This window comes from Miniopterus schreibersii (genome assembly GCF_964146895.1).
Source record: "Miniopterus schreibersii genome assembly, chromosome: 8".
Classification (NCBI taxonomy): Eukaryota; Metazoa; Chordata; class Mammalia; order Chiroptera; family Miniopteridae; genus Miniopterus; species Miniopterus schreibersii.
Window position 1 is genome coordinate 60,005,206 of NC_138109.1, and position 576,716 is coordinate 60,581,921.

The 576,716-nt window shown below is 43.1% G+C and overlaps 6 protein-coding genes, 2 long non-coding RNA genes and 1 pseudogene across 16 annotated transcripts; 3 read left to right on the forward strand and 6 right to left on the reverse strand.

Moving 5' to 3' along the window:
- Positions 1-46,416: 46,416 nt before the first annotated feature.
- On the forward strand, positions 46,417-66,125 carry DR1 (down-regulator of transcription 1). The gene is made up of 3 exons (XM_081143974.1): positions 46,417-49,014; positions 56,802-56,965; positions 62,268-66,125. Exons 1-3 carry the CDS (start codon positions 48,795-48,797, stop codon positions 62,412-62,414), a joined length of 531 nt encoding a protein of 176 aa, XP_081000100.1. The 5' UTR covers positions 46,417-48,794; the 3' UTR covers positions 62,415-66,125.
- A 29,958-nt stretch (positions 66,126-96,083) lies between these two features.
- Positions 96,084-184,508, forward strand: FNBP1L (formin binding protein 1 like). Of its 3 annotated transcripts, XM_081144184.1 has the most exons (16): positions 96,084-96,321; positions 134,741-134,856; positions 148,330-148,383; positions 149,614-149,761; positions 150,508-150,570; positions 156,241-156,345; positions 159,025-159,153; positions 160,933-161,079; positions 162,711-162,914; positions 164,323-164,481; positions 169,803-169,817; positions 173,073-173,182; positions 176,816-176,948; positions 177,321-177,415; positions 179,292-179,440; positions 180,829-181,094. In XM_081144184.1, exons 1-16 carry the CDS (start codon positions 96,298-96,300, stop codon positions 181,005-181,007), a joined length of 1,830 nt encoding a protein of 609 aa, XP_081000310.1. In that variant the 5' UTR covers positions 96,084-96,297; the 3' UTR covers positions 181,008-181,094. The 3 variants fall into 3 exon arrangements, with proteins under 3 accessions (XP_081000310.1, XP_081000309.1, XP_081000308.1); XM_081144183.1 differs by lacking the exons at positions 164,323-164,481; positions 169,803-169,817 and adding an exon at positions 182,258-184,508 and having other exon boundaries at positions 180,829-180,987; XM_081144182.1 differs by lacking the exons at positions 164,323-164,481; positions 169,803-169,817.
- Positions 184,509-191,730: 7,222 nt separating this feature from the next.
- LOC308561208 (large ribosomal subunit protein P1-like) lies at positions 191,731-192,020 on the reverse strand (the record flags this gene model as incomplete). Its single annotated transcript, XM_081145892.1, has 2 exons — positions 191,731-191,894; positions 191,966-192,020. 2 exons carry the CDS (start codon positions 192,018-192,020, stop codon positions 191,731-191,733), a joined length of 219 nt encoding a protein of 72 aa, XP_081002018.1.
- A 233-nt stretch (positions 192,021-192,253) lies between these two features.
- On the reverse strand, positions 192,254-392,519 carry BCAR3 (BCAR3 adaptor protein, NSP family member). 4 transcript variants are annotated; one of them, XM_081145886.1, is made up of 12 exons: positions 392,469-392,519; positions 292,400-292,727; positions 272,174-272,213; positions 223,168-223,296; positions 220,381-220,823; positions 217,308-217,411; positions 215,568-216,223; positions 210,114-210,229; positions 205,927-206,098; positions 202,849-202,960; positions 196,756-196,968; positions 192,254-194,539 (listed from the first exon to the last, which is right to left on the reverse strand). In XM_081145886.1, the coding sequence occupies exons 2-12, from the start codon at positions 292,714-292,716 to the stop codon at positions 194,361-194,363; spliced, it is 2,481 nt and encodes an 826-aa protein (XP_081002012.1). In that variant the 5' UTR covers positions 292,717-292,727; positions 392,469-392,519; the 3' UTR covers positions 192,254-194,360. The 4 variants fall into 4 exon arrangements, with proteins under 4 accessions (XP_081002012.1, XP_081002011.1, XP_081002013.1 ...); XM_081145885.1 differs by lacking the exon at positions 392,469-392,519 and adding an exon at positions 301,287-301,689; XM_081145887.1 differs by lacking the exons at positions 272,174-272,213; positions 292,400-292,727; positions 392,469-392,519 and adding an exon at positions 244,382-244,676.
- On the forward strand, positions 258,043-259,520 carry LOC308560378 (small ribosomal subunit protein eS1 pseudogene; annotated as a pseudogene). The gene is made up of 2 exons: positions 258,043-258,046; positions 258,672-259,520. The product of its transcript is annotated as a small ribosomal subunit protein eS1 pseudogene (transcript).
- A 26,848-nt stretch (positions 392,520-419,367) lies between the features above and the next one.
- Positions 419,368-433,417, reverse strand: DNTTIP2 (deoxynucleotidyltransferase terminal interacting protein 2). 3 transcript variants are annotated; one of them, XM_081143870.1, is made up of 7 exons: positions 433,281-433,417; positions 430,708-432,314; positions 428,788-428,926; positions 425,936-426,031; positions 424,034-424,198; positions 422,421-422,530; positions 419,368-419,780 (listed from the first exon to the last, which is right to left on the reverse strand). In XM_081143870.1, exons 1-7 carry the CDS (start codon positions 433,350-433,352, stop codon positions 419,687-419,689), a joined length of 2,283 nt encoding a protein of 760 aa, XP_080999996.1. In that variant the 5' UTR covers positions 433,353-433,417; the 3' UTR covers positions 419,368-419,686. The 3 variants fall into 3 exon arrangements, with proteins under 3 accessions (XP_080999996.1, XP_080999997.1, XP_080999998.1); XM_081143871.1 differs by lacking the exon at positions 433,281-433,417 and adding an exon at positions 432,752-433,119; XM_081143872.1 differs by lacking the exon at positions 433,281-433,417 and adding an exon at positions 432,762-433,114.
- A 9,556-nt stretch (positions 433,418-442,973) lies between these two features.
- On the reverse strand, positions 442,974-459,547 carry GCLM (glutamate-cysteine ligase modifier subunit). Its single transcript, XM_081145770.1, has 7 exons — positions 459,040-459,547; positions 454,323-454,388; positions 452,950-453,034; positions 449,609-449,668; positions 447,981-448,183; positions 446,705-446,819; positions 442,974-443,560 (listed from the first exon to the last, which is right to left on the reverse strand). Exons 1-7 carry the CDS (start codon positions 459,163-459,165, stop codon positions 443,391-443,393), a joined length of 825 nt encoding a protein of 274 aa, XP_081001896.1. The 5' UTR covers positions 459,166-459,547; the 3' UTR covers positions 442,974-443,390.
- Positions 459,548-497,414: 37,867 nt separating this feature from the next.
- Positions 497,415-502,483, reverse strand: LOC308560471. Its single transcript, XR_013999332.1, has 3 exons — positions 502,440-502,483; positions 502,231-502,292; positions 497,415-498,863 (listed from the first exon to the last, which is right to left on the reverse strand). It is a non-coding gene; the product is annotated as an uncharacterized lncRNA (long non-coding RNA).
- Positions 502,484-552,698: 50,215 nt separating this feature from the next.
- Positions 552,699-565,858, reverse strand: LOC308560218. Its single transcript, XR_013999299.1, has 5 exons — positions 564,882-565,858; positions 563,213-563,337; positions 556,402-556,460; positions 556,177-556,238; positions 552,699-552,810 (listed from the first exon to the last, which is right to left on the reverse strand). It is a non-coding gene; the product is annotated as an uncharacterized lncRNA (long non-coding RNA).
- Positions 565,859-576,716: the final 10,858 nt, after the last annotated feature.

Here is a 576,716-nt window from a genome sequence, read left to right on the forward strand (position 1 = left end):
TTTAGAAGTCATACTGCCACAGGTTTGTAATTGTACTAATAATGGCAGGCGTCTCTTGAATTTTTGACAAACCTTAACCTGTTCCTTGTAGCTTCCTTTCTCTTTCTTATTACAGCTATATTAATATTTATTATTCTGTTTGCCATTTTTCGGGCACTATTCTAGGCAGTTTACATTTGTTAACTCATTTAATCCACATCACAATCATGTGAAGTAGATACTGTTATTATTTCTGTTTTACAGGTAGAATTATATTACATAATGACACAAGTGTGGGTTATGGAGAAATTGATTTGTTGCAAGCATCAAGATACGAACTTTGGGTTAGTGACTCCATTTACACATGGTTAGCTTTATGGTAGGATAAAAATAATGCTGCAAAATTAAGATGACATTTAAACATTTGAATTTACAAATCTCTTAAGAGTTCAGATTTGATATCTTGAGACCAAATATTTAATTCATAAGTGCATATAAATGATCCTTAGAAAATACTGCAGAGTTAATCTTTTCTAATAGTTCATCATTAAAGTTGTTAATATGTTGACAGTACTGTTTGAACAACACTAATACAGAATTTGGAATTATTTGTCAGATGTGGAATAAAATGTATTTTTTTTCTGCTACTTACTAGTGACTTGGCCCTAATAATTAAATCTTCTTAGTCAGCACCCTTATTTCCCCTTTCCCCTGTATTTCTACCATGGGCCTTATGAGTCCTTATTCATGGACTAGTCAGTATTACTGAGTAGAGGCACAATGTGCAATTTCCAATCTGAGTTGGACTCAACAATTTTTTTTAATCCTCACCTGAGTATATGTTTGTATTGATTTTAGAGAGAGGAAGGGAGAAAAAGAGAGAGAAACATTGATTGGTTGCCCCCCACACACGCCCCCACCAGGGATCGAACCCGCATCCGAGGTATGGGCCCTGACTGGGAATCAAACCCACAACCCTTTTGGTGTACGGGATGACGTTCCAACCAACTGAGCCATCCAGCCAAGGCTCAACAATTTATTTTTTTAAGAAGAGAATAAACCTTGTAGGAAGGACTTGACTTTTCCTTTTTTTTTTTTTTTTTAATATATCTTTATTGATTTCAGAGAGAGGAAGGGAGAGAGAGAGAGATAGAAACATCAATGATGAGAGAGTTATTGATCGGCTGCCTCCTGCACGCCCCCAATTGGGGATCGAGCCCCCAACCCAGGCATGTGCCCCACCCAGGAATCAAACTGCGATCTCCTGGATCCTAGGTCGATGCTCAACCACTGAGCCACTCCCGGCCGGGCTCAACAATTTTTGTAAACCTTAACCTCTTCCTATAGCTTCCTTTCTCTTTCTCATTACAGGTATATTAATATTTATTATTCCTTTCAAGCACCCCTTTACTGCATCTCCCACACATTCAAGAGATAACTTAGCCACATACTTCACAGGAAATCTTCAGGTCAAATCTCCCTCAGTTTTCTTCATGTTCCTAGACCTTCCTATGTTAGTATGCATTGATATTTTCTTCCTTCCTATCTCATAAAGGCTTCTTTCCCTTTGACTAGCCTAAAACTTTATTCTATTAAGTAACCCACTTATTGGATACCTTTCATCCCAATCCTTTGACTGCTTCCATTCATATAAACATGTTCAAATCCCTTACCTTGCCTAAAACACACCACCACCAAAATCCCCACCTTTATATTACCTACCCCTCAAGAAAATGCTGTCTCCTTGTAGTGCATGCTATTATTTTATCTTTTCCACATCCCACTGGATTCATATAGTTGCAATAGGAATAGCCATTTATGCTCTAATCCATTAACCTCTATAATCACTGGCTATAGTTGATTCACCCAGGATTAGACACTTAATTTAAGTAGAGCCAGAGTCCTTTGACTGCTTCCATTCATATAAACATGTTCAAATCCCTTACCTTGCCTGGAACTGAAAAAAAGGATATATCAAACTCCATACATCTCTCTGTGGGCCTGAACTGTAAAATGCAAAGCTCCAGAGCTCTCGATGGTCATGTTTCCTACCATGGACCAAAGAAGCAAAGCAACCAGTCTGGAAAAAGGAGGAGAGACAATGGAGCAAACCTACAGAGAGGAACGAGAAACAATACTAATGATCCCCAGTTCCACATGTTTGGGAGACTCAGCCACACTACTGACCTTACATTCTGAGACACCACAATATTCTACAGTAAGCTGTTTACTTAAGCTAATTCAAATTGGATTTCTGTCACTTGCAAGCAAAAAAGCCCTAACCAATGTACTTTGTCTTTTCTCTTGCTAGCAAATTTCATAGAAAAACTAGTCTATACTCCTGTTTTACTGTTTACTTCCCACTCAGTCCTTAACCTGATATAACCTGACTTTCACTCCTATTACTGTGTTGCCATACCTAGTGTCCTGTTTTCATTCTTTAATTTTTTGTAGCATTTGACATTGTTTCCTAGCTTTCCTTTGATATCTCTTTGACTCTAGAGCACTGCTAGTTCTTCCTGACTCTCCTTTTAAAAACAAAGAGCCAACCTTTACATAATGCTTACTATATACTAAACACTTTACAAATATTAATTTATTTAATCTTTACAACAACCTCATAAGGAAATATCTTGCAAAGAGGTCATGGAACACAGCACTGTAGTATCACAGGGTGTAGTTTATTTAGGAAAAGCTTAACATGGAGAGGAGTAGGAGAGTACACATAATGCCCAGACTCTTATTCTATAGTTTAGGTCAATCATAGTCTGCATGCACAATGACCAAAATTGCAGTAGAGAGGAACCCTGCCTCCATAATATTCTCATATTTATTAGGTTGGGACGGGGCAGGGAATATCTGTGCAACTGTGCACCAGAAACTTCCTTGTAGGGTAAGTAGCCTTGTTAGAAAGGGTTGAGCTAATTTAAACTTGTTGATCTTTACTAGTAAAAGTTTGAGAGGGCAAGGGGTTGGGGGCAGAATGAGCCCCAGAGCCATCGCAATTTGTCTGTCATCAGGCAAATACTGTTATTTATCACTTCTGTATTTTTACAGAAAACAGGTACGGAAGGGTTAAGTAATTTTTCTCATGGTCATGTATAACAGCTGGGATTTGAACCAAGTATTTGATGCCAGAATTCCTATTCTTAACTGCTATATCAATTTCTTCTTTACATTGCCTTTTGCTTCTCTGAACATCCATTCTTAGTCTGATTGTCTGCTTCCCTCTAAAATATTGGGATTCCTGAGGTTTCTATGTTGGATCTTTCTTCTTCTAAAGATATATGTTCTTTTTAGATAATCGCAGCCAGTCCTGTTGCGTCAATAAGAATCTTTATGGTAATAACCTTCAGATCTATAGCTTCATCTCTTCCTTACAATAGATTTATATTTTCACTTGCCTACCCAGAAAAATTCCCTGGATAGCCCTGGATTTTTTTTAAAGAAAAATTTAAATTTATCTAATATTCATTATCTTTTCTCAAAACTTTCTTTTCCTACTTTTCTGTTTCCATTTTTGTTTGAATGGTTTGCTTATTTTCCATCATCATTCACCCAGTTCTTGCCATCAAAGATCACAATCTGATGGCTATTAGAATACCCTTTTCTCTTTCTGTAAAATGTAGAGATTAGATTATTATGTTTCAGCCGTCCATTCTTGTGACTGTATCAGGAGCTTATTGTCATGTTTCATCTGTGAACTCTTACATTTCAACATCCCCACTCTCTGACAATTTCTTAATTCTCTCAGTTCTCTCATTCCTTAATCCCTATTGATTTTTTCCCACATTATTAAAACTTATTTACATTAACCATTTTTCTATATATATATAATCCCATTAAAGAGATAATTTATAAAAGTGGCTAAGAATATACTTTGGGTAGATAATCTTTTACCTCCAGCCATGATGGGATACTTGGTATTGGTTTTTACCCTCGTGTCCTACACAGTTATAAAACTGGACAAAATATGCAAGGCAGTTCTTTATCTATTGATTAATTGATTTCAGAGAGAGGAAGGAAGAGGGAAAGAGATAGAAACATCAACGATGAGAGAAAATTATCAATCGGCTGCCTCCTGCACTCCCCCTGCTGGGGATCAAGCCCACAACCCGGGCATGTGCCCTGACATGGAATTGAAACGCATTCTCCTGGGTCATAGGTTGATGCTCAACTACTGAGCCATGCTGGCCGGGCGTTATTGAAGATCTTAAAAGCAGTTTCTACTGGCTGTGACATAGGCATTCAAAAGTCACCCTCTGTCTTCTGAAGCTTTTTCTGAATGTCAGAGGCACTTTGTGCAATGAAGGACATGTTCACAGCCTTTAAATTCTCAGGGGCCCTTGGTCCACATCAGTATATTGGCGATAGGCCTCAAAGATCTGTTCTGAGAATTCTGAAGGATTCTCATCTGGTCATTGCTTTAGCTGCTGGACTTTATTGAAATTCCTCTGTTTGGGCATTCCCTTCCTTAATTCCACTAGGATACATTCTTGATAATGCTCAAGTTTGGTCCCTATTGTAGACATTCCATCATGGATTGGTAGTGGGGATGGCAACTGAAGCCTCTGCCCATGCTGGGTTCTGGGGTGTCTCATTGTGAAGGCAGTTAACCTCTTCTCTGGCCTTATTTAAGACAACCCTTCCTTCCTCAGCCATGAGGAGGGTATTAAATGTTGGATGTCTATCCAATTAGGGTTATGCGAGGTGAAGGCTTTCTGTCTTTATTGTATTTGCCCTGCAGGCAGGCATATTATTCTTCCAATTAAAAAGGTATGCAGTCAAAAAGGGAGTGTACATCCAGACCATCCCTGCCTGTTGTCCATTGACATCAAGTCCTATTGGCACCTGTCTTAATGGGAATTGCCCTGTCTGGATTGGAGGAAACTCCTAACCAAATCTAGTACCCATTTGGGTGTAGGAGGGGGAGGCCACTCCCAGGACCTAGAGAGCCTTCTCCCGCTGGAGGTTATGGAGGAGGAGCTGCGCTGCACCCCCACCATGGTGGTGGAGCCGAGGCAGCCATGAGCTTCACGCCGGAGTAAGAATGTGTCAGCCTCATTCTCAGGTGACTCCAGCAAAACTGGCCTAACTAGCTTACCTGTTCACTGTACCATAATTTTACATTTCATTTGAGCAGGCTTATTTTGATATAAAGCATAAATGCTTCTACATAAGGGATTTTATCCCATTTTCCCCTCTCTTTTACAAAATAACTCATCCTGCAAAATGGTAGTATAATTTAAGGACCCATTTTCTGGCAAATGTTTGCCTGATCCTAAATTATATTGTGGCCATGCCAAATTGCAAAGGAAGAGCATTCTCTTTCTCCTCACTGATTCATAGCTAAACATGGCCCAGTTTTGTAAGATGCACCCAGGGGCTGGATTGGGGGACCAAGTTAGACATATTGTTCCCCATGGCAATATCTTTTCTCACAATTACTTTCCACAGACCTTCTACCACTTCCTTAGTCCTTAGTTTTATCTTTTTCTATCTGTTCAGAGTTTACTAACATTTATTAGAACAAAACTACCATCCTTGATTCCTTCAAAAACTGTATTTTCAAACCTTATATACTTCTAAAGTCTGTCTGGTGACAAGTTAGACACAATAATTAAGACAGTAAGGTCAGGTGGCTCAAACTTCCTGCTGTGCCTGGGATCCTGATTATTATTCCCTCAAAGTGAATGAACACAAGATCCACTCAATGTGGTCCAGATGAGGTGAACAGCTTCCTTGATTTAGGCCAGCTCAATATTGAACATCCAGCTCCTTCAGGGTCTGCTGAAATGCGGTCGAAATTTGCCCCCCTTTCCACATGATGAGACACAGACTCAACAAATAACAGATACAGTTCTAGTAACCAATCCTAGTTGCTAATTGTAACCTCTCAGGGTCCCTTCCCTAGTACAACTGGTAAGGGGAGCCCCAAACCAAGTTTAATGAGTCCCTCAAGGACCTGATCCAGAGTAATAGGGGGAATGTCCCTGGGATCATCAGTGAGGTTCTTCAACAGCAGATACCTTCAAACAAAACCACAGAGGATATCCTGACTTTTTTGTTTCTCCTACTGCAAACAAGAAGCACCATAGTCAACAGTACTCGGTCATAGGGAATTGTCCCAGCTCCAGCCTCCAGACCAAATGGGTCCAGGCAGCTGCTAGGTGGGGGCTGGCAAATCTACAGGCAGAAATGGTCCCATCTTAGTCGCCAAAGATTGTTACCAGGACCCAAATGTTTGAGTCCATCTGTCTATGAGCACTGGCCCGAAGAAAGGCACAAGCAGGGATTTGCAGTGTAGAAAGAAATATAGTTTAATGTTAATTTGGCCAATCCGGAGAATGGGGAGCTTATGCTCTAAAGACACAACTCCCGGATGATGTGTAGGTCACAGATTATGTAGGGCAGGATCACAAGGCACCATGACCTAGGGGGGTTTGGGGTCATGCTGGAAGCTGACTGGTTGGAGGTGAGGTAAGGGAAATAAGTCATTTCTTCAGGTCTTGGGGACAGCTCTAAGGTCTGCTCTGGCATCAGTCTCATGGGAAAGTAGCAGGATTCATTCCACCTTAGGGCTCAGGAGCTGAAACATAATTTAGGTCAAGATGTTATCTGTAGCCTGCCAGAGGTCAGGGCCTGTGACCATTAGTCAGATCCTGGTTATTGTCTTCTGCTGCCTGGAGGGTTGCTGATTATCCAGGGAAAAGGCTAGCTCTAAGGAAGATATAAGGGATTGGCAAAAGTAGGTTTATAGTTATAGTACAAGTAAATAATACAATGATAAATAAATAATAATACTAGAGTAAACTCTGTGTTTTCTGTACTCACAACTGTAAACCTACTTTTGCCAACCCTTGTATATAGAGTTGATTTCTAGAGCTAGGATTTAAAACTAATTTTTTTTTTTTTAAAGTTTTAGAGGGAGGAAGGGGGAGAGAGAGAGAGAGAGAGAGAGAAATACCGATGTAAGGGAGAAACATGGATCGATTGCCCCCCTTTGGGGATTGAACCCAAAGCCTGGGTATGTGCCCTGACTGTGAATTGAACCCACCAACTTTTGGTGTAGGGGACAATGCTCCAACCAACTGAGCCACACTGGCCAAGGCTTAAAGCTAAATTTAATCAAAGTCATAAGGATCCTCGGTTTCAGCAGGATCTTATTTTAAGATCTTACATGGGGAAAAATTTCATGTTTGTTTGATTTTTGTATTAGTTTTCTACTGCTACAAAGTATCACAAATTTGTAATGGAGGCTTAAAACAGTACCCGTTTATTATCTCACACTTCTTTCTTTTTTTTTTAATATATATTTATTAATTTCAGAGAAAGGAAGGGAGAGGGAGAGAGAGAGAAACATCAATGATGAGAGAACCATTGATCGGCTGCCTCTTACACAGCCTCTACTGAGGATCGAGCCCACAACCTGGGCATATGCCCTGACTGGGAATCAAACCGAAATCTCCTGGATCCTAGGTCGATGCTCAACCACTAAACCACACTGGCAGAGCTATCTCACATTTCTGTAGGTCAGAAGTCTGACACGAAGTGGCAAGATTCTCTGTTCAGGGTCTTATGAGGCCAAAATTCAGGTATTGTTGGGGCTATGATCCTTTCTGCAGGCTTTGGGGAAGAATCTATTTCCAGGCTCATTCAGGTGGTTGTCAGAATTCAGCTCCTTGTGGTTGTTCAGTCTGTTCCATGCTTCTATGTCTCTGGATCCATTTTTTCATCAGTTTATTTTGTTTATTCCACATATAAGTGAGATCATGTGCTACTTGTCTTTCTCTGACTGACTTATTTCACTTAGCATAATATTATCTAGTTCCCTCCATGCTGTGCCAAAGGATAAAATATCCTTCTTTTTTACAGCTGCATAGTATTCCATGGTGTAAATGTGCCACAGCTTTTTTGTCCACTCATCTACTGATGGGCACTTGGACTGTTTCCAGATGTTAGCTATTTTAAATTGCGCTGCTACGAACATAGGGGTGTATAAGTTCTTTATGATTGATGTTTCAGGTTCCTTAGGATATATTCCTAGAAGTGGGATCACTGGGTCAAATGGCAGGTCAATTTTTAATCTTTTGAGGAAACTCCATACTGCTTTCCATAGTGGCTGCATCAGTCTGCATTCCTAGGGTGCCCTAGGGTGCCCTTTTCTCCACACCCTCACCAGCACTTGTAGTTCATTGACTTGTTGATGGCAGCCATTCTGACAGGTGTGAAGTGATACCTCATTGTGGTTTTAATTTGCATCTCTCTGATGATGGTTATTTTTTCATGTCTCTTAGCCATTTGTATGTTCTCTTTGGAGAAGTGTCTATATAGGTCCTTTGCCCATTTTTTAATTGGATTGTTTGTCTTCTTTTTGTTAAGTTGTATGAGTTCCTTATATATTTTGGATATTAACCCTTTATCCGATTTGTCATTGGCAAATATGTTCTCCCATACAGTGAACTCCCTTTTCGTTTTGTTGATGGTTTCTTTTGCTGTACAGAAGCTTTTTATTTTGATGCAGTCCCATTTGTTTATTTTCTCCTTAGTTTCTCTTGCCCCAGGAGATGTATCAGCAAACATAAGAGATGTTGGAGATTTTGCTGCCTATGTTTTCCTCTAGGATTTTTATGGTTTCATTTCTTACATTTAAGCCTTTTATCCATTTTGAATTTACTTTGTGTATGGTGTAAGTTGGTGGTCTTGTTTCATTTTTTTGCATATATCTGTCCAGTTTTCCCAACACTATTTATTGAAGAGACTGTCTTTACTCCATTGTATATTCTTGCCTCCTTTGTCAAATATTAATTGACCATAATGGCATGGGTCTATTTCTGGGTTCTCTGTTCTGTTCCCCTGATCTATATGTCTGTCCTTGTACCAGCACCAGGCTGTTTTGATCACAGTGGCTTTGTAGTATAACTAGTATAACTTGATATCTGGTATTGTGATCCCTCCAGCTTTGTTGTTTCTCAAGATCGCCGTGGCTATTCGAGGTGTTGTTTGGTTCCATATACATTTTCGAAGTGTTTGTTCTAGATCTGTGAAATATGCTATTGGTATTTTAATAGTGATTGCATTGAATTTATAGATTGCTTTGGGTAGTATGGACATTGTAAATGATGTTAATTCTTCCAATCCATGAATATGGTATAACCTCTGTTTCCTTGACATGTGTATCCCTTCATCTTTAAGCCAGCAACAGAGAGTCAAATCTTCCTGGTGCTTCCTCTCTCTTCTGCCTTTTTCCTTCTGCAGCATGTGGAGAATGTTCTCTACTTTTTTTTTATATTCTCTACTTTTAGCGGTTCATGTGACTAGGTTAAATCCACTTAGATAATCTCCCTTTCTTAAGGTCAACTGACTAGTAAACTTAATTGTGTTGTGTCAGCGAAGTCCCTTCATGGCAGTACTTAAGAGTAGCGTTCGATTGAATAACTGGGGGGACAGGAACCTAAGGGGGGCATCTTTTAGAATTCTGCCTATGACATTTATCATTATGCCAACAAAGGTTTCAATAATTGAGCACTTACTATTCTCATAGCACTAGGCTGGGACCTTAAAATTTGAAATATATAATCAACTACCGTCAAAGAATATATAATCTAGTTGTGAGCCATCAATATAAAATAAGTATGTGGTTTTGTGTAGACTTTGTTTTAAAATTCTGTTTCAATTGTATCATCTGAGTTTAACCAATTCTTCAAAATTATTCTGTTCACTTTAAAAAAAAAATCCAGCATATTGTCTGGCTTTATTCACTTGTAATTATTGACAGTTAAACCATAATTTAACAGTTTATGTGTTGGTGAACACACAGTACAATATACAGATGATGTGTTATAGAATTGTACACCTAAAACCTATATTCTTTTATTAACCAATGTCACCCCAGTAAATTCAATAAAAATAAATAAATACAAATAATTTAACAGTTTATAAAACACTATTTTCAATAAGTTTCTCTGTTTTATGGCTTCGGTAAATTTTGGGGAAAGGGAAATGAAAACCTTTAAAACAAAATTTACCGAACTGAGATCTAAAACCTGAGCCAAATCTCTCTTGATGCCAACAGTATTATTACAGCGTAAGCATTTCAGCAGCCTCAAGTACAACATGCTAATTCTCTCTTCTTTAAATGGACAAAATAGAAATGTGCTACAACAGTAGAATCATTTTAACCTAATAACCAAATCAGCTAAATGTTCAGTGATTTAAATGTATTTCTCGATAATATTTTTGCAGTCTGGCCATAATTCCATTTACCTCATTAAATTTGGATATCCTCATATTGTGATTCATTTGAGAAGTTAATAGCTTCAGCATTATGCAATAGGAACACTGTCTAACGTAGTTAGGAAGTCAGAAAGCTTTTAGTTCAAGTAATTTTCCCTTGAATAACAGAGCTCAATAAGCCATTTCCCCATGTTAAAATAAAAGTTGTTTAATGAAAATACAGATCCAATTCTATTACTAGAAAAGTGTGTGTGCATGTGTGCATGAGTGTATAACGAGAACATGCAACCAATATTTAATACATCTAAATTCTAGTACAAGAGAATTTTGACAAGCTTTTAGAATTCATATTAGCTATATTGTATTACCTTAATCAGTACGCTTATTTCTTTGCCTGTTTTTGAATGGTAATTATTTTAACCTTTGAATTCATTGCACAGTGGCTGGGGTTTTTTCTTGTTTTTTTGTTTGTTTTTGGGTTTTTTTTAATCCTCACCTGAGGATACTTTTTTCCCATTTCTTTTCAGAGAGAGCGGAAGGGAGAGAGAGAGAAACATCGATGTGTGAGAGACATCAATTGGTTCCTCCCCACACGCCCTGACCAGAGCCGGGAATCGAGCCTGCAGCTGAGGTGCGTGCCCTTGGCCGGAATTGAACTAGGACCCTTCAGTCCGCAGGCCGACACTAACCACTGAGCCAAACCATCTAGGGCACAATGGCTGGTTTTTAATGCACAGTCATCTTGCCTTCTCTGCCCCATTTGACACTGTCCACAACCATGGTTTGATGGTCTCTCCTCTCTGATCTTCTCAAAGGTCCTTCTAATTCTGATAATTCTTATCTTAGGGTCCCTCACTGCCTTAAATGTGATTTTCTTGGCCTATTAGTTTCTCTCTGGTGTGCTTATTTGATGGCCTCATCCATTCTCATGATTTCATTTATAGACATTGACTTCCAAATCTGTTTCTTTTTTTCATTTTTTATTTTTATTGATCGATTGATTTTTAGAGAGAGAGAGAGACTGAGCCCTAGCTGGTTTGGCTCAGTGGTTAGAACATCGGCCCTCAGACTTGAGGGTCCTGGGTTCGATTTCGGCCAAGAGCATGTACCTCAGTTGCAGGCTTAATCCCTGGCCCCTGTCAGGGTACGTGCAGGAGACAACCAATTGATGCTGTCTTTCACACATTGCTCTTTTTCTCTCTCTCTCTCTCCCTTCTACTCTCTCTGAAAAGCAATGGGAAAAATATCCTCTGGTGAGGATTTAAAAAAAGAGAGAGAGAGAAAGAACAATAGGCTGCCTCCCACACTCGCCCCTACTGAGGATCAAACCTGAAACCTCGGTATGTGCCCTCGCCACCTTTGGTGCACAGGATGACACTCCAGCCTACTGAGCCACACTGGCTAGGGCCCAAATCCGTTTCTTCAATGCCAGCCTCAATCTTGAATTCCAAACTTGTATTTTCAACTGTTACCTGAACACCTCTACCTGGATATACAAAATACATTATATTATTGTTGATGAAAGAACATCTAGCCTAAGAAAAAGTCTTACAAGAGTTTATTTGAGCTGAACTGACAATTACCAGGACACAACATCTCAACGAATTAGGAAAATGCTCCAGAGAATGGCAGTTTTGCAGTTTATTTTATACATTAGAATCAAAGATATGTAAAGGTAGTTACATGAAATTCATTGGTGGTAGATGAGGGAAGCAGGAGAAACCAAAGCATGGAAATCTCTGATATTGGATAAAAAAGTAAAGAGAGAGACATATACTCCTTTTACATTGGTGGGTACAGGATAGTTAACATCTACAGCACAGATAGGTGGTATGTGCGCAACAAGATAGCAATGTGGTCTCCTGCTCTGGGGGGCTTTGCACCTTCAAAGGGTCTGGGAAGAAGGTTACTCTCATATTTTAAAGGCATGTTATCTTAGATACACAAAGACAGTAGACAATTTGAAAGTTAAAGATTGACCTTTGTCGAGGAAGCTACAGGCCTAGGACATGACTACCCACCATGACCCACTTTTTATTAGGAATTTTATAATTCAGACCACACCCTCTGTGGTTACCTTGACTCTGAGTTTGTAAGGCCTGCCATGCAGGCCTTCCCTGAGTTTGTCAGGTTTAGTATATACATGGCCCCTTTTTCTTCCTTATTATTTATCAACTACCTAGATAAACAAAACACCAAAACACTCTGGTTGTCTAGATTCCTGTTTTTAGTTAATGGTGTAACCATCCATCCATTCCCCCAAGCTGGAGCTCAGAGTTATTTTCATTTCTTCCTTCTCGCCCCTCACATTCGGTCACTAGTGAATATTCTCTTTCAGAAGTATCTTCAATCTAGCCCATCTTTCTGTCCTCTCTGCCTTACTAATTTAGGCTTCCATCATCTTTCACTTGGACTGTTCAAACTGGTCTTTTTCCCTCTTCCTGATCTGGTCCATCCTCTACAGTACCAACAGTGTAATCTATCTTCCAAAGAATCTTGTCAATACCACAGCTTGCTTTTGCCTATCAAATAATGCCCCAGTCCTTAGGCTATCAAGCAACTTATGACATGGTTACCTCAAGATCACTTTGGATTGCTATAGCTGAATCAAACACGCATACTCTTTACTGATCACTAAAAATATAGCAAAGAATCAAAGTGACGATTTTTTTTTATGATGCTTAATACTGGATTAAGCAGCAAATTTGCACACACACAAATGTCAAGCTCTGCAAAGAGCTACTGTAACATAAATAAAAGGATAGTCTTTACAAATAAATTATAAGGAAAGGACTTCTGGTTGAATGTTTTTCCAAGTACCTTGGTTAATATGTAAATAGCAATTAATTAGCATCCTATTGACCCATTTGGGGTTAAATTCCCATGTGCAAATTCTCTAGAGTTGGTTGAAGATATTGGCAAAAAGGTAGGAGAAACCTACTCTCAAAGGACTCATTGCTATTGTCTTTTTCACTGCCATTTTATTTTGTCAAAGACAGCTTATTTTTAATAACTTAATCATGTCTACAGACAAATATTTTATTTTCCCCAATTTTAAAATTTGGCTTTGCTGCCAGAGCACACTGAAAAAAACTTCAGGACATTAAAAAAGGTGGGGGTTTTTTGTTTTGTTTTTCCCAAAAAGTTTAAATTTTTCCTAAAGGCATTTTTCTCCTCAGAAATGCATTTTAGGATCCTCATACATGGAGTCTAACCACCAGAGGGCGCCAGCCACTTACACAAGGACCGAGTCATGGTTTCGGACCCCACCTTCCCCCTTTTCCTGAACTATTTCTAATCAGAAAAGCCAAGTGTTCTTGGTAAAAGCCTTAATAAATATGTTTATATTCTCTCTCCTTTGTGATATGAAGTAATATATAACCACGAAACCACAGCTATATATGGGCACACATTTCTCCCCAGCATAAAAATAGCTTGTGTGATCATTACAGGGTAAAATGACCAGTTCAGAATTAGTTACATTCTCAGCTTTTCTGCCCCTCTACCATGGTTTTTGTTTTGTTTTGTTTTTTTGAAGCTGTGAAGTTTATCATCGTTTATTGTTCAACTGAATGACTATACTTACGGTAACTGATTTTAAAGTGATCAGATTTCTCTTTTTCCCCCTTTCTCTGTTTCTACGTTCCCTCCCTTTCCTTCCCTTATATATTACCAAGCATATTTTCCCTCTTTATATTACTTTTTTCAAGTATCTTAATCTAGAAAGCAATGTTACAAGAAATGGGGAGGCCATGCTATACACAACTCGAAGAGTAAGAAAAGCTAACATAGGAGTCAAGTGGAGTGAGAATATGCCTGCTTAGTATAGCCCTCCTTTGGGCTGGTCTACCAAAGCAGGCACAGGGGAATGTGGTACTTCACCAATGGGACAGAAAGAAGTCTCTCCTAGTCTTCCTTGAGGAAGAGAGTCAGCAAGACATGTGGTTCCTGAAGCATTTGGGAATGTAGCACAATGAACAGTGTTAGCTAAAGACAAAATATATTATTACTGTTATAGAAAAATATAAGAGTAGCCACATTGGTGAGACCAAAAATCCATTTAGGTCATTTTTCATTCTTGAAATAATGTCACATACAACAAAAAGAGGCAGCCAACTGAATGAGAGATGATATTTGCAAACAACAGCTCGGCAAAGGTTTAATATCCAAAATGTGTAAAGAACTCATAAAACTCAACACCAAATAAAACAACCCAATTAAAAAATAGGCAGAGGACCTGAACACACACTGCTCCCCAGAAGACATACAAACAGTCAACAGATACATGAAAAAATGTTCAACCTCACTAGCAATTAGGGGAATGCAAATAAAAACTACAATGAGGTAACACTTCACAACTGTTAGATAAGACAGTAAGTGTTGGAAAGGTTGGAGAGAAAAGGGAACCCTCATTCACTGTTGGTGGGAAGATGGACTGGAAGCCACTATGGAAAACATCCTGGCAATTCCTCAAAAAATTCAGAATAGAGTTACCATATGACCCAGCAATCCCTCTTCTGGGTATCTACCCAGGAAACTCAAAAACATGTTTTCAAAAAGATATACGCACCCCTATGTTCAATGCAGCGTAATTCACGGTGGCCAAGACATGGAGACAACCAAGCTGTCCTGTGATAGAGGACTGGATAAAGATGTGGTAGCCCTGCCGGGCGTGGCTCAGTGGTTGAGCTCGACCTAGGATCCCAGGCGATCAGGGTTCGATTCCCGGTCAGGGCACATGCCCGGGTTGCGGGCTCGATCCCCAGTCGGGGGTGTGCAGGAGGCAGCCGATCAATGACTCATCACTGATGTTTCTCTCTCTCTCCCTTTCCTTTCCTCTCTCTGAAATCAATAAAGATATATTTTTAAAAAAGAAAAAAAAAAAAGATGTGGTACATGTACACAATGGAATGCAGTGGTCCCTCGGTTTTCGAATGTACCCGCTCCGGAATCCCGTTCGAGTTCCGAAACGTTGGAAAACCGAGGGATCCACAGCCGACAGCTGGGCCTCAAGGCCTTGCCCTCAGCGGGAGCCCTGTGGCGTGTTCGACTTCCGAGGCGTGTTCAAAAACTGAAGCATTTCCTTCTGAGTTTACGGCGTTCAGAAATGGAAATGTTCCTCAACGGAGACGTTGGGAAACCGAGGTACCACTGTACTACTCAGCCATAAAAAAAGACGAAATACTGCCATTTGTAAGAACATGAATGGACCTTGAGAATATTACGCTCAAGTGAAATAAGTCAATCTGAAAAACCTAGGAATCTTGTGATTTCACTCATGTGGGATATAAAACTGAAACTCATGAACATGAACAGCAGTGTAGTAGTTGCCAGAGGGAAGGGAGGGCGGTGGTGAAGGGGGCCTAATATATGGTGATGGAAGATGATTTAAGTTTGGGTGGTGGGCACACAGAGCAGATCTTGCATCATAGATATCTATACCTGAAGCCTATATGATCCTATTAACCAATGTCACCCCAATAAATTAAAAAAAAAAAATTTACAAAGTTTTGTGACTCCCTCAAAGTGGCCCTAAAGCATCCATTTAACTTTATAATCCACTACAGCTTTTCATCCCTGATGTATTTAAATCTTTTTGGGATTAAAAGCTCCTCATGTTTATAGTCATTTATATATATTTTAAGAAGCATTATTGTGCACTTACTTTGGGTCAGCACTGTTCTGTGTATGTCCAGAGAATATAAAGATGAAAAGACAGAAGCCCATCACCATTAAAAAGATTAGCATAGTGGGAAAGGTGGCCTTATAAAGTAGTAATCTTGTCCTAAATTTCCTTTTGTGAGGATGCCTCCTTCCTCTAGGAGTCTAGAATTTATTGAATAAATTCAAGTAGACCCTGTGCCATTTGTAAACCAAAGTACTCTACAAATGTGTCACCCTTGTTATGAAAATGTGAGTTTTTAACGCATATCACAGTTCTTCCTTTCTCTTCTGATTTTTACCTCCAGTCACTCTTCAGACATTTTTTAGTGCCTATGATGTGCCAGGCACTGTGGTAGGTAGGATGCAAGTATGATTGCGACATTCCCTCTGACTCTTCCAAGTTATTTCACATCTCCTTTCTTCTTAAACCTACACTTCATCATCCCTCATTCTCAAGGGGTGACCTCACTTCATGCTTCACTGAAGGAACAAAAGCCATCAGGCAGTAATTACCCCATTTTCTCACCTTCCTAACTGAATGCATGTCCTCCCTCCTCTCACAATGAGAATCATACCCTCTTTTCTAGGGCTCTGGATGCCAGCCCAGGCCTGCCTACTTGAGGATTTCACTCCTTCCATTATCTGCCCCCTTTTCTGCATCGTACATTAGTATTGTCCTTAAGTAAACTCTCCCTACAGTCCATATCCTTGCCAGCTTCTGTCCCATGTCTCAGCATCCTTTCAAAATGAGACTTGTCAACAGTTGCCTGTACTTGCTCTCTCTACTTCCTCACTTCTTTTTCTCTGTTCATTTCACTCTAATCATGTGTTCATCACATTTGCTGAAATGACCATCAGATCTGTCACCAATGACTTCATCTTGCCAAATACAACGGCAATTCTCAGTCCTCTCTAATTTGACCTCTGTGCAGGATTTGGCAGAGATGAACATTTTCTTCTATTTGAACCACATTCTACTGTTGGCTTCTATTACCATGTGTTCTCAATTTTCCTCCTATGTCACTGAAGTTTTTTCTGGGTCACTTCTCCCCTCACTCCACCTCTAAGTATTAAAGTGCCCCAGGTCTCCATCTAGGACATCTTTTCTTCTGCACCTAAGTTCACTCCATAGGTAATTATATCCAGTCTCATTTCTTTAAATACAATCTACATACATACATGCTGATGAATTACAAAATTATGTGTTCAACCCTGACCTCTCCCCAGATATCCACACTTGAATATTTAACTGCCTTCTACCTCTCTACTTTTATCTCTTTAGTGCATCTCAAAAATAGCAAAACCATAACAATTATTGGTACTCCTCCAGAATTTTTTCCTATCCCAATTTTCTGTCCCCATGCACCCAGTGCTTTCTCTCACCACCCCCATGCATTCCATCAGCAAGTCTTGTTAGCCCTATCTGCAAAGTGGAGCCTCAATCAGACCTCTTCTCATCACCATGACTGCTACCACCTTGGGCCAAGCCACCCTCATCTCTTGCCTAGGTGACTGAAATGGTCATCTGACTGTTCTCTAAGTTGATCTTCTTGCCCACCACTCAAGAAGCCAGACATACTTTTTAAAAGAAAATCACAGCCCTCTGATAATTTCCATTAGAATAAAACTGGAGCTGCTTTGCAAGGCTCCAAGACCTGCATTGCTTTCTGGACTCATGTGCTAGCACTCTCACCTTGTTCACTGCATTCTGACCACATGGGAGCTCTCGTTCATTGCCAAATGCATTTCTGTCTCAGGCCTTTGCTCTTGTTCCCCATGCTGCCTGGAATACTCTGCTCACAGATCTCTTCTCGTGGCTGACTCATTCATCACTCCCCAGTTTTCAGTGCAAATGTTGTCTCCTCAGATCACCTCACTGCTCTATCCAAAGTATTCTGCCCACCCACTGCCCACCCCAAAGTCATTCTATACCCCATTACCCTGTTTTATTTTTTCGTAAGACTCACCATCACCCTAAAGCATTTATTTATCCACATTTTTACTCTCTCCACCTCTAGAATGTAAGGCAAAGGGCAGGGCTCTCATGTTTTACTTACCTCTGCATCCCCAGTGTTTAGCATATAGAGATAGTCATTAAATAATTATCAAATGAATGAATGAATGAATGAATGCCAGCCAGCATATAACAACCCTCAGTGATATGAACTGTGACAGAGATAACCAAACAAGGAAATGGTCCATAAAGATAAGCAGCTATCTAATTCCTGGATACTTTTTATATACCTTGAAAATATAAGATTACATTTTAGTAATTCAGATCTTGTATATTTAAAGATTGTTAAACTAAATGCTTTTCACAAAGGAAATCTCACATTTCACCCCTTTCCACTTTGAACTCCATGTGATTCTTCCAAATTGTGGCCCATATCTCATTTCTCACCTCCTTTTCAGGTGTACCCAACATGCTCTTCACAGAAACAATAGCAAATGAGTCATTAGGGTTAGCTATCTTTGAGAAGTTATAGTTACATAACGTTCTAGACTTTGTTAGGAAAATTGCTTTCATGATTTCTATGAAATACTGATAGTCACCTCAAAATTAATAGGTGTATTTTTAGTAAATCAAAGAGCGTCATATATCATGATATTTACGTCTTTCTTTATTTGTCAGGTTTATTGAGGCGTAATCTGTAAGTAAAATGTACTCTCTTACATACACAGTTCTATGGGTTTTGACAAAGGTATACAGTCATGTAACCACCACCACAATGAAGATACAGAACATCTCCATCAGCCCAAATTTTCCTCTTGCCTCTCCACTGAGCCACCCAGCCAGGGCAAGAAGGGTTATTATTGGACCAAGTAAACATGATAGTATTTTTTCTGGATTCATCCTTTAAACCCAAAGTAGAAATAAACATTATGGGCTGTTTGAACCTAGAAATCTTTTCTTAAGCATGGATATTTTGGATAGGACCAAACATCAAAGACCATTTGGCGTGGATGTTTATTTAGGACAGGACCAAATTTCAAGGACCTTTCAGTGTAGACCAAATGTCTCGGTAGATGTTTCTGACAGGACCAAATGTCCTGAGGCTTGTCTTATCTTTACAAAAGAGCAACTGCTGCTGTTCTGCGAATTTCTCCCTCAAGCTGTGATGCTCGTGGAAGCTTCCATCCGTTAGGCACTGACTCCTTGAGTCCTGAGCCTTCTTGGTTTCCTATCTTGGCTCTCCCTTTTCTTCCCACCACATCTGCACTTGGGCACCAGACTTTACTCTCTGATTTGTGACTGATTCAGAAATAGCAGCTAGAGTTTTGAATGTTTAGTATATGCCAGGAACTTTGCTAAACCTTTTAATGCATTATGTCATTTAGTTGTGAGAACCGCAATGTAGTCACAGTGCAGTGACTGTTACTGTTCACATGAGGAAACAGATGTTTAGAAATGTTTGTGAAAGTCACATGGCTAGTATGCGGCAGGGCCAGCTCCCTTCAAACCCTTACTCATAGCCACAGGACTGTGGCTCTCAGAAGCCAAAACCCCACTCTTACCCCAGGACATGTCCAGCAGGACCTCTGTCTCCTGCTCCATAGGTGGGAGGAGGGGTATTCAGTGTCTTGTTTTACCTCCACTATGTTTTAGCTTTACTGGCATCATGAACTCGATGAGTCTTGTTAAATACTGGGTAGTTTTCTCTACTATTTTTGGTTCATTCAGCATTTACCAGAATGCCATAGCCTGTTATCATAGCCTTTGAGGGCCTTCAGTATGACATTTACCGCTTTCAAAATAGACACGATGCATCTAATCTTAACTCTCTGTGGTTTGGAGGTTCTTAGATTCCTTTGTTGTAGAGGTTTTCCCTGGGCTCTTATTGCTTTGTCACTTCTCTTTTGAGTTGTAATGTAACATTTTTTCAATGAAACTGGATTAATTTCTTTCATTTTGTTTAATCTTTTAGGTATTTCTCTTTTTGTCACTTAAACTTGTTGGGGACAGATCTGCTGAATTATTATCCTGCCTATTGTACTGCAGTGGACTCAGTGTTTATGTCCCCCCAAAATTCAGTGTTGACATCCTAACCCCCAAGGGATGGTATCAGAAGTGGGGGCTTTGGGAGGTGATTAGGCCATGAGGGCAGAGTCCTCGTGAATGGAATTAGCGCCTCTTATAAGAAATACCACTTACCCCTTCTGCCATGTAAGGTTACAGTGAAAGGCAGCTGTCTTTACAAAGCAGGCGCTCACCAGACACCAAATCTTATGGTGCCTTGATCTTGGACTTCCTAGGCACCAGAACTATGAGAAATAAATTTATGTTGTTTATAAGCTGCCCAGGTTATGATATTTTGTTACAGCAGCCCAAATGAACTAAGGCATATACCTATTCAAACTCCAGAACATAACTCATTAGTGAGTTGTGAAATCAATTTGGTGTGTTGTGACCAGCATTTTTAAAACAAAAAATAGAATAAAAAATATGTGGGTGTATCATATATATCAATGATTAATGTAGTGTTGTGAAACTTTTGTTTCAATATTGTGTATATGTGTTGTAATGTACAATGTATTTCTTACTATGAGTGATGGTCCAAAAAGTTTGAGAATGGCCATCCTAAAGGATCCTCCTCTTTGGAATATACTAAGTTTTATCTTAAGGGAAGATCATTTTTTCCCCTCTAAAGAACTGAAGAATAGCCTATAAGTATCCTAGACCTATGTTAAGTTATAATATTAAAAGGAATTTCATTCTGGCTGGGGTGGCTGAGTTGGTTGAGCATTGTCCTGTGCACCGAAAGGTGGCTTGTTTAATTCTCGGTCAGGGCACATACTTAGATTTCGGTATGTGACCTCCGGTTAGGGCACATACGGAGGGCAACCAACTGATGTTTCTCTCTCTGTCACACTCCCTTCCTCTCTCTAAGCATTTCCTTGGATGATGATTAAAAAGAAAAAAGAAAAGGAATTTCATCTCAGAAAATTATTGACCAGCTTCTAGACAGTGCACAGAACATTTCTTATCCCAAAATATAGTGCATCAGTTTGTGCCTTGCCCTCAGATATTTCCCCACCACCAATTCCATATTCCTGGAAGAGGGAATCTGATGGTCCCAGCTTAGGGTAGCTGTCACTTGAGTGCCATCAGTAATGGCAGAGTTGAGGTGAGAGTTAAGGGGTCACATGATTTAGTGCCAACAAGCTGGAGCTACGGGTGGAGTGGGCGTTTAAAAATCTGCCTCTTAAATTTGGCATCTGAGTCCCGTTTTTTCAATGTTTGTTGGGAATACCCTGATGATGTTTCAACATTTGTTCACTGGTCCAGTTATTGGGACCATTCCAATAAAGAAACTTCTGAGGCTAAAAGGAATCATCCTATACTTGAGTCAACCCTCTATCAAGAGCATGAGTGACTGGGCTTATGCAAACTGTTCCAGTCCCACCCAGTCCCACAGGCAGGCCTGAGCGTCTCTAAATGGAAGGACTAGAGACTGAGCAGCAAGACCCACTGGGAACCAACCCGGAGCTCTGAAGCCCCGATACAGATTTACCTCACTTGGGCCCTGACCTCTGCCGTACCGAGGCTCATCCCAACTGCCCACTGATTATGTCTTAAATCACCCTAAAAAGATGTCTCAGCCTTGCCATTCCCATCTGACGAAGCTTAGCCGTTTTGTCTCTTCTGTTCCTTTTGAGCACCTGCCATGCCAGGCATCGAGCCGGTAGAGCTCACTCTTCCTTTCAACCAGGACAGTCACTTAAGTCCTAGTGGTTTTGTTCTGTAGCTCAGTCCTCACTCACGGGACTCTGCCTCTTGCTGAAATCCTTGCCCCCTTAGTCCTCAAGCTCTCTGCGAAGACCAGGTCAAGGGTGAAAGGAATAGTTACTCTGTGTCTGTCCTGTAGAAAGGAACATTTCACCTGCCTATCAGAAATCCAAAAACATCCTTCAGAGTAGCTGAAACAGCTTTTTTTTTTCTTTCTATAGGAGATACTAGATTGGCCTGTTGGCCCAGTCCACCTATAAGCCAATCTAGTATCTCCTATAGAAAAAAAAAATTGCTTGGTATTTGTTTCAGCTACTCTGAAAAATGGTTTTGGCCCCTAGTGAATTACATCTCGCAGTGTTCACACACTTGTATAGTCCCTTTCTTTTAAATCTGGACTAAGCCCTTGTCACTGAGCTCTAACTACTTTGATCTTTCAGTCAGTCCCCTGAACACCGTAAGCTTATTTCTGTCTCAGGCCATCCCACCTACTGCTCATTCTGCTTCGAAAGCTCCTTTGAATTTTCATGTGGTTCCTCCCTTTTATCATTTAGGTGATTAAATATGACCAAATGTCACTTTTGCAGAGAGGCCTCCCCTGACCACTGCAGCTAAAGTTGTACCCCATATCCCCCAGGCACCTTCATCTCAGCATCCTAGTACAGCTTCTTCATAACGTTCATCAGTGCCCGACGCTCTTATTCATTTCTTTGCCTGTGCTTCCTGCCTGTCTTCTGTCACTAGAACATGAACTCCTCGGGGGCACTATTACTGTCTCATTCCCAGCTGATTTTCTAGCACTCAACACATTGTAGGCCACAAAGCAGAACTCAATAAATGTTCATTTAAGTTGGCTATGTCCTTAAGTTGGCACATAGGTGGAGAGGAGGTAGGGAGAGGAAGGAAAACCCTCTTCTCTGTGGTCGGGACATACAGTGTTTGTCTGGTAGAAATAGGTAGGGCAGGAATTTCCGAAGGGTATGAATCATCCCGGACTTTCTTCAAATGTTGTATTAAAAAAAAATAGTTGAAAGAAGATTATTGTTTCAGTTCTAATTAACATTTCTTAAGTAATTTTATGGAACAAAGAATTGGATTTTTTACCATTTTAGATAGCATTGGCTTTCAAAAACACCAGTCTCACATTTTTTACACTTCTGGCTTAGAATTGATTTCCTTTAATCCATTGTTTTTGTTTTTGTTTTCTTCCCTCTCTTTAAAGGATCTGCTATATCTGGCCCTGACAACACAGGACCAAACTGTTTAGGGAAGCACAAATGTCAGTGCCTCCTGTGGTTACGGCCTTTCATTATAGCCTTAAGTGAGTCCTTTCACACTCCCTTGTCCACTCTTCTCTGTTTCCCATCATAAAGTCTTGGTGTTTTGCAAGAATTTAATTCATGTTTTGTCCATGCTTCTATCTCTCTTTCCTATCGGCAAAGCCTACATCTTTTGCAAGAATTAAATAGTCATAATTTGCCAACATGTGTTTCTTATTTTCTACGTTTGAACAAAAAGTTGTATTCAAGGTTTACCTTGGCTACAAACTTTATTTTCTTATTGAACTTTTTAATGTTTTCTTAAAATAACTTTATAACACTTTTTCATTAGTTCATTTTTATTGGCTCACATAGACTCCTCCTCCAGAATGCTGCTGTGCACTAGATGTGAATTTGTGAAGGTGATGAAAGAGTAATTAAACAAAGAACTGCTTCTGACAGATGAAATTGCTGTTAATTATTTTTCCTTATAGAAATGCACATATATACACAGCAACACAGATTTTGGAAGCCAGATGAGCCTGCTGGACATGCTGAACTAGTTCTTATCTATTCCAAAAATGGAAAGCAACATGTGTGATTCATTTCGGAGACATTTTAGAAAGCCAAATGTGTTTCCATGTGATACATCGTGTCAGTTACTTCATTAGGGCTTTTGACTGGCCTTTTTGGAAAAATCTATATGCTGTTTGCAAGTGTGGCTAAACAACCAGAGTGGACATCAACACGCAGCAGGAACTGGTCAGCAGCCAGGTACCCCTCGCACCGAGCCCGAACCAGGGTTTGCAAGACCAAGAGCTCTAAGAAAGTAAACATTGCTGAAACCTCCTTAGCCTGATCTAAAATCCTGATTAGGGAGCTTATTTTTAGAGTTGCCACATTTGGTCAGCCATGTGAGAGGAAAGAGCACAATATCACTCTCAGTGTGTGACCATGATTGTTCTTTCGTGAAGCAGCAGTCGGGAGCTGGGAGTTTCCCTGATCTATTTTCTTGCCTCCAAGTAGATCTGGATGTAAACTATTTCTAGACTAAATATTGATTTAATTAATTCTTGTAAATCTCCAACGAAGATTCCACAACTTGCTTTAAGATGCAACAGTTCTCATTCCATCCCACCAAATATAGCCTTCATTTTCCCAGGCCGTGCTTGGGGGCTTTTGAGTATGTGGATGACAAGAGTGGTATTTGGCTCTAAGTTCCCATTCTGATTTCCTTATAAGGATGCCTGACTTCCTGTTTCTCTCGTTCTCGTGGGCTCCAAGTGGTCTCACAGGCCCTGGGAACTCTTCTTGCTGCTCCAGGATCAGCCTTCTGCCAGGGCTCCAGCCAGGACTTCAGCAGTCTTTCCTAGTCCTGTTGGGGCTCTGCTCAAAATTGGTGGGGATTTCCTTCCCCTTCCTTCTGGTGATTAAGACAGCTCTTTAGCTGTAAACTAGCCCTCAGGCTAATGCAATTTAAGCCTCCAAGAAGCAGCCTTCTCTCCCCCCACCCCCACCCCCCCCACCCCCCCACCCCCGCCCCAGCTTCACTATTATTTATGGCAGACAGCCACATCTCTTGGTTTTCTGCTACCTTAAGATGAATTTCCTGCCCTCCCTGGCAGCCCCATCTGTTCCTCCACAAAATGTTAGAAAAAGAACCTTTCTTCATATTGAAGTATAAATCATGGCATTCCGGGGAATTGACCACCAGTCCCAAATTCTTATATCATTTTTTCCAAGAGGCTTTGAGACCTTCATGCAAATAATATATCCTCTTGCTTTGATATCTTAGACTTTCCAAAACAGACTTATAGCTTATCCATCTTTCTTTCCCCTAGTTTGACCAAGATAGGCCTACACAGTATCTGTAATGCTTCCCCAAGAGTTACTACAGTCCTTCCACTCTCAACCAACTCCTACACACGCGCGCGCGCGCACACACACACACACACACACACACAGAGTTTGGGGCCCTTAGATATAAATTATATAACAAAGATGGTAAAATGTATGCTTTGAAGGCAAAATAGGCAACACTTTCAAGTCAATATTTAGAACTTACTTATTGCCAATTAATTACAAATAAAACAGGGTTTTAGAGTTTGCCGCCACCATCATCTCTTGCTTGAACACCTAAAACAATATCCCTACTTCTTCTCTTCCCTGCCTCTAACTCTGCACAATATTCAGTGTTCTTTGAAATCATGTCATGTCACTTCCTTGTTTAAATTATTTAATGGTGTTATCTGTTGAAGTGGAGTTCTTGGGTGCCACGAGGAAAAGAATTTCCTGAGACCCCTCTGGGAGGATGGGGTTTTATGGAAAGGTTTATTGATGATGTAAAATTAAGGGGGTTCCCATCCAAGGTCCTGTCTCCGTCCGTCTCGCCATGGAAGAAGTCCAATCTTGTCTTCAGCAGGGCCAGAATTAAGGCCACTGCCCCTACTTTCTGCTGCATATTTAAGTACAGCCCAGTCCAGCATCTGGCTAACTTAGCTTGTGTTCCCAGCTGCAGTCCATTGCATGTGGGGTCCGCATGGCCATGGGCCTAGCAGCTGCTTAAAGTCACATGGCCGTGGAGAGACAACGGAAGCATACAGGCAAGTGCAGTCGCAGAGCAAGAGAGAGCAAGAATGAGGGAGCTCTTTGGGGATTTTAACCAGGAGCTTCCTCAAACTAACCAGTTAACTCTCCAAGATTTTGCAAGCTTCTGATGGGGTCTACCTCCTAGCCAATCCACTGTTCCCCAGGCCAGACTGACAGGCAAGCATCTCTCCTACATCACCCCAGCTTCACTGTACCTGTGCCCATCTCCCCTTTTTTTCAATCTTTTCTCCCCAGTGATCTGCAGGGATTGGACCAGTGGTTCCCTGGAAAGTGTGAAGCTGTAGCTTCCTGGTGAAGCTGCCCTATGGCCATGCGTATAATGTCTGGCCTTCCCTTTGCTCTCTTCCCATTATTAATATTAACTATTGAATTGTGACAATAATAGTGGCTGCCCATTTGACATAAAACAGAATCCATACCCCATACTCTGGCCCCCAAGGTCCTGATTGGCCCACCTCTCCAGATTCATCTCATGCAGTCTTCCCTCGCGGTCTCTGCCTCAGTGATACCAGTTCTCTGTCAGTTGCTAGGACCTAAAAAGCTACTTTCTGAATTAGGACCTTTGTAAATGCTGATCCACTGCCTGCAAAGGCTGTTCTCTTGGCTCAGTCCATAGCTGGCTCCTTCTCATTCTTCAGGTTTCAGATTAAATGTCACCTTTCCAGATGGGCCTTTCCTGATCACCCTATCGTAATAATGATAATTGTTATTTTGCTACTACTTTTACCGTAATAGTAGTAGTACTATAACTAATAACAACAGATAAGGAGAAAAGTAAGTGACCCCTACCACTCTCTGTCATTGAACTTTATTTCCTTTATAACTTAGTTGTATTCTATTTGTCTGTTTATTATCTGTCTCCTCACCTTGAATGTTAGCTTCTCAGCAGTGTCAGCATTGTCTGTCTTGTTCGCTGTTGGGTCTCTGTCCTGGTGTAGTGGCTGGCATTTATACTAGGCAATTAGTAAATACCGACTGAAGGAACAAAGTTAGAAAATTAGAATGCGACTTAGGAGTCAGCTAATGTGTCTAGTCCCTTACCCCAACCCAGGCCTTTATTTCAGCCCTCTGTAATGCAGAGGTTATTTAAATGGTGTTTGTGCTGGTGAGAAAAAAACAAAAAATAGGAAGGAGCCATCCTCTTTCCTAATTGATTTTACCTTATTTGTTCTGACGTCAGATTTGCATCTTACCACAAAGACAAATAGTCATGAGTCATTCATTCTTAGCTAAGCAGTTAATCATGTGGCCACTCCTTTGAGGGGAGGGGTGTTATAGTTGAGTGGATTCTAGATTAATGTTCATCTATTTGTTCATGGAATCCTAAAAATTTTGTCTGTTAACATCTCTAGTCCTAATGAAGTATTTTCCAAACCATAAGCTTTGACTCATTAGTGCACAATGAAATATATTTATTATTTCACAGTCAGTATTTGAAAAAATAAATTAGAAAATGTGAGTGCATTTCACATTGTAAAGATAAGTCCTATTTAGTGAAACTTTTGTTTCATTTATATATGTGACTGTGTTTATGTGTGTGTACTATGTCTCGATATAAAGTATATTTGTTATTGTGGAAAATGAACAATAGCAAAAAGTCTGAAAACCACTGCCTAAGTGAACAGCCAGTGTTTTACAGTAGGAAGGAGGCTTTCTGATGGTCCTACGACAGCATTTGTGTTGACCTTCTGGGACCCCTTCAGCCAGAGCTCTGAGGCTGCTCAGGATTGAGGTGAATGAGAGTAATAATTCTGCATACTTCTTAATGAAAGCACTAACCACCTGGTTGCCTAGAAACGCTATTAGAAAAATCTCTTAGAAGCATGGGGACCACATCAACTATTTGAAATAAACTACAAATACATCATTATTTTCATTATTAGTTCTCTAATACTTTTCTTCTCTGTTCCTATATCAGAATAACTTTAGCCCAACAGATGAGAGCCAATATGGCCAGGAGTCTGGTAAGAGTTGGGGTGGGGGAGAAATAAGTGAAGAGGTCCAAGAATCAGGCCCCAAAAGAACATTATGGATTTTCTTTTTTGTGGCAATTTCCTTTTCTTCCCATGGCTTCTCCTTTTACAGTGAAATAGGAAGTAAGATCATCCACTGAGAACGCGGATGGGAGGAAGTTCTGGAGGTTTGAGGAGAGGAGAGGGCATGCAGCAGTGGGGATATGAACGGATTAAGGAAATGCAGTAGGACTGTGGGCAGCCAAGGGGTAGGTATTTGAAGTGGGTCAGCTGGGGGGTGCAGGCATGCAGTGGTCAGAGAGCTGAATTTAACCACAGCTGAAAGGGAAGTTGTGCTCAGGGAGAGTAAACAACATAAGCGAGGTTTCAGTGCCTGGAATTACTCGATGTGTAAATATACCTTAAATATCTTTCAGAAATCAGAAGCACGTCATTTGGCTCCAGTGTCTACCCAGAAAGCTGAGAAACAGCCTGGCACTCTCCTCTTGCAAGTCAAATGTGTAACACACCACACTGAAATAAAGAGGCTTAACGTCAGCTGCTCCCCAGGTCTTCTTACTCTGGGCTGCGGAATCTCTTCCACAGAGTCATTTAGGTGTGTGTGACTCAGCCTCCCCTGCTCACGTATCACAGCAGCAGGAGGGCCTTTTATAACAACAACTGGAAATAGCTTAAAAAGGCTGAGTCCCCATTGTGGAGTGAGACTATAAAAAGTTCACTAGATAGTCAATTTCAGCAAAATTCCAGAACATATTGACAAACCATAGTTAATATTCAGTGGGGGATTCTTCTCAATGAGAAGCCAGTAAATCTAGGGACTTATCTCTAGTCTAGTCTAATATGTCTTCTTTTCTTACATTAATCAAATCCAGATTCAATTAAGCCTCTTCTGTGTAATCCACTCTGTTTTTATCTCAAAATGTTTCACCTTAAGATGTGTACCTTGTTGAGTCTGAGTCTTTATAAACATCTACAAAAATGCTTACTTTTTACTTTGTATTCATTTGCAATAACTTTTTTAAAGTATGTTTTTATTGATTTCAGAGAGAGGAAGGGAGAGGGAGAGAGAGAGAAACACCGATGAGAAACATCCATTGGTCACCTGACGAACGCCCCCTACTGGGGATCGAGCCCTCAACCCCGGCACATGCCCTGACCGGGAATCGAACCAGTGACCTCCCGGTGCATGGGACCGTGCTCAACCAATTGAGCCACATCAGCGGGCACTTTTGGTTTTCATTCAGCACATCTTTATTAAATGCCTGTCACATGACCAGCACCATGCTTAGCCCTAGAGATGCAAAGTAAACCAGATAAAAATAGAACCTGCTCTCCCACAGCTTACTCTCTTTAATAAGCAGTCACAATGGATTGTGGTGCTTAAAAAAGAAAAGATGAAATATGAGTACAGTTGTCAGGTAAAATACAGGATACTCAGTTAAATTTGAATTTCAGATAAACTATAATGCATTTGTATAAGTATGTCCCATGCTATCTGCAACCCGGTGGCAGTTCAGAGCAGGAGCTTTTAACCTAGTCTAAGGGGATGAGACAAGGCTTCCTGAAAGAAGAGACATTTGAAATGGAACCTAAATATTTATGTATCAAGTTCTTATTAATGGTATTACTAAGGAGGATTCAACTCTCTGCAGAATGCCTTCTGCCAGTTCTTGGGGTGTGGCGCCTGTCTCGCTACAAAGTATTCTTCCTACAGCGTGAAGGGGGGAATGTCTTTTAAACTTTTTATGTAAAAAGAATGACTTTCAAATTGGAGCCTAGGTTGAAAATTCTTTGTCCTCATTTGACAGAGAGTGGCTGTCACGTAGCTTCCTGTGTAATACAGTGGCACCTCGGTTTTCAAACGTCTCTGTTGACGAACATTTCGGTTTACAAACCCCGTAAACCAGGAAGGAAATGCTTCGGGTTTCGAACCCGCCTTGGAAGTCGCGGCTCCCACTGAGGGCAGGATCCTGAGGCCCAGCTGTCGGCTGGGATCCCTCCATTTGCGAACGTTTCAGAACTCAGTCAGTCTTCCAGAGCAGATTACATTAAAAAACCGAGGGACCACTGTATTACTAAGTATCTTTCTAGCAACTTTCTGGGTTATAAGGTTTTAACTCTTATGTCCATACCCATTTAAGTCACACAACCTATTTACTGGTGGTATAATTTTCAAAATGAAGTATTTATGTATATTCTCCAAGTAGAGTACTTTTTGGATTTTATAAAGGACTTTTCTTTTTCAATACACTAGAAATGCTATCTCTGTCTTTTCCCTGCCTCAGTCTCTTCTGTCCATCTCTGTCTTTCTTCCAGTGCTGTTCTTGACTAATGTGCATTGTAAGAATGCCAGATGTTTCTGGGGAAAACAACAAACAAACAAACCCTTCCTACTTTTCAATAAGTGGTACTAAAAATACCAGAATATACTTCTATATTTTTCAGTGAATAGATTATTTCAATCAGCCCATATAAGCACTTAAACTTGTTACCACCAAATCAGTTGGACAAGATGTTTAGGTGGTAACATCAATTCTTTTGAACAAACTCTATCATTGTCACTTGTAGAGAAAGATAGCTGCTTGTTTTTCTAGGTACTTTAGTCACAGACAAAAAAAAAATACCAATACCGCTTTCAACCCGTTTAGTCTGACCTCCAACAAGGTCAAGAGATGTATTAGGAAGGTATGTGTGTAACTGCAGACAATCACATGCCTGGCTGCCCCAAGCTCATTCGCTTTCCCTGAGGGAGGAGGGCCATTCCTGCCATTAGCCGTAGAGCTGTCCCTGCCCCTGTGTAGTGCACACGTTCTAAAGCATCTTGACAGCTTACAATGAACCCTTTAACCAGTCCTTCACCTGGGGCAGAATTGTGTGCAACTTTACCCAGCCCTTGGCCACAGTGAGTCGACTGGGGATAGGCCATTGACTCAAGCTGTGCAGATTCCCTTCCCAGGGAACTTGGACAGAGAGAATGGCTTTCCGTGTGGCTGGATCTGTAAAAGGAAATTTGGGAACTGTGACTGCCATCTGCCAGCTGCCATATGGCTTGACTAACCGAGAAAGCCAGATGCTGAGGAAAACAATGAAGTGAGAAATAGTGACTTCTGGAGTTCTGCTGACCTTCCTGTTCCAGTTCCAGTCCTTCTGACGCCTGGCTGCTTACATTCCTGCCTGTGGCTCAGTGAAACACCCCTACTTTCTTATAATTTCCCCTTTTCTACTTAAAATAGTCCAATACACTCATCCTGAGACAGCGGTTCCTCCAGTCACCCCGTGGCGTGTGCACTGTGCTTTCCTTAGTGATGTGCTCAACTCAGAGGAGAACGTGCATGAAGCAGAGTGGGAAGAAGTGGACAGAACTGAATTAGAATCTAAACACATCATTTATTCACTGTTTGACCTTAAACAAGCTCCTTAAGCTCTTCAAACCTCCATTTATGTATAAATTCACACCTGCCTTGCAGGGTTGATTAAATAAAATCAAGTATATAAAAATTCTAGAGCAGGATGAGGCACAGAGTAGGTATTCAAAGTCTAATGGCTACAGATAAAGCATGGAATGGTGACCTATAAACATCATGGTTCTTGGCCTAGTAGCTGTGCTGATTTTGTCACTTTGTACCCAGGGACATGTATAAGGCGTTCCTCCACAGTAAGTAATGAGATATTTAGATGGTTTTCAGTTTTTCTGCTATTAACACAACTCTGCAACAAGCATTCCTACAACTAAATCTTCATGCACATATTTATTTTCTTAGGATAAATTTCTCTTAAGCCAAAGCACAAGTATGTTGCCCTGGCTCATGATGCATATTACCAAAATTCTTTCCAAAAAACTAAACTTGATTACACTTCCACCCCAGTGTATGCCTACATATCAGTATAGCAGACAACTAGTTGTCCCCAAATCCCTTTCTTCTATAATAATTGAGTTTTAACTGAGTGCATGGCTGCCCAGGCTGTCTACATTTCCTAGCTTCCCTTGTCACCAAGTGTGGCCATGAAACTGAGTCCTTACCATTGCATCATGAAATTTGCAACTTCCACATCATTTACTTATAAGGAAACTGCTTGCCCTCCAGTGCCTCTTTCTCCTTTCCCACATTAGGACGTGTCAATGAGGACAATACCCTAGGGCAGGGGTGGGGAAACTTTTTTTCTGCCAAGGGCCTTTTGGATATTTATAATATCATTCTCGGGCCACACAAAATTATCAACTTAAAGATTAGCCTGCTATATTTGGTCAAACATTTTTAACTAACTCACCCCTAATGTGATAGCTGGAACTGCTTCTCTTTGGTGAGGTCTTGGCAGGGCCAGACCATATTATTTCGAGGACTGTATCTGGCCTACAGGCAAACATTCCCTACCCCTGCCCTAGGGGATTGCAGAGCAAAAACACTGAAGGACGTTGGGACCCTGAACAACTTCATGGAGCAGAAACCCACCCCATCTGTAGACTGGAGCACTTAGCTCCAACCTGTCACATAAGTGACTTTCCTTCAGAACCTCAGCCTGTATCTTAGTTTCCAATTTCATTGAGAAATAATTGACATACATCACTGTGTAAGTTTAAGGTGTGTAGCATGATGGTTTGATTTACATATATTATAAAATGATTACCACAGTAGGTTTAGTTAACACCCATTATCTCATATAGATACAATAAAAAGAAAAGAAATTTCTCCTTGTGATGAGAACTCTTAGGATCTACTGTCTCCACAGCTTTCCTATATACCATACAGGAATGCTAAGAATAGTCATGTAGTACATTACACCCCTAGTACTTATAACTGGAAGTTTATACCTATTGCTCACCTTCCTCCAGGTCTGTCTCCCGCTAACCTCCGCCTCTCACAACAACAGATCTGATCTGTTTCTGAGAATTGGTTGGGGGGTGTTTTGTTCTGTTTAGATTTCACATATAAATAAAGTCATATGGTATTTGTCTTTTTTTATAGTCAATATTTTAATAAATTTATTACCATCTAAAATATTTCTTCATAACTTTTACATCTTAATATTTCAGTTCTAAAAGAATACTCATTCTGAGAAGGATAAATATTTTAAGAACAAAAGTCTGGGAGAACCTGGTGACAGTTACAGATACTCCGCTGGGCGGAGCTCGCTGCGCCTCATGGTTGAAATGCCCCTCTCTTACCATTTCCAGGCCTCTCTTTCACTGGCATTGAATCAGAGGGAAAGCAAACAACAAACAAGCCAACAAAATACACAAAAAACAAAGCAAAACAGAAATGTCAGGGGTTCTCTGCTCAGGTAGAGAATTCTGCAGGGAGGTAGATAAAGTAAGCAGATTTTCAGTTAGAGAGTCCGGCATGTCCCCTGGAGATTTTATATGTATGCATTACTCTTCGTTGGCTGTGCCCTCTCAGTATCTCCAGAATAAAGACATTTTATTGTGCTCCGCTTTATTGCACTTCACAGGGGTTGCGTTTTTTAATAAATTGAAGGGGAGACTCTCCTCCAGTAAAAAGATTACAACTCACTTTATTGCAATACTTGCTTTATTACGGTGGTCTGGAACCGAGCCTGCGATGTCCCTGAGGTGTGCCTGCACACTCATTTTTTCTCCCCTCCTGCAAAAGTCTTATCTCAAAAATACAAGCCGCCTTGAAATTGGGACTTTAACAGAGAGTCATGGTAGCTTCCAGCTAATTCAGAAGGCTTGCTTTGTTTCTGACATTGAAGGGCTAGGGGAGGGTATTTGTCTTTTTCTGGCTTATTTCACTTAGCATAATACCTTCAAGATTCATCCATGTTGTTGCAAATGGTAGGGTTTTCTCGTTCTTTAATGACTGAATAATATTCCGGGGGGGGGGGGGTGTGTATCACAACTTTTTTATCCATTCATTCATCCATGGACACTTAGGTTGTTTCTGTGTTTTGTCAGCCTGTATCTTAATAACACTGCGGGGTTAATACAGTGTTACTAATTTTCATTAGTAATAGTAAGACACTTGGGAGTGCTGATTAGTTTTATACAATTAGCAGGTTATAATGACTGCTGAATTATCCTTAACAGCCAAAATGATCTCTCCTCCACTTATATGTTCCAGTATTTCATTTTTAATAAGAATTATTTATATCTGCATTAAGAACATTTTCCTTCATTATACACATGCAACAGGTTTCCGTGCCAGTCACTCTACCCTTCCTCTTCCCAGTGGTTCCCAGTGTTAATGCACAGTGCCTTTCCCTACAGAGAGCTACTGAATTTCAAGTGTATAACTGACCTAAGCAGATTTAAGATACACTATGGAGTTCCTTGTTTATTTCCAACTATAAAATTGCAGTTGATCATCTATAAATATTTTGTAGTATTATAGTTCAGATTTCTAGAGAGTTAAACTAGTTGTACAATTCATTATGGGAACTAGTCTAATTTTTATAAATGGAACTTCCTTACTGTTGCCATGGGCCCGATGTTAACTACTACTCTCCTGTGGTAATTGGTAGGAGCTTGTAATCTATTACAGTGATGCGCTCTCAGTACATCAGTGTTGGATGACATGTAAGAGCTTCTGGGTTATATATGGATGATTCTAGAAATAAAGTGAATATTAAAGGGATTCATGCAGAGTATTCCTAAATAGATGTTTAATATTTTCTTTGCTTGTTAAGTAAATGTTAAATCGCTCAGTGATTAACACGTTCTTTGTTCCCCTTCCCTCAAGGATCACAGCTCTGTGCTATCTACTGTCCAATGTCTGAAAAACAGTTGCTTCATTTATTTTATCCAGTATTGTGGTTATTTATTGTGGGAAGGTAAATCCATTATTCTGTCATGGCTAAACCAGAAGTATCTATGAAATTTTAAGTCCTATTTTTTTCTAACTTAATGCCATATGATAAGGATTGTCTTGCATGAAATAAACATCCAGGAAACAAGACAGCCCTAAAAACTGGGTCATATCACCAGCGCTTCTTCAGCTGCAGTTCATTGATCCTTCATCATGGAGGTAACCACATTTCTCCCCATTTTTCCTTCCTCATCTGCTGCTACCATTAATTCCCTCTGCATCTCCTCTCCTGTGTACATGTACTGCAAAGCTTCTTTTCTCATAACTTTGCTCTACTAAAGGCTTATAATGGTCTCTCTCTCTGAATCCTTTCAGCTTCAACTTCAGCTCCTACTACCAGCTACTAACTCACCCTCTGTATCTCATGTTGGAACTATTTTTTTCCCCAGTTGATTTTTTTGGAGAGAGAGGGAGAGAGAGAGAAATATCGATGTATGAGCTATACATTGATTGGCTGCCTCCAGCACGCCCCCTACCTGGGATCAAGCCTGCAACCTGGCCCTGCGCCCCGACAGGGTCTTCAACTGGCAACCTTTCCCTGCTCCAGGTGACGCCCAACCGAGCCACACTGGCCATGGCTCATGTTGGAACTCTTTTTTTGTTGTTAATCAAACATTTTATTTTATTATTTATTTTTATTTTATTTTTTTAATGTTTTAATTTATCTTTATTGTTGAAAGTATTACAAATGTCTCCTTTTCCCCCCATGGATCCCCTCCATCCTGCACCCCCCTCCATGCCTTCACCACTATTGTCTGTGTCCATAGCTTATGCATATAAATTCTTAGGTTAGTCTCTCCCCACCCACCCCACTGTGGATCATGTTGGAACTCTTGAAAAGACAGTCTGATTGCTACCCTGGCCCTTTCTGGGAGTAACTTTTTGGGCCAAGACTTTCTTCCTAACTATGGCAGGGAAAGCAGATGAAAAAGGAAGTGAGTTGGTCACTCTGTGCAGAACATGGTCACCCAGGGCTGTTCATTCATAAGGGGCTACAGCCAGAGTTCTTCTAGGAGCAGCGGGTATGGCAATTGCTGAGATTGTCATGATAGCAAATATTTATTTGCAAATCTATCTTTCCTTCTAAATGTCAGCTTTTGAGGGTAAGAAGCATGTTTTAGGTATTTTTTTAATGCTTAGTGCCCCACACATTGCTTGGCACATAGTAGGTTCTCAATACATTTTACTGAATGAATGGATAAATTATGAATAGCTATCTTGGATCCCTTGATTGGCCCCAGTTCAACATAGATCCTTAAAATTAAATTACAAGACTCCCTTGGGGATTATTTTAAGAAATAATTGTTTTTAAAAAGTAATTGAAATGTCCTGGCTGGGTAGCACAGTTGGTTAGAGCATCTCCCAATGTGCCAGGGTTTCAGGTTCTATCCCGTCAGGAAGCAACCAATGAGAGCATGGATGGCTGGAACAAGTTGCTGTTTCTCTCCCCCGCCCCCTTCCTCTCTCTCTCTCTCTCCTCTAAAATCAAACAAAAAATAAAAAATTTTAAGTAACTGAAGTAGTAATAGAGGTGTTTTTGCAATTTTACTTTAATGATTTTAATTAGTATCCATATCAATTCTTAATCTGTACATAACAGTTCTGGAATGACCTGGGATAAGAAATTTTCTTCGTATGCGTCTTAAGTACTGCCCAATTAGAATTTTTAAAATACAAATTTAGATTGGTTTTCTTTGATTTCCCTGAATAATATTTTACAGCAGTTCTCTGGGTAATGAAAATCCCTTTGTGCAGATAGGTAGTAGGCATGCACTTCGGTAGTGCTGGCTTCCCTGTGACGCTGGGACGGGGCTGGTTTGAGCCATGGGGAGCTTAGTCATCCCCATGGTAACAGAGCCTTTCGCTTTCTACTTCTTTCCACGCCTTTGTTATAACTGAAGGAGGAAATCATTATTTACTTCAGACTTGATATTCTGATATGTTTTTCAGGACACAGTTCCTAACCTCAGCCATTATGTGTATAAAACATTGCCATAGTAACAATAAAAATAGTAATTAGAAATAATACCTTATGAAATGAAAAATGATCTGCCAATTCTATAGCATTTTAAGATTCAAAACATTTTTCCCCTCAATTTTGTGTCACAATTATCAAGATGCTGGAATTAGAACTTATGTAAACAACTGGCTAACTGATGATTCTTATAGATTTTGAAAAGGCAACCACTAAGTAATATATGTTTAATTTTAAAATACTGTTACATATAAAAAATGTAATTCTTGTTCATTATAGTAAAGTTAGAAAATAACGAGAGGCAAAAAGGAGAATATTTAACAAGTGGGTAACCTCCCTTCCCCATGGTTTATTATGTTTTTCCAATATCTTTCCAGTAAGTGTGGGTGTGGGTTTATAGGTGGGGGTGGAGGGGCGGGGGGGAGGGAGAGAGAAAAAGAAAGAAAGGACCTTCCCCAATACAGTTTGTCTGTATTCTGATTTTCCTTAACAATATATTGTGAGCATCTTTTCAAATACATTTACTATGGTGTTATTTTTATTGGTTGAATAGTGTGGGTGTTTTGTTGAATGAATTTACCATATGTAATTTAGCCAGTCCCCTTTTTGTTGGACATTTTAATTTTTCCCTTTTTCACCAATCAAATATAAACCAAAAAAGATAAAGAAGAATGAAAGGGGGGGGGCAGGGAGCGAGGAAGGAAATTGCAGTAGACATCTTAAGACACACACCATTGATGAGTCCCTTAGCATTGTTTCGAAGCGGAATGGCTGCTTCAAGGTATGTACTTTTCAGACATTTTGTCAAAGAGTAATGGAGAATGGATGACGAACCCTCTCTAACACAGGATATTACCTTTAAAATAATCCTTACCAATTAGATAGGCAAAGGTAGTGTTTTAATTTGCATTTTTTATTACTAATGAAAATGGAAAAAAATTACCTCTTTCATTCCTTCTTTTTTGACTTACCTGAGAAGTCCTTTGCCCATCTTGGCTATTTATCTTACTGATTTGTATGACTTCTTCCCCCTTTATCCCCTTTTCCCTTCCAGTTTGACATTTGTCCTTTAATTGTTTGTGTGATTTTTATTCCCTTTCAGTTTGATATTTGCTCTTTAATTTTTTTGAATCACTTTTTAGTTTTTATGTATTTTAAAAATCATCCTTTTGCTTTACATTTCATGCAGTATAATTCCTACTCCCAAGATTATATAAATATGTCTCTATATTTTGTTTTACTAATTTTATGGCTTCAGTTTTATATAAACTCTTTAATCCACCAGGAATTTATTTTAGCACATGATGTGTTGTTGTTTTTTTCCTTCAAACAGTTAGCCAGTGGCTCCTTCACTTATTGTTTCATTTATATTTTCTTTGCCAATTAAAAATGCTACTTTTTAATATTTCTACTTAGGTCTGAATAACATTGAATTTTAATGTGAAAATATAAAGCTGCCTGACATATCTAACCATTTACCCTCCAAATCAGCAATTGTGTAGAAGATGAAGAGATGTTACTTCAAATGCCAAAAAGATAATGAATCTCTGGCTTTTTTAAAATCAAAGAATGTTATGAATATTTTATAACAATATCATTGTTGATATATTTGTGTTGTTAGCTATTCTGATCTAAATTTTTTATGCTATGTTTTTGGGCTATAATGGCATATTTTATCAACATGTTTTGCTCAATAAGTCAATGAGGTATTATTTCTATATTATGTGTGATATATGCATAAATGTACATATTTATCACTCAGAAGCTAAATATTATTTATGAATTTGAAATGCTCAACAAACTTTGTATACATGACTTTATATATATAACTTTTTGTAACCAACTATAGATCTTAAGTTTATTGGCTCGTGTTCTTCCAATACAGTCAACACAATTACACCATAGAAATGGAAATAAACTTTGTTACCCTTTAAATTGAAACTGCAGACACAGAAAATCATCTGTGTGGAAGATGGACTTATCTTTGTGCTTTAGATATCCCTTTAGGCTAAATAACAACAGAAATCACAAAAATATTTATTTCTGATCTAAGCAGTAACCTTACATTTTGTTTTAGTAAAGCTGACAGGTCTGACGATAAACATTGTAAACTGGGATTTACTTGGGAACAGTGACTTTTCTCAACCACTTTGCCTGTAATTTAGCCACAACTAAGCCACTTACTATTAGGTGCTGTGAGAATACTATAATTGGTCAGTTAATCCATGTACTATCTTATTATGGCAAATGTTGGCCTTAATCCTGAAAATTATTTAGGTCAAATTACAAAATCATGCTCATAAGGGAAAATCTGCAGAATTTTACATTAGGTCACTCTAAGGATTGAGATACATATATATAATCACTTTTCTTTCCCCACATACATTCTAAGACACTTTTAAAGATATTTTGGTACACTGATAAATGTTAAAAATAATACGTGCTATCAAAAACCAAGATTAAATCCTGTGAACTTGACTGAAAAAAAAAAAAAGAGCTACACAGTGATTATCAAGAAAACGGTTTGTGAATTGCTTGGGCAGAATCTCTAAAGCCTGTTCTTTCCCCAGTGCCCATTTACAGTGAAGAAAACAAGCCAGGTGGCAGGGGAATTTAGCCTGAAAAAGGCTTGTTTTCCCCCCAGAGAGACAAATTTGATTTTATCTCTTGGTTCATATTACAAAGTGTGGCTGTTCTCCAGTCAGCACATGTGGATAATTTTCTTTTAATGTTTCTTACTTCCTTCCCTTTAATCATGCTTTCTGCATACCCCGCCATCTCCACAGGTCTCTCACTGATCATTTCTCATTTCACCTCCTAACTTCCTGTTCTATGACAAGAATGTCCTGAATGACAAGAATGTCTCGATCAGTTCCCTGCACTTTTCTTGTAAAAGCCAGACTTACATGGTAGGCGTAAGAAAACCAGCTGATACTCCTTCTCTTGGAAGTTTTCCTGATTCCACTCCTGTTCCTTGTCTTACTCCCTTTACTTTTGTTTGTTCCAGGCTTGTTTTCTTTTCTGATCTGTCATAATCATTATGTTCCCATATATCAGTCTTGGTGTTCATAAACTCAGGCGAGAGAGGAGGATGTGTGGACCACACAATGCTATTTTCATTTTATGGCTCAGTACAGATCCTTTTTATGGAAAGATCCATGAGCACAGAAATAATGTCTGTCTTGTAAACCACCGTACAGGCAATGCCTACCACAATATACTCGGTAAGTTTTTATTGAATTAATAATAACAGCCAACGTCTTATAAATCTATCAAATTAACACAAAGGGTATCTCCATTGTATAGATAAAAAGGCTGAAACAGAAGAACTAAGTAATTTGTTCTTGGTCACAAGGCTAATTAAAGTTGAAAAGCTAAAACATGACTCAGTCCTGGGTGTGGAAGGCCCAGTGCCCACACTCAGCCTCCGGGCTAACAGTGCAGAGGCCGTGTAACCAAACTAGAGAGGAGGGCTGTTTGGAGCCAGGCAGCACAGCTTTAAACCCTGACTGTCTCTTAAGAGTTAATCTAAACTCTCTGTGCTTCAGCTTCATCACCTGTAAAACAGAGACCATTTATTGAACAAATATTGACTGTTTCCCAGTCATTCAACTTCAGAGTCATTCTCTAATCTGCTGTATTGCCTTTGTTGAGTTTGACACAATTCATGCTGAGGATCACCAAGGGCTTAGGTCTCTAGAAATGAAGGCTTAACTCACCCTAGCAGGCAAAGTCCTCAGTCAGCTGTAATATGAGCTGCAAGCAAGGAGAGTTGGACTGGGTAGTCATATTTACCAGTTATAGCCTCATTAACAGTAGCAAGAATGACTAGTTTGTACATATATTGCAGGAATGACTGAAGACCGAAAATTTACCCTATTTTTTTCCCTTTTAAAATAAGAACTATAACTGTTGTCTTATCCTGCCTTTCTTCCTGTAGCTACCATTGCCGCCTCTGGCCCCAACAAGTATTTATAGAGTGTACTGGTAGTAATTCTACTTACCATTGAGTCCTTGGGTCATGAGACCATGAGGAACCACATCTAGACGAGACTGCCAGAACTGGAAGAAGAATGGGCATTTGACACCCAGAGGTCAGGACTAGGAGAACAGTAACCCCAAGATGTCCCAGCAGTTGGATGTACCTTTGGGCTTGGAGGCAGGTGCAGGGGCTTTTGTTCTAGAAAGGCTGGATCAAATGGGCTGGCAACATTTTTGTCATGTACATGTGGGGAAAGGCAACTAAATAATAAAACACAACAGATATGTCTTAGACCAGCCACACAACTCGCAGCGACACCACCCTCCCCGCATAGGGGTGGCACAGCAACAAACATCCACGCCTCTACCTTGCAGTCTAGTCATGGCTGTGACGCCGGAGTAGAAATCTGACCCAAACGGCCAGACAGACTTGCTCTCCTGGGAAACAGAAATTCTGAATTGAGATACAAAGAGATGGCCATTGTTTACAGCCCACCAAGAGGACATTTCATGGATTCCTACTACTGAATTTCTCTGGCTTTACAACAATTCCCAAACTTCTGTAAGATACGCCAATATCCTTCTAGTAAAGTCAACTTAACTAGCTGGAATTGTTATTTGCTATGAGCAGAACCTTAACTACTACACTTCCCTGAATAGTTTTCTCTCATATTACTCCTTCACACGCTGCTTTTCCTCCACCAAAATATTGTAGTTCACCGTGATATTCTCTCACTGAGCTTTTGCTATTCCCCTGCATGAAATTCCCTTCCTCCTCTTCCTGAAAACTTCCACTAGGATCACCTCCTCTGCAACACTTAAGATCCTCACTCCCTGCTTACCTGTTTTGATTTGGAAGGTCCTCCACTGTACCCACGGGGCCTGTCATGCCACGATCATGCACTTTCCACACTGGCTGTAGTCCCTGGTTTACTCACTTGTCCCTCTCGTTAGATGGCAAGCTCACTTGTCCCTCTCGTTAGATGGAAGAGGAAACTTCCAATTTAACTTTATCTCTCTAGTTCCTGTAACAGTGCCTGGCACATGGGGGACCCATTAAGTAAGTGGGTAAATGAGTAAACAGTTTCTGCTTCATCATGAGACCATGCCAGGCAGACCTGCTGAAAGAATGTGAGAGACAATGGGAGAGAACCAAGGCCTCCTAGGCCTAATGACAGACCAGCTGGTCCAGCCAAAATTAGAAGAGCCACTTACCCAGCCACACCTGACATAGAAAATGAGTGAGCCCAGCTAATTCCAGAAGAGCTGCCCAACTAACAACACTTGTACTCCTAGGAAATAATAAATGGTTGTTTTAATCCACTGATCTTTGGGGTGGCTTGTTAGGCAGCATTTTTGTGGCAATAAATGACGGTACAGCCCTGGCTAGTGTGACTCAGTTGATTGAGCATCACCCCTTGCACCTAAAGGTTCCTGGGTTGATTCCCAGTCAGGGCACATGCCCAGGTTTCGGGAGGCAACCGATAGATGTTTCTCTCTCACATCAGTGTTTCTCTCTCTCCTTCTCACTTCCTCTCTTTCTAAAATCAATAAAACATATTTAAATAACTGGTACAATATCTGTGAGTTAGATTTCACCTGGGGATCACAAACTTGAGAGCATTACTAGCTAAACAGAAGATGTAAAATCCAGTGACTTCTTTAACAAGTCCTGCTGTGAATGTGAAGAACAGATGTATTTATAAATCAGTAGAAATAAAATTTCTCACTACTTGCTAACATCTTAATATTAGTATAAGATATTTTAAAAACTAGATTTAAAAAAAAATTTAAATATCTTTAAGGAAAAATAGAAAGTAAGATCACCAATAACTTCTCTTTTCCAACACACCTATGTTAATTATTTTATATGTTTCTATAAGCCTTTACCCATGCGTATATGTATTTTCACATAGTTCTAATAACAATGTTATATTTTTCTTTAATATGAGAGGAAAAGTACCATAGACATACATAATAATTTTAATGGCTACATAATAGTTCTTCAGTTCCATTGAATAATTCTTCAGTTATACTATAATTAACCATTTCTCTATTATTTTAGTTAGATTACTTTTATTTTTTCCTATTGTCAGCAATGTAACAAAATACAGCTTCCCTGACCCCTACCCCCCCGCCCCCCTCCACCTTCTTTGGCATTATTTCTTTAGGTACGAAGTCCAGGAAGGTGTCTTTCTTGCTTACTGCCATATCCCCAGTACCTAGAAAGTATATTTTACATACCCAATAAGCATATGTTGAATAAAAGCATGTATAAATGAATAAATGGGATTTACAGAAGTTGGCTTCCTAGTCCCATCTGCTTCAAATGCTTTTTAAACTGAATTAGCACGGTTGAATTAGGTTCAAAATTCGCATCATCTGAAAGGAAATTTTATTTGCATCACATTTTAAGTTTATTACCTATAGACAAAGGGATTTGTTATTTACCTTAAAATTTGCAAGCTAGTTGCAAAGTTCACCCATGGAAATTCATCAGCTTTAACTAAATAGATAAAATAAGGAATTCCAAGGTTTTCACACATCACTGGAGAACACCATCTATTCTTCCTACTCTGCTACACTTGACACTTTGGGCTACTTACTTTTCTCAAAGACTGTCAGTCAGCATATTGGTTTACTTGACAGTGAATTTATACAACTCTCTTGCTGTTTCTCTGCTCACCCCTTTGTCCTTGCCTGTGGTCATTCTCTAATGATGTCCTTAGTCTCCTGCTCATCCCCTTTTGCAATCACTGTCTATAATCACTCTCCTATAATCTTGTCTTCAACCTCTCCTCTCTGTGAGGCATGCCCAGATCTGATGACTGCTTTTTCAGTCTCATCCACCTTCATTTCCTTAAGCCCTTATTTTGCTTTTTTTCCCCAACCAACCCCCCCACCCTTGGCACTACATGTGTCGTCTTTTCCCTTGAACTAATGTGTCTTCTTCTAGCCTTCGCATTTCTTTCTTGACCCTGTTTTTTCCTCAAACTGTTGTTCCATGGCTTGCTTTCCTTTTTGCCACCCAGCTTTTTGAAAGTGTACTCTATGTTCTTTGGCTCCAGCTCTTCCCTTCATTCCTCTCAACGTTTGCACATTGACTTCTGCTCTCTCCTATTGCTCTTTTACTTCAAGGACACTGTTTCATCCCTTCCAACAAAGCCTCTCTGCGGTATCTCTCAGTCTTGCAACTCTCCCCTCACGGTTTCCTCTATACTTTTGCTTTCTTGGTTCCTATCAAGTATTCCCTGAAATATTTTCTTCTTTTTGCTCTTTGCTTTTGGACTTCTTTCTTACTCTACCACCCTTAAAGGTCCTCACCCACTTCCAGAGTTAACAAATATTTGTTAAGTGCCTAACATGTGCCTGGAGCTGTGCTGGCCCTGGAGAGGGGGGATGAACAAACTGGACACTCGCACTCTGTAGTTCTCTGACCTCACCACAGATGCAATTAGGAGCGAAATCCTGTACGTTCTTTCTCAAATGCCTCTGATTTGTTCCCTGTATCTTATAATCACCGAGCTCTCTTTATTTAGATCTTCCTCATTATCAACTTGCTTTTGCAGTAGTCTAATAACCAGTGTCTTGTGTCTCTCCATTGTGGTCCATCCCACATGCTATCCCAGACTAATCTTTTAAAGCATTTATGTTATCTCCTTTCTCAAAAATATTCACTGGCTCTTTCTATTGCCTACAGAAGAGACTCCAGACTCTTCAAAAGGATGCTGGAAAGACCTGAACCTTTGGCGTCGGAAAGCTTCGGTTGCATTCTCAACCTACCATTTACTCACTCTGTGACCTTGAATAACCTTGCTGCGTTTTTATTTTCCCATCTACAAAATGAGATTAATGCTAGTAATAAAGATCAAATACATGTGAAAATGCTTTATATTTTTAAGATGTTAAAATGAATATAACTTTTTTAAAAATATAGAAATAGTTGTATTGAAAATAGCCTAAGCTTTAGAGTTAAACAGCAACCTGGTTTCAAATTCTAGCTTAATTACTATTATCTGTGAGACTTTGAACAAATTAGTAAACCTCTCTAAAAGTGTTGTCCTACTTGTTAAAATACCCACTTTGTACAGCTATCTGAAATTAAGTGATATAGTGAACATCAAAACTTCTAACAAGGCATGTAATTCATAATAGGCTCCAATTTAGCTTTGGCCTTACTTTTCCTGCAGCCCATCCCGCTATGCCTCTTTACAAACCCTGTAGGCAGAGCCACACTAGGCTACTTGATTTTTCTGTATCGTGCAATGTACTTTGTGTTTCTTCTTCAGCTGCATTTTCTTTCATTCTCTATAAAATTCCACTCAGTCTTTTTAAAATTGATTTTAGGGAGAGAGAGGAAGGGAGAAAGAAACATTGATTTGTTGTTCTACTTACACATTCATTGGTTGATTCTAGTATGCGCCCTAACCCGGGACCGATCTGGCAACTTTGGCCTATCAGGACAACACTCTAACCAACTGATCTACCCGACCAGGGCTCTACTCAATCTTTAAGGCTCAGTTAAAAAGTTGAATCCTCCCTACAGCCCTCTGTACTTCACAGTGGGTGTGTGAATCAACCCTTCCTCTGTACACTCTTAGCTTATATGTTTATCACAGTATTTTATTTCCTTCTGGTTTATATTGTGATTCTTCCAAACAGGTTGTAGGGTCCTTGAAAATGAGAAGGATGTTATGTTTATCTTTATTTCTCCCATAACATACTTAGGACAGGGGACACTCAGGTGTTCAATGAATGTAAGAACCAGATGCTGTCTTCTCTTTTTCCTGCCTGTGCAAGTGCTTTCTTAAATGCCTACTGTTGCCTCAAACTCAAACCTGCAAAAGCAAGCTCTTCTCTAAACTGCCCCCTTTCCATTTTGCTGTTTTTGACACTATCCTATTCCCTAATCCCATTTTCTGAGAATAAAAATCTTATCATTGTATTTGACTAGTCTGTGTCCTTCACTATCTGGGATCCAAATGATCAGGCTCCTCCAATTCTTTCTGTGAAATAGTTCTTGGAATCACCTTTTTTCCCAATCCCTTTATTCCATTCCTAGGAGTAACAATCATTAGTGTAATAACAATTATTTTTAAACAATTACTACTATTTATTTAGCATTTAAATTCTGGGCTACTTTGTATACATTATGCCATTTGAGCTTTAAAACACCCCTGTGAAGAGGTATTCCCATCCTTACTTTATACAAGAGAAAAACAGGACACAGCTTAAATACCCTGCCCAAGTTAGTTAAATGGCAGAGTGGGGATCAAACCCAGATCTGAAGCCGAAGCCCTTAAATGAGTTGGGCTCTTTCAAGTTGTGTAAAACAAAAAACGGGAATTTTAGAAGAGTATTATGAAGATGCACAGGAAGTAAAGAAGCACAGGAGACTTTCATGGTTGCCTACTGTCTCCTTCAAAAGCAGAATACACCAAACTCTAGTGATCCAATTTTGTTGAGCTTCTTTGACATGATTTTTTGAGGCCTAAAGCTTCTCACCTTGCTTCTATTGCTCTTGTTAAAACTGACTGAATTCTCTCTTCTCTCCCTCTATTTCTCATCTTCTATTTCTTCATGACTTCTGCTCCTTAGGTATTTGGCTCTCTTTTACTCCTCTCTCACTACTGTAAACACAAATGCTTTACTTTGGTTAAGGCCATCTCCTCACTGTTCCACAACTTTATGTTACTACTTTGAACATAAATATTTTCTTCCTTTCTCTCTGTCAAAAGCCTGTATTTCAAGGCACCTTCACTACTTCTTCCCACAGTTCCAATGCATTCTTTAGTGATTACTGTGTGATATGTCTTCTTGCCGACTCAGCATGAACCCATAAAATGAACAAGAAACCTTTTGAGATTTGGGCATTATTTGTTCTTGCAACGTAATCCAGACTATCTTGACTGCTATATTGACTTTAGGGAAGTTACTTAGCTTCTCCCAGCTTCCCTTTTCTTATCTGTAAAATGGAGATTAAAACAGTATCTATCAAATAAGGGTGCCCTGAGGATTAAATGAGATAACACTTAAGTACTTAAGTAAAAGTATTTATCACAGTGCTAATCACAAAAGAAGTATATAATGTTATTTTTTAAGATTTCTATTATCACCAACTAGCAATTGGTGTGCCAGCAATGACAAATGAGCACAAAAGATAGTATTATTTGCTTTTTTTAATGTTAAGCTTCAAATTACAAATGTTATACATTATTGTAAATTTTGCCAAAAACCTGGGCATTTCTAGTTTGAAGAAAAATTTAAAATACATATATTTTTAATAAGTTGTTTTTTTAAATTGATTTCAGAAAGAGGAAGGGAGAGGGAGTGAGAGATAAAACATTAGTGATGACAGTGTGTTACTGATCGGCTGCCTCATGCATGCCCCCTACTGGGGATCGAGCCCACAACCGGGGTATGTGCCCTGACCGGAAATCTAAACGTGATCTGGTTCACCGGTGGTTGAGCCACGCTGGCTGGGCTAAAATACTGTTTTATCAAAAAATTTTTGGTTTGGTTAAACTTAGTAGCATTGAAGAACGAGCGTCTGCACTTTGGAAATTAAAGAACCCGAGAGTGTACTTGAGAAAATGCTAAATGAAAAAAAAAACCAGGGTAACCAGGTCTCCTGGAGGTGCCAAATCTAGGGTCTTTTTGTTTATTTTTAAACATGTTTTTATTTACTTCAGAGAGAAAGGAAGGGAGAGGGAGAGAAAAACATCAATGATATAGAGAGAGAATCGATTGGCTGCCTTCTGCATGGCATGTGCCCAGACTGGGAATTGAACCGTGACCTCCAGGTTCATGGGTCCATGCTCAACTGCTGAGCCACACCAGCTGGGCTAGGGTCTTAAAATGGTTTAAGAAAACATTTCAGACAAGCCAGTTGCTGTCCAATGTATCAGGAACAATGTATCTAATTAAAGTGCCAAAACTGATTTAAATGGTACCTGGTTTACTTTTTAGAAATTGCAACACCCCACTATAACATAGACTCTTCCTGCAAATGACAGTGACAAACTTAATTTTAAAAAAATAATGCAATTTTTGTGAAGAACTTAACACACGTTGATATTACTAGTCACCCTGGGCAGAAGCAAAATTCAGGGCTGCTTAGAACTTTCACCTATTTTTCCCCACCTCTCCAGAAGCCAACGCGCAACACACCACGAAAAATGGCCAAGTTGGAAGCTCTCAGTGAGGCTCATTGTACGCTAAGCATCATTTCCAGGACGCTGGGTCGTATTTCCAGTTTCCGGTTTAGCCATTAGTAGTGACTGGGAGGGCAAGTCACTGCTCTGCATGTTTTGTTTCCCATAAAATGAAACTGTGTGGAGGACCACTGAGAGCTTTGATCCCAACAGCGTCTACCAGGTACCCTCAGAAGCGCTTCCTGCGGACGGCGCAGACACGCGGACACGTGGCTCCTGCTTTCCCCGTAACCCGCTCCGCGCCCAGCCTCGTTCCCCTTCGGCTCTGAGGGATGGCAGAGAGAGTTCCTTAACGGCGCCCCTTTGTCCCAAAGCGTGTCTGCGAGAAGGTCTGAAGCCTCAGCTGGTGGAGGCGACCCTTCCCCACCCCCCACCTGGCCGTGCGCAGTCTGGCGCGGCAGCCGCAGAGCCAGCGGGGGATCGGGGGCTCTCCGGTCCCGCGAGGCGCGCTCGTCCGGCTACGGCCCCAGGAAGGCGCTGAATCCCGGGGCGCGCGCCCGGACCGCAGCGGGAGGAAGTGGAGGCCGCAGGGAGGGGCGGTTCCCGCCGGCGCCGGTGGGGGAAGGGCGACGGTCGGTCCCGGAACTTGGTCGGGAAGGGAGGGGGACATGGGGGAGGTGAGGCTTCCGGTAGCGCAAAGGTTGCCGGGAGAGGCTTCCAGCGAGCCGTCTTCTCTGGCCTTTTGAGGGACCACCGTTGCCGCGGTTTCGGCTTCCACGATCAGCGTTCGGGCTAAACGGCCACGGCGGCCTCCAGCGCCGTTTCCCTTGTGCCCGACTCTGTCCGTGTTCGCTCCCAGGCGCCCTCCCGGGTTCCAGCAGCGGCCGCGGCCGACATGTTGTGAGGCGGCGGCGTGGGTGTCTGAAGGATGGTTTGGCCGAGGCGGCGGCAACGGCTGCTGGCGGCGGCGGCGGGGGCTCCGGCTCGTTAGAGCCAAGCCCGCGGTGTGTCCGCCCGGTACCGCCGCGGGGCCCGTGTCCCTGGACCTCGCCTGTGCTCCGGCGCCGTCGGGGACCTGTTAGGCGACAGCGCCCTCCTCTCTGAGGATACACTGAGGTGGTTCCCCGGTGCTCAGATTCCGGACCACCTGGCTTTCCTTTCCCGACTTGGGCAGTGCTGCCCCCAGAATCCTCAGCCCCCCCCCCCGATTTTCCTCTCAACCTCGCCCTAAATCTCACACACGGGTGCTCCCAGCCCTGTAGTGCCAGCTCCCCCCTTCGTTTTCTGCACCCTCTTCTCATAGCGCCCCGGGATCGCTCCGAGCGCGGCCTTTTGAAAAATCTTTGTGGAGTAGTGGACCAGAACTGGGGAGTTTCTAAAAGTCGGTCGGGGCGCGCGAGAGAAAGATACGATGGCTTCCTCCTCCGGCAACGATGATGATCTGACGATACCCAGAGCTGCCATCAATAAGATGATCAAAGAGACTCTCCCCAATGTCCGGGTGGCCAACGATGCCCGGGAGCTGGTGGTGAACTGCTGCACTGAATTCATTCACCTTATATCTTCTGAAGCCAACGAGATTTGCAACAAGTCGGAAAAGAAGACCATCTCTCCAGAGCACGTCATACAAGGTAAGAGTTACGTGTGGGATTTTGTTTAAAATGAGGGTCGCGCGACCCGTGCCCGTCAAAGCCCCGGTTCCCCTCGCGGGTCAGTGCTGGGGGACGAGGCAGGCGCGCGGGCTCGCAGGCGGCCGGCGCCCGAGCGAGTCCTCTAGGTGGTATTCGCGTGGTGTTTTTTCACCCGGCGAGGACAAGTTAAGGATTGCACGCATTTAGGTCAGCCAGCGTCCCCGAAGGTAAAGCGTTAGCCGTCGCCGTCTCAATTTGCATACAGCCAGGTTAGCCCGAGCGGCGAGAGCTTCGCCCCCCGGACGTGGGACCGCACAGGACAGCTGAGGAGCCAGTCGCCTGCCGAAAGTGGAAACGTGTGTGGTGACGGCGGAGAAAGGCACCCAGAAGTGCTCCCTTGGGAAATTAGAATTCAGACAGGAGCTTCAAGCGTGAGTGCAGACGGCACCCCTTCCCCACCGAGCTCTTCACCAAGTGTAGAGGAAGAGTTGAGTTTCCTAAACACGTGAGAGAGAAAAACACTTACCTCTTAACACGAATGTGTCCAACGTTGTGAAGTTTATTGGTGTTGAATAAAGAGTGTATTTCCTGCTTTAAAAATGGTTCAATGGTCCCGCCGTTCATCAAGAAGTTACCAAAGCACCCCAGTTCCATCCTGTCAGAAAAGGGTGAATCTTCTTTTTTGCCCCTCCTTTCTTACTTAAGTTTTCCTTCTGTGTAGCTTCCTTTGATTTAGGGAGATAAAATTTTAAAGCTTGTATGAATAGATTGTAAGAGATGCTTTTTCCTGGAACACTTCCCTGTTCTTTCCTGCTGCCGTTGCTGTTTGGATGCATACACTTAAGCTTTTATTGAACAGCACTTCTGAAAGTTTCAACAGTTTCTTCTCTCTCAAAGTGGAAAGTAGTAGGGATCTGGGAGACCATCGTCGGGTGATTTCAGGGGCAGAGAGACATTTACTGGGCACGTTTTGGGAAGCACTTGCATATACTCTTATGCAAAAGCTCCATTCAATTTGAGGTGATAACATGCCTCTTATAATAATCCAATTAAAATTTTGTCAATTTCTTGATTGCTTTTGAAGTCAGAAAAAAGTCATGGTGAATTTTAATCATTTTGGAAGGCAAAGTGGCTGGCTGACATTTTATTTTTATTTTTTGTTTGTTTGTTAATCCTCATCTGAGGACTACTTTTTTTTCCCCATTGATTTTTTTTAGAGAGAGTGGAAGGGAGGGAGAGAGACCAAGAGAGAGAAACACTGATGTGAGAGACACATCTATTGGTTGCCTCCGGCAGGTGCCCTGACCAGGGCTGAGATGGAGCCTGCAACTGAGGTACCCGTGCCCTTGACAAAAATCGAACCCAGGACCCTTCAGTGTGCCCACTGATGCTCTAACCACTGAGCAAAACTGGCCAGGGATGCCATTTTATTTTTATAATTTTACTTTTTAAAGGGTGACTTTCCTGTTTTTCTGAAGTAGAGAACACATCTGCTTATATTCCCCGTGTCCAATATTTTACTGTCAATATTGACAAAAGGGTTAAGTGATTCACTTCTGGTTCTTAATGATGTGTGTGGAAGGTAGATTTAAAATATACTTCACCATTTCGATTTCAGTACATAAGGAGAAAACAAATCCCTAGGAAAAAGCATATTTGATTTTTACGCTACTATTTTTTTCTACTTGTTTGGTGTGCTGAATATCCTGGCAAGTAAAAGGAAGGCCCAAATTGTCTATTTTTCCTCCTTTATTTCTATTTTTACATTGTATGTGTGACTGTTGTCATAAGTCTTCACAAGATTATCCAACATAGATAGCTATAATTTCCTTTTACAACTCATAAAAGAGAAAAAGGGTCTTTTATCAACATTGCCTTTCTAATGAAAATTGCAAAAAATTCTAAAGGATCTGCCTAAACACATGTTTACAACACAGAAGTGAGGATCGCTCCAAAAATTATAACACATTACAATCTGTCTTCTTGGGTAGAGTTTATTCCTTTCTAGGATATATTTAGATTTCTGATTGACATGATGGAATACAAGTGCAGCTGTAGCAAGGAGTATGTTAAATGCCTCAACTTTGGAGTATGATAAATTCAGTTTACTGTGTAAGTCAGAAAGTTCCAGTGAAAGCATTTTCCTTTGTGTGCTGAATATAATGTATTAATTTTTAAAAAATCATGTATGGACCTGTTATAGTCTTACAAATTTACCTTTTTTTTTTTCCTTGTAAGATTGACATTGTTTAGTGGATAAGGGCCTACCATTTTTTGCCCAAGTTTCTCCCTAGTTAGGGGAATAGATTTTATACATTTATAATCTCATGTTAGTTTCATATTAATCATTTTAAAGATTTTTTTTTTTGGTCTTGACTGGTTGAATTTTTTTTAAAGAAATGTTTAATGTGTGTATATTTTAGGTATTTAAAGCATGTTTTTACAGACTAACTCTGAAAGCTAAGTAAATCATGGTAGACAAAACATTTTTTTACTTTCTGTCAGCATTAATTATTTAGGAATGTAGGATATATCCAAGTGGAATAATAATGTACATTTTAAAGTATTATAGAGATTTAAGTAATAAGTTTAATGAACTAGACTTTGCTTCAGGACATTTCACTTGTTCACTTGCCACTTTGCTTTACCATGTCAGAGCAAATCAAGCATTTGAGTCAGTTCTGTAAGATTCAAGTTAAAGTTGAAGCAATTTTATTGCCAGTAAATCTGTGAAATACTATAACTTAAAGTACTATAACTATAAAGTTATATTAAAAATATTTTTTCTAAATGTCTTGCTTATTTTGAGTTTAAGAAAGTAGACTTGGTATTGAAGAGCACAGATACACAAATAGAGGGAGTTCTAAAGTGTTCCTCATATTCCATTGCTGGTTTCAATGAACACATTCTTCAGTGAGTTCTAACATGTTCTGTTACATTATGGAAAGAATTGACATTGAGAGTCAAGAGCTGCAAGTTCTACCCTGGAAAGTCTTTTACCTTAGGCAAATCTGTTAAAAGTTTCCCTGCTTATGTATAAATAATACTTAATGGTTTCAGGTATAACTTGCAATTATTGAGAATTAGTCAGGGTTGAGAATCTTACATTAAATATGCTACAATAAGTAATAATTTTAAAAATTCATGTAGTGTTTCTGATTAAAATATAAAGCTGAAAATCTGTTATGTTTAACCTTACATCATGATGCCTTTTGTAAAGCCAAAGTGTAAGTAAGAATATTTTAAGTGATATTATTTTCTTTCTGCATTTTTAATCTCATGCTACATTTTTTTCACATTTATGAGAATAGCAACTGAAAGTAGTGAAAGTTCGAAAAAGTCTTAGAGGATTTGCTTCTTCAACAATTGAGTTGCTCCAAGGTATCTATGTTGATTGCCTTTTAAAAAATCTAGTCTCTAGAAAAATAAGAAAAAAAGGTGTAAATAAAAGTTTATTTTTTGTTGTTAGAGTCAATAGAGGTAAAATTACTCTGTCAAATTGCTATAAAGATTCTTTTTATCCCCTTTATTGAGATATAATTGACTGTAACATTGTATATGTTTAAATTGTACAATGTAATGATTTGATATATGTATATATTGTGAAATGATTACCACAATAAGGTTAGTTAACACATCCATCACCTCATATAGTTACAGCTTTGCTATGAAGTTTCTTAAATGCTTACTTTGATTTTCCATACTTATCACAAGCAATTCTGGCACAAGTCTACAGACCACACTTTGAGTAGCTTTGTTCTAAAGCCTAAACCACAGTCTATTTTGGAAAGTGGATGTGAAGTAGTTTTGAAATCAGAGGATCTGAGTAATAGCAGAGAAGTCGTAATAATAATGAGAATAATACTGTATTGCATAAATAGTCATCCATACTGATATTTTTTTTCCCAAAGAGAGAACATGTAATTTGCGTTGCACAATTTATCACATAATCAGTACTTTTTCAAGTTAGGATTTTGTTGTTTTTCTTAAACTTGATATATTGTTTTTCTTTTGCCACCCAACAATTACTTTTGAATACTACTGTGTACTTGGCACTGTGCTAGATGCTGCTAAGTATATAAAGATGAATTACATTTGATTCCTGCTCTGCCATCAGTCTCTCATTGTCCCAGATTTCAAGGGGTGGTGATACCATAGAGGATGTGTTTCTTAAGGGTCTTCAGAAACCTCACCAGGCTAATGAGCCAAAAAGTCACTTTGGCTACATCCTTTTAATGTATTTTAAGTGAACTGTATCACACACACACTCCTTCCCCCAACATACAAACAAAATAAAATACAGAAATTAGAGAATGTTATATTTTTTTAGTGAAAAACATGTATTATGTTGTGAAGTATAAAGTAATTCAAACAAATTTTTATTAAAATGAAACTTTTCAAGATTGAAATAAGATAAGCCTTTATTACAAATATTATTGCTGGCGGAAGTTTTTACTTTTTTTCCTGAGTGGGTATCTTGTTAACATCTGTCTTTCAAATTGAAAAGTGTGCTAAATGATTATTTTCCCCTAATATATCATGTACTTTTCTGGGTATAGTTTTAAGATAAGTGGCAGGAGGTAGCAGCCAGACCTCTGAGGAACAAGGGATGTATGTGTTTTACTCATAAAGTTTTAAAAAATTATTTTTAGTTTTTGGATTTTACTCTGAGATCCTTAGAGCCAGGCCATTAACATTCCATAAAGTCCCATTGTACGTATTAGAAAAAGACACTCCTTCCTTAAAAAACCTTTACCACCATCTGCCAGAAGCAGCACAGATTTAACGTATAAATTATAACACTATTTTACAAACATACAAATCTATGATGTTTACAGTATGAATGGCCTTCCTAGATATAATACTGTTGTACACTGAACAGCCTACATAACCATAAACAGTGACCCTTCTTAGGAGCCATTTCTCTTATCCTTTACGATTCTACTTTGTGTAAAATGGGAATGGTTACTATTACATGGTAAGAAATGATGTAAAATATCTCCCTGTTTAGAAGATACTGTTTCCAGTTATTAATCTGTTAGCCAAAATGTATTTAAAATTTGGATTAAAGTCAATTCAGTTTTTGAATTTAAACTTCTGGCTGTTCCTGTTAAACCATTTTATTGTGAGTACAATATTTGTATATAGCAGCTCATTGAATAATAAATATTAAATATTAACCTTGGCTTTACTTGCAAATTTTTTTTAAGCAGTGTTCTCAACCTTAGATGTTTTTAAAGGTGAGTTGTTTTTGTTAATTTTTAACCCAAACCCTCCATGGTTAAAGGTAGTTTGGAATGAATTTTTTTTTAATGTCTAGTCTGGTAATTCATGATATTTCAAAGGGGTATCTCTCCATTGTGTTGATTTGTTAATTTTGTAAATTTAATATTTTATATTATAAATACACTTGTTCAACTTGAATTTAGGTGTGATAATACATAACTGTATGTTTATTTAGGTCCTGTATCAGGGTACTTTTTTTAAATGTAAGAGAAAAAATAAAGATGAATAATACATAGTTTAAGTCAGTTAAGCTACTCTAGAGACTGTGTTAAGTCCCTTAGATTAATTACTTGGTTGATTCCTACAACCCTAGAACTAATTAATACAAATATAATAGTGAATATTTTATTTTGCTCCTATGGGCCAACCTCTGTTCTGAGCTCTTTATATTAATTCATTTATTCTTCACAGCCGTCTGATCTGATGAGATGTAGGTACTGCTATTCTTATTTTAAGGGTAGAGGTGAAGGAACTTATGTCGGGTGACACAGCGAGTATAAGGTAGAGCTGGGGGTCAGTCCCTGGCAGACTTAGGGCCTACATGCTTAACCATTATACTGCTGCTGGTTGTAGGAAGATATTGTGGAATAAATGCTATTCTCATTTTAGAGATGGAAAACTGAAGCTTGGAGATGTTAAGCAACGTATCCAAGGTTATACAATACAAATGCAGTGACAACCAAGTTTCAAATTCTACGTCTATCTGGTTTCAAAAGGGAAGATTACTTCTGTCTAGGAGGATCAGGCAAGCTTAATTTGAAGATGGAGTTTTATCTGGGCCTTGAATGTATTACCATCACAATGAATGTGGGAAACTGGTGCCCGCTGGGAAACACTGAGCAGTCAGATTTAGTAGAAGTATGCAGGGATTTAATCACAAACGTAAAGCTGGAGAGGTTGGTGGGGCTAGATCCTGGAGGACTTTGGCGTAGGGCTAAGGAAGCAAGATGTTCTTTAGAATGCGTCAGGAAATCATAAACCATTCACTTGGTTTCCTTTGGTTTTGTCTCCAGCTAATATTGAAAATATATTAACTATACTTGTGCCTTTAAAAAAAATAAAGATAAAAATGTTGGCATCTAGCATTGACACTTAAAAAATATTCAGTCCATTCAGGTGAAAAACTCAAGCTGCCTAGTTTTCACTTAATTTTACACTATACCCCAAGCTTCTTGAGATCAAGAATTATACAGCAGTTCATTTGATGTACAGAACTCAAAGTAATGGTTACTGAAGTTTTTTGGGTGGCAAGGTAGGGACAGCAATTTACCTTAATTAAAATTCAAGTAATAGTACTCTGCTTTTTGGCATCGGACTATTTCTAAAGAAGAGTGATGAAATTAGTTTAACATTTGAAGTCATTAAAGTTGAAATCATTTAAAATATCTTAAAACCCCAGCCTACATGGGGATGTGGATTTGTAAAGGTGTATCTGGTGTTCTCCCTGAAGAGCAAACCCCTGAAGGTGGAATTTAGGAATCTATTGAGGGTAGTCTGGCTCATCATCATTGTTAAAAGACTGCAAGAACTGATGAACTAAATTAAGTTGATTTATTGTGTTTTTCACTACCTCTGTTTCATCATTGGCTCAGAAAAAATACACCTTTAGTGCTTTAGTCAGCATGTAGAACTATACAATATGATTTTAAATACTATGAGCCAAAAGGAAATTTTATGCCTTGTTTTTCTGGATTACAGAAAGTGTTTAGAGAGTGCATTCTCTTGTAAAATTTTATTTCAAAATGTGGAAAAAAAGAATGTTTTGTTAATGCTTCATCTATCCTTATAATTGTTTTTTATCCCAGTTTTTCTGCCACACCACTTGAAATATTTTCATAGTGCTTCCTGTTAAGTTTTCTTTTCAAGGGAAATTTGTTGGCTGGATATAAATGCTGAATTTCATAAGTTATTTCCACCAGTATTTCTTAAACTTGGCAGTTTGAGTGTCTTTGCTAAAAGTAATTCTTGTTGGTATATTGGACAAAAAAAATTTACCTATTTTTTCATTCAATCCTACTGAAATTTAGAGCATGTGTTACCAAAGCTGACTTTTTCTAAGCCAAATGGCACAAAATATGTTAACGAATATATTTCAAATATTTGCTTTTTTGGTATTCTTTCAGAAAGTGACTGACTTAATGGTGTTGATTAACTATGAGTGGCATAGAAAAAATGTTTTCTTACTAAAACCACATGTTCTTACATTGGGCTTTTTTTTCTCACAGGAAATGCTTTAGTTTTTTAAAACTTAGAAAGAAAGGGAAAAGGGAAGGCCTGTGCCCAGAAATGTTTCTTAAGTTTCAACTAATTTGCAATCTAATATTAAGGAGGTTGATAAAATATTTTGTCATAGCCATCCAGGTAATTGCTGTGCAACTAAAACATAGGTAGCATTATTACAAAACAATCACCTCCTCCTCCAAAACAAAACAGAAACTTAAAGTTCCATGTGTAGAGGAAAAGCTGTGTTCTATCATTCTTTCATATTTTCATTTCCCCAGCCCTAGAAAGTTTGGGCTTTGGCTCTTACATCACTGAAGTAAAAGAAGTTTTACAAGAATGCAAGACTGTAGCATTAAAAAGAAGAAAGGCCAGTTCTCGTTTGGAAAACCTTGGCATTCCTGAAGAAGAGTTATTGAGACAGCAACAGGAATTATTTGCAAAAGTAAGTAATGCATTTTAAATTATTTTCATCTGAATCCTACCCTGTTTGCTAATAGAAATCAGACGGGTTTATGAAATAATTTTCTAAATCATCATACTACTTTCGATTATTTGATCATAGAGTCTAATGTGTAGTAAAGATGGCCAGTTTGACTCGATTCGGCCAGTTATTCCTGTAAAAGTAAATATTTGTAGCAACCTGTTTTCTAAGGAGAATGACTCCAAATAAATACTGAGATTTTACTTTGATTTTTTTTCAGACAGAATGGCTGTTTTAAAAGCTTGAAAAGTATACCTAAACATTCTTAAGATTTAAAATGATGGGCTGGTGAGAAAATAGTCCATCAAAATTTGAGTGGCATATAAGGAAAATCTGATTAACATCTACTTTGTACCTTAATTAGTCTTAATATACCCTTAAAACATTCTAATCGTAAAATTTTTTGAAGGACTAGTGGAGCAGATAAAGGGAAAAAAATTTCTTTCTTTTTTGGTACTGTTCTAATACCCAGTCTGTGAAGGATTAGTACCCAAGTACTAATATCCCCTATTTTTTTTTAAAAAAAGAGGAGAGCCCTAGCCAGTGTGGCTCAGTGGATAAAGAGAGCATCGGCTCTCAGACTGACGAATTCTGGCCAAGGGCATGTACCTCAATTGTAGGCTTGGTCCCAGGCAGGCTTGATCCCAGGCCCTGGCTGGGGTACAAGTAGGAGGCAACCAGTCAATGTGTGTCTCTCACATCGATATCTCTCTCTCTCCCTCTCCCTCTCCTCCCTCTCTCTCCCCCTTCCACTCTCTCTGAAAAGCAATGGAAAAAATATCCTCAGGTGAGGATCAAAAAAAAAAAAAAGGAGCCCGGCCAGGCATGGCTCAGGGATTGAGCATCGACCTAGGATCCAGGCGATCGGGGTTCAATTCCCGGTCAGGGCACATGCCCTAGTTGCGGGCTCAATCCCCAGTTGGGGGCCTGCAGGAGGCAGCCGATCAATGACTCTCTCATCATTGATGTTTCTATCTTTCTCTCTCCCTCTCTTTTCCTCTCTCTGAAATCAATACAGATATATTTTTTAAAAGGGGGGGGAAGATGAGACTTTTCCCCGCCTACTAAGATCTAGCCTCTCATTTGAAACTGTAAGGCAGTTTTGGGTTGAATAGAATTAAGGTTTTCTACCAGTTACTGTAGTTACCATTAGAACTGGGAAGTGTCATTTTAGGTTATCTATTCCGGATTAGTACCGTAGCTGATCTCTTTGCAGTGATAACAACAAATTCGGTTTATATCAAAAGCATTTGAATTTTAAGTGTTATCAGACACTAGACACCAGATTACCTTTAAACTAATAAGAAAATAAAAGCTTACTAACATTTATTGAGTTCTAACCATGTGTTAATCATGTTGCCAAGTAATTTAACTCTATTTTATGTAATCCTCTGAACAACCTATGAGATAACAACCTATGAGTGTACATGGTAAAATCTGTAAGTACTAAAGAGCATGGGCCTTTGAGGCAGGCATGAACACATGCAAATAGTATTATAATCCATAGGAATATAAGGTAACAAAGAAGGAGCAATGATTTAAAAAAACCATTAGCCCAAGCCAGGTGGTTTAGTTGGCTGGAGCATCATCTTGTACACGAAAAGGTGGCGGGTTCAATTCTCTGTCAGGGCACACCTAAGTTGTGGTATGAATATGGAAGGCAACCAATCAGTGTTTCTCTCTCTCTCCTCTTTCCTCTCACTCTGGAATCAATAAAACCATATCCTCAGGTGAGAATTAAAAAACCCCACATACATTAGTGGGTATCCTTTATTGATGCTGTACTATTGCAAATCACCTAGAGGGTGCCAAATTAAATATTTGATGAAAGGAAAAACATACTCTACTAGATACTTTACATACTTTGCAGAGTTTTTATGTATAATGTAAATTTTATTATATCCATTTGTACATTAAGGAGCAGACTCGGAGATGGAGAAACTTGCATGAGATTATTCATTCATTTGTTCTGCAGATACTTCCTAAAGTCCTCACTATGTAGCAGACATAGTGCTAGGTGCTAGGCCTACACCAGTATACAAGTGAGACATAGTTTCTATCACTACAAAGCTTAGTTTACTAGGAAGGATTGAATTAAACAAATAAAACAAGTAAGTTCATACAGTTAGAAAGTATTAGAATCTCAATTCAAACTCATATCTTCTGACTCCAAAACCTGTGCTCTTTCTACACCACCAAGCTGATGCTCTAGCCACCATTTTGTTTACTTAATTTATTTTGTAATTTTTAAGTGGAACATGTTTTATCCTTTCTAGGACAAAAAGGTGAATGAAAGAAATAATTGACTGCCTGCCAAATGTGTCTTCATTCCCTCTCCTTGTCATCTGCTTTTTATTTCCCTTCCTTATCACCTTTTTTCTTTCCCTGATCTGTAGGTGAAGATTCTTTGCTCTAGTGAGTGAATTAGTAGAGGTAAAACTTTAGCAGCTGCCTAGTACTTCTTGCCTAGAGCACAAAGTACTGAAGTCCTACATCTGAAAGGAACTGGTAATAGTATCTTTTTCATCACTTTCATTGTACTTCATCTTTTATATTTTTTAAAATTTATTTTTTAAAACATCTCTTTATTGATTTCAGAGAGAGGAAGGGAGAGGGAGAGAAAGAGACATCAGGGATGAGAGAGTCGTCATTGATCAGCTGCCTCCTGCACGCCCCTGACGGGATCAAGCCCTCAACCGGGGCATGTTCCCTGACCAAGAATCGAACCCCGATCTCCTGGATCCTAGGTTGATGCTCAACCGCTGAGGCACGCCCAGCCAGGCTAGAATAACTGTTTTCCATATTTCTCTATCAAAATGGGGAAAGTAGTTATTAGAATACTTTGTTTGTAATTTCCTAAACAAAAAGGTTTTTATAGGGGGGTATAATATAGGTACACTAACAGCTAATATGAGGATGACCACTCTCATGAGGAAGATAGGAAGAGATCCTAAGTACAGGGGCATCATTTTCAATTTTGGTGGCACGGGACTGTGTCAGTTACTAAGCAGTTGTCTCAGCCTTTCCATGCTCCACTTTGTGACAGGGCCTGGTGCTTTGCAAACCACATTTCTGCTTTTCTAGCTGATTACTGCTAAACTCTGTCTGTAGGGGGCTCTCGATGGAGGTTGCCAGGCTGGAGGAGGAGGCAGCACTTGGGCTTCTTTCTTTACTTCCTGTTTATTTCTGGTTCCTTTAAGCAACCTAGCAATGCTGCTTCATCTTACCTGCATCAGTTTTTTCCTGTAGCAGGAATTGAATCTAGTTTGCAGTTTCTCTGATACTTATAGAACCAGCCTGAATTTTTATCTCCTTCCTCAAGGATATGAATCTCAAACTTTGGGGCCCTCCTCCAAGCTCAGAGATTCTAGTACAAGTCAATCAGTGCCACTGCTTCAGAGGTCTGAATTTCAGTTCCATGGGTTGCTCCTCTAAGCTTCTAAGTTTTAAAAATTCCAACCTTTTCCCTTGTTCCCCCCATTTTAGGATTGGTGGCTGCTCTCTGTTGTTGCCTACATGCATGATACCTAGTGTTTTTTTCTTGCCTGACTTACCTAGTTACCAATTTTATACTTGATTAACAACCCTTCATATTACATTTTTTTCTATTTTCCTAACTAGTGTTACTTCAATCTCCTGATTAGGTCCTGAACAATACTGAGAGGAATCAGGAAAACACTTAGTGGAAAAATAGTATTTCTGTTTGACTTGAAGAAAGAGTAGAATTTTAGTAGGTAAAAATCAGGAAATTTCAATAGAATGAGTATCAGCATGAGTAAAGGTAGTAAAAATGTGAGGGATGGTGTATGTTTGGGAAACATTTTATATTCTAGGTGGTTTATTTTTTGAGCACAAGGTACATGTTACAAAAAAAGATTAGAGAGAGAGATCGGGCAGGCAGTAATTTGGAGGACCTTGAACTACAGGCTGAGGAATTTGGACTTAACTGGCAACAATTAAATGATTTTTTAATAATGACCTGATTAGAAATCTCCTCTAGAAATGTTTGTATAATAAACTCATGACAGATTAAACTTAGGAGTGTAGAGGTTATGCTGAGCATCACTGTTTTCCCACAAAACATTCACTCAGAAAATACTGGGGGCCTATGTATTGGTAATCCAATAATGAACATGAAAACAGTCTCTATTCTCAAGTCTAGGGAAGAAAAAAGATATATACTCAGATAATTAGAGAACAAAGTATGGAAATGCAGAGAGAATTATGGCATATGAAATGGAGCACCAAATATGAACTAGAAGGGTCAAGAAAGAACAACTGATTTGTGTTTTAAATGATGACTGGGAATTGGCCTTGCATAGGAAGGGTACGAGCCAGGCTTAAGGAACAATTGTGAGAAAAGTCAGAGAGGGAGGAGCAACATTGTTCCCTAGCGTTTAATGGGAAATTACATGATCTTCAAGAACAGATTTCTTTTTTTCCCTTCTTTATGTGGTTTTTCTGCTAATGGATGAAATTAAATTGGGAAGGAGCCTTAGTTGCAACAGTGTATGTATTAGCCTGTTGCCACAGTGCATGTATTGCATATGTATACATCTTGGTTTCTAAAATCCTGTGGTTTTTATAGAAGATAGATATGTCAAATGAATGGATTTTAATTATCCCATTTAAATTCAGTTCTTGGTAAGTGTCTTTTCACTAATGCGTATATAGGAAGGTTTGTGTGTGTGTTTGTGTGTACACATGTGTGTGTATGTATTTATAGGTGTATTTATAGAGGAAGGAGAGGGATAGAAAAAGAGGTGCATATATACAGAGATGTATCTATCACTAGCTGTGATAGAAACTCAAAAGAAATATCAAGATAGCTCTTGCATTTCATGTATAGTACTTTCCCCTAATAGTTAGGGGTACTGTGGTAGAGAGCTTTTAAACTACAAAAAAAAATTTGTAGATTGAAAAATGTTTGCATCAAAATTGTAAGTTGAGAGGACAGAAGAATCAAGTGAAACAAAAGGAAAAAAGAAACAAGGATATAGGAACCAAAAAGATAATATTGTGATTTTTCTGTCAACTTTTTCAGCTTCTTCAGTTGAACCAGAGGTCATAAGTTATGTGACATAAAAGGGGGTACAATCTATAAGAGAATCAGTCTTGGATAGAGTTCCTGTTCTCCAGATGTACACCAGTTTTAGTGGTTGGGAAATACCCAAACTTGATAATGACTAATTCTGCAATTAACCAAAGTGTGTATGTTGTGGGCTTTTAAAAAATTATTTGTTTTTATGTTTTTGGTGTTTAGGCTAGACAGCAACAAGCAGAACTGGCCCAGCAGGAATGGCTTCAAATGCAGCAAGCTGCCCAACAAGCGCAGCTTGCTGCTGCCTCAGCCAGTGCATCTAACCAGGCAGGATCTTCTCAGGATGAAGAAGATGATGATGATATCTGAAATTCACCAGCTGAGGTTCTATTTCCTCTATATATGTTTTCTCCTGCACAAGAAAACAGTGAACGAAATGCTTATCTGTAATTTTGTATGCATCTTGGTGGACTTGCCACTGGTACCCTAGGGATGTCTGCTATTGATTTTCATCTGTTGTGTGCTATTCATGTGAAAACTGTCTCTTTGAACTATTGAAAATTTAAGGTTCAGTATAATATCAATTTTGAATTTTTAATGGTGTTTATGAGATTTTAGATAGCAGTGAGTCCTTTATTGATCAATAAACAGTGTTACAGAAAACTTCACGTTTATAAAAATACAGTGACATTTATACAGAAACTCTAAATCTTCATTTCCTCTGCCCTTTTAACTAAACTAAAAATTGGGACTTAAATTATTGGGGGAGGGGGTGCTATGTAATGCAGTAGGCATTAGATCAGATTGATAAAAGAATACAGAGTTCAGTTCTGTAGTATCTGGGTTTTTTTGTCTTTTAAAATGAGTATATATACAGCAATAAATATATATATGTATATGCTCAGATAAATATACTTGTTTGAAAGAATTTCAAAACAAGACATTCAAAAACTAGGAAGGGGTGAGGGTATGTTCCATAGTAGTTGTATATGGGTTATGTTTTTCATTTTGTTTTTGTTTTATGTAGAGGTAAAACCTACTGTTTTATTATGGCATAATTCATCTTGAGCTACACTTACATTTCAAAGACTGCCCAATTTTGAGGACTGTCATGATTCTTACTATTTCACTCCAATAATTGTCAATAGTATTACTTGCTTAGTCCATCCATGTTTATTGGAATTTGTGAAACAATTGCTTAGGTTCTATTGGTTTAACTGGGGTTGATGAATATTCAGACCTTTGCTGGGGGAAAGAAATGAAAGTTAATGAGCATGCTTGCTGTAAAAGAGGGATTTTTTTGTAATTTAACTTATAGTTTAAGTTTACTTATTGTTTGTTTTTAGCATTACTCTTACATTTTCTTGACTAGATGGCCTACAGTGTCCAATGCTTCCTTTTGAAATGACATCATTGTCTCCATCATAGAGTGATAGCTTTAAAAATTGATTTGTTTTGTTTTAAAAAGCATGTCATAACTAATTAGCCCTATATGAAACATAAAATATAGTTTCAACCTGCTCATTAAAAGGGAGGAAGCTTTAATTTGATTCTAATAAATATAAGTATGGTAGTGATTTTTATAGAAATCCAGTGTGTTGAAGAAATGGCATCTTGTTTGTATTTTGGAAACAGAATGGAAAAGCCACTTAAGATAGTATGAAGTAATCTAAATTCCTTTGTCAGTTGTCAAGTCATTTAAATTTCTATATTCACCAAGCCCAAGGATAATTTGTTTGTGGCTGCCAGGATTTCAATTTTAATTGGAGAGCTAAATAAGTAAAGTTTACAAGTGTTAGATTTCTTAATCATATTTTGCAGTTTAGAAAAAGTGAAATATTGTTATACATTTATTAAATACACTTCCCCCCTGCCATAGAAAGGTTAATTTTGCTGAATGTTTTAAGTTGAAGTTGATATTGTATCTATGACGTGCTTTGGCCAAGATAGAAGGGATTGGTTTTTAAGTTTCAGTACCAAAGGTAGTCTAGTCTAAGACACAATAAGTTAATAAGTGTTGGCTTTTCTAATTTGTACTGTAACATCCTTATACTTGCTATTTTAAGTGTATATGTTTCTTAAGTAAACAACTTAGATATTTTTCCACACCTTTTTTTTTTTTCTGATGCAGAGTTCAGGTTAATTAATATTTTACTGCATCTGATAATGTATTATATGTTTGAAGCCTAGTGACTTTGCATTTGGACATTCTTGTGATTTCATATGCTGTATTCTTCAAGCAATAAAATTCTGATGTGTTTTATAAATTGTTTTTATATTTTAATGATCTATACAGATTAATGGCAAGAGATTTCTATTACTAACAGTTTTACTAGTTTCAAGAATCTTAGGCCCAAAAGACATTTTGATAATAATTTGGTATGTAGTACCTGACTTTCTCCTTTGTTTACTGTTATTTTAGAAAATGTGGTTCTACTTGTATTTTTGTAATTTACAGCCCTGGAATCCAGGTATAACAAAGCTAATTAAGCAATGTTTTACTTTCAGCTTTTTTTTTTTAGCATTTAAAAGTCACTCTTTTGTCCGTTGTTATTTTAAAAAATCTTTTAGAGAGAGAAACAAATCTTTAGTGCACTTGAGAATAAAGTTACTGTTTAGTGTTTCCCCCACCTCCTTGAATATATATCTGTCTTTTTCAGCAGACTATCAGATTGTTAAGTGTTGAAAACGCACCAACTTTAAAACTGCACATACCATTCATATAGAGGAATACACAAATAAAGGTTTTCACAGATTAAGCCTGTTCATGTCTCCAACCCTCAGACCAAGACACAGAGTATTATGAGTGCCCCAAAAGCCGCCTTCTTGCCCCTATCTTAACATTGTCCTCTTCTTCCTCCCCAGAAGTAACTACTATTCAGACTAGTAAAACTATAGGTTAGTTTTATTTGTCTTTTATGTAAATGCAATCATATATAATATACAGCTTTTTTGCTCATTGTATTTGTAAGTATACTGGTTTCCTGGTGCCACTGTAGCATATTACCACAAACTTAGTGAGGTAAAACAACACAGATTTATTTTCTTGCAGCCCTAGAGATAAAAGGTCCAAAGTCAGTTTCATTACGCCAAAGTCAACGTATAAGCACATTTGATTTCTGAATCTGGAGGTTGTGAGCAGAAAATGTTTTCTTGCCTTTTTTCAGTTTCTAGTGAAGGCCTATCTTCCTTGGCTTGTGGTCCCTTCCTCCATGTTCAAAGCCTCTGCTTTAATCATGGCATCATCTTCTCTTTTTCTAGTCACATCTTCCTGTCTCTACGGTTAGGGCCCACCTAGATAATCTGCCCATTTCAAGATCCTTCATTTAAATCACATCTGCAAAGTCTTTTTTTGCCATATAAGGTAACATTCACAGGTTCCAGGGATTAGGTCCTGGATATCTTTAGAGGCTATTATTCAACTTCCAGAGTGAGATTCATTTATATTGTTGCATGTATTTGTAGTTCATTCATTCTAATTGCTAAATAGTATTCCATCAATTTATTCATTTTATTATATCCAAAATTTATTCATTCTACCATTGATGGACATTTGAAGAATTTCTAGTTCTGAGCTATTGTAAATATTGCTGTAAAGAACATTCTTATACATGTCTTTTGGTGAATGTATATATGCATTTCTTTTGATATATACCTGGGAGTGGAATTACTAGGTCATGAGGTATGCATGTTTTCAGTTTTAGTATGTACTTGTCAGTTTTCCAAAATATAAGAAGGCACCACTATAATGTGTACCATAATAATGAATTATTAATGGTTTAGTGACCAAAGAATGTGAATGGATTTCTTGAAATACCAAAATTATACCAACTGAGTTATACTTGCTACAGCAGGTCTGTTCTTATTTAATATCATATAAGAGGAAAATAAAAGCAAAAGTATTTGTTCTTGTTACTGACACAGTAGTATTATGTACTTATTAGGTTATTGTTCCTCAGAAGAAATGCAGGTTTTAGTTGATCATAAATAGTATGTTAAGTTTATAAATAATACACTTAGTTGTGGAAAGTTCATGATTTAAAATTTTAATTGAATTAAAATATTTTTGTTATAACCTTATTAATGTACATAGGTATTTCCTTGTATCCAAATGGCCTCCATGAAGAATGATCCAATCCAAATAGCATAGGCACTGCCTTCCACTGGATTTTTGTTTTCTTTTCTGTCCCCTAAACTTGGCCCCCTCTATGTGTCACCTTCCCCCGTGGCATAGAGTATCATGGGTAGGGTTGGCCAGGGTGAAGAGACTGGCAGCATAAGTAGCCTCCTCTCACCCACCCCCACTTGTCATCAATACATCAGCACTGATCTTACCCTATTTCCTCAAAATGAAAGATCTACCCTTAGCATATGTGTTTAGATTTGCCTTTTCCTATAAAGATATAAATAGAAAAGAAAAAGTAGGGAAGCAAAAGTGGCAACTTAACTTATGAGTCATTTCTACCAGAAATCAGGTAACTTAGTAAAATCTTAGAACAGGATTTCTCAGCCTCAGCATTATTGGCATTTTGGCCCAGTTAATTCTTTGTTGTGTGAGGCTATCCTGTGCCTTGTGCAGAGTTGAGCAGCACCTGGCTTACACCAACTAGGTTCCTGGAGCACATCCTCCCCACCTTGTGACAACCCAAAAATGCCTCCAGATGTTGCCAAATGTACCTTGAGGGGCAGTCACCCCCTATGGAGAACCCCTGCCTTAGAACATCCAAGTTTTTACTTAAAGGATAGGGTATTGGGGAAAGACTGAACTGAACCTTTTTTGGAATGAACACGTGTCAGTGGCAAAAGACAAAAAGAAACAGTGACTTGGAGAAAATAGGGCCAGGATTAAAATGTGTTTTCAACAAAGTCAGATCTTGACTTTACATCTGCCGATCCCGTCACCCCCTAAGACCCTAGTCCAGTTCTTAAAAATCTCACCGCTTTGCACCCAAAGATAAAAATTGTTTTTATTGTGGTTAAATATAAAATGTACCTTTTTAACCATTTTTAAGTTTTCTGTTCAGTGCCATTAGGTACATCGATATTGTGCAGCCATCACCACTTTCTCCAGAACTTTTCATTATCCCAAACTGGAACACGGCATCCATTAAACAACTCCCCAGCCTTCTTTCTCCCCCAGCTCCTGGTAACCACTATTCTACTTTCTGTCTCTGAATTAGACTATTCTAGGTACCTCATATAAGTGGAATCATGCAGTATGTGTTCTTTTGCATCTGGCCTATTAGCATAATGCTTTCAAGGTTCATCCATGTTGCAGCATCTATCAGAACTTCATTCCTTTTTAAGGCTGAATAATATTCTATTGTGTGTACATACCACATTTTGTTTGCCTATTCATCTGTCAGTGTCTGAGTTGCTTCCACCTTTTGGCCATTGTGAATAATGCTGCTAGGAACATGGGTATACAAATAACTGTTTGTATACCCATGCATGTTTGTATAACAAGCATGTTTTTTTGAGTGTGCAGATTTATACATTGAGAACTGCAACAAGGAGAGCAGCATAGTATGAATGTATACATATAAAGACACTGTAATATATGATAAATGTGACATGAGCAAAAATGACCAACACTTCGTACTAGATCTTTACATATGTTCTTTCATTTTCTCCTCTCCTCTGTGAGGTAGGTATTGATAGTCCAGAGTGGCAGACTGGTAACACAGATACACCTTTAAAGATAATTGACATACAAGAGGCAGTATTTTCTTTTCTTTATGAAACCTCATATCTATACAAAATGTAGTGAAAATAATATGGTCCATGGCTATTTCCTTTCGATTTCATATTATCTAATATATTTGCTTTTGTATACTTTATATGAATAGCGCTTGTTTGTCAGTGACATGGAGTTAGTAGTGGAGCTAGAAGATTTGACTGAAAAAAATGTTAGTGGAATTGACAAGTTTTTATTGGGGATTAGGGATGGAGAGAGAGAGATATACCTAGTGATGGAGGAAGAAAATGCTTGCTGTAAGGCAGCTAAAGATCCACGGCTAGTAGGGGAAAATAGGACAGGCTCAAAATTGTTCCTTTATGCAAGTATCTTCTAAATAAGTTTGCTTCCTTTATTGTGCCTTTAAAAGATACCATTAACTTTATATTTATGTCACTGTTACTTCTAGGATCTATGTAGTAAGGTGTAGTATGGTTAAGAAGAGACAACAATGGCAATTATTTCAGAAGCATTTATTTGGTGTATTATACAGAATAAGGTGTTTTATAAGTCTAATAGCATTAGGTTTAGATATGCTTTTGAAATATACATATAATAGTAATCTCTATAAAATTTTTTTTTTTTTAAGATTTCTATTTTTATTTTTTTAATATATCTTTATTGATTTCAGAGAGAGGAAAGGTGAGGGAGAGAGAGAGATAGAAACATCAATGATGAGGGAATCATTGATCAAGCCCACAACCTGGGCATGTGCCCTGACTGGGAATCGAACCCCGATCGCCTGGATCCCAGGTCGACGCTCAACCGCTGAGCCATGCCCGGCTGGGCAAAATTTTCTGTCTTTATTATAAACATTTTATAAGTAAGGAAACAGAAGTTGAGAGAAATTAAGTAATACAATAACCTTTAGCAATTGGAGGCATCAGAATTTGAATCCCAATCTAAGTAGTTCTAAGGACTGTTTTTTCCACTACATCATTCTGCTTCTCCCCCAAAGGTACTTTGAAAACACTGGGATGAATTTTTATACCTTTATTTGAAGGTCATTTTAAAAATTACAAGCCTGCCTGAGGATAGCAAAATTGTGTGCTACTGCAAGATAATTGTAGAGCTCACTCTAAGGAAGCAGAGGTAATGTCTGGTAATATTTTTAGCTTTCTATTTCTGCCCACTGTTGTCCAAATGAGTCACTAGTCACTCAGTGTTATACAGAATATGAACTATAGTTATAGAAGCTATTTCAGAAAGTTGATTTATTGCATAGGCTTTATATATGACCTTTCTTTTGGTCAAAATGCTTATTGAAAAAAAAGTGTCCTGGAGCATTATCTCCCCACCCCTACCCCTTCCCCCCAATCCAGGGGGATTTTAGAATGCTTGAGTTGGAGTTGTAGCCCATTGGAGAAATAAGTGACCCTAACTGTCTCATCTAATGTCAAACACAATTTAAATTATTTTGCATTAAGAAAATAAAACCCTCTCTGTAATAAAGTTGAGAAAACACCAAAAAAAAAAAAAAGTGACCTCACATTAGGTTTCTAGAATTTCATCCTATCCAAATGTTGCAGAATTTTGGATTTTTTTTGGCGTAAGCTCTCAAAATAATTTCTTCATATCCCAAAAACAAACTATTACACAAACAGGAATCAAGATCTGGTAGCTGCGGCCCACTAATTAGAATTTTGAAATTAAGGATCATGTTCTCACTGGTACTGATGGGTCAGTAGCTGTTAACATATGAGGATAACCTTTGAAAAAAGTGCTTCCTCCACCTTTAACAGTATTCCAGTCATGCTGCCTTGGAGGATGGGCAACTGCAAATCCTCACTTCGCATCCTATTGTTAATCTCACCTGGATCTTCCTCTAGACTCCTAACTGGTCTTGCTGCCAGTTCCTCCTTGTCTTGATCCATCCTTCACATTGCTGCCAGTGTTATTTCTCTAAACCACAAATGCGAACGAGACTCCTCAGTTCCTCGGCGAACATAGTATAAAGTCCACGACACAAGTCAACTTTTTCTACACTTTCTCAATTGCTCTGAAATATAGGCTGAAGAATGCCATCTCTTTTACGCTTTACTGCCCTTGCATGTGCTTTCCCACTCTGGAACGACCTTTTCCCTTCTTCACCTGGCAAACTTCTAACATTACAGCACAATCCAGCTTAAGTTTTAGCTCCTATGTAAAGTTTCCCCTGATGCCTCCATGTGTCCCCTTTTCTGACTGTGCCTGTGGTACATACTCTGTTTTTTAATCAGTAATACCATATTAAAATTTGTTTACAATCTATTTCTATTACAGTGGGAGCTCCTAGAGGACAGAAACCATATCATCACTGTCTCAGTATCCCTAGCAACTAACATAGTAAAGGTTTTCCCAGTTGAACTTAAAAATACCTGCTTGTGGCCAGCCCTTACTTCCCTTGATGTTCCACACCTTCTGTTCCTAGAGCTATGGTACAGTGCACAACAGGCACTCAGTAAATATTTGATGGTAATGATAGTGGAAAAGAAGAAAAAATTACATTTCATATGCTATGTTTAAGAAGAAAGGTCCATGTATAAATCATTTAAACAAAACTTTAAGAAAAGTAGCACATCAATACTGAAAGGATTGAAATGATCAGAACACCCCCCACCCCCATCTTTGGGGACTGACCATGCTTGTCTTTGCACATGCCGCTTCTCTAGATTGCTTTTTTTTTCTTTTCCTGACAACTTTTTATTCATACTGCAAGATCCAGTTTATATTTTAGCCCACATCTAGAGGCTTCCCAGATGCCTCCAGTGCATAGTCAGTAACCCCTCCCTCTGTGCAGTCTGTGCCTGTGGTATGTATTTCTATTTTTGTAGCTATCATTACTTATTGCAATTTATTTGCTTACATATTTTTCTGTGAGAGCCTCTAGGGGAAAGTAATCATGTCTTCATCATCTCTTTATCTCTAATAACTTATGCAGGGTGTGGCAAAAGTAGGTCTACAGTTCATATGGAAAATAATACAGTAATTAATAATAATACAAGAATAAACTTTCTCTTACAACTGTAAACCTACTTTTGCCCCACCTTGTATATAAAGGTTTTTGAAGTTGAACTTATAAGTATCTGTGGTCAGTACTAATTTAGCCTGGTGTCCCATAACATCTGTTGCTACAGCTTCAATGTGGGGCCTACAACAGGATGATACTCAGTATTCATTGGTGATACTAATAGAAGGAGAAAAACTGCATTTCAAGTACTGTGTTTAACAAGAAAGGACCACATATGAACCATTTAGTAAAAATTTTCAGGCAAATTGGTATTTTAGTCCTGAAAATTTTAAACTTACCTGGAAAAATAATTTTCCCAGCATAGCACATTCCTTGGCTCTAGGAATGGCAGATAAAATGTTATACCATATAATTAGAAAAATGGAAGTTATTTGAGGTATTTCAAGTAAGGAGGAATTTAATATAGGAAATTAGATAAAATTGTTGGGAAGGCTGGAGGAGCAAAAGGAGATGATGCTACCCAACGATAACTGTAAGAAGCTGCTTCTTTCCCTGGAGCCTTCACTTGCAGCCCTCAGCTCGTGCAAGACCCCATACTGCCCATGACTTAAAGGAATTGTGCCCCTCTGGCCCCATGCTCCCAGTGCACTCACCACAAGGAACCCATGTTTAGCTACCAGAGTGCCACAAGAGCCTACTGTCACAAGAGGGGGCAAAAATCTGTGGGTGCCACCACTGTCTGAGCTAGAAAATAGCTTCTGTCTTCCTTTAGCTAATTTCTCTTTTTGTAATTTATCTTTATTGTTGAAAGTATTACAGACTCCCCCCTTTTTCCCCCCTTGACGCCCTCCACCCTGCCCCAACCCCCTCTCCCGACTCAGACTTTCTAATCTCTTGAACGTACCCACAGCTGACAGAACTGTAAACAGGAACCTTGCTGATAAGGGAGTCTGAGGAAATTTTTAGGTTTCCCAGCCCCTGTACTACAGTAAAAGGGTGGGGATAATGCCGAACACATCACACTACCTGGAACAGCATTATAAACATAGCTTACACAAGGAATACAGTGATTATAGCTGCCGCCAAAGTTCTGCCCAGATGGGAATTTTAGGACAGAAGAGTTTCTGTCTCATGCTTTTAAATATTTAATACAATAAGTAAGTGCTCTTTAAAACCAATGTCTAGAATTGGTTCTGCTTTTAGAGCACTAGGTGATCTTATTGAAACTTTCAGCCTTAGTTTTCTTACTGGTAAATTAGAAAACCTACCTGACTTCAGTGGTAAAGGTTCTTTAAGCCTGTTAGATGGGGAAAAATTATAGATGGGGGAAAATTATATGTACATAACAATGTGTGTAATATGAAGTATATTATGTGACAAAAAGAATACTGTAGTTTGTGAAAATTCAATTTTTTTTCTTTCTGTTTTCTATTTTTATTTATTTTTTGCTACTCAGTGACTGTATGACTTTGGTAGTATATTGGCCAGAAGTTGAAATACAGCTCCACTGAAGTTCATTAGGCATTGGGACTGTGCTGCAAACTAGGAACACGGAGATACATATTATGCAACCCAATTAGGTAAATACCTATCCACTAGTTACTGGGTCTACCCAGAAGAATAAGGCCAGGCTTTTCCTGGAGATCCTCATAATCCATGGGTAAAGACTGACAAGCAAAGATTGCAAGATTGTGGTGTGTTGATAAGAAATTGGCAGTATGACAAAAACAACTGAATGACGAAATTTTAAAATTTAATTCACACTAAGAAAGCTGGTGTTTATTTAAAATTGCTCAAGAGTATCCCATGTATAGGGGGAAATACTGAATTTGAGATAAAAATATCTCAGGCAGTTAGAATTGAAGGATTTTGGTCTTTAAATGTGTGTAAAATGCTCACTTTGGGAAATACTGAAGAGTAGTTTTTAAAAGTCAGATACAAAGATAGTAACTGATAACATTTTGATGTAGTCCCTTCTAATCCAAGAGCGTCTTTTTAAAAAAATAAATAAAACCCCAAAATGGAGGCATATAAGTACACAAGGCAGGACAAATTGTATGTAAATTAGGGGAGAGAGAGAGACAGACAGACGGAGACAGAGAGAATTTATTTGCGCCAGATATTTTACCACCGTCTACCCAGTCCCTCAATCAGAAACATCCAGCTACTGTCAGAATAATCCTTTTGAGACAATCTAATTTGATCATTCCTTTGATTGAAAGAAGTCCTCCAAGTGCTCCCCTTAGATTTTGGGACCAAGTGTCATTTTCGTATTTCAGCAGTCAGCCCTTTACTGTCTAGTTCCCATTCACCTCACTAGCTTGACCTGCTCTCCTTCTACCCATACAATTCTCCACTTTACATTAAAATGTTTGTAGTTCCACAAAGGTGTGGTGATGTTCTCCAGTCATCACTGTCTTTCTACATGCTCTTTTCTCTACCTAGAACACCTTTTCTCTGCTTAACTGCTTCTCAGAAACTCAAAGGTTGCCTTTCAAGATGCTGCAATCTGCACTGTTTGCCCATGTGCCATGCATAGTATCTCTAACAGCATTTGTCACACTGTCCTGGAATTCATTATCAGTGTATTTACCTCTCATTCAACTCAATCAAGTGTTCCTTGAGGTCAAGTACTATATGTCCTGAGGCTACTGCTTCTATCACAATACCCAACATTTAGTAGTTGTTATAAATCATGGTCGAAGGAACTGATGTAGGTAAAAGGGCTGGTAAGGTGTGTTTTTTAACTTAGTAATCTTAAGGAAACACATTTAGGAATTGTAACAAATGTTAGTTGCCTACCAGCTGCCATTCCCCTTTTTTGTTATCAAAACTCAAGTTTCAATGTAGTAGTGTACCCCAGGACATGTATCTCGTTATATCTAAGGCAGTCATGGCATCCCCATTCCCGGTTGCCAATAATGCATTGGGTTGGGCATGATGGGACGGACATAGAGGGAAGCTGCAGAGGCTTGAGGGAGAGGTCTTCCCTAAAAGGAGAAAGTCCTTTTCTCTCCTCCCTTCCTGCCTTGTTTACTGTTCTGTAAGGGATGGGAAACGTGGAGCTGGGGCAAAAATAAAATGCTGAGAATTGTGGAGGCGGAAAGCTGGAGAGTCTGGGCCTTTGATGAGATCATTGAGCCACACCAATCCTATATTTGCCTATTTCATACAGACTTCTTTTTATGTACAATTATTAAAATGGCTTCATTGTTTAAGCCAATATATGGGTAGCCCCCAAAAGATATGTCTATGCCCTAATCCCCAGAACCTGTGAATGTGACCATATTTGGAAGAAGGGTCTTTGCAGATGTAATTAAGGATCTTAAAATCATCCTGGATTATCTGGGTAGGCCCTAAATCCAATGACAAGTGCCTTCATAAGGGACACACAGGAGAGATACCCAGAGAAGAAGAGAAAATGGACCCAGAGGAGAGGCAATGTGAACACGAAGGCAGAGGTTGGAATTATGCAGGGTCAGCCCAAACCTGGAGCCACCAGAAGCTGGAAGAGGTAAGGAAGGATTCACCCTAGAGGCCCTGCAGAGAGAATGGCCCTGCTGACACTTTGACTTTGGGCTTCTGACCTCTAGGACTGGGAGAAAATTAATTCCTGTTCTTTTAAGCTACCCAGTTTGTGGTAATTTGTTATGGCAGCCTCAGGAAATAATATAAACTGGGAATCAATGCTTCTGTTGGTTACAGCCAAAGATAATACCACAAAGATAACTACCGTGTGTGTGTGTGTGTGTGTGTGTGTGTGTGTGTGTGTGTGTGTGTGTAGCGATCACTTTTAAGATCTACTTAACAACTTTCAGGTACAGTTGACCCTTGAACAACATGAGGGTTGGGGGTCCCGACCCCTTGTACAGTCAAAAATCTGCGTGTGACTTTTGATTCCCCCAAAACTTCAGCTGTCTCTTGGTATCTGTGGGGGATTCGTTCCAGACCACCAATAGATACCCAAATCCTCACATGCCGCAGTCCCTTATATAAAATGGTGTGGGAAAATGCATACAGTCGGCCCTCCGCATCTGTAGCCTCCCAACCAAGGCTCAAAAATACTGTTTTTGATCTGAGGTTTGTTGAATCCGTGGATGCAAAACCTACTAATTAGGAGGGCCAGCTGTATATTTATTGAAAAATTCACGTATAAGTGGATACGCACAGTTCAAACCCATGTTATTCAAAAGTTAACTACATATAATATAGTGTTGTTAATTATAGTTACTATACTGTATATTAGATCACCAGAACTTTCCCATCCTATAGTTGGAAGTTGGTGGCCATTAGCCTATGTCCCCATTTTCCCCACCCCTGGCCCCTGGCAACCACCTTTCTACTCTATTTCTTTGAGTTCAGCATTTTTAAATTCCACATATACATGAGAACATGCAGTATTTGTCTTTGTCTATCTGACTTTTCTCACTTAGCATAATGCCCTAAGGATTTACCCATGTTTTTGCAAAAGGCAAGTGATTTCCCTTTTTTCAATGGCTGGATATTTTGTTGTACCTGTATACTACATTTCCTTTATTCATTCGTCCATCAACAGACAATTATTTCCATGTCTTGTACTATTGCCCTCTTTTAAGTGGAAGTTACCTGTAATTTATTGTTGAGAGAGAAAAAGCAAGATGCAGAACAGAATGTATACCATGACCCTCTCTTTGTATAAAAAAACCTAAAATCCTTATAGGTACAGTATGAAAAACTCCAGAAGGCCTAAAATTGTGAGCATGTCTAGGGAGCGGGAGAGCAAAGGAAGACCCTTACTGCTCTACACTTTTGCATTTATGGCTAGCTTTTTTTTTTTTTTTAATGTGCATTGCCTTTATGATTAAGTAAAACCATAGAGTATCAGCACCTACAACACTGTGGGTGGTCTGGTCTCCACATTAGGAAGGACACTGGGGAAAAGCTGTAGAATTAAAGCCTGGAGAAAAGCAATTAGAACAAGAGAGCAAGAGAAACAGCCTTACAATGAACAGTTTAAGGGCACCAGTGAAGAGGTGTGAACCCAGAGTCAAAGTTATAAACATTATATATCAGTATTTGACAGTAAATATCAAATCTAATGCCCAAAATATTGTAATTAGGGGGATACTTTTTTTGAAGGGAAAACATGATAACTTCTTTTTGGGAAGTACTACTTGGCACAATGAAAAATGAACCTATGTAATTCAGATGTGGCTGACAACAAATAGACTCAACAAAGATTTTAGCAAAGTGACAAATGACAGAACCTTCAATAGCAACCAAGAAAGAAGGCCATGTACCTAATGTATATGTTGATTGTAAGAGCTAACTATGTGCTGGACATTGATTTGGACATTTTATATACATTATTTTCTGTAATCTTCATAATTCCCTATAAAATAGCTGTTATCTCCACTTAAGAGGTGAGGAAACTGGTTAAGCACAAGTTAAGTAACTTGTCCAGGTTTTACAGGTGGCAAGTGGCAGATTTGGGATTTAAGCATATCTCTGACTCTACTTTCTCCTATAGCTCTCTCCCTCAGGGAATAGTGGCTGATAGCAGAGATGAAAGACATGCCCTCCTTAAGAACATTTTTGATAATAGTGTCCAGGGTAAGATGTATCCATGGTCTAGTTCAATATGGTATTTTTTTTTGTTTGTGTTTTTAAATATAACCAAAAGAGATTAGGATTTGAGGTAGCTTCAAAAATACACATAATTTGAAACAAAAAATACAGTGGTGAGCAAAAGTAGAGTTACAGTTGAGAGTACATGAAACACAGAGTTTATTTTTGTATTATTTATTTATTATTGTATTATTTGTGTTATTATTATTATTATTTCATATCCTTACTTATGATTTATCTTTTAGGTAATAATGGCTGGTAATTTAACCTACCTTTGCCCACCCCTGTATATTAACATTTTCAAATCAGAAAAAGAACAAAAAGACTATCAAGATCAGGAAGAAGTTTGGAATGAAGATATGCAAACTATCAGGTCCTACATAATTAGAGTTAAGTTGCACAATTGAAATTATAAAGCGCCAAAGCTAAAAGACGTTAACAATTATGTGATTCATGCTGTCCTTAAGAAGAAACAGGTTAATTTCAAGAAAAGGAAAGCTTTGCTTTTCCTGGCTCTTGTTCTCTAAGAATTACCTTGCAGGTTCCAATTTAGGTATTACCTCCTGTAAGAAGCCTTCCCTGATGATCGACTCCCTCCAAATTAGGTGCCATTACTATGTGCTTACCATTGTATCACTAGTAAGATCCCTACTAGACTGTAAACTCTCTGAGGGCAAGGACTGTGATTAGCTTACCCTTGTGTCCTCAGTACTTATCCCATTGCCCGGCACATTGCAGTATTCAGTATTTGTTTAATAAATGGATTCGTGAGGCTTCGTGGGGGTGGGGTGGGTAGAGTCTAGTTCCCATTCTAACAATGCATTGAATTGTGATCCAAGTTGCAAATGGGAACAGTTTTCCTTATAACATAGTTTGGGGTCTATTCTAAGACATGAAATTTCAGGTCTTAAAACTTTACCATTTAAAGTCTGTTTAAAATTATTTTACCCTACAAGATGTTCAAAATGAACTTAAGTAGCCGCCTTCTGAAGTCACAGAACATGGTTTCTAGCAGCATAGCATCCTGTTGAACCGTCTGATACGAACCAGCTGAATCTGCTTATCAATCTTAGTGTCATTTAAAGTAAAACAACCAGGTAGCATGTGTCTCCTAAAGCGATTGCTATGACGCTGACAGCATTGTCTATGAAGTAGTCTTTTGTTCTTGTTTTTGGTTTTTTATTGATTTGAGAGAGAGAAACATCAATTTGTTGTTCCACTTATTTATGCATTCATTGGTTAATTCTTGTATGTGCCCTGACTGGGGACGGAACACACAACCCCATTAGCATAGCAGGATGTTCTAACCAACTGTGCTACCAGCTGGCCAGGGCCCTAAGAAGTATTCTTGCCCCCAAAAAGTTGAATCTGAAAGTTTCTAAAGCTAACTTCTGTTACAGAATATAGAGGAGATAAGGAACACAAGGAAGGAAACAGACAAATCCAGACTGTGGATTGTTTGACAAAACAACTAATCTGGTCTCTGCAATCAAGTCAATGGCATGAAAAAAAGAGAGGTGAGGGCGAAGAGAGTGCCCTAGATCAAAAGAGGCTTAAGAGCCAGGCCGGGCGTCGACCTGGGATCCAGACCATCGGGTTTCGATTCCTGGTCAGGGCACATGCCCGGGTTGCGGGCTCGATCAGTGACTCTCTCATCACTGATGTTTCTATCTCTCTCTCTCCCCCTCCTTTCCTCTCTCTGAAATTGATAAAGATATGTTTAAAAATAAATAAATAAATAAAAGAGGCTTAAGAAACAGCCAAATGCAATTTTTTTAAAAATCTGATTTCAACAAACCAACTATTAAAGGTAACTGATTCAGTCAGTCGGGAAAATCTGAATATTAGACCTGGGTGTTAGATGACACCAAAGAGTTACTGTAAAATTGGTTCGGTGGGCTTCTCAGTTTGGGTTCTCCCAGACACTGAGACAAAGGTTCAAATGCAAATACAGTGGTGCCTCGGTTTTCGAACATTTTGGTTTCCGAGCGCCGTAAACCCAGAGGGAACCCGCCTCGGAAGTGGAACACGCCACACGGCTTCCACTGGGGACAAGAGCCTGGGGCCGGCTGTCGGCTGTGGATCCCTCGGTTTTCGAACATTTCGGAACTCGAACGGGCTTCCGGAGCGGGTTACATTCGAAAACCCAGGTAGCACTGTAGTATATTTGAGGGGGGCTCCCAGGAAACTGGAAGAGGAGGAGGGAGAAGTGAAAGCCAGTAGAAGCAGCACTGTTAAGCAGATCAACCGCTGCGGCAAGTGGAGCTTAATCTCACCGCAGCACTTTGGGAAATGCTGTAGAACACACGTCAGAGCTAATCCCCCCCACCACCACTCCCCACTGCCCCTGGTCCCCGGCCGAGGGAGCTGGAGCACTTCCTCACCAACTCCCATCAGGCTGCAATTCTGATCCCAGTGGGGGAGGGGGAGGGATTCCCTGGCCCCTCTGGCCTGCTCCCTGCAGACAGAAAGGGCTCTCCAGGCCAGAGAAAGCCCCCAGGCAAAGAACATACATTACCTGAAATGGTAATGACCAAGGTGATAAGAGAAATCACTGACACAGTGTGATGATAGTGTTGTGGTCATGTAAAAACATGACCTTTAAAAATGCATGCTGAAGTATGTGAGGATGAGATGATGTCTGAGATTAGCCTTAAAATACTTTGGCAATGAAAATAATAAAGGGGACAGATGAAACAAAATGGTGAAACAAATATTTAAATTGGTGATGGGTATGTGGGGGCCAATTATACTAACCTCTCTACTGTGTATGTGGAAATATTTTGTAATAAAAGCATTTTCAATGTATAGCTAAGTGGTTAAAATATATGTCATTTGAGCTGTCTAGAGTAATTGGATATAAATAATTTTATTTTAGAGAATATCTGTCAAAAATAATATTTTTAGTTTTAAAATACTTCACCTTAAGCTATTCTTTCTAGTCATAGGTTTGGCCTAAAGTGTTTTCACAGTAGGCAAGCCCGCTGAGATCTGGAGGCTACCCTCGTATTGCTCTTTTGGGATAGAGCCGATCAGTGAACCAAACCAAACACATTTTACAGATGGTCAAGCAGCCCAAAGCTGGTGTGGCCTCACCAGCCTAGGGTGTCAGGAGGCCCCCACCCTGTGTAATTGAGCCTCCCAGCATCTGTGGGCCGATTCCTTTTCTTAGCTGCAAAAACAAACCTGGAAAAGGTCTTGCCTGCTTACACACAAAAGGAAATATAATACCACCCACCAGCTGAATCCTTCAGTCCTTCTTGCCTTTACTGACCCTCCCGGATCGGGACTCTTCTTGCTTTCCTGAACTCTGACACTCACTCATGTGCATGAATCTGATGATAGGCTGACTATTCAGACACTTCTCCCAGGGTCAGTGAGTCACTGAACCTCAAATTTTGCTTGTCTGGATCAGGAATATCTACTGTACCCAACTATTCCACTAGACCTTTAGACTCAGCCCTTTTATATGCTCCAGTTCCCCTGTCACCATAGTTCTTTTCCCATTCTATAAATAGAACCTCTCTCACATTCCAAATTCTTCCAGATTCATTTCCTCAGATGTTTAAAAAATTTCCATGTGATAAAAAGGGGAAATGTGAATATTGTTGTTGTAGAGAAAATGAATGACTTCATAGCAAATTCTTTTGCAAGTCAGGTGGTCTTCACTGTTTTTCTTTCAAAAAAATTAAAGCAGAGCCTAATTGAGTTGTCTGCGTGAAATCAGTAAAAATGATTTTTGATGATAGATCATTATGTGATTTTTTTTTTTTTTTCATAACTCAGAAGTTCAAAGAATTGAGTGACGTTGCTATTACAAGACTTTCCATTCCCAACTACTTACTTATGCAAACAGGGTTCTCAGTGCTTACATCTATTAAAGCAAAACCAGGAATAGAATTGATGCTGAATCCTCTCTCATTCTAGCAGTAAATTATATTCATCCATACAAAAAAATGAGAATAGGCCTAGCCAACTCATTAAACAATGCAATTGTACTTACTTGTTTAATAATTATCAAAATGTGTAATATAGTTTCATTATCTTAAGTTTTATTATGATAATAGTTAGAATGATAAATATATACAAAAGGAATTTTAAAAAAATTCTTAGAGCCTTATGGTCAAAGGAAACATGCTCTTTATAATGAAAGGTTAAGTGCTTGTTTTGTTGCAGAAAACTGTGATAGGATAAAGTCCTTCAATCATAAAATACATTAGGATAAAGTACTGTAAGAGAAGTGGAATAGAAATGAGTTTAAAGAGAAAAAAATAATCTAAAATTTCTTTTTGTTACAGAAGAATTTGTTCATACATTTTTTAAATGGGTGATGGTTATATTAGTTAAGGGACTCTTAGCTCTTGAAGCAGACAAACCATCAAATCTCAATGGCTTAAATACAAATTTCTGACTCATGTAAAAATCTAATAGTTGGTGGGGAGAGAGGTGGTAATGGGAGGGCAAGTTGTTGGAGGAGGAAGATCTTTGCTCAGTGTAGTCACTCCACACCCAGCTGGTAGCATGCAGATCATACATTGGTAGCTTTTATGGGCCAGATTGGGAAGTGACATAAATCACTTCCATTCACATTCTCTCATCCAGAATTTTGTCTACACAGCCACATCTAACTTCAAGGGATGCTTTTGCCCATGAAGAAGAGGAGGTGGGCTGGGTAAACAGCTAATGAGTCTGTGACATAATGGTAGATATCAAATTGCTATGTAGATGCATTTTTTGTATAATTTTTTTAAAAAACGAGCAAAATCACAGGTATATTTTTAAATGCCATTATTTAAAATGCCATAGAATATATGTCTTTTACTATTATTTTAACTTAATTTAATGAAAAATTTTACAACATTGACTTTAAAACAAGCAAGGACTGGTAGCAACGAGCACTCAAATCTTAGTTTCTAAATACGATTCTTTACTAAATACCATTCTTTACTAAAATGAATCAGGGATCCTTGGAGAAACGGCTGATTCTAGGGCTGGGGCAGAGAAACACAAGATGTGAGCCTGTAGCATCTTGTAGTGCCAGAAAGTATTGAAATGCTCAAAAAAATAAAATAATGGGGCATGTCAAAGTGACACAAGAATCAAACTGAAGGAGATCCGGATGGTTAAAGCTGGGAACAATATGAGCAACAAAATAATGTGGTATTTGGTTGCATAAAACACATGTGTGAGTCCATATTGACACAGATAAATGATTGAAATAAATAAATGGGGGAGAAAAGACAAATGTTTCCTACAGAAGAATTTCAAATAATTTATGGAAATACTGCCCCCTTCAGGAAGTAGACCTTAGTCACCACCTCCCCTGCTTTGGATGTGGGCTGGACTTAGCGACTTATTTCCAAAGGATAGAGTATGGAGTGGGAAAAAAAAAAAAAAGTATCTTCACAGTGGAGAAACCTGGTGGCTACCATCCTATCCAAGTGGCTAAGGTTAACATCACCAGTGGATATGTACACCCTGATATGATGTAATGAGAAGGGTGCTTCACCTCTGGGGTATTCTTTCCAAAACCCCATAACCCTAGTTTAATGATGAGAAAAACCTCAGACAAATCCAAATTGGCTCAGTTGGTTGGGCCTTTGTCCCATGCACTGAAAGGTTGCTGGTTCGATTTCTGGTCAGGGCATAAGCCCAGGTTGCAAGCCCCATCCCCAGGAGGGGGTGTGCAGGAGGCAGCCGGTGGATGTATCGCTCTCCCATCAATGTTCCTCTCTCTCTTCCTCTTCCTTCCTCTATCTTTAAAAAAAATCAATTAAAAAATATTGCCATTGTTGTCAAAAACAAGGGATGTCTGAAAAACTGTCACAAAGAAGACTAAGAGGAAATGACAACTAAATGCACTGTGGTGTCTTAAATGGATCTTGGAACAGAAAGAGGACAGTAAAGGAAAAACTAGTGAAGTCTGAATGGAGTGTGTAGTTTAGTTAATAACCATGTACTAACATTGGTTTCTTAGTTTTGACAAATACACCGCAATGATGTAACATTAGGGAAACTGAAACTGGATGATGGGTATACAAGAACTCTCTACTATCTTCTGGAGGCTTCAGGCAAGAATTAATTTTTTTTGCCTTCTAGCTTCTTGAGGCCGCCTGCATTCCCTGGCTCATGGTCCCATCCTCCATCTTCAAAGCAAGCAGCATGGCATCCTCCAACCTCTCTCTGTCTCTCTGCTCCACTATCACTTCATCTCTAACTTTACTGCATCCCTCTCATAAGAATGCCTGTGATTACATTAGGCCCCTTGGCTAATTAGGGTAATCTCCCTATCTCAAGATCCTTAATCACATCTGCAAAGTACATTTTGCCATGTAAGGTGACATATGGCCAGGTTTCAGGAATCAGGACATGAACACCTTTGGTGGGTCATCATCATTCAGTCTGGCAAACACTTTTAAATAATCACACCCCCCCCAAATGAAAGCATATTTACACAAATACTTTTGCACATATGTTCAGAGTAGCTTTATTTATAATATTTACAAATAGCTTATTTGTAAACCAAAAAATAACCTAAATGTCCATCAGTGAGTGAATGAATAAATCAACTGTGCTATACTCACGCAATGGATCACTACTCGACAATATAAAGGAATTAACTGTTTATACAGCAGTGACATCGATGAATTAAAATAATTACACTGAGTAAAAGGAGCCAGACAATAAGAGTACGTACATCATGATTCCATTTATATAAAATTCCAGAACACAAGTTTATCTATAATGAACAGAAGCAAATCAATGACTGCCTAGGGATGGAGCAGATGGCGGGGGAAGGTTTGGGTTACAAAGGGTCACTCTTGGGGGTGAGGAATATATTCATTATCATGATTGTTGTGATGGCTTAATGAGTATATGTTCATTTAAATATGTACAGTTTATTATATGTCAATTATACATCAATAAAGCTGTTACTACAGACACAACAAAACTGATTAGTTCAGTTAGGATTAATTGTAAGGGGTAGAGGCATTTTGCTCAAGGGTAAAACTATATTCCTCTTGATTACTTGGTAATCAAATTGGATTTGGTAAAGAATAGGGTGCTGGAAGAAATATAATCAAAACTTCCTCTTTTCCAATTTTCTCTTTTTTTGGGGGGGGGGGGTTTCCACAGAAATTGTTGAAATCCACCAAAAAGGTTGTTAGTTATCTACCTTAAAGAGTCTTCCAGGGGGGTCTGCCTAGGAAAATTCTTCTTTGCTTTAAAAAACATCTAATTAATACCTGAGGCTCAAAAATGCTTATTTTCACCTAGAATTCTCACCTTTGAATTTTATACCTTTCTCTCTTAGTTGTAGACTTCATCACAGTGCATGTTCCTTCTAGGTTAGACTTTAGCAACATGCCACCTAGGCCCCGCTCTAAACATCCCATGGAAAAGCTACTATCAAAAAGTACACTAATTCAGTACTTTGTACTGAGCACTGCTTATACTGTCTTCAAGGCATTGAATTACATATGCTAAGTCTATTTCTCATTTTGGATTTTCATGGTAACAGGAATATATATTGTATTGTTGCCTGATACTTGCTGCACTAAGTGGGTGTAATCTGTAAGGACTGTAAGGTATGGCTAAGAGAAAGAATAAAAATTATAATAGGGTCATGAACTTCTTACACAAAGAAATGGAAAACCATTTTATTTCAGATTTAACAATTCTAAATGAATGTCATAATGTTTACATCATGTCCAGATATTTACATGTTCTGATAATACAGCTGATATTTACATTGCATCCAAATATTTACCTAATATTTGCAAATGATAAATTCTGCAGAAAAGCAGTTCTGCAAATTTTGCTCATTGCGGGGACAGGCTCTATTTGTTTCTGATAGTGCAACATCCTCGCCATTAGATGGCAGTCAAAACTAATGCAATGATTAAACTCCCTTATTTTATGTTTAATGGTTTGCATAGGTACAACTTATATGCTATCCAGTAGACATGTTTCTGAAAAGTTTTGTGAATGTTGAAAGACATTGTAAGTGATCCAACATTCTTTTTGGAAACTAGAGCTATTTTACAAGGTAAATAAGCACCCTGAAAAGATCAATACTTTTTAAACTATAATATATATTCAAAATGTACAAATCTAAGTACCACCAGTTTGAAATATCACCAAAAAGTGAAAACGCATGTAAGCATGACCCACATAAAATGAAATAACATTACCGTTATTTCAGAGGACCCCCTTGTGCTCCTTCCCAATCATTACCCCCTTCTTTTTCCCCAGGGATAAACAGTATCCTCACTCCTAATATTGTAGTTTAGGTTTCCTGTTTTGAGAAACTTTATAAATGTATTTATGTATTATATATTTTTGTGTCTGGCTTTTTTCACTCAATATTTTTTGTCACTTTTGCTTGTAGGCATATTTTATTCTTTTTCTTCATGGTAATGTATTTTATCATATGAATGCACCTCTATTTATCCTTTCTACTACAGCGGGAAATTTGAGTTGTTTCCAGTATTTAGCTATTACAAATAATTGCTGCTGTGAACATCCTTGCACATGCCTGCCTCCTGCGCACCCCGACTGGGGATGGAGCCCGCAACCCGGGCATGTGCCCTGACCGGGAATGAACCAGGTCTCCTGGACCCTGGGTCCATGCTCAGTTGTTGAGCCCCGCCCGGCTGGGCGCAATTGGCATCTTCACCAGCAGTGTGTGAGAATTTGCATTGTTCCATATTTTCGCCAACACTTAATATTGCCAGTCTTTTTAGTTTTAGTAATTTTGATAAGACCTGTAGCAATATTTCACTAAGGGCTTTAATGTATATTTCTCTGATATCTAATATGTTTTAAACCTTTTAAATATATTTATAGACTATTTTCTTATGTGAAGTGCTGATTCTTGTATTTTGCCAATTTTCTATCATGCAGTCTATCTTGTTTTGTAGGAGTTCTTCACACATTCTAGATATGAATCTTTGTTGAGTATATGTATTGCTAATTTATTCTCCCATTCTGGGCTTGCCTTTCCATTCTCTTCAAAGCACTTTTTGATGAAACTTAATATCCTCTAATTTATCAATTTTTTCCTTTATGGTAAGTGCTTTTTGTATCTTGTTTAGAAAATTTCTGCCTACAGCAGCTCATGAAGATAATTTTCACATGGCTAGTTCTATGTGAAAGCTTCACTATGTTAATTTTCACAGTTAGATCTGAAATCCACCTGGAATTGAATTTTGTGTATCGTATGAGGTGTAGGGGTCAAGATTCATTTGTTTCCATATGGGCATCCAGTTGATGTAGCGCTGTTTGTTAAAGAGGCTACAGCTTTCCTCCTCTGCAGTACCAACATGGGGTTTTATGTTCAGATTTTTAAAAGCTGTATCAGGTTTGTGTAAAGTAGAACATATCCATATTTAGCGAAGTTCATCATGTGGTAGAGCTTTTCTGGGAAAAAATGCTAATAAAAATCCCATTAAAATTCTTCAATATGTAGACAGTTGCATGGTTTTGACAAAACCCAAACACATTTGATTATAATAGAGGATAGTTTCATCATTATCCAAAATGTATGGCATTTTCTGGGGAGTTTAAACCTCTCCTTTCTTGGGGGAATTTAAAGTAAAGGATAAACAATTTGCTTGAAGTCAAACAGATTATATAGACTTAGGGCTGATCCTGCTGACACTTTGAGGTTGATTAACCTCAAAGCTTGTATAAGCTGCCTTTTGACTGACCTGATCCAAGCCTTTGAAGATGTTACCATCAAGCTGGGGAAACAAGAGCACATTCAACCGTTAGAGAACAAATACAAGAATATAAAACCAAGCGTTCCTACTCCTGCTTCTTCATAGTAGCCTTGGTAAAAGATGAAAAACAACAACAACCCCCCCCCACAAAAAACATAAATCCTGTCCTCAGATAAAAACACACACAAACAAAACAGATTTATAATTTTAAAAGTCTAATTGTATGTGTTTTTTTTTTTTTTAAAAAAGAGGTGTTGTACTCTAAAATTATTTCTGTACTTTATCACTTTTATGATTGAATGTAGATGAACTTGTTTACTATTTTTTGAAGTTTATGATTATATATTTTCACAGGTGGCCTTATCTGACTGTCTTTCTGTGTAAGCCTTGCCAAATTACCTCTTGTGCTTAAATGCATTTAAATGTATTAGTTTTATTAATTATATATTTGCAAGTATAATTCTCTAGGGAAGCAGCAGCAGAGAAAGATAACATGTTCAGAGTAGAAGTTGTGGTGTCATAGTCAAATCGACTTTCTTCATACTTTAAAGAAACCAGGCTCAAGCTTGCTTCCCTTTTGTGGATTATCCACTTTTCAGTAAGCAGTTGACTCACCTCTGAGGATCTTTTGCCAGGAATGTCAAAGTCATGCTGACTTTGGTCTTTCTGAATTCCTTTTATTAATTTTTAAAGAGTTTCTTTTAACCTTGATTTCTGAACAATTTTAAAAATGGTAACTAACTGATGACATTTTTATGTGCAATTTCAGAAAAGCTTTGAGGGGATTTATTCATTTTTAAAAATCTACAAAAACTTCTGTACATTTTATACATCTAAAATAATTAGCTATTGCCAATTGTTTTTCTGTACAAAAAAAGTACAGTTAAGAACATTATTTCATAAATAATTTTCATTTTAAGATTTCTTTTAAATCACATTTTAATTCTAGTTTATTAATAATTTGAGAGCAAATAAGTTAAGAATGGGAAAGTAAGTATTTAAAGTAAAAGAATCCGAAGGTCATTCCCAGAAATATGATCTACCTACATCACTTTTAAGCTATGTAAAACATGAATTTTGATTTATTATTTGAGGACATTTGATATTCATTTATTAAATATTAATTGAGTACCTATTCTGTGCCAGGAATAGTACTGTCCTCAAAGGAGACAGACAAGTTCAAAGGCTATTTGAATTGCTATCTGCTCATAGGTGGGCACCAAGAATGATAAGAACTACAAAGGAGCACCAGGTTCAAAGTTAGGAGAGAAAAGAAGAGGGAGATTCATGGAACACCTCTCGGTGTCACCACCTGTGAGGTGAGTCCGTGAGAAAAGAGGAAACACCCACGAGGCCTGAGCACGTACCGGGTGCGGCTAGAGTTTAGGAACAGGGGTGGGAGTGGCAGGAGGCAGGAGGCGCGATTAGAGGCCGTACTGTGAAGGTTCTTAGAGAACACACAAAATTCACAGTTCCGTAACATTTCTTTTTCTTAAAAATACCAACAAGGATTTTAGGGTGATCATCCTGGATCCTTTCAACCAAGAAAATATTTAGGATTATCAAGGGATATTTTGGACCACTGTCTTCCAAAGAATAAGTGCAATACCCACAGTGATTTCAGAAATTATCTGACTTGGAGGCTGAAGAAGCTCCAAGAGCCCCGGGCTACTGTCAAGAGAAGAATATCAGACTGTTTTCTAGGGCATGACTTCATAGTAATGCGCAGTTTCCTGTGAAGGAGATAAAGTGCATGGCATGTATTGTGGTGCAGCCATGTGATCTGTGACATTCTTTTTCTCTGGACTCAATGGAAACAGAACACTAGAAAAGGGAATAAAAAAACCCTTTTTTTTTTCTCAGTTGTATGTTTGCCTGTGAAGAAATTCTTTCCTGCCAACTTTTCTGGAGAGAAGAGAAGCAAGATAAAGAAGAGACACTTTTTCCAGGTGACTTCAGGAGAATGACCAGGCAGTGCTCGAACACGCAGCTGGGTGCGTGTTTTCTCCTTGCAGGTTTAATCGGGAAGAATTGCAGTCATTCCTTGAACACTGAAAGACATTTGCTGGGAAGTGGGTAGAATGAGGTAAGTTGTGAACAGGTGGGGCTGTCTCCTTGAACCAGGCTGGGCAAATTCCTACGATGCCAGAACACAGGGGACAGTTTCCAGGAGTATCAGGTCGTTGCTAACCCTGGCCTCACCCACTAGAAGTGCAGAGAAGGCAGGTTATTTAATAGAGGGATAAGCAACTATGCACTCAATTACTCCTTGGCATGATATAGTGGCCAAAAACATTAATTAGACCAGTCTCCTGAGCCTTCAACTTGAACAGTGAGCAGCTTCCTGTCTCACCACCCCTGAGTGAGGTCTGGTGTGAATCACTCCCTGTCAGCTCTGCACAGAGCTTCTCCAGTGCAGCTCAAGTGACTAATTCACTTTATGGCTCTGCCCTGGGAAATACAGGGGATGGTATGTGGTGTGTGTGTGTGTGTGTTTTGGCAAGTACCATAGAACAGTGTGTGAGTGATTTTGATGTATAATCAAAATACACTATGGAGTTTAAAAAGAAAAAAGAAGAACCAAACTCAGAAACATACACAGGCATTATGGCCCAACGACTAAAATTTTAGTTTCTGACTTAAGAGGCCTAGAGTGAGGCATAAGCACTGTTGTTGTTTTTGTATTTTTAAATAGATAAAAACATGGAAAATGTCATAAAATTAAGTGGTACAAAAGAGAAATAGTTAATATTGAGATTTCTTCTCACCCCAGTCTCATAGTTCCCCTCTCCAGAGGTAACCACAGCTTCCGGTTTCTTGTGTGTCCTTCCAGAGGTATTCTGTGCATCTCGACACATAGGAAAATTTCCTCTTTCTATTACCCAAAAGTAATAGCATTCCCTACCCACTGTTCTCAGCTTTGTCAGGCACACATTTTCTATAAGCTCACCAAGAAATTTTGAAACAAACTCTTAAGAGTCACTGATAAAAGCTATGCTTTTGTTCCCCCAGAAAAGCTACACCTACATCTATTAAAAGTCTTTTACATCCAATTTCAGGTGTTCACCAACTCCCTGAAACCCATGATCTAAATTCATCTGGTTTAAAGTCCTTGACCTAGAGTGTTTAATCTAAGACCACCCTGAGAACTTAGTGTTGCCAGATAAAACACAGGATGCCCAGTTGAATTGAATTTCAGATAGAAAGCAAATAATTTTTCAGTATAAGTATGTCCCATGTAATATTTGCAATATCTGAAATTCAAACTTGACTGGGAGTTCTCTATTTTTATTTGTTAGGTATGGCAGCCATACAGAAAATTTTGATTCATTAGAAGCTATTTCAACGAATTCTCTTTAGAGTGCATGGTAGTACAGAGGACTTAGATTACAGCTATAGGACCAGGCTCTTCAGGCTAAAGCCCGGCCAGTGTGGCTCAGCAGTTGAGCGTTGACTCAGGAACCAAGAGGTGACCGGTTTGAATCCTGGTCAAGGCACAGACTCAGGGTGCAGGCTAGATCCCCAGTAGGGGGTGTGCAGGAGGCAGCCGATCAGTGATGTTTCTCTCTCATTGATGTTTCTATCTCTGTATCACTCTCCCTTCCTCTCTCTCTAAAAATCAATAAAAACATCTTAAAAAATTTAATTAGTAGAATTTTTTAATGGGTTTGGAAGGTATAATAAACACCTGAAGAAATCTATAACTTTTACTCTACCAGGTGTCCTGGCCCTAAAGAGAATTAAACCTAAATGCTTTTAAAGTTGCACAGTTCTGTAATAACCAGTGGAAAGAACCTATCATCATAGAAAAGTGGAAATGAGTTACCTCCTTAAACAGATCTATTCCATTTGATTTATATGGAATTTTCTTTTACTTTTTGCCAAGTTTCATTAGAGCAATTATATAAATGCTTTAACTGGATTCAGTAATGGAGAGCAGAATCCACTAAAACAAAACAGTAGTCGGTTTTCTTTCTTTTTCTTCAGTGAACCACCTTTAACTATCCTCTTGAAGTCTTGAACTTCTTCCAGTTCTGGGTTAGGGAAACTTGCAGTGCAGAAAGTAGTGATGACTTAACTAGCCAGTGCATTCTTCACTTGGCCAGCATGGATCGGTATTCTAGTATGATCCTGTTTCCAGTCTGGTGCTCCATTCGAAGCATTACAATTAAGGTGCCAAGTGCATTTCTTTGATATTCTTCTTAAAATAGTTTCAGCTTGATTATTCTGGCCTACCTATGGAGATGATAATTCTATCTGTGGACACTGCCATTATAGTTTTATTTTCTTTTTTTTGATCCTCACCTGAGAATATTTTTTCTATTGATTTTTAGAGAGTGTGGAAGGGAGGGAGGGAGAGAGAAACATCGATGTGAGACACATCGATTGGCTGCCTCCTGCATATGGGTGAGATCGAACCTGCAACTCAGGTACATGCCCTTGATCCAGTATCAAACCAGTGACCCTTTGGTGGGAGGGCCAATGATCTAACTACCGATCCACACTGGTCAGGGCCTATTAATGGATTTTTAAGGTCCTTCCAATTTCTTGTATTATAAGTAACATCATAAGGGACATCTTTAAGCATGAATATTTGTGTGGACTGATTCTGAAAATTAGATTGTAGTTTTGAGTTCTTCCTATTTTTTTTGGTAAGTCAGGGAGGTGAACATATTTTTCAGGTTAAGATGTTTTTGAATTGAACCATATTACTATCCTGAACCAATTTCTCAAAGCTGGACTCTTAAATACACTTGACTCACCCTCTTTTCTATGCCCAAGTGTGTTTTCACTGAATTTTCTCCACTCAAATGATATTTTTAAAACATCTGAAGTATGGGCAGTCTCATACCATCTATATGTATAGAGAACAGATCATCCTAGGAAGCAGAAAGCCTAAACATATTTGATGATTGGCTTTGGGATGTGTCATACAAATCAGAATAGCAATTCCACCTTGTAAATTGGTTTTAGCTGATCATGAAACAGCTTTGCATTCTCCAGGTACTTGCTGGCTCCTGATGGGAGCAAAAGGCAAGTGCGTATGGGGACCTGTCTCCCACCACATAGTTCCTTGCGGTATTATGGTTCCCTGTAGATTTGTCTTTATCCTGCACTAGATCAGGAATTTGGGGAAGCTGTGAATATATATCTGGGACACTAATATCCCGAGGGCTTTGTGATAATATTTGGCATTTTGTGGGCATTCAGAAAATTGTGTTAGAAGGAAGCGAACAAGTGTGAAAACTAGCCATAGACAATCAGACTAATAAATACTTAGAAAATGACTCTGCTTATTCGGAATCATAGGCTGGAAGACTTTTGAGCCTATTTTCCAAGTATCCTAAGGGAGGACTTTTTAGAACCACAAGACTTCTGGGAAATGGCTCTCATTGAGGTGGCTCCTGAGGTCAGAATGACAACCTTTGACTGAGAAGGTTGAAATGAGTCCAGTCCTGCTTTTAGGTCACTCTCTTCTGTACATGAATTCTAGGCACACTCTGGGAGGGTGCATTTCAGTCTGATGTGGGGGAAATCTTTGCCTTGTTGAAAAAATGAAAGCCATCTATTTCTCATTGGATTTAAGGTAAACTATGCAATGCCGTGCAGAGCAGGCCATCAAACCCTTCGCCTGCTAGGAGAGGACACTCCGGTGACTTCTTCCTACCCTGGTAGCATCACTCTGCTCTTAACTGTGATGTTGTTGACCTTTCTTCACTTCTCACTTTGCTCTTCCTCTCCTGCACTCCCGGCAGGGATAAGTTCCAGAATCGACGCTGGATAATGGTTCCTTTTGTCCCCAGCTCAAGAGGTGGATCCCAGGAAGGAATAGGAAGTTCTGTTTTACATTTTTTAGAGATAAAAATGATATGCTTGAACTGCTCACAAAATGCCTTGTCATGGGTCCATAAAGAATAAATCTTATATATAAATATAATTTCATACCTAATGGATTCTGATGATATTAAAAATCGACAGCCTTATAAACTGCGGTACTGATCATACACATTTCTGTATGTGACTCTGTATATGTGTGTAAAACACTTCTGGGTGTTTGGTAGCTAAAATGCCCCTATACTATTTTAGGGATTTGTTATTAAAAGGAATACTTTGAAATATGATTAATTTTATTTTTGTGACAAAATATAACATAAAACATGTATTCTTTCATTGTGATAGTTTCCCCTTTCTAATCATTTTGCTTAAGGAGTTTGTTGAAGTATATAGTAAATTTTAATATCATGAAAGGGTTTTGTAAGTTACAAATAATTATTTAAAAGAGATTATTAGTTTAAGTTGGTTATATGATTTACATTTAAATTTTATAGTTATGTAGGATAATAGAAATTTTACCTGAATTTGGTGTCCCAAAACCTAACTTTTTTTCCCCAAATATCTTTATTGATTTCAGAGAGGAAGGGAGAGGGAGAGAGAGATAGAAACATCAATGATGAGAGAGTCATTCATCGGCTGCCTCCTGCATGCCCCCAACTGGGGATCGAGCCCGCAACCCGGGCATATGCCCTGACCGGGAATCGAACCCTGATAGCCTGGATCCTAGGTCGACGCTCAGCCCGAGTCACGCCTGGCCAGGCCCCAAACCTAACTTTTTGAAGAGAAATTAATTGTTCTAAGTGTGGAGCTCTGTTTAGAAACTTTGGAAGAGGAAGAATGTTCATCTAGGAAATAAGACTTTCTGTTCGGTTTGGGAATTGTATAAATTGTGTATGGTTGAGGATAATCTTTAATGTGGATGGTAGATTATTTTCCATTTTGAAGGGAAAGTATGTAATTTTGTTTTAAATTGTGCTTCATATGCCTTAACTTTTATGACAATACTTAGTTACAATAAAATTTAGAGACAAGAAAAAAAAAACAAAAATCCTGAGATGCCCTAAATTAAATTACAGCAGGTCACAGGGTGGGAGGAAGAGTCAGAAAAGTTAATCAGCAGCCTGCAGGCCAAAACTAACAAATGACTGCACACATTCCTGGATGTATGTTGAAACTTTGAGTCGACTTTCAAGTAGTTATCGCAGCACTTATCTAGAAAGAATAGGGGACTATTCTTTGAGATGCCATGACATTCTGCTTACCCCTGAACTTTTCAGACTGTTGCCCACAATCAATCCAGAAGCAACAAATGCAACTAATCACATAACCCAGGACTTTGGCAGCTTCACATTTCCCTCCACCTTTATATATGGCCAATATGAATTTTTTCAAACAACCTACATCATTGAAAAAAAGGCCTGGTCAACCTCATGACTGTGGACTGTTTGTCTTCTCCAGCTAGCCCTGTGCTGGTGGTTTAGAGTGCATGCCACAGGACCTGGTCCTTTCTCTGGCTAGCATATGGCTCAATAAGCCCTTTCTTTCAGGAAAATCTTTGGTCTCCAAAGCTTTTGTTTAACATAAGTATTGGAATGGTTCTAAGTAATGATAAATCCATTGAATAAATATATTTTCCATTACTAATAAATGTTACCTGTAATTGCTAACTACATTCATGAAGTTTAAGGAGAGGGAGAGGAGAGGTGGATAACAGTGTTAGGTGATATAAATAACCTTAAAGAAATTCTGTCTGAAATAGAAGCAGTATAGGAAAATATCGGCATGCTTAAGCATTTAAAATTTGGCCATAATTCAATTGGAAGAGGGTATTTGTATGCTCAAGTTGGTCTTAGAGAAGGGCAGAAAAGAATTTAGCAAGAGTGGTAGCTGGCCCTACCCGGTTTTGCTTAGTGGTCAGAGAATCGGCCCGTGGACTGAAGGGTCCTGGGTTCAATTTCGGCCAAGGGCAGGTACCTGGATTTCAGGCTCCTCTCAGTTGGGGTGAGTGCAGAAGGCAACCAATCAATGTGTCTCTCTCACATCGATATTTCTCTCTCTCTCTCTCTTCCGCTCTCTCTAAAAAGCAATGGAAAAGAATATCCTCAGGTGAGGATTAAACAATCAAAAAAGTGGTAGCTGGACTGTCCGGAGGGCTTAGCCTACTTGTCTCAACCCCAGAGGGAGCATAGCTGTGCAGGGACAAAGACTGAAGTGAAGAGATTGGGGCACCTGAGCAGGCCCTATAGGGGAGGAGTTTCGAGTGCAGACATGCTGGTAGGGGGATCTTTTTATTATTTTAATTTTTTATTTTAAAAATTTATTCGGGGGACATTGGTTAATAACGTTTCAAGTGTCAATTCTATGCTGCATCATCTGTACGTTTTACTGTGTGCTCACCACCCAAAGTCTAGTCTCCCTCCTTACCATGTACTTGAGCCCCTTATCCTCTTGGTCTCCTCACCTACCTTTCCCTCTGGTAACCTTCCTAGTTATTTGTGTCTACGAGTTTGTTTGTTGCTTTCTGTTTTATATCTCACATGAGTGAAATCATGTGGTTCCTGTCCTTTCCTAACTTACTTCACTTAGAATGATGCTCTCAAGGTCCCTGTTGTTGCAAATGGCAGTACTTCATCTTTTCTTATGGCTGAGTAGTATTCCATTGTGTATATGTACCACATCTTCTTTATCCAGTCATCTTTTTTTTTTTAAAAAAAGGAAAATACATATATTCTTATTGATTTCAGTGAGAGAGACGGGGGGAGAGAGAGAAACATCAATGATGAGAGGGTCATTGATCGGCTGCCTCCTGCAAGCCCCCTGCTGGGGATGGAGCCCGAAACCCGGGCATGGGCCCCGACTGGTAATTGAACTGAGATCTCCTGGATCCTCAGCTGATGCTCCACTGCTGAGCCACGCCGGCGGGGCTATCCAGTCATCTCTTGAAGGACACTTTGGTTGTTTCCACGTCTTGGCCACCATGAACAATGCTGCACTGAATATAGGGGTGCATATATATCTCTATGAATAAATGTTTTCACGTTTTCCAGGCAGATACGCAGAAGGGGAATCGCTGGGTCATATGGTAGGTCGATTCCTAATTTTTGGAGGACCCCCCCATACTATTTTCCATAGTGGCTGGACCAGTTTACATTCCTGCCAGCAGTGTAGGGGGTTCCTTTTTAGGGAGAACTTCTTAAGACGCTCAGCTGTCGTTGACACACCCAGGAGTGCTCTACTAGAGACTGGGTTGAAAGTGTGTGTGTTGAGAAGAGGAGCTATTAATGCTAAAGCATATGTTAGGGAGTTGTTAAGCGTCCTTGGTATCTAACAGCACAGCCAAACTTGCTGGCTGCAGTTAATGATTGCTCAGAAAGGCTGGGAAGTAGCTCCACAGAGGAAGAAGGAAATGGTGGACCTTCCTCCAAGGTTTTGACCTTCTGAGGAGAGGTATCTGAAGTCCGAACAGGCTCTTTGCACGGCTGGGAGGAACCCGGCGCCCTTGCAATCCCCCCACACAGGGTGCCCACTGCAGAAAACAGGCAGGGTCCGGTCTCATTCCCCCGGTGAGAGCTTGGCGCACGACGGTCCCTGTCTTCCATCCAGCGCCATGGCAACATCCCAAAATGAACGCTGAGAGATCTGCCTTTTTGTGATTTCCCTACAGAGCTTATATAGTTAAAACGCTCTATTGAAAACAGAATCGGGCACGTTGCATTCACAGTTGCATTCAACGTCTACACATTTTAGCGATTCCCAAGATCACCTTCACCATCAAGACGTTTTTTCTTATAAATACAACACGAGCCTCCGCAGTCTACACCCCAGGATTCGGAAGGTTTCCCGGTCAGGGTTTCTCCCGGCGGAGGGGGCGAGGCGGGAAGGACGGGCGCCCGGAGCGGCGGCCTCCAAGGGGCTGGGGGCCGAGCAGGGCGGCGGGCGTCGTTCCTTCTCCCCCTTTCCACCTCGGAGACTGAGGTCGGAGGGGCGGCGGCGGTGAGACGGTCGGAGACGCGAGGTGCGGGCGGGAAGGGACCCGCCGGGGGCCGCGCGGGGGGCGGACGGTCCAGCGGACCCGGCCGGCCGCGGCTCGGCGAGCGCGGGCCCGCCCCCGATCCCAGGGTGCACCGCGCCCCGCCCCCTCCCCTCCCCCGCCCCCTCCCCTCGGCTCCGGCCCCCTCCCTGCCGGCTCCGGGAGGCGGGGACGCGGCGTCGGCGGCGGCTGCTCCAGTCGACTCCTCACTCACTGGGGAGCCTGGCGGTGGCGGCACCTTCGGAGGCAGAGCTGCAGAACCGCGAGCCCGCCCGCCCGCCCGCCCGCGGAGGTCGTGCTGACGGACGGCAGAGCCGACGGACGGAGAGCGGGGCGACCAGACGGCCCGAGTCGCTTCAGGTTCCGCCATGAGCTGGGGCACGGAGCTGTGGGTGAGTCGAGAGGGGCGCCGCGCGGCCCCCGAGGGGCGCGGGCTGGGTAGGTGCCGCTGGCCGTCGGCGGCCGGAGCCTGGCGGGCCGTCCCCGCCCCTGGCGCCGGCGGAGGCCGGGGGTCCCGCTCCTCTTTGTGTGCGACCCTCGCGGCCCGGGGCGGAGGGGCTGCGGGTCTGCGCTCCCGCCTCTGCCGCCGCCGTGGGGCTGAGGGCAGCGCCCTGGACGGCGCGAGGGGCGGCCCGCGGGCTCCCGCGTCCGCCGCCCCCCTCTCCCGAGCCCTCTCCCTCCTCCTCCTCCGCCCGCACTTTCCGGGCGCCTGGCTGCGTGCCGGGCCGCGCTCCTCTGCCTTTGTATCTCCCCGCCAGGAGGCGGGGGAGGGGGCCCATTGTCCCGAAGGGGCGCTGTTCGCTGGCGGGGAGGGGGCCTGGCGCGGCTCCCCCCGCCCCCGGCTCGGGCGAGGGTCCCCGGGGTGAGGGCGTCGCCGGGCCCGTGCGGCGCGGGGACCTGAGGGGCACGGCCCGCCGCCGCCCGCCGTTCTGGCCCCAGGTAGGGGGGAGTCCGGCGGCTTTGTTCGGAGCCCGGCCTCCGGCCAGTGAGGCCCAGCCCACACGCCCGTTTCCCTCTCCCCGTCTGCGTGCTTCGGCCCCGTAGCTTCGGGGACTGCAGCTGGGCCCCCTCGGCTCTGCCTTGGGTCGAGGGGGTTGGCGTTGGGGAGCTGAATTAAATCGAGTGATCGATAGGGAAGCCCATTTCGCCGAAAGGAGCGAACGGCTTCCCGATGCTTTGCTTCCCCTACCGCTGTTCTTTATTCTTGCACGTTTCCCCTCTTTTCTGTCTCTTCCTTGCCTTGGTCGGGCCATGGAAGCTCCAGACAATGCCCAGTGTCTGGCCAAGGTTCAGGGGACTGTGATAGGTCGCAGGACTCGCTCGCGACGCCGCTGCGGGCGGGTGGCGGTGTGGAGGGCAGTGATTGCCCAGGTGCGGCGGGGCGGGCGCGGGGGCGCTGTCTCGGAGCCGCCCGGCGTCGGCCACTCCCCTGTGATCCCACCTGTGCATGTTTTCCGTGCCTTTTGTTAACGAGGATCTGGTGAAATCACCGCAGAGAAAGGGGGGGAAGAACTTTTTAGTCTCCACACGTGCATTTAGGATCGAAATGAGGGCAGTTCTGTAAATTGAAGGGCAAGATGTTATTTTTTCACATTTCACAGATTGGAAATTTTAGAACTGAAAGACTTTAGAGTTCATCTAGCTGAACACCTACTCAGCCACCCCAGGAATCTCCTGTTACGGATAAGTGCTTAGTCTGTAAACATACCACCCAAGAGAAAATACCTCAGGAGCTTCTTCATTTCGTTTCTTAACATTAATTTTTCTTATATTGGGGAAGATTATAGGGGAAAAGAATTACCTTTTACTTTGGTTAGGTTCTCAGGTGTTATTGGTCTTTTTTCCCTTTGGTTTTATACATTCTAAAATTGATTATAGGGTGTGGTTTGGTGCCTTCTATATTATAGTGTGCCATCAATTAAAGGAGATGGGTATAGTTTTACTTTCCATGTTTATAATTAGAAAGTATTTTTATTTTTACATAATTAAATGATCCACGTTTCAGATCTTAAAAAGTACACAAAGGAAAACTGGAGGAATATTATTTAGACTTAATTTATTTTAAAAAATCACTTTGTATCACATTATAGAAAAACAGTTGTAAGGAGAAACAATGTAATATTTTAGTGACCACTAAAGTGCAATTTTAAAAGTTTTTTTTTTTTTTTTAGCCTTGGTCAGTGTGGCTCAGTTGGTTAAAGTGTTGTCTCCTACACAAAAAAAGTGGTGGATTCAATTCCCGGTAAGGGCACAAACCTAGGTTGTGGGTTCAATCCCAGGTAGGTGTCCGCCCCTTGTGTGTGTTGTGTCTCCCCCCCCCCCACAAAAAAATAAAGGTAAAAAAAATTTAAGAACACATTCAGAAGTGATAACCAGTCCCCTCCCCCCCCACCTTCTGTAATTTGGTTATTTACTTTCAGCATTTTAATAGCAGTTTGAAAAGGTAAACTGTAGAAGAGAAGGGAATTTCTGTTCTAGTATCTTTTTTGGAAATTAAAAAATATTAAAATTTTTCTCTTAAAATTTAATCTCCATGTTTTAAATCTTTTAGTGGCTTGAGGATTTGAGGGAAACATTTATTAGGAACTAAATAATGTAGAGTCAGTATCAACTGGATGCTTAAACCTTAGATAAGTAGAAGTTGGTGTAGAGGACTATTTGTACCAGAATAGATCTTAGGAAAATCTGCCTAGACTCCTGTTTTTATTGTACTTAGTTTTGAAAAAGGATATTGTACTTCCAATGGATATTAACAAACACCTATACTGTGCTCTTGCCATTGAGGAATTTGAAGTTGGGAAATTTCTCTTAAAATTTCAAGTTTAAAAACCATTTCTCAAGTTATTTCATGTTTAGGATCACAGTACTGTCAAGAAGGTTTAATTATTGAGATGCCATGTTGTTACAAAAAAATGATATGCAGTTGTGCTCTCAAACTTAAGTTTATTTCTTATACTGTTCATTGGAGTTGTATTGCTGTCTTAATGCTTCTTAAGTCTTATGTTAAAAATTGAGAATAAAGTAAAGTAAATTAGAGAACCACTCAATACTGATTCTGCGGGACAGAACTATGTGGATGATAGGTCAGGTGGGTTGTTAGACTTTTGATGTGTAGTTGTGAGGGGATATTAACTGGTTAGTTTGAGCTGTGTTTTAATGTGTTCCAAATAAGTCTTTAAAGTAGGTGGAGATTCAGTTCTGTGTTCTGGGTAATATCAAACGAAGAGTGGCCAGTGTCTTCCTTTCTTCAGGATGCAATGTAGTTATTAGGTGGAACTTTAGGCATTGTTTATTGTGTCGATTTCTTTATTATCACAGGAAGAATGGTTGAATCAAAAAGAATCCAAACATGTATTAATGATTTCATGAAGCACAGATTTTGTAATTATTAGCTCTTTTTACAAATAAGGAAATCAGAGATTGGAGAAGTCCTTGTTTAGTCAGAAAGTTTTATTTATTAGGAGATGGCTTTTTAATTTTTTGAGGAGCCAAGTTAGAGTTCAACAGAAAAATAATATGTACGGTCAAGAGTGTGCATATAGATATGAGAAAAAATATGGCCGAACACATGATATTCGTATCACGGTTTATTTAAAAATTTGCCCCACCCAAGGGAAATGAGATGACTAGCCTGGAAGTTAGAGGGTAGGTTCATATATCTGACTTAATTTATATGGGCTTGTAAACCACTTTTTTTTTTTTTTTTCCCATGCCTTAGTTTCCTGGTCTGTGGGATTTTTCGCCCTTAGTTTTAAGAGTGTATAATTTATATACCATTGTTATTTTTATCGTATTATTAGTTAGGTGTGTTTAAGAAAGCTCAAGTCTTTTTGAAAGAAATCGAAAATGTAGATTGGATCATAGATTCAGTGGATTATTTAAGTAACACCCCCAGTCTTAACCCTTTAACTTAATTATTTGTTATCTTGTCCTCATAGCATTTATATAGTACTTTTATTTTAACACTTATATTGTAAGTGTACTAGACTTTTGAGTCCTTGAGTGTAGGGACCTAGTTTGTTTTGTTTTCACTGACTACAACAATGCTGATCATGAGTGTTTTGCCCAATTGAATGAACAGTTCCTTGCATTACCCAGAGTATTGGTTGCTGATTAGTAAGTGCATCTGGAGGAAGTCTTTGTGATACCAAAGCTTTGAGGTGATGATAGATTAGGTGGTCTAGATAACAGTTTATGAAGGTCTAAACAAGCAGAAAGCAAAATGATAAAGCTAAGTTTTAGTATTTGGGTTAAAATTTTTTTACATATTGGGGAAGAACTAACTTAAAGGTAGTTCTTGTGAATTTACCTAATAGCTTGGGGATTTGACTGCCAAAATAACCGGTGAAATCTTAGGCCATATTAATAGATATGTCTAGAACAAAGGAATTTGGTCCCATTGTAGTCCATAATGGTTAGACCATATCTCTAATATTGACTTTAGTTTTACTTCAAATTTTTTAGAATGCAATTATCTAAAGGAAGTTGATAAAGAAAACTCCTTTATCAATGTGAAGTGTATTGCTTTTTCAAAGGCCATGAAACTGCTGTAGGAATCTAGCTTAATTTAAAAAATAAAAGTTTTATGTCTGTTATAGGGAAGTGCTGTGCAATGCATGGTGAGATTAATGAAGGCTTATAATATCAGCCTTTTGGGAGGAAACTTAGAGTGATTACTTATTAAAGTACAAATTCTCCCCTACATTGATATCACTGTTCAGAATGTCCTCTGTGGACCAGTTTCTATCAACACCCTCCCTCCAGATTACACTCTGGATATTACCTTTCTTATGGGACTACCACCTTATATTGTAGTTATGTCTTGTACAGTCAAATCTTTGGAAAATGGTCATGGTATACATTCCCTTTTGTTGGTGGAAATTGTCATGTTCAGCGTTACAGGTGTATTACAGGTGTATTACAGGTGGTGGTATTTGTTAAGGAGGGAGAGAGCTAATCAAGACATCTTTTTATGCCACCATTCTGTCCTGACTGTAACAAGGTGGGAGCTGGAGAGCAGCCTCTACCGGTGTCTCATCTGCATCGCTCCTTTCATAAACCTCTCATTTCCATCCCCTTCCCTGCCTTTATCTTAAAACATTTATTCTTTTTCCTTCCCCCAACCAATAAAATGTAGGTTTGGCTGGAAACTTAAAACCTATTCTCCCTGCTTTTTCCTATATATTAACCCATGTTTGCAGGCAGAACACAGGACAAGAGAACAGTAATGGTTTATAATTATGAGCTCCTTCTATGTGTACCTACAAGTGATATTTAATCAACTCTAGTCCTTAAATATTTTTGGCTTAAGAGCAAAAATGAAAAATATTGATTTGGGAACATAACCATACCTACAGCATTTAAAAACTACTAAGAAAATGTTATGTAAAGGTTTTGTTTTATAGGAAGCAAAAGCTGTTCTATATATTAATTCAGGCTATGTACAGTATATCAGAAACACCAGAAAGATATTTGGAATAAGGAGGGTTTTGCCTGCGGGGATTCTTGAGAAGTTCCTAGAGGGCGGAGATCACGTCTTACTGGTTACTTAGTCATTGTCTGATTCATTGCTGTGTCCTCAGCTCTGCACACTGCCTGGCATGGAGCCCAGCACTACCAGGATCTTCGTGAACGTTTGCTGGACTGACCTGAGTACAGCAGTTAGGTCTGGCTTGAATTTGAGTGTAGGATACCTGAAAAAAACTAGTGATGGAGTGTAGAATGGAGGTTCATCTGGCTGAATGCTTGATTCAAATTCATGAAGTGAGTGTGAGAGAGCGCGCGCGCGTGCGAGAGCTAGCATAGTTATGTATAGAATATAATGAGCTCAATTTTTAGACCATTAAATCCACAGAAGGAAATCTTTGTTACACAGAAGGGATTATCTCTTTCTTCTGAATCCTTCGGAGGTAATAGGAGGAATCCCTCTGGGTTTCAGGAGATGAATGTTGGTTGTATTGATTTGATCGCCTCTGCAAGAATATTTGAAAGATGTTGGTTCCTTTGATAATGTTATTGATTCTGAAATCACTTGTACTTTTTAGCATGTTGTTCCCTGCAATTTGTCCTATACTGTGTTTATTCCCTTCGCTTCTTACCTATCACTTAATATTTTTATATCAGGTTAGGGCCAGTGTTTTTTTCCTGAGGGTGAGAGGTGTTCATTGGGAAAATGCAGCTTTGATCCCCCCAGTTTTGCTTTAATTACTAGTATCATTAGCTGACTTATGGGCTAAGATTCTCATAGACTAAAAGTAGGTTAGGATATTTTGAGATCACTTCTTAATTGATGATAGAATGAGAGATGCTTTAAAATTGCAGATTGTGCTTAAAATAATCTGTTAGGGTTACGGTTAATTTAATAGTGTCATCTGTGCTTTTCAGTGTTTCCTCCTCTTTCCTACAGTAAGTTGTGTTAGAGTACTCATGCAGGATTTTCAGTCTGTGCCATAGTCTTTCTTTTGAAGTCACATTTATCACAGTTCTTTGAAACCACCAGCTATCTAGGGTGATAGCTGACTGCTTTCTGTAATGTAAGATTTAGCATTTATAATTTGTATGGAGCCTAAGAGAAGGAAGTCTAGAATAATAAGAATAAAAGCTTTTGTAAAATGTCCCTATAGAATCCAAATTAGTCATTAAAATTGGGGCTTAGGAGCAATTTTTCGTACATTCTTGACAGAGAATTTAATCATCAGACTTTAACATTACCTCATGAAATATGGGTGAAATATTATATATTTGTTGTGGTTTGAAAAAGCATAAATGTTTAGGGTCACATTTTCCTTTTTATAAGAACACTTTAAAAAATAATTTAAAAAAAAATTATTGATTTTTAGAGAGAGAGGAAAGTGGGATGGGAAGAGAACATTGAGTTGTTTCCACTTATTTATGCATTCATTGGTTGATTATTATTATTTTTTTAATCCTCACCCTAGGATTTTTTTCCTATTGCTTTTCAGAGAGTGGAAGGGACACACACACACACACACACACACACACACACACACACACGTGTTGATGTGAGAGAGACACATCAATTGGTTGCCTCCCACACACACACACACACACACACACACACACACACGTGTTGATGTGAGAGAGACACATCAATTGGTTGCCTCCCACACAAGCTGTGTTCGAACCTGCAACCCAGGTACGTGCCCTTGACTGGGAATTGAACCGAGACCCTTCGGAGCACAGGCTGACACTCTTAACAACTGAGCCACACTGGTCAGGGCTGGCATTTTTCAATAAGTGTAATGTTTTCAAGATTCATGCATGTTATAGCATATATTAGTAATTCTTTTTTGTACTGAATAAATGCTTCATTGTATGCATATACCACATTTTATTAACTCATTCATCCGTTGATGGACATTTGAATTGTTTCTGCTATTGACTATTGTGAATAATACTACTATGAACATTTGTGGATATGTTTTTGTGTGGACATATGTTTTTATTTCTCTTGGGCATGTACTTAAGAGTGCAATTGCTGGGTCATATGGTAACTATATTTAACTGTTCGAGGAACTCCCAAACTGTTCTGCATTTTATATTCCCACCAGCAATATATGGTTCTGATTTCTTCACATCCTTGCCAAAGCTTGGTATCATCTGGCATTGATTATGGCCATCATAGTGGGTATAAAGTGGTACCGCATTGTGGTTTTGATTTGCATTTACCTTATGACAAGTGATGTTGAGCATTTTTTCATGTGCCTTTTTGCATTTGTATACTTCTGTGGAGAAATGTCTGTTCACCTTAGTTAACTGTTGAAATAAAATAGTCACCTTAATTTCCCGTGCTGGTATGTATTGGTAAAATATAAATAAAAACCAATGTTGATGGCAGTGTTGAGAAAAGGAGACAATTGTGATGTTAAGAAGACACTGTATATTTGGTATTTCTTCTCGAACTTGTCAGCTACTCCTTCAAACTAAGAAATGTTTGATTTTGGCATTTAATTTGAGGAACTTTTAAAATTCAAGTGTGAATGTTAGCTATGCTATCTTTTACTTTTGCTAAGAAACTTTTTAGCAAACTGGCAGTCCACTTGGCTTCCTTCTCTTAGCTCTGACTGTGGTGGCAGCACTTTCCCTTGTCTTGATAAAAAACTTTCTTACTTTGATAAAGGTAAGTATTTCATCTGTGAAATGCCAGGGGAGTTGAGAGATGTTTAAAAATAATGAAAGCCTTCTGCATAATTCATACTTGGCCTTTTGAATTCTAAATTTTATTGCAGAATTTAGTTAATGCTTGTAACTAAAGTATTTTGGTTCTTCAGTTTTATTCTAAGACGAATAATGGTAATATTCTTTTTCAGTGATGCAAGATTACAAATGTTGCAGTAGTACTTATTTACTCATTTACAGTATAGGTAAAATGCTGGTTATGTTAATTGAAGTTACTTTTTTTTCTCTCTCAGTAATTTGACTTTATTATTCACGTTGAGAACCTAGTTCTTTTGTACCTATCCTTATTGTTCCTTGGTTAGGTAAAATGTTGATCATTCCTACATTCAACTTCTGATAGTCCAGAGGTTATTGATTTATTTTGTAGACTTTTAAAAGATCCTCACAGAGGGAGGGTATGCTTATTGATTTTAGAGAGAGGAAGAGAGAGAGAAACATCGATGTGAGAGAGAAACATCAAGAAACATCTATCGGTTATATCCTGTTTGCGCCGGGACCGGAGATCGAACTTACAACATAGGAATGTGCCCTGGCCTGGAGTTGAACTGCGGCCGCGGCCTTTTTGGTGTACAGGACGACACTCCAACCAACCAAACCACCTGGTCAGGGCTATTTTGTAGATTTTTATACCCTTTTATTGAACAACAACAGTAACTCCTCTCTTATTTCGGTCAGCTTTTGGTCATTTGGCCAGCTTGGATTGGAGATTCTGATTCATTAAGTTCTGGGGCTGTTGAGTGGTCAGCCATTTGGAGTTTTATAAGACTTCCTTGGTGATTGTGGTTCTTAACACCGGCTGAGAAACATTAATTAGCAATCCTCAAATCTGGATGTTCATTAGAATTATCTCAGGAATTGAAAGGCAGTAAGAACAAAACTCTTCCAAGCCCTACTCTAACCTCTTAAATTAGAATCTATGGGAATGAGGCCCAGGAATTTGTATTTTTGAAAAATACCTCCAGATGATTCTGATAATACCAAGGTTTGAAAACCATCGCTTTACATGTTCTAAAATCTATACTTATGTTAAACCAGGACATGAGAAAACCCCTTGTACTTAGACTGCATCATATTCTCTTCCCATTCTCGTTGAATTGCTTTTGGTAATTAATACCAGGAATAATCTAATGTTTGTTGAATACTTACTATGTTTGAGTCAGTGTATCTTACTTTTCGGGGCTCAGAAAGGTTAAGTGTCTTGTCTAAAACTACTTTTAGTAAGTGGTAGAACAAGGAAATAATCCAGGTCTTTCTGTATTCAGTGTCTTCATTCTTACTGGGAATGTTAGACTACCTTTAGCAAATTGCTTTTGTTGAGAAGCCAGCCATCAGTGTATGTGCAGATTATTTTTTGAAGGACCTAACAAGTGGTCAGATTACCACAAGGACTTTGTTTAGAATATTGCTTATGTTCTCTATGAGGCTCATGGGAGAAATTTCTTAAAAAAAAAATCTTTATTGATTTCAGAGAGAGGAAGGGAGAGGGAGAGAGAGATAGAAACATCAATGATGAGAGAGTCATCACTGATCGGCTGCCTCCTGCACGCTCCTGACTGGGGGTCAAGCCCACAACCCGGGCATGTGCCCTGACTGGGAATCAAACCTTGATCTCCTGGATCCTAGGTCGACATTCAACTGCTGAGCCATGCCCAGCTGAGCACGGGAGAAATTTCTTTTAAGCTCTTTTATTGCGTAGAAACTGATTGCTATGACTACAGTATTTGCATTTCCTATTTTGAACTTGCTGCTAAAAAATTTGCAGTCAGATTTCTGGTTCACTGTTATCAAGTATTTAGGATTTTTTGTCTGCATTTTGTTTACAGATTCATTCTCGGTGTCATCTTATTTCTGTCTCTTGTGATTTTCCTTATCTCTTTAAAATTATTTTATCTTGCTGTGTTATGTCATTTTAAAGAAAAGTGGTAAGAAATAAGTTAAGTAATTTTGAGCCATTTTATATAATTCTGGCCAAATGTGTTTTTGAAAGAATTGAATTTTGGAAAGAGGAACTTAGAATTTGCAATGTGCTGCTGTGTGCCAGGCACTCTGGTAGATGTTATTTTATTTTCATGCCAACTCAGTGAAGTAAGTGGTGATAGTCCCATTTTATAGAAGATGAAACTAATAAGAAAGGTTAAATTTAGTTGTGCAAAGCTAAACTTAAACCCAGGTTTTTGTGACTTCAAAACCTTTTTTTTAAGTGTGTCTAATGGGATTTAATTTACTCAAAAATTTCTAAACCCTTCATTGGGGTCATTCATATATATTCAACAAATATCTGTGAATGACTTACTTTGTAGGAAGCATTGTGTCTAGTGCTGCCTTGTGGAAATTGCCACACTGATAAGAATGTATTGTCTTCAGTTTAGCATGTCTTTGAATGGACATTGGATTAGTCAGTGCCTGGGCAGGAAATAGCACACTCAAAATGGTTAAATGAAGAGAGTTTAATAAAGATATTATTAATAAAGTTGTGGACCTGGTCAGTGTAACCAAAGTGGATGATGCTTTACCCTGGAGCTAGCTGGTGACAGTTGGGAGCTGTTATTTCTTAGGTCTTAAAGGGCAAGGAGAAGGAATTGTTTACCTAACCAGGAGCTTTAAGATAGGACTGCCTGATAGGATCTGTGGCCTTTGTAGGGAACCTTGGGAATTTGCAGTTACCTGGCAGGGAAAGAGTTGGAGGAATAAAACCCTTGGCCTCACTTTCATTCTGCTTGTGCCTCCCATTGACCTAACCCAAGGAGAAGTTAGAGGGCAAGGGAAAACATTGATTCAGTCTACTGGGTCCAGAGAGCTATTGATGTAAGGTGGACAGTGATTCTGGAGGGAGAAACAGTAAGGAACTCAGACATGGTCTCTGCTCTGAAGGAGCCTACCATCCATCTGGGAAGATAGGTATTGAGCAAATTATTATAAATGGTATGAGTGCTAAGTACAGGGTGCTGTGGAAATGTGTAAGAGATGTACCTTCTCTAAGGAATGTTTCTCACACATCCTTGTTGTTTTTAAACAAAACAAAAAAGATCTCCGGTCCCTCCTCCAGAGATTTCTGATTTACTAGGTCTGGGATGGGGTTAGGGAATATATTTTAAAAAAAAATCTTACCCAGGTGACTCTATCAATACTTTCTTAGAGTTATTAAGAGGTCAGCCTGCCTTGTGCTTAGAATTTTGGGGTGGGGGTAAGTGGTGTGAGATGAAGCTGGAAAGATGGTGGGCAGAGTCTTGTAGGCCATTCTTGAAGATTTTTGACCTTATTCTAAGGTAGTAGATAGACACTGGGGATTTTCCCCCCCCCCAAGCTACCTTGCTAATGAAGAAATTCTAACTGGTAGTTGTATATATTAAAGTGACTGGTTTTCCCCATATTAATTCTGTATCTTGCTACCCTACTGAATTATTTTATTTTTTGTAGTAGTTTTTCAGTCATTTTCTTGAGTTTTCCAGGTATTATATCAGATCTACAAGTAGTAATACTCTGCCTTCTCTTTTTGCAATGTTTATACCTCTAAATTATTTTTCTTTTTAAATTGTGTTAGTATGTTAGTACATTAAAGCATCACATATCAGATGAAACACCAATATTGCAATAGTAATGCACAAATAGTATGTAGCTTATTCAATGTTCATTTGAAGCATTTCTTTCTTTCTTAGTAGACTATAAGTTCTTATTGCAGGATTTACTTTTAATTCTTTGTATCTCCCACCTAGGGTTAATTAGCTCCTAAACCCTGAACCTTACTTTTCACATTAGTAAAATAGCAGTAATTATACCTACCATCAGGTGAGACTAAATGAAATGATATATAAAGCACTCAACACAATACCTAGCACAGATGGTAGTTATTATTCATTCATTTAATCCAGTAAACCATTGAGTGTTGAGCTAAGTACTAAGGATATAATGTGAGCAAAAACAGGCATTGTAGAAAGGAGAGCTATTAATCAAATGAAAGAAAGGAGCAAAATTCTTTAAGATGATATCAACCTAAATACCTAACCCACCACTAGGTTCAGAGAGGGTCTCCCTGACAAAAGGATGTTAACAGAGATCTGAAAAATGATTATGAGCTAATAGGCAACAGGTGTGTGTGAGAGGACAGAAGAGTGAGTTTGGATAGGCGGTGTGGCATGTGCAAACATCAGGGTGTGAGAGCCTTTTTCAAATGGGAAAAAAACCCCCCAAAACAACCCATCAGTATGAATGAAACAAAACAAAACAAATACAGATAAAGACGTGTTGGTCGAGGTTGATGAGGCAGGCTGTTAGAGAAAGACGTGTTGGTCGAGGTTGATGAGGCAGGCTGTTATTCACAGAGCATTTTATTAGTTCATTTAAATCCTTAGACCCACTTAAGATGCACATATTGACATCTCCACTTTACCGATTAGAAAACTGAGGTGGAGAGGTAAAGTGCTTTGTCTAAGGTGACTCAGCTAATAAATGGCAGAGCTAGATTCGAACCCAGGCAGCCGTGCTCCAGAATCGGTGCTCTTAACAATTGTACTGTATTGCCTGACATGATCACTTTTGCATTTTGAAAAGATCACTCAAGCTACAATATGAAAAACAGATTAGAAGACAACTAGCAAGGGCTTGGAGAGACCAGTTAAAAGGCTACTGCAGTGTTCTAAGAAATGTAATTGTAATTTGGAGTAGAGTGATGACAGGGAAGATGAAAAGAAGTAGATGATTATCTGTTATACAAGATTAGTGTATCCTGGGTGAATAAATGAAAAATGAATGAATGAATGAGTGAAACACATGTATAAATGTGAAAATATATTTAGTCTCACTATATAGTATTTATAAGCAACAACTGATGAATTATCTGTTGGAATAAAAACTGAGGCAAATGTAAACCCATTTAGACTTATTTATGTTACTACCAACCTAGATTTTGATCTTAAATACATGAGAGAAAAAGATGTTAATCTATAAAATAATAGGCTCTATATGTTCATTCTACAAACTTTTCTGGGCACTTGATGCTATAAAGCTTTTCTAGTTCTTATTAGATCTTTAAATACTCTTTAGCACAAAAATAAATAATAGTACAGAGCTGGTAGTGCTTCTCAGATACGGGAGTAGAGCAAAGGAAAAGTGCTTTAAATAGAAATATAAGTGAATTTAAAGGGAGAGATCATGCACTGTAAAACTGAGAATCATAGTCATCCTGAGCAATAAAGGCAGGTGGGCAGAGAAGAAATACTTTGGTCCAATTTGAAAAATCTGTGTTTCTATGTGAGACATCTTACTGTAACCATATCCTACATTAGTGCATTTTGCAGTTAAGGCATTTTTATCCTAGAAAGTTAACGATGTAATAAGATATTAACATATTTTTAATATTCTACCTTTTGTTTTTTTTAATCAATTTTAATGCTTTTTATAATTCTAAGTACCATTGATAGTGGCATCAGCCCAATGCAGAGTGTCAGAGAAGCTGGTGGTAGCAGCAGTCTAAAAAATGGTGTTATGACTAAGTACAGCCAGGAAGGTACCTGGGTGGGGAGTAGCAGCAGCAGTGGGGGATTAGTTGCATATTGGGAATCATTTAAATGAGTAAATAAATATATTAAGGATAAAGGGAGCCAAGTTTCTCACTTTGGAGAAAAATACAATTATTGAAAGGTGGTATTAGATTAGAATTGGAGATACTGGTGTGAACTGATGGTTATGTGTGTGTGTGTGTATGTATATATGTATGTGTATATATATACATATACATATGTATATATTGAAATAAAGAGGAAAATGTGTAAGTCTATCTTTCTATCAATCAAATGTATGTGTATGTATATATACTCTAGATCTGTTCATTGAGAGGGCCTTGGAGTAGTGATACACTGGTAGCAATGAGTGTACCTAGTATCCACATTTTGGCTTCTGAATATTTTTCTCCACTAAAAGGAACCAGAGTTACTTGAAGACAATAGCTGATTCCAGGGCTGGGGCAAGAGAGTACAAGATGAGCCTAAAATATCTTGTGTCAGAAAGTAAGGACGTACTCAAAAAATGATGAGGACACGTGAAAAACAGATACCAACTTAAAGGGGCTCCCACTGGCCAAATGTGGGACAATTTGAGCGTAAAAATAAATGATGATTGTGAGTGGTAATCCATGGAATAAAATAGGAACCCATGAGCCCACACAGATATAGAAAAATAAAGGAATAAATTGAAAATTTGACGAGGAGAAAGATATTTCATAGTTAATCACAAAGGGGAAATAGCAACTTTACACTGGAGAGGCCTTAATCAAGTTACCACCTTAAGTGATCAGTTAGCATCAGCATTAATGGGACTAACTGAAGTCTTGTGCCACCTGGTTGGATACATTGAAAAGGACACTGCATCATTTCCTGCCAGAGATGCTGGAAATCATGCATCCTGATCATGGGGAAAGATCAGACAAACTCAAATTGATGGTCATTTAACTGTCTTGAAACCCTCAAATGTCATAAAAGATAAGGAAAGACTGAGGAACTTTTACAGATTGAAGGAGACTAAAGAAACACAACAGTAATTGTAACATATCATTCTAGACCTGGTCCTGTTGTTGTAAAGGACATTGTTGGACCAATTGAGAAAACTTGAATAGGGTCTGAGAATTAGATGATATTGTTGTATCATGTCAATTTACTGATTTTGATGGTTGTGTTTTTTGTTATGTAGGAGATTGTCTTTGTAGAAAATACACACTAGAGCATTTGTGGGTGAGAAAAAAGTAAATGGGAAGTTTGAGAAGTAGAAACACCAAATATATAGACACAACTCTGTAGAAATTTGCTAAGAAAGGAAGCGGAGAAAGGGGCTAGATGGAGACACAGAGTAAGGAACTTTCTTGGTTTTGCGCCCCCCCCCCCCGCCCCCATCAGTGATGTTACGGGATGGATGTTTATGAATGAGAAAGATCTAAAGGAAAGGGAAAACTCTAATGCAGGAGAAGGTATAATTCAGAAGTGCACATAAGAAGGAATTGATCTTGGGAACCGGGTCGAATGGAACAGAGAAGGCAGTGTACATGTTGATGGCTTAATGATTTGAAGATGTGGTAATCACCTATAGATTTTTTCAGTTTTCCCTGTGAAAACAAAATCTAAATCAACAGCTAAGAATGAGGAAAGGAAAGCTGGAAGTAGCAAACAGTCATTGTGAAGAATAGGAGAGTGAACAGACCAGGAAAACGTAATAGGATTGAAGGGCAACCCTGAGGCCATCATGAGGTTTGTGGTCAAAAATTTAAAAGTAAAACGGAGCCGTATGAATGGCTGTTTTTCTGTAACCACCTCAGCTGAATGGATTATGGGCACATGGAGGAAGCAGACAACTGGATATAACCAGGGTTGGGATTTTATCAGAGTACAGCAAAGCAAGAGAAGGGCAAAGGAGTTGAGGATGCTTGCAAGAAAGTGATTATTATAGACTAAATAAGACTACCCAACACTGACCCTCTCACCTTTGATGTTATATCAGAAACGGGGACTTAATTTCTTACTGGCTTATTTTTATTTCTAAGGCCTTCATGAAAAGAAGTAACTACTTTGACTCCCCAACAGTAACTAAGTAATCAGACTTCCTACAGAGTGCTAATTGTATTAAGATTACTTTTATTCTTTATTACATTAAAGAATGCTGGGAAACCAAAGAGTTTTCCCTTTTAAAAAACAATAAATTTTAAAGATCTTACTGGCTTTATTCAGTGATTCTTGAATCAGGCAGCATCCAACCTAGCAGATAGAAAGGAGCTCCAGTGAGCTATACAAAATGAGACTTCCATAGGCAGTAGAGAGCAGGAACAAGTAAGTTATGCTAGACAAAAACTTAATTGGTTATTGCAAGATTACTTTCTTTTAGGGGATGGCTAGAGTTTTTCAGGCAGATTACCTAAGTAGTGCTCATCAGGAGATTCCTGATTGGTTTAAGATTCCATTTCTGGAATCTTGGTTTGCTAATGTGGGGCTTAGCATAAATGACTCCATTTTGGGCCTGCTGTCTTGTTTATAAATACCCCCCCCCCCCCAATAAGCTTTATCTGAGGCAGAAACATTAAATGTTACCTGGATATATTACAATTTAAAAACTGTTAAGTTCTTAGATTCTTTTTCCTTATACCAGAAATGTTCTTATGGAGGTCAGGAGTCCCCCTTACTAGTGTTTCTTGACATTCAGTTCTCATTTCTAATTTCAAGTTTTGGCAGTTGTCGTTTCCTCTTTAGTATGCTACGCAGAATCTCATCACCCCCATTTTTCATCCTTTAAAGTTTAAAACACTCTTGGCTTCATCTTGATTACGTACGAGTCTTAAATCTGTGTGGGCTCATAAAGGGCACACCCTACCTCTCTCACCTTCTCTTCCCACCCAGGTCAGTTCTTCAGAGCATTCCTGTTCTAAGTAGCTTTCAGGTAATTTCTGGGCCTCCAGTCTCTGCATTACCAATGTATTTTTCAAAAGAAGCATAGTCCAGGGTTTCTTAACCTTGGCTGTATTAACATTTTGGCTGGAAAATTCCTTGTTGAGGCAGAGGTGGAGTTGACCTGTGCGTTGTAAGAGGGTTAGCAGCATCTAATCTATAATCTGTATCTGTAGTTTAAGGAAGGACAATCATTCTTTCTCAAAAATCGTATTGTGGATAACAACACAAAACTCCTTTGAAAAGTTAAAAGTCAAAAGGTCCTCAGGCAAAGAGCAGTCGAAGCCTTGGATTTTTGGGTCCTGACAGCTTGCTTTCCCCACTATTACTCTCACCTGGTAGCATGTTTAAATTTACTTAAGAGTTGGGGCACATGCCACCTTAAAAAAAATCTTTTAAAGTTTATTTAAAATGAGATCAGGATTTTTGATATATTGAATGTGTGATACAGCTTGTTCATTATATCATTGTGTGTGATATCTTCATGAGAATTAAAGAAAATATTCAGTTAAAAAAAAGTCAAAGGTCTGTAAAACTGAAGTCAGTATTTGATTGTTCCAAATTAGTAAAAGTAACATATCAGACACTTAACCATATATGCTTTACAAATATTTATTTACTTTTAATAAAAACTACTATGTAGGTATTATTATCCCCTACTTTACAGATGAGGGAAGCGAGACACACAGATTAAGTAGTTTGAAGAGCAAGAGGTGGGATTGAGATTCAAACCCAGATAGTCTGGCTATAGGGTCTGAACTCTCAACTACTCTGCTATTCTATCTTCTGTAGACATTACTGGTGGCAAGTGTTCAGTCTTTGATTAACCTTCATCTGCCAACAAGGTCTCTCAAAATGAACAGGTGTAAACTGAAAACAAACACACGCCACACATTAATATAGAAATCAGCTGAAGAAAAACATTTGGAAAGTAAACCTGCTATTGAAAACTTAATGTCAGCTGTATTCTAGAGTCAAATGTTAGGGACTTTATTGTTCTCTGTTACAGCTCTTGGTGACTGAGAAATAGATGTGCATTATTTACTTTTGTTTTGAATGTTTTTTTCAACACGGAAAAGGTTCTTGTGCTGAAATCATGAGTGTGGCATATTAAACCTATTACTCTATTCTATGTTTAACTATGTACATTTTGCAGAATTTTGAAACCTTTCCCAAGAGAAGAAAAATAGTTTAAAAAAATATTCTGAAGTAAAATTTGCTTTATTCAACACATTTATTGAGCATTTACTATGCATAAATACCGTGCCAAGCACTTTCTTAGCTTATTCTTACAGAGATTTAAAACCACAGGGTTTAAAATAAATCACATTCTCCAAAACTATGCTATGATAGTAACTCTTAAATAACAACACTCTATATGCCATGGTGGTCCCAGGTCAACACCTAGATGTTGCCTTAGTTTCAAACTGGTTATCTTGCCTGTGTTTAGTATTTTCATCACCCCGGAGAACTGTGGCCTTACTACTTTCCTAGTACCTGCCAACACTCCAGATCCTGACATACCATTGTTCTTAGTACACCTTATCCATTGAGGTGTGAGGTGTACTGTTCTTAGTACATCTGCCAAATAAATAGACATTGAACCCCAAGCACGTTTCTACTTGATTTCTAAAAGCACTTGTTCCTGGAACTTTTTTTGCCCAGATGGGCCAGATTTAACATTACTGTTACCAAGAGCTGCCTAAATCATACTTAAGTTTATATATACTATGGATCATTGTCCCCAAACTCAACTCTACATCAAAATTCCTGGGCATCTAATCCTAGAGACTGAGTCCATAGATCTGGAATGAAGCCCAGGATTCATTATTTTTAAAGCTCTTTACTTGTTTTTTTATCTAAGAATCAGTGTTTGGGAATCTTTGCTTTGGACTGTTGATTTTCAAATGCAGGTCCCACAACAAACGTTCCACTAATACTGCATAAAATGAGAAAAATAAATACGTGGTGATTTTTAAAAGTAAGCTACTAATCATGCTAATTGAAAGGACTGTCTTACATCGTCTGAGATTTTATCTTGGGGGGTATTGTATTAAATTGCTTGTTTTATAAAATGATGGTGAGTGGAGGCAGTAATTTATGTGTGTTTTTTTTAAAGTAAAGAGGTTAAAACAAACACAAGGTTGACAATTTTTTGTCAGTCCCTAAAATTTAATTTGAAATTGTACTGGTTTGTGAAATTCAAAAGTCCAAGAAGAGCTCCTTGCCTTAACTAACTGCTTAACCACTAGGTCAATAAGAAATCTGGGCAGTGTTCCCAGGGGCCAGTTTTCCTTGGCTGTTCACGCTTCTTGCTTCCCACCGCAGATAGCTTCATACTGCGCCCTATACTTTATAACTCGGACACTTGATAAGTGTCTCTTTTGCAGGGGCATTCAAGCTCTCCCACCTCATATTAAAAAAAATTAATGTGTATAGGTTATTAATTTGTTATTGATAATGATGACATTTAGACTAAGTAAAATAAAGGAATTTTTAGTAATTTTAAAAAGCAGTAAAACTGCAATCAACTATATTCATAGAAAAGTGAGAGACTCAGTACTTTTCAAAGGTTTAACTATCATCAAGGACTACAGCATTATGTTATGGCTCAAATCCATGCTAAGATTTAGATAGTGCAACTTTCAGTGTTTATTTTAGCAATTTTATGAAAGAGAATGTACTTTTCAAGCCTGGTGGACACAAAAATTACACAGAATTGAGCCATTCAGAAATTCCTGGGGAGTTCTGAGATGTATATAGCCATTTCCAAAAATATAAAAAATCGTATTTCTTATGGGAAGTTTAATTTTGACTCAAGTTTTCTTTGATTCAACAGTCACACTGACAGGAAAGATACTTGATGATTCAGATATATCCTGAGGTTTGCTTTCCAAGGGCTACCATTGAATCATTCATCAAAATTTGTAACTCTTCTAAATCTCTTTATTTTCCCTTCAGAACACTGCAGTTCTTCACAGTTATGGTTTTACTGAACTCAGGACAGTTCACAAAGAGAAATGAATAAACATCTAGTAGCCACTTGCTTCATGTATTTACCAACCTAAGTCTGAATACCTTGGACAAATGAACAGTACTGTTTTTTTCCTGTGGTGTCAAGTGGAAAGATTCCTAATTCTGTACCTCTGAGAACCCATTTCTCTGTATATAATATAAAGATAATACTACTGACTTTATAGAGTTGTGGGTGAAGATTTAATGAGATAATGCATATAAAGTTTCTCGACACTTTATATTTTCTTTTTTTAATTATTATTATTTTTTATTTTTATTGATTTCAGAGAGGAAAGGAGAGGGAGAGATAGAAACATCAATGACAAGAGAGAGTCATTGATCTACTGCCGGGACCGGGACTGAAACCTGGGCATGTGCTCTGTCTGGGAATCGAACTGTGATCTTTTGGATCATAGGTCAGTGCTCAATCGCTGAGCCACGCCAGCTGGGCCTGACACTATATTTTCTTACTGATAACCCTGAGGGTCCTGCAAGTTGGGTCTTTAAAAGTCTTCTAATTTTGAAACCTAATTTAAGGAAGTAGCTTATTAAATTTCTTCAACAAGTTTCCACATAATAAAATTTCCATACTGTATTTCCAGTTAGCACAAGTGGAAATAATGGTTAAGGTAGAATTTGAAAAAAATTCATAATCCTGATCACTTCCTCCAATGTATGATGTTATTAATCTTACTTTCGTTACCATAGAAAACTTCCAGATAAGTGCTGCAGTGGAAGTGCATAACCAATAAGCAGCTGAAACTTCCCCCTTATTGTGAGTGTCCCTCCATATTGTAGAATATACTTCTTTATTTCTTTCTACTTTTGGAACATATGTTTTTATTGATTTTTAGAGAGAGAGGAAGGGAGAGGGGGAGACAGAAACATTGATTTGTTGCCTCCTGCAACCTGGGTATGTGCCCTGACTGGGAATTGAACTGGCACCATTTTGATGCACGGACGATGCTCAATGGGCCAGGGCACTTCTTAATTTCTGTATAAACAATTAGATAGGTCTCAGAGGTCCATGTGTGTTAATCGCCTCCCCTCCACTGGGTAAAAATCTCAGGCATTCTTTTGTTGGGAACTACTCCCTGAATATTAAGTATACCATAAACCTAATGTTTATTACCATTACCAGCCTGTCAGTACTCATTTGGTATTAACATCATTAGAAAGGAACACAGTATTGATGCTTGAAATATTTAAGAATGTTTAAGAGGAAAAATTAAGGAAACTAATGACCTGTTAATTGTGGGATGAAAGTAGTCAAAATTTTTAACCATTTTATTAAATCACACTTGTAAGCCTGTACATTACATTCCTGTGCTAAAATGAAGGCATAGCCTTAGCTGATTTGGCTCAGTGGTTAGAGTGTCACCCCGCAGACTGAATGGTCCTGGGTTTGATTCCAGCGAAGGGCATGTTCTTCTGTTGCAGGCTTGATCCCTGGCCCCAGTCTGGTTGCATGCAGGAGGCAACCGATAGACGTGTCTCTCTCACATAGATGTTTCTTCCTCTCCCCCCCCTTCACTCTCTCTGAAAAGCAATGGAAAAAAATATCCTCAGGTGAGGATTAAAAAAATAAAAAGTAAAAATAAAATCAAGGCATAGTAAAATTCAAGAGAAATTTGAGGTTAAAAACATTTTACTTCTGAGCTGGAAATAAAACAAAAAGTACAGACTGATATCTAATTATAATACTTTTTTTTTTATCACCTTACTATATTTCTTTGACAGCTATGAATAAATGGTCTAATTCGGTATAATTGTTAGTAATTTTCCTCAATCCTTTTTGGAAATAGGGAAATATATTAAAAAAAGAAGAAAAAGGGAAAGTGTTGGTCTATATGTAAAATTGCAGTCTATTTCATTTGAATATAAATCTACCAGAGAAACCCTGAAATTTTTTTATTTGCCTTATTTCCATCTCTTAGCTGCTAAAATTCCTCCATGTGTGTACTTTTCTCCTCGTATATCTTTTGTTACTCCAAATATATGATGTATTTCATATAGCAAACAGAAGGCATTCCTATTCTTTTGACAGTTATTTTGCTATCAACATTAAAGGTCTAGGTAAGAATTTTAATAGTCTTCCTTTCACTGCATAGATATAATACTTGTAAGTATACCTTCATGTATAGTATAAGGCTTACTCCAGTGTTTTAGGAGTAAAAAAGAGTCAGTCTTAATGTGAAGTTCTTTTAAAAAGTCTGAAATTGTGTATTCATTCAGAATACTATGTATAGTAATGGTATATGGAAATGAAAGCTAGTAGCAGCTATCCTACCTACTCACAAGATAATTTTTGAGGTTGAAATAAGAATCACATAGACCAAATATGAAAAAAGCAGACTGGCCATGTAAATTTAAAGTGTATTATTAATAGTGCCTAGTTTATGTTAATGTACAAGATAATTCATTTACTTGACCATTTCCCTTTTACTCAGTGTATCCCACTAATATAATTATATTACATACAAGAAAGAATAAAGAACAGCTAAGTCATGTATGTACTTTCTGAATATTCCTGCTTTGAATTTAAGAGAATCTTCTGGTTACATTAATGTACAATACTTTTGTATCTGTCATATAAAAATTTATTATCAACATTAATTATAATTTTTTAATTCAAAATATTAAGGTTTTCCAGTAGTACTTCTGAAAATGAACTACAAAAGTTCTTTCTGTACCAGTTCTGCTTCTTCCAAAATATAATAGATCATGTAGAGATATAGCTAAAGTACCTCAGTATTTAAACCATAATTATATGCTAAGAGTAGTATGAGGTCACTCTTTGGAGTTATTCCAATGAATATACCAACAACTAAGTATTTTTTTCAGATTAGATTAGAGCCAGGAAGTCCATTTGCTCTCTAAATAATAAATACAGTCTGAGAGCATTTACTTAACTAAGTGTACTGATTTGAAGGAGCAAAACAGGAAAAACTAATTAAGACATCTGGATACTTGATTCAGCTCTGTTACTGTGGGCAAATAATTTAATCTGTAGGCTTCAGTTTTCTCATCTGTAAATAGAGGTGATCTTTGAAGTCCTTTCTAGCCATAAAGCCTATGATTAGATTTCATACTTATGATTATGGAATCGATTAAGAGTCTAAAACAGAGGAAAGGGAAAGAGACTAGAGTAAAAAGAAAAATGAGCCCAGGGCGGTTAGAGAGTTAAGAAACCAAAGAGAGACTATGCAAAGCAATGCTTATTAGCTCTGTTCTAGGTAATTTTTATGTTAAAATATGAATACATATACATGAAAACGAGTTCTGTTTTTAACTCTCCTTTTTGCTAGTCATGTTCTCTGGTCCCAGGACAAAGGATAAAATGTCAGCTCCAGGAGAATGATACTGTTATTGGTATGAGGGCAGAGTACCAGTAACAGGGAGTGGTCCAGGATAGTAAATAGCAAGGACTACAGTGAAAGATGACCGTGGAATCTGAGCCAGGGTAAAAAAGTATGATATAAAGAAAACTAGATTTAAAGTAGTTAATCCCAAACTGTAGCTCTGGCTTTATCCTTAAGTAACCATTGAATAACCCTAGGCTCAAGTTGGAGATTTGGGGTGCAGAGTAGTGATGAATAGAGAGGCTAATGTGAGATAGAAATCAAAATCAGTAGGATCCCAGAGTTACAAAGAACTGTGAAATGAGAGGGACAGGTGGGAAGATGGAACATCAATATGGATGCTGTTATGTTACCAGATATTGTAGGATTAAGGAAGGTGTTAGATGACATACATATCTCCCTTCACACAACAGATATGTTCTGATAGTGTGCAAATTTATTTTGGATAAATAAAATCACTTTAATTGTGCTCAGAACACATCATTTTAAAGGACTCCTGCTGAGAACAATTACCTTTTAATTTTATTGAAATACAGTATTCATTGACTTTGCTTTGACGACATAAAACCTGGATGTTGATCCAGATTCAGATATACGAATCTGACCACTAAAAACTGTTAACTATCATTACTGTATTTAATATTATTCTGGGAGTACTAGCCAGTACAAGCTCAACTTGTATTTACTTGTTTAATTAAATGAATGAATGAATAATAGCCACCAGTGTCCAGCACTGCATTGAATACTTTATTTAAATTTCATTTAATATTCTCAGTTTAGAGTCCAGTTTTATAGCTGTGGAAACTGAGGCTGAGAGATCAAGAGCTAGTAAATGATACAGAGGTAGGTGGGAGATACAAAGAATTATAAATAGATCCTATACTTAGAGCTTATTGTCTACTAAAAGCTGAATAAATGCTTTAAGTGAACATAGAAAACATTAACATGCTTCTCGTGCATAGTTATTGCAGTATTGATGTTGGATCTGCTATACCATGTGCTATTTGAATGTATTGATGTATCACTGTTTTTGTTGGTATAATGCAGTTCTTTTGGAATTTAAAAAATCTGAATCATTTGCATCTTGAGATATGCCCAGCTAGTTATATACTTTATGTTAGAATTTCAGACTAAACAAAGGTCACTCTTCTATAACTCCATAATTTTCAAGAGGAAGAAGAAAATAATTGATAAAGCATAGCTCTGTAGCAAGAATAATTGTAATTTAATTCAGAAACTTTCTGAATAAGTAGAATATGAACATGAAAGTACTAAAAATTATATAGGTCACTGTTTTGGAACCCCCATCTCTCCATGCTGAAACTAACGGAGATAAAGACCAAACCAAAAATGCTATTTTGAACTAAAAGACATAGATCTCTATCAGTAAAAAAGATTTTAGTCCCTGTTAAGACAACAAGACTGTTCAAAAGATATTCTCAGCCCGGCAGGCTTGGCTCAGTGGTTGAGCTTCAGCCTAGGATTGTGGTTCAATTCCTGGTCAGGGAACATGCCTGGGTTGCAGGCTCCATCCCCAGTCGGCATGCAGGAGGCAGCCATTCAATGACTCTCTCATTGATGTTTCTCTTTCTCTCTGAAATCAATAAAGATATATTTTAAAAAAATTTTTTCTCAGAAGTTTGCAAGAGATGAGATTACTTGAAGGGTAAAGCGTCAGAGGAAAATATGTGGTCTTAGTTTGTAGCTGTCTCCTAACTGCTCTCTTCAGATAGGGTATTGCATATACTGGAAAACTTTGCATAAGAATATGTGCAATAAAAATGATGCTAATTGGTGGAAGATTACTTTGTGAAAAAAGGTCAAATGAAGCTTTATTTTCAGGTTTTTTAATTAAATGGCCATCAATTTAGTTCATTTTAGAATATTTTATTACATATGCTAGAGTATGTTAAAATAACCATGTATGTTCACATTCATATTTTATAAATTTTTATATTTGCATTTGCCATTTTTTATATTCTAATTTTATATTTATAATATAGTCTATATTTTAAGTGCTTTAGTTTTATTGATTTTTTAATTTTTGATTTTTAATTTTTTTGTTAACCCTTACCCGAGGATATTTTAGAGAGAGAAACATTGATATGTGAGAGACACGTCCATTGTCTGCCTCTGCCTCCCATGGTTGGAGTCAGGGATCGCACCTGCAACCCAGGTTCGTGCCCTTGACCAGGAATCAAACTGGAGACCCTTTGGTGCACAGGCCAACACTCTAACCACTGAGCCACAACGGCCAGGGCAAGTTTTACTGATCTTTTTTTAAATAGTTATGAATTCTGACAACTTTAAAATACTGTTACTGAAACTGATATTTCAATATTAAATGAAATAAATGTCAAAATAAATAGTGGTATTAAAGTTAGTGTTTTAGTATTTTATTTAAATGAAATAAATGCAGAAAATAGTTTTGTAATAGAAACTGTACATATGTATTCCATACACTCTTGGAGGTTTGATATGTTTTACAATAAAAAAAGAAAATTAATTTAAAAATGTACTGCATAAACTATGCTTTAGATTTTATTATTTAGAGAAAAGAGAACTTTAATGAATTCATTTGTTTTAGAAGCATATGGAATAAGAGTTTTAAAAATTTGTTATCTTTCTGGAAATGTTTTATATTAAGCTTTATACATGATCTGTTTAGAAATTTGTAGCTAAGAAAAACCTCAGCTGTGGCTTATCAAAGAACTACATAGTGAAATTATTTCAGAAATTAGCGAGGTGTTTTTCTTTCTAAAAAGGTGGCCACTTTTTAAAAAGGTAGTCTCTTTATTGAACTTAGAAGGGCATTTGCTAACAGCAGAAGAGTTCATGCTCTTGCATCCCTCAGGGTTAGTAATATACATCTCACTCAGTGGAATTTGTAGATTGGCAACACAGGATTTCTGTATCTTATGTATCACATAATTTGGTTGACAAGGATGGAGAGAATTTGGATAATAACATACTTAATTTTGATAGCCACCTCTTGTTGTTTTTTTATAATGAACAGTATGGACTTAGGTGCGTGCTACTGTCCTTTTTGATCTTGGATGATTTTAACAGAAGTGTTGAAAAATTTTCTTTTCTTTTTGCGTTTGATTATGTAGTTCCTTCTTCCTGGAATGCCTTTCTCTCTTGTATCTAGGTGTCCATACCTATATTCAGGACCCAATTTAAAATTTATCTGCTTACTCATTGCTGACATACTCAGTGGTGAAAGATTGAAAGATTTTCCTTTAAGAGCAACACAAGGGGCCTGCTCTCACCACTTCTATTCAGCATAGTGCTGGAGGTTCTAGCTAGAGAATTATGCAAGAAAAGAGAGAAAAGATACCCAAATCTGAAAGTGTCTACTGAGCACAAAAGAGTCAGGAGGCTTTGGTTAAATAAATGATAAAGATTTATTTAAGGGCCTTTGGATTTGCAGATTGGGAAGGCAACTAGGAAATACCCCCAGTGTTCCAAAGAAGAAAGAAAAGTTAAGAGGTTCTATAGTAAAAGTCACATTCTTGAGAATATAGTAAAAGTCACATTCTTGAGAAGAAATCAGCCATGCATTCTTAGCCTTTGGATTAGTTCAGAATGGTAATCAGCCAGATGTCAGGTGGTCTGGATGATGGATGTCAGGTGATCTGGCTACATGAACATTCTTTCTAAGTTCTACAGAGGGTTATCAGAGGATTATCTGTGGGATTTATATATCTCTAGGTACAACTGAAAAGTTAATGTTTAAGTTCTCAGGCTAGTTAAAGCAAGAATGGAATCGTTTTCTCATGGCTCTGCCTACTTAATTTTAATAACTTAGCAGCTTGACCATAATGACTCCATTTTATTTCTTTAGTCTTAAGTGGGAGAAGTAAAATGATCTCTGTTTGCTGATGATGCAATCTTATAGGTAAGAAACACTAAAGATTCCACAAGAAAACTTTTAGAGCTAATAAATTAAGTAAAACTGTAGGATACAAAATCAACATGCAAAAATCAATTGTGTTTTTATACAATAACAATGAACAGTCTGAAAGGAAATTATGACAACAATCTTGTTTATAATAGCATTAAAATTAGTAAAATATTTGGGAATAAATGAAAGACTTATCCATCAAAACCTGTAAAACACTGCTGAAAGAAAGAAGACACAAATAAATGGACAGACATCCATGTTCATGGATTGAAAGACTTGACATTCCCCTATGTTCCTTTATGTCTCCATCTCGATTTCTTATTCCTACTGATACACACGCCAACTTTCCCTCCCTCCTTTAACAGTCAATATTATGGTGATCTATACCTAACCCAGTCAGTTTCTCTTCAGTATTTCCAGTCAGCCTAGTCCACATCCCTGCCTGTTCACGGAGCATTGTTGACAGCGTCTGTGTTCTATTTCTGACCTCTTGGAAGGAAGCAGGGCAGGGCTTGTGGGACAGTGTTTATAAAGTAATGTCCTAGGCCTTCACATTCACTCACTATTCATGCACTTACCCATAGCAACTCCTAGTCCTGCAAGCTCCATTCATGGTAAGTGCCCTATACAGGTGTACCATTTTTCATCTTTTATACTGTATTTTTATTGTACATTTTTAATTTTAAGATGTTTAGATACATAATACCACGGTGTTATAATTGCTTGAAGTATTCAGTACAGTAACTGCCACACAGGTTTGTAGCCTGGAAGCAATAGGCTGTACCATATAGCCTAGGTGTGTAGTAGGCTATATCATCTATGTTTGTGTAAATGCACTCTATGATGTTTGCACAATGATGAAATCACCTAATGACACATCTCAGAACGTATCTATCTTTAAATAATACATGACTGTATTCAGAATTACAGACATAAAGTAGAATGAAGGGAGGAGAGCATGAGGGGTTATTTTTTAATGGGTACAGAGTTTCAGTTTTATAAGATGAAAAGAATTATGGAGATGGATAGTCATTTTGGTTGCACAGCAGTGTGAATGTACTTAATGTCACTGAACTGTACTCTTGAAAATTGTTAAGATGGTAAATTTTATATTATGTATATTTCTTTTTTTTCTTCTTTTTTAAAATATATCTTTATTGATTTCAGAGAGAGGAAAGGAGAGGGAGAGAAAGAGAGAGAAACATCAATGATGAGAGAGTCACTGATTGAGCCCGCAACCCGGGCATGTGCCCTGACTAAGAATTGAACCCCGATCTCCTGGATCCTAGGTCGACGCTCAACCTCTGAGCCATGCCCGGCCGGGCTGTTATGTATATTTCATTATAATTTACAGAATGACATTGTAAGGAATTAGTAAAATCTCTACAGTTGAAAAATTTTTTAAAAAGGGGAAAAAAGCCCTAGCCGGTGTGGCTCAGTGGATAGAGTGTCGGCCCTTGGAAGAGTTTTGGGTTCGATTCCTGGTCACGGGCATTAAAAAAATAAAAAATAAAATAAAAAGGGAAAAATATCCTAGGCATCTATTGGCCTAACTAATCAACTGCAGTAACAGTTGTAACATGGTGTTTAGAGATACCTTTGTTTTATTGTAGCTTCATATTTGGAATTAGATGTCCATTTAAATTTTACTTTATATAAGAGTACATAACTATGAATAGCAAGTTTATTTTTTATTTCAGAGTTTTTGCTTGCTTTTAACGAATTAAAAGTTAACTTTACAGACCTACAGTAGAACTTTAACCTTGACTTCAAATTCTGTTTTTAGCATATTCAATAAAACCCTGCCATAGTGTGACAAGTGAGATCCAAATTTTTTTTTTTTTTTTATATCTTTATTGATTTCAGAGAGAGGAATGGAGAGGGATAGAGAGATAAAAACATCAATGATGCTAGAATCATTGATCGGCTGCAGCCCACAACCCGGGCATGTGCCCTGACCGGGAATCAAACCCGGATCATCTGGATCCCAGGTTGACCCTCAACCGCTGAGCCACGCCCGGCCGGGCATCCAAAAATTTTAATTGCATAAAATACAGTGTAAGGTTTGTGAAAATGTTACTTAGTTTGTTGTACTGTCAGAAAAAACACAAAAGTAGAGATGGTGAAGAATTGTACCTAATTGATACTTCTCTGAAGAGAGAAGGTCTCAAATGATCTTGTTTGTGTTCTTTCATTCCCTACCTTACTCTCTGAAGGACTTGAAACTTGTTGCTTTTTTGAGAATAAGAGCAAGGCAGAGGACAGGAAGCATTTACATTGTATTCAGATTTGTATACCCTCTTGCGTCTTTGTTTTTATTCAGTGACATTATGTTTGTTAGCATTATTAGAAACATGACATAAGAGTACCCTTTTGATTTTCAGAAACAGGGTTTTGTTCCCAAAGATTTAACTTAAATTTGTTGCATTTAAAGAAACTTCAGATGTATTAATTTGGGTTCTCTGAGAAGTAGCCACCCAAACGGGATTAAACCAAGAAATCCATTAGAGGGAATACTTGTGAGAAGAAATGGAGAGGGAGCCAGAGGCAGAAAAAGCTGTAAGACCACAAGCCAAGTCTGACCTTGATGGAGGAAGAGAGGGAGGAAGGAAGGAAGATTGAGTAGGAGCAGCTTAGGTTGCAGTGAAATTTTAAGGAGAGTTTGGCAAGGCTTTGGAGAGTCCTTGAGCCAGATTCACTTGTCAGAAGTCCTTGGACTCCCTGAACCAGATCTGTCTTTGTATCCTTCCCTGCCTTTCTCAGTCATTGTGTGGGAGCAGCTGCAGTCCTATCAGCTCTGTTCCCTGTGGTTAGAAATTTGAGAGGCACATTCTCATAGTCTCACCATCATTTTCTCATAAGTTATTTTTTGTTCTTTATGTGGAATCTATTATGACCTTCTAAATCATTGTCTTTAAAAGACATGGCTCTATTAATTAAGACCTTTGTGTATTGACACAAAGGTGAAACCATACTTGGAGAAATTGAAGAATTGTATTTTTTTGGTGTTGTCATATATTTGGTGCTTATTGATTTAAATTATGAATGCAAAAGAAGGAGGGGTTCTCTGTTCCCCCCCAAACCTCTAATACCTCCCATATTATTCTCAACTAATGGCCTTGCCCCCTATTTTACAAAAAATAAAAGTGATCACAAGAGTGTTTCCACAAGCTACCACCATCGCATCTACCAAGCTGTCTGTACCTTACCCATCTACCCTGCCATGTCTCCTGTTACTAGAACTGAACTACCCATGCTTTTAGCAAAGGTCAGCCCCTTCACTTGTGCCTGCATCTCCTCTCACCTGCTCAGTCAGTGCTCATTGCTCCAGTTCTTTCCTCTTTAGTCTACATTATTGACAGGTTAATGGTCGGTGGTGTGTGGGCAGGCTAAATAGCCATCTCAGATGGGTGAATAAAGAAAATTAAATTTATTAAAGGGAAAGGGATATCCAAAGGAAAGGGCTACACAGCACTGAGCCAAGGGGTATTGAGTTCATGATGGCAGCAAAATATACTTGGGACAATGAAACAAGAAAGAGCATAGAAGTAACAGGAGAGCCTCGGCCTGATTGCTTTGGCTCACTGAGAAGTCAGAGAGAGGAGAAGGGGGCCCTTGAAGACAGGTTCTGGGACCTTAGAGACAGGTTCAGAGGGTAAGCCCGGGACGAGCTGCTGCCGCTGCCCATTGCTCCTCTTTTGCAGTCTTGTGGGGTCCCCTTGAGGGGATGGAGATGGTGCTGGCATGCTTCCCTGCTGGGGGGGGGGCATGTGCACACACTGGGTCCTTTTTCCTGAGCATATTTATCTCATTCTTGCAGGTGGGAATCTGAGGGGAGATCTCAGGGGAGGGTCTCAATAGAATATTCATCAGCTTTCCAGGTGTGCTCTTTCAGGGTCGTGGTCTCCACTGATTGGTTGGTGCCAGGGCAGGGGGTCCTGTATCTGGTCCTGAGTCAGCCAGGGTGCCACTTGTTTGGTTTCGCTGCTTGTTTGGGCCTGGAGCTGAAATACAACTGAGGCCTAGATGTTACCTTTAGGAAGGAAATGCTCAGGGCTCGGGATCTAAACTGCGTGACCAGCGATATGCTAGGGGAAGATCGGTTACCCTGTGGACAAAGTTCTTGTTTTCCCAGGTTCGCCCCTTGCTAGGAATCTGGGGCTTCCTACCCTGGTGAGTCTCCGTACCCTAGTTTCTGTACTTGGCCCACCTAACAGTTATTAATGTTTTCCTTTCTTTTGTATAATTTTCATTAGCATATAATCATATTGCTTTTTTCCATCTAAAGCCAACCCACACTTGACTCAACTTCTCTTTACCTCTCATCCTATTTCTCTTCTCTCCTTTAAAGCAAAACTCCTTGGGAGTGGTGTCTTTGTTCACTGTCTCTAATTTCTCTCTTTCTAATTTGAACCTGCTTCAGTCAGGCTTTTGCCCTCATTACTTCAACAAAACTATTTTTGTTACTGTTGTTAATGATTTGCATATTGCTAAATTCTGTGGTCAGTCTTTAGTCCCCATCTTACTTTCAGTAATGCTTGACAAAGTGGATTGCTTTTTTGCTCCTTGAAAAGAATACGTTGTTCATTCGGCTTCCAAGACACCACTTTTCTGGTTGTACTTGAACCTCATTGGTCACTCCTTCTCAGAGTCCTTTGCTGGCTCCTCCGCCATTCCTTGACCTCCAAATGTTGGTGTGTAACAGAGTGTAACCGAGACCGCGTCTGGTTTCATGTCTTACCATATATCTTCAAGGGGACCACTTCCATTGAATTCCAGAAATATCACGCCTGTTCATCATACCTGTCTGGGTTTCTAAGGATATCTGAACCCAGATATCAACTGTCTAAAACCAAAACTTTTGCCTTCCCCAAATTTGTTCACTTAATTGCCCCACTTTAGTTTAAAGCAACTTTATTCTAGTTAATGGTGCACAAAATTTATGTCTCTCTTTCGCAATCCACACTCAAAACATCAGAAAATTCTATTGACACTCTTTTCGGAATATATCTAAAATATTACCACTTTTCACCACTCTTCTTCCTCCACCCTAGACCAAGCCAGCTTCATCTCTGGTCTGGATAATTGCAGTAGCTTTCCCAAAAAGTCTCGCTTGCCTTGAGTCAGGCTTTTCTTTCTTCTGTTTAATCAATTTAGAAGCCAGAGAGATGTGTTTACAAACCTAAGTCAGATCATACCAGGCTCGAGATCCTCCAGTGTGTTTTCATCTCACTCAGGGTTAAAGCCAAGGTCCTTGTGGTGGGTGACGAGGCCTGTGTGATCTGTTCTCTGACCCACACACTTCCAATTCGACTTCTACTCTTCCACCTGCACGTTCAGCTGTAGCTTGCTAATGAGCTTCTTCCTCTTACTGTAATAATACATCGAGCATATGCAGGCGCAGGGTCTTACACATTTTTTTAACAGTGAAATCTGAAACTGTACTAGGTCTTCAGGTAAGCAGAAGCACTAGGGGTGTGGACGGTGTATCCAAAATAATAGGCAGGAAGGCAGAGTAAAAGTACATAGATGTTTGGTAAAAACAGAGTTGGAGAATGAGGCATTATCTTCTAATTGCTTCTCCTTTAGTGAAGTAGGAAAGCAAGATTACTAGTTGAGAGTGAGATGGATAGAAAGTGGTGTAAGTTTAAAATGAACAAAGGTATGAGATAGTTGGCTAGGATAATGGGATAGTGAATGGGCTCAGGCTGAGTAGCATTAAAGCCTATTAGGTTAACAGGCACAGATTTCAAAGTATGACCAGTCAGCGTGGTTTGTCTGTCCTTCTGTCTTTCCTTCCTTCTTCCCTCCCTCCTTTTTTTTTTTTTTCATCTTCAGCAGCATGGGAAATGGTTGGTGAGTAGCTGAATGTAAAACTAGGGTTGAGATTTGGCAGAGCAAGAGGAGGCAGGGACAGTGAGGCTATTTGCAGGAAGTGGTTATAATGATGCCTCATGGAATCTAAGCTATTTAAAAATGGAAATGAAAGAGGTGAGAGATAGTAATAATATGTAAGGATCAATGGATTGAGGTCTCTGAGGGGTAAAAAAAATTTTGGCCTTGGGGTATTCCAGTGAGTGAGTTGATGGGTAGGGCTAGCCATCCGAGAATGAGATTCTTGAAATTTCTTTGGAGGAGGGGGTCTTGTAGTTACTGCTAATTCGACCAGTGGAGAGGAGTGAGTTGCTGAGGTAGAGTTGAGGAGAAGGTCATGGGGAGAGAAGTAAAAAAATATGCAGAAGGTATTGATTGGAAGGATCATCTGGATAGATTTTGAAGTTACTAAGAACTTAACTTAGAATTTAATTAAAAATTAAGATATCAAGTGGGTTTCTTAAATATACAAGTTTGCATTTCTCTTAAAAAAAAAACAACCATGAGGAAACATGCAAATAATTAAGTTGATTTTTTTTAAACTTAAAATATTCCTCAATTTACTTTGGGGGTAGATGTTGTTGACCCTGAATTATAAATTGATTTCTTAGCTCCATGAAACTTAAACACAAAGAAAGTTTCTACAGTTCCATATGAATCAAAGAATGAGAAAAGTCGTTTGTGTTAGATCTTAACAATGTCTTTGGCAGTACTTTGGTATTCAGAAGTGCTGGAGAAACTTTGGCAGCAAAGCAGAGCTGTAGAGTAAGACCAAACTAGGACAGCAAAGTCATTATTCTGCTTTTTAGTGAAGAAAGTCTTTTTTTTTTTTTTTTTAACAGTTGTGACTCTTGGTGCTTTACCAAAAATACTTTATTGGGACTTCATTTGGATGCAAGGCTGTGTCAAAGCAATTAGAAGCACAAGGATTGAATATTAAATAGTGACTTCTAAAAAATTTACAACATTTTGTGATACATAAAATAGTTATTTTTATGCCAGCTTTAATTTTTTTGTTATTTTAATGCCATTTTTAATTTAAAATGTTCTTCTTGTGTTCCCAAATGAATGAGATAAAATAACTTTAAACACTTTACAAATTTAAAACATAGTTCTAAAGGATACAGAAAATAAGAGCTTTCTTAAATTTAAATATGAGATGGTAAAATGGGACACACATTTCATAGAAGCTGTGGTTAAAATGAATGTTTGGAAAAGGAAATGAGGGAATATTGAAGGCAAGGAAATGGAAGAAGTTGGACTCCAGATAGTAATCTAGAATCAATCCATAGGATTAAGAGCAGTGCGAAAGGCAGAGAGAATAGGGTAAGGATAAGATGCCTGTTCTGATGACTTAATGTTCTTATTTTATTTCTAATCCATAGATGGTTTCAGAATACTGCTTAGTTTTACTTTAGTTTGTCTTGAGTCTTTCCTTGACATTTTCCATAGTCCGAGGTATTTGCTGTCATGGAGTAGGGAGAAGTGTGATTTTAGGCTTTGAAACTAAAGGGACTGGAGGATATTACCTTTGAAGACCTAAGGTTTTAATGATTTTTATGATTATTTTTTTATTTAAGAGCTTTCTGTTTTATTTTGTGATAGTAAAAATCATTCCTCAATCTCCAGGCATCTTCCTTCTCTTATGCTACTGGAGTTATTTTGATCACTAATGTTATGGCTACTAAAGAAAGACTGAATTACTTATTATCAAGAATGATGTAAAGAAGGTTTAAGGATTAAGACTGTGTTTGTATTAGGCAATTTCTAGCTTTGAGATTTTTAATTTGTTCCTATTATCAACGTTCCTGGTAACCAAGTTTTTTTCAGTCTTTTTTAATTTTCATTTTTTAATTGAATTTATTGGAGTGACATTGGTTAATAAAATTATATAGGTTTCAGATGCACATTATAGAATTGTTATTGGACAGCCCCCTGAATCGGAGGGGGAGGGCTGCCCCATCCTCGGCTCTTGTCAATCTCATAAGAATGATTTTAGATGAGTGACAGAGAGTAGCATTGCAGCAAAGCAAATGAATTTATTAAGGAAGCAAGGCAAGCAGATTTATTAAAAATACATTTGGATGTAGCATGAGCAGGCACCCAGCTAGTCTGAGCGCCTTGCCTGGTGGAGGTTTTGGTGTTTTATACTTTTCTGTCTATAAGTTTCAGGGTTCCTCTGCCAGGTATCTTGGGCAACAGACTAGATTTCGTCTCTCTTTTATTTTGTTGGTGGCTTTTCCTAGAATGTTTGTACATACATCTGGTGATTTTATCTTGGCAAGCCCCAAGACTGCTGACTTCTTTGTTCAGTGGGTAAGATAAAACTTCCCTTCCCTTCCCTTCCCTTCCCTTCCCTTCCCTTCCCTTCCCTTCCCTTCCCTTCCCTTCCCTTCCCTTCCCTTCCCTTCCCTTCCCTTCCCTTCCCTTCCCTTCCCTTCCCTTCCCTTCCCTTCCCTTCCCTTCCCTTCCCTTCCCTTCCCTTCCCTCCCCTCCCCTCCCCTCCCCTCCCCTCCCCTCCCCTCCCCTCCCCTCCCCTCCCCTCCCCTCCCCTCCCCTCCCCTCCCCTCCCCTCCCCTCCCCTCCCCTCCCCTCCCCCCTTTTCCTGTATTCTCTGGTTGGGGAGGAGAGGTATTTACCATTTGCTCTCAAGTGTCCTTGGTTGGGGAAGATAAGGTCTTGTGATTCACAAGCTGGCTGCAAGCTGCCTAAACTGTTGGACTTTGTTTAATTTTCTTGTCTCAGTTTCCCCTTCCACTTGCCCAGGAATTTTCTGAGCTGCTTACTATACTGCCACAGAATCAGCCTTATATTTCTACCCTGGTGGAAGACAGGCATCATTTTTGATAACAGTATTCATAACAGTTACTCATTTGGATACTAAAAATATAAAATATTGTAATTTTAAGAGATAATCTATTTGGCCCCAACCCATTTTGGTTGCCAGCTTGCTATGGGCAAATCACTTGAGCATTCGTGCCATCAGCTTCCATATTTATAAAATGAAGGGTCTGGAACCATTATTTACTAGTAAACATTAATTACTAAGCTTATTTACCAATAATGATGTGTTGTACTAGAAAAAAATTAGATCCGGAGTCAAAACATTGTTTGAATGACTTGAACAGTGAGTGTTGTATGAAAAAAATTATGAAATAACCATGAAGAAAGCAGTACATTGACTAGAATTTTAAAAAGGAAATTGGGATATGGTTGCAATTTATTCACTTCATCGTTTCTAGGTAAACAAAGAAAATTAAAGCCAGAAGTCCATAGAATATTACAACATATTTTTATTATGATTAATTTTATAAAAATAATCTTTAAGGTATAGTAGGTAGACTTTTTACAGTATTTCCAAATGAAATGGAGAAGGGCTCATTGAAAATCTTTGTTTCAAATTTGTTGACCTTTAATTAAAGTGATTGTTAGTAATATACTTTCCTAGTGGGTGTTTTTGAGAAAATTTAATTTGTCCCCTCAAGATAAAAGGGGAATTTTAATAGTGAGTGAACAGTGAGTGAATTAGCTGCTTTTCCAAAGAAACCTGAGCTATGGAGAAAGCATTTTGATGATGAATGTTTGGAAATGCGTCCAACATTATATAATTTTGTTGCTGAAAATGATGTGTTTCACCTACAAATATTATATCTGCCCACTTAAAACACTTGGAAACAAATTTTTTACTTGTTTTAAAGTTAATGTATTGGAGTTCTCCAGAGAAACAGAACCAACGTGTGTGTGTGTGTGTGTGTGTGTGTGTGTGTGTGTGTGTGTGTAAATAAATAGATAGATATTGATTTATAAGCATTGGGTCACAGGCTTTTGCAAACTTGACAAATCCTAACTCTGCAGTGTAAGTCTAGGGAAGAGTTGCGGTTCTAGTCTAAAGGCAATCAGTTGGCAGTATTGCTCTTTCAGGGGGAAGGTCAGTCTTTGTTCTAGTAAGGCCGTCAACTGATTGGATGAATGAAGCCCACCTACGTTATTGAGGGTAATATGCTTTGTTTCAAATTCACCAATTTAAATATTAATCTCATCCAAAAAATTCGTTCACAGAAACATTCAGTATAATATTTGACCGTATATCTGGGTAGCCAAATTGACACATAAAATCACACCACAGTCAGTTTTAGTGAAGTTTGAACCTATTTGTTAAAAATGCAAAGATGCACTGTTTCTGATTAGTTTGTAAAAATCACAGACTGACATCAAGGAGACTTATTAGCATATTTTAACATAAACAAATTTTAACAAAAACCTTTCCATATTGGTGGATGAGGTTGATAAAAGGAATTGAAAAATACAGTCAACAGGGAACTTTTTCCACTTAGCTCTTTATATTTTTGTGAGGTGTCATTTATTTCCCAGCTGTGACAACCACTAGAAACTAAATGTTACAGTTTAGAGACAAGGCCTTCAGATTGCTTTGCCTTTAAGTATTAAACCAAGATTTTAGAAAAATGGGTCATATTCAAGTCATTGCTCTCACTAAAATTGTTGTTAATATTTTAAAAAGTCATGGCCCAAAGCCTTTTGCTTGTTAAATAAGTAAAAATATTCTTTAAAAATAATGTTTACTTCATTTTCATTTTTTGTGTGGACTTTATAATTACATATCTTAATAGTTTAGTGTGTATAATTTAGAATTATACATATAATAGAAGTATTTGTTCAGATTTTTTACTGATAGGGGAGGGGTTTGTTATAAAATATTTGGAGATTTCATCTAGAAGATATGATGAAAATGATACCAAGAAACTGAAGCATTTCAGAAAAATGAAGGATGATTATTTCAACTTCAGACTATTCTTTTTTTGCAGTGTTTTTTTGAGAGTTTTTAAATTTGAAAGAGAATTCCAATTTTTAATGGGACATATTACTAATAGACCAATTAAGTTTACTGAGCAGTGCATCCTCTTGCTGTTTTCAAGTCTTCTTAGGAAACCAAATGATAATGTAAAAGTTGCATGAAAGAATAGAATTAGAGTGGTAAAACCAAACTATGATAGGCAGATAAATTGTATCTCTGCTGTTTAGAGAGTATTTACTTTTACCAGTAGAATTTTAAAATGATTTAGGGAAATAAGGATAAGGAAAGAGATAAAAAACAAAGACTTGGAAATTCACTTGTAAAATAACAAATGTGATTAAACCATGGGTGATTTAGGGAAGAAAAACAACTAATATAGAAAGAGGTGATATTTGACTATTTTAGCAGTATTGTAGTCTTGAGATATGGGAGAGAGCTCCAAGTTATTAGTTCATTTGAAAATTATTCTTAAGGGATAAGAAATGATGGTTTCTCGGGCAACAGGTAGAAAGGAATATTTTTTGAGAATTGTAAGAGCCTTATAGGGCATTGTATTAGTATTGTGCATACTGCATTTTAGAACACTTAATCACATCAGTATAATCCTATTGAGGTGGGTGAATGGGACTCCCATATTAAGATGGAAAAAGTTCAAATCACCTTGGTAACTTGCCCAAGAATTAAGAGCCCAGAATTATGAACCCAGTTAATACTTGATTCTGTTCAGCTAAACAAATCTTCATTGAGTGCCTGCTGTGGTGTCAGGTATGCATGGTGCTTATGCCTGGGCAACTCAGAGTTGAGTAATACATGGTTCCTGCCCTCAATATAGTATGGCAAGTGAATAAGATAGTAATTTTTAGGGAGCCTTGGGACCTAGGCCAACACCACTTATCCCAGTCTGTGAGTTTAAGGCCATTTTCTGGAGGACTGAGTATCCTGAACTGAATCTCAGAGGAGGAATCAGAGTGCAGAAAGGTGACTAGGAGAGGGTGTTGCAGCCAGGGAGAACCACCGCATAACAGTGTTCAGGGGTAAAGCAGCATGATTTATGTTGAGGAACCTGTTTCTGTCTCTGTCTTAAGGATGCAGTGGGACCAGCAGAAGAGCCTAGGTTTTTCCTTTTTTACCTCATTGCCTCTCTGGACAGATATTGGAACGTAGTTAAAGCAATTGTGGATAAAATTAGACTTTTCAATGTGCTTTTATCTTCTTTTCTAGGATCAGTTCGACAGCTTAGACAAGCATACGCAATGGGGAATTGACTTCTTGGAAAGATATGCCAAATTTGTTAAAGAGAGGATAGAAATTGAACAGAACTATGCGAAACAATTGAGGTAAGTTAAGTTTTTTTTCCAATTCTCTGAAGTAAAATTACATGTTAAAATAGTTGGAGGTACCGTGCCCGGTGTTGCTCAGTGGTTAGAGCATTGGCCCTCGCACCAAAGGGTCACGGGTTTGATTGCTGGTCAAGGATACATACCTGGGTTGCAGGTTTGATCCCTGCCCCCAGTCTGGGCATGTGTGAGAGGCAACCAATCCATGTGTCTGTCTCACATCAATGTTTCTTTCTTTTCTCTTTCCCTGCTCCCTCTCTCCTTCCCTTCCACTTTCTCTAAAAATCAATGGAAAAAATAGCATCCTCCGGTGAGGATTAACCAAAAAAAAAAAGTTGGGTGTTAGCTAAATGCGATACACTAGTGGTTAAATTTTGTTTTTCATTGAAATAGATTGAATTAGATAACTGGCTTGTTTTGATGATCTATTTAATTAAATCATAAGTATCTTTCATTCCAGAAAGATACTTAAAATTCTAAAATCAGGAAGCAAAAATGCTAGGAAAAAGAAATGCCTTGGTATAAATTCTGTACTTGACAGTTTTATTTCTTTGTAGTTTTTTTGCTTTAGTAATCTTTCTAAAGCATTGAAAATTTTTTCAGTTTCTCATTTTTTTAGAGTTTCTATGACTTGGAAATTGAGTGTGCTGAGCTGAGTTTCTGTCAAAAATCATATATATTATTGATGGAAGTGATTTTGGAATATATGTTAGAAGATAAATGTTTTAAAGGGAAAATTTTAGTCTTAAAACAAATGGAATTAATTTCAAGATTTTGTTAAAGCAGAAGATCATTGTTGGACCACAACTTGACAAGTAGTTTTGCTTTAACTTATTCAGTAGAAATGGTACTTGAAGTCTGAAGACTAGACACAGATCAGTATGAGGTTCTAGGGATAGGGGTTAGGATTCTTTATATTGCAACTGACAGAAAATCCTACCTAAACAGGCACACATCGCTAATAATTCTAGGCATATTTTGATTCTGGGGTCAAATGTGTCCAGGCTCCATTTCTGGATTCTGCTTCCCCTTGTTGCCTTTATCCTCAGGTTCCATTCATTAGTACGATCCCTTCTGCCTTCTTAGCTCTAGATTACATATCTTTATATTCTTGCATCCTGACAAAGAATGATGGTTTTCTCTATTGTGCATTTGGGGGAGGAGAGATGATAGGGAAGGGGGAAAGAAGAAAGTGAAGGGAGAGGAGGGTGATAGAAGGAATGCAGAGTGCAAGCTTGTATCAGTTTCTTTTCTCCAGAATTCCCAGTAAAGATTTCTCCTTTTGTCATGCTGACTATGTTTAGTTTATATGCATATCCTGAACAATTCACTGAGATGAGAATAATTAGAATGACATAGCTAATAATGGGGGAGGGATAGTTGTCCTAAAGAAATTTAAGGTAGTGGATCTCAGAAGAAAGGGGGTGATAGTTGCATGATAAACCATGTGTCCTCTACAATAGTAGTGGTTTATACAACCTACTGGGTTTAGGGATGGAATTAGACAAATATGATGAATAGATTATTTATAATATTTTTATAATGATGCACATACTATTATTATGACATTTATTGAAGGAGTGGCATCACGTTAATTTCCTCATCCATTGCTTCCTTTTTTTTTAAGCAGTTATTTCCCATTTGAGAATATAAACAGAGAACTTATTACTGTAATAATAATAATAGTGATGATATTTCACCTATCCAAAAGTTACAATCTGGAAACTTTACTCCTCAAGAATCTAGGAGCAATAAGGACCTCTGAGAAGTCACAATAGCAATCAAATTGTATTCACCTGTGAACAACAAAACATTTTTCCTAATTTAATTTTTAATTTGATCTCAATTCTAGCACCTTAGTTCTTTGGATTCCAAGTTTTCCAATAGAAGCGAGGAGAAGAAATGGCTATAGGCAATACAGTGATGGCAGTGTGAAATGACAAACAATAAAGGAAAATATTAAAATAGTATAAAAAACAGCCCAGCCTTCATGGCTCAGTGGTTGAGCATCAACCCATGAACCAGGAGATCAAGGTTCGATTCCCTGTCAGGGCACATGCTCGGGTTGTGGGCTCGATCCCTAGTAGGGGGTGTGCATGAGGCAGCTGATCAATGACTCTCTCATTATTGATGTTTCTATCTCTCTTTTCCTCTCTCTTCCTTGCTCTGAAGTCAATAAAAACACATTTAAAAAATAAAATATTACAAAAAACAGATTAAAAAAATTTCCAGCCTAAAAGTACACATCAGTAAAGGAATGATGAAAAATACTGTGGAATATGCAGTTTAAATAAATCAGGTATACCATCATATTTAAACTTAAAAGGATGTTTAATCTATTAATGTAAAAAGCAAGTTGCAGAACTGAATGTATAGCAAATCTGCTTGCTTACTCCAGTTTTTGGATACAATTATGTATAAAGTTTGTATGTATTCTCATGCACTCAAATTGTTTTATAGCAGTAGCAGTCACCCCTTGGGGAATAGGAGTGGGGATGGTAAGGGAAGGAACTTTTTTACTTATACTTTTGAATTATTGAAGTCTTTTCAACAATTATGTATTGTTTTTATAGTTTACAACATTTGTTTTTAAGCAAAGAATGTGGTATACTTCAAAAGAGAATCTTACAACAAGGTATAAAATAAAAATTGGTAATTTTTAAAGTAAAACTTCAGCAGTCTGGAATATTTAACTGTCTGGAATAACTCAGGCTTCAAGGGTTTCGGGACAACCAAGGTTTCACCAAAGTAACAGGACTCTAATCAAATGGCAGACTTTTTTGCCTTTCTCTGTGTTTTGTGATTGATGATAATCATAATTTTTACTTGCAAAAAGATATTAGAACACCACTTCACTGAAGCAAAGGTGGCTAGAACCCCCAATTATATTATATGAAAAATACAATTCTGCACTAAGAAAGTAGAGTTTATGATGTACCGAAGCCCTAGATCAGTGATTTGCATCTTTTCTTCCTTTTTTTTTTTTGTGTGTGTGTGTCCCAGCATCCTAACAAGGGCTCTCACTTGCTCTCTCTTTATTTTTCCCTCCTAAATAATAACTATATTCAGAATGTTAAACATTTACATTTTAAGTTACTGGAAGATGTTGAGAAATTCCAATAAGGACTAATTGCGAAGAGGCATGTATAACTTCAGACCACCCATTCCCTCCCCTTTACATTGAGATTTGCTGCTTTGGATGAACACTTAGTGATTATCAGCTGCTCTTTATAGTATCTCTTTTGACCAAAGGGAATAGGTTTGCCTTGTTTATTTCCTCTTCTTTAATGGGAAAAATTCTTTTGGTTAACTCCCTCCTGTTTATGCTACTACAGAGGACAATTTTTTTCATAGTAGGCAGCTTTTTTCCCTCCTAAATAATAACTATATTCAGAATGTTAAACATTTACATTTTAAACATACAGGGTGGGGCAAAAGAAGGTTTACAGTTGAGAGTATGGGAAACAGAGTTTATTCTTGTATTATTATTTATTTATTGTTGTATTATTTTCCATACGAACATTGTAAACCTACTTTTGCTCCACCCTGTACTGCAAGATACTAAAATTTTTCAACCTTTGGTATCTCCAGTTTATTTTCTTCTCTTCTATTTGTCTGTTTTGATGGCTTTGGTTTAATTTTACCTTGATTTTGGTAGTGGTTTGAGCATGGGAATAAATAGAAGGTACATAGCTATCCACAATTGAGTAATCTCCATTTTGATTGATGATAAAGGGCAATTTCAGATAACATGGTAGAGCGTTTTATGTTTGCAGACATAAAAAACAGAATTCAGTCAGTAATAATCTTACTGTATTTGTATGGCAGAGAGTAACTAAATTCTAAGTTAAAAAAAAAGCTCTATATAACATGATAGGTGTGTAATTTTATTTCCTTTCTGGTAAAAATAATTATGGTATTAAGTGCTGTCATAGAGATTGTTAGGTGAAATTATATTACCTTCCACCCAACACCATTTCTTTTTGGTTCAACTGTGGCAGGATGGTATACTAGAAGAGAAATAGATTGGATGGTAGGAAGCCTAAAAGCTACTCCTATCTTAACCAGAGCAGAAATCTCTCCAGATACCTTTTTTTTTTAAAGTTTTTTCTTTTTTGTATTCTGTTTTGCTCACTCCCTCCACCCCACCCCCAACATCTGTCAGCCTGCTCTCTAATGAGTCTGCCACTGTTTTGCTTGATAGTTCATTTTGTTCATTAGATTTCACATATAAGTAAAATCATACAGTACTTGTCTTTTTCTGACTGACTCATTTCACTTTGCAATAATGGTCTCCAGGTTCATCCATGCTGTCACAGAGGGTAAGATTTCTTTTTACAACTGAATGGTATTCCATTATGTAAATATACCATAGCTGTTTTATCTGATCATCTACTGATGGTCCCTTGGGCTGCTTCCAAATCTTGACTATTGTAAATAATGCTGCAATGAACATAGGGGTGCATTTATTCTTTTGAATTAGTGTTTTGGGTTTCTTTGGATAAATTCTCAAACGTGGAATTTCTGGGTCATGAGGCAGTTCCATTTTTAATTTTTTGAGGTATCTCCATACTGCTTTCCACAGTGGCTGTACCAGTCTGTATTCCCACCAACTGAGCATGAGGGTTCCCTTTTCTCTACATCCTCACTAACACTTGTTGATTTGTTGATGATAGCCATTCTGACAGGTGTGTGATGATATCTCATTGTGGTTTTGATTTGCATTTCTCTAATGATTAGTGATGTTGAGCATCTTTTCATATGTTTATTGGGCACCTGTATGTTCTCTTTGGAGAAGTGTCTATTCAGGTCCTTTGCCCATTTTTAAACTGGATTTTTTTTTTTTTGGTGTTGAGCTTTATAAGTTCTTTATAAAGTTTGTACATTAACCCCTTACCAGATGTATCATTAGCGAATATGTTCTTCCATTCAGTGGATTGTCCTTCCTTCCTTCCTTCCTTCCTTCCTTCCTTCCTTCCTTCCTTCCTTCCTTCCTTCCTTCCTCCCTCCCTCCCTCCCTCCCTCCCTCCCTCCCTCCCTCCCTCCCTCCCTCCCTCCCTCCCTCCCTCTTCCCCCTCCTCCTCTTCCTTCTCCTTTTTTTAATGTTTTTATTGATTTCAGAGGGAGGAAGAGAAAGGGAGAGATAGAAACATCAATGATGAAAGAGAATCATTGATCAGCTGCCTTCTGCATGCCCCCTACTGGGGATCGAGCCCAAAACCCAGGCATGTGCCCTGACCTGGAATCGAACTGTGATCTCTGGGTTTATGGGCTGACGCTCAACCACTGAGCCATGCTGACCGGGCTACTGCCTATGTTTTCTTCCAGGATTTTTATGGTTTCGAGTCTAATATTTAAGTCTTTAACCTACTTTGAGTTTATTCTTATGTATGGTCTCGTTTCATTTTTTTGCATGTATCTGTTCAATTTTTCCAACTCCATTTATTGAATAGATTACCTTTACCCCATTGTATGTTTTTGCCTCCTTTGTCAAATATTGACTAAAGAGGCATGGGCTTATTTCTGGGCTCTCTGTTCTGTTCTGTTGATCTATATTTCTGTTTTTATGCCAGTACCATATTGTTTTGATTACTGTGGCCTTGTAGTGTAGTTTGATAACAGGTAGCATGGTTCCTCCAAAATTATTCTTCATTCTCAGGATCGCTATTCGAGGTCTTTTATGGTTCCATGTAAATTTTTGGAATATTCTAGTTCTGTGAAATATGCCATTGTATCTTGATAGGAATCTGTAGATTGCTTTGGGTAGTATAGACATTTTAATGATGTTAATCCTTTCTATCCATGAACATGGTATATGCTTCCACTTATTTGTACCTTCAATTTCTTTTTTCAGTGTCTTATAATTTTCCGAGTACAGGTCTTTTACATCGTTGGTTAAATTTATTCCTAGGTATTTTATTCTTTTTGAGGCAATTGTGAATGGATTGTTTTCTTAGTTTCTATTTCTGGTATTTCATTATTGGTGTATAAAAATGCAACTGATTTCTGCGTATTTATTTTGTATCCTATTTTACTGAATTCATTGATCAATTCTAGTAGTTTTTTGGTGGAATCTTTAGGGTTTTCTATACACAGTATCATGTCACCTGCAAATAGTGGTGACATGATACCTTTCCAATTTAGATGCCTTTTATTTCTTATTTTTGTCTGATTGCTGTGTCTAGGATTTCCAGTACTATGTTGAATAAGAGTGGTGAAAGTGGGTATCCCTGTCATGTTCTTGATCTTCAGGGAAACAGTTTTCGTATGAGTTGAGCATGATGTTAGCTGTGGGTTTGTCATATATGGCCTTTATTATGTTAAAGTATATTCCTTGTATTCCCTCTTTGCTAAGAGGTTTTTAATAGATGGGTGCTAGATTTTATCAAGTGCTTTTTCTTTATCAATTGATATAATCATGTGGTTTTAATGCTTCAATTTGTTTATGTGGTATATCATGTTTATTGATTTGTGAATATTGTATTAACCTTGCATTCTTAGATTATGGTGTATGATCTTTTTAATGTATTGCTGGATCCAGTTTTTGAGGATTTTAGCATTTCTGTTTATCAGGGATATTGGCCTATAATTTACTTTCTTTGTCTTGTCATGTCTTTATCTGGTTTTGGAATTAGGATAATGCTAGGTGTCTTCCCAGCATAAAACGAACTTGGGTGTCTTCCCTCCTCTTGAACTTTTTGGAATAGTTTGAGACAGATAGGTGTTCGCTTTTCTTTGAATGTTCGGTAAAATTTACCTGAGAAGCCATCAGTCTAGGGCTTTTGTATGTCAGAAGTTTTTTTTATTACTGCTTCAGTTTCACTAGTTGTAATCTGTCTATTCATATTCTCTGATTCTTCCTGATTTAGTTTTGGAATATTCTATGTTTCTAGGAATTTACCAGTTTCTTCCAGATTATGCAATTTGTTAGCATGTAGTTGTTTGTAATATTTTCCTACAATGCTTTGTACTTCTTTGATGTCAGTTACTTCTCTTTCATTTCTGATTTAGTTTTTTGAGGAGCATTCATACTTTTCCCTAGAAGACTGTACCAATCTGTATTCCTACCCACAGTGCACAAGGGTTCCCTTTTCTCTGCATACTCACCAACACTTCTTGTTGGTGTGTGAGATGATATCTCATTGTCGTTTAATTTGCATTTCTCTGATTAGTGATATTGAGCATCTTTTCACATGTCTCTGTCCTTTTCAGAGAAGTGTTTTTTCAGGTCCTTTGCCCGTTTTTAAATTGGATTGTGTTTTGTTTTTGTTTTTGGTGTGGAGTTGTATGAGTTCTTTGCAAATTTTAGGTATTATTCTCTTACCAGATATATCATTGGTGAATATCTTCTCCAATCAGTAGTTCATTTTTTCATTTGGTTGATGATTTGCTTTGCTGTGCCAAAACTTTTTAGTTCGATGTCTGTCAGTATTGTTTTATATATTAGGAAACTGAGTTATAGAGAGGTGAAGATAGAGCTGGCTAGATTCAAATCTGGCTACAGAGTCTGGGCTCTTGCTATTATTACATTATGCTGCCTCTCAGCATAGGAACAATCAATAATTCTGTACTCAAGAAGATTTTTTCCTATCACCGGTGTCTAGTATCACAGAGACATTTTTAGGTCTTTAAAGTATTTTACTACAGGAAAGAAGTTATCTAAACACCTGATAACATACTCTTTCCAACTAACACATCTGTTTATAATGTAATAATTTTAGAAATTTGATTAAAATATAAATTATGTTAATCATAAATTTAGGTCTAGTTGTATTTTTTCCATAAAGATAAGAACAGATAAAAAATGGTTAATAATTTAGAAGCCCTTCCTTTTAAGAAAATGTTTTTCTCATGAGGGAAGGTAAAAATGAACCTTTTAAGAGCCCCAGTTATCTTAATTTTCTTCTTAAGAGACATTAAGAATACTTCTGGGTGTTTTTAAAGTCTCATTTAGAAAGTGTTCAATTTTTAGTTATGAGAATTTAAGACAAATACCTTTTACTTTTATTATTCCTATAACCTGTTCTAAATTGGAGTTAGGAATAACCTAAAGTTACTTTACTTCTCTCTGATTCTTGCCTTTAATATTCTTCTAACTCAATTAGGTATTTTCTCTTGATTTATCAGAGAAGAGGAAACAGCATGGAAATTAGAGAAGCTTTCTTTACTGTCATATAACTGTATTTTAATGATATGTTTAGATTGGACTTCACATAGTTTTCAGAATATTTAATCTTTTTTTTCTTCTCATTTCATTCTTTTATACCTAAAAAGACCTGAAATCCCCCCTAACCCCCCCAGTTAATTATGCACTAAACTACTAATCTACAACTGGGTTTTGCGTGTTCAGTTTATATATGCAGCTGTCTCATTTCATTTTCACAGGAATTTGATGATCTTTGTTGCCATGGTATTTTTAAGATTGTAGAGTACAGTACTTGCCTTGTAGTAGCATCCAACAGTAAACTTGTGGAATAATTCAACCAGTGAACTCTACCACTTTACTAGTAAAGGTGACTCAAGCCTGTCACCTTAACAAGAATTGCAAAGCCTATTCCTGATTTTTGTATATATTTTCTTAGGTTAAATGATGAAGCAGAACCTAACAAGTAAAACATAAAGCTCTTTTAAAATATATATATATATTTTTTTATTGTTTGTTTGTTTGTTTTTAGAGAGGAAGAGAGAGGGAGAGAAGAGAGAGAAACATTGTTGAGAGAGAGAAATATTGATTGGCTGCCTCCTGCACGTCCCCTACTGGGCGATCAAGCCCACAACCCAGGCATGTGCCCTGACCAGGAATCTAACCAGTGACCTCTTGGTGCATGGGAGGACACTCAACCAACTGAGCCGCACTGGCCGGACAAACATAAAGCTCTTAAGAAAGAAAATAACTTCTAACCAGTTGTGTTAAATATTTTGATAGCCAGCTTTCCAATGAAAAGGACTTAAAGACTATGTTGTTTAAGCAGCTAAAAAAGTAATTTGGTTGTTAAATGGTGTTGGCTGTATAAATAACCTAGTTAATTTCTTACCTCTTTTATAATGCTTTGAATGATTTTATTCCCAAATTATTTATTTTTTGTAGCCATTCGAATTGTGTAGCAGTTAGCAAAATGAGGTAAATTTTTGTTTCATTATCTTATATGTATATAAAATATAGGCAAATCAGACAGATGTAGCTGCTTATTTGGACCTAGGACTATGAAGGTATTATATGGTTCTCTTTAAAAATCTAATATTTAGAAGGAAAATAGAAGTTATCGATTTGCAGAACAAAATTTCTCTGTTTCCTTGAACATACCTGAAAATATTCTTCTGAAAGATCTGCAGTTGCCTAGAAACCACATTGTTATGCCTGTCACATACTAAAGTAGCAAATGAATTGTCCCATATATTCTTTGGGTATAGACTAGAAAGCTGATACCGTACATGCATCATCATCCCATTTACAATTTAGGTACATTGTACCTTTTGACATGCTAAAGATAAAGCATAACTGGGAACTGGCATTTAAGAAATGAGAATAGATATTAACTTTGTTTACCTTCATGTCCATAGAATCTTGTTTGGTTTTCTTCTAGTTCTCTCAGGCATAAACATTTAAGTCCTCTTATTTCTTCTTGTCATCTGTCTATTTCAGCATCTGCCACTAGTATAAGTATAGTAATTGAGGATGAAACATGTCCCTTTAAAAAACAAATATATTCAGAATTTGTTCTAATATCACTTGTAGCAATTCCTTTTTAAAAAACAATTTTAAAAAATTGTGGTAGTGTGTACCCAACATTAAATTTTTAAGTGTACATTTCAGCCATGTTAAGTATATTAATACTGTTATGCAGCCAATCTCCAGAACTTAATCATCTTGAAAAACTGAAACTTTGTACCTATTAAATAACAACTTCCCATTTTCCTCTTCCTTCAGCCCCCAGCAATTCTGCTTTCTGTTTGTGTTTTTCGTTTTGTTTTTAAATTTAAAAAAATCTTTTTTTGATATGTCTTTATTGATTTCAGAGAGCGGAAGGGAGAGAGGGGGAGAGAGTGAGAAATATCAGTGATGAGAGAGTCATTGATCGGCTGCCTCCTGCAACCTCCTGCTGGGGATTAAGCCTGCAATCTGGGCATGTGCCCCGACTGGGAATTGAACCTCGTTCTCCTGGATCCTAGGTCGATGCTCAACCACTGAGCCAGGCTGGCTGGGTCTCTGCTTTCTGTTTTTATGAACTTGTCTGCTCTGTGTATCTCATAAATGAAATCATACAGTATTGTTATCATTGTTGTAGTTATTGTTATTATTATTATTATTATTTTGACTGGCTTCTTTCACTAACCGTAATGTTGTAAGAGTTTATCCATGTTGGGCATGTGTCAGAATTTCCTTCCTTTTTATTCTGTTGTATCTATATGACACTTTTTGTTTATTCATCTGTTGATGGACATTTGGGGGGTTTTTGCCTTTTGGCTATTGTGAATAATGATGCTGTGAACATGAGCATATAAATATGTGTTTGAGTCTGTGTTTTCAATTTTTTGGGTATATACCTAGAAGAGGAATTGCTGGATCATAATTCTGTGTTATTTTTTGGAAGAATTATATACTGTTTTCTGCAGTGGCTGAACTATTTTACATTACTACCAGTAATGTACAAGAGTTTCAATTTTTCTACCTCTCTACTCACACTTGTTATTTTCTGTTTTTTATCTATTTTTATAGTAGCCATCCTAATGGGTGTAAGAAATCTCATTGTGGTCCTGATTTTCATTTATCTCTACTGATTAGTGATATCAATCATTTTTTTCATGATTGTTGGCTCCAAGAGCCCCTCAAATATACCACTGGGAATGGGTAAAGGAGTCATGGCAGATTCCACCATACTGCTAGTGAGATCAAGAAAATCTTGGAGCACGGCCGGCATGGCTCAGCAGTTGAGCATCAATCTATGATCCAGGAGATCGAGGTGTGATTCCGAGTTGAGACCCAGTTTTATCATCATGATGTCAAAGATACAGGTCCTTCTGGTTTCTTGTGAAGGCAGCCAGTTCTGTATTCATGAAGGTTAGGAACTCAGTCTTGGAGAGTTTGTGGCCATTACCAACCTTCTCAGCATAGTTGTGGAAAATAGCAAGCAGAGACTCAGTGTACCTCTTGGTCTCTGTAGGGTTGGACATTTTTGCCATGTTGAGAGTGGAGCAAGGCACAGAGGCTGTGAGCAGGAGTGGTGCCTGTGTGTGGATATCTTTTACATTTAATTTTCCACTTATATGAGAAAAGATACATGGCTCTAAGTGATGGAAAACCCAATTTGAGCTAGTTTAGATAAAATGGGAAATTTATTAACAGGAAAAGTTTATTTGTTGATTTTTTTTTTAATGGATTTGATATTTTTATTTGAGCTTAAGAAGTTGAATAGTCAAGCTGCTGGAAGGCCTGATGCAGCTGGGTCACAGGGAAAAAAGTCAGTGTCTGAAACACAGCCAGAGCCCTTTGTTGTTGTCTTTTTCTTTTTTCTTTTGGCTCTGGTGGGTTGGCTTTATTTTTTTCAGTGCAGACTGGCTTTCTCCATATGGCAGAAAACACAGTCACCAACAATGCCAGATTTATGTCTCGGATTCAGCTCTCATAGTGGCCTCAAAGCTGTATTGGGTCCAAAGATTTAAAAATTCCTGGAAGAGAACTCTTTGGCCCAGCTAGATTGTTTTCTATCTCTGGATCATTTAACTGAGGCCCATAAATAGGGCCATTTGTACTAATCTGGCAATTCGTAAGCCTGTTAACTGTTAGGTATAGGGAGGGCTTTAGAAAAGGGGTAATACCTAGTCTTAGGTGTCTAATACTACCCTTCTGCCAGAAGATACAGATAGTAGTATGATTTGCATCCCATTTTACAAATAAATATGATATTGATCATCTGTTAAATAGTAATTAGAACTCAGAGACCCTTAAATTTTGATAGGTTGAAAATGTATAGAAATGATTTTCAGCCTTTAAAATTTTTTGAGATATCTTATACTCCATTATTTAACTGTAAAAATGTAGTTTTAATAAAAGTGATCTTAAGTTTTAAGAAATTCTTTGGACTATTTTACAATTTTAACTAAAACCAAAAATAAATATAAATATGGCAAAACTAGAATGGATAAAAAAGATTAAAACCAATGATTTAAATGTAAATTCAGTAGTATGGTATGCTGAATATCACACATATTGTATATATAAATAATAGTGTAATCTTTGGAGATGCCCCAAAATTACATTTATTCAATTTTTTAAATTATTTTTTTTAATCCTCACTGGAGGATACTTTTTCCATTGCTTTTCAGAGAGAGTGGAAGGGAGAGACAGGCAGACAGAGAGAGAGAAAGAAACAGCAATGTGAAAGAGACTCATCGATTGGTTGCATCCCGCGCATGCCCCAACCAGGGCTAGGGATCAAGCCTGTAACTGAGGTGTGTGCTCTTGGACGGAATCGGACCCAGGATCTTTCAGTCAGTAGGCTGAAGCTCTAACCACTGAGCCAAACTGGCTAGGGCAGGAGTCCTTCTTTTTAACAGGTACATTCATTCTCAGGGTCAACAGTAGCTTTTTAAAAATTTTTATTTTTTTGTCACACATCTATATCTTGATCCTAGAAATTTCTTCAGAGTTTCAGTTTTTGCTATATTTTTCTATTGTATATTTTTATTTAGCTGTTCTACAGGAACATTCAGCTTAAAGTAAGAGTCCTGTCATACAAGAAGAAGTTTGGAAATGGGATTCTAGAGCTTAGAGAATGTCAGAGCATTCTTGTGAATTTCTTGGTCTTCCCATTCATGAGTGGAAGATGTTACATTAGCTTCAGTCATCCTGTCCTCACACATTTGTATCCAAAGCAATAAAAAAGTGTGAAGAAGAGGCTGCTCCTTGTGTAAAACTTCCCCCCTTTTATTATAAAAATTATCACAAAAAGTTAAAGAGTCAATTAAGAAACAGAATCTATAGTACTTGAACACCTTATAGTAGGAGGAACTTGATAAAGTATAGGATGATTACCAATTTTTGTGAATGTGAGGGTTATATTCACTTGAATATGCTGTGTATATATAATTCTGGACAACTTTGTTAGGAAGGCAGGGGTAATTTTCTATCTTTCTTTTTCCCCCCTTTCTTCCCTCTCTGCCTGCAGTGCAGGTGTGTTCCTCTTCTAAGCAGGGGGTTGGGGGGGGAAGAGTACTTTTTTTATCTGATAGCATAATCAGCCAAATTGTTATGATTATACTCATATAAACACAGAAATAACATTTCTTTCTACAAGTGTTGGTATTTTTTAAAAACTCAAGTAACGATCATATATTATGTTAATGATAGTAGAAATCGTGTTGTTCTTAGTCGTTTTATATCATTAAATTCTTCAATGAAATTGGAAACATTCAGAATATTTCAATTCCAACAACAATATTTCTTATAAATTTTTAAAAATCTTTTTCCTGTAGAAATTTGGTTAAGAAATACTGTCCCAAACGTTCCTCCAAAGATGAAGAACCAAGGTAAATTATATACCTGTTTATTATTACATATTAAAAATTTAAAAACACATTTTTATTTGGTAAATATTATGTTGTTAGCTTTCTTTTTATTCAGAATATTACAGATGTCCCTTTTTCTCCCCATTCTACCCCACCCCACCCTCATCCCCAGTCCCTCTGTTAGCTTTTCATTAAGGTTTTTTTAGAGTTTATTTTAAATCAATGTTTATGAAAGAATGAATACTTTAATATTGAAACTTGAGAATAATTTTCTAGAATAGTTGATGTGTGGATTTCTAAGTAAGATGTAGACTAGAACCCCACTTGAGGAATTTAGTCTCTAGAAGAAAAGAGTATTTTTTCCATATTTATTTTGTAGTTTTCAGCTTCTTGCTTTTGCTCTTACAGGTAGTAAAACAGTTTGGTAGACTGGTTTAAAGGGATAATGAAAAGGAGGGTAATTGCCTCTGAGCTTTTGGAAGTCTTAAACAGGGATATGTGGATGGCTGTAAAATGCAGAAACAAAAAGAGACTTGACTTAAACAACTTTGTGTATAATTGTCAGTTGTTAGGATTTTCAGATTTAGTATTAATGCAGTCCTGTCCTAGCTGTTCGCCTTCAGCTGTAAGTGTATTTAGGCAGTATATTCAAAGTCGATCTATACATTTTAATACATTGTTTCTCTTTGTTTCTCTCCTTCCCTCCACACACATTTTTTTACCTTTATTTTTGCCCCTTCTTACCCACCTTTGATGCCAACCATAATGGTACGTCACTTCCATTCAGGATGTGGGCAGGCGTATAGGCACCTGTGTCCAGAGCTGATAGCAAAGTTTTGTAGATCAGCCATCCAGATGCGTTTGAGGGGTGTGATTGGCAGCGCATCATCTCTGCAACAGGTTCAGCTGCCAAGCCTAGGAATCCAACCAAGTTCATTCCCAAGCTCAGGCCAGTCAATTGGCAACTTAAGATATTCCAGTATGCCAAAAGAACCTGCAGGTAGTAGTATTATTATTTTTGACCCCAAATATCCCTTTATGTATAAATTAAGACTACATGAAGATATACAAACATGTACAACTTGAACTTTATGCGGGATTCCTTCCATATAAAGTTAATTTAGAGCTAGTAGCTAAGATTTAGGTTGAATATGCTAAAATTTGTCAAGTGTCAGGCTCAATCCATACCTCACAAAAAACATTTGTAATGAAAATTAAAAATTTCACCATTTTTAAATATGTTTTTGTCAGGTTTACTTCATGTGTAGCCTTTTTTAACATCCTGAACGAGTTAAACGACTATGCAGGACAGCGAGAAGTAGTAGCAGAAGAAATGGCACAGAGAGTTTATGGTGAATTAATGAGATATGCTCATGATCTGAAAACTGAAAGAAAAATGGTAATTATTGTTTTTATCCAGTAATAATAGTATATGAAATATTTTCACAAATAAAATACTTTGCTCTTTAAAATAATGTGTATTCAGTATAAATTGGTTTTCTATTTCACTGTAGTTCTTCTAACTAAAATCATCTCAAGATACTCTTGTTAATTAGTGATCCTTTTGGATTCAGGACTAAGGTTTGGTAAACTGTATAACCTAAATCCAGCCTACTGCCTGTTTTTGTTCCTGGTTCTCACATGCTAAGACTGGTTTTTACATCTTCAGATAATTGAAAAGAAAAAAATAGTATTTTATGACATGAAAATTATATGAAATTCAAATTTCAGTGCTTGTAGATAAAGTTTTTTTGGAAGAGACCTACACTTAATCCTTTATGTTTTGCCTTTTACTGGTTTTGCATCACATCACAGAGTTGAAGAGTTAAATATTTGTAACAGCAGACCATATGGCTTGCAAATCCTAATTTATGTTATCCTTTATAGAAAACGTTTATCAACCCCTGTTCAAGACAGTCATTTATTTTCTTAGAAATTATGTCTTTAAAAGATATATTTAAAATACTCAATAATATTCTATAAAATGTATTTTAGAGAGTTTTGTTTTACTAAAATTTCTTATTAAATTTTGATAGTTATATAATTAGTATCTTGAAAAAAATAAAGTGAAAAGCCTTTTTGAGACTTTATTTAAATATAATTTTTATTTGTTCTGTTTGTGTTTTTGGTTATTATGATCTTCAGCATCTTCAAGAGGGACGGAAAGCTCAACAGTATCTTGACATGTGCTGGAAACAGATGGATAATGTGAGTTACAGTGTTTCATAAAATTTTGTAGACTTATTTAGCCCTGAATTTCCTTATGTTTCACTTGAGTTTAATATTTCTACTTGAGTTTAATATTTCTCAACAATTTGACATTGTTATAGAGAACGTGAGATCATTTTGTCATTTTTTCCCCTGTGTGATTCTATACTTGTACCATCTCTATAATATTCAGGTAATTGTAAACATTTAGGAAAATTCTTTTTGTCTTTACAGTAGTTACTATAAAATATTGATAGAGGATAGAAGTAATAAGGATTACTTATACTAATAAGTGATAATAATAAGTGATAAGATATATCAGTGATATATCTTAGATGACCATTTGAGACTGAGAAGACCTAGATTCTAGTTCTGTCATTTACTTATCACTGGATTTTTGTTGACTTCATTTTTAGCATATGAAAAATGAAGAGTGGACTAAATTATATGAAATGTTTCTTCCAATTCAGTGATTCTGTAATAATGTAAATGTTCTTGTACTAGGCTGCTGGTCATAGACCATCTCGTTGTAGGAAATAGAATACTCTGTAGGTAGGGCAAAATTATAAGAGCATAGTAATTGTTTTCTTAAAAAACTGTCTAAGGGTACTTGCTAATGTGGTTTTTAAAAAAATGTTCTGGCACACAGTCATTTGAAAACAAGGAGTCTACATGGAACGCTGTTGTCTCCTTTCTCCTTGACTAAAATGCTCTCTCAAATGTTCTGTAGTATAAGATTAGTATTCTTTTTGAATCTCAGATTAGCAAGCAGTTTGCTCTTTTAAATTTTTTTTTTTTAATTTGTCTTTAGTGCTGAAACAGTTTACTCTATACCTGCATGTTTTTATGATGGACACTGTGTATTCCTTGAAAGTTATGTTGGAGGGAGTTTTTCATGTTAAATTAATCAATTTAGTTTGTGGTTGTTGGAAAAAACAACCACATGCATATGTGCACTATTTTGAGCCTTTTTCCTTTTTAAAAATGTGTCATAAAATTTCAAAAATTTTCTGTGTAACTCATTGATGTAAGATTCTAATCATCAGTGCTAATTGAGAATTTTTAGGTATACTAATACTGTAGTCTATCTTTATTTTTGTTTTCATCTTCCCTTTAATTGGTTTCAGCAAGACTTTTAGGGAGTGTTTACATTTGTTAAATTTTAAATTGCCTAGCATCCTTGGTATCTGACACCCGATGAGTGCTTGTGAGTGAGTGTTTGTGTTTTCATTTGCACAAAAAATACTCCTACGCTTATGAGTAATGGATCCCTTTAAAAACAAATGTTGGCTCAAATCATTCCTGTTAATATGTGCTGACTTGCCTTTAGAATAATTGGCAGTTATTAAGCAAAAGTTACAGGGGTAATAAGAAAGAAGCATCAAAAAATGTAGGAGAGATTTCTTTAATGCATTAACAATACCATGAAATAAAGGTGAGTGCAGCTCAATTCATGTTTATTGAAGGCATCCTTGACATGTAGCGGGTCCTGGAGGTACAAAAGTATATGTGACATGGTTCTTCTTTCCGTGGAGCCTGCAGTCTCGTGAGGGAGGCAGACAGGTATAATTTTCTGTGTATTATGTAGAAATGTGTGCAGGTTCTCATTTCCTAGTTCCACGTCTTCCTGCTTGATTTAGAAAATGCAGTTATAAAATTCCTAACATGTTTGAAATAATGAAGGAGATTTAAAAAACTGGGAGAGACAGGTTGAATTAGATACAGAGTATTGAAGATTGAAAACACACACATTTAAAATATAGTTATTAACCCCAAGATAAACAAAATAGGCAGCAGGACACTTAAATTCTAGAGCATAAGAGACTAGTGAGTGAAGATCTTGATGGAATGATCAGATTAAGAAGATAGAAGCATTGGAGATGCTAGGTCTACCCGCTTAGGCAGCTCCAAGTAACAGCTTATACATGTTTACAAGAAGAGTGCTCAAAAGTGCAGCAGTTTCAGAGTTGTCAGTGACTCAGTGATGCCACAAAGGCTGCCTCTCTCTCCTTTCTGTTCACTTTGCCATCTTGACCATGTTGGCTTTTTTCCTGAGGCTTGTCCTCTATAGTCAGCAGTTGATTTAAGCAGCCAAGCACCACATCCTCATTCAGCTGCGTGCAGAAGCATTAAAAAGGGAACATACCTTTTCCAACTATCCCTTCTTGTCAGGGAAGGAAGACTTTCCCAGAAAACCTCCAGTAGACTTCCTTATGGGTGCCTTTGACAGGATTAGATTACTTGACCTTACCCCAGCTGTGGGAAAGCTGGTAAAGCAAGTACTGTATCAGCTATTTTTTTAGTCTCTATACTGGGAGGTGGGCTCTTCTAAGAAAGGATGGAGCGGTAGAAGTGGCTGTTGATTAGTTTGCCACACAAAGGAGAAGACTGGATGATCTTTTCTGGAGTGTATTTGCATATTGTGTAAAGATACAGTATTTCTCAGGGAAGGAATATGTTAAATATTGTACTAGTGATTCTTTTGCTGTTGCAAGGAAATTATTAGGTAGATTTTTTTTCACAAATAATAAGACACTTAATATAAAAATACTTTTATATATAAGTAGCCTCAAATTGCACCAAGATTAGTAGCCTATAGCTACTCAATATTTTTAAAAAATGTTTTTATTGATTTCAGAGAGAGGAAGGGAGAGAAAGAGAGAGAGCTAGAAACATTAATGATGAGAGAGTCAGTGTTCGGCTGCCTCCTGCACATCCCTTATTGGGGACTGAGCCCACAACTGAGGCATGTGCCCTGACCAGGAATTGAACTGTGACCTCCTGGTTCATAGGGTGAAATTTAACCACTGAGCAACACTGGCTAGACTAGCTACTCAATTTGAAAACACAGCTCTGAACTGAGTTTCAGAGAATTAAATGTGGAAATTTAATCTTCACAGAAAAGTGACATTCTATATATTCATATTCAGATATATTTATATGCTTTGAATAAATTGTAAGTATTCCATTTGATGGCTCATACTAATTAAAATAGCAAGTGCATTTAAAGAACATTTCTGAGCATATTTATTTGATATAAATTATAGGTATGTCTGGTTCTAGGTATATTGTAAACTGAGCTAACTGAGAAGCCTTTGGCTACAGATACCTAGATATAATAGCTAAAGTATTTTTATTGTTTTTTAAGTTCCCAGCAGAGCTTATTTTAAATCTCTAACTGCTAGAAACAAGGGTAAACTAAAAGCCAGAGCAATAGGCGTATGAAGTGATACAGTGGCATTTGAAAAATGGGGGCAGAGGTGTTGGGGTATGGGTAAGTCCTTGGTAAGGACTTGGGTTTTAATTCTCACACAGGATTAGATTTTAGCTGTGTATTTTGTGGAGAGCTGGAACGGAAACTCCTGTATAATGTTTGAAACTTTGAAGGACTAAATCTGTTTCCCACTGGCCAAAGGAAACATCAGAGAAACCTGTCTTTGAAGATCAAAGGAGGCACACGGGTATCTTGTGAGAAATTTAAACCTTTTGACCTTGTACTTTGGAGGTTTGGAATTAAAATTTGCACTATCCATATAGTTTCATAGTCCCTAAGACAAGAAATTGACTTAGAAACTGATTCTAATAAGGGGGGGGGTAGATAAATAGAAAATGTTGACATCTTCTGCTTTCTTCTGAGCGGTTCTTAGAATATAGGTAGTAAAGCATATATTTGCCAGGCAAGAAACTGGAAGAGTCTTGTCTGGGGATTCTGACCAGCTTGAGAGAAAAGCATTACAGATATGGATACCAGGATTTCTTCAAGAAAACTGCCTGGCCATGTCACCCTAAGGAAAGACCGTGATCCACAAGCTCTGCCTGTAGAGCTTTCAGTTGGCTTTTTAAGTAAGAGCAGATAGGCAAGGATCCCCAGACATTTAAAGAAAACATCTAATGTAAACACCAAAGACCAAGAAAAGCAACTTTGAAACAGTGTAGGAATTAAAAAACAAAGTAAATAAGCAAGACACCTAAAACTAATATTAATATTCTCAAAGAGAATAGATATTACACCCATGAAATATGAATGATACTATTTCAAAAGGCATTAAGAACATAAAATAACTTAATAACAGAAATGAAAAAACCTACTTGAAGCAATGAAATTGAAGAAATCTCTCAGAAAGTAGAGCAAAATGACAGAAATTGAAAATATTAGAGAAAATATAAGAAAATAGGATTCATCCTGTAGGTTCATTTTCAAAATAATAAGCATCCTAAAAAAGAAAAGAAAATATAGAAAACAGAAAGAAAATAATAATTCAAGAAAACTTCCCCAGAACAGAAAGACATGAGTTTCTAGATGAAAAGGATTTTCCAGGTGCCCAGCACAGTGGCGCCTCACAAGACATTATCTTCATGAAATTTCAGAACAGTTATGAGAGAGAAAAGATCCTACCAGTCTCCAGAGAGGAAGAATAAAACAGATTTCATACAAAGGATCAGAAAGCTAAAAAAGAGTGGAGTAGTACTTTTTACATTTCTGAATGAAGGAAGACTTTCCTACTCTCGTTCATTCCCAGACAAATTTTATCAATTAAAAATAATATTAAAGGCCTTTTCAGCCTTGGAGACTTAAAAAGTCATCTCCCGCAAACCTTCTTTTAGCAGGCTACTGCTGAATGTGTTTCAGCACAATAAGGAAGTGAACCAAGAAAGGGAAGAAGGCTTGGAACTTGGAAATAGGAGATTCAAATCAAGGAGAGATGAAAGGAATCCCCAGGATAATGGTGAAGGGAAATCCCTAGGTTATAGCTGTGCGGTAGGCCTAGTTTGGTAACCTGTCCAAATTTTAGCAGGTCAAAACACTGAGAGAGATTTCATCAGGAAAATAAAATTGATAGAATTCTGATTCTGTTTGAATTAACTGAGGAAAGATTTAAGAACTGGGGAAACAAGGATTGAATAAGAGAAAAGTGTATCAAAACTGAACAAATTTAAAAAAAGAAGCTACAGGATTTAAAGAAGTACAAAGGAAAGGAAATACGGTATTTATCATATGGCTCAGTTGTGAATAGCTTTTACAAAGTCAAAGGAAGTTTGAATTCAATACAAAAATTTAACAGAGCCTGGTTCTGGTCTGATGGCATTTCCTGGGACACTTGGAAGAAACAACGTAAAAATACTTTGGGAGGGGTGGGAGGTGGGGGGAGGGGAGTAAAGAGGAGAACATGGGAGACATCTGTAGTACTTTCAACAATAAAATAAATTAAAAAAAGAGAAAGGAAAAAACCCCACTTTGGAGGGACATTTCCACATCTAAGTTCCATTGGGATCCCACCAAAAAAATAAAAATAAGAACAAGCAAACACCGAAACCAAACCAGGTAATCAAACATACAAAACAAGCAAAAAATACCAAACTGAAGATGAGCGTGTAATTAAAAATTGTAAAATACATATGATTTTTTTCTTATTGAGAAGAGATGAGGTATATAGTATTAACTCAGCCATGCCTGTGATTTTTTTTCTCCCCCACAATCTATAATGTTTGATATTTAAGGAACCCAGATTGATTATAATAGTAAAATTAATTTTCTAATTTGGGCAAATTTTACTCCTAGTGTGCAATTCTACACAGTATACAGTGGCAACATTTTAAAGTTTGTTTTGTTTTTTTAATGAGATGAATCTAATTTTATTTCTCAGTGTGATATTTTGATTATTTTCACAGAGTAAAAGGAAATTTGAAAGAGAATGTAGAGAGGCAGAAAAGGCACAACAGAGTTACGAAAGATTGGATAATGATACTAATGCAACCAAGGCAGATGTTGAAAAGGTAAGAAATAATCCAAACTGATTTTGATATCAAAATATTATTACTTGCATATGGGAAGTAGTTGTAGTATTGGTATTGGTATTAGAGTTTTCCCAAGGGATACACTGTATCTAAATCTAAAATATACAAATATTTACATACTTTAAATTATACATACTGGTCTGAGAAAGTAATTAATATGTGTTTATTTTATTGCAATATCTTAACTGCATTCAGAATGCATAGGGAAATCCTAACTGCTACTGGAAATGAGCTTCTGACCTATTCCAGAATATGATGAGGTCTAAGGTGTGTTTATGGGATATGCAGATGGGGGTTATGTAGTGTGCTTCCCCAATTTTACAGAAGGAAAACACAATAAAACTGTCAGATGCTCCCGGCTGGGCATGGTTCAGTGGTTGAGCATAGACCTAGGATCCAGGTGATCGGGGTTCGATTCCCGGTCAGGGCTGTTTGTTTATGCACTCATTCATTAATGTTGGAAAATGGAACCCTCTCTTGTCACTTACTAACTGATTCTGGGCCAGATATTCTGTAACGTAATGATTGGCAGGATCATCCCTGTAACTAACTGCTGCTGCTTTTCCTTCTCCCCTGCTATATGCTCTTTATCTTAGAACATTTGACAAAGTGATACTGCTGAAGTGTTGGGATTTTCAAATATAGATGAACCTTACTTTGCATTTTTGTATATACAAAGGCCCACCATTAATATATTTTCTCCTTAGGATTTTATAATTCCTACAGGAACAGAACACGAAAAAGTAGAAAAGAATACAGTTGATCCTTGAACAACTCAGGATTAGGGGCGCCAACCCCTGCACTGTCAAAAATCCACATATAACTTTCAACTCCCCCAGAATTTAATTACTGATAGCCTGCTGTTGACTGGAAGCCTTACCAATAACAAATATTTTGTGTGTTATATGTACTGTATACTGTATTCTTATAATAAAGTAAGTTAGAGAAATGAAAATGTTATTGAGAAAATGTTATTAAGAAAATCATTGGGAAGAGAAAATACATTTGCAGTATTTATTTCTTAAAAATTCACATGTAAGTGGACCTGTGCAGTTCACACCTGTGTTGTTCAAGGGTCGACTATAATTTATTTTCTGCCTTCCATTTTCTTTACATTTTAAAAGCCCCTAAAAATACATAAATTCCAGGCTATAATTACCTTAAAGTTCTTCTAATATAACTTGTAATGTTTATATCTTGTCTACCCTATTTTTAATGACTTCTGCCTCTAATGAAATTCCCTGTCATTGGAAATAATAATCTTCAGATAGTCTGTTCAATTTTTTTTTTTAACTTTAACATTTCATTATTGACCTCACTTGTCTGCTGTTCAGTTTTAGTTTCTTTGAGGTACCAAAAAATATGAAATTTATTTTTTCTTACAATAGCTTTTTAGATATTTGTAACAAATTCTCTATCCCAGGATGAATTGTTGTGTTTCTTCAATTATTCTACATGTGAAATAGCTTCAAGTTATCTTTCATTATGACTGCTTTCCTTTGGATACTCTTAATTCATGAATATCCCACTTGATTATGTTAGCTCAAGTTGGATGTAATAACCCAGATGTGGTCAGATCAGTCCTGAGTTTGATTACCCCCTTTGTTTTGAACACTACATTTATGTTAATTATAGCCTAAATGTATATCAACTTTTTGGGCAACCACATTGTTTGGATTGACTCCTACTGAGTTTATAGTTAAATGAAATCCACATGTCTTTTCATATATGGTGTGGTATGAGAATGTATATCTCTTTGTACTGTTCGTATTTATTTTTTATTTATTTTTATTTTTAAAATATATCTTTATTGATTTCAGAGAGAGGAAAAGAGAGAGAGAGAAAGAGTGAGAGAGAGAGAGAGAAACATCAATGATGAGAGAGTCACATCAATGATGAGAGAGTCAATGATCGAGCCCACAACCTGGGCATGAGCCCTGACCAGGAATCGAACCCCGATCACCTGGATCCTAGGTCGACGCTCAACTGCTGAGCCACGCCCGGCCGGGCTGAAAAATATTTCTACAAGAGCTGGAAATGAACAGAACTATATTCTAAATAAGCATTCCTTAAAGTGCCTGCAGTTTTGTATAGAGATGAAAAAATCATCGTTAACAATTACCTTGTCCAAAATCACCATTTTATCATTTTGGTTTTACTGAGTTAGTTCCAAGTGTATCACATTTAAAGAAATGTTTTACTACTAACTTTTTAACTTTTAAAATATTCCTGATGCTATTTTTCTCTTTTGATTAAAAGCTTACTGTTTCAAGCCATAATGTTTTCAAATATTTATTGAAAATTTTTTTTAACAATTTCAATTAGGTAAGGAGAAACTTGATTTGAATGGATTATTGCAAGGGGAAGTACTATTGCACTGAAAGAAAGGGAATATTTGCCGTAGGGAGGCTGCTCTGGCTATAGGATCTGCAAATATCTCCTTAAATTTTAAATGATATCAGTAGAGAAAAATCTAATTTTAATATAACTTTTAGAAAACTGTGTTAGCTCTCAGCTCATTGGAATTGTATATTGTAATCTTCTCACCTAGAATTGGGATGTGGCCTTTTGACACTCTACCAGAATCATTGGCATTAGTCCAGGTGGCAGTGATTTTGTTGCTCTTGTTGGTAATGATTTGGACCAATTTGCCTCTAGGCTAAACAGCAGTTGAATCTTCGGACGCATATGGCTGATGAAAATAAAAATGAATATGCTGCACAGTTACAAAACTTTAATGGAGAACAACACAAACATTTCTACGTAGTGATTCCTCAGATTTACAAGGTAAAATTTAAATATATGAAATTAATCTAGTTTTAGTGTTGGACAAGTTACTCTTTAAATGTAAAACTTGCATTTCAGGCATCAATCAGAATGTTTCTAGATTCACTAATCATCAATATTGGTGATAAGATTTATGATTATAGTTTTGAAAACGAAATTTTTTCTAACTTTGAAATCACTAATTTTCCTATAGCTTTATTATTAGTGTAATATACAGTCCACTAAAACAATGACATTTTCTAGATAAAATTTAATATGCTGTATTTTTAAGTATTACAACATAGGGGGAATTCATTGGAATTGTATATTGTAATCTGCTCACCTAGAATTGGGATGTAGCTTTGTGACACCATTCCAGAGTCACTGGCATTAGTCCAGGTGGCAGAAACAAATCTTATAAAATGTGTTTGCTAGCCAGATTTTTGCCTGCGTGTCTTCCTAGATGCCAGATCATAAATGTAATTTAGGCATGAGCTTGCTTTTAAATCCCATCTGTCATCACTTGATGATGGCAGCTGCCAAACACCCTCAGGTAAAGATCACAGAATTTCCACAAAGGTTAAATTATGTTACTGCCTATTCTACAAAGAAGACAAATTAGGGAAAAGCGATTTAGTGAAACATTGTTGAAAAAAGTCCTATCTAGGAGAGCAGAACTTATGTAGGGAGAGTGTCAGCCCAAATGTACTTTGTTTTCTTTGTAAGGCAAGTTAGACGTACAAGTGAAGCATAGTGAGAGGTGCTAGACTAGAGTGGGTATCAGATTTCGGTCATTTAATCCAGGTGTCTGTCCTACCAATCCTCACTCTGTGGTGCTTTTCTAGGTTTACCAGCTAAGCCTTATATTCTTGGGAGATCTTAATTTGGAGATCAACTCCTGTTTGTGTTTTGAGGCTTTATCCTTTTGTTTAGAGCTTGCTATGGAGCAGTCTGGCCATTTTGTGACAGTGGGGACAGTTCTTTTGTGAAATTGCAGGTCTCAAAATAAATTCCCAGACTTTTGGATGTAATTAAAGAGGAAAAGTTATATGAAGGCTATTGGAGTTTGGGGATTTGATCAGTGTAGCTGCTTCCTAGGAGAAAGGTCAGTCAGTGTTGGGAAACAGGAAGTGCCAAAAACTGTCTTTAAGTTGTTTAGCTTCATGTGTACCAGCATGATTCTTGGTGGCATGTGCCGATGAATTTTTGAATTGTGGGGATTCCACATATGTACCACTTTCACCTGTGGCTTTCTGTTGTACCCCTTGTGTCCCCAACCCTCAGAGTGACAACACTGAGCTATAGACTGTGTTAGATCTGGGTACCTGTTGGTATGCAGTCAACTGTGGATCCTTGGTCCAGCCAGATCTTACCAAAGTATTCTGAACTAGTTTAAGGGCTTAGAAATTTCAGACTTGTGTATGTTATAGGCTAATTGCTTAAAAAGGAAAAAAGAAGCATCAAAATTCTGTCTTCAAAAAAAACTTTTCCTGGAAGTATTAACAGCAACAACTGCTCTGTCTGAATAATGAAAGAAAGGTGGAGATACTATGAGTCAAGGAGTGGGTAGGTTATAGGGGGGCTCTTTAGATGGTTTGAAAAACTGTGTTACCTGGTTTTTATTTTCTTTTGCTATTTAACAGGACTCAAGTTTTAAGTATTATAAGTCTATAGCACTTGTTAAAAGGCATTAACAACAGTATAACTATTAGGGTAGAACTTAAATTTTTTGGGGGGGGGGGTTGTTTCAGAATAAAAAAAAGTTTTCATTTTTCTATTTTAAAAATTCCTGATTATTAGCAACTACAAGAAATGGATGAACGAAGGACTGTTAAACTCAGCGAGTGTTACAGAGGATTTGCAGACTCAGAACGCAAAGTTATTCCTATCATTTCAAAATGTTTGGAAGGAATGATTCTTGCAGCAAAATCAGTTGATGAAAGAAGAGTAAGTGCTATATAATTATATTTGAATAAATGTATTTGGTTTAGGTGTGTGGCTTAAGTTAGTGAAATGAATTGGAAAAGGAGTGAAGAAACTGATAAGCACTTGATTCTAAATTAAATTCTGTAGGAGAAAGCCTGACAATAGATTGGACTCCTTTTTGCTCTAAGGGCCATTATAAATACTAACATTCTAATTGTTTCAAAGAAGAGTTCTAACCTTTCCATCTCCTGCCTCCACTAATTTTTCAGTTATACTGCAAGAGTGTAATTAAGACCATGTTACAAACAGTATTAAACTGTTAGTCTAGTTAAAGTTTAGAGTAAGAAATGCTCAGATGATCTAGAATTGTAAAAGTTGCTTTTAACAAGAGTTGGCACTCGAACTGGATTTGAAGCATGGATATGGAATGGTGGCCCATGAAAAAGAAGGAAGGAGGGCATTGTGAGTGGAAGGTGGAAGGAACAGCATAGTCCTGCTCCCCTTGAGGAAATATGTCTAATCATATTATATCTTGATTAAGGTCTAGCAGAGTCACTTTTCAGTAAACGTTGATTGAGTGACCAAAAAGTTGGTATTATATTAGTGAGAATCCTTCCTGTAACAATTAGAATTCTGACTGTAATTTTAAAGAAAAGAGGATTTGGGGGTTTTTAAAGTGGGAATTCAAAGGTACATTTGTATTTTGGCATGGCTGGATCCAAGTTACAAATATAGCTAGGTCCCTCCTCTCTCACTCTTACCCTTTAGCAAATGATTGGTGGGGGTGGCATTAGTGATAAAATTAAGGCTTCACTTAAGAATGACTTTTGACCACATGACAGGCAAAATGCACTATTAACAGAAATAGGGAATAAAAGAGGAGAGGTGGTTAGGGGTGGGGAGGAGTTTATAGGGTTAAAGTATTCTGTTTGAAAAAATGAGTTTAAGGTGTTATTAAAATATTCGGATAGAGTATGTATGTCCAAAAACATTATAAATACTTATGTGAGTTTTAAAATTTTAGTTAAATAGTACTGAACTTTATGTTTTCACAGTGGCTTTTTGCGCTCAGTACTGTTTGTGAGCTCTTTTTCCATTGCTCTATTAACATTCCTGATTATGTATTTAATATATTTTATTTATCCTTTCCCCATTGGATGAATGAAAACTTTTCTACTTGTCTCTTACTTTCTTTTATGATTAGATGCCCTTTTATCTGTTCCAAAGGTCAACTTCTTTTTAGACATCCCAAAGCAAAAGGCCTTTTTCCTTTGAAACTTCTTACAATTTCTACTTGGGGATAATATCTTCCTATATTCCTTTTGTCATTCAGACCTTTCTTATCATCTAACTAGTCCTCAGATGAATTTCAGTGGGTTAAAGCTGTGGAATGAAAACATTCATGAATATTACAGATTAATAAAGTAGTAATTTGTTTGTAAATTGGCAGGGTTTTTTTTCTATTGGGATTTAAATAGGGTTTGTTGAAAATACACAGGAAGAAATTATTTACTTTAACCCTTAAATGATAACTGTAGAATTATTTCTTTAAATTTTTATTTCTTGTTTTCTGTAATGGATTCAAGCTTTGAAAGCTAATGTGGTATTATGAACAAATGGAATGGTTTTTAAAACATGTTCCTTGTGTATAGGACTCTCAGATGGTAGTAGACTCCTTCAAGTCTGGATTTGAACCTCCAGGAGACTTTCCATTTGAGGATTACAGTCAGCATATTTATAGAACCATTTCTGATGGGACTATCAGTGCATCCAAACAGGAAAGTGGGAAGGTGGATGCCAAAACCACAGTGGGAAAGGCCAAGGGCAAGTTGTGGCTCTTTGGAAAGAAGCCAAAGGTAAACGTCATAAAGTTCCTTTATGCTAATGATTTTGTTTTAGTGTGTCATTTAAATCAATGTAGGTATTGAATGGATAATGGTTTACTATTAATAGAAAATAAATGTTTAATTAACTTTCACTTATTAGAAACATAGAGTTTTATACCTTAATAGGAAAAATTATTTCTGGATTTAACATTTGACCACCACTGAATAATGAATAAACTGATAAGTTGTTCAGTATCTCTTAAATTATATGCTTTTGAAATTTCATTTATATATAGTTCAGTCAAAATTTCTAAGGAAACATTATGATCTAACTATATGAGCACTAAAATTACAGTTCTCAATTGGAATGAATGATTGACCACAGAAATATTAAATGTCAAATTAGGTCTAGATCATACTAATAAAGTTATTTTTTTTATCATCCATGTGAATATTTAATGGGAAGGGCTCAACGTTTGTGATTATTTGAAGTTTAAAAAAAATCTCTAGTTTACTAAGAATATCTCACTCTTCTTGTTGGAACCTGTCTTTTGATGTGCTGTTTATTTTAGATAGATAAATCTAGCTCAGCAGATGAGCAAATGGAATAGGGGAATGCTTACTCTTTTCTTAACAATTTAGTGATTATAATAGTATTAGTAGAATAGATATGTACTTTTAACCTCATGTCTGTGTTTATTAAAGCATACATTATTTTAATACAGTTTTCTGATTTTGACATGAATGTAGATAAAATTTAACTCATTATAATATACCTGTATATGTAAAATCACAATTATAGTTATCTCAAGCTTTATTCATGCTTTTAATAATATTGTCCAGTTGAGAAGTTGAGAGGTGAGTCTTTAAGTCAGGTCATAGTAGCCAAGAGAGCTTAGATAAACAAGGAATACTGGAGTTAAAGAAAAACGAGGTGCAATAGGATGAAACAGAGACAGTCCGAGAAGAAAGCCACAAATGTTACAGAATATTTTTTGGCCTATTTGTGATATTAACCAGTTACAGTTTTAACATTTTAATATTTTATTTTAATAAACATTACATATTATAGATAACTTTAACTGTAGCTGCTGTCTTTATCGCTGACAGCTACAGGTTAAGTTAAGGTAGTGCTATAATATTTTAGAAGTCAGAAGACACTTTTTAAAATCTAGGTCACATTGCTCTCTCTAACATAATTTGCATACTCTATTTCTAATCTGGCAGTTTGTAAAATGATGAAATGGTACATTTTTAAAAGTAAATTTGACTTTTAAAAATGATAATTTTGACAAAACTGTTAACTTTCTTATAATATTTTTATAGAAAACTTTGAGATATATTTTGTGAAAAGTATGTTGCCAAAAATAGAATTTTCATTTAGAAAAAAAGCTATGCACATTTGGCTTATTGATTCCTTTCTTTATTTCCATATTAGCCACAGTCCCCACCCTTAACCCCTACTAGTTTATTCACATCCAGTACTCCTAATGGGTCCCAGTTTCTCACATTCTCCATTGAGCCCGTGCATTATTGTATGAATGAAATAAAAACAGGGAAGCCCAGAATTCCTTCTTTCAGAAGTCTCAAAAGAGGGGTAAGTTTAATAATGGGTTAAAATGCATGATGGCCTATTGTGTGTGTAGTGTGGCTTTTAATACTCTCCACCCTCATTATAAGGCTCTCTCTCCTATAAATATGTAGTTTAAAAACACCACAGAATGAAGTATAGCTTCCCTCAAGTTAAAAATAACTCCTCTTTATAACATTTGAAATGCTCAACCATAAAAGAATGGTATTATAAAGAGGGTGCTGGGTACAGTCATATTAGCTATTTTTTTGTTTATGTGAAATCATATGTCCACCATTGTCTTGTAATGTATTTACATTTTTAAGACTTTCAGTAATTTGTCACTGGAGTTACTCATGTAATAATTTGTCACTAATGATGACTTCTGCCAATTTATAAAGCATTATTTTGTTGAAAAAAAAAATCAAGTTCAATTTTAATTGCCCTACTTTTTGAAGCATAAAACACAATTTCTAATAGTTAAATAAAAAATTAAAGATAGACATGTTAACTGTCAAGATTGTAGGTAAAATTAAGATAATATATTAGAAGATAGTTTGTAAATTATAAAGCCTATAAAAATAGTCGATATTTACATGAAATTTGTTTTCTTAAACTAAAAAAAAAAAAAAGGTTTATTCCTTCAGAATTTATTTATTTCTTTTTTTAAAATTGGTCAGTCTTTGGCATTTACTTATAACTAAAGATACTCTGCAAATGAAAAAATTTAGAATAGTAAAAAGCAAACATTAAACTCTTAGCAACAACTGTTGTATTGCTGATAAATAAAATAGTGTTATTCCATTTTGTTAGGCTAATTTTTCTTGTTGATGTTTGATTTCTAAGGGCATGTCTGTAATAGTCATAGCTCATAATTTAGATGCATTTGTGAGATTTGTTTGCACATATGAAAACCAAAGGTGTGAAAGCACCTTTGATAGCAGATGAGAACTGTGTCATATGAAGTCTAAGCATTAACAGTAATATGCTATAGTTGGGTTCCCTCTTGCTAGTGCTCTCTCTCCCCTTATTCCCCCTTTCCTCTCCCCTTCCTTCCTTTTCTTTCTCTTTGTTTTCTTCTTTCCTTCCCTTTTTAGCCTGTCTGTTTTTCTTATTTTTTGTATCCCTTTCTATCTTCTAATTGCTTTAGTTCATTTTCCCTTTTGGCCAGTGTAGAACATACATTAATTTAGGGCATGATTACATTATCATCTACATTCCCCGTAAAACAATATGCCACACTAAACTGATGTCAGTAATGCAGCAGAAATATCTTAGTGTATTATGTACCTTTTTGGACTTCCCTTTTTCCTATAATGAAACCAACCTTTTTGCATCTAACTTACCTAATTCTGTATGTGGGTGATATTATAGGTAATTAATGACATTTTGAAAAGTCCTTGTGAATGAGTGTGCATTACACCTACAGACAGTATGTAATAAGCAATAGAAATCATATTTGGGATTTCTATTGCCTGAATTTGAGGGTAGAATTACTATCTTCTCTATGATGATTGAGACTACATTAAATATTGTTACATAAATCATGAGAAATTATTATTTAGTAGCCATATTTTTGTGTAACCTTTTATGTATCCTACTCATTTAGTCTCCCAGGCCCAATTCCAATACTCTACACAGTATAGTCATGGGATATGAAGTAAATGTACTTCTATGAAAAATGTTTAGGTACTTAGAACTGTGAGCCCTAGAGAGTCTACAAGAGAAGCTTAAATATGTGACATAGTTACTCTTATTGGAAAAATTTATGGGCTAATTTTTATTACTATAGAACTTAAAAGTATCTACTTGGTCATTATTTCCACATATTGCTTTAACTTTAAATATTAGTATATTGGTTTTTTGGAGGGCCTAGTTCTAGAAAGCCCAAATCCTCTCACTTTTTAAATTATTTTTCATGGCAAAGAAAGAAGTGGTATGCAAGATAGATAATATGACAGACAAATCAGGGGGTTGGGGGGTAGAGGAAGAAGGAAAGTTCATTTCAGCCTTAGTGTTGAGAAATTTCTTTTTGATTGGTTACATATATTTCAAGAGTAACTCATGGACATGTTTTCCTTCCATTTAAGAATTTTCTCAAAATAGAAAAATCCAAAAAGAAGATAAGTTTTAAGAAGCCACGTTATGTGTTTTTACATGGACTTACATATAAGTCCATTAAGTTTACAAAGTAAGTCATAGTTCCCCCCTCCCCCAGTTTTATTGAGAAATAATTGACATACATCGTTGTATAAGTTTAGGATGTGCAGCATGATGGTTTAAAAACGACTTACATATAGTGAAATGATAACCACAATAAGTTTAATTAACATCACCTCATATAAAATACAATAAAAAGAAAAGAAAATTATTTCTCCTTGTGATTACAACTCTTAGAATATGCTCAACAACTTTCTTATATATTGTATGGAAGAGAACTCACTACTCTTTCTACTAAATCACTTCTAGGCACTTTAAAAATTTTTTTAAAAATATGTTTTTATTGATTTTTTTAGAGAAAGGGAGTAAGGGAAGAAGGGTGAGGGATGTTTAGAGAGAAACATCATCGACCAGCTGCCTCCTGCGCGCTTCCTACTGGGGATCCATCTGCAACTGGGTATGTGCCCTGACCCAGAATTGAACCAGTGACCTTAGTTCCTGGGTCAGCGCCCAACTGCTGAGCTCAACCGCTGAGCGACACTGGCAGGGCACTTCTAGGCACCTTTTATATTTCCACTAAAATAGCCCACCAAGTAAATTTCCTAAAATAAATTAAATCCCCAGGTGATTATGTAAAAACAGTATTTTTATAGCCACCATTTTTTCCAGTTTTATTGAGAAATAATTGACATACATCACTGTATAAGTTTATGGTATACAGCATGGTGCTTTGATCTACATATATTGCAGGGGTGGGGAACCTTTTTTCTGCCAAGGGCCATTTGGATATTTATAACATCATTTGAGGGCCATACAAAATTAGTTCCTAGATTTATCAAATCTCAAGTCCTGCCTGTGGTTGCCTTGGCAGGGCCAAACGTTCCCCACCCCTGATATATTGTGAAATGACTAGTCTTAAATTTTCTTAGAGCTGATAAATCGTACCATTCAAAGCAGAAACTCTTGTTTCAAGTTATATTTGTTATGTCATTTTTCCTAAATACCTGCATTTTGGCTTTCTAAAAATTTATAATTTCTTTTTCTTAAAGAAAACCTAGTATGCACAGTTCCCAGTATCTTTAAGGATTTGAGAAATGTTATATTGGATCAGTATTTTTTAATCTGACCATAGTACCGGTAGACCTTTTCTGAAGAATGAGGGTCTATAATTTCCTTCAGGATCTAACTGTTAATGGACATTTGGTGCACACCCAAACTTAACTACTTAATATAGAAATGAGTACTTTTTACTCTGTAAGTACTTCATTTCAGCTTACTGGTTACCCCCCCCCTTTTTTTCCCGTTTATTCAGGATCTTATAGACTTCTAGAGCCGTTTTTGTAAGCTTTTATCTATCCAGAGTGCAGTTCTTAGAGAAATTTTCTATCTTTAAATCAAATACATCTAATAATATTAATTGCCTGATTTTCTTTTTAGCTCCCTTGTGTATTTATTAAGATATAGTGGGTATGTGAAAATTTCTAGTTATAAGTATATAATAATTACATATGAGAGTAAGGTGTTCCTGTATTGAACATGAATTACTTTATATATTTCTAATATTTTTACAAAGAACTTGAGTGTTTTGTATCCCCAGAATTTGATTAGCTAAACATTGAAACATCTGATATTTCAGTTATAATTATCTTGATGTTTTTTTCTAAAACATTAATACAGAAACTGGAAAAATAATTTGCATCACTTAGAAATTTAGCTGGTAAAAATTATAAAAGATAAATCAAATACCTTAGGTATTTTACTTCTTGTCCTGTATATAATTTTTTTTAATCACATTTAAAGAAGAGCATGAATATCTTTTTAAAATTTAAACCATTAAATCTTATCAGGATGTTGTGGTTTTGTTTCCTGAAACTACTGACAGTCTAAAGAATGTTAAGCTTAATTTGGAAAGATAATGGATAGCATATGTCATCTTTTCTTATCATTATAACTGTTAATATACATGGCCAATTCATCAGAGATAACGGGTAGATATTTTTGTCAGCTATTTGTTAAAATTCATATTTTTATATGAAATTCTACCCGACATCCCCCAGACTTTAAAATATTATGATTTAGAAAACAGGGAAAGATAAAAATTTTAGAGGCTGCTAACCAAATGCAATGAATGTGAAGCTTAACTTTGTAAGGATGTCCTGTGTATTCTGGGTCACAGGGATGTGTGTGTGCATTTGTGTGCTTGCATGTGTGTGTGTGTCTCATGTGTTTAGTTGGGATGCTAGGTGGATGCGATGCCAGTTGCAGAACCCTGCCAACCCACAGAATGTGTGTTATATATACATATGCCGTATATATAACTCTATGAGCGTATTCTGGCTATGTCATTTCATATTTTCAGAAAGACTTAAATTTTAAGGAATTTTCTAAAAATTGAAGTTATACTTTTATAACTTCATTTTTTTATATTAAAGTTACATTTTTGTAACTATATTTTTAGTGTTGCTTTTCGAGCATGTAGATTTCAGAATAAAACCTGAAAAATAGAGGCTATATCTTCAAAGCAAAATTGAACCCACATACTTGTATCTTTTAGGATAATACGTATGGGAAACTTGAATCTAGGTGACTCGTTTATTATTTTGATAATAATATGATCTTAATGTGTCTGTACATTTTAAAAAGCACCTTAAAACTAAAGTAGAAATGTACCCTCACCTAAAACCTACCCTACAGTATTTTGAACTATAAAAATTCAGAAAATGGTGTTTTGTTTAATACATTGGAAAGAGCATTCTGTCTTTTTTAATACTTTGTGTAAGATATCTTTTAAAATGGCTAATGTTAGATATTTTATATTCAACTTTTCAAATATTAGGATTTTGAGAATGAAGAGCTATATAAGTGAAAATCACTTATGTAAAAATTCTCCTTTAAAATACATGATTACTGATAGAATGATTACTGTTTACTTTTGAGTTTTAGTTGCATATACAAAATATCTGCCCATTATCATCAGTGTATGTTTTTGGCTTTTTTTTTTTTTTTTTGCAAGTAATTTACTTTCCAAAAAATGTGCTTAAATTGTTTTTCTGGCATAATTGTTTGGATTGTGAAATGTACATGATTTTAATATTGTAAAAATATATATATAGGTTATTGCATCTTCTATATTACCGTTTCCTGTGAATAATTTGCCATTTCTTTCTGTTTTCCATTGAACTATTCAGTGGTCGGGGAAGATGGTAAGCCTTATGTGCTGATCTATATACTGTGCCGACATTAAATAATCTCAAATCATTGTTTTATTTAAAGTCAAAACAAGTGGTAAGGGACAGCTCCACATTGTCATCTTATGTGTTTTTTCTTTTTATAATTTAATCTAGATAGAGTCCAACAAATGCCAGTACCTCTTGATGCCATAAAAATTAAAAAATAATGTTAACCTGTAATCAACCCATTAAAATTTTTAAAAAATATATATTTTTATTGATTTCAGAGAGAGGAAGGGGAAGAGAGAGATAGAAACACCAATGATGAGAGAGTCATGGATTGGTTGCCTCCTGCAACCCGGGCATGCGCCCTGACCAGGAATCAAACCATCTCCTGGATTGTAGGTTGATGATCAACTGCTGAGCCATGCAGGCCGGGCCCATTAAGTTCTTGACTGTTACTGAGTAGTCTCTGCCATGTTATCATGTTACGGAGAATAAAATTATAGTTAAACATTAATTTGAAAGTTATATGGTAGAACAAAAGCTTATTTTTATAGAAGGAAAATTAAAAATGATTTCCCTTAACTCTTTTTTAATCCTCACCAGAGGATATGTTTATCGATTTGAGAGAGAGAGAGAGAGACACACACACACACACACACACACACATCAGTGTGAGAGAGAAACATTGATCAGTTGCTTCCCACACACCCTGACCAGGGATCGAACCCACAACTGAGGTATGTGCCCTGACCAGGAATCGAACCCACACCTGAAGTATGTGCCCTGACCAGGAATTGAACCCACAACCTTTTGGGGTACAGGATAATGCTCCAACCAACTGAGCCACCCAGCCAGGGCTTCCTGAACACTCTTTTTAAAAGTCACATAAGTTTGATTTGTAGTTTATCATAAGAATCATTGGATTTTCCAAAAAGTAAGAACGAAAAATTTTCTACTAATTTATTATATAGTCAGTGCTTTTTTCTGCATTATTGAACAGGAATAAAAGCACAAATAGCCTAAATATTGTGTGTGTGTGTGTGTGTGTGTGTGTGTGTGAGAGAGAGAGAGAGAGAGAGAGAGAGAGAGAGGGAGAGAGAGAGAGGTTCCTTTACACATTTATTTCAGACAAGTTAATTGGAAGTACATTGTGAAAACCTAAGCTCAAAATTATTGGGTTCTTATATATGGTTTCTCATTTTTAGAAAATAAACCACCGTTTTTCAGACTCTTGCAATTTGGCCTTTTATGAATTCCTTAGTAGGTGAGGTTGTTAAATGCATCATAGGTCTTTACATCCATAGGAAAAAGAGCGGAGTTACTTCTCATATTCTATAGAAGAATAGGTTATAATGTGAAAATGAGATATTAGATATGCAAGTGTCTAGGTATCTACTTTTAATAAATTTGAGAACAAGGTTTGATTAGGGATAAGTGGAAATTTGGTAGCTTTACTTATAGGTAGTTTTGAGTTTATTCTAATACTACCAAAGAAACCTCAATGGAATATATTTCTTCACTTTATTAAACAGTTTTTCAAAATTTTAAGACATATTTATTTATTTATTTTAAAAAATATATCTTTATTGATTTCAGAGAGAGGAAGGGAGAGGGAGAGACAGAGATAGAAACATCAATGATGAGAGAGTCATTGATTGAGCCCGCAACCCGGGCATGTGCCCTGTCCGGGAATCGAATCCCGATCGCCTGGATCCTAGGTCGATGCTCAACCGCTGAGCCACGCCCTGCCGGGCAAGACATATTTTAAAAAATATAAATTAGAAAGTTTTATCCTTGGCACATATATAATAGTTTTCAAAACCTGTACTACAAATTAGGTTAAAACTGACAACATAATGATAATTGACTACTTAATTTTCAAGGATAGGAAAATTTGCCATTTATTCATTTACGTCAGATTTGGTTGATTGACAGATTTTTATGTGTGGAGACTGGTAGAGTAAAAAACAACAGCCGCTTAGATAAGATGTCCTACTTCTTTTTAGGCAAGCTTGTTGAATGTCCATAATGTGTAGGCCATTTGGGAAAATTGTAGAGATTCAGCTATTAATTGTTATATTTGATCATGGCTCATCCTAAAAGTGAGTGTTCTCCTTTTTTAAAGTAAGAGAAGCATTCTTCTACATGGTGAAATAAAGCTTTTTAGCTTATGTGATAGGCACAAGTGGCCCAAAGAGCAAGGGTGCGTTTATTTTGGGAGCTCCCTTCAGCAACACTTTAAAAACTGAACTGTGTATTCTTAAAATCACCATTTTCAAAAGAAGGATGAGACAGGTGTCATCAGCTTTTGGAGGATATAAAAAATATGTAAATATGGGATTATATGAAATGGACTCAGTAGTTGCTAATACTGGCTCTGTTATATAATCTCAAATAGGGTAACTAAAGTAACAGTGATTAACATTTAAGAGGCGAATGACATCATTTCAATCAGAAATTCACATTTAAGTACTAGCACTTTTCTTAAATGATAGTTTTTTGAATATCAAAGCATTAAAAAATTTTAAAACATGAAGCATACTTCCAAAAGAAGGGTTGTATCTATCTTTGGACTATATCATTCTTTCAGGAACAATTGAGGTGTGTATTATTTGGTTGTATGAAAGGATAATTGAAAAAGACTCCTTATGGAATATAATATCTACTTAAATTTCACTTAGTGGCTCTTTTGCTTTTTAATGATCAAGTGTGTTTTGGTTCTAAAGAATAGAGTGGTTTAATAAGTGTGATCATTCAAAGACTATATGTGATATGAACATTTCATTAATTAGATTATCTTTATGAGGTAAGTGGCTTCCTTAATTCAGTTTTGTAAACTTCACCTTTTCAGTCTGAACATTTGTAATAATCTGACTGGGATTGTGGTGATATGTTTCATATGAAACAATAATTTGTATAGATGAGAAATGTTATGTGTTTCCATTTGTTGTGGCTGTAAGAAGGTCCGTATGTATTTATTTGAACTTTGCCAAGACCTGGGAATAATGTGATACTGGTCATTACCTATTAACTGCATCTGGTGGTATTTTTACCATCCTATTTCATGACTTTATAAACTGACTGGAATTTGAGCCCTTTTGTTAATACAGTTGTTTTAATTAATGAACACATATCTATGTAGATTTCTTTTTCTTAAAAGGGTTGTTTGGAGCTAATTTGAAATTAAACTTAAATTTGACGTTTTTATTTTATAGCTGGTACATATAAAAAATGAAATTTATTGAAAATGTCTTTTATACTCATTTAGATTCTCTTTTTCAGGGCACAGCACTAGAAGATTTCAGTCATCTGCCACCAGAACAGAGACGTAAAAAGCTACAGCAGCGTATCGATGAACTTAACAGAGAACTACAAAAAGAATCAGACCAAAAGTATTTTTCCATTAAGTTCTTTCTACCATTATTATTCCTTTTAGGGTCTACTTTGAATGATGTGTTTAAATGTGATATATAAAAAGTTTAAAAATCATTCATCCTAATTGAAGTATCTTTTGAGGGAAAAATACACTTCAAAATGTTAGAAAGTTTTATAATTGCCATGTCACAAGTAAAAATGAAATGTTAGAGTGTCTTGGGTTGCAGATTACTTGTTGGAGCTGATAGTATATATTTATGCCTTCCAAAAATTTACAGAATCACTTGGTGACTCATTTTTGAGAGTAGTTCCACTAATGCTAACCACCTCTTATGCTTGGATAAATTTCATTTTGCTTTGGTATATAAATTGAGTTCATTAGAAACCTGAAGCTATAATTATTTCATTGGCAGCAAAATATGTTGGTAAACAGTGCTTGATTACTGTGTCTTCAGTTCATTCACTCAAAGCTTTAGGTTTTTTTTCAGTTTTATAAAAAGATTCCTGTATTTCAGTTTTGTTTTAATGAACATAGATAGTTATGATGAATAAAGGGTTGTTACAGTGAATTGGTGACTTACTATCTGCATTTACACTGAAGATAAAATTGGAGTTTAAGGTCTGGCATGAGTGATTAAAGATGGTTAAGAATTATATACATCAGGTATGATTGTGTGCTTAATGATAAATGAAATAATGGCATTCCAATTGGTTTTCGTCATTTGTGGCAGTTAGGCTCTATATAAAGTCATTGTGAACACCGAATTAGGGAATACGAGACAGAAAATACAGGGCTCTAGTTACTAGCCTCTGGTCACAATATTTGTGTCAACTGATATATACATAACCTTGTTTTATGTGTTTTTCTTTAAAGGCACATTTTAAAATAATATATATTATTGATTCATTAACTTTGAACTCAGGGCTAACATCCTGGTAGCTCATGCCTGAACAGAGCTTATATAACATGTATTTTCTCCATCTGGCACCTCACAGTCTTCTTGCTCTTAGGAACACTAGATAGCACTTCAGCACTATGCTTATGGGCTATTTTAAAGGGAAAAATCACCAATAATGAGTACAAAAAGGACACTTGTTTAGAGTATCAGAGCAGAAACAAGAAGTTAGAGCGTCTCCTTGTTTGACCTCAGCTGAGAATGTGCACATGCATCAGATGACTCAAACTTTTCTCCACTCTATGTATGTCTAATGATTATGAACGTTCCACTTGTCTTCCTTTTGGGGTTACAAATCAATTTTAGCAAATGGGCAATTCACAAATAATGGAATCTGCAAATAAGGAGGATCAGCTGTGTTAGTATAACATTTTTTATTGAGGTATATTTGACATATTAGTTTCAGGTATACAGCATGACTGAATATTTGTATATATTGTAAAATGATGACCATGATAAGTCTATTGAATATTCATCACCGTATGTAGTTACAAAAATGTTTTTTTCTTGTGATGAGTATATCTACTCTCTTAGCAACTTTCATATATACGGTACAGTATTACTAACTACTAACTGTGCTGTATATTATATCATTAAATAATTTTTAAATGTTAAAATATTTCTTACTAGATCAACATGTAACTGGCCTCTGGAAAATTATAACATATAATGTAATATTTAGGACTTACTATTGTAATAGACTGCCAGGACTGTAGAAGATATAAAAATGAATAAACGTAGTTCTGATCCTGATAGACTCACATTTTAGCTGAGAAAGATCAGACTCTGAGATTCACTTTGTATACAAGCTGGATTATAATAGCTGCTAATAGAGATATAAAGTTCTGGGGGAACCTGGAAGGGAAAATAATAAATTCTTACTGAGATAGTTAAGACAAACGTCACTGGGGGAAGAGGAAGGGAGGTGGTGTAGGAAACTAATGTTTATTGAGGGATTATGATGTACTAGGAAGTGAGCCCAGCATTTTACATGGAGTGCGTCATTGAATTCCTCAAAATAGCCCTCTGAAGTTGTTGTTCCTGTTATAAAGGTGGAGAAATTGAGTATCAAATATATTCATAATGTGTCTCAGATTAGGAAGCTGGTAAATGTCAGAGTTGACATCCATACACTAGCTGGTTTGTCTCTAGAACATTGGAATAGACCTTGACGGGAGAGTACGGTTTTGTCAGGAGATTAGACAATAAGGGGAGAGTAGGAACATTTAAGGAAGAGGGGAAAATAAAAATAAAGGCACAGAAATGTGAGTGTTCTTGCATGGCCTGGAACTGGCTCTAGACCAGGGAGACTTGATTAGAAATTGTGTGGAGTGTAGTAGCAGAAGATGAGGGTGAAAAGGCATAGGGTAAATTATGTAAAGTGTTGAATGCTTTTTTTGTAGAATTCTGTAGGTATTGAAGAGCCACCGAACGTTGTTGAGAGAGTGGGTGATATTATCACCTCTATAAAGAAAGATAATTGAAAACTGTACGAAGAACAGATTGTATAGGAAAAGTCATTGGCATTAGGGAGACCAATTAGAGGACTTTCAATAATCCAGGTGAGAGATGTTGGCCTAAATTAAGCCATGTCTTGGGATTAGAAAGGAGTGGATTATAAGAGTTGTTTCAAAGGCAAAGTAGGTCAAACTTGTCACCTGATTGGACGTCCAAGAAGAGAAAAATGGAGGCTTTGTACCTCAGAAATACAGATTAAGACTTAATTAGAACAGTAAGAAAAAATAAATTTGGGGCAAACAAAATGGTTTTGTTTATGCTGAATTTTGAAATATTTGAAAATCTATATGGAAGTATCTAATTGGATTTGGAATTCAAAGCTAGAACTTAGGACAGAAAGGAATAGAAATATATATTTGGGTATCGTCTAATGATAGGTGTATTAAAGCAATGATTCAATTATATCTCAGTAGAACTGGAAAATACAAAACAATAAGATCATTCTGAAGGAGGAGTGTAGGATGAACAAGGAGAAACCTGTGTCATTTTATGTAACATGCGTTTAAAGGATGAACAGAGGGGGAGAAGGAGCTAGTGAGGGAGATTGGGAGAAGCAGAGTAAAGAGAAGACATATCCTCCAGGAGATCGGGAAGGAAAGGGGTGTTAAGGAGTGGAAGTCAGTACTGTCAGTTGTTAGAGCCCAGGAGAGCTGATTGAGTCATAATCTGTTGTTATGATTAGTGAAGAGGAGGTGAGGAACTGAATTTAGAGGTAGAAGGGCAAGTTAAAGATGCATTTCTATTTCTAGTATAGATGGGTGGGAGGACAGTGATGCCGTGAACTAAGAAAAGGTGGAATAATGTGGATGGGAATTTGAGTTTGATTTGGGATATGATGAGTTTAAGAATATTGAGGAATATCTTCCAGCCTTTGATTAAATATACATGTATAGGGATTTTATTTATATACATATATATATAAAATAAAAATTATATGTCTATAAAATCTCATTTAGGAAGCAAGAATGAGAAATTATTTATTTTTTGATATTTCAGATGATTTAAAAGGGCTGTCTCCATAAATTGCAAACTCTGTGTACATTATCAAATTATCTTTAATCAGGTAATATTTAACTAAACTTAAAGAGATGTGAATCCTGAAAATGAAACAAAGCTCTTTTATCTGCGAACATACAGAGTGAATACTTAATTTTATGGCTTCTTTTTTGTTTTCAGAGAAGCACTCAACAAAATGAAAGATGTGTATGAGAAAAATCCACAAATGGGGGATCCAGGGAGTTTGCAGCCTAAATTAGCAGAGACCATGAATAATATTGACCGCCTGCGAATGGAAATCCACAAGAATGAGGTAGATTTGTTATTTAGCAATTGTCTGAGATAAATTCATCTGTATAAACTTCATTATGATAGATTAGTTTTTGCTAGAATTATCTTCAAATATTTAATTTTAGGGTTCATGATCTAAAAGTAAGGTATCATACGGTATATAATGTTTAGTCCCTTATTGAAGTTTTTTTTAATTTAAAACATTATATAAAACTAAACATTTAAACTTTTATTATTAGACATAAAGTTTCATCATTGACCAAGTTGGAATAAAGGTTTCCCTTCTCTAAGAACTACATAATCATAAAAATGCAAAGCATATTTTAAATGTAGAATATCTTATGAGCTTTTAAAAATATTTATTAAGCTTAGTTTTACTTATTTTTTTCTTAAGGCATGGCTCTCTGAAGTTGAAGGCAAAACAGGTGGGAGAGGAGACAGAAGACATAGCAGTGACATAAATCATCTTGTAACACAGGGACGAGAAAGGTCATTTTTTGTATTTTATTTGTATTTCTTCTTTTCTCCCAAACTTTTCTCACTTTTTTTTCCAAACTTCATATAATTTTTTTTCTTTCTTCATTTAACAAGTTTGGCTTTTAATAACATCAGTCCTTTGAACCTAAATTTTCTGTTTCTTTATAATAGCTATAGGTGAAGTATCAAATGTCATATTGCTGCACAGTTCTAGTTTGTCATGCACCCCAAAGCAGAGATGGGAACATAGAAAGTTCTTGGAGCTATAGTCTGGAGGCATAGGTTCCTCAGGCCTGGGAAGAATCCCTTAAAGTAGATGGAGTTGGATAGCTAATGCCAGAGAAAAATTTAACTGTCACCTTGCTCAGTTTTGTGAAAAATCTGTATTGTTAGTTTAGACCAGAGCTTCCAAAAGACATTTTGCTAAGTTTCCATACTATTTGTGACATTTCCCTTTTTATAATATGTCTTTGTCTTTTTTATAATGAAGTCCAACAAATTAAGGTTCACCTTAGAGAAGAACTTGAGAGATCTTGATTTACCACTTAATTGTATTATAATTTGAGCAAGTTAATTTTTAATGCTGTCTGAGCCTCAGTGTCCTCAAATGTAGAGATTAAAATACCCCTTATACAGGGTTATTAGTAATAAATGAAGTAATGTACATAAAGCACCCAGTAGTAAAATACCTGCTTATAGTATGTTCTTGACAAATATTAGTTCCTCCTCCTCTCCATGATCATTTTTTGAAAGAGTACATATCTTCAGTATATCAAGAAATACCCCAAAATATACTGGGTTTTGTCAGGTAAAACCTAGATTTTAATAATCTTTTCAGCTTCTGTTATTTAACAACATGTCTTCAGGGCACACTGAAAGTACTGCTAAATCTAATCATGTAGATTTCCCATTATAATCTTAGTCATTTGATTCTTTAGCAAAATTATTACCATTTTTCTCTCTTTGATTTAAAAAGTTTTGAAGAAAAAAATGCCTTTGGATTACCTAGTTTTTTGGGTTTTCTAAGTTACGAACTTTCCTGGTATCATGATTAATTGGAAGTTAACTTTATTAGGAACTTTGGGTTTTTAGTGACAGAATGAAATACTGCCCATGCTGGCTTAAACTAAAAAGGGATTTTATCAGCTGACTTCAGGGAGAGCTTAGTCTAGGAGCTCAGGTGATATATACTCAGGATTCAGTTCTCTCTACCTCACAGTTCTGCCTTCCACTGTATTGGCTTCATTTTAAGGCTTCATATGGTAATCTTTCTAAGCTCTAGGCTCATATTTCTCCAGGTTCAAGTCCAGTGGAAAAGGAAGGGAGCTTCTCTTTCAACAGTCCCAAGCAGAGGTCTCTGCGCATCTTATATCTGACTAGGTTACAGACCAACTTGTGAACTCGTCACTCTGGCCATACAAGTGCTGTGTTAAGATGGGCCCTCTGGAGCCAGGACAGAACAATCCACCTGAAACCTGTTAACTGAACATGATTGTGGGTGGGTCCCCTAAGGAATTTTTAGGTCCTCTTGCCAAAAGGGGTGTGTGTGTGATGAATCCAGGATGATGAAAGACAAGCATCCAATACATGTGTACATTTTCCCTGGACCTGGTGATTGTGAGACATATTCACTGAATACATGCCGTGTGTCTAGAACATTGTAGTCTTTTAATTTGTTAATTTCAGGAAATTCAACAAAGAAGCATTTTGTTTTAGAAGCAATTTGTAGATAGATAGATAGAATCAGTGTTTAAGAAAATAAAAATTGAATTTGGAACTATATCATTGGTACTTAATTCTCTGAATTGATCCTAAGATCAGCTTGTAGACAATATATAAAGTTCCCATGTCTGTGATACTTGATCAGAGATAATTTTATGTTTTATAGTCCTGAGGGAAGTTACACTGATGATGCAAATCAGGAAGTCCGTGGGCCACCCCAGCAGCACAGTCACCACAATGAGTTTGATGATGAATTTGAAGATGACGATCCCTTGCCTGCTATCGGACACTGCAAAGCTATTTACCCTTTTGATGGTATGATTTTTCTAATACATTATATATGATAACATTGGTTCCTTAAAGTCTACATATAAGGGTCATGTACTTTAGCGCCCTCAGCTAAATAATATATTGTCAGATAATTATAATCCTAGTTCATTAGTATGAATATTTTCGTTTAACTGTATTACAGATAGAAATTTTTCTTCCATACATGAAATTGAAAGAAAATTACCTATGTTATCAGTATTCTAATACAGATTATTATTTAATTACCAACTTTGGTCGATACAGAATTTCCCCCAGAGATCTTACTAATGCTGCCATGTACTCATTAAAGTTGAAGCAGCGTGAGCATGCACCCTAACCCCGGCAGTGGAAGGCTGGCAGATGTCACTTTCAAGCTCTTCCTTTAACTTGCTAACATTGGGAGACAGGTAAATGGCATAACTGAATGCCACCACCATACCCTGACTGTAGGCCACATTTCCAGGCAAGGGAAGGAGAGAATATGGTAACTTTTGACTCTGCCATCTTTTCCCCTGTGATAGTTGGATGACAAACCATGTGAGGGGAGGAAGTCATTGTGGTCCTCTTCTGCAGACTTTTAGTTACCCTTGCCTCTCTTGTGGGAAAAGGACTGGAAAACCCTTTTCCTTACATCACAGAGGAGCACAGTAACACCTTTACAAATAAGTTGTTATAAAATGGTATGCGAATAACGTCCTTTCCCACCCATCCATTGTATTGGTGTTAAAACTGAGTAAAGTCTTTAGTAACTCCTCATTGTAAGAAAATATTAAGTGAGATCTTGCTATAATGTAATCTAGCGAATAGAGAAGGAATTTTGCACATGTTAAATATTCATTTGTGAAATTAGTTACTGCTGAGCAGGTTGGGAGGGTTGGGGATTGGGAGGAAAGAGCCCTGAGGCTGATGAGGTTTTGAAGGAAGTTTGTGCTTTGTGGCAATAACCATTCTGCTTCTACCATCACCAGAGTTGATGTTTTTCTCTCTGCTCTTTTTAAATTACATTCTTTCCACCCTCTTACTGTCTTACTACTATTTTCCTGATCCACATCTCATGAATTTTCTAGATAGCAGCACCACTCAAGTTTGGGAAAGAAACTGAAGTAGTGAAATAGGAATTAGAGTACTCTTGCAAGCCATATGTCATTGTGGCCTATATTTCATCTGTTGCGTGGGGATGATATTGATGCCAGTCTGAGAGTTCACATGAGAGAATGTATATGAACGTGTTGGGTAAACTACAGAGTATTGGAGTGATGTTGCTGATGAGAGTCAGTGTGCCTAGGCACATTGAAATTTAGCAGGGTTTCATGTTTTTTGTGTGTTATCTGTAACTTTTATTCGAAATTATCGCTGTGCTTAAATTATGCTTGAACCATGAAAACTCTCCCTAGGACATAACGAAGGTACGCTGGCAATGAAAGAAGGTGAAGTTCTGTACATTATCGAGGAGGACAGAGGCGATGGCTGGACTAGAGCTCGGAGACAGAGTGGTGAAGAAGGCTACGTTCCCACGTCGTACATAGACGTAGCCCTAGAGAGAAACAGTAAAGGTGCAGTAACTTACATCTAACTAACCCGGCAGCTCTGTCACGTAGGAACGATTCCTTAAAATGAAAACACACTCGACAGGTGGGGAAACATCAGAAAACTTAAAGGGCATCCAAGATTTACTGTTCACTGTGTGAGCTGAATGTAGGCTCGATCTTAAAGATGTCAGTTTACCACAAGAAACTGTTCTTGTTGATGCTTTGCCATGAGTGATGTTGGTGTGGAGCTTAACTGATGACTTCTGCTTTATGTCTTGCTTAAGTCTGTGTGAAGGATTTGTGTTTTTCTGCCTAATAAAAAATAGAATTTGACCTATTGGGCAGGAATCCATAGATAAAAGGTACCCCCCCAACATACATATACACACACTTGGCTTCAGAAAACACAGTGATTAGTGAATTCAAATAATAACTGCTATGAAAAGCTATAAACAGCCAACTTCCAGGGAGTGGTTCAGTGCAGGAGTTTGAATTGAGCTATAGTCTCCAGGAAGACAAGTAGTAATAGTTGGCTAATGGGATAAAATAAGAATATAGCTGTTTTCATTTTCCTATTAATTCTGGTTTCCTAAAGGAATAAAGCGCCTAGCACAAAGTCTGTTGTAGCAGTAGGCGGGCCAAGAGACCTGCAGGATAAATCCACCTGGTCTGGCGCTTGGTTGAATAAAATGACTTTCTTTTGAGACCTGATAATATTTTCAGGCTTACTAGTAATTTTCAGTAATGCACAAGCTCCCTTTCAAATTAATCTAATGCTTGTATTTTTTATCTTGAGAATGTCTTTTGGGAAATATCACTTTCATGATTATTTAGCAGCTATAATAGGAAAATAGATTTAAAATAAGCTAACATAGAGAGGAGATCTTGAATGGAGGAGAAGTACTGGCACATTTTACTTTAAAAGGAAAAACTACTTTTTTGACTGGGTTGAGGAGGATATCTGTTCTACCATTTAGAACATGTCCTCATTTTAGCTTGATCATCAGTTATTAGGATGAGTTCTTTTTCTCCAATTAATTTCAGTAAGCATTTGTTGGTAGCACTGTACCGTCAAGGGTTGTGCAGTGCTAGTTGTGCTGGGAATGAAGTGAGGAAGCAGCTACGAAACTTGTCTTTGATTTTGCTCGTGTTCCAAGTTTTTCTGGTGTTTTCAGTAGCTGACTATAAAATGCTTTTAGGAACATTTAGGGTGGACACTTTAAACTGAACACCCCTTTTGGTCTTACCAAAGGTCTTCAGTAATTGTTCTTTTCTTTTTCCTCCTGGACTGCAGGTTCCTGAAGAGGGTTTCTGAGGAAATGGGCAAGATGTTGAAGGAGGTTACATGCAGCTGCTTTTGGGGGGAGGGTATTAGAGTTGTCAGGCTCAGCGAGAGAGTGAGAGAAGCAAGTTGCATGAGTGCATGCAGACATCATTATTTTTTTACTAACTTCATTAGCATTTTCATACATTGTTTTAAAAAATCATTAAGTCCTTAAATTCCTTATTCACAGTTATTTACATGAAGGAAAAAAAAGCTAACAATGGCTAACCTTTTTTCCATTTATTTTACTGATGTCCAAATCAGAAAGAATGCAGAGCTGTTGAATTTGTCTTACATTTGGCTGTCCCACCAGCACCATCTCTATCCCAGCTGTTTTAATTGGCTTTTAGATCCATCGTCTGTTGGAACCCTTGTCATTTCTCAGTGTCTGCCTGCGCCACTTCTGTGTTTGCTTAACGTCCTGTTGCATGTGTAGAGTGACCGGGCTCGACTTTTCAGGCATGTCTTTATAATCCCTCGTTCTTGTCAAAGCCTTAGTTTTGTTTTACATTTGTAGTGCAGATCACTTTGTCAAACATCTCCAGCACTAATGTTTCCATCCCATTGTGTGTGTATGCTGCTATAACTTCCCCACTACAAATATTCCAGTTTTGGCATTATGAAGAAGTAGTTTGTGAACCTGAAGCATCTATGATAAGAAAAAGAAAACATCTATGCTCTAGCCTACAGCCCAGTTGAAAGAACTCTTTGAAGCATGATACATCTTCAGCACCTCAATCTGGGAAGAATCTATAGTCAGCACTGAAATCCTGGCATAATAAACACAGAAGATACTCACCACCTCAAGACAAAGGACTGTTGTCAGAAGTCAGCTGCTTCCATTCAAATGCTGCCTTAAACTAGAGTGCCTAAATCTGTTGATTGCCAACACTACCACTACAGTATCCCACAAAGGGCTTTGTGTGTCAGCTCAGTGTGACCTCCTTTAACTCTGCAGGGCTGCTGCAGCTGCCGATGTAGCCTCGGTAGGTGGCTTTTAGAGCTCTACCGCGTTTGACGGTGCATCTTCAAATTTATGCACCAGATTAAGACATGTTCGAGTCCATTTGACTTTACTCAGTGTTTTTATGATGAAGTTTTATGGACCCCCCATTGTCTTTTAATTTGGGGTTACCATGTTCTCATTTGATTATTACAGTGATAGTCTGTTTCCAAGTGATGCTTTTGTTTGAACCAGATAAAAGTTAGTGAAACTTTGTAATGATCTATGTGCACTTTTACTTGTAAAATGGAAATTTCTGTATGTTTATACTTGTAAATATAATTGTCATTAGTGCCCTATTTCTCATGTTGTCCTGCCTCGCATTTGTGGTTCTGTTAATGACTTGTATCTTAACTAATTTCTTAGTGATGTTTAATAGGGAGATGGGCGGGGGTGGGGGGATATTTCTACCAATGGAAGCTTCATTAATTTGGTTCTTTACTGTTTTGGGGGAAGAAAGAGAACGTGAAATGGTCTGTGTATTGTTGGATTTTAAGCAATATTTTAGAAGCTGTGTGACTGCTTTAATAATTTTTTCCCCAGTGTTTGATTCGTACTACCAGTTATATACTAAGGCTGAATGACAATTGTGTGAAAGTTAATATCTTCATAAGATCGATTATGCCCCTGTTACACAGCTGACGTATAGTGTATTACTTTTGAGGCTAGTAAACTATAAAACTTAGATTTTGAATCTCGTTACAGGGTTATTTATATAATGTGACATTATTCAATACTGACAGACTACATAAAGTAGTTTTAAATCCTAGTGCTATTTGTATTTGAAAGGTTAGCAATGAGGAGGAAATGTGATCTGGCTGTGTTTGTCTTCTGTACAAAGCCTGAAGTGCTTGTGTGTGTTTGGCCGGCAGCCACAGAGGGCAAAGTTTAAGGTTTTCGTGTAAGGACTAACTGTTCTTTTCAGGCTACTCTTTGTTTTTCTAAAAGCAGGATTTGCCTCTGTAGGAGGCAAGTTCCTTCATGTGGAATAGTGCAACCTGTATATGGGTTATTACAGTAGGACAGACATTTGTACTTGCACAGTTTAAATCATTCTTAAATTTTGAACATGTGAATTGTCCAAAACTTTAATTTTTCAATAATTTTTACTCTTTTTGTGCACATGTTGATTTCTTAATGGTAAATGCTTTGTTTAAGATAGTGTTCTCTGTTGAGAATATTTTCATGGAATAAAACAATCTTTTCATGGTCAGTTAAGGTGTATAGTGTGTTATCTCTTATTGCTATGTGAACTAAAGACTTTGCTCTTGAATGTGCTAAGTTCCAGATAATACAAAGTAGATGACAAGTCACATAGTGGAAACATCTGCGCTTTTTTGCAAAGCAGTTTTGGAAATTTTATTCTAGTTTTTAGTTGCACTCAAGCTTTCCTAAAGGAAAAAATGTTAGTATTTCTTTACAGCGAATTTAGGTTGAGTGTAGTAATCTGGATTTTTAAATTTCTGTTCTACAGTAGCTATGCTGCACAGACTTTCCTTGTGCACCACCTCCTTGTCTGCATCCATGAGGACTCTCCCAGTGCCACACAGCTTGACTTAGCTACACACTGGTCAGCATTTCCTGTGCTTCTGCCTGAATTTCTGACCAGTTAGAGCCCCCTTGTCTTCTGTTTGTCATAAGTAGTACCATATCTGTCATTTTAGGAAGTTTTAATTTCACAAGATTCAGCTGCTTAAAAGGGCAAATAGGAAACTATGAGTGGTTACTTGGTCCTGAACAATGAGGGATTGTAGTTGTTGAGGTGAAAGTTCAGAGATCCATGCCAAGCTGGAAGTAAGGACACACGCAAAACACAACAGTAAGAAAAGTGTCAACAAAAAAATCTCAAAATGAAAAGGGCTTTTACTATCTGAACTAAGATCAAGGAAGTCAAATTCTATTTGTTAGGGAAACATAATATCCTTATAACAATATTCACAAAAGCAAAAGTATCTTTAGCCTTGTTGAAAAGATAGATTTTCTTTGTGAGGAAGGTATCAGGTGAAAAATGATAGACACCAAACCTATTTCAATGAGCTCATATACCTGGGATCAAATATATTCCTGAGTCTAGTCACTGTCAGTAATCTAAGAAACTATAGAAAGTATAAGAGATGCCAAAAGATTGGGGGCTGAAGAGTAAATTCAGGATAAAATGTAATGGACAACTGACCTAGGTCCTAAGAATAACATCAAATTAGCCTCATTCCTTTCTTTAGATACAAATGGGGATCTCTACAGACATAATTGTCTTGATTTCAGCACAATTTTAGTATCTGACAAGATTTCTTACTCAGTTTTGTGAGTAAGATGGTGATAGCATTGTAGAGAATGGGAGTTTGGAGCAAGCTGATTTGGTAAAGCCAGAGTGTCAACCCTGAGAACTTATTGTGGAAAATTGTATATATATTATATATTATATATTATATATTATATATACACACACACACACACACACACACAATGAACCATAATAAAATAAACATAAGTCTATCATTCAACTTAAGAAGTAGAAAATTACTAACTCCCTCTTCAAAGATAACCGTTATCCTGAATTTTACCTTTATTGTTTTGTTTTCATAGTTTTTCCACATGGGTATTTTTTTCCTAAACCCGATTAACTCCCCATGTTTTTGAGCTCTGTAACGATTGTGTCATACTCTATATGAGCAGGGCTGATATTTAGCCCCTGCACACTGATACAGCTATAGTTCATGCTAAGTATTGAAATATTTCCACATTGGTTGGTAAATAGTAATTCCAAAAAGTGGTAAAACTGGTTAAGCATGTAAGTTCTGGTACGTGTTGTTTATCTCAAACCATGCATGACACCCTGCGATGCATTTCTTGTTCCAGCACTGAGGATAGGGCTGAAGGGCTTAACCATAGGTTTACTATTATTTCGGGTTGGGGGAATCTTCTCTGGCTTCATAAGCTCTTGAGTGGGAGGAGGACCTGGGCAACCAAGTTGAGGGAGACCTCTGTTCATCCTCGAAAGAAATGCTTTATCCTGCTCAAGGGGACACTGAAAGAGAGTGTGGGTAGGCACAGGTGTTTGGGGACACAGCCCCTTGTGTAGTAACGGCCCTTTGGCTGGTTTTTTAAAGTTTTATTTGGCAACTTGTTCTGTGGCAGAGGGTGGCCTGTCTTGTGTGTTGAAGGAGGTGTGAGGAGAGGACTCCACCAGGACTCTGTGTAATACACCGTGGAGGGTGCTCTCCAGCAAGGGACAGCACAACTCCTGCTTTGTTCTCCAGCCTCTGCCCTTGGCTGGTCTCCAGATGGGAGTGTCAGATTGTCTTCTCTGCTTCTACAAGCCCACCTTTCCCCTCAGTCTCCTGGTCTGACCAAGCTACTCGGACTCTGGTGTGATCTGAGGAAAGCTGAAGTCATTGTATGACAACCTGATGCAAAGGAAGATGATGGCTCTAAGGCTGCAGGATTTAACCGTAGGGTGATCATTTTAAAGTTTTGCCTTAAAAAATGTCAGGATAACAAGCTGCTTCTGCGGATGAATTGGCAGCAAAGTTCCCAGATGCTGTTAAGAAAGTAAGGAGAAAGACTACCTGCCTGAACAGGTTTTGAATGCAGATCAAAGTGCCCTAATCTGGGGGGGACATGGGGGGGATGCCACAAAGGGAATTTATTAGTAAGAGAAAGCACCAGGGTTTAAGGCAGGACCAGGTTAACGCTGTTTTGTGTAAATGCAGTCTGGTTTATGATCAGGATAAAGCTGGTGACCTTTGAGCCTCAAAGGGGGAAGATAAACACCAGCTGCCAGTCTTTGGTTGTACACCAATAAGGCCTGAACAAAGAGAACCCCTTTTCTGGATTGGTTCCATCAATACCACGGCCCTGAAGTCAGGAAGTACCTTCCAGGTGAGGGACTGCCGTTTAAAGTTCTTTTGATACTGGACAGTGCTCTCGGCCACCCAGAATTCCCTGAGTTCAACACTGAAGGCGTGAAAGTGGTCTACTTGCCCTCAAATGATGTCTCTATTCAGCCTCTAGATGAGGGACCTTTAAGGCCTGTTACACGTGGTGCTCCGGAAAGGATTGTCAGCACTGTGGGAAAGAACCCGATAGAACATGAAAGTCTGGGAAGATCACACACACATTGAAGATGCCATCATAGTTACAGAAAAAGCTGTGAAAGCCATCAAGCCTGAAAGAAACCCCAGATGGAGAAAACTGTCCAGATGTGCAGGACTTCACAGGATTTATGACAGAGCCAATTACGAAAATAATGAAAGAGATTGTGGATATGGCAAAATAATAAAAAAGGGTGTGTGGTGTGTGTGTGTGTGTGTGTGTGGTTTCAAGATGAGGATCTTGGAGAGATTCAAGAGCTAGTAGGCACCACACCAGAGGAATTAACAGGAGACGACTTGATGGAGATGAGCGTCTCTGAGGACGGGAAGGAGAGCCAGAAAACAAATCGACGTGACGGTCTGGCAGAGGCTCCTAATTATTCAAGACTACTTTTGACTTCTCTTACGACATGGACCCTTCTATGGTACACACACTGAAATGAAAGCAAACACAGAAAGGATTGGTACTGTATAGAAACATTTTTAGAGAAATGAAAAAGCAAAAGTCAGACAAATTACAATATATTTCCGCAAAGTTACACCGAGGGCGCCTGCCTCTCCTGCCTCCCTCCATCTCCTCCTCTGCACCCGAGACAGCAAGACCGCCTCCTCTCCGCAGCCTGCTCGGTGCGAGGGCCGTGAGGACGGAGGTCTGCGTGATGACCCACTTCCACTAATGAGTGGGAAATCATCGTCATGCTGTGCAGTTAATAAACTTACCTGTTTCGTGTGTGTGTGTGTCTATGTGAAAATCTAATAACTATATGGCAAGAGCTGTATGAGTTGTTTGTGTCATAATCATCACCTAAGTACTCACCATGTGGAACAGCATGTGCAGTGCCGTGTGGACATGGATGGCCTACCCTTACATGAGCATAAGGTGAGTGATATTTAATACAGAATTAATAATGTATTCGTTTTCTTACTCTTTAAAGTTTGCTTTCAAAGAATTACATTTCTGTCCAGTATGCCTCTCTTCTAATTGGAGATAGTGTGGATCAGCCTACCACCACAGGTGAGTGGTTTTTTAAAAAGCAACAATATTTCCAATACTATATTATGAATATGACTGTAATACTGGATGCCATAAAAATTTTATAGTGATTCATTTATTAGCGTGTAGGCTAGGCTACCGTGAAGCACTCCTATTGATTACACTAAGCTGCCATAAAGCAATCATTGCTGTTTCATTGTCAATGCATGAATCATTACATACCTGTGAATAAATATAAATTTCTTTTTCACGTTATCTTTTCATTTTTGATGTCTTGTGTTCGTAATAAGTATAGCATCTACAGTGTTTTGTATCACACATGGCTATTGATGTAGGCACTGACACAATCTTGTAAACAGGTGACATAAACTGTTATCGGTAAATACAGTTCAGTACTGTAAATGTATTTTCTCACAATTTTCATAATATTTTCTTTTTGTAGATTGTTTTATTGTGAGAATACAGTATATAGTACATACACAAAATATATGTTAGTCAACTGTTTATGTTATCGGTAAGGTTTCTAGTCAACTGCAGGTTATTAGTAATTAACTCTATGAGGAGTCAAAAGTTAAGTAAATTTGTGACTGAGTTGGGGGGGAGGTGCCCCTAATCCCCACATTGTTCAAGGGTCGACTGAACATAGGCTTGCATATATCTCTTAAAATTAGTGTTTTGGATTTCTTCAGATACATTCCCAGAAGTGGAATTGCTGGATCATAAGGTAATCCTATTTTTAATTTTTTGGACGGAACTTCCACACTGTTTTCCATATTGGCTGCACTAATTTGAGTCCCCCAACAGTACATGAGGGTTCCCTTTTTTCCACATCCTCGCCAGCACTGATTGATTTATTGATGATAGCCATTCTCACAGGTATGAGGTGATGATAATATCCTTGTGGTTTTAATTTGCATGTCTCTGATGATTAGTGACAATATCTGTATGTCCTCTTCGGAGAAATGTCTATTCAGGTTTTCTGCCCATTTTTTAAATTGGATTGTTTTTTGGTGTTGAGTTGTATGAGTACTTTATAAAATTTGGATATTAATCCCTTATGGGATGTATCATTGGCAAGTATGTTCTCCCATTCCGTAGGTTGTCTTTTCGTTTTGTTGATGGTTTCCTTTGCAAAAACTTTTTAGTTTGATGTAGTCCCATTTGTTTATTTTTTCTTCTGTTTCCCTTGCTTGATGAGATATGTCAGAAAAAAATATTACTAAGAGCAGTGTCAGAGTTTACTGCCTATGTTTTCCTCTAGAAGTTTTATGGTTTCAGGTCTTACATTTCAGTTTATTCTTGTATATGGTAGAAGAGGGTGGTCTAGTTTCATTTTTCTGCATGTATCTGTTCAATTTTTACAGCGCCTTTTATTAAATGGACTTGTCTTTACCCCATTGTATGTTCTTGCCTCCTTTGTCTTAGACTAATCGACCTTGTAGGTGTGGGTTTATTGTTAGTCTCTGTTTTGTTCCGTTGGGGCATGTGTCTGTTTTGATGCCAGTACCATGCTGTTTTGGTTACTGTGGTCTTGTGGTATAGTTTGGTATCACACAGCGTGATCTCTCCAACTTTGTTCTTTTTTCTCAAGATTGCTGTGGCTATTCGGGGTCTTCTGTGGTTCCATGTAAATTTTAAAGTTATTTGTTGTAGTTCTATGAAAAATGCCATTGGTATTTTGATAGTGATTGCAGTGAGTCTATAGATTGCTTTGGGTAGTATGGGCATTTTAAAATGTTAATTCTTCCTGTCAGTGAGCATGGTGTATGCTTCCATTTGTTTGTAATTTCAGTGTCTTGTAATTTTCTGAGTACAAGTCATTTACCTCCTTGCTTAAATTTATTCCTAGGTTTTATTTTTGTTTTTGGTTAATCCTTACCTGAGGATATTTTTTCTATTGATTTTTAGAGTGGGAGAGAGGCGAAGGGGAGAGAGAAAGGTGAGAGAGACACATCGATTGATTGCCTCCCACATGCACCCCAACCAGGGCTGGGGACCAAGCCTGTAACCCCAGGTACGTGCCCTTGACCAGGAATCGAACCTGCAGCCCTTTGATTTGCAGGTCGATGCCCTAACCGCTGAACAACACCGGCCAGGGCTATTCCTAGGTATTTTTTTTAAAATGCAGTTGTACATGGGATTGTTTTCTTAATTTCTCTGATAATTCATTATTGGTGTATAAAAATGAAACTAATTTTAGAATATTGATTTTGTATCCTGCTATTTTGCTGAATTCATTGATCAGTTCTAGTAGTTTTTTGGTGGAATCTTTAGGGTCAGTCTCTATAATATTATGTCATCTGCAAACAATGACAGTTTTACTTCCTTCTTTCCAATTTGGATGTCCTCTGTTTCTTCCTTTATGTCTGATGGCTGTGGCTGGGACTTCCGGTGCTGTGCTGAGTAAGAGTGGTGAAAGCGGGCATCCCTGTCTTGTTCGTGATCTTCAGGGAAACACTTTTAGGATGAGTTGCGTATGATGTTGGCTGTGAGTTTGTCATATAGGGCCTTTGTTATGTTGAGGTATGTTCCCTTATTCCCACTTTGCCGAGAGTTTTTATCAGAAATGGGTGCTGGATTTTGTCAAATGCTTTTCCTGCGTCTATTGATACAATTGTATGACTTTTGTCCTTCACTTTGTTTACGTGGTGCATCACAGTGATTGATTTGCAGATATTGTATCAGCCTTGCATCCCTGGAATAAACCCCACTGATAATGGTGTATGATCTTTTTACTGTATTGCTGAATTCAGTTTGCTAATGTGTGTTTTTTTTTTTGGTTTTGTTTTGGGTTTTTTTTTTCTTTTTCAGTTTGCTAATGTTTTGTTGAAACTTTTTGCATCGATGTTCATTAGGGCTATTGACGTATAATTTTTTTTTTGTAATGTCTTTGTCTGGTTTTGGAATCAGAGTAATGCTGGCCTTGTAAAATGAGCTTGGGAGCCTTCCCTTTGGGATTTTTTGGAATAGTTTGAAGATAGATGTTAATTCTTCTATGAGTGTTTTGGTAAAATTCACCTGTGAAACCATCCAGTCCAGGACTTGTTTGTTGGGAATTTTTTGATTACTGATTTGATTTCGTTGGTAGTAATTGGTCTGTTCAGATTTTCTGTTTCTTCTTGATTCAACCTTGGAAGGTTTTATGTTTCTAGGAATTTATCCATTTCATCCACATTGTATAATTTGTTGGCATATAGTTATAATCCTTTGTCATTTGTCACTTCTCTTTCATTTCTGATTTTATTTGGTCCCTCTCTGTCTCCCCCCCCCCCCCCCGTCAATTCAGCTTTTTATTGACCATGTTATAAAAAAGGTTTAGTCAAAAATACCAAAGCACTTCTTATCACCAGACACTTCAGATTCTTTTTTTTGCTTCTACTTTCTTCTCAGCTGGGGCAGCAGTGGTAGTGGGGTCAGGACCTCCAGCCTTTACACCTGCTGCTGGGGCAGGTCCACCAGCCCTTAAATTGCACATGAGGCTCCCAATGCTGACATTGGCCAGAGCCTTTGCAAACCAGCCTGGCAGAAAGGTTCACCATTTATACCAGGTGCTTTTAACGAGGGCGTTGATCATATCCTCTGTGACTTACCAGCATGCAAGATGAGGGCCAAGGAAACACAGGTGAGCTCTGAGACAGAGGCCATGGCGTGGGCGAGTGCTGGGCGCGGGCTGCCAGGCATGAGACTAGTCGCCGGGGGAAGTAATGGGCTCACCCCAATGTGGGCTTGGCTTCCTCAGAAGGACTGAGCACCTTACCGGCTGCTGGGGAAGACTTTTTTTTTTCTTGATGAATATAGGTAAAAGTTTTATCAATATTGTTTGTTTTCAAAGAACCAGCTTTTAGTTTCATCAATCTTTTGTATTGTTTTTTAGACTCTATTTTGTTTATTTTCACTCTGATCTTTATTATTTCCTTTCTTCTGCTGACTTTGGGCTTTGTTGTTTTTCTAGTTCCTTTAGGTGTAAGGTTAGATTGAGATGGTTCTTGTTTCTTGAGGTAGGCGGTAATGCTATGAATTTCTCCTGTTATTTCAGTTGAGACATGCTTCTTTGTTTCCCCATTTTGGTTGCATCTCTGTTTGTTTCTATGTATTAGGTAGATCTGCTGCATTTCCCAGTCTTGGCAGATTTGCCCTATGTAGCAGGTAGGTGTCCTGTTGGGTTCAGTGGCACAGCCCTGATCACCTGATCCCAGTGCTCCAGGAGTGTCCCTTCTATAGGTTGTGTGTGCCCTCCTGTTGTAGTTGAGCCTTCATTGCTGTTGGCACATCAGAGGATGGGATTGACTCTCAGGCTGAGTGTATGAGCTGCTGTGCAGAAGCTGACCCCAAGGATCAGAATTTACCCCAATGGGGTCTGGCGCCTGCCAAGACCTCCCTTTGAGTGTGCCACTTATGGAGCTAACCGGGTGGTAGTCTGTTGAGGTCTGAAGCCATCCACCAGGTGTGTTGCGTTCTGCAGCCTCTTGGGAGGGGCTCTTGCAGGTCAATGTCAGATGCTGCCTGTGACCAGCTACACGTTAGGAGCTTCAAGGTGATTGTGGTTGGTAGCTGCCTGTCCTGAGCCTGGATGTATGTGGGAGGGGCTACACTGCAAACTAAGGTCCGCTGTCACCAGTACCGGGCCTGGGGCAGGGCAACAAAAGGCCCGAGGCACCCTGAGACCTGCCACTGCCTGCTGCCCATAATGCTCAGTCGGTGAAAAACCATTGGGGGTAAGGCGAGTTGGGTGAGGCAGGGTCTCAGGGAGTCATCAGGGTGGAGCTAATGGAGTTCACCAGGCTAATGCAGAATTGCATTTAGCTATGTGGGAGATGGCCCAACACAGAGACAATGGTGGCTGTCGCTCCAGCCCTCTCACTCTGGAGCCACACAATTCAGTTTCTCCCTGTATGTCTCTGGCACCACCCCTACCCCCTGCTTCCCTGAGCTTGACCAGAGTTGTTTTGTGTGGTTGTTTTTTTAAGATAGATTGCAATTTGAGAAAAATTGGATATAAAGCTATTGTGTATGGTCCCAAATTATTCAGAAAATAGGAAGAAATAGCAAATTGGTAAGTGTTTGACAGTCGGTGGCAGGGTGATGTAGGCTTATTTTATATTCCAAATTTTCTACAATAGGAAAAACCATTAAGAGGGATACTGATAAACTAGAAAGTACCCCCTTTGGGAGGTAAAAAACCTCAAAAACATACTAATCAGCTAGAGAAGAAAATATTGTTTTGAAATACGTGAAGTGGTGGCGTGAAATACACGTCTGGGTGCTCACTTTGGACCCGGCGCTGTGCTGCGCGGGGCTTGATGAGGTTAACTTGTCCAACTTGCAAGCACCGCAGCCTGAGTTTCCTGGAACCTACGTCTTCTGGAGCCAGCTCTACTTCGTATCACTATTCACTGTCTCCTTCCATTTTCCACACCAGTATCCATCATTTTTGTTTACTGGCAGGACATAGTGGATGGCGAAGAGGGTGACCCAGAAAGGTAGGCGGTAGAATTATTGTACTCTGATGGTGGTTTAATATTAAAGAGACTGGGTACAGCTGTTTCACAAAAAGATATATTTTCATGACTATTTACATGTTTTCATATTTAAAGAATATCATACAACTGATACCTTCTGAAATGTTTCATGCTTTTAAATTCTATTTACAATTTTCTAATATGGAATTAAAACTAAGATGGTCAAATACCTCAGTAATAAAAAGCAACCGGTCAACACAGCTAGGTCGTCTCTTAAATTTGCTGATCAACATTAGCAATAGTTACCTTAACAATAAATTATCATTCATTTAAAAAAATCAGTAGTAATTTTAAACAATTCATAAATAAGTGTGCTCTGTGCAATTTACATGTTTAATATCCTGTGGATACTAAAAGCTTGTACATTGTCAGATTTTGCACATTACTTCTTTTTCAAATGATAAGCTTTTCCAAAGAAGAAACTGGAGAAGCTTGAAGTGATACCCTAGGGTTCTCTAGAGAGTTATCAAAGCTCTGCTTGCTTTACAGGAGGAGGCTCCAGTTTACGTGAGAGGGCTGTTAAAATCTGGTTGAATTTCTCGTATCGCTCTGTCTGATTGACTTGTGCACCTTTGCTGCCCCATAGCAATCGCATTTGAAATTCAGTCTTGCAGATTTCACTCATTTCTTCATCTGGTTGAAAACCTAATGTAAACAAAACAAAAGTTTTTTCAGTTCTGCCGAAAACAATGTAGAAAGTAGACTGAAAACTTGCTCATTTAAAGTAGGATCAAAATGAACTTCATTTCTCAGACCTTTAAAAAATTCCCCAAGGAAAAATACAGGATCTGCTGTGTATGAGAGAGGGCAGAGTCCACTCTCAAGGACCTGAGCACCTTTGGAGAAAGGATAAGTAAGCTCATGCCCTGGCCGGTCTGGCTCAGCGGTTGGAGCGTCCGCCCTTGGAACTGAAGGGTCTCCGGTTCGAGTCCCATCAATGGCATGTACTTCGGTTACAGGTTTGATCCCCAGTTGTGGTGCATGTGGGAGGCAACCAATCAATGTGTGTGTCTCCCCCGCCGAAAAGCAATGGAAAAAACATCTTCAGGTGAGGATTTAAAAAATGCACAAGTAAACTCACTAAACCATGATAGAATAAAAGTTGTGTGCGCATGCCACTGTGGGTTGTCCTATGAGAAGGAGTATTCAAAGTACCTTTGGGGTTTTTTTGGGTTTTTTTACAACTTCATTGATGTATCATTTACAGATCATGATTCACCCATTAGTTTGATTTATGAGTAAATTTATAGTTGCGCAGCCATCACCACCAGTCTTCGAACGCTTCCATCACCCTAAACAGTTCTGTCGATCTCTGTTCCTACCCCAGACTCCCGGCAACCACTGATCTGCTGTTTGTTTGATATAGATGAGACTTATGTAATATGGGCTTTTTTGGTGTCTGGCTTCTATCACTCAGCACAAGGTTTTTGAGATTATTCTATATTGTTGCATTTTATCAATAATTAATTCCTCTTTATTACTGAGTAGTATTCAGTTATGTGGACATACGACTTTGCTTATCCATCCACCAACTGGTAGACATTTCGATTGTTTCTAGTTTCTGAGTATTACGAATAATGTTATAAACATTTATGTATAAGTCTTTGTGTGGACACTTGTTTTCATTTCTCTGGGAATTACTAGGCCATATGGTAAATAGATGTTTACTTTCAAGGAACTGTCAAACTCTTTTCCAAAATGGCTCTACCATTTTATATTTTCATCAGTAACATATGAAGATTGTTTTCTCTGTATGCTGGCAACTTTTATTATTGTCATTATAGGTAGTGTGTGGTGTATCTCACTGGCTTAAATTTTACATTTCCCTAAAGGCTAATGTAATACATTTATTGGCTTTGTATAAGCAGGCACTGTAATATCTGGTGAGTTATGTGCTTTTGTTTGAGTTCTACACTGCTAACCTTGGAGGACTTTCTGAGGGAAAAAGTGAAACAGGTATGTAATGCTTACACCTACAGCAGGCACAGTGCAAATTGTTCAGTCCTAAATTCTGGTTCTGAAGCAACAGCTTTGTTTTAGGGATGAAATAATGAGCCTTTCCCACCCCATATAGGTCTTAACCTTGTGGGTCAAACCATGGGCCCTTGAAAAATTTTTTAAATTATATAGTGAGGAAGAGAGAATAGCCATTCTGATAACTGCTTTAGTCAAGTCCTGTTCTTGCATTTGCTTCCTAAATGGTCTTTTTTGCCTATAAGCCTTCAGCCTTCCTCCATACAGATGCCAGATTTAAAACATAAATGTCACCATGTGATGACACCCTCCCGTGTTTAAAACCTCTCTGGTCTTCCTCAACCAGTCCTGCCTGGAAGGCCTTCCCATCCCATCTGTATCCCTTCTTCTTTCAGCCTAGTTGGCCATCCCTTAAGACACACTTGACACTAATCCAAACCCAAGTACTTGTGGTTTGTACTTTTCCCCCAGCTCTTTCAGTGCCTTTGCTTGTGTTGGACCCTTTGATGCTATGAGCAGGGGCACTCACTTCCCAGTGTAACTGAGAAGAAACAGGAATGCACATGAACGGGGTCAAAGACACTCCGACTCCTCATGTTTTCCAATAGCGACTATGAGAGGCACTAATGGTAGGCAGGCTGACCAATTCTTTCTTGACCTTCTCTCTGTTTAGTCTATACCAATGGCCCAACAGAACACATACAGAGAGAGAAACAGGATCCTTTAGGAATTAAGAGGAAGTAATGATCAGTCACATAGGAAACAGAATTCCCATGCCTCATTCTTTCCTAGTTGGTCTTTTTCTCATTGAGAACATACATGCTCTTGATTCCTTCATTGCAGTTACTATGCAGAGTAGACAGCAGCTTACAAAATCCAGCTCTTACCTTCCAGGATCCTCTCGGCATTCACCTGGTAACTGTGTGCAGCCTCTGCCATGTGTCGGGCTGTTGCCAGATGGTTCATAATAATTTCACAGCTTTCATCATTTTTTTCCCACATGTCAGTGCCTTCAAAAGTGACAGCCTGTCGTTCCATTAAGGTCACAAGAGGCATCAGCAGGGGGACTGATATATTGTTTGGGAGGACACAAGTGGATTCTGAAAAACAAGGGGTAAAGTTTTCCATATCATTTCCCCCCCAAAGTTAAGCACAGAGAATTCTGGTACAAGATGATGATGTAAGATAATCCTAGGCCCACCTCCTCCCACGGACACATTGAATCTGCAGCTAAATATAGAACAACTTCCTCTGAAGAAAACCTAAAAGCTGTTTGAGCAAATCCTGCAAATGAGTCCAATGAGAGGCCCACATAGAAGTGGGTAGGAGAGGCTGGGACACAATCTCACCATAAACCCCAACCCTGGTGCAGTGACCTGAGAGACAAGCCCCCAAACATCTACCTTTAAAAACCAATGGGGCTTAAGGCCATGAGACCTACAAGACTATAGTGACCTGAGAAAACAGCTTAAAGGGTTCACCTGCCCCAGGGCTCAGCAAAAGGTAGCTGATGGAGGGGTGCTCAGGCTTTATGTGAATGAGCCTGAGGGGGTCATCTAATTTAGCACACATTTAGGGCCCTGCTAGCTGACAGGCACCATCTTCACACTGCCTCACTCTAGCCAGTGGGTGTCCTTTTTTTCTGTGGGAGCTAGTTATAAACTCTCCCTCAGCTTTGCTCCAGCATCTCCCAGAAAGGAGCTCATACCCTTGCAGCTGCTGCCAGAGGACACCTTGATGTTGCCAGGGTCTGGTGGCCAGTGGGGCTTATATCCATGGGTCCCACAGGACTGTAACCAATGGAGAAAGGGTTCTTAAACAGCTACTACCCTCAGGGCACAGCACAAGGCAACAGTGGCTTATGAGCTTATCCTAACTGCAGTCTGAGGGCAGGCTTCTAATTAAATACTCATCTAAGAGTTGACTGTAATCCTTTGCAGAGACCTCAAAGGATGAGCACTCCTTTGTGCTCTCCCCCTGCTGTGGTCTAGAGCACCAGTATTCCCCAGAGGGGAGCTTTTACATGGAGCTGTTATCCTGGTTTTTGTGGCTGCCACCCAAGGAACTCCCCTTGATCACCTGATCTGGTGGCCAGGGGAAGTGTGTATTCTTGGGTCCCGCTGGATTGTAAAAATTGGAGAGTTCCTGGCAGGACACCCCCTCCCCCCCTTGCCCAGGGCACTGCACATACAGCAGACTAAAACATACACACACATACGTCTTTCTGTGAAAGGGGCCTATTTGCCCTGGAACTTCAGCCCGAGGGACAGGTTTCAGGTATGGCACATAACAAGGGGCTTTCAGAGGTGTTTCAAGGGAACATAAGCTGGTGGACAATATCTTTGCACACACTTTTTGCCTCAGAACAGTTCACCAATATCTCCCAAAAAGGATCTTATACGCTTGTCCGGAGCCCTGATTTTGTAACTGCCACCCAGAGGACACCTCCAGATTGCCTGGTGGCCAGTGGGGTTTACGCTTGCAGTTGCATAGGACTATATAAATTTGCATACTTTGAAAAGATTCTGCCTGAGGGTCTAGCTTCCAATCAGCTTGAATCTAGGTGCTGACTGATCCTCCTTGTTGAGATGGTGACAGATACGGTATATGGCATGCCCTTATACTGGAAGCAATTAAAACTGAAGTAGGCTGCTTGGACAGTCACAAAGGTTTGGGAAACTACTAAGAGCTAGGGCAGGGTTGAATGATAAAGTTCATCTCCTACATGAGGCCACTCTACCAGAATGTGTTCAAAATGAAAAAAAAAAAGATAAAACCTTAGGGGGAAAAAACATCTTAATGGAGATAATTTACCTGATAAAGAGTTGAAAGTAATATCATAAAGATGTTCACCAAACTTGGGAGAAGAATGAATGAATGCAGTGAGAACTTCAACAAAGAGATAGAAAATATAAGAAAGTACCAAATAGAAGTTACAGAGCTGAAAAATACACTAGATGGGTTTGAAAGCAGACTCAATGAAGCAGAAGAAAGGATTGGTGAACTTGAGGACAGGGCAATGGAACTCACCCAATCAGAGCAGGAAAAAAATGAAGACAGTTTAAGGGATTTATGGGACAACACCAAGCAACTAACATTAACATTAAAGAGGTCCCAGAAAAAAAGAAAGCTGCAGAAAACTTTGAAGAAATAATGGCTGAACACTTCCCTAACTTGGGGAAAGAAACAGCCATCTAGATCCAGGAAGCCTAGAGTTCCAAAGACAATTATCTTAAAGAAGCCCACACCAGGACAAATTATAATAAAAAAGTTAAAGACAAGGAAAGAATCTTAAAAGCAGCAGCAGAAAAACAATTTGTAATATACAAGGGAAGCCCTGTAAGACTATTAGCAAATTTTTCAGCAGAAAATATGCAGGCCAGAAGGGAGTGGCATGATACATTCAAAGTAAAATAAAGGGGAAAATTTTCCAACCAAGAATATCCAACAAAGTTATTCAAAATTGTATAGAGTTTTCCAGACAACCCAAAGCTAAAGAAATTCATCACCACAAGAAATGTTAAGGGAGTTCTTTAAGCTGAAAAGGGCACTGATTAGTAAGAAGAAAACATAAAAGTATAAATCTCACTGGTAAAGGTAAATATATAGTAAAAGTAGTAGATTAATCACTTATAAAGTGATTAATGAAGAAACAGAAAATCTGATCAGAGCAATTACTAGTAAGGCAATTGAATTGTTAATCAAAAACCTCCCAAACAAAGTCCAGGACCAGATGGTTTTGCTGATAAATTCTACCAAACATTCAAAAAAAAGCCAATCCTTTTCGAATTCTTCCACAAAATAGGAGGGAACACTTCCAATCATATTGTATGGGCCAGGCCAGGGTTGCCCTGATACCCAAACCAGACAGGGATGCCACTAGAAAAGAAAATTATAGGCAAATATCTCTGATGAACACAGATGCAAAGATATTAGCAATCTGAATTCTGCAATACATTAAAAGGATCATACACCATGAGGAAGTGGGATTTATTCAGGGTGCAAGGAAGGTTCAGCACCTGCAAATTAATCAATGTGACATCCCACATTAACAAAATGAATAAAAAAATATTTCAATAAATGCAAGAAGCACATTTGACAAAATTTAACATCCATTTATGATAAAAAACTTTTAAAAAAAAAATATATATCTTTATTGATTTCAGAGAGAGGAAGGGAGAGGGAGAGAGAGAGAGAGAGAAACATCAATGATGAGAGAGTCATTGCTCAGCTGCAGCCCGCAGTCTGGGCATGTGCCCTGACCGGGAATCGAACCCCGATTGCCTGGATCCCAGGTCGACGCTCAACCGCTGAGCCATGCCCGGCTGGGCTATGATAAAAACTCTTAACAAAGTGGGTACAGAAGGAAAGTACCTCAACATAATAAATGCCATATATGACAAGCCCACAGCTAACATCATAAGGGTAAAAAGCTGAAAGCTTTTCTTCAAAGATCAGGAATAAGACAAGGATGCCCACTCTTGGTACTTTTATTCAACATAGTACTGGAAGTCCTAGCCAGAACAAATAGACTAGAAAAAGTAACAAAAGGTATCCAAATTGGAAAAGATGAAATAAAACTGTCACTGTTTGCAGATGACATAATACTATAGAAAATCCTAAAGACTCTACCACAAAAACCTATGAGAACTAATACATGAATTTGGCAATGCAGGATACAAAGTTAATATTCAAAAATTGGTTGCATTTTCATATATTAATAATGAATTATAGAAAGAGAAATTAAATAATCCCACTTATAATTGCCTCAAAAATAAAAAAATAGGAATAAATTTAACCAAGGTTGTGAAAGACCTTGTACTCTGAAAACTATAAGGCACTGATAAAAGAAATTCAAGACGACACAAATAAATGGGAAGATAATACATGCTTATAGACTGGAAGAATTAATATTGCTAAAATGTCCATACTACCCAAAGCAAACTACAGATTCAATGTAATCCTTATAAAATTCCTATTTTTCACAGCAATAGAGCAAACAATCCTAAAATTTGTATGAAACCACAAAAGACACCAAATAGCCAAAGCAATCTATGGAAAGAACAACAAAGCTGGAAGCATCATGCTCCCTGATTTCAAACCATATCACAAAGCTATAGTAAGGAAAACAGTATGGTATTGGCATAAAAAAACCCCAGACACATAAAGAATGGAACAGAGAGAGAAACCAGAAAAAACTCGCACACAGATGGTCAATTAATTTACAATGAAGGAGCCAATATTCATACAATGGGAAAGGCTAGTCTTCAGTAAATGGTGCTGGGAAAACTGGATAGCCACATGCAAATGAATGAAACTTGACCACTACCTTACACCATACACAAATTGATTTAAAACAGATTAAAGAACTTAAATGTAAGACCTAAGACCATAAAACTCTTAGAAGAAAACTCTTGACATTGGTCTTGGCGATAATTTTTTGGATTTGACAACAAAAGCAAAAATAAACAAGTGGGACTACAGCAAACTAAAACAAATTCTGCACAGCAAAGGAAACCCACAAAATGAGACGTCAGTCTATGGAATGAGAGGAAATAATTTGCAAATCATATATCTGATAAGGGATTAATATCCAAAGTACAGGGGTGGGCAAGAATAGGTTTACAGTTGTGAGTATGGGAAACAGTTTATTCTTGTTTTATTATTGTATTATTTTCCAAACAAAGTGTAAACCTACTTTTGTCAACCCCTGTATATAAAGAACTCATAGAACTCAATGGCCAAAACATCCCAAAACATTAATCTCATTAAAAAATGAGCAGAGGACCCAAATAGGCATATTTCCAAAAAAGACATACAGATAGATGATAAACAGATACATGAAAAGATGCTCAAAATCATTAATCATCAGGGAAAGGCCAGTTAAAACCACAGGAGACAGAACCTCACACCTATTTCTTCTCTCTTTAATAAAAACCATCCTAGTAAGTGTTGGTGAGGAAGTAGAGAAAAGGGAACCATTTGCACTGTTGTTAGGAATGCAAATTGTGTAGCCACTATGGAAAGCAGTATGAGGGTTCCTCAAAAAATTAAAAATAGAACTATATGACCCAGCAGTTCCACTTCTGGGTATTTATCCAAAGAAAACAAAAACCCTAGCTCCAAAAAATATGTGCACCCCCCTATCCACTGCAGCATTATTTACAATAGCCAAGACATGGAAACCACCTAAACGCCTATCGGTAGATGAATGGGTAAAGGAGGCGTGGATTATATACACAATGGATTATTACTTAACCATAAGAAAGAATGATATCCTGCCATTTGGGACAACATGGATGGACTTTGAGGGCATTACACTAAGTGAAATAAGTCAGACAGTCACATATGTGCTCACTTATATGTGGAACCCAGAAAAACAAAAACAAAACACACAGACAAAAAACCCGAGCTCATGGATACAGAAAACAGTTGGATAGTGGCCTGAGGTGGAGGGTGGATGAAAATGGGTGAAGGGGACAAAAGGTCCACATTTCCAGTTATAAAACAAATAGATTATGGAATACAATGTTCAGCATGGTGACTGTATTACTGCGGGGCATACTTAAAAGTAGCTAGGAGAGTGGGTCTTGAAAGTTCTCACAAAAATTTTTTTGTAACTATGTAGGGTGATGGATGTTAACTGGACTTACTGTGGTGATCTTGCAGTACATACAAATATCAAACCATTACATTGCACACCTGAAACTAATATAATGTTATATCAGTTATGCCTTAATTTCATAAAAAATTAAAGACAGAATGAAGTGACTGGTAGCCTATGGCTTTTTTTTTTTAGCACCTGCAACAATGCCGTCATCTGATAAAAACCTTGATTGACACATCAACAATCCTGCAGATAACTCGGAGCCTCATAATATGCCCTAAGTGCTTTGATCAAACCAGAACAGTACAATCTATTGGTCTTACAGACACCAGTGGGGCAGCCACCAGGCCTGCTTCGCTGACCCTGGGCTCACCTCTGCCTTCGTGCAGGATTTTGCTGAATGGCTTCAGTTGTTTCTCATAGAGGATGGCGGATTGGGTATACTGGTGCCGCAGGGCCGTCCACGTTTTTTCTAACCTTGTAATCTGGAAGAAAGCAAGCTGTTACCATTTTGGAAAAGGTCCTTTTTTAAAGGTTCTTTATAAAAAAATTAAATGTTTTTATTGATTTTAGAGAGAGAGGAGGGGGAGAGAGAGAGAGAAACATCGATGTGAGAAACATCCATCAGCTGCCTCCTGCACACCCCTGCTGGTAACCCAGGCATGTGCCCTGATGGGACTTGAACCAGTGACCTTTTTTTGGTGGATAGGATGACATTCAACCAACTGAGCCACACAGGCCAGGGCTAAAATGACCTTTTTGCTTAAGTTTTGGAATAGATGCACGTGGTAAAAAAGAATGCAGTTGAAAGGAGTGTACAGAGAAAAGTTAATCCCCCACCCTCACCTTAGTCCCAGGCCCATCCCAGGGACAACTCCTCATCAATTTCCTGTGTGTGTGTCTGTACACACACACACACACACACACACACACCCTGCTTGAAAATAAATACATGTCATACTACACATATTTTTTTTTTGCTCCTTGCTTGGTAATCATTTCATATAAGTACATATAAAACAGCATAGAACAGCCTCATTGTGTTAAACTTCTGCATCATGCTCTACTTTATGGATAAACCATAGTTTAACCAATATCCTATAGATCAGGGTTTTCAACGTGTTTTCCTATTACAAAATTACCTCCTAAAGATTCTGCAAATGTGTACATGTGTGAAAACATCTAGAGGATAAGTTTCCAGAAGTGGAACTACTGGGTCAAAGAGTGCATGTGTTTTAGACTTGAAGAGGAGCTGCCAGCTGTCTTCCATAGAGGTTACACCGAGGGGATGCAGGAACGTGAGGCTCAGCATTTCCATGCCACTCGTAAGGAGTGACATCTGAGACGTGGAGCTTGCCCAGGCCGTATGACGCCATCTCTCATTCCTTGACATATCCTTTGGAATAATGTCAACACCAACACATGCCAGTGACTCTGCCCGCCTCAGATAAATGGCCCCCCACTCACACCGTAACACCAGCAGGCCTACGTGGAGTTTTCTACATGAAACAAGGGAGAAAGGGCACTAATATTTAGGGAATGAGAGCCGACTCAGGCGTTTGAGGAATTTCACCTAATCCTCGCAACACCCTACGAAGCAGGAATTTGGCCTCATTTTACAGATCAGAAAACAGAAGAGATTAGGTAGCTTGCTCAAGGTTTCACAGCTGGTAAATGGCAGGGCTGAGATTCATTTCACTGGCCTCTAAGAGCTCTTGTGTTTTCCAAGCGAAAGGGGAGGAGGGCTGGGCACCGGCAGACTTTCTGGGGAGGAAGGGATGTGGGCTGGCCTTCCTCCGGCCACCACACCACCCTCACAGCCCGGCTCTTCCTCAGCCCTCAAGCAGCGCCCTTCTGAAAGAAGCCCTGTCTTGGCTGAGCCCGTCTGCTGGATAGGGGGCCCTCTCTTGGTACGAGAAGCTGGGAAAAGAAAGTGGCCCATGTGGCTACAGTATGTGGGCAGGTTTGGATGGTGATACATAGAAATGACGTGACTGCTGGGGTTTTTCCTGGGTCTACCACTTCCCTGCCCAAGCAGCGCTCTGGCTCACCCCAGGCCCTGGGCACCCTGGAGGACTAGTTCCCTCATGGCTGAGGTGCTCAGAGGGAGAGTCTGAGGCTGTGGGAGGGGGGGTACCTGCAAAGGCATGTTGACGTGCTCAGGGATAAGTCCCTAACCGCTGAGTTGGATGTCATGGACAGCAATCACGTAATGCCACAAACATCCCCCTTCCCACTCTCTGAGGAAGCTCTGGCTGGAGGGCTACATACGCAGCTTAGTTTGTTGGCTCAGGCCTCAGAATTATATACAGGTTTGGATAAGAGGAAATAAATCTGATGCAGATTAAAGACACCTGAATGAAAAATTAGAATTCCTGATATTGTAGAAGTCAGTCTATCATGAAAATATGGCTGAATTTGCTAATTTCCAGTATCAACCCTACTAAATTCCAGTGCATCTAAAGAATTTTGTAAGCTCTTGGAATATTACATTATAATTGGAATTGAAACCCCTGCCACATTTTCCTGGAGAAGGAATGAAGTTGTTCAGCTTCTTGTCTCTAAGGTGACCTTGCTTTAAAGCAAGGAAACTATGTTCCTAACGTGCCCTGCACGACGCTGACTGCAACCGTCTCCCCAGGGGCAGTGCTGGGTTTTCAGCGAGAACCCGGCAGGATTTCCAAGACAATCTGAGGCTCTGAACCAGCCCCGCTTGATGACGAGCGGTTTTGTGTTGCCATCTGCAGCCCGAGCTTGCAGGGCGGTAAGGGAAGCCCCTGCGCACCTCGGGCTAGCAGAGCAGGACGGGGAAGCGGAATCTGAGCGATCGAGGCCACAGGCCTGTTTTCCTCTATGAGGTCCATTTGATTTTAAATACAGGTTTTCAGTTTTGACACTCCTAAAAATAGGCCATCAAAGCAGGTAAGTTCAAAGTGCCCAATTTCAGAAATTCTAACTCCGGGGTTATATGGCAGGTGGTTCAGAAATCTGAATTTTTTAATAAGAGGTGTTTTAGGTAACCTGAGGAATATTCTTTGACATAAACCACTCTCAGGATTCTCAGAAATGAGCTCCCCAAATGGCTCGGTTCCCCAGTCATTACCCCAAACTGCGCGCACATCTAGTGACTCAGGTGGACGCAGTCTCTTCCTTACACAGCACAGTTGTGCCAGTCACACCATCCTAGTTGGTTCTTCAGGAACACTGTTCTCCAGGGTGACTCTTTTTATTGTACATCGAAGAGAAAGTGTGGGCTGTCAGCGATACCCCGCTGTTTTTAAAAACAGCCAAAACGCTACTCTTGGTTGTCCCCTAATCAAAGCAGCTTTGGCTAAGATTCAGTTTACCTTTGGAGACTGACTAACACTGTGTGTGATCTGCTAAGCATGGGCTTGCAGAATGTGAAGCACACACAGGCCCACGGGGCTACACAAAGCAAGTGGAAACTTACCTGCGGCATTTCCAGGGCTTTCATGATGGCCGAGAAAGAATAGAGGTCCCCCATGGAGTCCTTCAGTTCCACCGCCACCTGGATGATCCTGTTGAGGGTGGCTGCTCGGTCCTCCAAAGTGCCCGTGCAGCCCAGAATGTCCACCGCAATGCCAATGGCCATGGTGCTGTGTCTGAGGGGGAGGAGATCAGTGGTCAGGCCCAGGGTCAACAGGACTAGGGGGAAATGAAGCCAGACCAGCCAGGAAAAGGGCTGGCTTTGCACCATCTGCTGCCCTTGCCCCGAGATGTGCTGGTCGCTCGGGCCGTTTGGCTGTTGATTTCAACAGAGACCACCCCCCCCAGGCTGACTGCGGCAGGGCCCGGGCAGGACCTCAGACTGAACTATGCAGAGTCCAAAATGACAGGTGCCCCAGGAGCAGGCTTGGTTCAGGCCTGGATCTGGGGCATGAAGGGGGCCCTCCTCAGGCAAAGTACATGTGGCTCCTTGTACCTTCTGCCATGAGAAATCCCAGGAGACAGCGGGTTCCCCCCAACACAATGGGGAATCCCTCGGGGAAGCCCTGGGCAACCTCTGCTGAGCCCCCTGCACTGGGGTATAGACGGGACAGAAAAAAGAGAGAATATGCTCGATCCAGGAAGACGACAAGGGTGTCGGAACCAAGAAAGGAACAAGGAGCTAAGAGGAGAGTGTCTGCGGCTCTGGTCGAGGGGCCAGAAAGTGGATGGGACCGTGGACGACGACTGGACAGTGGACTGGCGGGATGTCCCTGGAAGGTCAGACTCTAATAAAATGAACATCTTGTTTGTATCTGCCGACAGTCCTCCCTTTTCTCACCCTGAACTATACAGGTGGACCTCACAGACCCAGAACAGGAAGCAGCGTGATCTTTTCTTTACATGACAATGGGGCTAATGTGGACTGGGCGGCAGAGCAGCCTCCCTCACTGAAGGCAGGCGTCAGACTCGACCCCTTTCCTTCCCTCTGAAAATCAGGACTGCGGAGTCGACTGCAGGGAGCCGGAATGGCCTCAGTTACATTTCCTCTAGGCTGTGTGATGCAAGTGCTGGAGGTGAAGCCCCAATTCATTGTTACTAGTCAATCTGGTCGACAAAAGTCCAGCCCAGGAAAAAGTCCTAGAAGAGATTATTTGGGCCAAACTGATGGCAATTGCCAGGAAGCAAAATCTCAATGGATTGGGAAAAGTCTCAGGAGAATGGCAGTTTTGCAGCTTATTTTATACATTAGAATCAAAAGAGGAGCTATAAGAGGGGTTATGTGACGTCCGCTGGTGGTAGATTAGGGAGGCAGGAGAAAGCGAAGCAGGCAATTGCCGAGATTAGATAAAAAGCGACATCGAGAGGCACGAACTTCTTTTACATTGGAGGGTAGAGGATAGTTAACATTTAGCACAGAGAAATGGTATGTGGGCAACAAGAGCCATGTAGTTTCCTGCTCTGGTGCCAGGGGTTGTGCTGTCGAGGGGTCTGGAAAATTACCCTGACATTTCAAAGGTATGTTATCGCGGATGCAAGGACAATGTAAAAGTTTAAGACTGACCTTTGTCAAGGAAGCTACAGGCCCGGAATGTGACTACCCACTATGACCTGCTTTTAGTTAGGAGTTTGTATGGCCAGACCAGCCTGTGTGGTTTCTTCGGCTCTCTGAGTTTGTAAGGCCTGCCATGTGGGCCTCCCCTAGGCTCATCAGGTTTAGTATGTGGCCCCTTTTCCGTCCACATCTAATATTTGTTAAATAAGTAATGAGCTCTGCTTGCTCTGTGTGTGTTTGTACATATACAGGGTGGGGCAATAGTAGGTTAACAGATGTGAGTATTCAAAACATAGTTTATTCTTGCATTATTATTTATTATCGCATTATTTTCCATATGAGCAATTGTAAACCTACTTTTGCCCCACCCTGTATGCTTGTACGCTGCTTACTCACAGTGTGACCTTAGGGTGTTACTGACTGCTCCACTCCTCGATTTCTTCATCTGTAAAATGGGAACAAGGGTAGTTGTGAGAAATAGAGACTGTGTGTAGGTATAAAAATAACCAAAGTGCCTGGCACTGGCAGGCACCTAGCAAACAGTACTTGTTACTACAATCATCTCTATGGGTACATCTTTCCCTCTGTATCTTGGTCCATTTTGCCTGTTTGTCTCTTTTCCTTCATTTATTCCCTTCCAGATTTCTTGTCTTTCTTAATTAATGGATCCTAACATAGACTTAAAGTCTATTTTTATCATCTGTTGTTTACTGAAGAGTTTTGTTACCCATTTGCAAAGTGTTAAGGTTGAGCCAAACATTTTAGATGTTTCTTTTAAACTAATAGTAAACTAACTTCTGATGTTGCATTCGGTCTCTTTTTTTATTCAGTGTTTTTCCCTTGATGTTTTTGTAGCCCTTAATAAAAGACATATTTTCTACTTCTTTAAGACCTGGCATTATACCAGTGGCTAACTGGGTAACTCTATCCATTCATTCAACCAACATTTGTCTAAAACCTCCTGTGTGCACCACTATGGGAAAGACACTCAGCCTGGCACGTCTGCTACAGGAGCTCCAGGGGTTGGCAGCAGGAGGCACTCACTGTCATACGAAGGATCTCTCTACTCAGTAGGCCTGGAATGGGTGAGGTGGTAAATTAAAAAATAAAGGGTGCTTTTGTATTTGATTCTGAAACACAAGAAGATGATTCCATCTGGCCTTTCAGGACCACTATACCCCTGACCTTTATTTAAACACATTGTCATGAAGAAAACCAGACTCTAGCAGGAAGACCCACAGGTCAGCCCTGGACAGGAAACATGCCAAGGAGCAAGACCCCAGGGCAAGTGGCAATCGGGAGAAAGGAAACGGATGTAGACGAGAGTGGAAGTCTGAAAATAGCCGAGAGAGAAGTCCCAAGCCTGCCGACCACAGCCTGGTCCCATGTCCAACACACCTCATGAAACTGATAAAATGAGGCCTGGCACTTGGGGAGTTTCAGACTGAAATGTACCACATGAGAAATGGGGAAGTTGGTGGCTAGAATCTAGAAAAGTCTGATCAGGAAAAGTAGAAAAATTCAGAAGGCAGACCTACAATTGCCCAAAGGCATCTACAACAAGGATGCCTGAACAGTCCACACAGACATGTCCAATCTCCTGCCTCGCACAAGTCTCCCATTCGGCATTCTGGTGTCTTCTATGAGAGGCACCTGTAGCTGCATAGCCACAGCAACAGTGGCACTGGAGCCGTTTTATCTGCTTTGTAGCCAGGTAACCTTGAAAGCAGGGGTGTCGACCCCCCACACTATTTGAAGGGCACTGTTTACATTCTGGGGGCGGATGTCCTCGGACCACACTGCCCACTGCCCACAGGTGGCTATTTAAGCTTAAACCAGTGAACAGCAAACTAAAACATTTCATCCCTCCATAGCCACGTGCCGCTGGTGGCTGCCACGATGACATAAGAACAGTTCAACTGTCATAGAAAGTTGTACCGGGTGGTGCTGTGACCTAGAGCATCGTGGGAAGCCATGGGCAGGGGGGATGGACTCAGGGCCTGGCTGTCCATTCAAACCCACATGTGTCATGGCAATGGGAAATGGGCTGGAAAAATAGAAAACTTAACAAGATAACCTTGCCCAAATCAACGGGCTTTTTTGTGTGTCAGAAAGGCCAACTTCCATGGTAATAACAGAATCAAGTCTACGACTTCTGATCTTAAAAATGTGCATTGCTATTTCTGTCTTTCTAATTTCTAAACATCCAATGTACGTGTGTGTGGGTTTAAATGGACAGCCAGGGCCCTGGCTCTTCATGAGGGGAGGACAGTGATACTTCAGAGGGAGGCGGGGGGGACCGAGTGCCATCACTCTCTGACCTCTGAGCCCCCATCTGTCCACCCCTCAAAGGAAATGTTCAGACTCTGTTCCTCCTGGCCTTTCCCAAGAACTCCCACTTAATTTCTAAAGCAATCTGGAGCAGGGACAGGAACGTGGTCTTTGTTCCCTGACTTCTTCTGTGCCATCTCTTTGTACATCTCCAGGAATTCTTTGGCTAAGGCTTCTAGGGAGAGTTGGCCCGAGCCACACACCCTCGAAGGAAGTGGCTTGGGGCAGTTGGCTGTGCCTCTCTCTGCTCCGAGGGCCAGGGAGGACTGCGAATGGCCAGATAGGCAGAGGACAGAGCTGCTTACCTTTCGATTATGTCCAGACGCAGCTGGTGGCCATAAGGCAAGGTAATGAGTTCCAGCCCTGAGCTCACGCCCATGTTCTTCTTCATCTCTTCCGAGACTTCTAGAATCCTAGCGACCTGTCAAGAACACAGTTGAAATACATGGGATCAGGAAGTGGGCTTGCTGTGAACACGAAGTCAGCATGTGAAAGGAAATACACTGAGCTGGAGCAGGGTGGGTGCACTTAACCTGCTGGGTTCCTTTTGAGCAATGGCCTCTGAAAAGATAGTTCTTATATGTGGTATTTGGAGGATTTTAATACACCTACTGGAATATAAAACCTGGGAGGAAAGCGCCTAAGTTGGTCTGCAGAATCTGCAAATTTGGTGTTTCTGCCCAGCCAGAGAACGGTGCAGTGCCTGGAGGTCTTGTCTGACACAGGCTGGGTCCCGCTGCGATGTTCTGCTGCAGACAGCAGGCTGCACCCGATCCCCTGCAGTGGAAAAGTGGAACTGCGTCCCAGGGCCCCTCTGCTGCGTGCTTGGCCGTTCCTGTTCTCACTTAATGGCAGGCTGGCTGCTATTACCCCTAATTACGCCTCCCCAGGGCTCAGTAAATGCATCATACGTCTGGAAGCCATTAGAAATGTGTATAGAGATTTGAAACCCAAGGTCTCAAACACACCCACATCCCCCCCAGAGGGGTTTTCCTTAAAGAAAATCTTTGTTTGTTTGTCGCAGTCAGCTCTCCCATCTCAATTCCAGTGTGTAATCACAGTTTATCAGAACCAGGTATTAGTTGGCCACTTACAGTTATTACATGTTACCTCAAACTGTTACAAAGGAGTCAGCGCCTTTCTAAAACGGGGATAGTGATGCCTCACAATGCACCCAGCGGAAACGACAGTCTCACCAAGCCCGGACATGGCAGGCACGGGACAATTCCGCTCCTCCATCTGTGGCGCTGTCCTTAGTTCTCCTGGGCACATGAACAGTCCAGATGCCTTCATAATAGGCTCCAAAACACATCTGGAAGTTTAGCTGGTATTATTAACTCTGACCCTTCACTTCTGCGGCTGAGCAAGGATCCGCTGTCAGCCCTGGGGGAAATGAGCCTGTGGGAGTCAGCTATCCAGGGGCAGACCCCAGAATAGGATGCAGAATCCATACCAGGTTCTCTGAGCCTCATTTCCCCTTCTCTAACACAACTGCTAAGCTAACCTTTCTCAAGAACTTTGCAAAGGATCAAATAAGCTGAAACCACCAAAGAACTCCTTGAAAATACAGGTTGTGAATCACCGGCCATGCAGAGGAGGGAGGATTCTGGCCCACTCTCTGGAAAGAGATTTACACCTTGACCATGGCAAGGCAGCCCAGATGCACACGCCAGCCACCTGCGGTCACACACACTTTGCTTGCTTGTTTAGACAGCTGCCCTGTCGGAGGCTCCAGACCCAGCACATCTATGGGGCATCCTCCAATCCACCCACACTCTGGAGCGAGATTCACAGGCTTGTCATGGATTTGGTTTTGTTCTGGAAGCACTAGCATCCGGAGCGATCCCTGTCTGTTTTCCTTCACTGTAAACATTCAATCCCCTGGTCACTTTCCTGGGGTCTTACCAGCAAATGCAATGCCTGCTTGCCCTAAGGCTGAGCTATGGGACAAGAGGGTCCTGTGCTCACACTGCAGGGCCTGGATTAGGTCCCCTGGGAAATACCCCGGGCCATGCAGCTTACAGATATGGAGGAGGGACGGTCCTTTCTAGAGCATTTACTATGAACTGGACCAGCATCAGAGCTCCATGATGAGGGGTCCCAGTCTCCCTCTGTTCCTCAGATCATAGCCTGGCTCTCCGAACTCTGCCTGCAGTGACCCAGCGGAGCCCTGGCTGGGGCATGGCCTGGCCCTCCTCCAGCTGCCCAGGGGCCTTCTGAACTGCAGTGAGATTGCCTGGCTCAGCTCACCGTCTCCAATGCCCTCAGAAGAAGACTGATCGGCACTGTGTCCTTGCAGACCTGTCTCCCCCACTGAACTGCAAAGTGCTTTGAAGACGGCAACCTAGATGAGCCCTGAGTAGAGACTTGAAAACATGGAAGACCTAATGGGACCTCCCCCACCCCACCTTCACTGCACACACAGAATGAGTCTTCCGTAAGCCAAACCCTCCCCACCAGGTTTCTAACGTCTGAGTTTCTGCATGTGTGTGTGGTCTGTCTCCTGGAAGATGCTTTTTGTGTTCCTCATCTGGCCAACTCCTATTCAGCTTTCAAGCTCATCTCAGACATCCCCCGTCTGATCCCCTAGCTGCCCCATGTTCAGAACCCTGCTCAGAGGCCCCACAACTCCTGTGCCTTCCCCTACAGAGCATTTTCCACTCGGGTTGTGGTCTGAATTCCTGTATTACTGTCCCTCTCCGCCTCCCCCACCATGACCTGGCCTGGCCTACAGTAGGCACCAAATCAAGGCTGAATACGTAACACTAATCCTGGCCGGGCATGGTATGGAGGGTGGAGAGAAAGATCAGGAGAGGGAAGGAGGCAGGATTAGATTCAGGCGGTTCATCCCCAGAGGCCACGCTCTTAACTCCTGACGCTCACTTGCAGCCACTGCAAAGACAAGTGGGCAGGAGAATGGTTCTGGGAGAGTGGCTGGGCCGTCGGTGCCCATTTGCAGGGGGTGGGTCTCAGTGGATGCCCACCCCAGCCCCCCGGGAGTGGGGTGCAGCACTGCTGGGCAGGCAGCCGGGAGGTGCTCAGGACCACCCGCTGCTCTAATGGCCTCTGTGGGTGTCAGCTCTGGGCTCTGAGCACCAGGGGAGCCAGCTCTTGGGCCTCAGTTGCTGCCCAGCGCTCTCTGAGCTTCGGGGTGGCCCCGTCTGGCTGCTGCTGCATTTGGGGTGGGTAGCAACAGCCCTTGTTTTATTTCCCTCTCAGAGTCACTGGCTGTGCCCGCTTTGTGGGCAAAGCCCTGAAGTCAGTGGCTCCAGGAAGAGGACAAGGAAATGGCGTGACCTCAGCAGGGCGGCCGGGAGACTGCACAGTCCTGCCCTCGGGGAGCCAGGCAGTTCCTGCTCCGGGCTCTGCCCCCCAGGGGTGCTTGATGGTGGAGGGGTGTGTGTGGGGGGGAGTAGGGCCTCACCAGGACCAAACGCAGAGAGAAACAGAACAAGGAAGCGGGTGGGCTGCTCGTTCCTTCTGCTGCGAACAGTCTCAGGATCTAGTTTCATGGCTGCCAAGGTGGGGAGAAGGTTCTAGACCTTCCTGCTGCGAGTGCTTGGCATCTCACCACCAACAGGGCCCCCAAGCCCTGCCTGAGGCCACGAGGATTCATTTCCTTCTGGGAATCAGGCTGTTCTGCGAACCCAGACTGGCTTCCACAAGGAGCTTCCTTTCTGGAGAACCCGGACAGGTTCCTGCTGGCTCAGAGCAGGGCCCAGTGCGAGTTACTTACTAGAACAGGAACCCCAAATCCTCATAGTGTCCAAACAGGTTTAGCTCGCTTTAAGGTGAGTGAGAATTTGACCTGGCAAATTATCTGACCATTTGTGAGCACTGCCCAAGGACACTCAGCCAACTATGGAAACAGCCCTGTTCTTCCTGAGCAGCTGCCTTCCTGGCTCTCTTCTCAGGGCCCCAACACAAACACCCCCCCCCCCCACCCCCACACACACACCCTTCTTCCCCTCTCCTCTCCCAGGCCTGGCAATGAGGTTGACTGAGGGATGCCTCTGTCCTGTTTTCAGAAAGGCATTTGTCACCCCAGAACAGCCAGGCAGGGGAGGCTTCTGCCCGCCATGTGAGCCCTCAATCAACTAGGAACTCCCTGGGGAAGGGGCTGCTCAGAGACTAGATTTCCTGCCATGATTTATGACCTAGGAAATTTATTTTGGAAAACCCAGTTCCTACATAAGTCCTAACCTTTGAAGCTAATTGACTTCACAGAGCTACAAATGAAAAAGGGCTTTAAACCTCACAAAGGCCTTATCTGTTGCTCAAATGCAGGGATCTGTCTCTTAATACTAAGGAGCAGGCTGAGTCCACCCCAGCCTGAGACACCTGCTTTCTAGAAATCTCTCTGAAGAATGAGCCTGCTTTGGGGCCACCTATGAACAAAAGACACCCATATCTAAAAGAAATGCTTCCAATAAAAGATGATGATGAGCCCAGCCGGCGTGGCTCAGTAGTTGAGAGTCAACCCATGAACCAGGAGGTCACGTTTCGATTCCTGCTCAGCGCACATGCCTGAGTTTTGGGCTCGGTCCCCAGCAGGGGGCGTGCAGGAGGCAGCAGATCGATGTTTCTCTCTCATCATTCATGTTTCTTTCTATCCCTCTCCCTTCCTCTCTCTGAAATCAATAAAAACATATTTTTAAAAAATGATGATGATGTAAACATATATTTATCTAGTCACACGGAAAGACAGTCATAATATGTTGTTTGATGAGAGACTTGGGTTTGGAATAGTATGTAGAGAGGGTGCCATTTTTGTGGTAAATGACCAGACCTGCATGCAATTATTTACATGTCTCTGCTTGCAGAGTAAATGTTAGCAAAGGCGGTGACTAGAAAACTGCATTTTGTGTTATTTTAATTTTTTTCTGTTTCCCCTAATCTGTATTTTATAATTTTTCTAAATTACTGTACACTTTATAATTATAATTTAAAAATTATAACTGTATTTTACAATTTTTCTAAATTGAGCAAGTATTACTTATTTTGAAAAATCAAGGTAACTTTATGCCTGGCTGGCGTAGCTTAGTGGTTGAGTGTCGACCCATGAACCAGGAGGTCACGGTTCAATTCCCAGTCAGGGCACATGCCTGAGTTTCCAGCTCGGTCCCCAGTAGGGGGCGTGCAGGAGGCAGCCGATCAATGATTCTCTCTCATCATTGATGTTTCTATCTCTCTCTCCCTCTCCCTTCCTCTCTCTGAAATCAATAAGCTTCCTATTAGATTAAAAAAAAAAATCATGGTAACTTTAAACTGCTTATTTATCCCAAAGGCCATTTCAGTAACAATAAATATATAATGTGTGCATGTATATATAAAATAAAAATAACCAACGTCCTGCTACTCCAGAAACTACATTTTCATCTACAATCTACTTTCCTTTGGACTTGACTTCATCAGTTCAGGCAGGGTTGAGGCCAGGGGACAATTTTAAAATCAGCACCAGCTGGGAGGAGGACTCTGCAGCAGCTCCAGACACCAGCCAGGGCTGGGGGCAGGAGGCACGGCCCTGGGAAGCAGCCTGCCATCCCTGTGTCCAAGGTGAATTTTACAAGCTTCCTACCTGGGCAAAGGTTATCCTGGCCTGTGGCTCACGCCCCTAAAATAAATCCCCACGCTCGGGTAATCTTCAGACTTTTCCTATGAGCAAAGCACTTAAAAGGTAAGGTGGAATGAAGCGCAGACAGATCCTCCTTCCAAACTTTTGAAAGCCAGCACAATATCCCACCCAGCCAGGCACCTACCTTGCAGTCCACGCTCAGCATGTGCTGGGCGATGACCTTGGGGTCGTTGCTGGTGAACAGTTCCTTTGCACGCTTCAGCATTGCTGTTTCCAGGGGCTTGTTCTCAGGAGGAAGGAGCTTCGACTCAAAGTCATTGGGTCTGAACGAGGAGGCAGTCTCCAGGAGGGGTGTCACAAACTGGCCCTTGTCATCCTGCCCCTTGTCCATTTGCGCTGCTGCCGGTGGCTCCCAAGGCCTTGCCCTGTCGTCGTCATCGAGGATCAAGTAGTTGGTGCCAGAGTTCCGGGGACCCAGTGCCCCATTCTGCTTGGCCTTCAGCAGCTCCACATAGCTGTCCTGGGTGCAGATGGGTGGCCTCGCTCCCCTGTCACAGCCTGTGGCCAAGGCTGGGTTCAGTTCACAGTAGTTGGCCTCTGACTTGAGCCAGGTGGACGGAGATGGGGGAGCCTTGAGGAGGGGTGCCTTGCAGGGCTTGGGGGGTGGCTTTGGGCACAGTTGGCTGTCTGAGCCCCTCAGCGCCTCTCCTGCCCTAGCGTCCGAGGAGACCCTCCGAACCACTGCCGGGCTCAGGGTGGGCTCACTGCCCGTCCTGAAAACAGGTGAGTTTGGGCAGGGGCCTGTGTCCACACCTGAGGATTGAGGGGGCATCTTACAGCCTGTGGAGGATAGGACAGGGTCAGAAAAAGCTCAGCTGTATGGAGAACACACAACAAACAAAACTAGAGTGATGGCGCCCTAGCTCTCAATTCATGCCCTTGGGCACGGATTTTCACCCTCAAAGGATAAAGCTGTATGACCACCCATGCCCAGTCTAGAGAAGTCTAAGGCATTTTGAAGGCTAAGTTGGCCGGATCCCACAGTTCTGGGGGAATTTAAATCCCACTGACTGCTGACAGCTGGGCTGCAATGTCATTTTATAGTTATAGAAAGTTAGGACAGTCAGAGTAGGAAAATACACTGAGTCTGGAGCGGTGAGTAATTTAATCTTGCCTAAGAAACACAAGTCTCTAGCCACACAGCATAAAGGGCCCTGAGTCACTCTCAGGGCGAGGGTGGATCTCAGCCAGCTCTCAGGGAGAGCTAGAGACACACGGGGAAGAGGGGGAAAGCCGTTGCAACAATCCACATAGTAGTTCAAGGGACATTAGGAACTCACCTTGTGGTCCCAAGGAAGGTCAGGTATAAAAATAATGAAAAACAACCTCATGGCTACTAATATAATTGCTCACTTGGTTTCCCCACATCCCACACCTTCTCACCCTTCTGGCAGTGAAAGAACGGAGAGGAAGAGGGGTGTCTGGATAACTGCTCCACCAGGAGCCCCAGGATCTACCCGCCCACCCTCTGTCCTGGGAGTGGACTACAAGGTAGGCTCGTTTGTCATGAAGACCACTCGTCAGCGAATGGGCTTAGAATCAGAAAACCTGAGTTCAAATGCTGGCTTAGCCACTTACCTGATAGACACCTATGGGCAAGTTACTTAACCTCTGTGCCTCAGTTTCCTCAGCCTCGAAAAGAGAATAATCAGGCCCACCCTGGAAACTTGTTATGAGGCTTAAAAGCCAGCACGTAAAGCATCCAGCTCCGTGATTTGCATCTGGATATACTCCTACAAACCTCAGGCAGGCATAGAGCCCTATGTCTTTCCCAAAGTAGGTGATCAGACAGAGCAGAAAAAACAGCCTGAAGGAAATCAGGGGAGCACTGCCACCCTCCTCCCCCAAATCCCCAGTGACCTACCAATCGGCAGGTAGCTCTCCGACTGGTGGGCTTTGAGGGATAAGGCTCTTCGGTCCTGCATGTGATCCAGGCAGGCGGGCTGGCTGCCGCTCTTCTCTTTATTTCTGAAGCAAAAGACAAGTGGGGAAGAAACCTATCATTAAGTCAGAAAGCCTTTAGGCAACACCATAGAAAGATTGCTCAGAAGGAGAGCTACTGCATACCCTAACAGTCCAGGAATGTCTGCTGGTGGGGAACATTGCTGATGGGGGCGATTATGACATGACTGTGCCGTGGGCTCCATCCCCACATCCCCACCACCCATACAGTGAAGTCCTAGGATGCCTCCTCTGAGCCTTTCCAACCAGTTGATCAGATCAGGGTAAAGGTCTCAGAATATTCTCAGGAAAATCTGACACACTGAAGTGTGTAGTTTTAACAGAGCCTGAAATTACTAACAGACCCGGGAGGAATGATTTGTTTAAATACCTAGGATGTAACAGTGTCACAGTTTCCATTTCAGTGCAAATCTCAGGTCCCCCAAGTAATCCACAGGACCACCTGGGGGCTGTCACACCCATCCTCCTGCATGCACTGGGGACCCACAGCCAGCCTCACCCCTGCTGAGCTGGGTAAAGGGAGGGGTGTGGTCACCTGTGATCACCAGGTGGCAGCTGGGAAGCACAGAGCACAGCCACACAGAGAAAAGGGGGGCTATAACTACAACACAATCAGCTGGCATTCCTCTGTCCTTTGCCCGTTCAGACAGGAATTTCTCTAATTAGCACTGAGGAACAGAATCTCTCTTTTGCTAGAAGAGAAAGCACTGTACCAAGTTATAATGAACTTTTATCGGCCCTCCCACAAGCTTATGTTACAGAAATCGCAGTTTTCTTCCTACCTTTGCAAGCACCAAAGAAAAAAAAACAAACCAAATTAAAAAAAAACAAAAAACACCCCCAACTCCCAGCAACAGGAATTCCAGCAACCCCTCAGAGATAAGGCAGGGCAGAGGGCAAATTCCAAAAGGCAATGGCTTCTGAAAAGTGATACTGAGGCAGTGATCACCTGGAGCAGTGACTCCACTGGCCAGGACACCGAGCTGGAATGCAGCCTGGCGCAGAGCGCACCTTTGCCCGGGCCGGCTGCCCGCCAGCCAACCAGCGGGCCCAGAGTCAGGGCCAGGGCAGGAGCCACGGAAGCGGGAAGGTGGGCAGGGCGCCGGGCCATGACGGACGTCGAGCCTACCCCACCCCCACGTTTAGACATTTCTGGGCCTGCTGCCTGTGCCCAGAGGTGGCAAAGCTTCGGGAGCTCAGCTTCCAAAGGGCAATCAGAGGAGGTGCTCTGTTAGGCCTGTCCCATTCACTTAGAGACTTTCTCAGTCTTTCTTTCATTTCTTATCTTAAAAAAGTAATTATATTTAATCTGGGTCTCTGAAGGCAGACCGGGAGGCCCTCCTCCCAGCACCACACTCGGCAGGGCTTCTGTGTGTTGACAAGTACGCTCTGGCCCTGTCATGACATTAACTCCCTGTGTATCAGCTGAGCAGCCAACCCCAACTCCCAAAAGAAACAAAAAAAGTGTACCCAACCCTTTTCCATTTTAAGGGATCTCAAGTCCAATCTTATTACTATGGGAAGGAGAATTTCTAAACAGCGTAGATAAAAGTTCTTCCTCCCTGCCCTGGCTGGGTGGCTTAATTGGTTGGAGCGTTGTCACATACACCAAAAGGGTTGAGGGTTCAATTCTGGGTCAGGGCACATACCTAGGTTTCGGGTTTGGTCCCGGGGTGGTGCGCGTACGGGAGGCAACCAATCGAGGTTTCTCTCTCACATGGATGTCTGTCTGTCTGTCTTTCTCTCTTTCTCTCTCTCTCTCTCCCCCTTCTTCTCTCTCTAAAATCAATAAAAACATATCCTCGGGTGAGGATTTTAAAAAGAAGTTCTTCCTCCCTTCCTGCAACTGCCCTCAGTCTTACATTCTACTGCCCTCCAGAAATAATATTTATGATTATTAACACTTACCTAGCAGTTATTATGTGCCAGCAATGTTCTAAGCACTTTGCATATCGTAACTCATTTAACCTTCACAAGCCCTGTCTTTCCAGATGAAGTGAGCCCAGAGCAGGCAAGTAGCCTGCCCAGGGTTGATCAGGTGAGTGGTGGACCAGCATTCGTGTCCAGGAGAGGGGTGGGGTGGGGGGTACAGCCAGACACTGACTAACATCTACTGGAGCTTCCCAGTAGCACAGCTGTAATTTATATTATTCAGAATCCTGTATTTTTTTTTTTTTTTCAGAATCCTGTATTTTACTTCTGAATTTTTGCATTCTAGAAATTAGTGTATATGACATGTCCTCCTGGTCCAGAAAGAAAACCCGTAAGTAGAATAAAACACGTTGCCCTTCTCCACCTTCCCCATCCTGGGAAGCCTGGCTACTGCACCTCCCGACTCTCCCTCTACTCTGCCGCAGAGCCTGAACCTCCACACCTCATTAACCTCAGCTCTTCAGGTCCCCCAGCTCTTCTCTCTCCTCACCCCTCTTGCACATCACTGTTTGGTTCCATTCTTAGGACATCTTGTTCACCATGCGTGTCTTTGAGGCTCCCTCGAACCCCTTACCTGGGACTAGGGCCTCCACAATCTGGCCAGGGCCATCCCTAAACCTGCCCTGCCCCTCCGCTTCATGGACCCCTTGCTCTAGCCCCATCCCTCACTCCCTCCAAGCAACTCTTGCCCTTTCTAGCTCTACCCTTATGCTCACACTGAGCCCCCCCTGGAACACTCCCCTTTGCAGCATCTATTCAAATGTGCCCTAGCTTTCAGACCAGCTGGACGCCTACCTCCTCCACAAAATCTCTCCTGACCAAGCCCCTGCCTCAGCAACCGCATCATTTATCTTTGGCACCAACTCCACTGGGAACTGATCAAGCACTGCCTCGTGACAGCTATTCCAGTAACACTTGGCATCTGATTAACGTCTTTTATTGTTCCTATCCCAGGGTGAGCTCCTTGTCTGCCTAACTAAGCCTGGACTCGTCCAGAGCGCCCCTCCGTGGTCCCGACCCCCCCCGAGGGGGCCCTGACCCACCTGAGGAGGTTTCCTCTGGGCAAGCTCGGCTCCCGGGCCTGGACACTGCCCGTGGTGAGGCTCAGCCTCTTGGCCACGTCTGGTCTTCCCTCCACGAGGCTGCCCTCGCGGGCCAGGCCAGGGGAGGTGCCGTAGCGCTCCTCCAGACACCGCAGGGGCACCGTCCTGTTGATGGGCTGGAAGATGATGGCCCCGCTCTGCTGGGAGATGGGCCGGCGGTTGCCCACGTAGCAGCGCACCAGGCCGGGGATGGAGTCGAAGCTCTCGGTCTCGAACTGGTACTGCACGCGGCTGTAGGCCTCGCTGAGCCGAAGCACCGTCCGCTGGATCTTGAAGTGCTGAGCGAGGTTCTTCCACTGACAGGTCAGCACGAAGTTTCCGGGGCTGGACAGAGAGTCTCGGACCAGGAAGTCACCGTCTCGCTGCATGAGGTTTTCTGACACCTTGGGGACAAAACGGTGAGTGAGCGGCAGGAAAGGCAAGCTGCCATTCCTTTCACAAGCTGTGTTTCTCCCCCTCTTCTTTGGGCCAGCAGAAGACAATGCCATTTTGTCTCTGCTTCCTCAGTTGTCTCTTGACTTTTTCAAATGTCTAATTCTTAGAAGACCCGCTCATTCATTAAGTACCACTTGCTGGCCACCCAGTCTGTGCCAAGCGCCGCTGTAGGCACTGGATCTATAGCAGCGAATGACGGAGACTGGAGTCCCCACTGCAGGGAGCTTGAATTCTGAGTGGAGAGCTTCTATTTCAGTGAGGATGGACAGACAACGGGTAAGGTATGTCAGATGCTGTAAAGTGAAGGAAAAAGTAAACCAGGAGGTAAGAATTGCTTGGGAGGGGATAAGGGGATGAGTGGTCAGGAGAGTGTCGTAAGAGGGCATTTTTGCATACCTCAAGAAAATAAGAAATAAGACAGTTTGTGTGTGATGGGCATGATCCCCCCCTGCTAACAATTCTGAGCATACTGATTCCTCGCTGGGACAAAGCTGGGCCAAGATCCCAATCTCACCAAGTAAGCGGGAGGGTTGTGCATTTGCATACATAATATATGCAAAGCACAAGTATAGAGAAACACAGAGTTCATCAAAAATCATTAACTCTGAGGATGCTGATGTGTCTAGTAAAAGGAGAATGTAAACTGTGGTGCAGCATGATTATTCCCATAGCCAGGCCGCGTGGGCTTGCATCTGGCTCTGCTGTGTGGCTTCGGACAAGTTACATAATCTCTCTGTGGCTCAGTTACATGATCTGTAAGAGAGGGATAATGTGATCTATAGAGCAGCTGTGAAGATTTAAAGGAGTAAAGTGTTAGCTATAACTGTCATTATTATTGTTACAGTGTTCAGTTATATAACCTGGAGTGATTTAGAGCTGAAAATTTACACTCATGGCAAGTGCAGGACGAATTTTATGATCATGATAAAGAGAAGGATGGCGGTGACGGTCATAGATTTTATAAACTTTGACAATTTTTCCAGGCCATTCCAACATTTGATCAGTTAGCTTAGAACAGTATGGTTACTCCAAAATTGCATCTTTGCCTTAAAAATATTTCTTTTCACCGAAAAATTCCATTTCTTGGAATTGAGCCTGAGGAAATAATTATAATTGTGAACATAGTAGTTTTCTTGAAGGATGCTGGTCAGCATGGCCGATAACGGTGCATGCGTACAAAGGACAGACAGACAACACAGAACGGCACAGAAGAATATCTGACAGCTGGAGAAGAGTCCCAGGGTATGTCATTAAATGGAGAAAGTGGGCTTCCAAAAAGTGTACGTGGTATGATCTCATACGTGATTTAGAAAAGCCTGGGAGGGTTTATATCAAACTGGTCACAGTGGTTATCTCCAGGAGGGAGGATTACGGGTAAGAGTGTAATTTTCTTCCTTTTTGGCTCCCTGTATTTTTTATAATCAAATTAAAAAATTTTTTTAAAAAAGAAAAAGTTAGAATAAGGATTATTTCTTTGATAATGTTGAGAAATCTGCTACATTAAAAAAGAAAAAATTCATGACATGATGTCCTCCCCTCTCTCCCCCCTTTCCTATAGTGTTGTCCTGGATAAATGACTGGCCAGGTCAGGGTATAATAAAAGCCCAAGGAAAATTCTGCATCTGAATTCTGCACTTAATTTATTTTTCAACTTCTATTATTATTAAACAAACAAAACCCCATTATTTATGGCTATCACTCAAACAACAATCACACAAAGTACATTCTAGGCCAGAATCTGAGGTCACCGATAGGATTCCTCTTTTTCCCCATCTCTGGGCCAGGGGTCGGGGAGCGGACTGCTGGCCCCACCAGGGCACAGGGGACAATGTTGCTCTTGCTCTGTGCCACCTGTCTCAATGATATCCCTCTCCTTATCTGAAATTAAGCCACTGCCTTAGAAAGGAAGCAGGCTCCAAAGGGCATGAGGCTGCAGGCAGCCAGCCAATAGTTCAATCAGCCGAACCACAGCCCGGCCTTGTACCTCTCAGGTACCACCCTGCGGCGGCTGCCTTCTGCCTGCTCTGTGTTTGCAGACCACAGAACACCTGCTTTTCACTTGTCCACTTACTGGGCGGGTGGAAGTGTACTTTGGTTTTCTGACCTTAGCTTTTTCCAAGGTGTCCTTAGAAGTAGGCCTAAGTTAAGTTACCGTAGGCCACATTATAGTACTTGTTTTTGGCTAAACTGGGACTCACTCCCACATGGCCTTGGTGCATGATCCCGCAGGGCCATCGATTTGGGCGGTGTCTGAGAACAGCGGGTGTGTGCCGGCAGGGAGGAGGCAGGTACCTGTCGGGGGATGCGGCCGTGGTACCAGGCGTGGCTGCGCAGGTCCTCGCTGCTCAGCAGCAGCTCCTCCTCCAGCTCCTTCTTCAGCCTCTCGGGGGTTCTGTCCATGACGTGCCTCTCCTTGGAGAACTGCAACACAGTGTCAACAGTGACCTCGCACCCTGCCCACGCCTGCCAGGCCAGCTGGCGACGACTGCCCGCCTTACGGTTGGCTGCTCTGCTGATCAAACCAGTATATGCCCAAAGCCCGGTCCAGGTAGGGGAACCTGGATAATGATTACAATTAGCTGTGACCTTTCATTTCTCTGGCTGTAAGTGTGTAGTAAAAATTTCACCTGCACATGGGGATTGTGATAGGAGAGCTGTCAACCTGTTCCTTTTATGTCTACTCAGGTAGCAGTTAAAAACATGGGGAGCTGGGCAGGGGCGCCAGAGAGGGATGTGCGGGCATGAGGCCCCAGGGGAGCTTCCCTGTCCTCCCTCAGTTCTGTTCTGGGAACCGAAACCAGGAAGGACAGCAGCCCCCAGCTGGCAAACTCCAGGCCAGGAATGGAGTCAGCCTTTAGAAACATTTGGAGCAACTGGACAGCGTAATTTTATGTTTCTTGAGTCTAATAATAGACGTCTAAGTTTATTGTTTTATGTCTTTTTAATTTCGTTTTTCTAATATTTTATTTTTAAGACAGATTGGAAGTTGAAACTTTAAACCAAAACAGACCACTGGTCTTTCACCTCAGATAGATGGAGACTCTGATCTAGGTCATGGCCTGGGGGTCAGTGCAGGAGGTCTGGGTGGGCAACACTGGCTCCTGGTTTAATTTAGAAACCACACCCACTTAACGACATTAAAACTGAACTTGGACACCTGCCGGGTTCCCAGCAAAACCAGGCTCAGGGACGGCTGGCTGAAGGTCATGGGAGCAGGAAAAGGCTGTGTCCTTGTGTTCTCCCAATTTCCCCTACATGGCCTCAAAAGCCCTAAGGAACCACGAAGCTATCCTTATCACACTGCTCTGTCCCTTAGCAGGGAGAGAGCCCCAGATCCTTCACCAAAGAAAAAGAAAACAGGATTTCACAGCTGGATTCTTGTCCCGAGTCTTTCTGGGCATGTTGGGCCATGAAGGCACTGGCCAAGAATGACTCAGGGGCCACTTTCAAGGTGGGGCTCTGGCTTACTAATTGTTTACTTCTCCCTCCTCTTCCCACCATTGTTCTTTTCATAGTGTAGGCACTCGGGAGGGTTGGATAAGCTGAATTCATATCAGAGAGGCAGATGCTGGCTGCCAGAGATGACCGCAGGAGTTAGCAGTGATGTTTGACACTGTCTGCTCCGAGCATTAATTATGGACAGGTGCTTCTGAAGACAGCTCACTGGAAAGACTTGAGTGTAGAATGTAGATTGTCAACTTGGCCTCATTTACTGTTCATTTATTGTCTGCTTGTTCCCACTAGATATTAAGTTTCACAAGAGCAAAAACCCGAGTTCCTTCTTCCCAGCTGCCCTCCAGCAATGCCTGAATATATTAGGCACTCTGTGCTCACGAAGTGAACAAATACCCCAAGACGAGAAGCCTCTATGACTTTTCTTAGTTATGAAGATCCTTCTCTTCTCTCTCCAATTATTTGAAGCCCTATTTTAGCTGGGCATGTTGACACATAGCTAACGGATGACATCTTCAATCTCTCTCACAGGGAGATGTGGATGACTAAGTTCTGGCCAAGGAAGGGTCAATTGCAGTGTTGATGGGATTTCTCAGCTGAGACTTGGTGGCTGGAGCTGCAACACCATCCTGGACCATGAGGAGGAAGCCACACGCTAGGGGAGCACAAGGCATGAAATAGCCTGGGTCCCTTACAACAGTCGGGGTCAACATCCCAGCCCTGGACTGCCCGCCTCCAGGTCTTCCATGTGATCTTGTCTTGGTTAAGCCTGTTATTTTGGGTGTTCCTGTCACTGGCAGCTGAACTAAATCCCAAGGCTACTGTGACCCTGGCCCCTATTTAGCACCCTGACAGTCTGTATGCCCAGCCTAAATCCCTCCTGCTCCGTCCTGGGCCCACCCACCTCTCCTTGGTCAGAACTCTGAAAATGTAGAGATCAGCAGAGCCTATGCTCCATGTAACCCTCTGGTTAAAATATACTCTCACAAATTTCTCTGTCTTCTCCTTCCTCCCTGCTACCCAACATCCAGACCACTTCTCACCAACTCACCCAACGCTTTCTTTCTCAGCATCTCTCATAAACAGTAAGGTTTTTTTTGTTTTTGTTTTTAGCATTTTACATGCAACAATCTTTTGCTCCAGGTTTTGAGATAATGCTGTTTTATACTTGCTACCAAAAATATAAAATCAGCTATCTTATTACTTCTGTCCTAACTTCTTAGAGGAAAATCCACATTATTGTTTGACCCTGTAGACGGGACACTAAAGGGGAGTATGCAGAGAGGAGAGAAATGGAGACCAGGAAGACTGACCCTCCCAAATAATTCAGGAGGGAAGACCAGGCTTCAAAAAATATACCCTTAAGCTCCTGCATAAACTGTGAAGACTTAAGAGGTTACACAATTGCTCAACTTGTATTTGAAAGGGGGAGGAGGACAGGGAGAGAGGGAGGGAGGGAGACAGATCCAGAGCTCAGAGCAATTGCAAAGAGCTCACCATTTCCAGCCAGTGAGGGCTGTTCTACCACATTAAAACATGCTGGGCTGGCTGCTGGGAGCGTCTGCCTCAGCAGATGATGTGGGTCCTTTCATACAACTGCAGAAGGCAATTCAAAAGTCACCCACGGTGGTCACTCTCATCACTAAACAGCGGTTCTTTTGGGGATGGATGCCTGCTAGAATTCACTTACTGTTTTAATCACATATATCAGTGCAACTGGTATCATTTTCCCCAGTGCCTATAGTTTAGGAGACTGACCTTTCCAACTATGATTTTGCTGCTATAGATAAGAACTCTGAAGGGGTGCCAAATCCCACGGTTGGTGAGGGGCAACAATACACTGTACAAGAAAATTTGACAAAATGTACCCACTTGTATGTTTGAGAGCATTGTGATTGATATTTGTGCTGCTTGGGAACCAGGAATGAGATTCCTGCTTCATGGAATAGGTCACATGCATCTGTGACACTTGGTAGAATTCTGTTGGTTCCCCCAAACAGCCGAACTTTTGCTAACAGTGCCCCATTCCACTTACCCACTGCCCTCTGGAAGAAATGTGAATTTTTCCCAGAGATGCAGCCATTTCAGTCATGGCCCAGGCTAGTTTGAGGTCTTTTGGACCACGACGTGAATTCCAGCAATTTGAAGGAACACAATAGTACCTCTGCCCTCGTGGTCAGACATGGTTTTGTGCATCCCTGTGGTCATCCGTGTCCTCTGAACTTCTGACTCTACTCATGCCAAAGACTCCTCCCTCCCTGCCTTAGACTACATCCTGGGGCAAGGGTAGGAGAGAGGTTTGCACTCACATAATATTCACATGCATTGTTATTTTATGCATGGCCCAGGGTTAAGTAGGAGGAGCAGCTTCCAATATTGGGAAACTACAGAGGACACAAGCACATCATGCAGATCCGGCCTGGTTCCCACAGCCTTTCCTCCCAGCTCGCATTTCCCCCCTTTCACACTGGTTTCTGCAGACAGCTTCTGGATTCCATGTGCCTCAGAGGTGGGCTGGATCCAAATGATTCTCAATTCCTCTGTCAGCACAGGACGTCGGCAGAGGACAGCGGGCATCTGGGACAGAGGGCATCGTGACGCCCAGAGCATATCTAATACAGCTGTGCTCCCTCAGAAAGTTCACACCGACTGGACCTGTAACTCTCACTGGCCCTTTGGACTTTATGTTCTTCAACTACCAGACCAAGAGAGACAGTGAGAAAACTCACCAAGAATCGACCTTCCACGCAAATGCTATACAAGCTAATGACCACATTATAGTAACACAACTTTTCTCCAAATTCTCTATCTGCCCCCAAATTTGAGTGTCATTCCTAGAAGGCAAGTCTGATTCCTTGTTTCAGAGCTTCTCATCTTGAGGGGAGAGGGTGACCGGAGACGGGTGGGTTTCACTGCACCAGCACAGGCTCCACCCTACACAGCCGCTGACGCACAACCTCTGGTGGGAGGGAAGCTGCTGGGCTTTGGATCAAGGGCATTCTGCCCCCCAGGTCTTGCCAGGCTCACTCAGGGACCAAATTCACCCACGGTAACCATGAATGAAAGATGCAGGCAAGACCCGTATCTTCTACTCCAAGGCTTGCCTGAATCTGATCCACCAGAAATTTGGGAGTGATTCTTTTGGGGTGGGGTGTAAGAAAAGGTGCCACGTATATAAATTAATAAGCATACCTCAAGCAGGAAAGAGAAGAGAGGGAGGGAGGGAGAGGGGGAGGGAGGGTAACTATTGTATCATGGTTACCCACTCACATGGCCCCCAGTAGCTTCGGGCTGATGAGAAAGGTAAACTGGTAACTGGGGTAAATGTGGATGAGGCCCACACTTGTCACATTAAATTGAAGGTTAAAAAATTCTTAAGTGCTATAATTGTTGCTTTTCATGGCAATCTGAGTCTAGCTACACCTTTCCTATTGCTGGCATTTTAAAAACCCTGATGGCAACAGATGCAACAGCACAGTGCTTAAGAGCATGGCCAGCCCATCCCTTCTACCCACAGGCCACTGAGTGGCTGAGTGACTGGACAAATGAGTTTACCTTTCTGTGAAGCCTCAGGCTCCTGGTCTGCAAAATGGGCATAATACTATGTGCTGAGATGTTACTAAGGATGAAATGGATCCGTCTGTAAAGCGCTTAGAACATACCCTGGCATGTGGTCAGCACTGACTGTTAATGTTATTATGGACTCGTATCAGACTGCTGCTCCCGGGTCATGCAGGTGAACAGCTCATGTTCCAGGTGTTTAAGGTCTGATGCATGGAGGCGTAGGGGGCTCTGCTGGAAGGAAGCAGTTCAGGACAGCAGCCTGGCACTTGTATCAGTGCTCGCTGGCTGCCTTGCAGAGGTTTCCTCAATCCTCTCAAGAAACCTTGCTTCCCGCCTGTCCTAGTACCTCTGGTCCAGTTACAAGGCCAGGACCGGTCCTAGCTTGCTGAGGTTGGCTGGCTCAAAAAATCATGCATCTCTCTCTGAATCTGGAATGAACATCTCTGCAGCCCCACAGGGCCCCCAGCAAGTCTGGTCTTGACAGGCCGGAATAGCTGGAGTCCAGGAGATGGTTGGGAAAGACATTCTGGAGGCTCAGAGCCAACTCCAGGAACGTGCTGGGAACTTCGATTAACACGGAAACCCACATTTCAACAGTTCTTGAGGAAGAAAAGGCTGCTCCAGCCTGAAGAAGTGGAGCGCGGGATCTCAGCTCACAAGGGCTGCGTGACATGAGAGCCTACATTTCAAATCAGGCACAACAATGGGGCCCGAACTCATAGGAGGTCAGTGCGCCCGAGTCCTGGATGAGGGAGAGTGTGTGCACAGCATCTGTGAGAAAGCCCAGAGGAGGCTGCAGGCACTCATCTGCATGTGGGAGACAGTTGAGAGGATTAGAAAAAGATGGCATCTGCATTATAATTAATATTGATTTTACTCTGAGTCTCCAGTTCCCACAGAATTTTAAATCCTGCAAATCACCAGCAAAGACCCTGTCCTCAGGCCCAGGAGTTGCGGAGGGTGGGGGGATGGGGGGGCAGTAAGGAGGTGGGGGGGTGAGAGAAAGGCAGTGGGTGGAGGCACCAATCACAACTAAGCAATTTGCCAGCCATTGGGCCACCAGCAGGGGATGACAGCCCTGATCCCTACCCTCACAGAGAGCATGTCTGAGAAGACCACACACAGAGGAACAGTTTAACAATCCCTGAGATCTGGAAACACACTGCCTGGAGCCTATCCCTGTCCCTCCAGCTCTACAGCCTAAGCAACTCACTTCTTTGTTGTCTTGATTTCTCTTGTGTCAGAACAGGAAAAGTCCCTGTGGCCCCAGGTGGGGTGGGGAGGAGGAAGGAGAGGATGGGGAATCAGGGTTGGCCTTTGAGGATAAAACCTGAGAACAAGAAGGGTATTTGACACCTTTGAGATCTGAGTAGTTGGGCTTCATTGGATGGAGGTTCTGGTTGGCAAAGAGAGGGTTGAAGCATGCAGAAATACGACAATGGGTGCGTGCATGTATGTGCGTGTAACACACACACACACATATATATATATATATATATATATATATATATATATATATATATATATATATATATATATCACCCTTCCTACACCCAGGAGAGCTCCATACATTCTCCAAGCCTGTGATTCAGGTACCACCTTCCTGGCCATGACTGGTTAATCCAGGTAAGGGCCCCTGACTCAAGCTGCTCCAGCCAGAGCTCATTCTGGGGTTTTTCTAAGTGGAACTGAGTGAAGAGCACTCCACCACTCTGCTGACAATGTCACGAGACTTGAGCTATGGAGGTTGCTTCCCCTCACGTTTCCTGCCAGGTGGATCAGAGTGTGCTGAGAGAAAGAAATCGGCCTGCCAAGAGAAGGGGCGAGAGATGGGGTGTCTACGGCATGCACATGGCTAAGCTCCAGCTCATTACGTCAACCAGTAAATTCCCCTGGTCACCTAAGCTGGTCTGCACTGGACTCCTGTCACTTGTGACCAAAGAAGCTCCGATGCAGGAAGGCAGGGGTTGGACAGGGGGCCCTGATACTGCAGGCCAAGGGTTAGACGTTCACACTCCAGGGTCCTGGAAATCTCGGCCTGGTTATCAGGTGGCCACTTCATAAGTTATATAAATGTCTAATCACTGTGTTGTACACCTGAAACTAACATAACATTGCATGTCAACTGTAACTGAAAAACAATTTTTTACAGGAAAAAGAAAAATCTCTGTCCAGGAAGGCAACAGATACAAAAAAGATGCCTTTAGACAGATCGATCTCACTGCAGTGAGCAGAATGGACTGGACGGAGGTGGGGCTGCACACACAAGGCTGGGTCAGAGTCTTTGAAATGTGCTGCTGATGAAATCTCCACCTTCAGTCCTTCTGGGTTGGTGTCGAGGTAGGAATATTTACCAGAATCCATTTCAGAGCTCAGATGTCAATATGGACGAATGGAACCCATCTTCTCTGCAAAGCCTGTTCTTCCCTCTTTCCCGGTCATTGTAGCCAACTCTGCCCTCATTACCCAAACTAGAATCCTCAAAATTGGCTTCCACTGATCAAGAAATTCCTGCTTCTGATACCATTGTAATTAACTAGCTATTAATAACAGGAAAGGAGCAAAGGGAAGGCCAGACATTATAGGCATGTTCCCTGCAAAACATTAGGGGAAAGGGACTGGACAAAGGGAAGACAGACGCATGCCCAGTAAAGCTGGGATGACACAGGGAAGGTACTTGCCTGTCGATCACACCCAGGGACAGAGATGGTTGGCCGGACTGAAGTCCAGACTGGGGAATGGGGAGAGAAGAGGGAATGAGAAGGCAGGCCAGGGCCTTGAAGACCACAATAAATTAGCTGGATTTTATCTCAGTGAGCAGGGAAACCTACCAAACGACTCTACGCAGTGGGGCAATATGGTCGCTGGGCACTAGCTCTTTGAGGACAGAGACCATGTCTTTGGCTCCCAGAGACTAGCTTGGTGCCTGGCACACAGCAGGTGCCCAGTAAACACATATTGACCAGACCCAAGCTTGCCCTCTCACCCTCCATATGGCAGCTTCCTTGTCACTGGGTGGGGAGAAGGTTGGTCAAGAACGGGTGACTTTGGCTAACTTTCTAGACTTCTCTTGTTTCATTCTGCACCTCGGGTTAGCAGTTCCCACATCTTAGGACTCCTGACCTAATGCACAGAGAGCACCTGGCAGGCAGTCAGCACTCACTTGCAACAATGTGGAATTTGTGCCCCCTTTCAAAGATGACTCCCAGCCACAAAAATTGCTTCACTAAAACTTTTTTAGAGCTTATAAATTCCATCAGAAGATTTTAGAGATCTCTGGCCTTTGATAATTTAGTTCTGACGGGATAAAAAAACTGGAAGTTGGAACAACCAATTTCTACTTAGGCATAGGTTTGTTTATTCTGTTCATTTCAGTTCAAACTCAGTAGTTCTTGGGGTTTTGAGTAGCACTAAATGGTTCCATCTGCGCAGGGTGACGATGACCACCTGTGAGAAGGCACCTTCCCTGGGTGGCAAGCACTCTGCATGCAACCATCTCAGTATTTGCAAGTACGTGTGGTTATAGTTAGCTCCAGCTGACTCATACGCCCCCAGCGCACAGGTGACAGAGTGGGAGTGCAAGAAAGTTTCACGTCTTGCACAGGCTGAGAGGTCCTAGTATGGAGACTAGGTGTCCTTCAGGGCCTTGGACTCTTAGTCAATAAGTGTTTTTTTCTTAATTAAAATTTTTTTTTTCCAATTACAGTTGAATTCAATATAATTTAATATTAGTTTCAGATATACAGCACAGTGGCTAGACCTTTATATAATTTATGAAGTGTTTTCCTAATACATCTAGTACCTATCTGATACCATACATAGTTATTACATATTACTAACTATATTTCCTATGCTGTATTCTACATCCCTACGACTATTTTGTAACTACCAATTTGAACTTCTTAATCCCTTCACCTTTTTCACCCAGGCCCCATGATAAGTTTTTTTTTTGGTGAATTAAAAACATTTTTTTTCTAGTCAGTCTATGACCAAGGTTGGCAATGCATCTCCTTGAAATAAAAATGGGGAAGGGAATGTGTGCATGGGGAGGGGAGGGGGCTCCTGGGCTATTCTTTCCTAGTTAGGAGTGCTGGGGCACAACACCCAGAATGCCACTGGCTCTCAAACAAGAGCTTCTTTCTTCTGCCCCGGACCCGCTTATCAACTGAGGGAGAGGCCAGCAACAGTCCAGGCCTCTCATCATGTTGTACCAAACAACTCCACAGGCCACATTTTTTAAGAAATCTCATCCAGAAATTATGATCACAAACAAAGTTGTAAGTTTGCCTGGCGTTCTGGATCATCATGAAGAACTGCTCTAATTTCAGACATAAGCCCCTGTTGGCTGCGGAGCTGGTGCGAAACCCCTCAGGGTTGTGCTGTAAACGGCTGGCAGGTGGCCCAAGCCTGGGCAAGGCAAGAATCCAGAAAGAGAGACCCTCATCTCAACCCACTGAACCCTGGCAAGACCTGTGACGATGCAAAGCCTGCTTCAATGCAGTTCCTAATACATGTTGTAAACATATGAAGAAAAAACACCCTTTCGATAACCATTATACAAAGCATTCTGAAACTTTGCTAGAGTTGCTTTGTCTAAGATGGTCTTGCAAGTAAATGTGCCTAAAACCGAGATTCTTTGGAGATTTCAGAAACTTGGCCCCTTTGAAGCCTTGCCCTGTGCTGAATCTCAAGCAGTGGACCAGGGCATAAAGATTCCAAAGTATATCAAGGGCTTTGAGAGCTCTAATTGGTATTTTTTAACCTTGAAAACTTGCATAAATTGATCGTGAACCCCAGAATAAATACATCTCAATGACTTCAGCCACTCTTAACCCTGCTCACAGGCTGAAAAATAAAAATCCAGTTCTCCACGAATTTCAAGTCCAGCAACTTTTAGCACAAACCCTCGCGTATTTTAATCTGAGGTCGCATGGAAGGAAAGGGGATGTCATTTGTGGCAAACCTATGGCCTTGAAATGAAACAATTCATATATTGTCACCTTCTATGTACACTCTCTGACTTCATGGCTTGCCTAAAATATTTTATTAAAATACAAAGGTAAATGAAATAAGGCTTGAATTTACTAACCCAACTTTTCCCACTGGGGTGCTAGGCTAGACAAATACAGTTTCTTAGGCTAATAACTCTGCTGAGAGTCAAAGCCTTCACTTAAATAAACAATTAGCTTTTTAAATAAAAGATCAAAGAGAAAAAAATGTTAAATCCCAATTTTCTCTCTCCTATTTAGTAGACAAAAGAACAAATGGCAGGAGCAATTGGGCACTTCAGCCCGGCCCAACCCAGTGATGGTCACAGGGCGGCCTGGGGCCCCAGGATGAGTACAGCACAGTGCTAGTACCTTCACTACATTGAAGGAGGTGCCCTTTACACTCGGCCTTCAAAAATTTGCTTATTGATTACAAGAGTTGCTTGGCAGATGGCAATAGAGTGTCTTAAGGAAAGGGATCCTTATTCAAATTCACACAAAGACACTGAGTGCCAGCAGGGAGAGGACCTAAGGGTGTCCCTGGGGCCTCTTTGCCTTTTAGGTGTTGGGCTCTTGACAAATGGGGACCACTGGTCTCACCTGGGTCCCTTGCCTCGAGCCAGCTCCTTTCAATCCTTATATTAAAGCTCAGTGCAGCGGCCTTTGTAGGCAGCTTCCTGACTCACACGTACTTCACCCTGTTGGCAGAAGTTCTGCAGAAATAATCAGGAGGCCAATTTTAATCAAGAGCTTGACAGTCGCTAGAACACTATGCCTCTGATTAAGCTCAAGGACTTACTGAGAACCCGCTGTGCACTCGGCCCCTTGGGCTAGATCTGAGGGGGGTGCAGTCATGGGGAGAAAGAGTCCATGGCCTGACAGGGTGACAGCCTCTTTGAGGAGACGAAACATCTGGAAAGAACGTAGAGCAATCAACCTCAAGCAGGTCCGCTAGTTCTCGGCGTTCTTTCTCCACCTTAGCGAGGGCAGCAAGCATTTCTGGTCCCGTTGGAGAAAGGAATCAGTAGCAAAGAGATTTCATAAAATCACTAAGTTTTAGCTTTCTGAAACACTTCAATTGATTTGATGTTAATGTTTAAATGCCTTGATGATATAAATTTCTTTTTCCAAATCCTAGAAAGAATCTCATCTTCAGCAAAGATCTGCAGATGGGTTTCAGTGCCATTTGTCACATTATAATTAAACCCGTGCCATTCACCACACTTTACACCAGATTCTCACTCCAGTGCCATTAAAAACTGGTTTGCAATTTGCTGTTATATTAAGATGCTTCATTTTCCTACTATATATGATTTTTCTTTCACAGACAAATGATGGCACAGGGGCCATCAGACCCTGGCGCAGACAGGAAAATGCCATCGGAACCCTAGAGAGCCCAAATCCAAGAAATTTCATTTCATTATGAAACCTTATCAAAGGCTTATCAAAAGAGGCTCAGAGATCATGAATGGGAAATATGAAGAGGATATCTATGGAACACCTTGCTTATCAAGGTTCTCACAAATTCCCATTAAAATGCAGCTCTCTGTGCCCTGGTCAGTGTGGCTCAGTGGTTAGAGCATCGGCCTGCTTACAGAAGGGTCACAGGTTCGATTCCTGGTCAAGGGCACCTACCTGGGTTGCGGGTTACTAACCTCCCTGCCCCCAGTCAGGGCTCGTGCAGGAGGCAACTAGTTGATGTGTTTCCCTCACATCAATGCTTCTCTCTCTCTCTCCCTCCCTCCTTCCCTTTTACTCTCTCTGAAAAGCAGTGGTAAAAAAAAATCCTCAGGTGAGGATGAAAGAAAGAAAGAAAGAAAGAGAGAGAGAGAGAGAGAGAGAGAGAGAGAGAGAGAAAGAAAGAAGGGAGGGAGGGAGGGAGGGAAGGAAGGAAGGAAGGAAGGAAGGAAGGAAGGAAGGAAGGAAGGAAGGAAGGAAGGAAGGAAGGAAGAAAGGAAGAAAGGAAGAAAGGAAGAAAGGAAGAAAGGAAGAAAGGAAGAAAGGAAGAAAGGAAGAAAGGAAGAAAGGAAGAAAGGAAGAAAGGAAGAAAGGAAGAAAGAAAGAAAGAAAGAAAGAAAGAAAGAAAGAAAGAAAGAAAGAAAGAAAGAAAGAAAATTCAGCTCTCCATGTGTGTAATTGAAAAAGACTAATTTAATTTTAATTTGTGCAGACTGGAGTCTGAAAGCACCCTCTAAGCAGGCAGCAGTAACTTCATCCCCCATGCTAACCTAATTACATCAGTCACTCAGATCGGTACCCACTTTTCCCTTTGATGTCAAATTCCTGTTGCCTTTTATCCCCAGACCTCTGGGCAAGGTCTCCTCCATACCTCCCCATCCTGTAGGATCATAAGCTATTGCTTTTGAAGCTCAGTTCTATTTGGATGGAACACCAAAGGACTGAAAATTATTTTTCACTGAGGGAGACTGATTTCGTTCTGAAAACTGCTAGAGGAAATCTAAGTTTGACAGAATGCAGTGCGCCCAACACCAAAGTGGCTTCTTCCCTTCACAAAGGCTTCCCACGTGGGGGAGAATCTGCTCAGTGCACTCATTACACCATAAGACCTCTCCCCACCCCCACCTGGCCCCAGTGGGGTTGCCTTCACGTTCCTTACCCTCTTGACAAAGCAGCATTTACCCCTGGGCTCCCTCAGTGCTCAGCTCCAAGGGTAACAGATAAACTGAAACACGATGACATTTTCAATAGGCCGTTTGTTAACATCTGGCCGTGCTGAGAGCTGTGGCGGGTACCTTCCCTTTCGATCCAATTTAGATGATGACTTCCTGGAGCAGCCCGCAGAGGAGCAGCGTCCAAATCATCCCCATGAGGCCGCCCCGTGTTCTGATTCCTCCCCGCGCGATATCGGATGCACTGCACTTAAGTTGAAGGCCGAAGGTCACTGGTTCCACTAAAAGGTTTATTGGGCTGGTGAAACAAAGGGTTTCAAGCAAAAGCTAAGTACAAGTTTGACCAATGAAAACCCCTTCTAAACCTCTTTGCTCCCTCCAACCATGTCCTCGAGTGACTTCCGATAATACCTCTCTCTCTTACAGGGTTGGCACGCAGGCTAAATGAGACAATGCAAGTGAAATATTAATCACTGGGTCTGTCGGTAAGATTCCATTCAGCAATAGCAGTGCTTTGTTAACATCTATGGAGAAGGAAAAGACAGAGACGGCCCTGGCTGAGGCAGGCCTGAAGACAGGGGTCTAAAGGCCAGCTGACCAAAGCTCAGAACGCTAGGAGGTCCAAACCAGAAATCTTTCCCACTGGTAATTTTACCTGGTTAAGTCAACATCTTAATTCAAAGTACGAGTCATTTGATATGTATTCACCAAGACAGATGCCCTATTTGCCCTTCAATGAGAATATCAGAAAATCAAAATCAACTTAGTTCATCCTATTCCTAACTCACCTCGAATGAATGAGGCACTACTCAATAAACACAATGCATGTGGCTGAAAGACAGCAGGGGATGTAATTGGAAGAAAAAAATGAGATATGCACAACACAGAGGGGAAAATCCAAAGATTCAGAAAGCCTTCCAGCACGGGGTACGGAATAAATGACTTTCCAAATTCTTTCTCACCAAAATAGTACCATGACTAATAACTGGCTCAGAAATCTGCTTTGGGACAAAGTGCATCATATGTCAGGGCTAAGCACATAGTAGATTCTCAGTAAAAAAAAAAGAAAAAAGAAAAAAAAAAAAAGGCTCATCATAGCTCTGGTCGGGTGGCTCAGCTGGTTAGAGCATCGTCAGTACACCAAAAGGTTGTGGGTTTGATTTCCAGTCAGGGCACATTCCTAGGTTGCCGGTTCAATCCCCTATTGGGGCAGGCAGGGGAGGCAACTGATAGATGTTTCTCTCTCACATCTATGTTTCTCTTTCTCCCCTCCCCCCTTCCTCTCTTTCTAAAATCAATAAAAACATCCTCAAGTTAGGATTAAAAGAAAAAAGATTCGTCACAAGATGGGTTTTGGCTAAGCACCAACTCTACCACTTCCAATGCACAACTCACATGTAATTTTAAAGGTATATTTCTTCCAGAGGAGTTAAAAATGTTTGCAACCTCACATCTCATTTAACAAGCTTTTTTAAAAACCACAAACACCATGCTACATGTCATGGGCAGAAACACAGAAACATCAACTGGACTTAGAGGGACAAGGCACCCAGCACAATACAACCCACACTCATGATCTGTACCCTGTCCCTGGAGTTAAATAGGTAGCAAGAATATTTATATCTCACAAGAGAAAACACGACCAAGACCCTGAATTTTCATGATTTGCTCAGAATTATTGAGCAAGGGATTGACTGACATCAGAATCCAAGTCTCCTAGAGTATGTAAAAAACTGGAAAATTTAGGCTATACAGAAAAGACTTAAAGGAAACATGAGGACAGTGTTGAAATATCTGAGGGTTTGAAGGGTGTTATTGTCCCAAGATGACAGGTCAAATATTCTTGGTTCAACTCCCTAGAGAAATGAATCCAGAATTCCTCCCCTCTTATTTCGAGGTACCCACTCACACCAACTAATCTGACATGCTCAAAATAAACATGCTCGTAATACAGAAGGGGAAAACATGCATCTGAAGGGCTGTTACATACATTTAACTGCAGAATATGGTGGACACTGCAGGTACATAGATTTTGACTCAATGCAAGGAGGGATCTTGTAGCAATTAGAGTTGTTTAAATGTGAGAATGTTTTGCCATAAGGGCATGTACACTCTCCATCTCTAGAAATGCCAAATAGAAAAGTAATGAAATGACCTCCTATGAAGATTTAGGATAGGGTGATCAGTTAGGAAGCGACCAAAGAATTCCAAGCAAGAGAAGGTGAGGCCTGAATTAGTATAGCATTGGTGGTAGAGACAGGGAACAAGAGGCACATGAGAGAAATGTTTAGGAGTAAAATCATGAAGACTTAGTAACTGATTAGACGTGTTGATGAATACACTGAAGAAGAGGCATGCAGCTCCTAGAGGGTGACTGGGCCCCCAGCCCCCAATCTGGAAGCACGAGAGGGAAGCAGGTTTGTGGAAGAAGATGTAGAGCCCGAGGTTCCTGTGGGCCATCTAGATGGAGTGGCTCACCAGGCTCTAGGATCTAGGTGCCATGGAGGGGAGCTGGATAGGAGACAGAGCTTGAGAATCCTCAATATAGAGCGGGTATCTTATCTCAACAGTCACCTAAGAGATGGATATAGAGGGTGTATGAGAAGAAAGCTAGCGGATGCTGGCTTTTAAGAGGTAGCCTAGAAAAAGAAATTAAAACAACAGGCATCTTAGTCCATTCGGGCTGCTGTAATAAAAATAGCATGGACTGGGTGGCTTGAACAACATATATTTCTCACATTTCTGGAGGCTGGGACATTTAAGATCAATGCTCTGGTGGATTTAGTGTCAGGTGAGAGTTTGCTTCCAGGTTCACAGATAGACCTCTTCTTGTTGTGTCCTTACATAGCAGAAGGGGCAAGAGAGCTCTTGGGGTCTCTTTTATTAGGGTATTAATCTCATTCATGACCTAATCACCTCCCGAAGAACCCACTTCCTAATACCATCACACTGGAGGTTAGAACTTCAACATATGAATCTGGGGGGAACACAAACATTCAGTCCATAACAAGAGGGTAGGGCTGGTCAGGAAGGATTCAGGAGAACAGGTAGAACGTGGTGTCCTAGAGTTCCAGAGAGCAGACTTTCAGGAAGGAATGGCCAACAAAGTCAAGTGCAACAGAGACCTCCAATGAAATCGCATTGGACAGGATCCACTGGCCTTGGCAAGGTCACTGGTGGGGAAAAGGGGACTGAGCGGCCAATGGAAATGAGTAAGCAGAGGCCGTGTTAATGAGCTTTGAGTGGAGGCAGACAGGGACCAGGAAGGAAGACATGGAATGAAGATTATTTTTAGATAGGGAAAGATTGGAGATGTTTATAAGCTAAGAGGAAAGTGGCGGTAGAGAGGGACAGGCTGAAGACCCCTGAGGAGTCTTTGAGAAGAAGGTGGCCATGGGCACAGGTGGCAGGAGCCGCCTTGGTGAGGGAGAGGGACACTTCATCCTCGGAGGCTGGAGGAAGGAAGCAGGGATCACGGATATGGATATAGCTGTAGCTTGTGGGGGTGGGAGTGGGGATGGAAAAATATTACGCCTGATGGTCTTAACTGGTGCTGTGGAGTAAGAAACGATCTTATTATGAGTGTTAAAGAACACAGGGCTTAAAGAGAAGGTGGAGGGAGGGAAACAGAAGTGAGCTGAGCAAGAACAAGCAGAGCCGATGGGAAGCTTCAAGGACATGGACATGAGCTAGGGAGATGCTATTTACTCACCCTACACACAAAGGGACCAACCCCCAAATCCTCACCCACGTCCCATACAAACTGTTCTGTGCCCAGCACACAGCCCTGCACCTTCTGTTCCCCCACCACCTCTCTGGTCTCATCTCCTTCCACTCCTCAACATCAGCCCATGCCCTTCTATCCCCTCATGCCTCTTCTACCTACTGTTCTCTTAGATGACGTTCAGTGACACCTCCTCCAGGACATTCCCTGGCCCAGGACTGGGTGAACTCCCTCTGCCCGGGTCTCACAGTAGGCTGTGTACTCCTCCTACCTTTGCACCTACCAGGTACCTTGGAGAGAGCTGCCTGCACGGCCATCTCCTCCACTAAACATGGAATTGCTCCTTCAGGGCAGGAGTTTTCAGTCTCCCTAGCACTCAGCAGGCCCTCAATACACAAGCTGGATGGTGGGGTGGTGGCGGGGAATGAGCAGGTGAATTCCGAGTAGAGGCTGGCTCAGTGGGCCCTCTAGTCCCATCTTACTAAGAATCTAGTTTTCCAACTTGTTGGTTCTTTGTGCATAACTTTGCCTTTGTAAAAGTACACACATATTAGAGTGGATACTGGGAGAGTTGTTCATACAAACTAGAAGACTGATCATAGCTCTTTCATAAGCCAGAAAAATAAGCTGTAACATTCTCATGATCAGAGCCAGATTCCTCGGCAGCTCCTGGGGCTGTGGACACACTGGAAAGGCAGATGAGGACAGAGACACGCAGTGGTGTCCAACCCCATGAGGCCCCTCTCCTCTCCCCTCTCCCCTCTCCCCTCTCCCTCTCTCTCTCCCTCTCTTCTCCTTCCCTCCAGGTCAGCCTGAGTCTCCTCTGCTGTCCTGGGGACACCCAAAATATGTATCAGCTAAAAGACTCAGAGCTGTTCTTGACAAGATCATTAAATGCAGCAACAACAGAGGTCCTCAGGGTGCTGCCGACCTCTCACAGGGAGGAGCTGGAAGACCCCTGTGGCCTGAGCTCTCAGACTCCCCAGCATCCCCAGCAGTGTCTGGCACAGGCCCACCTCTCCGCAGTCCTGGAGGTGCTAACAGAACTTTCCCAGGACCCCAGTCTCCTCTCTGCTTCCCACCCACATCTCTCCAACAAAAACAAGACCTCGGCCAGGATCCAAGCTCTGGGGTCTGTGAGGAGGGGGCTCTGGGACACAGCCCTTGTCCTTCTGTGATGCTGAAACCAGATCCCCAAAGCTCCCAGGGGCCAATGAAATGCATGTAGTTCTCTTAAAAAAAAACCTGTGCCGGGCTCTTGTTTGGAGGGCAGGAGAGATAAATGAGCAGCTAGCCCCCACCAAGAGGAGGGGCTGAGTCACTTGGAAAGCCTTTCCCCAGTAGCTTTTTCTACCCTGCACAGCTCACACTGATGGTGCATCAGCTGCACTGACAAAGCGGAGTTGGGCCATTTTCCACACTGAGATGTATCCCTAGTGCCCAAGCTGTCACAACAGCAGACAGACCAAAGGACCAGTCATAGGGAAAACACGTGGGACCTTTGCTCCGCCACATTTACTCTGACAGTTTCTGATAAAAACAGGTTCCAGGGACCCAACCCTCTTGCGACGAACAGATGGGATACCTGTGTATTCAGAGAGGCTCCAATATTTTTTTTCAGGGGCAAGAGAAATGATTTCACGTTAAACAAAATACAACAACAGCAACAGCACGATTTAAGCTCTTCCCACTCTACAGAACTTTGTGGCTGCCAAGGACAGTCAAATCTAGGTATAGGAAAACAGATGCTTAAAATTCACAGCCTTCTCATTGCCAAGACCACTGTCAATGGACTTGACCTCTGGTTAGCTGGGACTTACTGATTCGCTTATCCATAGACTCTGTACTCTAACCTCTCTGCTTACGCTCTTTCAGAAAAGTGCCTATTCTGCACTTGCAGGGTAATTTGTGTCTCTGTGGTTCCCCTGAAGTTTCCTGACACAACCACACCAACCTTCCGAAGGAGGATCCATTGATAAGGTGACAAATTTCAGCTCCTTTCCTTCCTGCTCACACACAAGAAAAATCACGAGGGAACAGAGAAATGGAGTTTATTCCCAGTGCCAGCTCCAGAAATGTCATCTACTGAGCTTCTCACGAGACTCCTTCCGTAGTTCCCTAGGAGCTGCAGGTGGTCCTGCCACGGCCTGCAGGAGGATTACCTGCAAAACCCAGAGTCCTGAAGTTCCCCTGCAGTCTCTCCTGAAAACCAAGTTCACACTATTCTTTCCCAACTGAACTGCAAACTAAAGTATTAATATATCACCTTGCTTCAGGTTTCTATGGTATCATCTTACTATGGTATCATAGGAAGGACATTCGGCTTGAGGACAGAAAACCTGATTTCTACTCATGGTCTGCCACTAAATGGTCTGGCCAGGGAGTTCCTTTGAGCTTCAGTTTCTCTTCTGTGGAAAGAGGTAAACTGTTGCCCTGCTCAACCCAAAGAACTGGTTTTGAGACTCTAGTGAGATGACTTGTCAAGGAACTCAGATACTGGAAAGCCTTTTGCAAATATAAGGAAATGACATTACTACCTAATGCTTCCTGGTAAGTCCTTCAAAAGCAGGAGCCATCACTCAATTGTCATTATCACCGCACTCAACAGAGTGCTCACACATGGGTGTGGCTACTGCATTTGACATCCAGGGACTTTGGGACTTGAATGTGCTCCACTAGCGTTATGAATCGGGAATATCTTCATTTCAAACTCTTTTCCATTGGGCATAAACAGAATATCTTTCCTTTTCTCACCCAGGATCCAGTGGTCTTTTTGTGAAATGACTGCCACTGTGAACCCCTCCTGGGATGCTAAAGTCACGCCTCTCAACGTGGCTGGAAATCTCCTCTCTGACTCAACTCCTAGATGGCCAGCAATGACTACATGCCCTCCATCTCCCCTCCATCCTTGGCCTCCCATTTAATTCCTTTCCAGGGCCTTTGTATACGTGACCACATGAGGCCCCTAAATATATTCTTAATTCTGCAAAATCTCCACTAAAAAGATCTTATTCCCTGCAAGAAGCACCAGTGTGATTGGTCTCCTATGTAGCGAAGGAGCTTTTATATTTTTAGTTTTCTTCCCATACAACAAACACTATTAATAACATCCGACTTTCTCCAGAGATTATATAGATTCGACCAAATGGAAAGTTACCATGGCTACCGTAGTGTTATTTTTGGTATGAGAAATTCATGCCGGAGAAGCAGCATCCATGGGCAAGAACTGGAGCTTTATTTCCACTTTGCTATCAGGCAATCAATCCCAATTTAATTTTGAAGCTAATTGCAACGGAAACTAATTATGAGCCGCAAGACCTGAAACCCCTAATTACAGTGGAAGTCAATAAAGTGAGGCAGCATTATCTTTGGGGCAACACTGGTGGGATGAGGGATTTAAGCACAGTGGATTTTCTTTCCCAGGCAACTATCTAAGCAAAACAAGATATAGAAACACATCTTGGAGGTCAGTGGGAAACCCTAAGTTGGACCTGAAGGCTACATTTTCTGGCGAAGGAGCAGGTCAGGCCCTCTCTCTGTGTTATGAAGATGTAACCCATCCAGGGGTACAGATAGAAAGGAGGCTGTTTCTACCAACAGTCAATTACCCAGAGTGGCTGTGGTGGGGAGGCGGGGAAGGGCTAAGCTGAAGGAGGCCCGTCTGGACAAAGCCCATACATTGTGTGCCTTTCAGGCCTCGGGGGCATACAGCAGAGGAGCAGGGGCATCCAAACAGAATCTCATCACTCAGACCCAGATATTTATGGGCTATTTCCTCACATACCAGATGCTGAGTCATACTTTTCTGAATTAGCAGCGGTTGGCTTATGAAAGGACTTCTATTAGAGTACAAACCTACTGCCAATCCCTGAAGTGCACGCTTTCCTCTGGGACCTCTCAGTCTATCTTTGACAGCTTCAAAATACTGCTAATGGCATGACTTCATCTGCCCACGCTAGAACAATCCATATTTAGGTCAGAAACCACATGGTCCTCGAATCACCCCACTGGGCTCTGGGATAGAAAGGGGCTCCTAAATCAGGGAGAGAGCACTTTTAACCAATGATGGATTACTCACCTGCCTCCAAATTCCTTGACAAAGAGACAAAAATGAACTTTGATGAGTGGTTAGAAAGTTACCACTCACTGCAACAGGGCAGTAAAATCATGGGAAGATGAGCCTCTTCCCCATTCAGGGTATATTTTTCTACAAAGGGGTCTTTCTCCCTTTAACAGGCTTTCCTGTTAAATTTTCCTGAGAGATTTTTAAAAAGCATTACTAAGAAGAAAGAAGCAGAGGATCATAACCCTGTTGTGGCTTTTTCAACAGCACTGAGTAAGTAGGTCCCTCAGGAGAGGGAGCTCCGCGGGCAGGGGAAGAATTCCTTGAGAGCTCTCAGCCTCCTGTTTCCCATGAATAAATGAGGCCCACAGTTATGCCGGGGCAGACAGGATTTTTCCAAGGCAGACAAACCCCAAATCAGTGGGAGTCTATAGTCATCTTAATTCTTAGTGTTGTCGCAAGTGGGCAACACAGAACACAGGCCTCGTCTTGAATTAGTCCAATGAGGTTCTTTGCATATTTTCATCGCAATAGTGTACTGACACATTGCGCAAAACCTTTGGCATTGGTCTTGTAACAAAGGTTAAAAATGGGAGCAGTGAAGAAAAAGCCAGTTCTGAATAATGAAATGTTTTGAAACCTGGCCGCAATGTGCAAGGAGATATTTGGCAGCTTCTCTACATTGTCTATGTTACTGACATAATGGAGCAGCGGGCTAAGTGGAGAGAGGGGCTCAGCCACCTCACATTTATCATGAACCAGGGAAGAGAGAGACAAAGAGAAAGAAGATAAATAGCTTCGTTATGGAGCTACTTTGGTATAAAATTTCAGCCCAAGGAGACTAAAAGTGTCCTGAAAAACAGAGTTTCATCCCCAAACACAGATAAGGAGCCCCCTTCTGTGCGGCTGGATTCTGCCTCCAGGGAGGCACACGGCTAACGGCTTATGAAGATCCATCAGTCAAAGCAAGTGCCTCTCCCTACAGCCAGCAGGCTGCAAACTTTCTCTACTGCCTTTTAGAAAACAAATGCTTTCGAGACCCCAAAAGAATTTTAGAGGTACTTCATCTCAAAACCACACCTACCTTGACTCCAAGGAAAGATTTGCGGTGATAGAAGCAGCACAGAGCTGCCGAGAGGGCGTGGAAAGCATTGCACTCCTTAGGCATCTTTCAGTCTTCAGTCCCTGCACCACACACTTTCTTTAGGGTTAAAAGAAAGGGGGCTCAGGGCATCAGAGCCCCGGTTGCTCCGCAGCAGCTGTGCTGCGCCTGCCCGCAGTCCAGTGGCCCAGGGAGTGAGCCAGCTCCTTCTCCCAGGCCAGGCTGGGACTTTTCCCCTCCTCTGAAGCCAATACGATCCACTCACTCAATTCTGGCCGGCTGGTGTCCAGCCTGCCATGCACACAGTGCCAGAAATTCTCATGTGACCAGACTTGCTTTCTGATGAAATTCTAACCGCTCTTAGAAGAGGCTTTGGGCTTTAGCTGTCCCCTCAATGAAGAGATCCGGCCGAAACCATTATCCCCTCAGCAGCCTTTCCTTCCCAGGGCTGAAGGCACCAGACAAGCTGCTCCTAGAGGCTCTGTCTGTTTGCCTGTCACCCCCAGCACCTAGGGGGTCAGAAAGCACACATCACACCACCTTGTGATGTGACAGAGGCTCCTTTGAGAAAAGGACCTAAAGGTGACCAGGGTGTGACTTTCCCCTAGGAGCAATCCTAGAAGTCCTAAGGAACCCAGGCGGATCCCTGTCCCCACTCTCCCAGTCCATCCCACAACTGTTTATTTTTAATTAGGATGCTCCTGGCAGCCAGCTTGCAGTTGATAACGTTGGAACAGCCATCACTACTGGCAAAGCAACATTTCCTTTTGGTGTTTAATTAGCAAGTCTGTCAGCAAACACCCTGCGCTCCCCATGCCCTTCCCACCCGGCTGTGCAGTCTATTGGGAGGATGGGAGACAGGCTGTGTAGACTCTTCTGACCCAACTGTTTGTCTCACTCCCCTCCTTCACTTATAATACTCCACTTTAATTGCCCACTCTGCTTAACCCAGATCCTCACATCCAACCTGGCCAAGCTTGGTTCTTCTGTGCTAAGAGGTCTCTGCCTCCACCAAGAGCCTCCTAACGCCTTTAGGGGAAAGTAATTGCTTTTTTTCTTTCATTCCTGTAAGAGTGGAGGCTCAATGATTATGTTTTTTATCAAACCTTGGTTTCTGCCTATAGCTCTTTCTCTCCTACTGTTCCAAATATTAACTTTCTGTGGCTCTGGCCACTCACAAATGGAATGTGTCCTGAAGCTTTCTTAAACTTCACACAGGCAGAGACTTGCAAGGAGGAAGAAACAGAGTCTATTCAGTCCAGAAAGGAATACCACCAGATGAGGCTTGGGGGAGGTATGAAAAACATCCAGTCGGATCAGTGTCAAATACTCAGGAGGCCTCGGCCTTTGGACTAGGTCAAGTAGGCCTGTGAAAACAGGGAATTGATTGTTTTATGCCTGGTGAGCAGCTTCTGGGCTTGCCTGTGTGCTATAGAGAGAGACGGGGTAGAGCCTCCCCATGTCCAACATGGGGATAGACCTACAAATGCTCTGTCACCACCAGAAAGGAACCACCAGGGCGCTGACTTCCTTTCTGCTCTCCCTCTCCTCTTCCTCCTCTGTGCTTCTGGAGATCAGATGTGCAGTCCTGGGAACTCCTGGGTCCCGGGAAGCCCACCTGAGAACCTGGAAGCAAGCACCAAGGATGGTAGAACTCAGTTTGTTTTTTTAGCTGGAGGGGCTCTTGAAGACGGTCCAGTAGAGGGTCCTCCAAGGTCCTATACTGTATTCATGAGGAAGCATGTCTCTGCCCTCGCTTTTATTAGACTGGGCTCAAGGGGTAAGTCCACATGGGCAGCCAGGGCCCACAACGCCAGCAGTTGGGTGGAGATGACTTATCAATCAGGCCAACAGCCACCAGGTAAGGGGCCCAGTTTTCACTTGCTATTCCCCTTTCCCTCGGGCTAGGAAAGTCCCCAAGTGGCTAAAAAACACTATCCCCAGCCTTGGAAGAGGGAGAAAAGCAGCTCCTTCAATCCTGCACAGAATCCATGAGATTAGTCAGCCAAAGCCCTTGAATTCCAATACCCTACCGGCAGAAAGCATGAATGAAGTGCATTCCTGCAAGAAAATATGCAAATAACTCAGACATGTAAATTACATAGGATTATGCAGCCAAGTGCTCCAGGGCCAGAGTAAAAGCAAAACAAAAGACACGCAGGGCTCAGGACTCGGCAGACTACCAGCTCTAGTCACCTGAGGCTGTCCCTGTTTACTTTAAGAAATGTCTCCAAAATCCACCAAAACTGGTTCCATCAGGAGTAAAGAATGGGCTACTCTTATTAGGTAACTGTTTCCTACGCACTTTTTATTTTTTTGTTCCACACCAAAAATAATGTCTGACGCAAGGGTCACAGATTTTAATCAATTTTCTCCCAAGATGGCCAAGGAGAGAAGCTAAAATAACCTGTTGTTATTTCAACTAAAGATGATAATGGCATGAATTCACTGACTTGTTATGCTTTTAAATGTCTCCCATCCACGCTGATCAATTCCCCCACATTCTCCCCACAACGATTATTCTATTCTTGTTACAAAGACACAGAGGACCAGAACTGCATGTCACTCAGCAGAGAACAAAGGACCAGGGACTCCAGCCTGTGACTGCAGAACCTGGTATCTGATCACATGGCAACACAAGTAAGAGATTCTCTAACGTCTTATAACTGAACCTGTTACGCAGCCCTGTGGAGAGGCTGTGATTTGGTACACATCACTCTGATGATTTAGTACATGTGATTTTGGACCAAAATCTGGACTCAGGGTTTTCTAACCACCATGCCCTTTTGGGGACAGGGGTCAGTGTTGCTAATGCAGCTACAGGGACTGCGGGCCAGAGGGGCTCAGACAGAAGCACAGAGCTGTGGGAAAGCTCTGTGCTCTCCAGCCCACCTCCCCCGCCCCCTTCAGCAACTGAAGGCTCACTTCTCTGCATCAAGGGAAGCACCTGTGAAAATAGCCAGGGCTGGCAGCCAGGTGGGCCCTTGAAGGAAATACCCATTACCTCAGGTCAAATGTTGCCCACCCATCTGGGAAGAGGGTTCAAGAAGGCTGGGGGAAAGCCCCTGCACAATCATTGCCTTCAATGCCAGTTTCTCCTTGGGTAGCCCTAATATTAACCTGCCCTATTTAGTAACCATGGAAACGGGAGCTGCTGCCAGCCATATTTCAAGATGCGACTTCCTTTCTTCCTTTCGGCAGCAGCCTTTGGGCTAAGAGAAGCTGAAAGCGAGTACAGTGTCTCTTTCTCAAAGTGCCACAGTCCCCACTAGAAGATCAGGTAGACCTGCTCTCTGAGACGGCCGGAGGCGAGGCCGGAGACGGAGAAAGGCGTGCCTGCCGGGTGTCTGCTTTTCCCTGTCTCGGGGCAACCAGGAAAATGCTGCTGCTCATACCCTGCACTCCCCTTCCCAAAGCAAGTCCGGAATCGAGGCATTAACCCTCAGGGTGCAGCGAGGTGCTCTTGGTCATGTCAAGCAGCCCTGTGGACAGTGACACTGCCCATGGTGGGCGGTGTGCTGAGACCAGAGGGCACTGGTCCAAGGCTGCAAGTCCCAGCTTGTCCCTGCCCATAGGGACTCAATCAGAATGTCAGTGACCACCAGTCATCATGGTCAAAACAGCTCAACCTCTCGTGGCAACCCCTGAGACTCTTCACCTCTCCAGAAAAATCCATCTTTCCTGACTTTTTTGTCTTCACTAAACCCCAGTGATTGGGCTCTGGGGGAACAAAGACAGCGTTAACGAGATAGGGAATTAAGGCAAATGCTACGAATTCTGTTTCTCCTGCATCCTAGGAAGTAGTACGCCCTCTGCAGGCTCAGCAAGAGCCTGGGAAGCTGTGGGTCAGAGAAGGGGCACATTTATCAGTAACCCTGCTTCCCAAAGCCTCCCAGTCACCTGGTCTGTCTGTGTGATTCTGTACACACTAAACCAGGAGGCAAAGTGGTAGGGGAGGAGCTCACTGTCTCAGAGCACACACCCTCACAGAACAAGCGACAAGGCTGGAGGAGCAGAGGTGGAAACCATGGGAACGAAGGGACGCCATCAGGGAAGAGTCACCTCCTCAAGCCAGGCTCAGGAGTTACACAAGCTGTCAAAGACAGCTCAGCACATTTTTCTATATGCAAATGTGATTTATTTCTTGCTCCAAAAAGGAATGCAAACTGGACTCAGGGAAGAAGGCAGGAAAGGCCAGCCCAGCTCTATGGCCACTTTGTGTATTGCTGGCTGCGCTGATGCACACAAGAGGGCGGCTGTACACATCTCAGTCTGACAATCCCCCAGACTCCTTAAGGGGATAAAAGAGTATGGCTGTTAAATGGTCTCTGTCGGGAAATGGTATTGATCTGCCCAGCACATAAACAAGATGATTAAGGATAATATTCACACATAGATTTCTCTCCACTGGGCCTTATGTCTTCCCACAAATTTCTATTTCTCTGATTAGCTATTAAAGTTGCATAACTGATAATGTGACGCAAAATTAGGTGAGCTCTGACTTTACTTTCTTGCACTATCACATACAATTTAATCTCATACACCACCCACTATCATCACCATTTTCTGGTATTGTTATTGTTGTAATTAGCTAGTTAATATTAATAATAGGAAGAGAGCAAAGGGGAGTTCAGACATTATAAGCATGGTCATCTGGGCGGCTTCACCAGGAAGCTACAGCTTCACGCTCCCCAGGAGACCACTGGTCCATTCCCTGCAGATCACTGGGGGAAGGGATCGAACAAAGGGGAAGATGGGCACACGTGCAGTGAAGTCAGGGTGATGAAGGAGAGATGCTTGCCTGTCAGTCTAGCCTGGAAAACAGTGGACTGGCTAGGGGGTGGACCCCATCATAAGTGTGCGAAATCTTGGAAAGTTAATTGGTTAGTTTGAAGAAGCTCCTGGTTAAAATCCCCAGACAAAGGGTTCTCTCACTCTTGCTTTCTCTTGCTCCGTGACCTGCACTCACCCATACACTTGCGTGTTCTCTCTCCATAGCATATGGCATTAAGCAGCCGATTGGCCCATGGCCATGTGGACCCCACACGCAATGGACTGCAGCTGGGAAGCTAGCCAGATACTGGATTGGACTGTACTTTAATATGCAGCAGAAACTAGGGGCAGTGGCCTTAATTCTGGCCCTGCTGAAGACAAGATTGGACTTATTCCATGGCAAGACAGAGAGAGATGGGACCTTCGATGGGAACTCCCTTTTACATAATCAAAAAAGCTTTCCATAAAACCCCATCCTCCTGTGGGGGCCTCAGGAAATCCTTTTCCTCACAGCACTCCAAGAACTCCACTTCCACCGATAACAGTATCACCCCAGAAATCCTAAATTATACCAGCTTAATTTTCTGTTTCTAGCATTAAGCCAAAATTAAAAGAATGTGCACAGGGCATAATTCCAACCTCTCAAACAGTAGTCAGACTTTCTGGCGGTCTCAGCCTTCTTCGAGAGTCTATGAAAATCATCGACCCTCCTCCCAGAACAAAAGGCACATGCTGTAATATTTTACATATAATTTCAGAGATTCCTGTGTCCCTAGCAGCCCACCCATATACCCCTGGGAGTCTTACCCACCCATGATGATCTGCCACCCACCTCTCAAGCTTCCATCTATTCTACACTCACTCTGCAGGCATCAGAGCTCCTAGGTTTTCTTTGCTGTACACATTTCTATTTCCCCTTTCTTCTATTTTTGGTGTGAGCTATATAAGCAACTAATAACAGTGACCCAAAGTCCCTTAGAGGCCCCTCCCATGCAGAGCACTGCAGAAATGGGCTGAGGGGCATCTACAAGGCAAGGACAGTGAAGGCTCAGCAGCGAACACCAGTGGCACTGTCCCCCAGCTCTACTGTCACTAGCTCTCCTACCTCACAAGCATTTCTGCAAAATGACATCTTCCCAAAAAACTAAGCTGCAAGACACATATTTGCATGTCTCAAAAGCCATGCTGGGAGGTAGCAGGGTAGAGGGAGAGCCGGGGTGGGTTCAAGTCCTTATTGCACCACCAGCAAGCTGGGTGACATTGGAAAATTTCTGAACCTCTCTGAGCCTCAGTTTGCCCCTTTAATTTACTAGGTTTTTGTGAGAATTAAGTGAGATAACAAAGAACTCGGCACCTAACACACGAGAGGCACTCAGCAAATGTGAGCTTCCCTTCCCTTTCAAAGGAAAGGACATGCCCTGTCTCCCACATTTGTTCCTCCTGCAGGGCACGTGCCCAACTGCAGTCTAAATCTCACTCAAACGTTAGGCTGTAAGAACAGGGTGGACAGCCCCGCCCTGAGCCACTGACAGGCCCCAGCTGGTACCACTGCGACTCTCAAATCCCGAAAGCCAGGAAACCATGGGGAGGAGTTTAAGAGTATTTAGCTTTAAAATATTTCTAAGCCTTTACATTTTCAGATCACATATGAAAATTGCACATATGCTCAGCTGTCTCAGGTGATTTTTTTACTCCAGAGCCTTTGTTAGGGGAGCTGTGTGTTTCGACAGACAGCCTGGGTGTCCATAGCATCTGCCCACTTGGCCCGCACCCAGGGGGCTGCTGGGTCCGCCCATAACTACTGAACTCTCAATGACCACCCGTTTCAGCCAGCCTGGCTGGGGAATTTGTGACCCCCACCCAGGATCTGAGTCGCACCCCTTCTTTCCCATTGTCCCCACACCACGTTGGCTGCAGAACTGGGCTTCAGCCGGTCCTGCCTGGGTGCCCTGCCTGATGCTCCTCCCACCTCGTCCCTGCACCTTGCGTAGCCCTCCAGGCTCTCGCCCCAGGACTAGATCTTCCATGTGAGTCTAGAGTTCCCCGAGGACCACCTCCCTGTGCCTGGCTCCCTCACACTTCACTGGCCCACGTTACTGGACACTGACACCAACCAGTTCTAGAATGAGAGCTGTGCCTGGTGTAGTGCCTTGGACACCGCGCTGGCTCTGCCCAGCTCCCCTCTCTGGACTTTCTGTGCCCTCCCAGGTTCTGCCTCCTGACTGTACCTCGTCCTCTCTAGTCCCTAGTGGCCGGAAATGCCAAAGTTACAGCACATTCTTCCAATGCCACTCCATGCCTGTCACCCACCTAGAACGGCTACCAAACGTCTGAGTGGATGAAGCAGACATGGAGGAATGCTCAAGAAATGCAGGAATCAGGTACAAGGCAGTTTGGCACCAGGCCATCAGGACTAACTCCACTCGCTTCGGCCTCGAAAGCTTGCCTGAGTAAAACAGAAAGCAAGCTTATGAATTCCTTCTCTCTTTCCAAGCAAATTCTAGCCACTTGAATGGCACATTTCAGTAGGAAAATATCCTTTCTTGGTTGTAAACTGATTATGAGCATTAGCATCTGAGGGACACACTGGTTAATTCTGTGTCTTGCCCAAAGGGCTATGAGAATCAGCCCAGACCAGGAGTTTTTAACCTGGGGGTGGGGTGGGCTTCCAGGAGCCACTGGAAATTGTATATAAACTGTTGGGTGAGAGGTCCATGATTTTCACCCAGTTCTCAGAGAGTCATGTGATCCAAAATCCCCACTGATTCAGACTTTCAATGGTCTTACTGATCTTTTTTTTAGTAGAGAGAGAGGTGAGGAGAATACTCTGATCACCACGGACATGACCAAAGACAGATAAAGCCTCCTGGCCACCTTGGACACACGCAGGCATTGGCAGGGCTGTGCTTGGTGAGAGGAGGAGAGAGAGAGAGACACTGAGGCAAGCAGTGTTTCTTTCTTTCCTGCTGTTGGATTAGCTTTAAACACCTATCAGAGGGAAGAACGCTTCTGCCCCTTGACCCAGCAGGTAGAAGGGCCTGGTTTACATACAATACTTAACATTACCACTACCTGCAAGCAGAACAGCTACTCACAGCAACCCCTCCCCCCAACCACAGACTTCAGGGATGTGTTCCCAGCAGACTGCAGCAGTCACAGAAACCTTTCTGCCTTTCAGCCGGGGATTCTCAAAGGAAGCGGCACGCACTCCATGTGTAAGACCCCCAAGAGCCAACATTTATACAGAGAGCTTTCACCATAGTGTCTTGTTTAGTACTCACACCATGAGACATGTATTATTATCTCCATTGTGCATGTGAGATCAAACAGTTCCTAGAGTTAATAATTAAAACAACTATGAATCAGGATGGCTGGATCTATCAGATGTGATAATGGAAGCATGGATTCTACCTGGTTGCCTGGAGTACTTTATCTTGTGCAAATCCAAGAGGCAGAAGTGTGGCTCCTGCAACAACCTCCTCCCTCCAACCCAATGACGGATAATCTTGGCAACAAAGACAGCAGTTCTCATCTGAAATATCCCCATTCATTACTGATGGGAAATGGTAAGGACAGATGGATGCTGAGGCTGGAATCTGAGGAGAACCAGGACAGGTGAGGGCTGGAGGGCTAGGGGACCTCCTTTGTCTTACATGGAGTCGTCAACTGGGCCCATTTCTCCGCAGGAAAAGGCAGAGGCTGTGTTGCATTGGAAGGACCATATTGATTACCAGCCAGTTTCTTCACTTCCTCAGGTAGTCAGCTGCCAAGCACAATGCCACCTATGGAAGTGACATCAGATGGTCAACACTCCTAGTGCCCAAGGTGCAGACAATGGGTTCCTTCTGTCAGTGGCTCAAAGGGCAATACAAAACCTGGCCCTGTAGTGTGTGCCCAGAGGAGTGGGAGGGCAGAGTGGAGGAAGAGAGTGACCAGGGAGAGCAGAAGAACTCACCTGGAACAATCTCTAGGCACATACCAGCCTCACAGCTGGGCTACTTGTGACAACAGATATGGGAATTTTTCCAATGCCAAACTATAAGGGGAATCCACAGCCTCTCTGCCCTGCCCCCCTTGTCCCTACAACTTCTCTGTGACCAGATGTGGTCAGATGTGAATCTGACCATTAAACTGGGAGGCAAAGAGTATCTAGCACATAAATAAACCAGGAGAGAAACTAGAAAAAGATGAGTATAGGACTTAAAAGGATCAAAAAGAAAATCTCTCTGCAAAACCTAGTATTCATATGCCAACATTTTACGTATGTACCCTGAGTAGACAGAGACAATTAGAAAATATAGCCTAATATACTTCTGATCCTGAAAATTCAGGGGGAAATGATGTAAATAGTAGACAGCAGTTTTTACATCTAAAAGCTTTCCCCCATGGCAGGGATATTCATACTTGTAATGTGTGTGAGCCCATCAGAACACTGAGCACTGAATGGTCCAGGAGAGACATGTGACCTAAGTTAGATCAATCGGACCCCTTCCCTATGATTTTTTTCAAGTCAGAGTAGAGGGAAAGATCCCCTTTTCCCTGCGGACCATAGCTTTAAGATTATAGGCTAGCCCTGGCTAGTGTGGCTCAGTTGGTTGGGCGTTGTCCTGTGCACAGAAGGGTTGCCAGTTCAATTACCGGTAAGGGCACATGTCCAGGTTTCAGGCTCTGTGTCCGGTGAGGGGTGTACAGGAGGCAGATGACTGATGTCGCTCTCACATCCATGTTTCTCTCTCTCCCCCTCTCCCTAAAAATCAATAAAAATATCTTTAAAAAAAGAAAAAAAGAAAAAAAAGGTTATAGGCAAGAGCAGCCTGTAGCCATTTATTCCCATGACATGCAGAAGCTGATCTGCGATAACGAAGTCGGTGTGCTGAGAGAAGCAGATGCAAGGATTAAGAGTCCAGAGATGTTTTCCTTCTCCAAAGAGTCATCGACCCAGGCCACTCCACCCCTGCCCCTCCCAGTCATAAATTTCCTAACTCACATCGTCAGTTTGAGAGTTTACAGGTTCACTTTATTGGTGTGAGATTAGGTAAAACTTAAGATCAAAATACAATACACTGTGTTGGGCTCTACTGGAGTTCACATGTATAAGATGTGATCCCTATATCTGAGAAATGCTAAAAAAGGGGCCAACATAAACTGATGTCACATGAAAACATGGATAATATACACCCATTAATAACAGGGTTGTACATTCATCTTTCAATGATGGGTGGAAACTAATAGCATTTCACAGCCTACTTCAAGGACATTCCATTAAAGAACTGCATTGTCCTGAGTTTTCAAGGATGAAGCAGACATGAATTTGCCTCTAGGAAAGGGAGAGGGACTCATGGGGTCGGAATGTTCTGTGCCACTGAATGTAGGTGTGAGTGTTACTCCCACGCCCAGTACCCCTCCCAGGCTCATGAGGCAATAGCACCATCCTAAGTTCCTGGAAGACGTTCCCAAGGGCTATTCCGTTCTGTGGAGACAGAAAACCTGTTTCAGAGGTACTGGCTGAGACATTCCCTTACCAAGATCAGGTAGACTTTACCAGGTAAATTGATAACCTGGGAGGGCAACTCACTCTCATGACTTCTTTCTAGGTCTGGGAAAGGGAATTTGCATAATCCCCAAATTACATTTAGATTTTCCTAAATTTGCTCAATACATAGTCTTTAGCTGACCATGGCCTGGAAGTAGGTTTGGAACCCTGATTCTCTTCCTGTGTGGCCTGATGGAGCCTCCTTTACCCATTGCTATTGCTCTGTTTATCAGAGCGACAAGCCCCAGCTCCAGTTCTGCCTTCCAGCATCGAGCTACTGAAACGCTCCCTACAGTGAGCTCTGTCCTTGTCTGCTCGCCTCAGGACCCACGCCTTGTTCATCATCACCGCTCCAATGCCCAGAACAGTGCCTGAGCAGGAGACGGCCAATGAACCCAATGGGAGACTGGGGGTTTGGAGGGAGCACAGGGTTCTCAACAAAGAGGTGGAAGTAGTTTGCACAGAAAGTGTGTTTGCATATTTCTAGGCAAAGGGTTCTTATTCATCATATTTGCAAAAAGATAAATACCTCCCCCACCAACAGTTAAGAACCACAAAGGTGTGAGACATGACTTGCCACACGAGAGTCAGGAACTCATGGGGTGAACCAGCCTTGCCATCCCTGCAGCTGAATTAGGGGTGGCTCCCTCCTGAGCCCTCAGAGGTACTCACTCCCTTGACTGTAAACCACCTGGGTTCCCAAAGGGGAGGAGCATCCCAGAACATAGTGATTCTTTTTTTTTAAAAATATTCACCTGAGGATATGTTTTTGTATTGACTTTAGAGAGAGAGGAAGAGAGGAAGAGGGAGGGAGGGAGGGGGAGAGGGAGAAACATCAATTGGTTGCCTCCCACATGTGCCCGGCGAGAGAATTGAACACGCAACCTAGGTATGTGCTCTGAAGGAGAACTGAACCTGTAACCTTTCGGCGCACAGGAAGACACGCCAACCAACTGAGCCACCCAGCCAGGGCCAGAACACAGTGATTCTTAACTCCACCACCTGTGTTCTGTGTGAGCCATCCTTGACTGCTCTGCAAACTAAGAGATACCATGATGCGATCCTGTTCTGCCGAGGTTCGAGTAAAGACCGTGAGGAGACAGAGGGAAGGAGACCAGGCCATTATGGACCACTCAGACCCTTCAAAAAACACCCACCTGGGCCTGGGGAAAATAAGAACCCAATGGGAGACTGGTGGTCACAGGAAACAGTCCACCAGCTCCATCATTTCCTCTGCACAAAAAGCTCCTTTGAGAATGTGAATGGAGGCTTTATGTGGTAAGTTCTCATGCACAGGCCAATAAAGATGTGAAACAGCCTCTCAGACCAGGTTCCTGCGGCCTGGACACTGAGGTCATTCAAGAAACAATTAGATACCATCTGGAGAAAGCTGGGACTCAGAAGGAAATTGCCTCAAAGGGCCAAACAGCATGTTCTCATTCCCACAGTCTGACACATCTTATCTTCACTGACATAAAGGACACATGGAGCTCAGCCAGCTAATCCATGCTGGGAGCATGAATGGGCAAACGTGGTGGCAATTAATAAAAGCCTAAGGGTCAGGAGAGTGTCCATTTTCAGCCTGCCCCAAGTAAATTTATCTCTCGACTGCACTTTCACATCCAAGTAGAGCCTCGCAGCCATAAACCAGGCCTTGGCCTCACCAAGCTTTGCGTTTTCACAGTTTTAATCTAAAGCCATTAGAGCAGAACAGCAACTGCTTCTGGCCCAGCTCCTGACAGTCCACAGTAAGCAGTGACTTGATCATGTGAAATAGTATTTACTGAGGATTCACCAGCCACTCGATTGTAAAGAGCAGGCTCACAACTGAGAACTCTGATTTCTAGGTTAGATTCTCAGGTTTTTCATTTATTTATTTATGTATGTATGTATGTATGTATGTATGTATGTATTTATTTATTTATTTATTTAAAAATCCTCACCAGAGAATATTTTTTCCATTGATTTTTAGAGAGAGAGTGGAAGAGAGGGAGGAGGGGGCAGGAGAAAGAGAGAGACACATTGATGGGTGACCTCTCCTCACATGCCCTGACCAGGGCCAAAGATCAAACCCGCAACCAAGGTACATGCCTTTGATCAGGAATCGAACCCGTGACCCTTTGGTTGGCAGGGCGAAGCTCTAACCACTGAGCAAACTGGCCAGGGCAGTTGGTCTTTTTTTTTTTTTTTTTAATATATCTTTATTGATTTCAGAGAGAGGAAGGGAGAGGGAGAGAGAGAGATAGAAACATCAATGATGAGAGAGTCATTGATCGGCTGCAGCCCGTAACCTGGGCATGTGCCCTGACCAGGAATCGAACCCCGATCTCCTGGATCCTAGGTCAATGCTCAACCACTGAGTCACGCCCGGCTGGGCAGGGCAATTGTTTTTAAATAAAAATTTAATGTCTCTTCTCCATTAATAATCAGTATTTTTAGACGTAAATAAAGTTGTTGAGCAAGCTGGTTTAAAAAGAAAAACTCAGCTAGAGAAAAAACATGGACATAGATAACAGGAGGCGATGATTTGTGTTTAAGTGTTTCTGCAGCTTCCTGACAGCTCTGAGTAGCAGGAGACCCTTCAGGGCAGCAGTGCTCTAAGTGTACCCTTTCAGGGAGTCTGTGAGCACAAAACCATTTTCATAATAATACAGAGACATTTTTTGCCTCTTTCTCTGGGTTGATATTTACACCGACAGGGCAAAAGCAGTGATGGGTAAAACTCCTAGGACCTTAGCACTAAGCAAGGGAGAGGCACCAAACTGGATAAGTAGGCATTGCATTTCTTAACCATCATATTTTTTTTTAAAAGATTTTTTTCATTGATTTTTAGAGAGAGGAAGGGAAAGGGGGAGAGAGAGAGCAACATCTATGTGAGAGGGAAACTCAACTGGCTGCCTCCGGCACGCCCCCTACTGGGGGCTGGGCATGTGCAGTGACTGGGAATCGAACCAGCAACCTTTCAGTGCAATAGATCGCACCCAACAAACTGAGCCACACTGGCCAGGGAGACCACCGTATCTTTTTTAAATTTATTTTTTAAATATTAAAAAAATTGAAACTGTATTTCTTAAAAAAATAGCCAGTTTCATTTAAGAAGTCCTTGGTGAAGCAGTAAGAATGACTCGCTTTGTTGCATCTCAGCCCTTGGGTCCCTGGTCTCTTTAGTGTTCTGTGTGACGAGACACAGCACACAGCCCCTCTGCCGCATACCCAGGCACACTGTTGTCTTGAGGGAGAGCAACTGTGCGATTCAATTGTGAGCGGACCTAGCTGCTGTTTTCATGAACACTGTTTTTACTTCAAACAATGTCTGACAAACTATGGTTATTCGGACATGGGTATTTATTCGGCAGACATTTTCTAAAAAAATGAACAAAGTGAGTCTGTCACTTCAAGAAAAACAACTGACAGTATTTGCTGCCAACGATAAAACTTGAGATTTCAACTGAAAATTACATTTTGGGAAACTTGTATTCACCACCATGAGTTTGACAGCTTCCCAATACTTTGATGATGTTTCTAATGAGTGGTGATATTAACAAATATGAGTCTTTGCATATTATAGAGTGAAATACGTTAACACCTGAAAGATCTGAATAACTCAGTAGACCAATATTTTTCAAATGACTCATGCACAATGGTACAAAATCACACATGGGTAAAAGATCTATTCAAATTTCCAATGGACCAAGAGACTTTTAAGGAAACAGAGTAAGAAAAAATGGTTTTGGTGTGGTTTCAGATTCCACATTGCCTTTATAAAACTACAACTTTTTAGCATAACATCAAAGAAGTTTTATTTCTAATCATTTGAAAAGTCTGGGTGAAGGGGTACAAATTTCCAGTTATAAAATGAGTAAGTCATGGGCATGTAGTGCTTAGCATGGTGACTATAATTAACATCATTGTATTGCATATCTGGAAGTAGCTTGGAGAGTGGAGCTTGAAATTTCTCGTCACAAGAAAAGATTGTCTGGCTCTTCCACCCTCTTGGCTCCCTGAACGGCACCATGGCGGTGCAAGAACAAGCGCCTCACGAAAGGCGGCAAAAAGGGAGCCGAGAAGAAAGTGGCTGATCCATTTTCTAAGGAAGATCGGTATTAAGTGAAAGCACCAGCTACGTTCAATATAAGAAATATTGGAAAAACAGTAGTTGCAAGAACTCAAGGAACCAAAATCGCATCTGATGGTCTCAAGGGTTGTGTTTTTGAAGTGAGCCTCGCTGATGTGCAGAATAATGAAGTTGCATTTAGAAACTTCAAGCTAATTACTGAGGATGTTCAGGGCAAAAACTGCCTAATTTCCAAGGCATGGATCTCACCCTTGACAAAATGAGCTCCATGGTAAAAAAAAAAAAATTTTTTAAAAATGGTAGAGCATGACTGAAGTTCATGTTGAAGTCAAGACTACCGACGGTTATTTGCTTTGTCTATTCCATGTTGGTTTTACTAAAAAATGCCACAATCAGATTCAGAAGACCTCTTATGCTCAGCATCAACAGGCCGTCAAATCCAGAAGATGATGATGGAAATCATGACTGGAGAGGTACAGACAAATGACTTGAAAGAAGTGGTCAATAAACTGATTCCAGATAGCACTGGAAAAGACACAGAAAAGGCTACAATCTACTATCCGCTCCATGAGGTCTTTGTTAGAAAAGTCAGGATGCTGAAGAAGCCCAAGTCTGGACTGGGAAAATGCATGGAGCTTCACTGTGAAGGTAGCAGTTCTGGAAAAGCGACTGGGGATGAGACAGGTGCTAAAGTTGAATGAGCTGATGGATGTGAGCCCCCAGTCCGAGAATCTGTTTAAAATTCAGACATTTAATGGTGATGAATAAAAAATCTTATTTGTGAAAAAAAAAATTGTTTGTAACTATGTATGGTGATGGACGTTAACTGGATTTATTGTGGTGATCATTTTGAAATACATACAAATATTGAATCATTACATTGTACACCTGAAATGAATACAATGTTATGTCAATTATACCTTAATAAAAAAAATACTCTTTCTTGAACTACATATCTGTGCAAAGCCAAATTTTCTTTATACTTCAAACAAAACAACCTACCAGCAGACTGAAGGCTGATGCAGATATCATGAGAATCAAGCTGTGTTCCTTCAAACCAGACACTAAAGAGATTTGCAAAAATGTAAAACAATGCCCCCCTTCTCACTAAGTTTTGTCTTAAAAAAACATTATTTTTCATAAATATATGTTATTTATATTCACATAATGGGTTATTATTATTTTAAGATGAATTAAATAAACATTAAAGTTCCTATATTTTAAGTTCTAATGCAATAAACCAATAGCTAGGACTCACCTAAAAGCTCTTGGAGGCCCTTTGTAATTTTTAAGAGTGAAAAGGGACCTTGAGAGCAAAGAGTTTGAGCACTTCTGCTCTAACACACCTGAGCTCCTTGTTTTATATAATTTTGATTGAGCCATAGTTCTTAGCATCATACCTATGGAGCAGCCTAACGCATTTAAATAAGGGGGTGTTTTTATTTTTATAAGCTTTTAACTACCATAAAAGCACTGATGCTTTTTAGAGAAAATTTGGGAACTGAGAGAATTGTGAAAAACAAAACGAAAACTTCTTAGTTGCCAGGAAGTTCGTTTTGACCTACTACCCAATGCTCAGTCACTCTACTACAGGTTTTTATCTCAGAGATTCCCACACAAATGCACACCGAGCCGCCTCAGCCGAAGCAACGCCACCCTCCCAGGGCTGGGCTTCACTCCTCTTTGCTCCCGCCCCACCTCCCACTCACCAGCAAATCCTCATGGCTCTGCCTTCACTCCCAGGACCCCTTTCGTTGCCACCTTTCTGCTATCACAGGTCCAAACTACCATTATCTCTCACCTAGGCAGTCACAACGGCCTCCCTGCAGATCTCCCTGCTCCTGCCCTTGAGCCCGGCAGTCTGCTGGCAACACAAAGCCAAAGTGCCCCTAAGAGGCTCCCCATCTCCCTCCATAAGAGTTAATGTCCTTACGCGCACACACAAGCCCCATGCCATCTGCCTTGCCCCCTACACCGGTTCCCACCACTCTTGCTTGAGTTCACCCACTCTGGCCTCAACATTGTCCTCAGTGGAAGAAGTAAACTCCTGCTGCATGGCCTTGCCCTGGCTATGTCCTCTTAGACATCACACTTGACTTGCCCCCCACCAAAGTCACCTCTTGGGCGAGGCCTTCCCTGGCCACCCTGTTTAAAATGTAATGCTCCCTTACGCCGACATTTTGTAGTTCCTTACCCCGATGGAGCTTTCCTGCTTAGCTCTCACCACTGCCTAATGTGGTTTCCTTGTTGCCTTCATTGTCTCCACCCCAGAATATAAGCTCCATAGAGGCAGGGACATTGTTCTGTTCACTGCTGTGATCCTTAGTCCTAGAACAGTGACCAGCAGATGGCAGATGCTCAATAAACATTTGTTAAATTACTATGACACATAAAACAAATATGACTACATTTGTTTAATAACTGCAAAACTGTCTCTAACAAGAAAACATGAAAAAGAACCCATATGTCAGCAGGTTAAATATAATTGTATGTTATACAACGGAATACTGGATAGCCATTCAAAAGAAAGAGGGAGACCCAGTTATTGAACATGAAAATGAAGTCCAATGAAAAAAAAAGCAAGTTGCAAAGCAATATTTAGTTATATATATTATTTTTTGCATCAATCAATCCAATTGTTCTCCAGGTCAACCTTCTTGATCTCTTAACAGTTTGACCATCTCAGGTCTCCTAAGGACACTTGAAGCTTCCTCTCTCTGCCATTCAAGGACTATGAGAGCCTCTACTCTTCCCGCAGGACTCCTCCTGCTGCTCTGTGCTGCTCCAGTCGGCCTGGGCACACACTGTCCCACACGCGTGGGTCTTGCCATGAATCTCTAACATGTGGATACCTGTCTTCTGCCTCACCTGTCAGCTTCCTCCCTGCCACGCTACAATTTTTTCAGTTGTCATATCACAGTTCAAATATAATTTTTCAGAGGAAACTTCTTGGCTACCACAGGTAAAACTTCAGATCAACGCCAATCCCAGTACAAAATCTACATACAGCATCGCAGCATCTTAAAGCTTTTTGTCCAAGAATGTTAGACAATTAATTCTAATAATAAAATGCCTAGAAATTTTTAATCTCTTATATGAAGTCAATAAAAACCACTTGCATTTTTATACACTTAAACACAGGCTTAAGTGCTGAAGTTGTAAATATAACGTTATGGCCCACTATTACATTTAATATTAAAAGCTCCCAGAATATTTAGAAACTGAATGGTTACACGCTACACTGTTGTGACATGCGATGACCACTAGAGAGCAGAGCTTAACAGCAAATGCTTCCAATGATGAAAAGCTTGAGGCTGAAGAGTTATTAGGAACAAGACCTGCGTGCCTACGTTCATTGCAGCGTTATTTACAATAATCAGGATTTGGAAGTGCTCAAGTGCCCATCAGTAGGTGAGTGGATAAAAAAGCTGTGGGACATTTACGCAATGGAATACTGCTCAGCTGTAAAAAAAATAATAATAAAAAATAAATCTTATCTTTTGCCACAGCACGGATGGACCTGGATAGCAGTATGCTAAGTGGTGAAACAAGCCAGTCAGAGAAAGGCAAACACCATAAGATTTTACTTATATGTGGAATCTCATGAATAAAATAAACTAACAAGCAAAATAGAAACAGAATTATATACACATAGAACAGACTGACAGCTGTCGGAGGGGAGGGGAGTTGGGGGGGGGGGGCCGGGCTAGGTGAAAAAGGTGAAGGGATTAAGCAAAAAGCCAAAAAGCCAAAAACCAGGCACACAAAAGGTATGGGGACTGCCAGAGGAAAAGGGGGGTGGGGAGAGGTGGAAGACGGCAAAAGGGAGATGAATGGTGGTGGAAAGAAACTCGACTTTGGGCGGTGAGCGCAGTGTGCAGATGGTATGTTAGAGTTGTACGCTTGAAACCTGTGTGGTTTTATTAACCAATGTTACCCCAATAAATTCAATTAAAAAAAAAAAGATCTGAGGAATTGACAGGTCTGCGCCATAAAGGCTGCCATAACTACACCTCTTTAAAGTGCATATCTCTGCCTAAATGTGTATGTATTTAAGGTGACAACAGTGACCTCACAGTTTTTATTCGATATCAGGTTGGCAAGAGAGAGAAGACTGAGGTTAGGTGCCGTCATGAGATAAAATCACTGAAGAATTTCTGGAAAACTTTCAGAGATGTGCTACTTGCTTTGGGAAACTTAAAGATCTTTGGAAGAAGCTCATTTCCTCTTCTCTCAATTTAAACACCATTCACATCTGGTGGTCATCGGTCAGCCAGTCAGTTACTAAATACAGGGTGGGGCAAAAGTAGGTTTACATTTGTGAGTACGTGAAACAAAGTTTATTCGTGTATTATTATTTATTAATAATTCTAGTATTTTCCATACAAACAACTGTCGACCTACTTTTGCTCAACCCTGTATTTATTAAGAGGACGTAAAAAGGTCCTTGTACTTAGAGCTCACATTCTAATGAGAAGTTCGATTTTTTTAAAGTAAACAAATAGAAATTGGGACAAGTGCTGTGAGGACAACATACAGTAACGAGACTGGGCAGGCTGCTTGCAGCAGGGGGGTCACAGCCTCTTTCTGAGGCTGTGAAATCTGAGTCAGGATGGACCAGCCCACAGATAAACTAGGGTGATAGTTACTAAACTAGTGTTTACTGAGTACTAGCTACATGTCAGGCACTATGCTAACACCCTCTAGGATATTAACTCATTTGATTCCTACGTTCTCCCATTTCCTGTTAAGGAAATCGAGATGCAGGGAATTTCAGAAACTTGCTCAAAGTCACACAACCAAGAAATGGTGTCCACCTTACTGGTGCTCTAGGGATGCTGTGACAAACCACAAACTTGGTGGCTTTAACATACAAATTTATTCTCTCGTAGTTCTGGAGGCTGAGTCCAAAATCAAGGTGTTGGCCACACTCTACCTAAAGGCTCTAGGGGAGGACCCTTCTTTGCTTATGGGGTTTCTTGGCAATTCTCAGCATTCGCTGGCTTGTGAGTGCATCACCCCCGATCTCTGCTCTGTTGTCACATGGCAGTCTCCCTGTGTGTCTGTGTCTCTGTATTCAAATTCCTCTCTTCTCATAAGGACACCAGTCATCGGATTAGGGCCCACCCTAATCCAGTATGACCTCATCTTAATTTGGTCATATCTGCAAAGACCTTATTTCCAAATAAGGTCATATTCACAGGTACTGGGGAGTTAGGACTTCAACATATCTTTCTGGGGAGATAGAATTCAGCCCACAACAGTATCTTAGCACCCATTTCCAACCACTCAGCTATTCTACCTCAAAAGAGCCTTCCAGGCCAAGGGAAAGGCAAAGACCCAGGGGCAGTCGGGAAAGCTGGCACGGAGGAGTGTGGTGAGTAAGGTGGATGGCAGGAGATGAAGTCAGAGGTAGACAGGCCACATGGGAGGGCTCTGAAGATCAATTATAAAGCTGAATCTGATCAAAGCCATAGCTTTAATTCTTGGTTGCATGTTAGTTTTTCAGTCTTTTCATCACATCTCAACTGTTTGGAACCTCAGAAGAGTTCTCTTCCTTCAGCCAAGGATGACAGTTGCAGCACAGAATACAAATGTGAACCTGGCCTCATTCCCCTCACAGGCCAGAGTAGGCTCCTTCAAGTACCTCCAGGGGGCAGCTCCAGGGTTTGACCTTGATTCAAACCGTCCATTTCAAGAAGCCCAGGGAGAATTCACTTCTGATTTGGGACACGGTTGAAAACTCATTGAGGCTGCAGAGGCAGAGCAGTATCTGGCCTGAGGAGGTATCCAGACAAGCCCCAGGCCAGAGCAGTCGGGATTCATGCACCTGTTCCACAGGGAGCTGCACATGCCGGATGTCATGGGCCCAGCAGAGAGAGGCTGCTCAGAGCGACAGGTCTACTTTACGAGATGCTGAGAAGCGTCCAGACTGCAGTGCTGCAACAGCATGGTGTCTAATTGTGCAACAACACACAGCTTGCGTAAGGACTCACTGCTGTGTTGTCAGGCAAGATGAGGGGGATATTGACGATGCAAGGATGCATCAGGGGAGTGTCAGCATGAAAGATGGAATTTTTGTTGAAAGCCTACTACACATTACTGGAAGGCAAAATAGGGACAGTGTATGTGTGTACAGTCTAGAGGAAGGGTCAGCAAACCCTTCCTGTGAAGGGCCAGGGAGTAAATAAATAATACAGGCTTTGCGAGCCATTCTGTTGCAACTACTCAGCTCCAACATTATAGGGCAATATGTAAAAGAATGGGTGCAGCTGTGTTCCAATCACACTTTATGCCCATTGAAATTTGAATTTTATAATTCTCAAAATCTTTTGATTTTTAAAAAACCCATTAAAAAATATAAAATCTATTTTTAACTTGCAGGCCATACAGTGGCAGATAATAAGGCCTCCAATTAGAAATCTTTCCTCCCCTGAAACAGTTTACTGGCTTCTGGCGAGACGCCCGGCACTCCTGTGAACTCTGGAGTTGCCTCTGGCTTCCTCTCCCTCACTTCCTGCATTTAAATCCCAATAGGAACTGTCAACTCACCTAATAAAACGGCTCTTAATTCTAGGTCTAAAAGGCCTCCAGCACCTGCCCGGACTTTCCATTCCCTCTGCCGCTAAACACTTTCCTCCCACCCACCTGACTTCCCTGAGCGATCACTGACACATGGTACATGCTCAGAACTGTTGAATGAGCCAATGCATAAAATACCCACAAGCTCAGCACTTCTTTTGTCTGATCAGCAGTCTGATGTGGCCCATCTAAAAATCAGAAATTTCCCCTACTGTGGTGGCAACATTTATGGGCTAAAATATAAGGTTTTAGCTAGCTTTTTAAAAGTCAAGCTCACTGAGGTGTAATTCGCGTACAGTAAGAGTCACCCCTTTAAGTACAGTTCTATGAGCTTTGAAACCACCACCATCAAGGTATTTCTATTATCCCCAAAAGTTTCCCATTCCCTTTTACATTCAGTTTCTCCCCTTTCCCTTTTTTTTTTTTTTAACCACTCATCTGTTTTCTTTCACTATAAGTTTTTCTGTATGTTTTTACTGATTTTAGAGAGAGAGGATGGTAGAGGAAGAGATAGAGACATTCATGTGAGAGGAACATCAACATCTATCAGCTGCCTCCTGCATGCCCCCTGCTGGGGATCAAGCCCGAAACCCCGGCATGTGCCCTGATTGGGAATTGAACCAGCGACCTCCTGGTGCACGTGTTGACGCTTAACCACTGAGCCTACTGGGCTCAACCAGTGAGCCTGCTGGGCTCGCTATAAGTTTTTATATGTATCCAGTAGTCCATTCCTTTCTGTGGCTGACTAGTATGCCATTGTATGGGTGTACTACAGCTCGTCCATTCATTGGTTGAAGGCCATTTGAGTTGTTTCCAGTTTTTGTCAATTAGAAATAATGTCACTATAAACACTCACATACAGATTTTTAAATGGGCGCATGTTTTCATGGTCAGGTTTTACTTTTTATAAATGGCCACCTTTTCACAGACCTGTAAGATAAGATTCCATTGAATGAGGGACTCATTCAGTGACTGTCCTCCATCCCCATTCTTGACTTTTCACCCTGCCTCAGCAATTTTTAAAAACTGTAGTAACATTAAATTTCCCAAGAATATTTGCAGAGAATGTTTCTGGGGTGGAGTGGGAGAAGTTGGAAGTTTGTTCCTCTGAATGCGAGCCCCAGAGCGAGCCAGGGCTGTTTCACATTCAGTGTTGGCAGGGGTTGATCTCCCGGTCCCACAGGGGACAGTGCTGGCTCCGTGGATGTGCACACTCAGGCAAAAGCCTACAGAGCCAGCCAGTCAGGCCATTATTTGCTTCATATAACTTGTTAAAATCTCACGGAATGTACAGCGTGCCATTGTTTTCGTAAATCCTTTCATGACTTTGTTAGCTGGCTAATTCGGAGCAGACTGGCCTGTTGGAAGAAAAGACTCCCCTCAAAGACAACTATTTAACCGTGACCATGGCTGCAGCCATCCTGAGCACAAAGGGGGAGCTGAAGTCATGCTGCTCGTCCCCCCAAGGTCTCCCACAACCAGGGCACTTATTCTTGGCGCTGGAATTCACATAATTACTCCTCTTTTAATCTGCTGGGTGACCTAATGCAGCCCCAGCCAACTGCAGGAAACTGCCTTGCTGAGATCTGAGCCTTGGGCAGTCTGTCATGTCTATAAGACCCTCTTAGAAAGAATATTTGCGAAGTGTTAACCCCATAAAGCACTGATTCCTAAGAGGCTCCAGGCTCCTGAGCTGCTGTGCCCACTCTGGAGGAAGGAGCTATTGAAAGGTGCTGGTCCCCACTCAGGATAATGGCTCCAGTTCTGTTCCTTCTCAGAAACGGCAAATCATTTTATAAAAGCACACAAGTGGTTCCAGCGAGAATCCACCAAGGCAGACTACAAAAGGAAGGATATTCATTCACTAGGAAGCTAGCCAGGAACAAAAGGCTACATTCCGTCTCACACTGGCTGACTGCAGTCGCCTGGAGAGCAGGCCTTTGTCCACAGCCTGGCCTCGAACATGGGCTTGCCTAGGTCTTGGCTAATTTGAAAAAAACAAGTTATTCCAGTTTCCTTCTCCACTTTGCTACATTTTCCCATTTATCTTTCTTAAGAACAACTTATTTTATTTTTATTTATTGATTAAATTTGGAGAAAGAGAGGAAAGGAGAGAGAGGGAGAAACATGTATTTGTTGTTTCACTTATTGATGCACTCATTGGTTGATTCTGGTTTGTGCCTGGACCAGGGATTGAACCTGCAACCTTGGCGCATCAGGATGATGCTCTAACCAACTGAGCTACCTGGCCAGGGCAAGGACAACTTATTTTAAAATGAAAAATCTATAATAAACATTTCTTCTAAAAGAAAACTTCCCCCAGTTCTGCCCTAATCACCTCCACCCCCAAAATATATACTTTTAAACCACTCCTGGAAAAGAGACTCTTTATTTAAATGACTGTAAGTCTTGTGTATGAAGAAGCTAGAAGAAATTAGAATCTTCAGTCTAAAGGAAGATAGGTGCAAAGGGGAAGGAGAGAGGGATTAAGATAAATTGATAAAATTTAGGGGGGTGGAGTGGGAGGGCAATTCCTGAAGCTTAAAGAAGTAGCCCCAGGAAAAGAATGACAGAGTGAAAAACGAAAGTAGCTTTCACAGGTTCAAGAAGGGTCTACAAAAGTCAAAACACGACGATCACAACAGCAATTGCAGGAGTGTTGGGGGTAAATCTCCAGTCTTTTGAGGTAACGGGATGAGTGGGCAACTATCTGTCAGATCCTTGGTCTTAATGTCTGAGGGTCAATATGAAATGCCACCCTTGTTCCTCTAAATATGGCAATTTTATAACCAAGAGTGACAGATGAATAAAGAGCTCCTTCCCATTTGCTAAAAGGCCTTCCCCTCTGAACCTACCACAGCCAGAGAGGATCCTAAAAATGCTGAACTAGTAGGGACACTGGCCCACCCCTGGTTTCCAGTTGTGGGAAGATGGAACCCACCGAGAGAAGGTGGTCAGCCCAAGGTCATGCTGCTGTTAGAGCCGTGAGGGCCATGCTCCCCCTCCTTGGGATTCTTAGGGGTGGTGTACCTTAGAGTCTCCTACTGCAATGCTACCTGGGAAGGTTAACACACTGAGCGATTGCCATTTATTCACATTTTAGTACAATAATCCTATCAAGTTTTCATGGGGGTAAAAATATGGCAAAAACCAAATGAGGGGCAATAAGCAGGGAAAGCAGCCCAGAAGGTAAATACTACTGAACAATTTTGCCTAGTTATTTCCTCCATTAAAAAAAAATTTTGTTTTTATCTAGGCTGAGGTATGCTAGGTACGCAGAGGAAAATTCCAGAGCTGCACACCACCAACCAAAGTCACTACCAACTGAAGCGCAGGAGGGAGGCGGGGCGCCGTGGGGGCTCAGCTTTCCGACCTGGAAGGGCTGCTTGCTTTCAGATGCGGCAGAGAACCAACTGCTGGGTTACAGAGAGGGGCCCCGCGATTATGCAAAACAGGTAAGATCAGACTTGCAAGATGATCGTGTTTCCAGTTACTGTGAGGGAAAAAATGTGGGGAGCGGAGGGGGCTAGGAAAACAAGGAAAAGGTAGAAAAAGAAAGAAAATGAAAACAAAACTCCCCTCTCTGGTGGTCAGAATTAAAGAGAGAAACTGGAGAATGTGATTCCTAAGCCACCAGCTCCTGGGGATCTGCCCCAATTGTCTTATCACATCCAAACACGGAATGGGGGGGTGTAGGGGCCGCGGGGGCCCCAGCAGGAGAGCAGCCTGGGGCTGATTGCCAGCCGAGGGGAAAGGACCACACAGCCCAGGGGCTTCCCCCCTTCCACACACAGAGGAGCTGCCCGTAGCCTAGCAACCGGGCGGCCTTCACGCCTGAGTGTGTGCTGCCACACAAAGTGCCGGGAGTGCCGGACGACACAGAGTACAAGCTGGACAGAAACGAATTTTGGATTCACTCTCTACCCAGCATTCTCCTGCCACAACCTGCAGCCCCATCGCCCTGCTTGTTAGGCTTCAGCGCCGATGCCTCCTCTCCCCCGACCCGGGGAGGCCAGGCGGTCCCCGATTGCTCTCTTATGCCTGGGCACTGGGAAAACCGGGTGAACATGGTTAGCAACTCCCCCGGGGAAAGGGGGGCATTTGAAGACACATAGAGAGAAGCCTGGGACCAGAGCTCCCGACTGGGTGAAAACTGCCATCTGTTGGCCACACCTGGTGCTTCCACTGCAGAGAGAGACTCAGCGCACCCACCATTCTGAGGGCACGATGAGTCCCTAAAAATTTGGTATCTTAACTCTTGTTCATTAGGCCAATAAATCTGACTCTGCCAGGCGACTCCTACATGATGTAACATATTTTTCATAGACTCGCTTCTTCTCTCCATGCCCAAGAGGCGTGACGTGTACTGGGGGATTGTAGGGATGAAACAGCTCCAAGTCAGGAAGGCCAAACCGAATCCCACTTTAGCTACAACTCTCTCGCCTCGCTCGACCTTCAGCCCCCTCCAGTCACTAGGCATCAGCTAACACCTATCAGCAAGGCCTTCGCGCATGGACTCCTGTCGGCCAGGCTGGAGAGGGCAACTTAGCCTGAGAAACGGCCAGGTGGGCTTGTGCTGGCCCAAAAAGACTGACACAGGGAGCTGCTCAAACCTGGAACGTGCTCTCAGAGCTCCAGTGCCCAAAGAGGCAAATGGGAACAACCTACATTCACCCAACAAATAAATCCCCAAGCCATCCCTCCACACCAAGGGCAAAGTCAGAAAAAAAATAAATCTGTGATGCATCCAGGAGGAACAGAGAGACTCCATTTATTCAACCAGATTCAGAAACAGGAGCAGAGAGCAACCTTCAGAACACCTCAGCAAGTCCTTGAAAAGGAGCACCCCGTGGAGCCACCAAGAGCCATTCCATCACATCTCACTGCTGGGGAGGCAGGGAGAGCCCAGCTAGATAGAAGCCACTGGCAACCCTAGTATCTCCTTAGTCAACATGATTGGGTCACAAAGACCGACATTCACGAGTGAGATGCAATAGCTTAGATAACACAACAGGTCACACCAAAAGTCTGTTTAGCTTTAGAATGCATCATTGGATTATCTTAAAAGATTTGGACTTTTGTAAAAGAAAATGCTGAGTTACTGGAATAATGGGAGGAGTGTGTTTGCTGAGCACAGCCTGAGTAAGTCTGCGGTGAGAGACAGCCGATTTCTGCAACATGGCATGGAGTGTGTTTTAAAGGGCTGCTGTGATTTGCACACTGCATAATTCTAGGGCACATTTATGCTGTGGTCGAGTTAAATCACAGTCTATGTGAACAGTGTCACCTAATGCTTTGCAGAGCACCACCTGTACAAAAAGCATACGAGAGGTATCCAGGAGGGATGTAGACACATCATTTATAAAGCTCTGGCCAGATTCCGACGTGATGGCCCTGCTGGTTTAGGATTACACATTTGCTCCTGGGAAACTATAGTTCAGACATAGTGTGGGTATAAGACAGGGGAAAATAATACCCATCTCCATCCCAACAAACTTCATGATGACTGCCTCCCGGGACCAGTGGTTCTAGTAGCGTTCCCTCTTGTACCTCCCGTCCTCTGGCTTAAGGGAAAGACATGCCAAAACCCTGGTGCGGGCACAGGTACATGGAAAAGCAACAGGCCTAAATACTCCTAAATGCTCTTGCTCTTGGAATAATGAAGACCATTATGGCTCCTCAGAGGCCAGCACCTTGAATCCTAACTCATGCCATGATTTCTCCTAAAAATTAATATTGTTCTTTGTACTCTCTGTGCTAGGCTTCCATAACCTTCCTTAAATGTTTCTATGTTGCTTAACATAGATGAAATGGGTCCATGTGACTTATAACCAAGCAATTCCCAACAGCTGTTGATTTCTTTTATGAAATTGTCCACTGTCCCCTTCATATTATAATTTTAAAAACTATTATAAGAAATAAAAAACTTAGGTGTGACAAATCAGAATTCTCTTTTCTGTAGTAGGTACCAGATTTAATTACAGTTCTCAAAAATAAAATAAAGCAAACACACACACCCAAAAAATGGGGTGGTAGACAGAGGAAAGAAGTGAAGAGCCTCTTTTCTTTCTGCTCAGAAGGAAAACATTGTTTAGAAGCATCGGCTACTTAGAGGCACTGAACATCGGCCCCACTGGAAGGTAAGGTATTACCACAGCTCTCGGTTCCAGCTCCACCACTGAACAAGGAGGGGGTGGGTGGCTGTCGAGAGGAAAAGAACGACGCAGGAAAGAAACCTCAGAGAGCCTTCAGGGAGCCTCAGTTCTCCACTGAAGATACACACGGGTTCACAATTCCTCATCTACCATTCCAAAATCTAAAAATCTCTGAAAATTGGAATTTTAAAAATAACTTATTTGGCTGCCAAACAAACCTGACCTCATTTGGTGGTAAAACATGACCTGAACTATATAAAATCATCTGTGGTCTATTTATCCCATTTAGGGTGAAATTCTTTTATTTCACTGCTAAAATAATGAGTTTGATTATGGGGTGCTGACCCTAGACCCCTTTAGGGGTGTAATATATATATATGCACCATATTACATTTCTTTAAAAATTCTAAATTTTAAAACACATCTGGCCCTGAGAGTTTTAGATAAGCAGGAAAGACTGTAGACCTATGCTGAGATGAGGTAAGAGCCCTACAAAGTTTACTAAAGGCCTAACACAGGCAAATTACCTCCTGGTTGTTTCAATGTGACCAGCTTCCTACACAAGCCAGACTGTAGCATTACTTGGCACCACTGTATTAAAAATGGGAAGTCCATTACACAGAGTCCCGATTACATGTTAAATCCCGGTTTCCTACCTTCACATATTCCAGAGTTGGGTCCAGAAGATGCTGATCCCTGAAGAGAGAAAATACAAATATGAGAACAATTGGCAACCATGCATTCTCGCCCTGTAACATGCATCCAACATTATTTCACCCTAGTCATTCAAATTATTCAGCTGAGCCCACCTCCCAGACAACACTCAGGAAGTCGGAACAGACAGTGATTCCTCTCACGGTGTGTGTTGGGTGGGGTGGGGTAGGATACAACCATGACCTCAGTCTAGAAGCACTACATACTCTAATGTCACGTTCAGACTCCAAATGTTAGACTATATGGGGTAACTTTAGACTCACTAGAGCATAAAAATTAGCCTTAAAGTCTGAAGCAAAGAGCTCCGAGGAGGACAGAGGTGGTAGTGAAGCTGGGCTGGATGCCCAAGTGTGCGGCAGTCTGGACCCAGCAGCTGTGTCACATCCACCTCGACAGAAGTGAATGGAGGCCCAGGTAGGCGAAGCGGCTGCCCAAAGCCACCCACCCAGCACCCAGCAGTGAGAGAGAGAGAAAGGGGCTTATATATCCAGTTCTGCTTCTAAACCACATCAGTCTCTCTCTCTCTCTCTCTTTATGGCTGACTCGATTGGCCACCCGCTCCTGGTGTCAAGCTGAGAAATTCACCCTAATTTTCTTTGGTGCCCAGTGATTGTTTCTCTCCCCATCTACTGTCTGCTCGTGTCCATCATAATACAACGCTGGGACTGAGCAGACAATGAATGTAAACAGCAGCGATGGCATTGAGGATGCTGACCTATTATAGAAAGCGGAAGAGGATCTGACTAAGGCAAAGGAAAGGAGGGGAGACATGAGACTGACGTTTTCAGTGCCTGCAGAGTTACGGCAAGGCGGCCTCTCAATAGAGGATGTGAGCCCAGCAGGGAGTGGCTCAGTAGTTGAGCATCGGCCTGGGGTCCAGGAGATCGGGGTTCGATTCGCAGTCAGGGCACATGCCTGGGTTGTGAGCTCCATCCCCAGTCAGGGCATGCAGGAGGCAGCCGATTGACGACTCTCTCATCACTGATGTTTCTATCTCTCTCTCCCTCTCCCTTCCTCTCTCTGAAATCAATAAACATATATTTAAAAAAGAGAAAAAAAATGAAAGAATGCTTTAAAAAAAAAAAAGGGAATGTGAAAAGACAGCTACCTTCAGAGACCTAAACTTCAAAAAATCAACTCATCCCTGCACAGCGTGATTACTTTGAAAGGACACGATGGCTCTGAAGCCTGTAAGACTAGTCTTCTTAAGGGGGAGTCTCAGCACATCTACACAAAGAACTTGTCCATCTGAAGGCAGGGACACCCCCTGACTCCCAAACCGGCAGGTTTGGCTGCCTCCCAGCTATGGAGAGATCCCAGGAGACTGCAGCGCTACTGCCTAGAACAGGAGTAGCAAAGCCACAGCTCAGAGACACGACCAGCTAGCGTGGCAGTGGATCCACCCCCAAAGCCCTTCTTGGTCTGCGGGTTAGGGCCGCACACAGGGCACACGCGCAGAGGCAGGCGGGCATGGAGACGCTCTTCTCCATGCAAACAGCTTAGGTTCTGAAACGCGCCTTCTGTAGAACCAGAAGAGCCGAGAAGACTTTAGGCTAACGGTCCCTGGGTGCATTCCCATCAGAGAGGTGTAAATCAGTCTTTCGGAGCCTTAAAACCAGGTTCACACTTCGCCTTTAAGCTCGTGCTCCTTTATCAGGCACGTTTTTCCCAAAGCTGCCGAGTCTGCCTGCTGTGCCAGCCCACCACCTCCCCTGCCACACTGTGGACATGGTGCCAGTGTTATCAGGCTTTGTATCTATGGAATCACTGGGCAGTGACCACAAACTTTGTCAGCAGCACTTTGGCCGTGGTGCTCCCCTTTAAGTTCTTGAACCCCTGGTTTTTCACTAAAGTAACATTTTAGGCTCATAGGCATTCAGTCTTATGCTAATTGTCTGGCCCAGTGGTCTGGCCCCATGAGTGCAGAAAGATGTTAGGACCACTGAAATGCTATTTCTCATCTTCTTTAAATTTCTATTTTTTAAAAAAATACTCAGCCAAGGATATGTTTTTATTGATTTTAGAGAGGAAGGGAGAAAGAAACATTAATGTGAAGGAGAAACATCAATAGGTTGCCTCCCTTACAAGCCCTGACCAGGAATCAAATCCGCAATCTAGGTATGTTCCCTGACCAGGATTCAAACCCATAACCTTTTGGTGTACAGGATGATGGTCCAATCAACCGAGCCACCGGCCAGGGCTCAAATTTCTATTTTTATGTACATCGAAAGAGTACATTATATGCACTTACTTACACACACACACACACACACACACACACACACACACACACACACACAGAGTGGTCCCTCGGTTTTCAAATGTAACTCGTTCCGGAGGACCGTTCGAGTTCTGAAACGTTCGAAAACCGAGGGATCCACAGCCGACAGCTGGGCCTCAGGATCCTGCCCTCAGCAGAAGCCGTGTGGTATGTTTGACTTCCAAGGCGTGTTCGAAAACTGAAGCATTTCCTTCCAAGTTTACGGCGTTTGTAAACCGAAATGTTCCTCAACGGAGACGTTTGAAAACCGAGGTGCTGCTGTATGTCCTAATGCATGGATAAGCCGTATAGGTCCTCAAGTGATTTGGTCTCAAGATTCTTTATACTCCAAATTTATTGAGGACCCCCAAAGAGCTCTTGTTCATGCGGATTACATCTACTGATTATTGATAACAGAAATTAAAACTAAGAAATTTTCAAATTTATTTATCAATTCATATTTTAAAAACAAACCTATTATATGTTTACATAAATAACATTTTTATAAACAATTGATGTTTTTCATAATGAAATTAAGTGATGAGAAGAGTGACATTGTCTCATTTTTGTAAATCTTTTTAATGTCTGGCTTAGTAGAAGCCAGCTGAATTCTCCTATCTACTCCTATATTCAAGTAGGTATGTCTTGGTTGAAATATACCAAGAAAATCCATCCTCATACAGATACGTATTTGGAAAAGTGAGGAGTATTTTAATAGACTTTTCAGGTGCTTATGGATATTCTTCTTTGATACTAACATGACAAGTGGCAGTTTCCTAAAGATTAGCTGTAATGTGGAATCTGAAACCATCTCTCTTATGGTTTTTTGCATCTGTCTCACACCTCGTTTTATCCATGTGTGATTCTGTAACCACTATTCTGGCAAATACTGGTTCACTGAGTTATGCAGATTTTTAAATCTTAGACCATTTCATAATAACATAAAAAAAGAATTGCATGTTAATATCATCATTGATCTCCTCAGAATTAAGTATTGGGAAGTGTTAAGCTCATGGTGGAAGATAGTTTCCCAAAGTTCTCATTTTCACTTGAAAGCTTGAATTTTTTCATTGGCAGCTAACACTGTCAGGTACTTTCTTTGAGCTTCACTTCACTCATTTTGGGAAAAATATCTACCAAATAGCAAGACTGTACAGTCATGCTTTGCAATTTTAACTCTTTTCTTTTAGGGGCTCAAACGTCATTTTCTCAGTAAATTCTTTTTAGAATTTTGTATAGGATCTGCTCTTCTCACCAGATTTAGCTGTAAATTCCACTTCTGTTCACATTTGAAAGCTAAAATGTTCCTCTCTCCCATTCTTTAGAGATTCTCAAACTTCCCTCAAGGGAAACCCCTCAAACTCTCTTCAGAAGGGGTGGGATAACCGACAGGGAGCAGGCCAGGAGCTGTGCCTGGGTAGTTCTTGAGGCAGTGCTGGCTGCAGTTAGCAGGGTCCCCACTCAGACACGGCGGGGGGGGGGGGGGGCTCAAAGTAGGCCTGTGCTCTTCCCACTACCCTGCTCTCCTGCCCAGAGACCCTGGTACCCGGGAGCATGGGTGTCCTCCCAAATGCCCCTCCATCCTTGGATGAACTCCCATGTTCCTGTTTGAGCCCCCATCAAACATACTCTCTTGGCAGAAGAGAAGGAAACCAAAGGCGCTGGTCAGGGATAAACTGAAGTCCCCTTTGACCCTGCCCCCAAATGAACTCTGCTAAGGGAGCCCTGTTCATTGTGTTACGAGAACAGAGGGGAATCCAAGTGTTCTCAAGTTCTAGTTCAAGACTCCAAGGGTGCCCTAGTCGATTCTCAGCCTCTTCAGAGACGCAAGGGAAGGAATGTAAGGGGCGTAAATAAAACCAAGCGAGTGTGTTACAAACCCAAAAGCTTTAAAAATCATTGCCTTGAACCAAATTAAAACTATATTTAAATGCAGAAGTGCTGTGTCTCCTTTCTCAGCCAGCCACCCAATCCCAGCTAACCAGGGAGACATGAGCTAGAAAACATAGCAGTGGGCCCTGTAGCCCCAGCCTCTAATTTGAAATAGAATATCCAATTATTCATACAAGACTGTGCAGCAAACACTCCTTGAACCACAGATTTATATTATCCAACAGAGCTCACTAGAAAACAAACAGAGGAACTTGGCAATATAAATAAAAAGGTTTTTTTATAAAATCTTTTTTTTTAATTTAAATGAATCCCCACCCATGTGGATCCATGATGCCGTGTGCGTTTCTCTTTACAGCTGTAGTCTGGCAGGCGCCCTGTCCTCGCCCCACCCCCTGCTTCAGTCAGGCCTGGGCCCCTCGGTGCGCGGTCCGCAGACCGCAGGAAAGCAGCAGGGTGAAACAGGACTCCCCTGTTATTTTGTCCTTCAGTTTATTAAGTTTTAAATAACATCACTGTGTTTATTCCAGTTAAGTCACTCTTTCCACTATCCCACTTTCTTAAGTTAATACTGAGGGATGTCTACTTAGGAGTCACGGAAATGATACATTTATTATTTTGGTTTGTTTCTCATCTGTAACCAAGTTAATAATTTCCTCCCTCTTTAAAGGACACTTGATCTATAAGTGTTTGCTGTTTTAAGCTAAGAGGTTCTCCATCTTGAATGCACAAGCAAAATTTTCCTAGCAGAGATCTTTCCTAAGCAGTTGGAATACAGATGGGGAAGGAAATACCCTCTCTCTGCCTGTCTTAAGTTATAGAATGTTTTTAATCAATGAACATTTACTTATTTAAATAGTGTAGAATAAAGTAATGGCTAACAGGTTGCCAAACAAATGTCCTTTTAGATATAACATAAAAAGGAATCACTGGTAATAAAGTGATTCTTTCATGTAAAGGAGGAATATGAAAAACTAGATGCAACTATTTCAGGCTGAGGAGACTAAATCCCGTCCCTAAAATCCATATATGCGAGAAATTCACAGAGTTGGCACACGTGGCATGGCACTGCATCCTAGCTCACTGTATTGTGTATTTATTTATACGTGGTCTCTCACTCTACAAGGTGAGCTCCCCAAGAGTAGTGATGTGTCTACTTCATGCCCAGTACCTTCCATAGTTCTTACATACATCCCACAAACAACAAGCATCTCCAATATGCCATGCACTAGGCCAGACAAAGGAAACACAGGAAACCAGGACAAAGGCCCTGCTCCCAGATCGCAGGCAAGTGGGGAAGACAGAGCAAAAGATCCAAACAATTCAAGTTGGAGACAGGGTGTCGGTGAGAGCGAAACACCATGGAGAGGCCTTTCCACAACATCTGAGCTAAGTTTTGAGGGCCGAGTAGGACCTGTCGCAGTAAAGAAGCTGTGGGGTAGGTGGTGATGAGAAATGCCCAGGAAACAAGAGAGGCATGTGCAAACACATGGAGGCATGAGACAGTACAGTACGTTTGGGGAGCCACAAGTGTTCAGGAGTTAATGCCACCTTAGTACAGGCCATCATCATCTCTCACCTGAACCCTGCAATAACCCTTCCAGCTCCATAATCTCCACACAGCAGCCAGAGTGATCCTTACTCAGATCACCCCCCTGCTCAGAATCTTCTAACTGCTCCCATCTACTCAGAACAAAACCCTGAAGTCTTCACTGTGGCCACTGAAGCCCCGGTTGGCACGAGCCCAGCCAGCTCTCCAACCTCACTGTGATAGGGAGAATTCTGAAGACGCCCCCTCTCAAGATTCCCATCCCCTGGTGAGTCCAGCAAACATTAATCTAGCCCTGGCTAGGTGGCTCAACTGGCAGGAGTGTTGTTCTGTGTGCCAAATGGTTGTGGGTTTGATTCCTGGTTGGGGCACATATGAGAGGCAACCAACCAATGTTTCTCTCTTACATCAATGTTTCTCTCTCTCTCCCCCCCCTTCCTTTCTCTCTAAAAAAAATAAAATAAAAAATCAATAAAACCATATCATCAGGCGAGGACTGAAAAACAACAACCACCCTTCCCCCAAAAAACATTAATCTGCCTGGCTGGTGTTGCTCAGTGGTTGAGCATCGACCTATGATCCAGAAGACTGCGGTTTGATTCCCCGTCAGGGCACATACCCAGGTTTTGGGCTTGATCCCCATCAGGGGGCGTGCAGGAGGCAGCCGATCAATGACTCTCTCATCATTGATGTTTCTCTCTCTCTCTCTCTCTCTCCCCATTCCTCTCTCTGAAATCAATAAAAAATATATTTAAAAAAACAAAAACAAAGAAACCCCATTAATCTAAGTACTGCTGTGAAGGTATTTCACAGATGCAGTTAATACCCCAAATCAGCTGACATTAAGATATGGCAATTATCTGAGTGGACCTGACTTAAAGAATGAGAGGGATCGGACATAAGGAATCCTGTTGATGTGACGTTATGAGAGGGCCTGTGAAAAGGCCCATGGCATGGAACTTGGAGTGTTCCCTGGCAGACAGCCAGAAAACAGAGTCCTCAGTCCTACAGTCATAAGGAACTAAATTATGCCAACAAGCTGAGCGAGTGTGGAAACAGGCTTGTCCCTAGAGCTTCAGAAATAAAAAGGGGGCATAATCACAAACACAAAAGAGCACAGAAAGAGAATACTATGAACATCTTTATGCCAATATATTTGAAAACTTAGGAATAATGAACAAATTCCTAGAATATAAATTAAAACTAAGATTCAAGAAACCAAAAATCTGAGTAGTCCTATAACCGTTAAAAAATGGAATCAGCAGTTCAATATCTTCCCACAGGCCTAGACAGTTTCACTATCTAGCAAGTTCTGCCAAATTTTGGAATTATTTGTTACTTGAAAATTACAAAAATTCTTCAAGAGACTTGAAAAAGGGGATATTATAATTTTGATACAAAAAACGGACAAGGTCAATAAGAGAAAAAAACACACAGATAGGCTAATCTTGCATATGAATAGATATGAAAAATCCTAAGCAAAATATTGACAAACCAAATTTAAAAATATATAAAAGTACATCTTCACCAAATTGGTTTGGCTCAAGAATACAGGGTCAGTTTAACATGAGAAAAATCTATTAATTCAATTTACTGCATTAACAGATTAAAGGAGAAAACTCATTTGGGGCATCTAATTGATAGGGGGAAAGGCATTTTAAAAAAAAATCATCATTTCGTGATCTTGGCAGGGAAAAAGTTAATTCTTCACAAACCAGATATAGAAAGCTCCGTAACTTGACAAAGGGCATCTTTGCCAAAACCCCCAAACCTCAGCAAGCATCATTCTTAGTGGTGAAGTATCAGAATCGTCACTATAATCAATCAATCAGAAACAAGACTAGGGTATCCACTATCACTGCCTCTGTGCACCACGGTCCTGGAGGTCCCAGCCAGTACAGTTAAATAAGCAAAAGAAAGAAAAGGTTTAAGAACTGGAAAAGGCAGAATAAAACTATCATGATTCACAAATAAAAATTGTCAACATAGAACACTCAAAGAATCTATAGAGACCTTATAAGGAAGTAGAGCAAGGTTCCTAGATATGAAGCACTGGGCAAAAATCTTAAAGGTTTAAATTGACTGATGCCAGGGACTAGGGAGTTGTGCTTTTAGGGTGTTCATTCATCACAGGGGAATGCATTCCTGCACTTAACTGAAGTGGATGATGCAAGACAAGGTGTGTCTGACCAGTGGGCTGTCTGTTTACCAGAACCTTTGGGTTCTCCAGCAGGAAGCTCAATCAGCATCTCAAAATCTCCACGGGGGAGAAGTGGGGATGGAGGGATAGGGGAAGGAAGATATAGCAACGGGATTTAAATCTACTAAGAATTTGTGTCCACTGGACAATATTCCTTATTATATGTTCTTTTAGGTAAGATTAATACGTGGGGACCACTCCTTCCCCTGCTCCACCCCCACAACTCACAGAATTAATACACTAACATTTCCTCAGCACTCTTTTTCTATGCATTATAAAACTTTATAACAAATAATTATAATTCAGTATAGTATGTGTACTCCTGCCTATCTCCCTTACTGGACTATGAGCCCCCTGAGAACAGGGACCATATTTTACTCACCTCTGTATCCCCAGAGTACAGCTGCTCCATAAACACTGGTCTGAAGGAGTGAATGAGAGAGAGAGAGAGAGAGAGAGAGAGAGAGAGAGAGAGAGAGAGAGAGAGAGAGTGTGTGTGTGTGTGTGTGTGTGTGTGTGTGTGTGTCCTCTCCACTGTGCAGAAGACCCAGACCCCGACCCTTCCCTTCCACCACACTCTGTGGGTTCACCAAGGGAAGAATAATGTAGGAAGAAAGGGAACAAGAGAGAAATATGTCCTTGGACTGATGGGACTCCTCATTAAGGAGATAATTTAGCCACAGGCCTGGGACTGGACTGTGATGGCCTCAAACAGCACCCCCTTAGCAATGGAACATTACTGTTGTCAGGGCAGCGTGGCTCCCCAGCACCACTGAGACCAGATGTTTTCAAAGTGGCACCCACTGAGAGGCTGGCTGCTTCTGCTGAAAATGAATCTCTCTGGACACATCTGAAATGCCAGGGAGGGGTTAATCGGGGAGACAACAGGAGGTCAGAGAGAGTTTACCACAGGGCCATTTCCATCTGTTTCTGGGACGGTGAGAAGAAATAGATGCTTAAGATAGGGCTGGCCTGGTGAGTGGAGAGATGACGTCTCTTGGAAAAGCATCAGCTAGTGTGCAGTGAGATGGACAGGTTCTTTACAGATACTGGGAATCACATTAAAGTCCTAATAAAGAGGTATTTCTTGCTCTAGGTGGGGAGTGTATTATGTGTATAGCCTTTGCTAATTTAAACAAAAAAAGGAAGTAGCTTTAAAAACAAAGAACTCTAACTCTTCTAGATGTGCACTTAAGAAAATATATTTCATTTCATCACCTTAATGAATGAGAAGAGATTCCCTCTCCATGTATTTATTGACCTTTGTTAAAAGCAGGCTTCAGTAGTAGTTGACAGGATTAAGGTTGGTGCTTATTTTATGTTCTCCTCCTGGGGTTAATACATGGCATGAGAAGTTCCTTTTCACTAATACAAAGAACCATAGGGATAGTTCTTAATGATTAAACCAAAAGATACGTTTTAGAGCAGAGGCGTGGTCTAGACAGAAGCTGACTGTTCTACTGAAGTGGGGGAATTCATCTTCCATTTCTGGTGTCTAGAGCTAAAAACAATTTACCGGATGTGACTTGGGCAGCCAAGTGTGACCACTTCCTTTGGTCTCATTATTAAACTGCAATTAGTGCTCCTAAAATCACATTAGCTCTTTTGACAACCATAGCATGGCTGACTCATTCTGAGGTTGCAGTGATCCAAACTCTGGAATGTTGTTCACAAGTGGTTATTGAGCCAAACCCCATACTTCTTTGTTTTTGGACTCTAGAGAAAGTCTTTGTCTCTCCTTACAGTCTTTCCAATTAGATTTGGTCTGTTGCTTGAAAATGCCAAGATCGTTTTTGGATCTCATATCTGTCATTTGACATATTAGCTATTCCTCCAAGATTCATGCCACCCACCAATGTGATCTGTATGTCAATATTACTGTCTAAACAATTTTCTTAATTGGCTAGAATGGAGCTTAGGACACAGCCTACAGCGTGCTTCATGTACTATCATCTAGCAGGAATCTCTCTCACCCCAAGGACAACACCAATCATTGACATTTGCATATACATCTTCTCAATGTTCCTATAATCTACCATCAAAGTAACCCCAGAAAGGAAAGTTAATCTGGCATGACTTGCTTTTGACAAAACCTCACTGCTTCCTCTACCAAGTACTCAGAAAATTATTGTCCTAAAAATCCTTTTCTCTTGAATTTGATGTCAATCTGATCATTGTAGAGATTAACTGCACCTTCCAAGTTCTTTTTTGGGAAACTGAAACACCTCTCTATCTGCATCTTTCCTGTAGCTCTTGGTAATGCCAACGTTTCTCAGATGTTACAGCCCTGGCTGGACGGCCTCAGCCTCAAGCTCTCACTCTTCTTGGGCCTTCACCTCACTTGGTGGCATAAGAGCCTCTTGTCATGGTCTCATTCTTCCTTCACCTTGACTCTATCTTTCCAATCACAGAAGTCATTTCCTTGAAAAAAAAAAGCCAGCCAAACAGAAGCTCTGCAGTTTGGTTCCTGCCTCTCGCACCCCCTCTCTCTTTGGTCTTATTGTTCCAAACGTAACTTCTAAAAGCCCTTTTGTTACCCGTAGCATTTTTCACAATCCTCTGCTCACTCTGCGCTCTGGTTCTTTTACGGCCAGTGCCACCTTCCGATATGGCCGCATCTGCCCTCTGATACGCCCTTGGTTACGTGCCCGCCCTCGCCTGGGTCTTGGTCTAAGGCGAGGGCAGCGTGATGGAAGTGGCAGCACAGAGAAGGCAGGCCCTGGGCGCGGGGTTAGCTAGAAAGCACAGCTGCAGTCACCTGATCAGGGGGGAAACGCAATGTGATACCTGAAAGATGTTAAGGCCAGAGGTCAAGAAAAGCAGAATTCTGCTGACCTGCTGGAATGACACAAAGGGCTACACTGTGGAGGGGAAGTTAGGTCAGTAGCAAAGATGGAGAGAACAGGTGCTGGTGAGGCTGGGTGGCTCAAGACGGGCATCCCCTTCTCCTAGGGCCGTGAATTCCTCAGACGGATCGAGGCCCCGGCCTGACTCACCAGCGCCTAGCACAAAGCCTGGCACACACTGAGGTTCAGCATACCTGTGAATGAATTCCTCGGCGTGGCCCCGGCTCATCGCACCACACTGGGGGGTCTGCGCACGAGTCGGTCCAGACTGGACCTACCCCTCACACACACCCTTAAACACAAAACACCTGGTGATCACATACCTCTTCCTCCTCCAAATTGTTGCAAACGTGTTGTCTTTTGTTGTCTTGAACTCTGTTTCCCTTTCAGGGCCTCAGGCCGTGAGATCTTCTTTATCATAATTTCCCTCGACTTGGGGAGTCTTTCTTCCTACAGCTCAGGGTAGACTGTAGACGAGGGCACATTTCCCTCCCTAGTCGTCAGAGACTCTGTTTACTTCTAAGACTCCTGCTTCTTTCACTTCAACAGCCGATTCCTGCTTCTATGAGTCATTTCTATCTCACTTGAAAATATGGCAGTGCCTGATTAATGTGTTCATGACATAAGTGAAAAGAATGGCAATTAAACCGCCTCCTCAGGCAGATTCCCTAATCATGTTAAAACAGTGCCGTTTCACTATCCTACACATGACACTGTGGTGAGTCTGTGTAGGAATCCAAGGCTAATACAAAGTGGTTCTGGCTGATAAGAACCTGACGCGGTCATGGGTTAACCTGCGCTCAGCAGAATTCCCGCGGCAGCATGAAGCTGAGAGCCGCTGCTGAAATCTTAACTTGGCAGCAGTCCGTCAAACTGAATAGAGTCAGAACAAGAAAAACCGTATCAAGGCCAGTATGTCTCTTGGCAGGCACAGAGGGTCTGGCATCCGTGGATCAGGCTGCAGGCTGGCTAAGTCCAAACACTGCACTTTTGATAAAAGCAGCAGCTTTGTTTGGCTGGTATCTATTCGCCCTTCCTCCACTCCCACTGGCCTCATCCTCTCCGCCCCCGACATTCCCCATCCCCTCCGAAAGAAGTGTCTTTATAAAGGTTTCTTCTCACTAATTCAAAGGCAGAATAAAAGTGCTATAGTTTTGAGATAATGTCCTCAAGGCCTCTAAAAGGAAAGATTTCACCCAGCCAAACAGATGTAGAAACATATACCCTAGGTCTGCCTTCCAGGGTTGGCACCTACCCTCAAGGTGGCTGCTCACCAAACCTTGGAAAAGCAGCTGTCACCCCACAGGCAAAAGCCCGAATGCCAACTGCAGTTGTCCATATACCTCTTCTGTCCATAGTGTAGCTAGGAACGTGCGGGACCCGTTAGGGAAGGAGGCCCACAGGATTTTATATAATCAAAACATTGTATAAAAAGAATCATGTATATGAAAAAAAAATGCTTTGTTTTATTACATGCTTAAGATATTCTTCTATTGAATTTTGTCTCTCATCTAAAAAACAGACAAAAAGGAAACAACCCACCAAACCAAAGCTTAGCGTCCTCTGCTGAGTCCCTGGAAAGGGAGCCCAGGATTCCTCAGGGCTGGGGCCCGATGGTCCCCTCCCTTTATGCTTTACATAGCTTTCTCCCTTGGTGACGGCATCCATTTCATTTCTATGCAGACTCCTAACTTTATAACTTTTAGCTCAGACCTCTCTCCAGAGCTCCAGGCTCATACTACCAACTGGTGGTTAGCATCTCCACTTTGACCTGCATTCATCTCAAACTTGGCACACCCAAAACAGAAGTCTCGATTCTCTGCCATTTACTATCATCCCTCCCCCAAGAAAAAGCAACCAACGAAACAAACGAAGCCCTGCTCCTTTCCCAGTCTTCTCCATCTCAGTGAACAGTCCCATCCCATACACCCAGCTGCCTGAGCCACGCTTGGCTGTCCATCTCCCTCACCCCACCACATGCAGCCCTCAGTAAATCGGCAGACTACCTGCAAAACAGATCTCGAATCCACCCACTTTCATCTCCTCCACCACCATCCTGGAGCACACCCCCACCTGCTTCCTGCATTTTTGGGACCACCTCCTAACCTCCCTCCAGCCCCTCTTTCCCCTTCAATCGCTTCTCCACAGAGAGACGAAGTAAGCTTCTAAAAACGAAATCAGATCAGGCTATTCTCTTACTTTAAATGTTTCACTTTGCCCTAGGGAGAAAATCTAACTCCTTATCAAGGTCTAGATCAGTGCTGTCCAACAGAAATACAATGTAATTTTAAATTTCCCAGTAGCCAATTAAAAGGAAATAAGTGAAATTAACTTAAATATTTTATTTAACCTACTATTTCAAAAATATTATCATTTCAAACATAGTAACACAAAAATATTAATGAAGGATTTTACATTCTCTTTTTATATTAAATCTACAAATGTTTCCTCCTCCAGAGAGGCCTTCCCTCCACCCAATCCAAGGGGCTCTCTGCTGTCCCTTCCTCGTACCCCCTCATTGTGTTACGTATTTGTTGATGTGTCTGTGTGCCCCCTAATCTGGGCACTCTCTAAGGACAGGGCCCACATCTGTTTCATTCTCCATGGGAACTTGGTACCCAGAACAATGCCTGACACAAAATAAGCTCAATAAACATTCAATGAAGAATAAACAGTGAAGACACTGACATTATGAACACGGACGAGCGGCCAAAGGCTGGGCCAGTCCGCTGAAAACAGCCTCTGTTTTGAGTCTCAGCACAATGGGGAGCTGGTCTTTCAGCGCAGGGCAAGGTGCTTAGACCTGTAATCGTGAGTGGTGGCCAAGCCTCACTGCTGCAGGGCAGCTTAGGGCAGACCCAGATAGAGCTTTCCTGCCAGGCTCCGCCAACATGTGGGAAACTTCTTCCACGGCAGCCGCAGGCACTGAACGTGATCTCAGGTTACACAGGAGCATTAGGAGCCTCCCAGGAGGAAGGAAGGATGAAAACTGACATCGGAGCCCTTTCTCCATGCCAGGTTCCGTGCCAGGTACCCTCGCATGGGACTCTCCTTGACCTTATAGCTGCCCTTTGAGGATGTGAAGGTTCAGAAAGGTATAGTAACTTGCACAAGGCCACAAGGCTACCAGGTCTGGCTGCTGGAATCAGCATCAAGGTCACTGGCAGCCTTCTCCGATGGTCGTGGCCACATTCATGTCCCAGCAAACGCACCTGTAGCCTTCAGGGTCAGGTGCCACTCAGCAGAGCTGGAGCAGAAGAATAATCTGCTAGTGACCAGATGGTTGCTGAGAGCAGTGACCCGCTCCACCCGGAGTCCCGGAAAGCTCGTGTGAAAGTCAGAGCATTGACATTCAGTGGAGCCTTCATATTTAGTGACTGCACTCCTCAGTTGGGGGTATTTTCAGCCCCGCTTTATGGTATAGGACTTGTCCTAGTTCACACACCTAGTAAGTGGAAAAGCAGGGACCTCAACTGAGACCTCTGGGTTACCTGCCTTGTGTTTTCTCTTTCTCTCCACAGCAGGAGTCTTTCTACCTTTGGTTGCTATGTTTGCAGGTGAACCTGGACCCACAGGCAGTCCAGGCCTCTTAAAGACTGGGCCAATTATGAAAAGTTTCTCAGACTTCCGTAATTTGTAAATAACAGTACATCCTTAAAACCAGAAGACCATGAGTGCTTGCCCTGAGGCCTCTGAGAAGAGCGAGCTTGAAATTCTGCATCCAGTCCCATAGCTAGTCTCTCAGGGACAGACTGGGTGGTGACAGCATTACAAAGCTGTGAACAGCAGGGTGGCCCGAGGGCTTATCAGTCCTGTGGCTCCAGTCCAGGGCTCTTGCCTGCAGTCTCCTGCCTACGGTCTCCTTCCAATCAACAATAGCAACTACAGCTTCTCCAGCTTGCATCCTTCTGGCCAGGCTGGGATGGAACCCAGATCCACATGTAATAAGAGCACGGATAATTTGTAACTACACAGCACCTTCTGATTACAACACGTTTTAACACATACCAAGGGTACAAAAAACTCTCATAGTTTCTGACTGTCAGAATAGTAAAAAACCTGACCTTTCCCAAACAGCTTGTAGGAGGCCTGAAAAAACATGATTTAAAGCAGGTCCGTCCAAGATGCAGGGGTCGGGGGAGCCAGAGAAAATGTTGAGGATGACATTGTGTAATTCTCTGATCATTTTCTTGGCTGTGGTTTGCAATCAGTTAAAAAAAAAAAAAATCCTTTCGTTTTCTCTAGAAGAACAGCTGAGAATGCACAGATCCCAGACTTCAGGTTCAAATCATCCCTGTCAGTAGAGGATTTAGGACTACTGTCGGGCAGCTGGTGGACAGGCAGGCATTTTCCATTTTCTGGGCTCCCTTAACCCTGGGGCAAGCAAGATGCCCAGCAGGGGCTAAGCTCACCTCTGACCCGGCTGCTCCTGGCCTCAGCACACCAGGGGCCACCGGGGGTTCACCATTCTTTGGAATTCACTCACCCATCCACAACAGCTGCATTCAAACACCACAGGGCATTTCAAAATGTTAGTAAAACTCAACTTTGAAATTTAAAAAGTAAAAATTCAACACATGGTAGAGACATTCTTGTCATTCTGCTAACTCAATCAATGGCCTTCTATTAAATAAAATCTATTCATTGATTAAATAGAGTTTTTCAACTCTAAACCTAACATTTCCTCTGTGCACAAAAAGCTTCCAATCTGCAGATAGCAGACATGACCACGTGTAAATAAAATGCAGATTTTTGCATGTGGATCTTCACTTTTAGATCCTTCTGATTAACTCTGAGCTAAAAGGTAGATTTATTTGCATGTCTGGGGGAACTTGCTTCATTAAGGAGAAAGCAGTGGTTATAGACCTGGTAGCTCTGAAGAGGAACAAACGAAACGATTTTTCACATGACGGCATCGACACAGCCCAGAGTGAAGTCCTGACATCAGTGTTTGGATAGGAGTCCGCACGGATGCCGTGCCTGACACTTGTGCTTCAGCCCCGAGGAGCTGACACTGTGACACGGTAGGTTACTTACTGCCTGGGAAAGTATACCAGATTTTAACTTGGGCTAATTCTGCAGACTTTCTGGCCCCTGTTGGTTAAAACACTTGTGACTAGTCAGTCAGCTTCCCTCATGCAAATGAATGAAACATCACATTGTCCCACCACATGCTCCCACAGCACAAGGGGCAGAAGGAATTAGGCACTCGGCAGCTGTTCCCAGGAATGCGTGCCTCCACGTACCCACAGGCAGGAAAAGGACCCGGACCGCCTCCAAGCGCTGATCCTTCAGCTATCCCAGCGACACAGATATCCACCAACAGGAACCGGTCCCCTCTCAGCCCAAGGGAGGTCCCAGATTCAAATAAAAATTCTCCTTGAAGATAAATGAATCAAAGAGACAGCAGTGAACAGCGCTAATGTCAGGGGGAAATCCTGTCTGCAGACCTGTCGGAGAAGCCTGCGAACAAAGGCTCCCTCTGTGACATCAGGCAGCAGGTTTAAGAGAGCCCTGGCTTCTCGCTTTGGCCACCTTTCAAAACCACAAGTACATCCAAGGGCAGCCAAGACAACAACAAAGCCAAGAGATACAGTCTCCGAATGAGCAGACCAACCCCCCCTCCTTGGCCTGCCTTCTGCCTGGCTCTTGGGGACTGAGGTTCCATTCCCCCCGAGGGGGATGTTGGAGGCCCTGGATTCACGCGATGCGGACTGAAGCTTTCCACGCAAGAAGATAAGCTCAGCGGATGCCCAAAGCTAGTGCCAACATTCTGGGGAGGCTGTGGAGCACAGCATCTGAGGAAGGCCCTACAGCACTTTCTGGGTTCTAATCCCAGCTCAGTCACCCATTAGGGTCTGATCTTAGAGGCCTCAGCATCCCTGAACCATTTTCCCAAGGGTAAATGGTGATGGTGATGATGCTCATGATAAAATCTGCTATGTCTCTCACACATGATGTTCAAACGAGATAATTTATGAATATATCCTTTAAGATACTTTAAAACTATAAAATGTAAGAGATAATAATTCATGTGGATATGACATGTTTATATGACAGTTTAATACTACAAATTTTTAGGTCAAAGGGGAGACTTCCTCTGCTTTGCCCAGGACCTCACAGGGTATTCAATTAATATTCAATCATAATAAAAGGGACTTTTTAATGATTAGTAAGGTAAACACACCTGTTGGGAAACTTGCAACTTATCAGAGTATTTCACAAGACAAGGAGGTGCTGCCTGGAGAGTTTCCCTCTGCACACAGGGAGTGCATGTGAAGAGCGGGCCTGGGCTCTTAGTGATGGCCCTACCATCGTCATGCCAACACCAAATGTGACAAAAAGGAAGGTTTTCACATTCGAAACCCAGTCAAGTCGTAAAATTAATGCCCAAATTCACTACGAAAAGCAGCAAGTAAGGCCAAAAGAGTTTACCAGAAATAAGCCCCCTAAAATATCAATAATTTTAATCCTCACCTGAGGATATTTTTTCCCATTGATTTTTGAGAGAGGGGAAGGGAGGGAGGAGGGGGAGAGAGAGAAACATCGACCACAGGGAATGAACCTTTCAGAGTGTGGATCCACGCTCTAACCACTGAGCAAACCATCCAGGGCTCAATACTCTTATTAAAGATAGACCTCCCTAGTCCGCGGTTCCTGAAGACACAGAGTCAAAGCTCTGACTTTCAAACAGACGTGGCTCCCAGCTTCCAGTGCTGAGTGAGCTGGGGCAGTGGGCTGCTGGTGTGTAAGCAATGAGTTAGGAATAGAAACACTATTTCTCCCTCCCGTGGCTCCCTGTTGCACCTTAGGCAAACCCCCTCCCCGGAACCCCGGGTTCTCAATCTTCGTCTCTACTTTTTCACAGACACAAAGTCTGATTATATCAACGGCTTGTTCCTGAAAGAAATTGAGGCAGCTCATAATCTTATTAGGACTACTTAAGAGGATTTAAAAAAGAGAAAAGAAGGAACTTTAAACTCAAAATTGGGAACACTTCGGAAGATTTAAAACAATGTATTAGGTCATTAGCAATAATAAGTGGGGGAACAGGACTTTATGATCCTTTGACACACAATCACTTGCCTTTTCAGCAGAATTTTAAAGGATACGCACTTATTGTTAAGGGCAAATGCAGGAAGCAACAAGGTATTTTAAATTAAGGGAAAAAGATGTGGCTCTGGATGAACGTAACTCTGAGTCATAAACAAACCTAAGCCAGCAGTGCTTGTTAAGTCTCCCACTGCCTGGACTTCAAACTCAGGACCTTCGCCCAGACCCCTGATTAGATCTTTTTACAGAGATCGGACCTCTCTGTCCAAGTCAGTTTTCAAGTCAAAAAGCTTTGAACTCCTGGCAGGTCGACAGCTTGGACCTTGGATGTTTATCAAGAACTTCCTCAAGATAGGAAGCATGACTCTATGACCACCCCAGCCCCCTGGCGTGTCCCCTGGTAAGAGCTGGCACCTAGCCAAGACCTTCGAACATCAAGAGATGAGCTTGTGACTTGTCTGTGTGTGGTAATACAAGGTTTAAGGTAAAAAATAAAAAGTGGCCACAGGAAGCCAGGTGACGGTTTGTTCTGACTCTACATCGTGGATTCTGGCCTTTGTGCTTATTTTGGGGTAACCAATAGCTATTTTTCTTTGCTGCCTCGTAGCTTCATGAGAGGGAGCCACGATGGCTCCCCTTCTGCATCTCACCTGTTAAGCACCAATGATGTGATATGAACGATATTGTGCACAGGCATGTACCTCCGCGTTTACCTGTTTCACCAGCAGGCTCTCTGAGCTAGGAGTTTTGTTTTGGAGCATGTCTAGGGCCTTCTAATGGATCTGGTTCTCGTTGGGGAACTTCTGGTCTGATGTCAGAAACATTTCAGAGCTCTCTAATGCTTTCTACAGAGAATACCTGGGCCTCCACTTAATTTCTTCTTGTACTTCTGCAATACTAAAACTAACTCTAAACTCTTACCTGCCTAGCTCCCTCCCAACATCTATACTATTCTCTCTCAACTTGCTACACTCCAGCCACAGCTTCACTTAGGGTTTCTCAAACATGCCAGAATTGTCCCCCACCCCTCTGGCACCGTCTTTGCACTTGCTCTCCTTCTGCCTGGGCCAGCCTTCCACTGGTTCTCACACTATCTTCTCTCATTCAGGTCTTAGCTTAAATATCATCTCCTCAGAGACCTGACCCTATAAAACAGATATAACCCAATAAATCTCCAGTACATCCCTCTATAACACTTACTGTAATCTGCAATTGTATTATCTTTTTAATTGTATTTGTTATCTGGGTCCTTCAGTAGGATATGGGCTCTGAGAGGACACTGTTTCAGATTTCCATAGCTATCCTGTTAGTTCACATATTTCTCCACCCTGTAAAAGGGCAAGAGCAGATTACTGAAATGTTTTGGCTGCTAGAATGTCAATGTTGGACCAGCCCTTCAGTTAGATACTCAGAGGAGTTGGGAAGAATTTTCCAGGTGAAGCACTGGTACTTATAAAATCAGTGTACTCTAATTAATGTAGGTGCTCCATGTATAGGTATTGAACAAATAAATGAGCCAGGATCAAAGTGGCCTTCTTTGCTACAGGATGGGACAAAAAGAGACACACCAGGAGATGTAACAAAAGAAACCAACCCTGTCTTTGCCCAGTAGCATCACAGGTTGCTGATCTTTCCCAACAGGAAAAGGAGTGCAGGTTCAAAACCAGCTTGAACAAGCAGGAACCAATCACAGCCAGGCCCCTTACAAACCCAGAGAAGAAGCCTGTACAACTATAAAGCTTACAGTTACCCAGATGTGTGGTGGATAGAAGGAGAAACAAATTCTATTGTATTCTTCAGCTGGCCTGATGATGCATCCACACAAAATTTTATTTCATCATGTTACAACTAAATATATGGAGATACGGGTCATAATTCATAGACATCCTGGCATCTCCTTAGAATTGGATGGATGTAGTTCAGAGTCTGATGTTACAAAAAAAACAAACTTATGCTTCTTTTGGAGGGATGTAATGATACAGAAAGTTGGCTTTGAAAATACTCTCAAATATTAGATGATATTAAAAATGGTTCTTTTTTTAGGTGTTATAGTTTTTTTGTGTTATGATTATATATTTTTAAAAAACAAGCCCTTATCTTTGAAAGACACATACCAAAATATTCACAGATAAAATAAAATGAGGTCTGAGATTTGCTTCAAAATAATACCAGAGGAAGGAAAGTGGGTGGGAAAAAAGACAGAGCAGAGCTGGCCATGGGTTGATAATTGAGGCTGGGGGATGGGCCCATGGAAGCGCATTAAACTATTTGCTCTCCTTTATACATGTTTGACATTTCCCCTCATAAGACGACTTTTTAAAAAAGTTGTTTAAGACAAGTCATTTTCCCGCATGAAATTAAAGAAGTTACCTGAAGGTGAAGGCCTCGCCCTTCCAGTCCTGCCGTGGGTGCTCCTGGATGGTGTCCTGGGTCAGGGGTGAGTTCTGCCGTGGGGATTTGGCGTGGGGAAGGGTACCCATGTGACTGAAGCTATCACAGGACCTAATGGGAGGAGGGCCCTTCTTCTTCCGTGGAAGGGTGCCGTGTATAGACACGTCCTGATAGGCATCTGCGCGGCGATCAACGAGAGGTGACTTGCTGCTCAGAAGGTCCATGGACGAGGCCAGGGGGAACTGGTGATTCACCGACATGTTTCTGGGAAGGCTTGCGAACTTCCCCGCAGCCATGATTCTCAGCTCTGAAGGGGAATGAAAGGAGGGAAGGTATAAATCTAAGACAATCACAAGAACGGACTTCCTACCTACAAAAGGAAATGGAAATATATTGCCTAACAAAAGAAAATGTTCAGGGCGGTAAAAGACAAACATTGAATGGCATCATTAGTGAAATTTAATACAAATAGGAAGTTTGCTCATGTCCTTTTTTGATATTACAGAGGAATTCTCCTGGGCTGGCAGCAGGTCTGCCCACGGAAAAGGGCAAACACACTTCAGGGACTTTAGACGCACATGAGCTGTTTTATTATTTCAGGTGACTGAAACTGATGGAACCGCATGACTAACGAAAAGATTACTGAGGAGGGGCTCAAGGTTTTAGTAACAAGTGCATTAGAGAAAATGTTGTAAATATGTTAGATGGTTAGCTCACATTTCTCTACCACCTTTTACATGATAGGAACAGGCGGGGATTACTGGAATTCCTCAGCTGCTAGAGCTCATTCAGTGCCAGCCCAGCCCCTCAGTTGTGCAACCCACAGTGACGGGGCAACTTTTCTGTCAATGACCTGGTGCTTATAAATAAATCAATGTGCTCTAATTAACGATGACAGGCCAGGGTCAGGGGTCAGGAGGTGGGCCACTCCTCCATACATCAGTGGGCTCAGCTGCAGAGGGAAGCCACTGAGGTGGGGGCTCCATGTACACTGTCCCCCAGGGAGAGGGGTCAGGAACCTGCCTGCCACCAGCAGGGTTAAGCAATGTGCATGGGTGTCTGCATAGTCAGGGAAGAGTGGGGGGGGGAAAAGGAGGGAATGGAAAGAAAAAGGAAACCTGAGCTTATATGCAAAAGCAGCCCCAACAATTGTTCCCAGCTTCGATCACTAGTAAAAATGTTCATGCTGAGAGAGTCAGCACCTCCAATGCCCCCAAAACAAATGATGGTTTTGACCTAAGCCAAATTATATGACACTTATAAGGCCAGCATTTGAGGAAAAGAAACACAAGCCTGAATAAAAATTAGGGCTAGTTCCTGGACACACAAGGATCCAGAATGAGTCCCTCTAGTCATGTTATCAGACTGGTCTGGACAACAGCAGCCTAGCTACGCCCGATGCACTGGCCTCTGCAAGGCTGGCCAGCAGAACATCCCTCTGCCCTGCGGCCTGCTCTCTAACCCTGCAGCCCACTCCACACAGACGGCTCTTCCCACTGCGGAGAAGACAGCTCCGAGTAAACATCGTCACTTAATAGAACTACTGCAGAGTCAGTGCCACAAGGGAATTGAGGATTTGGGACATGGCTTGAAAGACAACCAGGAAGAGCACAGCCCTCTAAAATCTCCTAGTGCAAGAGGAAGAACCAGGATAGATGGCAGAGTGTGCTAAGAAAACAACTGACAACAAAAACACACAGGGCCCGCTGCTTTTGTGTGCAACAGAGAGAAATACACAAATGCTGGGGGCTGGGTAAAAGGAGACCCCTCGCTCAATGTATCTAATCCTAACCCTGGCCTCAGTTCTTTGCCAAACCTGGTAATTCCAGGGCTTGTCTGCTCCATGTCTAACTGGGACCACACAGAAGGCCTGGCTCACAGCGGGTGCAGAACAATAGAACGATGCGGCCCCTTCCCATCGGGGCCGCTCCCGGGGCTGACCGGTGCCTGGCACACTGTCAGCACTTGCTCAACATTAATCATCATTATTAAAAAAGAAACCAAACTCCCTGGCCCTCCCACCAGTGACGTAAGCTGACTAGGATTCCCTCACCCTGCACACACATATCCCACAGCTGGGAACTCTCTCACCTGTCTGAGCTATCGGCACCTTCTTTCTCCAGACAATCCTGGATCATTTCAAAGAACCTTGTGGGGAGGCCAAGAGCACCCCACAGAAACTCTTTTTGTGCACAGGGCCACACTGTCTATCAACTCAATTTCCAGGCTAGCATGATGGGCGAAAGCTACCCGGGCTCCAGTGTTTCTGGCAGTCTGTTTTCTCTCTGCCTACCCAAGACATACCTAGGTTTCAAGATTGAGCCAAAATGTTCTAGAGTGCCTCACACCTCCGTTTATTCTTGGCTCTAGAGGGATATTAACACCTGCCCTTTCTACTTTCAATTCGACAAACATTTAAGTGCCTACTCCTTAGAAGATACCCAGAGAAACTAAGAGTCCTAAGCCACAACCCCTGACCATGTGCTCCGAGAGGGTAAAATACAGACCATCAACAGGGTCCCTTAACAGGCTGGAGGAAAGAACAATTAATTTTTTAATTAAACTTATTGGGGTGACATTGGTTAATAAAATTATGTGTTTCAAGTGTATATTTCTATGATCCCTCATCTGTATATCACACTGTGTGCCCACCACCCAAAGTAAAATCTTCTTCCGTCACCATATATTTGACCCCTTTACCCTTTACCACCCTCCACCCTCCTTCCCTCTGTAACCACCATGATGTTGTCTGTGTGAGTTTTTGTTTGTCTTGTTTATTTGTTGCTTTCTGTTTTATATCCCACAGATGAGTGAAATCGTATGAAGAACAGTCAATTTTGACAAAAGGATTCAAGGAGGATCTCAGAGAGGGCCTCGCTGGAGGCGAAGGATTTTGAAAGGTGGAAAACGGTAAGGAAAAGCCTTCCAAGAGGATGCTGTAAGGGCAGACACATAAAGGCAGGAAGCGCCCACAGGCTCAGGAAACTGCAAGCTGCGCGGTGGGGCTGGAGTGCAGGGGTCGGGAAGCATCTTCTGGAATAAGCACAGCTTAGGACCAGATTTTGAAGTCTCAGAGGCTTTGGCAAGGTGTCTGGACTTGACCGTAAGTGCTGAGGAAGAAATGGAAGGGAGGTAATGCTGGTACCTCTGGTGGGAAGAGAGGGAGGCAAAGAAGTCAGTCTGGCTGATTGCCACCGAGGAACAATGAAGAACTGGACCTGGGGCAGTGGGCAGTGGGCAGTGGGAGGGGGAGGAGGGGCAGAATGAAGAGCTGGGAGCTCCAGGCCTCTGGCTAGGAGACAGAGGCCTCAGCCGTGGGACAGTGGTGCGATGCTATAACACACCAAGTAGTGTAAGAAGGGGCCCTGCAGGAAGGTGGGTAACAAGCTCACCTCTGGAGCTGCTCTGTGTGATCCCAGCAGGACAGTTTGTTCTAGGAGGGTAGATACTGGCGTGTGTTGTTAGAAGCCAGGGTAGAATGTAGATTTTTAAGAGTCATCATAAAGGGAATATTTAAACCAGAGAGTAGATCCCTTAGCGTGTTATTATCAGATGTGATAACAGATGCGAAAGTACCTCTTAAGCTGTCAGGAACCATACAATATCCATGAATTATATCCCTACTCTCTTGTACCATGGCTGCTTCAAGCCTGTGAGGACCAAAGCAAGGAATGAATTCTGAAAATTTAAAGTGGTGGTTCTTAACCTAGCTGCACATTAAGAAGCCTCCAGCAAGCTTTTAAAATCCCGACACCCAAGCCGTGACCCAGACCAATGAAATCAGAATCTCAGGGGGAGGACCCCGGCAGCAGTCTGTTTAAAGTCCTCTGGTATTGTCTAACATGGAGGAAGGACTGACAACCACTGGATAAGAGTCTCTTTGGTTCAGAACAACTTACACTCAGATTTGTTTACCTGGGTAACAGAAGAGAAGAGAACGACAATGAGGAAATATCATTCAGTCAACAGAGGCATCTTTCGTTCCATTCAACACTCATTTAAGGAGGAACTCCTATGTGGTGAGCACTGTGCTGGGTGTGGGGACAGTGCCAAACAACTACCCTCATGAGGTCACCACTCTATGGAGAAAGCAGACAGTAAGTAATGACCACTGTTGGTGACTCCCAGTGCTATGGGGGCAACGAAGTGGGGAGCAGGGTCTAGCAGCCCTGGAAAGGCTTCCCTGTGGAAGAGATGCTGACCCCAAGGATGTGAAGGAGAATTGAACAACTAGAAGGAGACGATCACTCCAGCTGAAGTTTCCAGAGAGTTCTCAGCTGCAGACACATTGAAAAATCACAGGCCAGACTCTCCTTTACGACTCCCTGCCTCTAAATTGGAATTCTTCCCCTTTAAAATACAGCCTTGTCCTGTGTCCAGTCACTTGGAAAGACTGGCTCAACCCTGGGCCCTGTGTCAAGTTTGAATCAGTCCAATGGTGGGGGAGGTGGTCCCAGCCCAGAGACATAACCTCAAAAATAAAACAAACTAAAAGTGGGGCAGGGGATAGAAGGGGGAACTACAGGTGGAAGCAGCTCATTTGCAAACTTTGGGTTGCTCTATTTCCTACAAGAGCTTTATTTACTTTTAATCTTTCCAGACTCTAGGACGCCAGTGAGGAAATCCAAAGGATGGAAGTGCATGGTGTGTAGTTGAATCTAGGTTCAAGGTAAGTACTTTCCATTTTCACAGAGAAGCCACTTACCACATTTGACCACTAGGCAGAATCTCAGCGTGTTATATGTAGATGGGATCTCAGAGAATCAAGCCCCTTCCTTTATCCAGATAAGAAAATAAATGTTCATTCAATATATATTCTCTGAAGGTTTACAATGTACCAAGGCTGAGGAAATAATAAACTCGACAAGGTCCTGCTCTTATAGAGCCTTCTGTGATGGTGGAGTCCAACCAACACAGATATGAAAACAAACTAGGTCATGTCCCAGTCACAAGGGCACTAAGGAACACAAAACAGGATGAAATGATAGAATGTACTGGCTGGGGATGGATGGCTATTTTAGATTAGGTGGTCTGCGAAGGCCTCTCTGAGGAGGAAATAATGACATGAGACCTGGAAAAAAGAGAAGGGGCCAATCAAGAGAAGATCAGAATGGAGTTCCAGGCAGGGGATTCTGCAAATGCAAAGGCCTTGAGGTGGGATCACGTGGTTGGAAGAACAGCGAGGAGACGAAATCCAAGTCTCCAGTCTCTGGCTCCCATGTTTTCTCCACTTGGAGATGTTTCTGTCTTGATGTTTCTTGTCTTTATGTGCTTCTTATATACTAGTTGATTTTTAAAAATCAAACATGGTCTGACTCAGAACCTATGCTTGCTTTGGAGTCAGACACTTAGAGGCTCAAATCCCTACTCTGCCATTGACTTACTTGCTGTATGGCCGGGACAAGTTACTCAACCTCTCTGACAGCTTCTCATTTGTAAAAATGGATTAACAATACTGATTTCATGAGGTTGTTGTGAACAGTAAATGTGATCATGTGTGGAAAGCCCTGACATATAGGAAGCACCCAATAAATAGTAGGTCTCCTCTAAGCAGAGCACAGACCATGTCTGTCTTGCTTGTCACTGTATCCCTAGTACAATGAGAGTTCACAAATGAAGTCACTGCTTCTGGGGAAGACTGACCAGGAAGGATGAGGAGGGAAATGTTTTAACCTAAACCAATAGATGTGAACACACCAAACCAAGTAGGACACAGACAGACACACACACACAAAGGCACACCAAGTGAGCATGTATGCAGTCTTTAAAAGAAAAGCCCAGGTGAGACTTTGGCCACCAGACTTCACCTCTCTCCACTGTGCAGGTAAACAGACATAGTGTCCTGACTCAGTCTAAGGCCATGGAGTATATAATGTTGTTTCAGTTGACGATGGACCACATATGTGACAGTATGCCCATCGATTATAATGGAGCTAAAAAATTCCTATGGCCTAGTGATGTTGTAGCCATCATAATGCAACATGGTTCTCACGTGTTTGTGGTGATGCTGGTGAAAATAAATCTATGCTGCCAGTCATATAGAAGTATAGCACATACAATTATGTCCTATAATTTTAGAGTGTAGTGTTTTAGTGTTTTTTAATAATCTCACTTATTGAAAACCCCAATTTGCTGTAAAACAGTATACCATGTTACACCAGCAGCAGCCTCATGCATCTCATTTACTCTGTCTCTTGATCACAGTAATTTTCTCTTGTGCTTGCTTTAATCTTGTGTTGTTTTATAAATTTAGTGTAGCCTAAGTGTACAGTATTTATAAAGTCTATAGCAGTGTGCATGTGCAGTGATGCCCTGCCCTTCACATCCACTCACTATTCACTCATTGACTTGCCCATAGCAACTTCCAGTCCTGCAAGCTCCATTCATGGTAAGTGCCCTATACAGGTGTACCATTTTTTATCTTTTATACTGTATTTTTACTGTGCCTTTCCTCTGTTTAGATACACAAATATTTAACCACGGTGTTATAATTGCCTATAGTATTCAGCACAGTAACGTGCTGTACAGGTTTGTAGCCTGGGAGCAATAGGCTACACCACATAGGCAAGGTGTGTAGTGGGTTATACCATATCGGTTTGTGTAACTGTATTATATGATGTTCCCACAATGATAAAATCACCTAACAACATATTTCCCAGAATGCACCCCTGTTGTTTAGTTGTGCATGACTACAAAGGTCAAAGACTCTATATCTTAATATGAAAATGAGACCCATGTGAACATCAAAGAGCTGAAACCTCAGTAGGGACAAGAGCAAGCCTGACAAGCTCCCAGCCTATGTGCTGCCTTCCAGACTCTGGGGCTGTGCTTTGAAATACTTGTGAATAGCAGCCTGACTCACTTGCTTTACCAAGATGTGTCAAAGAAACCGATGATCACATGCAAGTCAAGGCTGAGATGAGCAGCCCACTTACTTGGATTTTTCTATTTTACTTCTGATGAGATACTTCTGGTCAAACTCTTGGATGGTCATCTGATTTGGGCTTTAAGAATTGTCTAGCCCAGCTGGGCGTGGCCTAGTGGTTGAGCATTGACCTAGGATCCAGGAGATCGGGGTTCGATTCCCAGTCAGGGCACATGCCCGGGTTGCGGGCTAGGCAGTCGATCAATGACTCTCTCATCATTGATGTTTCTCTCTCTCTCTCTCTATTTCCCCCTCTTTTCCTCTCTCTGAAATCAATAAAGATATGTTTAAAAAAAAAAAAAAAAGAATTGTCTATATTTTAAACTCTGGAAATAATATTGCCTCCGCTGCCCCATTATGACATTGGCAGAGAATTTACAATTTAGATAGGTACTTTTATATCTTCTCTGCAGAGTCAGACGGGGAGAGGCGATGCAACATATAAAATCAGCTTGTCCACTTAACTGAAGTTTTGCTTGAGTTTAAAAATTACGAGTATCCTTTCATTTTTGAAGTAAATGCAATGAAGTCTAGCCAAGTTATTGAAGTATGAATAATTCTTCCCTGGATTGTATTTCAAGCACCATAGGATTTACATGATAAGGTTCTTAAGATTAGCACTGGACAAGCAGTTCTTTCTATATGAATAGGGGGAGATGGAGATCTCGGTTAGTCATCCTGGAAATGTCAGGCTTAGCGGCAGTTCAGAGAACTGGAGAGGGGAGGGGGTGGGGCTGAGGGAGCCGGTGGCATGGCGAGCTGTTTAGGTTACATACCCCGTTACCACCGGGTGCTCTGTGGCTTCCCCATGACCCACTGGGCAGCTCCTTCCCACTCCGGACCCGGCTGGGCCCAGCCCCCAGCCCTGAGGCCTGGCCCCCTCTTCCCGGACCTCGCCCCAGTCCTTGGCAGCACGCGGGGAGATTATCCCCTTTCAAACTGACCTTCCCTCGGCCCGTGCATTTTCCTTGGAGATATCTGCGTAGCCTTGGAAGATAAGAGTCAAGGCTTGAACGAATCTCTGAAGGCCTGGCTCATTTTCTATCTCGGCTAATGACTTCAGGCGAAGGCAGACACGCACGAAGCGAGGCAGCCAGCCTCTCCCCTTCGCACCTTGCTTCCAGCGCGTTAACACCAAAAACAGACTTTTCCACCCCTGGAAACCCCAGGCACCACCCTCCCAAACACGCCGCCCGCCCAGCCGCCTCGGAGCTCACGCGGCCTCTCCTGGATGAGTGGCTCCACCTGATCCAACTTTCCAAGCGGTGGCAGCCTCTGCCCGTAGGGAAAGACGGTTTGAGATGGGCACCTCCTTCCAGTCGCGCCCCCCGCCAGCCCCCCCCCCCCCCCCCGACGCCGAAGGAGCCACACAACCAGCTATTCATTCTTCCTCAACAAAGGGAGAGAGGGAGGAAGATGTTGTCGACGGTTACACGGCAGGCTCCTCCGCTTGCTTTTGCAAACTTTCCAAGAGATTAGTGGAGAGACTCGCCTCCTTCAAGCCGGCGCTCCAGCGGAGCCCCTTGGCCCCGGCCTCCCTGCACCCGCCGGCCTTGGGGCAGAGAGAGGGGGACGCGGAGGGGCGGCTGGCCGAGCGGCCGGGAAGGGCGTGGGTTCAGGAGAGCCCGGCGCCCCGGCAGACGCCCCTCAAGAGCAAAGGGCACAGATGCCCGCCGCGGGCCACGTTTGGGGAAGCCCAGAGGGTTCAGAGGCCCCCGAGGGCGCACGTCCCGTCCCCACTTCCGCCACTCCCGACCCCAAACGCCGAAGCAACTGGGGGGGGGGGGAGGTTAGGGGATGGAGTGGGGGGGGGGCGCCGGCTCTAGTTTCCCTGTAGCCTAAACTTTCTCCAACAAACTTCGCAGCCCGTCCTCCTAGGGAGGGAGAAGTCGAGGCGCTCCAGGAGGAGCGGCATCCCCGCGGTTCGCCCGGCAGACTCACCTCCCCGCGCGGCGCTCGGTGCCCGGGTCTTCCGCAGGGACTCAGGGGCCCCGCATCGCGGGCCGCGCACCGCGGCTGCTCCCGGAGCACGGGTGGCTCATGGTCTGCGGGGCGCGCTCGCCGAGAAGCCCGCGCGGCTCGCCCGTGCGCTCGGCGCTCCGGCTCCGGCAGCTGCGGGCGCGGCTCTGAGCCGGCGGCGCGCACTCCGGCCCTCAACTGGTGATTTGAGGCTTCGCGGCCCCACCCCGCAAGCCGATCCGCCTGGCCAGGCCCCTGGCGGAACCCCCTGCGACATTCACATGCAGTGACCTCGCCTTGCACTCCTCTGCGGGGATTTTAGAGCTTAGCTCTTGTGTCTCCCGCAGAAGACAGTCCTCAAGCGTAGACAGACCGCTTCCTCACTGAACCTCCTCTTGGGAGACAAACCCGCCTAATTCACTCCTCCCCCTTCCCCGCGTTATTTAATTACCCAGCAGATTTGCTTTGTTCAACTGCAGACACCTGGCTGGCTTTCAGTTTAAAGGCCTTTGATGGGATAAACATCCAGGTAACCACAAATAACCAAGCCCGGAGCACAAGCAAATCCATCACTCCCGTCTGGATATATTGAAAGCAAAGTGAGAGGTAAAGTGGCCCTTCAGTACTAGATGGCTCGGTGGGGTGAAAAATTAGAGCCAACTGGAGGACTTGCATACCAGACACCGACACCTATTATAAAGCTATAGAAATAATAATTGGCAACAAGGATATGCGAGCCGACCAGTAGAATAGAGAGTTCAGAAACACATCTACATTTTGTGGTCCTTGGTTTATGTCAAAGATTGCCACTGTGATGCATTGGGAAAGGATGGCCTGTCTTTTCAGTAAATGGTGCTGGGTCAACTGAACACCCGCATGGAGAAAAAAAGAACCTTGACTCCTACCTCATACCATACCAAAGATCAATTCCAGGTGGACTGCAGCCCTACATGGAAAAGTCAAAACAATAGAACTATCCAAAGTAAATATAAAAAAATATCTTCATGACCTTGAGGTAGGCAAAAACATTTCAGACACATATAGTACTAAATATAAAGGAAAAAAACAGGTAATTGAACATTTAGATCGAGAACACCTGCTCATCAAGACACCACCGGTGAGCCCAGCGTTTGAACAGCGACCTAGGATCCAGGTGACTGCAGTTCGATTCAGGTCAGGGCACCTGCCCCGGTTGCCGGCTCGGTCCCCAGTAGGGGGCGTGCGGGAGGCGACCGATCAATGACCGATCAATGACTCTCATCACTGATGTATCTCTCCCTCTCACTTCCTCTCTCTGAAATCAAGAGACATATTTTTAAAAAACACACACAAAAAACCATCAGTGAAAAGGCAAGCCACAGAGAATAGATAATTGCAACACATATATCCTAAAAGGGACTTGTATGGAGACTGTGTAAAGAACACTTACAAATCAGCAAAAACAAGGCAGAAAATCCAACTGAAAACAGGCTGAATATTTCGACAGGCATTTCTCAAGAGGGAATAAATAGACATTTCTCAAAAAAGCCAAAAAACATATGAAAAAGTTCTCAATTATTAATCATCCCAGAAATGCAAATTGAAGTCACAATGTGATCTCCCTTCACACCTGCTAGAATGGCTAAAATTAGAGAACTTGTATGACACTTTAGAAACCTGTTTAGCATTATCTGCTAAAGATAAATTAACAGGTAGCCTGGGACTTTGTAGTAGCAATTCCACCCCTAGGCATATAACCCAAAGAGATCTATGCACATATTCTCTAAAAGACATGTTCAAAATGTTTATAGCATCTCTCTTTATAACAGCCCCAAAGAAGTAACCCAAATGTCCATCTATGGAACAGAAATAAACTGTTCCATGGGATGCTACACAGAAATATGAATGAATGAACTATGTCTTCACTCAACAAGATGCACGACTCTCACAGATATGATGTTGAGTGAAAGAAGCTGGACACAAATGGGTACATATCTGTGATATTAGAGGTGAGGATAGTGATTATCTTGAGGGGTGGGTAGTGATGGAAAGGGAACCCAGAGGGGTTTCTAGGTGCTAGTTCTACGGGTGTACCTTGGAGATGTTGTGGGTTTGGTTCCAGACCACTGCAATAAAGTGAGTCGTAATCTACTTGCTGGTGGAGGGTCTTGCCTTCAGTCTGTAAAACACATACATCTGTGAAGCACAGTAAAGTGCAGTGCAATGAAACGAGGTATGCCTGTGCTCTATTTCTTTCTTTTTAAAATATCTTTGTTGATTTCAGAGAGAGGAAGGGAGAGGGGGAGAGAGAGAGAAACATCAATGATGAGAGAGTCATTGATCGGCTGCCTCCTGCACGCCCCCGACTGGGGATCCAGCCCGCAACCCAGGCATGTGCCCTGACTATTCTATTTCTTGATCCAGGTGCTGGTTACATAGAAATGTCCTATTTTATAAAAATTAACTGTCCCTCACTTTATAAAAAATTAACTGGTTTGTGCACTGCTTTGCATGTATATTTTACTTCAATAAAAATGTTTTTAAAATTCTGCCATGTTGGGTGTATTTTATATCATTTCATCCCCTAAGAAAGAGCTACTGTCAAGTCTGCAAGCTTCTAAGTACAGCATCCTTGAGAATGAGTTTCTACATTTTCCTTATGAGTACTTTTTTGTAGCTTGGTTTTTATCTTCCCTACCTCATTGGAAGCACAAACTTTTGATTTTTGTTAGATTTTCCCAAACTGCTTAGTGCAGTAAATGTCAAACAGACCAGCTGGTGTATTTCTAAACTGAATGGTCAGAATGCATTTACTGACTTTCTGCTGCTCTAGAGTATCACTGATAATAGTGGTAAAACTTACTTTGGTTGTTCTTGATTTTCAGAATTTCCTGAAGCACCTACTGCATGGTGCATTGTGGGGAGGTAGCAATAAAGAAAGAGCAGGAGACAACTCACACCCCAAGTGACCTTGAGCAAGTCACTGTTCCTCTCAGTCCCTCCATTTCCTCATGAGCGAGCAGGTGAATAAATATGAGGAGGCAAGGTAATAATGGATATGAAAGTTCCTAGCATATGGTAGTTATCATTAACTATTACTGGAACTGATGACACATTCTATCATTTGTCTTTACAATACTTCTGTGATATAAGAAGCATCTTTATGCCCATTTATATGGAGGAAACAGACTGAGAAACGTTAAGTAACTTCAACCATAAATTCATTCAATAAATATTTGTTGCACGCCTACTATGTGCCAAAACCCATGGCTGGTGAGAAGCAGAGTCAGAATTTGAGTCAGATATTTTTAACTTCAAGTTCAGAGTCAGGTATTTCAACTTCAAGTTCAATGGTCTTTTCACCACACCACAACTACTTTCACATTTGTATCCCCAGTGCCTGCCACATAATAGGTGCTCAATACATTAATAGGAGTATTTTAATATAATCTTTGGATTAGGGAATATTCACATGGTTCACAAATTGAAATATAAATGTAATCGTATAACAGTAAAAAGTCCCCCTCTTAACTCTGTCTCCCATCTGCCCAGTCCCCTTACCACTATAGGTAAAACTGCTACTAATATTATGTTTGCCTATTAGAGTCTTTCTAAGTGTATGTGTGCTACCCCCTACACAAAAAAGTAACATACTATACCTACAGTTCTACACTTTGCTTTTTTTTCACTCAACAGTATATCTTGAAGATTTTCTTATATTGTGTGCTATTCCTTTGAAGAGATGTACCGTAATTTATTTAATTGGTGTCTTATTGATGGACACTGAGGTTGTTTTCCATCCTTTCTTACTACAAACAATACTGCAATGAATAATTGTGTACATACATCATTGTGCAAATATATCTGTAAGATAAATTTCCAGAGGTAAAATTGCTGAGTCAAAGGGTATATACTTTTGAAATTTTGGTATGTAATGCCTTCTATAGGGATTGTACCAATTTATACTCCCCAGCAATATAAGAAAGTGCCTATTTCCTCACATCCTGGATAGAATGTACTATGAAACTTTTGATTTTTTGTCAACCTGATAAGTAAAATAAATTTTAGTGCAAGTTTAATTTGCATTTCTCTTATAATAAGTGAGGCTGCTCATCTTTTCTTACTTAGTAGCCATTTGCTTTTCCTTTCTGGAATTTGTACTTCCATTTTTCTATCCACCTGTAGGGCTTTTATATCAATTTTCTAGGACCTCCTTCTATATTAGAACGCTCAGCTCTTTGTGGTATGAGCTGCAAATAATTTTCCAATGTTAATATTAAAGAAAAGGGCTGATATATGCAAAACACTGTTATTTTAGGAAGCTCATTCTGAAAGCCATGTAGAATGAACTAGAGAAGTGAGAGCCGAGGCAGAACACTGATTAGGAGACCATGGCAATTGTCACATGACAAGCGCTTTGACTAGCTGGCGACAGTGGGAATGGAAGGACCAAAATGACCAGGGTATTACCAAGGACTTAACTGGCAAGAGTTAATAATTAGCAATGATAACAATGACAGTAACAGTAGCTACAGCTGGTTTAGGAATAGCAACAAGCTCACACTATGCTAAGCGCTTTGTTAGCTAAGCTGTGAGCTGGTACTGCGATTGCCCCCACTTCACAAATGAGAAGAGTGAGTTTCAGCAGTTAAAGAACTTATCCAAATTCACACTAGATGTAAGTGGCTAACCCCAGGTCTAGCTGACCCCAGCTGCCTGGCAGGGTGAAGGGAAGCGATCAAAGGTCTGCAGTCTAAGTGCCTGAGTAATGGCTGGCTTGATGACAGAGACAGAAGCCAGGGAACAGCTGCCTCTGACTGGAGAGCACCAGGCTCTCTTTTAGGTGCATTGAGCGTTTCTCAAAGCCTTTCATGTACATGGTTACTCTTCCCACAATGGCTCTGTGAATCTAAGGAGGTGGTGTATCCCCATTTTACTGATGAGAAGACTAAGGCATTATGAAATTGAATAACCCATCCCAGCTTAAGAGTCCTGTTCTCTGGGAAACCTTCCCTGAAACCCAGAACAGGTCACATACTTCAGTTATATGTGCCTTACGGCCTGGAACATATTTGTCACAGTTCATAGTTCTACATTTATATCTGTTATTTCTGTTTAATATCTATTGTTCTATAGAGGCTAAGATCCATGCGTTGTTTTGCTTCTGTTTTGTTCCTAGTTTGGGGCCTGGCACATTATTAGCAGTCAGTGCATATTTATTGAATGACTGACTGACTGAATGAATGAACTCCAGGCTTTCAGACCCTTTGTCCTTTGACCTATGTATTATATCACAGAGCTCTCTATAAGCTAAATAAATATAATGCCATGGATGTGGGTTGTGCTATAAACAATTTTAGGATTCGAATCTCTTCAAGTCTACAGCCAGCTTTCACATTAATGTTTAAACAGCAAAACTCTGGGTCACTTCAGCCAAAGGGACAGATGAAAGGACAATATAACCAGTGATATGGAGTTGATAACTTTTGGGCAGTGCAAGGGGCTTTGTCAGGGAGCACTCAACCTCACGTGGATCCCCTGCTGCCACAAAGTAATTTATTGAGTCCCACCCTGTAACATCACTAGTTAACAGGCAGCTGGGGCAGCACTGGGCAAAACGCACCTCAAGGAAGAATAGCTTTTCAAATTCCAGGTGAGGCCTAAATGGTAACAAATAAGGAACAACAGATGTTTAAGCTATAATCGAAGAAGACCAAACAGAAAATCTGAATTTGAACAACTGTAGACAGAGAGAATGAGAATTCCCTGAAGTTAATATGCAAAAAACTGGCAGCTCTAATATGGAACATAGCCTCAAATGTTGCAGAATTTTCGGGAGCCTTACCCTCTAGGTGCCTGCCCTGTGAAGAGATAGCCATGGACTTGATCATGGGAATCCCCAGTGTACTAAGCAGGGAAGTCGACCCAGCGTCCTAAAGGCCTGTATGAGGGCTGCAAACTCAATGTCATATCAGCTGGAGAAGTCGTTATAGGAGGGCTACAGCTGGATAGAACCTCAATAAATATTTACTGAATGAACGAGCGAGTAAAAAAGATGTGGCGTTCTTCACAACACAGTCTCAGTTTCTCCGCAAGGTGCACCTCGGCCTGATGGTCTACATCTGAACAACCCGATTCAGGACTTGCTTTTATCACCAAACTCCGGACGCTTGGTGGCCAGTTACTTCCTTAATCTGATGACCAGATATGCATTATTCAACAATTGGAAGGAAATACTCTAAAATGCCTCTGGATAGTTATAGAATTCCATATTATTTTCATTTCCTTACACAGTTCTTTTTATTTTTTTCCAGTAAGCATGTATTATTTCATTATTAAAAATGTCACTTAAAAAACAAATTCATTGAGGCCCTACCGTAGGAAAGGCATCCCTAGCCCAAGGAGATGTGAAGGTGAGTATGCCATCAGGAACTTACAGGTACAAGGGGAGAGGTCCCCTGTCCTGTGAGAATGCAGAGAGGGAGAGATGAAAAGTATTGGGGGACACACTATTGATGCTGGTGAAAATAAAGGAGGGGGAGGAGTTATAGGAAAAAAGTGCTTTGCTATGGAAATGAAGAGAGAGGAAACAAATGTGTGTAAAACTAGCACAATGGCCACCTGGGGCCATCTTGAGTTAGGACAAGGGTTCGGTTTAGATGCTGCAGGCTGTCCCAGAGGCCAGTGGAGGTGAACCACGACTGCACTGTTCTAGTGCAGAGGAAGGAGCCTGGACAGCTGGAGGCAATGAAGGGAGCATGGGGCCTACCAGCTCCCTCACACAGGAGGGGCCAGACAGGAAAACCTAACTTGCTTGGATGCACTCGTTCAATCTTGGACAGCAAAATTGGCTTTCCAGACACGTAGATTTTAGTCTAAGATGTGATTTTCAACCAATGTGTGGCAAGAATTTTTAAAATATGCAACACCTGACTATTTAGTCTGGGGCACTGACCTCTTTTCCGTTAGATTGTCAAATTTAAAAATGACAACAGCCAACACAACAATCTCTGTCTTGTGTGACTGAATCAAAATTATACCTATTTCCCCCCCCATCAGATTAGCAGAATTTTAGTAATTAGTTTATGTGTGCCACGAGATGAAAAGGTTGAAAATTGCTGGTCTAAGAGAATGGTTGGTGAGATGTGGGTAGGACTCACCCACCACCTTAAAATGTTATCACTTAAACCTCCATCATTCTCTGCTCATTCCATTGTGGGAGGCATTGACCCTTCTCTATAAGTCTCCTTGTTGTTGTTGTTTTTTTGGTGGTGTTTTTTTTTTTTTGTAAAAACAACGTTAATCCTTAATAAATGACCAAATAGAACACTAACTCTGAATGTGCCCTTTGCCCAGCAACTCTACTTCCAGGAACCTTTCCTATGGAAACACTCACTCACCTGTACACACTAAGATATTCACGTTTGCAATTTAAAAAAGTATTTATCTGCAGAGGGATGACTAAGAGAGATTAGAGCACATCTGTACTATGGCACACACTGTGTAGCTAGTAAGAATGAGGTAATGACACAGAAATATATCTGTGTAATACTGTTAAGTGAAAAAAGCCAGTTGCCTCATTCATGTAAAAATAACAAACATATATTTGTGTGGGATTATGTGTCTACATGTACAAAATGTCAAAGAATTTCCTCCCATTAGACTGTTGGAGAGGTGAAATGGACATGTGAGCCAGAGAGGACTTTGCTTTTTTCCTTCATGTTATTCTCAATTGTTTGAATTTTTTCCAGTGAGCACCAGTTACTTTCATAATGAAATAATTTATACAGTGCTTACCGTGAGCTTTACGTATATTCACTCACTGAATTCCAACAATCATCCTATGAGATGGCACTATCTTCTTTTATAGATGAGGACATGGACCCTGCCCAGGTCACACAGTGATATGTGAAGGTGCTGAGCTTTGAACCCAGGCCATCTGGCTCGACCTCGTGCTCGTCTTAGTCATTAGGTTATTGTGCCTCAAAAAGATTACGTAAATAAACAATAGCCCCGCTTTTAGCACCAGACACACCTGCATTTGAACGTCCGTTTTTGCTGATTAGCTGCGTGCTTCTCGGGAAGTGTCTTACCTGTCGATCAGTTTCCCCAGCTGTAAATGGGGAATGATAGTCACATACCTCATGAGACTGTTCTGAGGACTACATAAAATGTGTTTGGTGCAGGCACTGAGTGAGCGCTTGGTAAATATGGACTGTTTCCTCTGTTGAGATGAAACGGCCAGCCCTTTAATGCTTTACTTTAACTGGCCGTTTTCTTGGTTGGCTGCTTGGCAGCATCCGGTGCTTCAAGGGTAAGTGGAGGAGTCGGACTTGGAAATAAGGGGGAGTTGGCTTAGACCGAGAAAGGAGAAAATGCTGAAGTAACACTTCACCTTTTTCAGTTTTGTCTAAAGCTGGGCCAGTTAAGAAACTAAAATTAATAGCATTTGAAAATAATTCTGGGGTAAAATATCTCATTTTTAGAATGAGGGTATTAAGATTCAGGGTTTTTCCCCAGGTCACTGAACCAATTAAACAGCAGAGCCAAGACTGAAATTTAGATTTTCTAATTTCACATCCCACCCTCTTTTCTGTGACACCTACTGCCTGAGTTGGGGTCACAATGTCAGGGTTGGAGAGTGGTGACTGTGGCCACTCAGAGGAAAGCACTATAGAAATGTTAAGAGTATGGAACTAATAGTGCCACTGGGGGAATGTTCCATCAATCCATGTGCTGCTGTTTCTGAGTGAAGACTATCTATTTGTGAGGCTCCAATTGTGCCACCCACTTTTCAGACTCGATCAGTGGCTGGCAGGAAGGTGTCATTATCATTCTCCAAAGAGAAGAGATGACAACCAGAAATGGATCGGAAAGACCCAGAGTTCTCAGCCTTTTTTTCCAACAAGACACGAATGTTGCACAACTCACTCGAGTGTGAGTGCGATCACATGAGCATGGTGTGTGACTCCACAACTTTTTCCTTCAGTCAGAGACTCTTTGATTGCTAAAATGTGGATAAGTATTAGAGCTGGAGTTTGTTACACTGTCCTCTCTAATTTGGTGTAGGCTTGAAAAATGCCATGATGAAAAGTTAATAAAATTTTAAGTAGATCTTTGGAATATAAATGCATGGGGGTGGTATTATGATAGAGAATCTTGCATCTGTCAGTTTATTTAAAAAATAAATTATTTCCAATCTGTGATGCTGCTTTATCAGTAATGGAGTGCTTGCCATACGCCTCAATCCCCCCATCCCAAGAGCTGTTCGAACAGCAAGTTAGAGGGCTGGGCAAGGTCATCAGTTTGGTCCTTTCCTCCCTCCCCAGCTCACTTGTGCTCTCCCTCTCTCTGTCTCTCTCTGTCTCTGTCTCTCTCTTTTTCTGGGTGTGGAGCATTCCTCTTGGATGGTGACCATTTGGAACTCCTTCAAATGACCCTGTTGACAGTACCTAGGTTACTAAGTAGTGGTACAGGTGTCTGCAGTAAGGGGCAGAGCACAAAAGATTCTGTGAGAGGAAACAGCCTAAATTTGAAGAATAGCTCTGTCTACCTGCAATGGACTAAGAGCTTTATACATATCATCTCAAGTAATCCTTTCAGCAACCTAGAGAGGTGGTTATTAAGCCCATTTTACAGATGAAAAAACAGAGACAGAGTAACCAGCCAAGTTCACATAGCTAAGATGTGGAGGCCCTCAACTGGACTCCCCAATTCTACTATCTATATCACCTCCCAGCATGAACCCTGTTTCTCAGAAAGAGCAGGAGAGTTTCGGTGGAATTGCTTGAGCAGGGCCTGGAATAGCAAAGTGACTTAAAAGAAGCAAGTTAACTGGTTAGCTCAGTGCCTGGCATTTAATAGATATTTATGGACCGGGCTTTTGAAGGGAGTTTCTACACAGGGTGGAGGTGGGTGGGAGTCTCTGGTGGATTGGAAACCACAGTGTGGGCCTCCATGTACATTTGAATTTCCCCCCTGGCAGGAAACCACACAGACAGGTTCATAGGTGTGAGCCGTGAGGTCCAAGCTCCCTGTCCTACCCAGGAGTGGTCTGGGAGTGGCAGCCTTGCCATCGCTGGGGGGCTTGTCAGCAATGCCCAACCTCAGCTCCACCCCAGACCGACTGACTCAGATCCTGAATTTTCACTTGCCTTCCAGGTGACTCGGTGAAGAGGTCTTGCCCTGGCTCAGCAGCCCTCTGGCAGGGAAATTCACCAGTCGTCACCCTCCTCAGTCTAGAGCAAAGAAAGTCCCTTTTCTGGTTTTAGGCGTAGGCGGGGCTAAAACCACATGCCACCCTCACCTCCTTCCCCTGGAAGGACCATCGAGGGGGAGTGGGAGGCAGGCGGCTTGGTCGTCAGCATTTCCAGGAAGTTTGACCCCTGTGTACTCCCCGTGTGACCTCTTCTGCGTCAGGACTTATGAACCCGAGGGCATTAGAGGAGTTCTTCCTCACAGCATGACCAGGCGGTGACAAATGCACCACATGGGAGGAAATTAGTGAATAATTCTTGATATTCTGAAGTGAGTCATGCTGGCCTTTCTTGGAGACCAGTGCTCCAGGTGATCAGACTTGTGGTTTCTGTTTCTTAATCCAGAGTATACTGTTAACGACACCTAGAGTGTGTCCCCCAGGACAAGTTGCTGGGGCAGCAGACCAGGTGACTCTTGGCCTTGAGGCACTAGGTACAGAAATGCTATTACATTGTTGCCACCTTTGGGAACAAAGGTAAAATAAAGGACAGGTAAGGTGCTTGTGTAAACATGGACTTTGCTGACTTGTTAACTACTGCAGTCAGAAAGGAATCACCCAGAGCTCCAGGGACCCTCGCTCCTGCATTCTCCCTCCCCCTCCCTTACTGTCCCTCTCCCGTTTGCTCTGGGCTCTCAGTGCAGCGTATAGCCCAGAGTGACCAATGGTGACCAGCCCTGCCTGCCCGTTGCTTGAGTACCTATTATTGGCATCGTGTGTGCTTTCCCTACTAATCCTCACAACAGTATCTTGAAGTATCATTTGCCCTACTTTATAGATGAGGAAACCGAGGCTCCGTGAAGTTAAGTTGTCCTTGGTCACGTGTCTAGAAAGTGTCAGAGGACTGGAATACAGATCTGACAGGGACTCTAAAGCCCAGGGTATCTCCCTTCATACCAGGCCGCTTCAACCTCACCTGCCTCCTGCAAAATTTCAGGTGAGAGACATACTCAGCTGAGTGGGGAGGGGGGTGGCAGGTGTCGTTGGTGCCTCTAAATCGCACCATGCTGGTGGGTGGCAACTCCAGTTACGTGTCTGTCTGGTGCCAGCCCCGGGATCGGGTGACGCTCTGCATGAATCACCAAGAGGCGAAAAGAGGAACCCCCTCCCACCATCACCAAAGTCCTGGAGGATTATCTAAGCCTATAAGGTTTGGGGGATGGTGTAAACTCTTCCTGTTAGCTTTCTACTGGCTCTGTTTGGAAACAGAGATGAGGTTACCTGATAAAGCACCTCTATGTCTGAAACTGAGACAAGTACTTGCCATGTGCTCTTGGGACCCTCCCGGATGAGAGCCAGGCAACGAGGGCATAGAAAGATGGACAGGAAAAGGAAAGAGTGGCAGAGGTGCTGATCCAAGTTTCAACCACCCTGCTATTTATAGGTGAGACATTCCTCAGGGGAGAGAGGATCCAAACCCAGACCCACAAATGATTCAGCCCTTAGTTGTCGGAGGGCAGGCTATTCAGTCTTCCCCCGGGACGCAGGAGTTGAGTCTGCTACAACTCTCACAGTAGAGCTCTTCAGGCGAATCTTTGCGCACCATCCACAGCGGGAGCCCTCTGGGCCTGGATTCTCTCCTTCACCACTCTCCACAGCTCTCCTTTTTGCTGGCCCAACTCCCCCTGCTCCCTTCTCAGGGTGTCTTCCAAACCTTTCCTTTATCCATCCTAAAGCCCGCCTCCCCACCCTTGGAGGTGCACTGCTTCCTGATATCAATGTTCTCAAACTTGCCTGATTATAAGGATCACCTGCCAAATGTGACCATGCAGATTTCCAGGCTCGACCCCCATATGCCTGGATTGCAGAGATCCAGGCGGAGAGCCCGAGACCCAGTGTTTAACAAGATCCCACATGTCCTTATAATCAAACATGTTTAGTAAACCCCGGGCTGTTATCCCCCTGTTGTAAGATACCACTAATTCACCCCGGAGCTCGCCACAGTCCTCAAAGCCACCCACTCCTATCCTGTGAGCACATCTTCAATGTTCCAACCTCAAATTACACTGACCTCTGAACTCCAGCGACCTGCACCGATGCTCCGCATCACCTGCCTACCCCTGGCCCCACGGGGAGCTCAGCTTCCCGACACAGTACACAGCAGGAGCTCCTTTCCGCCGACATCCCCCTCACCTGCCCATGCTCTCCCTGCCTGGCCCCTGGCCCCTGAACACTGCCCTTTCTTGCATCTACAGCTTCCTGGTCTGTCAGCCCCTCCTGAGCTGCCTTCATTCTTCCCTGCACATTTGGAACCGTGGCTGAGCATACGAGCTACTTTGCTGCCAGTCTGAACCCATATCCTTCTGCTACACTTACTAGGCAGCCCTTAGGTTAATTCATCCACCTTCTATCCTACACCCAGGGAGCTGGAGTCTGAGATCTTCAGAGAAACCCCCACAATCCTGCAGGCTCATCCCACCACAAATCCATGACCTTCAACCTCGGCTGAGCTGAACTTCAACTAGAAGTTGAGGCCATGAGGCCATAAGGCTTCAGCTCCCCACAGTAGAATTGACCTTCCCGTCACCCTCTCTAGCTGTCTCTCCAACAGCAGAGGATTGGGTCTCACTCTGCTGTTCACTATGAATACGGCTGGTATGTTCTTTTTTTTTTTTTTTTTTAAATATATCTTTATTGATTTCAGAGAGAGGAAAGGAGAGGGAGAGAGAGAGACAGAAACATCAATGATGACAGAGTCATTGATTGAGCTCGCAACCTGGGCATGTGCCCTGACCAGTAATCGAACCCTGATCGCCTGGATCCTAGGTCAACCTTCAACCGCTGAGCCATGGCCAGTATGTTCTTGACTCCATCTGTTTCATTCCCTCCCTCCCTCCATCAGCCACCCTCTTTCTCTTCTCTGTGTCTGTAACTTCTCGCTCCCAGCCAGTGGTTCCAGCTCAGCCTGTTAAATGCTGCTCAAGTTTCCCTCATCTCAACATCTCGCTTGACTTCATGCTCCCCTTTACCATCTACCTAATCTGACCTCTCTTTCTTTCTTTCTTTCTTTCTTTCTTTCTTTCTTTCTTTCTTTCTTTCTTTCTTTCTTTCTTTCTTTCTTTCTTTCTTTCTTTCTTTCTCTCTCTCTCTCTCTCTCTCTCTCTCTCTCTCTCTCTCTCTCTCTCTCTTCTCTCTCTTTCTCTCTTTCTTCTTTCTTCTTTCTTTCTCTTTCTCTCTCTCTCTCTCTCTCTCTCTCTCTCTCTCTCTCTTTCTTTCTTTCTTTCTTTCTTTCTCTAAAGCCTCTGCAATTCTCTGTGTAACTGGCCTTTCTGCTGCATTTGACATTGGTGACACCTTCCCCCTTTGTGAATTTTTCTACTCCCTTGATCCCTGACTCGCCCACCTCTCTAAACGCTTCCCGTCTGTCTTCCCTGTGGATGCTCTTTCTCCAATTGAAAGCGTCCAGGTCCTGAACTCAACCCATTCTCCCTGGTCATCACATACCCTTCCATAATTTTAATGCAACCTGCTTCTTGAGCTTTAGTTTTTACATCCAAATGGTTTGCTAGATGTTAATTTTTGGCACAAACAGTTCAAAATCAGCACATCCCAAACCTAACTCACTCCGAAGCCAGCTCCCTTTTCTCTTGTATCATATATCAAATGGTACCTCCACCCAGCTAGTGCCTGGGAAACGTCCTGGGTCCCAGTATCTCTCTATCACCCCCCCCCACACACACACACACAATTACACACACAGCCAGCCGTTCTCCAAGTCCTGGGACCTGTGTCTAAGTAGTCTTCAAACTCATGTGCCCCTCTCCTTCCCCTACTTCCACCCCAGGAAGGGCCTCATCCTCTCACCTGGACTCTCCTAGCCTCCCAGGTGCTCCCCCTGCCCCCCACCCTGCCCTTCTCCAAGCAGTGTTCCACTGAGCCACCTGAGTGATTTCTAAAACGCAAGCTCATCCCAACTCTCCATCATTTAAAGCACCTCAAGAGCTTTTTGCCACCTGCAAGATGAAGTCCAAACTCTTAAGGATGGCTTCCCCTAAACTCATTACTTTATTTCATCCCTCCATGTCGTTCCCCCTTTCTCTAAACAACTCCCACTCCTTTCTCCTCCCTCAGCCCAGGCATCATGTCCCTGCCACTTATTTCCTGACTCTACCTGGCTGGTTTAGTGCCCCTCAAAAGTCCTCCTGCAACACCATTTCACTGATGTGTATAACACCTGCAACACCCACACTTACCAGATTACAGTGGCAAATTCAGCCTTTAACTGTGGAAAGAGAGAAAGTTTGAGGATTGTTTTACAGATTCGCAGCCTCTCTCCACCCCTGGATGTTACCACAGTGGCCAAGCGTTGGCTCTTCCTTGCACCTATGAATGTATCTAAAGCCAGCTCTCTCCTCCCCCTGCCTCTTGCGGTGAAGCACGAGGACCACCCAGGGATCAGCCCACCTCTATCTCTGCTCTTCAAAGGGAGTAGCCTCTGCTGGCAATTGGCAAAGCTACCAGAAACTTGGCTTTGAACCATTTACATCTAACAGGTGGTCCAGATATTCTGGCAGAGACCATGGGTTTAAAGAAGGGGAGAGAGGGAATCATAAATGCTATGTTTTCAGACCACCTTGACCCCTGAGGGCCTGGTCACTGGTGAAGAAGGATACTGTACCTGTGGAGGTCCACATGGGAGAAAGACACTAATCCACATTCCTGCCCCTCTCAGGAATCCTGAGAAGTCAGAGCAGACCTTCAGGAGGTGTTTACAAGCCAACCTGCCAGCCCTTCTGGGAGGAAAAGTGAAGAGGCTGAGACTAATTCCAGAACCCCAGGACTCCAGGGCGAACTCTCTTGAACAAAGCAGAGAGGGCACTGCCCTCAGCCTCCATAGGAGCTCCTCGGATTAGCTGGGGATTGGCATTATTATAGCAGATGGGATAACCTGGGCCTGGAGTGCTGAATAACGTCAGAAAGAATACTGTTAAATTGGACTCTGTGGAGCCCTTCAAATGTCCTCTGACCCAGCCCTGGTGGGAATGGGTTCCACGCTCCTTCAAAGGTAGGGCTAGAAAAACAGTGCCAGGCTGTCTTTTGTAACCTATTGAGAGCTGGCCACGCTATGGGAAGGACGACAGTGGAGGCAGGAGCAGCAAGTTCAGAGGAGACGGCAGCAAAGGCTGCCTGGCCAACCCAGACCATGAAAGCAGAGAACGGAAAACAGGACTACCACGTACAGCTGTGCAGGCTGCACACTGCACAAGGCTGCTCAGCGGAGGGAGCAAATGGGGCTGAAATCCAGCCTGTGCGCCCACTCGCTAAGCTGCATGTCCTCGTGCACAACTGCATCTGCTGGGGAGGTGTCTGTTTGTAATTTGCAAATAGGGATTGTTGTGACATTGATGGAGAAGACATTGGCAGCAGCAATGAGAAAGCTCAGGAGAATGCAAGAGAAACCCAAGATCTGGCAGAAGATGACAAGGGTTTGGGGAGCCCCGGGGCCCCTACTAGGTGGGGAATCAGAATTTCAGCCTATAGATAAGCTTTCCAGGGTGATGATTGTATACTACTCCTCCCTGCCACTCCTCACCACCACCCCAGTCCACCTCCATTCATCCAAGGCCTCCATCGCCAGAGGAGAGAAGGCCAGTAGATTCATGACTGTGGCCCCAGCCACCCAATCCCTAATGACCCATTCCTGGGGTGGAGGGCACCTGGTAAAAAGAGGCAGTCTCCTCAAGCCCACCCTGTGACTACCCCTGTGCTCAGCTGTTAGCAGAGGCTTCGGCTGCAGAGCTAGGCCACCGGTCTGTCACTGAAGGCCAGGTGAGAAGGGGCTGCTGAGTTTTCCCTCTTTGTTCCTTTACTATTTATAGTTCCACCCTAACAGCATCCAGTCCTGTGACAGCTCACAGGTTCTAACCCGCCAAGAGAACTTCTAGGAAGATTATAGCCTTGTTCTGAAAGCTAATAGCACACAACCTACGGGAACCTGGGCATTGCCTCCTGACCTTTGGGTTGGAGACAGAGGTGGACAGACAAGTGGATGACCCTCTTAGGCAGATATGGAGGGGAGGCCAAGCTAGGGAGAACCAGCTTTTCTCAGTCCCTATTTTGTGCCGTGTGTCCCTGATCATATTTAATTCTCCTACAATCCTTGATACTTAATGATAAACATTATTTGCATTTTACAGATGAAGAAACTGAACCTCAGAGAGAAGAAATAATGCTTGCCAGCTAGTAAGCTGTAGGGTTCTGATTTGAATTTCCAGGTCTGTCTGGCTCTGACACATGAAATTTTTTAACCTACAATCTGTCACCTGCAAAGCATCTCCCTGGGGGAAGGAGAAATAAAAATAGTGAAAAGTAATAGGAAAAGCTTGAGGAGTTTTGCTTTAGCAACTGAAGCCAATCTCCCTACAGTCTCCTTCCTTCCTGCTCATACTTCCAGGACACTCTCAGGGGTAATTATACCCTCTGCCTCCCCCAAGGATTTTTATACAGGTGAAATCATGGCATGAAAGCTGCAACTTGTGAAGGGGAAAAAGGGTGGGTAGAAGAACTCGTGACCTGATTATGTAGGAACCAGCCAGCTTCTTAACCCATTGCTCAACCAAAGCACCATCTCTCAGGGAATAACTGCCAAGACGCACGGCTTAGTTAATAAAATGTGAGAGCAGGAAGGGGCTGTAAACAATGATAGCGATGTTTGCCGAGTGCTTGTTAAGTAACAGCCAAGCACTGCTCCGGGGAAATTATGTAGAGACGTGTTTACTCCTCCTACACAAGCACGCAAAGTACAAATGAGGAAACTGAGACCCAGGAAGGTTCTGGAACTTGCCCAGTCTCCCAGCTTTGATGAAGGGGACCTGCAATCAAACTCACACAGCCCGGCTGCTAGATGCTGCCCTGTCTCTGTAGATGGTCTCTCCTAGCTGCCCCAGCCCACTTTACAAGAGAGGACACAAGCTCAGGGGAACTGCCCACCAGCCAAGGGCAGAGCCAGGCCGATGTCAGGTTTCCAGGCTGGGACCAGGGGCTCTTGCTCAGCACCCAAGACTCCAGGAGTGTGCTAATGGCACTTTATTTAGCTCACATTTCAGATCCCACTTAGTGCTCTGAACTACAATGTTCTTAAATACCTATTTATCTGTCTGACTCTGTTCAGTGTTTGAGCATCTCTTATGGGCTCCAGGGAGGCTAAATACAGCTTCCATTAGATTCCTTACCTCTCCCCTCCTCAGCACACAGTTCCAAACAGGAGCCAGGAGGAACGTGGCTCCTCTCATGTCCAGCAGTGCTAGGCACGACTCTAAGCATTCCCTGCAAGGCCGCAAATATTTTGATAATCTTTCCCCTACAGGAGTCTCCTGTGGAGAACAAACGGACACAGGAGTGGTCTTTCAGCAGATTCCACAGGAGGAAACATTACATCACTGGAGGGGATTTTGACTCTCAGACCTTTTAGGAAGGAAAGCAGATTTGGAGGCAGGGGCTGCCCTAGGCGTCTGCTGCACCCCTGGCCCCTGGGGTAGGGCAGGGCTGGGGAACCCTCAGTGGGAGGTAAAGGGGGTGCTGAGTAAAAGCAGAGCCAGCCTTAACTCAGTCAAACCTGGGCTTGGGGACGGGCTCTGCCGCTTAGGGCTGTGTGACCTATGGCAAATTCCTTCACCTCCTTCTGGTCCTCAGTTTCCCCACTGTAAAATGGGGATAAAAAGAGTACTCAGATCTTGGATTGGCCCCTGAGACCTAGACAAAATAATGTCAGGGAAGCACTGAGCACAGGGCATGGCACATGCAGGTTCTGAAAACCATAAACACAATTATGGTCGTGAAATCCTTCACTTTCCTTGAAACAAGCTCATAGAGTGAACTCTCCACTATTACTTGTCCCCTTTATTGAGCTTCCCTTAGAGGGCCTGAGGCCGCTCACCTGACCCAAAATGTGACTTCTGGGGAGGAGGAAGAGCCTTGAGTGATGGGATTGCCACAGCCACAAGCTCCCTACGCTGGAATGGAGGTCAGTGGGCCATCCCCACGGACAACCATTTCCCCACACGTGTCAGGTTGGCCGGGCAATGGGAAAAGCCCCACAGTTTCCTGGCATGGGACATTTCTTCACAAAGGCATATTATTTTGAAAAAGATAAAGCAAAATTAATAAATGTTTATAAAAAGCAAAACAATACAAAGCCTTTGGGACAAAAAGGCGTGGTACTGGCAGAGCAGCGTAGAGTGGAGTGCAGCTGGCAGGGCGGCAGGAGGCCTGTTTGATGAGGTGGCTTCTTTGCCTCCCTCTCAAGCCTACTTTCTGGTCCCACCCCCAGGGCTTCTTTCAGAAAGTGAAATTGCTTCTATTATTGGTGTCTACTGGTTCCCCAGGACGTGGAGGGTGGCCCTGGGGCCCAGCATTCTCCTGGTGGCTCACCAGTCAGCTAGTGGGTGCCTGAGGCAGAAGAGCCACTTCCTGTGTCCCTGAGCCACCGGTCATCCCACCTGATGCCTGATACCTGTGCAACAGATGCCTTTTCCATTGAGAGCACTTGAGTCACCCTCAGGGACGTGGCCCAGAGAAGGGGCTGGGTGAATGTTGCTGAAGAACCCAGGCCATGCGTGAATCCATGGTTTGGAGTGGGGTGAGGAGTGAACACACTGCTTTATCCACCAAAGAAACCCAACCTCTCCTAAAGGTATTGACCTGTCCTACGTGCACTTTAGGAAAGAAATTCTCATGATGTAAAGTCTTGGGGCCAAAACACATTCCACTCCCCCGCCATTCTTATCCCCACCACTGCAACAGATCCCTTCCTGAAGCCACACCCCCTGCTAATACTTCCTTAACACAGTCCAAGAATCCTGTTTGAGCTTATGAGAAGAAAATGTGTCCAGGTGTAGGTGTGTGTGTATGTGTGTGTGCGGGGGGGCGGTATGCATGCAGGGAGGGAGAATATTGACAAGAAATCCAAGCACATGGACCAGAAAGAAGTCTTAAGAACAACTGCAGACCACTTGTCTCCTCTCTGTGCCCCCAACTTATCAGCTCAGGCTCAGGGGCAGGTGAGTTCCATGACCAGCTTTGCACAGCACACTGACCTGGTTTCCAGACCCGGCACCTGACATTGAGCAACGGAACAGGTTGTCATGGCCACCAGGCCCTGAAGTAAGTTCCTTCCACCTGAAGCCTGTGGGCTTAGGTGTGGTGGGGACAACATGCCCTGCCCCTGATCTGACTCTGCTGCTCCTGTAACAGAGCTCTCTCTGAGGCAGGTTCCAAGCCAAAACACTTCATTAAGACTGGAGGTCAGATAACAGCCCCAGCTCTTTGGAAACCACACACGGGCTAGTGGCACGGAACCGACCAGGTCCTAGGAGCCGCGCATCGTATTTCAGTGACTCCCACAGGAAGGAGAGGGCTTGCTCCCACCTTGTTTTTAATTTCAAGAATACTGTAATGCCCTGAGGAATACTCATGTTTTCATTGCAGTCAGAGTGGCGGCTGCCTACGCACTTCAGAGGCTTCAGACACGATCCCAGCCAAGCCCAGAGCTGTGGTCTCTGGGAAGCAAACAGGCCTGGAGATCAGCGAAGGGATATTGCTCTCTCTGCTCCCAGGTGCGCTCCGCCACAGCGCAGAGATGGCTGCTCAGAGTTACAGAAGTGGAATTTGGGTCAGGTAGTTGCCAGAGGGGAGGTAGATTGTATATACAATCTGTGTAGTGAGGCATTTTCTTTGGAGAAATGAAGAATACACTCATAAAACAGAAAACTACTTTTAAAAATTATTTGTTTTTAAAGATCAGCTGTGTGTGTGTGTATTAGGGATGTTTAAAAAGTGAAACACCTAGGCCCTGGCAGGGTAGCTTAGTTGGTTAGAGCATTGTCCTGATACGCCAAGGTTGTGGGTTTGATCCCTGGTCAGGGCACATACAAGAATCAACCAATGAATGCATACGTAAGTGGAACAATGAATCGATCTTTCTCTTTCTCTTTCTTTCCCTTCTTCTCTCTAAAAAATTCAATCAATAATTTTTTTTTAAAAAAGTGAAATATCTAAGCAGGCTTTCCAATTATATATACATATAAAAATAATGTGTATTACATTTACATAATGCATTATTGTTTACAAAGTACTTTTGTATACTCATTCATTCACTCAACAAATCTTCATGAGACCCTACAAAGATCCAGACACTTTCTCATGTATGGTGGGACACAGTACTGAACAAGGCAGTTAAGGCCCCCACTGACATTGAGTACACACTCTAGCTGGGGAGACAGCAAGGTAAGTTCAGGGAGCAAGAAGCGCTTTGAAGATGGTAAGTCAGGTAAGGGGCTAGAGCTGCACTGTTCAATATGGCAGCCGTTAGTCACCCATGGTGATTTAAATTTAAGTCTAAGTTAATATTAAAATGATATGAAATCAAACATTTAGTCCTATTCAAGTGCTGAAGAGCCACATGTAGCTAGTGGTATAAATAATGGACATTTCAATGAGCTAGAGTGTGACTTGGAGCTAATTTAGACGGGGTGGGCAGGAAGGCCTTTCTGAGGAGGTGCCTTGAGTTCATATCTCCAAATGAGAAGAAACCAACACCCCACAGACCTGGGTGGGGTTGGGTGGAGTGGGCAGAGAGTTCCAGGCCCTCTGGGGCAAAGGTCCAAATGTAGTCATGAGTTTGGGAAATTTCAGGAACAGAAAGGAGGTCGACGTAACTGGAGTGTAAGGAGCCGGAGGCTGCGGAGATGGAGAAGGCTGAGGGAGGTCAAAACTCACTATAAAAACAGCTGGCGGCTGAGTGCTCACCGTGTGCCAGACATCTCCGAGGTGGGTACTATTATCCTTTTATGGAAGAGAACGCGGAGGCACGGAGAATCGGACACACTTAGCCAAAGTCACACGGCGACGGGGGACAGCCGGGTTTCAGCTGGGCCAGGTGGCCGTGGAGCGCTCAGCCCCTGTGCTGCTTTGACTCTCCAAAGAGACAGGCCGGTCATGGCTCCCTGTGAGGAGTCGGGACCCCATCCGGGTGTGACAGGAAGTCACTGCAAGTCTTCAGGCAGGAGAGTGACCCCGTCTACTGCATTTTTGAGTGATCTCATAGGGGAGAACAGACTCTCGAGGAAGCAGCCTCCTTAATTGGGCAGTAACATTACTGTGGCTCTCGCTGGGATAGCAGCAACTTTTTCTTTTTATTTTTTAAAGCCTATTGGACATTGCACCTTTATTTTTCATAACTTACCTTCAAGGACTTAGGCAGATAAATCAATATATCCTTTCTTTTCTAAAAAAAACCAACAAACCCAAAACTTAATACTCATTTATTGATAAGAAAGCCAATTTTTCCTAATTCCATTTAAAGTATCCTTTCTATATTCTTTAGACTGTTATCAAATTAAACCAATGATTTTCCTAAACTGGAAGGTTGGCTCGGGCTCCACCCAGGGTTGTTCCCAGCCAGGAGAAGGGGCTGAGTGGGTGGGAAGCCAGGGTGTGGGGACTTTGTGGGGAGGAGAGCTTCAGGGACCGTACAGTACCTAAGAATCATGAGCTTGAGCACTCGGAGGGGCAGGCACCTCAGGGACATTCCTGGCTCCCAGACCAGTTTACCTGTGATGTTGACTTTGGATGTGGTCTGTGTGTTCCAGGTTCTTTTGCAAAAGACAGAATAAAGGCAAACTGACAGACCTCCCAGGGAGGGCTGCATGAATGCTATTTCATATAAATCTTCTCTGAGCTCTTGCAAACAGTTGCCTAAGGTGCTTATATAAAATACAACCTGTAATCGCCTCCATCATCAAATTCCTTAACACTCTCCCTCATCAAATTCTTGTTTCTTCAGACCTGCCCTTCCCAGAAGTGATGGGATAAGGGGAGTAAGGCGGCTCAACTAGCGTTTCCCTTTCAGCCACGACTACCTTCTGAGGCCCAGAGCGCAGGGGCCTGTTTCACGGTACAGGTTCAAGTCAAGGTCACCACCCTGGAGTGCTCCCCACACCTCACACCCTTTGCCCTGTATCAGGTTATCTAACCTCTGCGTGGCTCCCTCTCTTCATCACTGGAATGAGGATAATTATTGTTAACTATTGTTCTGCCTCACTGTACTGTTGTGAGAATTAAGTAAGTTAGGATTAAATAAGTAAAACAGAACAATTATTATCGTAGCTATGACATCATATTATTATTTCTGGGAGGGAGAGGATAGGAATAGAGGTGCCAAATCCAGAATCCAGTCTCAAAGTTATGATGAGTAAAGATCCAGAAATCACCCAGGAAGCAGCCACCCTGGGGCCTCTGCAGGTTAGTCAGGGGATTCTCCTAATATCCAGGGTCCCAAATGTCACTTCATAGGCTGGATCAACACCACCCCAGAGCCCGGCTGCAGTTGCCACGGGCTCAGCACTGCCAAGCTCGGGGGTACAACAGCAGCGGGCCGGATGTTCCTACCTGGCCTGTCCCCCCTCCTGAGGCTGGCTTTGGTCAGACGCAGCAGCTCTTACGGAAGCGAAGGAAAGGCCTTCTGGGTTTGCTGTGAGGAAGTTAAGGAGGGTCAGACAAGGCTGGGGCGGCTCTCTGTGGCTCTTCCAGAGGGTGAGTAACCCCAGAGGCTGTGGCCGTTCCTGGGATTGCCTTCCTCGGGCTGTGGAGCTGACACTGCCTAACCAACCCAGATGCTTCTTTGCCTGTTGTCTCAAAAGCTGATGATTTAATTCTAAATAACACTGACTCACAAGACAGCAATTCCCTTTTTGTCCAGAGCAGTCTTATATAGATTAAGCCTTTCTCCCAGGTAAGGAAGGTCTTTACTTTTCAGTAGAGGAAGGGGGAGGCAAGCAAAGGGTTGTGATTAGGAGCACAGACTTGGAGCCAAATTGTCTGAGTTTGAATCTGGCTCCACCACTTACAAAGTAGTGTGCGCTTGAACAAGTTATTTAACCTCTTCTTGCCTCATCTGCAAAATGGGGATGATAATAGTACCTACTTTATAGGGTTATTATGAAGGTCACATGAGTTAATATCTATATAGAGCTTAGATCTATGGCTGGCATGTATTAAGTGCTTATATAAATGTTTGATAAATAAATGTTCAATAATGGGGGATTGATTATATAAAATCTGTGTAATGGAATGCTACACAGACATTAAAATCTTTATTACAGAAGAGTAGTAATATGGAAATATATTCATGATCATTACTAGACTGGAAAACAAACTGCAGTATATCATTATTGTTGAAAGAAAGAAAATAGACCTATATACATTTAAAAATATGATAAAAGTATGTACACCAAAAGGGTGTTTTTCTGTCTTCCAAAATTTCTGTTCTGTATTACCTGGTAATAAGAAACAATAAGAAAAAAATAAAACCATTCAGTAATAAAAAAATAACAATTATTCAATTACAGTAGAGTGCATATTCCAGATTAAATGGTCATGCTTTAAAATGATGATGATGATGATGATGATTCTGACAGTCTCCAAGCACGTAGATCATTCAGAGCTGAGGCTGAGAGGTGAGTACCACTACGTGCTTTAATGATTAGTCAAATGTTATCATCAAAAAGAAAAAAATAATAATATTATATGTTTCTTTGGATATGAGACACTATTTTCCTTCTGGAAAGAATCAAAAGCTAACCACATCAACTCAACCAGATTTAAATCTTATCTAAGCAGCAGGTGACCCATGTATGCAAAATAAACAAAGAAGCAAATGGCAGTGTGTAAAAAGCAATGAGCTGAGTGTGCTTTGTGAGGTGGTGAGCAAAGGGGGAGTCATGAAAATTCTGTGCGTCGTAAGGATGGGGTGGGGTGGAGAGAGCATTCTTCCAGCCATTGAGTCAGAGGTTTCAAAAAGGAAACAGAACTTTAGGGGCTGCTAAAATAAAGGAAGGAGATAAGCATCATTTTTTTTTTTTTTTTTTTTTTTTTTTTTACTGCTCACTTGTATAGAACTTAAATGGAGAAAAGAACAGGTCAAGAATTATCCCCTGAACCATGACCTTCAGTAATGGGCAGGCTTCTCCACTCTGTCACCAAGCCACTTCTCACTCTGCTCTAGGTCTTTTAAAACCCAGACACCCTGCACCTGGACTCTGATGGATGGGACTAATGTTAAACTAAACACTGTGTGTCAGAGGTGGTAGGATGAAACCAAAAACCATCTTAACCTCACTTCCAGGTGCCCCACCTGGCTTTGCCTGGCTTGGCTGTTAACACTCATGGTTTCACCTGCCCCTTTCCCAAAGGCAACCATGGCAAGTTGTCATGATCTTGTTCATTTCCGTACTTTTCGTTCACAAATTTTCTCCCCATCATCCTGTTACTCTCAGAAAATGTAAAGAGCTTTGAAAGAAAAACAAAATACTAGTTGCAAATTCTGAAACTGTGCTGGCGGAATGAAACTTCTGACTGACAGAAACTGGTTTCGGTTCCCTCTTCAATCTTTTCAAGTGTCACCACCATAAAGTCCCTAATATAACTTACCCTAGTCACAAACCACATTGATATTTACATGGAAATGGTCATTGCAATAATTCCCTAAACACTGGAACTTGCTAGAATTGCTTCTTTCTTTCCAAAGGACCCCGGGGTCCTGGGGCTGCCTAGCCCCTCCCGGGGCTGTGCCCAGTGCACAAGCAGGAGGAGGCTGGCAGGCTGTTTTGCTTTTCAGCAGGAGCTGGCAGTGACTAGAACACCCAAATGCTTTCTGTTGATGCTCGTCGGGGATCAGCTTCTAAGCTCCAGGCTTGTAAAAACAGGGGTCACAAATTCAGCAACAGGACAACTGGTTGCTCATTTGAAGGCAGTGAAAAGAATCACTAGAAGAAGTGCCATAATCACTTGAAAAAAGTCTTCACTGTGTTTAGAGAAGGGAGGGCCAGATGAAGTTAGGGCTTTTTTCCTACCAAGAGCATCTGGTTCAAAGCCACGGAGGAGAAAAGACCAAGAGGGGGTCCAAGTCTTTGTGGACGGAGTGCTCCTAACTGCTCAGACACGCTTGACAACACCAGGCCTTCCCCAGGTGGGGATGGCTCCCTGCTCCTTTCAGCGGGCCCGCTTTCTGACCCCGAGAGTTAGAGAAGCTGCACTGACTTACAGCCACATTTCTTTTCCCTTCTCTCTGAACCTCCCAGGCTGCGGTCTGTTCAAAGCACACTCAAGGGAAAGAGAGGCCAATGAATCTGCCTTACTGGGAAGTGGTTTTGAGCAGCACTGACCCATGCTTTGCCTTAAAATGGGTCCCCTGCGCTTCAGTGGAGCAGGGCCGTGGGCCGTGCAGTGTTCACAGTGGCTCCCAGAACTCAGGGGCGGGGGCCCTGTATAAGGAGGTCTCCAACCACGGGCATTAGATCGGGATCGATAGTGGGGGTGCTCCAGGCAGCCCTCCCTTCACTTCTCCCTTAAACAGCAAGAAGGAGGGAGGGGAAGATCTCCTGGACTAGAGAGAGAAAGAGAAAAAAAAGGCCCTTTAGGTGGAAAGGCTGTTGTTTTTTTAAAAATTCTACTTATCATTTATGAATTTTAGTTTGGTGGGAAAATTCAGCCCCCCTCTGTAAGGACTGAAGGTTTGCTCCTATAACATTATCTCAGTGGAATCTATTCCCCTGATGGAACATCATGTAATTCTCTCACATCGCTATCTTAAATATATATATTTTTTAAAATGAGAAAAAATGTTATCTTTCTATGATCAAGTCACAAAATGAATAGTTCTATTCAATGCTGTATTTTCTTTGCTTTCTCTCTGCAAAGCTGTTTGGGGGAACTCTTATATCGTTAGACTCCTTTTCACTGGAGGAAAAAAAAGGTTAGGCCAGCTTGACCGGGGGGTAGAAGGGTGAGAGGTTGAGAACCGATAGAAGGTGGCCAAGAGGTGGCCTCCTTCCCTGCACCTGTGGCCCTGCCTCCGCCTTTGTGCCTGCTGGAGGGCCTGTCCTAGGAGCCGAGCAAGTGCAGCTCTGCTGGGCCTGGCATAGCTGTGGCTGGCGGAGCCTCCCCACCGCCCCAGGGCCAGGTTCTGCCACCTTTTCCTTTACTTTTTTTTTTTTTTTAAATTCGTTTTTATTTATTTAATTTTTTTAGGGAGAGAAGAAGGGTGAGGGAGAGAGACATTAATGAGAGAGAGAAAATTAGATTGGCTCCATACTGCAGACCCCCTACGGGGGATCAAGCCTGAAACCCAAGCATGTGCCCCGACCAAGAATTGAATCAAACTGAAGTGATCTCTCGGTGCAAGGGACAGACCCCAACCAACTGAGACACGCCGGTCAGGGCTGATCTAGATGCTTACTGGTGTTTTCCCGAAAATTATCACCTTCTTCCTCAGCTCTTCACTTTCCTTTTTACTTAGGGCAACACAGTTCAATAGAACTTTCTGGAATGATGGATATGTTTTCCGTGCGGTCCATTATGGTAGCTACTAGACACTTATGGCTTTTGAGCACTTTTGATGTGTGGTTAACATGAGAAATTGCCATTTCTTTTGGACTGTGTTGCCCTAAGATAAAAGTTTATCTTATTTTAATGAATTTAAATGTAAGTAGCCACATGTGGCTATAGGACAATGCAACTCTAGGGTTTCATCTTTGCGCAGTTGGTTACTGAAGGGAGAGTGGAGAGTCAGGATGCAGAAAGAGAGATGGAAAGAGAGGCAACTTGAGGAGGCCACAGAACTATTTTCTCATGACTACTGACTAAGACAAAGCTCCTCATAAGGAAAAGTTACTTAATGATGCCCAGATTCCTTGTCCAAGACTCCGGACCTCTGCCTTCCAATCACCAAACTCCTGGTGAGGTCATCAAGAATGCCAGACCCTGGCTATCACACTGAGGCTCTCCGGAGGGACAGCTCTCCTGGGCTACATGCAGATTAAAATGCACTCGTTCCAGTGCAGGGAGAGTGAGAAGTCACTGAAGTAACATTTCCTTTTTCAGCATATGCTACTGAAATCAATATTCAGCCTGCAGTTTACCATTCTGTAGAGCTTCCCATTCTATGGAATTTCTAAAAAAATGCAGATTTTAGAACTCACAAGCAAAAGTTCTAGAAACTTAGATGCCCCCCCTCCTTTTTGATTCAAATGAAGACAGCTCCCAGGACTTTCACACGAAGAGATCTCTGAAATGGTTACTTGAATTTGATTATCATGAGCCTTCAAAGATTAACACATTTCTATTGGAAAAATCCACCCAGTTCTAGAAGCAAAAAAATGTATTCTTTTACTCTTTCATTCATCCAATTATCCATCCATCCACCCACAAACATTTTCTGAGTTCACAGGAAGTTTCTAAAATGCAGATGGGGGGGAGAGGAAAGATAAAAAAGTGAGAAAGACATATAACTTTTATAGATTCAACTTCTTTTCAATTTCAAAATTAAATAGGTAGATTTCATGCTAGTAACCCAAAAGGACATATAGCATTGAGTCCCCACTTTTAGTAGCTTTTACTAGGTATTTTTAAATTTTTTTTTAAAATTGATTTTTAGAGAGAGAGGAAGGAAGAGGGAGAGAGAGACAGAAACATCGATATGAAAGTGAAGCATCCATCGGCTGCCTCCTACATGCCCCCTACCAGGGATCGAGCAGCAACCCCAGCATGTGCCCTGACTGGGAATCGAACCAGTGACCTTTCGTTGCACCGACTGATGCCCAACCAACTAAGCCACACCAGCTAGGGCTACTAGATATCTTTTATCTATCTGTTTATTTTTATTTATTTATTTATTTAGCGATTATTATCAAGTCCCTTGAATGCACAGACTGTCCATTTAGTTATTGTCACAAGAATATTGAGATTATAAAGCACCTTAATCATACTTTTATTGTGGAATTTGCCTCAATAAACTGCAATTTATCTCTTCACATGTTTGCTTCTGTCTCTAGAGTGGGAGACCTTGAGGGCAAGGACATCATAGTGACAGCAGTGTGCTTGCTCCCTAGATCACTGCCTGGCACAGAGTGGGTGCTTCCCTGAAGGAACATTAAACCACAGAAATGTGATACTCGGTGAGATCCATGATCCACTCAACCGGCAGTCTGTCTCCAACAAGGGAGTCAAAATCCCTAAAGGAAGCTGAATCAACCTGTGCTGAGGTCAGCCTTCCACGAACTCACCGAGTCCCTCCCTGCCTTTGTTCTATTTTCAGCCTCCAGTGTCTTACGGGATAAGAAATCTCCAAGTGTATTGATCATAAATCTGACCTTGTTTCTTTTTCTTTCCTTCTTTTTGTGCATATTTCCTAAAACCTCATCAAGTTCAGCAGTTGTCCTCTACCTACTGCTAACAACACAATATTTGGTAAAGATTTAAAGATTATAATAGTCTTATCCGTGACTTGCACAGTTTTATGAATTTTTGTCACATCCATTTTTGATATGTGCCTTTACGGATCAGAATATGTTCTTGAAAAAGCCTTATTTGAATATGAAAGCTGCCTGTTCTGCGTGTTTGTCATCTCTATATACTCTGAGTGTCTTTCATAGGTCCAGTGACAAAAACTGTGTAGAATAATCATTTATTTGAACACTCATTCAACAAATACTTATTGCATGCCCGCCATGTGGCAAGTGCTGTGATTCTGTATTGTGTTAAGACTGGGTAAAATTATAAACCACAGATACTTTCTCATTCTTCCCTCCTTGCTAGTCCCACCCACTTAACTTCTAGAGCAAACACTGTGCTTGGTGTTGTGGGCTCCATTGGGTTCCCCCCAAATTCAAATGTTGAAGTCCTAACCCCCCAGTACCTCAAAATGTGACTATATTTGGAGAAGAGCCTTTGAAGGTGTAATTAAGGTAAAATGTGGTCATCAGGGTGAGTTCTAATCCAATGTGACTGGTGTCCTTAGAAGAAGGGGAGGTGAGGACACACACAGGCACAGACCCTGTGAAGACACAGGGAGAAGACGGCCACGTACAAACCAAGGAGAGAGACCTTAGAAGAAATCAACCTGCTGACACCTTGATCTTGGACTTGCAGCCTCTAGAACCGTGAGGAAAATAAATGTCTGTTGTTTAAGCCGCTCAGTCTGAGGTACTTCACCATGGCAGCCCCAAACTGCCTTTGGCGACGATCACCCCTGCGTATATCTCTTTTTCTCTTTTCTTTTCCTTTTTAAATCTTTCTTTTGTTTTGTCTTGAATCATTGATGATGTCTTAGAGATGATTTCTTTACTTTTCATATGTATGCCTTCTTTCCTTGGCCAGATTATAGGTTCATCAAGGGAGAGATGGAGGAAGCAAAGCACTGTTTGGGATGTTTACAGTCCCCTGTGCAATAGGCAGGACCGTGTTAAAGGTGAAAAAAACAGAGGCTCTGGAGACATAACTAAATTGCCCAAGATCTCTCAGTTGGCCAGTGGGGCTGGGATTCTCGATAGATCTGCTTGGTTTTAAAGCCTCCAGACCTGTCACCTCACCAGTCCGCCTCGAGTGCCTAAGCTAGTGGCTCACCATTACTTGAATAATTGTAGAGCTGAGCTCAGAGCTGGCCCACAGCAGACAATCAAAAACTATTTTTGGACTTGACTTCAATAAATGCAGATGGTTTGGCTGATCCAGGGCAATTAACCTGACAGCCCTTTTTCTCACATTATGGATGGATGGCAGCTCTTCGGGAGAAACTTTAAGACCTCAGGTGTTATGAAGCATTATCTCTTCCTCTTCCCAACTAACAGATAAAAGCTGCAGGCTCAGCCTTGACGGTGCACTTTCCAGATTTTTGTCAGAAGAAGCCACAAACCTTAATGCATTTGGGTAGCACTCAGCCAACCTGCAATGATATGTGGTGACAGGAGGTGAAGATGGCATCCGCCAAGGATGTTGACATCCGCCAATACTGCCAAGTTTCCTTTGGATCAAGAATGTCAGAGTCTTTCTCCAGAGGACAACTGTTTCCCTTCCAGCAGAGAGGTCTGCAGGCAGCAGGGGCTGTAAGAGCCCTGGGACAAGCTGCAGGAATGGGAAGGGCAAGAAGCAGGCCAGGAGTCAAGGGCTAGCTCTAGTTTGGTCTAAAACAAATGTAACAATCAAACAATGGCTATTTAAATACTCTGTTAGTGCAGAAAATGGTTATAAAAATAGATCTGACCTTTTGTGCTCTTCTAATTTTGCACCATGTATGTTTATTACCTATTGAAAAATAAATGACAAAAAAAATCTGTATATTCTGACATCCAAAGCCTGAAACAATGTAGAGTTGTCTTAATAGCACTGGCTTGGAAGTCAGTGGAAATGGCTGTCAGTTCCTACACTGCCACTAATTTTGTTTCCAAAACATAAATTTCCCCCGCTTAAAACCCTCAGAGAAGCTCAGTCACCTACAGAATAAACTCAAACTCCTTAGCTTGGCCTATGAGATCAGGGTGATCTAACTCCTGCCTTCCTATCTTACTGTAGGTTTCCCCTGAAGCAGACAATCCTTAAATAAGGATTTTGGTGCAAGTGGTGAATGATGGCTTGAGGGAGGTGGCTCCCAGAGCAGGGCAAGGTGGTGGGGATGTGAGAGACAGGGAAGGAGGAGTGCCAATAAATGCATTATGCACTATGAGCTGGTGACTGTGGGAACTTGGTTCGATCTCCTAGGGTCCCTCTGAGAGACTGTGTAGAACACACCTTGGAACTAATGATCTGACAAAGGGCAAGGAAGCTGGGGGATTTGTCCATCAGCTCCCTTCCTCATTGGTTGGGAGGGTGATCTAACCTAACTCCTCTGTCCTTCTGGTCTGCCACACGTAAGGACTGAACATGTTCTCATGTCCAGAGCATGCACTAAGGCAGGGAGATGCAGATGCCTGAGCGAGGGAGCTGGCTGGATCACAAAATTGCCACAGGACAGGGCAGCTTTTTCTATCTACTCCTTGAACCTGGACTGGCCTTTTGGGGAATAGAATACAGAGGTGGCTAGGCCTCAAGAAACCTTAGGGTAGCTGCTCTTATTTTCTGGGAACTGTGCTGCCACTGTGTGACTGGTCCAGGGTAGGCTTCTAAGGCATAGAAGACCCCATGGAGCAGAGAGGAGTTGGCCAGCTGAGTACCCCCAGGTCAACCAGCCCGCAGCCAACTTGTCAGCTGACCAGAGACACATGAGTGAGCACAGCCCAGCCCAGCCCAGCCCAGAAGGACGACTCAGGTGAGCCAGGCCAAAATTGCTAAGCTCATAATCATAAATTTAATAAATTGTTGTTGCTTTAAATCACTAAATTTGGAAGTGGTTTATAATGCATCAAAAGCTAATTGATATAACACTTAAGTGACTGTCCCTAAGCTTCAGGTAAGCTCTAGAGTAGACCAGGGGTACCAAGAGCATCTACCACTCCACCTGTATTAGTTATCTATTGCTGTGTAATAAGTCATCCTCACATGACAACATGGTGGTTTAAAACAAGGAAGATTTATTATTTTATATGGCTTCTGAAGGTCAGAATTTGGGAGGGGCTTAGCTGGAGGGTTCTGGCTCAGGGTCTCTCATAAGGTTGCTGTCAAGATGCTGGCCAGGGTTATAGTCATGTGAAGGTTTGACTTGGGGTGGGGGTCTGCTTCCAAGCTTATTCATATAGCTGTTGACAAGTGTCTTTAGTTCCTTCTGGCTGTTGGCTGGAGGCCTCAGTTCTTCACCATGTAGGCTTTTCCATAGGACTGTTCATAGCACAGCTGTATTGTACTCGTCAACACAGACTAACTGTGGGACAATGTAGGAATGTCTATGCAAGGGGACAATACCAGGAGCAGGGATGACTGGGAGGCTGCCTCCTACACTACTTTTTCTCCCACCAACAAGCACCTTCTGCCACACACTCCACCCTTCAAATGACTTCTTTATCCCCTGAATACAGTATAATGGTAACAGCTATTATTGTTTTTGCAAGCCTACTAAGTGGCAGGCATATGCATAAAAGCCACATCCTTTCTTGATCCATGATCCATACTCCATGATCCATTGTCTTTCTGGGAAAGATCTCTGGTGATATTGTGCTGTAACAAGAAATATGTATTTGGTCTTCATTCCCAGCTCCTGGCACAAAGTTCTTAAAACCCTTGGAATTTCTGAGGGACAGGAGTAAGAGGAGTGTCTTTCGTTATTATAACGAGCCCCTTTCAGCCATACCTGCCTTCACACAGCCAGTCCCTTCCCCAGGCCACAGTGCCTGATGGAGAACCGAAGTCAAGGCCAACTCTGAGGGAGTTGAACAGACAATCGACGTAAAACTCCTACCTGCCTTTGTTTTTTGTTTTTCCCATAAAAGCAAATCAGAGTCTCGGTTGTTAAAACAAACGAACACCACCACAAGAAAAAAACAACAGCAGAAGGAACACACCCCACCCAGTACCACTCCCACTGGTACTTAGCTTTCTTTCCTTAGGTCGTTTTTTCCCTCAGGAGGGAAGAAAAAAATGAAGGTGCATGCTGGAACCCTGTGCTCTGTGCCTGTCCCTGTGCTCTCGAGGTGCCACCTGCTCTGCCACTTGCCTGCTGGGGTGGCTGGAAGAGGTGCTGGGGTGGGGGCAGGCATCAGGGGGGTGGGCAGCTGCAAGGAGCCTGAGCCAACTCCATGAGTGCTGCTGGCTAAAGTGATGCCAACCCCTAGGAGCAGTGCACAGAGAGTGGCCACTGACAGTGGCTGGATTGGCAGCTAGGGATGTCTTAGAAGTTTAGGGATGCCTCAGGCTGGAAAATTTTTCATAGGCCTTAAGGTGGGGCAGGAAGGAAGGGTTGGGAATGCTCCTCTGAAGTCAGCACAGTGGGGGCCAGCAGTGAAGGGGAGGGGAACTGTTATTCAGTTCCTGCTACAGCCTGCAGACTAGAGCCAGGGCCGGGGGCTCAGAATCCTCAGGAACATCTCTAGCCTGGTGGATGCAGCAGCCTTTTGCCCTGCTGTTCCCTCCGCCTAGGAACTCTGTCTCCACTTTGTCAGCCCGGAAGAATCCCAGCATTCTTTCAGATCTAACTTGAATGTCCCCTCCCCTGGGAAGCCCTTCTTGATTGCACACAGGATGCATTCCTCTGTAAGAGCAGACTTGACCTCGTATTGTGATTCTCACTTTAATGACATCAAACTTTTCATAGAGATCCAGGCCCCAGCAGCCCAGAGATGTCAGGAACAGAGCAGAACCCTCAAGGGATGTTGATCTGAGCAAATGGAGAATATGTGAGGCATGTCTTCTATGTGTGCTCCAAGCAGAGAAACACCACTTACCAGGCCATTTTTTAGTGGCCTCCACTTATGACCTGAATGCATTCCTCCCACAGATTCCAAGGGGAGCTGCTCTTTTCAGCCTTTGAGTACTGAGCTCCCTTGATCTCCCCAGAGGCTGTGTGACAAAGCAGAAAGGGGGCAACTCCTGTAGTAGGAATTCCTTGGGTTCAAATTCTGTCTCCACCACCTTCCAGCTTTGTGGCTCTGGGCAGGTTAGAAGACAGCAAAAGTACCTACCACGAGTTCTTGCAGTGAGATGGAGAAATTACTCCATGCATGAGCACTTGAGAGCAGTATCTGGCATGTAATTAGCATTCAGTGATGTCAGCTATTGTTGTTGTTGTTATTATTATTATTATTATTATTATTTGCTCTGTCTTTCCCCGGTCACAGAAACACAACTCCAGACTATCTCAGGGAATATCACGAATGTGTCCGGGGACAAGGAGTGTGCGGAGGACTGGCCATCACTGCTGTTCCCACAGGTTCAGGCCAGTCCACTGGGGGAGGGGGTAGCCCTAGGCCAGTGTTGAAGGAAAGGTCTCTATAAGGGAGGGGGTTGGGGGTGACCCCAGCTCCCAGTGACTGATCCCAGGCACTCGTGAGCTTCCCCAGAACTCTGCACCCTTGTCTGGGGCTCCAAATGAGGGACTGCTCGCATCTCAGGCCTGCCTTACTGCTTTTGGCCTCCTGGCCTTTGCTGCTGTCCTTGGGGACAGGCTATTTTAGGTAGCAGTCAAAATAAAACTGAAATTAACCCAGAATTCTTGGCAGTCAAACAATACCATAATTATGTGCTTTTTAACTTAAGAAATCAGGCAGCTGAAACTGACCCAGGGGTCTGCAGGGTGCTTTGAGGATAATAAGGCCTCCATCCTGCGCTGGGTCACCTTCGCACACCCTTTGAGGCAGGCGGCCACCAGGGAACCGGGAGGCCCTTGGAGACGCTCTTTCTTCTCTGGGAAGGGGAGTCATATTGTCTGAGCAACAATCCAACTTGCTTTCACACTAAACGCTGGCAGGTTGGAAGGGTGACATTACTTTATACATCATAAATTCTTCTTGCAGAAGTCCTGGTCCCTGGGGCTGGTGGCCCAGAGGGAACAGAGGAGGCCTGTGTTCCAGAGCTGGGTTTTCAGAGCAGGAAATCGCTCAGAGGAATGTGTTTGTGCTTTGATTGCCGACAAGGGGCGCAGACCCCTCAGTGGGGCAAACAGGCCCCTTCCTCTTCGTTAGGAGCTGAGGGGGAAGGGAGGGAATTAGTCACACATAAGAGCGAGAGGATTAGGTCCCTGAGAGTAAAACCCTTCACTCCAACCCAGAAAGGGAAAAAAGAATGGGGGATTCAAGGAGATGGGGGAGGGAGTGTTGAGATGATGTCACTAAAGGTCGCTGCCTGAGGAACAAAGAGGCAGCCCAGAGTGCCATGAGAGGCTCGAGCAGATCCCGAAGCCCCAGGCAAGACCTCAGACAGCTGGAGGAGAGAAAGGAAGCAACAGACCCCAGCTCCAGGGGCAGCCCCAGAGGTGTGGCTGAAAAACACATTTTCTCCAAGCACTGACTTGGCCCTGGGAACAGGGATTCTGGAAATAGATGCTCCTAGCAGAGGGCTAGATACTAGCCAGGGAAGCTGACCTTGCGCGGAGATTGGAAATAGAAAAACACACCCCAGTGCCCTCTGCTTGAGCTGCCCTGTTGACATGGAGGCAAACAGACACCTTGGGTGGTGACGTGGTGACAGGCCTTTTCCATTCCTTTAGGGAAAGGCCATCTGGGTGTGGGCACCCTGCACAGCAAGGGAGTCATGTGTGGGATAGTCCCTCTCCCTCCTCCCCACCAGGAATGCAAATGGCTCCACCGTTGACTGTAGTTGAGGGCTTGTCCTTTTCGTGCATTCTGGAGCCCTTCATTTACCCCCATTCCCAGGGCCCTGAGACCCACCCAGTCTTCCTGGCAGCTCCCATGGGAGGTGCAGGCGGAGGTGGGGTACATATCTTTAAGGATGAACACCAACTTCTTGCTTGGTTTTAGTTTGTTTGATTTTTATTTTTGTCTCAAAAGCCTGAACCGTCTTTCTCTGCCACACAACCCACAAGAACAACAAGCCTTGGCAGGTTGACCCTGGGGACTGGATGTGCCCAGAGAAAGGAACCTTGTCTCAGAGACAGGACTGGAGTTTGGTCTAGGGGGCAAGCAAAGGACAAAGAGGCTGAGTGATAACTGGCGAAGGCAGCCAGGAGTTTTAAACAGGTGGGACTGGAATGCAGACCCCCCCCCCCCATCCCAGCTGCTTTTTCTGGTAAAGGCTGATGGATTTCAGCACTAAAAGGCTGCTCTGCTCTTATTTACATCCTGTGTGGTCTGTAATTGGAAAGGGAAGTAGCATTCCAGTGTGAAAGAGAAGCCACTCAGCCACCTCCCTCTGGGGACTACATGGCAGCGCCTTTGTCCCTGTAGATCTGAAAGAAATAGATTCCTCTGTCCATGGCAGAAGGGGCTTTGGACGAACAGGTTCAGGTGGCCATAAAGTGATTAGCAAGAGTTGGGAACTAATCCCATTGGGTCTTGGCTGGTCCCTGGGGAGCTCAGCTAAAGTGAAAACAGGGAGGCCTCGAGGGGAGCAAAGGCCTGAGTGAAGATGTGGGTTGCTGGTGGCTGGGGCTCCCACCCAGCCTCCCGAGCTGGGGGTGTTCATAAAGAAAGGGCTGCCTTCATACCGGTCTCGTTGTAAGAGGACTTCCTGAGGGTTGCATCCTTTATTGGCCAACAGTGCCTTGCAGGCTGCTCCCACTTGAGAGGCATGATTCTCTGACCAATCTGCATACAAGACCCCTCGTTAGTTGGGTTGTCTAGAAACTCCCAGGAGATAGACCTCTACCCATCTGTACACAGAAGCAGAGCTGCAGAGTTCAGAAAGCTGCCTTAAATTCTTTCTTGTGCAAGGTGGCTGCATTAGCGCTCACATTTCAGAAAATGCCTGCTTGCCTCCAGCATGTGAGGCTGGGTCTACAGGGTGACTGGTTATCCAGTCTTAGCAACCCCGAGTCCCCCACTGCCATCCAGCCTGAATATCAGAGGACTTTCTCCTCCAAAAGTCTTTTCTAGTGGGTCTTTTCAGAGGTGGGCCTCTTCTCTAGGATGGGCCACAGGAGAGGATGGCAGGAGAAGCTCGAAATGTCCTGTCTGCCTCCTGCACCCCACAGCAGTGCCTCTCCTACCCTTGACCTGCTGTCTGCATTTGAACACGGCGCGGCTGGGGAGGGGCCCTACAAAGTTTTTCCCGCAAATATATCTGAGTGCAATATGCCCTCAAAGCTGTCATTAGCCGATACCCCAGGAAGCAACCTACTGAAGGGCCCAAAGGAACCAATGAGTGAGGGAGACACTATGAAGCACATTTTGTTTAAAGGCCATCCTTCAGGCAGAGCCTTCTGTCCTGGAACCCACTTACCCTGCACGACTCCCCTCTTTATCCCATGGCACTCACTGCCCTTTGTCACACCTAGTTACCTCCTTATGCTGACTGTCTATGTCCCATCGAATGTAAGCTCCCCAGGGCAGAGGCTTTGTCTTTTTTGGTCACAGATACATTCTAAGCACATAGAACATTTCCTGGCACCTGGTGGGCATTCACTGGTATGTATTGAATGAATGAGTTCAATATGGATATGGATGTATTATGGTTTGTGAAATATTATAAAATGAAGCCTCCAAAAAATAAGCACAGATAAGGCCTGTGATGGCTTTAAAAAGGCCCAGCCTGATCTATGCTTCCTTCGCTGAAGCTGAGAATCTTTCCATATGTTTCGTGTGTGTGTGTGTGTGTGTGTGTGTGTGTGTGTGTGTGAAATGCCTGTTTATACCTCTTATTCATTTTCCCTCTTGGATTGTCTTTTTCTTTTTGATTTGTAGGGATCCTTCATATAGTCTGGAAACCTTTCTGTATTGATTATACGTATAGCTCCCAGTTTGGGACTTCTCTTTTTTCCTTTGTGGTGTATTAATTTTAATGTAGTTTAATTTATTAATCTTTTCTTTGAGGATTAGTGCTATCTGTATCTTATTTAAGGAACATTTTTCTACCCAGAGGTATAAATATACCTTCTAATATTTTTTTTCAAAAAGTTCTAAAGTTTTGGCTTTCACATTTAATTCTTTAATCCATTGGGAACTGATTTTGGGCTATGAAGCAAGTAGGGATCCATTTTTTTACCTTATTTGTCACTAAGTATCTCATCAGTCCCTCCTTTCCACAGACATATGCAGTATCCCCCCTGTCTTATTTCAAAGCTCCAGCTGTTGGCAGGTCTGTCTCTGGTTCTCTTTTCTGTTCCATTGGCCATTTTTTCATCCTTGCCTCAGTACATTTTGTTTTAATTATTGTAGCTTTATAATAAGTCTGGATATTTGGTAAGACAATTCCCTCTTCCCTGTTCTTCTCCTTTATAGCTTCTTGGCTATTCTTAACATTTTATAGTTCATCTAAATTTTAGTATTATCTTGTAAAGTACCTGCCAAAATTCTGTTGGGATTATAATAGGAATTGCACTAAATCTATCAATTAACTTAGAAAAAATTGATATCTTTATGCTACTGAGTTTTCCTGTCCATGAACACAGATTATCTCTTGTTTTTTTAGGTCTTGTTTAGTACCTTTCAGTAAAGTTATAATTTTCCCCATATAGTTCTTTTCCTTTTGAACATAGTCCGGGTTGTGTCTTATAATTGATGGCATCTTGCTATTCTAATTGGAAGTCCTTAATCTGTGAGCCCTCAGCAGCCACCCTTCCAGCATCTGGGGAAATAAGAGCCTGGGTCAAGAAATGGGGAACTAGGGACCCACCAGAAGGCACTAACATACCTTTTTAGTCATTTCTATACTCCTCTCTCATATACATTTTCAGTTTTAGCATGTAATTTCTGAAACACTTGACTTTTAGGTATGTTTGTACAAAAATTTAGCAGAATATTTAAAGTAGGAATCTATCATTCACACATCTCTGAGTTTTATGTGTTAAAGTCCATAGGACAAGTTCATTTTAAGGAAGTAGAACTACTTCATCTGACTCAATTATCACGTGATTTTCTCAGGAAACAGTTTTCTTTCTATATATACCTCTCAGTTCCAGACATGCTGGCCTTCTTTCGGTTCTTCCAGATGTCTCTCTTGATTCTAGTTTGTTCTTGACACATACCGTTTTCTGCCTGGTAAGCTTTTCTTCCTTGGCCCCCACCCCTGCTCCCCACATACCCGACTCAGGCCTGCTTATCCTTCAGCCTCAGCTGACACCCACTCTCATAGAGAGCATCCACTGACACCCCCTAAGTTAACCTTCCCAGCAGCACCTTGAAGCTTCCTTTTCATTCCTATCATGTGTGCAGTTGCTGCTTCATCAGTTCCTAGCACTGGGCCAACAGTGGGAGTGCAGAGATATTTGTCGATTTGCATGTAATCTCACCCTGCAACGCCTGGGGTCTAGATTGCATCTCATCTACTGCTCTACACCTTCGGCACCCAGCAGGGTGCTGTGTACTTGTGGACACTTGCTCAATGTTTTCGAATGAGTCAGTGGTTTTACATGGTGGTTATATATATCCTATACTCTACATGTCTAAACTGCTCCCCTAATACCCAGGAACTGAGAATTCCAAGGGTATGGCCCCATGAGATGCCTTCCTCCGGGCCTGCGGCACCAGCCCTGAAAAATGTATGCATCTAGCGCCACTGGCCTTCTAGTGAGTGCTAGAGTAACTCCTGGCTTGTTTTCAAAACACCTCTGAGATCTCCCCTATACAAGATGCCAAAGAATATATGTGATACTCCTTCCTCTAGGAGGTGAAACTCCTTTCTCCACTTCCCCTGAATGTGGACTTGCCTTCCAAGAGTAAATAAAGTATGAAACTTGGGGGCGAGGGAAGTTACTACATAGCAGAGAAATGCCGTCACTTGGTTAAGTGATCCAGGTTAACATTGTGTTTGGTCATGTTGATAACAGGTACCCTTGATACACTGTGATGGGAATTGTACTTCACCTCGGTAGTCTTCCTCCCCAAAACTCATAACCTTAGTCTCACTATGAGAAAAGCTTCACACAAATGCAAATCACAGGGAATGCTACAAAATACCTGATTAGTACTCCTCAAAATGGCCAAGGTCATCTAAAGAGGGAAAGTCAGGAACCGTCACAGGACAAAGGGGACTAAGGAGAAGGAAATGCAATGTGCTCTCCTGGATGGGACCCTGAGTCAGAAAAGGACACTGGGAGGAAACTAGTGACATCTGAATAAAAGGTGGGGTTTAGTTAATAACAGGAATGTACAGTGTGGGTTTCTTAGTGTGACAAGTGATCCATGGCAATGTAATATGTTAATAAAAGGGGAAACCAGGCGAGGCATAGTGGGGAATTCTGTACTATCTTTGCAACTTTTCAGTAAAGATAAATCTGTTCTATTTTTTAAAAAAATCTGGGAGAAGCACACCACCAAATCCATGCCAGGGGAAAGCCACCGGGCCCGCTCAGCACTCCGCTGGGCTATTTTATTGTGAGATGGTGGGTGGGGGTGTGCAGGGTAGGTTGGAAAGGAAGGAGGTGCAAGGTCAGGGGCTCAGCTATGAAAACATGTCCTAAATGGGATAAAACATCAGTGGGAAGCCAGTGTCTTATCTAAATAAATAGTAAATAGTAAAATAAAGCATTTCAGGTGCCACCTGAATCCAAGCAACTTTCTCTCCCTTTGACACAGTGCTTGGCTGGAAGATTCCCAAAGGAGGCTCAAACGCCCACACTCATCTCCTTCTCCAAGTGTGGGCAGCATCTCTAACAAACACTCTATTCAGGAGTGAGCAATGCCCTGGCCCCAGGGGAGCAGGGGTGGAGGGCCAGGCTGTAGCTTTGAGAGTCCCTCTCCTCGCCTGCCCCCACCTCATCTGGGCAAAGCAGGCTGTGAGGACGCTGACACCCTGGGGACATGACACCCGGAGGCTCCCTGGGGCCAGGCTGAGAAGTGGGCCTGGCAGGCAACGCTGTGAGACAATACTGAGGAGCAAGCCTCCTGGGCAGGTCCAGGGGAGCTTCTACTCTCTAGGGAAAGTGAGAAAAGAAAACTGCTTAGCACATTTAGGGAAAAGAAAGAGGGTCACAGAACCTGCTTCACAGTGTGGAGCCAAAATTAGCAGGTCTAGTGGCAGGGGACAGGGCCCTGAGGGCAAAACCTGTTCCTAGACAACGAGCTCAATGCCAGAGGACACTTTGTAAGACCAACAAAGCCCGGACAGAAACACAGCACCAAGCGATGGGGTGGGGGCAGAGAATAAAAGGCATTGAAAAGGGAAATCTGATTGGAGAGACCTGAGCTTTAAAAAATGACTTTGGCCCTGGACGGGTCACTCAGTTGGTTAGAGCCCCATCCCTTACACCAAAAAGGTTGTAGGTTTGGTTCCTAGTCAGGGCGCTCAAGGGAGGCAACCAATTGATATTTCTCTTTCTTTCCCTTCCTCTCTCTCTGAAATCAATAAAAACATATCCTCAGGTGAGAATTAAAAAATAATAATAGTAACTTTGACATTGCCATGGAGTTAGATGAGCATTTCCTAAACTGGGCCCTGTAGCCCTCCGCCCTCTGGGATCTTGACCAATGGCTCCCACTGCCTTGTCCTGCCTCCACGGGAGCCCCCACTGCCCTTCAACCACATCACCTGCTCCAACACCTCGAATCCCAGAAAACTTCCTCAAGGACCTAAAGAGGTCTCCCCTCCCCTCCTGTCTGACTTCTCCTGGGCAGCAGCTACAGCATCCCCTGGTACCGACTGGGCCCTGCCAAATGGGGCCCCTCCCCTCTCTGACCTGCAGCAACAATCATTTTTAGATAAATATCAGCTACACACAAAGAATAGCTGCAGAGGGAGAAGTGTTTGCCTTGCATTCAGAGCCTCTGTTGGTGGGGTTGGTATCTGAGGTCTCTGCAAAGCAGTCACTCAAAAGACAAAATCCAGACCAATGCAGCATTTTACCAGGTCTTTCATGGGAAAGGAATTTGAGGATGTGGGTCCACAGGTAGACTCCAGGTTCCAGGCTGCTTTTCAGAAGTCTTTGAGGAATAGGCAGAGCGCAGAGGATTTTTAGGGCAGTGAAACCCTACTCTGTATGATATTATAATGATGGCTACATGTCATTGCACATTTGTCTAAGCCCATAGATTATACAGCACGGAGAGTGAACCCTAAGGTAAACTATGGACTTTGGGTGATTATGATGTGTCCACATAGGTTCAGTATGATTAAAAAATGTACCATTCCAATGAGTGATGTAGATAGTGGGGGAGGTAATGCATGCGTGGAAGAAGGGGATGTAGGAACCTTCCTCTCAATTTTGTTGTGAAAAGAAAAAGTCCCTAAGGAATAAGTACACTGAAAACTCTAAATATTTCTTTTCTGACCCTTCCCCCAAAGCAGTGGCCAGCCTCTCCCCTGGCTGTTACAGGTGTTACAACACACCCTGTTGGGACAGGAACAGGAGGATGTTGGCCTGGGGGCAGAGCAGAGCTTAGAGGGAGGCCCTCCCACAGAAATGCATGGGGAGTCAGCCTGGGGGGGGGGGTAATGAACCAGCCCTCCTTGCTAGGAGCTTTGAGCCCCTCAGAGGAAAGGTACAAAGTAACACAGGCCAGCACCCTTTCCTCCATGCAGACTTCAGCACAGCTGGGTGGGGTGTGTGTGTGTGTGTGTGTACCTGCATGTGCACACCACTCAAAGCCATGAGCTCTGTCAAATAACATGGAACCAATCTGAGACTTTCATAAGCATCAGGCACTTTTGCTTTTGGAGACTACATCCCATATTAAAAGTCACTAAAGTGTGCTGTCACCCCACGTGAAATACAATACATTTAACCATGTAACAGGTGAATTCAGATGCAGTTGACTAGCTGGAGTCATGTTATATTTTGCAGACATTCATTTAATTAAATATCAGTTTTGATTTCATAGTTTTCCTTTTCTTATTTTGAGAAATTTATACAGTTTTTCAAGTCTCAGGTTTTTTATAGGCCCATGAAAAGCTCATTTACCCATTCCTTGGATAAAGTGGTCACAGGCCCACGGTAGCTATGTTCCACCGCCTGAGCCACCAAACAAGCTCCTAGTGTCTGCTGGTAGTAGCCAAACTTCCTCATGAGGCTCAGACACATCCATTGGAAGAACAGCATTTGGCAGTCTTCCTATGGATTCTGTAGGCAGAACAGAGGAATAACATTCCTGCCACCAGCATGAAGGGCCCGTGTCCATGAGTAGGTGGTGAGCACAAGTTTCTAAATAAGGAACTTGGAATGCAAAACAGTCCAACTACGCTAGTCACTGCACACTGACCGCAGCATGAAACTTGGAGAATCCGGGAGAGAGAAAACAGGGAGTGCGGTAGGAAGAGGTGGGAAGAAAAGAGCTAATTGAATGGTACAATTATTGAATTACATTAAGAAAAAGCTCCCAAATTTCTATGTAAAATAACAGATTGAACATCCAATTTTATGGAATGAGGAGTGGTGATGAGGAGTTTAATTATGAAATATGCTGGGTCTTAGAAGGGCCACGTACAGAAACCTAGGTACAGAAACTCACCAGGGCAGGAAGCCCTGGATGCCTAGCAAGGGGCAAAACTGGGAAAACAAGAACCTTGACCCCAGACTAACCGATCCTCCTCTTGCTGGTCCTGCTGTTTAGACCCCCTGAGCCCTGAGCATTTCCTCCCTAAAGATAACATCCAATCCTCAACTATATTTCAGCTCCAGGCCCAGAAAAGCAGCAAAAGGAAACAAATGGCACTGAGGCTGCCTCTGGACCAGCTACATTGACTAATGACCCCCTGGCACTGACCAATCAGTGGAGACCATGACCCTGAGAGAGCACACCTGGAAAGCTGATGAATATTCTATTGAGACCCTCCCCTGAGACCTCCCCTAAGATTCCCACCTGGAAGAAAGAGATAAATACAATCAGGACAAAGGACCCAGCTCACTCCCCACCAGGGGAGCACACCAGTGCCATCTCCACCCCTCCCAGGGGACCCCACAAGACTTTCAAGCAGGGGAGCAATGGGCAGTGGCAGCTCGTCCAGGGCTAACCGCCTGAACCTGTCTCAAGGCCTCTTTTCTCTCTGACTTCTCAGGGAGCCAAAGCAGCCCAGCCGAGGCTCTCCTGTTGCTCCTTCTGTGCTCTTCCTTGTTTCACTGTCCCAAGTATATTTTTGCTGCCATCATGGACCCAATACCCTTTGGCTCAGTGCTGTGTAGCCCTTCCCTTTGGATATCCCCATCCCCTTTTCCTTAAATAAATTTTTCTTTTTTTTTTAATTTTTAAATTTTATTTTTGTTTATAATTTTTCTTTCCTCACCTGTCTGAGATGGCTGTTTAGCCTGCCTGCGCACCACCGACCCTAACCTTTCACCTGGCATTACACTAAATTCTACAGAAAGACCGGCGCCCTCAGGCAGCCTGTGTGGAGACAGCATGTGTGTGAATACTTAGTACAACATGATGGTGCAAATGAAGAACACAAAGCAATAATTACAGACAAGGAGACTGTGATTAATGGGACCTCTGGGTGCCCAGGAAGGTCTCACAGAGACTACAACATTCTAACTGGATCTTCAAGGATGAAGGGAATTTTTCCAGGAGAGAACAGAACCCCAGGAAGAAGAGGCAGAATGAGCAAAACCCTATGAATGGAAAATAATAATGGTTAACTTTCGTCAAGTGCCTTCTAAGTGCCAGATTCTGCTCCAAGTACTTCTCATGGTAAGAGTGTCGTTCGACTTTATTTATGGCTGAGAAATGTAAGGCATGAGGGGGGCGGTGGCTTAAGTAACTGTGCAGTCAGGCTCCAGAAGCCTGATCCTCACCATGCCCCAGGACAGTGTTGGGGGCGGGGGTGGATACAGGCCTCTTGGCCAAGGCTGGGGAGTTGGGTGATGAGACTGAAAATACCAGAAGTTGGAGGATTCTTAAATGCCATGTTAGGACTTTGGATTTTATCCTATAGACCTTTCTCAGAGTGGGGTCTATGGATCATCTGCATGAGAACCGTCTTGAGCTCATGAACATACAGATTCCTGGGCCTGGCCCCAGACCAATGGAAACATATGCTCTGGTAATCTGAGTTTTAAAAGCTCTCCAGGTGGTTCTTCTGCACACTCATAGGACCATCTTTAAGTTGGAGGGTAAGCGGTCATATTTGCATTCCGGAAAGCAAAGCTTTGGCCAAGGCATGAGTTGGAGAGGGAGAAGCCTTGAAGCCAAAGACCAACCAAAACCTCATCTCTCCAACAGCGATGAGAGCCTGGATTGGGGAAAGAGCAACACTGAGAGGTGCCTCAGTGGCAGAACGATAAAAACTTGGTTTGGGTATAAGACTGGAGAGAGAGTGAGATATGAACCATTAACTAATTATTCAAACGTTTCTGCTTGGGTGGCTGATAATGAAGTTGGGCAGTAATAGAGTACTGGCATGGATTTAAAAGAATTGAATTCAAATTCAAGCTCAGGCACCTGCCAATAGTAAGACAGTGGCAGCTCAGTTTTCTCATCTGCAAAGTTGGGACAAATTTACCCACCTCATAGTACTATTGTGAGGATTAGATGGCATGCTGTAAAGACATATGCACATTCCTAACACTCAATACTTCTCATATACTCATCTCCAAATAGGAAGATTAAACGTGAAATTTAATTGAGAAGAACTTATCTAACAAGCATCCCCAAGCATCCAGGCTGGGGATGGAACTGTGCCTGACCCTTCCCAGCTTAGCTGTTGCTGTGGGTCTCAGCGCCAAGGACCAGCTGAGCTGAGAAAGAATGTGCTGACTGAGGTCGAGCAGAGCTGGCTGCAGGTCAGTGGTAAGTCTCCGCCTGGCACCAGTATCTTCCAAGGTGAGTAATGGCTTCTTCAACAGCATGTGTGCAAATTCCATCACCAGAGGGCTGTGCAGGCTGGGTGGACTGGCAGCCACGTCCAAGGAAGCCTGCTGGAAGATGCTGGTGGGGAAAGCACCTGATCTGGGAGCATTTATAGCTGGGGAAAAGGCATCCTGAGTCAGGTGAGGGGGGTCCAAGGTTAGGACTAGGTTCGCCAGACAAAATACAGGATACCCACTTCCTTAGCACATGGAGGAAGAAAGGGGCTTCTGAAATGCTAGCCTGGGAAACCCTAAAGTTGTGACATGGTGGCACAAAGTCATGACTAGGAAGGCATTTTCATTTGGGGAGGACAGTCAAGTCACATCCGGCAGGTATCTTGTCACCTATGAGGTTGCTCATTGTGACACGAAATATTGACAACAGCCACCAGGTGCAGCATGTCAGGCTAGGAAAGTTAGCATGTCCACAAAGATGCTCTTTCCCACAGATGCAGGCACAAACAGCACACAACCTCCAGGGGCTGGCTGTTGGGCGGGAGCCTCCCAGCCTCAGCCACAAGCTGGGTATCCATTTGAATCCCTCTAGATACTCAGCCAGAATCTCCCCTGCTCCCCGTCAGCCCGGCAGGGATGGTGCTGGCCCTTGCCCAATGGACTTGGTCAGGCAGTGGGCCTTGGGTGGGACTTCCAGTGAGGTGAGGGGGCCTGCAAGCCAAAGGGGGTGCTTGGGCTTGTCCCCTCTGCTCACTTAGCTTTCTTTTTTGGTGTTGTCTTCCTGTTCAGTCCTCCCCCATTCCAACCCCGTCCCCTTCCAGCCCCCAAACCGTGATGAATCTAGATTCCCACAGCATCAGCTGCTCCACAGAGCAGAGCAGAGGTCAGGGAGAGGATGGCCTTTCCCATCCTTTTTGTTCCAGTTCAGTGGCCTGGCCTAATATCTTTGCTATCTTAGGTGATAGGCATTAGGGACTGGCGGCCAAGCCAAGAAGCCGAGTGGGAAATTCAGTAGAGTGGACTTTTTGTTTATTTCTAATAGGAAGTTAGGAATTACCCAAGAGCACGGGCTGTGTTTTCAGCTGACAGCCTTGTGTTCAGTCTCTGATAAAAGTGCTCCTGCTGACTTCCACATCCTCTGCCACCGGCTTTATTGATAATAGCTGCAGATGACACAGGGCAGAGCTTGGCTTTCTGCCTGCTTGTTTCTGTTCAAGTCCTTGCTTGGCTGACAGCAAGTGACCAGCACCCAAATCTGCCAGATGGCTTCAGAAAATATGCTCACCAGAGTCAGATGTAATTCTAGATGCTGGGATTGAAGGAAGTTCTAAGACCATCAGCTAGTGCTGTGGTTGAGCCCCAAATTCCCCCAACATCCCAATGACAACAATGGCGGTAGGGCCAAGACTATCACAGCAGCTTGCAACTTGGGAAGAACATGACAAATAATAAATAGCTGATATTATTATTAAAGCCTGATGCCTCTGTGGAGACTACAGTGTGGTTTTAGAATCATGGGCTCGGGTCAGAATGCCTCACTCTGACACTGTTAACTCTGTGACTATGGGGAAGTTAATTAACTTCTCTGTGCCTCAGTTTCCTCATCAGTTAAATGGGGATAATGGAAGTGCCTACGTCATGAGGTTGTTGTGAGGATTAAATGTGTTAATATTCATAAAACACTTAGAGAAATGCCTGTCTCACAGCAAGTGCTCAATAACTGTCAATTATTATTTTTTTTTAATTTTCATAATGTTTCTGTAAGGAATGCATATTGACAGATTGAGAACTAGTTTCAAAGAGTTTTTTTTAGAGAAAGTGGAAGGGATGGAGGAGCGGGAGAGAGAGAAACATCGAGTAAGAGAGACTCATCTATTGGTTGCTTCCCACACGTGCCCTGGGGTCAGGGATTGAGCCTACAGGTATGTGCCCTTGACTGGAAATTGAACCCATGACCCTTCGGTCCGAGGGCTGACGCTCTGACCACCGAGCCAAACCGGCCAGGGCTAGCTTCAAAGGGTTTTAAAAACTTGTCCAAGTAACACACGGCAAGTGATGGAGCCCTGACTTAAATCAGATACTATGTGCCGACCTCCACACCATGGTGCCTCAGTGTGGAAAGGAGAATGGAGAGCTATCTAGGTCTGGCATCCCTACCCTGAAGATGTCCTTTTGAGTTTACCCAGGACACTGGAGAAAGGGGGGAAGGTGGTGCAGAGTGTCAGAGAGAAGACCTCTCTTTGGGAGAACAAATAGCCAACCCAAAGACTGTAGGATCAGAAGGGCTTAATTAAGATGAGGGACATTAGCCTTGCTTCATTCCATTCGTACTTTGCTATAATGCAATGAGCTACTTAGAGTGAAATTTTAGCAAGCAGGGTTGCTCCATGTAACTACCAAAGCCTGGTCTTTCACAGTCACAGGAAAAAAGTGGAAAACTATAGTTTAGGTTTCAAGCAAAAGGCATTCTTGATTATTGTGGTTGACGAGGTGCTAATAGTTTCTGATAATCTCCCAAATTTTTGTTGCAAGGGTTATAATTTAAAACCCCTGCTCCCAGGGGACCCCAGTAAGCTTCTCTGCATCTGCCAGGTTCCATTTTCTCTAATTGATTTGAGCATCTGGGCCTGTTAAATGGAATTTACACCTGTTAGAAGCAGTTTTTCCCTATACACACATTCGGTCCTTGTTATCTACTTTTGGTGAAAGAAATTTTCCCCCAAACTGAATTAGACTGGGAATTAAAATCCCTGGTACTAAAAATCTCTTATGTTTTAAAACACTGACAAAACCATCCTAGGTTTCTGCTGAAGTACATTATTTTACAAATTGAAACAGGGAGCTTTTTTGGTAAACCTATTATTTAGAACACAAACAAACAGTGAAACCCACATACAACTATTTCAGAAATGCTACCACATAGAAAAGAAACTCTCTTGCCAAAATACCACCATATAAAGAACACAATTGAAGGAAAGGGCACTTACTGAAATGCCACCAACATCATATCGAACAGAACTGGAAATAAAATGAATCAACTGCTTAACTCCATAGAGCTTTTTTCAAATCACTCCTTATTTTAATAAATACAATATATGATATTAAGTCATATTTATTAAATAGTAAATATCAGCTTTCTTTATATAAGGATAATAAAAATTATTTGATCAGTTTTTGGTATCAGGAAACATCGGGATGCTAAATTGAAAACAACCAAGAGATGACAGGGTTGGGTGACAGAAGATCTGTGTTCTTAACACAGGTACTAGGTTTGTTATTTATAGGTGAATAACAAATGAACCCAAAACATTGGCTTAAAACAACAGCAGTCATTTATTATCTCTCACAATTTCCATGAGTCAGGAATTTGGTTTAGAATTTCTCATGAGATTGTAGCTGTGTCCATCTACCAGGGCTGCATTATCTGAAGGCTTGACTGGGGCTGCAGGATCAACTCCCGAGGTGGCTCACTCACTTGGCCGGCACGAGTTGGTGTTGGCTATCGGCAGTAGGACTCAGTTTTTCTCCACATGGACTTCTCCATAAATTGCTTGAGCATCCTCAGGCATGGGGGCTGCCATCCCCCAGATAATTCAAGGTGAAACCCACAGTGCCATCTGTGACCTCCACCAGACTCTCTGGGTCACACAGGCCAGCCATGATTCAATGTGGGAGGAGACTACACAAGGGCCTGAATATCAGAGGGCAAGAACCACTGGGGCCACCCTGGAGAACTGGCCACCGCAGGTGGCTCTAACACTAACCAATTCCAAGAAGCCTTCTGCGGCCTTCCAGCTAGTGCCAAGAATTCCTTTCTTATTTTCCCATAACATCCAACTCCATTCATCACCCCACTAAAGGCTTCTGCTTTTAGTGACAGAGGCACAGAAATGTAGAGCTGACTAGCACTGTGCCAATCACCTATTTCAATTTCGAATGCCTCTTGAGATCATTTATTAAAATACGTTCATGTGTTCTCCTCTACCAGACTGCAAGCTCCTTGAGGACCGGGACCATGTCTCACATTAAAGTACTCCCAGTTCCCAGCATAAAACCTATAACGTAGATGTGCCCCGGGAATGCTGACTGAAGTGTTTTACCTGGCTAGGCGAACCAGGTTCATTCTCTAGACCTCCATTTTCTCGTTTGTAGTAGACTAAGTGATTTTTAAGCCACTTTCCACTCTGTTGTGTGAAGATCCGTTTTTCCTGGTGGAATGTGGCCATGTGGCCTGGTAGCTCTTCACCACTTCCTGGAAGCATCTGCTTTTGTTTGGGATAGTCTCCTGGCTATGGTACTGTGGAGGCAGAGCCCCTCAAAAGACAGTGGTGAAATAATCATTCAAGGGGTTCAGTTTCCGAGCCAAGACTAGTTCAAGAACATTTGGTGACCCTCCCGTATCAGAGGGCTAGTTACCCACACAGAGGCAGGCAGTCCTATAAACAGCCCCAACTACCCCACGAATCTCACATATCACAGTTTCCACTGCTCTGGAGTACACAGCCTCTGCATTGGGAGCTTCATAAAAATAAATTCACTTAAACTGATCCATTAAGACTTTTTCACTGTTAAAAGATAGCCCATAAAGGGGATCATGCTGATACCGCTTTTCCTCAAGGCACTCACCCAGCGACGTTCCAAGCAGGTGGTGTTTTCCTAGGTTCACTCCTTTGTTTGGAAAATGTCGTGAGGACTTTGCTGTTAGCAGTCAATCACCCAGGAACTATAGACAAGCCCATTCTTACCAAGTTACTCCTAAGTACACTGACCTCATTATTTGCCCATAAGGTGAACAGGTATTTATTTAATGTGTCTCTTTGTGTAGAGATTGTCAGATGGTCTGTATGCCTGTCATCTCTCTGTCTACATTATTGTTGTCTGTTTCTTAAAAGGGGGGTTACTGCTTCATGGTGGCAACGGTACAGTATCACATAAAACGGTGCTGGGGAAGGGCGTGAGGATGCAGAGCGAGGGTAACAGAAGGTGCAAGGAGCCCTGGCTGGTAGCTTAGCTGGTTAGAGTGTCATCCCGATACACCAAGGTTGAGGGTCCAATCTCTCATCAGGGCATATACAAGAATCAACCAATGAATGCATAAATAAGTGGGACAACAAATTGATGTTTCTCTCTCTCTCTCTCTGAATAATTTTTTTTTTAAAGATGCAGGGAAAAATCTGTGGATCTAACCTAGCCAGAGGCCCAGTTAACCAGAATCCTGAGAGGCAGCGGGCTGGATGCAACAGTGGCCCCCCACCATCCATATTGCACATCACAGTTACCCAGAACTTTCACTTCTGTGAGCTTACCTCGCCCTTGCGATGGCCCTGTTAGGTTGGCATTATTATCCCCACTCTACAGGTGAGAAGAACTAGGACTCAGAGTGTGATGAGGGTCTTGGTCACATTAGAACTTAGTGGAAAAATCGCTTATTCCCAGTGGAGCTTGATTTCAGAGCCAGCTCTAGATAAAGTACGAAGTTAGCAAAGTTGTCCAATCAGCCCCTGACTTCCCCCTCAGGACACATTCTAACAGGGCTAAATGTCCATAAACCTAGCCTACCTCAGGGTGAGGGGCACTGAGAAGCCCACAGTGCTTCTCCAATGGTGGCCCTTGACGTGAGCAACAAATAAATCTAGGAGAGAATGTGGGACCCCCTCCCCGGGTCTTTCAAATCACAGCACACAGGCCACACCCCCGCAGTGCATGCTAGAGAGGCTGGCCCTCTGCACAAGGGAACCAGCGTTTGAAAAGAGCCCCCACAGGAAATCAAGATGCACGCTGAGCTTTCCGTCTAGGCTCACTCTTGGGCACCTCCCATGAAACCTTCGTATCCCCCCACTGTATTGTTGATCATAAAGGGGGCTGAGCCTGAGGCAGATGCCTGCCCTCCTGTTCCTATTGACACCCCTGTCCCGCCTTCTCTGAATCTGCTCTCCCAGACCTCCCTCACTGACATGATTTACTGCCCTCATTAAAGAGGATGCTTAGCCATGTTCAAAGGATTTCATGTCCTCCCCACAAGGAAATCCCCTTAGGAAGCTGACATGGTGTCTAAAAGAAGAAACTGTGAAAGGGATTCGCCCAAACCACGCAGTTTCTCCTTCCCTTCCCAGGACTTCTCTAAGTTGACTTTGTGCTGGGCCAAGACCTAAAGGCATTTCTTTTTAACTTAATTATCTCCAAGGAACCATAGCTAGAAATCAGGCGCACACATGTCTGCCCTACATGTCAAGTACACCCTTGTGGGACAGCTGGGGCTTCGGGAGTCAGAGGGCTTATGGGTGACAGCACTTCTCTTCCCCACAAACAAACGGACCCTTTCAGATGACAAAGGGTCTCCCAGGTGGAGCACACCTCGTGGGCAGATGCAGACTCTCCACGTCACCTGCTGGTTTGGTCAGGAGACTGCTGTGGAGGAACAGGAGGGATGCTGACCCCTTGGCGGTGCCCGAGGGGGTTGGTAGCTGGATTCAGCCCTTGCCTGCCTCCCAGGAGTTAGGCACTTTGGTGACAGATTGTTTCACTCTGCAGCAAATGAACAGAGCCTTTGTCCACAGCATGCCGGGGAGCAGGGTGGCCCACTGTGCAATTGCTTCCAGAAATGCTTTGTCATTGGCTCTGCTGGTTATTCAGAAATTGACAAACACTGGCTTCTTGGGCTAAAATGTTTCATGCCAATTAAAAGTGGGTGATAAAGATGCTTTTATCTCTCTCCCACCCACTCTCTCTCTCTCTTTTTTTCCTGGATCTAAACATTCCAGTCCCTTATTTGATAGGCAGAAACAAGGTCTATGGAATCTCATGTCTCTTCCAGATTTTGTAACTCTGCGTGCACTGGGAGGGCATGTTCTCTTCTTGTTCGTTCCCCATTTGGAAAGTAAGGCTATTCACAGCTTTTACTCCTGGGCACATTTCTGAGGGTAGGTGGTAATACAAGTGAAAGAGCTTACAACTCTCCAGGAGGTAGAAGATTTTATTCATTCATACATACTATTGGTGGAGTCTAGAGCTTAGAGGTCGAGTGATAGAGGCTGTAACTTTAATGAGTAATTCAACAGAGGTCTGATGCTTTCCTGGGGCTAACTCCCTGGGGAGAGGCAGGGCTGTGGATCAGTTCTTAGATTTGTAAGCATAAGAGGTAGGGAGATGTTGAAAGCTCCAACTTGCTGAGCCTCCCAGGACAGGCATAGAAGGAGGTGGACAGGAGCAGCCACCAGCCCATATGCCAAAGGATTCTGGTCTGGGTGCTCTGGGTGTTCTGGGTGCCATTCCTGTTTGGGAGGTGGAAAGGGGTGCTCCAGGCTGAGATGCTACAAGGTTGTGCTTAATTCCAGGCTTCCCTCCCCACTCACATACCCTCCCCTCCACCCTTTCAGGATGCCTTTTGCGGTAAACATTTGCAAACACTAAAAGTAAAGTTGAGACTTTGTATGTCCTTAATCCCTAAGGAGAGCTTCATGGGTAGTTTAGAATCTTAAAAAGAACACTAATGCCTTTTGCTGAACAGAGCAACTTTCTCAGAGCAGCAGAAAGGGAGAGGCCATTACTAAATTAGTTCTCCCCACAGCCCATGGGCATCCTCAGGGAACACAGGGCTGGCCCAGCACGTACACCTATAAACATACTCGGGGCGCTTCTGGCCTGAAAACCCCTATCCACACCCTCCTGCATTGCGCCACTCCTTAGTTTCGACTTTCTTTTTTGTTCTTCCTTTCCCAGCCAAAATTCTTGAAAGAGTAGTCTACACTCTCTGTCTTCACTAACACAACTCACACTCCTGAGGCCCTTACACTCTGGCTTTCACTCCAGCTTGCCCCAGAATGCTCTCCCTCAGGCTACTGCCACATCTTAATTGTCCGATCCAATGGCTGTTCAGTCCTGCTCAAAGGCCTCTCTTCCAGAAGCTTCTGCAACACTGCACCCTCTTACTCCTCTGAATCTCCTTTTAGCTTCTGGTTCTTCCTTCTTGGCTTCCTCTGCCCCTTAAAGATGGGCTTTTCTCATGGTTCGGGTCCTGGTCTTCTTTATTTTCTGCATTCTTCATATTTTTAGTAAACGTTTGTCATTCTTCATGTCTGACCAGCCCCTCTGAACTGCATTATTCTGTCAGAGGATTCTCCACCTTCAGGATTTAGGTGGGAAGCAGAGAGAGTTTAGATACTCACTTTCCCAGCTTCCCTTACAACTAGGGTGCAGGCATGTGACCTGCGCTCTGGCAAATAGATGCACTTGAAACCCACTTTTGAGTGGGGAGCCAGGCTCAAAAAGGCATGCACTGGAGGGCTCCATTCTGGGGAGGACAGACGCTGCTAGAACTAGTATCCAGTGTGCAGCAGTGCAAGCTGTAATGTCTGCACCTAGCATTGCTGTGGTAAGTATGGAAGCCAACCTTTGCTTTCCACAAAGATCCTTCTCTTGAGCCACAGCATCCCATCATCACATTTGCAGGCCTTGCTGTCATCCTCACTCCATGTCATTGACTGAATCTCCCAAACATCCATTGATTTGGTCTCCTTCCCTGTGCCAGCACCACTACATTAGTTTAGAATATCATGAGCTCTCACCTATACTATTGATACAGCCTTCTAATGAGTTTCCCCACCTCTTGCTTCATCCCTTCCAATCTAATTTGCACTGCTGCCAGAGTTACCTTTCCCAAATGTAAATTTGACTTGTTGTTCCCATCTTAAAATCTTCCAGTAGCTCTTCATTGCTTTCAGGATAAAATCTGAACCTTCTAACACAATACTCAGGTTCTATATCCCACCACTGTCCTACATACACCATGCTCCAGCCACACCTGACTGCTTGTGTTTCCTACATACACACTGATTTACACCTCTAGGTCTTTGCTTGCTATGACTTTTGGAGATTTCTGCCTGCTCCAGTTGCACTCACTCACCAGCAGTAATAACTTATTAAGTATCTCTAGTGATGACTGAGAGCCAAGCTAGGTGGTTCACTGAAAGGCCCTCACCTTTAGAGAATAGAAATGCCTGCTTCCCTGGTCCTATGTCCAGTGTCCTTACAATAAACAGAAACTTAGGTGCCTCCTTTCCTTCCTCCATTCCTAATTCATTCATTTATTTCTTCAGCACATATTATTGAATGCCTACTCATTGTCAAATACTGAGCTAGGTGTTGGGATTGAGCAGTAGACAAATAGTGTTGCCCATCTTCATGGATTACATGAATTATCACTGTTTGAGGCTTGCCTGCTCACCTGGGCTTCTACACTGTCTGCTGAATTCCACTCTAGTTCCCCTCTCTCCTCTCCCACTGTTAAGCTCCCACCTCTTCTTTACTGTTCTCTTACAGAGTGTTGCTTCCTAACTGCCATGTTCTTTCCTCTACCTTGCTTGATTTCCTAGATCCCCAACTCTGTCATCCACCCATCCCCAAGAATTGTTTCATCCTGAAAAACTTTGGCACTGTGGCTGATTCCATTCCTTGGGTCAGATGCCTTGATTATGAATGCCAGTCCTGGATGGACTTGAGTTGGCCATGCTTAATTATCTTTTTAATAATATAAGAGATAAAGACATCAATGATGAGATTCATTGATTGGCTGCCTCCTGCACACTCCCTACTAGGGACTGAGCTCACAACCCAGGCATGTGCCCTGACTGGGAATAGAACCATGATCTCCTGGTTCATAGGTCATCACTCAACCACTGAGCCATGCTGGCCCATCTCAATGATCTTTTGATTTTAACTTCTAGTTCTTCTACAGAGAGAACTAGCCACTTTGATCACAATCTTTCTCAGCCTCCCATTCATACATCACTATTCACTTCCTCCTTTCCCCATTGGGTCCCTACAAATTCTGCTATTTATACACCCCTCTATTTATACTTCCCTCTTCCCCCATGACTTTCCATGTCTGGAAAATATTTACTCTCCCTTCAGATTGGGCAAAGGTCATCTCATCTGGGCAGTCCCCACCCCACCCCTACTTTCCTCACACATTTTCTTTTGGGTATGCTCATATCTTTATCAGCTTTACCCAATTCTACCGTAATTCTGTCTTTTCCACTTGACTGTAAATTCCATGAGGCCGGGTCTGTGTCTTAAAGCTTATTGTATCCCTTGTGCCTGGCCCAGTAGGTGACATAGAATGTAATGTAATATAAATAAATACAGTAAATGCCAGGAGAAAATCCAAATCTCACATGGAATTCATAACCCTAAAATCAGACCAGCTTTCTAATGTTCCCATTTCTATTAATGGCACATAAGTATTTATGCAAGAAATGGGATAAACAAATAATGCTACTTATCTAGTCCTAGATTCTAAACCTAACCATTTCTCATTCCTTTTTCCCTTTGCTCAGTGACAAATGCTTAATGACTGGCTCTCTGGGAGAAAAGCCCTATTTTGTAGAGTTTGCCAATTTCAAACCCTCATTACAGCAGATTTTGAGCCACTAACACGATGGTACTCAATGTAGAATTGGGAAAACGTGCACAATGACTCTTGGAAGCCAATAGAAGCGAACTCCTATGTACCACTGCCTTCACTCTTCACAGTAAGTCAGTTTCAGGCCTAGTGAATCCTCCCTTAATTCTCAACACCCAACTCTTCTTTATTATTTCACTCCTGACCACATCTACCCTTCCTTCCATACCATACCTTTTCTTCAAAGGAATCTTTCCAGTGTTATAGTTTTTCATTGCATTAGTTTCCTGTGGCTGCCATAACAAATTGCCAAAAACTTCGTGGCTTAACATAACACAAATGTATTATTCTCTCACGTTCTGGAGGACGGAAGTCTGAAATCAGTTTCACAGTCCAAAATCAAGGTGTTGGCAGGGCTGTGCACCCTCTGGATCTGTTCCTTGCATCTTCCAGTTTCTGGTGACTGCTGGCATTCCTTGGCTTGTGGCTGCATCACTCTAATCACTGCCTCTATGGTCACACTGCCTTCTCCTCTTTTGTCTGTGTCAAATCTCCTCTCATAGGGACACTTGTGATTACATTTAAGGCCCTCCCAGATATCCCAGGAAAATGTCCCCATCTCATGATGCTTAACTTAATCACATCTTCAAAGACCCTTTTTCTTATAATATTGACAGGTTCCAGACATCTTTTGGGGGCCATTATTCAGCCTATTGCATTCATTGCTTTTGTCTTCCCCTATTAGTGTTGCCCAGAGATAGCGCTGACTGAGCCAGCCTACCTGGTGCATTCTCCTTTGTTTTTTTTTGTTTGTCTGGCCTTTTTCAGTCTGTTTGGCTTACCTCTGGTGATCTGTTAGCCATTAATAATCCTAATTTCCTGGTAATAGTCTTTTGACTCATAGTAAATACAACGTTTTTTTTCCAAAAACAAAAATAAACATGGAGTTATTTCAATGGTTATATAACCCACTGGATATAAACTTGCAATAGTGCTGTGCTCTAAACTGGTGTGCATGTGTGTATGTGTGTCCTATGCTTTCATCAGAACAGTTCTATAGGATGTGAAGAAGATAAATCAGCCCCAAAGGAATGACCACTGCTAATAAATTGTCGGGAATATATCTCCTTGGGGACTAGCTATAATGGCCCCATACAATGCTCATTCATAAATGTTCATGTATCTAGAAGCACATCCCTGCCTTTAAATGTAGAAAATTAGAGAAGTAGGGGAATAAAAAATAAAAAGAACCTAACACAGTCCAACATAACCTAACATAACCACTATTGGCATGTTGGTGCCAATAAAGCTTTGATGACCATCTTTGTCCAGTTTGTTTTCCCATATTTAAGGTTATTTCTTTATAGATCCATAAATTCCCAGAATGACTGAGTCCAACTGAGGATTGTTAAAAATACTTCATATCACTTGTGGGATTCAATGACTTTGTACCATTTCGGCCCAGAGATCAAGCCCTCTTGTAATGAGCTGACCTCTACCTATTCAACCTTCTCCTACATTCTTCCCCCATGAGAACCACCCACTACAGCCCAGCTGGCCTTCTCCTGCCTCCTGCATGCTGTGTGGCAGTCTTTTGGCTCTGGTCTAGCTCTCAGGTTCTTTGAATGCCCACTCTTGGAAGACTGTCCATCCTTTGCCCTCCCTTTAAGACCCTGTTCAAATCCCCCTTTTGGGAAAACATTCCCTTTAAAAGGCCATCCATTGGGGGTTAGTGTCAGGCAGGGAAAAGAGTATCTGACATGAAGTCAGAGTTTCTGGGTTTATGTCCATCAGATGCCTGAGATAAAAGTCACGGGTCCTTCTTGGGCCTCAATTTCCTCCTTCATAAAACAGGAGTTATAATCCTGGCCCAGGTTACCTCGAAGGTACTGTCAGGAATAAATAAAGTCAGTGTGAAATGTTTGACAGACTTCATAAATGCAGGATATTAACGTCATTTCTTCCTTCACCAATCTTCCTTTTGTCCTTATTGTCTATGCTACATGGTTAATAGTACTTGATATACTGACCTATTTATTTTTCAAAGGTGTCACAAGGCTGAAGCTATATTCTTACTTGATATAATGTTGTAGAGGAAGCTGGCTTGTTTGCTGCAGCCTGTGTGTGTCTCTCCACCCGCCAGCTACATTGGGATGTATAGGGGTAGGAACGATGTCCTGTTCCCCACGACACTCAGCACAAAGCTGGGCACAACAAAGGTGCTGAGTGAACACCTGGCAGGTACTCATACAGCTATGCCACCACACCACGCCAGCCAGCTTCCTTCTGAAAGTTTAAATTATCATTGAGTCTAGGATTGCAGGATGATCTGCATTAGCTACAGGGTATTACGTAAGTCTCAAAGAAATGTTCCTGTGTCCTCCAACAAAACACGGTGGGGTTCACGGGGAGTTTGTACTCTTCTCTCATTATGGCTTCCAAAGCCATTGCAAAAGAACCTGCTTAGATTTAAGTTTGGTCAATGTTCCTTCATGGTTCTCTCCTTTTTTCTTTTTGGTTCTACTTTATTTATGCATTCATTGGTTAATTCTTGTACGTGCCCTAACTGGGGATCAAGCCTACAACTTCGGTGTGTGGGGACAATGCTCTAACCAACTGAGCTATCTGGCCAGGGTCATGGTTCTCTTTTTTACCATCCTTTCCCTGATACATATATTTTTTAATATGAATCATGAATAAAGTAAAAGGAAACAAAGAAAAAGGAATCTTCAAAGTAGACATTTCAACAGATAGATCAAACACTTCTCAAAAAGATTCTTCAGCAGTGACTAGGAAACTATGTGATACAGATTGGCCACACTTTAAGAAAATCCAATTTCTAAAAAACCCAAATTTATAAAACTGAAATTAGGAAGTAACTTTTCACAGGAGTCTTTTATTAGGAAATTCTTCATGTTTTAATCACTCTGAAGTCAATGAAAACAGACTTAATGTTAAATGTTTAATGTTTACTCAACAAATTGGGACCATGAGTATTGAGTAAAGTGAATTGCACCTGGACAAATTCAGTAATTGTATACTCATGAAAATTTTATTCTTGGTATTTACCTGCTCTGTGAGTCACTACAAAGGTGATTGTGATTTTTTGCTTTTCCTGCTTTGGTTGAAATGCCTCAGCATAAAGATATGTAATAAATGAGGGTTTCCTTATCTTAAGATGAGGCACCAGAATTGGTCTCAATTGGAGGAATTTGTATTTTAATTAAGCAAAAATTATTCTTTCAACTCTCCTTTGATAGTTGACACTGAACCAAGGAATTTAAAATGAGCTGCCTTCAGAACCCAGGTGTGGGCTTAGTGGAAGCAATTTCATTTGGCCCAGGAAGTCACAGAAATTGTGGGAAGAGTAGAGGTCTGGTCAAACTGTTCCCTTCACTAAAGCCAGCTTTTCAGGACTGCCTCCTTCTGCAAGGAACAGAAAACCACCATATTTTAGAGCTGAAGGGGACCAGAGAGGGCATCCTGTATAAATCCTTCATCCTGCAGCTGAGGGAAATAAGGGAACTGGCTTCGCTGAAACTGTTTCCACATTTGCAGAATGGGGGTCATATTACTTGCCTGACCACCTCTCAAAGGTATTTTGAGGAATAAGTGAGTGGGCTTTTTAAGTTGTAAGTACAGGCATTATTCTTTTCTATAGTCACTTTGATGGTTTTAAATCACGTCTATACATTTTTTATTGATTTCAGAGAGAGGAAGGGAGAGGGAGAGAAAGAAACATCAATTATAAGAGAGAGTCATTGATCGGTTGCCTCCTGTATGCCCCCTACAGGGAATTGAACCTCAATCTCCTGGATCACAAGTAAATGCTCAGCGGCTGAGCCATGCTGGTCAGGCAGGTCTATGCATTTTTTAAACACTTCTCCCACCCAGAAATGTCCTCCCTTCGAATATAGGAAGCCAACCTTAGAGACTTGCTTATAATCAATAGAACACAGCCAACTTCTGAGGCCATGTCAGAAAAGGCCATTCAGCTTCCTCCTGGTTCTCTTGGGACACACACTCTGGAAGAAGCTGGGTACCGTATTAGAAGTCCAGCTACCCTGAGACCACCATGCTGTAGGGAAGCCACATGGAGAGGCCACATGGAGAAGCCATGTGGTCAATAGTCCTAATCTTCAAGTCCCTCCCAGGCCAAGCACCAGACATATGAGTGAGCCTTCAGATGACTCTAGCCCCAACCAATGAGATACCCTAGATGTGAACCTTCTCAATCGATGTCTCAGATATCATGGAACAGAGACGAACCATTCCTACTTTGTTCTTTCTGAATTTCTGATCCCCAGATTCCATGAACATAATAAAATGGTTGGGGTCTTTTGCAACTAAATTTGTGCTGTTTGTTACGCAGCAATGGTAAAAGGAACAGTCACGCTGGGTAACAATGATCGCAGCAACCACAGGCACAATACCAAGCACTGTACTTGCTCTGTGCCAGGCACAATGGCAAGCACGGCACACACTTACCTTACTTCATCCTGACTAGAACTCAGGGGGAAGTCATGAGTCTCCCATCTCACAGTGAGGAAACTAGTGATCAGAGGGGTTAATAATTTACTCAAGTTATTTACTCAATTTACACAGGGACTAAGTGGCAGGGCCAAGACTGACACCTGGGTCTGGCTTGACTGCAAAGCCCATCCCTAAGCTATAGCTGAATTCTGCCATGTGGTGGGTGACAACCTGACTGTCAACACAAAACTGGACTTCCAGTCCAAGGGCCTTTCCCTCATGTCAGTCTAGTTTCTCTCTTTCCCCATTTGCCACTTACAATCCCCTTCTTTAAAGAAATGGAATGAAACCTCTTCATTTTTCTGACCTGGTCAACTTTTGATCTGGCCTGGCATCACCAAGGAGGTTTTCATACTCTGGAGCCCTTTAGCTGAGCCCTTTTGCTAATCTCTGAGGCTGAAACAGCCATAGCTTCATCCCAGAAGCCCTGCTCTGCCTCATAGGCCAAGCCTTTCTGAGCTGTTTTTTTCTGAGCTGCAGGCAGACAATAACAAAAATAACAAATAATCCACAGAGCAGCTCATTCACACATCTTAATCTCAAAAACATGCCGTGTGACCCATTTGCTTGGGGCGACCAAAGCCATTAGTGCACTTGTGACAAGTTATCTAGAAGGTTCTCCACAGAATGGTGCTCTCAGCCAGCTCATATGAGCTGCCAGCCTCCCGACTGCTCCTGCCCTGGCAAGGCCTCCCACACATTTCTTGAATCTGCAGATCCACCCAAAGGACCCAGATGAAAGTGCGTGTCTTTGACTATCTTTAGGAACCACACTCAGAAGGCACCTCTGCTGCACACTTAAAGAGCCACTCTGGCTTTTCACTTTTTTCTCTGAGCAGAACCACCTGCAGACTCAGTTTGCCAGCCTTCACCAAGCCCAAATCTCAGGCACCACTTGCTGGGAAAAGGCCACCCTTCAAAGGCAGACATGAAAGAAAATAGGTACTAACTCTTCCACTTAAACTGTCACTATCACAGGGTATGAAAGGAGCTGGCTTGCCTGTCTCAGCCGTGAAATCCCCTGTAGAGTCCATGGTTCATCCTCTGTCATGTGAACATAATGATCTTAAAAGGACTATGACTAAGCAGCTAGCACGCCTGGGCTTGGAGTGGCCCCAGAGCTCATCTGTGGGGAGCTGGGGGTTTCTCCTTGTCAGGCTCCAGCCAGCAATTCAAGCCAGTATTGATTCTCCACCATGGGCCGGGAATTGGAAATACTAAGATGTATAAGACAAATTCCTACCCTCACTTGCAAATGGAGACATTCGTTCTCAATCTTGACTTTCAGGTACACCATAGGTTTCAACTGTAGTAAGGTGTGTCACAAGTAACTTGTTATCAATAACAGAAAGTATCGAAAATTTGATATCAGAGCAGACTCCTTGTCACATGGACAATACTGTTATTCTCACTTTTTCTGACACAGGAGAAAGGGTTGGGGAAGGGCAGTCTGAGCTCCGTGAATGGCACATGGTAAATGTCACACTCTTAGTGTCATTTGTCTTGTGCCTCAAGGGGGAAAGGCTGAGAATTGCTGTGAGCCCAGTGAGGCCAGGCTGTGGGCTTACATCACCCAGATCCACACTCATGTAAGCAACAAAAAGCGCCCCCTTCCTTTCTCACTGGGGAGGCGTTAGACTGTGGCCGTGTGTTTATTACTATGGCTCCACCTCTTGAGTTGATATCTCGCATATGACCCATAACAAATCACATGGTGCGCTGTGCTAAGTAAATCTCTTCAATAATAATGCTGTTTATTTCTAGAGTGCTTTAAACTCACGGGACATTTCACATTCGCTGACTATAGTAAGTTCAACTTTAAGACCCTCTGAGGTAGGTCTTATTCCCATCTGCAGGTGAAGAGGTACCATCAGAGAGGTCTCGCTCCGTGTACACAGCAGGAGAGCGACAGACCTGGGATTCAAATCCAGGTCTTCAGCTTCCAAACTGCATTTCCTGTGTTACACCCAGGTTGTGTTACACCCAGCTTCATGGAGGTGAGGAACAAAGATGCAGTCACATGTTCAATGGTGACATATAAAGGGAATGGTGGCTGGTTTCATATTGTTGGATGGGATGGCTCACTGGCTCAAGGAAGCCTGTTTCTATATAGTGGCAGTACATCAACCTGTCTGCTTGGCCTGTCCTCTTGGATTTGTCTTGGGAAGCAGCCCACCCGCAGAATTTCCTCTGCTTCAGGTACACAGGCACCTACCTACACACACACACACACACACACACCCAGGACTATTCCAGACTTGGCAGTAGGGAATACGTCTACTTAGAGCTTTAATAAGCAGCTCAAATTTGTGACTGCCTGAGAGGCCTCAGGTCTTACTTTCTGCTATTGTGAGACCAGAACACCTATCAGCTGCATGGTTGGCTGCTGGGTTGGCATTTGGGCTCTTTGCATGTAGACTTAAGGGTACTTTACTGTGACTTAAATCATAGGAAATCTTGCAGAAAAGAGGGGGTAAAAAAAGTGCTTCCACAACTCTGCCCCTTCCTCCCAACACACACACACACACACACACACACACACACACACACACACACACGGGCATACATGCCCACATTTGCCCTACACACTTAGATCAGGCATCGGCTCTGTGACTAAGATGCTCCATCCAGGGAAGTCACCTTTGGCGGGTGAGAATGTGGTGTCCAAACTGTGACATGGGCCACTGCTCATTATGAGCCATTTAAAGCCAAAAACTTTTCACCCCTCAGTAAAAGTGTTTCTCAATCAAAGTGATTATTGAACTTCAAACTGAATGGCTATTTAAAGGGTGATTGTAGCACTCCCACAGTCAAAGACATGAAACATTGGCTTTGTTAATGCTGAATCTTGGCTCAGGGTTTGAAGGCTGGGTGGAATTCTGCCCTGTACTTGCAAACATTTGAAGAACTGCTCAGTCAGCCTTCCAGGAAAAACACGCCCACATCCCACTGTACTCCTTCAGCTTTGGTCCCATCAACACAGCCATCATAGAGACTACTCTGAAGTTCAGCCCTCCTTTGTTCTCTGAACAGGAAGGGCAGGATGCAATGTAATTAGATAACAAATGATAAAATATGGTTATCAGTAGGGATGTCTCGCATTTTTATAGCACTTCATCTTTCTAGAGGATTCCCATGGTATCACTGGACCCACACAACACATCTCAGAGGTGAAATTGAGCCGGACTTTTTAAAGAATTGGAAATTTATAAATATATAAAGAGATTCAGGGTGAAAGAGAGTGTGTGTGTGTGCCTGTGCAAGGGCACATGCTCAGAAGGGAGGAAACATTTAATCATTTAAAATTATCCAAGATGACATCTGATGATAGGGGCTTTGTATCATTTTAGTTTTCTGGTTCATATTCCATATCAGGGTTATCTGGAATCACTGACTCCAGGGCTCAGACCAAACAATGGGAGTCCCCGCAGCCAGGAGCCAGCCTTGACAGATGATAGAGGGAGAACAGGCCCTGTCACGCGGGCTGCATGGCCCTGCTATCTAGAGCCTCTAACAGTGTGAGTGGATTGTAGAGAGCTATCAACAGCACAGACAAAATGCACAGAACTGATCAGAATTGTAGAACTATGTGCAACCTTAAAGAACCAAATTAAGCTGCTTTTTAGTTGCAGGTAGTGTCCAGAATTGGATTTTCCCTCCTTTGTGTGTTAGTATCCTTGGTAACATCAGTTGTCCGTCTTCTAGAAAATTGCTGGCGCATAGTCATCCAAGGCTGTTCTTATCTCTGTCCCCTCCACTCCAGGTCTGCCAACACCAACCACTGGTCTAATAACCAACCCTACTACCTCCAACTGGTACAGAGCCCTCCTTCAGCACACGACAGAAACCAGCCCGGTGGCCAGCCGGGAGAGCCAGTCACCCACTCTGTGTTAAACACGTCATTGGAAACTTTGCATTTCACTTCTCCTTCCCCCCGGGAGCTTGGGGGGTTAGGTAAAAAAGTGAATGAAGCAAGTCAGTATCTTGTGCTTATTTTCCAACATCAATTAAAATGATTATTTGTTTTTAAAAATTATTTTTAAACAAAAACATTAACAGAAACTAAAAGGACCTCAGTTCCTAAGAGGTAATATATCATTGGGATAAAAGCGAGTCTGCGCCCATTGCCCCTCCTCCATAAAGCACACCCTGGGGAATGCCCAGGTGTGGCTTCTGGAAAGGAACGGAATGATGTTTGGCACCAATAGCACCTCAGGGAGTCCCATGGCTTTTACGACTGTTCCCTGGCATCCCCATGACTGCTGGGCCAGGAGCTATGAACAAGTTAGCCTCCGATGCTGGGGTGCCTGGCCTTACAAAATGTACGCTCCGGGCTTCTCGGGCTGCCTGGAACGGGAAAGGAAACAATGCTGAGCTCTACTGCCTCTGTGGGGTTGAGGAGGGGAGGCAGACCTGAGGCATCTCCTGAGACTAGCTGTGGTTCCAGCTCAGCCCCCGCATAAGGAAGTCATTGTGGTTGGGTCTGTTCTGGGTCTGATGGACAGGTGAGTGTGCCTGGCCACTGGGTTCTGGGGAATCGGCGCCTTTGGGTTCCTTGTTGAGGTGCAAAAAGAGAGCCCATCACTCCTGTTCCTTGTCATGTTCAGGGTGTTTGTGTTCAGACTGAGGATACATAGGTGTCTTCCAAAAGGAGCACAGGTCATGGACCTGAGGGATGAAGCCAGGCCAGAGAAGTGGCTGGGAAAGAATGAGCTGCGAGCTGCTGGGCAGGCCCAGCCTGCAGAAGATGAGCTGGTGGCCGTCGTGGGGATGGCATCTTAATGACCTTCCTTAAGCCCAGTGGAGAGCCCAACACAGCCAAATAATTTGTCTGGGAGAAGCACCTAACTGGGAGCTGATTCTAGGACGGTGTAAACCTATGCCAGTTCGCTAACTTCCCAAACGGTACTGTAACCCTACTCTGCGCTGAGCTTCCTGGTGTGTGTCATTTTTAAAGCACGGCAGACTCATGGGGTCCCCGGGAGGAGAACATCTAAGAAATGTCCTGAGAAATACTGACCAAAGGTAGGAGCAATGCCTGCCTATCTTTTCTATCTTGCGTGTATTTGTCTTCTCCCTCCACATGACTGGGGTTCACCAACTCACTTAATTGGGTCCAACCTGGTTCTCTGCTATCTGTTCACCCTCTTGGGATCATTGCTACAGCTTTATTTTTCCACCTCATTTGGGAGGGAGGGAGGACGGTGGCTGAGGAGAATCTGTGTTAGAATAAAATGGGAGAAAAGTCCTGCTCTCTACCACTGACAACCCTCTCCAGGCCGAGCAGGAGAGTGGGTGGTTGGAGCAGGTGAACTGTGGAAGGTTCCAGGCCTTGGCATGCCCCAGCCAAGAGCACTCATCAGTATAGCTGCTACACCCTGCTACCCGTCTCCCCTGCATTGCCATGCAGAATTGGAACAAATGCCAGCTTGTCATTAACCCTAGACTAACCTCTCAGAGTCTAGGCTGATGCAATCCAACCTGTGACACAGTTAGCCTGCAACAGCACTTAAAGTGTGACAAGGGTGAAATACTGTCCCACTGGTCTGAAACGGCTTTGCCACCAACAAAGGACCTTTATGACAACAGGAAGATGCCGTGAACCAGGCACTATGCAGACAGGAAAGATCTCTCTCTCCCCCTCTCTGTTTATGACAAAGAAAGAGATTTTAACCCTTCAGTATTTGGCTAATATCCTAAGCAACACTGGCTGGGGTGTGGGTTGGGAGTGGGGAACGACTGCAGCTCCACCCCATCTGGGCACCAGGAGGAGCTCCTCTTGGCTGGCAGGCTGCCTGCTGGGCCAGGTCAGGGGTCCCCCCCCAGCACATCACCAAGTGGCCTCTGCAGGTGCTGGAGGAGCAGCAGGTGGAGCCTGGAGTGCCCTGGAGCCCCGGGGTAATTTTTGTTTGTTTCAACCTACTGCTTTTTATTCACTTTTCATTCACATTTAAAAAACCCAATGACAAACGTTTGTTGAAAACCTGCTAACCCCAGAAGGTTTTCCTCCCTCTGGCTGCAAAGATACCCCTCAGAGACCCAGCCTGAGGCCCATTCTTCCTTGAAGCCTTCCCTGATCACCCTGCCGCCAGCCATCTTTCCTTCCTCTCTCTTACCTCCTGATCATATTCCTAGTCCTCTCCAACCCACCTCAATTTCCCTCCGATCTGTTCCCTTCTCTCTGCCCTAATGCAGCCTCCCACTACTTCTTGCCTCATTACTGCTCCTTTCCTGCTCTTCCTGCCTCTTGTCTTGCCCTCTTCAATCTACTCGTCATGTTGCAGTGTTCATTCTAAACGACAAATGTGGTCATGCCATTTAACTGTGCAAACATTTCTATATAGCTAACACTGAATGCTCACTGCATGCCAGGCTCTATTCTAAGGGCTCTACATTTAAAATTCCGCTAAATCTCACAATAACCCTATGAAGCATGGTTATCTCCCCCCATTTAACAGATGAGGAAACCAAGGCCCAGAGAGGTTAACTAACCTGTCCAAGGTCGCACAGCTAGTAAGTGGCAGGGCCAGCATTTGAACTAAGGCAAATAGGCTTCAAATATCACCCTCTCAAGCAACACATTATAATTATACTGCTTCTCAATGGCTCTTCGCAGTTCTCAGAATAAAGTCCAAACTCCTGAGCACTCAAGGTCCCTCATTTCAGACTTACCCCTTTTCACTTGCTGACATGGCCCCGATTTCATTCTTCTTTTATTGCTGAGTAATATTCCAGTGTGTGTGTGTGTGTGTGTGTGTGTGTGTGATCTTCTTTATCTATTCATCATCTACTGATAGGCACCTACATTGCTCCCAAATCTTGGCTACTGTAAATAATGCGGTGAACAGAGGGGTGCATATATCTTTTTTAAGATAGTGTTTCAGTTTTCTTCACTTACATACCCAGAAATGGAATTGCTGGGTCGTATGGCAGTTCTCATTTTTGAGGAATTTCCATACTGTTTTCCAGAGTGGCTACACCAATTTATAATCCCACCAGCAGTGCACCAGGGTTCCCTTTGCTCCACACCCTCGCCAGCACTAGTTATTTATTCATTGATATTTTTATGGTAGCCATTCTGACAGGTGTAAGGTGATATCTTATTATGGTTTTGATTTGCATTTCCCTGATGATTAGTGATGCTGAGCATCTTTTCATATGTCTGTTGGCTATCTGTGTGTCCTCTTTGGAGAAATGCCTGTTCAGATCCTCTGCCCATTTTTAATTGGATTGTTAGGGGGGTTTCTGGTGCTAAGTTTTATGTGTTTCTTGTATATTTTGTATATTAACCCCTTATCAGACGTATCTATTATGAATATCTCCTCCTACTCAATAGTTGTCTTTTCATTTTGTTGATGGTTTCCATCACTGTGCAAAAAACTTTTTAGTTTGATGTAGTCCCATTTGTTTATTTTTCTTGAAAAATCCTGTAAGAGTTTATTTAAGCCAAATAGATGAAATACGCTGGGGAGCAAGATCTCCAAATGCTCCGTTTATTTTTATTTTCGTTGCCCTTGCCCAAGGAGATATATCCAAAAAGATATTGCTAGGACCAAGCAGTCAGCATCTTTAAATGCAGTGCCAGTTCACAGAGCTATATGGGGCAGCCTGCCAGACACAGAGAAACCTCTGGGGGAGGCTCTGGCTTTATGGCTGAGCCATCAAACAGCACTGGTGGCCCCTCCAAACCAATCCAGAACCACGTGGGTCAGTGAATTAAAAGCACTTCCAAGAAGTGAAGATTTGGAACAAATGTATTAGGTGGCACTAAGAGCGTGGTGTGTGTGTGTGTGTAGAGTGATGACTACCCTGGGCAATCTCAAAGGTGGTGCTGAGAGCAACCAGGCTGCCAGCTGTCTTTCCAGCCACATTGAGAGGCAAGAGAGCCCAAGAAGTGGGCAGCTGGACTCTCTAAACATTTATCTGCCCAGATAAATGTTCTTTCTGAGTAAGAGTGTTGGTCACTCCTGCTACCTGGTCCACTGACCTTGGTCCAGAGAAGGTCCTGGCTTCAGGGCGCATGCAGCCTGTGGCTGAGCACATCTGCCTGCCCACACTTGACTGCTGACTCCCTCTTAGAGCCCTCAAGTTACTGAGAAAACCATAGGTCGGCCTCCATTTCGATGGTATCAGCGGCAATCTTGTCCTGATAAACTGACTGTGCTGGATCTTTTTATGTGTATCTGTTGGAGGTTTCCAGGGAATTTTTCTAGAGCTTATCTGATTAACTGGTGCCAATTCACTAAGCTCCCAAGTAATGGGATCTGCTTTAAGCTTTAAGACATTGAAACAGACACTTAGACAAAGATGCTGAGATAAAAATCTATAGCACAACAAAGGGTATGTTGTAGACAGAGAAAGAAAGACCTTGGGACAGAATTTCTGTAGCCACAGGGTAGGAAGCTGCAGGGACCTCAATCCTAAAAGGCAAATGTGTGGCTGAGTGAAAGAGGCCTCCTTTCTATTTAACTGGCTAGCATGTTGTCATTGTTTCTGAAGCAGTCAGCTGATTTTGAACCTGGTACAAAACTCTCAAGATCCAACAAAAACTAAGACAGACTCAGGAGAAACTAAGCACAGTGTCTACCCAGGCAGAGCGAGAATTGGGCAGGAGTAAAACGAGGTGGGAGAAAGAATTTTTGCTGTATAAGAGTTGATTGTTTTGGGGTTTTGAACCATGTGAATATATTATTCCTTTTAAAAAACTAAATGAAAAAAATCCATGTAAAGTTTGATTGCCTATACTTTTTGGAAAAATAAATATAACATCTAACACAGCATTTCTTTTAGGCAGATCTTCTGAAATTAGATAGAGGTTACAAAAGTACCTCTTTCTAGGTGTGGAAAACACCATTTGTCCAGGAGCTCAGAGCCCCTTCCTTTGTGCTCTGCCTTAGCCTAGGCTTCAGAGGGACATGGAGGTCATGGGGCTGGTACCCTTCAGGCTTTGCTGAGGTACAATAAATGAAAATCACCCTGATATGAGCAACGAGGTGGCAAGCGAGTGGCTACCTGCGAGCCTGTACTACCAGAGTCAATGGCCGGGGCAGCGATTAATGACCCTATTTGCAGAAAGCAGCCCCCTGGACAAGCCAGGTGCCAAGAAAGGAGGCTGGCCGAGGCCTTGCCCTAAAGACCAAGTGAGGCAAGAAGGATGGGAACAGCTGCCAAAAAAGCAGGTGTGCAGATAGGAGGAAACCAGCAGTGGAATCCACGCCAAGGGATGAGATAAGAAAGAAAATTGCACCCTGGTGGGTTTCAGCTCAAAAGTGCAGAAAACTACACAGGCCATATGGGCAAATCAGAGAGGCGCTGGCTGCTCAGAGCTGAGCCAGGAAGCGTCTGTGGGAGAATGCCAGGAAAAACACCATCGCCCACTGGTTTAAACGGCAGGGGGTGGGGGTGCTGAACCTTGGCAAAGTAGGAAAGTTAGAACTGAAGCTGAAACTATGATCTGATTACCCAGAGGGAGAACCCGTAAACAAAATAAGAGGGGACTGTGTAGAGGAGAAGGGTTTAAATGAAAAAGTTAGCAGATTTTATTTCAGCCATGCAGCCATCCCAGGGCCCCTGGGGAAAGGAGAGATAGGGCAGCCTCGGAAGAAGGAAGGCAGGAAGGGCTCTTCAGGGCCTCGCTTTTCATGGGGATAAGGTATCTGGCAGCCTCTAGAATGGGGCCCTTCATGAGGGAGACGCAGGTCCCGCACCCCCAGCCATAAAATCCCTCCTCTGGTCCCCTGTGGGCACTGATTCTGCAGCAGGTTGCCTAAGGGGGTTGAACAATCATAGACACAGGCAATCCCTTTTAGCTCAAAGGCCATCAGCTCCTGCCCTACTCCAGGACAGCAGGCTGCAAGATCTGAGATCCGAATATTACCACACTGGTCCCCAAGGGCCTTTGAGCTCTGGCTCAGAAAAGCCCCGAAGTGTCCCATGCTCTGTGGGGTGAGGTCGGTGAACACACTTCCAAGACAAGCAGAGAGAGCCAGCTCTATAATTTCCTAACACTGCGGGAGGAGACAGAATGAGCACAGACCATATAACTTCCCAAAAAGCACAGCTGGCAAGCACACCCACACTGTGAGGTTGCAACTCCCTGAACTAATTAAAAGGCAGAGCGATGAGAATGTCTGGGTTGCTGCATAAGCACTCTTGGGGAAAATATGTTTACGGTATTGCATACCCAGGGCCCCCTCTTCACTCCTGAGCGCCAAGTCGGACACAGGTGATTACGGCTTAGAGCTCATGGGTGTGTGGAGGGGTGTGTGAGTGTGTGTGACGGGTGGAAGGACTCAGGCAGAGCGCACTCTACTGTGGTCAGTCAGGCCAGGCTACCATCTTCCCTCTGGTTCCCCTGAAGGACAGAACAATAGGCCAAGAGCTGGGTTTGCACCATGAAGGAACTGGTGTGGCCACTTGGGAAAATAAAAACAACCTCCAACCTATAAGGGGGTGTTTCGGTCTCTGAGTAGTGTTGTTTTTCTCTCTTTCTAAGTTTAAACAATTATTGTTTGAGTTTAACCCTGCTTGGAGCCAGAATGGGCCAAATCAACATTAAGAGTTATTTCTTCTGCTTTGTTCATCGATGAAAAGGAAAATTCTTTCTAATTCCCTGCTTGTAATAGCACTATATAGGTTTGGAGAATTCCCTTGGTATGGAAAGCCTGAATCACTTTTATATCTGTGGACTGGGGTGGGGGCATGTCCCAGAGGGAGCCCAGTTGGCAGGGTCCCCTCAGGAGCTCTGCCCACCTCAAAAGCCACCAGAAAAGTTATTCGAGGGGGGTGCTGAGAATGTAGCTGAGCTGGATGCCAGTTAAAGCTCCGACATTGAGAAAGTTGACAGAGGCAGCATGCCTCTCATCTCTCTCCTGGGGAGGACCCTGGCAGAGCCTGGACTTTTCACTGAGACAGTGATGGATTGCATTGTCCAGGCTTATGACAAAGAAAGGAGAAAGGCTTTTGAGCAAGATACGTGGGGGGGGGGGGTATGTCTCAACTGTTTCTTGGCCCTGACTCCACTGGGAATCATTCCAAGGTCCTTGATAAAAGTTCTAAGTTAAAACAGCAAGAGAACCCTTTGAGCTTTAAGGCATCTAACAGAAGAGCTGTGACCTTGGTGGGGGAGAGCCTGCCCTGTTCCAGGTGGGAACTAGTGGGAAGGAGGTGCAGCATGAACAATAGCAGAGGCAAGGAGGGCAGATGCAGGCCACCCGGAGACAGAATAGAGTGTGGCTCTGATCCCAGCCTCGGGAAATATTGAATGATTGCTCAGCAGTGTATGAGGCCCCTGGGCCACTGTCAGGCTGTGTCTTCAGTGGGCTTAAGAGTTCCAGTGACTCTACAAAGAGGAAGGTCAGAGTCAAAGATATGCCTATTGCCACTATGTTGCCCTCTCTGACTATGACCCTTGGGCAGGCATCAGGCACAGAGGTGCTACATTTTAGGATGGCATGTAACCTGGCAACACTCCAGTGAACACATCAGAGGATGGGAATTACCTGTCTTCAGAGAAAAAGAAACTAATGATTCAAAAGGTTATCAATAATTTATCCAAATCCCATTTGGTGGGAAGACTATCCATAAGCAGAGAATTATGGGGGTGGGGTGGACATGGGACTATGGGTGCAACCCCACCCCACCTTCAGTTTTCTAGAGAATTAACAATTGTTTCAGGACCACAGACAGCAGCACATGAGCCCCATCTGGGCGCACAGCCCCGCATGTTGTTCTTCTTTGCCTACGGTCGTCATCTTGGGCCCTCACACCCAGCCCAGGGTCTCAGTGGAAGCTCTGAGGAGCTTCTGAGGCTGTGCAGAGAACAGCTGAAGACCACTGCACTAGACTTTTAGCACTGGAATGAGAAATCAGTTCTCTTTATTGTCAAGTCCTGTCCCCATCCAATACAGTACTAATAATGCTAGGCAATATAAAGTACTTACTATATCCATGTACTGTGTTCCTGCTTTGTCCTTACAACCTTATAAGGTTAATTCCATTATTATATTCATTTTATAAATGAGGAAACTGAGTCAGTCACAGAAAGACCGAGTGACTTTCTGAGGTTACACAGGCAATCTAGTTCCAGAGCCCATCCCTATTGCCACTGTGCCGTGGTTGTGTTCTTGAACTTCAGGTGTGGAATGAAGGTGAAATGGTAAGAAACATGACACTTGACAGGACACCTTGGCTCATGAAGTTATCAGGGACTGGAAAATTCATCTGATTTAATGCCTCAGACTTGAGAGTTCGGTTTCCTATTAAGATCCTGCCTCTTACTATGACCTGCAAACACTAGGAAGGTTTTATAACTCCCCCATGTCCCCATTTCCTTCCCCAGTGGAAAAATTAAGTGAACCAGGCATTATGGGTGGATGGGATAGGTAAAATACTCTAAAGCTGTTAAAGAAGAGAAGTCAGGAATGAGAATGTCTGCTCCATTTTCTAAATTGTGTGGTGGTGTGACCTAGATGAGTCACAGACATTGAGAGCCATTGGGGACCTGCAGATCTTAGAATCCATGTTCTGCAGGACTGTCAATATTATGGGGGTGAATGCCTCAGCCAACACAAGCATCCATCTAACCACACTCCTGAGGTGGTGATGGGCCTTCAGGGCCAGGGAGCTCTTTAGGTCCCCAGGAAGCCATCCCTTCTCTGCAAGGTGCCCTTCCTCCACCAAATGTTCCCAAATGGCATGCCATAGTGTTCTCCAAAGCTGCTTCTTAGATTGTACCATGTCCATCTCCTTCCTACCAGAAAGTGCAACCTCCCCTCTGGAGAGGTTAGAGTAAATCATCATATCCCACCTCCCCGTGGCATCCCTTGATATAAGGTGAGTTATTACTGAGCCTCTCCTGATCTCTTTTCCAGGCTGAACTGTTCAGGCTTCTTCAGTTATTTGTCACTCATAGTCTTATTTCCACAGCCTGTGCCATCCTTATCACACCTCTCTGGATGCACTTGGGTTTGTCTGTTGTTCCCCTAGCCTTCCGTTGAGTCTATAGATAATTACTGAGTGCCTTCCAGGAAGATGCTGAGAAAGCACAGAAAAAAGAACGAATCTCTGTTTTGAGGGGCTCACTGCCGTGGGATGGGAGTGGGGAGTACTCTCAAGCAATTGCAATATGGTGTGAGAAGTGCTATGACAGGGGCAAGCCCAGGGAGCTCTGTAAGCCCAGAGGATGAAAGTGACACACACGCTCCTGTGCATGTGTCCATGTGTGTTGGAAACTGCTCTCTAGAGGGGAGAGAGAGAAGAACCAGTTCTGGGAACTGCCTGTGGTTTGGAACTACTAGAGTCAGGGTAGTGGCTCAGTGGTGGACAAGAGGTCAACAGGGGCCAGATCATGAAAGGCATTGTATGAGACTATTCTGAGAGCAATAGGGAGCTGAAGGCTTGTAAGCAGGAGAATGGCACAATCAAATATTGATTTTAAGAATCACTCCGATTGCAAGTCGAGAAAGGATTGGAGGCAGATGTGAGACTGGAGGCAGGGGATGCCATAGCCAGATGAGAGCAGAGCAGAGCAGGACTCTAACCTTCCTGATTTGGGAAGCTGAGCATCTACCCATGCTGCCTGCAATTGTGAGCTCTACGGGGCTGAGGTGGGGGGGGGCACAACTCATTCTGGATTCACTTTCAGGGGCAAGTGAGCCTTTTCTACAGGAATAGCAATGTTAGCTTTCTCCCCGTTTTAAATCTGTTTTAAATTTAATTTTGCCAGTTTCAGCCCTCTTTTCATGCTACTGAAATCTTTGTGCATCTTGATTCGACCCCTTCATTTTTACTTAAGAGTAAATACTGAAGGAATTTCCACAGGGCCCAGGGGTAATCAGTGGTAGAAGCAGCACTGAACCAGGTTTTCTGACTCCTAAACCAGGCACCCTGTTACTCTGCCTCTTTGGGAAATTGATCTGTTTGCAGGGGTGGGGAACGTCCAGCCCGCGGGCCATCATTTGGTCTGGCCCTGTCAAGGCAACCACAGGCGGGACTTGAAATTCAATAAATCTAGGAGCTTTTTTCATAGCTAATTTTTAAGTTGATAATTTTGTATGGTCCACAAATGAAGTTATAAATATCCAAATGTTCCTAAGCAGAAAAAAGGTTCCCCACCCCCGGTTTAGAGAAACTAGAATCAAGATTGATGAGAAGCAACTTACTTGTAAGAACAGGTCTTAGCTTATAGATCCCAAAGGCAGGAAGGGAGGATCCTATACCCCTTTCTAGTATTTCCTCCCGTTGACTGAAAAGATCCCTGAGTTTGAATCTACAATAAACATTACACATCTTCAGACAGCTGAGGGCCACAGTTGTTCAAACCCAATCAATGTCAGAAAGCTTGAGAAAATGTCATAGGGTGGAGAAAATTACAGGCTAATGAATGCTTAACAAAAGCTCCTCTATGGAACTGAACTAGTTCAGAATGTAAAAGCTGACCAGGGAGACAGGTGATGCGAAATGGGACAGTCCTGCAGGTGGGGCAGGGTAAAGGAAGGGGAGGGGCCAGCAAACAGAAGCTTCCCTGGATGAATGCCTGGATAATCAGGGGCCTTCTCAGTTGGGACCTAATCCACTTGGTCTCTGGACAGAATTTTTTGCTATAGCGCCTAGTGACTGGTTTCCCCTGGGCCCTGTTCACACTGGTCTCTGACCCTTGGTCCTGGCAACTGGCAATGAACTGTATCTAGAGCCCCGTACCCAGGTTGATCAGGATTTCCTGGGTCAGTCCATTCACCTGCCCCAGCACAACACTTCATTAGCTCTTTTCCTCATTTTTTCTTGATGTGAATTCTTTTTCAACAGAACAGCTCTCTACTTCTAACCAGCTCATCCTGCATCTCCTGTGGTGAACTCAGGACCTACATCATTCAACCCCTTCCCCACTGGCAGCCCTTCATTGCTTACCTGAATCTCCACCTCACGTCCCACTAGTGCAATGCTTTCTCAGTACTCTCTGTTCCTAAGCCAAATGCCATACGGAAACATCAGATTCGTCAGATGAACAAGAACTTTATTGATCCTTCAAAATAAGAATATCCTTGTCTTCTAATAACTATTGATTGGCCAAATTTTATAAAGAGAGTTAAGAACAATAAGGAAACAATCCAAAATATACTCTTGAGAGAGAATCTACGTAAATACCCCCTTTTCCACTCTAAGCATTTAATGTTTTCATGAGGAGAAACAAATCAGTTCATGTGCATTTTGCTCTGAGCCCTGATGACACTCATTGTCCAAGCTGGAAAGGAAGCCTGAGATGCTGACCATCTCCCCAACCCTTTCCCTGTAGTCTAACAAAGCCCTCCTATGTAAAGTCATGGCCCAAACTTGCTAGGGAGATCAGGGGGCAAGAGCTTCTCTGAAGCCATTGACTAGAGAATATTTTTTAAAGAGCCTTTTCCATAGCTTTCTATCTGGTTTATCACACGCCTTCAGTGACACCTGGAAAGCCCTGTTGAAGTGAACTGTAGTTGTCTGTGTAGGGTTACTCAAATTGTCTCTTTTACTTGCCAGGAAAACTCCCATTTCTGGCAAGAGATGCCCACATAAAGCCCCATGCGCCGGAAAAGAAAGCCTTGCTGAACACAGAGGGCTTCCAGAGGATTAAAGACAAACCACCTTTTCAAAACAGGAATAAACTACAATAAAAGCTTACTCTAACCCACTCAGCACGCCACCTTTCAGAGACAGCCTAGGCACTGAGCTGCTCTGGTCACGGGAGGCAGTGGCCACGTTAGCAATTTAGTACCTGAACTTTAAATTCACCTTACCACCAACTAAACAACTGCTGCATCCAGGCGAAGCGAATTGGGTTTAACATCCCTCAGGCCCAGACTCCTCCAATTCCAGCGGACTCACCTAGTGACGCGATGCCAGGTGCTTTCCCTCCCCCAGGCTGCCTACACGGGGCACTCAGGCGGCATCCGCCACCAGTGGCCGCGCCACGGGCGCCAGGCATCCCGGAGCTTACGGAGCCAGGCGCGCTCCCGACTGCTCGGCTTCCAGCTGCCAGCTCCGGGGGCTTTGCAGCGGGACTGCCTCAGGCCACAGGGCCCTTCCTGTCCCAGGAGGGGAAGAACGAAGGAGGAGTTTTCTTAGGAGATACAATTTTCAACAAAATTCTTTTGCTATGTGTGTACAAGAAGGTGTGTTGCAACATTATCTGAAAGATGGAAATAACTGGGGAAAAATGTTTGCCAATTGGGGACTGAAATAAATCATGGTATTTTCATATAGGGAAATTTTTATAGAGGATTTGTACAGGAGGATTTGAATTTGCTGCTATGGAAAGGTCTCTAAGATATACTGCTGGGTAAAAAAAAAAAATCTTTAAAAAGCAACTTGCAGAAGGTCTAAATCATGTTTATTTTTGTTATTTTTATTATTTTTTTTAATCCTCACCTGAGGATATTTTTTTCCATTGCTTTTCAGAGAGAGTGTAAGGGAGGGAGAGAGAGAGAGAGAAAAGAGGGAAACATCAGCATGAGAGAGGCACATCAATTGGCTGCCTCTCCCATGCACCCCAATGGGGTGAGCCTGCAACCGAGGTATGTGCCCTTAGGCCGGAATCGAACCCAGGACCCTTCAGTCCACAGGCCGATGCTCTAACCATCAAACCAAACCATCCAGAGCAATTGTGTTTATTTTTGTATATGCCTAGAAATATATTGTGATTCACAAGAAAATTAGAACACAGAGACTCTGGGGAGGAGAAATGGGGTAGGAGGAGTCATCTTACTATGGGGGAACTTTTTGAATTTTTACCCTGTGTATATTATGTACATAGTATTTATAATAAAAGAAGTTTTTAGAAATTCCTTCCTTGCCTAATAAAAATATTTTTGTCAGCTAGCCAAGAGCTGCCAACAAAATTTCTCCATCAGCAATCAAGCTGCAGTAGACACATCTGAAAAGAGAAAACTCAATATTCTACAAAAGTATATCCAACAGCAGATCTCAGTGAGTCTGGGAAGGACATTTATTCAGAAGATAGATTCCAATACAGCCTCAAGTTGAGAAACACTGAATTAATAGACTGCATTTTTTATTTTTGTAATTTTATATGCTAGAAAATTTCAGCATATAGAGAAAATAATATAATGCACCCCTACTGCCCAACACCATGCTTCATTAACCAATTCTATTTCTTACTTAACCCATCCCCAATCCCCTTCCACCTCCCAAACATCAAGTCATTTCATCAGAGGTATGTATTCCAATAATAAGAAGTCTCTCTTTTTATTTTTTTATTTTTATTTTTTTTAGTCTCTCTTTTTAAAGCATTACCACCTTGCCCGGCCAGGTGTGGCTCAGTGGTTGAGCATTGACGTAGGATCCAGGATGATCATGGTTCGATTCCCGGTCAGGGCACGTGCCCAGGTTGTGGGCTTGATCCCCAGTCGGGGGCCTGCAGGAGGCAGCTGATCAATGATGACTCTCTCACCATTGATGTTTCTATCTCTCTTTCTCCCTCTCCCTTCTTCTCTTTGAAATCAATAAAGATGAATTTTAAAAAAAAACAACAAAAAACAAAACACTACCACCATGCCAAGATATGTTGTGTATTTAAATTTTTTTTAAAATCCTCACTGGCAATATTTTTTCCATTCTTTTCAGAGAGAGTGGAAGGGGGCGCAAGTGAGAGAGAGAAATGGTGAAAGAGAGAGAAACAAAATCGACGTGAGACACACTGATTGGTTGCCTCATGCACAGCCCCCCAACCGGGCCAGGGATCAAGCCTGCAACTGAGGTACATGCCCTTGGCCAGAATCAAACCTGGGACCCTTCAGTCCCAGCGCTGACACTCTAACCACTGAACCAAACCAGCTAGGGCACCAAGATATGTTTTAAAAAATTATCAATAATCCCTTTATATTGTTAATTATCTAGTAATTATTCAAATTTCCAAATAAGGTCTATACATTGGATTTGGTTGCTAGGTCTATTACATTCAGTTTACTTAATAGGTTTCTCTTCCTCTGATTTTTCCTGACAAATTCTTTGTTGAAGAAACCTAGTCATTTGTCTTGCAGAATATCCCACTTTCTGAACTTTGCCAATTACATGCCTTTGTTGTTTTTAGCATGCTCTTCTCTCCCTTCTGTTTCCTATAAATTGGTAGTTAGATCTAGACTTTGTCTGATTTGGCTCTAATTCTTTGGCAACAAAATATAATGTCTGGTGTCTTCCTGTGATTAAGCTGCCCTTAATAATTATTCTTGGTTGAATTTGTTCCCCTCAAAAGGTATGTTGAAGTCCTAACCTTCATGCTTGTGGAAGTAATCAGGTTAAAATGAGGCCCACCCTAGCTCAGCCTTATAAGAGGAGGAACATTTAGACACAGACAGGCTCAGGAAAAAGGTGGCCATGTGACCCCATATCACAAACTATAAATTAGGCTACTATAAGATTAATGAAATTAACTACACAAAATTTTAAGAACTTCTGTTCATCAAAAAAACTATGAAGAAGTGAGAAGACAAGCCACCAACTAGAAAGAGATATTTGCAACACACACAACCAACAAAGGATTAGTACCCTGAATATATAAAGAACTCCTATAAATCAATTCTATTAAAAAAAGGCAAAGCACATGCGCATGCATTTCAGAGAGAAGAAAATATGAATTAGCAAAAATTAAAAAGGTTGACAATATCAAAAGATGTGGAGTATCCCATACCGGCAGAGTATAAAATGGGAAACTATTTAGTTCCTAAAGTAAATTTGAAACTATAAATACCCTATCATCTAGGAATTCTACTCCTATATGTATGCCCTAAGCTAGGGTTTCTCAACCTCGGCAAGATTGACAGCTTGGACCAGATAATTCTCTGTTGTCAAGGGCTGTCCTGGGTATTGCAGAATGTTTGCAGCATCCCTGGCCCCTACCCACTAGATGCCAGCAGCAATGGTCCCTACCCCTGTCATGAAAACCAAAAATGTCTGGGACATTTACTGAATGTCCCTGACATTGCTAAAAATCAATGGGGCCTTTCCCTTGGTGTAAAATGCTTTAGCAAAATCCTTGTACCCCGGAGTACATGCATAGTGAATTTGCCTTCATTGTTCAAACCCTGGTTGAGAACCACTGCTCTAGGCTCATGTGAACTAGCCAAGTTCTACAAGAATGGTTATAGCACCACTATAAAAATAGTCAAAAGTATAAACACAACTCCCCCCAAAACGGGGACTGGAAACAACATAAATATCCAACAGAAGAATGGACAACCAAATTGCAATGAAATATTACACCGTTCTAAAACAGAATAAACTCCTAACAATATAAATGACTCTCAAATGTTGGGGGAACAAAGTTGTAGAAGAGTATGTTTAATATATTTCTATAAAGTTTAAAGCATGCAAAATTAAATGGTATATTATCTAGAGGTACATACATAGGTGGTGTGGTAGATTGTATTTGCCAAAAATGGCTGCAAGAATATTTCTGGTCCCACTTGCTCTTCCAGACCTTGCCACTCTCCTCCATCAAGAGGTGATGTCTCTTCCCCTGGAGCCCAAGTGGGACTTTGTGACTGCTTCAACTAAAAGATGCTATGTGACTTCTGAGGCTAGGTCACAAGAGGCAATAAAGTGTCCATCTGGTTTTCTCTCTCTGGATGCTCACCCTTGGAACTCAGCCATCCTGTTGAGAGGAAACCCAGGTCACCATGGAGAGGCCACGTGAAAAGAACCAAGGCCTCAGCCCAGCTCCAATGGCCAGCCAGTAAGTGGGTCATCTTGAGAAGATTCAAAAGCCCTCAGTTGAGCTGCCCCAGCTGATGCTGTGTGAGGCAGAAATGAGTTTTCTTTACAGAAAACTCAGATTTGTGTGTGTGTGCGTGGGGGGGGGGGGGGGGGAGAGAAAGAGAGAAGATTGCTATTGTTTTAAACCACTAAGTTGTGGGGTGTTTGTTAAGCATCTATAGATATCTGAAATAGATGATAAACTATCACAAACAGCAGGGGAACAACATAGCATTTAGCAGCACTGTTACTGATTCGAAGATTACTGGTGGGGAATGCAATTGATTAGGGGCAAGTGGGAAACTGCATTCGACAGAGCGCTCTAGCCTGACGGCTGGGCCTGCTCTAACAGGTAAGTGAAACCACAGGCCTTTCCTACTCCTGCACATCTTCTGTGCTCAGGGTGAGCGGTTCTTTCCAGCATTAAAGAACTGAGAAAAAGTCAAGCCCCAAAGGGGAAGGAAGTGGCCCGATTACAGAGTGGGCACAGCCAGGCCCCGCCTGCCCACTGCCCTTTTGGTGTGGGCCGAGCTTTTCTGAAGGGCTAGATGAAGATTTCACAGTGAATGCTCTCCTCGGGCAATGATCTTCTGCCTGTTTAATCAACACTTACAGTTGTCTGTTGACATTTTGGAAACAAAAGCAAAACCCTTAAAAGGACAAAGTGAGCATTGTGCCTCGGAGCCATTAGGAATATTCAGAACCGGTCCTGAGCAGTGGCGTGAACACTGGACACTTATCTTCCAGAGAGAAGGTCTTTGTGGGCCGACTGGGCCCTCAGGGAGACCGTGGTGCTGGAAAGCTCTGATGTGCTTGCTCCCTGTATGAGCTTCCCTTACTCCCACTGAGAACTCCATGTTCTATGGAGCCAGCATTTACCAGGCAGTGAGGACGGCAAACATGAGGCCTCAAGGAGAACTCTGCTCAATGGTGGGGATTCCCAGGAGAGCCAGTCTGGGAGTGGAGTGAGCAGCAGCACCATTTGGGGAGCTGGGGCATACCCCTATTTCTGTTCTTCAAATGAGCAGAAAGCTGAAGATGCCTTTCAAACAAGAAGCAGTTACCTAATAGTCTCCACCAGAGAGAGAGAGAGCAGATTTTTTTTTTTAAAGAAACTCCAAAAGATAGATTTCTATAGAAAATGGTTTGAAAACTAAAAAAAAAGGATATTGCTATTATTTGTTATTTTCCTGTGGTAGAACCTGGGTCAATTTTTACTAAAGAAGGAAGCCTCAAAATCAAATCTGTGAGACATAAAATGTAATGAGTGAATGGTGACAGGGAGGGGTAGGGGCTGTGGCCAATGGACTGAGCACAGGCCTTTACTAAGGGGGCCACTACTATTCAGCTCCAGCCCATTGCTGAGATAAGGAAAGCCTGCCCTAGATAGATTCAATCTTCTGATTGTAAAAATAAAAAAAAATTAAAAATCCAGAAATTCAGATACTTATGTAAAAATTCATAATTTTAAAAATAATATGCCAGCTAAACATGTGTATGGTTAGCATTTGGATGTATAAAAGGGACTGTGAAGAAGATGAAATGAGATAGACTAGAACCAACAATAATTAGTGGATATGCATCAGAAAAACCTATAAACATGACGCAAAGTAGGTCAGAGTCTATGACAGACTATATTTTTCAAAGATGTCTGCAATAACATCTCCCATCCCACATGGTATTTTTATTATGTAACCTTGACACTTGTTCAAGTGATGGAGCTACTTTTCCTCTCTTTGAACCTGAGCAGGATTTTACGACTTCCTGAAGGAATAGTATGGCGGACTGAGGCTGGGTCATAAAAAGTCATGCATTCCTGCCTTGCTCTCTGGAGAGACATACTGCTGAAGTCCAGCCTCCATACTGTGAGGAAGCCCAAGAGCCTGTGGAGAGGCCCATGCTGAGAAGAACAAAGCACCCAGCCCACATAGCCAGCTGGGCTCCTAGCCAACAACAGGGAGCTCCAACTGGCCGGCGATGTGAGCGAGCCATCTCGAAGGTGGGTCCTCCAGCCCCCGTGTGGGCAGCCCCGGCTGAGACCATGCAGCGCAGAGATAAAGCACTCCTTCTCAGGCCTGCCCAGACTGCAGAATCATGAGCAAAACAGATTAATGTTGTTGTTTTACGTTGCTAAGCTTTGGATGGTTTTTTTACATGGCAATAGATAACTAATAGTGTTAAAAACCAAACTTGTAGCCAGAGACACTCCTGAAAGGATAAAGAAAGAAACCCAAGGTCAATTCAGGACCTCCTACAGCACAGAAGCAAAGTTTTTTAGGTTAAAAGGAAAGGCATTTTTCTTCCAGGTTTCCAAGGCTGAAAATCCACTGAGACAGGTGTTGGAGGGGAATGGGTGATCTGAGCCCTAATCCAATCCCAGAATCAGGCTGAGCATGGCCTCGTAATGCTTCCATATTGAGTGTGGTATCCGTCCAAATCCTTTCCGAGTCTGAAGGCTGAGCATTTTCAGTTATCATCACTGTTCCTGCAAGTGGGATTCTCATACTACCTCCTACATCCAATTTTCTTAGAATGGGGCCTGGGAAGCTGCATTTTCAACCACTTGCCAGATGATTCTTTTGTACCAATTTAGAAACCTATACTCCACCCATCTCCCATGTAACCCTTTCAGAGATTTTCTCTGGGTTTATTTCTTAGAAAAATGCTCATGGTTTACCATTTAAGCAGCCTGTGGCTTTGTTAGGGGAAGAAGCTAGGGTTCCATTCCTTAGCCAGCAGAAGCCCTGCATCCTCAGCAGCTGGATGTGCTGGGCTTGGTGATCAACTTGAAGAGGTGGAGGGAAGAAGGCACCCAAGACAGATGATGGGTGACAACTTAACATGAAACGAAGTCAGAGATGGTTTTGCCAACCAGAGTCTCTTCCTGCTGCACAGACCTTTCCCATTCCCCCTGCAAGCCCTTCTAGAGCCTCACTCTCTGGGCATTCGCCATCCTTAATCCACACCAAGTCACTAGCTCAGTGCCAACCACCATGCAGGACCCCACCTAGACCCGCCTCCCCTTCAGTAATAGAAAGAATTGAGGTTACAAGAACTTAAGCCAAAAATTTAGAGAGTGTGTGATTTTAATAAAAACGATAACTGAAAATGTTAAAATATTTCCTCTTGAAGCAAGAGGCAGTGCTCGCCAGCAAATGAAGACCCTGGATCTAACATGTAAAAACCTATTATGTGCAGAGCACTTTGCTGGGCATTCACTACAGGAGAAAGTCATTGGGCCCCTTGGATCAGACAAAAGCCACAAATGTTACATGTAAGTTGCAAGAATATGTACATAGCCTGGCCAGCATGGCTCAGTGGCTGAGCGCTGACCTGTGAACCAGGAGGTCACATTTTGATTCCCGGTCAGGGCACGTGCCTGGGCTGTGGGCTCGATCCCCAGTAGGGGGCGTGCAGGAAGCAGCCGATCAATGGCTCATCATTGATGTTTCTCTCTCTCTCTTCCTCTCTGAAATCAATAAAAACATATTTTTTAAAAAGAATATATATATAGTATGTCCCACTTCTACAAAATTGTACATGTTGATATGTATTGGTATATTTATTAAATAACTTGGAAGAATAAACACCAAACTGCTCATTGTAGTTGTAACCTGGGTGGGGTAGGAGTAGAAGGCAGAATAAAATCATGATGATGCTTCACTTCATAAAATAAATTTCCCTGAAAACTTTCCATTTAATGTTTATGGCAATGACAACATATTAAGAAAATGTAATAAGAAATACTAATAAGAAATGTAATAAGATTCTTTTAAACTACATAATATTTTTACTTCAAGAACTATCTTTATAGAGGTAAATTTGTCTACAAAAATGCTATTTTATGCATATACTTTGGTTTGGTGAGTTTTGATAAAAATATATACCCTTACAATTATCACTTTAATGAGGATATAGAACATTTACATCACCCCAAAAATATTTGTCCACTCACCCCTGCCCTGGCCAACCATTAATCTGCCTTCACTATAGATTTTTTTTTGCCAATTCTAGAGTTCATACAAATTAGAATAATGCATTATGTTCTCTTTTGTGTCTAGCTTCTTTCACTCGGCATGTTTCTGAGATTCTTTCATGCTGTTATGATATCAGTAGTTTGTTCTCTTTTATTTATGAATAGTATTTTATTGTATAAATATATAATAATTTGTTTATCTGCTCATCAGCTGATGGACATTTGGGTTGGTTCCAGTTTGGGGCCCTTGTGCATAGAATAAAGTTGTTGTGAACATCTGACAAGTCTTTGTGTGGGAATATGTTTTCATTTCTCTTCGGTAAATACCTAGGAGTGGATTGCTAGACTCTAAGGTAAGATTTGATTTTATTTAAAAACAAAAATAGGTTCCTCCATTTTGATGCAACAGTTCTCACAATTTAGTCCAATAAATAATCATGGATATATGTAAAGATCTAGCTACCTGATCTTCATCACAACACTGTTTGCACATTTGCTACAATTGCAGGTACAACCATGTGACCACCACCTGGCAATTTAAATGGCTATTTCAAACTTCTAGTTCAGGTTACGGATTTAGCATAAATATCTTCTGAGACGCCTCCATTGAAATGACAAAAAGGGAATTCACATGGAACAAACGCACAATAAAGAAGAAAACAGGAAAGGGGCCACCAACAGACAGAGATTTCAACAAATTTCTTAGAAACGGAAAGGGTTGGGTGAAAACTGACACGTACAGCGGGTGGAGTGGGCTGCAGCCAGTGAGGGCTCCAGTCTGTCGATGGACAGACTGACAGATGCCTCGGCCTAGAAATGAAAAGGACCCCAGAGAGCAGGCGTGCCAAAGGGGCTGAAAGCCACTGAGGTTCTACATATGCACAGCTGACACCTCGGCTTGCCCAGGTTAGACAGGTGGCAATCGCTGTCTCCAGGTCAAACGCTGGAGGGCTCATCTCTGAAGAAATTGCACAGACCACCCGGGAAGAATTAGGGCGGTCAATACGGAGTCTGGAAGTCCAGAGTGGGGCCTTTTGCATTCCTGCCTTTAGGGACCCTGAACAAGAACGGGAATAAATGACCAAAAAACGGCTTCTTGCCAACTTTATCTAGCGAGAAGCCTGAGAATGGACAAGCTCTGCCTAAGTTCTTCAGACTTCCTACCAGCCTCCTTATTGCCTCAACTTTAAGTAAAAATGAAAAACCCAAAGAAAATAGACATGGGAGGAAAGTCAGCAATAGGGGAAAAAAAGTAAGAAAAAAAAAAACAATAGGCAAATGTGATTCTAGAGGAAAAAAAGATCATTCATAGAGGAAGATTAAGGAAATAAAAACTTCTAAAAGCCTCAGAGACGAGTGGGAAAATGTATCACACTGGTAAAACAAGAAAAGGGTGCTACAAAGAGAAACAATCAGAGAACAGAAAAAGGGCTCTTTAAAATTAAAAATGTTTGCCAACATAATAATAGTAATAATAATAATAGGGTTAAATAATCATGTTAAAGAACTCTCCCAACTATAAATTTTAAGATTTTAAAAGAAATACAAAATATGACAAAAAAACGAAAGGGGCGATCTAGAGGTTTGAGATCTAAATAACAGGAATTTCAAAAATAGGAAAAATTAAAACAACAGGAAGCTATAAAAGAAAAACAGTAAATAATTTTCTAAGGTGCAGAAGGACTTGTGTCTTTGATTGCTAGGGCCCATGGATACCCAGCACAATGAATGAAAAGAGATCCACATCTAAGCATAATCACCGAAAACTTTCAGAACACCGAGAACAAAGAGCGGATGCTAAAAGATTGCAGAGAAAAAGAAACAGACTCTACTTTAAGGGATTTGATGTTTGACCTAGAATTTTATACACAGCCAGTGTATTAATCAAGTGAAAACAGAATTAAGGCATTTGCAGTCTGAAAGTACTCTAAATTTTACCTACTGTATATTTTATCCTAGGGAGTTACCAAGGATATACTCCAGCAAAATGAGAGTGTAAACTAAGAAAGAGGAAGCTATCAGGGTCTTAAAATCACTGAAAGCAGTGAAGGGAAATTGCAGTATGGCAACCATGCTGCAGACCCAGAGAAAACAAGGACAGGAAGACAAAGAACTACAGAGAGCTGCAGGGAGAGGCTTCTTGTTTTGCTTGCTTTTGGAAAAAAGGTAAAAAGAACCAATAAAAAAAACAGATTGAAAAATAGATTGAAAGCTTGGAAAACATGATATGAAGATAAAATAAAGGAAATTGGTGAAATGCAAAAATAATAATAATATTAATAATAATAACTTAAATTTGTTTCAGAAACATTCTCTATTGAGTAGGGACATTTGTCCCATAAAGAAATAAAGGTAATTGTAGTTCATGACTTTGATCTGCTGTGACCTATATTTATTTAGTCAAAATAAAATAATTTCTGGCCTTTAACTCTTACCATCAACCTTAGATAAACACAATAAAGATTTCAGAACAAAATGTAAAAGTATTGATCGGGCTGACCGAGGTTGGTAGGTGGAAGGGAAAAGAGATGAAGGGAAAGTTAGGAGTGCCTTGTTCTTACATTACAGAGTGAGGAGTAAAGAGATATGATCTACGGTTGGTGGAACAGGAAATGAAAGTTTAATTGTATTCTTTGAGGTTGAAGAGGAGACCAGGGAAAGCTCTGTGAATAGTGATTTAACTACTATATTTGAGAAAGTTGGGTGAGGAGCTGGGAGTAGGATAGAAATGAGCTGACTCCATCTATCACAGTAGGAAGTCAACAGAAAGACTAAAGTTGCTAAATTAATAAACAGCATCTTATTTAGAAGTATGGAGGTAACCAGCAGATGAATTCTAAACAGAAATGCTTACAATTTGTCTCAGGGGAGCAGGACTATGGGTGGAGAGGGGTGGGGCAGATGACTTGTTTTTTATGATAAGATGTTTGATAATATTTAACTTAACCATTTGCATGCATTACTAATTAAAATCTTTAATGAGGAATTTCTGAGATAAGGCTGTGTGGAACATATGGCATGCAAAAAGTTAGAGGGCTATCAATCAGATTGGTGTTAGAAGTTGTCTCTGGGTCATTTAATTTCTTTATAATTTATACATCTTCCATAGCAATTCATTTTTTACTCTTATAATTAAAAAAAAAAAAACTTTTCAAGAGTAACCCTTAAGTTTCTCCTGGGGCATAGGCAAACTGTCTCCAAGGGAAAATATTCGAGGTTGTTATTCTTGATTTGAAGCGCCCACCTCTCCAAGACTCAGACAGGCAACTGGCCCAGGACAGCCCCAGCTGATGTCAGGGTCAGGAAGCCTAGGATTTCTGCACGGCTTCACAAATATTTATGAAAACTTCACCTACCTGCAGCATCAGCCTTCTCCATGCCAGTGCCAACAGTCTGTAGCTCCCTACAAATACCAGGACCCTCTTCAACTATGTGATCTGAGCCAGCTGAATGTGCACCCATCTATTGTGCCCAAATAGGATTGCCAGGGAGTTACCTCTGGTATGAAGGTCTCTGGTCTTCAAAACAAACTCAATCGTGAATAATGAAATAGAGTGGGACCTTCACTATAACATACTCCATATTAGGGTAAAGATACAGAGAATAGAGCTGTACAATAGAGCTGGAATTCACTTACATTCATTTCGTTTGTCTGTTCATTTCATAGATGAGAAACCAAGAGCCAGAGAGGCTGAGTCACTTGCCCAAGGTCAAGACAGATTCCCACCCAGTCTTTTGTCTATACCAGAATTTTAAAAGGAAGATAATTAGGATGTCTCAGGTTTGGGTAACAGGTAACAATCTCAATGTTAAGCCAAAGGAAAAATTATCAGAAAGTCAGTGGAATCCAAGGGCAGGAAGTATAGCTGGTGTGGGACCAAAGCAGGGTGAGGAAAGCTGCAAGGGTGGCTCACTGGATCCCAGAGCCCACCCCCGAGTGCGTGGGACAGTCCTCAGAGATGGGACGATTGGTCCTGCTGGGCAGATACAGGGCCTGAGCCAACATAACCCAAGGGGGTGGGGGATGATATTCAGAAATCTTTAGCAGGGGAGAGATGAGAAGGGGAAGGATTGGTGAAGTTCTGACAAGAGTTGAATGCTTTTGGGCTATGCCTCCTGTTGGGGACATGATTAGTAGTGTCCTTGTTTTAAAGGCAAGGGACTGAGGCTCAGGTCAGTTAAGCACATGGCTGCTAAGTAGCAGAGGCTCATAACTGGGTCTCCTTCCTCTTAGTGTAAGACTCTTTCCTTTATGCTTCTCCATTATGTGAAATCATCCTCTTGGCATTGGGGGCGCTGGAACAAACCCCACATGTCCCACTTGCTATTCTTTGGGAAGAGCCGCAGTTTTGCAGTGCTCAGTGCTTGCTGCTCAAAGCAGTCAGACCCGCGGGCTTCTCTCGGGGTCCTCGGACCAGTGCTGAGAAGCTACGTCTTGCCTAAGTGGCTCCATCCCTTTCCTGGCATTTGGTCTCCATTCAGGAGCATGCCAGAGCCTGCTCATTCGGCCTCCCAAGAGCCAATTGTACACTTTTTGAATTGTACAGGCTGGTTGATACCATGTTGGCAGCTTGAAATCAGCCGTTGTGGGAGGATTTTAAAGCGTGGAAATTGACAAATGCTCCCAATCAGGGCTCTCCTCTACTCACAGCCTATTGTTACATATTTACAGCACATCACTATCTCCATCTGCCCACTTCCTGCCTAGGCTATTGAAGATGTTCATACAAAAGCTCACACTTAATTTTCAGTTCTACACATCCTTTAAATATATTTAGTAGAATGGTTGTTTTAAAAATATCTCTGCAAACTTGAATGCTTTGTATCAATTTTGGTGGTAACTGTAGGCCAAAAGCCTAAGGGAACAAATGGATTCTTTGTGTCACTCAACCCCCCACTTAAATGCAATGCTAAACTCCCTGTTTTCCACACTCACTGCCATGCCCTTATCTCAGATCCATATCTTCTATGGAGCCTATAGGAAGGGCTGCTTGTCTGGTTTCCTTGCTTCTAGTCTTCCCGGAGTCCACCCTCCACCATATCTCTGCCTGGTCAATCTTTTGAAAACCCTGCCTGTGGCCATATCCTCCATCAGAGGTTCCGCACTGTCCCCTAATACAGTTCAAATTTCTGACCTGACTCTCAGCATCCCCCACCACCTGCCTTTGGGCCCATTATTCCCCAAGTGATGAACTTGGATTGAACTGGTCTTTGCTCATGTGAAGTTCCCTCTCCCTAGAAGGTCATCCTCCATCCCATCTCTTCCAAACCTCAGTTTATGTGGCACTTCATACATAATACTGTTTGTCCCTAATCAATATTACTCAGCCAGGTGACCCCAGTTGTCCTTGGACCTCTTAGAAGACTTTGGTTGAGGCTCTCTTGTGCCCCTTACACCCGTGACTCCTCCAAGGTGAGCTGGACACAATCATCTGCTACACCAATGCAACTCAAAGTGTGGTCCAGACCACAACACTGGTGGTCTGTTAGAAATGCAAATTCTCAATCCCCACCCCAGGCCTCAGTGAATGAGAATTCTTGGGCAGGTGGGAGAAGGGGCCCTCCAGTGATTCTAGCCCAGCTGGTCTACTCTCCACCATTCCCATGGGCCTTTCCTACTTCATGTCCCTTTTTATAGCTGCTCCTCATAGTATCTTTTTACTGTTAATATTTCCCCCTGCTTATTCAGATTCTGGCAATTTTACCTTCTGGAAGGATTGCTGCAGCAAGGCTACAGGCGGTGGTACTATCCATCCCAAATTACATTCCTTCTCTGTATTTCACAAGCCCCAGAATGCTCCAGGTCCCCAGCCCCCACTGAGATGTAGAATGTACAGCTAGCTCCATTCCGCTTTTAGCGATGTCCACTGTTCCTCCTCCCTATGTAGGTGAGAATTACATTCACTCTTCTCAAAACATTTGCAGCAAAGGTCATCTTCCAGGTCAGCAATTCTGTTATCAGGTAAGCTTTGTGTGCAGCCACTCTGGCCAGCCCAGGGCAAAGGTCAGGGCTCCACAGTGGCTGAAGCAACTTTCACTGAGAAGAGGCCTCTCCAAGCCCCCCACCACCAAGAGGGAGTTCTGTCTGCTCAGAATCAAGTGTGGCTACAAGGTCCAACCCCTGCAGAACCAGGACAGACTCTTTTTAATTTGGGGGGGGAGGGGTGGACTTTTTATTTGGATATAATTCCAAAGTTACAGAAAAATTACAAATATAGTATAAAGAAATCCCATGTACCATTTACCCAGATTCACCCATCACTTAGATTTTGCTACATTTCTTTTACTACGTTATCATTCTCTCTCTGTATTTTTTCCTTAACCATCTAAAACCAAATTAGAGACACTATGCCCCTTTACTCCTAAGAATTTCTAAGAACAAGGACATTCTCTTATATAGGCACAGTACAGTGATCAACTTTAGTACAAACTTAACGTAGTTAGAATACTGTTCTCTAAACTACGGTCCAAATTCAATTTCATCAATTGTCCAAATAATGTCCTTTACATCTCTTTTCCCCCCAGCCCAGAATCCAGTCTAAGATCAATCATGTACTGCAGTTAGTTGCCATGTCTCTTTAGCCTCCTTTAATTTGGAACATTTCCTCAGCCTTTCTCTGACTTTTTTGACCTTGACATTTTGAAGGGCGCTAGCCAGTTATTTGGTAGAGTGTCCCTTAATTTAAGTTTACCCGGTGTTGCAGGATTAGATTTAGGTAAGCATTTTGGGGGCAAGAAAGTCACAGGAGATGATGCTATATTCTTCTCAGTGTATCTTACCAGGGGGTCCGTTATGTCCCTGTGTCCCAAAAATAGTCACCTACACGCTGGTCTCGGGGAAGCCTCTTTGTGAAGGCTGCCCCCTACCGGCTGTGTACAGCACTGCAGCTGCTGTGCCTCTGCCACGACGGTTGACAAAAGGCCAGGAGCCCAGAAGTACCGACCCTGACACTGTGTTGGTTGTGACACCTCGGAAAAGCCATTCAGCCTTATTGAACCTCGACTTCCTTATCTGTAAAACGAGCATTAAGTCCCTGCCGCGCTTCCCTCCCAGGGGTGGTTGGGTGTTAAAGGCTCCTGCAAAGCGGCCCTGCGATGTTGTTTTAAAGGAATATCCGCACTGGGGGCTGCGGCTCCTCCGCAGGCCCAGGCCCGCACTCCCTGAGCGCCAGAGCCGCTCTCCAGGACTCACGTCCACTCCCTGCAGAGCCTACGGGGCCCCCGTCTGTCCTTACCTGAGGCTCCCGTGAACGGCAGGCTCCCCTCGAGTTACTGTGAAGGGCTCAGGGAGGTCCAGGCCCCGCCTTTGGCGTGTCTGTCCCGAGGGTCCATCTGGGCGTCACCACGGGGCTGTGCACCAGCCATCACCCCCTCAGCCCCTGGGGTCGCGGCCACACTGCTGCTCCCAGGCTGGGGGCGCGGAGAACTCACCCCGCTTCCAGGGAGTCGGAGCATGTGCTCCTGCCCTCCCGCCGACCCTCCGCTCCGACCCTCCCCGAGGCGGCGAACCGAACCAGCGCATTTAGATACGGGGCTTTCACCTGCGCTGACCTGGGGGGGGGGGTCGTGCAAACTCTGTTTTTTTGTGTGTGTTTTTTCCTTTATTGTTCAGAGTATTACAAATGTCCCCTTTTACCAGGACCTAGTATCTCGCATCTTTTTTTTTTTTGCACCCTCTGACCCTGTCTGCCTTCTTTCCAACTCCCAACGCATTTTTATCGCGCAGGCTGCGCCCGGGGGAGCGATGCACACTTGCCGCCGGAGCCCCGAGCGCGCCCGGCAGGCCCCGAGCCGCAGCGGCCGCCTCACCGCAGCCCCGCGCCTTCCGCGGCGGCGGCTCATCGCCCACGCGGCTCAGCCGCACGCGGCGCCCCCGCCCGGCGCCTCCTCGCTGGGCTTTTGTGTTTGTTAAGTGCTCTCCCGGGAAGCCGTAGCGACAGGTTTTTCTGTAGGGCCCAGGTAGAAACTCAGAGAAGGTGAATTATAAGAAATAAGTACATCAAGAAAGAGAGAAAGAAACAGCTTTCAGCATGAAACTTACTAATTGTTTCCTTTCTCGCTCAGACTTACTCCTCAGAGCAGAAGCATCTGCAGCAGTGAACCTGGGCCGTTCCCTGGAGCATCTGCGGGACCTTCGCCTTTGGGGGGTCTTGGGAGTCTTGAGAACCAGGGACTCAGTGAGTGAGTTCTGAGCCTGCCCAGAGGAAGGGGCGTTGCAGACAGGTGCTCAGTACCTGCCTTACAAGCAGACCTCACTGCGTGAAGCTGTGGGAGCGCAGGCCAGGGGCACGGGCAGGGTGGGGGAGGCCCTGGGTGGATGGCTAGCTTTGGGGAAGGGTGAGAAGTGGAAAATGAAATAAAACATGGAAAGGGCTGTGCACCATTTGTGTAGAGATGCCCTATATACCAGCAAATGTGTAGGAAACATGTTTGGGCCAGAAACATGAATGAGGAGGCGCTTTATAATGTAGCTTTACAGTGGTTTATTAGGGAGCAACCGTGCTGGTCTCCAAATGGTTAGGAGCAGGTCAGGCCAGAGTGCAGACTGAGCAGCCATAGCTGCGGGGCCTGTGTCAGGTTCACGCTGCCCTGCTTGCTCGCTCATGGGCACACTCCATACACAAAAAATGCGGGGGAGGAATGTGAATGGAACATTCACAAATTCATTACTCTCAGAGCACAGGTAGGTGTTGGCTCAAAGAATAATTAGGTCATCCTACTATGCAAAAAGCTGAATGCTCTTTGGGAAAGGAAAATATAAAATTCCATGAGGGTAAGGACTCTGCTGTCTTCACCACTTTATAACCAGAACCTAGGGCTACACCTGGCACATAGTAAGCACATAAAAAAATTAGCCGCAGTGGAAGCCCACCGTGACCTTGATTTTTCTGTTATTGCAGCATAACTTCTGCTTGGGAAATGACAGGAGAATAGTTTATGTTTTCTTGTGACCATATATCCCCCAAGCAATACTTTGAAATTATGCTGCAATTTCTAGTTTTGCTTTAATTGGTGGTAATTAATAAAATCCTTTAGAAACTAAAACTGTTTATACAAGCAATTGATGGTAATACTGAAGTCATTTAAGCTTGTTGTCCATTGAGTTCTCGATTGACAACGTCTAAACAACCATCATAGCTAAGGCCAAAATATTCAGGAATGCAACAAAAATGAAGACAGAACAAGACAAAATCCCCTAAACTATCAGCTATAATTATAAAAACAGGTGCTAACTTGTATTTTGCTGAAGTACTGAAACTGCCTTCAGGGGCAAGAGAGCAAACAGTACATTAAGAAACCAAAAAAAAAAAAAAAAAAGCAGCTATAATAATAGAACTACTTTGTCTGTCCTGAGCCGAGGAGGGCTATACCTTCCTGGATTGTTCCACAGCATTTACTCTTCAGCCATCTGTTTCCCTAGTCCCTCCACATCCTGTTGAACCAACACCGTCCCGGTAACAGGAATCCCTGCTGCGACTTGACGGTCTCGCTTCAGCTTCCTGGCCTGTTTCGGCAGGAGTTGTATTTAGCCTTATATGTGAGTGTGCACTTGCACATGTGAAGAGAGGGCATCAAAGCAGGGGCTGCAAATGGAAAACGGTCACCCCGAGGGCAGGCCGGCAAGGTCTGGACTTGTTTCCTGATTCTTGGGGCCAAGAGCCAAGCATTCCTAGAGTGTCTACTCCATGCTTGTGTTTTAAATATTGACATGCAACATTTTATTGCATTCAGGTGTACAATACAGTGATTATAGAAATTTACATAATGTATGAAGTGATCACCCCAATGAGGGCTTAACATCCAAAATATATAATGAACTCATACAACTTACCACCAAAACAGTCTGATTAAAAAATGGTCAAATGACCTGAATATACACTTCTCCAAAGAGGACATACAGATGGCCAATAGGCATATGAAAAGGTGCTCAGCATCACTTATCATCAGGGAGATGCGAATTAAATCCACAGTGAGATCTCACCTCACACCTGTCAGAAGGGCTATTCATCAATAAATCAACAAACAACAGGTGCTGGTGAGGATGCAGAGAAAAAGGCAGCTGTGTGCACTGTTGGCAGGACTGGAAATTGGTGCAGCCACTGTGGAAAACAGTAAGGAGTTTCTTCAAACAATAAAAAATAGAACTACCATCTGACTCAGCAACTCCATTTCTGGGTATGTAGCTTAAGAAAACAGAAGCACTATCTTGAACAGATATATGCACCCATCTGTTCACTGCAGCATTATTTACAATAGCCAAAATATGGGGGCAACCTACGTGTCCATTGGTAGACGACTGGCTAAAGAAGAGGTGGTGCATGTATATAATGGAATACTACTCATCTATAAAAAGAATAAAATCCTGCCACTTGCAACAACATGGATGGACCTAGACGGTATTATGCTAAGTAAAATAAGTCGGACAGAGAAAGACAAATACCATATGATTTCACTTATGTGTGGAATCTAAAAAAACAAAGTAAATAACAAACAAAACAGAAACAAACTCATAGGTACAGAAAACAAATTGATGGTTGCCAGATGTGAGGGAGGTTGGGAGCATGAATGAAAAAGGTAAAGAGATAAAGAAAAACAAATTGCCAGTTATAAAAACAGTAATGAGATGTAAAGTACAGCATAGGGAATATAATCAATAATGTTCCATGGATTTTTAAGCTACCAATTATTGAGCACTGTGCTAAGTGCTTTACATATATTACCTCATTAGATTGACATCATAGCTATCTAGTGAGATGGGGGGGTTGTATTTTTTTAAAAATCATTTGACTCATGAGGAAATAAATCTCAAGAAAGGTTGAGTGGCTTGGCCTTTCATGTGACTCGGAAGTGGCAGAGGTGGAATTTGAACTCAGGCTGACTCTTAAAAACTGCTCACAGCCATTAGGTTGTTCAGGCTCCCCTGAGTCCTCCACATCCTTGCTGGCAGCATTCTGTTTCTTAAGAGTCAAAAGCATCCTAGCCGATTTATCATCAAAACTTTTAAGGCCTGGACTCACACGGCGAGATGAGCATGTTATAAAGATTCCTCCAGCAGAGCAGGAAGGTGAATCAGGGGAAGATTCTGAGGAAAGAAATACCAGTGAGCAGTCCACCCTCAGAAGGCTTCCTTTCCCCTCTCACCCTGAAAGGATTATTGACTATTTTGAAAATGCTGAAAGGAAAAGAAATGCATAAAATGTTGGTGCAGAATCAAGTTAGCACTGACACCCAAAAGTATTGGTTGTGTTTCTGCTCTGTGTTGCTGCCATCAGAGTTGAGAAGACCTGGTCCCGAGCAGCCTGAATCTGGTTGAGCAGTGAAGATGACCAGAACACCTCCAAACCAACCAACCAAACCAAGGAGCTTGCTTAACACACCTACAAAGTATCTTACTGTTCACTTGTCATTCACCCCTCACTAGAATGTAAACTAGAATCCGAGAGAGAGAGTCTGTCTTGCTTGCTCTGTTCTAGCAGACATTCAACAAACGTCCGTTGAAGGAACAAATGAGCTCTGGGCCTGGCCCACTCCGCCCCATCCCTCTTACACACGCCTTGCCTCCAGTGCCCTGTGCCAGTCTTGTGAGCCGTCCCTGCCAGTACACGTAGGGCTCCCCCGGAGTAAAATGGCATGGCCAGAAACAACGTCCCTCACAGTTTCCTTCGCGTTCCCAGGGCCGCCGCCCCTCTGAAACGCGATGCGTGGTAGCTCTGTGTGCAGGTGAGGGCCAGGAGCAGGGGCTCCTCCGCGGCCAGCTGGCAGGTGCACGCGAGTCCAGCTGCGGGAGCCAGAAGAGGGGCCATCCTTCCTTCTGTGCAGAACAATCCGCCCGAGGGGGCTGGCCTGGAACCCTCCAAGATGGGGCGTTACACTCTCCAGGCCCCCAACGACAACCAGGGTCAGGAGGACCGCTGAGCAGGGACCCGGCAGCTCTCCTTCCGTCCTGGCCACCCGTACACCGAGAGGATCCTCCCTCCCGCTTTGTTCTTCCACCTCCTCCCGGCAAAGGTCTTCCTCCTCTCGTTGTGGCCCTCTTTTCCTCCCACTCTGTTTCCTGGCTTTATTCCTCCCTGGTTTCCTGTCACACTAAACTCTTTGTCTCCTCTCCCCATTCCTCAAATGACATTTTTTTGGTGCCCTCTGTAAGCTCAAAGCTACGTGCCAGGCCCTTTGTTCCTCCCCATCTCTTCTCTTATTAAAAAAAAAAAAAAGAAAGGCACTTAATCTGGATTTAAAGTTTCCTTCTGGCACTTCATTTTGTGTGCCCAGGTGGCCTGAGGGGCACCCCTCCCCCCATGGAAGGGCTCAGCTGTCCTAAGGAAGATTCTGAGAGGCAGTTTTGTCAGGCCTGGCTGCTAGCTGCAGACCTGGGTTTTGTTCACGCCGTAACCCCTCCTCCGCTCTCCAGCAATTCACCCAAACTCACACGTGCTGCCCGTGACCCCTTAGTGGGTTTAGTCAGCTCTGGAATGGATCTCTGGGTGACATGTGAGTGGATGGCATTTTCTCAATACAGAAAGTGAAATTAGGGAGCCAGTACACACAAAGGTCCACTCAATAATACAAGATAAAATACTTGAGTGAGAAACCTATGTTCCCAAGCCAACCTCAGGGCTACAGTCTCCTCTCCAGGGCTGCCACGTCTGAGCCTCCACCTTGGCCAGTGGCTTCCCCAGTGCACAGGTCAGCCTGCAGTGCACCACGTGGGCAGCCTGGCCTTTGGATCTCATTCTGCCCCACTCTGTTTTGCTTTGAGGAGCTGAGTAGCAGCCTCCCTTGCCATATCCTCCCTCCTATCTGCCATGAGGTAATGCATTTTGCAGGTTTAAGCTCCTCCCTGGTGCAGAAAGGCAACCAAGGTATTTCAAAGATAAGGTCCTGCCCGGCTGGCATGACTTAGCAGTTGAGTGTTGACCCATGAACCAAGAGATCTCGGTTTGATTCCCAGTCAGGGCACATGCCCCAGTTTTGGGCTCCATCCCCAGTAGGGGGAATATAAGAGGGAGCCAATCAATGACTCTCTCTCATCATTGGCGTTTCTTTCTCTCTCCCTCTCCCTTCCTCTCTCTGAAATCAATAAAAACATAAAAATAAAATAAAATAAAAGTTAAGGTCCCTTCAGAGAGAGAAACAGTATTTTTTTTTTTGCTTGGGAAGCAACCAAGGTCCCACTCCCTACCTTTCTGCATTCTCTACTTGCTTCTTCCAGTGGGGATTCAACATGCCCCTTTACCCTCTGAGCTCAGCCTCCCTCCTTCTCCAGGGCCAAAGCTTTGGAGTCAGCAGCCACTGCCTGAGTATTTCCAACAGTCCCAGGCCAAGGGAGTGAAGGAAAGACTGTCATTTAAAGGGCATGCAACACCAGAGAGGCTTGTTCTGCTCTTTCTTTGCCCCATTTCTGTTCTGGGCAGCCTACTTCAGGATCCAGCAAGAGTCTGTTTCTGTCCGTCTGCCCACATGCCAGCCCTCTGTTGCTGCTCCAATCATAGTTCCAGCCCACTGGTTCCATGTCTGATTTTTGGCTGAATTCATCTTTCAGAGTTTCAAAAAGAGAAGAAAATTCTCTCTCTAATTCTCGACACACAGAAGGAGCTCAGGAAATATTGAAACCAGACATAATGGGTCTGAGGCCCCCTATCATTACTTGAGCCAAATTAAGCAGAGACAGGGTTGAATCATATATGAGCATTTATCCCAATAATGCCGGCAGTATGGGGAGAGCAGTCAGTCACCCTGGAAATTCTGCTCTGACCCTCTCGCCAGTTGGCTGATTATATACCAGTGAGGGAGAGGATGACTACATGCAGCTGCGAGCTACAAGTGTAACAGGAAAGGGGAGGGTCAGGTCTGCAGTCGGGCCTTCAGGAGCTCAAAGTCCAACAACCAGGTGGCTAATCTTCTATAACGTTATAAACAGCTCAGCCCATTCCTGGGACCGGAGAATGGTCAGTGTTCCTGAGGCAAACTCCCGGAGGGGTCAGGGTCTGGGCACAGCAACCAAGTCAAAGTGTGTCCTCTCCTTGGTTTGCTTTTAAAATGTATTTCTTTTCACAGCCCTGTCTTTCTTCTTGGAACACATCCTCCAGTTTCCCAGGGTCTGTAAGAAAACCTCTTATCTATAGTTAGTAAGGTGAATAATTATTAAACAACTGTGGCTCTATTCTTATTACTGCCCTGCCCCACTAGCAATATGAGTTGAATTTAGTGAGGAATGAAAGGAAGACAGGGAGCAAGGGGGGAGAAGTCTGCTCTGTGGACCCAGAGCTTCCGAAAGCTTTGGGCAAGGTGTGTGTCGGGGGGGGGGGGGCAAGAAGGGGCAGAGCAGCGGCCGCAGGTCGCAGGTGCTCCAATGTGAAGGCCGCCCAAGGCTGGGAGCCCCGGCCTCCCCTGCGGGCCCTGGCGCTGCGGGTCTGCCCCACTGACCTTCTCTGCAGGCCCTGGGACAGCCGGGGGCCCCGCGCTGTCCTCACTCCCGCCCTTTCTTCTTTCCTCCCTGCCGCACTGTTCTCGTTCCTACGCCTTTAAGACCAGGTACGAATTTCCTGCGAGGCCTTCCCACCCATCCCTTCCCAGAGGCTGGGGCTCCTTCCCATATGTCTCTCCCCCTGACAGCTTCATTCACCCACGTATTGGCTCACGCTTCATTTGTTGAGGGCCTACTGTGTGCCAGGAAGTGATCCAGCAGCGATGGGGAGAGACCTGGCTCTTCAGAGCTGCCAGGGAGTTCACAGGCCTGGGGGAGAAGGCGACTTCAGGAGCAGTGACAAGATGGTGAAGGTTCTGAAGAGGAAAACCGGGGTCTACGGGAGGTATATGCGAGGGAGGCGTGTACCCCTGGGGTCGGGGTGAGACGGAGGACGTTTCCCTCAAATGGAACATTGCAGCTGAAACCCGAAGAATGAAGAAGCCACGGCCAGGGAGAGAGGTAGGGGCGTGTGTGTGTTGCGTGTGTGTGTGTGTGTGTGTGTGTAAGAGGGTATGGGTGTGTATATGTGTGTGTTGTGCCAGGTGGGAGGAACCCAAGCAGAGCCAAGTAGCCAGTGAAGGGAAACAGGCTGGAGAGTCAGGTAGGAAAAGGTCGTGGAAGGTCAGGAAGGGCCACATTCAGTGCCAGCTCCAGGAAGGGAGGGTCTGTGACGTACTTGTTTTTATAGTCCTGGAGCCCTGCGGAGTAACAGGCGCTCAAGAAGTGTTTATGGAACAAATAAAGAAATGAAAGCCCATTGGCCTAACGAAACAGAATTTAAACAGGACATGGGAATCTGAAAAATGAAACAAAACCGCCTCCTAAGGCCAGCTGTGCCACCATGAGGGCCATTTCAACGTTAGTCGGGAGCCCAGGAAGCATCCCTCCCATCTGGCTGGCACAAGGACAGGTTTGTAATGCACACATACGGCATGATTTGAGCTGGTCAGGTTTAGCAAGACAAGTGTGCCATTTATCCAAAGCAGGCCTGTCTGGAGCCAGTGGGGGGAATCTAAGTGACATCTGCCAGGCTGGGACTTTATGCCACAGGGGAGACTAGCAGACAGAGACCCAGCCAGGGGCTGTGTCTTGATGCCACTCATCAGAAAGCAGTGCTCTGTGCTAGTCCCTCAGTCCTGTCGACTTCAGAGAATCAAAGCATCTTAGAGCTACGGAGGTCCCTAGGAATCATCTGGCCTGCCCTAATTTTATAGATGAAGTCACTGAAGCCAGAGAGGTTGAGTAACTTACCCTAAGTTAGTGGCAGGACCAGGCCAGGTCTCGGGCCTCTTGAGTCTACATTCAGACCTCTTATTAGTACATTTAAAGGGAAGAAAGGAGGAAGGGAGAGGAGAGAAGAAGAGAAGGGAGGGAGGAAGGGAAGAAACTGCACTGCGGCCATTTCATGGGGACTAAAACAAGGGGACGAAGTCCATAGCCAAGGGAGACTGGGAAATACAGTGCCTTGTAGCATCTCCTGACCTGAGTTAAGGCGACATGCTGAAAGGCAGTGAGTGAGAACACATGCTCATCTTTCTCAGCTGAGGGCTCAGGGGAGGAGAGTTTCTACCTCATAGACCCAGGATGCCACTGTCTGCAGTGGGATCACACATTTTCCTGCTTCAGTCCGTTCCACACTTAACCAGTAGCTAGGAGCCGGGATCTGGGACAATATAGCCAAAGTCTATCTGAGTCTCTGTGCTTGCATTATTTCCCAGTATCTCTTCTCACCTTCTTTCTAGTAAGAGAACTCCTGATTTTTGCACTGGTACACAGCTACCTGGAATAAAGACTACATTTCCCAGCTCCTTGTGACTAAGAGGTGCGTCTGTGACTAAGTTCTGATCAAGGCATGGATGCAGAGGGATCTGGTGCAGCTTTGGGAAGTCGACTAAAAGCAGTGGTTCTCTATCTGGGGATACTCTGCACACCCCCCCAGGGGGACATCTGGCAACATTTGGGGACATTTTTGTCATACCTGGGAAGGAGGAAGTTACACTGGCACCTAGTGGGTGCCAAGGGTACTACTAAACATCCTACAATGCACGGAACAGCCCCCATAAACAATACATTTTCCGGCCCCAAATGCCGAAGTACTAAGACCCAGAAACCTGTCTTAAATGTAGGGGCACATTCAATATGCTCCTTCCTCCATACGACTGGCTGTGGTCTGAGCTGCCACCTTTGACCATGAGGCGGAAGCCACATGTCAAGGATGGTGAAGCAACAAGATAGGAGAAGTCTGGAACCCACTGCTCCTGAAGCCGCCGTATCAGCTGTGGATGGCTCGCTTCCAGACTTTATTACCTAAAACAATAAAGTTCTAGTTCATTGAAACCTTGTTGCTTTGGGTTTTCTGTCACTCTCGGCTAAACCTACCTGATACATCTTCCTCCCTCTTGGTTTTCCACTCCCTTCAACTTCAGTGAGCCTCTGCCCACCTATCTCTTGCTCCTGGCCTTTGTAACCCTTTCTTGCTCTCAGGTTTCACCTCCAGAGTTACTCAAGAGCTATATTCATCCATTCACAGTTTGATCTACTTTAAATTCTGATACTTGCTCCAAGATCCATCTTATTGCAGCTCTGAGACTGTTAGGTCCCTGCTCCATCCGGAGTCCCAGCCAATCAGGTTCTAACCAGTCCTAAGAATATGCTGTAGCCATTGGGTTCTAAACATTTCTTTGTAACCCAGTTTGCAATGTGGAGCCACTTTCTCCCAAATTAGGGGCTAACTCTTTCATAACCAGTGTACAGTGCAGGTGCCAGCCCAGCAGAGTGGAGACTTGACCAACGGGAATGGACCCAGGCCCTTAATGGCACTACCAGCTGGGTATCAGCCCTGGTCCTACTGGAGCTGAAGAATTAATCCATTCACCCATGTATCCATGCATTCTTTCAACACCTGCGTGAGCCATGTTCAAAGGTCTAGCATAGAATCTGCTATGACAAGACCTGGAGGTCTTTCCATTTATCATTATTGTTACCCCAGGCTTAAAAATGACAAACCCTTGGCTACCAAGTAGGATTCCCTAGTGAAACAGAGGGGAAAGGTTGGCCCCTCTCTATATACCTCTTCATTGCTTGTGGTGAACTTGATATTAATTAGGCCTTTCCTTTCTGGGATTTTTAAAAATATATATCTTTATTGATTTCAGAGAGAGGAAGAGAGATAGAAACATCAATGATGAGAGAGTCATTGATCGGCTGCAGCCCGCAACCCAGGCATGTGCCCTGACTGGGAATCGAAACCCGATCTTCTGGATCCTAGGTCGATGCTCAACCGCTGAGCCACACCTGACTGGGCTCCTTCCTGGGATTTTAAAGTCTGCTGCTGGTAAGCTGAGAAAAAAAGTCATAGTGACCCCACCACTATACAAACGACTTCACAGTTATACAATCACGCTGTCAGGGATACAAAAGTAAATAATTTGTATTCAAGGGCAGATATTTCAGAACAAGAAGAGGAATTTCAGCCAGCATATTTGCTACTGCTTCAGACTGTCTACCTGACATCCTGAAGATATAATAGGATGGATCATTTCACGGGGAAAGTGGGCAAGAACCAAAGGATAGTAAAGCAAAGAGCATCTCAGCCAGCCTCCATGTCCTTCAGATGGACCCTTTAGACACTGTGCATTGGACTGTTCAGCCTCTACTATTTTCCAGCCTGTCCTATCTTCTTTTTCACAACCCCCCCGTCTGTGTGCTAACCCCTGCCCAGCATTTCTTGTGTGCAAGTTGGTCCTAGGTTCAGTAGCCCTTTCCAAATTCAGGCTTGTCCCCAATTCCCCCTCTCAGGGTGTGATCTCTCTCCCTGGAAGTCCCATACCCCTGCACCTATCTCACTTGGAAACCTTTTTGCCTTACGTCACAGTTGTGTACCTGTCATCATTTCTATTAGGTTGTAAGCCTGGCACATGTCTTTTTTCTTTGTGTGTCAACTAGACTCTCAATCACTACCTACTGAAGAGATGAAGTCCTAGGGAAACAAGCACAAATTAATACGAATGTAAGAGTCTTCCTGACCCTCAGCCCCCATTTGATTCAGCCTGCACACCACCCCCTAAGTTAATCATCCTAAAGCACGTCCATTTTCATGCCAAAAGAAACTAGTAGCTCCCCAGTGCCCAGGGCATTAAACCCACCTTCCTCTTCTTGAATCAAGCCTGCCCCACCCCCTTTGCTACTTCTGGCCTCAACCCTCCCTGCCCAACCTTATCTTCTTCATCTCCAACTGTGCTACCATAAGGACCCATTTGTCCCTCTTTTCTACGGTAATGTCGAAATTTCTTCATCCTGGGAATTTCCCTTTTTCTTCCCTTACTCCCATATTGCCACCTAATATAGTTTGGTTATTTGCATGGCTGAAACTCAGTGCTGAGATTTTTTTTTAGCACAAAAAAGGCTGTCATTTAAATACTGCGAGTAGATTTTGTCTGGCAAGAGACGAGTCTTCTTCGTAAGTCCTTTAGGGGTGGACCGCACATTTGTTTTGGGAAACTGCGGTTGGAGACGGATGAAAATAAGGATCCACCTAAAGTTCTTGAGGAGAGAACTGTGAAGAAATCATGAAGCTGAAGGTAGATGTTTTCAGTCTGAGAAGCTGAGTGTTCTCTTTGGCAGCAGGCAGGGCATCTATAGTCAAGCAGGAGCAGGGTAGGGAGGTGGAGAATGCTTCTTGGGTTGCAACAAATTTAGCCGATGCTGTATCTGAATTTTGGTTTGTTCCTGCAGGATGTGGGATTTCTTTATTGAGAACTGCTTGCTAATAACAGCAAAAAGTTGTTACATACTTATCATGTGCCAGGACTAAGATAAAATTTTGCAAGGATTGATTCCTGTAATCCTCACAGTTTTAGGATTTTTCAAAAGAAGTATCTGAGTCGTTAAAAATCATGTCTTATAAACAAGAGGCAGGGCGAAGATGTGAACACCAGGAATCTGACTCCACAATCTGTGCTCCTGACCTCTACCAGAGTCTTTGTGGTTTTTTTAAAATCTCGTCCTTTTAAATCTTCTTTTTGGACTATGCTTTATAATCAGAATAGTAGTAAGTGCTTGTTATTTGGGAGTACAAATTCAAAAACATTTTACTGGTAGGGTTGTCCAATCACATTTTGCCATTTTTTCATGTGTTATCTTGTATTATTTGCTTATACCTTCATATTCACAGGTTGTATTTCTCCGAAGGAATTTGAAGTCTCCTTGAATTGCATCTTAAAACTTCCACTCTGTCTCCCACAGTAGGCCCAACTGTATCTTCCTTAAATACTCACTTAATTGAATTAAACTGGTTCTCCAACTACCTTCTCCCTCTGGAACAAAGCAAACCTAGTGAAAATATATGACAATATAGTAGATGTCTAGATCTTCTGGGGAAAGGCTGAAGCTGCATCTAAGCACTGCAAATAGAAGCACATCGTAACTTAAAAATAATTCTGCTATATAAACATGGAAAGTGTTATTACAGACTCCCAGAGGGGTATAATGGATTTGAATTTTAAAACACCAAAATGAACTAGTGTTTAATTTTGAGTTTTGCTGTCCAGGGAACTCAAAATTGCAGCTGGGCGAGATCAGCCTGCTTGTAGGTGGTAATAGTCCATTCTTTGGCTCCCTCTGTCGGCAGGAAAGAAGCGTTTAGTTTTTTACTTGCAGGAATGTTTGATTGGGTTGTGTAATGAATGACTGCTGTTTACTCTATGTACTGCCTGAGAAAATTCAGCTCTCAGATTTAGCGTGAGGAAGACAAAACCTACTGGTTCTTCTCAGGTGGCAACTAAATACACATTTTTCATTCCTTTTACATGCTAACATTGCTGCCTCTGAAGCCAGACTCACTATAACTGCTTTATTGTCAGAGAATACACGCAGCCCTTGTTCTGCTGTAGCTTTCCCAATCTTCTAATTGTAGGGTGTGAAAAGTACAACCTTGATTGCTCACAGAATTTGTCACACTAGCCTGGTTTTCCCTCACTGTCTGCTGACCCTGTATCTCGGTAATACTTTCCATGACATAAGGGGTTTGGTCTCAACTAGTGATAGGAATCAAATATCTAAAATTCTCTATTTGACTTATTGAGTGGAACTGACACACATACCTTTCCTTAGCACGAGGTTTCTTTCCCAATTCCCCTTGCCAAAACTTTTCTATGAGTCTGAATCATTATTTACTCATGTCAATGACTCATCATTGGAGAGTGGCTCCACTGTCTCCAGGCTGAATTCCTCTGTATGGTATTCCTACAGGGGCACTGAGCATCTATCTCTTTTCCCCTGTTCTGCCATGTGCAACCCCATGTTGCACATGGGGTTGCCACCAGTGCCTGGCACATTGCAGAGTTCAGTAGAAATTTGTTTAAATAAGTATGATTTAAAGTCATATCCTACTTTAAGGGTTAATTTTGTACATGTGAGAATTCTTCCATGCATGTGAAGACATGAGTTTTATTTTCTTAATCTTAAAGGGGACATAACAATTACACATAAAATGCATGTTGTCAAGGAACTTTATTTATATTATGGTGGAATGAAACAGGCCTGGCAGCAATCAGGTCCCTGCCACTCACTGTTTGGAGAGGCAATCCACCAAGGGCCCTTCCCATCCTTGTACATTCTTGCAGTGAGCAACCCTGAGGAAGGAGGGCATGTCTCCCTATGGGACGACCAGCAGGCTTGGTAACTGCTTGTTGTAGAACAGTGGGTTCCCCAAACTTAGCATTTCTCCCCTGTAATGCAACCCATTTTGTGTGTAAACATACATCTGGGTCCATCTGCTTGGTTTCTGTGAGAGCTGGGGTTCAGGGAACCAACACAAACCTGTCAGCAGGCTAGCTACCGCTTTTGCTCCCAGTCTTTCACCTCTGACCCAGGAGTCTGCGTAGCCTGCCAGTATCCATGAAACGGTGGCAAGCTGACCTGTTAGCCTGCAACGAGGGTAAAATCCCGGGTTCTTCACAGTTCTTCACATTCACTAGCTAGACCCTATACAATATTTTTGTCTGTCTTCTGGCGGCAGCTTCCCTTCTTTATAAAGGGGACAATAGTACCTGCTCGTAGTATTGTTGCAGGTTAAATTAAACAAGAATGTAAGGATACCAAAGGCACTAGGGTTTTCCTGGGAGCGCCCCTTCCCTCGTTAGAGCACCACTGAGGCTACTTCGGCGCCTGATGAAGCTGCACAGGGAGGAAAGGCGCGGGCCACAGGACCGGGCGGTGGGCCCGGCTGCAGCAGGCGCGCAGCTGCAGCTTCGCAGTTTCTACGCGGGAGGGGCTCGGAAAGCCGCAAACCGATTGGAGCGGGAGGCAGGGGTTTTCGTCTTGCAGCAGCGGTTGCATAGCAACCACGCAGTTTTTATTTAGATCTTCTATTTCCAGCAGCTTCAGGGTCGTCCTGATGGGGATTACTGGGGGCACTGAAGAGCCCCCCGCCCCTCTAACATCACTCCCCTGGTTTGCGGCCACCGCTCCATTCCGAGCAGGCTTTGGTTTCGCCGCTCCCGCCCCCGGGAAACCCCGCGGCCGCCCGCCCCCGCATGCTCCCGGGGCCCCACGCGCGCGGTCACCCTCACGGCTGCCGCCCACGCAGCCGCGCGCTCCGGAAGCGCGGGCCGGGGCGGCGACGCGGCGCCCACGGGGCCGCTGCGGCCGCTCGGACGCGGCTCCGCGAACGCGGCGGCTCGGGGCGCGTCCGCTCCTCCGGCCGCCGGGCCCGGGTGCCTCCGAAATTCGGCTCTGGGTCTGCGGGGAGCGAAATGCAACCCAGTCCCCGCTTTATCGAGCCCCGCGCGAATAAACACTCACAAGCACGCACACAGCTGTCGCCGCGGCCCGAGCTCCTAGCGCCGGGTTTTGGCCGCCGGCGGCCAGGGAAGAGCCGGAGCCCCGCGTGGGGCCGCCGCTCGGGACCGGCCGCTAAAAGATGCGACGTAGGCGCCCGGCGTTACCCGGCGGGCTTAACGGCGCAACGGCCGGCCTGGGGCCTGCATCGCCCGGGCCGGGGCAGGCGAGACCCGGTAGGCGGGGCGCTCGGGCAGGAAGGGAGCGGGGGAAGCGCGGGCGTGATTTGTCCTGCGCGGCCGGGTGCGGCTGGGGCCGGCCGGGGACCCGCCTGCTGCCGCCCTCAGACCGACCGGCCGGGACGCGCGGGCTGGCGGCCGCCCGACGCTCGCGGGGCGCGCCGACCTCGTTGGGAGGCGGCCGCCGGGGGAGGACGGACGGATGCCTGCAGCCCGTTTGGTGGCAGCTGCCCTGGCCGGCAGGGGCCCAGCCTCGGCGACGCGGACGGACAGCTGGAAGGGCGTCGGCAGGGGCGCGGAGCCGTCGCCTCTGGCTTAATATAGCAGATGCGCGGAGACTCCAACAGGTGGCTCCGTGGCGCAATGGATAGCGCATTGGACTTCTAGAGGCTGAAGGCATTCAAAGGTTCCGGGTTCGAGTCCCGGCGGAGTCGTAACCCTTTTCCCCCTCGCAATGTATTTTCTAGGCCCATCGCTTCTCTTCCCTCTCCTTTTCTTAAAGGGTTCAGCTCGCTTCCCGTTCACTGTGCTCTCCCCGCTCTGCCTTCGGCTCCTGCGGCCCTTTGACCCACGGCCAGTCGCGCGGGCCCCGCCGCCCCGCTGGCGCCTCGGCCTGGGCACCGCGGACCGGGGACCTGACCCGGGCACTGGGAAGAGCGGCCCGGGCGGCGGCCGAGCGGGCCTCGCGGTCTTGGCTCCGAAGGAGAACGCGGGGGAGGCCGGGTCTGGGGCGCCCCGGGAGAGCCGCCCCCACGCCCAGGGCCGAGAGATGCGCTCCCACCCGGAGCGCGACGGTGGCTGCTGGGCAGGGGCGACGCAGGGACGCGAAAACGCCGCCACTGCCGGGGCTGCGCGGTGCCCGCCGGCTGCCCCGCCCGCCCCGAAGGCTTCGGAACTGTCACCACCGGAAATCCCCGCGGACCCCGTGAGAAATGCAGATTTCTGGGCGTCGCCCCCGGACTGGAATCCAGTCGACCAGAGGCGGGGCCCAGAATCTGTATTTCTGATAAGGATGCCCGTTCCTCCCCCCCGCGGTTCCAGCTGGGGTCCGAGGTCCATTCAGCCTGTCAGCTCCTCGAGGCAGAGATTGCCAGCTGGGACGGCTTCTGACAGCTCACAGCCTTGCACAGCATTGGGATCCCACCTCGCTAAATGCGAATAAATTAATGAACGAGTGGAATTTTAAAAATTCATTGTAACAAACTAACTTAATTCATGCAAAAAAAAAAAAAATATATATATATATATATCTGAAATCCAGAATTGTCAAGAAAGGTACGGGGAAAAGTAAACATCCTTGCTGTTTTTGTATCCCAGCCTTGCAGTTCTCTATAAGCCATTAATGAAAATAGTTTCTCGGAAATATTTTCAGATTTTATGCGCATGTCAGCATTTATTGATCCATTGCATCGCTATGTGTTTTTTGCTGTTGGTGAACGAGGTGATACACAGTTGGTGGTATACTCTACCTGCTCTTTCTGTTGGGGCAGGTAGGGCGGCCTTGTTCCATTGTGCATGTGTGTTACAGAGATTTCACAGCCCCCGATAGTTTGGCATTTAGTCATCCAGTATTTTCCTATTACAAACAATGCTTCAGTGATGAACATCCTTGTTCTTACATTATTGTACACAAGTGCAAGTATATTCCTAGGAAGTGGAATTGCTGGGCCAAGCATTTGTTTGTGCATTCTTTGATAAATATTGCCAAATTGCTCTCAGGGAGATTGTACCATTTTACTCTCACCAGCAATGGGTCAGTGTGCCCATTTCCCCATAGCCCACATGTTATCAAACAGATGAAAAAAGATCTCTAGTTGTAGTTTCAATTCATGTCTTTTATTATGAGTGAAGCTGAGCATCTTTATATACACAGAATAATTTGTATTTCCTTTTTGTGATTTATCTGCTGTGATTTTTCTTGACTTCTGCTATTGCATCATTGGTCATTTTCTTACTGATTTGTAGTTCTGTACATATTAAGGAAACCAGCCCGTTGTGATTATAATTATTCTTTTTCAGTTTGTCTTTTGATTTTGTTTATGGTATTTTATTTTTGTCTTACAGAAATTCATATATTTGGATTTATCAGTCTTTTATGGCTTCTAGGTCTGGGGTTGTACTGCCTTCAGATTATTAATTTCATATTTCATTTTAGTGCTTATAGTTTTATTTTTATACTTAAATCTTTACTTCATCTGGAATGTATTTTTTGTAAGGGGTGAAGTGGGAGTTTTTGCCCAAGAATCACTGATAACGAATGTGCCTCCTTTTCTACACTGACTTGAAATGCCCCTTTGATAATTTTCTCCATTTCCATATGCATTTGGGTTTCTGGATCCTCTTTTATTCCGTTGATCTATCTTAATTCTGAGTGACCAGAACTGTGCTATTTTAATATCACAGTAGGGCCAGTCCTTCCTCATAACTTTTTTAAAAGCTTTTTTACCACCTGAATTATTCCTGAATTATGATTTTTCCCACCTAATGTTAATAATCAGCACTTATTTAGCATTTTTATATACCAGGTACTATTCTAAGGGATTTATGCATTTTAATGTGCTTAATCCTCCTGACAGGGCTGCCAGGTAGGTAGTAGTGTCCCTTTTCATGGGGGCGGCATCTGAGACAGAGAGTTAAGTAACTTGTCCAAGGAGACACATCTAATAATAAAGAGTGTATCAGGAATAGGAACTCAGGAAGCTTGGGTCTGCACATAAAACCACAATTCTGTATTGTCTTTTCATATGAGCTTTAGTTAAAGCTGGTCTGGCTCTAATCTGAGGAGATACTGTGTTGGAGTCATGTTATTTATAGATCAAATAGGGATAATTGAGCTAATTATGATGTTGAGTCTTCCTATTTAAGAGTAGCAGGGGAAATTTTTTTCTTTTTTAAGAACACTTATGTCTTTCCATTTGTTCAGCCCTTCTTCTGTGCTCTTAGGAGTGTGTCAAAGTTTTCTTTATATATATTTTGAGTGGCAGCTGGACATGCAATGCGCAGCACATAGCAAGCTCTCAATAAATTATTTATTGAATGAAAGAACTAAAGGATGGTAGGTATGTGGAAAAGAAGAGAGGGTGTGGAGCTCAGGAGATCGATCCAGGCTTGAGATCCAGACATAGACTCTGGACATAAGACGAGATCACACAGGGAGAATGTAGAGTGAGAAGAGATGACAGTTGAGGACAGGAACCCAGAGCACAGACATTTGAAGGATAGTCCAAGAACAAGGTCTTCAAAGAGACCAAGAGGGTAGCCAGAGAGGTAGGAAGAAAACAGGAGAAAGTGTTACCTCCAAGATCCAACGGAGCAGATTTCCTCTAGAGAAGGGAGTCAAGAGGAAAGGGGAAGCATCTCACATTTTTCTAAACACCTGCTTTATGCCAGCAACTTTAACACTTACCATTTAATTCTCTCCCACATTTTAAGAAGTATGAATTACCCTCATTTTGCAGATGAGAAAATTGTGGTGCAAAGATGTTATGGCAGTGAGGTGAAAGGATTGGCTTAGAATGATGGAAAATGCCTGCTCTTCCGAGGCAAGTAGGAAGAGCACCGGGATAAAATCATGAGGGTGGAGAAGGGGAAATTGAAGGTGCCCACGTGTGAGGGCCTGTCTTTTGTGTACTCTCTTTCATAGCTCTGCCTCTCACACCCAGGATTCCAGGAAGGTGTTGACAAAGTGGGAGGCCACAAAGGGTGGAGAGCTTCCCGTCTTATTGCCACTTATGGCCAGTACAGACTCTAAAGACCAGTGGCCAAGAGTGGTTTCATTTCAACTTCCTCCTGATCGGGGGCTTTCTGTATCCCATCAGCATTTAAAAAATATAACCTCTCCCAGGCCCCCTTCATTGTGGCCCTGAGCGACACCTTGGAGATGCTGGCCTTGGTTACTGACCACTTCATCTAGAGCAGCCTGCGCCCAGTTCAGCCCGCGCCATTCTCTGAGGCCCCTGGGTCAAGCTTTTGCCATCCCTCACCCTACCCTGCACCCACTGTGCCCACAGTTCTGTGTCAAAGGCCTTTAGTTCTCATGCACTGTGCACTCAGAAAAACCCAGGCTTATTTTTGTTACTGTTTTTTTCTCTCCAGCTTTCAGTGCCAAAGAGGCCATGCCGAGTTAGGTAGGTGGGCACTGCCAGAAAATATACTTCAAGAAAAGAGAGAAGCAAACTATATATATGCCCTCATTCACTTTCAGTTTGATATCTATTTTTTTAGTACTGGCTTTGTGCAAGGAACTGTGTTGGAAGGAAATACAAAGAGGAGTGAGATCAGTCACATTTTCTGAGTTATCCTAGTGAAGACAGAGAACCGTGGATTGGTGATTCCATTAATTAGGCCTGGTTTTCGTTATGAGTGACAAGAAACTCAAAGTAACGGATGGGGCAAGACAGAGATTTCTAGGAAATGGCAGCTATTTGATCATGAGAGATCCAGGCTCCTTCTTATTGTTTCTTCCTCAAAATGCGGCTCCCACCTCATGTTCCGAGATGATTGCTTTTGCCTCTGCCATCAGGTCAACACACTGGTTAGTGGGGAGTAGATAATGGACACAGTCCCTCTCTAAGCTTTGAAGGACACCCTCCAGAAGTTGCACTTTCACTCGCATCCCATGAAAAGATGGGAACCATAGCTGCCCCCCTCCCCTGGTCGCCACATTCTCATCTAAAAACTATGTTTTCTATAACTGTAAAAGAAAGGGAAAATGTTCAGCAGTTTCTGCGGGTGATACTGAAACAGATATGCAGATAGCTACAGTGCAAGGCCAAAATAAGTGTGACAGAAGAGTTATACTTACTAGCTCTGTAACCTTAGGCAGGTTACTTTACCTCTCTGCCAGTTTCTTCAATTATAAAATGAGGATAATAGTAGCACCTCCCTCATAGGTTTACCTAAATTGTTTTATATGTATATATGTGTTTCATATGTACATACATACAGAACATACATAAAACTTGTATTTGTAAGTTCTTAGAACAGTACCTGGCACTTATTAAGTGCTATATAGGTGTTTGTTAAATATAAATAAAATAAAAATAAGCACAGTAAAATGGGAAATTCAAGGGTAGACATGTCAGTGGAGGAAATCTGAAAAAAGACTTTATGAAGACATGTAGACTTTCAGCTCTGTGCACCAAGCACAATGCCTTGTACAAAGTGGATGCTCAAATTATGGTTTCCGAATAGGACTAAAAGGTCAGTAGTGTTTTGTTAGGTGGGATGGAGGCAAGGAAAGTATATTAGGTGAAATTAACCATATGAACAAAGACATAAATGGTGAAAACTCACTCTGTCTGGCACAGTAGCTGCTGTGCATAGAACTAGGCATATGTTAACTGACTGTAAACAATATCAACTAGTTTGGTTTGGCTGAAATGTATCATTCGGGACCAGGCAGAAATAAACATCACTCTATTTAATGTAAGGAATTATTACACAGGTGATGGAAATGCTGAAAATGTAGGCAACCCAGAGATTGCAATAGTAGGGAACGTCTATCACCCCTAGTGCTAGAGGGACAATGGGAGGAGATGGTGTTACCAGAACCCAGAAGCCTGGGCCAATAGGGGGGCTGTCTGGTGGGAGCTGGGAAATGGCAGAGCCACAACCCAACCCAAGGCAGAGAGGAAGAGAAATACCCTGATTTCTCCCCTTATCCTGCCCTCCAGTTTTAGGGCACTGTTTCACTGGAAAGGCAGTTGGCAAGGGAATTTGAGAAATGTAGCTTCCTGTGACCCAGAGCAAAGCAGAGAGAAACAGGCAAATGATCAGCACAAATGAAGTTTGGAGCATGGACAGGCGAGTGGTGAATATAAACCTGCGGTGGCAGCATTTTATAGAGGGTCCTGAATGTCAGATCTTGAATGTAGGGGTTTCTGCATGTTTTGTTAAGCAGAGGTGGACTACAGAAGGTAAAAATGCAGGAAGGCATCATTAAAACTATTTTGGGAAGACTTCTCCTATGGGGGAATGACAGAGAATAGGAAAATAGTAGCTTTCCATTGAGTACCTGTTTTGTGCCAGGCACAGTGCTAAGTGCTTAACCATCTCAGAAAGATGTTTCTCTTTCTGGATATGAGAATGACTTCATGGTACCTGGGTGAACATATCGCACTTATTGGAATAATGTGCATCTGGAGCAGGGCTGTAGTGATAAAGGATGGAGACTCTGGAGTCTTCTGCAGAAAGGTGAGAACAGAAGCTGAAGGAGAGGGAGGACAAGATATTCATGTCAAACAGTATAAAGAAGAGGGCAGGCATTATGGGAAACCAAGTGGTGGGCAGAGTAAGAAAATCAGTGAAGGAAAAAGATAGAAGCAGAAAAGTTAATCTTCCTGCAGAAGCCAAGAGAAGATAGAGCTTAAAGGGAAAGGTCAGCGTCAAATATTTCCTGGTCAGAAGACAGACTGGCGGGGGCGGGGGGGGGGGGGGGAAGCCATTGAATATAGCAGTTAGGGTGCATTTAGGAAGTTTCTCTAGACAGGTGGAGTTAAGGCAGCTTTAATCAGATGGCTTTGGCTGGCTGTGAAGTAAGAGACAGGGTAATCTGCAGAGGGTACGAGTGGGTGTTGGGAGGCCTCTGGGAGAAGCCAGCATGCTGTTTATCTCCCATGAGCTCCTTGGGTGTAGGGGCTGTCTTCACTGGTGTGCCCTGGTGCTTAATTAATGCATAAGACTCAATTTTGTGGTGGCTGGCTGACTTGCAGAATGAACGAACGAACGCGTGAAAGAACAAATTTGGTGGGAAGTAATCTGAACTGAACAAAATAATTGTGGAGCAGCAGTGAAAGCTCATCTGAAAGTCAGTAGCCTCGTGGTACTTTCTGAAATCTCAGTAATCTGGACAGATAATAGTGGGTGTTTCCTGGCTGGGATTGGCAGTTGAGTGTAAATGAAAAAAACAAAACCCTAGAGAACAGACTAATGGGATATACAAAGAATTTTTTTGTTTTTTAAAGGAAGTCTTTATTTTTATTAAAAAATAGATCTTTATTGATTTCAGAGAGGGAGGAGACAGAAACATCAATGATGAGAGAGTCATTGATCAGCTGCCTCCTGCACGCTTCCAACTGGGGTTAGAGCCCAAAACCCGGGCATGTGCCCTGACTGGGAATTGAACCTTGAGCTCCCGGACCGTAGGTCAGTGCTCAACCGCTGAGCTACATCTGGCCAGGCTACAAAGAATTTTTGAAATGTCGAACCAACTGGGTCCAAATTGGTTAGGGAGGAATATGTATCCTGATGGGGGTGGAGGATGGGAGGAGTGGCTGAAATGCTTGAGGTCATGAGCTCACAATCTTTGGGATTGGGGCCCAGGCATCAGTGTTTTGTTACCTCAGGTGATTCCAAAGTGCAGCCAACGTTGGGTTAGAAGGAACTGGAGGAAAGTCTAACAGGAAAGTGGACCGAGATAGTCAGCATTCAGAATCCTGATCATTGAAGTTTTAAGTAATGAGTCTAAGGCCATGATAATGATTGGCTGAGGTTCAGTGGAAATGAGGGTAACTGGAATTGATGAGATTGAGCTTAAGAAACTGTAGGGTCATCTTGATCCAAATGCCTCTGGCTAAATCAGGACAATGATTTCACTAAAAGTAAAACCAAGAGTAAACCCTGAAGGACTATAGTCAGGCAAAATACGTAAAAAGGGGACACTGCGATCCACTGGACAAGGCAAGGCACTAGGCCAGCTGTTTAATAACCTTTCATTTCACTTTGACACCTGCTACCCTTCAGATCAAGGCAGCTGAGATGACATCCTTTCAACAGCTGAAGTACGGAGAAGTGGTAGATTTGGCTGGAAGGGCAGATGTTACAGATAAATTCCAAGGGTTTCCCCCTTACCCTTCCTATTTCCCCATCCCCTGCCCTTTGGCAACCATCAGCTTGTTCTCTGTTTGTTTTGCTTTGTTTGGTCATTTTTGTTTTTTTAGATCCCACATGTAAGTGAAATCATATGGTGTTTTTTCTTCCTGACTTCACATAGCATAATACCCTTTAGGTCCATGTTCTCGCAAATGGCAAGATTTCTTTTTTTTTTTTTTACTGCTGAGTAATATTTTATTGTGTATACATATATTTTTTCACTTCTTCATCCATTCTTCTTGCTCCTATATCTTGGCTATTGTAAAAAACGCTGCAACAAACATAGGGGTGCATAGATCTTTTTGAGTTTTTGTTTTCTTTGGCTACGTACCCAGAAATGGAATTGCTGGATCATATGGCAGCTCTATTTTTAATCTTTTTGAGGAATCTCCATAGTGTTTTCCATAGTGGCCCCACCAGTTTACAACCCCAACAAAAGGTTCCCTTTTCTCCACATCCTTACCAGCACTTGTTATTTGTTGATTTTTTATACCCATTCTGATAGGTGTGAGGTGGTATCTCACTGTGGTTTTTTATTTGCATCTCCAGATCAGTGATCTTGAGCATATTTTTGTCTGCTGACCATCTATATATCCTCTTTGGAGAAACGTCTATCCAGGTCCTCCGCCATTTTTTATTTGGATGGTTTTTGGATGTTAAGCTGTATGACTTCCTTATGTATTTTGGGTATTAACCCTTTTTCAGATGTATCATTTGCGAGTATCTTGTCCCATGCAGTAGGTTGTCTTTTTGTTTTGTTGACAGTTTCCTTTGCTATGCAAAAACTTTTAAATTTGATGTAGCTTTTATTTTTGTTGTTGCCCTTGCCCAAGGAGACATATCCAAAAAGATATTGCTAAGACTGATGTCAAAGAGTTTACTGCCTGTTTTCTCCTAGAAGTTTTATGGCTTTGGGTCTCACATTTAAGTTAATCCATTTTGAGTATACTTTCGTATATGGTATAAGAAAGTAGTCCAATTTCTTTTTTTGTACATTTATCTGTTCAGTTTTTCTAGTATCACTTAATGAAGAGACTGTAGCATAAGGTCTGATAAAGCTTCACATTCCAGAGGTGAGCTATGACTTGTTCTACTTACTCACAGTCAGCCATTTTGGTGTATATGTATGTATACATTAATGTGTATACATACATTTATGGGGAAAAATAAGTCTTACTGATGATACACTAATCTTAAGATACAGAAAAATTCTAGTTAGCCACAATGTGTATTTTCTGTTCTCTTGGTTTTTGTAGTACGTTACTCTGAACTTTCCTGAGTTGGGGGTGGGGGGAGTAGATGTAGGACACAAGAGAGAATGAACAAAAGGTCAGACATAAACTTCTTTTCATATAACTCTTGCACATATTTCTTTCCTACCATTTAAAATGGTTGAAGAACACCTTTCAAAGTTGTTTGTAGCATTCACTGCATATGACAGCTAAAATTCATATGGTAATTGGAACTAGATCTAATCATAGTTTTCATAGCCATTATTTCATTCTTAATCAACAAGACCTCAAAATTTCAATGTGTTGCATGGGGTTTGAGGTCAGAAATTTGGTGCCTGGGTCCTATCAGTCCCTGCTTTGCAGATCTTCTAAAGAGGTTGTAACTATAAGGAAGAGCAGCCAATGGGAAAATACCACTCATGTAATAGCTACAAGAGCACCCTGACTGCAGGATTTAGGTAAGCCACAAGAACCACCTATCTTCCCTATCCATCAGCCCTTATCTTTAACAGAAAAAGCCTGGCTCAGAAAGCCACAAGTCTAATGTCCCACGTTGTCTGGAAATGACAGGCTTGACCCCCAACAGGGCAAGAGTGACTACACATGGTTTCTGACCTCTTGATATAGCAACCTTGTTCATTTATAAAATGCAGCCCCATGAACATTGTGGGCTCACTTCAATCTGGTATCTTCCCTTACCTTAAGAGGGGTGACTGCCCGGCCGCGCGTGGCTCAGTGGTTGAGCCAGGAGATTGCGGTTCGATTCTCAGTCATGGCACATGCCTGGGTTGCGGGCTCGATCCCCAGTTGGGGGCGTGCAGGAGGCAGATCAATGACTCTTTCATCATTGAGGTTTCTTTCTCTCTCTTTCTGAAGTCAATAAAGATATATATATATGTAAAAAAGGGGGGGGGGGTGACTATGACAGATGCATGTAGGAAGTAGAACTTTCTGAATGCTGTGTGTGAAGCCCATTTAACCATGCTGGAGTCTTCAGTGGCACACAAAGTTTGAGGGGTTTGTTTTGGTTTTATACCACTTTTTATGCTATACTGTTTAAACTGAAGAAAAATTTCAATTGTCATACTTTTAGAAGAACATTATAAGGTGCCAGGCATGTTAGGGAAGTTTTCTGGACCTTCCAGATCTGCTTAGCTGCCAGATGACTACTACTCATTCAGTATCATATAGAGCACCAAGCCCTGATCTACCAAATCATGATACAATGAAACAGTGGTTATTTTGAGTCATTGAGTTTTGTAATTTGTTATGCAGTGATAACTAGAATGAATATGCACTATGAACTACCCATCACCTGAGCCAATAGTTTTTGCCTTTCTCATAGCTGGTGTTTAGTGAGTACTTATTAATAACCTTTTCTATTTCAGAAACTCCCCACTGTTACCTAATTTCACATTTCATTTTGAGATTATTCCATTTCTTTTATAAAACACTGATCTGCTTATGACATTTAATTACAGGTCATGCCGATGACCCTGCTTCTTGGAAGCTATTAGTAACTGAAAGCATTCCTTCTTTACTTTTAAAACTGGAAACATTTCTTCACTTTTAAATTGTATAACAATGAGAAGATGAATTTTACATTTTAATTAGATACTTGAGGAATTGGTTACCTAGAACGCCCTTTCTGTTTTAACCCTTACTGAAAACTTTCAATAAAATGTTTTAGTTATCCTGAACTGTTATTGTTTGAGAGATTGAACTGAAATAGTATTAAACCTTTTTTTCATATGAGCATGTTTTCTTCTAACTGGCTATTTCTAAGAGTGGGATCCTATGAATTTATCCCATAACCTCACTCAAGGTTTTATTAAACCTTTTTTCCTTTTCTTAAAAATCCTGCCATTTATGCTGTGGACAGCCAAGTATTGCCTCTCATCTGACATCCTTGTTATGGGGAGGACCCATGGGACATTTTCTCAGGTCTTAATAATAGGAATGTTTCTCTAAAGTACTTGTTTTTATCTTAAGGCAGAACACCGATGCAGAACTGATTTTTGTGTTAGATGCTAGGAAGCTCAGGGCCTGCCTTTATCAACTGTTAGTTTCACAAAACTGTTTTGTTAACTTTCACCCTAGCTTCATCTAATTTCTTCCATCCTCACTTTCCTTTTTCTAATTTCCTCACTTAAAAAACTAGCTGTATTGGCATTTTAAAATAAGCTGTCTTAAAAACATTCTGGAACAAGACAGGCTACTTTAGGAATTGTTCAAGATCTTAAGGTATTTTGAAAGCCCTTCTTTCATCAGCTTTAACCCAAACTTTCTAGGCAGACTTCATCACTGTTAAGTCCTTTTGAACCATTCCTTCGGTTTTACTATGACTTTTATACTGGCCACAAGCAGATCTCTGTACCTGTATTTCCTGGATGTGAATTTATAGCTGACAAAAGGTCATTTCCTGTCTACCATCTCTTCCTCTACACACATACACACACCCTACCTATATCTTTAATTAAAATATTGTTATTTACAATATTGTTATATATTTGATCATATTAAAGTTTTTTGAATGTTAGGAAACTTTACACTTTCTAAATCTCTTTTAATTCAATTTTCTTTAAATAACCAAGCATTGAAAACTTTACAAAAATGTCAATTAAATTCGTTAAGATTCTCTTCCTTTTCCCCCTCAATAGGTCTAAGCATGGGTGGGTCTTTTGTACACACACCTACTTTTACTCAAAGGGGCATGTGATTGATTCTCTCTCAGATCAACTTTTTCCAAACAGAAATCCCTATAAATAAATAGGGCCTTCCTATGTTAATTTTTTGTGATGGTGTTAGTTTTGAAAAACATCTTTAGTAAATAAATAAAGGGGAGATGTAAAATAGTGTGAATCTTAATTGCGAAATTTCTTCTTCTTGCGAAACTTCTTTCCTGCTGCATTTGCTGCTTTTTCGGCCATGATCTCTGAGTACTTCCTTCGGTTATACCTAAAAATAAAATCCAAAACTTTAAGTTCTAAAGTATGACACATCAGACATCAGAAGTTAATGTAACATTTTGGGGAGGTGGAGGCCACTTTTAAATCTCAGTTTTTACTGTTGCTGTTGTTGCATCTTTACCATCTATTCATCACATTTGTACTAAGTTCCACCATGTGTAAGGAGCCGTACCAGAAATTGGTGTCAGAGGAGTGAACTAGACAGCCAAAGCCCCTCCCTCATGGGGCTTACAGTCTAGTGAGAAAAAAATGACAACTGTAGAGCGAAGCTTTGAAAACTTTTAGTCACTAGAAACTAATGCACTACATCCAGCTACTACCAAATGCTTTAAATATTTTTGTCGGATAAAAATGTAAATGTAAGGACTAAGCAAAACAAAAAGTTTATACTTACCTGAAAACACACAGCTTACTTCTTATAACCTTAATATACTATAGACCAGTGGTTTTCAAAGTGTGGTCTGGGAATGAAACCCTTTCAGGAGACCATTTGGTAAACACTATTTCACAAGTGTACTAAGACATTGTTGCCTTTTTCATGCTCATTATCTCATAAGTGTACACTCAGAGAAGTCTTCCAGAGGCTACACAATGTGTGGTATCACACGAGACTGATGCAGAAGCAGATATGAGGCTCCAACTGTCTTTAAGCCAGACATTAAAGAGATTAAAATTTATTTTTGTTTTGAAAATATATTAATGTATAATAGATTTGTTATAACTTCAAAATGAATTAATAAATTTTTTTTAAGTTTCTAAATTCTAATTTCTACTATGGTAAATATTGATAAATGTAACCCACAAAACAAAAGTTCTTTGGGTTTTCAATAATTCTTCAGAGTGTAAAGGCATCCTCTGACCAAAGAATTGCTGCTATAGACTATATTTCCCCATTGGGCTTTGGAAACACAGAAGCACAATTTATTGCAGAAAAATAATGCTGTAGTAGCTAGAAGCTTCAATAGAAGAAGAGCTGTCCACAGTTAATTATGAAAAGGTAAAAAAAATCCTCTAAACAGTGTTATATAAATCTGTTATCACATTACTAAAGATGAGGATTAGCTGTAATTCTCTTTAAAACAGAAGCTATTTAAGCCCTTTAAAAACTTTACACCTCACTTAATCCCAAAAGCACAATTTACACAGGCTTTCTAACAAACCTAAAGTAAGATAAATGAAGCAAAACCAAAACCCACATATAATACAGAAAAGCACATTTTCTTCTGTCCCAGGACATTCCTACTAATGAACATCTAATACATTAAATACATTCGGTGAAGTTCTCTATCCCAAAGTGGTCAGAGAAAACCTCTTGAGCCAGATGTAAAGTGTATTAAAACATTCCATGAAGAGATGGGCTAGTACAGTGTTTCACACATTGTGGCATGTAAATTTAGGTGATAAAATAGACAATATTCATTTTAAGTAATGTATTTTATCTCAATGAATGTAAAAATATATAATTAATAAACCCATTTACAGTAGCAATATAAAGTCTCCTTCCTTTTAAAATAAAGTAGGCAGTATACAGATTTTTATGAATTTCATTCTACATTTCTAGTTTAGTGCCCCTACTTCCTTATTCTAAGATTTTTTAGTATGTTAACACTTACCTAAGTGTTAACCATATGTCGTGGATAAAAACTGACCTATATTTTGTAATCCTGATAATGGTAATCTCAGAAATCACAGCAATGTTGACAGTGCTTAATTCTAAAATTTTTACCATGACGCAGACTCATTAAATAGCTTACATAACATTTTGAATTAAATTTGTTTCCCATACCTACATCTACATTTTTTTTAGAACCCCTGATAAATACTTCCACTTTTGCTATTGAATCAATCTGGAACTTTAGCAGAGGTTTCTATATGAGGTATGCTTTTAAATCTCCTATAATATATGTACATAGTTGCTTCAAGGACCTTTAAACATACTCAGATTGCTCCCTGATTAAAAAATCTTCTCAAGTCCACATGTAAGCCCTGCCTCTCTTTCTTCCTCTTCACAACAGAGCTTCTTCAAAGAGTTGTGTCCAGTGTCCATTTCTTCATTTTCAACTCATTCCCCTAAAACTCCTGCCAAAATTACTGTAACTAAATCCAAAGAAAGGTTTTAAGTTATTTCATTTGATCTCTCGGCAGCATTTCCTGTTAACCACTCCCTCTGGCTTATACCTGCTTAAAACATTCTCTTTCGGTGACTTCTATGACTTTGTGCCCTCCTGGTTTTCTTAATGCCCCCTTGGCTATTCTTTTCCAGTCTTCTTGCAGGCTCATCCATCCACAGCCAGTCAAATATTTTCAGCTTCTCTCGAAAGCAGTAGTTCTAAACTGGGAATGCTTATGCCCTGCATGGGACATTTGGAAATGTCTGAAGACATTTTGATGATCATGAGTGGGGGGCTGCTATTGGCATACAGTGGGAATAGAGGCCAAGCAGGCTGTTAAACATCCTACAATGCACACGAAAGTCCCTCCGAATAAATAATTATCCCATCCAAAATGTAAGTAGTGCTGCTTTTGAGAAAGCATGTTAAAGCATTTTAAAATAATCTGAAATTTTAAAAGTTGATGTATATTCTAAAGGAAAACATACACATTATGAAGTGAAACATAAATTCCTTACCTTCTGAACTCAGAATCAGCCAGCAGTTCATCCACAATAGTTTTCTTCCTTTGTTTCTTGGGAATTCGTGAATGGTAGAAGTCAGCTGGATTGTCAACAATGGTTCCAATCTATGAACAATTGATTGAAATATATCATGCAACACCTGAATGCAATTTTGCTTTTCTATTTCAGGATAGCTCTAACCAACTGTATTTGTAGAAAGCAATGAAAAAAACAAGCATACATTACACGAACATTAAAATTAACTTTGCCATTTTAAAAGCAAAAATAAATCACCCAGTTAATCTGCGTTAGGTCATAATGACATTTCTTTGTTAGTTTAAAATAAATCCAAAATTCCTTTTATACAATTTAGTGCTAAATTCTTGATGAATAGTGTAACTAGAGGAAAAAAATGGGACAGATAATATAAACTCTTGTTTTAGTTTCCGAATTTAATGAAATTGACACATAAATTCTGCCACACACTTATCATAAATGCTGCCAGCTTAGAACCTTCTTATTGACCACTCTGCACTAGGTCATACATTCAACCAAGTAAATTTTACTGAGTGTCTACTATGTGCCAGGTACTGTCCTAGGGAAATAAAGATAAGAATCATCTGGTCCATGGCAGTGAGAAGGCCATAGTCTTAAAGGGAAGAGCTACAAACAGGTAACTACAAAATTAAAGCAAAACAGTACTATGCTGAACAAAACATTATAGATGCTCTAAAAACTAAGTGACCAATTCTAAAGAAGGTTTCACAAATGATGACATTTTAGCTTGGATTTGTATGGGTAAAATTTCACCATGCAAACATGGCAGAGCCAAGCACATGCAAAGTCAAATGCCAACAACAGTTTGCGCATAGTCTGAGAAGACGGTATAGTTGAGTGTGTTCGTGCTTAAGAGGGCTGTGTGACAAAGTAAGAGCTGGTGAACTGGTTTGGGTGCAGATTGTGAAGGCCCATATCAAGGGGCGTAGACTCAACCCTACAGGTCAGAAAGAATCACTGAAGGTATCATTGCATGGTATCTGTGATACCACTGAACAAAGGTGTATCATGAACAGATTGCCTTTTTTTTTTTGGAATAGACAACTAGCTTCAATGTGGAGGACGGACTAGAGGAGGGCAGACTATTATAATAATCTAGGTGAGCGACATGAAAGGCAGTCAAGAACAAAATGAACTTGAGAGCTCCCAGAGGATGACTCCACTGCTTTCATCTGAAAACACCTTAAAAACCAAGTTTTATTTCAGAATTTGCCTGGGGATGCCCCTCTACCTTGAAAAGATTTGGTGTGATTCCCTTTCCCCTTCATCCTGTAAGAATTCTTGCTCTTAGGCTAGTACTATTCATAGACGGCGCACCCATCTTATAGGTTCCATAACTTTTAGAGAGCTGACTTATGAACCTAGTTACCATCTGCAACACTCTCTCTATATGGAAAGCCATTACATGCTGGTGGCTGTCTGAATTGGGTTCTGGCCATTATTATATGGCCTGAGCAGATGCACACTGTAAATATTCATCTATTTTAAGAGTAAATAGAAAGATGACACTATAGTGCTTTCCAGGCTAAAGTCCACAGAATGTCACCACCATTACTCTGTTTGCTTCATACCTGGAAGTACTTAGGGAAACCATCCCTATCGTTTTTCTTGTAAAACCTTTTTGGGTCCATGCCAGCTCTCATCTTCAGGGCTTTGAGATCATTTTTTAGTTCATCTGTCAATTCTGGAGCTTTCATACCAAACCAGCCATCACCTGCTGTTTTTTGTCGCTCTTTCTGAAATTCAGATTTAAAAAAACAAACAGAAAATTCTAACTTTAATAGTGTATAAACCACACCCTATTTCCCCCAAAATTGTACATACAGAAAATTTCATTAATTAAAAACAAACAAGGTTACTTTACCGGACGTATTGGTCTCCAGATCTATCGTTCATAAAAGGAATGAAGCCATAAAAAGTGATCTCTCTGGTAAGTTAGGTAAAGCATTATCAGTTTCATAAATGAGGGATCCTTTAAATTTAATTTTGTATTTTAGTAAGAACTGCTGACTTGCTGGAAGAATAACCCACAGCTTTAATTTCTACTGTCTAAAATAGCCTACAGAAGAGATAATGTATAAAAACATTTCCACTTCTGAAGTAAATATTAACACATTTATTCAGTCACCTTGGTATCTCAAAGTCACTTACTAGAACAGTCCAGAAATTGGTATTATTTCTTTAAAAAAGAGAAAGAAGAAAGGAAGAAGGGAGGGAGGGAGGGAAGGGGAAGGAGGGAAGGAAGGGGGGAAGGGGGGGAAGGAGGGAAGGGGGAAGGAGGGAAGGAGGGAGGGAAGGAAGGAGGGAGGGAGGGGAGAAAGGGAGGGAGGGAACAGAGGGAGGGAGGGGGGAGGGAGGGGGGGGAGGGAGGGAGGGAGGGAGGGAGGGAGGGAGGAAGCAAGGAAGGAAGGAAGGAAGGAAGGAAGGAAGGAAGGAAGGAAAGAAAGAATTAGCCCTGGCCAAGGTGGCTCAGTTGGCTGAATGTCGTCCCCTGCACAGAAAAGTTCCCGGTTAGATTCCCAGGCAGGGTGCATACAGGAGGCAACCGATTGATGTTCCTCTCTCTCCCTCTCTCAAATCATTAAAAAAAAATATATTAAAAAAGTAAAAAGATAAATGATTCTTTTAAAAACTCCTAGCAAGTGATTTGCTTAATTTTTTTGCTATATTCATACAACCAATGTTATGGATTATCTACCAGTGCCTAGGTGCTTCATATTAGTCATATTACTGGAGTACCTTCCTCACATTTTCTCCAAACTCTCTTGATAACTTCTGTTTAAAAAAAAAAAAAAAAAAGTGTTTATTGATTTCAGAGAGGAAGGAAAAGGGAGAGAGAAACATCAACGATGAGAGAGAATCACTGATGGGCTGCCTCCTGCACGCCCCCTACTGGAGAGGGAGCCCATAACCCGGGCATGTGCCCTGACCAGGAATCGAACTGTGACCTCTTGGTTCACGGGTCTCCTGGTTCATGGGTCAATGCTCAACCACTGAGCAACACCAGCTGGGCTCTTGATAACTTCTTATGCTTATTAGTTGAAATGCCAGATGGAAGCAACCCCCTATATTTTACTAAAGAAAAATTTCTATTCTCTCATTTGGCAGAATAAACAGACCAGATTTTTAGCTGGCTACATTAAGTTCCCTAAAATAGCCTGCAACAGCCAGAGTTCCTAGCCTTTAGTGAACAGTACAAGAGGTATGGAACAGTGACCTTGCATGGCGACTGTCACTGTTTCTAAGGGCAAAAAAATATATATCTATGTGCACCACTCACAGATATATATTTTTGTGAAATGTATATCACTTTGCGAAAATCCATATAAAACGTGTTTATGGAACCACATTTTATGGGCCCTTAAGTATCCCTGTCAATTTTCTTTGAAAAAATATATATTTTAATTGTACAACCTGGTCATATATGAGCTGAACACAGCTAAACATTCTAAATAACGAGTCATTGTACTTACTCTGCGTTTTTTTTGAAGTTGATATTTTGATTCACGATATGGTGGGACACAGTAGTTTTTTTCAAAATCAGGAGTAATGACGGCTTTCTGCATAATCTATAAAATTATTAAATTGGTTTTAAAGTTTCAGAATGTCATGTAACTTTTTTCAACATTTTTTTGCATTACAGAAACATCTCTTAACATATTACCTTTATGCACAGACATACTACTGCAAAGTTGTTCCTGTTCTTAAATTTGTAAATTATATAAAAATGCTTTAGAAGGCAAACGGAAGGATTATTTTAGGAAATCTGTAAAATTGATCATCAGTTCAAATTTCTTTCACTATTATGAATCTGCACACATTGCATTTACATTGTGTCTATTTGAATTTATTTCTTGGTGTGCAACCAGCCACCTGCACCAAACAACTGGAAAATAATGGGAACAATGCCACAATGGCTCTTGAAATCCCTGAAAAAAACCTGTTTTTTAGTAAGTTCTTTTGATATTGGTAAAACAGTTTATAATCTGAGGAGACTGGCTTAGACTATTAATAAGTATAGCAATATAGATTTTGATTGAACAACATATACTTTTTAATGTTATACCAATGAGATCATCCTATCTAGACAAGTCTGATTTTTGCAACTCAACGTATCTTGGATGAATTTTTCAATGTCAGTTTACACAGACCAACAACTTTCTTATTAATAGCTGTTATACACGTTTTTTTTCTGACACTTAGTTTTAACAGTTTCCATTAAATTTTTTTCCATTAAACATTGTAAACATCACCTCTGCACACTTGTGATTATTTCTGTAAACCAGATTCCAAAATCTGTCATTTAAAAATTTTATAGGTAATGTTAAATTGCCTTGCATTCAAATAGTATAAACTCCTACCAACAGTTAACAAGGGCCCTTTTTCTTTATATTACCACCAACATTGGCTTTTATCTTTTTGTATGTTGTCAGTGGTGTCTCTTGGCTATTTTCACTTGCTGTTAATCATTTTTATGTATCAAGTCCTCCTTCTGTGGGAATGCCTGTAGTCTTTTGGGTTCTTTTTCATTTTTAATTAGGGTCGTGTTCTTATTAATTTGTAGAAATGTTATTTTGTATCTTAATGATATGAATCTGTGGTATTGCTTAAGTTTTAAAATTTTGTGTTGTTAGTCAAATCTGTTACTCTTTTCCTAAATTACTTCTGCATATTTTATGTGCCTGGGATGATTAAATATTGTCATAAATACCATTTACGTGACTAGAAGCAGCCTCAGGGTAGTCATTTCCCCCAGCGCAAGAACTAAAAAAGATGACTCCTTAATCCTCAAAATAGTTCTCAAGAATATAGCAAATATTAATGTGGTCAATAACATTTGATATTATCAATTCAAAAATCAATTATCAATTCAGACACCCCCAATTTAGGTTCAGGCTTAGAAGTTTATGAGTAGTACTGTAGCAGTCTAGACTTTCCTAGCACTCAGAAAAGAGAGCATTATGTTTAACAGCTTATTAAGAACTTGTGTCAAGTACCACACTAGGGTTTAGGACAGTGTTTTTCAATTGTGACCAAGATATTTTGTGTGTGTGTGTGTGTGTGTGTGTGTGTGTATGCTATTGGCATCTAGTGGGGAGAGCCAACACTGCTGCTAAACATCCTATAATGCACAGACACTCTCCCACAACAAAGAATTATCCAGCCCAAACATAAATATTGCTGAGGTCGAAAAATCCTGTTTTAGGAATACAAAGATAAAAGACAGTAAAATAACAGGTATACCACATGATTAATAATGAATCTGATATTGGGTGTTGTAGAAGCACAGAGGTTGGGGGAAGGACTACGGTCAAAGAATGTCTCCCAAAGACAGTGATCTATCTCTGCATTGGCCTGGGAAAGAAAAGGGTATGTTTAGGTAACTATAGCAGTCTTCGATGGTGAGAACACAGCAGGTGGGTAGAGTTGGAAGAATAGAGGCACCTTGAAGGCTCTGAGGGACCCACTGAAGGACTTAAAAAGAATATCATGGTCAGATTTAGGATTTTTAGAAAATCTAGCCAGAGTACAGACAACAGCTTGAAGAACAAAGAGTAAGGAGGCTACTACAGTAGTCTAAATGAAAATTAAAGGTCGGCATGAGCCAGTGACAGTGGGGCGAAAAGGAGGGAACAGAGTAGAAAGTATGTAAGCATTATAGCCTAGGCTTAGTGGCTGCAAAATGGATCGATTTTGGCATCAGTAACCAGGACAGAATACAAGAGCAGGAGCTGGTTCAGGCAGGGAACAAAATAGGGCAATTAGCGAGATTAAGTGCCTGAGCACAAATGAAAGAGCAGACAACAGGCACCTAGATTTAAAGACCTGAGAGGCAGCAAGGTTAGAAAACACAAACGTGAAAAGCAGCTGTGCAAGGTGGTGACTAAAGCTGAGGGTTTGGGTAAGGTTTTCTAACCTACAACTTCCTTCTGAAATTAAATGTACAATTTTATGTACAAAAAGGTGCACTTTTTCCTGATGGGGGAGGCAGGCACTCACAGCTTTCAGATTCTCATCACAGTCCAGAACAGTTAAGAACTAAAAGTATACCAAGAAAAGAGAAGAAAACACAGCCCCTGGGATCATAACTGATGGGTGCAAGAGGAGGAACATTGATCCTGTATTACTTTATTTTTTCAAGTGTCATCTTTTACAACTAGGACTTCATAAAAATGAAAAATGATTGTTTTGGAAAGAGGGAATGGAGCACAGCAGGCTGATGTGACTTCAATGTAGGAAAATTGGTCTCTTACCAAGGACTAATCATTTCTAGAAGTAATTAGCTAGTTCTATGAAAACCTACAGGCCACTTCATGTAACTTACCTCATTTTTCTTTTTCTCCTTGATCTGTGTTAGAGTTTTCTTGTTTGACTGTAATTTGTCTGCATTAAAATTTATATACAAACCACCCAATTGCTTGATACTCAGACCAGGGTCTATGCTGCTGCTTGTCAACTTCAGACTGAAAGAGAAATGATCACTTAAAGATCAAGTAATTAAATCAGAACGGAAATAACTGAGACTATTTTAAAATCACTTTTTTCCCCCCTTTTCTCCCCTTCTACTGTGAATGGAAAAAAAAGATCCTTATTTTTACAATAAAGTTTTGAAAAACCGGACAAATACATAATCTATTAAAAGTCATTAAGAAAAAAATTCTGGGATGAATAATGAAGTAAACAAAAAAGCTTTTTGGGAGCACATGCAAATTTATTCCCCAGATTTTCTTTAAGAGGATTAAGGCCATATACTATACCAACAGATTTCTTAACAGGATTTTTTTTTGGTTAATCCTCACCTGAGGATATTTTTTTCCACTGCTTTGGGGAAGGGGGGGGGGGAGGGAGGAGAGTGAAACACGGATGTGAGAGAGATATATTGTTTGCCTCCTGCAGGCACCCCAACCAGGGCCAGGGATTGAACCTGCAACCCAGGTACATACCCTTGACTGGGAATTGAACTCTTAACCCTTTGGTGCATGGGCCAACGCTCTACCACTGGGCCCACTGGCCAGGACCATAACGGATTTTTATTTAGAAAAGAACTACAGAAAAGAGGATGAGATGCCTCTGGCAATTTGGTTCAACTTCATATATAGGTAGGGAATTAATAAACGTATATACTTCCATCTCTAAAACCAATGAGAAAGACAGACTCTTCTACTCTGAACTTCAAGTTATCCAAACTTAGAATATTCTTCTGGGTAAACAAAGGCATTTGGTAGCACCTCTCAACCAAGGACGTTTTAAACAGCGATGAACATCTGTATTTCTCACTGGAACTTCTTATAAATGTCATACCCCAGACCTAACAAATTAGACTCTTCAGCAATTGCCTTGGGGTCCTGCTATATTTATGCAATGAGAATTTCTACTTTATATTACTGAAGGGTCCTTTTTATAAGCAAGTACGCTTACATTTATAGTCACTTTCTTCCCTAATTATTCATATAAACTGAGCAGCTGAAAGTTTTGATAATCAACTTTTATTGGAAAGTGAAATCATTCTATTGCAGTGCCTTGACAGTGATCCTCAACACTGAATGTACATTAGAATTATCTGAGACTGTTTTCACTGGGCATCCGTTAAAATATATATAATTCCCTAGCCCTGGCCAGTGTGGCTAAGTGGTTGGAGTGTGGGGCACTGGGTTGGGGCCTGTGCAGGAGGCAACTAATCGATGTCTCTCTTGCACTGATGTTTTTTCCCCCTCTCTTCTCTCCCTCCCTCTCTCTCTGAAAAACAATGTTGATCCTCAGGTGATGCCTGTATTTCATGGATACACTGCTATCAGGGGCCTGTACTTGGGAAAAACAAATTTAAGACAGAGAAAAAAAAAACTAAAGAAGTAGCCCCAAACATTAATGCCTTTCAGTAGGTGATAGATGGGATTATAGGTCATTTTTCTCCTCAGGCTTTTATTTTTCAATTTCTCTACAATCAATATATAGTAAAAAAACATTATTTTTCTTCCCTTTTATTATTGCTATTAACAATCATGCAGGAAAATCCTAACAGATGATTTTTAATATATTACCAAAAGAAGCACTTTTAGCTATCACTGGTGGGAAAAACATGATCATCAAAAGCATCCAGAGATAAGGGAAATGGTAGGTGAAAAAGCTCTTTCATACAGAACTGGAAGTAATAATTTTCTCAATTCCCATGCTTTCTAACATTTTATGGTAAGTTAGCCACTTGAAATATGTATCAAGAACTTTTTAAAATAAAGACAAAACTTACAGTTTAGACTTTGTGTTATTTAGTAAGTCGTCTTCATCACTAAACTCATCATCTTTGTCTTCATCTGATGGTTCTTCTTCACTTTCTTCCTCCTCTTCCTCTTCCTCAGTGGCAACCTCACTTGCCTTGTCTTCCTCATCCAAGTAAAAATTTTTATCAGCACTTAATCCAGGAGTTGTGTCAATTACAAACAATGCATTGTCACATAACTTATTTTCTGAGTCTCCATTTGATTCCCTTTGAACCCTGTTTTCAACAAAACACACAGTGTCCTCTTCAATTTCACTGTTTTCAGACTGCTGACTTTCATCACTGCTGAGAAGTAATAAAACAGAGTCACCTTTATCCTGAGATGTGTTGAGCCCAGACTTGTACAGTTTAGTATCACACTCAAAATCTACATCCCTTTCATTTGTGTCTTCACTATCAGCTATAATTGTGCACTCTTCTTCATCACTACCACCATCACTTGAAGTGAAGTCACTTGTTTTTATGGTGCTCTTTCTCTCTTCAGTCCATCTGTCTATTTCCACAACTGCAAATGTTTGAGCTAATGATTTCATTATAGTCTCACAGTTCTGATTTGAGGGCTTCGATATGGTTTTGTTATTTTGGGGGGTTGAATGCCTTTGAGAAACTAACTGTTGAAGGCTGGTGTCCTGAAGATCAGGAAAACTCTTCAACTCAGAATTTTTCTCATTAATTTCTTTTCCCTTATCTGTCACTCCTTTGGCTTCCTCATCTAAGCTCTTACAATTCTGCTTTGGTATTTCTTTGAGAGGGGTAACATTGGCCTGTTTTTCCTCTATTATATTAAGACGCTGGCATTTTTGCACTGTTGGTTTTTTCCCTGACTTTCCGTGGAAGGAATCATCATCAGAGTCGTCATAGATTTCATCATTAGAGAAATTTGGTTTATTTACCTGAGGAAGAGGTCTTGCTTGTAAACGAGAAGTTTGTTTGGTATCTGAATCCTCTGAACTCATAGGTGTATTTACCATTTGCTTTTCATTTCCTGGTATAATCTTAGTATCTTTCTCCTCTGTTTGTGCCTGTAATTTCTTCTGCACATTCCTTGTTGTTCTCCTAGTTGCAATTCTGGAAGATGTAGAAATATCTGAGCATGATGACTCAGCATCAGAAATAGCTTCCGAATTTGATTCTTGGCTTGGATCTGCTAGGGAATTAGCCTTACTTCTGGTTCTTGCAGAAGGCACAATTCTAGAAATACCTGAAACATGCGATTCTGCTTCAGAGACTTCTTCTTCAGTATGAGACTCACTTATTGAAGTTATTTTCAGCCTTTTCCTAACACTGGACACTGGGGTGTATGCAACTAAGATTTGCCTTCTCCTGGTTACTCTTAAAATGCAATCCTGGGGCTCAGATACAGAGCAATGTGATTCTGCTTCAGAGGTCTCTCCATCAGTAGATGGTTTGTTCATTTCTGGTAATGAGCCTCTAGTTCTGCTCTTCCTCTTTGCAGTTTTAGGAGTTTCAGGGATTGGACTTTGTTTCCTGTTGCTCTGTGATTCAGCAGTACTTAAGTCATCAGGTGGAGATTCCTTCCTGCCTTTTAGATGAGCTTGAATTCTTTTAGCAGAATTCTGTAAGCCAGAGAAAACACACTGTTAATTTAGGTAGGGCTAGCACATGGCCGAGGTGAGGCACTCTCCTCAGGAGCAAATTTTAAGAGGGCACTGGAAAACTCAGTAAACAAATGAACACAAAACCCACCATCACCACCCATTACTTTAAAAAAAATAAGAAACTTATATACTGTATCTGTCCCTGCATTTGCAGGGTCCTGCTTCACTCGCCTCACCCAAGTCCTTGAATCTGGCTTTAATGAGCAAAATAATAATAATAATAATAATAATTATAATAATAAAAACAGAAAATAAAGTTTCTACACCTAAAAATGCCAAATATTTTAGGTGGACCTACATTCCGACACATATGGGGAAGAGAGAATAAGGAGAATATTAACTCTGAGTAAAGATATGTTTAGAAACACAGCAAAATAATCGGTCGCCGCCCTTACCTTTACATACCTACGTGAATAAATATTCGTTTCCTTTCATCCAGGAATCAGAGGCAGCAGACTAGCGCCACTGAGAGCCACCAGGCGGCATCACTGTAGACCTTCCCACGCCAAAGGAGGTGCCGTGGGGTCACCGCCAGTCTCCCAACGAGAAAAGGTGCCCTCTCCAAACCCATTAAATTAGGCTCACGCTTGGTGGCCGAAATTAATCCTTAGTACGGCGTTAACAGTAAAGTTAAAAGGCTAGAGCTGTTCATCTGCATTAGAACTGAACCACCCAAAGCAAGTTAACTAACCTCTCTGTTCTATACTAAGCACCACCTTAAAGACTGCAGCCAGGACTGCAGAGGAAGCGACAAGCTCAACGCGGGGCCGGCACGCAGCGGCGCGGGGCAGGCTGGTCCGGACGCTCCCCGTCGTCGGCCGCCGCTCCCCCTCCCCCGCCGCGGGACCCCGGCGCCGCCCCGCCCCCCTGGGCGCCCCTCAGCGAAGCGGCGAGCGGAAGTGAGGGAGCCGAGCTATTTCCTACCTTCTGCTCGGAGCTTTCAGGCGACGTAGCTGGGACTCCGGCCTGACGCCGGCCCGACCTGGTGACCACCATCTCCCCGACTACGGGCCCCCGTGGCCTGCCTCAGCTCCGGCGCCGCGGAAGTGCGTCAGAGACCCGCGGGCTCGCGTTTGCCGCGAGGATTCCGGACCTCGCGAGAGTCTCTTACGTGTCCCCGCCCCGCCTGCCGAGGCCCCGGCGAGCCGAGCTGGGCGTCCCGGAGGTGCGCGGGAGAGCCCGGCCTTTTGCGGGAAGAGCGCTTGGTGGGGGCGGGGAAACGCGCAGCGACAGGGCCTTCGTGCCCGTTTCGCCCCACTCCATCCCGCCTTTCATTTGTTGGGCAATGCTAAAGGTTTTAATGTCGCCAGGGGTGTGCAAGGAGACGTTTGCATTACTTACACTTTTTTTCCCCCCCCAACAGTCATTACCCTTGTATTATTTGTGAATTTAAATATAAATAAAATAAAATTTCAATTTCAATACTTGGTTGGGGTAAAGATGTTTATGTTAAACGCCCCAGGAACTCGGAGACGAGTTCAGAAGCTCTGTAATCTAAGGTGAGACGGTGACTAGGGAATGGGAAGAAGCAGAAAAGAAGAAACGTTTAAGAAATTGTAAAAGAGAGTGATAAGATTCTTGGAGTGAAGGGAAGAGAAAGACCTGAATGAGTAGAAGCTTTGGGGCTTCTTTTAGGATGAAGGGTGGAGAGCCAGAATGTTTGAGAGAACGGAGAGGTGATTGCTGGACGTGAGGACGGACGAGTGCCTCGCTGAACGTATTTTTTTTTTTTTTAATATATCTTTATTGATTTCAGAGAGAGGAAAGGAAAGGGAGAGAGAGAGATAGAAACATCAATGATGAGAGAGTCACTGATCGAGCCCACAACCCGGGCATGTGCCCCGACCGGGAATCGAACCCCGATCGCCTGGATCCCAGGTCCAGGCTCAGCCGCTGAGCCGCGCCCGCCGGGCGATGTGTTCTTTTCTGCTTTTATAACAGACAACCTTCCTTTTCCCTTAATGTCACAAAGCACAGGTTCTTCAGTGGGCACGCTGCCACTCAGTTAAATAGCTCCTTTCATTGTTTCCCTTGCAGCCGGATGTGTCTAAATTTTGGCCAATTACATATAAATTGAGTGTCCCGTCGTTCTTAAGGGGCATCTTAAAAGAGAGGCCCTCCCCCGCCTCCTCTAACTTCATTCCACTCCCTGGAAAGCTGAGCTCTCCGGCGTCCAGGCAGCAAGTCTGCACCAAGGGGGGGGGGGGTGCAGCCGCAGGAGGACGCTCCTTCCTTTGAGGCGGGAGGGAAGGGCTGCGACCTGAAGCAGAAAGAATATGAATGCGGGGGAGTTAAAGTGGAGAGAAGGAAAGAGGAGGCGACTTTGGAGAGATAACCCCAATTCTCTCTGTAAGCAGGCGATTCATCTGCTCAGAAGAACGGGGAAAGTTTAGGTTGGTTCTTGAAGGGAATGTTGTGAGGAGCAAAAAGAAGGAATTTTGGTAGGGCCAAGTAGCAGCGAGACTAAGAAGAATAGGAAAGAGGCTGGACTTCATGAAGAGAAGGTAGAATGGCAGACGGGAAGGAAAGTGAACTATTGGAGCATCAATCATAGTAGTAATATTGAGTATTTACTATGTCCTGGGTATTAAGGGCTTTACATGTGTTAATTCATGTGATCTCTACAGAAGCTGTAACATGAGCAAATGCATGAAAATAGAAATTAAGATCACAGGAGTGGGTACAGAAAATTGGGAGAATATTTGGAAATTAATTTGTAATTTTCACTTGCAGGCATGGCCCCTTTAAAGTAAAACAAAATTCCAAACATTACAACCTAAAACAAATATCAAAATTAAAATGTCATTGCATATTCATAATCTGAAAGACTGAGCTAGTCTACCACCAACATGTGGTCCGAGGGTGGACAAAACTGCAAAATGGCCTGTTTTTGTTTTATGTGGACTTGCCAGGTCTGCCCTATTTTCCTGTTTCTGCCCTCTCTGCCTACCCTCTTTACCCAAAGCGGATTTGGGGCAAACAGTATTCTCACTTTTAGGTAAGTACAGTATAAAAAAATATGGTAGTTAGTACTCAAAGAGAAATTCTAACCTCGATAGTCTATATTTTACTAATTAAACCCTTAAACTGAAGGGTTGACTCTCTCTGGGATTTTATGCATTAACCAAAAGTTGAGCGTTTTAGTGCATGGGCCTCCTCATAATAGATACTATTCATGGTCATTCTGAATTAGTACAAATAAAACATTACTTTTAAACTAAGTTGGACCTGTAAGAAGGTCCCCAATAATCCCATCTCCTGGTTTCAACCCCTTGAACGTGGGCTGGACCTAGGGACTTGCTTCTAATGGAAAGAATGGCAAAAATGATGGGTTACGTGACCCACGCGCACCTGAAGCGCAACCTGCGTGGAGGGGGTGGCCTCCAGCTCCTGCAGGGCCTGCGGTACCTGCGCGCGCTCAACCCGGTGGCAACTGGCTGGGCCACGCAGCGCCCGCCTGGTTTGCAGACCTGGCCGAGCTAGAGCTGCTCTACCTGGATCTCAGCTGCGTGGCCTTCGTGGTGGAGGGCGCCTTCCAGAACCTCTCGGGCTCCTCGCTCTGCGCCCCAATGGCAACCATCTCAGCGTGCTCACCTGGGCCGCCTCTTTGTCATCCCTCACCTGTGGCGCTGTGACTGCTGCCCGGAGTGGCTGCGGGACTGGATGGAGAGCTCTGGGCTTGTCGCCGATGTGCCACGTGCCTCCCCGGGCTCCCTGGCCGGCCTGGACATCAGCCAGGCGGCCTTTGGGCCCTCCTCCGAAGGCCTCTGTACGCGCCCCGAGGAGCTGAACCTCACTGCGTCTAGCCCGAGCCAGCGACCAGCGCTCTGAGCAGGTTCTGCAGACTCTTCTCCCAGCCGCTGGCCCCGAGGGCCCCTGTGGGGAGGCGGCCAACACCCCGCAGGGCCAGTCAATGCCTGGCTGACAGCCTTCCCTCGGGTGGGACCGGAGGCTCCAGCCACAATATCCTGTTGCTTTTTGGCTCTAGTCTCCTGCTCAGCGTGGCCCAGCACATGGTGTTTTGTCCTACACACATACTGACCCTGCCACACTGGGGTGGCCCAAACTGCCTTGGCCAGCTGGGGAAATTTTACTTAATTGGGCTTGAAGGTGTTTGCGGTCAGGGGAGGGGGGAACAGGATGGGAGCCGGTGGTGAAAATTCCAGTGGAAGGTAGGAGAAACAGTTTGCCTCCAGAGAGGGTCCTGGGAAGAGGTCAACTCTGGGATATGTCATGCCTGGGGTGAGGGTGGGGTATGGATTTCTGCTCAGTCATACAGGCATCAATGGGAAAAGAAACAGGAATCAACATGAACGCTGGCCCTCTGACGAGAAGGCTAAGAATTGGAAGCTCCTAGAGCTTCAGGGCTCCACCTCCACCTCCCCCAATCTTCCAGGAATCAGGGACTCACTGCAATGCCTGAATTAGTTCCTTGGCTAAGTACTAAGACTGTGCCAGTTTTCCGGGTGCAGCAACCCATTAGGCCCAATGCCTTTGTTTTCTACCCCAATCCTCTTCCCCTTGGGTCTAGGGACACTAGGGTCCCGGAAGATGGACAGGACCGGAGAGAAGGGGAGTGGGAAAGGGGCTTAGACCTAAGGGAGTGGTGCTGGTTCCTGGAGTCTGAGATGTGTTAGAAGAGTTAAAACAGACTCATTTCATTTACTCCACACTGTTCCCAGGGGTGGCCTTAGGAGTAAAGGAAATTTAGAGCAGGGTAGAGAAAAAAAGGGGAAGTGTTTGTAAATTTGTAAAATCCTAAGATTAAAAAAAAAAGTTAGCAGGTTTTTCTGCTGGACTTTTCAGTCTTTCATATGCAAACATGCACTGCCAGTCTCTGGGGAGGCACAGAATCTTTTCTTAGTGTTTATGGGAAGTGTCCAGAAGACACAGAAATGCTATGTTAGCAGGACAGGGAGTCTCCAGCTTGGATGATTCTATTAGCTGTGGAAATTATTATGGGCTGCACCCTTTGGAGCTAATGGCCTAGAGGAAAGGAAGCAGCCCGAAGCTGGAAGGGGGCTGAGATATTTCCCAGGGAGGGAGTTGGCCAACTGTAAATGCCCGGCCCTGACAGAACAAAGGCTGCATGTATGTCTACTAAATCCTGGCTCAAGCTGTTCTCCATGCAACGGTAAAGATGACTGCATTTGTCAACACTTTGGAAATCCCTGAACTTAATGTCCTGAGTTTCCTCTCTCTGTATTTGAAGAGGTGGGTTTTTCAAAGCCCACGTAGATTCAGGGTGCACTGCGTCGTCAGTTCTTCATGGTGACAGTACTTCTTTTGTGTCTCTAGGTAATATTAAACATTAGAAATGTTGCAGAAGCACTCCCAAGGGTATATTTCAAATAGGTTGTGATCATTAGTGATCAACTCAATTTAATGGATCATAACCAGCATTTTCAAAACAAGATAGAACACAAAAGTCACAGAGCATTACATGTAATATTATAAAAGTTTTTTGTGAAACTTTAATTTGTATGCATTTATTCAGTTACATATGTCTGTCTGGATTGCTTCATACAATCTGTATTTTATTGTGGGTTAGCATTAAAGAAGTCTGAAAGCCCCCAAAATAAAAAGATTAGGTTACAAAAATGACTTTTATTTTTTACTCTCTCACTTGTTCATTCTGGGGGAAGCTAGCCACATATTAAGAGCTACCCCATGGAGAGAGCCCTGTAGCAACAAGTGAGGGAGGCCGCTCACCTATACCTACTGAGGAACTGAGTCCAGCCAACAACCACATGAGCAAAGTTGAAAGCAGACCAAACCTAAAGCAAGATTACAGGGGAGCCTAATCTCAGCGGACACTTTGATTGCAACTCTTTGAGACAGCAAAGATAAGTCACTAGTGAATAATTTTGTCTGTTCTAAATCTTCATGTTAAGGAACTAATATGTACTCTTTCATGCTTGCTTGCTTTCACTCAGCAGGTTTCTGAGATTCACCTGTTACTGTATATACCATACTTCATTCTTAATTGCGTAGTATTCCATCGTATGATTGTAATACAACTCATCCATTCAACTGTTGATAGCAGTTGGGTTGTTTCCAGTTTTCAGCTATTATGTATTTATGTATGTCCTTCTGGGACACATTTTTTTCTCTTGAGTATCTAGGAGAATTGCTGGTCATATGGTAAGTGTACATTTAATTTTGTAAGAAATATAAAATTATTTTCCATAGTGATATTTTACATTCCTACTAGCAATATGAGTTCGCTTGCTCTATATCCTCACACCAATACTTGGTATTGTTGGTCTTTTAAAGTTTTAGCCATTTTATTGTAGTTTTAAAGTGCTTTTTTCCCAAATGACTAAGATATTTAGCACCTTTTAATAGTCTTACTGGCTATTCATGTTATCTTTGGAAAAAATGTGTTCTAACCTTTTGCTATTTTTTATTATGTTTCATTACTAAGTTATAAGACACCATTACACTCTCTGGATACAAGATCCTTATCAGATATATGATTTGTAAATATTTTCTCCCATCCTGTGAATAGTTTTTTCACTTTAATGATGATGTCCTTGGCAGTACAATAAAAACATTTTGATTATGTCCAATTTATTTTTCATCAAAAATAGGTATTGGAAATATGTCCCCCCCATTGATGGCTTGCATTCTCATTTTCTTAACAGTGTCGTTTGAAGAACAGCAGATTTAACTTTTGATTAAATCTAGTTATCAATGTTTTCTTTTATGATTAAGATTTGTTATAAAAAAGCCAGTTTTTTCTGTTTTCTAATTCTATACACATCAAAATAAGTCAAAATTTTCAAATAAAATTTAAAAAGCAAGCAGAGGAAAAGCATTATTTCCAGGGAAGGAAATCTAGATTTTCACTAGCAAGAGTATATATACTGTAAGTTAGTAGAATATCATCTTCAAATTGCTGAAGGAAAGTATTTGGAAAATTAGAATTCTATAGTAGTCAATGGTCATTTAAGATTGAGAACAAAATAAAGACATTTCCAGACAAATAGGACCTAAAAGTTTACTGCCCAAAGACCTTTGATAATTACTAAGGACATACTTAAGCAAGAAAAAAAGTGAACACAAATGGAGTAGGCTGCAAGAATCCAGTGAGGAAAGAAACAGGGAAAGTAGAGCTGAGTCAAAATAAGTAATGTATATTGTAAAATCTGAACCTTCTTAAAATAACAGACCAACACATGAAAATATTGTGTGACACTTATACATTTATTCATTACTGAGGGATACATATTAAGGTTTTGTTTGACTTTTTCTGGTAGTGAAACTGCATAAAGCTATATCCTGATATAGTTAGGGGATTTTGGCATGTTTTAGTCTCTCTTTTATAAAACATGACTTTTCCAACCTTGCCTACTCTTCTCAACAGAAGTCATTCCTTTCTATCTGGTAAGCACAAGCTCTTAAAGAAAATGTTTTCACTGAATTTCTAAAGTTTACATTTAAATTGTTCGTCATTCAATAAAAGCGTATTTACAAACCAGGCAAAAAGGGCCTCTGGGCAGAATGCCCACCCACACCTCCTCCTCTGATCCCACCCTAAAGCTAATTTCTTCAGAAGTGTCTTCTAAAAACAGTACTTCCAAGCCCCATTCCCTTTGCGCACCCCAAATCCTTTTTCACCACAGCTATCATTAACAGATGCAGGTTATTATTGCTCTGTGTGTCTATCTGCCAATACCTTGCACAGTGCCTGTTACATAGTAGGCTTTTGATATATCTGTTGAATGAATGCATGAATAGCTTTCTGGCTTGGATATTTAAAAATTATTCTTAATTTACTTTCAAAGTATACTCAGCTTGAGTTCAAGTAGTTCAAAATCATTATGTTTCAGGATGCTTTCAACTGTTGAAACAATTCAGTTAAAAATATACTCACACTTTAATCAAATTTGTAATAAGTAAAATTAAAAACTACTGTGAATATTAATAATGCTTTATATTTTCGCTCTGGCTGAGTGGCTCGGTTGGAGCGTCGTCCCGTACACCAAAAGGTTGTGGGTTTGATTCCCCATCAGAATGTGTGCGGGAAGCAACTGGTAGATGTTTCGCACATCGATCTCTTAAAAAAACACAATAAAAACATATCCTCGGGTGAGGATTTAAAAAAAAGATTTATATTTTGCCTGTATTTTATAGTACACCAATACAGACACATGACAGAATTATCTGGTATAGGTTCAGCCCTGGCCCGTGTGCTCAGTGGTTAGAGTGTTGTCCTGTGCACTGAAGGGTCTTGGGTTCGATTCCCAATCAAGAAATCCACATACCCAGGTTTCAGGTGTGATTCCTGGTCTGGGGCGGCCAATCAATGTTTCTCACATCGATGTTTCTCTCTCCCTCTCCCTTCTTCTCTCTCTAGAATCAATGAAAAAAAACTCCAACATATTCTTGGGTAAAGATAAAAAAAATAGGTTCACAATCATAAGTTGGTATATTTGAGTATAAAAACACAAATAGTTTAAATTCTCATTAAAATAACTTCAAATTTCTCTAAATGTACCATTAGCAGAAAGATGAACTGTCAGCCAATATACAATATATCCATCACTTAGATTCCCAAATATTGAAAATAGGTGGAAATATTAGAAAGAAAATCTTTTCTGAAAAGAGATATAATTAAATGAGCCTTAGACCTTTAATCACTGAAAATCGATATTCTATTTCAGTTACTACTTGGCTGGTAGGAAAAAACCTGAACTATTTATTCAATATAGAATGAGTTTATTTTCCATTTCACACATAGCTAATCTTTTTTGACAATGGAAAATTATTAGGTATTATTTGTGATTCAAGTTCTAGCATGGGTTATCCCTACATGAATACTCTACTAGCATACTGGCACAAGTGGTCTTCGGAATTTACACCATGTGGACATATTTTATAAGACACCTTGGTCCTTCTGATTACTAGTTTCTTGGAAGGGAAGATAGACTTACCACAGAAAAACTCCAAGTTACAGTACATTGTGTTTAAAGTAAGGCTCCAGTGTATTTTGGAAATGTAATAATAAGCTGCAGGTTTTTTTTCATGTTTACTGAAAACAATTATATAAATTCTTTTTCTACCTTGGTCTACTGGATACACATCTACCCAGAAAACATATCTGTTACAGACACTATTGATAACTTAGCTTTCAGCTTTAAGCAATTATTTGGTAGTGTCGCTTCTTTATTTTATGGCTTTTTAAACATTAAGTTCTTAAACATTTGAAAAATATTCACTATTTTCTGATAGTTCACACACAAAAAAAGATGTGAACATCAGCTTGGAAAATTATAAAGCCTTAAAAAATCAGTTGCTTTTTAAAAAAGGTTATTCAATAACAGAAATCAAAAGTGCAGAAGTGAAACAAACAAATGAAAACTCATTTAAAAATTCCATACATGATACCTTTCACAAAATGAATCTATAATCTTCTTTGTCAGGACTAGGGGGAAAAAAGAGCACACAAAAACTCCTCTTAAGTTTGAATACATTAGCAACATGTTTGTTTTTTTCCACTTTCAAAATAACCCTTCAAACAACCCAGTTTTTTTAAGTCTAGGGTTTATGAAACCCCAATAAATGTGACATTAAAATTCCCTCTTAGTATATATTGACCAACTCCCTGTATAAAGGCTTAAATTAAAGTGAGCATTTGTTTAAAGGCTTATGTTATATGAAAAATGTGGTACATTTCCAAATAAAAAAGTTAACTATATATATTTAATAACATTACATACAATTAATATAAAGGCTATATAAGGCTTTAGGAAGCTCAAAGTCTAAACAAAGTTTAGCAGGTAAATCAGCTGATTTAACATTATAATTCTAATGATCAAATTATCTAACCACTAAACCACAAAACCTTATTTATGATAGGAAAAGTGTCTAGAGTATTTACTTTGAATATGGAACCACAGTTTTTTCCCCTAAGTTGTAAAAGTTGGGCATATTAGTTTTCTATATTAGTTTATATATACATATAGTTTAGTTTTATAAACCATATATTAAAATATATGGTACAATTATAAGTATTGATTGAGATACCAGATTTTTGAAGAACTTTCCAAATTTATAGAATTAAGACCTATAGTATATATCAAAGGTCACAGATTATTTATTTGTTATTTTCTGGTTCTTCAATGAAGAATTATACCAAATGACCTCTAGTCTCTACTAGCTCTAGTTTTGATTATATTGTTTTGCTTTTAAATAATAAAGACTTTTTACATCACTCTCCTAGCTTTCAGTCCCTCACAGTCAATAATTAGAGGGGAACAAATACCACATATTTAATTGGTTCTTAATCCCTGTGTCCTCTCTTCTCTTCAGAGTCCACAGTGCCCAGCACATGATAAGAGCTCAATATTCGTGAATGGAAAGCAAAATATTAAGGATAAACCAAGAATTTACTTTGGTTTGTAAATAACAGCAAGAGAAAATATGGCACAAGAATACAAGGTTAAATCATTACAGGTAAACTATAAGCAAAGTTATTACGTAAACTTAAATAAAAAAAATTGGTTTCTATCCATGTATTAAAGAAATGAATTTTATTTACAGTACTACTAGATCCCAGCTACTCCAGTTACTCTGAGATATAATCATCAACAGGAAAAATATCTTCCAGTATTTCAGTTTTAACAATTGTAACCTAATTGCTTAGTTATACTATAGAGTAAGAAGCAATTAATGAGTTTTTTGGAAATAAAAAATATGTATATACATTACCCTGATGCCTAGGCCAAAATATATCTAACAACAAATTTTCTGGATTTCTATTAGTCATAAAAATAAAGGAAAAATATATTGCAAATATTTTCTTTGTAGATAATTTCAATTAGAAAACAATAGTTTAATGAAAACAATACAGAGGTTCAGTGAGTGATAGGAGGCAAGAGAAGTATTCAAAACTTGACAGATAACATGTCAGATATAACTAAAGGATATCTGCCTCAATGACACTGCGGTAATTAGATTTTTACACATCTCAATTTTATCTTATATTCGAAGAAATACAAGTCAGTGGGTTATGATCCTAAGTCATAGTTAAGAACCCCTTCTTTTAGCTTGTAAGATGTAGCCTTTTGATTTGATGATTCCTCTACTTTTAACAATGACTGAGTATCTCAGCAGCCACAGTGGCACCCACTCATGTGCTTGGATGTCAGGGATGCTTTCCCGAAGAGCTTCTTGGAAACTTGCTTCAGAAAGCAGTTCTTAAAACAAACAAACAACAACAACAAAAAATCCAGAGTTAAATTTGAAAACAAAAGCACTTTCTATGTTGGTAAGCATTTAAATATAACAAAAGAAACACCTCAAAATTGAATATAAAATACGCTTATCCTTAATGTGTGCTGTAAAACTGAACCAGAATATCAGAAGGTCAGAGGCAGTCCTTCAGAAAGTATCTATACCTGTACTCCAGCCTATTTAATTCATAACTTTTAGTGAATGGAGCCTGAATACTTGTATTTTTTTGAAGATCTCCATGTGATTCTAACATACTGCTAAGAAAAATACAAGAAAGTAGAAAGAAGAAAAAAAAATGTTACCCATTAGCCTATCAACCAAAGACGGACCATTTCTGTTGCCATGTATTTTTTCCCATTTTTCCTATACCTATCTCCCTATCTCAGTATATTTTTTTTCATGCTTTGTCAAGTAGTTTTATTAATTTTCCATATGTATTTCCTTCATTTATTTAAAAATATTACAAATGTCCCTTTTTCTCCCCAATGACCCATTCCACCTTGTCCCATCCCCCTCTCCAGTCCCTCTCCCCACCATTGTCCGTGTCCTTGGGTTGTGCATATATGCATATAAATTCTTTGGTTACTCTCTCCCCCTCCACACACCCACCCTCCTCCATCCCTCTGACATTCGTCAGTCTCATCCATGCTTCCATGTCATTGAATCTATTCCATTCATCAGTTTATTAAGTTCTTTAGATTCCACGTATAAGGGAGATCATGTGATGTTTGTCTTTCTCTGCCTGGCTTATTTCACTTAGCATAATATTCTCCAGGTCCATCCATACTGTCCCAAAGGGTACGAGATTCTTCTTCTTTACAGCTGCGTAGTATTCCATGAGGTAAATGGCCCACAGCTTTTTTATCCACTCATCTACTGATGGGAACTTGGGCTGTTTCCAGATCTTAGCTAGTGTAAATTATGCTGCTATGAACAAAGGGGTGCATATATTCTTTCTGATTAGTGTTTCAGGATTCTTAGGATATATTCCTAGAAGTGGGATCACTGGGTCAAAAGGCAGCTCCATTTATAATTTTTTGAGGAAACTCCATACTGTTTTCCATAGTGGTTGCACCAGTTTGCATTCCCATCAGCAGTGTACTAGGGTTCCCCTTCCTATCTCAATATCTTAAAAACTAAAAATCGTACTGGAGTTACAGCTTTCTCCTACCTTCCTGTACTCTTTATGTTCCCTCCTTTCATTCGAAATATATAAGAGAAGCTGCAAACTACTGTTCTCTGGAGATTTGGAGATTTTGCTTCCTGGCATTGCCATCAATTTGGCTCAAATAAACTTATAAAAATCTCTCCAGGTTTGGACATTTCTTAGGTAAACAACACAAAACAAAGAACTATGCTAGTCATTAACTACATATTTATTTATTAAATAATCCTCACCCGAGGATATGTTTTTATTGATTTGAGAGAGAGAGAGAAACATTAACTGGTTGCCTCCCATACGTACCCTGACTGAAGATGGAACCCAAAACCTAGGCATGTGCCTTGACTGGGAATCAAACCAGCAACCTTTTGGTGTATGGGACAATGCTCCAACCAACTGAGCCACCTGGCCAGGCTTAACTACATACTTTTGATTAAACTATGTTAACTCCTTAGAATCAGTAAACATGAGAAATCTTTTAAGAGAATTGCTTCATTTCTAGATCAAAGTGTATTAAGATTCATTAATGGCATTTGCAGGATCAGCCTATAAATTCTAATCAAAGGGTTTAGACTTAAAATTAAAGAGACATCCAACTGTCAAATTATGTCCGTAAAACAAAAACATACAAAAAAAGCATCAAATTTCTCTTTTCATATACATATGCACTATATTTTGCCATAACAATGATGTATTAGCATATAATTCACATGCCGAAATTTAGATAACCTGGAAACAAAATACTAGATACCTTAGTCTTTTCCTATTTCCTTTCCTATTAACAAAAGGATAGTTTTTTTTCCCCAAGTGGAGCTAGACTGGGGTACAGGCTCATCCATCTGCTGCTGGTAACAACTGCTATTGGTAATAATTACTGTTGGAAGAGCACCCAACCCAAAGTAAACAGGTAAGTTGATATAATATTAACAACATATGGAAAGTTAAAATTTAAATGGTTTATATTACAGAATGAATCAGCAATAGCAACTGTTAGGTTTTCACTAAAATGACTTTTTTTGTTGTTAAGGATATTTTTTCCATTAATACCCAAGGATACCCAAGGATATTTTTTCCATTAATTTCCAGAGAGTGGAAGGGAAGGAGGGAGGGGGAGAGGGGAGATTGGGGGGGAGGGGGAGAGAGGGAGAGAGTGAGAGGGGAACAGGGGGAGGGAGGGAGAGACAGACAAGGAGGAGGAGGAGGAGGGAGGGAGGGAGGGAGAGAGGGAGAGAGGGAGAGAGGGAGAGAGGGAGAGGGGGAGAGAGAGAGAGAGAGAGAGAGAGAGAGAGAGAGAGAGAGAGACTGACTGGTTGCCTCCTGTACCCACCCTGACCAGTGCCTGGATCTGCAACCCAGGTACTTGCCTTGACTGGGAATTGAACCAGAGACCCCTTGGTGCAAGGGCCAATGCTCTAACCACTGACCCACACTGGCCAGGGCTAAAATGACTTTTAAAAAATTTGAATCTATATGTTATGCTGTACTATCTCTCTGCTTTGAAATGTTTCAAATCAGAGAGCCTATATAGCATAGTGGGGAAAGGCTCCAAATTCAGCCAGGACCTATGTCCAAGTTCAAACTTTGCCCTAAAATAAAAGCATGTATGTTTTGAACTAACCATTAAGAATAGTTCTAGCCCGGCCGGGCGTAGCTCAGCGGTTGAGCATCGACCTGGGATCCAGGCGATCAGGGTTCGATTCCCGGTCAGGGCACATGCTTGGGTTGCGGGCTCGATCAATGACTCTCTCATCATTGATGTTTCTATCTCTCTCTCCCTCTCCTTTCCTCTCTCTGAAATCAATAAAGATATATTAAAAAAAGAATAGTTCTAAGTAACAGCATTGGACATTTATCACTGTACACAATTAGAAAGTCAATTTTAACAAGTAGCTCCTTGTAAGATAAAAGCTCGAGATCAAAGTCTATAAATGAAAATCTGTCTTACCTTTTGGATCATTATGAGTCAATAATTGTATGTCATATTGTTTAGCAAATGCAGTCAAATCGGGTGGCATCACACAACAGGAGGCAAGATTAACTTGGTTACTATTTGGTTTTACCTAGATGTGAAAAAAAAATTATATCTCCTCTAAATTAAGTGTAGTACTAAAAGTAGGTAATGGTACAAGGACTCAATTTTAGAAAATATGAACTATCCCATTCTAGAGCACTTGAAGTTTATAAAATACTTCTCCATGAACATGTTGATTAATGTATGCTTTTCTAACTCAAGTTAGTGGTAACAGAAAGAAAAAATAGCTCGGGGGTGGGGGGGAAGCCAATATAGTACCACACTATTGAAGTCTCCAGTTAGAACCTGCAGTCTAATACATCTGCCTCAGAAATAAACTGGAGTCTCAGTGTGACGGTTTCAACCTCAGAGGGAGTATGTGTTAAAGCAGGAGGGCGATCCAATACAAATGGTAAGTACATGTAATGTTGAAGCAAAACACATGGTTATCACTCAGACACATTTTGAAAAAGAGAAGAATCAGATCATTTCTAATAGCTCCTCTGGTTAATTTGTAGGTACATTCTGGATCACCCAAGGCTCCCCAGCAGGATCTTAGCCACATTCCAGCTGCCACCAAGTCAAAGGGAGAAAGGAGAACACTTTCTCTAGAGTCTTCCTGTCTATAAGAAACTGAAAGCTCTGAAAAGGACAAGACTGCAGGTGGAGTACAAGGAATAGAGAGAGATACGGAGAGTAAAGATAAAATACTAGTAAGCAACTTTCCTAATAATTTGTACCTTATTAGGCCAGATTGTGGTGGGGATTAATTTATGATGCCCACTCCATTATCAAGTATATGAACTAAGTCTTATATATCTTTAAATAACAGTCAGCAAAATATTTGTTATAATGATATCCCCTTACTTAGGAAATTAGAACCATGGTCTAATAGTATCTAGTGAAAAATGTACTATTTTTATCACATAAAACTGAAGGAAAAAGACTTAATTCACTTGGCTATGAATACTTCAATACATATTTTCTACTGTTTTTGTCTCTCATTAAGTTCAATTAGACATATATTTGTTGGGAAAAAAACCCAATGCTGTATATAAAGTCAGCCTCAAAACTTCCACATTTGCATATAAAGTCACTTCACAGTGAATGTCACTATGTGCTTCATGCTCAACAGTATACAGCAAAGACTGTACGAGACAGTCATTGTCCCGCCCTGGCCCCCAGTGCTCGTGATCTAGCTGTCCTTTACCTGGGCCCACTGATACAGCTGTTCCAGCTGTGTTTTGTCCAGATCAGAGGTACCTATAGCAACAATCTTTTTACTCTGAACTAAGTTTTCCAATTCCTCCCAGTAAGGTTGCAAATGCTCCAAGGAAAGATTAGCTCCATCTTCAGTAGGAGGTGAAGCAATGATCACGGAATCCAGCTGTGCAACTCCAAGGACGGAACAGGCTGATGTGAAGGAAAACACACAGAGGATAAATGCTCGTCACATAATACAAACAAGTATTTCTGACGCCCTTCAAGCATCCCACTGAACTCTGAGTAGATATTCCTTAGCTTTATTAGTTTTCTATATAACAGATTACTCAGTTTCATAATTTATCTGTTACTTAGAGTATTTCCATCTTTTAAAAAAGTTTAATTGTCCAGCCCTGGCTGGGTGGCTCAGTGGGTTGGAGCATTATCCCTTACACCAGAAAGTTGTGGGTTTGATTCCCGGTCAGGGCACATATGGGAGGTAACAGTTGTTTTCTCTTTCTCTTTTTCTCCATCCCCTCTCAAAATTAATAAAAACATATCCTCAGATGAGGATTTAAAAAGAAAAGTGTAAGTTCATTCATCTACTTGGTCTTTGTGGTAGGTAAGTGGGTTTCTTTGATCTGCCTCTTCTTTCGGAACCCATAGCTACTTTAGGCTTCTCTTTCAGGGGGAACAGGCCTCCTTGTTTCCTAGGTCCCAGGATTTTTTGGCGGCTTCCTTAACTTCATAACATTTTCTTTTCTAGTTCTCTCATATAGGCGATTACAAGAATCCTGACCTAATATTCTGCAGTTGGTAGTCATAGCAAAAAATAAGCTTGAGACTTGAAAAACCAAATGTATGGTCTTAATATATATTTATAAAGATAGATAATTTCTTAGTTTCTATAAAAATAATTTAAGTTTATTTTTATTGATTATTGTTTACTCCACAGTTATACCAGAGAGCTATTTAAGTGTTCAACCTATATAAATACTAGAAGAATGTTTTAAAAGAAAAAAATACTGAATAACTGAAATAATACCACAATAACATAAACCAAGTACTGAAAATAGATAAAAATGCTTTGCTTGTTTGTTGTTGTGGTGGTTGTTTTGGTATTTCATCTATAGTATTAAAAGGGCTAAGAATATGATTAAGGCCCGGCCGGGTGTGGCTCAGCGGTTGAGCGTCGACCTAGGATCCAGGCGATCGGGGTTTGATTCCTGGTCAGGGCACATGCCCGGGTTGTGGGCTCGATCAATGACTCTCTCATCACTGATGTTTCTACCTTTCTCTCTCCCCCTCTCCTTTCCTCTGTCTGAAATCAATAAAGATATATTAAAAAAAAAAAAAAAAAAAAAGAATATGATTAAGGAGAATTTCTATCTCCAAACACATAGTTAACATTTAATTATGTTACATCTTTTATATACCTCTTATATATCAAAATATTACCCCATAAAAGTTAGTGTGATTCTATAGAAGCCTTAGGAAATTCACCTAGAACTCTAAAAGGTAAAACTGGAATGAGTTCATTTTCTTTTTTATGTGGACCTGAACATAAGATATAACTAATACACCTACACTAATTTAAAGTCTGCTATAAAGATTAAAAGTCAACATTTTGCTTACCCATGTCAACTGCACTTCTAATTGATGATGAAGAGTTTGATCCTACAATGAACAGTTTTGCTGGGTAACAAAGGAAACAAAAACTGATTACTACATTTGGGTAACATTCTGCTATATAGTATTAACATTGCTAACAATACTAAGATGACAGATAATCCTGAATTTTTTTTTCTTTCCTAGTAATGTAATTTTATAGTTTTCATTTTAAGAAATAAAAGTGTATTTCCATTGTAATTTTTAAATTATATGCCAGTTGCCAACAAATATCTGTCAAAAGAAAAAAGCAAATATCAACTACCCATTTGTTAGAAGGCAGCTCAGATATAGAAATTTATTACCCAAAAAGTACATTTTATGAATTAAACATGAATGGAGCATATTATTTACTTTCTCCAATAAACTAAAATCTATATATAGACTAAATTTAAATTGTTTGTAATGGCCCGGATGGGTGTGGCTCAGCAGCTGAGCACTGACCTAGGATCCAGGATATCGAGGTTCAATTCCCGGTCAGGGAATATGCCCGGGGTTGAGGGCTCGATCTTCTGATCGGCGTGCAGGAGGCAGCCGATCAATGACGACTTTCTCATCATTGATGTTTCAACTCTCTCTCTCCTTCTCCCTTCCTCTTTTTGAAATCAATAAAGATATATTTAAAAAAAAAACTGTTTGTAATGATTAGAAAAATGAAAACAAACAACCCACCCCTCCCACACACAATCCTATCTTCCTAATTCAATAATTTTTTTAAAATGTTAGACATTACCTTCTAGTTCTTGGTCATATGAAGCAGGGTATAACGTTCCTAGTTATATTTGGTTTACCTTTATGTAATTTTTTTTATATCTCTATGCAGTATTTAGTTATCTTAATTTTTTTTATCATAATAATGTATTCACTCTAGAAGTAAGGTAAACTTAAAATGAGTAGAAAGACCAAAAAAAAAATTGCCAATAGTGTCACCACCAAAAGCAATTATTGTTTACATTTCTCTGTGTGGTGTACTTTTAATGAATAATTTTACATACTCATTTATTTCTATTGAATTTATTGGGTTGACATGGGTTAATAAAATTACATAGGTTTCAGGTGTACAATTCTATAATACACTATCTGTATGCTGTATTGTGTGTTCACCACCCCAAGTCCAGTCTCCTTCCCTCACCACTTCCCCTGCTTATAGCCCCTTCTCCCCACACTCATTTTTAATGGTTGAACATTATTCTGTAATTCTGATAGGATATAATTTACTAGATGATTTTCCACTGTTTGAAAATTTAGGTTAGTTCTAGGTTTCTGTTATCGCATATAATGCTAATGTAAGTATCTTGGTGACTTTTTATTCAACATTATGCTGAAGCATTTCCCAAGGACAAATTGTCAAAAATGAGATTTTAAGTCAAAGGATATGATTTTTTTGTATGAATATTGTTCTATTTTATTTACTTCCTAAATTTTACCAGACTACTAAAAGTGAAGAGTTGTTCTCAGAATAATATAGAATGTTATTAAAAATATGTTATTAAAAATATACATGTATCTGCTAATTTAGTAGGTACAATATATACCTACCTAGGACCACATTAATTGGCATTTCTTTCTTCAGCTTCAACCAAGAAAGTTGAGTAGCTTTCTAAATTTATAAAAGTATAGCTTTGGCTTGATTTCAACTCAACTTTACATATCTATATTCACTTTATGTAAATTCACTGTTCAAAAATCTAAATTTACTCACATAGATAAATGTAGAAGGAGAGAAGGAAGAGAGGGAATCCAAAAGGGGAATGGATAGGAAACCGGCCAATGAAATACCCTATATAAGGTGCCTGGCATTCAACATACGCAACAAATTTTCCTTGTACATTTTTTTTTTTTAATTTCTCCTCTCTTTTCTACTGCTAGATAATCTTCCTAAAACATTGCTTTCCTCATGTTACTTCTCTATTTAAAAGCCAGCACAATTCTTCTACCAGGTGAGTCAATCTTTACCACTTTGGCCCAACCTTAGCTCCACAATTATACTCTGTAAAAACTCTCCCCACCAAAGTCCCTCTGGCCATGAATGTGTGCCATTTGAAAGAAGAGGCATTTTTAGATAAGTAGAGAGAAGAAAGCTGTTCATATGGGGAGAATTTTGATATTTATCAAGCCTGCCGGGAACTGAAGACAACTTATAATAGCTCTAAGACTCGTCTAAACCATGATGAACTGCAATCAACCACTGAGAAATGCTGCTTTCACTTCCTTTTCAATACAAATAGCAATGTGAAATTAATAGGAAAAAAATGGGTTTTAGAGTCAGGCACCCCTGAATGGATTCCTGGTTCAATCACTTACTGGCTGTATGACAACTTTCAAGTTATTTAATGTCACCTGTGCTATGGGATAATAGACCTACCTTGTAGAATTGTTCTGAGAATTGTAAGAAATATAATAAAAAAGGGCAAATACAGTGCCTGGTACAAAGTAAGACTCAACAAATGGTAGCTGTTATTAGAGTCAAAAGACAATGCCCTATCTCATCTTATATGTCCATCCCTCCCCCAAATAATAAAGTAACAACCATAACACAAACACAAATGGTAATAAATAATAGCTACCTAGCACTTAACTTTGTGCCAAGCACTGTGGTAAGTGCTTCTTTTGTAATTTCAAGTAATTCACAAATAAGTCTGTGAAACAGATGCATCCCCATTTTATAGATGAAGAAACTGAGGCTCAGAGAGATTAAGTAACTTGTTAGCCCAAGATTATACCAGTAAATAATCTGCTGCACACCCAGGAATTTCAACCTAGTCAAGTTCAAGCTTTTCATCATTGTGCTGACTATAAGCTGAGTGCAAGAACAGTGCAGCTTTTCATTTTCTCATTCTTTGAGTTTAGCATAGTCTCTGGACATTTATTGAATGGGTATAATATGTATTTTATTTCTCTCATGTAACTTGTTGCCCAGACTTCTTTCTATACTCCCAGGCCATCTCAGCCATTGTTTGGCAGTGTCCCACCAGGAAGGGAGAGCTTATGCCTGCTTTGGGTAGACAATGTTCTCAAGAATTCCCTTTATTCTTTCCATTTTCTCCAGCTTAATCTTCCCAATGCTCTGAAGTCCAAAATATAAATGAATAAAAAGGACTGCCAAGAACAGCAAGGTAAAGTTCTATTGTGACCACTGAAGTACCCAACACTGACCTATTATAACTCCCTCTAAGAGTGGACATTAACACCCCACACTTGATGACTAAGTCACTCATTAGCAGAAGCAAAGAAAGGCTTATTCCCATGCTCGACAAACCTATCACTTCTATTGTATAACACAATGAATTAGAAAGGCTAGACTTTACCAGAAACTTTCATTTCTTCTCTTTCATCGGGATTTATCTTTTCTACTGCATGAGATACAGTACATTCCAAGACATCTGGAAACTCCTATAATAAACACATAATGTTTACAATAAATATAAAATGTTTCTGATTAGCTATATATTTTCTATTGTCCATAATGCCCTCTAAAAGCAGCAGGGAACCCACAAATAAGATGTTTTTTTTACCTGAGGTCTGAATGGGCTTCATTAGGTTTGCAAAGCTCTGAAATACAGGTAAAACACTGTGTGTGTGTGTGTGTGTGTGTGTGTGTGTCCATTTTCTGGGAAAAATGTCTCATTTTGATCAGGTACTCAGATTAAAAAACACACAAATAAATGGGGGGCGGGAGGCCTGTAAGGAGTTACAAGCACTAGTACAGTAGATAATTTTACTTAAAGAAGAAACCAGTGAAAAATAGCATTATCCATTCTGGATAATGATATGTTAAAAACTTTCTACATTAATCACAAACATTGGAAACCAAAACATTTTTTCTGAGTGCAATAAAAAAAAGTAAAAGTCATTCCAATACATAATGAATAATTTATAAGGAAAATAAAATGTTAGCACATATAAATCAGAAACATATTAGCTCACATTTATAAGATTAAAACAAAGTAAACAGTGAGGCCTTTCTCATAATTCTTGAGCATATTACTACAATGCCTGGAGCAGTAACTATTTACTAGACATAAACAGAGTAAATGGTCATCTCAGAGAAACAGAGACTGATAGAAGACATTAATCAACGCATGTCTAGCACCTATCGAGTATAAAACTTGCAATATGCCCAAGGGAACAAGTATGTCCATTCTTTTAAAGTAGTCTATGTAATTTGTTATATACCTTTGGCTGAGTTGGATCCCAAAAAGTGGTTTACAGACAGATGTTCTGTATATTAACATTTATGATAATAGTCATATATTGACATTTAGTGAAACACAGTTCCTTACTGTTTCAGCAGAAACTGACATTTTAAAAATTATTTTTAGTGACTATATTATTGGGGTGATCCTCTACCAAAGCAATATATCAAACAAAACTGATTAATAATAGTCATTCCTTTATCAGGCCAAATACAAATTGGAACAAAATACATTATGAGGAAACTCTGATGGGAATTAGCACAGAGAATTCTAGTGTCTGGTCTAGTTGAAGAGTTGTTCACACAGTCTAGATTTTCTGTTTTATGCTTAAGCCTACCGAGTTAGGCTGCATCTCAGCATATACGCCACAGGGAGTTTTATGCTATCATCTACTTGACTTCCCTATCAAGACTGAGGAAATTAATTTCCTGCTTACTTCACTTCTCTTTTGGACTACATCATTTCTTGACCCACATGTTACTCACCCTGACCAAATCAGGGCCGATTTGGGAGCTCCACTCATTCAAGGTCTTTTGGATACAATCTCGAAGCTGCAAAAGGAATGCATTTTGAAATTGTTAATCAAACTCTATACACTTTTCTGTATTTATATGATAAGAATGTACTTGTCTGATAAATAGGAAAAAGGTGTCAATAGGAAATACCATACAAACCAAAATTTTAGTTCTATAAGGTTGTTTTCTTCAACAAAGATAAATTTATATCTATTTTATCCTACTGTTAATTTTCAAATGTTGATGACCTAAACCCGTAATCTAATTATTTTTAAAGTATTTTACACCAATAAAAATTTAACTAAACTTCTGAGACATAAAAACATCCATAAAGAAACAAACAAAAAAAATCAAGAATAAAGTTTGCCCGGCTGGGCGTGGCTCAGTGGTTGAGCTAACACCTAGGATCCAGGGGATCGTGGTTCAATTCACAGTCAGGGCACATGCTCGGGTTGCAGGCTCGATCCCCAGTAGGGGGAGTGTAGGAGGCAGCCAATCAATGAATCTCTCATCACTGATGTTTCTATCTCTCTCTCCCTTCCTCTCTCTGAAATCAATAAAGATATATTTAAAAAAAAAAGAAAAAAGAATGAAGTTTATACCCCTGGCCAGTGTGGTTCAGTTGGTAGGAACGCTATCCTGGACACTGAAAGGCCACTGGTTCGGTTCCCAGTCAGGGCACTACCTAGGTTAAGGGTTCCATCCCTGGGCCTGGGGCATGTAAGGGAGGCAAATGATCGATGTTCCTCTTACGTTGATGTTCTCTCTCTCTCTCCCCCCACTTCCCTCTAAAAATCAATGAAAATGTCCTTGGATGAGGATTTAAAAAAAAAAAGATAAGGTTTATAATGGAGAAACATGGGTTCAAGCCCAGGCAGCCTGACTAGAATTAATATTAACCACTATGTTAAATTTCTCAAAGACAAACAAGTGATTCCCTAAATGTGGCCAGAGGAACTCCTACATCAGATTCACCTGTGGTGTTTATTGTACATTAAAATTCCTGAGTCCCATAGTAGACCTGCTTAATCACTATAAAGGCAGAACTTTTATTTAACAAGCATCCCAAGCAATTATGTACTCTAAAGTATGACACATCCCACAGTCAAGTGAATGTCAATCCATATGTCATTTCCTAACACTTAGGTAGACCTCCAATTTGTCTTCAACGTTTTCTCATATAAAAAAATAAAATGTTTCCACTAACATTACAGTATGTTATAAATTCATTCAAGTGTTTATATTCTTTTATCTCTTATGTCAGTATATTTCAAACTTATTTGATAGTGGTCCAAAGTAAGGCACACATTCACATAGTGAGGACCTACATACACATAATAGAAAATTTATAAAACAATATTTATGTTCACTACATGCCAGGCACATTCTAATGGCTTCTATTAATTAGAAAAAAATATGCTGCTCCATAACTCACTAAATTGATTTATGACTACTAATGGGCAACACTAGCAGTTTGAAATCACTGCCTTATAAATATCCAAGGGCACAGTGCTTTGCATTCTGTGGACAATCAATGAAAAAATAAAGGTGTAACTAGAAAAAGTCCCTGAATTGCAAAAGCACTTTGCTAATAGCAATAACAGAGACTAAACTTCTGAACTATCTATGACTGCTTATGATAAAAACTGATATACTCACTTTACTGCTTATATCTTGGTACAAATAATTACAAGGGACAACAGGCTTATCAATTGAAGAGCTCAGAGTCACTTACGTTAAGATTTACAATCCACAACAATACAATAACCCACATGGATTCAATTCACAAGGTCTATCTTTACAGAAAGCATATTTATACTCAAATTTAAGACCATAGATAAAAGTTAGTTGATAATTATTCCAGACAATTACAAGTCAATATTCTTTTAAAAATTAGTAAAAGCTGAGGCAGCAGGATGGACTGGAAGTTAACAATTCTATCAGGAGTGCTTTGGTTCAAATCATGGGAGAATTGGATGAAATTTTCCTTTGGAAGGATGGCTCATTTGCATACTTAAGGCTTTCCTGGTGAATTCCAATTTAGAAACCATTTCTTTAATTAATCTTGGATTCTGAAGTGTCAGGATAAACCGTAGGAACAGTCCAATGTTACAATAGGAGAAATTTATTGACTATATCACAAACCTAGTGATTTTTAATCTTTTACTTTTAATCTTTAATCTTTTAATCAATGTTATCTATATTGATTGAACAGTAACCTTGTACTTTTTTGTTCTTTGTTTTCTTCATTCTTCACACACACACACACACACACACACACACACGCACACACACAATCAATGAAGATAAGTATCATCATAATGTAGTGTCATTAAATCTGCAGTTGTATAGAGTTTAAAAAATAGCATATGATTCAACTGGTCAACTACCCTTACAACAAAGAACTGGGCAAAACAGTCCTATAATGAATGGCCCATTTAAAAAACAAGACCTGCCTTGCCAGTGTGGCGCAGTTGGTTGAGTGGCATCCAGAGTACCAAGAGGTCACAGGTTCAATTCTGGTCAGGGCACATACCCCGGTTGCAGGCTCTGATCCCCAGTAGGGGGCGTGCAGGAGGCAGCTGATTTATGTTTCTCTCTCATAGATGCTTCTATCTTCCTCTCCCTTCCTCTCTCACAAAAATCAATAAAAACTTATTTAAAAAAAATATCTGATTTCATAAAATTCCAGTGTAACAAAACATCTAGGCAGAGATCACAGAATAAAAACAAAGCAAGTATTAGCACTAGAAGAGAACTTTTAGAAAATGTAAACTCTCTACCCAATGTGTAAATTTTCTCAGTCATGAGTGATTTATTCAGTTTCTTTATTCAACGAGGTTAAACTATTTCAAGTAGCATATTCCAATTTGAAGCCCTAGTTATTACAAAGTTCTTTTTCACATGGAAACATAAACATGTATATTTTCCCTACAACATGCTGTCATATCTCAAGCGTTCCTCAAATATTTTCTAGTTTCTTTAGTTTTTCCGTCTTATGCTGCACCCAAAATGAAACCAATAAACCAGAATTAGTCTTTTGAATGATGTGTGGGGTGTGACTCATAACTGCAATAAGAAATCAAGTTTTTAAAAATTAAAATAGGATAGGGAAAAAAATGAGAATATACAGTCTATAATAAGGGTTAATATCTTCATGAAACCATACATACACATACAGTGTGTATATGCACACACACACACACACATACTGTACTGCAAGATAAAGGCATGTCTTACTGAGTTTGCAGTAAAAGACTTTGAAAGCCACTACTCTAGTGTGTGTTATAGTGAGATAAGAGAAAATTTCACCCAATATTATCAATATACATGCAAAATGGTTTACTGAACCAGCAGCACTGGTGGAAATTAAAGATCTAGAACTAAATATAGAAATATAGGATCCAACCGGGGAGGTTTGAAGAAAACAAGACATACAAACTGAGCTGGAACTTGAAACTGAGCTGGAACTTGGACACGTTATGGTAAAGGATTCTGATTCCTATTAAAGTTACAACCAAGAGTTCTCATCCGGGGTTGAGTACTCACTCCCAACACCAGACCTGTGCACAGGTCCGGTGCATACTCAGAGGATGCCATGTGCTGCTGTACAGTGGTGTATCACCAATCTTTTATATTGAAAAGCAGGAACTGCCTAGGAACACAGCTGATAACATCACATTATGATACAGTTTAAGACATTTTTTCTTTTAATCAAGATCTGTCTTATCTGGATGGTGTCAGACGGGTACCAGACTTACCCGGGTGATCACTTCGTAAGTTACATAAATGTCTAATCACTATGTTGTACAACTGAAACTAATACAATATTATATGTCAAATATAATTGAAAAATAATATTAAAAATATTTATCTTTTCGACTGAACCAGAAGCTAAGGGAGATAAAATGCCTGTATTTTAATGCACATATATTTTAATCCGCACAACGACCTGCTGAAGAAGACAGCCAACGTTAAAGCTACAGTCAGAGAAGAGTAACTTTCCCAAAGTCACAGAGCTCCATTTATTTATTGTTACTTTTTAACACTAAAATTGTCCCATAGCACCAATATGCCTCCGCAATTGTGTAGAGTCAATGATTTACTTGTCCGCTCAGAAATGACCGGCTACGTTACCAGCGTATGATGTCAGATTAACCTCTGCCACTTCAAACTAGTTATTAGTCTTTAGGCAAAAAAACTAAGATTAATCCTCGGCAAGAAAAATATATACTTTGTTTCAAAGCTGAATTTGAGTGTTTAGTCATTTGTCTGACAGCAACAGAGAACCTATTGTCAACATCCTACAAGCTAAGTGGATTTTTACTATTTCATCTGAATTCTCCAAAACACGAATCTCTCTTTTTCATCTGGACACGCCGTGGGGGAGGGAGCGGGACCGAGCTGTACACTGGCCTTTTCTGACCCCTAGCCGGGGACAGGGATCCGACACATTTGAGTTTGTCATCAGGCATAAGCACGAATGGAGGCATCGCTCTGTGTGAAGTTGCACCTGCCAAGTTTTTAAAGACCGACTGCCCCCAACAGCAGCCTTGGGGACGGCGGCCCCGGCCCGGCCCAGGTGCGCGCGGAGCCCGCCCGCCCGCGCTTCTCGGAACCGCCCGGCCGGCCCGCGGCCTGGCCCGGGAGCTCGGCGCCTCCGCCGGCGACGCTCGCCCGCCCTCACCTCCTCGCTGTGCGTGGACGGGCACTTCTTCCGCAGGCGGCCCCAGTTCAGCAGGTTCCCCGTCTGCAGGTGCAGGGTGCGGGCCCGTGCCAGGAGCGCGCCGGCCGCGCGGCTGTCGGTGCCCATGGCAGCGGCCGGCGGAGGGGGCCAGGCGCCGATGGGGACACACGGGCGGGGAAGAAGGCCGCCCCGCGGACTCAGTGCCCGAGGCCGAAAGCCGGGCGCGAGGCTGCCTGCCCTGCACGGCGGGACCTCGGCTTGCGCTCGGGCCCGAGGAAGGCCGGGCGGCGGCGGCGGCGGCCCGGGAAGGACGCGCTGGTGGCTGCAGTTCCTGCTACTGCGGCCGCCGCAGAAGAGTTGGCTTCCAGCTGAGGAAGCCCTTTCCGGGAAGACAATGACTAAGCAGAAATCGCGGCGTGAAAGTGCTTCGTAACCGTTACCCTTCCCGGGGCGAAGCGGGGCGGGGCGGGGCGGGGCGGCGAGCGCGCTGCGGGTCGTGGGCCCGCCTCGCACTGGCCTTCGGCCTGCGGCGGGCGTGACGCCAGGACACCGGCGGGCGCGCGGGGCGCGCAGGGCGGGGCGGGGCGCGCAGGGCGGGGCGGGGCGGGCGGGGCCGACGCTCGGCAGGGCTCCCCCTGTCGGTCAGCAGACCGCTCGCAGCTTAGCGCCGCCTCCACCGAGTTGCACCGACTGCGCTTAGGGTCTCGGCCCCCAGCCGGTGGATGGTCATGCTGGTGGTTTCCTTACACACCTCTTGTTAAAAACAACAACAAGTAAAGAGCGGCAGTATCTTCCAAGGTTTTGAAAAACTAGCTGGTTTTAGTTCTCAAAAAGAGGTGTTAATGCACCAGCGCCCCTTCTCCTTTGCTGTGCTCCCCTTAGTTCATTTCCTTCCCCAAAGGCTTTCCCTCAAACTGCTCATTTCTCATGTTCATTAATTAGAGGTCCTTTGACTTTGCTGGGCAGTGTGTGAGGTCAAAGAATAAGAATCTTTACCCTTAAGAAGCTTCTAGAGACAAGGCCTGAGCATATCTTATGAAACAGTAAGTGACAATATAAGGCAGTTTCCAGATGACTTCGGATTAAAGAGAACACTTAACCCGGTGAGACCAGGGAAGATTTTATCATCCATTCCCTTCGATTATTTATTCCTATTACATTTCATATATGGTAGATTTAGTATGCACCTCAAATTGAACATTTATTGAGCTTTCTTCAAGAAACTTTTACTTTTGTTGAGACTAATCAGATATATTAAAAGGCAAACTGCTATTGAAAAGAAAGATGCATTCCAGTTAGTAAGAATTAAGAGAGGGGTGGAAAAGAAGTTCCTCTTTCTAGGTAGATGTTAGAAATAGAGCCTGACCTTGAGTAAATATTTGTTGTCTGAATGAAGTTGAATAAGAATTCACTGAGGAGAAGGGTAATCCCAGAAGTAGGAATAAACATGAACTATTTTAATTAATGTAAGTATTTGATTCCTTTGCTGAATTTGCTTTGGCGTCATTTCTTGACTTTTTGTATATTCTCTAATACCACGCAAATAAAGCTTAGAGGTTCTACCTCCTAAACTATTAGACCAGCCATCTTTCTGGGAGTTTATAGCATATTTATTCACTGACATAAACCTGTTATGGCTTGCAAACCTGACTTTTCTGGGCTATTTTAACCTAGGCCACTTAGTCTCTCTGTGTTTTACTTTCTCCAGTCTGGGCAGGTTATAGTTTAAAACATATGAAATTGCTAATAAGTGATCAGTTTTGATGTGCAGAAATGGCTAATTCCCATGGTTTCACCTAATATAGTATGGACCATATTGGGTAGATATGAGGAATTGATGAGAGAATTTATGAAAAACTCTTAGTACAGTGCTTGGCTCATAGTAAATGCTCAGTAACTGAGAGCTCCTATTATTAATGTCTCTGCTCTTTCCCTCTCATAGTCCAGTTTTCACAATATTGATAAATACATGACATGAATTCACAGCAGCATTGTGTTATTTTTAAAAAATATTACATATGTAAAATCATTTGCTCTTCACAGCAACTCAGATAAATACATTTTCAAATTTTGTTGAAAATCTCCCTATTAATAAGTGTTGGGGCCCCAATCAAAACCTAGATTATTCATCTTCAAACTCCTTCCTTTTCTATACTACAGTTTACTTTGTGATACAAAAAGTGTGTTTATTGTGGTAATTCTATTTTTTTTTAAATAAATTTTTATTGATTTCAGAGAGAGGAAGAGAGAGAGAGAAACATCAATGATGAGAGAGTCTTTGATTGGCTGCCTCCTGAACAACCCCCGCTAGGGATGGAGCCCACAATCCCTGGAATCCAACCTAGATCTCCTGGATCATAGGTGCATGCTGAACGACTGAGCCATGCCAGCCAAGCATTATTTTAATCCTTGAATGTGTGTACATGATTTGTGTGCTATTTATGCCTATACATTTTTTTTTTTTTACTATATATTATATTTAATGATACCCTTGTCATTGCACCATAGTTTTGGGAAATTTAATCTTCTAAATTTATTTGGTGACAAAAACAGGGAATGCAAAATCTGAAGAACTTTATAGTATATGCAGTATATGGCTAACATTTCCATCTTTGGGAATAGTGTAAAGTTTGGTCTTAGATGCTTTTAGCATTCTTCTGTAAATATTAATAAATATAAAGAGTCACTAACATTGACTGTTGGTCTTTTCATTTTCCTTGACTTTCCTAGGATCTGATACTACTGTGCATGCTCCCCTTTAAACCACCATCCTCGCTTGGCTTGTAAGACACTACCCCAGTTTTCTCAAAATAGTTGTTCACAGAACACTTACAAAATTATAATGTACTTGTTGGATGTATCCAAAGGAGTGATTTATTAGTTTATATAGACAGTATTCCTATAAACACAAATCAAGTGCTAGATGCTTAATAAATATTTGTTGAATGAATCAATGAATCAATGAATTAACATTATTTCTGATGGTTTGTTTTAGAGCTGGGATGAGTATCTACATATTGGTTATTCTCTGAGGTCACAATCACCCAGGTTAATCATCTTTACTCAGCCGCTGCTGAACTATTGCTACAGCTGGAGCCTAGGGGGAGAAAGGGCCCCAAGCAGTCCCCTCTTCCCCATCCTCCAACCTTGGCCTCACCTCTCCTGTCCCTTTACACTGTGGAGTCCAGTCAAAGGAGGGGAAGAGAGAATGCCTTTCCTAAGAAAGCAGGCAGTATGGGCAATCTCCAATGGTCTTATGCCTGCTAGAAAAAGGGAAGTGAAATCAGTCATTCACAGGCATTAGCATACACAGGACCACAAAATTCCTGGAAAATAAATGGCATGGCTAGCATTTATTCAATCATTCAGGAAGTCTTATTGAATATCTAATGTGTCATTTAAGGACTGTTGTAAGGAATTTAGGTTGGCTTTTCAAGACAGAGATATTCCTTCCTTTTAGTACAGAAGACATAAAACAAAACAAAAAACTTTAAAATGATTTCAAAAACTCACCTGGGCTGGTGTGGCTCAGTTGCTTGGATCATTGTCCCCTGCACTGGAAGGTTGTGGGTTCAATTCCTGGTCAGGGCACATGTTTAGGTAGTGGGTTCTATCATCGGTCTGGGCACGTGCTGTTCAATTTGTTGTTTCCCTCTCTCTCTTTCTCTCCTTCCCCTTTCCTTCCTTTCTAAAAATTAATTTAAAAATAAAAAAATAATTTCAATAACTAAGGCTATGAAGAAAAGAAAAGAATATGGTAACGAAGTGTGTGGAGAGTGGCAGTCCTGACAGCCATGCCTATAATCTGTTCATTGCTATGCCCAGGCATTGTGCACTTGAGCTGCACCATTAAGGGCCTCCACTGTCAGGGTTTTCTATTGCTTGGAAGAGACGAGCTAGGGTTGAGTTACTTCTACCAAGGAAAGTGAGCAGATTTTTAATGAGGCCATGTGGGGTTCCCTTTCAGGAGGCAGCACTTCTCTGAGAATCCCTCTGGCTCTTGGATAGGCCTGGCTCACCTCCACAAAGCAGATGCGACCCATTCTCATAACACCAGACAGCTTGACAAAAATTCTGGGTATCAGGCTCCTGAAATTCCAATATTTCACCCTGAGTAGGGCATGGTACCCACAGATCACCCAGGTAAAATGACCAACCATCTTCTGGATACTCCAACCATGATGCTACCTGAAAATGAGCATTACATGAAATTCTGGGCTTTAGAGTTATTCAGAACATGGTTGATTTCTACTCAATCTCTTCCCTGGGAGCCAGACTGCTGAGAACTAAATGAGTGAAAATCCACAAAGCTCTTAGAACAGTGCCTGGCACATAGTAAATGTTCCACAAGGGTTACGTATGCATTTGTGTGTGCGTGTGTGACACAAATATGGATTTGCTGTTATTTTGTGCAATATATTTTTAAATTTAATAATATATTTTTATATTATTTTTCCATAACAGGAAACATAGTACATAGATGTCTATCTCATCCATATTAAAAACAACCTAGTGCTTTATTATATGAATATACCATTATTTATTGTCTGTATTGATGGTCAGGTAGGTTGTTTTCAGGTTTTTGCTAGAATAAACAATGTGGCCATAAATATTCTTAGTACTTGCCTCTTTGTACATGGGGGACCATATGTCTCAGATAACTAAATGTAAGTATCACTGTCTTGGTGTGCACATTTTTTATTTTAATAGCTACCACTGAATCAATTTACACTCCAATCTAAATTGTGTTTCTTCCCACAATCACCAACGCTAGGTATTATCTGTTGTTTCAGTTTTTGACAATCTAATGGGTAATAAGTGGTATTTCATTATTTCTTGATTGCTAGTAAGATTTTATTGAATTATGATATATTGCAATCATACTCTATATAATTTTGCATCCTTTTAAAATTAATATAGTACATATGCATTTTTCCATCTTATCACACTAAATTATTTTCTATTCTCTGTTAACACAGACACGGGTGGAGGGGATAAAAAAGGGGACATCTAGAATACTTGCAACAATAAAGATAAATTTAGAAAAAGAAATTTTATATTTATCAAATATAGAATATACTGCATTCCTAATTTAATGGTGAAGATAAAGATTCACTTAAGTTGTTTGGGAATATCTTTGTGTAACTTTCATAGTTACAAAGGTGAAAAGAAAGTAGTTTTAGTGTAAGCATACTCCCTGCAATTTCCAGTTGTAATTTAAAAGTTATTCCAGGCCTAAGAATTTCACAATTTATCACTTTTTATGTAAATTAGATGAATTACGTTATTATAGTTAGGATAAAAAATTATTAACTCTGCAATTCAGCACCTATTTTTAATAACATATCTTTTGATATATTAGTAACTACATTAATGGTAGTTGAGGGCTATCACTTTTACTGGTTATCTATACATATTATAGAGTATTGTTTTAGCAATTTCCTATTATGTTTGCACATACTAACTGGTTAAGGGTGGGAATAGTACCAGGCAATTCCCAATTGCTCCTGTGAATTTGCAATTGTGAGATTGTAAATCTAGGTCCTGCCTCTTTTGCTACTCACAATCATTTAAGAAAAAATGTACCCTTACTGGGCCATGCTCCTCCTAGGGAGATATAGGTCATGTACAATCTCTTGATGTCATTCCCCTGTACACAAAGCCGTATATGTCAATTACGAAATATGACTTTACAGTTTGCCCCTGAGGAGAAAAATATTATGCAGACATATAAAACTTAAATGTGTCTTTCCAACCTATAGCAAAGACAGTAATTCTTCGGGGATAGAAAAAGAAAAAAACTGTGGGGAGTTAAATTTAGGTTAAATATTACATTAGATTTTTGAATTAGAAAAGAAAGGTAAAACATTAGTTACTTGTCCGAAATGGCAGCAAATGTAAATAAAATTGCAAAAAAAATAAATAAATGTATACTGATACAAGTATTTACACATTTGGGCAAAGTGCTAACTATAGTTTGCAATTATACACACATAAGAGCACCCATAATTATGAGTCACATATTTAAATTTTATTTTTATATAAAAATATTTAAAAGTTCTAGGAAGATTAAAAATAGGGAAAAAGTCATAATTCTGATGTGCTATTTTTTGAGGATCATAGTCATAGATTAAAAAATGATAGATGACAGCTAGCCCAGAATGGTTATGAGAGCAAGGCTATTGCATCAGACTACCTTAGTTCAAATCCTGGCTCCAACACTTGCCAGCAACATGTTTCTGGGTAAGTTTTTTATTCTTTCTAAGCCTTGGCTTTCTCATCTATAAAATGAGGTAATCCCAGCTCTCAACTCACACAGTTATTATCTAAATGAGATAATATATGTAAAATTCTTAGCATAATATATGGCACATATAGCTCAATAAATGTTAGCGGTCATAGGAACAGGTATATAAAGATATATTAAAATTTTTTGCATGATTTACTCTGAAAATACAAGACTTTTAGGACTATTAAAACATTCTGGCAAGGAAACTATACTTACTGGTTTCTAGTTTTAGTTAGTTTTATATATTATTTCATATAATTTATGGTATGTTGGCTGCCTTCTTCAGAGATTCATCCAAAATCCCTGGGGAAATACTAGATAATGACAGAAATTACCTTCAAATGTATTCAAAACTTACGAATACTTGCTAATCCTGTACAAGTTATGTTTAAAATCTGACTTGTGTTGAGCCAGTTTTGGGCTTTCATTAAATTGCTGGCTGTTGTTTGGGTACCCATGGACTTTAGGTCCAAGTCTAAGCTGCAGTGCACAGTGGGACGTGGTAACCTAGATTCTGCCTTGGGATGACCCCATCCCAAGATGATCAAGGAATAAAGTCAAGATAGCATGTTTGCTATTAAATGAAGAATTACCATTGTAAAAAACAGAAGGGGTTGGAAACCCAGCCTCCCCATGCTGCTGGGGAATCAGGAGCCCAGAGCAGGGGCTCAAGTGATAAGCAATAGAGGGACCTCAGGCAAGCTGGGGACTTCCTCTGGGGTCAGAATCTCATTTGTGAAGTGAAGGGACTGCATTGGATGATGCTATTTTTCAGTGGCTGACCCATTTGCCCAAAAGAAAGTTTTTTGGAATAACTAGCAACTGAGAAAGCAAAGGTTTATCATCATAAAGGCTGAGATTCAGAGCTCAAAGAAGGAACAGTATTATAATTCTTAGAGATATCATGAGAAATTTGTCTTTATTATAAGAGATTGAGTTGATGGAGGAGTGCTCTGTTGGTTTTCTGCCATCACTGTCAGATAAACATGCCCGGGGACATCCTGCTGGCCAAAAGGTTGAGAAACATGAAACAGACCTGCACCCAACCTCCAGTGTGGGACAAGCCCAGGGGAGCCCAATGTCCAAAAAATCTTAATTCCTTAGTTAACCTACAGATCATAAGTGAGAATAAATGTTGTTTTCCGCCATTAAATTCTGGGGCTGTTTATTATTAATGATTAGTGGCAATAGCAAACTGATATAATGCTTTAGCCACTTTCCTACTGCAGTGTTTTTTTTCTGGCTGATTTGTTAGAACTAAAGACATTAATTGCCTTGTTAGTCTTTCTTTTTCTTTCAGTTCTAACCAGAGGATATAATTTTATTGATTTGATAGAGAGAGAGAGACAGAGAGAGAGAGAGAGAGAGGGAAAGAGGGAGAAAGAGAAAGAAACATTGATGGAAGAGAGAAACATCAAAAGGTTGCCTCCCGCACCCACCCAACCAGAGATTGAACCTGCAATCCTAGGCATGTGCCCTCACCAGGAATTGAACCCAAAACCTTCTGGTGTATGGGGTGATGCCCCAAACAACCAAGCCACTAGGCCAGGCCTGCTTTGTTAGTCTTATGTCCCCTGTTTAGCATTTTGTTTTTAGTTTTGGTTACTGTGTTTATTGATTTACAGAAGCTTTTTATTTCTTTGTGGACAAATCTGACACTTGTCCTTATGGCTTCAGCCTTCGGTTTTATGCTTAGAAATGCCTTTCCACCTCAAGATACCATAAATAGCTCTTTCTGTTTTCTTTTAGTCCTTTTATTATTTCAATTTTTACACTAAAAAGACTCCATTTGGAATTTATTTTGCTAAAGGATATGAAATAGGTATTATCTAATTTGTATGCATATGTGGGTCTGTTCCTAGCCTTTCAATTCTCTTACAGTGTTCTGTCTTCTATCCAGTGGCACACTACCTTGCTATTTTATTTCACTTCTTTTACTCTCACAGTATGATTTTATCTATATTGATAAAATGATGCTTTACCAGTTGAGGAGGCATATGCAGGTGTTAAAAGTAGAAAGTAAAGGGCAAAAATGGTAGCCTCAAAATTCAGGAGAGCGGTCACTTCTGAGAGTGGGGTTGGGGTTGTGAATTTGGAGGTGCACACAGCTGGCTTCTCGGGGGCTGCCAACATTGTATTTCCTGAGGTCTGGGAGGTCACACAGGGGTTCACCTTGTACTAATTATTTAAATAGCACCAAAAGTATGCTTACTTACTTTTTCTGAAAAGATGATGTCCACAATTTAAGAATGTTTCTATCCCTGGCAGTGTGGCTCAGTTGGTTGAGCGCTGTCCCATGCACCTAAAGGTCGCTGGTTTGAATGTGGGTCAGGGCACATGCCCAGACTGGGGTTCGATCCCCAAAGGCAACCGATTGATGCTTCTCTCTCTCACCCTCTCCATTCCTCTCTCTAAAATCAATAAAAAATTTTATACATAAAGAGAATGTTTTTAGAAGTTCTTACAGCACTCAGAGTACCTTTTCCAAGCACGTGTGTAAAGAGGATTTAAAAATAGCCAGAGGGGTGGGTGCTCCCCTTGGGAAGGTTCTGCCCTGTCCCTTGGAACATGCTGCTGGAACGTTCCCAGTGCGTGGGGGCGGGAGGTGGGTGAGGGTGGCTGTTGGAAACCTCGAAGCCTCCTCTCCCTTCAGGCCTGCAGACCTGCAGGTCAGGTCCAAATGCGCTTCCCGTCCCTCTGCTGCTCCCCCAGCGCCCACATTGGGACTTGGGTCGCAGGGCCTGTGTGGCTGCTTCCAGGCCCGCGCCCAGCCTGGGCAGCTTCCCCGCTCTCTCTCCACCACCCTCGCTACCAGCTGCAGCGCTGTGAATGCCACCCAGTGTGTCACTGCCAGGCGTTCCCCTCGCACGCTCCTGGCCCAGTGAGCGCTCGCGTGGCCGCTGTCAGGGAGCCCCGCTGCCTGCTGGGGAAGGCCCAGTTGTCCCCTAGCCAGCACCCCTGGCTGCAGCCGGCCTGTGGCCTCTGGCCTTTGACACCTCCCCAAGCCCCGGAATCAGGGCGCCTGAACTTGTGCCTCTGCTCTGGGAGCCACCTTTCCAGCCTTGCTGACCTGGCTCTCCTGCCTCAGCCGTCACCCCAAACCGCCCAGTCGCCAAGGCCTGTCTCCCACGCCTTCTTCTGCACGAAGCTACCTTCAGCTGGCTCTGCCCCTCTCCTCAGGCCCCGGCCTCTCCTCCCAGGGTCAGGGTCTGGGTCCCTGACAGTGTCTGCTACCTCCCCACCCGCCCCTCCCAGGCCCTTTGTCCTCTGTCCCTCACAGTCCCTCCAGGACACCCCTGACCACCATGAGGCCCAGCAGGGGTTGGGGCCCCAGACCCCCAGTTCCATCTCAGGTCACCCCCAGCGCCAACCCTCTGCTCCACCCAGAATCTCCCCCCCGGCTCTGAAAGGCCCGGGGCTGCTGCCTTTCCCTCCTCCCCTCCCCGCCCTCCCTGCCCTCCCCCTGTTTGCTTCTCCACACCCCGCCCTCTGCTTACACTCTGTTGAGATGGCATCTCCTCTCCATGAACCTTTCCTCGTGACTCGGGTTAATCGTCCTAGTTCTCCTTCTGAACTTCAGCGCCATTTAATTTCTGTTGACGTTTGTCACACACGTCCTCCAATTCTCCTTTTTCTATTTGCTTCTCTGGCCAATTGAATGACCAGTTCCTGGAGCTGCTGTGCTGGTTCTCAGACCTGAATTTTAAACTCCCGTGGTTCTGAGTGTGTCTCAGTGCCATAGGTTACTTGGGAAGACACGGTGACCCAATGACTACCGAGTCCCTGATTCACATCTGAGCTCGTACAGGTTCCCTGGCTTAGGCAACTGCACCTTTACATTCTTCCTCTCGAACTTCTCTCTGTTGCAGAATGGCGGTGATTTTAGTCCATAAAAGAGTGGGACAAAGCTAAATTGGGCAGATGCTCCATACCTTTCACTGTCCTATATTTTATTATCGCTGAAAATCAATTTGCTTCTTAATTCAGAGGAAGCCAGTTTCTCTGGGGTGTGGCTGCATTCCCCAGCTACTCTGTGGCCAAAGTCGACAGGGTTTGCATCTACTAGATGAGTTGGGGAAAGAAAACATCCAGCACACAATTTCAGAAAATTGTACTTGTTAAAGGCACCTAGAGCAGAGGCCTGAAACCAGCTCTGCACCCACAGGGGGAACCGGCGGTGCCTTTCCCTTCAGTAGTTAAAGCTGAGGCACCCCGAGCCTGTGCTGTGTCCCCATCAGACACCTACACCCCCTCCCTGCTGGACAGCTCCACCGGAGGACTCTTGAGGGCACCTCAAACTGGTGACAGCTAATGCTGGCTCCCTGTTTCTCCTCCCCTTCCTCCCTCTCTTCCCCCTCCTCCTCCTCTTAGTCTGAATTTGTTTTTTATTGATTTCAGAGAGAGGAAGGGAGAGGGGGAGAGAGAGAAATTGATCAGCTGCCTCCTGCCCCCTCCTGCTGGGGACCCAGCCCGAAACCCAGGCCTGTGCCATGACCGGGAATGGAACCGAGACCGGGTGCATGGGACAAGGCTCAACCACCCGAGCCACACCGCTGGCTGTCCTCAACTCTCCTTTTTCTCTCTTGGAACCACCTCCAGCAGTTCCCCGGGAGCCATGGAAGTCAGCAGAGCCCTCCTGTCCCCTCTACTGCTCCCACTCCCCACACTCACTTTGGGAATGAAAACCTCCGGTGCCCCCCATCCCGACCCTTAGTCCCTCTGTCCAGCCATTGCAGGGCCTTTTGAGCTCTGGATTTTCACAGCGCCACCCACCGTCTTTCTGAACTGCACCTGAGCACCCTTTGCCTCTGTTTAACACCAGTTTCTGTTGTCGCTGAGCGAGATGCCCCTCCTCTCCTGTCTGCCTGGTGACAAACTCATCCTTGGAAACCCTGCCTGGGTGCCTGCGCTGGACCGTGAGCCCCGCGGCTCACTCGCCTTTGTATTGCTGGACCCGGCCTGCTGCCCAGCGCCCAACAGCAGATGCTCGGCTCCTGTCTGTTGACTTGACTGTGCAAATCCACCATCTCAGGCAGGTGATCCAGCAGAGAGATGGCCTATGCTGTCTTCTCATTTAAGTGGGTACCTTGGAGCCCCCGAGCAGCTAGCAGCCAGCACACGACTTTGCTTGCCCTGTCCCTCTGTGCCTTTGACTGGGCAATTCTCCTCTTGTGCGCCATCTATTTCTCATCAGCCACCCTCCAGGCCAGTAAGTGAGGTGTCCTGGAAGGTCCCTGAGTTTGCAGTGAGTGCACCTAGGACCTCACTTACCTCTGCCGGCAACTCGCTGTGTGGCCTTAGACAAGTCAAGTATTTGTTTCTCAGCCTCAGGTTTTCCTTTTGTAAAATGGCAGGGCAGTGGGTCAGACTAAAATGAGTGGTTTTAGAAGTTCTTGGGTAGAGGTGCAAGAGCTGCCACTGGGGCCAGGACCTGGCCTTCAACCAGAGCAGCTCTGAATTGGTGTGTTTTATTTGTTTGCACATTTGGCTAATATTTCGGTTGAGCAAAGTTTCCTCAGTCAAAGCCTGTTTGAAAATCCCTGACTTAGATGAATTTTATAATCCCTCTTGCCCTTCTATTATCTTAGGAACCGCAGTTCTTCATTTGTTAATAAAATACACTTTGCTGGTCTTCTGAAAAGGGCTTATTACCTCCTGGGACAATTTCTTCCTTCAGTTTGCTTAAAATTGAAATCTAATCATAGGTTCACTGGTTCTCGGGACTGACTTGACTTGTACAATCTTGGCTTGTTTGTGTTTTTATTGTCTTCCCAACTTTTACTCTCAGTTCATGCTGAGATTTGTTAGCTGACTATAAAACAGCTCTGGGATGAGGTCATCTTGGAGATCAGTGTGCCACTCTGAGAGCTCAGAGGCAGGCTCACACTTGTTTTCTGTAAGCTGAGTGGAAGAGAGCCAATGGGCACTGGCAGCATTCATTTTAACACCATTGAAAAAAGCATTTGTTAAAAAATTAAGATACAAACTAAAATTCAGTGTATTCAAGTATAAAAGGGGAAAAGACAGGCCTTTGGGTACCTACCACGTGCAAGGTTCTGTGCTGGGGGTGACGGAGGGGAGTAAAAGCTAAGGCTGCACTATGTTATGTTGTAGAGTGTCTACCGATCAGAAATCTCCCAAGAAATGGTTCCATTAACCTAAAAGTTTGAGGATCATAAATGTTTGTTTCCTACTGACAGTAAAGAGAGTCTTTGTGAGGCATTTTGGCCTTGTTGGTCTCACCTTCAAAGATGAATTTAGTTCAGACTTGCGCTTTCTCCTCTGACTCTGAATTCTTCGCAGTTTGGACATGAATGGTTGAATGGAGAGAAGGCACATTTCAAATTCTGCAATAACTGTTCCTTAGTGACTGACTTCTGTTTGTTTAATTTTTTTAAATGAAGCAAACTTGCCAGAGAAAGCATGGCCTTTTCCTCCATGCCTTTCCACAGGCTGTTCCGTGACCCTGGAACATTCTCCTTCCTGTCCTCACAGCTTATTACTATCACTAGCTGATTCTTTAAGTCTCTCTTTAGAGCGTGATGTCCTTTGGGAAGCCCTTAGATGTCTGGCCTATGCACCCACCTTGTGTCCTCCTGAAACAACTTGTACTTACCCTTGCTATAGAGCGCACTTGCATTTTATTGTTTCAGTCTGTTTCATCAGGACTTCTATGTAGGACTTACTGGTACTAACCATAAACACAACACATATGAGTTCACTTAATCCTCTCATTTCTATGAGGTAGGGACTCTATCATCATGGCTGTATACACGGGGAAACTAAGATATACAAGGTCAAGTGACTTGCCAGGGTCACATAGCTAGACTAGCTGGGATTCTATTCCAGGCAGTCTAGTTCCAGAGTCTATACTCTTAAGCATGATGCCTTTCCACTACGAAGACAGTCTGCTCACAGGTGTATATCAGGGTCCAGCAATTTGCTTGTCCCTTAGAGGGCATTAAGGGACTTTTGTTGGAAGAGTGGGTGAAGCATCATCCCCCTCTCCAGGAACTGCCTGCGCAGGGCCTGGTCACAGAGACTTGCAGTGTGAGGTCAGGGCCAGGCTGAGGGCCTGTGGGGGAGGGAGAGATTCACGCTATCTGGGAGCTGGGGGCTGATGCGTGGGCTCAACATTCTCCGCCAGGGACTGGGGTGTCAGCCAGAGGGTGAGGGCCTCTCTGGCTATGTCAGGAAAACCTGAAATGTGTCTTGTCATGAACCTTGAACTAGTTACCCAGATGATCTTAATTCTAAGAGAAATACGATGTATTTGATTTGGAGAAGCCTATTGAAAACGTAAACAAAAATTTTCTCCCAATGCCCAGGAGTAAAGAAATGAAAATTGCACAGAACCATCTGAACGGTGGAATTTCCAAAGCTCAAAGAAAGAGCAACTTTCTTTTTTAAAGGAGTTTCAGTCTAAAGAGCTCATGTAGAAGAAGCTACCATGAGCCACCACAGGTGGCAATACCCAGGTACTAAAGGACAGCACTCAGCAGAGGCTGGCTGAGGACAATTGCCAGGGGGGTACACCTCCCTGCCTGCCTGCAGCTCTTTCCTCCTGAGTGCTTGGGGGTGAGGCATTTACAGGAGCTGCTAAAATTAACAGGTGTTTTTACGGTGCTGGTTCATGCATTGTAGGGTAGGCTTCAATGTACAGAGTTGGTACACTTCAGCAGGAAGGCGAGAACAGTTTGCAGGAACAAAGTCGGTGCTTGGTCTTGCCCCTGCCCCCCAAACATGCCCGACTCTTTCCAGCATGTGGGTTTCTTGCCCCTTCCCCTCCCTGGGTCCCTTCCAGTCCTTCCCCTTTTCCACTGAGCCCGTTCAAATAACTCCAGTGCTCAGTAATCCCTCAATTTGGGGAATACGACCACTTTTGTAATTTCTAATAAAATGGTAAGGCAGTATAATACGACCCTTTCCCACTTCAGTTAGGCTTTCAAGATGTGCTGCCGCCTAGTTCTGTGCATGCCACCCAACCTCCCTGAGCCTTCACACTCATAACAGTTCCCGGGCACAGTGCCGAGCAGGCACCCACCCTCCCAGGCCCATCTCACACCACAGCCCCCAGGAGCCGCCCTTTGTCTCTGGGTCCTCTCTGGTGCTGGTGGTGTCCTGGAAGTGAGTTTGGGGTTGGCGATGGGGTTGGCGATGGTCCTGTCACACAGCACATACAGTAGACACAGACACAGGGAAGTTGGACACAGACTAAAGCTACCAATCTAGTGTCTATGTCCCTTTGCGATGGGGAGGAGCCCATCTGGGCTACAGAATAGAATGTGCTAGAGCAGCTTAATCGCTGGCTTAGTTATTAACCAAGTCAAGGAGAGTTTGGCTGAGGACCCTCACTTATATTGGGAGCGTCAGTCTTTATTCACTCGACTGCCTGACTCATCTTGATACTTTGATTTTATTGAAATACAAGATACCAAAGCCAAAGAGACCAAAAAGGTTTAATGGCCCAGAGTTGGCAGAGGCCCCTGGGGACCTGCCTGTCCACACATCCTATTGGTGCTCCAACTTCCTGCTATTTATTCCCCCCCAAAAGAGGCTGAGGTGATTTTTCATGGGATTAAAGATTAACTATTACGAAGGCCCCATTATGAGTAAGGAAACCTCGGTGGGGAGAAGTGCCTCAGGCTCAATGTTGGGAACCTGAATTTGGGTGGCCTGATCCCAAGGCTGTGCTGCCAGGGCAGAGAGAAGCCGTATGGATCCCTGGGTTTTGGGTCTGCCACTGTGGACAGGAACAGGCCAGTGTCTGCATGGGGATTTTCATTTTTACAATGCTGGGCCCTCAGTTGTTTAATCCAAACTAGCGGAACTATGCGGTGATGAGTGGGTGGCATGAAAAGACCTGCATTCTGGGCTGTGGGATCACTATTTGGTCCTGACCATGATTCATGGACAAATTCTCTTAAAAGCATAAACCCCATTGCTCTGTGCCAGACATTTCCAGGCTGCTGACAGTTACTAGCATTTGCTAAGCACTTACTACTACCCAGTTAGGCAGACCCTGTGCTGTGTGATTGGCAGGTGTTGTTTCATGTAGTCCTCGCAAGAACCGTTCCAGGTAAGCATTCTACCCCCACTCTACAGATTCAGAGCTGAGATGCAGAGAGGTTGGAAACCGGCATAAAGTCAAATAATTAGAACTGGCAGAGCTGAGACTTGAGCCCAAGTCTGATTGATGCCCTAGCCTATGCATTTAGTATATTAGAGGAAGAACATCAAGAACCTCTCCCTTCCCACCACCTCAGTGAAATCAGTGGGGATAGATGTGCTTCCCTCTTCCTGATAACATGGTTGTCCAACTCCACCACCTTGGAAAAGACCATGAATTTGCCTCCAGAGTTGCCTCAGGGAGAGAGGCTTAAGCTGGTGACACAGCCAGCACCGTGGGGCTGTTTATTGCCTGGTCTTGGTAGAAATAGGTTGGAGCAAAACTTGTACTGTGGGAAACGGGTGTGAGGAGGCATGCGCCCTTCCTCTCAAAGCAAAGGTAAAAAGTCCAGTCTAGATTTACTTGTTTGTAAAAAGCACCAACTGAAAGGGCCTTGGTAAGATTTTTGCTCTATGACCCAGACTCTGAATGTTTGCTATGGAGTTTGTTTTAAGCAGGAGGACTTGTGTTGGACCGTATCCAGGGCTGAGGTCAAGGTTGGGTAGAGCCCAACTGATGGGATTTACAGATTGGTCAGCTTCTCTTCCATGTCTTGTCCCAGGATCTTAGCCAGCACCTGACCCAGCTCTTTATGTCACAGTCCCTGGGACAGACAGGCCTGAGAGGTAAAAAGATTTGCCCCAAATCACAGTGGTTTGGGTAGACTCAAACTAGACCTCCATTCCCCCCATCCCCCATGGGCTTTCCTTGCCTTCCAGGCCTTGTAGCTCCTCTTTCTCCCTGGTAAATGGACACATCGAGAACTTTGTGTGGGAGGTCTGCAACCTCTGTTGGCATTTAACTGTCGTTTTGTGTTGAAGTTTCTCTTCCAGGAAGAGACAGTTTAGTAAGTGCAATTATTTGTTGGAGTTTTGCCACCATCTTTCTCCCCCAGAGACTGTGAGAAGCTTCCAAGAGAGCTGGTGAGGCCTGACTTAAGAATGCCTGCAGGGTTAGGCCAGGCCAGCAGGTTATTCATTCAGCAAATGTTTATGGAGCTTTATACCCAGAGCCGGACTCTATTGAGAGAAGCCTAAGATGCTTGCCAGCAAAAGAGCTGCCAGCCTGGCCGGGGCCACATACCAATCAGGTGACCAGAGATGATGTTTCAGGGGATGACACAGGGTGTTCCCAGAGAGAACTGGGGTTAACTCACCCAGAGAGAACTCTCTGCAGGGCGTTCTGAAACAGCTGGGAAAGAATGAGCCAAGGAGCAGGGGAAGGGTCCCAGGTCAGAGAGAGGTGACAGTTCAGGGGCTACACCTGGTTTAGTGCCTAGAGCAAGAGCTGGAAGAGGGGAGAGGTGAGGCTGGAGAGGAAGGCAGGGCCAGGCTTTGTGAATCTTGACGAAAAACTTGGGACATTTTCATGAGTGCCCCAGGATATGAGACCTTAGGCCCACCTCTCTTACTCTCTCTTTTTTACTGATCTTAGAGAGGGAGGGAAGGAGGGAGGGAGGGGAGGGAGGGAGGGAGGGAGGGAGGGAGGGAGGGAGGGAGGGAGGGAGGGACACAAAACCCCACATCAATGTGAGAGAGAAACATGGATCAGTCTCCACTTGTACGTGCCCCAACTGGGATCGACCTCGCAATGTGCCTATGTGCCCTGATCGGGGATCGAACCTGCCACCTTTTCGGTGTACTCAATGATGCTCCAACCGAGTCACACTGTCCGGAGCTCAGGCCCATCTTTTGTTTGCAATCTAAGCATGTGTGAGAGAGGAACACTCTGATTCTGGTGGTGACTGTCCACAAAAGAAGCTATTTTCCTAAGAACACTGGAGGCAAAATCAGGACGTCTAGGCCAGGGGTAATAACTGGCCCTGGTGCTCCACAGCCTTTGCCCTTGGACATTGTTTGGTTCCAGACACTGGGGCCAGGGAAGCTGCCATGCTCTGTGCTTTATTTCCCGCACTGGTCACAACAGACACTAGATGACGTTCTTGTGGGTTCGTGCTTTACCAGCACACTGCAAAGAAGGGCTCAATCCTGAAAAGCCAACTATCATCCCTTGTATATATTTTTTCTAAATGGGACTATCTTCTTGCATGTTACTATTATGAAAGTAATATGTTTCTTAGTAAAAAAATTAAAATGTCAGAAGTGTATACAGCAGACAGTAGAATTTCCTGCCTCCTCTCCTAATCTCGTTTTCCCAAGAAAACCATTCTTCCTCCAGACTTTGAAAGAAGTGCATCGATATGTGTGCCCAGACAGTATCCCAAGTAAAAGCAGGCTCTCGGGCTCCTCAAAATGTCCTTCAGCTCTTCCTGGAAGTGCCCAGAAGGGTGCCTCACATGTGTGTGTAAACCTGTCAGTTGGTTGTGGCTCCACAGGACAACATCTCTGTTCCACTTCATGCAATCTTCTTTTGTATCCACTGCTCACAGGAGCTTGGAGAATATTACAGAAGCCAAACACCGAAGCCCATGCATGCATGCTGTCTCCAGATGTCTCCCAAGCTTCCAATCCTTAGTTGGAACAGTTGGGATGTGGAGTTTCAGGCAGAGGCGGGAAAGGGCCATCCATCTGCTCAGCATGTGCCAAACACCCTGTGTCATTGGGGCCTCCAAGGCTGCTCTGCTTAGATCCCAAGCATGTGCAGCTCTCCCAGGTGCTGCACCAGGCTCCCCAAGTGTTCTGTGGGGCTCAGGCAGGCTCCCCACTGGGGTCCAATGTTTGGTGCAGAGTTTTCCCCAAAACTGCTAGGGCTCCATCAGGAGTTGTGCATGGCTATCCTAGTGCTTCACTGGGCTCCCCCAGGTGTTGTGTGAAGCTCTGGGAGGCGCTGCATGAGGCTTCCCCAGGGGTCTAGGCGGCGCTCAGGGCATTTTAGGCCTTGGGGCACCTTTCCCAGGCGCTGCCCTGGGGTCCCAAAGGGGGGGTGTGAGGTTGTGGCAGGCGCGGGGCAGGGCTCTCCCAGGCGCTGCCCTGGGCTGCTCAAGGTGTTTCTTTGGGCTCTGGCGGGTGTTGTGTTGTTTTGTGTGTTTTTTCCCTGTAATAAGTAGTCAATTAAAGAACAAAATTAACTCAACTCAAAATGTCGCAGCTGTAGTTTTGTTAGACATAAAGAAAAGGAGAGGCATAATGCAAGAAATCATTCTGTATCACAGGAACTCAGAGCTCTCAGCTCAGTCATGTTTGGAATAAAAATGCCTTTCGACATAATCCTGAATGACACCGAGTCACTTGTCCCTCTAGTCTGAGGCCTCGGAGTGGGGAGCGGGTCGCCTGTCCTCTGTCGGCCACAGAACTGACAACAAGGCCCAAGGGAAACGACAGTTTTCCTCTGGCAGAGTTCCTCTGGGGCTCAGGGGACCCCACATGCAGCCCGCACAGCAAGAGAGAAACCTGTTCGGGCTCCGACAGCCAGGACCCGGCCCCGTCCCCTGCGCTGCTCCTCCCCACGCCGACCTTCTCCCAGGCCGACGTCCACTTGCTCCCTCGGGGCCCCGTTACTGTCCCTCCCTGAACACTGTCCTGGGGGTGCTTGGTGGCCAGCGCCCGGTGCGGCTCCTCGACGGCGCGGCTGTGGCAGCAGCTGGCGGGCGGTGGCGGGTGTGGGGAGCCCGTGGCCTGGACAGCTGTCCTCGGAGGGACGGTCAGTGTTCTCTCCCCGGAGTCGTGGAGGAGCCCAGCCTGGCCCGTGACCTTCCTTGTGGCCCTGCGGCCTGCCTTGGGCAGTGGGGGGGCAGTGGCGGGGCCGGGGAGCGGGCCCATGGGTCTCTCCAGGGCCCTGGGAGGACCGCCCAGGGAGCGGGACCCCGCTAAGGCCTGAGGGGGCTCCCCTGGTGGGCGGGAGGCCGCAGCCGGCGGCGGCTTCTCTGCCCCGGGCTGCACCCCGAATGCGTGTCCAGGACAGCGGCTCCCCCAGGGAAGCCTGGTCTGCCCTGGGGCCGAGGGGCTCCCCGGCTGCGCATCCCCCAGAGTCTCCTGCTGGCAGGGGAAGGCTTCTGAGGGTGGCTCGGGGCTCCCTCAGGGTCGCCCACTGGGCTTCCTCACCCTGCACCATCTCGATCTTGGGTTTGTTGAAGGCGCCGCGCAGAAGGGCTCTTCCAGGCTCTGCTGGGGCTCTCCCAGGGCTTGGGGGGCTCTCTCAGGCCCTGCCCTGGGCTCCCAAGGTGTTTGCTGGGCTCCCCAGGCGCTGCTTGTTATCCTGTTAGACAAGTAAAAAGTTGATTGAAAATAAAGAATAATACTCAGAAAATGCGAAAAATACTGTAACCCAGAGATGGAATAATTTATAGTCATCTAATTATGTTTTCCTTTTAATGACGTTCACACTATACGCAGTTAAAAAGACGACTTCTAAAGAGTTGTGCTTTATGATTACAGTTTCATAAATTGAAACATCATCTGTGTAATGCACAGACAAAACTGTTGCAAAGGAAGACCTGAAAGAGAGAAAATGCCAGCAGTGGCTGCTGGTGGCTGGGGATTATGCGTGATGTTCATTTTTTAGAGGGGCAAATTTTGCAGTATCCCAAGGAATATGCATTGCTTAGGCAAGTTGGAAAAAAATTAGGTTTTTGTTTGATTTTAGCGTGTAATTTGAAGATCCTGGTCCAGTTAGGTTTCTGTGATTCTTTCCACAAAAGGATAAAGAAAAAAGTGCTTCTAGATTTTCTTCAAGTACCATAGTTGACAATACTTAAAGAGAATTTAAAAATGACTTAGATTTTTATAATAGTATTGCCAACCAAGTTTCTAAGGAATTAGACCTAGAAAGAAAAGTAGTGGGTTATTTGAAAGGAAACGATCTTTTCACACTAAACTATGATTCCTGGTTATTAAACTAAGTGAAAATCTGAAGTAATCTTCAAGCTATGAGATATTGGCTAACTGTGCACTTCTCCTAAGCTCCCCGTTCCAGACTCATGGAGTCTCTTTGTCAGCTGGGCTGTAAGATGGGGAGACATGTACCCCCCACCCAAGAACCCTGGCTCAATATGCCCTGCCCAGAAGGCTGGAGCTGCCCACTGCAGGGTCTCCATGAAGGGGTGGAAGGAACTTTCAGGGCACACCCCTGGAAGAGGGTGGCTGACACCTCTGTCCCCTTGATCAGCTAGGGTAGGCTGACATTCTGGGTCACTACTGTGTGTAGATGTGAGGTTGTGGGGGTCCCCCCATGTAAAGGTGTAGACAGGCAGGCATACCTTGGAGATATTGTGGCTCTGTTAGAAGCCACAGCAATAAAGCAATGATTGCAATAAAGCAAGTCACATAAATTTTTTGGTTTCCCAGGGCATAGAAAAGTTATATTTACAATATATTGTAGTCTATTAAGTGTACAATAACATTATGTCTAAAAAATGACGGATATACCTTGTTAAATAGTCTTTATTGCTAAAAAATGCTAACCATCATCTGAGCCTTCAGCAACTTGTCATCTTCTAGCTGGCAGAGGGCCCTTCCTTGATGTTGACGGCTACTGACTGATCAGGGTGGTAGCTGCTGAAGGTTGGGAGTGGCTGTGGTAATTTCTTAAAACACAACAATAAAGTTTTCTGCATCCACTGACTCTTCCTTTCAGGAACCATTTCTCTGTAGACTGCGATTCTGTTTCATAACATTTTACCCACAATAGAACTTCTTTCAAAATTAGTCAATCCTCTCCAACCTGCTGCTGCTTTATTTACTAATGTTATGTAAAATTCTAACTTCCTTGCTGTCATTTCAACAATTTTTACAACAACGTCACCAGGAGTAGATTCCATTTCAAAAATAGAATCCCTTTTTGTTAATCTATAAAAAACAACTGCTCATCCATTAAGATTTCCCATAAAATGGCAGCACTTCAGTCACCTTTTCAGGCTTCCCTTCTAATCGTACTCCTCTTGCTATGATCACCACATCTGCAATTACTTGCTCCACTGAACTGTTGAACCCTCAATGTCATTCATGAGGGTTGCAATGAACTTCTCCCAAACTCTTGTTAATGTTGATAGTTTGACCTCTTCCCATGAACCATGAATGTTCTTAATGGCATCTAGAATGGTGAATTCTTTCCAGAGGTTTTCAATTCACTTTGCTCAGATCCAACAGAGCAATCACTATCTATGGCAGCCAGAGCTTTATAAAATGTACTTCCTAAATAATAAGCCTTGAAAGTTGAAATTACTCCTTGATCATGGGCACACAATGGATGGTGTGTTAACAGGCACGAAAACAACATTAAGCAGAGCTCTTGGGTGACCAGGTGCATTGTCAAAGCGCAGTAGTATTTTGAAAGAAATCTTTTCTTCTGAGAAGTAAATCTCAACAGTGGGCTTAAAGTACTCAGTAAACCACGTTGCCAACAGTTGTGCTGTCACTCAGGCTTTGTTGTCCATTTACAGAGCACAGGCAGAGTAGATTCAGCTAATCTTTAAGGGCCCTAGTAAATGAGCAATGGCTTCAACTTAAAGTCACTGGCTGCATTAGCCCTAACACAGAGAGTCAGCTTGTCCTTTGATGCGTTGAAGCCAGGCCTGTGTTCTTCTCTCTAGCTACACTAGCCTTTTCTTCCAATATAGAGCCTATTTTGCCTGCATTGAAATTCTGTTGTTTAGAGCAGCCGCCTTCATTAATGATCTTAGCTAGATCTTCTGGGTAATTTCCTACAGCTTCTAGTTCAGCACTTGCTGCTTTGTTTTGCCCTTTTATGTTATAGAGATGGCTTCTTTTCTTAAACCTCATGAACCAACCTCTGCCAGCTTCTGCTTTTCTTCTGAAGCTTCCTTACCTCTCTCAGCCTTCATAGGATTCAAGTTAGGGCTTTGCTCTGGATTAGGCTTTGGCTTAAGAGAATGTTGTGGCTGGTTTGATCATTTCTGCAGACGCTAAAGCTTTCTCCGTATCAGGTGTTTTGCTTTCTTATCATTTGTGTGTTCACTGGAGTAGCACTTTCCATTTCCTTTAAGAAGTTTTCCCTTCATTCACAACTTGGCTACCTGTTTGGTGCCAGAGGCCTAGCTTTCCACATGCCTCCTCCACAAGCTTAATCACTTCTAGCTTTTCATTTGAAGTGAGAGACCCCTGACTCTTTCTTTCACTATAACACTTAGAAGCCATTGTTAGGTTATTGATTGGCCTAATTTCAACATTGCTGTGTCTTGGGGAACAGGAGAGCTCAAGGAGCAGGAGGGAGATGGGGAATGGTCAGTCGGTGCAGCAGTAAGAACACACACAACATTTACCATTGAAGTGTGTTGTCTTATACAGGTGCAGTTTGGGCACCCTGAACCAGTTACAATAGTAACATCAAAGATCACTGATCACCGGTCACAATAATAGTATAATAATCATGAAAGCATTTGAAATATTATGTGAATTACCAAAATGTGATACAGAGACAAAAAGTGAGAAAACGCTGTTGGGAAAACAGTGCTGATAGATTTGCAGGATGCAGGTGTCCAAAAACCTTTCCTTTTTTAAAAGCACAGTACCTGTGAAGCACAATGAGGTGAAGGGCAATAAAACGAGATGTGCCTGTACTTAATGTAAGTTCCATTTAATTTCCAGGGTCCTGGAAACCGCACAAAATGATTTTAAAGCTGATGTAGAAAAATAAATAAGTGAAGGGATTGTCAAAGTAATAAAAAATAAAAGCTCTGCAGAGGGGGATTCACCTACAGATATTAAAATGTAGCTGAGTAAAGCCCTGTCATGGAAACAGCACTGTACTGCCATGGGCCATGGGGCCGTGAGACAGGCACAGAGTCTGAAGGGAGGTCTGAGCCCGTGTCCACGGGCACTGGGGGTGTCGGGAAAGGAGCCTTTCGCATTGACCAGGAAAGGCAACACGGTGACCGATAGCATGTTGTGACAAAGTAACCTGAGCTCCTATTTCAGTGAATGAAACATAAATTCAAGATGATTTGGAAATCAAAATATAAAGAAAGCAAATAAAAATTATAAAATTAGTCATGAATGTGGAGGATATTTAATAACCTTGCAGTAAGGAAGACATTTTAAAGAAAGACAGTTTAAGAGGAGAATACAGCTAATTTTCAGATAAAATTACTCTGGTAAGATTAGAGCTTACTTACATGCAGATGAACTCAGGTTGTGATCTGTTTACTGTGAAGATAAATGAAAATACATAAAATTAACAAAAGTTGCTGACCCTGAGCATATTTTACACTAAATTCAAGTCAAGTTTTAGTCGATTTTGAGTACTGGTAGCTCGGAGTCTCCTGGGGCCAAGGCAAGGACCCCACTGTGGGGACAGCACATGCCCACCCAACTCTGGTGACCTGCGTACCTGTGTCTCTTCATTTCTCTTTTGTAAAAAATCTGGAATGGGATTGCTGGTGCATATCATACATACTCTTTTCAGGTTTTAAGAAAATGGCAAACCTCTTTCCAAAGTGATGCAACCTTACTTTCCCACTAGCCCCGTGTGAGACTTCCACGTTCCCTACAGCTTCTCCAGCACTTGGTGCTGTTGGTCTTTTCACTTTAGCCTCACAGTCTGCAGTGCTACCTGCTGCTGTTCATCTGCACCCCCTAGTGCCAAATGAGGTCATCTCTCTTTCTTTTTATTTTTAATCCTCAATCAAGGATAGGTTTTTATTGATTTGAGAGAGACAGACAGATAGACAGACAGACAGAGAGAAGAACATCAATGTGAGAAAAATCTTTTGGTTGCTTCCTGTACGCCCCCAACCAGAGGTGAAATCCACAACGTAGGTATGGGCCCTGACTGGGAATCGAACCCACAACCCTCTGGTGCACAGGATGATGGTCCAACCAAATGACACTCCCGGTCAGGGCCAGGTCAACCATCTGTATATGAGTCCACCTTGACAAACAGTTGGTTCAAATCTTTTGCCCATTTTAAAAGCATGGTTGTTATGCTCATAATCGACTTTTGAAAGTTCTTCATGCATTCTGGATACAAGTATATGATTTGTAAATATTTTATTTGTATCCGTGGCTTTTATTTTCATTTTCTAAATGGTGACTTTTGAGGGACAAGTGTTTGTAGTGTCGGATGAGCAGCAGCTCAAGAAAAGGACCTAATGGAGTCAGCTCTGCTGGCATGATGCCAAGCAGAGTGAGTGTAGAAATGATGTAACACAAGCATGCTCACCACACACACACACACACACACCCGGACCGCACACACACATACGGCATATCCTCACACACACACAGGACCATGCCCGCACAGAAGCAAAAACCGGTGACTGAGTGGTGCTAGCCACTGGGTGACCTTGGGCCTAGCCCCAGCCCCGACTAAATAGCAATGACAAAGCATGGGGACACCCATACCTCTGGCGATATTTGTATTCGAAAGCACCGAGGTTGGTTCCTTGATGAGGTGTCTGAGCTCTTTTTGTGACTTCGTTTCAAATAATTGTATGTGCTCAGCCTGTTGGACACTAAGGAGGAGAAAAGAGGAACAGGGCACTCAGAGCCGTCACTGTACACACCCACCCAGCGTCTCAGAGCCACACCCCGGGGTCAGAGGGAGGGGGTCCTCACCCAACACGTGGGGCAGCTGCTGGAGGGACGGCAGCTCCAGAGCCCACCTGGCCTTGAGGCAGCAGCCCCAGCTCCTCACACTCCGTGAGGCCTGCTGCCGCCCCCCTCGGTCCCTGGAGGGACAGCTCTGCCTGCCTCACAGCCCAGAGAGTAAATCCGGACCTAGGAGTAGTGCACCGCCCAGCACACTTTCATTAAGCCAAGACTCTGGCTCCAGCGTGTGCCAGGAGCAGACCCCCTTGGGTTGCTCGCCCAGGGGCGGGAGCTCCGTGGAGCAGAACCTCACCCGCATCCCTGGGCAGCCTGGACAAGTGCGCTTGCTGTGGCTGTGTCTGGACCTGACTGATCTTTCCCCCTTAGCTCCACCTGGCTCTCCCGGCATTTTCCACACTCCCTCCAAGCCGGGGTCACAGCTGGGGGATGTAAACTCGCACTTGTGGATATGCAACTGGGAATACTCATTCTTTCCCATGGTGTGCACAAATGCCATCAAAATCTGCTTCTAATCACACCCCCTGGGTCTCCCGGAGCTCGCACTTGTCCTGAATAAATTTTACGTGAAACATCTAACTCTGACATAATGGTAAGGCAGGGGAGCCACAGCACAGAATTTTGAAGCTCTCAGGCGCGGAACTCGAGGCCAGAGTGCAACGTGCGTGCTTTAAAGGGACGTCCACCAGCTTTTCCTCCAACATTAACTCAGGGCAGTTTGACTTAATGCGTTCTTAATATCTTCCAGGAGGCTTTCTGGTCCACTGTCTGTGAATGTGGCTTTTCTTCACCCCTCTGCAGTGAGCACTCTCCATGTGTGCCTGTCTTCCTAGGGGGTCTCAGCCTCACCACAGTTTCACTCCCACTCGTGTTGAGGACCCCTCCGGATGCTCCTCAGGATGCTCCCAAGCTTCAAATGCAGCATCCAGCTGCCAACAACTCCCCATGTGTCCCTGGCAGTGCCTTCCGCAGAGCGTTGGTGCCTTGGGTACTCCATCCTCTGGAGTTCAGGCTGTTCTAGTGACTTGCAGAAAAGGCAATGGGACACCACCTCCACGACAGGGTTAGAGAACCTGGCTTCCACCCTGCAGCCCCCTCTCCATCTCCTTTGCTCAGCTGCCCTGTTGTGAGATGCTCCTTCATGTTGGAATATGAATGTGCCAAGGAATGGAAGGAGGCCCCTGCCCCCAACTCAGGTGAACTGACCCTGCCAACAACCTGGTTGGTGATGAGCCTGGAGGGGCTCTACCCAGTCAGATGAGACCACAGGCCCTGCCAGCACCTTGACTGAAGCGTCACGAGAGATCCAGGGTCAGAGGGCCTACCTGAGCAGCGCTGGACTCCTGACCCACACCCACTGTGGGGTAACAAACTTGTGGTTTTAAGTGGCTGCATGTTAGCGTAAGTTTACTCTAATATCCCAATTTTCCCCTGGAAATCTATTCTTTGATGTCCAAACGCCTTGAAAGAGATGTGTTCAGTCCTGTATTCAGGATGCTTCCCCCTCTTAGGGGTGTCTTCCTGTGCGTCCCCACTCACAGTGGGTGTGTCACCGTTGCCCTCTTGGTTGCCTGCATTAGAACCCTGGAGGTCCCTGTCCTCATATCTCCAGTTGGCCATTATGTCCTGTGGATTTTGAGTTCTCCAGTGCCTCCCTGTCTTGTCCCTGAAGACTCATCACGTATGTCCTGAATGTCTGTCGCCAGCTCCCAGCCTGGCTGGCCTGTCCAGCTTGCCACCGCCAGGCTACTGCTCACACTGCTGTTGTGGCGCTCTTTCCAAAATGTGTTTCTGACCCCATCACCCCGCTGCTCTCCCACCCCCACCAGTTTGCTCAGAAGCTTTGGGAAGAGCCTGGGCTCTTGGGCACTGTTCCTATGCACTTCTATGGATCAGTTGTGGACATCCCCGCGCTCGATCACCTTCTCTCAGAGGTACAGGGTGTAACCATCCTGACTTCCAAAGAAAGTCTTCACAGGGTTGGGGAAGCCATCCCTGCCCTATTCAGGGCTTTGATGGAGCGTGCCACATGCCCCGTGCCTCCCCCTGGAGCTTGTCGTTTGTCCTCTGCAGCTTGTCTGGCTGGTGGACACCCTGTCACTGAGTTGAATGTTTTCATTATTGGGATTTCTGATCAGCACTTTTCTCGGTCCCCCTGCTCTACTTCCACGGTGTCCTGGTCCTGACTCGCGGAGCCTATTTATCTCTCTGAATATGTTAACCTACTTCTGTTTCATCTCTTTCATGTTTTCTGCAGTTCCTGGTACGGAATTGGCCCTGTGGCCTCTCAGGGTGTCCGTTTGTCCTTCGGGTATGGAGCTCATTTCCGGCCAGGGGCTGGGCCGCCTGCCAGAGGTCACCTGTGAACATGAGGGGACAAAGGCTGGCCAACCTGGACTGTGGGCTTGGGGGGCACATACTCAGGTAAAGATGGAAGACGAGCAGCTGCCCGACCATCAGGAGGCTGATGAGGGCCAACAGCAGCACGAACACCCCGATTATCACAACCGCTAAGGTCTTTGCCTTTAGGTGGAAATATGGCAAGAACAAGAGCCACGTGCTCTCACTGTCGATGTCTGTGGGGAGAAGAGACACCCGGCATTCAGCGTCTGCTGATATGGCAGCGCCTCTCCTCAGGGGAGCCCCATGGGACAGAGCTTAGCAGGCGGAGGGACTGCCAACCTACAAGCAGCGTCTCCCTGCCCAGGTGCCCACCTTCCTGCCCAGGTGGGTACCCCCCTGCCCAGGAGAGCCCTTCGTCCCCCACGTGTGTGTCCTGCCTTATGTAAGTGCCCTGGCAGCCCCCCTGTGTGCAGTGGGTGTTCTGATTCCCCCTATGGATCCAGAAGGTGAGGCTGGGAGAGGGTAACTCTCTGGGTCACAGAGCCTGACTCCTCTGCCTGTCCCCACCCCACTTTGTCCTGCACGCCTGCAGCCTGGCCAAGCCCTGTCCATTCTGCACCAGCCACGCTCAAGTAGCCCTGGAAGCCCAGAGCTACCACGTGGGGCATTTCTAGGATATGGCCCCTGTGACGCTCACAGCCACACACTGCTTCCAAAGATTAAGTGCAAGAAAAGCCCTGAAGGCTGTGTGGGCAGAGCAGTGAAAACTGATTCCTCTCAAGTGGACTGGGGGGTGAGGCTAAGACACAAGAAACCCGAGGGGAAGCCAAGCAGCAAGCAGCAGCACGTACTTTCATATTGTGGATCGGTGCGGAGCACAGCCGGGTTCACAAGAAATTCGACAAAAACAAAGATCATGATGGCAATGAAACTGAGCACACAGAAGGTTGCCGAGGCGACTGTGCTGAAGAACCACCTGTGCGAAAGCAGACATGGCTCAGAGCTGGCGACGGCTACCCTCAGGGCACAGGAACCAGCGCCAGCCTGTCCCCACTTGTGGGGGCTCAGAGGGCCCAGGCTGCCCAGGGCACGTTCCTGACCTTGGCAAGAGCAACCCTGACCTTGACTTCTGCCCTGTTGCATGGTAGAGCTCAGCCCTTCCTCCTCCCGCTCTTTGTCCTTTGCGCACTGCTTTCCAGTGCTCTAGGTGGCGTCACTGACTCCTGGCCACCACTGATCACACCTACAGTTTTGTGTTGCCTCACAACATTCAAGCGTGATCTCATTTAATCCCCATCAGAAGCTGCAAAAAGAGGGGCCACTCTCAGCTCACAAAGGTAAACTGATTCTCAGAGATGGGGTGCTACCAGCCTAAGAAGCCCGGGCCCACCTACAAATTCAGTGCAAGATTCCAGAGTGTCCCCAGCCTGTACCCATGGGCCAGCCTGCTTTTCCCTGCCACCACCTATTCAGGCCAGGGCTCCCTCCCAGCCAGGATTCCCTTGCCTAGTCCTCTGTGCTCAGGGCCTGACAGCCCTGATGGGCAAAAAGTGAAGGGACCCAGGGCAGCAGGTCAAGCTCTTGTCAGCCCAGTCTGTCCCGTGGACAGGGCTGCTCCTCTCCAGTCTGAACCAGGGCCTCAAGTGCTATGCTCTGTGAGGACAGGCTTCACATAGCATGCCCAGGGTGGGCTCCATCCAAACATATTTCAGAACCAGACAGGGACACAAGGGGGGACCCTGAGCACGGCAGAGCTGAAGGATGGGACACAGCCCCCACTGCCCATGGACCCCCAGCACATAAACCATGTCAGGGTGCCTCCCAGCTCCTCCCAGCTCCCTCACCAGTAATTCCTGCTCCCAATACAGTTGTTGAGCCATTTGCAGTGATGGTCAAACCCAGCAATGCATTTGTTGCAGGTCCGGCAATGTTTGGCTTTCTCGCCCCTGGAAGGAAAAATTTGGGAGAGGCAGCCTGTCAGCAACCTGTGCAGGGGAAGAAGCGGGTCAGAGGCCCCTCAGCCAATAGTGGAGAAACAGGCAGCAACAGCCCAAGCCAGAGAGATGCTGTGTCCAAGTCACCCCTGCCGCATGCTGCCAGGGTTTGAGGCCTGGAGGTCGGGCTAGGATCCCACCCTGAGCCACTGGGCCTCACTACCAGGCCACCCACTTATGTCCCCAGCGCCCCTAGAGACCCAGCTACCTGACCAGCGCAGTGATCTAGAAGGGCAAGGGGCTCATCTGAGAAACCCCAAGAAAGACAGTGCTCTCTGGCCTCTAGATCAGCATGGGGCTGGGGAGGGTGTTTGTGTGTGTGAGGGTCACAGCACCCACCCTCTGCATGTAAACAGCCCCTGCTTGTCGGGGAAACAGCAGGGCACCACCCCTCCCACGTGGCTGTAGAGTTACATCTGGCAGTCCACCCAGAGGGCACAGGGCCGTTGGTGTCGCCTGGCCCTATGCCCCAGCACTTACACAGTGGCCTCACAGAGATGGCAATAGAGGTCCTTGATCACGTGGTCTTGTTTAGATCTGTCGAACGTGGGCAGCGGTTTGCTGTACACCTTGTTCCTCACGCTGTCCTCCGCCGGGTCGATGGACACACAAACTAGGTACACTGTAACGAGGAACAATAAAATCCCGCCGCACACCTGGGGGGGTGTCAAGGAATAACTCAGCCCTGGGCCTGGTCAGCACCTCAGCAAGTGTCCAGGCTCTTGTGCTTGAGCAGGAGCTGTGGGCCCAGCTAGGGGCAGGGCCCCAGGACTCTCTTGCCCTTCATTTCTCCCTCCAAGAAGGACAAAGCAGAGCCTTGCTGGGAGGAGGCTTTCAAATTGGAGCCATGATGCCACAAGGGGCTAACAGTTGTATTTCTAAGGGTGTGGCTCTCACGAGCTTCACCAAGGGAAAGACCTGTGTGCACAGGTGGGCACCAAGCTGTCCCCTGAAGGGGGGGGGGGAGCCAGCCTTATTGGTGAATGGACAGCAGGGTTGGCCAGGTGGCTGGGTGGGATCTTCTCCTGGGCACCAAGTGAGGCTGCGACTGAGCTGTGTGGTCCAGGGGCTTAGGTCCCATATATGTACTCAGCTCCCATCAGACCACTGGCAGGGGTAGTGAGGACACCATATCTCACATGCAGACTCTCAGCCTCAAAGTGCAGGTGCTCAGGGCATGTATCCTGGGTTTGCCCAGTCAGCTCTGCAGAGCTGCCTGTGGCCAATATCCCAAGTCATTCCAAACTGCGGGTCTGCGGACAGGCTACCTCCTGGAACTTGTCCCTTGGGAACAATGAGAAGCTTCCAGGGGAAAGGGACCTTGATTTTTAGGGAACTTCCACCCAGATGCAGTGAGCAAAGCTGTCCACAGCCCCCTTGCACACGAAGCTGTCCAAACAAGAATAAACGTAAGTGCACCTAGTGCTTACGTTTGGGGAGAGAATCCACCAACTCCTCTGACCCAATGCCTTGGCTGCCAGCAATCAGCACTCGGCAGGTCCAAATGGACTCCTCGACATGCAGGTCACCCACAGGAATGATCACTGAAGGAAAGTTGGTCCCATTTTGCCCAAGGTGACCTGGCTGTTCACACTCAGGGACCTTCCCTCTGGGTGGGCTGAGCCCCTGGCTTGGAAAGGCCACAGGGTAGGCGATGCCCCCTCAAAGGTCCCTGCTTTTACTTTCAGAGGCAATCTTATTTGAGGTTCAAGTTTAAAATAAAGAGAAAAGAGAAGGGGGTTCCTGGTCACACTTGCATTACAAATCAGGAGCCACAAGCCCAGCCCTGAGGGTTTGCAGGAGCTGTTCTGAGAACAGGCTGGAAGGTTTCCTAGCAAAAATCTGTGTTGGTAAACAATGCAGAAGGCCCCAGTGCAGAAGGCCCGAGCTGAGGACAGGTCCTCCTCACATGGTTAACCTGTCCTCTGGTTTGCAGCAGCAGGATGCAGAGAGCAGGGCCCACAGCAGGGTTCCCGATGCCACAGTCACCTGCTCTCTTCTCTCTGGGATAACATTGGTTGGCGTGGGGGTGCCTGTCTCTGGGGAATTGGACTGGCAAATGTGTGCCAAAGGCAGCCCGAGCCGGGGACATGCTGTGCCCACCACTTAGGACAAGTGAGAGGTACAGCACAGACTGGGCACTGAGTTGCCCAGGGGTGGCAGATGGCCAGGGCATGTGTGGGCAGAGGGTGCAGGTGAGCCTGAATCCTTGCTGCACCATGCAGCAGATAGGAGCTCAGTGTGACCACAGGACAAAGATGTGGAGCCAAAACAGGGCTGAGTTATGGGTAACAAGAGAGTGAAGATAACGGGTTAAGCAAAACCCACAGTTTGTGTCCCCCAAAAGATGCTGCAGGCCTAACCCTCAGCACCTGCGAGTGTAATGTTACTTGGAAATAGGGTCTTTGTGGATGATCAAGTTAAGGTGAGGTCCTTAGGGCGGGTCCCTATCCATAGGACTGGTGTCCTCTTGAGAAGAGAGTAGAACAGAGGATGGACTACGTGAGGACCCAGAGAAGGAAGGGGTCTGCAACCAAGAGACACCTGAGGCCACCAGAGCTGGGAGAGAGGCCTGGAACAGGTCCTGCCCTGGAGCCTTCAGAGGGTGCTCCACGCTGCCCAACCTTGATGTCTGGCCCCAGAACTGAGAGAATAAATTTGTTTGTTTAACTCTCCCAGTCTCTGGTACTTGTTATAGCAGCAACCAAGGCAAACTCATATGGGGTCCACCGTGCTGTTAAGCGGGGCAGTTTGGGGGGGTAATGAGAGGGAGGATAAGGGGTGGACGGGTGCCTACACACTCAGGCCTGGCCTGTAAAAGAGTTGCTGTTGCAAGAGGAACAGACAGACACAAAGCCTCAAGCCACCCGGAGGCACACCACTGACATGGAAAGGCACTTGTTTTCTTGGGCCCGACACAGAATATAGCCACTCCTGCACGAGGACAGACCTGAAACCCCACCAGTGAGGCGTCTGAGGGCTGACCTGGAAAGCTCTTTCATGGAGGACAGGGTCCCATAGCAGGCACCTGACAGAGGCTTGCAGTGAGCAAACTTGAGCTGTGCATTATAAAGGCTTAAGCCTTTTTGAAAGTCCTCATTAAGCTCACTCTTCTTTGTTGGACAACATAGATGGACCCCTGTGCATCCTTGTGAAAGCTGCGGTGGTCCAGGTCTCACCTCCTTCCAGATTCCGTGGCCTCTGCCCCCCACCCTGGGGCCCCCTTGCTGCCCCCTTGAAGCCAGGTGCACTCTCTCTGCAGCAACCCCAGGTGAGGGCCAATGCTTCTGGGTAAGCATCTGCACTTTTAGCCAGGACACCAAGGTAGTGAGTGTCACAGAGAACAGGGAAGACATTATGTGTGTGTGTGTTGTGTGTGTGTACGGGGGGGGGGGGCATATCTTGTACGCCTTGAGAACGGGAGTTGCATGGAGTGAGGAGTTGGGAGCAGAAGGTGACCCTTGGGGTTGACTCAGTATAGAGGACAGAGCTCAGAGGGAGAGTGTCCCTAGCACATATCTGGAGCCTGCTCTGGTGGAGGAGTCCTTCTAATGCTTCTCCCCGCTCCCCTGGCATCTCTAGACAACAGGCAAGTGCTGCTCCAGTGAAAGGATACCCCGTAGGCGATGCACTTCCAGCCACCCGGAAGCATGGGAATAAAAATTCCAAGCATGATTAGAGTCAGTGTCACAAATACGGCCCACGGTACTGCCTGGTGTTTGTTGTGAGGCTTCGACCAGCCGTTCACTCTGGACTCTTCAGGCGGCAATATTTGCCTCACCCTGATGCTCACAGGTTCTGGTAAAACTTGACTCAATTTTCTGCCACCACAGCATGCCTGCAAGATGCAAAAGGGGAGTATGGCAGGCCACTGTCCTCTTTCCCATAGCCTGTTGTGGCTGAGGACACTCCAGGCCTGAGAACCCACCACTCTGCATCTCCTGGGACCACTTTGGTAGCCGAGGTGGCAGGGCTGGGGCTGGGGCTGGGGCTGGGGCTGGAGCAGGCAGAGAACCCTCAACAGGAGAATCAAAGCAACTCCTGCAGAGCCCACCAGGCCACAGCCAGGATGCAGCTGTGGAAAACAGTTCTTAGAGAGTATGTGGCCCACAAGGCTGAGGAATCACAAGGGAAACCCAACCACCAGGACCCCAGGTATGGGCAGCTAGCACTCCCTCATGGCTAGGGGACAGCCTGTGGCAATACAGCTAAGGTCAAGATCAAGAGCATGGCCGGGCTCATCTCCTGGTAGGAATGGCTGATACACAAGTCTGGTCTTGTTTATAAACGTGCACGGACTGACTCATCAAGAGACCCATCAGTATGAGGTGAAAATCAGGGTCAACAGGAGACCCTCATTACCAGGGGAAATGTGATAATGCAGGGAAAGCAATCTGTGCTGGTGTTATGAAGTGATCTTTTACTCTTTAGAAATCCTCCCTGAGGATTCTTCTTGCAAGTTCCCCTAAAAAACAGAACCAGAAACCGTGTTTCCAGAGAGTTCTGTGTTATTTCTGTGCAGGGACAGTGAAGACCTGTCACCTCTGGGCATCCTGGTATCTCCCAGGTAGAGTGGCTGGGAGAGAACCGTGGCCCCTTCTGGCCAGTCAGGTGGTCAGGAGCCACCAGGGAAGGAAAGGACATGGAGTCGGAGAGACAGGGGAGTGTTGGAGGGTGTGGGAGAGGGGTGAATATTTCACAGCTGCTACGGGTGGTCTTTTAGAAAACTCTGCTTCATTAGAAATGTTTGCCTGTGCAGAGTCCTTCATTGTCCCTTCAGAAAAAATGCATAGAAAATAAAGTTGATATTGAAAATATTCTCAGATTCATTCTTCTTAGGCGTGAATTCCCTTGGGAATTTTCTCTAGGGCCCATTTTGGCTGCTTTTCAGTGCTCTTGGTCATCCACCCTGGTTCTCTGGGCGTGATACCAGGTGGACATGGGGCCACAGTGACCCTGAGCTTGCTTGGGTTCCATGTCAATCTCAGAGAGACCTGAGAGAATATCACTTATAAAACAAGAGCAAAGTACGGGGGTGGGGAGTGGGGTTGGGGAAGGCCACAGAAAGGTAATATTAGTATAAAAACATGATTCCCAAATTAAAACATCTTGCTGATATAAGAGCCCACTAAGAAACAAACATAGCCCGCCGGGCGTGGCTCAGCGGTTGAGCATCGACCTAGGATCCTGGCGATCGGGGTTTGATTCCCGGTCAGAGCACAGGCTGGGGTTGCCGGCTCCATCCCAAGTCGAGGGCATGCAGGAGGGAGCCGATCAATGACTCTCTCATCATTGATGTTTCTATCTCTCTCTCCCTCTCCTTTCCTCTCTCTGAAATCAATAAAGATATATTTTTTAAAAAGACAAGAAATAAACATAGCCAAACACCAAAGTCCAGACCAGAATAGTAAAAAAATAATAATATTAGTTACAATGGATGGAGGCCTAAAGGTTGTATCTTTAGGCTTCAGATGTTGTAGAATTGCAAACAGAGCAATTCTACAAGTTCGAGAGTCTTTGGAAGCTAAAGTAGATGCAGGCAAACTATTACAAAAGTGTGAGAGCTAAGTGAAATCTTAAAATATGTGAGACTCAAAGTACACAAAACAAGTTCATGCCATCATATCTGAGAATTACCCACAGTGGTGAGCAAATGAATCTACAATTACATCTGAATCAGATCTAGAAGGAAGTCAAGTTGGAGCAACATCCAATGACAGAGCTATGAGTCTGTGCAACTGTCAGTAGTTACCCTTGGTCAGACGGCAGAGCGTCCGCAAGATGACAAATGTCAAAACTATGTGCGCCAGGCAAACACTTACCGCCAGTTTCTTAGGGCAGAAATAGGTAGGCAGTGACTGAAGTCTGAAGTTCTCAGAGGGCTTGCTCCGGGTTCTCCCAGGCTGTGAGCAGGGCTGTTGAAGATGTTGTATGGGGCCCTGGTACGTGCCATGCTGGGCTTCCCTTGGTGTTTCATGGGGCATCTCCAGGCACTGCTCCTGGCTCTCGCAGGCCCTGCTTGGGGCTCTTGCAGGTACAGCACCAGGCTCCCCTGGGTGTTGCAGGGGGTTCTCACTGATGCTGCTCTGCGGTCCCCATGATGCTGCCTGGGGCACCTCCAGGCACTGCTCCTCGATCTCCCAGGCCCTGCTTGGGGCTCTCGCAGGTACAGCACCAGGGGCCCCGTGGTGTTGCATGGGGCTCTCACTGGTGCTGCTCTGGGGTCCCCATGATGCTGCCTGGGGCACCTCCAGGCACTGCTCCTGGCTCTCGCAGGCCCTGCTTGGGGCTCCCATAGGTGCAGCACCAGGGGCCCCGGGGTGCTGCATGGGGTTCTCACTGGTGCTGCTCTGCGGTCCCCATGATGCTGCCTGGGGCACCTCCAGGCACTGCTCCTCGATCTCCCAGGCCCTGCTTGGGGCTCTCGCAGGTACAGCACCAGGGGCCCTGGGGTGTTGCATGGGGCTCTCACTGGTGCTGCTCTGCGGTCCCCATGATGCTGCCTGGGGCACCTCCATGCACTCCTCCTCGATCTCCCAGGCCCTCCTTGGGGCTCTCGCAGGTACAGCACCAGGGGCCCCAGGGTTTTGCATGGGGCTCTCACTCATGCTGCTCTGCGGTCCCCATGATGCTGCCTGGGGCTCCTCCACGCACTGCTGGGGGCTCTCACCGATGACATGGTGCAGGGCTCTTCCAGATGCCGAGCCTGGCTCCCCAGCCTGTTGCCTTGGGCTCTCCTGGGCACTATCTGGTTGCATGGAGCTCCCCCAGGCGCTGCGCTGGGCTTCCCCAGCTCCGCACAGGGCTGTGGGATCTAAATGGGTTTTTAGGTATAGCGGGGGTGCGTCACCACTCCCCACCCGGGGGTCTGCAAGCCCTCATGCCACTGGCCCCTCAGCAGGGTCTGTACTCATCTCCATGAATAAAAACCAAGTGTTCCTTTTGAAATATATATGTGCCAAAGGGAAAATGTGTATTATCTAGGTCAAGTCCTTATCTCTTGGGAGATCAGATTAGTTCAAAAAAACTGGGACCAACTACCTGGCTGTCAAGAAATGTGACACTTGCTGGTTTTTTTCTGGCTTGAAAAGGGCACAATTAAAGTGAGCTCCCTGAAAGTGCTCCTATGGTCTCCCTGTGGGGACAAAGTGCCTCGTCTGGGGACAGCCCCTACCCCACCAGAGGGAGAGTCACTCCACGGGCAATCAGAGCCATCCACCTCCAGGCACCCATCCATCCCACTTCTGATGACCGTCTGCTTGGGAAATGCCACGTCCTACTGCAGATTTCCCTCTACCCCCCTGCTCACATGAGAGAAATGCAACCATAGTGCTGTCCCATCGGCCAATGCATACCCCCAATTCTCCATGCTTCTTAAGGGGAGTGTGCTGCTGAGGACCCCTGGGCTGGGACAGCAGCAAAGAAGACAGTGGCCACACCACGTTTCCACAGCCAGCCAGCAGCAGCAGATGCCAGCTGCTCACTCTCCCTCACAGAGCCCACTTCCCCCCACTGCCATGCCCAACGGGTCAGGCCCAGGGCCGGGGCCAGGGACACACTCTCCTTCGCCAACCCGCCTGACACACAGTTTGATATTGCTGCTGGAGGTGAACACGCACACACTACTCCACACCCACAATTTCACACACACCACACACACACATATACCACACAGCACACAGACACACCAAACACACACACACACACTACACCATACAAATATCACAGACACCACACAAACACATACCACTCACATACACCAAACACACACACACATACAGCACCCCACACACATACACCACACAAAACACACACCACTCACATACGCCAAACACACACACACACACAGCACCCCATACACATACCCCACACAAAACACACATCACACACATGTACACCGCACACACCACGCATCGGCGTCTTTCTGACACCATGACCTCTGCGCAAACATTTCTAAACCCCGTCATGGGACTCAGACCCCAACATTGTTGCAGAGTTCTTTTGCTGTGCCCTGCTGGGCCTTGGACTATGTGTCCCGGCCCCCAGTGGTCAAACCTGCTGGTCCCCTGGTGAGAGCAGGAGTAAGAAGCGAAGCACTTGCCTCCCGTGCAGCCAAACACACTCTCCTTCTCTCCGCGATCAAAGATATCCCGACGAACAAAGAAGCAGACACACTCTTGCTCAGCACAGGCCAAAATGAGGAGGGCGATGCCACCAGCACCTCAGGGCCTCCCTGGTGTCACGGCAACAACAAAGACCAAGGTACCTCATAAAGCCCAGTCCCCTGAATGTGCCCATTGACAACTGTGGGGAGGGCAGGGGGGACAGCCCCTGGACACGCCCACTGGCAGCTGTGGGGGGGGGGGGAACTGGAGCAGGCCCTGTGCAGACCCTGAGGATAAGGCCCAGGGGGCCTCAGGCAGGGCGGCTGGGGCAGCACCACCCTTCACCGCCTGCACTTGAGCCTGTTTTAGGTGGTGGTCCTCAGTTTTACCTAGAATGCTCCCAGTCACAGCCCCTTAGTGACAAAGCACACAGCTCACGGCCCTCCCTGACCTCCTTCAACAGCTCACTGGGGCCCAGGAGTCAACCCCAACTTTCCTTGTCACACTTGACTCAGTCAGCTGTTTTTGCTCCAGGAGCTGAGGCTCACACACACTGTCCAGGGTGTGGGTGCCTCTGGGTCAGATCTGGGGACTGTGGCACCAACGCAGCCATCTGAGCCTAATGTGCCCACGAGCTGCCCACTTGGTGGCCACAAAAGTGCCACAGCAGGAGACGAGTCAGGAAATGAGGGACATGTGAACACCTTGCGCCAGGTGGGAGTCGCGTGCCAGGGAGGGCTTTCATGGGAACCAATCGGTCACTGGGAAGCAGCTCATCCACTGGCCACATCTTCTGTTGGCTAGTTGAATTGCCTCTCCATAAATAGTTAGATTCCAGTGAAGGGTCCCCAGGCATTGCTGAGTGCCTCCTGTGTAGCAGGTCCTGTTGTTCCCGTTCGTCCCAGTCCCCCACATTCCCCTGCAGGCCCAGGTTGCCACCTTGATACCGGACACGAAAGGGTCTGGGCTGCCCGCCATTGCTTGAGTCAAATCAGAAGACGCGAGGTTGAATCTTCAGAGTGCGTTTATTAATCAGATCACCGGCAATCTGAGAAAACGGCAGCTGGAACACCCTGCAAACACTGCCCTGACATTTCATTTCAAACAAGCTCATATAGGGTGAGTGGGTGGGCAAAAATCTAAAAAGAGTGAGTTCCTAGGGTCTGCCTTCCTTCATTGACCTTGCAAAGATTAGCCCTGGAGAAGATTAGCCCCGAATGCTGCCTCCCTTCAGATAGGTCCCGTCCGTGATCTGGGCTCCAGGCTGCCTTATCTCCAGGGCCTGTTCTTCCTCTTGCAACACCTCCCCCAGTTTCCCAGGGTCTATAAGAAAATGTCTTCTTCCTAGTGAGTAGCTCTTAAACAGCTGTGATTCTATTTTTATTACATGTTCTTCCCCTATCGACCTGGCTCCTTTCAGTGGACCTGGCCCATATCCTGAGCCCTTTTCCAAGCAGCCAGAATGTATGAACTCTGCCCGGAGTCTATGAAGAAGAAAAGAGTTTTCTTAGAAGAACTTCTTCAGAAGCCGAGTTCTAAAGATACCCTAAGTGCTCTTCACAAAGCCAGACATTTTCTCTGCTTGAAAGACTAACTAGTGGCTCCTGGGCTTAGGTGGGTGGGGGATGGGGAGGGTGCAAGGAGGGAGCTTGCCCCATGGTCTCCACGTGGAGGCTTTGACAGGTAGGATGCTCACAGAGTTCTCCTTTTCTCTGCCAACCATTACTCCTCATGCCCTACCTACTAGACAGAGACAGCTTCAGTTTTCTAACCTGTAAAGTGGTAATAATAACAACCTCATAAGTGATGCTGTAAGAATTAAATGAGGTTATGTCTCAAAGAGCTAAGCACAGTGCTGACACAGGGGAGGTCTCACTGAATGTCAGCATTCACTATGCTCAGGGTGATGAACCAGATAAAAGGCATGGGTTGGCCCAAGATGACGGAAAAAATTGCTCAAATCAGGGAAAGAAGTGGTTAAGCAAGGGAAAACACAGCAGCTCAGGCAGTCACCTGAATTACTGTCATCACAAAAAGCCAGGTTGTTGGACATTTTCTCTTGTCAGTCTGAGATGGCTTGTTTTGCAGACCATAAGGTTTCCTGGAAGATCGTCGTAGCCACCAGGAGGAGCACAGTGTGTCCTCTCTACAAAGTCCACACTTGGCCAACAATAAGACTAGAGAGTGATGGCCCACTAAAATGGAAGGGGAATTCTTCCATAAATCATTATAATTCCCCAAATTGGAAACTTGACCAGGTAGTCAGAAGGTTCAAAAATGGCCTCTGCTTGTCAACCCATGGCAGCCTGGTTGGGTTTCACACAAGGTATCACTCTGAGCTTCTGCTGTGCCACAGGCTGGCATGTTGCTCCTCTTGACTCAAGAAACCACTCATGGCCTTCTGACTCACCAACACCTCTTCCTGTAGCCTTTTGATATGAGTTCCCACCTCCAAAGGCACGCCTATGGTAAAACATAACCAACAGTTATGAAACATGTACTAGGTGTCAATTGCTGTGTTATTACATCATGCCAGTACCCATATGAGGTGCATTAATCTATTATCTATACTTACAGAGGAGGAGACCAGGCAGGGCCACTTGGGTAAATTGCCCAAGATCACATTTTGTAGGTAGCAAAATGCAAACCCAGGCTCCTTGGTTCCAAAGTCTGCATTCCTAACTATTGCATAAGAGAGTCTGAGCAGAACTCAGCCCACATACTTTAGGGTTAGGAGCAGTATTACAGTGAACAAATGAAATAAATGCCTATGTGGCATGATTTGAAAGGTAGAAATGGCTCTTTATTTGAAATAAGCAAACAACAACTAACATATCATCCATATTTCCAGAAATTCCTATATTGCTCATTTCTTGAGATCAACACCTTAAGATGCTCTGCAAATGTTATCTGCTCAGGAAGGAAATGATATCTATTACATATTTACTATGTGCCAGGTAACTGTGCCCGGGCTCCCGGGTGATTCTTGAGCAAATTAAAGTTTGAGAACCTCTGCCCTAGGGAACGTCTCCATACTCTCGCTTCAGTCATCGCTCCTGTAGATGACCCAGACTCCCTCTGTTCTCATTCCTGAGCTCAACATCTCTTCTCCTGGTAATCTTACAGTATCCCTAGCCAAGTGAGTTTCAACCGGTGTGGCATGTTTGTGCCACAAAAAGATTTAAAACATGCAGTACCTTACTAGTTAGTCAGGGACACTGACCCCTTTTCCCTTAGGATGTCAAAAAAATATGACAACAGTCAGCACATATTACAATAGCTGCCCGGTGCAAATGAGTCAAAATTATACCTTTTTTTTTCAGATTGGCACCAATATGTTTTTGCCACATACTTTTAGTAATTAGTTTATGTGTACCATGAGGTGAAAAAGGTTGAAAATTACTGCTCTACCCAGCAGCCTCAAAAGTCAAACTTTAAAAACAGCTCAGACCAGATCACCTCTGACTTCTTCATGCTGGCCAGTGTCAGCACTGCCTTCCCATCAGCCGGGCTGGAGATGTCAGGCCCCTGAGTGGTCTCTCCTCCCTGGAGCCCCCCGAGGTCCGGCAGGTTCTGCCCTGAGGATGCCCCTTGAAGCAGCCTCCCTCTGCTGTCCGCTCCTGGGGCTTATTCCTGTTCACGGGCTCATTTCAACGCTGTCCCCACCCCGCCCCCACCGCTAGGACCCGCGGTGCTGTCAGGCTGCTGTGTGGTCACCGGCCTCTCCCTGTCCTTGCCCCTGTCCGCAGCACTGCGGCCCTGACCGCACCATTGCTGCGAATGCGGGGGGCTTCCCACCCGCAGACGCTCTGCCGGGCCGCCTGCCCTGGCCGCGGGCTCTGATCCCCCTCTGCCATCTCGTGCAGCTCCCCAGGATCCCCGGCTCCCTGACTGACCACAGCGCGCCCTTCCCTCCTTCGGGGTGTCCTTTCCACTCTCTTCACATGAACAAGCCTTAATTTTCCTTGAGACCTTCCCAAAGGCAGACTTTGCCCAGGGCTCTTGCTGGTCACACTCGGGCAGCTCTGGCCGGGAAGGAAAGCGGCCTGGGCTGGGGCATCTGAGCCCGAACCCACGCTGTCCCCTTAGCAGCCGGGTGGCAGCAAGAAGTCAGCTCCACAACCTGGCTGAAGACGGAGGGGTAGGCAGCGGGAGGGCAGAGTGGGAATCCGGCTGACGCGGGGGCCAAAAAACATGGGCTTGAATGTGAGCTCTGCCCACTGCTATAGCTACGTGAGCACAGCCAGAGCCTCTGGGCGCTCATTTAATTTTCTCATCTGAAAAATGGGAGCACTACCAATATTTCTCCTCGAAGACTTTTGTGAGTAGAATGAGCAAATATCAAGTACTTAGTACATGATCCTTAACAATGGTATTATCGTGTACTTGGTAGGGCTTCCCATCCTGCACAGCATTTTGAGCCTCAGCTTTTTGCACCCTCTTAAAGAATTTCTTGATTTATTAATGCTTCCCACCACTTTTTTTACTTACTTCAAGATTGGCTCTTTTTTCGACTAAACTTCAAGCTTCCTGTCCAGGGAATGTTCCTTACCTACCTTTGCATTTATTGTAGAAGCTGGCATAGTACCCAACACACTCAGAAAACATTGAATTTAGTTTAATTTGAGGAGTTAATAGAAGCCCCAGGCAAGCATGGAGGGCAGAAGAGGCTGTCCTTTGAGGCACTGCAGTGGGGACCTCCAAAACATCTAGGCGGTGTCCTGAGAGCAGTCTACACTTGAGGGATGCAGAGCAGCTGAGAAGCAAGAGTTTGTTTCACCATCTGCCCTCCTAGAGGTGCTAAGAGACAGGCCTCTGCTATGTAGTGCAATGTGCGTAAGGAACAGAACCCTCAGTCACCAAGCATGAAGGAACAGAGCCTTCAGTCACCCAACCTTCAGTCACCCACGCTTAAGTTCACATTTGGGTTTGGTCCTAAGTAGCTCCTGAGCCTCATTTCACTCATCCATAAGGCTGACAAGAATAACATTATTAACTCCAGAGGGCTTCTGAGAAGTTTAATTCGATGTGAAGTGCTTGCATAAAGATTTCCACCTTTGAGTGTGATGACTGAGAGATTTGAGCAAAAATGTCCAAAGGGCAGAATTAGCCTAATCTCTAATCCCATAGAACCTCACCACATGCACCATCTCTCTGGTTATAGGAAACCCCCTTCACAGTCCCGGCCCTCCAGGGGCTATCAACACAGGTGCCAACTCCTGGCTGTGATGGTCTGCATCATGTATCACACCATGTGCATTCACATCCCCATAGGGCAAGAGACACAAGTCAGTTCTCTGTAGAGGTGATGGGACACAGGGGGATGCAGGGCACACAGGCTGCCCTCCACACTTCTTAGAGCCCAAAGTGCAAACTGAGAAGTCCAACAGTGGTGGAGACAGGAGACAACGAGGCACACTCACCTTTGAGTTAAGGCAGGTCTTTAATCCTTCAAGCTAAGCCTTTTCTCTCTCCCACCCTAGCAGGGCAAATTTTCTTCAGCGTTCAAGAGCATAAAATTCCAAATATGCATAGAAATTTGTAATGCAAGAATACTTATATGGGTTTGGGTCTCTTAAATATTCTATACTGAATTTTAAATGTTTCAAGGCTGAAGTAGGCTTTATTACTTAAGAAAGGGATCTATAATTCTACTGAATTGACATCAGTTACCAAAACTGATTCATGAGGAAATAGAAATTTCAAATACACATATAAGAAGTAAAATCACGGAACTTCAAATTTAAAATCCCTCACTAAGAAAATATCAGGTTCTGATGGCTTTATTGGTGAATTTTTACCTAATGTTTTTAGAAGAAATAATACTAACCATGCACAAACTTTCCAGAAAACATAGGAGGAAGAAATACTTCTCAACTCATTCCATGAGGCCTGTATACGATAGCAAAGCCAGACAATGTCATCACAAAAGAATATCGTAAGTCAATACCATTTATAACTGTGGAGGGAAATAACATTAACAAAGTATTAGCAAACAAATTCAATAATTTGTATATATATATTCAGTAATATACTTACAGGATTATACACCGTGACTAAGTGAGGGTTATTCCAGGAATGCAAGATTGCTTTAACATCTAAAAATAAATTAATATAATAAGAATATTAAGACATTAAATTACATCAAACATATGAGCACACCATACAGTAAAAGCTCTTCACGTAATGACACAGGTATTTATGATAAAAAAAAAAAAACTTCACACCTTCAAAATATAGCTGTCAGAGGGGAGGAGAAGGGAGGGGACTGAATGAAAGAAGGTGAAAGGGTTAAGCAAAGAACCTTTACAGTAGACTGACAATGGGGTGGTGATGGCCAGAGGGAAGGTAGGGTGGGAGTTGGGTGGAGGGAGGCAGACAAAGGGGGGGGCATCTGTAATAGTGCCAACAATAAAAATAAAGTCAAAAAAACTGGAGAAAATCTACATGTGTAACACAAGTGGACTGTTGAATCCATTTTGGTACATATGTTCAATGATATGCTATGTTGCTATTAAATATAATACTATAAAGAATAATTAATGAAATAAGTAAAATGTACAAAGCTATATTATTATTTGCAAAGGATATATACTGTGATATTAACAGTGGATGTCTCTATAGAAGGAGTGTAGTTTATTTGTATTGTTATTTTTGTGATATTTTCTGAATTCTACATGGTGAAAATAAATTATTTTATAAAAGGGTGGAAAAGGGTATGAGGGTAAAAACAGAATTTTCCCCTTAACACTTGATTGATAAACTTCTCTTGGTTCTATAATACAAAAATGTCCAGCGTATTGTTTTATTTGAAATCACTTTACAGCTCTTTTTCATGGCTGGGCATCATATTAAAGGCTAAGGTGAGGCCTATAACCTAAGAAGCAAAAAAGAGAGGGGGGCCTGAGGGGAGGGGGCAAGAAGGAAAGGGGGGGAGGGAGGGGAAACCAGCCCCCCCCCCCCCCCCCCCCCGCAGCCTCCGCAGGTGTGTCTGGCGCGCGCCCCTTTCCCGGAGCAGCAGGAGCGCCGCGGGCAGGGCGCTCGCGCTCCTCCGCAGGTTTGGAAACGCTGACGCGGCGGCAGAGCCCGGCCCCCGGGGCAGGTGCTGCTGGGGCCTCCGCGTCCTGGGTGCGGGGCCCGGGCCCGGGCAGGACGCGGGAGGGGGTCCCAGCGCCGCTGCCCCCGGGCTGCGGCGGCCTCACCCCCGCGGCTGCCCGTCCGTCCGCGCGGCCCCGTCGGCGCGCAGGGGCCCGGGGGGCGCAGCAGCCGCCTGCCCGGGGCTCGGCCGCGGAGCCTCGGTGCTCAGCCGGCGGCGGCCTCAGGTTTGGCCTCGACCGCAGGTCCAAGTCCCACTTTTCCGGGACCTCGCCCCGCGGTCTCCACGGCGACAGCCCTGAGGCGCTTCCCCATTTCTCCTGTCTCTGCAGGTGGTCCCCCAAACGCGTCTCTATTGGCTGTCATCAGCGTCCCGAGGGCCCCCGAGACCACCAAGGGTCGCCAACCGTCCCCAGATCCACTTCCGTCCTGGCCCCAAGGGCTGCCAGACGCGCCCCAGCCGCGCCCTCGGGGCTCTGGGCACTTGGAGGGGGAAGCGCAGCCCGGTGGCCAGAGGGCGAACCCTGAGTCCTGATGAGCTTGTGGTGAGTGAGCCAGGGATCCCCTTTATGAAGGGACCGGTGCCTTGGGACGTGCCCTCCCTGTGGTGCTGTCACAGGGCACTGGTCATTCTTTCTTCTTTCTTTCTGTGAGCCATGGCTCAGGTGCTTTAAGCATATTTTATAACTGAGAACACTGAGAGGTTAAAGCACTTGCACAAGTTTATAATAGTGGTGAGTTTCAATCAAGCGGAAAATTGGACTTCTGAATCTTATGATAGATATTGAAAATGTATCATTTCTTTTGAATTGTAGCTTTAAATCACCAAACAGTATAAACTATGCTTTTGTTTGGGTGCATATTTTTCTGTATCTGCCTTTTAAGTGTCAAACAAAATTGAAATCTTCTTAATGATACTAAACACCATGAGACCTCTGTGACTAAAACTGTTTTTACTTCTGAATTATTTTATATTGGGAGAAAAAGGTGTTATTAAAATTTTTATGGACCAAGAGTTAGATGAGCATTGTATTTCTATTTGCTGAGAAAATCATAGGGAAAAAGTACTTAGATAATTCTTTATTTAAATTTAATTTTTCAATTGCAGTTTTCAATCAGTATTATGTTGTATTAGTTTCAGGTACACAGTGCAGTGGTTAGACAATCACATACTTGAAGAAGTGGTCACCCTGATGCTTCAAGTACCCACCTGGCACTGTACATAGTTATTACAATACCATCGACTCTGTTCCCTATGCTGTCCTTTACACCCAGGTGACTATTTTGTGACTCCCAAGTTGTACTTCTTAATCCCTTTACCTTGTCCATCCAGCCCCCAACACTCTTCCCATCTGTATCCATGAGCCAGTTTCTATTTTGTTCATTTATTTTGCTCTTTAGATTCCACTTATAAGTGAAATACTATGGTGTTTCTCTTTTCTCTGTCTGACTTATTTTACTTATCATAATACCCTTAGGGCCATCCATGCTTTGGCAAAACGAGATTTCATTCTTTTTTGTGAACAAGTAATATTCTATTGTATACAGGGTGTCCTTCCAAAATATATACACACTTTAACAGCTGATAGCTCAATTTTGAAAATGAAATGCAATTTAGTAAACACTGCCTTTATAATTATTCAAAGTGTTTGTGTGCATTTTGGGGAGACACCCTATAGATGTACCACCATTTTGTGTATAATGTAAGGTATGAGCACAGTGCCATTTTTTCCATATAGATATGAAAGTGTCTCAGAATTTACAAATATTTTTTACATTAAAAAGACATTAAGCACCTTCATTGAGGCATAATTTACATACCATAAAATTAATAAAAGTCACCCATTTCAAGTGTACAATTCAAGGATTTTTAGTGAATTTACTGAAATGTGCAAATATCACTAAAATTTAATTTTAGAACATGTTCATCAACTCTCATGCCATTTACAGCTAGTCTTCAATGGATTCTTTCAGTTTTTCATCTTGAGATATCTGCAGCATCCGGCACTGTTGACCACTAGCCGTCTTAAAAACATGGTATATACCGTATTTTTAAAAAATATACATAATTTTATTACAGAACTTTTAAACAACAAAATGCAACATTCTAAAAAACCCCGAATTTATTGTTCGACACTAATGCCTATGAGTTTGCTGTGCTACTATATATCATACACAAATCAAGAAATTAAAGAAACCATTAAATATTTAGAAACACTTAACATCAGAAACTTTAAAATCTAACTGTATTAGTTTAGTGTCCCCTCAAAAAAGTCCAAGATGCATTTTTTAAAAAGTATTTTCTCTGCACAGAATCTTATCAGCTGTACAAAAATCTGTCCAGTTTTTATACTGAAGCTACCATTGAGCTGCACTTGAATTTGCATTCTTAGCAAAGCAAGTGCCTGAGAAAACAGATGTCACTGCAGCCACCTCATTACTGGACAGCCGCCCACCTTCATCCCCCCCACCTCTCACCCCTCTGTGCCCTCTCTGCCCTGTGGGCTGCAGGGCCTCCTTCCCGCTTTCCTTTGCCCTGCGAGCCGGGAGGCAGGGGTGTCCGTTTGTCCTTTAGCTCGGCCGCTTCTTGTCCATCTGGCTGCTTATGGTCGGCGGGCTGCTCAGGCCGCTTGCCGCCCCGTTTGCTGCCGGATCCCCGCTGGACGAGCCGGGGCGGCCACTTTCCATGGGGGGGGAGGCGTGATGTTCAGAGAAATACAGGGAGGAGGCAGACAGAGGCCTCTTCGGAGCTTTGGGATCCGATTTCTTTCCTGATCGCCTTCGGGAGACACAAGCTTTGGTCCCCCGTCACAGCAGGCTTTGTCACTCTGCCAAGTCTGGGGGCTTTGCCTTTCCTTTTGCAGCAGGGTCTTCCCTCTCTCCGAACATTTCTTGGAGAATTCGGGGAACCGACAGGCAGAGCCAGTTGGCCTGCTGCTTCCTGTGCTCTCCGGGCGGGTCTGCGGGACGGAGGAACAGCCACTGACCATTTCTTTGCTTTTTTCTCTCCTTTTTATTTCAGAACATGGGGGAAAGTCTGTATTTCCCAGAGGGTGCCTGAAACTCTCTACTTTTATTTTATTAGCTTTATTGAAGTATAATTGATATACAAAAACTACACATATTTCATGTACGGAACATATGCATACACAAATGATGCCATGACCTCAATCAAGGCTATAAACACAGCGTTACTTCTAGGAGTTTCCCTGTGTCCCTTTGCTTTTGCTTTTTGTAAGAACACGTCACATGACATGTACCCTCCTGACAAATGTTCAAGTGCACAGCACCTTGTTGTCCGTGGTATGTTGTACAGCAGATGCCTTGAACTGAATCATCTTGGGTAACTAACTTCACACCCCTTGAATAACAACTCCCCATTGCTTTCCTCTCCCATTTCCTGACAACCACTATTTTATTTTTGCTTCTATAAGTTTGACTGGTTTAGATACACTTCACATAAATGGAATTATGCAGTATTTGTCCTTCTGTGACTGATTTCGCTCAGCGTGTCTTCCAGGCTCATCCACGTCATTGTAAATAGTAGGATTTCCTTCCTTTTTCAGGCAGAATAGTATTCCAACTATATATATGCAACTTTTTATTCATCCATTCATCTATTGATGAACAACTGGGATGTTTCCATGTCTTGGCAATTGTGAATAATGCTGCAATCCACATGGGTGTGCACATATCTTTTCAGATCCTGATTTTGATTCTTTTGGATAAAAGAGCCAGGATTGGGATTGCTGGATTATATGGTACATTTATTTTTAATTTTTTTTAGGAGCCTCCATACTATTTTCCAGGCAGGCTGCATCATTTTACATTCCCACAAAAATGAACAGGGCTCCAATTTCTCCCCTTCCTGGCTAACACTTATTATTATCAATTATTATTTTATAATTACCATCCTCATGGGTGTGAAGTGATACCTCATTGTGGTTTTGATTTGTGTTTATCAATGGTGACAAATAGAAAGCTTTTCCTCTAAGGCCAGGATTCCCACTCTTGACCTTCTAGTCAACATATTCCTGGAAGGCCTTGCCAAAGCAATTAGGCAAGAAAGAAGAGTAAAAGACATTCAGATCAGGAAGGAAGAAGTAACGTTATTGTTTGCAAATGACATGATGTTATTTGTAGAAAGCCCTAAAGACCTGGACAACAAAACAACAACGCCCCCTGGAACTAATAAGCACATTCAGTACAGTGGCAGTAGATACAATCAGCTTGCAAAAGTCAGTCCTATTTTTATAGACTAACAATGACCATTCTGAAAAGGAAATTAACAAAACAATCTCCTCAGAAGAGCATCAAAAAAAAAAAAGTAACTAAGGAATAAACTTTATCAAGGAGGTGAAAGACTTGCATACTGAAAACTGTAAACATTGATGAAAGAAATGAAAGAAGACACAAATAAATGGAGAGACACCTGCTGTTCATGGAGTGAAGGATGTAATATTGTTAAAATATTAAATGACATTCAGAACTTTTTATTCTGTCTCCCCTTCCTTTCTTACTGACGTGCCGTGGTACTGTTCTCATATATTAAGTTTCATATGTCATGTTTTGTGCATCTGTTTCTAGGATGTCTAATACTTGCCAGTGACCTGTTTTATGCTACACCAATGTCATACCACGTAAATAACTTTAGCTTTATAATGGTTTTAAATATCGGGTAGAACACTTTTGTTCACTGTGCTTAGCTTTGTCTTGTCACTTTTGGCCTTTTGCATTTACATATCATTTTTTTAAATTGTCATATTTCTTTAAAAATCAAAACCTGGTCTTGATTAGAATTGTATTGACTCCATAATCAGTGTGGGAAGATTTACTGTCTGTACAGTATTTGAGGCTTCTAAATATTCATGAATATGGTATGTCTTCCTTTATGTAGGCTTTCTTTCTTATTTCTGTCAATAAAGCTTTACAACTTTCTCCTTAAAAGTACATCTTTTGTTAGATTAATTTGTAGGTAGTTTATGCTTTTCAATGGAAACTGTATTTTTAAACATTATGGTTGCTATTCAGATGAATATGATTGTTTTGCTTTTTCAAACCCTCTTTTGGAAACAATTATAGACATAAAGTTGCAAAGATAGGACATAGAGTCTTGTGAGCCCTTCACCCATCTTCTACCAACTGCGACATCTTATGTAACTGTAGTACAATATCAAATCAGAAATCGACACTGCAATGATATTGTCAATTAGATTATAGGCCTTATTCAGTTTTCTCATTTTTGCATGACATTCTCTCTCTCTCTCTCTCTCTCTCTCTCAAGGGCTTGAACCCAGGTCCCTTAGGTGGCACCCAAAGGCAATGACCACAAATGGCTCTATTACAGGGCTTGAGCAGCATCCGGGACAGAGTCTAAGCAGAAAGCTGTGTGGACACCGCGGAGCCTGCAGTCACGCATCACCCCAGGCCCTGTGCACAGAGAGCCCTGATCTCCTGTCCCATCCTGCTCCCCCATGGCCAACTGTGGAGAATGGCGTATGGACCCCACTCTCTGATGCCTAATGCCTCCAGATCCAAACCTCCCTTTGGGTCCTTGGGAAGCTGCTGGGCTGAAGTGTGGACACTGGGCCCGTGGCCCATTGAGGAGCGCCAGGGCACTCTCCAGCTCTGCCACCCCACTCTGCTCACCCAGCCTAAGGCAAAGGGCGACCTTCCTGAAATGAAGACTTTGATCCAGTAGCTGCTAGAAGGTGAGGCTAAGACACAGGAGAAACCTGAGGGGAAGCCAACCAGAAAGCAGAAGCATATACTTTCATAGTGGGGACCTGTGTGGAGCACACGGGTTGGTACTATATTGGACAAAAATGTATGATATGTTGGAAATAAAGCAGAGCAGCCAGACTGATGCAAAGGCCATAGAGGTGAAGAATCACCTGTGGAAAAAAAGGACATGGCTCAGAGCTGGTGACAGCTGCCCTGAGAGCACAGTGACTGGCGCCAGCTCGCCCCCACTTTTAGTTGGCTCAGGCAGCCCAGGTGGCCCAGGACAAGAGCCTAAGCTTCCCCTTGGCATGGGCAACCCTGAATACCCTGCCTTCTGCCATGGTTGCATGGTGAAGCTCAGCCCTTTAGTCTCCTGCTGTCTGGAGCATTTTCAGTGTTCTAGGTGTCATCACTGATTAGTGGCCACCACTGATCACACCTACAGTTGTATGTTGCCTCACAACTTACAGATGGTGATCTCAATTAATCCCCACAAGAAGCTGCAAGGAGGGGGACCACCCCCAGCTCACAAAGGTAAACTGACTCTCAGAGATGAGGTGTTACCTGCCCAAGCTGCCTGGGCCCACCTAGGACTTTGGTGCAAGATTCCATGGTATCCCCAGCCTGTAGCCCATGGGACAGCCTACTTTACCCTGCTCCCACTTATTCAGACCAGGGCTCCCTCCCAGCCAGGACTCCCTTCATTCCTCCAGCCCCTTAAGCACTGGAATCGTGGAAAATGAGCCTTCTGGGCTCAGCCTGGAGTCGGGAAATGACTGTTGCAGTTGAAGAGAAGCCCTGAGACAACGGGTGGTGTGGCTCCTCAGTGCCATGCTATCGTCAAGGGCTCTGGGAGGGACAGGGAAGCCAGGCGTATGCCACGGAGGGCACCCAGACAATGTGTGGCCCTTTGTGGCTAGTCTCAGTACCCAAAGGCAGGCCTGGAAAGGCTTGACCACTCTGTGCTTGCAGACAGCACAGGCTTCTGAGGCCCATGTGCACATGTAGCCTGTGACCTGGTGGGAGGGAGCCCACCAGGGAAAACCTGAGAAAGTAAGTAGTCTGTTGCCTCTAGATCAGCTGTGGGCAGTGAGGGTGTGTGTGTGTGTGTGTGTGTGTGTGTGTGTGCGCCTGAGGGTCACAGCACTAGACTGCTGCATGAAAAGAGCCCTTGCTTGTAGGGGAAGCAGCACCGCAGGGCCCCTTACAAGTGGCTGTAGAATTAAACTTGGCAGCCTCCCAGTGGGTGCAGGGCCGTTGGTATTGCCTGGCCATATGTCCCAGCACTCCCCCGGTGACCCTACAGAGATGGCAATAGAAGTCCTGAATCACATGATGGTGTTTTGATCTGTGGGCAGTGACTCACTGCAGATATTCTTCTGCCTCCCGTTCTCTCGCCCTGGAGTGATGGGAACACATCACAGTGGTAGGGTGGGGTGCGGGCAGGTGCTGCTCGGGGCTTCTGGGGGTTCTGCGTGGCTTCTCCAAGCACTGCTCGGGGCTCGCCCTGGCCGTTGTGTGATGCTGCCTCGGGTGCTGCACCGGGCTCCCTAGCTGTAGTGTGGGCGCTGGCAGGTGCTGCTCGGCCCTTACGGAAGGGTTGTTCAGGGCTCTCTCAGGGGTTGTTCAGGGCTCTCCCAAGGGTTGTTTGGGGCTCTCCCAGGGGTTGTTCAGGGCTCTCCCACGGGTTGTTTGGGGCTCTCCCAGGCACTGCACCAACTCACGAAGGGGTTCTGTGGGTCTAAGGCAGGCTCTCCACTGGACTCCCACAATATTGTGCAGGGTTTTTCCCAAAACTGCTCGGAGCCTATCACGCATTGTACGGGGCTAACCAAGGTGCTTAATTGGGGCTCCCCAAGGTATTGTGTGAAGCCCTGGCAGGGGCTGGAAGAGGCTGCCCAAGGTGTCCTCTAGGGGTCTTCTAGGCATTGCTCCAGGCGCTTTTTAGCATTGTGCAAAGCTTTCCCAGGCTGTGCATTGGGCTACCCAAGGTTTGGCAGGAGATTCTGGCAGGCACAGAGTAGGGCTTTTCATGGTGCTGTGCTGGACTCTCCTAGGCACCACTCAGGCTCTTGCAGGAGCTGTTATGGGCTCTTCCAGGTGCTACACTGGGCTCCACAAGGTGTTTCTTTGGGCTCTGGCAGGTGCTGTGCAGTGCTTTCCAAGGTGTTCGGGGGGTCACTTCCAGGCACTTCTCAAGGCTCTCCCACGTGTTATGTTGGGCTTGCTTGGTGCTGCTTCTGGTTCCCCGGGTGTTGTGTAGGGCTCTTGCAGCAGTGCTCGAGGCTCTCTTATTTGTTGTGCAGGGCTCTCACATGCACTGCACCCGGCTCCATAACACATCGTGTTGAGCTATGGTAGGCACTACCCTGAGCTTCCCAAGGTTTTGCATGGCAGGGTGCAGGGCCTTTCATGGAGTTGAGCTGGCCTCTCCCGTGCGTTGTGTGGGGCTCTAGCAGCTGCAGCACCAGGCTCCCGAAGGTGTTTTGTGGAAGCTCTGGTGGAGGAGTCCTTCTGATGCCTCCCCCACTCGCCTCCCAACTCTACACAAAAGGCAGGTGCTTCCCCGGTAAAGGGAAACTCTGTAGCTGATGTATTTCCACACACCAGGCAGCATGGGAATAAAAATGCCAAACATCACTAAGGCCAAGGTCACAAACATGACACAGAATATTACCTGGTATTTGTGGAGTTGCTTTGACCAGCTGTTAACTCTGGTCAGGCGAGGTGGCAATGTCTGCTTTGCCCTGCTGGTTGCAGGTTCTGGAAGGACGTGAACCTCTTTGCTGCCACCACAGTACATCTCCAAAATGAAAAAGGGGGGCATGGCAGGCCATGGGCCTCCTTCCCACAGCCCGGTGTGGCCGGGGACACTCCAGGGGTGAGAACTCATGACCCTGCATCTCTTGGGGTCACTGTTGGTAGCAGAGGTGGCAGGGCTGGCCCTGGGGCTGGGGCTGGGGCTGGGGCTGGGGCTGGAGCAGGCAGAGGACCCTCAAGAAGGGAATCAAAGGAACTCCCGCAGAGCCCACCAGGGCACAGTCAGGAGGCAAGTACGGAAAAAGCTCTTAGAGAGTATGTGGTTCTCAGGGCTGAGGAATCAGAAAGGAAACCCACTTACCAGGACCCCAGGTATGGGCAGCTAACAGTGCCTTGTGGCCAGGGACAGCCTATAGCAATGCAGAAGGCAGCTAAGGTCAGGATCAAGAGCATGGCCCAGGCCATCTCCTGGTAGGAGTGGCTTCTACACAAGTCTGGGTCTTGTTTATAAATGTGCATGGACTGACTCATCAAGAGACACATCGGTATGAGATGAAAACCAGGGTCAACCTGAGGCCTTCATCCCTGGGGAAAATTCAGGGAAAGCAATCTCTGCTGGTGTGATGAGGTGATCTGTTATCCTCTAGAAATCCTCCCTGAGGATTCATTTTGCAAGTTCCACTTGAAAACAGAACCAGAAACCGCGTTTCCAGAGAGTTCTGTGTTATTTCTGTGCAGGGACAGTGAAGACTTGTCACCTTTGGGTATCTTAGTATCTGCCAGGTAGAGTGTCAGGGAGAGAACCGTGGCCCCTTCTGGCCAGTCAGGTGATCAGGAGCCACCAGGGAAGGAAAGGACATGGAGTCGGAGAGACTGGGGAGTGTTGGAGGGTGTGGGAGAGGGGTGAATATTTCGCAGCTGCTACAAGTGGTCTTTCAGAAAACTCTGCTTCATTGGAAATGTTTGCCTGTGCAGAGTCCTTCATTGTCCCTTCAGAAAAAATGCATAGCAAATAAAGTTGATATTGAAAATATTCTCAGATTCATTCTTATTAGGCATGAATTCCCTTCAGAATTTTCCCTAGGGCCCATTTTGGCTGCTGTTCAGTGCTCTTGGTCATCCACCCTGGTTCTCTGGGTGTGATACCAGGTGGACATGGGGCCACAGTGACCCTGAGCTTGCTTGGGTTCCATGTCAATCTCAGGGAGACCTGAGAGAATATCACTTATAAAAAAAGGGCAAGATAGGAGGGTGGGGAGTGGGGAGACCACAGAAAGGTAATATTAATGTAAAAACATGATTTCCAAATTAAAACATCTTGCTGATATAAGAGCCAACTAACAGAAAAATTCATAGCCAAACCCCAAAGTCCCATCATCTGGAAAGTGAAATCAAGGCATTATTTTAGATGTTGGAAGAGAGAAGTAAAGAAGTGATAATTACAGGAAAAACTCAAGTGACAGGAAGAGCAGAAACTGGTGACACATTTTTCTTCGGGGGCCCAGGAGAGTCAATGGAGAAGATGCAAAGAAGGAAGATGCAAATGTGTATTTCAAGGAGATTTAAACTTTTGACCCAAAGTATGCTCCAAGAACCAGACAGGAATAGTTAAGAAAGGAATTAAGATTCCCTCAGATAGATGGGCACCTAAAAATTGTACCTGGCTTCAGATTTTGTAGAATTTAAAGGGGAGCGGATCTGCAAGTACTGAGAGTCTTTAGAACTTAATAGAGAAGCAGCCAAACTATCAGTAAAGTGTGAGGGCAAACCGAAAGATCTGAAATGTGTGAGGCTCAAAGCCGCCAGGTTCTCTCACTTGCTCTGTGGTGTCTGGTGCACAGCCAACACCAACTGTCCCTTCTCTGGCTCCCCAGCCCGACTTCCTCTGCTGCCTTGGCCAGGCTGCCTGCCCCCACAAGCTGAGCTCCTGCCTGCTGTATCCTGCCTCAGGCAATTCTGGGACAGGTGAGGTGCTGACAACCAGACACCCCTGGAGGTTTCTGTGTGGAGTGGGGGGCTCTCCAGCTAGGAGCCTGATAGTGTGTTTACAGGGAAAGGGGGTCTGTTGCTGGTAGAGTGAGAACAGAACCTGTGGGGGATGGAAGGGTCAGTGAGTGAGTGGGTGGTGTCAGAAGCCCAGATGGTTCCCTTGACAGAGCTTGGGTTGGGTGGGGTGTGGGAGGGGGGAGAGGGGGTAGCCCTTTAGCTAAGATGGTGAAGGCAGAGCCTGAAGTGGGGATTCCTTGGCCAGCTCCACAGGAACCACAGCTGTGAAACTGGAAGTGACCTCAGGTAACCCTCCAGCACGGAGGCTGAGCTTCTCAGCAGCCCAAGGAGACCTCCTCCACTGGAGGGGTCCTGGAGGGTGAGAGAGATACTCATGCACCCCAAGTCCCAGCACTCAGGCTACTACCTCCTTGTCATCCTGGCCCAGAACCTTCTAATGAACAACCTTCTGCTGAAGGCTGACATAGTCTGTCCCCATTGCAGAGCAGGCCAGGTGGGAAGAAGCAGCAGGTGTCCCCCCAAAAAAGAGAAATTGGACAAGGCTTTGAGGATGGCACCCTTCTGAGCACGGTGCCTGGTGCCTGCGTGGGCCTGCCTTCCTGCCTCGGTGCTCTAACAGGTGCTCACTGCACCCCCATAGCGCTGCCCGCAAACTCTCAGGATGGGGCCCCGCATTCCATTCCTCTACCTGCAAACCTACTCTGGGCTTCAAGCACCCTGCCCCTCTGATTCCCCTCCCGGCCCAAACATCTCCTCAGAGAGGCCTGTTTCCTGGCCGCCCCACCTGAAAAGGCACCTCTGTGCACCAATTCATTCTCCCTCCACGGCCACCCTTGCCTGCCTTCGTCTGGTGGAAGTGATGAGTGTGCTAGCCCGTGTATTGGTCCCCGAGGCCATCGGCAGCTGTCCCGTGAACTTTCCAAGGCCCGGAGCATAAAGCCCATGGCCTCCCGGCTTGTGCCTAGACTGCCCTGTAAGGCAGCAGAGATCAGACTGGCCTCCGTGAATGCTGCATGGCCCTCGGCGCGGGGAGACGGGTGGGGGCCAAAGGCCATCGCTGGCCAGCTGCGGCATGGGGCCAGGGGCAGTTGGGAAGATAAACTTTTTAGAAAGTTTTAGTCTTGCTTTTAGACCTGTCTTTAAATTCATCTCAAGGAACTTTGAAACACAGGAATTTGTACATCCTTAATGTGTACACCCTAAATACAAAGGAGAACTACCTTAACAAATAACAGTTTTTAGGAATAACATTGGTGGTACTGCTATTCTGCAACTGTTACATATATATTATGGGATATTTCAAATGAGTTTGTCATATAGTTTTATCATCCTGTTTTATCTTAGCCTGGGGAAAAAGAGATAGAAACATAAAACTGAAGATGTTCAATAAAAATCCTGTACTCATAAATTTGATCTGAAATAATGAAGATAAACACTCAGTGCATTTTATCTTCCAAAAGACTTTCTGTAGCTGTGTTGACTAAATCCTCCTACAAAAGTAGCCCATAAATTAGCAATTAGCAAGACTCACACTCTGATTTCTTAACACCATTCCCATCGAAAAGGACCAGGGTTCCCTAGGCGGGTGTCTGAGTCCAAGTCTGGAGCAGAACATGTACAAGATGGGCCTAGAATATCTTGTCGTACAAGATTGCAAAAAATTACAAAGATTAGCAAAGTTGTCCAAAAGAACTCAGCAGTCAAGCTGAATGGGCTCCTGGGTATAGGTGGGGAAATCTGACCATCGAGTACAGTGATCCCTACAAGTGACTGAAACACAAATACATGTAAATACGTGAGTTTATAATGATAGTTTTTAAAGACAACAGTTCATTTGTCGCATTTAGAGGCTGGTAGTAAAGTCACATTTTATTTTGAACATTAGTCAATGACATAAAAGTTTCAAGCACTTATCCTGCCTTTCCAAAATAGATGGAACACCGGGAGACCAAAGAATAGGTGAGAAAGTCCTCTACAAAAATATTCAGTTAATAAGTGATGAAGGAATGACAGAATAGAACATCCCCACTGATTACTAAGCACAATCAGCTGCTAACATTATCAAAAGAAAAATAACCAGATATCATATGTCTCCTGGTAGAACAGTATACTACCACCTATAAAGTGGTCCTGGAACAACCAAAAAGTAAAATCAGAACCTAATCAGGCATCCACACTGAACTATCACTTTAGAGGCAATATAAAGAACTGTCCAAAGTATATAAAAGACATATAACTCGCAAAAATCAGTCCCTGTGAAACTCTGCAAGTGAAACACCTGGTTTCTTTGTCAAGCACAAACAGAGAACTGGAGTGGGCAGCCAAAAGAGACAAGGCCCTTCAGAGGCATATATCAACCGATATCAGTGTGGGAACCTCAACTGGATTTGATTCCAAAAAACAAACTATTGCAAAATTGCTACACTCTTAAGAAAATAAATTAGATATTATTAACATTAAGCAACTACCACTAACTGTGTTTGTGATAAAGATATTGTGATTAATTTTTAAGGGTTCTTATTGATAGAGATACTTAGATGCATAGATGAAATAATATCGTGAGTCTGGGGTTGGCTTTCAAATATGTAGGGAAAGGAAAAAGTGAGTAGAATTATAAATTCAACTAAAGCGGCCTTAAGTTATCCATATGTAACCTGGTTGGTGGATACATGGGACCCATAATATTCAACTTCTTTTATGTATGCTTGAAAGTTTCCATAATAAATTGTCTGAAAAACAATTACAGACTCAATAAAATGCTGTCCTTTATGATTTGTGGCTTGTTTGTGAAATGAAAATTATTATGTTCTGGTTACTTCAGTAACTAAACTCCCCAAGTAAGTCCTATCTTCTTATAAATCAGAGTTTACAACACAAACACCCATAATCTCTTCTCTTAGTTGTGAAGAGAAAAATTAAAGGTCACACTCACAAATGAGAAGCAACTGTAGTTGGGATTATTTAAGGTAGTATGAGATAAGGACCTCATCTAACTCATTAAGGAAAAATAAGCTATCTGTTCAAAAAACGGGTGAGGATGTGAAGAGACATCTTTTCAGAGGACATACAGATGGAAATCAGACATATGAAAAGATACTCAACATCACTCATCATCAAGGAAATGCAAAACAAGCCAATGAGATATCACCTGCCACAATTTAAAAATTCAGCCACTGAATGCTGGCGAGGATGTCTAGAACAGGCAGCCCTTATGCACTATTGGAAAGATGGCAAATTGGCGCAGCTTCTATGGAAAACAGTATGGAAATTCCTCCAAAAACGAAAAATAGATCTGCCACATGACTCAGTAATTCTATTGTGTGTATTTATCCAAAGAAAACAACATGGCCTCTAATAAATATATGCAAGCTTGGGTTCATCGCAGCATTATCTACAATAGCTAAGATATGGAAGCGACTTAGTTTTCCAGCAATAAAAAAATGAATAGATTATATGGTATACACATAGAGACTGGAATATTACTCAGCAATAAAAAATGAATGTAATTCTGCTATTTGTGACAACCAAGATAGACCTGGAGGGTATTATGCTAAGTGAAATAAGTCAGACAAAGAAAGACAAATGCCCTGTGAATTCACTTATATGTGGAAATTTATAAAACATCAAACAAAACACACAAACTCATAGAAACAAAGAACAAACTGATGGTTGCAAGATGAGGGGAAGAGTGGAGTTGTTACTGGCAGAAAAACAGGCTTTAGCAACAAGTTTTGCCGGACCTTGGTTCAGCAACCTCAATACTTAAGCTCTGGCTAAGAAACAATTAAGAACCAAGACTCAAATATAAGCAAAAGTTTACTTAGAAAATTAAAGGGGTAGAAGAAATTAGCGGTAGGAGAAATGAGTTCAGGAAACAGCTTCAGAGGCCAAAAAAAGGGACCTTGGAGCTTAGGAGAAAGAGGCAAGGAAAATGCACCTGGGGCAATGGGGTGGGGAAAGTCATCCCTGTACCAAGGGCTTTTATCTGGAGGCCTTAGGGGAGAATCCCAACAGAACATGCATCAGCTTTCCTGGTGGGCCCTCTCCTGGGCTCCACTGGTGGTCAGTGCCAGGTGTTCATTAGTCAGTGTAGCTGGTCTTGGTCAGCTGGGTGTCACTCCTGAGAGCTGCTTCTATGCGCCTAGAGCTGGAACACAGCTGAAGCCCAGATGTCATCTTGCATGGGTGAATGCTGAAGGGGGTGGCCATGCAAAGGCCTATAGTTTTGGCCGTTGCTAGGCAACTGGGGCTCTGGGCCCTGATGACCCTCTGCACCTGCCTATTGTTCCTACTACAGAGGGATGGGTGAAACGGTGAAGGGAAATATAATCAATAATAGTGTGATACCTTTGCACAGTGACAAACGGTTTCTAGACTTAGAGTGGTGAGCACATAATAGGTATGTAAATGTCTAATCACTATTTGTACCCTTGAAACTACTATAATACTGTATACAAATTATAATTTTTAAAGATAGTAGGAGAAATTTTGAGCTCATCCAATGTTTTCTTTAATCAGTAAAAAAGAAAACAGAAATGAGCCAAAACAGTAAACAAATTAAAAAAAACAATTTCAAGAATTCCAAAGTACAAGGCAATCTTAGAAGTTAGTGAAATGTGAAACAAAACAATTACCTTCTGATTTTCTATTAAGTTTCTATTTTAAAAGAATCCTTTATTTCCTCATTAAATTCATTTTCTTCTTCCAAATTCCAGTTTTTCTCCCTTGTGATAATCATACACATGCAAAAATGCAAAAACAAAGAAACAAAAACCCCCTGAAAAACACATTCAAAACAAAGACAGTCTCTAAGTTCCACTCTCCTGAAATAATTCCTTTTAACATTTTCGTGAACATCCTTCTAAAGTTTCTCTCTCTATATATACATATATACATACATACGCACATTAAATAAATGAAAATAAAAATACTATTTGGAAACATCTTTTCACCCAGCAATGTTGTATTATTAAACATTATTTTTATCAAGTATTCAACATTATTTTTTTTAAATGGTCGCTTAGCTCTTTATTGGATGGCTATACCACAACTGATCTAACCAATCTCCTTCTGATGAGCATGTAGATGGTCTTTTTATTTTTTTATTTAAACCTTAACAATCAAACCATGAACATCCCTGTGCTTGTTACTTAACCTACTTTCTCTGAGCTTTAAGCTTACCCTATTATCTGCTCTGAGATCCCAGAGCTATACATCTGCCAATTACTTTTCCCAGACTCCGTCAAGAGCTGGCTTCCTGTTAGGTTCTTCCAATTAAAGACACTAGAGCTTCTATAGGCATTCTGTGCAATAGCTTCACTCCCCCCACCCCCTCACCCCTGCCCCTCAACAGCTAGACCACCCCTGCTGATGTTGGTTGATGTTGGCAGGGCTCTTCCACCCACTGGGCCGTCCTCACCACCTGCATTCTTCCCTGTTGTTCCTTCAAACATCTGGATTAATTTGTTTGTGCTGAAAGTACCTAGTATGGTTTCTGTTTCTCTGAATGGACCCTGAACCATATCATCATTACGTGGGCATCTTTTCCAGTGATCTTTGGGGTGAGTTCCTAACAGTGAAACAGCAGTTAGAGACTACACACATGTGAAGTTGCTATGTATTACCAAGCCACAAAAGCTGCGTCAATGTACACTTCAACCAGAGGGCATCACTGCGCCTCTAGCTAATACTCGTCAGAGCACGGGAGTATTTTTATTTGCATTTTCCTCTATTCCTATTAGCAGTCATAAGTGTATTTTCTTGATTTGGGGAGCTGAAAGGATTTCCTCCTTCTCTTTCTCTCTCTCTCACCCCCTTCGTCCATCTCTAAAAATTAATTTTAGCCTGGCTGGGTGAGGCTCAGAGGTTGAGCATTGACCTGGGATCCAGGCTATTGGGGTACGATTCTTGGTCAGGGGACATGCCCGGATTGTGGGCTCGATCCCCAGTCGGGGGCATGCAAGAGGCAGCCGATCAATGACTCTCTCATCGCTGATGTTTCTATCCCTCTCTCTCCCTCTTCTTTCCTCTTTCTGAAATCAATAAAGATATATTTTTTTAAAAATAAAAATAAAATAAATAATTAATTTAAATTAATCTTTAAGTTTTTAAAAAATTTCAGTAACTATTTCAGGCTATGAGAAAAAGAGAAGAAGATTGTAACGAAGTGTGTGGAGAGTGGCAGTCCTGACAGCCATGCCTATAATCTGTTCATTACTATGCCCAGGCATTGTGCACTTGAGCTGCACCATTAAGGGCCTCCACTGTCAGGGTTTTCTATTACTTGGAAGAGACGAGCTAAGGTTGAGTTACTTCTACCAAGGAAAGTGAGCAGATTTTTAATGAGGCCATGTGGAGTTCCCTTTCAGGAGGCAGCACTTCTCTGAGAATCCCTCTGGCTCTCGGATAGGCCTGGCTCACCTCCACAAAGCAGATGCGACCCATTCTCATAACACCAGACAGCTTGACAAAAATTCTGGGTATCAGGCTCCTGAAATTCCAATATTTCACCCTGAGTAAGGCGTGGTACCCACAGATCACCCAGGTAAAATGACCAACCATCTTCTGGATACTCCAACCATGATGCTACCTGAAAATGAGCATTACATGAAATTCTGGGCTTTGGAGTTATTCAGAACTTGGTTGATTTCTACGCAATCTCTTCCCTGGGAGCCAGACTGCTGAGAACTAAATGAGTGAAAATCCACAAAGCTCTTAGAACAGTGCCTGGCACATAGTAAATGTTGCACAAGCGTTATGTATGCATTTGTGTGTGTGTGTGTGTATGTGTGTATGAGACACAAATATGAATTTGCTGTTATTTCATGCAATTTACTTTTAAATTCAATAATATATCATCATATTATTTTTCCATAACAGGAAATATAGTACCTAGATGTCTATCTCATCCATATTAAAAACAACCTAGTGCTTTATTAGATGAATATGCTATTATTTATTGTCTGTATTGATGGTCAGGTAGGTGGTTTTCAGAATTTTACTAGAATAAACAATGTAGCCATCAATACTCTTTTATTCCTTTTATTATTTCAATTTTTACACTAAAAAGACTCCATTTGGAATTTATTTTGATAAAGGATATGAAATAGGTATTATCTAATTTGTATGCATATGTGGGTCTGTTCCTAGCCTTTCAATTCTCTTACACTGTTCTGTCTTCTCTCCAGTGGCACACTACCTTGCTATTTTATTTCACTTCTTTTACTCTCACAGTATGATATTATTTATATTGATAAAATGACGCTTTACCAGTTGAGGAGGCATATGCAGGTCTTAAAAGTAGAAAATAAAGGGCAAAAATGGTAGCCTCAAAATTCAGGAGAGCGGTCACTTCTAAGAGTGGGGTTGGGGTTGTGAATTTGGAGGTGCACACAGCTGGCTTCTCGGGGGCTGCCAACATTGTATTTCCTGAGGCCTGGGAGGTCACACAGGGGTTCACCTTGTACTAATTATTTAAACAGCACCAAAAGTATGCTTACTTACTTTTTCTGAAAAGATGATGTCCACAATTTAAGAATGTTTCTATCCCTGGCAGTGTGGCTCAGTTGGTTGAGCGCTGTCCCATGCACCTAAAGGTCGCTGGTTTGAATGTGGGTCAGGGCACATGCCCAGACTGGGGTTTGATCCCCAGAGGCAACCGATGGATGCTTCTCTCTCTCACCCTCTCCATTCCTCTCTCTAAAATCAATAAAAAATTTTATACATAAAGAGAATGTTTTTAGAAGTTCTTACAGCACTCAGAGTACCTTTTCCAAGCACGTGTGTAAAGAGGATTTAAAAATAGCCAGAGGGGTGGGTGCTCCCCTTGGGAAGGTTCTGCCCTGTCCCTTGGAACATGCTGCTGGAACGTTCCCAGTGCGTGGGGGCGGGAGGTGGGTGAGGGTGGCTGTTGGAAACCTCGAAGCCTCCTCTCCCTTCAGGCCTGCAGACCTGCAGGTCAGGTCCAAATGCGCTTCCCGTCCCTCTGCTGCTCCCCCAGCGCCCACATTGGGACTTGGGTCGCAGGGCCTGTGTGGCTGCTTCCAGGCCCGCGCCCAGCCTGGGCAGCTTCCCCGCTCTCTCTCCACCACCCTCGCTACCAGCTGCAGCGCTGTGAATGCCACCCAGTGTGTCACTGCCCGGCGTTCCCCTCGCACGCTCCTGGCCCAGTGAGCGCTCGCGTGGCCGCTGTCAGGGAGCCCCGCTGCCTGCTGGGGAAGGCCCAGTTGTCCCCTAGCCAGCACCCCTGGCTGCAGCCGGCCTGTGGCCTCTGGCCTTTGACACCTCCCCAAGCCCCGGAATCAGGGCGCCTGAACTTGTGCCTCTGCTCTGGGAGCCACCTTTCCAGCCTTGCTGACCTGGCTCTCCTGCCTCAGCCGTCACCCCAAACCGCCCAGTCGCCAAGGCCTGTCTCCCACGCCTTCTTCTGCACGAAGCTACCTTCAGCTGGCTCTGCCCCTCTCCTCAGGCCCCGGCCTCTCCTCCCAGGGTCAGGGTCTGGGTCCCTGACAGTGTCTGCTACCTCCCCACCCGCCCCTCCCAGGCCCTTTGTCCTCTGTCCCTCACAGTCCCTCCAGGACACCCCTGACCACCATGAGGCCCAGCAGGGGTTGGGGCCCCAGACCCCCAGTTCCATCTCAGGTCACCCCCAGCGCCAACCCTCTGCTCCACCCAGAATCTCCCCCCCTGGCTCTGAAAGGCCCGGGGCTGCTGCCTTTCCCTCCTCCCCTCCCCGCCCTCCCTGCCCTCCCCCTGTTTGCTTCTCCACACCCCGCCCTCTGCTTACACTCTGTTGAGATGGCATCTCCTCTCCATGAACCTTTCCTCGTGACTCGGGTTAATCGTCCTAGTTCTCCTTCTGAACTTCAGCGCCATTTAATTTCTGTTGACGTTTGTCACACACGTCCTCCAATTCTCCTTTTTCTATTTGCTTCTCTGGCCAATTGAATGACCAGTTCCTGGAGCTGCTGTGCTGGTTCTCAGACCTGAATTTTAAACTCCCGTGGTTCTGAGTGTGTCTCAGTGCCATAGGTTACTTGGGAAGACACGGTGACCCAATGACTACCGAGTCCCTGATTCACATCTGAGCTCGTACAGGTTCCCTGGCTTAGGCAACTGCACCTTTACATTCTTCCTCTCGAACTTCTCTCTGTTGCAGAATGGCGGTGATTTTAGTCCATAAAAGAGTGGGACAAAGCTAAATTGGGCAGATGCTCCATACCTTTCACTGTCCTATATTTTATTATCGCTGAAAATCAATTTGCTTCTTAATTCAGAGGAAGCCAGTTTCTCTGGGGAGTGGCTGAATTCCCCAGCTACCCTGTGGCCAAAGTCGACAGGGTTTGCATCTACTAGATGAGTTGGGGAAAGAAAACATCCAGCACACAATTTCAGAAAATTGTACTTGTTAAAGGCACCTAGAGCAGAGGCCTGAAACCAGCTCTGCACCCACAGGGGGAACCGGCGGTGCCTTTCCCTTCAGTAGTTAAAGCTGAGGCACCCCGAGCCTGTGCTGGGTCCCCATCAGACACCTACACCCCTTCCCTGCTGGACAGCTCCACCGGAGGACTCTTGAGGGCACCTCAAACTGGTGACAGCTAATGCTGGCTCCCTGTTTCTCCTCCCCTTCCTCCCTCTCTTCCCCCTCCTCCTCCTCTTAGTCTGAATTTGTTTTTTATTGATTTCAGAGAGAGGAAGGGAGACGGGGAGAGAGAGAAATTGATCAGCTGCCTCCTGCCCCCTCCTGCTGGGGACCCAGCCCGAAACCCAGGCCTGTGCCATGACCGGGAATGGAACCGAGACCGGGTGCATGGGACAAGGCTCAACCACCCGAGCCACACCGCTGGCTGTCCTCAACTCTGCTTTTTCTCTCTTGGAACCACCTCCAGCAGTTCCCCGGGAGCCATGGAAGTCAGCAGAGCCCTCCTGTCCCCTCTACTGCTCCCATTCCCCACACTCACTTTCCGAATGAAAACCTCCGGTGCCCCCCATCCCGACCCTTAGTCCCTCTGTCCAGCCATTGCAGGGCCTTTTGAGCTCTGGATTTTCACAGCGCCACCCACCGTCTTTCTGAACTGCACCTGAGCACCCTTTGCCTCTGTTTAACACCAGTTTCTGTTGTCTCTGAGCGAGATGCCCCTCCTCTCCTGTCTGCCTGGTGACAAACTCATCCTTGGAAACCCTGCCTGGGTGCCTGCGCTGGACCGTGAGCCCCGCGGCTCACTCGCCTTTGTATTGCTGGACCCGGCCTGCTGCCCAGCGCCCAACAGCAGATGCTCGGCTCCTGTCTGTTGACTTGACTGTGCAAATCCACCATCTCAGGCAGGTGATCCAGCAGAGAGATGGCCTATGCTGTCTTCTCATTTAAGTGGGTACCTTGGAGCCCCCGAGCAGCTAGCAGCCAGCACACGACTTTGCTTGCCCTGTCCCTCTGTGCCTTTGACTGGGCAATTCTCCTCTTGTGCGCCATCTATTTCTCATCAGCCACCCTCCAGGCCAGTAAGTGAGGTGTCCTGGAAGGTCCCTGAGTTTGCAGTGAGTGCACCTAGGACCTCACTTACCTCTGCCGGCAACTCGCTGTGTGGCCTTAGACAAGTCAAGTATTTGTTTCTCAGCCTCAGGTTTTCCTTTTGTAAAATGGCAGGGCAGTGGGTCAGACTAAAATGAGTGGTTTTAGAAGTTCTTGGGTAGAGGTGCAAGAGCTGCCACTGGGGCCAGGACCTGGCCTTCAACCAGAGCAGCTCTGAATTGGTGTGTTTTATTTGTTTGCACATTTGGCTAATATTTCGGTTGAGCAAAGTTTCCTCAGTCAAAGCCTGTTTGAAAATCCCTGACTTAGATGAATTTTATAATCCCTCTTGCCCTTCTATTATCTTAGGAACCGCAGTTCTTCATTTGTTAATAAAATACACTTTGCTGGTCTTCTGAAAAGGGCTTATTACCTCCTGGGACAATTTCTTCCTTTAGTTTGCTTAAAATTGAAATCTAATCATAGGTTCACTGGTTCTCGGGACTGACTTGACTTGTACAATCTTGGCTTGTTTGTGTTTTTATTGTCTTCCCAACTTTTGCTCTCAGTTCATGCTGAGATTTGTTAGCTGACTATAAAACAGCTCTGGGATGAGGTCATCTTGGAGATCAGTGTGCCACTCTGAGAGCTCAGAGGCAGGCTCACACTTGTTTTCTGTAAGCTGAGTGGAAGAGAGCCAATGGGCACTGGCAGCATTCATTTTAACACCATTGAAAAAAGCATCTGTTAAAAAATTAAGATACAAACTAAAATTCAGTGTATTCAAGTATAAAAGGGGAAAAGACAGGCCTTTGGGTACCTACCACGTGCAAGGTTCTGTGCTGGGGGTGACGGAGGGGAGTAAAAGCTAAGGCTGCACTATGTTATGTTGTAGAGTGTCTACCGATCAGAAATCTCCCAAGAAATGATTCCATTAACCTAAAAGTTTGAGGATCATAAATGTTTGTTTCCTACTGACAGTAAAGAGAGTCTTTGTGAGGCATTTTGGCCTTGTTGGTCTCACCTTCAAAGATGAATTTAGTTCAGACTTGCGCTTTCTCCTCTGACTCTGAATTCTTCGCAGTTTGGACATGAATGGTTGAATGGAGAGAAGGCACATTACATATTCTGCAATAACTGTTCCTTAGTGACTGACTTCTGTTTGTTTAATTTTTTTAAATGAAGCAAACTTGCCAGAGAAAGCATGGCCTTTTCCTCCATGCCTTTCCACAGGCTGTTCCGTGACCCTGGAACATTCTCCTTCCTGTCCTCACAGCTTATTCCTATCACTAGCTGATTCTTTAAGTCTCTCTTTAGAGCGTGATGTCCTTTGGGAAGCCCTTAGATGTCTGGCCTATGCACCCACCTTGTGTCCTCCTGAAACAACTTGTACTTACCCTTGCTATAGAGCGCACTTGCATTTTATTGTTTCAGTCTGTTTCATCAGGACTTCTATGTAGGACTTACTGGTACTAACCATAAACACAACACATATGAGTTCACTTAATCCTCTCATTTCTATGAGGTAGGGACTCTATCATCACCACTGTATACACGGGGAAACTAAGATATACAAGGTCAAGTGACTTGCCAGGGTCACATAGCTAGACTAGCTGGGATTCTATTCCAGGCAGTCTAGTTCCAGAGTCTATACTCTTAAGCATGATGCCTTTCCACTATCAAGACAGTCTGCTCACAGGTGTATATCAGGGTCCAGCAATTTGCTTGTCCCTTAGAGGGCATTAAGGGACTTTTGTTGGAAGAGTGGATGAAGCATCATCCTCATCTCCAGGAACTTCCTGCACAGGGCCTGGTCACAGAGACTTGCAGTGTGAGGTCAGGGCCAGGGCTGAGGGCCTGTGGGGGGAGGGAGAGAGTCACGCTATCTGGGAGCTGGGGGCTGATGCGTGAGCTCAACATTCTCTCCCAGGGACTGGGGTGTCAGCCAGAGGGTGAGGGCCTCTCTGGCTATGTCAGGAAAACCTGAAATGTGTCTTGTCGTGAACTAGTTCCCCAGATGATCTTAATTCTAAGAGAAATACGATGTATTTGGTTTGGAGAAGCCTATTGAAAACGTAAACAAAAATTTTCTCCCAATGCCCAGGAGTAAAGAAATGAAAATTGCACAGAACCATCTGAACGGTGGAATTTCCAAAGCTCAAAGAAAGAGCAACTTTCTTTTTTAAAGGAGTTTCAGTCTAAAGAGCTCATGTAGAAGAAGCTACCATGAGCCACCACAGGTGGCAATACCCAGGTACTAAAGGACAGCACTCAGCAGAGGCTGGCTGAGGACAATTGCCAGGGGGGTACACCTCCCTGCCTGCCTGCAGCTCTTTCCTCCTGAGTGCTTGGGGGTGAGGCATTTACAGGAGCTGCTAAAATTAACAGGTGTTTTTACGGTGCTGGTTCATGCATTGTAGGGTAGGCTTCAATGTACAGAGTTGGTACACTTCAGCAGGAAGGCGAGAACAGTTTGCAGGAACAAAGTCGGTGCTTGGTCTTGCCCCTGCCCCCCAAACATGCCCGACTCTTTCCAGCATGTGGGTTTCTTGCCCCTTCCCCTCCCTGGGTCCCTTCCAGTCCTTCCCCTTTTCCACTGAGCCCGTTCAAATAACTCCAGTGCTCAGTAATCCCTCAATTTGGGGAATACGACCACTTTTGTAATTTCTAATAAAATGGTAAGGCAGTATAATACGACCCTTTCCCACTTCAGTTAGGCTTTCAAGATGTGCTGCCGCCTAGTTCTGTGCATGCCACCCAACCTCCCTGAGCCTTCACACTCATAACAGTTCCCGGGCACAGTGCCGAGCAGGCACCCACCCTCCCAGGCCCATCTCACACCACAGCCCCCAGGAGCCGCCCTTTGTCTCTGGGTCCTCTCTGGTGCTGGTGGTGTCCTGGAAGTGAGTTTGGGGTTGGCGATGGGGTTGGCGATGGTCCTGTCACACAGCACATACAGTAGACACAGACACAGGGAAGTTGGACACAGACTAAAGCTACCAATCTAGTGTCTATGTCCCTTTGCGATGGGGAGGAGCCCATCTGGGCTACAGAATAGAATGTGCTAGAGCAGCTTAATCGCTGGCTTAGTTATTAACCAAGTCAAGGAGAGTTTGGCTGAGGACCCTCACTTATATTGGGAGCGTCAGTCTTTATTCACTCGACTGCCTGACTCATCTTGATACTTTGATTTTATTGAAATACAAGATACCAAAGCCAAAGAGACCAAAAAGGTTTAATGGCCCAGAGTTGGCAGAGGCCCCTGGGGACCTGCCTGTCCACACATCCTATTGGTGCTCCAACTTCCTGCTATTTATTCCCCCCCAAAAGAGGCTGAGGTGATTTTTCATGGGATTAAAGATTAACTATTACGAAGGCCCCATTATGAGTAAGGAAACCTCGGTGGGGAGAAGTGCCTCAGGCTCAATGTTGGGAACCTGAATTTGGGTGGCCTGATCCCAAGGCTGTGCTGCCAGGGCAGAGAGAAGCCGTATGGATCCCTGGGTTTTGGGTCTGCCACTGTGGACAGGAACAGGCCAGTGTCTGCATGGGGATTTTCATTTTTACAATGCTGGGCCCTCAGTTGTTTAATCCAAACTAGCGGAACTATGCGGTGATGAGTGGGTGGCATGAAAAGACCTGCATTCTGGGCTGTGGGATCACTATTTGGTCCTGACCATGATTCATGGACAAATTCTCTTAAAAGCATAAACCCCATTGCTCTGTGCCAGACATTTCCAGGCTGCTGACAGTTACTAGCATTTGCTAAGCACTTACTACTACCCAGTTAGGCAGACCCTGTGCTGTGTGATTGGCAGGTGTTGTTTCATGTAGTCCTCGCAAGAACCGTTCCAGGTAAGCATTCTACCCCCACTCTACAGATTCAGAGCTGAGATGCAGAGAGGTTGGAAACCGGCATAAAGTCAAATAATTAGAACTGGCAGAGCTGAGACTTGAGCCCAAGTCTGATTGATGCCCTAGCCTATGCATTTAGTATATTAGAGGAAGAACATCAAGAACCTCTCCCTTCCCACCACCTCAGTGAAATCAGTGGGGATAGATGTGCTTCCCTCTTCCTGATAACATGGTTGTCCAACTCCACCACCTTGGAAAAGACCATGAATTTGCCTCCAGAGTTGCCTCAGGGAGAGAGGCTTAAGCTGGTGACACAGCCAGCACCGTGGGGCTGTTTATTGCCTGGTCTTGGTAGAAATAGGTTGGAGCAAAACTTGTACTGTGGGAAACGGGTGTGAGGAGGCATGCGCCCTTCCTCTCAAAGCAAAGGTAAAAAGTCCAGTCTAGATTTACTTGTTTGTAAAAAGCACCAACTGAAAGGGCCTTGGTAAGATTTTTGCTCTATGACCCAGACTCTGAATGTTTGCTATGGAGTTTGTTTTAAGCAGGAGGACTTGTGTTGGACCGTATCCAGGGCTGAGGTCAAGGTTGGGTAGAGCCCAACTGATGGGATTTACAGATTGGTCAGCTTCTCTTCCATGTCTTGTCCCAGGATCTTAGCCAGCACCTGACCCAGCTCTTTATGTCACAGTCCCTGGGACAGACAGGCCTGAGAGGTAAAAAGATTTGCCCCAAATCACAGTGGTTTGGGTAGACTCAAACTAGACCTCCATTCCCCCCATCCCCCATGGGCTTTCCTTGCCTTCCAGGCCTTGTAGCTCCTCTTTCTCCCTGGTAAATGGACACATCGAGAACTTTGTGTGGGAGGTCTGCAACCTCTGTTGGCATTTAACTGTCGTTTTGTGTTGAAGTTTCTCTTCCAGGAAGAGACAGTTTAGTAAGTGCAATTATTTGTTGGAGTTTTGCCACCATCTTTCTCCCCCAGAGACTGTGAGAAGCTTCCAAGAGAGCTGGTGAGGCCTGACTTAAGAATGCCTGCAGGGTTAGGCCAGGCCAGCAGGTTATTCATTCAGCAAATGTTTATGGAGCTTTATACCCAGAGCCGGACTCTATTGAGAGAAGCCTAAGATGCTTGCCAGCAAAAGAGCTGCCAGTCTGGCCGGGGCCACATACCAATCAGGTGACCAGAGATGATGTTTCAGGGGATGACACAGGGTGTTCCCAGAGAGAACTGGGGTTAACTCACCCAGAGAGAACTCTCTGCAGGGCGTTCTGAAACAGCTGGGAAAGAATGAGCCAAGGAGCAGGGGAAGGGTCCCAGGTCAGAGAGAGGTGACAGTTCAGGGGCTACACCTGGTTTAGTGCCTAGAGCAAGAGCTGGAAGAGGGGAGAGGTGAGGCTGGAGAGGAAGGCAGGGCCAGGCTTTGTGAATCTTGACGAAAAACTTGGGACATTTTCATGAGTGCCCCAGGATATGAGACCTTAGGCCCACCTCTCTTACTCTCTCTTTTTTACTGATCTTAGAGAGGGAGGGAGGGAGGGAGGGAGGGAGGGAGGGAGGGGAGGGAGGGAGGGAGGGAGGGAGGGAGGGAGGGAGGGAGGGACACAAAACCCCACATCAATGTGAGAGAGAAACATGGATCAGTCTCCACTTGTACGTGCCCCAACCGGGATCGACCTCGCAATGTGCCTATGTGCCCTGATCGGGGATCGAACCTGCCACCTTTTCGGTGTACTCAATGATGCTCCAACCGAGTCACACTGTCCGGAGCTCAGGCCCATCTTTTGTTTGCAATCTAAGCATGTGTGAGAGAGGAACACTCTGATTCTGGTGGTGACTGTCCACAAAAGAAGCTATTTTCCTAAGAACACTGGAGGCAAAATCAGGACGTCTAGGCCAGGGGTAATAACTGGCCCTGGTGCTCCACAGCCTTTGCCCTTGGACATTGTTTGGTTCCAGACACTGGGGCCAGGGAAGCTGCCATGCTCTGTGCTTTATTTCCCGCACTGGTCACAACAGACACTAGATGACGTTCTTGTGGGTTCGTGCTTTACCAGCACACTGCAAAGAAGGGCTCAATCCTGAAAAGCCAACTATCATCCCTTGTATATATTTTTTCTAAATGGGACTATCTTCTTGCATGTTACTATTATGAAAGTAATATGTTTCTTAGTAAAAAAATTAAAATGTCAGAAGTGTATACAGCAGACAGTAGAATTTCCTGCCTCCTCTCCTAATCTCGTTTTCCCAAGAAAACCATTCTTCCTCCAGACTTTGAAAGAAGTGCATCGATATGTGTGCCCAGACAGTATCCCAAGTAAAAGCAGGCTCTCGGGCTCCTCAAAATGTCCTTCAGCTCTTCCTGGAAGTGCCCAGAAGGGTGCCTCACATGTGTGTGTAAACCTGTCAGTTGGTTGTGGCTCCACAGGACAACATCTCTGTTCCACTTCATGCAATCTTCTTTTGTATCCACTGCTCACAGGAGCTTGGAGAATATTACAGAAGCCAAACACCGAAGCCCATGCATGCATGCTGTCTCCAGATGTCTCCCAAGCTTCCAATCCTTAGTTGGAACAGTTGGGATGTGGAGTTTCAGGCAGAGGTGGGAAAGGGCCATCCATCTGCTCAGCATGTGCCAAACACCCTGTGTCATTGGGGCCTCCAAGGCTGCTCTGCTTAGATCCCAAGCATGTGCAGCTCTCCCAGGTGCTGCACCAGGCTCCCCAAGTGTTCTGTGGGGCTCAGGCAGGCTCCCCACTGGGGTCCAATGTTTGGTGCAGAGTTTTCCCCAAAACTGCTAGGGCTCCATCAGGAGTTGTGCATGGCTATCCTAGTGCTTCACTGGGCTCCCCCAGGTGTTGTGTGAAGCTCTGGGAGGCGCTGCATGAGGCTTCCCCAGGGGTCTAGGCGGCGCTCAGGGCATTTTAGGCCTTGGGGCACCTTTCCCAGGCGCTGCCCTGGGGTCCCAAAGGGGGGGTGTGAGGTTGTGGCAGGCGCGGGGCAGGGCTCTCCCAGGCGCTGCCCTGGGCTGCTCAAGGTGTTTCTTTGGGCTCTGGCGGGTGTTGTGTTGTTTTGTGTGTTTTTTCCCTGCAATAAGTAGTCAATTAAAGAACAAAATTAACTCAACTCAAAATGTCGCAGCTGTAGTTTTGTTAGACATAAAGAAAAGGAGAGGCATAATGCAAGAAATCATTCTGTATCACAGGAACTCAGAGCTCTCAGCTCAGTCATGTTTGGAATAAAAATGCCTTTCGACATAATCCTGAATGACACCGAGTCACTTGTCCCTCTAGTCTGAGGCCTCGGAGTGGGGAGCGGGTCGCCTGTCCTCTGTCGGCCACAGAACTGACAACAAGGCTCAAGGGAAACGACAGTTTTCCTCTGGCAGAGTTCCTCTGGGGCCCAGGGGACCCCACATGCAGCCCGCACAGCAAGAGAGAAACCTGTTCGGGCTCCGACAGCCAGGACCCGGCCCCGTCCCCTGCGCTGCTCCTCCCCACGCCGACCTTCTCACAGGCCGACGTCCACTTGCTCCCTCGGGGCCCCGTTACTGTCCCTCCCTGAACACTGTCCTGGGGGTGCTTGGTGGCCAGCGCCCGGTGCGGCTCCTAGACGGCGCGGCTGTGGCAGCAGCTGGCGGGCGGTGGCGGGTGTGGGGAGCCCGTGGCCTGGACAGCTGTCCTCGGAGGGACGGTCAGTGTTCTCTCCCCGGAGTCGTGGAGGAGCCCAGCCTGGCCCGTGACCTTCCTTGTGGCCCTGCGGCCTGCCTTGGGCAGTGGGGGGGCAGTGGCGGGGCCGGGGAGCGGGCCCATGGGTCTCTCCAGGGCCCTGGGAGGACCGCCCAGGGAGCGGGACCCCGCTAAGGCCTGAGGGGGCTCCCCTGGTGGGCGGGAGGCCGCAGCCGGCGGCGGCTTCTCTGCCCCGGGCTGCACCCCGAATGCGTGTCCAGGACAGCGGCTCCCCCAGGGAAGCCTGGTCTGCCCTGGGGCCGAGGGGCTCCCCGGCTGCGCATCCCCCAGAGTCTCCTGCTGGCAGGGGAAGGCTTCTGAGGGTGGCTCGGGGCTCCCTCAGGGTCGCCCACTGGGCTTCCTCACCCTGCACCATCTCGATCTTGGGTTTGTTGAAGGCGCCGCGCAGAAGGGCTCTTCCAGGCTCTGCTGGGGCTCTCCCAGGGCTTGGGGGGCTCTCTCAGGCCCTGCCCTGGGCTCCCAAGGTGTTTGCTGGGCTCCCCAGGCGCTGCTTGTTATCCTGTTAGACAAGTAAAAAGTTGATTGAAAATAAAGAATAATACTCAGAAAATGCGAAAAATACTGTAACCCAGAGATGGAATAATTTATAGTCATCTAATTATGTTTTCCTTTTAATGACGTTCACACTATACGCAGTTAAAAAGACGACTTCTAAAGAGTTGTGCTTTATGATTACAGTTTCATAAATTGAAACATCATCTGTGTAATGCACAGACAAAACTGTTGCAAAGGAAGACCTGAAAGAGAGAAAATGCCAGCAGTGGCTGCTGGTGGCTGGGGATTATGCGTGATGTTCATTTTTTAGAGGGGCAAATTTTGCAGTATCCCAAGGAATATGCATTGCTTAGGCAAGTTGGAAAAAAATTAGGTTTTTGTTTGATTTTAGCGTGTAATTTGAAGATCCTGGTCCAGTTAGGTTTCTGTGATTCTTTCCACAAAAGGATAAAGAAAAAAGTGCTTCTAGATTTTCTTCAAGTACCATAGTTGACAATACTTAAAGAGAATTTAAAAATGACTTAGATTTTTATAATAGTATTGCCAACCAAGTTTCTAAGGAATTAGACCTAGAAAGAAAAGTAGTGGGTTATTTGAAAGGAAACGATCTTTTCACACTAAACTATGATTCCTGGTTATTAAACTAAGTGAAAATCTGAAGTAATCTTCAAGCTATGAGATATTGGCTAACTGTGCACTTCTCCTAAGCTCCCCGTTCCAGACTCATGGAGTCTCTTTGTCAGCTGGGCTGTAAGATGGGGAGACATGTACCCCCCACCCAAGAACCCTGGCTCAATATGCCCTGCCCAGAAGGCTGGAGCTGCCCACTGCAGGGTCTCCATGAAGGGGTGGAAGGAACTTTCAGGGCACACCCCTGGAAGAGGGTGGCTGACACCTCTGTCCCCTTGATCAGCTAGGGTAGGCTGACATTCTGGGTCACTACTGTGTGTAGATGTGAGGTTGTGGGGGTCCCCCCATGTAAAGGTGTAGACAGGCAGGCATACCTTGGAGATATTGTGGCTCTGTTAGAAGCCACAGCAATAAAGCAATGATTGCAATAAAGCAAGTCACATAAATTTTTTGGTTTCCCAGGGCATAGAAAAGTTATATTTACAATATATTGTAGTCTATTAAGTGTACAATAACATCATGTCTAAAAAATGACGGATATACCTTGTTAAATAGTCTTTATTGCTAAAAAATGCTAACCATCATCTGAGCCTTCAGCAACTTGTCATCTTCTAGCTGGCAGAGGGCCTTTCCTTGATGTTGACGGCTACTGACTGATCAGGGTGGTAGCTGCTGAAGGTTGGGAGTGGCTGTGGTAATTTCTTAAAACACAACAATAAAGTTTTCTGCATCCACTGACTCTTCCTTTCAGGAACCATTTCTCTGTAGACTGCGATTCTGTTTCATAACATTTTACCCACAATAGAACTTCTTTCAAAATTAGTCAATCCTCTCCAACCTGCTGCTGCTTTATTTACTAATGTTATGTAAAATTCTAACTTCCTTGCTGTCATTTCAACAATTTTTACAACAACGTCACCAGGAGTAGATTCCATTTCAAAAATAGAATCCCTTTTTGTTAATCTATAAAAAACAACTGCTCATCCATTAAGATTTCCCATAAAATGGCAGCACTTCAGTCACCTTTTCAGGCTTCCCTTCTAATCGTACTCCTCTTGCTATGATCACCACATCTGCAATTACTTGCTCCACTGAACTGTTGAACCCTCAATGTCATTCATGAGGGTTGCAATGAACTTCTCCCAAACTCTTGTTAATGTTGATAGTTTGACCTCTTCCCATGAACCATGAATGTTCTTAATGGCATCTAGAATGGTGAATTCTTTCCAGAGGTTTTCAATTCACTTTGCTCAGATCCAACAGAGCAATCACTATCTATGGCAGCCAGAGCTTTATAAAATGTACTTCCTAAATAATAAGCCTTGAAAGTTGAAATTACTCCTTGATCATGGGCACACAATGGATGGTGTGTTAACAGGCACGAAAACAACATTAAGCAGAGCTCTTGGGTGACCAGGTGCATTGTCAAAGCGCAGTAGTATTTTGAAAGAAATCTTTTCTTCTGAGAAGTAAATCTCAACAGTGGGCTTAAAGTACTCAGTAAACCACGTTGCCAACAGTTGTGCTGTCACTCAGGCTTTGTTGTCCATTTACAGAACACAGGCAGAGTAGATTCAGCTAATCTTTAAGGGCCCTAGTAAATGAGCAATGGCTTCAACTTAAAGTCACTGGCTGCATTAGCCCTAACACAGAGAGTCAGCTTGTCCTTTGATGCGTTGAAGCCAGGCCTGTGTTCTTCTCTCTAGCTACACTAGCCTTTTCTTCCAATATAGAGCCTATTTTGCCTGCATTGAAATTCTGTTGTTTAGAGCAGCCGCCTTCATTAATGATCTTAGCTAGATCTTCTGGGTAATTTCCTACAGCTTCTAGTTCAGCACTTGCTGCTTTGTTTTGCCCTTTTATGTTATAGAGATGGCTTCTTTTCTTAAACCTCATGAACCAACCTCTGCCAGCTTCTGCTTTTCTTCTGAAGCTTCCTTACCTCTCTCAGCCTTCATAGGATTCAAGTTAGGGCTTTGCTCTGGATTAGGCTTTGGCTTAAGAGAATGTTGTGGCTGGTTTGATCATTTCTGCAGACGCTAAAGCTTTCTCCGTATCAGGTGTTTTGCTTTCTTATCATTTGTGTGTTCACTGGAGTAGCACTTTCCATTTCCTTTAAGAAGTTTTCCCTTCATTCACAACTTGGCTACCTGTTTGGTGCCAGAGGCCTAGCTTTCCACATGCCTCCTCCACAAGCTTAATCACTTCTAGCTTTTCATTTGAAGTGAGAGACCCCTGACTCTTTCTTTCACTATAACACTTAGAAGCCATTGTTAGGTTATTGATTGGCCTAATTTCAACATTGCTGTGTCTTGGGGAACAGGAGAGCTCAAGGAGCAGGAGGGAGATGGGGAATGGTCAGTCGGTGCAGCAGTAAGAACACACACAACATTTACCATTGAAGTGTGTTGTCTTATACAGGTGCAGTTTGGGCACCCTGAACCAGTTACAATAGTAACATCAAAGATCACTGATCACCGGTCACAATAATAGTATAATAATCATGAAAGCATTTGAAATATTATGTGAATTACCAAAATGTGATACAGAGACAAAAAGTGAGAAAACGCTGTTGGGAAAACAGTGCTGATAGATTTGCAGGATGCAGGTGTCCAAAAACCTTTCCTTTTTTAAAAGCACAGTACCTGTGAAGCACAATGAGGTGAAGGGCAATAAAACGAGATGTGCCTGTACTTAATGTAAGTTCCATTTAATTTCCAGGGTCCTGGAAACCGCACAAAATGATTTTAAAGCTGATGTAGAAAAATAAATAAGTGAAGGGATTGTCAAAGTAATAAAAAATAAAAGCTCTGCAGAGGGGGATTCACCTACAGATATTAAAATGTAGCTGAGTAAAGCCCTGTCATGGAAACAGCACTGTACTGCCATGGGCCATGGGGCCGTGAGACAGGCACAGAGTCTGAAGGGAGGTCTGAGCCCGTGTCCACGGGCACTGGGGGTGTCGGGAAAGGAGCCTTTCGCATTGACCAGGAAAGGCAACACGGTGACCGATAGCATGTTGTGACAAAGTAACCTGAGCTCCTATTTCAGTGAATGAAACATAAATTCAAGATGATTTGGAAATCAAAATATAAAGAAAGCAAATAAAAATTATAAAATTAGTCATGAATGTGGAGGATATTTAATAACCTTGCAGTAAGGAAGACATTTTAAAGAAAGACAGTTTAAGAGGAGAATACAGCTAATTTTCAGATAAAATTACTCTGGTAAGATTAGAGCTTACTTACATGCAGATGAACTCAGGTTGTGATCTGTTTACTGTGAAGATAAATGAAAATACATAAAATTAACAAAAGTTGCTGACCCTGAGCATATTTTACACTAAATTCAAGTCAAGTTTTAGTCGATTTTGAGTACTGGTAGCTCGGAGTCTCCTGGGGCCAAGGCAAGGACCCCACTGTGGGGACAGCACATGCCCACCCAACTCTGGTGACCTGCGTACCTGTGTCTCTTCATTTCTCTTTTGTAAAAAATCTGGAATGGGATTGCTGGTGCATATCATACATACTCTTTTCAGGTTTTAAGAAAATGGCAAACCTCTTTCCAAAGTGATGCAACCTTACTTTCCCACTAGCCCCGTGTGAGACTTCCACGTTCCCTACAGCTTCTCCAGCACTTGGTGCTGTTGGTCTTTTCACTTTAGCCTCACAGTCTGCAGTGCTACCTGCTGCTGTTCATCTGCACCCCCTAGTGCCAAATGAGGTCATCTCTCTTTCTTTTTATTTTTAATCCTCAATCAAGGATAGGTTTTTATTGATTTGAGAGAGACAGACAGATAGACAGACAGACAGAGAGAAGAACATCAATGTGAGAAAAATCTTTTGGTTGCTTCCTGTACGCCCCCAACCAGAGGTGAAATCCACAACGTAGGTATGGGCCCTGACTGGGAATCGAACCCACAACCCTCTGGTGCACAGGATGATGGTCCAACCAAATGACACTCCCGGTCAGGGCCAGGTCAACCATCTGTATATGAGTCCACCTTGACAAACAGTTGGTTCAAATCTTTTGCCCATTTTAAAAGCATGGTTGTTATGCTCATAATCGACTTTTGAAAGTTCTTCATGCATTCTGGATACAAGTATATGATTTGTAAATATTTTATTTGTATCCGTGGCTTTTATTTTCATTTTCTAAATGGTGACTTTTGAGGGACAAGTGTTTGTAGTGTCGGATGAGCAGCAGCTCAAGAAAAGGACCTAATGGAGTCAGCTCTGCTGGCATGATGCCAAGCAGAGTGAGTGTAGAAATGATGTAACACAAGCATGCTCACCACACACACACACACACACACCCGGACCGCACACACACATACGGCATATCCTCACACACACACAGGACCATGCCCGCACAGAAGCAAAAACCGGTGACTGAGTGGTGCTAGCCACTGGGTGACCTTGGGCCTAGCCCCAGCCCCGACTAAATAGCAATGACAAAGCATGGGGACACCCATACCTCTGGCGATATTTGTATTCGAAAGCACCGAGGTTGGTTCCTTGATGAGGTGTCTGAGCTCTTTTTGTGACTTCGTTTCAAATAATTGTATGTGCTCAGCCTGTTGGACACTAAGGAGGAGAAAAGAGGAACAGGGCACTCAGAGCCGTCACTGTACACACCCACCCAGCGTCTCAGAGCCACACCCCGGGGTCAGAGGGAGGGGGTCCTCACCCAACACGTGGGGCAGCTGCTGGAGGGACGGCAGCTCCAGAGCCCACCTGGCCTTGAGGCAGCAGCCCCAGCTCCTCACACTCCGTGAGGCCTGCTGCCGCCCCCCTCGGTCCCTGGAGGGACAGCTCTGCCTGCCTCACAGCCCAGAGAGTAAATCCGGACCTAGGAGTAGTGCACCGCCCAGCACACTTTCATTAAGCCAAGACTCTGGCTCCAGCGTGTGCCAGGAGCAGACCCCCTTGGGTTGCTCGCCCAGGGGCGGGAGCTCCGTGGAGCAGAACCTCACCCGCATCCCTGGGCAGCCTGGACAAGTGCGCTTGCTGTGGCTGTGTCTGGACCTGACTGATCTTTCCCCCTTAGCTCCACCTGGCTCTCCCGGCATTTTCCACACTCCCTCCAAGCCGGGGTCACAGCTGGGGGATGTAAACTCGCACTTGTGGATATGCAACTGGGAATACTCATTCTTTCCCATGGTGTGCACAAATGCCATCAAAATCTGCTTCTAATCACACCCCCTGGGTCTCCCGGAGCTCGCACTTGTCCTGAATAAATTTTACGTGAAACATCTAACTCTGACATAATGGTAAGGCAGGGGAGCCACAGCACAGAATTTTGAAGCTCTCAGGCGCGGAACTCGAGGCCAGAGTGCAACGTGCGTGCTTTAAAGGGACGTCCACCAGCTTTTCCTCCAACATTAACTCAGGGCAGTTTGACTTAATGCGTTCTTAATATCTTCCAGGAGGCTTTCTGGTCCACTGTCTGTGAATGTGGCTTTTCTTCACCCCTCTGCAGTGAGCACTCTCCATGTGTGCCTGTCTTCCTAGGGGGTCTCAGCCTCACCACAGTTTCACTCCCACTCGTGTTGAGGACCCCTCCGGATGCTCCTCAGGATGCTCCCAAGCTTCAAATGCAGCATCCAGCTGCCAACAACTCCCCATATGTCCCTGGCAGTGCCTTCCGCAGAGCGTTGGTGCCTTGGGTACTCCATCCTCTGGAGTTCAGGCTGTTCTAGTGACTTGCAGAAAAGGCAATGGGACACCACCTCCACGACAGGGTTAGAGAACCTGGCTTCCACCCTGCAGCCCCCTCTCCATCTCCTTTGCTCAGCTGCCCTGTTGTGAGATGCTCCTTCATGTTGGAATATGAATGTGCCAAGGAATGGAAGGAGGCCCCTGGCCCCCAACTCAGGTGAACTGACCCTGCCAACAACCTGGTTGGTGATGAGCCTGGAGGGGCTCTACCCAGTCAGATGAGACCACAGGCCCTGCCAGCACCTTGACTGAAGCGTCACGAGAGATCCAGGGTCAGAGGGCCTACCTGAGCAGCGCTGGACTCCTGACCCACACCCACTGTGGGGTAACAAACTTGTGGTTTTAAGTGGCTGCATGTTAGCGTAAGTTTACTCTAATATCCCAATTTTCCCCTGGAAATCTATTCTTTGATGTCCAAACGCCTTGAAAGAGATGTGTTCAGTCCTGTATTCAGGATGCTTCCCCCTCTTAGGGGTGTCTTCCTGTGCGTCCCCACTCACAGTGGGTGTGTCACCGTTGCCCTCTTGGTTGCCTGCATTAGAACCCTGGAGGTCCCTGTCCTCATATCTCCAGTTGGCCATTATGTCCTGTGGATTTTGAGTTCTCCAGTGCCTCCCTGTCTTGTCCCTGAAGACTCATCACGTATGTCCTGAATGTCTGTCGCCAGCTCCCAGCCTGGCTGGCCTGTCCAGCTTGCCACCGCCAGGCTACTGCTCACACTGCTGTTGTGGCGCTCTTTCCAAAATGTGTTTCTGACCCCATCACCCCGCTGCTCTCCCACCCCCACCAGTTTGCTCAGAAGCTTTGGGAAGAGCCTGGGCTCTTGGGCACTGTTCCTATGCACTTCTATGGATCAGTTGTGGACATCCCCGCGCTCGATCACCTTCTCTCAGAGGTACAGGGTGTAACCATCCTGACTTCCAAAGAAAGTCTTCACAGGGTTGGGGAAGCCATCCCTGCCCTATTCAGGGCTTTGATGGAGCGTGCCACATGCCCCGTGCCTCCCCCTGGAGCTTGTCGTTTGTCCTCTGCAGCTTGTCTGGCTGGTGGACACCCTGTCACTGAGTTGAATGTTTTCATTATTGGGATTTCTGATCAGCACTTTTCTCGGTCCCCCTGCTCTACTTCCACGGTGTCCTGGTCCTGACTCGCGGAGCCTATTTATCTCTCTGAATATGTTAACCTACTTCTGTTTCATCTCTTTCATGTTTTCTGCAGTTCCTGGTACGGAATTGGCCCTGTGGCCTCTCAGGGTGTCCGTTTGTCCTTCGGGTATGGAGCTTATTTCCGGCCAGGGGCTGGGCCGCCTGCCAGAGGTCACCTGTGAACATGAGGGGACAAAGGCTGGCCAACCTGGACTGTGGGCTTGGGGGGCACATACTCAGGTAAAGATGGAAGACGAGCAGCTGCCCGACCATCAGGAGGCTGATGAGGGCCAACAGCAGCACGAACACCCCGATTATCACAACCGCTAAGGTCTTTGCCTTTAGGTGGAAATATGGCAAGAACAAGAGCCACGTGCTCTCACTGTCGATGTCTGTGGGGAGAAGAGACACCCGGCATTCAGCGTCTGCTGATATGGCAGCGCCTCTCCTCAGGGGAGCCCCATGGGACAGAGCTTAGCAGGCGGAGGGACTGCCAACCTACAAGCAGCGTCTCCCTGCCCAGGTGCCCACCTTCCTGCCCAGGTGGGTACCCCCCTGCCCAGGAGAGCCCTTCGTCCCCCACGTGTGTGTCCTGCCTTATGTAAGTGCCCTGGCAGCCCCCCTGTGTGCAGTGGGTGTTCTGATTCCCCCTATGGATCCAGAAGGTGAGGCTGGGAGAGGGTAACTCTCTGGGTCACAGAGCCTGACTCCTCTGCCTGTCCCCACCCCACTTTGTCCTGCAGGCCTGCAGCCTGGCCAAGCCCTGTCCATTCTGCACCAGCCACGCTCAAGTAGCCCTGGAAGCCCAGAGCTACCACGTGGGGCATTTCTAGGATATGGCCCCTGTGACGCTCACAGCCACACACTGCTTCCAAAGATTAAGTGCAAGAAAAGCCCTGAAGGCTGTGTGGGCAGAGCAGTGAAAACTGATTCCTCTCAAGTGGACTGGGGGGTGAGGCTAAGACACAAGAAACCCGAGGGGAAGCCAAGCAGCAAGCAGCAGCACGTACTTTCATATTGTGGATCGGTGCGGAGCACAGCCGGGTTCACAAGAAATTCGACAAAAACAAAGATCATGATGGCAATGAAACTGAGCACACAGAAGGTTGCCGAGGCGACTGTGCTGAAGAACCACCTGTGCGAAAGCAGACATGGCTCAGAGCTGGCGACGGCTACCCTCAGGGCACAGGAACCAGCGCCAGCCTGTCCCCACTTGTGGGGGCTCAGAGGGCCCAGGCTGCCCAGGGCACGTTCCTGACCTTGGCAAGAGCAACCCTGACCTTGACTTCTGCCCTGTTGCATGGTAGAGCTCAGCCCTTCCTCCTCCCGCTCTTTGTCCTTTGCGCACTGCTTTCCAGTGCTCTAGGTGGCGTCACTGACTCCTGGCCACCACTGATCACACCTACAGTTTTGTGTTGCCTCACAACATTCAAGCGTGATCTCATTTAATCCCCATCAGAAGCTGCAAAAAGAGGGGCCACTCTCAGCTCACAAAGGTAAACTGATTCTCAGAGATGGGGTGCTACCAGCCTAAGAAGCCCGGGCCCACCTACAAATTCAGTGCAAGATTCCAGAGTGTCCCCAGCCTGTACCCATGGGCCAGCCTGCTTTTCCCTGCCACCACCTATTCAGGCCAGGGCTCCCTCCCAGCCAGGATTCCCTTGCCTAGTCCTCTGTGCTCAGGGCCTGACAGCCCTGATGGGCAAAAAGTGAAGGGACCCAGGGCAGCAGGTCAAGCTCTTGTCAGCCCAGTCTGTCCCGTGGACAGGGCTGCTCCTCTCCAGTCTGAACCAGGGCCTCAAGTGCTATGCTCTGTGAGGACAGGCTTCACATAGCATGCCCAGGGTGGGCTCCATCCAAACATATTTCAGAACCAGACAGGGACACAAGGGGGGACCCTGAGCACGGCAGAGCTGAAGGATGGGACACAGCCCCCACTGCCCGTGGACCCCCAGCACATAAACCATGTCAGGGTCCCTCCCAGCTCCTCCCGGCTCCCTCACCAGTAATTCCTGCTCCCAATACAGTTGTTGAGCCATTTGCAGTGATGGTCAAACCCAGCAATGCATTTGTTGCAGGTCCGGCAATGTTTGGCTTTCTCGCCCCTGGAAGGAAAAATTTGGGAGAGGCAGCCTGTCAGCAACCTGTGCAGGGGAAGAAGCGGGTCAGAGGCCCCTCAGCCAATAGTGGAGAAACAGGCAGCAACAGCCCAAGCCAGAGAGATGCTGTGTCCAAGTCACCCCTGCCGCATCCTGCCAGGGTTTGAGGCCTGGAGGTCGGGCTAGGATCCCACCCTGAGCCACTGGGCCTCACTACCAGGCCACCCACTTATGTCCCCAGCGCCCCTAGAGACCCAGCTACCTGACCAGCGCAGTGATCTAGAAGGGCAAGGGGCTCATCTGAGAAACCCCAAGAAAGACAGTGCTCTCTGGCCTCTAGATCAGCATGGGGCTGGGGAGGGTGTTTGTGTGTGTGAGGGTCACAGCACCCACCCTCTGCATGTAAACAGCCCCTGCTTGTCGGGGAAACAGCAGGGCACCACCCCTCCCACGTGGCTGTAGAGTTACATCTGGCAGTCCACCCAGAGGGCACAGGGCCGTTGGTGTCGCCTGGCCCTATGCCCCAGCACTTACACAGTGGCCTCACAGAGATGGCAATAGAGGTCCTTGATCACGTGGTCTTGTTTAGATCTGTCGAATGTGGGCAGCGGTTTGCTGTACACCTTGTTCCTCACGCTGTCCTCCGCCGGGTCGATGGACACACAAACTAGGTACACTGTAACGAGGAACAATAAAATCCCGCCGCACACCTGGGGGGGTGTCAAGGAATAACTCAGCCCTGGGCCTGGTCAGCACCTCAGCAAGTGTCCAGGCTCTTGTGCTTGAGCAGGAGCTGTGGGCCCAGCTAGGGGCAGGGCCCCAGGACTCTCTTGCCCTTCATTTCTCCCTCCAGGAAGGACAAAGCAGAGCCTTGCTGGGAGGAGGCTTTCAAATTGGAGCCATGATGCCACAAGGGGCTAACAGTTGTATTTCTAAGGGTGTGGCTCTCACGAGCTTCACCAAGGGAAAGACCTGTGTGCACAGGTGGGCACCAAGCTGTCCCCTGAAGGGGGGGGGGGAGCCAGCCTTATTGGTGAATGGACAGCAGGGTTGGCCAGGTGGCTGGGTGGGATCTTCTCCTGGGCACCAAGTGAGGCTGCGACTGAGCTGTGTGGTCCAGGGGCTTAGGTCCCATATATGTACTCAGCTCCCATCAGACCACTGGCAGGGGTAGTGAGGACACCATATCTCACATGCAGACTCTCAGCCTCAAAGTGCAGGTGCTCAGGGCATGTATCCTGGGTTTGCCCAGTCAGCTCTGCAGAGCTGCCTGTGGCCAATATCCCAAGTCATTCCAAACTGCGGGTCTGCGGACAGGCTACCTCCTGGAACTTGTCCCTTGGGAACAATGAGAAGCTTCCAGGGGAAAGGGACCTTGATTTTTAGGGAACTTCCACCCAGATGCAGTGAGCAAAGCTGTCCACAGCCCCCTTGCACACGAAGCTGTCCAAACAAGAATAAACGTAAGTGCACCTAGTGCTTACGTTTGGGGAGAGAATCCACCAACTCCTCTGACCCAATGCCTTGGCTGCCAGCAATCAGCACTCGGCAGGTCCAAATGGACTCCTCGACATGCAGGTCACCCACAGGAATGATCACTGAAGGAAAGTTGGTCCCATTTTGCCCAAGGTGACCTGGCTGTTCACACTCAGGGACCTTCCCTCTGGGTGGGCTGAGCCCCTGGCTTGGAAAGGCCACAGGGTAGGCGATGCCCCCTCAAAGGTCCCTGCTTTTACTTTCAGAGGCAATCTTATTTGAGGTTCAAGTTTAAAATAAAGAGAAAAGAGAAGGGGGTTCCTGGTCACACTTGCATTACAAATCAGGAGCCACAAGCCCAGCCCTGAGGGTTTGCAGGAGCTGTTCTGAGAACAGGCTGGAAGGTTTCCTAGCAAAAATCTGTGTTGGTAAACAATGCAGAAGGCCCCAGTGCAGAAGGCCCGAGCTGAGGACAGGTCCTCCTCACATGGTTAACCTGTCCTCTGGTTTGCAGCAGCAGGAGGCAGAGAGCAGGGCCCACAGCAGGGTTCCCGATGCCACAGTCACCTGCTCTCTTCTCTCTGGGATAACATTGGTTGGCGTGGGGGTGCCTGTCTCTGGGGAATTGGACTGGCAAATGTGTGCCAAAGGCAGCCCGAGCCGGGGACATGCTGTGCCCACCACTTAGGACAAGTGAGAGGTACAGCACAGACTGGGCACTGAGTTGCCCAGGGGTGGCAGATGGCCAGGGCATGTGTGGGCAGAGGGTGCAGGTGAGCCTGAATCCTTGCTGCACCATGCAGCAGATAGGAGCTCAGTGTGACCACAGGACAAAGATGTGGAGCCAAAACAGGGCTGAGTTATGGGTAACAAGAGAGTGAAGATAACGGGTTAAGCAAAACCCACAGTTTGTGTCCCCCAAAAGATGCTGCAGGCCTAACCCTCAGCACCTGCGAGAGTAATGTTACTTGGAAATAGGGTCTTTGTGGATGATCAAGTTAAGGTGAGGTCCTTAGGGCGGGTCCCTATCCATAGGACTGGTGTCCTCTTGAGAAGAGAGTAGAACAGAGGATGGACTACGTGAGGACACAGAGAAGGAAGGGGTCTGCAACCAAGAGACACCTGAGGCCACCAGAGCTGGGAGAGAGGCCTGGAACAGGTCCTGCCCTGGAGCCTTCAGAGGGTGCTCCACGCTGCCCAACCTTGATGTCTGGCCCCAGAACTGAGAGAATAAATTTGTTTGTTTAACTCTCCCAGTCTCTGGTACTTGTTATAGCAGCAACCAAGGCAAACTCATATGGGGTCCACCGTGCTGTTAAGCGGGGCAGTTTGGGGGGGTAATGAGAGGGAGGATAAGGGGTGGACGGGTGCCTGCACGCTCAGGCCTGGCCTGTAAAAGAGTTGCTGTTGCAAGAGGAACAGACAGACACAAAGCCTCAAGCCACCCGGAGGCACACCACTGACATGGAAAGGCACTTGTTTTCTTGGGCCCGACACAGAATATAGCCACTCCTGCACGAGGACAGACCTGAAACCCCACCAGTGAGGCGTCTGAGGGCTGACCTGGAAAGCTCTTTCATGGAGGACAGGGTCCCATAGCAGGCACCTGACAGAGGCTTGCAGTGAGCAAACTTGAGCTGTGCATTATAAAGGCTTAAGCCTTTTTGAAAGTCCTCATTAAGCTCACTCTTCTTTGTTGGACAACATAGATGGACCCCTGTGCATCCTTGTGAAAGCTGCGGTGGTCCAGGTCTCACCTCCTTCCAGATTCCGTGGCCTCTGCCCCCCACCCTGGGGCCCCCTTGCTGCCCCCTTGAAGCCAGGTGCACTCTCTCTGCAGCAACCCCAGGTGAGGGCCAATGCTTCTGGGTAAGCATCTGCACTTTTAGCCAGGACACCAAGGTAGTGAGTGTCACAGAGAACAGGGAAGACATTATGTGTGTGTGTGTTGTGTGTGTGTACGGGGGGGGGGGGCATATCTTGTACGCCTTGAGAACGGGAGTTGCATGGAGTGAGGAGTTGGGAGCAGAAGGTGACCCTTGGGGTTGACTCAGTATAGAGGACAGAGCTCAGAGGGAGAGTGTCCCTAGCACATATCTGGAGCCTGCTCTGGTGGAGGAGTCCTTCTAATGCTTCTCCCCGCTCCCCTGGCATCTCTAGACAACAGGCAAGTGCTGCTCCAGTGAAAGGATACCCCGTAGGCGATGCACTTCCAGCCACCCGGAAGCATGGGAATAAAAATTCCAAGCATGATTAGAGTCAGTGTCACAAATACGGCCCACGGTACTGCCTGGTGTTTGTTGTGAGGCTTCGACCAGCCGTTCACTCTGGACTCTTCAGGCGGCAATATTTGCCTCACCCTGATGCTCACAGGTTCTGGTAAAACTTGACTCAATTTTCTGCCACCACAGCATGCCTGCAAGATGCAAAAGGGGAGTATGGCAGGCCACTGTCCTCTTTCCCATAGCCTGTTGTGGCTGAGGACACTCCAGGCCTGAGAACCCACCACTCTGCATCTCCTGGGACCACTTTGGTAGCCGAGGTGGCAGGGCTGGGGCTGGGGCTGGGGCTGGGGCTGGAGCAGGCAGAGAACCCTCAACAGGAGAATCAAAGCAACTCCTGCAGAGCCCACCAGGCCACAGCCAGGATGCAGCTGTGGAAAACAGTTCTTAGAGAGTATGTGGCCCACAAGGCTGAGGAATCACAAGGGAAACCCAACCACCAGGACCCCAGGTATGGGCAGCTAGCACTCCCTCATGGCTAGGGGACAGCCTGTGGCAATACAGCTAAGGTCAAGATCAAGAGCATGGCCGGGCTCATCTCCTGGTAGGAATGGCTGATACACAAGTCTGGTCTTGTTTATAAACGTGCACGGACTGACTCATCAAGAGACCCATCAGTATGAGGTGAAAATCAGGGTCAACAGGAGACCCTCATTACCAGGGGAAATGTGATAATGCAGGGAAAGCAATCTGTGCTGGTGTTATGAAGTGATCTTTTACTCTTTAGAAATCCTCCCTGAGGATTCTTCTTGCAAGTTCCCCTAAAAAAACAGAACCAGAAACCGTGTTTCCAGAGAGTTCTGTGTTATTTCTGTGCAGGGACAGTGAAGACCTGTCACCTCTGGGCATCCTGGTATCTCCCAGGTAGAGTGGCTGGGAGAGAACCGTGGCCCCTTCTGGCCAGTCAGGTGGTCAGGAGCCACCAGGGAAGGAAAGGACATGGAGTCGGAGAGACAGGGGAGTGTTGGAGGGTGTGGGAGAGGGGTGAATATTTCACAGCTGCTACGGGTGGTCTTTTAGAAAACTCTGCTTCATTAGAAATGTTTGCCTGTGCAGAGTCCTTCATTGTCCCTTCAGAAAAAATGCATAGAAAATAAAGTTGATATTGAAAATATTCTCAGATTCATTCTTCTTAGGCGTGAATTCCCTTGGGAATTTTCTCTAGGGCCCATTTTGGCTGCTTTTCAGTGCTCTTGGTCATCCACCCTGGTTCTCTGGGCGTGATACCAGGTGGACATGGGGCCACAGTGACCCTGAGCTTGCTTGGGTTCCATGTCAATCTCAGAGAGACCTGAGAGAATATCACTTATAAAACAAGAGCAAAGTACGGGGGTGGGGAGTGGGGTTGGGGAAGGCCACAGAAAGGTAATATTAGTATAAAAACATGATTCCCAAATTAAAACATCTTGCTGATATAAGAGCCCACTAAGAAACAAACATAGCCCGCCGGGCGTGGCTCAGCGGTTGAGCATCGACCTAGGATCCTGGCGATCGGGGTTTGATTCCCGGTCAGAGCACAGGCTGGGGTTGCCGGCTCCATCCCAAGTCGAGGGCATGCAGGAGGGAGCCGATCAATGACTCTCTCATCATTGATGTTTCTATCTCTCTCTCCCTCTCCTTTCCTCTCTCTGAAATCAATAAAGATATATTTTTTAAAAAGACAAGAAATAAACATAGCCAAACACCAAAGTCCAGACCAGAATAGTAAAAAAATAATAATATTAGTTACAATGGATGGAGGCCTAAAGGTTGTATCTTTAGGCTTCAGATGTTGTAGAATTGCAAACAGAGCAATTCTACAAGTTCGAGAGTCTTTGGAAGCTAAAGTAGATGCAGGCAAACTATTACAAAAGTGTGAGAGCTAAGTGAAATCTTAAAATATGTGAGACTCAAAGTACACAAAACAAGTTCATGCCATCATATCTGAGAATTACCCACAGTGGTGAGCAAATGAATCTACAATTACATCTGAATCAGATCTAGAAGGAAGTCAAGTTGGAGCAACATCCAATGACAGAGCTATGAGTCTGTGCAACTGTCAGTAGTTACCCTTGGTCAGACGGCAGAGCGTCCGCAAGATGACAAATGTCAAAACTATGTGCGCCAGGCAAACACTTACCGCCAGTTTCTTAGGGCAGAAATAGGTAGGCAGTGACTGAAGTCTGAAGTTCTCAGAGGGCTTGCTCCGGGTTCTCCCAGGCTGTGAGCAGGGCTGTTGAAGATGCTGTATGGGGCCCTGGTACGTGCCATGCTGGGCTTCCCTTGGTGTTTCATGGGGCATCTCCAGGCACTGCTCCTGGCTCTCGCAGGCCCTGCTTGGGGCTCTTGCAGGTACAGCACCAGGCTCCCCTGGGTGTTGCAGGGGGTTCTCACTGATGCTGCTCTGCGGTCCCCATGATGCTGCCTGGGGCACCTCCAGGCACTGCTCCTCGATCTCCCAGGCCCTGCTTGGGGCTCTCGCAGGTACAGCACCAGGGGCCCCGTGGTGTTGCATGGGGCTCTCACTGGTGCTGCTCTGGGGTCCCCATGATGCTGCCTGGGGCACCTCCAGGCACTGCTCCTGGCTCTCGCAGGCCCTGCTTGGGGCTCCCATAGGTGCAGCACCAGGGGCCCCGGGGTGCTGCATGGGGTTCTCACTGGTGCTGCTCTGCGGTCCCCATGATGCTGCCTGGGGCACCTCCAGGCACTGCTCCTCGATCTCCCAGGCCCTGCTTGGGGCTCTCGCAGGTACAGCACCAGGGGCCCTGGGGTGTTGCATGGGGCTCTCACTGGTGCTGCTCTGCGGTCCCCATGATGCTGCCTGGGGCACCTCCATGCACTCCTCCTCGATCTCCCAGGCCCTCCTTGGGGCTCTCGCAGGTACAGCACCAGGGGCCCCAGGGTTTTGCATGGGGCTCTCACTCATGCTGCTCTGCGGTCCCCATGATGCTGCCTGGGGCTCCTCCACGCACTGCTGGGGGCTCTCACCGATGACATGGTGCAGGGCTCTTCCAGATGCCGAGCCTGGCTCCCCAGCCTGTTGCCTTGGGCTCTCCTGGGCACTATCTGGTTGCATGGAGCTCCCCCAGGCGCTGCGCTGGGCTTCCCCAGCTCCGCACAGGGCTGTGGGATCTAAATGGGTTTTTAGGTATAGCGGGGGTGCGTCACCACTCCCCACCCGGGGGTCTGCAAGCCCTCATGCCACTGGCCCCTCAGCAGGGTCTGTACTCATCTCCATGAATAAAAACCAAGTGTTCCTTTTGAAATATATATGTGCCAAAGGGAAAATGTGTATTATCTAGGTCAAGTCCTTATCTCTTGGGAGATCAGATTAGTTCAAAAAAACTGGGACCAACTACCTGGCTGTCAAGAAATGTGACACTTGCTGGTTTTTTTCTGGCTTGAAAAGGGCACAATTAAAGTGAGCTCCCTGAAAGTGCTCCTATGGTCTCCCTGTGGGGACAAAGTGCCTCGTCTGGGGACAGCCCCTACCCCACCAGAGGGAGAGTCACTCCACGGGCAATCAGAGCCATCCACCTCCAGGCACCCATCCATCCCACTTCTGATGACCGTCTGCTTGGGAAATGCCACGTCCTACTGCAGATTTCCCTCTACCCCCCTGCTCACAGGAGAGAAATGCAACCATAGTGCTGTCCCATCGGCCAATGCACACCCCCAATTCTCCATGCTTCTTAAGGGGAGTGTGCTGCTGAGGACCCCTGGGCTGGGACAGCAGCAAAGAAGACAGTGGCCACACCACGTTTCCACAGCCAGCCAGCAGCAGCAGATGCCAGCTGCTCACTCTCCCTCACAGAGCCCACTTCCCCCCACTGCCATGCCCAACGGGTCAGGCCCAGGGCCGGGGCCAGGGACACACTCTCCTTCGCCAACCCGCCTGACACACAGTTTGATATTGCTGCTGGAGGTGAACACGCACACACTACTCCACACCCACAATTTCACACACACCACACACACACATATACCACACAGCACACAGACACACCAAACACACACACACACACTACACCATACAAATATCACAGACACCACACAAACACATACCACTCACATACACCAAACACACACACACATACAGCACCCCACACACATACACCACACAAAACACACACCACTCACATACGCCAAACACACACACACACACAGCACCCCATACACATACCCCACACAAAACACACATCACACACATGTACACCGCACACACCACGCATCGGCGTCTTTCTGACACCATGACCTCTGCGCAAACATTTCTAAACCCCGTCATGGGACTCAGACCCCAACATTGTTGCAGAGTTCTTTTGCTGTGCCCTGCTGGGCCTTGGACTATGTGTCCCGGCCCCCAGTGGTCAAACCTGCTGGTCCCCTGGTGAGAGCAGGAGTAAGAAGCGAAGCACTTGCCTCCCGTGCAGCCAAACACACTCTCCTTCTCTCCGCGATCAAAGATATCCCGACGAACAAAGAAGCAGACACACTCTTGCTCAGCACAGGCCAAAATGAGGAGGGCGATGCCACCAGCACCTCAGGGCCTCCCTGGTGTCACGGCAACAACAAAGACCAAGGTACCTCATAAAGCCCAGTCCCCTGAATGTGCCCATTGACAACTGTGGGGAGGGCAGGGGGGACAGCCCCTGGACACGCCCACTGGCAGCTGTGGGGGGGGGGGGAACTGGAGCAGGCCCTGTGCAGACCCTGAGGATAAGGCCCAGGGGGCCTCAGGCAGGGCGGCTGGGGCAGCACCACCCTTCACCGCCTGCACTTGAGCCTGTTTTAGGTGGTGGTCCTCAGTTTTACCTAGAATGCTCCCAGTCACAGCCCCTTAGTGACAAAGCACACAGCTCACGGCCCTCCCTGACCTCCTTCAACAGCTCACTGGGGCCCAGGAGTCAACCCCAACTTTCCTTGTCACACTTGACTCAGTCAGCTGTTTTTGCTCCAGGAGCTGAGGCTCACACACACTGTCCAGGGTGTGGGTGCCTCTGGGTCAGATCTGGGGACTGTGGCACCAACACAGCCATCTGAGCCTGCTGGGCCCACGAGCTGCCCACTTGGTGGCCACAAAAGTGCCACAGCAGGAGACGAGTCAGGAAATGAGGGACATGTGAACACCTTGCGCCAGGTGGGAGTCGCGTGCCAGGGAGGGCTTTCATGGGAACCAATCGGTCACTGGGAAGCAGCTCATCCACTGGCCACATCTTCTGTTGGCTAGTTGAATTGCCTCTCCATAAATAGTTAGATTCCAGTGAAGGGTCCCCAGGCATTGCTGAGTGCCTCCTGTGTAGCAGGTCCTGTTGTTCCCGTTCGTCCCAGTCCCCCACATTCCCCTGCAGGCCCAGGTTGCCACCTTGATACCGGACACGAAAGGGTCTGGGCTGCCCGCCATTGCTTGAGTCAAATCAGAAGACGCGAGGTTGAATCTTCAGAGTGCGTTTATTAATCAGATCACCGGCAATCTGAGAAAACGGCAGCTGGAACACCCTGCAAACACTGCCCTGACATTTCATTTCAAACAAGCTCATATAGGGTGAGTGGGTGGGCAAAAATCTAAAAAGAGTGAGTTCCTAGGGTCTGCCTTCCTTCATTGACCTTGCAAAGATTAGCCCTGGAGAAGATTAGCCCCGAATGCTGCCTCCCTTCAGATAGGTCCCGTCCGTGATCTGGGCTCCAGGCTGCCTTATCTCCAGGGCCTGTTCTTCCTCTTGCAACACCTCCCCCAGTTTCCCAGGGTCTATAAGAAAATGTCTTCTTCCTAGTGAGTAGCTCTTAAACAGCTGTGATTCTATTTTTATTACATGTTCTTCCCCTATCGACCTGGCTCCTTTCAGTGGACCTGGCCCATATCCTGAGCCCTTTTCCAAGCAGCCAGAATGTATGAACTCTGCCCGGAGTCTATGAAGAAGAAAAGAGTTTTCTTAGAAGAACTTCTTCAGAAGCCGAGTTCTAAAGATACCCTAAGTGCTCTTCACAAAGCCAGACATTTTCTCTGCTTGAAAGACTAACTAGTGGCTCCTGGGCTTAGGTGGGTGGGGGATGGGGAGGGTGCAAGGAGGGAGCTTGCCCCATGGTCTCCACGTGGAGGCTTTGACAGGTAGGATGCTCACAGAGTTCTCCTTTTCTCTGCCAACCATTACTCCTCATGCCCTACCTACTAGACAGAGACAGCTTCAGTTTTCTAACCTGTAAAGTGGTAATAATAACAACCTCATAAGTGATGCTGTAAGAATTAAATGAGGTTATGTCTCAAAGAGCTAAGCACAGTGCTGACACAGGGGAGGTCTCACTGAATGTCAGCATTCACTATGCTCAGGGTGATGAACCAGATAAAAGGCATGGGTTGGCCCAAGATGACGGAAAAAATTGCTCAAATCAGGGAAAGAAGTGGTTAAGCAAGGGAAAACACAGCAGCTCAGGCAGTCACCTGAATTACTGTCATCACAAAAAGCCAGGTTGTTGGACATTTTCTCTTGTCAGTCTGAGATGGCTTGTTTTGCAGACCATAAGGTTTCCTGGAAGATCGTCGTAGCCACCAGGAGGAGCACAGTGTGTCCTCTCTACAAAGTCCACACTTGGCCAACAATAAGACTAGAGAGTGATGGCCCACTAAAATGGAAGGGGAATTCTTCCATAAATCATTATAATTCCCCAAATTGGAAACTTGACCAGGTAGTCAGAAGGTTCAAAAATGGCCTCTGCTTGTCATGCCATGGCAGCCTGGTTGGGTTTCACACAAGGTATCACTCTGAGCTTCTGCTGTGCCACAGGCTGGCATGTTGCTCCTCTTGACTCAAGAAACCACTCATGGCCTTCTGACTCACCAACACCTCTTCCTGTAGCCTTTTGATATGAGTTCCCACCTCCAAAGGCACGCCTATGGTAAAACATAACCAACAGTTATGAAACATGTACTAGGTGTCAATTGCTGTGTTATTACATCATGCCAGTACCCATATGAGGTGCATTAATCTATTATCTATACTTACAGAGGAGGAGACCAGGCAGGGCCACTTGGGTAAATTGCCCAAGATCACATTTTGTAGGTAGCAAAATGCAAACCCAGGCTCCTTGGTTCCAAAGTCTGCATTCCTAACTATTGCATAAGAGAGTCTGAGCAGAACTCAGCCCACATACTTTAGGGTTAGGAGCAGTATTACAGTGAACAAATGAAATAAATGCCTATGTGGCATGATTTGAAAGGTAGAAATGGCTCTTTATTTGAAATAAGCAAACAACAACTAACATATCATCCATATTTCCAGAAATTCCTATATTGCTCATTTCTTGAGATCAACACCTTAAGATGCTCTGCAAATGTTATCTGCTCAGGAAGGAAATGATATCTATTACATATTTACTATGTGCCAGGTAACTGTGCCCGGGCTCCCGGGTGATTCTTGAGCAAATTAAAGTTTGAGAACCTCTGCCCTAGGGAACGTCTCCATACTCTCGCTTCAGTCATCGCTCCTGTAGATGACCCAGACTCCCTCTGTTCTCATTCCTGAGCTCAACATCTCTTCTCCTGGTAATCTTACAGTATCCCTAGCCAAGTGAGTTTCAACCGGTGTGGCATGTTTGTGCCACAAAAAGATTTAAAACATGCAGTACCTTACTAGTTAGTCAGGGACACTGACCCCTTTTCCCTTAGGATGTCAAAAAAATATGACAACAGTCAGCACATATTACAATAGCTGCCCGGTGCAAATGAGTCAAAATTATACCTTTTTTTTTCAGATTGGCACCAATATGTTTTTGCCACATACTTTTAGTAATTAGTTTATGTGTACCATGAGGTGAAAAAGGTTGAAAATTACTGCTCTACCCAGCAGCCTCAAAAGTCAAACTTTAAAAACAGCTCAGACCAGATCACCTCTGACTTCTTCATGCTGGCCAGTGTCAGCACTGCCTTCCCATCAGCCGGGCTGGAGATGTCAGGCCCCTGAGTGGTCTCTCCTCCCTGGAGCCCCCCGAGGTCCGGCAGGTTCTGCCCTGAGGATGCCCCTTGAAGCAGCCTCCCTCTGCTGTCCGCTCCTGGGGCTTATTCCTGTTCACGGGCTCATTTCAACGCTGTCCCCACCCCGCCCCCACCGCTAGGACCCGCGGTGCTGTCAGGCTGCTGTGTGGTCACCGGCCTCTCCCTGTCCTTGCCCCTGTCCGCAGCACTGCGGCCCTGACCGCACCATTGCTGCGAATGCGGGGGGCTTCCCACCCGCAGACGCTCTGCCGGGCCGCCTGCCCTGGCCGCGGGCTCTGATCCCCCTCTGCCATCTCGTGCAGCTCCCCAGGATCCCCGGCTCCCTGACTGACCACAGGGCGCCCTTCCCTCCTTCGGGGTGTCCTTTCCACTCTCTTCACATGAACAAGCCTTAATTTTCCTTGAGACCTTCCCAAAGGCAGACTTTGCCCAGGGCTCTTGCTGGTCACACTCGGGCAGCTCTGGCCGGGAAGGAAAGCGGCCTGGGCTGGGGCATCTGAGCCCGAACCCACGCTGTCCCCTTAGCAGCCGGGTGGCAGCAAGAAGTCAGCTCCACAACCTGGCTGAAGACGGAGGGGTAGGCAGCGGGAGGGCAGAGTGGGAATCCGGCTGACGCGGGGGCCAAAAAACATGGGCTTGAATGTGAGCTCTGCCCACTGCTATAGCTACGTGAGCACAGCCAGAGCCTCTGGGCGCTCATTTAATTTTCTCATCTGAAAAATGGGAGCACTACCAATATTTCTCCTCGAAGACTTTTGTGAGTAGAATGAGCAAATATCAAGTACTTAGTACATGATCCTTAACAATGGTATTATCGTGTACTTGGTAGGGCTTCCCATCCTGCACAGCATTTTGAGCCTCAGCTTTTTGCACCCTCTTAAAGAATTTCTTGATTTATTAATGCTTCCCACCACTTTTTTTACTTACTTCAAGATTGGCTCTTTTTTCGACTAAACTTCAAGCTTCCTGTCCAGGGAATGTTCCTTACCTACCTTTGCATTTATTGTAGAAGCTGGCATAGTACCCAACACACTCAGAAAACATTGAATTTAGTTTAATTTGAGGAGTTAATAGAAGCCCCAGGCAAGCATGGAGGGCAGAAGAGGCTGTCCTTTGAGGCACTGCAGTGGGGACCTCCAAAACATCTAGGCGGTGTCCTGAGAGCAGTCTACACTTGAGGGATGCAGAGCAGCTGAGAAGCAAGAGTTTGTTTCACCATCTGCCCTCCTAGAGGTGCTAAGAGACAGGCCTCTGCTATGTAGTGCAATGTGCGTAAGGAACAGAACCCTCAGTCACCAAGCATGAAGGAACAGAGCCTTCAGTCACCCAACCTTCAGTCACCCACGCTTAAGTTCACATTTGGGTTTGGTCCTAAGTAGCTCCTGAGCCTCATTTCACTCATCCATAAGGCTGACAAGAATAACATTATTAACTCCAGAGGGCTTCTGAGAAGTTTAATTCGATGTGAAGTGCTTGCATAAAGATTTCCACCTTTGAGTGTGATGACTGAGAGATTTGAGCAAAAATGTCCAAAGGGCAGAATTAGCCTAATCTCTAATCCCATAGAACCTCACCACATGCACCATCTCTCTGGTTATAGGAAACCCCCTTCACAGTCCCGGCCCTCCAGGGGCTATCAACACAGGTGCCAACTGCGGCTGTGATGGTCTGCATCATGTATCACACCATGTGCATTCACATCCCCATAGGGCAAGAGACACAAGTCAGTTCTCTGTAGAGGTGATGGGACACAGGGGGATGCAGGGCACACAGGCTGCCCTCCACACTTCTTAGAGCCCAAAGTGCAAACTGAGAAGTCCAACAGTGGTGGAGACAGGAGACAACGAGGCACACTCACCTTTGAGTTAAGGCAGGTCTTTAATCCTTCAAGCTAAGCCTTTTCTCTCTCCCACCCTAGCAGGGCAAATTTTCTTCAGCGTTCAAGAGCATAAAATTCCAAATATGCATAGAAATTTGTAATGCAAGAATACTTATATGGGTTTGGGTCTCTTAAATATTCTATACTGAATTTTAAATGTTTCAAGGCTGAAGTAGGCTTTATTACTTAAGAAAGGGATCTATAATTCTACTGAATTGACATCAGTTACCAAAACTGATTCATGAGGAAATAGAAATTTCAAATACACATATAAGAAGTAAAATCACGGAACTTCAAATTTAAAATCCCTCACTAAGAAAATATCAGGTTCTGATGGCTTTATTGGTGAATTTTTACCTAATGTTTTTAGAAGAAATAATACTAACCATGCACAAACTTTCCAGAAAACATAGGAGGAAGAAATACTTCTCAACTCATTCCATGAGGCCTGTATACGATAGCAAAGCCAGACAATGTCATCACAAAAGAATATCGTAAGTCAATACCATTTATAACTGTGGAGGGAAATAACATTAACAAAGTATTAGCAAACAAATTCAATAATTTGTATATATATATATATATATATATATATTCAGTAATATACTTACAGGATTATACACCGTGACTAAGTGAGGGTTATTCCAGGAATGCAAGATTGTTTTAACATCTAAAAATAAATTAATATAATAAGAATATTAATACATTAAATTACATCAAACATATGAGCACACCATACAGTAAAAGCTCTTCACGTAATGACACAGGTATTTATGATAAAAAACCAAAAACTTCACACCTTCAAAATATAGCTGTCAGAGGGGAGGAGAAGGGAGGGGACTGAATGAAAGAAGGTGAAAGGGTTAAGCAAAGAACCTTTACAGTAGACTGACAATGGGGTGGTGATGGCCAGAGGGAAGGTAGGGTGGGAGTTGGGTGGAGGGAGGCAGACAAAGGGGGGGGCATCTGTAATAGTGTCAACAATAAAAATAAAGTCAAAAAAACTGGAGAAAATCTACATGTGTAACACAAGTGGACTGTTGAATCCATTTTGGTACATATGTTCAATGATATGCTATGTTGCTATTAAATATAATACTATAAAGAATAATTAATGAAATAAGTAAAATGTACAAAGCTATATTATTATTTGCAAAGGATATATACTGTGATATTAACAGTGGATGTCTCTATAGAAGGAGTGTAGTTTATTTGTATTGTTATTTTTGTGATATTTTCTGAATTCTACATGGTGAAAATAAATTATTTTATAAAAGGGTGGAAAAGGGTATGAGGGTAAAAACAGAATTTTCCCCTTAACACTTGATTGATAAACTTCTCTTGGTTCTATAATACAAAAATGTCCAGCGTATTGTTTTATTTGAAATCACTTTACAGCTCTTTTTCATGGCTGGGCATCATATTAAAGGCTAAGGTGAGGCCTATAACCTAAGAAGCAAAAAAGAGAGGGGGGCCTGAGGGGAGGGGGCAAGAAGGAAAGGGGGGGAGGGAGGGGAAACCAGCCCCCCCCCCCCCCCCCCCCCCGCAGCCTCCGCAGGTGTGTCTGGCGCGCGCCCCTTTCCTGGAGCAGCAGGAGCGCCGCGGGCAGGGCGCTCGCGCTCCTCCGCAGGTTTGGAAACGCTGACGCGGCGGCAGAGCCCGGCCCCCGGGGCAGGTGCTGCTGGGGCCTCCGCGTCCTGGGTGCGGGGCCCGGGCCCGGGCAGGACGCGGGAGGGGGTCCCAGCGCCGCTGCCCCCGGGCTGCGGCGGCCTCACCCCCGCGGCTGCCCGTCCGTCCGCGCGGCCCCGTCGGCGCGCAGGGGCCCGGGGGGCGCAGCAGCCGCCTGCCCGGGGCTCGGCCGCGGAGCCTCGGTGCTCAGCCGGCGGCGGCCTCAGGTTTGGCCTCGACCGCAGGTCCAAGTCCCACTTTCCCGGGACCTCGCCCCACGGTCTCCACGGCGACAGCCCTGAGGCGCTTCCCCATTTCTCCTGTCTCTGCAGGTGGTCCCCCAAACGCGTCTCTATTGGCTGCCATCACCGTCCCGAGGGCCCCCGAGGACCCCCAAGGGTCGCCAACCGTCCCCAGATCCACTTCCGTCCTGGCCCCAAGGGCTGCCAGACGCGCCCCAGCCGCGCCCTCGGGGCTCTGGGCACTTGGAGGGGGAAGCGCAGCCCGGTGGCCAGAGGGCGAACCCTGAGTCCTGATGAGCTTGTGGTGAGTGAGCCAGGGATCCCCTTTATGAAGGGACCGGTGCCTTGGGACGTGCCCTCCCTGTGGTGCTGTCACAGGGCACTGGTCATTCTTTCTTCTTTCTTTCTGTGAGCCATGGCTCAGGTGCTTTAAGCATATTTTATAACTGAGAACACTGAGAGGTTAAAGCACTTGCACAAGTTTATAATAGTGGTGAGTTTCAATCAAGCGGAAAATTGGACTTCTGAATCTTATGATAGATATTGAAAATGTATCATTTCTTTTGAATTGTAGCTTTAAATCACCAAACAGTATAAACTATGCTTTTGTTTGGGTGCATATTTTTCTGTATCTGCCTTTTAAGTGTCAAACAAAATTGAAATCTTCTTAATGATACTAAACACCATGAGACCTCTGTGATTAAAACTGTTTTTACTTCTGAATTATTTTATATTGGGAGAAAAAGGTGTTATTAAAATTTTTATGGACCAAGAGTTAGATGAGCATTGTACTTCTATTTGCTGAGAAAATCATAGGGAAAAAGTACTTAGATAATTCTTTATTTAAATTTAATTTTTCAATTGCAGTTTTCAATCAGTATTATGTTGTATTAGTTTCAGGTACACAGTGCAGTGGTTAGACAATCACATACTTGACGAAGTGGTCACCCTGATGCTTCAAGTACCCACCTGGCACTGTACATAGTTATTACAATACCATCGACTCTATTCCCTATGCTGTCCTTTACACCCAGGTGACTATTTTGTGACTCCCAAGTTGTACTTCTTAATCCCTTTACCTTGTCCATCCAGCCCCCAACACTCTTCCCATCTGTATCCATGAGCCAGTTTCTATTTTGTTCATTTATTTTGCTCTTTAGATTCCACTTATAAGTGAAATACTATGGTGTTTCTCTTTCTCGTCTGACTTATTTTACTTATCATAATACCCCTAGGGCCATCCATGCTTTGGCAAAACGAGATTTCATTCTTTTTTGTGAACAAGTAATATTCTATTGTATACAGGGTGTCCTTCCAAAATATATACACACTTTAACAGCTGATAGCTCAATTTTGAAAATGAAATGCAATTTAGTAAACACTGCCTTTATAATTATTCAAAGTGTTTGTGTGCATTTTGGGGAGACAGCCTATAGATGTACCACCATTTTGTGTATAATGTAAGATATGAGCACAGTGTCATTTTTTCCATATAGATATGAAAGTGTCTCAGAATTTACAAATATTTTTTACATTAAAAAGACATTAAGCACCTTCATTGAGGCATAATTTACATACCATAAAATTAATAAAAGTCACCCATTTCAAGTGTACAATTCAAGGATTTTTAGTGAATTTACTGAAATGTGCAAATATCACTAAAATTTAATTTTAGAACATGTTCATCAACTCTCATGCCATTTACAGCTAGTCTTCAATGGATTCTTTCAGTTTTTCATCTTGAGATATCTGCAGCATCCGGCACTGTTGACCATTAGCCGTCTTAAAAACATGGTATATACCGTATTTTTAAAAAATATACATAATTTTATTACAGAATTTTTAAACAACAAAATGCAACATTCTAAAAAACCCCGAATTTATTGTTCGACACTAATTCCTATGAGTTTGCTGTGCTCCTATCATACACAAATCAAGAAATTAAAGAAACCATTAAATATTTAGAAACATTTAACATCAGAAACTTTAAAATCTAACTGTATTAGTTTAGTGTCCCCTCAAAAAGTCCAAGCTGCATTTTTTAAAAAGTATTTTCTCTGCAAAGAATCTTATTAGCTGTACAAAAATCTGTCCAGTTTTTATACTGAAGCTACCATTGAGCTGCACTTGAATTTGCATTCTTAGCAAAGCAAGTGCCTGAGAAAACAGATGTCACTGCAGCCACCTCATTACTGGACAGCCGCCCACCTTCATCCCCCCCACCTCTCACCCCTCTGTGCCCTCTCTGCCCTGTGGGCTGCAGGGCCTCCTTCCCGCTTTCCTTTGCCCTGCGAGCCGGGAGGCAGGGGTGTCCGTTTGTCCTTTAGCTCGGCCGCTTCTTGTCCATCTGGCTGCTTATGGTCGGCGGGCTGCTCAGGCCGCTTGCCGCCCCGTTTGCTGCCGGATCCCCGCTGGACGAGCCGGGGCGGCCACTTTCCATGGGGGGGGAGGCGTGATGTTCAGAGAAATACAGGGAGGAGGCAGACAGAGGCCTCTTCGGAGCTTTGGGATCCGATTTCTTTCCTGATCGCCTTCGGGAGACACAAGCTTTGGTCCCCCGTCACAGCAGGCTTTGTCACTCTGCCAAGTCTGGGGGCTTTGCCTTTCCTTTTGCAGCAGGGTCTTCCCTCTCTCCGAACATTTCTTGGAGAATTCAGGGAACCGACAGGCAGAGCCAGTTGGCCTGCTGCTTCCTGTGCTCTCCGGGCGGGTCTGCGGGACGGAGGAACAGCCACTGACCATTTCTTTGCTTTTTTCTCTCCTTTTTATTTCAGAACATGGGGGAAAGTCTGTATTTCCCAGAGGGTGCCTGAAACTCTCTACTTTTATTTTATTAGCTTTATTGAAGTATAATTGATATACAAAAACTACACATATTTCATGTACGGAACATATGCATACACAAATGATGCCATGACCTCAATCAAGGCTATAAACACAGCGTTACTTCTAGGAGTTTCCCTGTGTCCCTTTGCTTTTGCTTTTTGTAAGAACACGTCACATGACATGTACCCTCCTGACAAATGTTCAAGTGCACAGCACCTTGTTGTCCGTGGTATGTTGTACAGCAGATGCCTTGAACTGAATCATCTTGGGTAACTAACTTCACACCCCTTGAATAACAACTCCCCATTGCTTTCCTCTCCCATTTCCTGACAACCACTATTTTATTTTTGCTTCTATAAGTTTGACTGGTTTAGATACACTTCACATAAATGGAATTATGCAGTATTTGTCCTTCTGTGACTGATTTCGCTCAGCGTGTCTTCCAGGCTCATCCACGTCATTGTAAATAGTAGGATTTCCTTCCTTTTTCAGGCAGAATAGTATTCCAACTATGTATATGCAACTTTTTATTCATCCATTCATCTATTGATGAACAACTGGGATGTTTCCATGTCTTGGCAATTGTGAATAATGCTGCAATCCACATGGGTGTGCACATATCTTTTCAGATCCTGATTTTGATTCTTTTGGATAAAAGAGCCAGGATTGGGATTGCTGGATTATATGGTACATTTATTTTTAATTTTTTTTAGGAGCCTCCATACTATTTTCCAGGCAGGCTGCATCATTTTACATTCCCACAAAAATGAACAGGGTTCCAATTTCTCCCCTTCCTGGCTAACACTTATTATTATCAATTATTATTTTATAATTACCATCCTCATGGGTGTGAAGTGATACCTCATTGTGGTTTTGATTTGTGTTTATCAATGGTGACAAATAGAAAGCTTTTCCTCTAAGGCCAGGATTCCCACTCTTGACCTTCTAGTCAACATATTCCTGGAAGGCCTTGCCAAAGCAATTAGGCAAGAAAGAAGAGTAAAAGACATTCAGATCAGGAAGGAAGAAGTAACGTTATTGTTTGCAAATGACATGATGTTATTTGTAGAAAGCCCTAAAGACCTGGACAACAAAACAACAACGCCCCCTGGAACTAATAAGCACATTCAGTACAGTGGCAGTAGATACAATCAGCTTGCAAAAGTCAGTCCTATTTTTATAGACTAACAATGACCATTCTGAAAAGGAAATTAACAAAACAATCTCCTCACAAGAGCATCAAAAAAAAAAAAAAGTAAGGAATAAACTTTATCAAGGAGGTGAAAGACTTGCATACTGAAAACTGTAAACATTGATGAAAGAAATGAAAGAAGACACAAATAAATGGAGAGACACCTGCTGTTCATGGAGTGAAGGATGTAATATTGTTAAAATATTAAATGACATTCAGAACTTTTTATTCTGTCTCCCCGTCCTTTCTTACTGACGTGCCGTGGTACTGTTCTCATATATTAAGTTTCATATGTCATGTTTTGTGCATCTGTTTCTAGGATGTCTAATACTTGCCAGTGACCTGTTTTATGCTACACCAATGTCATACCATGTAAATAACTTTAGCTTTATAATGGTTTTAAATATCGGGTAGAACACTTTTGTTCACTGTGCTTAGCTTTGTCTTGTCACTTTTGGCCTTTTGCATTTACATATCATTTTTTTAAATTGTCATATTTCTTTAAAAATCAAAACCTGGTCTTGATTAGAATTGTATTGACTCCATAATCAGTGTGGGAAGATTTACTGTCTGTACAGTATTTGAGGCTTCTAAATATTCATGAATATGGTATGTCTTCCTTTATGTAGGCTTTCTTTCTTATTTCTGTCAATAAAGCTTTACAACTTTCTCCTTAAAAGTACATCTTTTGTTAGATTAATTTGTAGATAGTTTATGCTTTTCAATGGAAACTGTATTTTTAAACATTATGGTTGCTATTCAGATGAATATGATTGTTTTGCTTTTTCAAACCCTCTTTTGGAAACAATTATAGACATAAAGTTGCAAAGATAGGACATAGAGTCTTGTGAGCCCTTCACCCATCTTCTACCAACTGCGACATCTTATGTAACTGTAGTACAATATCAAATCAGAAATCGACACTGCAATGATATTGTCAATTAGATTATAGGCCTTAGTTTTCTCATTTTTGCATGACATTCTCTCTCTCTCTCTTTCTCAAGGGCTTGAACCCAGGTCCCTTCCTTAGGTGGCACCCAAAGGCGGTGACCACAAATGGCTCTATTACAGGGCTTGAGCAGCATCCAGAACAGAGTCTAAGCAGAAAGCTGTGTGGACACCGCGGAGCCTGCAGTCACGCATCACCCCAGGCCCTGTGCACAGAGAGGCCTGCTCTCCTGTCCCATCCTGCTCCCCCATGGCCAAATGTGGAGAATGGCGTATGGACCCCACTCTCTGATGCCTAATGCCTCCAGACCCAAACCTCCCTTTGGGTCCTTGGGAAGCTGCTGGGCTGAAGTGTGGACACTGGGCCCGTGACCCACTGAGGAGCGGCAGGGCACTCTCCAGCTCTAGCACCCCACTCTGCTCACCCAGCCTAGGGAAAAGGGCGACCATCCTGAAATGAAGACTTTGATCCAGAAGCTGCTAGAAGGTGAGGCTAAGACACAGGACAAACCCGAGGGGAGCCAAGCAGAAAGTAGAACCATTTACTTTCATAGAGGGGAGCCTTGTGGAGCACACACGGGTTGATATGGTGCTGGATTTAAATATATAAAAAGGTAGAAACCAAGCACAGTAACCAGGTTGATCCAGAGTCCAAGGAGCTGAAGAACCACCTGTAGGGAAAACAGACATGTCTCAGAGCTGGTGACACTGCCCTGAGAGCACAGTGACCAGCACCAGCTCATCCCCACTTGTGGGTGGCTCAGGCGGCCCAGGTGGCCCAGGACAAGAGCCTAAGCTTCCCCTTGGCATGGGCAACCCTGAATACTCTGCCTTCTGCTCTGGTTGCATGGTGAAGCTCAGCCCTTTAGTCTCCTGCTGTCTGGAGCATTTCCAGTGTTCTTGGTGACGTCACTTATTTGTGGCCACCACTGATCACACCTACAGTTGAATGTTGCCTCACAACTTATAAATGGTGATCTCAATCCCCACAACAGGCTGCAAGGAGGGGGACCACCCCCAGCTCACAAAGGTAAACTGACTCTCAGAGATGGGGTGTTACCTGGCCAAGCTGCCTGGGCCCACCTAGGACTTTGGTGCAAAATTCCATGTCCCCAGCCTGCAGCCCATGGGACAGTCTGCTTTGCCCTGCTCCCACTTATTCAGATCAGGGCTCCCTCCCAGCCATCACCCCCTTGGTCCCCCAGGTCCCTTAAGCTCTGGAAACATGAAAAATGAGCTTTCTGGGCTCAGCCTGGAGTTGGGAAATGACTGTTGCAGTTGAAGAGAATCCCTGAGACAACAAGAGTGTGGTTCCTCAGTGCCATACTATCGTCAAGGGCCCCGGGAGGGACTTGGGAGCCAGGTGTGTTCCATGGAGAGCACCCAGACAATGTGTAGCCCTTTGTGGCTAGTCTCAGTACCCAAAGGCAGGCCTGGAAAGGCTTGACCACTCTGTGCTTGCAGACAGCACAGGCTTCTGAGGCCCATGTGCACATCTAGCCTGTGACCTGGTGGGAGGGAGCCCACCTGGGAAAACCTGAGAAAGTAAGTAGTCTGTTGCCTCTAGATCAGCTGTGGGCAGTGAGGGTGTGTGTGTGTGTGTGTGTGTGTGTGTGTGTGTGTGTGTGTGTGCCTGAGGGTCACAGCACTAGACTGCTGCATGAAAAGAGCCCTTGCTTGTAGGGGAAGCAGCACCGCAGGGCCCCTTACAAGTGGCTGTAGAATTAAACTTGGCAGCCTCCCAGTGGGTGCAGGGCCGTTGGTATTGCCTGGCCATATGTCCCAGCACTCCCCCGGTGACCCTACAGAGATGGCAATAGAAGTCCTGAATCACATGATGGTGTTTTGATCTGTGGGCAGTGACTCACTGCAGATATTCTTCTGCCTCCCGTTCTCTCGCCCTGGAGTGATGGGAACACATCACAGTGGTAGCGTGGGGTGCGGGCAGGTGCTGCTCGGGGCTTCTGGGGGTTCTGCGTGGCTTCTCCAAGCACTGCTCGGGGCTCGCCCTGGCCGTTGTGTGATGCTGCCTCGGGTGCTGCACCGGGCTCCCTAGTTGTTTGTATGGTACTGGGCTGGGGCTCTTCCAGGCACTGCCTTGGGCTTTCTCCTGTGTGAGGCTGTCCCAGGCTAGACACCAGGTTCCCCAAAGGGTTTCTGTGGGCTCTGACAGGTGCTGCACAGTACTTTCCAAGGGGTTAGGTGGGTCTCTTACCTGCACTACTCAAGGCTCTCCCACACATTGTGTAGGGCTTGCCTGGTGCTGCATCTGGTTCCCAAGGTGTTATGCAGGGATCTTCCAGCACAGCTCCGGGCTCTTGTAGGTAGGCTTGGTCAGAGCTCTCCCAGGTGCTGCATTGGGTTACCCAAGGTGTTTCTTTGGGTAGTGCTGAAGGCCCCAGCCCAGGACAAGCTCTCCTCACACTTTTAACCTCTCCTCTGGTTTCCAGCAGAAGGAGGCAGAGAGCAGAGCCCACAGCAGATTTCCAGCTCTATCACCTGCTATCTTCCCTCTGGGATGACTCTGGTGGGGAATTGGACTGGCAGATGTGTCCCAAAGGCAGCCTGAGCCGGGGACATGCTGTGTCCACCACTTAGGACAAGTGGGAGGTGCAGCACAGACTGGGCGCTGAGCTACACAGGGGTGGCAGATGGCAGGGCAGGTGTGGGCGGAAGGTACAGGTGAGCCTGAATCCTTGCTGCACCATGAAGCCGATACAAGCTCAGCTTGACCACAGGACAAAGACGTGGAGCCAAAACAGGGCCGAGTTATGAGCCACAGGAGAATGAAAACGGGTTAAGCAAAACCCACAGTTAGGGCTCAACTCTGTCCCCCAAAAGATGCTGCAGGCCTAACCCTCAGCACCCGTGAGTATAATGTTACTTGGAAATAGGGTCTTTGTGGATGATCAAGTTAAGGTGAGGTCCTTAGGGCGGGTCCCTATCCATAGGACTGGTGTCCTCTTGAGAAGAGAGTAGAACAGAGGATGGACTACGTGAGGACACAGAGAAGGAAGGGGTCTGCAACCAAGAGACACCTGAGGCCACCAGAGCTGGGAGAGAGGCCTGGAACAGGTCCTGCCCTGGAGCCTTCAGAGGGTGCTCCACGCTGCCCAACCTTGATATCTGGCCCCAGAACTGAGAGAATAAATTTGTTTAACTCTCCCAGTCTCTGATACTTGTTATAGCAGCAACCAGGGCAAACTCATATGGGGTCCACTGTGCAGCTAAGCCGGGGGCGGGGGGTAATTAGGGGGAGGGTAACGGGGGGACGGGGGAGGGGTGCCTGCATGCTCAGGCCTGGCCTGTAAAAGAGCTGCTGTTGCAAGAGGATCAGACAGACACAAAGCTTCAAGCCACTCGGAGGCACACCACTGACATGTAAAGGCACTTGTCTTCTTGGGCCTGACACAGAATATAGCCACTCCTGCAGGATGGCAGACCTGAAACCCCACCAGTGAGCCACCTGAGGGCTGACCTCGAAAGCCCTGTAATGGGGGACGGGGTCCCATAGCAGGCACCTGACAGAGGCTTGCAGTGAGCAAACTTGAGCTGTGCATTGTAAAGGCTTAAGCATTTTCTAAAGTCCTCATTAAACTCACTCTTCTTTGTTGGGCAACATAGATGGACCCCTGTGCATCCTTGTGAAAGCTGCGGTGGTCCAGGTCTCACCTCCTTCCAGATTCCGTGGCCTCTGCCCCCCACCCTGGGGCCCCCTTGCTGCCCCCTTGAAGCCAGGTGCACTCTCTCTGCAGCAACCCCAGGTGAGGGCCAACGCTTCTGCATAAGCATCTGCACTTTTAGCCAGGACATCAAGGTAATGAGTCTCACAGAGAACAGAAGAGTGATTGTGGGGGGATGTCAGAAACCTTGAGAATGGGAGTTGCATGGACTGAGGAGCTGGGAGCAGAAAATGACCCTTGGGGTTTTCTCAGTATAGAGGACAGAGCTCAGAGGGAGAGTGTCCCTGGCATGTATTTAGAGCCTGCTCTGGTGGAGGAGTCCTTCTGATGCCTCTTCCCACTCCCCCTGCAACTCTAGACACCAGGCAGGAACTGCCCAGTAAAAGGATACTCAGTAGCTGATGTGTTTCCACATATCAGGCAGCTTAGGAATAGAAATGCCAAGGTCACAAATATGGCCCAGGATATTGACTGGTATTTGTAGAGGGACTTCTTCCATCCATTCACTCTGGACAGGCGAGGTGGCAATATCTGCTACGCTCTGCTGGTTGCAGGTTCTGGAAGGATCTTACTCTGTCCTGCCACCGCAGTACCATCTGCAAGATGAAAAAGGGGAGCAGAGCAGTCTGTGGGCATCCTTCCCTTAGCTCAGTGTTTCTGGGGACACTCCAGGCCTGAGAACCCACCACTCTGCATCTCCTCGGACCACTTTAGTAGCAGAGGTGGCAGGGCTGAGGTTGGGGCTGGAGCAGGCAGAGGACCCTCAACAGGAGAATCAAAGCAACTCCTGCAGAGCCCACCAGGCCACAGCCTGGATGCAGCTGTGGAAAACAGTTCTTAGAGAGTATGTGGCCCACAAGGCTGAGGAATCACAAGGGAAACCCAACCAACCACCAGGACTCCACGTATGGGCAGGTACCAGTCCATCGTGGCTAGGGGACAGCCTACAGGAATACAGAAGATAGCTAAGGTCAGGACCAAGAGCATGGCCCAGGCCATCTCCTGGTAGGGCTGAGTTATATACAAGTCTGGTCTTGTTTATAAATATGCCTGGACTGACTCATCAGGAGACCCATCAGTATGAGGTGAAAACCAAGGTCAACACGAGGCCCTCATTATCGGGAAATGCGATAATGCAGGGAAAGCAATCTCTGCTGGTGTGACGAGGTGATCTTTTACTCTATACAAATCCTCCCTGAGGATTCTTCTTGCAAGTTCTTCTTAAGAACAGAACCAGAGACCGTGTTTCCAGAGAGTTCTATGTTATTTCTGTGCAAGGAGAGGAAGGGCCTGTAACCCCTGGGCATCCTGGTATCTCCCAGGTAGAGTGGCAGGGAGAGAACTGTGGCCCCTTCTGGCTAGTCAGGTGGTCAGGAGCCACCAGGGAAGGAAAGGACATGGAATCAGAGAGACTGGGGAATGTTTGAGGGTGTGGGAGAGGGGTGAATATTTCACAGCTGCTACAAGTGGTCTTTTAGAAAACTTTCATTAAAAAACTTTGCCTGTGCAGAGTCCTTCATGGTCCGTTCAGAATAAAATGCAAAGAAAATGTAGCCAAACCCCAAAGTCCCATAATCTGGAAAGTGAAATCAAGGTATTATTTTAGATTTTGGAAGAGAGAAGTAAAGAAGTGATAATTACAGGAAAAAATTTAAGTGACAGGGAGAGCAGAAGCTGGTGACACATTTATCTTATAGGGCCCAGGAGAGGCAATGGAGAAGACCCAAAGAAGGAAGAAAGATGCAAATGTGTATTTCAAGGGAACTGAAGGAACAATGAGACCGGTCTGAAGGGCAGAGATGCGGGCTGATCAGGCTGAATCTCAGAGACTCGGCCAGGGACCCACACCCCGTGCCGCAGTTTAAACCTGGGAGGGAATCTTGGTGGCAGAGGTTTCCCGGAGGAGTGAGGGGTCCCAGCCCCACATCAGGCCGCCAGCTCAGGACTCCAGGGCTGGGAAGAGAAGTCCCCGAAACTCCGGGCTGTGAAACCAGCCGGGACTGTCTCTGGGGGTCTCGGAGGCTGCGGGAGCCCCAGCAGCTCCTCTTAAACGGCCCGGCACGGACTCACTCGGATGCACTCCCTCTGAGCCCAGCGCCGGGCAGCAGCCTGAAAGGACCTGGGACACTCGGGGGGAACTAACCTGCCCGAAATCCTGGCGAGAGGTGGAGGGCGGCTTCCTCCCAGGCAGAAGGGCTGCAGAGGCCATTGCTCCTTTGGCGAGTCCTCCCCGCACACAGCCGGCAGGCAGGCGCCATATTTGAATCCCCAGCACCTGACTCCCACCTTGGCCCCGCCCCTCCCCACCTGCAGCTCATCCAGGCCATTTCCAGGGGCTTTTCTGTGCAAGTGGCCTCTCGAGCCTCACGCTTAGGACTTTCCTAAAATCTCTTGAACAAGCAGGATCATGCTCCTGGAGAGTATTATGCTAAGCAAAATTAGCCAGTCAGAGAGAGACAAGTGTCACATGATCTTACTCATACATGGAATCTAATGAACAAAATAAAGTGATGAACAGAATACATCCAGAGACGTAGAAGCATGGAACAGACTGACAACTCTCAGAGGGAAGGCAGGGGTGGGGGGTGGGTGTGGGTAGGGAGAGATTAACATAAGAATTTATATGTATATATGCATAACTCATGGACACAGACAATACAAAAGATCAATGATACCAAGAGCTTGTTCTTTAAAAAGATAAACAAGACTAATGAACCTCTAGCCGGACTCATCAAGAAACAAAGAGAAAGGACTCAAATTAACAAAATTAGAAAAAAAAAGAGGTGACGTAACAACTGACCCAACACAAACACAAAGGATTGTAAGAAAATACTATTAACAACCATATGCCACCAAACTGGACAAAATGGACAAAACAGACAAATTCTTAGAAAAATATAACCTTCCAAAACTCAATCAGGAAGAGTCAGTAAACCTGAATAGGTCGATAACTACTGATGAAGTAGTAATAAAAAAACTCCCAGCACACAAAAGGCCTGGTCCAGACGGCTTCACAGAGGAATTCTACCAAACATTCAAAGAACAACTAACACCTGTCCTCCTCAAACTACTCCAAAAAATCCGGAGGAAGGAACACTTCCAAACTCTTTTTACGAGGCCAACATTAGCCTAATTCCAAAAGCAGATAAAAACACTATAAAAAAAGAGAATTACAGGCTAATATTCCTGAACATAGATGCTAAAATCCTCAACAAACTATTAGCAAATCGGATCCAGCAATATATTAAAAAGATCATGCAACATGACCAAGTGAGATTTATTCCAGGCGTGCAAGGCTCATACAATATTGACAAATGAATAAATGTGGTACTTCACATAAACAAGTTGAAAGACAAAAATCACATGATCATATCAATAGATGCAGAAAAGCATTCGACAAAATCCAATAGCCATTTTTGATGAAAACTCTCAACAAAGTGGGACTAGAGGTATCATACCTCAACATAATAAAGGCCATATACAACAAACCTACAGCCAATTTTATACTCAATGGGCAAAAACTAAAAGCATTTCCCCTAAAAACAGGAACAAGACAGGGATGTACACTTATGCCACTCTTACTCAACATAGTACTGGAAATCCTAGCCACAGCAATCAACAAGAAGAAAGCATAAAAGGCATCCAAATTGGAAAGGAGGAAGTAAAACTGTCATTATTTGCAGATGACATGATATTGTACATAGAAAATCCTAAAGACTCCACCAAAAAATTACTAGATTTAATAAATGAATTCTGCAAGGTAGCAGGATACAAAATTAACACCCAGAAATATATGGCATTTTTTTTACACTAATAATGAACTCTCAGAAAGAGAAACTAAAAAAAAAAAAAAAAAACAAAACCCAATTTATCATTGCAACAGAAAAAGTTAAGATACTTAGGAATAAACTTAACCAAGGAGGTAAAACACCTATACTCAGAAAACTACAGGACATTGTAAAAAGAGATAGAAGAAGATATAAACAAGTGGAAGAATATACTGTGTTCATGGATTGGAAGAATTAACATCATTACAATGTCCATATTACCCAAAGCAATCTATAAATTCAATGCAATCTCTATTAAAATACCAACAGTATATTTCACAGATCTAGAACAAACAATTAAAAAATTTATATGGAACCAAAAAAAAAGACCCCGAATTGCCACGGCAATCTTGAGAAAGAAGAACAAAGTTGGAGGGATCACAATACCAGATATCAAGTTATACTACAAAGCCACTACAATCAAAACAGCCTGGTATTGACACAAGAACAGACATATGGATCAGTGGAACAGAACAGAGAACCCAGAAATCAACCATTACTCTCAATTAATATTGGAAAAAGGAGGCAAGAACATACAATGGAGAAAAGACAATCTCTTCAATAAATGGTGCTGGGAAAATTGAACAGGTACATGCAAAAAAAAGAAATTAGACCACCAACTTACACCATATACAAAAATAAACTCACAATGGATAAAAGACTTAAAATATAAGACATAAAACCATAAATATCCTAGAAGAAAACCTAGGCAGCAAAATCTCAGACAGTAAAACCATTTAGGAAACTGCTGCAAAATTCCAGGTCAGAAGTAATGAGGAGCTGATGGTGGGCAATGGTTGGAAAACAAGAAAGTGGCTCAAAGACGTGTGGATGGTAATGAAAGAGAAGTAGGTGATGATTATGAGTCAAAGCCCTTGTTCTTGGAAAGTCAATTATTTCCATACTTATTGAGCATGTTCTTGGTGCAGCATACTAGACGAGGCATTAGGAATGTGATAAAAGAACTCAAAATTTCTGCCCTCATTATAATAGAGACAGGGGAAAATCAGAGAGAGATAAGATTGTGGGGAAAATTAAGTTTGGTCTAGAAGGCAACTGGAGATGTTCTGAAGTTCTAGAATAAAGTCAAGGCCAGGAAATAGTTTAGAACCACCTACAGTTTATACTTTTTGGGTTTATAAAATCAAGAAAGAAAATGTGTAGGGTGAGCTGAGATACCAAGACTGAACCTTGAGTAAATATCCATATGGATATGGGGGTGGGGAAATCAGGAAGGAAAACTGAAAAGAGTCGAGAAAGGTAAAAACATAAGAATAAAGAATTTTTTTTAAACTTTAAAAAAATGTTGAAGATGGAGGGATGGTACATAGTGCTAATTACTTCAGAAATGCACATCACTGAAACATACAAAACGATCTCTGCAAATACTCCCCTGGACTTGGAAAGGTGATCATTACAGAGGAAGCTTCCAGAGAATAATAGGCATGACCACCAAATTACAAGGTAAGAGAAGAAAGGTGGAAGGAGAGGGAGGGAGGAAGGGAGCCGTGCAAGGAGGACGGGAGGGTCGGAGAAGCAATAGGAGCTTCAATTGTTGTTGGAAATCAGCGGGGAAATATACTGATACATAGCTGCTCCTCGGGTTAAGCAAGAGTCAAAGGAATAATTTAGCCTAATTCCTTTCGTCTTTGTGGGATTTCAGTTATTCACGTTTAAGGAAGGGCATATACAGTGAAAATGAGAAAATAATAACTGCACTTAAGAAATAATCTATATAAAACTGACCTGTGTCAGAATCCATTTCATAGATTGTATATACTATAGAACAGCGTGCCAATCAATTTATTTCTCCATTTTAAAAATACATATTTTTGGCCCTGGACGGATGACTGAGTGAGTTGGGGCACCATCCCACACACCAAAAAGACTGCATGTTCCTTCCCGGTGGGGGCACAGGCCTGGGCTTCGGGCTGGATCCCCAGGCAGGGCACATGCCGGAGGTAACACATTCCAGTTTCTCTCTCTCATCAATATTTCTCTCTCCCCCCTCCCTTCCGCTATCTCTAAAAAATCAATAAATGGCCCAGCTGGGCGTGGCTCAACGGTTGAGCATTGACCTAGGATCCAGGCGATCGGGGTTCGATTCCTGGTCAGGGCACATGCCCGGTTGGGGGCTTGATCAATGACTCTCTCATCATTGATGTTTCTGTCTCTCTCTCTCCCTCTCCTTTCCTCTCTCTGAAATCAATAAAGATATATTTAAAAAAATAAAAAAAAAATAAAAAATCAATAAATGTATTTTCCAGTGAGGATAAAAAAATACACATTGTTAACTTACAATTTATAGTAAAGTTATGACAACCTAGGATGTCCCTGCTGTTAAAGGGTATTTTGAAATAAATACATTTAGAAAGCAGTTAATTTTAAAAATTATTGTATTCATAGTACTACAAAATGTACACCTTTATGTCCATATGAACAGCAAGTAAAACACAAGAAAATATCCTAATACTAAAGAGCTCATGCAGAGCATTTTTTAAAAGATGCTTTGAATAAGTTCATATAACATGGTAATTAATTAAAGGGAAAAATGCTGTTTTAAAAAATCATAGAAATAGCCTTGGAAGAAAAAAATGGAGAAATCTTTTCCCCCTCTGACATTATCAGATGTAAATATATGTTCATAAGATGAAACTAGTAAAAATATTTAGACAGCAGTAAAAATATTTAAAATCCTTTCAATGAATAGAAAAGAAGACCAAAGCATTGACTGGATTAAAGAGCAAGGGCAAGAACAGTAGCAATAATCATATTTTTTAACTGATCTGGGTAGAAATAAAGACAGGGGTCTGCAATTTTCATGATGATTTATTTTTAATTCAATGTGTGACACCTAGTTCAGAGTCACAGAAACAAGCCACTACGAGAATCCCAACTTGGCCATGTTTATTAAAAGCTGTTTTCCCTCCTGGAATTTTACTTCAGGTTTGAGGTGGAATTAGAAGGAAAACAACATTTTCTGAAGACTCAGCTTAACTCTCAAGGGCAGTCTTCCCACAGCCAGTTCTTCTTCTGGCCAGCAGATGGTGCCCTCCACAGACACCCCTTACAAAAGTCAGTGCACGGCCTGAGAAGGTGGGCTTATTCTTGGACTGGGACAAGGGAAAAACTAAGGAGTATTTTCTAAGAGAAAACAGAATAAATTATGGTATTCTCTCTAAGGATATACCTTAAGGCCATAGCCACATATTTTCCAATGTTCAAACCAACGGTGTTTTTTTCTATGTACAATATCACCACTAACACAGAATTCAGCTTGAATGAATCTTTATTAATTCAAATGCAGTGTCTCTCAGTTATCCCTATGTGTTCTGGTAAAATGAAGTAATTGTAAATGCTTAAGGAAATCCTTTTAAAAAGCTGACCCATTCTGCTTATATTATTTGTAAATATTTATAAAAGGTTAAACATAGAGTTACTCTCTTGTCTATATTATTTTAAAAGACTATGTTTTAGAAGAAGGTAGAGTCAAATTGGTTCAAACAGAAAATGAACCCCAGGCCTGGAACATCTCAACCAACACCAGTTTCTAACCAACACCACAGAAAATCATCTGTTAAATCCATTCACAGTAATACTTTTATATTAATAATGATAGTATTCCTCCTTTATTGAATGGTTGGTATTTCTCTAATCAGTAGTCAGCTCACTGTCCCATTCTGTAGTGTGTATACAATAAGGTAAAGACAGGGTATTCAATAAATGGTGTTGGAAAAATTGGACAGATAAATGCAAAAAATATGAAACTATACCACCTTCTTATGCCATACATAAGATTAAACTCAAAATGGATGAAATACTTCAATATAAGAATCAAAACAATAAATCCTAAAAGAAAACATAAGCAATAAATTCTCTGACGTTTCTCTGAGTAATATTTTTCAGATATATCTCCTTGGACAATGGAAACAAACAAACAAAAATACCAAATGGGACCAAATCAAACTAAAGAACAAAGGAAACCATCACCCAAAGAAAAAAAAAGAAAAAAACCCTACTAACTGGGGGAAGATATCTGTCAATGATACATCCAATAAGGGGTTAGTATCCAAAACATATGAAGAACTCAGATAACTCAACACTATGAAAACAAACAATCCAATTAAAAAATGTGCAGAGGACCTGAATAGACACTTTTCCAAAGAGGACATACAGATGGCCAACAGACATATGAAAAATGTTCAAAGCCCTGGCTGGGTTGCTCAGTTGGTTAGAGCATCCCCCCAATACACCAAGGTTGTGGTTGGATCTCCGGTCAGGACACATACAAGAAGCAACCAATGAATGCATAAATAAGTGGTACAGCAAATAGACACCCTCCCTCTCGCTCATCAATTTTTTAAAAGATGCTCAACTTCACTAATCATCAGAGACATGCAATTTAAAACTCCAATGAGATATCAATTCACACCTGTCAGAATGACTACCATAAATAAATCAACAAACAACAAGTGCTGGCCAAGATGTAGAGAAAAGGGAAATCTCGTGCACTGTTGGTAGAAATGCAGATTGTGCAGCCACTATGAAAAACAGTATGGAAGTTCCTCAAAAATTAAAAATATAACTGCCTCATGACCCAGTGGTTTCACTCCTGGGGATTTATCTGAAGAAAACCAAAACACTAATTGGAAAAGATATATGCACCTTTATGCTTATTGGCATTATTTACAACAGCCAAGATATGGAAGCAATCTAAGTGCTTCACTAGATGAAATGTATAAAAAAGTGGTGCTACACATATAGGGTGTCCCCCCAAAATGTATACACACACTTTGAATAATTATAAAGGCAGTATTTATTAAAATGCATTTCATTTTCAAAATTGAGCTATCAGCTGTTAAAGTGTGCACACATTTTGGGAGAACACCCTGTGTACAATAGAATATTACTTGGCCATAAAAAAGAATGAAATCTTGTTTTGCCAAAGCCTGGATGGCCCTAGGGGTATTATGGTAAAGTGAAATAAGTCAGACAGAGAAAGACAAATACCATAGTATTTCACTTATATGTGGAATCTAAGGAGCAAAATAAATGAACAAACAAAACAGAAACTGGCTCATGGATACAGATGGAATGGGGCTGGGGGCTTGATGGAAAAGGTACAGGGATTAAGAAGTACAACGTGGGAGTCACAAAATAGTCACCTGGGTGTAAAGGACAGCATAGGGAATAGAGTCAATGGTATTGTAATAACTATGTACAGTGCCAGGTGGGTACTTGAAGCATCAGGGTGACCACTTCGTCAAGTATGTGATTGTCTAACCACTGCACTGTGTACCTGAAACTAATACAACATAATACTGATTGAAAACTGCAATTGAAAAATTAAATTTAAATAAAGAATTATCTAAGTACTTTTTCCCTATGATTTTCTCAGCAAATAGAAATACAATGCTCATCTAACTCTTGGTCCATAAAAATTTTAATAACACCTTTTTCTCCCAATATAAAATAATTCAGAAGTAAAAACAGTTTTAGTCACAGAGGTCTCATGGTGTTTAGTATCATTAAGAAGATTTCAATTTTGTTTGACACTTAAAAGGCAGATACAGAAAAATATGCACCCAAACAAAAGCATAGTTTATACTGTTTGGTGATTTAAAGCTACAATTCAAAAGAAATGATACATTTTCAATATCTATCATAAGATTCAGAAGTCCAATTTTCCGCTTGATTGAAACTCCCCACTATTATAAACTTGTGCAAGTGCTTTAACCTCTCAGTGTTCTCAGTTATAAAATATGCTTAAAGCACCTGAGCCATGGCTCACAGAAAGAAAGAAGAAAGAATGACCAGTGCCCTGTGACAGCACCACAGGGAGGGCACGTCCCAAGGCACCGGTCCCTTCATAAAGGGGATCCCTGGCTCACTCACCACAAGCTCATCAGGACTCAGGGTTCGCCCTCTGGCCACCGGGCTGCGCTTCCCCCTCCAAGTGCCCAGAGCCCCGAGGGCGCGGCTGGGGCGCGTCTGGCAGCCCTTGGGGCCAGGACGGAAGTGGATCTGGGGACGGTTGGGGGGACGGTTGGGGGGCGGTTGGCGACCCTTGGCGACCCTTGGTGGTCTCGGGGGCCTTCGGGACGCTGATGACAGCCAATAGAGACGCGTTTGGGGGACCACCTGCAGAGACAGGAGAAATGGGGAAGCGCCTCAGGGCTGTCGCCGTGGAGACCGCGGGGCGAGGTCCCGGGAAAGTGGGACTTGGACCTGCGGTCCAGGCCAAACCTGAGGCCGCCGCCGGCTGAGCACCGAGGCTCCGCGGCCGAGCCCCGGGCAGGCGGCTGCTGCGCCCCCCGGGCCCCTGCGCGCCGACGGGGCCGCGCGGACGGACGGGCAGCCGCGGGGGTGAGGCCGCCGCAGCCCGGGGGCAGCGGCGCTGGGACCCCCTCCCGCGTCCTGCCCCGGCCCGGGCCCCGCACCCAGGACGCGGAGGCCCCAGCAGCACCTGCCCCGGGGGCCGGGCTCTGCCGCCGCGTCAGCGTTTCCAAACCTGCGGAGGAGCGCGAGCGCCCTGCCCGC

Excerpts from the sequence above, each read along its gene's own strand:
- DR1 (XM_081143974.1), top strand. The coding sequence starts at position 48,795 with ATGGCTTCCTCCTCCGGCAACGATGATGATCTGACGATACCCAGAGCT. Across the intron at positions 49,015-56,801 it reads TCCAGAGCACGTCATACAAG|CCCTAGAAAGTTTGGGCTTT; the intron begins GTAAGAGTTACG and ends TCATTTCCCCAG. Across the intron at positions 56,966-62,267 it reads AACAGGAATTATTTGCAAAA|GCTAGACAGCAACAAGCAGA; the intron begins GTAAGTAATGCA and ends TTTGGTGTTTAG.
- FNBP1L (XM_081144184.1), top strand. The coding sequence starts at position 96,298 with ATGAGCTGGGGCACGGAGCTGTGG. Across the intron at positions 161,080-162,710 it reads AATCAGTTGATGAAAGAAGA|GACTCTCAGATGGTAGTAGA; the intron begins GTAAGTGCTATA and ends CCTTGTGTATAG. Across the intron at positions 176,949-177,320 it reads TGGAAATCCACAAGAATGAG|GCATGGCTCTCTGAAGTTGA; the intron begins GTAGATTTGTTA and ends TTTTTTCTTAAG.
- BCAR3 (XM_081145886.1), bottom strand. The coding sequence starts at position 292,716 with ATGGCTGCGGGGAAGTTCGCAAGCCTTCCCAGAAACATGTCGGTGAAT. Across the intron at positions 210,230-215,567 it reads TGCTGAGCGTGGACTGCAAG|GTCGCTAGGATTCTAGAAGT; the intron begins GTAGGTGCCTGG and ends TGTTCTTGACAG. Across the intron at positions 196,969-202,848 it reads AATCCTGCACGAAGGCAGAG|AATCCACTTGTGTCCTCCCA; the intron begins GTGAGCCCAGGG and ends CTTGTTTTTCAG.
- DNTTIP2 (XM_081143870.1), bottom strand. The coding sequence starts at position 433,352 with ATGGTGGTCACCAGGTCGGGCCGGCGTCAGGCCGGAGTCCCAGCTACG. Across the intron at positions 428,927-430,707 it reads AATAACACAAAGTCTAAACT|TCTGAAGTTGACAAGCAGCA; the intron begins GTAAGTTTTGTC and ends TTTCTCTTTCAG. Across the intron at positions 424,199-425,935 it reads AACTTCAAAAAAAACGCAGA|AAAGAGCGACAAAAAACAGC; the intron begins GTAAGTACAATG and ends TCTGAATTTCAG.
- GCLM (XM_081145770.1), bottom strand. The coding sequence starts at position 459,165 with ATGGGCACCGACAGCCGCGCGGCCGGCGCGCTCCTGGCACGGGCCCGC. Across the intron at positions 453,035-454,322 it reads TCGGCCCTGATTTGGTCAGG|GAGTTTCCAGATGTCTTGGA; the intron begins GTGAGTAACATG and ends TGTTTATTATAG. Across the intron at positions 446,820-447,980 it reads AGCTGTATCAGTGGGCCCAG|GTAAAACCAAATAGTAACCA; the intron begins GTAAAGGACAGC and ends TTTCACATCTAG.